Source organism: Ambystoma mexicanum, chromosome 8 (genome assembly GCF_040938575.1).
Source record: "Ambystoma mexicanum isolate Mex_15411 chromosome 8, UKY_AmexF1_1, whole genome shotgun sequence".
Classification (NCBI taxonomy): Eukaryota; Metazoa; Chordata; class Amphibia; order Caudata; family Ambystomatidae; genus Ambystoma; species Ambystoma mexicanum.
Window position 1 is genome coordinate 1193731121 of NC_090929.1, and position 576716 is coordinate 1194307836.

At 45.7% G+C, this 576716-nt stretch overlaps 1 protein-coding gene across 2 annotated transcripts; it reads right to left on the reverse strand.

The window, feature by feature from the left end:
• Nucleotides 1-299: 299 nt before the first annotated feature.
• PAPSS2 (3'-phosphoadenosine 5'-phosphosulfate synthase 2) lies at nt 300-321943 on the reverse strand. 2 transcript variants are annotated; one of them, XM_069611291.1, is made up of 13 exons: nt 321787-321943; nt 166746-166863; nt 156562-156797; nt 122242-122380; nt 119323-119441; nt 117333-117446; nt 111719-111830; nt 108892-108936; nt 102332-102537; nt 62041-62176; nt 34603-34871; nt 7970-8199; nt 300-3025 (listed from the first exon to the last, which is right to left on the reverse strand). In XM_069611291.1, exons 1-13 carry the CDS (start codon nt 321802-321804, stop codon nt 2884-2886), a joined length of 1884 nt encoding a protein of 627 aa, XP_069467392.1. In that variant the 5' UTR covers nt 321805-321943; the 3' UTR covers nt 300-2883. The 2 variants fall into 2 exon arrangements, with proteins under 2 accessions (XP_069467392.1, XP_069467393.1); XM_069611292.1 differs by lacking the exon at nt 108892-108936.
• Nucleotides 321944-576716: the final 254773 nt, after the last annotated feature.

Consider the following 576716-nt stretch of genomic DNA (forward strand, 5'->3'; position numbering starts at 1 on the left):
CACAGGCTCGATCCCGGGTCCGCGCTTAGAAACCTCTGGGTATTAAGCGCGTTATAAATAATCTATCATATCATGTTGGGATTCTAACTTATTTGGGCTCATATGAATGTCTTGAAATAAAACACCCTTCCCATGCAACTTCCAACACATCACAAAAGACTGAAAAATACACACACGAAAAGAGACGGACTGAAAACATTTCTGATTTCTTAACAGAAGACCTTGTATAGGGGAAGTAGTGGAATAAACAATGCTTAAAAGAAAACAGATTGTGAAAATAAGAGCAAAGTTCAAAAAGGTGAATATAGAAATATTTATTTGTATTACAATAGGCTATCGAAAGAGGAAAATATATTATATATCAAAAGATATATCAATTATGACATAGTCTTCTCACGTTTAATAAATACATTTCTGGAATGATACAAGTCTATAATAACGATTAAAATAAAGTATAGTTAATTAAAACAGTATTTTGAAGCAATCATTCATTTACTGGAATTTACATTGGAAAACAAGAAAACGCAGGGCTCTAAGCAGCACATTTACATTGAGCAGAAGGCATGGGCTAGACATGTGTGGACACACAGAAAGACCAACGTGTGTCCAAATTATTGCCAGTTGAATAGTTTAAGGTAATAACAGAAATGTTGTGTTTCGTGTGAGGCAATACATTGATGGAATCAGGTACACATCTTTCCAGAGACTTCAACAGTAATGTTGTGTTTCGTAAGAGGCAATACATTGATGGAATATGAATATGGTACACATCTTTCCAGAGACTTCAACAGAAATGTTGTGCTTCGTGTGAGGCAATACAGTGATGAATCAGGTACACATCTTTCCATAGACTTCAACAGAAATGTTGTGTTTCGTGTGAGGCGATACATTGATGGAATCAGGTAGACATCTTTCCCGAGACTTCATTTCTTTAAAAAAACTGTTCATTACTTTGAGCTAAAATAACTATGATTAAAAGCTACACATGGTCCCCATTTATAGAAGGGCTTTTGACCCGTTTTACGAGCGAGCAATTGATAATAAAAAGGACCACCTTTTTTTTGTTCATCGTCCTTCCAGAGGACCCAAAAACATAACAGTACGACTTGAAAACGACTTCATTGCATTTTACCACCTGTTACCCAGCCCAGCATGGATTTGCTGTTGATAATTTCTTAGGGTGAGTAGCGGGTTTCCTCTCCCTGAGACACCGTCTTTCCACTCCTGAATTTTCTTTCATAAATCATTAGTATTGAGTGTTTACGTCCAAGTTGTTAGATTAACATTAAACAAGACAACACTCCCAGAATGCATTGGTTTTCTAAATAAAAGAGCAGCTTTTGGGAAAGTGGCTTCCCAGTGGCACAAAGGGGCTCCTTCCGACTTTTGTCAGGGCATGAAAGTGTGGCATTAAACATTGTTACCATCACTTTCCCACATCACCAAATTCTGATTGTGGAGTTAAAGAGATTTCGGCAGCACTTAGCAAGAGGTATCTCCTCTATTTTCCCAGCATAAATTGTAGTAATTACTGCAGGTGTAATCATCATCTGTGATAATTCCTCTAAATCCCCTTTACAGACTCTAAAAATGGGGAGTAACACCGCCATTAACGCACTCATAATCTGGCGGGATATCCGCCAGACGGAGTGCTGGTAACCGTAAATGAGTTTGGCAGTATTTAGGTCAGAACTTCTAATGAAGCCCAATAGTATTTAGTTACCCGACGCATCCGTCAATCCATGTACATAATATGAATTAAAACTGATGTCTGTAAAGTACAGCCTAATTAAAAATAGGCTTTTATGGCTCAGTAAATGGACCACACCTCAAAAGGGTTCCTGTGTATAAAGTAGTCAATAATTTGCTATTCACATAATAAAGGCACTATCAGGATGAAGATGCTTTTACAAAACATGCAAGAAATGCAGAAATGTAACGTGCAACATTGTTTGACAACCAAAACATGGATGATGTTCGAGTCATGGAAATCCCAGATCTGCAAAAGTTTAATTTGACTCAATAAGTGCTATAGTGTATTTCCAGCTATGGGAAATGGCGAGGCTTGGTGGAGAAGGACTAGGCTAGCCGTGCAGCTTCTCGCCACTGTAGGGGGTGGAGGTGGGGGGGGGGGAGATCTTGGCGAGTAGGCCAAGCTTGATTGTCACTAGCTAGTCAGCACCTACACATTAAAACTGCTTCTGATAGTGAGCAGCTGTCAACCATTGGCTACATTTCACTCAGCACTCTGTGCCTCATCTCTGGGTGGGTGCAGTGTTTTATAGCTCGCCAAAGTGCGATTTTGGCATCCGAAAATGAGGCCTGGGTGCTATATTGTAAGGCCATTGTTGAGCCCCCAGAAGTGGCGTCCTAGGCACCCACCGAACAGTGACCTAATTGCTGGCGCTGGCCCCATTTCAGTGTGGCATGAGTTCTTCCTACTTACTGTGCCATATTTACCACGTTATTGGACTATTTTATCTTTAAAATATAAATATAATTGGGACCAGGACAGCAGTGAATGGACCGCACAGCCATTTTGGAAGAAATCCGATGCCACTGCAGGTGCGTCCTTTTAACTTACAAAACATACAACAACATTCTCTTCATTATTAAAAATGCAAATATCCTTTCCAGTCTATAAAATACACTCATTCTTTCCAGCAAAACATACACAAGAAAAAGACATGGGACTGATGAACACAGTAAACATATTTGTCATGGGCCATCCTATCCTGCAATACTGACACTGAGTTGTGTGCAACTATTAAAATGTTCCGCTCCTCCCCCACCGCCCCCCCCCCCCCCCCCACCATCCTCCCTTCTGTGCAGGTATTGCAGGGAAATGATTTAGGATGAACCCGTTGGAGTCCACTGGTCACATTAACTTGTTTTTTCCAGAGAGCAGTAATAATCGGTTAGAACTTTCCAGGCTTTTGGAGCCATGAATCCATCGGGTGGGTTTTCACCATCTCGTGCAAGTTTTCTCATACGGGTTCCTGAGATAAAGTCAAATTCATTATGCCTGTGGGGAAAAAAGGAAAATAAACCGGTTATGTTACATGATGTTAAGTTCATTTGTAGAGTGCAATGAAGCCACTGCAGAAGGGTTTTTGGTCCTGTTAACTAAACTGGTAGCTAAGTGAAAGCGGTGGACTACGCTGGGTCTTGGATCAGGAAGGATCATGGCATTATGGTGTAAGCTGTCCTACAGAGTCTTTTAGGGCTAATGTTTTAGTGCCGGAAGGACGAGGTCCGACAAGGCCTGGAAACCTCAAAATGTTGCGCTTTAGGGGTCCTCTAGGGTTGACAGCGACAGAACTTTCAGCATTGAGAGAGAGGCCTTTATCCATAGATGGCCTGGTGGGAAGTGCACACGGCCCTGCATTTGGCACACTCCCAAGGTGTGGTACTCTGGCCCCATGGGCATAGACCTGAGATGAAATGAGTGGCGGCGATGTCCTGCTGGTCCAAGCGTTGAGGGACGCAAGCCAGACAGCATATTTAGAACTCAGCAACATTGTGCAGGTGGAAAAATATGCAGGCCCCAAAATCTGAAGACCTCTGTAGAAGGGCAATTTATGGATAGGTGGGGGCATTCTTTCCAGGAGGCAAGGATGGAATATACATGGCTTAATGGTTTCCAAGATTTAGTATATGAGTAAGTTCTCATTAGATTACCGACTCAGCATTCTTCTGATGCACGTAGTTAGATACATCCATGCTTCTTTTGTTGCTACATGTATTATACGTTTGTAGTTTGTATTTTTATTTTATTTCTATAGCGCTTAATGCTTAAGAGGTTCACAAAACATAGTCAATAGTACAAAAGGATGAGAAATGAAAGAAACCAAAAGATCAAGTAGAATGAAGGCAAGCTTTAAGGCAGGATTTGAAGAGGAGAAAGGATGAAATAGAGTGCAAAGAAAAAGGAAGCGCACCCCAATGCTTCGGTGCAAGTAAAGAAAAGGAACAAAAACAGGAAGAGGCGCAAGGAGGGTGTGGAACTCTTAGAAGAAATTGAGATTGCGAACAGAGGGAGCGTGTGGGGGAATGGAAAGAAATAAGAGAAGAGAGATAAGGAGGAGCTAGGCTATGGAAGCATTTAAAGATGATACAGAGGACACTGAAAAGCAGACAATATTTGAAAGGCAACCATTGAAGAGAGTGCAGAGCAGAGGAGATGCAATCACGAGGGGACAGAACGCAAAGGACAGGAACAGAAGAGTGATAAACAGAGCAAAGAGGAGCAAGATGAACAGAGGGCAGACCACAAAGAAGAGAAGGACAGTAAAAAAAAGTCAGGAGAAGACAAGGGAAGAGATAGGAAGTTTAGAAGTGGGACAGGTGAGGAACAAACAGGCCTTCTTGATGTTGTACAATTGGTAGCGGCAGGAGTGAAATATAAGAAAGAAACAACAGCCACATTACGTGTAGAGGAAATAGAGTGGAAGGAGGAAAAGAGATAGACCGAGGTGATAGTGAACGAGGAATAGTATTCGCAGGAAAGCAGAGAACATCTGTTTTGGAATGGTTGAGGTGGAGATAATGGGAGGGCATACATGCTTGTATTGCGAGAAGAGAGGCAGATAAAGAAGAATCAATAGAATGAGTGAATGAGGAAAAGAACAGAAAGATTTGAGAATCATCAACGTATAGATAGTTGGAGAACCTAAAGGAGGAAATAAGAGACCTGAGAGAAGAAGTATGGTGGAAGAAGAGAAGAGGACCAAGGGCAGAGTCGTGGGGTACACTGAGTCAGGGCAAGAAACTGAGAAGGGCCAGAAAGATAAGAGTGAAACCAGCTAAGAACAGTACCTTGAAAACCGAGGCCGGCAAAAGATGAAAGAAGAATAGAATAGAAGAATAGAATGGTCGACTGTGTCAAAAGCAGCCGACAAGTCCAACAGAACAAGAAGAAAGGAGAGTTTAGAATAGCGTGAGGTAAGGAGTAAATTGGTAACCATCAGAAGAGCAGATTCAGTTGAGTTTGGTACTCTGTGGAAATACTTTTAACCCACCCAAGATCTGATCAACCTAACAAGTTTCAGCTCTACAAGTCAATCTAGAACTACTAAACTAGTTTGAATGTTTCACTTTTCTTCTTCTCTCCAAACACAAAATGCCTATGCATGAACACACCCTTACTTTTGATGAATACAAGGGGGTGTATGTATAAGAATGCAGACTAATGCTTCAATATGTGCGACCAATGTCAATTTTGTGTTTTTGGTAATTTCTTTACAACAATGTCAATATGATGTAATATTTATTTCACAAAACAATACTAACACACCCTTGATTCATACATTGTGATGTGGTTTTAGTTCTGTGTAAAGAATCACATTAACCATATTCTGTTCATCTATTGTATTATGAATATGCTAGATATAAATCCAGTCCTGGGGACTGGTTCTGCTGAATAAAAGCAATATGTTTTGAGCATGAAAGCAACGGCTCAGGGTATATAATTTTGGAACTCATATCCAGAATAAAAGAACCTGATGGTTTGGACACTCAGCTTACTTTTGAAGCACTATTACAAAGCAACTCACTGATACAGCACAGTAGAACACTCTAAGCGAGACTAGAGTGAAAAGCAATCCTATCTGATAGGAGCCCCCCTTTTTTTCGTTACCTACTTTGTTCTAGCTCTATTTCCTGCCACAGTACTAGGGCTATCCCTTCAGTTACAGATTATCAGTTGAGTGACGTGGCTTGAATCCAGATTGAAAAGGTGGTAGAAGGTGGTACTTTCAGGCCTGCTCCACTAAACAGTGCCTATTGCTTTCCATCCACCAGAGCTAAACCTGCTTCGAAGTTTGTGCATGTTCACAACAGGCAGTCAACAACTTATTTCTCACAAATTAGTAAATGACACTCATTCAAAAATGTTCTTAAGATGTGTGGGTGACTTGACATGTCCGCCTCCTTTCTTACTCCGCCTGGCAAATCCACCAGGTTTAAAGCCAGCTCTCACGCTGGCGATTAACTAATGGATTCCAATGGAATCTGCATGTTCTTTTCCACCTGGTAGAAGCAGGAAGATTCCATTGCAATCTATTGGAAAGGCTTGCCACAAGCATTAATTGTGTTAGGCATTTACACGTATTTGTATTTAGAAGTGTAAAAGAAAGTTGTATGGGCAATTTCGCCTGCATTTCCGAATATAAAGGAGGAAAATTGCATGGAGAACTCTTGAATTTAAGCTCAAACATTCATAGTCCTCTCCGGTGTACGAGTATTATAAGATAGCTTCCATTATAAGGACATCTTCATGGATGTTATTTAAAAAACATTATGAAATGTGGAGTTTATGTACCTTTTATTGGCCTACCTGAAAGTATTATGCTGCGATAGAAAATGCATTAGCTTTTAAAGTCTCAGAGACCTCGTTCATCAGACTGCAACAGGTAAAAAGGTCGTTTTGGCACCAGGTTGGCAAAATGCAACTTTTGTCTGTTACCATCTGAAGAAGCACATTACCACGGAGGATACTTACAAAAGTGTGCGTTTTTAGCAACTTTGAAAGCTTCATTAAGAGTAACCTGGTAACTTGACGCGTGTGTGTGTATATATATTAATGTCATAAGTAGTCAACTTATTCTCCCAAGTAGATTTCATCCAGTATGATAAGAAAGGAGTTTCTGAGTTGTATTAAGTCCTTTTGATCTTTTAGTTGTATTAAGTCTTCCGATTTTCCACCTTTTCTCTTTTCTAGTATCAGGATAACAGTAGAGACTGTGTAATTTTAATTCACTTTTGGGATTTGATGGGTTTGTTTGATCCAACATACACTGTTATTTGTAAGGTTTTTGACTGGGTGTGACATGTGAGCGTTCATATTGAGATTTTAAACCTTTTTCTACTTTTAGTCTGTATATAGATCTTGGTACTTTGCCTTGGTGAAACTATAGGCACTTGCACTTTTTGGAGGGAGATATGAATAGCACTTTAAATATTGCTGCTAGCACATTGCACTTTGAACCAAGGAACAAGTGCCACGTGTGTATATAAACCGAAGGTCAATAGGTGTCTGTTTAGTTAAATAACCGCCATTTTTCAATAGGTACTATGGCAGGCCTTGTGAAGGACCTTTTAGATTAAGTAACATATGCACTATGCACCTTACAACTATGTTGCTAATATTATGCATTTTACAGTTATGCTGTGAGTAATATGCAATATGCATTTTAGTATTGCAAAATAGTACTGTACTACCATTACTATTTAGCATTTTTCAACACAGCTGTATTTAAATCTGGCTTGTGACTGTACAGGGTTATGCTTTGGGTCTTGTGATTTGCACTACAGAATGACAATGTAATGTCGAGCATTGTGCTAGAACACATAGACCATATGCACACTATTGGCACCATTATTAAATAGGAGTCCATCACATGTTATCTAAAAGAAGGGCCTCTATACAGAATACGGGGTAGCAGCCCGGGTTTAGCAAACCCACCTTACATTACAGACCCGTTCCAAAATGGCTGACACGGTTTTCAAACAGATAAATAAGGTAGTCCTCTCTCTATGTCTGTCCACATGTCACATGGGGTATTTTAACCCTCTACAATGGTTGGATCATTAGTTGTGAACAAGCGGTCAGTGGACCGCGAAACGCGTAGACTCCATCTACTATGCGCCAGTTACCTTGGGAGGGCCACAATGTGAGTGGCTTGTGAAAACTTTTTGTCTGCCATGAGGATGTGCAATAATTTAATGGAATTTTTTGGAACTTAAATAAAGTGGAACAATTTTGTATTTTGGGTTCCTGATTTCATTGGGGTGCTCCTCCACCAACTGCGGAAACGACAGCTGAAGAAAGATATATATATATATATACATATATATATATATATACACACACACCCACCCATATGTGAGATAAATATGTGTACTTTATATGTGCACCTTTATTTGATTTGTTTTTCAAGTGCTTCACCGACAACAATCAAATTGTTACCTTTCTTTGTCATAAAAATCCATGGCTTTCTTCACTGTGTTGTAAGCAGCAACTCGGAAAGGAATGATTTCTATGGAGGTCAGACCTGGCGCCATGCCCAGAACCTTTGCCCCGTGCGTGGGCTCATAGAGGTCTTGCTTGGTATCCGGATGGGGCATGCCTGCAGGATCTCGCCCCACTATGTAGAAATGAACACCAGCAATCATCCGGGTCCTGCAGTGCCACTGAACCTGAAAAAGAAGAAACATGCCTCATGTGACCACCAATTTAGTAATGTTTCCATGGAAACCTGCCAGGCCTGTTTAACCAGAATAATCTGCATCACGTGCACTAAGGGGGAGGAGGAGTCAGTGGATTCTCTGCACGGCCAGAGATGTACATATAGCTGAGTAACAGCTTTTATCTCTCTGGCATCATCTGGAGTACTGGGTCCAGTTCTAGAGGAACCACTCAAATCACATTACAGTCAGTCCAGAGGTGGTCTATCACGGCTGCGCACATTCTGCATCAGAGTTTCTTCCAGGAGAGACAAAAGGGTTATATACACAATGGGCCTGATTTATGGAATGTTGTGCATGGTTCAAAGTGACTTTGCACTGCTGAAAAGTGACTTTGCACTGGCGACACACACCCTGGTTCATGGAACTGTGCGAAGTGTATTTTTGCAGTGCAAAGTCGTTGCAAAGTCATTTTGTACTACACACCCGGTTATTCCGATCATTGATAAACCCTGATTTTCTGCCCTGGAAAGTGTAGTGCATTAAAATAAACCTCTTTCAGTAGTAGTGGGGTTTTTGGGAGAGATATAAGGTGAAAGGTTAGATAATGGAATATGGTCTGGGAAAGAGGGATATATCAGTGGTAATGAATGGATGATGGCGGTTGAGAATATTTAGGGTCTTTGGTGATGGAGGACGTAGGGATATTGGAAGTAAGGATGTGTGAGGCAGTCTTTATTTGTAGCCAAAAGAGGCACAGCCATGGCTGGCTTTTCTAAGCGCTATGTAGGCCACACTCTACCTGCTACTGAGGTTTTCAAAATGCAAGCTATTTCTGCAGCCGTATATCGCAGTGAGCTTTGGGGCCATTCCAATATATTGGTGCTGGAAATGGAAGGAAACAATATTTTGAACCCAAACGCCTTTTAGGTCTTCCACGCAGTTCCCCAACAATACTGTCTAGATTAGAGCTTGGTATTTTAGGCATAGCCCATACAGTTAAATTGAAGCCCCTACTGTACTGGCTCAAGATATGTAATGTTGGGGACCTGAAACCCTATCTTGATGTCCTTCGTGATAAATGATTCTCCAGAATGCCTTGAAAATCCCATGGTTAAGGTATATCATGGATAAGTGGAAGATTTCCCAGAGCAGTGCCAGTGGTTCAGATTAATTCAAAACCTTCAACTCATCACTTTTTTGGTTATAGTTTGTCTCCCTATGTGAGAGAGGGTATGCCCAGACGTGGGTCCCTTGCTCGCTGCGCCATAGGGGTTGGTTCCTGAAGAGGCCCAACAAGGATGAAACATGTCCGGGGTTGCTTGTGTTTTTTTGCAGAGGGGACTGAGGTAGCAGTTCGGGCTGAGCTGCTCCCATTGGTGGCAGTACCTGACTGATCTGCATATGGCTGGACCACTTTTGCAATGGAGAAGAGGGGCTATAAAACGGTGGTGTGGAACGTTGCCACCCATCACTTTCTTGGTTATAGTTCTATAAAAAACATGTCCTAAAGTATAAGACAGTGTCTGCAGTACCTATAATGAATGGTACCTAAGGGAGTTATGTATGAATTGCGCCCAAAAGAAATTACCCTCTTGAGTACCTGAGAACCAAACAGCTGCCTGGACATTCTACCCCTGTGTTAATGTGCTTCTCATTGGACTAAGGACTCTGGGACTTGCCCTCTCTGTGTAAACTGGGAGGAAGACATTTGTCACTTTTTATTAATTTGTCCTCTATATCAATGTCTCAGACTGCCATTCCTTAAACCTCATTCATGTTGCGTAATATTAGATGCACAAAGGAGGCTCAAAACCTTGTACAAACTACCTACCTACAGCCCAGATGAAATTGAATCATCTACAGTTTTTAATTAATGCCAATGCTACTTGATCTGATCATACTATCTTCCATGTGTATAGGAACAATGGTTTACTAATTGAGCTTTCTAAAATCATGCACTTGCAGGCAGTGTGTTTTCTTTTATCATATTTATTGGAACACAGTTGTCTATCGGTGATATTTATCCTGCTGATTATGCAATTTTGATATATGGACTTTATGAAGTTTAGCTATTTTTAGTCAAATTGTCTTTCTATTTCAGAGTGTTTATATTCATGGTACACTTGCACTTTATATTGCCTTATGAGCTATTTTCTCTGTGATGACAAACTGTTTTTTTTATCGGATTGCATTTGTTCTGTTGCTTTTAATGCTTATCGCCGAAATAAAGCTGTATAATATGTAGTTTATTTCAATGTGTGTGTAAATGTTATTTAGCCAAATAAGCAATCAAACGGTAGACCGTCTGACACAACCGACACAGGACGATGGAACATTTTATGCAGAAAAGCTACAGCCAGTGTGCCACATATTTGAACTACAAAAAGACGTTGATAAGATAAGATGAACACAGTAAGGGCACAGTTCAGGAAACCAGATTTCTTGTCGTCTGGATGCCATGTGTTTAGCCAGGGGGTTTCATTGGAAAACCTGGTGCATTCTGGGGGTTGTAGTTCCAGCTCTCTTGACTTGCATGTGAGTATTGTATTCCAATTGCTGGTGATAGAAAAGCCTACGAGTGGAAACATGATGGATCATTCTGCTAACACAGCAACAGTAGTTGAGCACGGATTCATTCACCACAGGGATGATGAAATATAAAACACACGCGTCATGTGACACTCGGCCCTCATTTTTAATTAACTGTATTTGACGAAGGTGGAGTGGAACTACAGACTTCGATAAGGTCCTTGTTACGAGTTTTGCAGGATACCCTAAAATTTGCATAACTGAATTTTAGAGGCTACCCTTATTAAGACCTCCACAAAATGTGGTAAACTTGGTTGTAACTAAATTACCATACTCCCTTGCTGACTGACACAAAGCTCCTATGCGTGTAGTCCACATTCTTTGATTGTTTTTAATCAGGTTTATCTGCGGCTCTAAGTCACGTCTAAGCTTCCTGTTTCTAAATGGTGTTATGTTGGTACAGCCATTTTTTACTTGGCCTGCTGCAGCCACCGATCTACATTCCACGGGGCTAATTTTCCACTAGTACTGTAAAAAACAGTGCCGAAAATTAATGTGTATGCATTTTACGCAAGACGGCACGGATGGTAATTTACGATTGCGCCTCTCCCTTTCTCTCAAATGCGACACCATTTACACTGGCTTGACATTTTCCCGTTGGCGCAAATGCTGTGGATTCCTGTGGAATCAGTCTACTTTTTACACCAGCAAAAAGCAGGCACAGTCCATAGGAATCCATTGTAAATTATTGATTGATTGCTTATTTATATACCGCCATATACACAATGTGTTTCAAAGCGCTTCAAGGAGGGAGGGAACATGGGAAGAAATACAGTTACATTATTAAAGTCCTTGAAACAATACAGAATGTGAAAAAAAACTATCGTAATGAGCCTGGTGGCATTTCAGATAGTGCAAGTGCATGGAACAGATAAGGAAAAAGAGGGAATGGAAAATAAGGAGAGAAAACAAGCAATAACATTACTATGCCTAACGACAATTGATGTAGTGCATGAAAGTATACAAGAGGAGGGGGAAAGGGGGGAGGTGGGGAATGGAGTGAGGGAGAGGAGAGGAACAAAACAAGCTACTGTCAAAAAAGTTCTGAGAAAAATTTTAAAGAGCCGGGGGGGAGCGGGAAGAGAAGACAAGGAGGGATGGAGGAAAGACAAGACAAGCTGCTATCAAAGGTCCCAGGACAAAATGATAAGAGTAAGTGGAAAGGGGCAAGAAATGCTTTCTGAATGCGTAATTGGCAGGTGGCATCTATTTAAATGACGCTGCAGAGTGCAAAAATGAGGCGTGATGGTGATTCTGCCCTCCCCCCCACTTTACACCTCCCTTTTGTACTCCAAAGTGGAAATGATGAAAATTACCCAGAGGGGACAGGTTTGCACCTAAATGAAAATTTAACAGGACCCCTCTGCGTAATGTTCAACGCCTTGCAAAATGACTAAGACAATGGGGCTCATTTCGAATGAGCCCCATTGTCCTGTGCAAGATGGGTGCTGCTCTCAAGCTGATATGCCTTAAGCAGTACCAATGTAAACTGTAAAACAGAAAACACCCTTCTGTCAAATGAATCATAATTTGGAGGAGGGTTGAATTGAATTGACATTTTATTGGTATCACGCTTGTACACAATTAAAAGAAGCCTAATTTAGCAGACAAGTATTAATAATGACTGGTATGTCTGGGATACGGTAAGGGTTTTTGAGTTTCCTCGAAGGTGGCTGGTGTAAGATTTGCATTCATAATTCTTTTTTTTTGGTAAACATTTTATTAGTTTCATAACAAACAAACTAACAAACAGTGCACCTAAACATGGTGCATAAAACTGCTCAAACCCCAACCCCCAGCCTTATCGCCCCCTCCCCCCCTTTTCGACATCAACACAAAAGGCCAACACGGTTCACTAGTCCATTATTGTCTCTTCTTCTCCATTATCCAAAGAGCTATCAGTGTCCAATTCTTCGGGTCCCAGGCCCGACAGAGATGCAATCAAATGTTGCCACGCCATAAATGCTTCAGTTTCCTCTTCCCCACCTCTGCATGCTGCCTCCCTCCAGGCCACTGTTTCGGCCTCCGCCCACTGCAGAAGGTCCCTCCACCGGGTATCTATATTAGGTCTCGCTTGAGCTTTCCAACCCATAGTTATACTTCTTTTTGCTAAAATATAGGCCAAGTCTTTGAGTTTGCCCACATGCTTGAGTTTGCGCAGTCTCGGGAAGCCTCCCACCATGCATGCCCACAAGCAGTCTATCACTAGTTCATTCCCCTTGGATGCCAGTCAATCCGCTATTTCTTTCCAGTACTTCGCTATTTCGGGGCAGGCCCAAAACATGTGTACCATCCCAGAATTTTCTTCCCCACACTTTGGGCATCGTTGTGGAGCTGGGTTTGTGAATTTAGCGATTCTATTGGGGGTCATGTATGCTCTATGGGTAATGTATAATTGAATCTGTTGTAGTCGGGCATTCCTCGACACTTTTTTGTGATACCTTTGTGCCCTTTCCCATAGTCCATCGCTTATCATTTCCCCGCTCTCTTCTTCCCAGTCTCGCCTCATCTGAACCACCTCCTTTCCCACTTTAGACATCAATATATTGTACATTCTGGAGACTTCGTGACCCCCATCTGACACCGAGTGGAACATTTCTATAGCTTCGTATGGCTGTTGGGTCAGTACTTCTTCTGATCACGTCTTTTTTAGTATTGCCATCAACCTCGCATACGTGATGTACTGCCCTCCATGTAGGCCCGTATTCTGGCTTAGGCTGTCAAATTCTATTCTGCCATCCCCTTGCCACACATCCCCTACTGTTGTCACCCCCACCGGTTCCCAGTGTTCCCTTATATTACGTCTAAATTGATCATCTATCCCCATTAATGTCACCAAAGGGATTTGCGGGGAGCACAGCGTCCAGCTTCCCAGCATTACGGATGTCCTATGCCAGATCCTCCTCCCCAGGGTCAGTAGGGCGCCCTCTTGCTTTTTGGGGGCTCAGTGACCCACATCCATTCATTTAAAAAATATGGTGTACATTTAGTGCTCAGCAGTCTGTATTCCGAAGTTGTGTCTTCAGAGAGCCAACTAGCTACATATTGCAATTGGCCTCCTAGGTAGTACACCTCGAAGTTGGGCAGTTTAATACCCACCCGATCGTGTGAGTTTTGTAATTTCCATAGGGCTACCCGGTTTCGAGCATTCTCCCAGATGAACCCTCTACACATGTTGTGGAGTTTGTTAAATAAGTGTTTAGTTATCAGGTGCGGGACGTTTGCTAAATTGTGTAACAACCTGGGCAGTACTATCATTTTAAGCAATGCCGTTCTCCCCATCATGGTTAAGGGCAACCTCAACCAGAATGTCATACTACGTTGAATCCCTTCAACTGCCCGTTCTGTATTATTCCTATGTTTATCTCTAACATTGTGATACACATTTATCCCTAGGTATCTGGAGGTATCTACTGCCCATTCGATCTGTAGCACCGGTAACCTGTCTTGAGGTATTCCTACATATCTCCCTAATGGGAATATCACGGACTTCCGAGGGTTTACTGTTATACCCGATATTAATGCATAACAATCTAGTACCTCTGGCACATATTGCAGGTTTTCCTCAGGGTAACTTAGGTACAGCAGCATGTCATCTGCATACAGTGATATGAGGTGCTATCCGCCTTTCATCGTGATGCCCACCTCCCCATATTGGTATCTGAGGTATGCCGCCAGAGGTTCGAGTGCAAGTATAAACAGCATCAGAGACCACGGGCAGCCCTGCCTAGTTCCACGGCCTAGTGTCCACTTTTTTGATATCACCGACCCCGTCCAGACTCTAGCGATTGGTGCACTATACAATAATTTTACCCACTGCAAATACACCAGTCCTATTCTGAACTTCCTTAGGACCACTAACAACCAGGTCCATTTAACAGAGTCAAACGCCTTGACTGCATCCAATGAAACTATCGCCAGTTCCTGGGAGCTTCCTGCAGTCTGGTCAATGACGTGGTGCAATCTCCTGAGATTATCAGAAATGCTCCACTGGGGGACATACCCTGTCTGGTCATGGTGTATCAGGGCACTTATCAGATGTTTCAATCTATTGGCCATCACTGCGGTAAGGATATTGCTGTCCTGATTTAACATTGACAACAGTCTGCAGGATCCACAATCGGTGTCTCTCCTGCCCGGCTTGAGGAGCGGAACGATGACTTGTACTCTCAGAGTTTCAGGCAGCCTTCCACCTTCGAACGCCTCATTTAACATGGCCAACAATGGTGGTAGCAGGTCTGCCATGTATGTCTTATAAAATTTGCTTGGGAGGCCATCGGCTCCCAGCGCCTTATTGGTAGGTAGGTTGCAGATTACATGTTCCAGTTCCACCAATTCTAATGGCGCCTTAAGTCATTCTCTATCAGCTGCCTCTAGCCTAGGTAGGATGATGTCTTCCAGCACTTTGTTTATGTCGATGTCTTCTGCTTCTGTTTTATAGGTATATAACTTACAATAGTATCTCCGGAAACACTTGTTTATTCTCTCCTGTGTGTCCTCGAGTGCGCCATCTTCTCAGCGCATCTCCCGGATTACCGGCCTCAGGGTCTCTATTTTACACAACCAGGCTAACAATCTGCCTGGTTTATCCCCTTCCGCATGTTGTCTCTCTACATATTTCCTGTAGTTGAGGTTACATAATCTCTCCCAGAGAGATTTAGCTTTTTCGGTCATGTGTCTTATCGCTTTAGTCTTTTCTGGGGTGTCTGGGCCCTCTTGCATTTAAGCCTCAATCTCCTTCTATGTGGCTTGTAAATCCGCTATTATCCCCGCAGCAGCCCAGTCGACTTTGCTATCGCTACCCCCTTATTACTACCTTGAATGCTTCCCAGAGTGTGTCTGCTGACTACTATTTCAAAGTATTCTTGTATTGCTTGTCTTAGGTCTTCCCTGAACATGGTATCCCTCAGTGGTTCCGTACAAAGTTTCCATGTCGGAATGCTAGGCCAGGGTGGCGAGATCTGCCATGTCACCAACAGTGGTGTATGATCTGATGGTACTGCTGCTTTGTATTCTGCTGCTTTGATCTCTTCCACTATAGAGCTGGACACTAGTATATAATCCAATCTGGTGTGTAGATCATGTGGGGCAGAGTAGTGCGAATACCCCCGACAGTTGGGGTGGCGCTTCCTTCATATGTCAGTGAGCTGGAGTTCTCGTATGAAGGTTGTCAGGGCCCTCGCAGCCGGATTGGGCTTGGTTATTTTATTGTCTGACCTATCCATCTTGGGGTCTAGTGTGCAGTTGAGGTCCCCCCCTATTATTACTGCTCCTTCCATGTATAGGCTAACAGTGGCATACAGGTTTCTGAAATAAGATGCAGTATCATTGTTCGGGGCATAGATATTAATCAGGTTGACCACTTTATTTCCCACTATCCCTTTTACTAGCACCATTCTCCTATCTTCTCTCACCTCCTGTTGCAACAGTTTGAAAGGGACGTGGGGCGCAATCCATATAAGGACCCCCCTAGCATAGCCTGAGTATGTAACCCCATATAATGGTCCCCTGCCACTTCCTTTTCACCAACTCCAGCTTCTCTTTGGTTAAGTGGGTTTCATGTAACATTGCTATATCAATCTTCTGTCGGCGTATGTACATCATAACTTTGTTACGTTTAATATAGGTGTTTAGCCCGCGTACATTCCAGGTCCCAAATTTAAGGTCCCCCATCTCAGATATATCCTACTCTGCCTGCCTTCTCCCCCACCTTTTTCTAGACAGATTTAGTTGTGCTTACGGACCTTTCGTGTTAAGTTTCTGTGTCCTCATAATTAATCCCTCCCTCCCTGCCATCCCTCCCTCAAAACAAAACACCCTCCTAACTACCCTAGCTCTCTGCAAACTCTTCCCGTTACACTCTCCTACTCCCATCCCGTTTCCCTCCCTCCCCTTCCCTAGCCGTTGCCCAGCTCCATCCCTGGATCTCAGGCTCGCCTGCATTTAGTCCTTTCCCGGTAAGCCGGTAATCGGAACTCTGCAGGAAGTTACCACCTACCGGTAACCTAACTATACTATCTCTAGGGGTATGAGCGCGAGTCTATAGCGTCTCCCGTGCTTTGCATTAGTGCGCCGTGTCAGTCCACAACTATTTATTCAACCCACAGCTCGTATATTCCAGGTGGCATTGCCCTATCTTATATTTAATTCCCAATGTACGAAATATACAGCACCTTAGTTACTGCTGATGCTGTTTCACTTATCCGTTCCACCTTCCTTCTGGCTGTCCGTTTCTGACGGGCAGTTCAAGGCGTCCAGCCATTCAGTTGCATCCTCAGGAGTCTCGAAGAACAGGGCCGTATTCGCTGGGTACATTAGCATGTATTTATAGCCCGCGTCCCGCAATCTCTTCTTCACAGTTCACAGTTAATTCTCCGTCTCTGTACCAGTAGTGTGTAATCCGGGTATGCTGTCACTGCAGTGGATGCTCTCTGAATAGTACCACCTTTGTGAAAGTATTCCAGGATTTTCTCCCTGTCCCAATATTTTGGCTATTATCGGTCTTGGAGGGGCCCACGATGGTGGCTTCCGTGACAGGGCTCTGTGTGCCCTTTCCACCACGAACCCTTGGGTAAGCGCGCCTCCTATTTCCTGCAGTATCATTGTCTCAACGTATTTTGTTGGATTAGACCCTTCTTCACCCTCTGGGAGCCCTACGATGCGTATATTATTTCTTTGGGCGCGTCCTTTGGCTTCCTCGGCTCTATTTTCCAGATTGCTTACATGTTGCTTCAATATGTGAATCTCCGAGGCCTGAGCACCACAAGCAGCTGTATTTGAGGCCACTTCTTTCTCTGTTTCGCCTGTGCATTCCCTTAGTGTTTTTACATCTCGTCGTAGTAGATTCACTTCTTCCTGGACTGCGCCCACTTTGAGTTCCAATGTTGTTTTAGTTCGGCCATGGCTGCCTCCAGTTTAGTTTCTTACGATAATTTTAGGTCCGCTATTGCTTCTAGGATCTGTTGATCACTGCGCGCCAAGGTCGTGTCTGTTGGTGGGGTCTTATCCTTGCTTCTGGCCCCCTCCGATGCTTGTGGTGTTCTTGTATATTCTTCTAGTGTGGGTTGCTTCCCTTTGGTCTTGCCCTGCTTGGATGCCATCTCGATGTGGTCACGTGCCCTGGATCTAGCTAGCAATGGTCTGGTCTCAGACACTCAGATCTGTTTCCACCTTGGCAGTATTTCGTGAGGGTTCTAACATAGGTAATTTATTTGCCCCAGGGATCATGTGGTGGGGCTTTAAGGTCATTTGTGTTTACCTATTCATATGGTCCATGGTGCTTAGGCAAGTGTTACAGGACGTCTAGCTGCCACTGTATAAGTGGTCTGGGTACGCCGCCTGCGCTGGCTTCCGTTACCTCAGGTCTCCTGTTTCACATCCTCTGTGGGTCTTGTCTCTGTCTTCCAAGGCGCTAACCACATGTGTGTAGTCATTGTGGAATGAATGTTGAACAGGAATTCACCTCCTGTTGGTGCAGAGCCTGTGCATTTGGTGTTTAGAGGCCAGGTCGTAGGGTCCGTGTCCAGCTCACTTTTGTATGGGGGTATACCTCTACCCGGACCTCCAGCTCGCCGGACCCTGCTGTTTCCACATGCTCTCTCACCATCTGTAGCTCCCAGTTTGTTAGGGTGTTACTTTTCCCGTCTCTTGTGGCAGCTGGAACACAGAATTATGATCAGACACCTTGGAGGTAGGTTCTCAGAGGGTCTGTTCGCTGTGCAGTTCAGGTTTGCTGGTGCCATTCTCATATGCTCTGGGTTATGCGGGGCACGTTATGTTGTGTGAGCTGAGGTCTTTAATTTGTGGTCCCCGCTGTGGTAGGCAGGGGCTACGGTATCACAGTTTGATAGTCTTTGTGGCGTTCTTTGTGTGTTGTATGAGTGACCAAGCCTGTGCTTGGCCCACTGCTTTTTCAGTGGAGGGTCCTGTTGTTCTTGGACACCGCCATCTTGGAGCTCGCGATCTGTTGTATCATGGACTTCCAGGTGCTGTCTATGCAGATCGTATTCCGGGGCTATGCAGAGCAGCCTTCGTCCGCATTTGCTCCCGCGCAGGCACGCGCGTGCAACCGCTCTCCATGCGGCTGCAAGAAAACGTGTTACCGTGCGGGGGTGGCCAATTCGGCGGAGTCCTTGTCAGTTTCTGCCTTCTGCGATTGCTACTGCTAGTATGCATACTAGCATTCGTTCCCCCGGAGGGGAGAGTGTCATGTAGCACAGCGCAGACCCATCGATTTCAGCCTTGCCAGCTTCATGCAGGCCGGTGCAAGTTTATCCGCATTCGGCGACTCTGCGCCGTCTGAGTGTCTGAGGTATTGCAACATCCGTTCCCCTTTTCTTTTCACGGCCCCGCTGATGGTACGGCGTCCAGCCTCTTATTCCCTACTCCTGGAAGTGCGGGGTCGCATTGTTGTGCTGCCGGTGAAAGCGAAACAAATACCAGAGCGCAGTCTCCGGTCAGCTGTTGTCTGCGCGGCTGATTCCTTTGTTCTTCCTCGCCACCATCTTGGGACCGCACTGTTTGTTTTCGTGGAAAACTTTACTCGGGCATAACTTCTCAATTCCTGCGCAGACCTGGTTTCAGCTGTTCCTGACTGTGCTTGCTTCCTTCATAAGCACATACGTATAGTTATGTTCCTCCCCGGCCGCATTTAATAGTTTATTTATCTGGATCTGTGTAGGATTCGCGGGAGACACGGCAAACCCATGTCTTCCTACATGGCTACCAAACCACGCCCCCATCAAGATTTGCATTGATAATTTCTAATTAAAACGTCTTTTTTAATTTTTACTTCTAATTTCTTCCTTCTAAATAGTTTTGTTTTCGTATTTTATGCATTGCTTTGGGAATAATTTACTGTGAATCATTTATTTTTAATTTAGTTTCACTTTTTACTCCCTTCTAAGTTCTGTCCCCTTGTTTAAGTAATTCTTTTTGTATTTTTAGGGATTTCTGTTGCCATTTGTTTTAGTAGAGGGAGATAAGAGAGAGTTTTGTCAAAAGAGATTTTATTCAAATGCAGCGTGTGTTATATAGTTATCCTGCTTAACAGGAACTATTGTATAGAGTTCTTAGAATGTTATTTGTTAAGTTGAGGAATGTTGAAAGGAATAGAACTGTTAGAGAAAAAGGTAGTTATTTGTATTTTGTATTTATTTGCCACTTATTGAGCGCTTTACTCCAAAGCGCTATACATAAAAGGTTACAGAACAATTAAATGAAGATTGATTCAGTTACAAAAAAATCTCCAGGTAAAGAATTAGGACTCAAGAAGATAGTTCCTTAAAGAAGTAAGGAAAGCAGAGAAAGAAGCAGTAGAACGGATGGGGAAGGGAGAGAGTTCCAGTGATAAGTAGCAAGAAGAGAAAATGAATGGAATAGGATTGGGTAGTAAGAACTGGGATTGAGAACAAAGCAAATGAGTGGTGGCATAGAAGGGCACCAAAGATAATAAATAATTTTGAGCAAGAGCATAGCGGGAATTAAACACAATAAATAGAAAATTAAATTTGAGCCAGGAAGAATAAAACAGTCAACCAAGCGAGGGCAGAGATTGTAAAATGGAATCACAGGGGTATAACTGGAAGAGAAGACGAATAACGTTAAAAATGGACTTAAGAGGAGCCAAACGAGACAGAGGAAGACCAAAGAGAATATTAGAATAGTAAAAAAGGCGAAAGAAAATAAGCGATGAGATCATGAGTTTGGTACCGCCAAAGGTCAGAAAAAAGCGGCCTTTACGAATATTAAAGAGATGGAAGTGACAAGAATGGGAAATGAAAATATGAAGGGAAAAGCTTAAGTCTGTGTCAAGGTAAAGACCAAGATTACGTGCAGTGCTGGAAAGAGATAGGGAAGAAGGAGGGAAAAAGACACAGGAGGGAGGGGATGTGGTGAATAATGGTGGCAGGGAAGAAGAGAACTTCAGTTTTCGACGAGTTTAGAAAATGAAAGTGGTGTGACATCCAGGATTTGATAGCAAGTAAGCAGGTAGATAAGTTATTGTGGATAGCTGGAGTAAATAAAGAAAAAGAGAGAAAAAGGTGCGCGTCATCGGCATAAAAGACAAGATAATTGCAGCAAGAGAAGTATAAAGGGAGAAGAGAAAGGGGACAAGAACAAAGTCTTGGGAGACACCATGAAGAAGCATTATAGTCTGGAGGTGTAATTTGGAGGATGTACTGCAGTTGCTGTGAACCAATCTAATAAAGGAGTTTACCTTCATCTTAGAGGAATTGCACATCATTATACTGGTGACCAGTGCTCTTCTTGGCAACTGCAGTGGAGTGAAGAGGAAGAGCGTGCTTGTGAACCACTGTGCACTCGATCATGCTGCCGTCTGTCTGGCTGGTCAGCGACCGAGGATTCACCCCTGACTTATTGCTCTGGATCAATGCTTTTGTTTTTGTTTTTTCTTCATTTTTCACCACCGAAGTGCACTGCTTTGAAATAGCATCAGTCCCAGTGGGGCGAACAAGGATGGATCCATCAGCGTCCAAGTCACAAAGAGTGGTTGCATAGTCCCGCAACCGTCACAGCAACTAACGACGGAATAGGATACAGAGGTTGCCCAGCATGGAAGACACTGAATTGTGCGTCCTGCAGTGAATACTGGCATCCGCGCATGGTGATGCGGTTTCAGAAATAACTGTGTCGAGGAGAGGACACACCAGAGCTACTGAGGTAAGCAGACGTCTTGGAGACATTGTGGAGTAGTATATGCAATATTGGGTGCAAGAAGAGAGACACGACAAAAGGATAAGGGAGAAGAGTTTTATAGCGTGTAAATCGGAGAGAATGCCACATCTGGCCATTTAATATGTTGGTGATATATCTAACTGTAAGCTATGGCAAAAATACAGTTTATTAGTCATTCCTTCGACAGCCAAAGCATCTATGCCATACCATCTAAAAAAAGCATCTAAAATAAAGCATCTAATGCATTTCTTTTTCATTTCTTTTTTAATGGGAGGTCCCCTCAAACACCCTTTTTTAACCTTTAAAACCCATTTTTATTAAACTAAACCCTTTACCATCTAAAAAAAATGCATTAGATGCCTTTTGTTTTTTTAGATGGTATGGCTGTCGATGCTTTGGTTGTCGATGCAATGACCGGATACCGAAAATACCAGAGCCAGCTTTGTTTTTGGCCCAGCCTAGTGAACCAAGTATTCGATGGACACTCAAACAAGGTTTTTTGAAGTTTGTATCGGCACTGTATGGGCCTAATTTGATAGAGAGGAAAGGTGCTTTGCTCTTTCATTGTCTGCAGCATGCTGGGCAGGAAATATACAAAAGGTTGTGTGAGCCAGTGCAAACAGTTGATGGAGGGGTCCTAAATATGTTTCAAAATGGGCACCCTCTTTTACTTCTCTGAATTCAGATTCACACTCCTTTGACCACACACATTTCACTCACTTTCTGGTATGCTTACTCAAATTACACATTTTACTTGACAATCCTTTGACAAATATTGCATAATGTTCAATCGATCCAAGAAAAGATGATACTTCCATCTTGTTTGTGGGAGTGATTATCTCAGCTGTGGCTTTGATTGCACTGCTTTTTGGCTTTTTATCCCAAAGAGTCAACCCCTGACTGTCTAAACCTGCAATTTTCCAATGTCAAAGTAAGTATCGAATGTCCCAATTTCTCCAATACTTCTCTCAGATGGTCATCATGCGTTACCTCATCACAATCCCAAATCAATGTATCATCTTTTTTTTTTATGGATAAAACATTTTTTATTGTTTTACATCATAATCAAAACAACAATAACATGTAGGAACTAGCATGTCTTTCCAAAGGTCACATTATCAGATTCGTTACTGATCACCCAAAAACATTCCCCAAGACCTTTAATGCAGTTAAACAGCATCATCCCCGCAGTGTCTTGTAGGGTCTACAGTCCTCCTCCTTCCCACCTCCCCCATATTTTGTCAGCTTTGACAGGGCAGCCCCTTGCGTTGTATATTCTGTGCTCTATCATTGCACATACGTCCATGTCTGTTACCCATTGCTCCACCGTTGGGAACTCAGGGGCTCCCCATTTTTGCGCTATGTTACGCTTCATCAGCCCCGCTGCTGTGTTCAAGAGCAGCCTTTCCCATTTATTAAGAGCAATCTCATCCGGAATACCCAGGATGAGAATCTTTGGGTCCAGTGGTATGTGGCAGGCAAGGATCTTATTGAGTTCATTGCAGCATGCGTTCCAGAAGGTGTGGACCTGGGGGCATGCCCATGGAATATCAAAGGAAGTCTCTGGAATATCAAAGGAAGTCTCTTCTTCCTCTCCGCATCGGAGACAGTTCGGGTTTGGGGCTCTCTTCATCTATATAATCTCGTTCTGGGGTAGTACACTCTGTGCAAGATTTTTAATTGTACCAGCCGAAGCCTAGAAGAGATGGCAACCTCCCTTGGGTGCATTAATGCTTGGATCCAGTCTTCTGGGTCTATCTCTCCCACATCCACCTCCCATTTCGCTTTCAAGCTCGTCAGTTCAGGTGTGGCAAAGGATGTGATAGCATTATATAGGATGGAAGTGCATTTGGTGGGGATGAAAGCTGGTAACATATTGCGTTCTATTGGTGTGTAGTCCGGGATACTGGCATTTACAGGTATATGGTTTCTTAGGGCGTGGGCCAGTTGTACATAGTGGTATCGCTCAGCACCCGGGAGTTGGAATTTTTGTTGTATGGCTTCAAACAAGGTTAATTCCCCCCCATCGAGAATAACTTCAACTCTTAGAATCCCGGCCTCCTCCCATCGAGGCCATGGGTCAAGTTTCTTTATTTCCGATATATTGTTATTTCCCCACAGGGGTTGTGCCAATAGTTATTTTATTCCTCCACCCTACGAATCCGTGCGCTTGTTTCCAAACAGTAGTAATGTGGGTCGTGGTCGTTGGTGGGAGGGGTCTCGGGAGGGGTTGGTATAATAAGTGCAGTGGGTCGGTGTCATGCATAGCGGCGATTTCAGCCCTGATGTGGGGGAGTTCTCTGTCCCCGTGAAGCAGGTCATTGACCACTGCAAGTTGTGAGGCCCAATAATAGGTTTGGAGGCGGGGCACCCCCCCTATCCCGCCCTCCCAGATCGATCTTTGGAGCGTGGTTAGCGCTATCCTTGGTTGGCCTCCACCCCATATAAGTTCCCGGAGGAGGGTTTCAACCCGGTCAAAGTCGGAGTCTGGGATCCTGAATGGGGCATTCTGTAAGACATAGAGAAACCTTGGGAGTCATCATCTTAAAGAGTGCAGCTCTGCCCATGGGTTTGAGGGGGAGGAGCTTCCAGTGGTGAACATCCCTGACAAAGCGGTCAATTACCGGTTGAATATTGTGTATTGCATAGTTAGTGAGATCTGTTGTCACACATATCCCCAAATATCGAAAGCCCTGTTGTTCCATCCGGTACGGGCATTCCTGGGGGTTGACCAATGCCCCACCCTTCACTGGGGAGAGAACAGATTTCCCCCAATTAATTTTCAGCCCGCTGAATTCACCGAAACGGATAAGCATGTGTGTCACTATAGGGCAGGTCCGGGCTGGGTCCCAGAGATATATCAGGAGGTCATCTGCGTACAAGGAAACTCGGTCTTCGTGCCCCTCAGGCCATCTGAATCCTGTCCAGGCTGCATTTTGGCGGAGCCAAAGGGCGAGAAGCTCAATCGCAAGGGCAAAGAGAATGGGAGAGAGGGGGCAGTCTTGTCTCATGCCCTTTCCCAGAGGGAAGGTCCAGGAGGGCCAACCATTCATCCTGACCTCTGCTTGGATGTTCGTATAGAGTAATTTAACCCATCCCAAGAAGCCGTCGCCAAACCCCATGCATCTCATGATTTCCCAAAGGCTGTCCCACCTGACCGAGTTGAAGGCTTTTTCGAAATCAATTGCCAATAGGGTGAGAGATGTGTCGATAACTGGGGCCCGCTCTAACGCCAAGTGGAGCCAGTGCAGATTCATTCGGGTTGATTTGTGTGGCATAAGGCTCAGGGTATGGGCTACCGGTTGCAGTCGGTTGGCTAGGAGCTTGGCGAGGACCTTGGTTTCACTATTAATTAGTGAGATAGGCTTGTAGGAGGCGCACATCTCCAGGGGTTTATCAGGTTTGGGAATGACCACAATGGTAGCCTTACATAGGTCTGGTGAGAGGGTGCCTTGTTCGCGGGCGCCGAGGAGCATTTTGTAGAGGGGGTTTGCTATTTTGTTCCCTCCTAGCTTTTGCCAAGTTTCGGCCGGGAATCCATTAGGGCCTGGTGTTTTCCCTGCCTGGAGTTGCGCTAGTGCTTTGGCTATTTCAGATTCAGAGAGCTCGGAGTCTAGTTTTGCCCGCTGCTGTGCTGTTAATGATGGGAGTGCTATATCGTCTAGCAGAGTCCAATGTATCATCTTGATAATATTTGACATCTTTAACTCCTGCAAGAATATTATGCACAACCTTCTGAAATACACTTACTGCTGATATCAAACCAAAATGCATCTTCACATATTTAAACATCCCTATATGCGTTATGAATAATGTTATATGAGATGACTCTGGATGCAGCCTGATTTGATGATACGCTGACCTCAAATCAAGAAGGGAAACCAGCTTAGCCCCAGACAAATCGGTCATAAACTCATCAGTTTTTGGAAGAGGAACACTCTCTGCCACAACATTCCTGGTGACTTCCCTTAAATCTACACACATTCTAACTGCGCCATTGGTCTTTCTTACCACAACAATTGTACTAACAAATTCCGACTCATCAGTACGTTCAATTACACCTTCACTCAACATCCTCTACTTCCTTTCTTAATTTTGCTACTATGGGATTTGCTCCTCTTTTCAATTTGATTTGGTGAATGAAACCCTTAAGACACACTACCTTCTCTTCTACCAAACTTGGGACCCCTTTGTGTCTTCTTGTTCGCCTAAACTTCGTACCACTGCAACCTTCTTACTGCTCTATGTGTTTATTGATTCTGCTGCATTTTGATCTAGGTTAATTCCTATTGCAGTTTAGCAACTCCAAGACAGTGAATTACCTCCACCATTTGTCACAAACTCTCTACTAGTCGAACTCTTCTAATCAATACACCTGGAGTTCCATTTAAGACTATTGCCATTGATTAGTTGGGCCCGTTGAACTTTGTAGGAACTCAAGATAGTTACATCATAGTAGTGCTGGATGTGTTGTCTAAGTAACCAGAGGTGGGATTCTGAGAGATGTCACACCAAAGAGCATAATCACATTTTTGAAAAATGTATTTTGGAGAGAGGGGCTTCTTTCAAAAATATTCAGTGATAATGGTTCCAATTTGTTTCAAAAGAGTTTCAAAGTTGGTTGAGAGATGGGGGAATTATACATGAAAGGACTTCTCTGTATCATCCCTATAGCAATGGATGCGCTGCGAGGTTTAATAAGACAGTGATGGATGGTATAAGAATGTCATTGAGGGTTAATGAGAACTAGCAAAAGAGCATTGATGCAGAGAGTGTTTCAGTGCAGAATTACTCCTCGTGATACAACAGGTGTATCATCCTTTGAAGTCTTTAGAGGTTGCAAGCCGAATACTTTGTTGACACTGGGGTGGCTCAATTTGTCTAAAATGTTGGTGTCAGATGTGGTGGATATTAGGGATTGGATCGGTAAGAGCAGAGAGATGTCCAAAAAGAGATATAATTTCAGATTTGGGTGCAAAAGCGAAAGGTTGTATCCACTGGATAGACTAAAGATAAAGTTGCCAAGGAAAGGGAGGAAATGTGAGTCAAAATACTCTGGTGAGAAGATGGTTCATAAAGATTATCGAAGTGCTGGGAGGGTCATATGAGGTGAGATATGGAACAAAGAGAGAATAGCAAAACTGAAATAAATAATGTTTCTTGTGAACACATATGTAAGTTCTTTTACAGTTGTGATATGGCCTGACCGTATCCCTACTCTGTTGTAGTTACCTATTCCAATAGGTTTCATTGTGAGTAATTGGAGAGGGAAGGAGATATGCCATATAGTTATACTGCTAAACAGGAACCATAATATAGAGTTCTCGTTTAGAATTTCATTTTTAAGTTGAGGAATGCTGAAAGGAATATAACTGTTAGAGAAAAAGGTAGTTATCGCCTGGAGCTGTAACATAGAGGATGTACTGCAGTTGCTGTGAACCAATAAAGGGCTTTGCCTTCATCTGAGATGAATTGCACATCATTACAGCGTGTTTCTGAGCAGTACTATTATCACATTATGTTCACATGTTATGAGTTCCAAAATGTCAACACTGAGGTTGTGTGATGACCATGAAGAAAAAATTGAGAAACTACTGTTAGCTGTGGTTTGTTAAGGGCCATTATAACATTGCCAGAGCTCATCTCCAAATGAGCAGATAAGTTCTACCATATGAGTTATACAGAGGCTGCACTTGTTGTGAGAAACCTGAGGGTATCCCCTTAGACCCTCTTCTCAGATGGCCAGGGAAAGGCCATCACGGTGGGGGTGGAGATGCGAGGGAAGATGAACTAGTGGAGGGTCCTTGGGGTATGGGGAGAGGGCCTTAGGCAAAACATGGTATCCCCCTTTTCTGGTGAGAACCAACCTTACCCTCCCCAGCCTTTATAGGCTGTTGCCAATCACTTCCCCTCATTCATATCACACTAGTACTGGGATGAGGAAGAGGCGACTAGGAGCAGTACACACTAACATGTAATTTCACCAGTCTGGTACTGAGACGAAGAAGAGGCCTGAGGACTGTTGTGAGGGTCAGGTATGTCCCAAAAACTATGACCAGGCAATTGGAACTGGCAAAGTACACTGTCAAACTATTAAATGGATGCAGGTGGCAGAGGAGAGGAGCGAGAGGTTGAGACACCAGCCACGCGCAGGACGTCGGTGGGACCGTGAGCAGGAGCGAGAGAGAGGAGCAAGCTCGAGGTTGGAAGGAGAGATGAGCAGGCAAGATGGCTGCTGAGGCCATTCTGGGCCGTGAGAGGGTCTGGGAATCCTGAAAGCCGTCCTGACCGGGTAAGCAATGCTGGATCAGTGCGAGGCTGGAGCTCTCTCGCTAGCCACAGTTGGGAGTGAGTGACACTATCCAGGAGCTCTGTGAGGGACGAACAGAGAAAACCAAAGCTGGGAAGCCATAGGTAGCTGCCGAATAAAGCCGGCGAGTGGGAAAAGGCAATCACTCGCACTGGGGTGCTCCGAAACATGAAAATAAACACGCAATTGTGGTGAATGCTGAATGTGGTTTTTACCCCTGATGAATTTACAATAAACAATTATTAACAGTTAAAGGAAAGCAACATGTTGGGAGCATGGTTGAATGCAGTGTGAATGATTGGAATGATTGGAGAGAGCACTGAGAAGTTTTAAGCGGTATGGACTAAGGTGGGCTGTCTCATTTAGAGGGTATCTAATCTATGATCCAGGTTGTGAATTGATTTAACAAGAGAATTAAAACATTGATGAATTAAGATACCACGACAAATTGTGATAATACAGTGCTTAAATGTGGAAAGTATAAGGTCTGTTTTAGATTGTTGTGTACACATTTTTGAGATAAAATAGGAGTGTATACTTTGTTTTATGAATTTATGTTTTAGAGTGAAACAAATAAAAAGATATTTTTGATACATAAAAGATAGTATGTGATGATTTAATGTATAATATACACATACAATCTAATAGTCACAAATGATTGAGGGAAAACAAGTGACCATGTGAATATAATGTATTGTACCAAAGTGTAGAGGGCTGTTCACACGTGGTCTACAGAAATATTTCCTCTAGTCTTTCGGATGTTGTAAGGGGAATGCTGATCCAAGCCTTTGTGAATGCTGAAAGCAGAAACCAGACTTTACCCTGAATAACAAAACAAGAGAAAGTTGAACTAAAGCGGTTTTGAGTACCAAACCAGAAACGTTGAAGTTAAAAGAAAGTAAAAGCTACATATATGTAGGTCCATATATGTAAAAGCAGATAAGCTTGGCAACGCCCAGCGAATAAGTGCTGGGGAGAAGCAACCCTTGATACATAGAAGCAGTTGTGACAAGTATAAAGTACTGCCTAAAGTGGCATGCTGAAAAGTGAAAGCCTGAATAAGAAACCTGAAGGCAGTCTCCTAGCAGGAGAGGGTACTGGGAAACTGTATGGTTGTGTGAATATATAGAAAAGAAAAAGAACAGAGAGCCAATATGTGTCTCGGTTGCGTGACCTGTGATGGGTAGACAGTGTGGACTGACAACTGCGCTTAGACCGAGGGGACATCATCCGCGGAGAAGGAAAATGAAGGAACATTTGTGCTTTGTGTTCAACTGGAGGAACCAGTAACATTTGGTGTTTTGAATATTGGCTCTAATCAGAGGGGCTGGGAAGCACCCTCTGCCTGTTGGGAGCTAACCCTGGGACCTTATGGAACTTTGTTGTTGCCTTAGGGAAAGGAACCTCAAGGCCCTGTGTTATCTTCTAGAGGGAAGGAAACTCTGAGACCCCTTTGGAACTGTGTTATCTTCTTGGGGGAAGGCGACTTGGAAACCCTTTTGGAACTGTGTTGTCTTCTTGGGGAAGGGTACCCAGAGACTTTGTGGAACTGTCTTGAACTTGGGGAAGGGGAGCTGGAAACCAAGTCAAGAGCTGGAAGAAGCTCAGAACTTTATGTTGAACACTATTCTGTTGTTGCTGACATCCCTACACATTGTTTAGCTTCAGCTGTGAGGGCAAGTATAGGTTTAAGACACAGGCAGACTTTTAATTTGAACTTACTGGGCCTCATTACACGGTATGCAGTAAGGGTTTACCGGTACCGGTAAGGGCACCGGTACCAGTAAACCCTAACTGCCTTACTACGAGGTCCCTTTGCCGGACCCGACCTCAATGGCTGGTTTTACCAGCCGTTAAGGAATGGGCCCGCAAAGGGACCTTGGTGCTAATTACGGTACCGCAATTTTCGGTACCGTAATTACCTCCTTCCCCATTCGCATTGAGCCCTATGGGGGCAAAAATGGAAATGGGGAAGTGCCTTGGTGAATGGGGAATTACCGGCCCCGCTCACCTTGGAGTAGGCCGTTAATTCCGCCATCCACCAAGGCGGACACGGTAAAATACCGGCGGCAACAATGGCGCTAATAGCGCCATGGTTACCGCATACCGTGTAATGAGGCCCACCTACTCAGACTATTCTTAGTTTCATTAGGTAGTGGAATCCCACCTTAATATAGGGCACGTTAGGCCTTCAATCATCCAGACATTTAAGTTAATACAAGTATTTTGTTTAAACTTTGAATCTGTTGTCTGTGTCTTGCTTCATGATGCTTTCACAGTGTTTGCTTCTTTGTTAGTTTGTGACAGAGAGTTCAACTGAATTCTAACAATACCTACTTAAATATGTACGTATGCCTCACTGTTCCATTTCGATGAAGTTCCAGGAATGTATCACTCAGTCTTAAAAAGGCATATGGGTGAACGCCCAGACAAAGCACTATTAGTACTTGCAACACGAAACAACATAGTACAGAAAAAAAAGTAATTGCATCAAGGGTTCCAGAGACAGTTGTCGTCATGATTGTGATTTGCAGCAATGGGGCAGGGAGGAAGAGATGAGGGTTCAGAATGACTGCCCAGGGTAATAGGAAAAAGAGAATGGGCCTCATTACGAGGTAGGTGGTAAGGGATTAGCGGCACCGGTAAGGAGACCAGTGCCGGTAATCCCTTACCACCCTATTCCGAGGTCCCTTAGCGGGTTCCTTCCTTAACGCCTGGTTTCACCAGGCGTTATGGAAGGGACCCGTTAAGGGACTTCAGAGCTAATAACGGTACTGCAAATTGCGGTACTGTTATTAGCTCCATCCCCATTCCCATTGAGCCCTATGGGGGCTCGAATGGGAATGGGGAATGGTTCCCGGAATGGGGACTTACCGGGTTCTCCAAGGTTGGAATGACCCGGTAAGTCCCTATTTCGGGAACCCGGACCCGGACTCCTACCTCGTAATGAAGCCAAATAACTTTCATAAATTAAATCCCACAAATGCAAAATACTTTACGCCTGATTCACAGAAGCCTTTTATGATGGTGCAATCCCATTGGAAAAAGCCCTGTGAAACAAGCCCGTAGACTGGTACTCAATGGAAGGACGTTAATTGGTTCCCTAAACAATTGCATCAATGCCATTTTATTTTATTTAAAATCCTTATATGGGGTACCCACACCCATTTGTGTCTCAGAGTGCTAGGACAATCATACAAATATTTACAATGTTAAGCTAGGTCCAACCCAAAAACGAACACAGCAAGCATTGGAAAAGCCAACAGTTTTGGGATTTTGTTTAGGCATGAGATAGGCATTTGCCAGGCAATGCTATAATGGTGCCAACTCGACACAAGGTGGCAACAGCTGGAAAATTGTATCGTTACCTGGGCACATGATAACAGTGCCTGGAAACTGCCTAATACCTATAGCCACAACTGTTAACAGGGCATCAGTGCCAGGAGCAGATATAAATCAAGTGGCTGAAGACACTCTTGGTTAAGACATTTATTACACCAATGGTGCATTTGCAGCTGCAATTAAGACATTCATTCTCAGAATACTGATTAGCGATAACACTGATAGGCCAATGTTTGACGTTACTGCTTGATAGAGCTCACTCAAAGAGATCCCAGGACGATGTGTTTTGGATAGTGGGTGGGAGGCCATAGGGATTAGCATGGGCAGTCAGAGGGTGTGTAAATAACTAAACCATACCAAAAGGTTGTGTGTGCCTCCTCACATGTCATCTCCGCCTCATCTGTACTGCATTGCAAACATTTTGGCTTATCATTGGCACAACCTGACAGACAAAACTAAAAAGCACTCTTCACAAAATGTACCCCTTTCATCCGAAGTAAAGAATACCGATAGACAGAATTCCTGAAAAACCTATTCTGCCTCAATTACCTCAAGACACTTGATAGAGCTACGTGGTTCAAACGGCTTTTCAAAACAGATATGTCTTTAAACATCTTTGGAATTGAAGGAGTGGCTGGTTCAGATAGCTCCTCCCATGAGCCCATGTACCCTAGTGGAAAAAGCACACATCCTCTTCCCCTCAAATCGATTCATGTGAAGAGCAGGGAGATCTGCATTTCTTTCTCTGGGAGAGTGTCGATTGGACAGGGAAACATTTCCGAGATAGGCAAAATATGTGCACTGATGGACTTCCCAGTGAATGATAAAAAGTGAGATCTGCACTAAATAGGAAACCATCAGAGTTTGTGAAGAATTGGAGTGATGTGCCAGAACTTGTCTTTTACCCTGATTAATCGTAATGATCTATTCTAAATAGATGTGGGATTGAATATATCAGGAAACTGAGCAGTCTCTCAAAACGGAATGTCCATAATCGAAGGGGGAGTTAATGCCCTACAGAAGCAGAAACCTGCTGATAGAAAATCATTTTTAAAGTTCGTCAAATGAGTACAGTCAAATGAAAGCTAGGTGTAATTCTACACTAGAGGCTAGTTACACCATATGGAGTAACTGAAGGATGCTGTCAGCGATGGAGCTCAAATCATGGCAGGCTAAATTCCATGGATATGTTAATTTTTCAGTTAGTCACAAAGGTTCAGAATTGGTTCCAGGAATCAGGAAAGGGCAATTCTTTGTCTCGGATTCCCAAAACAACTCATTCTACAGATGCCAAACTACAAATGTTTTATCAACAATTCTCAATTTTTAGGGAAGTGCTAAGTTATTGTCATGTGCACTTTGAAGCTGGTGGGCAGGATGTGACAGGTCGTGGACAGGAGATATATGTAAAGGGCAACAGGAAAGGGAGAGATGGTGCCAAGCACGCAGCCGCGGTGTGCAGTTAAGAGAGAGTAAGAGAATAAAGAAAAGGGCACAATGAAAACGCTTATCAGTGTCCTTATTTGGAACCTACTTCAGAGAAAAGCACATGCTCAATTTCCAGTTACACCGAATAAGTCTTTGGGTAGTCCATCATTAAGGCACTAGTAAGCCAGGTTTGATGCCGAGTGGATAGTGTCAAGTGGATAGCCCTTTGTGTATGGTGCGGTCATTGACTAACAGTGTGAGGGCAAACATTTTGTTTTTGAGTCCAACGCTAGGTAGATTCTTTCTCTATTGCTCCACTTCTCTAATAGATGCAGACACTTTAGCAACATGTCTGACAGATTGTCTTTGAGAACTTTACATTTCCAGCAATTTTGGCTTGATTTAAGGTGGATTTTGAACATTTTTACTGGATACCAATAAGACCTGGTCAGGACACCATTTGCTAGTTCAGGATTCCTTTTTCTTAACATTTCACAATGAAAAAGTAGATTTTATAAAATATTGTTAATATTTTTCAAATGTAATATCCAGGGAGTTCAATAATTGTTCGTTAATCAAGGATGAGTTGAAGAGTGTGCAAGAAGAACAGCTAATGAAATTCTTTCATCGGGTTGTCGCTGGAGTATTTTCTACTAGTAGATACCTCGTAATCTCCAAACCCATTTTCACTTTTAAGTACCTCCAAGTTTGACTGTTTGCTAGGCTATAAGATTTCTATAGGCAATAAAGTGATGCACATTTATTCCCACCTGGAACTTGAGAGATTTTGCTGCTAGGACTGTTGCACCAGTTGTTTCTGAAATCTTCTTCAGGCTCAATGTTTTGGGAACAAAAAAAAGGTTTGAGATTGTTGAAGAAGTATAGGAATTCAGTAAAATCTCATCTTTTGTAGACTATTTATTTTGGCTCAAGCTCTAAGATTTCATTTTTTTCCTGGCAGCTAAATGTTTATAGTGGCATTCTCATTCTTAAATGGTACTCTTGAGCGTCCTCATTTTTTTAAAGCACCCCATTTCCCTATTGCTGACATTCATTTGAAACCATCTGACATAAAAAGAAACAAGGAGGTGTTAAAGTCTTAATAGCACCTTAAAAATGCTGCCGTAATATTGCCACCACCATGTTAGCTTCTTCTTTACAATGAAGAGTTTGACTCCTCTTTCAGCCCTTTTGCATTCTCTGGTCCATGTACAGTCCAGCACTTACATCTACATTATACCTATTTCTTCTTTAGGTTTCTCTATTTTCACTGCAGTCGCACTCTCTCTGACTCTTTCTCTCTATATAGCTGCTACATCACTGTTTCCCCCCTGCATTCTTTCACGTTTACTCTTCAGCTTCTTGATTTCCTCGGCAGTCTCTCATTTCCCTTGGCTTCTCAGTTTAAGTCTCTGCCCTAATTATCTCCCCAGTAATATATTCCCCCTTTCGTGGTCTACCTCGGCTTTAGCAGTGTGCATTTTCCCTCTTCCCCTACATTCTATCGGGTTCCCAGATGATCTCTCTTTCCTCCACAGTCACTCAGTTCATCCAGTCTCCCTCCCTCTTTCCTCTCTTGTAATCTCTCTCTTTACTACTTTCTCTTTTATGTAGCTATGTCCATCCACAAAATAAAGAAAGACGTGCATGCAAAACCATAGCCCAAAGCAGGACCCTTAGAAATCAATTCAGGGAGTTAGACCACGTGGATTAGATTTGTAAATCTCAGAGGACTCTGCTCCTTTATTTTCAGCGGCATAGATGCCTGCCATATCATTCTCTAATTGCCACTACTGTGGATTCAGGTTAAATCTGCAACTTTGTGATAATGCAAAAGGGAAAGAGTGTGGATGTCCATGCTGTCAGCACTTAGGCATCCACATCCAGATTTCTGAATTCAAGCATCCCACTTCGATCAGTAAACCATCAGTGTCCAATAGCATGCAAAATCCATAATGGAAATCAGATGCAAGTATATTTCCCAATCATGGAGTACACACTACATGAGGCAAATAAAACAACTTCCTATTCAAAAAGTCTGTTACCTCAGTTGGTCCAGCGTACAGCATGGGAGATGGGAAGATGGCAACGACAGTCGTCTTTGAATCGAGGATGCCTTCCTCAAGCACCGCTGCATGCTGCTTAATGCGCCAGTCCAAGGGCACATCGTCATCTTTGGTCCATCCACCCAGCGGGTGGAGCAGGAGAACCGGACACTTGTACCCGCGGTCCAACAGGCGGCGCCTGGTATCCTGCATCAGCAAAGCATGGCCATTGTGTACAGGATTACGCAGTTGGAATGCAAAAACAGCATCTGAGGAGAGGCAATACACAATGCTTTAGAAACACCCTGATGATCTTTTCATGAAAGAGAACATATTGAGACTGAAATAAACACTTTCATGAATAGTTATATCTTTATTGAAACTTATGTCGCTGCTCTGATTCTTTTGATACTATCTTGATGTAAAAGACATCACAGGTACAAACACCAAACTCTTTTCATTTGTGTTTGGGGGAGCTGAGGTTCCCCTATATCTGGAAAATGTCTGTAACAGAGCAGACCTCTCCATAAACTCTCAGCACTCTTTGCCTTTTCCCTCATTAATGTATTCTTCTTGCCTCTCTACATTTTTTTTCAACCACATTTATTTTACCTTTTGACACATTTTCCACCTTATCCCTTGTTCCGCAGTTTGGTAGGAAAACACCCATTTGTACAGTTCTGTACTCAATTTTGGCTCACAAAATGTACTATGAGAAATATTGATCAATACCTTTGGATTTACTTTTTTGGCAGTCCTTAACTCAATATGTTGCCCCATTCATATTTTGCCCCATCATTGCTCACAAACTAATAGTTATCTATTTTTCGTTGTAATTATTTTTGTCATTTTATCACTTGACAATACAAAGTCACAAAGAATGTGACTCATTTCTTTGTGTCTAAAATCTATGTTTCAAGGTGGGCTGGGGGTGGTAAAGCAGAGGAATTCAATACGTTCCTACGATTAATTCCACCTCACCTGGTACTGACTAGTGGTGGTTTCTTTATCATGAATGAATCCCCATCACCAATGATCACATGGCATTCTAGTCAGCAAAAAATGTCAGGCCTGAGAGGGAGCCCCTGATGTTTTCATTTTCAATGATAGTGCTGCAGTGGGAAACATACTAGTTTGCTGTTATTAAAGGGATGTTGGTAGTATGAACAGCCAACAGGTCTATCTGAAAACCTAGACAATTAGAGCCTGTTTCTGAAAACATCAAGTAAAATAAACACTGATAATGCACCCTTTTTTTACATGGTGATTTCAAGAGATATGTAGGTCACCTTATTCACAAAGGTGATCTGCACATTTCTGTGTGGATGCACACCAGTGCAAATGATAAACTGGCTAACCCCCTTTCATATATTAGTGTGGGCCAATGTATGATTGACTTCCAGCACCCACATGTGTGTTGGGGATGTATTTGACAGTGGCCAGTTCTTAATGTTCCTTTGCATTGCTGCAGGGATGGCATGGGAATATGTGCAGAGTGCCTCAGGAAGCGGATCACCTGCTAAGACCCCTAATGCCAAAAGAAATCCTGCAATGCCAACTCTGGTCTTCCATTCAGATTTAACCATAAGAAGCACATGGGCAAATAATAAAGGATCTTGATCAGCAACTTTGGGTTGCCTTGAAGTAACTGTTGAAAGACCTCAGCCCACCAAATGTTACAGAAGCCCAAAGTGCAACTGTTTGAGGGGAATTTGGTCAACTACACATCCAAAGCCGGTCCTACTATGCCTCCATAAACCGAAGTGTCCCAAATACATTGCAGGGGAGAACCCCCAATTCACTTCCACCCAGAGCAAAGGAGCCAAACCACAGGGTCACTTAAACAGTCAGTCACTACTGTCTAGCAGCCACCTCTGCTGAACAATAATGTTAAAGGATATTTATACCGTGCACTATCACAACCGGAGTGGCCGCCTGGCGCTCTGGTGAATCTGAAAAAAAGGGGATCGGTTGGGATACATTAGTAGGACAAAGTTTGGAGAAAGAGTAAGGGAGCTGTGATGTGCTGTTGGCAGCTTGAGTTCGGTTAACACCGGTCGCTGAGCTTTTTGATGTGGTATCCATTCGGTATCTGTCATGTGCTGTTGTGTAAGGCTATGTGTGGTTTGTTTGTTGTTGCATTGTAGTGAAGTGTGTGTGGTTTGCTGTAGGTTTAGAGGTGTGGTTGTGTTTAGTTAGAGTTTGAGAGCTGTGTGCAGAGGGGTGAGGTTTTATCAGGGTTGGTTATTAGCATTGTTGTCTGTAGATATGCACACTCATTTTGTGGGTCCTCTTTTGGTGTAACTCAAGGTAATATTCACAATCCTCTCTGGATGCGACACAGGCTTATATTCACAGTTCCATTTTAGTGTGGCACGGGCTAATATTCACAGTTCTATATTAGTGTGCCATAGGCTAATATTCACAGTTGTATCTTAAAGTGGCATAGGTTCATATACACAGTCCTCTCTGGATGTGACTCAAGGTAATATTCACAATCCTCTCTGAATGCGACGCAGGCTAATTTCACAGTTCTATCTTAGTGTGGCACAGGTTAATAATCACAGTCCTCTCTAGTTGTGGCTCAAGCTAATGTTCACAATCCTCTCTGGATGCGACACGGGCTAAAATTCACAGTTCTGTCTCAGTGTAGAATAGGCTAATATTCACAGTTCTATCTGAGTGTGGCACAGGCTAATATTTACAGAAGTCTTATTGTGGCACAGGCTAATAATCACAGTCCTCTCTAGATGTGACTCAAGGTAATATTCACAGTTCTATCCTGATGTGGCACAGGTCAGTATTCACAATCCTCACTAGTTGCGAAGCTGGTTAGTACTAACAGTCTGGCGTGCTATGTTCTGAGGATAGGTAGAGTGGCAGGGATTCTGGTTATACTGATTGCTCTACTCCCCACCCAGGCCACATATGAACAGGGCCACAGTGAACAGGATGTGCCTCAAACTGGGAGTCGGGAGAAATGAAAGCACATTATAAAACTCTTAACACATAAACAAAAGCACAAAAATTAGCAATGTGAAACGAGCATCTAGGGCAAAGGACAAGCAGGATCCCCCTGGGGGTGACCACCCTTATGGGACAAGGAATCCCCAGACAGGGTTTTTATTCATCCTCCCTTACCTGAGATGTCCTATTTATTTGTTGCTATATGGGAATCAAAGAGGAGAATTTCATGATAGTTTCTTTAGACATGGCTGAGATGGTTTCCGACTCCTTTATGATCACAAAGGTGTCTGACCTGCAGTGACAGGAGATTGTCCAAACTCATGACAGCCGGCATACAGAGCAGAGGAGCTCCAAGGCCCACATAATGCTGTCTTTCCCTACGCTGCTCCTAGCCTGGGAATCAGGGCCACACCTGAAAAAGGGAACCGACTACACCAATGGTGGTCAAATAATGACCACAATCAAAGACAGAGACTTGTCGAATGCCGACGGAATGAAATGAAGCTGAGGAGAAGAGGCAGTATGCCAAGGTGGAACCCTAGCAGTGGTTGTTCCAGGGAATAGGATTGAGGGCATAGAGAGAGCAAGCCCCAAGCCGGGATGAGAGAGAAAAAGACCCAATCTGGGGTCAGAGAGAAAGATCCCCAAGCTAGGGTGAGAGAGAAAGGGCCTCAAGCCAGGGTGAGAGAGTAAGAATGCCAAGCCGGGGTGACAGAGAACAAGCCCAAAGCTGGCGAGAGAGAGAAAGAGCCCCCAAGCCTGAGACAAAGAGCCCCAAGCTGGGGTCAGAGATAAAGGACCCCAAGCCATGGTGAATGACACAAAGTCCCAAGCTGGGGCGAGAGAGAAAGAGAGAGAGGGACAGAGCCCCACGGCAGGCTGAGAGAGAAAGAACCCCAAGCCAGGGAGAGAGAGAGCGAGAGAGAGACAAATTATTATGCCACGAGTGGGGTTGAGAGTCACAAAGCCTATGGTGGAGTAGTCGAGAGCAAACACAGGGAAGCGGGAGAAAGACTTCTGAATTGGGAACTGTACAATCAAGCACCTGGCTTGGGAAAAACTTGCAAAAAGAGATTTTGAGCTGTATAACCCACAAAGACAGCAGAGAGGCCTGTTTCAGGGGTCTGAGATAAAGTCAATTTCTAAATGGTTCTTGGACAGTTATGTTATTCTTTTCTGTTAGCGACAGGGACAGACATAGAGCAGTCTAGGGTAGTTACAGAGGACGATTTTAAATGTAAAGACATCCTGAAGAGCACCTTTATTATTTTCTTTTTGTAGACTAGGGCAAAGACCTCTTTAGTCTTAGGGAAAGATAGTTTCTTTTCCTTTGAGAATATAACATACAACTTTAAGAAACATTACCTCTTCTCCGCCTCCTAAGTCTGATTTACCATACATGGTGATGTTCAAACAGTCATGAACAAATTGAGACTAGCAATGCAAGATGTGTTTAATGTTGAAAATGATATGACAGTTTTCTGGGAGCAACGTGAAAGTGACATGATATTTTACTATGGCTAAAGCCATGGAAACGTGTTTTTACCAGGGGTTATATGAAACGAATGATGGGTAATGTGTATGGAGCTTGTAGAAAGCATCTAAACAGAAGGCGTGAGACGTTTAAGGGAAAGTCCAAAGAAGAGGAGGTAGGCGACTAGAAAGTACCATTGCGTGCCTATCAAGTAGAATGGACAAGCCTTAAGCGTTGCTGAGAGGAACAAAGTTTGTGAGCAGAACTACCGAACTTCCTTACAGAGAAATTCAAAGCCACCGCTTTAAAATACCTGGTGAGCCAGAGAAATTGCCATAAATCTGCTGCGTTGCCAGACCTAAAGGCCATTCAAATGGATGAGAAGACGCTAACTGTGGTCTCTTCAAGCTCTTGGGCCTCATTACACGGTAGGCGGTAAACCCTGGTACCATACCAGTACCACCATGGAGGAAAGGGGAATTACCACCCCATTCCAAGGTTGGCGGGGCGGTAATTCCCCCTTCCGCCATGTCCCTTCCCCGAGCTAATTACGGTACCGCAAATTGCGGTACCGTAATTAGAACCAAGGTCCCTTTGCAGATCCCAACTTTAACGGCTGGTCTACACCAGCCGTTAAGGTCAGGTCCCGCAAAGGGACCTCGTAGTAAGGTGGTAAGGGTTTACCGGTACCGGTGCCCTTACCGGTACCGGTAAACCCTTAACACCTCCCGTATAATGAGGCCCCTTGTCTTTTGCGCTTCGAGGGAGGAGTTGGGTTCTCTCACTTTGCCTTTGCTTACGCTGCATAATGTGGGGAGGGATTAAAGTCTCCAAACATTCGATGTTCACCAGCCACTACTGATACCGATGGTCTGCAGTGGTTTCACCGACATCATTTTAATAGTAAACAGTTTGGTTGGTTAATAATGATTGGTACAAAAGGAAGAGAGAGAGAGTGAAAGAGAGAGAGAGAGGGAGAGAAAGTGAGAGAGAGCGAGAGAGAGAGAGACTATTCAGGGACGAGACAAGGGGAGGTGGGTCTGGTGGGGGCAAGGCGATATGGGGATACCCCAATTATAATAATCAATCGTACTGTATACTATTAAAATGTAGTAGGGGAAACCATACAGAACTGATAACATAAGCCTATGTATTGTACATTGGCGGTAGTACTCTGTCTGGCAGTAACCACTGCTGTATTCAATTGGTGTGAAACATGGGGGTGTGTACTGTGACCTCCCCCAGACCCTCGATCCTGGCCCTCCCACAACCTAGCAGGTATAAGGGAGAACTGGGTCACTCACAAAACAGTATGTAGAATAAGACCTGTTTCATGAACGCCTTATTCTGGGAGGTAATTTTTTTTCCTGAGATCTGCCGCTACTGCAATGTCAAATTGGTTTGTAGCGCAGGTGGAACCCATTTGCAAGGGGCATGCTGCCCACATGAAAATGGACCCAATTCCACCGTGCCGAGGTATGAGGAAGTGTTCGCTCTGTGGGGAAGCCTGCCAGCCTATCCCTTCGCTCAGTGTCTGCCAGGGCTAAACACTGTTATAGACTTAGGTATGGAAATGTGCAGACTACGCTCATTTATATATGACTGGCCTCTAGGTCATCCCCAAAAACCTTTCAATCGTAATAAAGGGAGAAGCTTCAGGAACAAAGAGGGAGGCTGAATATAAGAAGCACTTGGAAGCAAGTTAGTGTAGTTATGCATGAGAAGTGTTTGTGAAAGTGAGTGTCCAGAAACGAAATAAAAAAATGTAAACTGGAAATTGGTATTTAAAGAACGGAAACCCGCACAGGTTCAACAAGTTGCCACACCATTCTGAGAAGTTGCGAGGATCACACATTCCAAATGCTTGGCTCATAATGAAAGAATGTTTGTGAAAAACTCAAAACAAGAACATTTTCAGTGACACCCACAAAACACCAATTTTTCGGCTTGTTATTTCCCTGTTACATCATTTACAAAATAAATATTTGTTGAGTTTTGTTTTTTAAGTAGTTTTACCTCAAATGTACTTGGGGGGGATTAAAGTGGCCATTTTCAGAAGTAGCGTATTCATTAAAATGGTGCCAATATCGAAACAAATATTTTTGCATTCATTCTTCTGATGCTCCTCTATGCAGATTAACGTGTCAGTGCAAATGTAAACATATACACTATAAAGCTCCTAATGGGAATTGTGCTGACCCTGTTGGTTCTGCTCATGATCTCTCAACAGACTCTCTTATTCCACAGATTTATATCAAATACACATCTCTGCTTTATTTTCCGTATATAACAATATTATATCAAAAATATTATATCAAACACACATGCACCAAATAACATGAAAAATGTAAAAGAAATTAGGAATTCTATATGTCAAGGGGTTAGTATCACTGTGACTCAAACAACATATACAACCAACAATAACTACCTAGTTCTGCAAATAATATCAGAGACCCCGTGTGCTCAACACATCAAATTGTCTACTCACTATGTTTAAGAATCACATTGAATGTTAGACAGATTGGTGATGGCAATGTAACGGTTGCCTCTAATTAATGAAAAAGAGACAGGCCTTCTGTGATCTTGATCTACTCATCAGTTAATGAAATGATGCATCAAAATGCTACATGTTGACAAATCTTGTATCGGCCATTATACAAGGATACAGATAACGTATTCCTTTGCCTATAGTTCATCATGGGCCTTCTTCAGGACAATTTTCATTCGAATAGGACCCCAGTCCGCCTCTCTTTTCTTATTGTTCGACTCATGCGTACTACTTGCTTCCTAGTTTTTGGCATCAATTTCTTTTGATGTGAATCAAGGGCTTATTGTAGGCTTTTCAATTTTTGAACATCACGTCCCCCTACATTGGTCAGTTTTTCTCTGTGTCACAGCATCAGTCTGGTAGTCGGTTCGTCGACTCACAGATGTCCACCGTTGGACATGTGATGTAAACAACAAGAACTAGCTGGTTACGTGTCAGGGAGTAGAGTTCTAGGTCCCCATCTTTTGAGTGCCAATTTAAACATGCCGGAGTAAACGCTGTAATGTGACAGTCCACAGAATTAATACTGTGTCTATCAATGTGCATATTTGTCGCCCTGATGACGTGATTTGGTAAATGAATGGGGAAGTCCTACTTTAAGTGTAGACAAAGCTGGTAAAAGGAGAGGATTTAAGGAGAGGATTTAAGATGAAGGCAGAGGACGATGTCCAGTGATTTAGCTCAGCAGGTAAAATACAGCTTTATCAAAATTAGGAAAAAAGGTATCAGGATCACTAAAAGCAAGAAATGAAACAATCACCAGGAAAGCATTAGAATCCACATATGTCCTTTGGTTGATTAGTTTGTTGTTTGCAAAGTGAAAATGTATAATGTGAGCTCCTAAAAAAGTCCTGGTGCCAGAAAACATGTTTCGATTCCTGGCTATTTGGCACTGATATTTGCATTGACAAATCCGTGCAAAATGTAATTTATGTTCTAGTTGTTTGGTACAAACGTCATTAGAAAACGTCCCAAGACTGGTGAACATTGCCCAGCTCCAGTGCAAAATAGTTCGACAGAGGTAAAATGTATGTATCTGTTGTCTGGATTGGCTAAATTGCAATGTAGAGCATGGGGATTAAAACACAAGGCATCAATACAATGTTTTAGCTTCCCTGGACCCTATCAAACGTGTAAGGGTGAAGTCGATGCAACAAATAGAGAAGGGGAAACATGACACACTCCTTGCATCTACAAATTGGTAGAATAAGAGATATTTGCTTACATGTTACTTGAATAGTCTAAATCCTTACCCTTTCAGATTAAATTATTTTTTGTAAAGCCTACATTTGGCGACAATGACTGCTTTACACATGTGAAGAATAATGTATTGAAAGAGACTACATATGCATGCGCTCGCTTGGGCAAAATTTACTCCAATATCTTATGTCCCGGGCACACTTCACCGGTAGCTCATTATACCAGCGGTGAAGCGAGGGTGGAATGGTGGAGGAAGTGCATAATGTGCACAATCCCAGGGATAGGGATATAGGAGTTGCCAGTCTCTTTCATACACCAACTGTGACACATATATTTGAAAAACAACTGTGCCCATGTTCATTCTGCTTACCATGATACCAAGAAACAAACAATCTTTGTAATCAGAGCCAAATGTAGAGGAGGGACCATATCTGACCCTCATGCCCCGCGCACAACTCTGGGGACGTAGACAGCGAAACGATAGATGTGCCTCGCTCTTAGGCCCATCAATGCAATCATCGATGATTCACAGGTGTGAAAAGCGATATTCTCTTTGACAACCATTCAGATCATACCCAATTGATGATTTGGGCGACATGGAACTGACATCAATCAATCAGGTCGACTGACTGGGAAATCAGAAACCAATGACGTCATCACTGACATCACGATGTAGCCACGCTTATACATATTCATGAAGCAACACAGACCTGTACTAGTGTATTTCATATAGGCACGAAGCACATGTGTATGACGCACTTACATATCGCTATATTCATACCTTTTGCCAAGGCTGAAACCGCAAGATGCAAGGAATACATATATCTACCTTGCACAGGCTTAACTGCTACTAACATGGAGAAAAAATAAGGCATAATATCGAAGTTATAGGCCTCTGAAACTAACAAGAAAGGAGAGATAGATTCTGACTGCACAGACAAGCTGACATGATCACTGCAGCTCGAGGCGAGCAGAAACAGGACACCCAGCCAAGGACAAAGGGAAAGCAGGAAAATTCCAGCTACCGAGATGGTGGGCCACGTGCAGAAATTCAGGCTAAAATCCTCATAATAACAGACAAGAAGGCTTCATTTTGTGGTCTCGACACATGTGACCCAGACGGAGCCAACTGTCCCCCGAGAACCACAGAGAAGAAGATACAAGTGCTACCCACGATTCTTTAACTGACAGCATGCTTGGGCAATCAGAGAATAGCAACATTAGGGAACTCTTCACACCTCCATGTTCTTTCTCATTATCTTGAAGAGGTACATTCAGTCTGAGAACTGTCTAGGGTTCTAGGGCTGGAAGGACACATTCTGCCCAATCCAAATTCACCTTTCATATGGGGATGTAATTTGTTGCAAGGACCAATGGTCTTTTGGGTGATAGTAGAGGTGGTCATAGGAGGTGCCACTGGATATGGCTAACCAATTACGAAACTAACCTATACATTCTTTATATATAACTTGCCCAAACTGACCAATACAAATGTCTATTAGATTCCCGGGTGTCATGAGGCAGGGCAAGACACACACGACACAGAGAGTAGCAAGCACAGTGGGGGGTTTCCGAAGAGTGGCTAGGGATATTTATAGGGCACAAACTCATGGAAGGTGCCAGATCTGCCCTTCTTGCAGATGCACCAGGAGCACTGGGAGAGCTGCCTGCATAAAGCAGCAACTCTCACTCATCAGTCCAGCAAGCCACACCACAAAGAGTGCCAAGAACAAGGAAAGACCACAACTCCAAGCAGCCCCAGCACCGGGCTCACAGAGTCCAAAGACTCCCAGGACCATGCCGAGAACATTGCGCTGCACGCACACCTTTTTTTTTTTTTTTGAAATATATTTATTGATTTTTCAAAGAAAAACTATACAACCAGCATCATCAACATAGCAATCAGTTCTATATCCACAATAACTTCCCATTCCCTCCTCCCCCATGCGAACCCGGACCGGGGTTGCGCGGTCTGCCATTGGTGTTAGGGTGAGCCCGGGCTGTCCAGGTCCTCGCCTGAGGTGCTGACCTCTTTAGGACGGAACAGGGCTGTCGTGAGGGCTATCCATTGCAAGAGGTCTTCCGAGTCACCTATTTTCTGCTGTCGCTGCGCCAGCTCCCAGGCCCCGGTTTCAGCCACAGACCACCTACGGAGGTCTTCCCACCATGTCACAAGTCTAGGGGCCCTGGGGCACTTCCAGGCCATTGCGATGCGCCTTTTTGCGAGGATGTACATCAAATCCTTGAGCCTATTGAGGGGTTTGTTTTTTTTGCCTCGCGGATATGAGCCCAATAGACATGCCTTAGGGGATTGCACGTCTAGCGTTATGTCCTCCTCCGCTATCCTGGTCTGAATTTGCGACCAGAAGGTTTGTATATCCGGGCAGGCCCAAAACATGTGGGTCAGTGAAGCCGCGGGTTCTTGGCACTTGGGGCACGGCACTACGCAGGCGCCATTGAATCTCGAGATGACAGCTGGGGTAAGGTAGGCCCTGTGGATGATGTAAAATTGGATAAGCTGGAATCGGGCATTCCTGGAAACTTTTTTATGGTAGTGTGTTATTGTTTCCCACTCCGTGTCTCCGAATAGCGTGTTTAGCTCGGCTTCCCATTTACCCTTGCATGTGAGTTCGTTATGTGTGGTGTTGTCAATTAGGATCTCATAAAGCCTAGAGGTTTCGTGTCCCCCCTCTGCAACGCCCACCAAGTTCTCAATGGTCTCGTGTCCGGCGCATTGGGATTCCGCTTCCGGCCATCGCTTCCTAAGCTTATCCATCACCGCCCCGTGCAAAAGGAACTGACCCAGTGGGACCCCAGTCAACTCGTGCAGTTCGGGAAATGTGTGAGTGCCCTGGTCGTCTATCAGATCGCCCAGGGTGGCAACACCGGAGGGTTCCCACATGTTCCGGATCGCCTTCCGGTCCTCCGGTCTAGTGGACATGATGGCGGCTATAGGGATTTGTGGGGAGCAAGGGTCGGTCAACCTGACCGATTTGCAGGCCCGACTCCAGATCTGAGTGCCTAGGCGGATGAGGTGTGCATCCAGCGTTTTAGGTATTGGTCTGATCCAGAGGAGGTCCCTAAGCAACCAAGGTGCGTCTGGGGGCTGCAATAGGCGTGTATCCGTCGTGGCATCATCGGCCATCCACTGGATCACGTGCTTAAGCTGGGCCGCTATGTAGTAGAGCTTAAAGTTAGGGGTTTTCAGGCCTCCCCTCTCGTACGGTCTTTGAGTTATGTCTAGGGCAACTCTGTGCCTCCCCTCCCGCCATAGGAGTTTCCTACATAGTTTGCTCAGGTCTTTGAAGAAACGTTGGGGGATGTTGTAGGGGACGTTAGTGAAGAAATGTAGAAGACGCGGGAGTGCAACCATTTTAAGGAGTCCCGCCCTGCCAGCCATTGAAAGGGGCAATTTACACCATAGGTCAATTGATTTAGCCAGTCCCTCCTTAGCCCTGCCCGTGTTTAGTGCATGTTCGGCTTCGGGGTCCCGGTGGATCGCGACGCCCAGATATTTGAACGTGGTGGGTTCCCATTTAAGGGCCAGAGGGGGGAGGTGTTCTTTCTTGGTTCCACTAAGTGCAGCCGGGGGGAATAGGCAAGACTTGCCGTGGTTAATCTGGATCCCGGTGCATCTGTGGAACCCATCTAGGGTTTCGAGAATGTAGGGGAGAAGAAGTTCGGGATCCCTTAGGTGGAGGAGCGTGTCGTCCGCATACATGGAGACAAGGTGGTTCACTCCATTTACCACTATCCCTCCGTCTCCATACTCCTGCCTAAGGTATGCCGCCACTGGTTCAATCGCCAGGATGTAGAGCAAAGGGGATAGGGGGCACCCTTGCCGAGTGCCCCTGGCCAGGCTCCATTTTTCCGAAAAGGTGTTGTTGGTTCGCACTCTGGCTGTGGGATTAGTGTAAATGAGTTTGACCCAATTCAAGAAAGCCGATCCGATCCCCATCTTGGCAAGGGTGGCGTAGAGCCATGTCCATCGGACCGAATCAAAGGCCTTAGAGGCGTCAAGGGACACAACTGCATATTTACCGGGCATGCCGTTTGTGCTGTGTATCACATGATGCAGCCTTCGCAGGTTCTCAGACATGGAGCGGCCCTGCACGTAGCCTGTCTGATCTTGGTGTATAAGGTACGGGACGGCTGCACGCAGCCTTCTGGCCAGTAGTGCGGTGAGGATCTTGTTGTCTACATTCAGCATGGATAAGGGGCGGTATGAGCCGCAGTCAGAGCTTTCCTTGCCGGGCTTAAGTAAGGGGATGATGGTGGCTTCAGTCATGGAGTCAGGGAGGTGGCCTATTTCATACGCCTCGTTATATACTTTGGACAGTAGGGGGGCCAGTATGTCCTCATAGGTCTTATAAAATTCGCCCGGGAGACCGTCCGGTCCCGGCGTTTTACCAGAGGACAGTGACCTAATGGTGGCTGTGACCTCATCTGGGGTGACGGGCCTCCGAGGGGATCTGCCAAGTGGTCCTCCAGGCGAGGGAGCCTGATGGCGTCCAGGGCGTCTTCGATCGTGTGGTCTGGGGGCGGGGCTGGATCGGAGTAAAGGGTTTGGTAATATTGCTTAAACACTGCGTTGATACCCACTTGCGTGTGGAGGGTCAAGCCGTCTGTATTACGGATGGAGCAAATGGGGTGTCTGGGGGTTTCTCGTTTATAAAGCCATGCAAGAAGTTTCCCGGGTTTGTCGCCCAGGGCGTGATTCCTTTCCGTGAATTTGGTATAGCTTAGCCTCCCCAGCGTCTCCCAGTGTGTTAAGCATGTTTGTTTAAGTTCAATCATTTTCTGCAGGTGGGCGGGATCAGGGGATGGGGTGGCTTCGAGGTCTTGGAGTTCGGTCTCAGCGTGCTCTAGCAGGGACGTGACGGATTTCAGGGCCCCTCCGGCCGCGGCTATCATTTCCCCTCTAGTTACCACCTTGTAGGCTTCCCATGCTGTGCCTTAGTATCTGACGCTGTCAATGTTGGTTTGCCAGTAGTGTGTGGAACCCTCCCTGATTTGTTCATTGAAGGCTTTGTCTAATAGCGCTTCGCTTCTCAATTTCCACGTCGGGATGGGGGGCCTGGGGGCTGTGGTCACCCACGAGGTCATCAGTGGGGAGTGGTCTGAAAGTACCCTGGCCAGATACTGCGTGTCCTCAAATCCGGCCACGTGCTCTTCGCTAATGAACAGGCAGTCTATCCTGGTGTGGACCTTATGTGGGGGGGAGTAAAAGGAGTAGCCTCTGATTTCGGGGTTTTGCGCTCTCCACAGGTCTTTCAGGGCATATTGCTGCGTGAGGGCGTTCAGTATCTTGGCGGGTGGGGAGGGGTCACCATGCTTACCATCCGATCTATCTATGCGAGGGTTTAAGGTACAGTTGTTGTCGCCTCCCCATATAGTTATGCATTCGTTACTCGGGGACATCCGGGCGTACAACGAACGAAAGAAAACAGTGGCATCATGATTCGGGGCATAGGTGCAAATCAGGCGAACGTCGCGCCCCTCTATGGTGCCCTGAATTAGGGCCATCCTACCTTCGTTGTCCGTTTTGGTGTGGATCAGCTTGAATGGGACAGAGGGGGCAATCCATATCAAGACTCCTCTGGAGTAGGTGGAGTAGGAGGAACCCACTAGGGTACCTCGCCAGACCTTAGCTAGCGCTGCAAGCTTAGGGCCACATAAGTGGGTCTCCTGAAGGAGAGCGATTCCGACTCTGTGGAGCTTCATGTAGGCGTGAATGCGGCGCTGTTTGATGTAGCTGTTTAGACCCCTGACGTTCCAGGACATGACTCTGATCCTCTCAGCCATAGTCTGGGTGTGGTCGTGTGGCTGTGGGAAGCCTGAGGTTGAGGTGTTCGGCGAACTTGGTCATCCTGGTAGCGATTCCGCTGCGCTTGGTCCCGGTCCGGTTTATGTCCGATTCAAACTGTGATCCCAACTTGGGGTTCAGACCCCCATGAACAACAACGTCTAACTTAACTACAAACACAACTTCAAACACAACACGTCTAGCGAGGTTGCCCTTGCTCTGACATCCCCGTTTCTGCCCCATCAGACCAGGGTCTTCCGGTGCCCTACGGGCGGGTGAGCTCACCCAAATTATCCTGGGGATAGGAGAGGGGCTACCTCCGAGGGTGTTATCAGGAGGTGCGCCACGACCAGCGCGGCTCCGGTACCATCAGTGTCGCCACTCTTACTGGCATATTGATGTGTGATCGGCTACTGCAGCCAGTAGGTGGTGAGGAGAAGTCCCTTTGTTACGGGCGGCTAGGGCCCGCGCTGCCTCCGTTCAATGTCTGGGATCTGTTCTCTGTCCATCCATTCACAGGCCTCTGCGGGAGTGTCAAATAAGTGTGCCTTATTGTTGTGCAGGACCTTGAGTCTGGCCGGGTAGAGGAGTAGGTAGCGCAGGCCCGCCTCCTTGAGTCTTGCCTTGGTGTGGTGGAACTGGGTCCTGCTCCTTTGAACCTGCAAGGTGTAGTCGGGGTATATTGCAATCTTCGCGGCGTCCCTCTGTATGGAACCGCCCATCCTGGTAAAGGCCAAAATGGATTCCCTGTCCCTGTAGTTGAGGACTTTGGCTATTATGGGTCTGGGTGGGCTCCCCGGTGGCGGCCTCCTGGCTAGGGAGCGATGGGCTCTTTCTATGGTGAAGCCCTGCGACAGTTTCCCAGCCCCAATTTCCTGTATGAGCAGGTTCTCGATGTAGTTAGTGGGGTCGCTGCCCTCGATGCCCTCGGGCAGGCCGATAATTCTGATGTTGTTCCTGCGGGCCCTTCCTTCGGCCTCCTCAGCCCTGTCTTCCAGATTCTTCACTCTTTGCGCCAAAATGTCCACATCCTTTAAGAGCTGAGTTTTGGCGTCGGTGTTGTCTCGGACTTGGATCTCGAGAGCGTCCGTTCTGCCGGTGATAGAGCGCACATCTTGCCTCAATAAGTTCAGGTCGATGGCGACCGCGTCTATTTTGTCCTCCATGGTTTTCTGGAGAGTCTTGATGGCCTCTAGCAGTTGGGAGTTGGCCGGCTCGGGCCTCTCGGCGCCCGACGCCTCCCCAGGGGCTGGAGCCTCCCTGGGTCCGGTCGCTCCAGCGGCCGCGAAGGACTCCATGGTGGTTTGGCGGTGTTTGCTTCGGGTGCCCTTAGTGGTCATGTCCTGTCCACGAGATCCGCCAGGCCTCGGCGGGCACTATACAGTCCACTGGCGCCGTGCGGGAGATGCTTCGTGAGGGGGGGTTGTGTCGTCCACCCGCCGGGCAATGTCAGTGGGCCGCTCGGCAGGGCGGTCAGGCACAATCCTGCTATAAGGCTCTTCGCTCCGGGCCCGGCAGTTAAGGCCGCCCCAGGTGCCCCCCCCCTCCGACTCCTTACCGCTCTTCTGCGGGACGCAGGAGCGTGAATCTCAGCTTAGGCCACCGCTGCCGCTTCAGTTCAAGTTCCACTAAGGCAGATCCCTGGTGGGCTCCTCTGGGGTCGATCACAGCGCTCCGCTACAGCGCTGGGCCGGGGATCATCATGGCCGCCATTTCCTGCCTCCGCATGGCGTTCTGTTTCTTTTCGATGGTGCGGGCCAACAGAGGGACGTGAGGTTCCCAAACTTCGACAGCAGGCGGAACACACTTTCACACGACCTGTGTTCGGTTTTCAGGTGACTGCAGTCAAGTTAAGCGATAGTTGGCGGCGGATCCATAATCGTATCGAGCGGAGCTGCGCCGAACACGTCTGTCCTACATGGCGGTTGGCCATGCCCCCCCTGCACGCACACCTAACGCTTGTTCGAGCTCGAGTATTCATCCGAGCGGACGCACAAAGGGACACTCTCCTGCCCAGGCAAAGACATTGTGGGACCGCGCCCTGCCTGCACCAATACGCATAGGCTACGCAACAGCTACAGATAAGCGCAGCCTAAATTCCACTCTACTATAGCGCTGCAGCACTAACTGCATGAAATCTGGGAAATATCTCAAGGGATCAGGTTCAGGGGGCTTACATCATCACAGTCTACTAACCAGCATGCAAATCTCGTTGAAGGACACCAAAGTGAAAGAACGCACCAGACAGTTATGATATGATATGTAATGTATAACATGCCTGTACACAAGTGTTGTCAGGCGCGACAAGACAAGGAGGGGGAAACAGAAGGAGGACAAACAACGATCTTACTAGGCCTTGTGTCGTTCAGATCACGCAAGTGCGAAAAAAAGGGGAGGAGAGCAGGGGCAAGAGGGGTGGGGGAGTGCACGTGACTCAATAAGTGCTGCCAGAGGGTGGCTCTTAAGTGCAAAGAGAAGGGACTGGATGGTTACAGATACAGACCCTTAACTACTGACAGAGCCCGGAGGCAATGCAAGGGCAACTGGACATGCAGGAGCCTGGGCCCGAATTCAGGGGAGGCCAGGTGACCAGTGTGCGGAGCAATCAGGGACATTAGCAGGGAAGAGGAAGAGAGAAAGTGGAAGCAAAAAGGAAGGTCTTCAGTTGCTTCCGGAACCGGAGATGGTTCTGCTGAAGTTTGAGAGAGGCAGGGAGGTTGTTCCAGGGGGAGGCCCCAGCTGAGGAAAGAGATCTGCCCCCCATTCTCTGCTTGGAAAAGCGTCTGACTTTCAGAGAATTATGTTGAGCAGAGAGCTTGAGAAGGGAGATGTTTAGGAAGAGAAAGTTGGAGGTAGTGCGGTCCCAGGCCTCAGATAGCCTTGTGGACGATGCAAAGGGTCTTGAATTTGATCCTTGCAGCCACAGGGAGGTAGTTCAGAGATTTCAGAGCTGGAGAGATACGACCCCTGGGCTTGAGGCCAACGACAAGTCTCACAGTCCTGTTCTGGATGAGTTGTAAAGGTCGAAGAGTAGTGACAGGCAAATTTAGAAAGAGGCTTTTTCATTACTCCAGACTGGAGAGGACAGGGGATCTAGAGACAGTGAGCTTCTGGGGGAAAGTGAGAAAGGGCAGAATACCTCTGAGGATGTGCAACTGAAAGTGTGACTTCTTAGAGATGTTGGAGATGTAAGGAGAGAAGGAGAGGGTGGAGTCGAAGATGACCCCAAGGTTCTTAGCCTCACAGGAAGGAGCAGGAAGAGGGCACAGGGTGGGTGGCCCGACAGAGAGAGGAAAGGAGGGAGCAGATGTCCCGATGAGGAGGATCTCGGTCTAACTGGCATTAACTCCGAGATGATTGGCAGCAACCATTCCTGAATTGCGTCCAGACAGTCTGGTATGAGAGAAGGAGCAGAGGTGGCTGAAGGGAGCCTGAAGGAGAGGTGGGTGTCATCCTCATAACACTGAAAGTTAAAACAGAATGTAGCAATGTGGTGGGCCAGAGGTGCCACGTAGTGGTTGAATAGCCAGGGAGAAAGGTTAGATCCCTGGGGAACACCACAAGTAGAGAGAGAGATAGAAGAGAGGAAAGACCCCAGTTGGACCTGGGAGGGTGAGTCAGTGAGAAAGGAGGTCAACACGACAGGGCCTGACCAGTGATACCCATGTTGTCACTGAGGCGATTGAGCAGGATGGTATGGTTGACAGTGTCAAAAGCAGAGGATAGATCGAGGAGAATGAGGACAGAAGGAAGATTACAGTCAAGAATAGAAAGCAAGTCTTCACAGGTGTTCAGGAGAGCATTTTCCGTACTTCTGGCAGCTCTGAAGCCAGGCTGTTGGTCGTGGAGACAACCAACAGATTCAATATGCAGATTAAGCTAGGAGATGGCCATCATTTCCAGGAGTTTGCCCAGGAAAGAAGTGATGGAGATCGGCCGATAGTTAGCCAGAGAGGAAGGATTGGTAGAGGGCTTCTTAAAAAGGGGGTGCACAAGGGAGTGCTTAAGGAGGGAGGGGAAGGTTCCAGTGGCAAAGGAGTGATTTCAGAAATCAGACAAGACTGGAGCCAGGGTGTCAATGTGGTCCTTGATGGTTCTGGATGAGTTGGGGAGAAACTGCATTGATGAGACTTTCATAGATCAGACTTGTCTTGAAATGAGAAGCCAGGGCTGTGCAGAGTGCCTGGAAGGGAATAGGAGAGGTAGAGCCTACAGCAGGATTATCAGCTCCTGGCAGATTTTGAAAAGTTTGGCCGAGTTGTTAGATGCCGCAGAGACGTGGGCTTGGATGTAGGCTCTCTTCTTAGATAGGACAGAGAGTCTGTACTGCTTTTGGAGCAGTCGGCAGGCCAGCTTTTCAGAGGGTGTGCTTGATGCCCTCCACTTCTCTCAGCCGCCCTACACTTGCGTTTAAGGGTGGCGAGGTCAGAATTGTACCAAGAGTTGCACTTGGAAGGGGGCTTCAAGCGGATCCTAATGACAGGGGCAAGGACGTCAAGAGTGTTAGAGATAGAGAGATGAAGGTTAGAGAGGGCTGTGTCAGACAGCTAAAGATTTAGGAGAGAAAGTAGCATCGAAAGCCTCCACTGACACATGCTTCATGGGTCGGATGACCGAGAAGGTAGGTGGCATTGCTGGGGACGACTTGACCTGTGGGCTAGAGAGAGAGAGAGGTTGGAGGAGAGGAGGAAGTGGTCACTCCAAGAGAGAGGAGTGGAGAGAGGGTTAGAGAGGTGGAGGTCTGAGGAGATCAGAACTTCCAGGGTGTGCCCTGCAGAGTGAGTTAATCAGTTAATCTGATACAATCCTTAATGATAGTTGTGTTCCCTTGGGAGCACCCAAATTATATTCTTTCGCCTGACTGTAGGTGGCTTCTGAGACAGGGACAACTGAGACAGAGACAACGCTTGCAATGCTCAAACACAGAGCAGCTAAGTGTTCATGTTTTCTTTCATGTTTTCACGCTCTTGATGCTACAATGTACAACTTTTAGATAGCTATTTACCAGAGCCATAGGGACTGTGTTGTTTCCCCCTACCTATCCATTACCTCTCCCTAATCCTTCTTTCGGTCACCCTAACACCCTCTACCCATTCAATCCGTGGACCCTAACCCTCTTTCCCTGTGGGGGTCGCGGTTTATCTGCGTAATCACTGGTTCAGGTGCCAAGACTCTCAGGGGGAGCAAGGAGTTTGTGCTGCCTCTGCGTTGGACCAGCTGCCTGACCCCACAAGGGAACCTGGATTTGTGCCATCAAACCAGAATAAACCGGGTGACAGATGCTTAGAAGATGAGAGCTCTAAATGAACCTTGTTTTTCTGGTGTGATGCCTGTTATGTTTATTTGCTAATAAACTACAGTAACTTTGCCCCATGGCTGAGTCGTCCATTCTTGTGGCTGGGAGTTTCTGAGGGGCCCAAGTGTATTCCGCTAGTAATCGAGGTGACTGCTAGAGGAACCCAGCCACGCTATACACTTTTCAAGAAGATAATGTGAAAACTAATACAATTGTGATGGGGACATGCCTTGCAATGACCACTACTCTTGATTCACCTGTATAACAACCATGAATGTTTCACACATTTTATTGACCAAATACATCTAAGCATGTATACTGAACAAAGGGAAGCTTTAAGCCAATAACCACATTAAAATCAACATAAAGATATAGTAAAAGCAATTGACCAAAATACAACAATTCCATTCATGAAAAAACATGTATATTATACAACAGAGAATTACAAAGACGACTTATACATTAGTCATACATAAAGTGCAACTGTGCATTCAAATTGTCCCCAGTATAAAGTGCAATAGTGCTGTGCTAAGTGCAATACAGCTAAATCCATTAAAGGCTAGTACGGCGTGCCATCAGGATTGATGGCACGTCTGTCTAATCAGGGTTAAAACAGAACAACAAGTGGAATACAATCTAATAACTAACATTGAAAGCTCTAGAGGTAAGAATCACAGGGATCATAATGGTAGCTCTTTAGGTATATACATCCAATTCACTGGTGAAAGAACACTTGAAAATATGCACTCCTGTGGTGGGCTCTGGGCTCATACCACTTCCGGGTTAGTGGGGAGCTTGAGCTATAAGCCTTCACAGGGTCGTCTGAGTGTGATTCGAATGTCTTGCCATTGTAGACCCACTGAGGGTTTGATTTATCGTCAAGCCCTACCTCACATATTAAACCCCCACGTCCCCCATTTTAGTCCTGCCATTGGGAGTCTAACCCACCAGGGTGTGACTGTAGTTTAGCACTTTCTGTCACTGCTCTGCTGCTCCTGGTGTGAGGGAGCTTTCTAATCTTTCCTGAGCTTTTGCTTCAGACGCAGATGCCATGCTGCTAAAGGATCTATGGCCTTTCTACTTCCCCGTCTTCCCCACCTTGAGTACATCCTCACCCTGGCCTAATTTGTGGATTAACCCCCTCACCCCACGGGAGAAAATTGATGTTAAAGGTATGGGTTTTAACGATTGTCCGTGTGCTTATTTACTGGTGCATTGGCGTTAAAGACTCTCTCAGTGCCTGATGGATGACTCCCACCTTGGAGTGTTACTCAGTCTTGATGGTGGCTATTTTGTTTTGGAGCCTGTGCAATGCTTGCCCAGCAACGGGATTGTGACAGAAAAGGTTTCCATCCTTTAACAAGTCTTTCTGTTTAATGAACAAAATTGCATTTTTGTTGTGGTTACATGATTTATGTCCTCCAATCCACTTTGGGTTTTCATCCCTTGTAGGGGGTTCAGATGGTTTCGAGTTGCTTTAATTCATAGATAAATCGCTCATCTCTCATTTCTTCCCCCACACTTCAGACTGCAGGGGTGTGGGGTTTCTTCTCTTTGAAAAAAGGCTTAAATGTTGCATGCCCTTTGCAGATCTTATTGACTGTAGGTTTTTGTAGTGGCCTCAAAATCCCAGCTGTTGTAGGCGCTAGATTAACCCCACCACCCCACATAGCTCTTGGGGGTTGGCAGCCTCATGGGATTAGAAGGGATGATTTACTAGTATTATTCAGGCTAGAGATGGGTGCTCAAAGATGCTGACAGGCAGTCCACACTCACAGGCTAAATCTATCTCGCTGGAAAAAACATTGTGTTCCTCCATTTTGAAAAGAAAAAGCCGAGGCTATGACCAGGCTATGTCAACTGAATTGACAGTTTTTGTGGGATAAGTATGTGTTTCTAAAACAGAATATGATCGCATTGACTCTCCCAAGAGCTGCCACCCCCCACAGCCCCACAGCCCCTCTAAGTAGGTCGGGTCTAACCAGGGGTCAGCCATGGCAGTCTCAAAAACTGATCTCAAGCTCGGGCTCCGCCGGGGCTCCCTGAACTGACATCCCTGGCCTGATTTCCCTGCGCTGCAACTAAAGGGAAGAGAAGAGGCGTGACAATCCTGCTGCTTCCTAGCAAATGTCCCTTGCCAGGTTTAGAATCACATCAACAGTTAAAGCCGTTTAGAATGAGAACATTTGTTTTTTAACGTGGCAGAGAAAGTATAGGGAATATACTGACTGACCTTTGCAACCTATTTTATTGAGGTCTTGTCTCTAGAATTATTTGATTTAAAAAAATGAATGCATAAAAATCAGAATTCCATCGAATTAACTGAATGGCTGGAATGTGCATTGAAATATTTTGAATTTACTTTGATTTTATCTTTGAATATATTTATTTGAGCATACTGTCTGATTCCACACTAATTACCTCTTTTTTAATACCAGGTACGAAAACTCAACCACATCTGTTAGGCCACTCTTGTTATGACATGATCCCCGCGCGCCTTAGCTACTTGGAATGCTGAGGCCACGCCAGAAGCCACTTAGGCCCCCACTAAATATTGTCTTGCGACACGTTCGGGCAACAGCGCCATTTCTCTTCTCACCGACCCAAGGCACTTATACACCTGGCTCAACACGGAGTTCCCCGATATAGTACTAAACAATGATTGGGGTTCTCCATCTTGAAACTTTGAAATAACTTTCTAACGCAACATTGGCTGCGTATCAATAGACAACAGTTTAAAAAACAGCACGTGTTCAAACTGTAAGTTCTATTTAAAGGTAAGCTACCATGACTGTGCGGCAAAATAAGCCTCAATACTAGAATTTTGGGAAAAGGGACTTACACCTTCAGTCTATTTCATTCACTCTTCAAATTTAGACAATCCAATTCTTTACACATTTTTCTTTTGTTGGTGCACAAAAGCAAGTTTGTATGAATGGAGTGCTGTACCAAAACCCCAAATAAATGTATATATAAATAATTGCGTGGGGTGGCCAGTCAATCAGTGCCCTGTAAAGTGCTGCAGAATTCCCCAGTATAAGCCTACATTCCGGGACAGCAGATCACTGAAGCCCCATGTGCTGTGTCCCTGCTCCCATCCAGCGACGTCATTTTACCAAAATGCCAGGGGTAGCAAAAGGGACATCACATGACCCTTGACATCTGATGATATCACAGGATGTGATGTCATTTGACCCCACCCCGAAGTGACATCACGGGAAGCGACAGAACACGACCCTTCTCCCCTTTAATGAGTCTAGCAATTATTGTATAGACTTACAGAAAGATTAATTATTTGTTATTCCTATTCTTTCTTTTTTAAGGTCAATGCTCAAAGTGTTACACTTGTGGAACCCCTGTTTTTTTTTTTTAAGAGACCTCAACAAAAATCCCAGCCACTCCAGAAAGAAAGAGCCACAGGGCACTGGCCACAGCCCAGGAGCTTCAATGTAAAAAACAATAACAAAAAACAATTTCTTTTTAGGGGTAGCAAGGAAGACATCTAGGGTTGCATGTGTGACCCCTGTTGACTCTCAAATGACGTCCCTGCTTCCAACTCTCTCCTCTCCCGCCCCCACTGCTTGCACTCCTCCCCACCCACTCATATTCTATGCCAACCCCCTACTACGAAGGAAACTTCACCAGGAATGTCCAATCAACACTTTTAGCACGTGGCACATCTAGCAAGGTGCTACTGTTAAGCCCCGTGTTTTGAGATAGGCTTAGGCAGGAATGGGCCTAGCCCCTCCCTGAGGCCCTCGCTTCAATCTCATCTGCATTGGGTAGGGCTAGCGGGCTATTACCACCCAAGCCCACCCAGTCGAGTGCGGCAACCAATCAAGCTCCTGGAACACTGGCCTGTATATAAATGTAATCGGACAGAAGGGTAGGTAGTTGATGGACAATCGCTCAAGAGCGTGTTTCTTGATTTGTCAAGCACACAGCAGTCGGGAGTAAAAAAACAATATTCCAAAGGTCTACTCTGGTATACGTTGCCAATTCATCAGGTCCAGTGCTAGGGAAAGACAATACTAGTCGGCCAATTAGGGACCCACAAGAAGCAATGGGGTACCAAAGTGCACCAAATTTAGCCAATTGCTTTGGAACACTCCGATAAAAACGACACATTGCGTAAGGCAGCATGAATCCTTGCCCAAACCTCAACAAACCTGCGTGCTTTAAACATTGAACAGGCACCAAAAATGTGCCACGAAGGCGTCCATAACCCAGTGACACAAGAGAGCAAAAACCACATGAACTAAAATCATGAGTGAGAACATTTAAAGAACAAAACTCAAATAGCAGCACATTATTTAATTATTTATTTATAGTGCGCCAAAAGCCTGCAGGCACACATGCGCAACAATCACACGATACCACGAACAAATAAGATGGGAAAATCACGGGTTCTAAGCCAGATGGCGATTGAGTAGTCAGTTACTTAAATAGGAACGTTTTTAATGCTCTGTTAAAGGCCCTGGTATTCACTTCCAGCCTAAGTGCTAGTGGCAGAATTTGGAAGCGCTTGCTGGAAACGATCTACCTAATCCATTCAAACGCTTGTGTCCAGGGCAGTTTACCCACGGCAAGCTGGGGAGGCACAGTGCTCTAGTGGGAGTGTAGTGGGCGATCAAGGAAGGGGGAGCTGTACCATAAAGCCAACAATGCACCAGGGTGCCAAATTTAACGTTTATACGTTCCTGCATTTTTTCAAACAGGAGCTGTATGCACCGATTAGCAAGGTGTTAAGTTAATCTAGCCTTGAGAGGATAGTGGCTCGGGTGATGATTGCAGAGTTCTTTTTAGTTAGGAAGGGGTGGATGATCTTGAGCAGCAGAGATAGTAACTACAGGTACGGTTTACCTGGTTAACATAAGCATCTGCATTCATGGAGGCCTCCAACAAAATGCCCATGGTCCTTACTTTACTTTGCACCGAGATAATGCATTTTTCCACTTTGAAGCTTTTATAGTCTGGGTTTAGTTTAGAGAGATCCTGCCCTGAGCCGATAATAAGCAACTCTGTTTTGCTACAATTGAGGCATAGCCAATTTCTAGACATCTAGGACTCAATTAGGTCGTAAGTGCTCAGGAGATTGGCGCAGTCTAGGGCGCAGTCCCAGCAGACGTCAAGAACTAGATGCGTGTTGTCAGAGTAGTTTGTGAACAATACTCCTGATTCTTCAAGGAGCGCGCAGAGGGGTCTTATGTACAGGTTGAACAGAACGTGAGACAGGCAGGCACCCTGGGGTACGCCACATTGAATGGGGGCTGTCGGAGAGGAGGTTGTTCCCCAATTAATTCTAGACACCCTATGTGAAAGAAAAGAGTGGAACCATCCAACAGCCTCTTTAGAGCAGTTTCCCACATGGCCCAGAGTGGAGGTGGTCATGGTCAAACAAATCAAATGCCGCCGATAAGTCAAGTAAGGCCAGAATCCCTGCTTTTCTCCTATACATGATTTTTAGAATATGGGACGGGAGATCGAAGAGTGCTGCCTCTGTGCTGTATGCTGATTGGAATCCCGATTGCCTGTTGTGAAGGATGCTGTTCTGTTCCACGAATGTTTGCAGTTTGAATGTAGCAAATTTGTCAAGGATTTTAAAAAGGAAATTACAATTTGTGATAGGCCTAAGGTTGCTTGGGTCTTTGGGGTCCGCTCCGGGCTTCTTAGGGAGAGGAGTGACTGTGACTGTCTTAATTGAGTCAGGGACAGAACTGTCCAGAAAGGATGAGTTCACCAGTCTGGTGAGGAATGATGCAAACAATTCCTTATTTTCCAGAATTAATTTGGACGGAGAATGTTCTCGGGACAGGAGGTGGGTTGCATAGATGATAGCATGTTCCTCATGTCGAGAATTGATATTGGGGATAATGTGAAAACGGGATGTTCACGAACTGTGGTGTCAGGAAACGATAGATCCCGTTTGAAGTAGAGTTGGCCAGGGAGTTATCTCTGGCCTTTGTTACTCTTGCATCAAAGGTGGCCTGAACTGTCAGACAGTGCTGGTTTGTGGGCAGAAAAGATGTTGAATGCACCTTAGGATTTTCCAATTATTTTAAAATCTCAAAGAGTTTTCCAGTACTGTTTGTGGCCTCACTGATCTGGTTAAAGTAGTTCTTTTTGGTTCCATTATGTTGAGTTTATATGCTTTTTCTACTACTTTCCAGTCTTTTCTATTTTCTTCGGTAGGGCGTTTTAGCCACCATGTTTCGAGTTTGGTTTTTCTCTTTTAGCGAACTGAGCTGTGGCATGAACCCTTTTTTATGTCTGGCATTTGCCCTGACCAGCTTAGATTGGAGAGGGGCTGTTTTATCGAACATCTCCACAAAGCTACTGGAAAAGATGGTCACCAGAGACTGAGCCGAGTTTGTGGCTATTGTACACGTCATGATTGAATCCAAGCAGGATTTAAAGTCTGTGGTGGGTACCTTTTTAACATTTTCAACTGGTGACTTTTTTAGTGTTGTTTTGAATTCTTGGGGGATGATCTTTCAACTGAATGTAGAAATCGATGATATAATGGTCCGACCATATGCACGGGGTAGTGCACTTATATGTTTTGTGAGATTTCTTGTAGCAACCCAATCAAGGGTGTTATTATTTGCAGTAGTGGGTTCATTATTGTGAACTTGGTAGTTAATCTTGTTCAAAACTAATTAAAGTTCTAAGGCCTGTTTGTCCGAGGGGTTTCTCCGCCACAGGATAAAGTACCCTAGGAATAGAGTGGCACAATTGGGGCCAGTAAAATGACACAGTAGTTGAGCAATTTCATCATTGAAACCCGGCATCACTGATTACGGGCGATAAATCAAGATGAAATTGATACAGCTGTTGTTTGTCGGAGTCATTTTAATGTGTAGGATCTCGCAGTCTTGGCAGGAACATGGCGAGGTGAAAAAGTTCAGTTAACTTTTAGCAATAAATGCTACCCCTCCTCTGTGTCCGTGCTCCCTATTCTTACAGTAAATGGAGTACCCTTTTGGGACAACCAAATCGATCATGGAATCGCTGGCATCAGTGATCCATGTTTCGGTGAGACACATGATGTCTAGATTTCTGTCCACTATAAGGTAATGGATGTCCCGAGCATGGCTATTCAGGACTCTGGCGTTGAGGAGGGCCATTTTTATTTTTGCTAAGGGTGCAGGTGGCGGGAGTTCTTCCCAGCTCTCTTATGGGTTTAATGATGCAGAGTTCTTTATCTACGTGCATAGTTTCTATGGATAGAGTAAAGTCCTGCTCATGGTGCAGGGGGGCAATCTGGGAAGGTTCTGGGGTATTTATTTGGCACTCAACTTGTACTTGAGCAACAGGAGTCTGAGTGTATGAACTGGCTATTGAGTCTTCCCATGCTGGGAGAAACCCTGTGGAGACATCATGCAGAGGCACGTTCTCTTCTGATGGAATTGGAGTAAGAGCTTGCGCTGTAGTTAAGATGGTATTCAGATTGGGATCATGAGGCTTCCGTAGGACTGTGAAAGATCATTCCTAGGGCATCAAATGTCATCTGTTTGAATTTATTTACGATAAAGAAATGTACCAATAAAAGCATACTCAGCTCAACCAAAGAAGGAACAACAAGCACATGGCAAAGGTATTATAATCCAAAACATGCCGGCAAACATCACAATAGAAAAGTGTTAGCATTGTTCTTTGTTTACAATTTAAAAAATAGTGAATCCAACCCGGCTAGAGCAATGACATTTTCATTCCAAAAAAGAAATGTGTGCAGTACTTAACACTTTTCTGAGAAAAATGTGTAAGTGCTCCTTTTCCTTTTCCTTTTGTGATTTTGACCTAGTGCTCATTTTCCCATCACACCCCCTTGTCAAAGAACACATTATTATGGTCGATGGTGTAAAATGTCAAATGGTACCCAAGTAAAAAAATACTTCTCTTTTCAGCTGTGGAAAGTGTTAACTGCACTATATTGAAGAAAAAAAACTAAAATAAAAACCTCAAAGACAAGACACATTAAAATAGCACTCTTATGGCGATCCATTTAAATAAATCCCCAGTGGTGATGAAGTGTATTTCAGCTACTGAGAGGCTTTTTCTTAGCCTTAAGAATCTTATCCGGGATGATCCCAGCACACTGAATAAATACAGTAGGGAACATGGAATGCTACCCCCGGAATGCTCACCTGCTGTCATCTCTTCAAACTTCTGCTTCAGCTCCAATGGCGTTAATCGGTACTTATCAAGTCCGTCATTCCATTGTATTCTCTCCAACACCTGAAGATCACCGCCAACCAGCCAATCCCCACTTTCCAAGATCATCTTTAAAGCAAATACATGCAAGTCAGCCAAAACCATCTTTAGAAACGTGCTCATTAGCTCTTTTTTATCTGTCCAGTTGAAATAAATTCCACTCAAACTGTATAACAAGCTCATGGGAATTTTGAAGGCATTATTTGTATACTATGACTGCCTTGCCTGTATGCTTTTTGCTAACATAAGCAACCAGAATTTTGAGCATTGTGATATGCGTCAAATGCTTGCTATACTTTTTAATACACAAACACTGGACTGTTGCCCAAGAACTGATTATTTTCATTTACACTTAACGTAACATGACTTATAATAAACACAAGTATTTTCAAACACCAAATTCTAGAGAGGACAATTTCTGGAAAAAGTCAACCTTTACAAATGTGTAAATCTTCTAAATAGCAACATTAAAATTACAAGAGCGAAAAAGTAATAACTGTGCTCCTAATTTATGAAACGAGTATCATGTTGTGTTGCAACTACTACGGCAAGAATGGTAGAGCAGGAGCTAAACTAGTAGATTGCTTGCCGCAAATCTAACATCTACATGAGGTGAAAACTTTGTGTCCATTCTCTTTAGCCCATTATGAGCTGAATGTCTTCTATGTGTCCTAATGCTCTTTAGGCACATTCCTAAACATGCAGGTTTAATGAGGCGATAATCCAGGGTTCTGAAGGCCTACCAGATGTTAACAGACCATTAGTACTAACTGCTTGCAGGTCTTCTTCAATGGTTAAAGGTTGTTACCAGTCGGTATGGTCCTCAGAACCCTGGAACATTCCCATAAAGGCCCAGAGTAGAGAGTGAAAGCTATTTCTTCAAACACAAAAACACTACATAAGAAGATGTCTGACATGGAAATACAGAAGGGAGCCCCGAGCGGAGTCCATTCACTGTGGCCGGCCTGAATCTGAGAGGGTAACGTGAGTATGCATAGTTGTGACAAGTGAGGACATTGGGTGTGTGGGGATTAAGTTAGAGGCTGTGGGACCAGGGGTGGGGCATTAGGGTGTTCTGAGGAGGGTGAGAGAATTGGCTGAGCAGCGTGAATGTGTGCTGGCAGCAGGTTGCTCAGATCATTAAATACTGGTGGTGCTATTCCACGATCCGAGCAACATGATTGGACCGCACACCAGGTATGGGTGCTAATGTTACATAGCTCTCTTTATATCGCATCAGTTGGCACTGGGAAGTCAAACGTAGATGCTGGTAGCTGTTGGTGTCAATCTAACCACACTTCCTGATTACAAGCATGAGCTAAATATCTCCCATATACTTCGACTGTTGTGAATCTGACATCAATCACACATGATATCCTGATCTCTCCTTGTCCCTGGACAGATCACACTTTTGTGAAGTTTTCCATTACAGTGCCATTCCCAATTAAACATAAGCACAAGAGCCCACACGTCACTTTGGCACGAAATTTCAAACCGCTTACTTTAGAAAAAATTATACCCTTACTGGTCCCAGCGCCTTTACCTGCAGAACTAGGCTCACCTGACTCTATGTCCCTCAATCTCACTGCCACTCTGGGCTATATTTCAAATACTTTAGCCCCTTTGAAGCCTAAAAAACAGATTGAGAGAAAAAAAAGTAAGCCTTGGTTCTCTCTTGAGCTCCAAAATTTGAAATCTTCCTTGCTCAAGCTATTCTACGCTTGGAAAGCCAATCCGATCCCCTCAGCACTTGCTGCCAATAAAAAGGCCTCCAACACCTAGAAACTTGCAATAGTGGAAGCTAAAAAAACAGTCACAACTCAAGAATCACCAACGCTAAATCAGATGCGAAAGAGCTTTTTAAAATCCTGAAAGAGCAAGACTACCCCCAGCCCCAGGCCTCTACACTAATAAAAGACTCTACTTGGTGTCAGCTTATCCAAAATACTATGCACCAAAAATGTACCGATATCAGAGACGACACCACTATTAAAAAAGACCTTTTCATCAAAAACTATGGCAGTAGAGCGCCTAAGTCCTTTATCAATAATCCATCTATCCCTGTCTTCAATTTCAGTCCCATTTCAGTGGAGGAATTGAAGGAGGTGATTGTAAAACTCAAGGCTACCAAATGTAAGAGTGACCCATGCGCCTCTCTTCTCATCAAGACATGCCCTTCAGCACTTCTGGAGGTGATTTGTAAATTCACTAATTCCTCTCTACTCTTGCGCATAGTACCTGATGACTTGAAGCTGGCATGGATCACTCCCATTCTGAAAAAACCAGGCCAGGATCAATGCAATCCACTAAACTATAGGCCTATAACGAACACGCCCTTCCTCCTAAAAGTTTTAGATTGCGTTGCCTATGTTCAGATAGTGCAGCACTTGAACCAGTTCCACATTCTGAACCCTTATCAATCCGGGTTCAGAAAAGGGTTTGGCACGGAGACAGCCCCATTGGAGCTGAAATCTAGGCTACTGGGCCGTATTGCCTCACCTTCCTCCTAATCTCTTTGACCAATCAGCAGCATTCAATCTGGTGGACCACACTATTCTTGTAGCCAGAATGGAGGAAGTGGCTAACTTCTCACCACCTGCTGTGCACTGGATCAGATCTTTTCTGGCAAAGAGGGTAAGCAGGGTATGTTCCGAGGAGGCAATGGCCCCTCCTATTCCAGTGCAGTACAGGGTACCTCAGGGAGCACATATCTCCCCTTGCATATATAACATCTTTATGGCCCCTTTCTTCGCTCAATTGGAACAGGAGGGGATTCTATTCTCCAACTATGCTGATGACACCCAGTGTGTTATCCCTCTTACAGGCTCCCATTGTCAAGATGAACTTGAACTCAATAGAGTTCACTATTATAGAGAACTGGATAATGCGTAACAACCTAGCACTGAATAGAGGGAAGACGGAACTTATGATCGTGGGTATGCCAGCAACCCTTGCAAAACTAGATCCTGCGTATAAGAACCTCCAACTGGGGGAGGTGACTATCGTGCTGCAACCCACATTAAAAATACTTGGCGTAACCCGGGAACAGGTGCTAAACATGAAATCTCATGTGGGGAGCGTGGTATCAACAGCTATCTACTATGTCAAACTACTGGCTCACCTCAGACCGTATATATCACAAGCCAACGCAGAATCAATTGCACGAGCAATAGTAGGGGCAAGAATTGATTACTGCAGTTGCCTTCTCACAGGAGTCAGTAAAGCTGTCATAAATAGACTCCAAATGGTACAAAATGGCGCAGTCAGAGTTGTTGTCGGGCTAACCCGCCATGCCCACATCTCCGAGGCCAGATGTTCACTACACTGGCTTCCGGTTGAAGCACGAATCACGTTTAGACTCCTAGTCATTACCTTTAAATGCAGATTGGGGATCATGTCTACCTACCTGCAGGATCATATCAGAAAGAAGCCCAGCTGCAGAAATCTCAGGTACAGTAATCAGAACTTCTTGTTCCTGCCCAGATGCAGAACTAAGAAGGTACAGACGGGAGCCTTTTTTTATCATGGCCCCCATGACATGGAACTCACTGCCACCGGCATTGCAAGGCCATACCTCTTTACCTAGCTTTAAGAAAGAACTGAAGACCCTGTTGTTCCATTGATCAGGCTATGGGGCCTGATTACGTCATCTTATCGCCGTACTGTCCTGTTCTTCTGTGTTTTATTGTTCCTTGTTCGCGCCCTCACGCCTAAGGGTTCATAGTTGCGTATTATAAATAAATTAAAGTAAAGTTGAAGTAAATTGACTCAGTAACCCAAGTTGTGGCGTATGCACACACACACCTTATATGTCGGCTCCAAGGAAAAGCTGTACTGCAGGAAAGGACCAGAGAACTATCCTTTCAATTTAACATCAAGATTTCTTTGTACATGACATAATTAGGGAGTGGAGTGGAGATAGAGGTATTTTTTAATTTGACCTGAATCAAAGCTGAAAGTGGCCCCAACGTACACAGTAAATACTACCAGGATCGGACAAAAGGCTATTGAGGCAGTCTCTCACAAGTAAACCACAAGGATGTTTAGGTCTAGGATAATAAAAAACAAAGTCACATTCAGACCTGGTGTGGCAATCTAGTTCTATTTGAGGACATAACATCTATGGAACTAAGTTCAATTCAGGTTGGCTGCCTTCCATTTCTGCGCGCAAGGTCTGTTTACATTTCCTCTTTGTGTCTTGCTCATCGATGAGTGTTTAAGTCTGAGCCACAGAAGCATGTTAATGTTCATGGCCCCTTGGTTTATTTCCTAGCGTATGTGCTTTGCATTTTCCAGGAAGGACAGCATAAGGCCTCTAAAAATTGACAAGCTAGTCCAGTATGAGACACATTTGCAAAAAACAAAGGTTCCTTATCAGATGCAGTCTCCGCAATGCGTTTAAAATGAATTAAGGGGGATCTTTTTACAGATGGACTAACAGCTGGAACTTACAAATGACGTGAATTCTCCATGCACTCTGTCTCCAACACATAGGGAGCAGCAAGCATGTTTAATATTCACACGTGAACCTTTCAAATCCCCATAGAAACATCCACCTGGCTAGTTCGCATGGTGCATGAGTAGACACGAGTGAAATGTAAAGTTTTTGACCCCACAAAATAATGTTGTAATAGAAAAAGCTAAAACTAAACAGTGACATGATCTCTGATCTGCAACCCAAATGTATACCAATACAAGGAAGCCGGGGCTTCAGCTCTATTGACTTCAAGATGGCAGCAAGTTTCAGACCTCTGGCATGTATCTATCATGGGTGTTCCTGTTCGCCGCTGTCCGTGCCCCTGATGGGTTTTGGGAAAGCAAAAGTGCGCTGGAAAGCAGTGAAAAGTAGCGTCAGTGAGAAGAGGAGCCCCAGAACAAACTGCACGACAGCGAGTCAACCATTGCAGCTGTCGGCACACATAGCGCTTCCACGCCATAAACTATGACAGGAGGTGCTGTTCAAATGCAAGATAACATAACATAGACAAGATGGTGGTTCCCGAAGACTGCTCTTTCTGAGGCCTGGTGCCTTCAAGCAGGGTAACACAGGAACCTGAAGGCAGGCAATGTGTGCGACATCTATGAATGCTACTGCATCTGGCAGGAGTCAGGCCTTGTTATGCAGATCGGCAGATTGACAGAAAGGCAGCACCAGGCATCTATACATTTGGTCAATTTCAAAACTGTGCAGCAGGTTGCATTCTGGAGCTTGAGCATTAAGTATGTGGTATTGGGTGTATGTGCAGGGCCCCTTCTATCCAGGGATCACTCTACAAAATGATGTCAACCTGAGAGAATTTGAGGGAAAGCAGCTAAAGGTTGATTGTTACTGCAACCGTAGGATCCACCAACAGCAGTGGATTCAGGAATCCGGTCCCGATGGTGGTGGACAGGAATAAAGGCAGTGGAGCTGCCATGCTGATAAGCAAAGAGCCACAAAAGAGAAACTAACAACTTCCGGTTTGCAACCATGCAATGGGTACGGGTGAGACATTAGACTGGAAAATGCATGCCATCATGCCAATTATCCCTCCCACATCTACCACATTACAACTCAGCGGCATCTTGTCAAAGTACCATCTTCACACTAATATCTCCCATAACCTCCCAAATTTACTAGAAATCCCCGGTGGCTCGCTAAAATCCCTTCTCTCGTCATCACTCCGCAACTCTCTCCCTGTTGAATAAAAATGAAAAAGGGCCACCAACCCTGCCAACCAACCTTTGGGCTATAAAGAGAAAAAGGCGGCAGAGAAGGTGGGAGGGTAGATGATTGAGGAGAGGGTGAGAGTTGCTGAGCAAGAAGGGATGAGGGGAATGGAGGAAGGAGAGGTGTACGTGAGAGGGTAGAATATCAAAGGGGCAGGAGAGTGGGACTGAAGGACTGAGAGAAAGAGGGAGAGAGAGAGAAAAGAGGGGAGGCATGGAGTAGCAGAGGAGAGCAAGGAGAGAACAGTAGTAGGATCAGGGAGAGGAGAGAACCGGAGTAAGTGGGTGGGAGAACAGACCATGGTGTTTGTAACCAGCACGATCAAGATAATAGTGTTACCCGGGTAAACTACAGAAAAAGTTAGGGTACCCTGAGAAAGTCCCAGAGGGAGAAAGATAGATAAGGCTTTGTCCTTTAGGTCTCCATTCACAGCCAGCAAGCCTTCAGATAGAAGGGGTTACGATCTCTAGTGAAAAACATCCTGGGGATTAGGTAAGCCTGGGATGCGGTAGAGCGGCCCCACGGAAGGACGAGAGAATGATGCCCATTTGTTGGACCCCTTTCCTTGAGCAAAAGACCCTTAACCCAAATTATTTGAGAACTCCAACAAAACCCTTGAACTATCTTGGGAGACTCGGTGGATTATTATCAGTCTTAGTTAGGTGTCTGCAGCCAGGCATCCTTTGTTATATATTAGAACCATTGACTACATGAGGTAGGTGCATTGCATAATACTCACTTCTCTACATACATCATATATTTAGTCCTATTTGCTATTGGAGTAGTGACTCCCACGGTTGCCAACCCCGGAACATTAAAGCTATGCAGTTTCACGCAAGGGACATTTAAATAAGGCTCTTTATTGTATCTCATGCAGAGCCGATGCAGTGCTCTTGAATCATTGTCATTCCACCTTTTTTCCTAATATTTGGAGGGCCATTTATATTCCATTAAGTTATTTCAGCAACCATTATTAATGTCCAGTTGCAGGTCCCCCTACCCTGCGTATTCTGTGCCCTGTGCCATAACTGCTTCTTCCATTCTATCCCCACTCAAGGCGCGCTAGTCCCTTGCTCTTCCCCACTGGGAACCTCCCGCTGCTTACTGCTCTGTGGCAGCAGGTTGGCCTCTGTCCATTCCTAAACCTAGAGGTGACAAATTGGTGGCCAAAATAAAACGGCTTTACCCCTTCCTCTTTACTAGGTAGAGTACATTTAACAATATTATTTTAAGTATCATTTTTACCTTTTTTCACAGACGTTTCTTACCAGCATCACTTCAGTGAATAAAGTGTTGCAGCACATACAACACTGGAGATATAGCCGTGTCCATTTGGATTTAAGTGCAAATGTCTGTGCAGTTTTGGGCATATCCGAAACAGATTGTAAATGCAAAGTGTAAAACACAGGTGAAATCGCTTTTACTCTTCACTTTTCCACTACATTTTGGAAAAACTTTAAATGCCACCTGCAAATAACGCGTTGCTGGCACAATTCACAATGGATTCCTATGGAATCTGCCTGATTGATGGTGTAGCGAGAATGGACAGCGGAAACATATATCCATTTCTGTGTCCCCACTCTGCTTCAAAGAAGCATTCAAATCCCACGGGGCGTAAAAGCAAGAACACACAGCTTACGGCTTGCGCTTATGCCTTATGTTTATGCTCCAAGAGGTTAGAGAGAGAACCCCCACATGACCGAAACGAAATCATACACAGCACGTCTGCCAACCGCCCATCTACTCCCACCAGTTTACATTGATGGATAAAACAATGACATGTTAAAAAAACGTCAAAGCAAGTTTTCCTTCTAGCATCTCTAAGCAGAAATCCAATGTTGAAAAAGTTAAACACAGATGTTGTTTTCAAAGGAAGAAAAACAAGAGTATTTCCAGATGTCAAGCCAAACTGAAGACAGGCCCACACTTGCAATGGCTCCAAGTGACAGAGAAGGCACATCTTTTGGGGGAAATCGGTCCTTTCCAGGAGACAAGAAAGCTCAGATTCGATTCAGTTTAGTAATGGCTCTCTTTGTGAGTCAACCCAAAAAATGATATGCCAATTATGCAAAGAAGACTTTGGGGCTCATTACAAGATGGGTGGGGTGAGAAAAAAGTGGTAGTAATTCTGTTACTGCCACTTCTCCAGCACTGCCAAACTACAGGTTTGCTGTTGGGGTGACCTGATTTACCTCCAGCCAAAAGCTGGAGGTAAATCAGGCACCCCACTGGCAAAAAACAGCCTGTAATACCGGCATGGAGTCCTACGGACATTGCATGGGGGTTAATTCACAGTTGCCGGCACCTGCAATCTGCTGGTAATACCAATAGATGCACCGCCCCGATACCAGCAAACATGTAATGTGGGCCTTTGTATTTAGTGTGCAGTTACTGTATGTTTCATTAAGCCAAATTAACCCCTTTCTCTCCTTTCCTCCTCCTTTTTTCATCTTTCCAGGCCTCTGCCTCCATTATCGCCACTTTCTACTGTTTTTCTGCCCTTTTCTCGCCTTTCTTCCTCCTTTTATCATATTACCAGGCCTCTACCATACCTGGCTCCCTTAGGCGACCTCTGCTTTGCCCTCTTTCCCATCCCCCTGCTCGCCTGGCTTTCCCTGATTCGGTCCCCCTCGGAGGGCACCTAAACCTTCCTTCTGGGACCAAAAAGCTTCAGTTCTTCTTGCATCCTGGCCCCTGTGCGGTCAGTGTCCCTCTTCCCATTCTCTGTGCTTTGTGCCTTCATGTGTGCTCCTTTCTGCTGTTTGTCTGCCCCTTTCCCTCCATTCTTCCTCCTTTTTTCATCTTTTCCAGGCCTCTGCCTCCATTATCGCCACTTTCTGGTGTTTTTCTGCCCTTTTTCTCTCCTCTCTTGCTCCTTTTTTCACATTACCAGGCCTCTACCATTCCATGGCTCCCTTAGGCGACCTCTGCTTTGCCCTCTTTCCCATCCCCCTGCTCGCCTGGCTTTCCCTGATTCGGTCCCCCTCGGAGGGCACCTAAACCTTCCTTCTGGGACCAAAAAGCTTCAGTTCTTCTTGCATCCTGGCCCCTGTGCGGTCAGTGTCCCTCTTCTCGCACTCTGCTCTCATTTGTGCTCCTTTCTATCGTTTGTCTGCCCTTTTCTCTCCTTTCTTTCTCCTTTTTTCATCTTTACAGGCCTCTGCCTCCATTTTCGCCTATTTACTGCTGTTTTTCTGTTCCTTTCTCTCCTTTCTTCCTCCTTTTTTAAATCTTTCCTGGCCTCTGCCTCAATTTTTGCAACTTTTTTCACCTTACATTCCTTTCTTCCTCCTTTTTTTAATCTTTGTAGGCCTCTTCCTCCATTATCGCCACTTTCTGCTGTTTTTCTGCCCTTTTCTCTCCTCTATTCCTCCTTTTTTCACATAACGAGGCCTCTACCATACCTTGCTCTCTTAGGCGATCTCTGCCCTGCCCTCTTTCCCACCCCCCTGACTTCCCCTCATTGTTCGCCTCAGAGGGTGCCTAAACCTTCTTTCCGGGACCAGGATGCTTCAGTTCTTCTTGCATCCTGGCCCCTATGAGGTGAGTGCCCATCTTCTCACTCTGTGTGCCCTGTGCCTTCATTTCTGCTCCTTTCTGGCGTTTATCCGCCTTTTCTTTTTTTCCTCCTTTTTTCATCTTTCCAGCACTCTGCCTCCATTTTTGCCCCTTCTGATGATTTTCTTCTGTTTTCTCTCCTTTACCTTTCCAGGCCTCTGCTCCATTTTCACCACTTTCTGCCATTTTCCTGCCCCTTTCTCTCCTTTTTCATCTTTCCAGGCCACTGGCTCCATTATCATCACTTTGTACTGTTTTTCATCAGTTTTCTTTCCTCTCTTCCTCCATTTTTCACATTACCGTGCCTCTACCATAATTGGCTCTCTTAGGCGACCTCTGCCCTGTCCTCTTTCCCGCCCGCCTCCCCTTACCCTAATTAGGTCCGGATCAGAGGGAGGTGCTTCTTAACAGTGTGCTATAGGGCAGCCCTCCTGCCCGCGCAGCCCTTTGGCGAAGGGCCCCAAGGCAAAAGGCAACTCCCGAAGAAGCAGCTCCAGTCCGTGTTTGCCTGTGTTCGCCTGGGAAGCTAGTAGCCAGCCGTCACCCAACAGCGACTGACAAGGTATGCGTGGTCTGGGTGGGGAGTACAGCAATCACTGTATTCCACAAAACCCTGCCACTCTTTTTACCTACATAACATAGCATACCAAAATCAGCCAGCTAGTAAATATAATTTCAATCTGAATTAATGCATAGTTATAAAGGGCATCAGTCACCAACAAGGGTATACCGGCGCTGGAGTAAGCAGCAGAAAAGGAAAAAGGAAAACAAAACAAGAAAAAGGGAACAGCAGAGACAGAAATAAAAAAAATAATAATAATTTTAAATGTAAGAGTTTTCACAGCAGGTCAAAAAGAAAGATGGTGTTCCATGGATCGAAGAGGCAATGGTAGGTTGTTCCAAAGGCGTGTCCCAATTTACGAAAGAGAGCGACCATCAAGTCTAGACCGTTTAAAACGACAAACTGCAATCAATCGAGCATCAGAATATTGTAATGCCAGTGCAGGGACGTAGTGGACAAACTTATCTTGTAAGTATTCAGCCACCCATGAAATAAAAAGCTTGATGTACCAAGCACAGAATTTTAAACTCAATGCGCTTGGCAATTGGGAGCCAATGGATTCTGCGAAGGATAGGCAAAATATGTGCCCGATGTGGAGTAGCCGTTGCAACTCAAGAAGCAGAATTCTGCAGAATCCGAAGTCTTTGCAACAAATAGGCCGGTTGGGGAGAGTAGAGGGAATTACAATAATCCAGAGTTCCGGATATAAAAGAAGATACCACCAGAGGGTGAAGATGAATCTGGAGAAAGGGAAGAATTTGGTGTAGCAACTTTAGTTTAAAATAGCCTCTCTGGCACACAGAACTAATTTGTGCCTCAGCCGATAGAGAAGCCATGAACCTCAAGCCAAGGTCTTTCACCATATCGACAGTTTTAGGGAGAGGACACAACGAAGGGGGCCAAAAAGTCAGTGTCCAAAGCGTGGCAGAAGCAGGAGGCCCAACCAAAGGAAACCTCTATATTTGTTCCCGTTCAAACACAGCCAAGTATCCCTGCTGTGTACCAACCTTTAGGTGGTTTTATTTTACTGATGTGTCCCATACTTAGGCGCTCTCCCTTCATCCAGAGTTCTCAAATCTAGGTGTTTTGCATTTACTGTTGTTCCTCCAATTTAGGAGTTTACCGTCTGTCCAGGTGAAGTTTAACCATGCGTCACACTTAGATAGAATTATGAGGTTTAACCATGCATCTGACTTAGATAGAATTATGAAGTTTAGCCATGCATCACACTTAGAGTGACATGTGAAGATTAACCATGTGTCACACAGACAGAATTGTGAAGATTAACCATGCACCACACTTGGAGTGAAATGTGAAGTTTAGCCATGCGTCACACTTAGAGTGACATGTGAAGATTACCCATGTGTCAAGCTTAGATAAAATTGTGAAGTTTAGCCATGCGCCACACTTAGATAGAATTGTGAAGTTTAGACATGCGTCACACTTAGAGTGAATGTGAAGATTAACTATGCATCAGACTTAGATAGAATTGTGAAGTTTAGCCATGTGTCACACTTAGTGAAATGGGAAGATTATGCATGCAACACGCTTAGACAGAATTATGACGTTTAGTCATGCATCAGACTTAGATATAATTGGGAGGATTAACAATGCGTCACAACCAGATAAAATTGTGAAGTTCAACCACGCATCACTTCTAGACAGAGCTGTGGAGATTAACCATGTATCACACTTAGAGAGAATTAGGAAGTTTAGCCATGCACCAGACTTCAATATAATTGTGAATAATAGCCACATGTACCATTCCACAACAAGTGCAGGGAGGTGGAGAGACTTCCTAGTGGGGGTAGACCCGGGTTCCCATGGAGGTCCCTACTGCAGGCTAACGAGACAGAAGGGAGCGTTCTAGGTTGACCCACAGACACAGGGCATAAGAGTTGAAGGGAAAGAGTGGCGACCAAACAGATAAACCACAGGGCCCAGGTAGCTTGAGGGAACAGGGAAGCACCCCCCCTCAATGGGCCCAGGAAGGTGATGGCGGCTGCACAACAGGTTAAGCCAGGGGCCAAAGCAGTGCAGACATCTATCAGTCTGAACATGGGGGGGAGGGTGGAGTAGGCATCATTACTAAATAGCCCTGCAGACAACCCATAACCCTGCACAGAATATAAGAGGGAGACTCCCCTCTAGCACACCACAATACGTGACACTGGCAGGGACGCATACCACAAGTGGTCAAAACGGAGGAGGTACAATGGAGCGCCACCACTAACGAACCCACTAAAAAACTCATCCCTCTGTGTACACCTCTCAAACTCTAAACAAAACACAGCTATACCTATATTTCACAACAAACCGCACGCACTTCACTACACCGCAACAACGAAACAAACCACACATAGTCTCGTACAAAAGCACATGACAACTATTGACCGAAAAATCACACCTACGCTCACAGAACGGTGTAAACTGAAATGAAGCTGCCAACAGCACATCAAAGCTCTCTTTCCCTTTTTCCCGCTCAGTCATACTAACTTACCCTACCCTCTTGCTTTTCAGATCCACCAGAGGACTTCTCTGGTGGTGATAATGCGTGGTATATATATCCTTTAACATGACATAACATACACCACAGGAACCTGATTAGCCAGTTGACACAGATCAAATATTTACAGAGGCAGAGAATAGCATAACCAAAGGAAAACAAATGCTCTCTTTCTAGCAAATGGGCGACTATGCAGAAATAGCCTGCCGCAAAGAGAATATTGCTCTTCCTGAGTCACAATTTACCTGAGACAAAACAGGCCTACTTGGCATGATAGAAGTTAGGCCCATGAACTTCTCAAGATGTTCTTACACTCAATCATAGACCCATCCCTCCTTTGCATAATTTCCTTAGTAATCCTTAATAGGGTTTGCGAAATCCCAAGTGATGTTTCCTCATTACTATTAGAGTAGCTCTCCACTGCAATGCTTGCAAATGAAACCACAGGACTTCATCTCAATTGAAAAAGTGGAATTGCTTTGGAATAATTGTGTACCAGGCATGGAGTGAGAATTCCGCAGAGATTACCTGCAAACCTGGACTGTTAGTTAGGGTGGCAACATAAGGCTTTGATTAAAAAGTATAGTTCATCTGATCTTGCAATATATTACTGTAAGAACAATGCTGCAAGGATTAGAATGGATGACTCCACAGACATTTGTTGGGTATGAGATTCAAAATGTTGGGTATGATATTCAAAGTACCTTAACCCACTTCCATAGACACTTGAAGGTACACACAGAGAACTTGGTCGTAGGAGTAGGGCTGTAAGTAAAACAGTTCTAAAAATGTTGGGACTACTTAGCAGAAGTAGTTTTTCCTAAGTGGAAGCCCTCACAGGAGAGTTATCAATATTCTCAGCTTTAAAAAGATAGAGGAGATAACTGTACCATTTTGTGGGAGGTCAAGGATACCCAGTTATCACCGACATTAAACACAAAACCCATGTTTTTGTTTATTTTCAATATTTGTAGCACACTAAATAACACCAGTGGATTCAAAGTGTGCAGGCAAGCTAGTCGATAGGGTGGTACAGGATGGAAAGAGGGCGAAGTTAGTTCTGGAACAGCCAGGTGATTCTGTTTTATTCTGAAAATGCGCAGAGAAGACTCTACTGTGTGCCAACAGCTTTGACTGCTTTTAAAACCTTCTTTATTTTTTGAATGCCTTTAAGACTGCCACCAGAAGATTAAAAACTACTGAGGGGACTGGGGGAGAGCAGGAGGGATAATTTGGAACAATGGGAAATCTAGGCCAAGTGCATGGAATGCTTTGTAACCGATGCAATTTAATTTGAATTGAATTCTACTGGTGTTATGCCCCCACAGAGGTCAGATGCCCACTAAAAACATCCCACCAAAGAGTCCAAAACGGCCTACCAGGTGACGTATACAATCTACAAAACAGCCATCATCAACAAAAAGGCTAATACCTATAATGATTGTATCCATAACGCTGCTTCGGACTCTAAAGAATTATTCTCTATCTTGAGAGAATTGGAAAATCCCACCCCGCCCACCAATTTTACCACTGCTAATAAAGAGTGGTGCACATGCACCACCATACAAGATGCCCTAGCCGCCAAGATTGACCTCCTCCAAAACAAAATTACAACCAAAAGGCAACTTCTAGCTGACAAATCCTCCACAGACAACCAAATCCTCAATTCTAATATGAACACCAACCCCCATTTTTTCTTCACCCCAGTCTCCAAAGAAGTAGGGCTTGATACTATATTAAAACTCCAAGAATCGAACTGCAAAGGAGATTCCGACCTAGCACAAGTAGTCAAAGCATGCGCCCATACCCTAACACCTATCATAGCCAATTTTGTCAATGCGTCCTTTAATGCCAACCGGGTCCCACCAGTATTAAAGAAGCCTGAGTTACACCCCTTCTAAAAAAACACTCTAGATCCCACTGTGCGCACTAATGACCGGCCAATAAAGACAGTAACTTTCTTGCTTGAAATACTCGACAAAATAGCCTACAATCAAGTCCAAGCTCATCTGGGACAGAACCAACTCCTTTGTAACAGACAATCTGGTTTCAGGCCCAATCACGGCACAGAAACGGCCCTTCTGGACCTGAAAATCCAGATGGATAAATGAGAGATTCAGGAAAACTTTGTATTCTCGTATTATTGGACATATCTGCAGCGTTCGACTTTGTGGATCACAATAAACTCTGCTCCACCTTAGCCAAAGACTTCAACTTCTCCACTAACGCCACCATGTGGATCAAATCTTTCCTAGCTGATCGAACCTCCAGAGTCTCCTTAGGCAAAGAAACTACAGACCCCATACCAGTACCCATAGGAGTACCCCGAAGCTCTTGCCTTTCACCCACCCTCCATAACACCTATACTAAACTCCTCTTCTCAGCACTAGATGACATGGGTATCATCTATGCAAACTTTGCAGCCGCTCTTACTCTTACTACACCTCTCTGCAGCATTTGACCTAGTCAATCACCAAATCCTCTGCCACCACCTCAAAACTGCGGACAACTTTTCTGAGAAAGCTACAGCCTCGATCACCTCCTTCCTGGAAAACAGATCCATCAGGGTCTTCTCCCCCACAGCCACTGCTGAACCTTCCCCTGTCACATGTGGAGTCCCCCAAGGATCATGTGTATCCCCAACACTTTACAATGTCTTCACAAAACCTCTATTTGACATATTGGACCACATGGGCGTCACGTACACTAATTACGTTGACGACACCCAAATACTTATTCCCCTTACAGGCGACTACAAAACGGACTCCTTAGCCATCAACGCCATTTATCAAGTCATCCAGGCTTGGATGGCGCAACATGAACTGTGTTTAAACAACGAGAAAACTGAGCTCCTCATCTTAGGCTCACCCCATACACTCTGTAAACTTGACTCCTCATTCAAATCCTTTACCATTGATGGTAACCCCATCAAAGTGGTTAAGGATACCAAGACACTAGGCATGTACATAGATTCCACCCTCCCCTTAACTAGACAAACTAATGCAGTCTCCTCAGCCACATCTTACACATGCAAGCTTATCACAGCCTGCCGCCCCTTTCTGTCTACAGCTAACTGTACTACCCTAGCCAGGACCCTTGTCCTCTCCAAAATTGACTATTGCAATGCCCTGTATCTAGGTACCAACCAATGCAATATCAGAAAACTCCAAATTATCCAAAATAATGCTATTAGAGAAGCCATTAACATCCCCAGGACCTCACACATCTCAGAATACAGACGAAACCTCAGTTGGCTCTCAGTTACCCAAATAATTTCCCTTAAAGCTCTGGCACTCACACATAAAAGCATTGCAAACCAGGCCCCAGCTACCTTTCCAACAGGTTCACTTCTCACTCAGCTGCGAGACCCCTCAGAAGCACATACGCCAATTGCCTTGTCATCCCACGCTTCAACCTCCAAAAATCTGGAGGTCGCAGTTTCCCAGTCCTTGCAGCTAAGCTGTGGAATACGCTACCTAACCCACTCAGAGCTGAGCCCTCATTCCCTTCCTTCAAGCGTTAGGCCAAAGATTGGCTGTCCACCCATGACCAGGCATGATCCTGACTGGAACATTCATCTCAGCATCTCAGGCAGTTTTTGCATTTTACTCTGCCTTGTATCCTGCTCAGCCTGTCTAACTTTCACACCATCGATTATGTATCATGTATATTTTGTATATGTATCATGTATATTTTGTATATTTTTTAATGTAAATTTTGTGACTGTAACCTGCCTGTAACCAAATAATGCGCCCGGTTGCCCTCAGGCCTTGTGCGCTATACAAATAAACAAAATACAAAATACAAATACACCCAGATCCTTATTCGACTTTCTGGGGCATAAACCCAAGACACTCTATCAACAAAATCTATGGCATAATACAACATTGGATGGCACAAACAGTCTCTGCCTCAATAATGAGAAGACAGAGATTCTCACCGTAGGCTCCCAGCCTAAAATAGCTGCTCTCCACCCAGACTACTCCTCCATTAACATCGATGGCACAATGATACCTGTACTGAAGCAAGTAAAAACGTTAGGAGTGGAGTCTATCTGAATGCTAACCTCACAATGACTAAACACATTAGCAATCTCTCATCAACTACCTCTTACTCGGCTAAACTAATTGCCCTAATCCGCCAATTCCTGACCCCCACCAATTGCATCACGTTGGCCAGGGCGCTGATCCAATCAAGGTTGGACAATTGCAATGTGTTGCTACTCTGTACTTCTATTACTAACCTCAAAAAACTACAAATAATCTAAAACAAGGCCTTACAGGCTGCCCTAGGAATAAGAAAATCCAATCATATATCTAAGGTTAGAAGAGATATGCATTGGCTCCTGATCAAAGCTAGAGTCATTTTCAAAACTCTATGCATCATCTATAAGTGGCACCATAAAAAAGCCCCATCTACCTGAATAATGCCATCACCAAAAAAGACTCTACTAGAACCCTAAGATCTAATAACCACCTTCTGCTAACTACTACTCGCTCTAGAAACACCAGAGCTGGGGACAATAGTTTCAAATATCTAGCTCCTAAACACTGGAACTCCCTCCCATACAACATCAAAAAAGAGGACACTTTCCTGGGCTTCAGAAAATTGTTAAAAACCTGGCTATTTAACCAATTCTAATAATGCCTTTTTCCTTGAAACTGTAAATAATGTTTGTATCTGTGCTCTTCATTTGTCTTACTGTATTTACTTTGTTTGATTGCTTTTAATCTCACTGCATCTATGAATATTCTAATGTCTTAACAAGCTGTCTGTAACCTCGCCGTGAAACCCAAGAATCTGGGCATGTAACAAATGCAAAACATAAATAAATAAATAAATAAATAAATAAATAAAATGAGGCAGGGATATGCGTTTTTTGTGGTAAATCCTCATTAGACATCTGGCCTTTGTACTTGTATGGTTCACCAAGTTTCAGGCATAGGCAGGGGCCATTGTGGTAGTTGAGGTCGGAAATAAATTAGGCCATTCAAGACAGTTACTCTCGGAAGGGGAGGACGACGAAGATGCATCAGAGCAGTTTCCGGTGGTAGGAAAAGGAGCAGCAGAAAGCGACTCCCAAAAGAGGGCAAACCAAGGTGTTTAACAGATTTGCTTAGTTGAGTTAAGGCTCCATGTTGGACGGCTACAGATGTTCACTCAATAAATTACAGTATACACCAATCAGGAGGGCCTGTTTGTAAACATGAAGGATTGATAAGAGTTTAGACATGAAGTGAGGCTGGAGCTCGGTTTGGCAATATGTTCTGTCCTACTGGAGCAGGATATAGTTGCCATCAGCTTATCTAAGAACCAACTCCAACGATACAGATGATGTCAGTGGACAGGGGTACAAAGGAGTAGTAATAAAGAGAGAAAATTAGGACAGCATGAGGTTTCATTATCTGTTTTTAAGAAGGAGAGCCAATTCCAGGCAGTTCCATGGAAAGCAAGCTAGTGAATCGGTACAGTCCAAATAATCTGGCTATTGGTTTGGTGAAAGGGCGCTGAGAACTCTGACGCAGCCAACATCAGTAATCATCCAGTAGAACATCCAGCAAGGAGACAGCAGGGGTTTACTACCAGCATCCCATGGCCTGTTTGCCTGGCAAACAATAGGAATACAACGACAACAAAGTTAAACACATTGCGTACATTAGAAATAAATCAAACAAGAAATAACTTGACCCGCTTAAGGCACTTTTATGCTGTGACCAGATTTACCACCAGAGGCATCACTGGAGGATGGCTTGACACCGGAATAATGACAGCTAACAAGTAATAATTCCAAACTCAATGAATTCATAAGGAATCCAATAAAATGCAAGCATCATAAATACACTCACTAAACTAAATGTTGAGAAGGTAAATACGAGGAGCAACACAGGAAGTGGTAGTGATGAATTGTTGAAGTGAAAGGTTGCTTTTAAAGATGACCATAACTATTTATTTGTATGTATTTATTCATATTTGTAGAGCGCGCAGCAGCCTGAGGGCATCGTGACGCTTGTTACAGAGAGTGATCAGAGCTTAGTTACATATACAACGCATACAGGCATAATTAAAGTACAATTTGCATAGGACAGTTTGAAAAGCATGTAGTTAGGGTGAAGGGAGGAGAGAAGTCAGTGAGCAGTTAGTTAAAGAGAGCAGTTTTTAGTTTTTTTTTGAAAGGCAAGGAGAGAAGTTTCTGCTTTGAGTGCAGTGGGGAGCGCATTTCAGAATTTGGGGCTAGATATGGGAAGCCTATCCCTCCTGCTTTGGCCCTGTTAATGCGCGGTACAATGAGTTGGTTGGTGTTGCAAGTTCTAGTAGGCCTGATCGAGTTGGATCTGGAAAGTGTGTATGACAGATAGGGCGGTGCAGTGAGGTTAATGCATTTGTGTGTGGTCGGGAGAATTTTAAATGTGATGCAGTCTTTGACTGGAAGCCAATGAACAGACTTTCTTAGTTGTGAAATGTGATCTCTTTTTGGAATGCTTAAGGCTGCTCTTAGTGATTTATTTTGGGTGATTTGGAGTCTATTTAAATTTTTTGTCGAGGTCCCAGCTAGGAGCACGTCATAATCAAGCTTTGCCCCTATTGTGGCTCTAGGTATTGAGAGACAGTTTTCTTTAGTTCGGAAGGGTTTGATGCGTTAATCAGTTTAGTACTTAGGGCGGCGGAAGAGACAATGGCGTTGACTTGCTTGTTCATAGACAGAGTAGCATCTATGTGGACCCCTAAGGTCTTGACAGAGGAAAGGACTGTGATGATGCAGTTGTCGATTTTGAAGTTGGAGTAAAGACCATCTAGCTTGGCTAGAGTTGTCTTTTGGCCAAGAATAAGAATCTCGGTCTTGTCCCCGTTGAGGCAAAGGCCATTAGTGGCCATCCATGCTTGGATAGTGGAATAGATTTGCCTTAGGGGTGCAGCGTCTTGCTGATATGAGCCGGTTAAGGGAAGGAGCACCTGGGTATCATCAGCATAGTTAGTGTATGGGATCGCAAGTGCATCCGGTTTGTCAAAAAGGGGCTTTGTGAAGAGATTGTTCAGTGTAGGAGCAGTACATGATCCCTGTTGGACGCCGCAGTTGATGATTTTGGGAGCTGCATTAGCTATGTTTGAAAAGACTTTCATGGCTCTTACTTCTAAGAAGGAGGTGATCCATGAAGCTGCTTGGTTGGAGAAATGTGCTGCCTGCGTGAGATGTGCAATGAGGGTTTTATGATCCACGAGATAGAATGCCACTGAGAGGTCTAGGAGGAGTAGGAGGGCAGGTTTACCATTGTCCAGGATTTGAGTGATTTGATTTTTTAGATCCAGCAGTGTGGTTTCAGTTCCGTGCCCTTTGCGGAATCCTGATTGTCTTTTTCCTAGGATAGTGTTGGTTTCTAGGTAGAGTTGGATCTGGCTGTGAGCAGCCTTGTCCAATATTTTAAAGAGAAATGGACAGTTGTGATAGGCCTGTAGTTATTCGACTGTGAATGGTCTAGTGTTGGCTTTTTTAAGAGAGGACGCACCCATGCCTCTTTGCGGCTGTCTAGGATAATGCCTGTTTTAAAGGAGGCGATGATGAAGGCGGTCAGGATTGGAGCAGGTGGCTCTGCACATTCCTTGATGATCTTGGGGGGGCACATATCGCCTTTACATTGTGATGGCTTCAAGTGTTTGAGGATGTCTTCTGTTTCCAAGATTTCTTTGAAAGCGAATTTAGGGAAATTGATAGTTTTGCTGATAGGCGGGGTCTGATTTAGCTGGTTTTGTTTCAGGAGGGCACTGTAATGGTCTAAAATTTTGTTTTGTAGAAGGTCTATTTTTTTGAGCATGGCGACTTGAATGCTCGTGCACCATGCTTCATCTTTAACAATCTCGTCGGTGGAGATGGGGGGATCTGTGAGTTCATTAAAGATGGTAAAGAGTTCTTTGGACTGGGAGTTGGCGTCGGCTATTTTGCGGTTATACTCTTGATTTAGCCTTGAAGATGGCGTCTTTGTAATTTTTGGCCGTTGTTTTAAAACTTTCTTTAGTGGAATCACAGGGGTTTGCCTGCCAATTATTTTGCGCTTGTCGTTTAATATTGCGTAAGGTTTGGAGGTCTTCTGTGAACCAGGAGTTAGAATGGAATGACTTTTTTTCTTTCTCGTTTTCTAGTGGGGCAATGGAGTTGACTGCGCAATTAAGGGTGTCCTTAATTATGTCCGCTAAAATGTTAGGGCCTAGCGATAATGGAGGTGCTAGGCATGGGATGTCCAGATAGGGTCGGAGGTTTTCCGCCGTTAACCTTTCTGAGCTTCTTGATAAGGTGGCCGGTGCTTGTGTAGTAGTTTTGGTAATTGGGGGAGTAGGGATGGTGAATTGTATACAGCTATGGTCTATCCAGGGGTAGACAGTGTTGGATGTGATGGTGGCATCACAATTATGGTCGGCCACCCAGTCCAGGGTTCGGCCTTTGGAATGGGTCAGGATTTTCTGGGAGAAACCCAGATCTGTGAGGTCCTTATTGAATGAGATAGCAGCTTTATCATTAGGGTAATTGAACCCTAGGTTGAGGTCTCCTATGAGTAGGGTGTTTGTGTTTTTTGTAATATTTTCATTGAGTAAGTAGGTGATGTGTCCTTGCAAGTCTGCTGGGAGTCCTGGTGGCTGATAGATAACATGAATATTAATGGTGTTTTTGGGTGAGAGTGACAATTTAGCTGAAAGTATGTCTGCATTACCCTCTGAAGCGTGGGGTATAGACCTGAGATGCAGAGTATTTTTGAAGATTAGAGCTACCCCCCTTCTATTCTTAAGGGTCTATCAAGGATAGAGTAATCTGTGGGTAGGGCTAAGGTTATGGTTGGGCCAGAAGCCTCGTGTAGCCATGTTTCAGTGATGGCTAATATATCTAGATCCTGGCTTGAGATGAGGTCGTTAATTTCTAGAGCATGGGCGGTAAGCGAGCGGACATTGAGCCCTGAGCAAGGGAGAAATAAGGTGAAGCAGGAAGGAAATGGGGGTATGGAGGGTAAAACTGGCATTGGAAGCTGGGACACAGATGACTTCCATTTTCAAGAATTTGGCATTACGCAGCATAGTGCCATCCAGTGATGGGCTGGCTGCAGTGATACAGTTGGTAATCTGTTCTGAGATGGTTGGGATGAAGGAGGGACAGGAGAAAAAGATTTGAGTATTATCAGCAAAAACGAGACTGTGAAAGCCCAAGGATAAGATAAGTCTTCCTAGGCAATAGGAGATTGTAAAGAGTATGAGTGGCATGGCTGAGAATTTTCAAGATAGGAAAAAAATAGTAGTGGGGATGGCCCAGGAGGAGGTTTGAAAATAGTCCAGATGACAAAGTGCCAGAGGGGAAATGAGTGTTGTTTGGGTCGTGTGGAAGGTGAAGAGAGATCAGATCTTCCTAATATTAAACAGACTGGCCCGTGCAGTAGAGGCTGCAGAGGTGATCAAGTGGTAAAGGTTCAGATCGCTAACGAAAGCACTGCAAAGTTTTTTTGTGCTGGGCTGGGGCTTGGAAGGTTGGGAAGAAAAATTGGTGAGGAGACAAGGGAGGGGTATTTTGGGATGAGCGATAGAGGACTTTGGCCATACAGTGATGGGCTTAGAGGCAGTCAGAGATGATTTGAGTGCAGGTGTGAAGGCAGGGATAGAGAAGAAAACGTGGGTGTCATCAGCAAACAGATGATATAAGAACCGAAATAAGGAGTTTATTTTGCCAAGCGAGGAGGAGTAGAGGACCAAGATTAAGGGGTCAAAGATGGATCCCAGTAGGAAACCCACTGTGAAAGAAGTGGGACCATAGCTATCCATGTTGCATGAGACGGAGAACGATTGATCAGAGAGATAGGAGAGAGGTGTTGTTAACTGTGTGAAAAGCAGCAGAGATATATAAGCGGATGAGAATAGAGGAGAGTTTGAAGCAGTGAGCAGAGGCAAGAAAGTTGGAGAGGGCAGTAGAGTTTGTTGATTTGCAGGTACAAAGGGACCCCGATGAAGACCACTCATGTTGGGATTTTAGAATAGTGAGGAAGAGGAGAGACAGCTCTGATATTTTACATGATCTTTTGGGTCTGCCATGGGCTTTGTCAGTATAGGTAGACCAGTGGCTACCTTGGTGAAGGCAGGAAAGTGCCTGTTTAAAAGAGTTTGAAAAGGGGTAAGGGATGGTAGCAAGTTATTGGTGTTCCTTTTTTGATGCTCTAAGTGGCATGTGATATCAATTGATTGGAGGTGCCCTTTTCAGGTGATTTTAAAGCCTGGTAGTGGTCAGGTTTTGAATTTCCTGGGTAGTATTTTCCAGTGGGGAGGATCCAGGAAATTGAGGGAGCGGAATCAGGGGGCAATATAAGGTGCGTGGTTGACAGAGAGGTTGAGAAGGGATCGAGATTATAGGGTGTGAGCCGGGGTGTTGCTGGAAATAGAAATGACTTGGTACGGGGAGTGGGAGGCAGTCCATTGATATGTTTATAGACTAGAAAAGGATACAGTGTTGCTTAGGGTGATCAGCCTGCGCTGAAGAGATGGGTGGAGTCGGGTGAGGAAAGAGGGAGGCTGCAAAGCACGTGGCTGGCAAAGTAGAGGAATCTGTTGAAGGATGCCATTGAGTAAAAAGGCAGCCCGGAAAGTTCGCTGAAGGAGTAATCAAGCCTGCTAAAACCCAGAGTGGAGATCACAGGAGAGGTATTCAGTAGAGCAAAACATTTTGTAAATGTAGGTTTTGTAGATATTTCATAGACAAGTTAAAGTAATAGGCTGGTAGTTACAAACATGATACATTACCAGGCCAGAAGACACCAACAAGTTAGAGTAATAGACTTGCAGTGACCAATAAGATGAATTGCCAATGGTATCCACCAAAATAAGTTAACAGGCCAGTAGATATGATATAATATGATTGGTTATTTATAATGTGCTTAATACCATAGGTTTCTAAGTGCGGACCCGGGGATCGAACCTGTGCTGCTCCGTGCGTCTTGCTTCCAAGGCGAGCGTGTTGCCCCTGAGCTATCCTCTCGAGTAGAATGCAGACATGTGTGAAATCTTGCCATGAGAATTCTATTGGATCCGAAGAGTAGAGAGTACCCAAAAGGCGATCGTAGTGTTAGACGCATTTATTTGAACATTGTTGTTTGTCTCAACAGGAGACAAGGTAAACTGTAAGTGTCAGAGAAAAAAGTATCCCACTTCCCATGGTTTCACTGTAAACCTTTGTAAATGTTGAGACCAGCATAGAGTGAAACAGCAGAGTCCAGGCAATTATTAATCAGAGTATATTACCATTTTTGATTCTGCAAGATGTTACCCATATGGCATAGCAATCCGCATTCAAAAAAGGTTGTTTGTTCACCAAATAAATCTGGAGATGAGGTTCAGTTTGGCCTCATATATGACACAAGATTTCTAACTTGAGAGAAAATGGGGCATCCTCATTGAAACAAAGGGAGATGAAGAGGGTGTCATCTATTTATTCTTTTTTATTCTCAAATCTGTAGATCCTTGAGAAAGGCAATATACAATGAAGGATTTTTGTTTAATGGGATCACATTATTGACCATCCACTTTTTGAGGCTTCTAGGGCATTGGACATATCATTGGACTGTTCAGTGACTAATGGCCCATCATTAGCAGTTTGCATTCTGATTGGAGGGGATGGTTTTAGCTGCAGAGGGAACTGAACTGTTTTGAATGTTGTGCTTATGAGTCAAGCCGAGTGCTTATGAGGACTTACGACAGCCTCCGTTCTTTCCTAGGGGAGAGACGGAAGTCACTGGTGCAAGGCTGAGGCTGCAGTCAGCAAGGTGCAGGACTCAGACAGTGCAGAGAGAGCAGCCCAGCGGAGCCAGCGGGGGGGCACAAGGGGTGGGGCAGGATTTCAGAGGGGGGCCCGGGCACTCTCTGGGTCCAACTAGCAATGCCACTGCCAACTGGACCTTGATTAATGGATAACTGAAGGGCTATAGCATGATTCATGCCAGTGCTGGACATTTCCACCACTTCTTTGCCAGTCAACAACATAATCAGTCTAAATAATTAAAATGTTTGCCCAAATGTAATGCCATTTTCTTCTATGCTGCATCCTTATCCATCATTTCAATGCCTTCATTGTTACCCAAGGTAATCAGAACGTCACCGCGTGGCAGGGGGGTCCTATAGTAACTTGCTGTTGAGCTCTGTGCTGAAAATGGATTGCTGGTGACACTGTACCTTGCAGAATCTTGCTCTTGAATTGCATCCTCTTTAAATACTTACCTTTTTTGTTGCAGCTTTGCCTTATCAATGTTAGAGATATGTTTGAAAAAAACAATTCCTGTCATGGCCCTCCGCCGCTGCGTGCCGTCGTCCGTATATGTGCATTGGCTAGGTTTGCCAAGCGACACGCCAGCGAAATACATCTGTCCCAGGACACCTTCCCTGTTGCAGGACGGTCTTGTGTGATGATCAAGAAGTGCCACAATGTGCTTGCTATCCCAGATGGCTGGCGCATGTCCCCAAGGCTGCCCGCATTCTTATACAACATGATGCCGCCAACAGTAGCCAACAGCATGGATGGTCGACTCCTCGTGTCGTCGTGGCCCTGCCTACCAAGCGGGGTACAGTTCAAGCCCGGAGGTAGGGGAGTATGCAAACAGCTGGTATAAAAGACGGACTCTCCTGGGCACGGTGCGCTGTGTTCTGATGTCAGGTTTATCGCCCTGCAGGTTGAGCTCCCTTGTTTCTTTTGTCTGTTGTTGCCTTTAGCCCAGACCATGTCTGCATTCCACCTATTTTCTCCCTTCCGTTTTCCATTCTGTTGTTCCTTCCTTCTTAGTGTCTCGTTCGGTTTCCAGTTCCCTTTTTTGTCCTGCTCTGCTTCCTGACCCCGACGTCACTCTGGGCCTCCAGATTCAAGCCTCTCCCAATGGGTGTTTTATGCCCTATTTCCTGAAGTTCTGGTGCTCTTTCCTGCGTGAATATTTAACCTTGCAGCGCGCCAGGAGAAAAAGGTGTCAGAAGGGACTGGCCGCCCTTATCTTCGAGACTGACATCATAAGGTGAAATTGCCACTTTGCCATGCACGTGACAGCTCCTGCCTCATTTGACACTCAGCTACTACTAGGTCTCTTGGGGAGTCCATCAGTTGCTCCTCTGTTAGTTCATACTGCATAAAAAGCAGGTGTCAGGGGCCCAGTGGTCTACCAGAGACATTACCCTAATCCCTAACCTTGACATAAATAGACACATAGAAGACGTAGATGACGATTGACATACCTCATTTTATTAGCACCTTCGTAGAAACGTAAGTGGGGTCTCATGTGCATACATTGATATATTTAACACTTGAATATCATAAAACCCTTGCACTGTCTGCCGTGCACGATGGACATCTTTGCAGTAGTCTTTAGAAAGTTCCCACTGTCTAAGAACCATGAAGGAAAAGTGGTGAGTCTGTTCTGGCATATGCAATGGCCAGTTTACCACACATTTCTATGATTTCGTAGTTTCACCTATACCTACTTTCATGGTCCAAATCCAAATGAAGACAATTTAGAGTCATTATTCAGTGAACACATTTTGACAACAGTTCTTGATAGTTTCAATTCCTTGTGAGCTCTTGGGCCATGCTCTGTGAATTTATGAAAGCCCCTTTAAATGCGGATACTTTCGCAGTAAGCTCATAGAGCCAGTAACAGCACAGCACACGTACTCTGGTCTCCAGCTAAATAGTGTTTTATTTTTGGTTACTTATTTTCTACATCTGTTCCACAGTGATACAATCATGGGGCATACCGTGGTGCCATACCACTGCCTTTTCAAGGTGGCCAATGACTGCTTTCGACCATGTGCATGTCACGAAAAAGACTACTTGCACCCATACAGTCTCTGATGATTGGCCATGCAAACTGTATTGCACAATCACTCACTAAAGCTAGTTAAACGGAAGTGCTGTTGACATGCACACACACACAATTCGCAATGGAAATCAATAGGTCATTTAAATGGATTAGAGTATCGCCTGGCACAATCAGCTGGCTCCTTATTATCTCTATACAGGAAGTCACCAACAACAGCCTTCTCCGTGGTGAATTAAGTTTATGTAAATAGGTTTTGTAGTACTGCCACATATGATAGGGGAGTATGGTGTTGGGAAAGTGCTCCAGGTAAAGAGTTGACCAAGAGCTTTTTAAAGAACACATTGATGACGCCTGCTGCCACATCCAAGGGACTCCTCTCCTTGCAATGTGACCTGGAGGATAGTGGTACAATCGTATCCTATGCCCCTCTGAGGTTGTGGATGAAAGTGTGGTCAAACACTGAGGCCAGGTTATCACAGACCACACAAAAGGACCTACTCGCAGAATTTGGGGACAAGATCTCTTGGATAAAGCATATAACAAATGTTTTGTTTATCTTAGGGCACAGCCACCTCTGTACTGGATGTATACAGGTTAGAGGTAAACTTGTGATATCTTTATTGATGTATTTTGGCCCCTCTGTTATTTAACCTTTATCTCTGGGACCATCCTGATGAATTGGGCGCCACCAAGATCTTTCCACCTCGACTCGGGTCATCTTGAATACCGTGCCTTGGGTACGCAGATGAACTGGTGCTTATTGACTATACTCCTGGTGGTCTACAATGCTCTTTGGATAATCTTTGTCAGGGCTCAAACCTCTACCCCTGGCTCTTCAACACTTGCCTTGCTCAGCTGGCACTCCTCATCTCCTCCTTCTCTGTCAACTTCCAGTGCTACACAGATGAAACACAACTCTTTTCCACAATTCCTGCTGACCCTCTTGCATCTTCCGTCATCCCTGACTGCCTTTCTGCCATCCAGTCCTGGTGCATTTCCAACGATCTCTGCCTCAATGCCAGTAAGACTGAGATCATTCCCATTGGGACCCCTGCTCCCTCTTTTTTCCCATCACTCTGGCCATCCTGTATGGGCTCTACTCCTGTTCCTTCATCTGAAGCCAGAAATCTTGGAGTTATCTTTGACTCCTCTTTCTCCTTCCTCCCTCACACTCAGGACATTGCCAAGAAGTCCCACTTTCAACTCTACCTTCTCAAAGGAATTCTCACTTTTCTCACTTTCCCCCAGAAGCTCAATGTTACCCGAGCCCTGGTTCTCTCTAGGCTTGACTATTGTAATAGCCTTCTCCTGAATCAACCTTCTTCACACTAGGACTCCTCCAGCTAATACAAAATAGGGCAGCGAGACTTAACCTTGGCCTTAAGCCCAGGAACCGCATCTCTCCTGCCATAAAAACTCTTCACTCCCTGTTGCTGTACAGATTAAATTCAAATCCCTCTGTATCATCCAGAAGGCTATTTGGGGCCTGGGACCATGCTATCTGCAACTGTCTCTTACTAAATACTCTCCCTTGAGACCTCTAAAGTCCTCTGGCACCAACTCTCTGTGTGTGAAGCGTTTTGCTAAACAGAGGGCCAGTGGCTGATCAGTTTCTTCAGCTGGCTCCCTCTAATGGAACAGCCTCCCCCTCCCTCTCAGTCTTGAGCAGGACTTCCTCAAATTCCGTAAGCTCCTCAAGATTTTCCTCTTCACCTGCTCCTTCCCTTTTCTGCTAATCTCACAGTTGCTGTGATTGGTGACCAGGGCCCTAAAGTATCCTTCGGGGTCCTGGCCTCCCACACCTCTGACACCCAATCAACCTACCTCACAACACTTGCCTCGACACCTACCGGCCTTTGTCCTGCACTGCAGGCTTGCAATGTCTATACAATGGCTCCAGGGCGCATAGCACTTACCATACTATGCACTTCATCTGCTGTTCACCCACGAGCAAGGACATTCCAGCACCTACCCCACTCCCCCTCTCCTCGCTGTACTTGCACGTTCTGAATACTAACAAGTTATAGTAGGTTCGTTTTTATTTTCCACTGTATTTATTGTTTTTCAATCCCATATTCCCTCCCTGTTGCCGTATTGGCGCTTTGAAACAGAATTGACTTACTGAATAAGCGCCTAATAAATGCACACTAAATAAATAAATACAAATTATGCTCAAACCAATGGTCTTACAATTATTCTACCTAAAACTAAGACTATGGCCCTCATTACAGGTCGGGCGGTTCGGAATTAACAGTGGCGGTAAACCCGCCGCCACTGTTAATTCCGGACCGCCTGATCCCGAGTCCTGCGGGCGGGAGGTGATGTTCCCACCAGTTCTGACCTGGCGGGCTTAACACCGCCCGCCTGCAGGCGGACGAGGAAACACCAGCACCATCACGAGATGGTGCCGGTGTTTCCACTTCCCCATTCCCATTGAGTCCTATGGGACTCAATGGGAATGGGGATTTACCGAATTCCGCCTCCGGAATTCCTGGGACACCAGGGTCGTAATGCCCTGGTATTTCCGGGAGTCACGGAGGTGGAATGGTAATACGAGTCTGGCGGTAACCGAGGTGGTAAAACCGCCTGGTTACCACCGGACTCTTAATGAGGCCCTATGTTTTTTTGTCCCAGAAAGGTCAAGACTGTTAAGAAATTAGCTCTGAAGCTTGGCGACCAACACATTGAAAAGATTACTACGTTTGAATATCTAGGTCTTACGATTGATTATCAGCTTACGTGGGAAATACATCTCTGTAAGTTGAAATCTAGAAAGTTAGTGGTGGGGATCTCTACTTTTGCCAAGGAACACACAGGCTAGTTCCTCATTTCCCTCATTAATTTGTTTAAGACCAAAGTGTGCCCTGTGTTGTTATATGGAGCTAAGATCTGGGCTGCCAATCATGCTACTAAACTAGGCATTATGGAGAAGCGTTGCTTCAAAAAAGATCAATTATTAATCAGACGGTTGTATAAATAGATGCTCTATAAATGTGACACAGAACAATCCACGAAGTCTGTGGGTCAGGAATATTTAACTCAATATTTGAACTTCTCAGGCAATCGTGGTTACTTGAAGGCATATCCGAATAAGTGGATTGTCACCAAGTGTATCAAAATCAAATTTGATCTGGTTGATACCGTCGAGGTCGTCGGGGGACGGAGTGGTTTGGAAAGAAAATTGAGATGTAGATTGTGTGAAGGAAAGGACTGGCAACCATTTAATCATTCAGTGTGAGGCCCTTTTATACCTCAGAAGGGCATCATGGCTAGCAGGTGGTAATGATCTCTGGCTCTGTGATTTATCTAAGGTATGGTTGGGCTTTTATGAAGGAAATTATGTTGTTTTCATGTATCATTTTACTAAGCTATGGGGTAGGATCTTTTTGATTGGCTGTACAAAAAGACTTTATTTGGTTGGAATGTACTACTTTCAGTAAATAAATATGTGAATAAATATCTGCATTTCATGCCTCAAAAAGAAATAAGGAATCCATGTGATATTAGACAATGTACATCAACTTCGAAGAGTAACTGTGTTTCTTCTACTGCTAATGATGGCTTTCAATTATATCAATAACACATCAGACCATGGGTGACTGAAGCAGGTTTTGCCCGATTCAATTCTTATGTCAGTTCTAGGGATCAGATACGCTCCCTGCCGATGGCCAACACTTGCAGTTGTAATTTAATTTCAATAACCACTCCAATGCATGTGCTTTCCTTCTGGCCTTTGTTTTCAGAAGAAAAAGAAACAAGCTAAAATGTTATTTTTTTTGTCGAGTTTCCTTGTGATATCTTGCATATCCACACCCATCCTGTACAGCAAGCGCCTGCTAAAGGATGTACAGTCTGTATGGTGTCCTTTTAGATGAAAGTATCTGTGTTTTTAGTGTGATTTCCAATCAATTTATTTTGCTGGATTGCTTCTAGAGGGCACTGCCTTTCTGGTCTAGTCCCTGTCCTCTGTTTTGGTGTCCTTTCCTACTGCTTTCTCCTGCTTTCCTGATAGTAATCCATAGCCATCCTGTACAGCAAGCACCTGATTAGGAGTTTACTGCCTGTTTGGTTTCCTTTTGGAGGGCTTTATCTGTGTTTTTAATGTGATTTTCAATCTGTTTTATTTTTGTGCTGGATTGCTTTTTGAGGGCACTGCCTTTGTGGTCTAGTCTTTTTTTTGTTCCTGCCCTTTTCCTCTCTCCTCCCATCTTCATAGCAATTGGCTGAGGCAGCCAAGTGTCTCTGTCCTCTGTTTTTGGAGTCTTTTCTTACTGCTTGCCCCTGCCTTCGTCACCTCGGAAGATTCAACATCTTCATGGTAAGCGTTTATGTTTGTTTTCCCCCGTGATATGGGAATCCATGTTCCCCTCCACACCTCCTCCCAGACCCTCCTCTTCCCACTCCCCTCCCATATTGGTCTTGATTGTTCCATACACTTTGCATGTGACCGGTACAGCTGGGAGAATCAGAGACCTTGTCTGCATTGCCTCCGGACCCTTTCCTCCCACTTGCTCATCACCTCAGACGATTCATCTTTGTTGCAAGCGCTTGTAATTTTTGCAATTCGTGTTTTCTCCTGTGATATGGGAATCAATTTTCCCCTCCACACATGCACCCAGCCACCTCCCAAGCCCTCCTCTTCCCACCCTGCCCACCCATATTGATTGCGATTGGTCCATGCACTCTGCATGTGACCGGAACGGCTCCACTTCAGAGGCTCTTCCAGGGCAGCCTTGCCCGGGCAGCCGGCAAAAACCTAAGGTATTTCCCTAGAGCATCTCCATCACCTGTTTGCCTGTTCACCCTGGGTGCCTCAGCCAATCCCTATGTGTTATGAGTAGTCATCACCACTCCCGGGCATGGCAGTTACAAGCTTTCACGCCTCTATGGAGACAGTATACTGGACGCCGGCTTGTACCAAGATAGCGGCCGCGTCCCGTGCGTCATGGTGTTTTGACATCACCACATCAGGGTGGCACTGCACATACAGAAGCTGCTACAAGAAGAAGGGAAACACGGTAAGCGGTGTATTGCAATCGTTTATTTTCCCTCCAGATTGCACAGCGCACATTTCCCCTTTTGCTCCAGGCATCTGGCTTCTTGCTTGTTTCCTATGTATTTGCTTTCCTCCTGTGCTCTCCTGGAACCTACCATTTCTCCCGATTGGAGCCTGCTTCTACTCCTTGTTACCATTCCCTCCAGCGCTCCATCTCCTTGGTCAATCTTCCTGCCATTACCTCTTTGATCTCTGGATTGTGTCATCCGCATCCCAGGGCCTACTCTGCCTCCGCAGACTTCTTCAATGCGTCCAGTTATGAGAGCCATCTGCGGGAGGCTTTTTCCCTGCAAGGGGTTTTTCCTCCATCACTGAGACTGCCACCCTTTTAAGTAGCCTCTACACCAATCTGTATTACAAATTGGCAGTGTGGCTACCAGGGGGGACACGCCTTACCTGTATGACTCAAAGTCCCACAAATCCTCCAAGGTAAGGCCTCCCACTGACGCTATGGCTGTCTGCCTCAACTTCCAGGTATGAGACAATGACTATTTGGTTGTGCAGTCAGTGCTGTATTTATATTTGCAATTTCATGACAGTGTCTACATTATCTACAGTTTCATCACGATTTTCACTCGTGCTGCGCTCTTTTTTTCCGTATGCTAACTTTGAGCTGCTTCTTTGAATATAGCCACTGAGAATCCTAGCTGTTTTTTTTTGTTTAACTTCCATTTCGAATTTAGCTACACTTTTAATTTTGCCCCTTGGTTAAATTCAGCAACGTTTTGATTGTACCACTCTATTGAATTTTTGCAGCGTTTTTTAATTTTGCCACTGGATTAAAGTCAGCTGCCGATGAAGTATAGCCATTGGGGGTCATTACGAGTTTGGAGGCAGCCATGGCGCTATTAGCTATTAGCGCCATGGCTTCCTCCAAACCCGGGTCCGGTCTGACTAAATGGGGACTTACCGGGTCATTCCGACCTTGGAGGACCCGGTAAATCCCCATTCAGTAAACCATTCCCCATTCCCATTTGAGCCCCCATATGGCTCAATGGGAATGGGGAAGGCACTAATAACGGGCCCGCAAATTGCGGGCCCGTTATTAGCTACAAGGTCCCTTAACGGGACCCGCAGAGAACAGCTGCTCAGACCAGCCGTTCCTGCTGGGACCCGCTAAGGCACCTCGGAATAGGGTGGTAAGGGTTTACCGGCACCGGCATCCTTACCGGTGCCCGTAAACCCTTACCACCCAACTCGGAATGACCTTCATTATGTTGAATTTAGCTGCATTTTGAACACAGCCTCTGGGCCTCATTAGGACCCAGGCGGTAAGGGGTTTACGGCGGCGTAAACAGCGCCGACCCTTACCGCCTGATTCCGAGGTCCCTTAGCGCCATGGAGGATTTAACACCTGCTTTTAGCAGGTGTTAAAATCCATGGCGCTAAGGGACCTTGTTGTTAATTACGCCACCGTAATTTACGGTGGCGTAATTAACGCCTTCCCCACTCCCATTATGCCCTATGGGGCAAAAATGGGAATGGGGAAGGGTAAATGGGGATTGGGGACTTACCGCCCCGCCAACCTCGGAATGGGGCAGTAAGTCCGCCAACCACCATGGCGTAAACGTAGTTTACGCCATGGTGGTAAAGGTACGACCCAGGCGGTAACTTACCGCCTGGGTCGTAATGAGGCCCTCTGTGTTAAAATGTAGCCGCATTTGAATATAGTCTCTATAATGGAGTCATCTGCCATTTGAGTATTTCCACTGTTTCATATTTAGCCGCCTTAAGTAGCATTTTTAGTATAGCCACTGTGTTATATTTATCTGGCTTTTGAGTATAACCACAGTGTTATATCTAGTGGCACTTTTGAGTATAGCCAATGTGCTATACTTAACGACATTCTTTAGTATAGCCACAGTGTTACAATCAGCTGCACTTTTTAGTATAACCACTGCGGTATATTTAGCTGCATTTTGAGTATAACCACTGTTTTATATTTAGCTGCATTCTTTTTGATTATAGCCACTGGGCCTCATTCCGAGTTGGGTGGTAAGGGAAAATTGATGCCGGTAAAGGAATACCGGCATCGTTTCCCGTTACGGCCCATTCTGACCCACCAGACCGTTATTTACGGCGTCGTAAAGTATGATGCCGTAAATAGCGGCTTAGTGGCGCGTGCCCGACGCGCCATGCCGTAACGGCATGGCGTAGACCGGAGCTGATCCCAAGTAAAGCGGACATGGAAACAACAGCCTCCACAAGACCGCAAAGTACCTTACCGCCATGGAGTAAATACCGGCATCGCTGAGAAGGTGTTAAGGACCCTGAGCAGTGTTTCCAAGAGGAACAGGTGCACCCAATCAGCACAGGTGGAGGCAATGGAGTCTGGCACAGCACAAAAGGAGCACACCCACACACCACACCCCCTCCCACACCAAGATGATACCAATTGTAGCAGCATTCCTGGAGCTGGAGGCCCTGCTTGCAAGGCAGCAACTACAACAACAGCAACTACAACAACCACAACCCCCACCACAGAGGATACACAGGAGGAGAAGGAGGGTGAGACAGGCCCAGCATGCCCTACCGGTGCAGCCACCATTACCACGCCGGCAGCCCCCAATCCCCCGCATCAGAGCCACCCCCTTCAACCTCACACCAGAGCAGATCCACACCCTGTACCGGCTTGACTGGGACACCATTACCAGCATAGTGGACATGATACATGATGATACAGTGAGCCGCATATAAATCCGCACTGCCATCCCCCCTCTACTGAAGGTAGTGTCTGTGCTCCACTTCCTCGCCACAGGCAGCTACCAGCATACAGTGGGGCACATGCATGGCATTTCACAGTCCATATTGTCACGGATACTCAAACAAGTGCTGGATGCCCTCCTCACCCACACAAGGGAATACATATCCCTACCCCGTACTCCCCAGGAGATATATGACACCAAAGCTGCCTTCCATGCACTGGCAGGCATGCCAAATTGCATAGGTGCCATCGACTGCACCTACGTGGAATTAGTGGTCCCGCATGCCATGGAGGTGCCGTATCGCAACCGCAAGCAACACCACTCCATCAACGTCCAGATGGTGTGTAATGCCAGTAAAGCCATCACACATTGCAATGCCCGATACCCCGGATCAACTCATGACTCCTTGGTCCTGCGGAACTCAACACTACCACGCTACATGGAGCGACATGCCGGACGACGTGCCTGGCTGCTTGGTGAGTAACCTGAATGGGCCATGGCAGTGCTTTGGGGCTGTGAGTAGGTCCCCTGCATACCCCACCTGGGTGGGAAAGGGGGGGATGCATACCCCACCTGGGTGGGAAAGGGGGGGGATGCATACCCCACCTGGGTGGGAAAGGTGGGGGGATGCATACTCATCCCAGTAATCATCTGAGGCCATGTAAGACTAGTACAATTCTCCACCATGAATGCACACACAATTACCTCCTTTCCACTTCCATGCAGGTGATGCTGGCTACCCTCTAAAGCCGTGGCTCATGACCCCGGTCCGCAACCCACAGAACAGGCACGAGGACTACAATAGATCCCATACCCGTACACGGGTGGTGATAGAGCAGACCTTCGGCCTGTTGAAGGCACGATTTCGTTGCCTCAGCCGGTCTGGTGGGGCACTCATCTACAGCCACAAGAAGGTGTCCAAGATCACATGGCATGTGTAAAGCTACACAACATGTGCATCCGTCGGAACATGCCACTACCCCCTGACGTGGAACTGCTACCACCAGATGATGATGAGGGGGAGGAGGAAGGAATGGCAGGACAGCAGCACGGTGCCAATGCACAGGAGGGACGTTCAGTGCGTCAATCATTGATTGGACAATATTTCTGATTCACAAGTCAGCTGAGGGTGTGAGGGTGAGAGGACATTGGGCACTGGGTGTGGGGATACATGTACACCATGCAATGTGCGACATCAAAAGACACAAGCAAAATGAGCAATGTCCACTCTGTTTTTTGGGAATGAACAACCAGTGTATTCAACATTTATGTAGGAACGTGTACAACAAAACCACCACCCTCACCCCCCTCCCCCTCCCCCCCAACTCCCACACACACCATCCCCCCCTCCCCCTCCCCCCCAACTCCCACACACACCCTCACCCCCCTCCCCCTCCCCCCCAACTCCCACACACACCCTCACCCACCTCCCCCTCCCCCCACAACACCCCCACAATAGTCCCATCAGTGCAACATAGGCCACTTGTGTGTGGCAGTATGGTCATTGTGTGCTTCCAGAGCAAGGGGTATCCATGTTCTGCCGGCGGAGTGTGCGCATTGACCGACGGACAGGGCTGGTCTGCGTGGAGGAGCACTGTGAGGGTGGGCACTCCCACTGGGGCTGTGGTCTGGGGGGTGCTGCCTCCAGGGCATCAGCGATCCGGCCCAGCACCTCACAGAGCCGGTTTGTGTTGGCAGTGATGACTTCGCCCAGGGCCTGCAGGTCATTGTGCCACTCCGACCTGGATTCACGGTTGTCCCGGATGAAGTCCTCAATCAGGCCCGTGAGGCGCTGGGAGTGCAATCCATCCATGGCCGGTGTGGCAGATGTGCTAGGCAGCCGTGGTGTTGAGCCTGCAACCCTTTCGGGGCTTTCTGCCGGGGAGGTGGATCCAGGACTGGCAGGTGGTGCTCCTTGGCCTGTGAGGCCTGGGGTGTCACTCTCCCCGGAGTCGCTGTGTGCAACTTGACTGTAGGATGGGGTGTCTGGGCTGTGCACGATGTCATGGGGCTCCTCCACGTCGGATACAGGAATTGATGTTCGGCTATCTGGCTTTTCGGGGAGGCACATGGCAGCATTCTCCCCTGCCACACTGGACTCCTCTGAGTGCACCGTGCGGCATGTCTCCGTCGGCAGTGCAGGCATGGGTAGGGGTGTGGGTGTGGGTTGTGCAGCCTCCATGGGGGTTGCTGGTGCAGGTGGTGTTGCCTGTGCCTTCTTCCTTCCTGCAGGTTTACGCTGTCCCCTGGCTGTGCCCCTGGAGGTACAGGGCTGTGTGGCTTCCTGGCCCTCACTTTCATGGCCGCTGCCTGTGGGGGGGAAGAGAGAGATGGCATGAGCTATGATTTGGGGGTCAGCATTTCTTCAAGCCTATGGTATGACAATGGGATTGCAGCGTTTTGTTGACATTTGGGTTGGGAGTGGGACAGTGATCTGGGCTTGGACGGTAAATGCATGCAGGTGTCTGGGTCACTCATGTTGGTGGAGTACTGTGCTGACTCACATTGACTGCCTCTTTGTGTGCTCTGGCCAATATGGGTTGGAGCCTTGCACCTGGCATCAGCCTGGGTCTTACTTGTGACGGCATGATTTGATGGGGGGAGGGTTCCCATATGCGATGTGACTGCTTGCCCAGCCCTTGGCGGTGCCTTACATTGGGAATGCATTTACTATCTTCACTCATGACACTCACCTCCATCTGCGGATGACGGGGCACCGCACTCCATCTCACCGACCCCCTCTATGGCTTCAGTGCCCATCATGTCCGCGCAGGTTTGCTCCTAGGGCATCATCTTGATTGGAGAAGCTGGGCCTCCTCCTGTCTCCAGGGCCTGTGTTCGGTTGGCCGATAGGATGGCCCGCACCCTGAGACGGAGGTCATCCCACCGTTTCCTGCAGTCCCTCGTCGTACGGGGGGTGTTCCCTACGGCGCTCACCCTCTGTGCCACCATGTCCCAGATCTCCTTCTTCCTGGCAATGGTCAGCCTACGCATGTCGCTGCTGAATACTGTCTCAGCATTTGCGTGCAGGGTGTCCACCAGGACCTGGAGCTCGTCCTGCGTGAAACGCTCCTTCCTGATGCGGGTGGCACCTTTCTTCAGTGCTTTTGGCATGATACTGGTCACTGATGGCTTTTTTGAGGGTCGGAATATACCTCCGGGTACTGTATTAAGAGGATGGCAGTGGATTGTGTTTTTAAAGATGGCCGCCGCGCTCCTTCCCGTTCCTGTGCGATGACGTAATTTCCGTATCCGTTAATTAGCGGTGACCGGAATTTACGGATACCGTAAATTACGGTCACCGCTAATAACGGACAGTGGAGCTTCGGTGGCGGTGTTGTAATGACCGTTTCGCTTCATGCCGCTAAGGGGTTTTACGGGCCCTTTAGCGCTATGCCGCTAGGGGATTTACCGGCATGGCGGAAAGCTTGTGCCCGCGAAGTCGGAATGGCCTGTAAATTGCGACGTCGTACCAGACCGACTCGGTCTTTCCGCCATGCCGGTAAAAACCCATACTTACCGCAAACCTCGGAATGAGGCCCACTGTCTTATATTTAGCTGTTTGTTTGAGTGCATCATATTTAGCTGCATCTTGAGTATTGCATCTGTGTGATAATTAGCTGCATTTTTTTAGTACGTCCACTGTATCATATTTAGCTGCATTTAAGTATAACCACTGTGCTACATCTAGCTGTATTTTAGTATAGCCACTGTTATATATTTTGCAACATTTCTCTGTGTAGCTACTGTGTTGTATTTAGTTGCATTTTTTTAGTACAGCCATTATTTCATATTTTGCTGCATTTTTGAGTACATCATATTTAGCTGCATTTTGAGTATAGCCATTATGTCATACTTCGCAGCATTTTTTAGTACATCCACTGTAGTATATTTAACCACCTTTATGTATAACCACTGTGTTCCATCTAGCTGCATTTTTAGTACAGCCACTGTGGCATATTTAGCTGCATTTCTTAGTTATATTTAGCTGCATTCATTTTGAGTATAACGTCTGTCTTATACTTTGCTGCATTTTGAGTATAGCCAGTGTTATATTTATTTGCATTCTTTTGAGTATAGCAACTTCGTTATAGGTAGCTCCTCTGAGTATAGTGACTGTGTAGAATTTAGCCACACGTTTTGAATTTGCTCCTTCTAAATTCAGCTGCATCTACGAAACCAAGAAACTGGCCAGGACAAATGGGTATGTATCACACTACATGCTTATGCAAAATAGCCAAAAGCACATCTACCCACCTGCATGCCTCTGGTATCAAATGCTACTCTAAGACACATCGCACACCACCTCTGCCATAAGTATGCAGCTATCCCCCGCGACAAGAATTCGGTCCAGATGCACACATAATGAATCTCCTGCTCTTGCATACTCTGCAGACTACCTTGCAGCACCCGTCCACATGGCAGCTCGGCATGTGTTGCTAGCAGGGACTTGGCTACCCCTACCTACCTTCATATTGGACAAAATGCACACACGCATTCTAAACTCCTCTGACAAATTTCCCATACATGGACTTCGGTCCCCCAAGGGTGTTCACCCAAAGCGCTTTGAGACCACACCAATGGGAAAAGGCACTACACAAATGGCAATTACATTACATTACACATATGACAAATTCCTTTCCAAGTCTTTGGGCACCGTTTAAAAAGTGAATCTTGGCAAAGCTAATAGTACTGTCAGTGTTGGGTGACTTAGATAAGGACTGAGCCAATAATTAGCTATCGAGAACTGGTAAAGGTAGAATTAATCTACACATAATCTATTCATTGTTTTTAAATTTTAGCTGTTTTTAGGTAATGGCAAAACTTAATTATTTTGTTAGGATATGATAATGTGGTATATTTATTCTTCATGTACTATTATGAAGTTGAAATAAAGTGATTGATTGATTGAATCTGGTGTCTAATACCTCGGCCCATTCGTGGCATATGTGGCCTCGCTCTCGGCACATTCAGGACATATGTTGCCTGGGCTTTCAATAGGGTACCCTTAAGGAGCATTAGAAGAAATAAAACATGTTCAAAAAATTGATGAAAGCTATTCGCTTTCAACAAAAACACCACCAAAGAAAGAATTGTCCTGTCTGGTGGCACTCTATTTCCAGTATGCAATACCCATTTGGAACCCATGACTGGCTTTAATTGCATAAAATCGAAAGACATTCTTTCACTGGAAATACTTGCAGAAAAACAGACCTTGACTATTACTACCTTCTGAGACATGTAAGAAATGCAAAAACGTTTTGAAGCCTAAACACCAGGATAATAAAAATAGTACTACTAGTTGCAAACGATTTTTAAGGAATGGTTAATTGACGACCCTCCTCCCGCAGGAAAAATAATTGAGTTTGTATCAAATCGAAAGCGTCTTGATTATGCAAGGCTTTGGGAGAAAGGAGCAACCCACAAAAGGAGTTTCAGGGGACCTTTGGCTCAATCTGGATGTAAATATGGGTCTGGATTTATATCATAGTAACTTTCTGCCTTCATTGAAGAATATCTGAGGGTTACCCATCCCTTGAGCTAATGGTATTGATTGGTTCAGTGAAACATGCTGTATATGAGATATAGGTGTAAGGAAATGGAGGTGGGAAAAGGATGGGAGACTACGGTAGAGTCAAAGAAAGAACCTGCTCTTGGACAAATGCACAGAGAAGTTAGGCCGACTTTTAGCACTAAACTGGCATCAGAGTTCTTGTCTTCAAATATTTATCTGTTGAATGTAACCCAATGATGCCAGATCCTCATATATGCCAAATAAAACTGAGGGCCAGTTATCTGGGTCTGAGAGCGCTGGGCCAGAGCATGACAAAGCTTCCTGGCCTTTTGCTCTGTCTACCAGCACACTAACACCCAGTCCTTCGATTAACCAGCTTAAAAACTTTATTATCCAGCATTTTATTTTTAACTAGAACCATTCTGTGCCTGGCAATGGGAAATGCTATTTAATATAATCTTCTAGTTAATAAGATGCTTCGTAATAAACCTTTCATTGTTTAAAGTTTTCACGAGAATGCCTGTCTCTCCTTGCACTCTTACATCTTGACCTACTCGAAACAAAGTATTAAAGGCAGTTGGATAATCAATGCGTGTGTTCCTAAGAAATAATTATGGTGTTCCTTTGCCTTTCCTGAAATTTTCCGGTGTAGCTTCGTACGAAATTTTCATGTGGAATTCGATTTGATAATTTGTGGCTAATTTGTAAAATTGAAAAGTTTAAATAAACTCAGAACACAACATGCTGCGTTGAAAGACAAACCATCTCTGCAGTTGCCGCCCAACACAGTTCACCTACTTTTATGTGAGGATGTTTCGTCGTGGTGGTTCCCCAAACTCGACAGCAGCGCTCCTCCTTCCGGTGTTCAAAGAACTCTGGGTTGCTGAGAATGGCCACTCTGCGTCCCTCATATTCAAGAGCAAACTCTGCAGAATGTTCCAGTCGCGTCTTATCCTCCGTGGAAAGTGGAAGCACAATGGGAATGCTCTGGCTTATGACGCCACCTGCAGGAAGAACTTGCAGTTACACATCTTTCCCGATCAAACATGGAGTGCTAGAACACTACACTGAGAGTGCGGAAGAGCACTAATTCAGGAGCCGATTTATAATCAGCGTGCTTTCATGGAGCCAGAGTCAGTGAATTCAACATTAATCTGCAAAATATGGAGAGGGTTAAGAACCTAACACCCCATCCACAAGGGAGGCCTTGCAATTTCTCCATCTTGATCTATCAAGAAATATTTCACAATAATGAAACTGGCATTAAAAAAGGAACATTTATGGATTTCTGTTTGCGACTGATGATATCTAGAGAGAGACTGTGCTAGGCATGTCAAGACACCTGCGAGATATTTCAGCAGTCACCAAATCATTTTTGATGATGCCATGCAGTTTTTGGAAATGTGATGTGATTGTGACTTGACATGAAAATACTTACTTATTTTATAGAGCATTTGGGAGGGGGCTCAGGGGACTGCATATTTTTAGGATATATTTACAGTTGGAAAATAATACATTTTTTGGAACGGAGACTGTGATTGGATTACTTGCTGTCCATGATTACTTAGCAATGAATGCCTCTTGTACAACACCTTTCTAAAAGAACACACTGCACTCCTAATATATCTTTAAAGGGATACTCTAGTAAAACATTTTATTTCAAAAATAGATAGGCCACATTAAAAAAAAAATACTAGCATCCTCCGTTTTAAAACTTCCTATGTAAAATTTTGAGCTATTCAAGCTCAAAATTCGAAAAAGCAAGCACAGGGGGGGCCGCCATTTTGTGAAATGGAGGCCCTCCTGTGCTGGCTTTTGCTTTTGCGGCACTAATGAAGGAAAAGCCAGCCAGCTGTAGTAAACAAAGTCTACCGCTGGGTGGCTTTCCCTTCATTAGTGCCGGGACTCGGAGGACGCGGACCGGAGACCAGAGCAGGAAAGCTGCAGCTGAATCTCGGTAAGTGCTATTTATTTTTTTTACAAAAAATAAGCACTATCTGCGGTTTTTTTTCTAAGTTTTCCGGGCTGGAGGAGCCCGGAAAACTTAGAAATAAAACCGCAGCTTTAAAAACGTTGTATTTATGTTTGCGGTCGCTTTTGAAGCGACCGCAAACATAAATACAACGTTATTGTGTTGGAAAACGCTGCGGTTTTTCGTTCCAAGTTTCTCAGGCTCCTCCGGCTCGGAGGAGCCTGAGAAACTTGGAACGAAAAACCGCAGCGTTTTACAACACAACTGCGTGTGTTTCTGCCTGCTGTGGCTATCACTTTGGGTCTCCGGTGCTCCCAGGAGCACCGGAGACCCAAAGTGAAAGCCACAGCAGGCAGAAACACACGCGGTTATGTTTACATGCCGCGTAGTGTTTCTACCTGCAGCTGATTTCCCATTTGGGGCTCTCGGGCTCCCCGTGGGGAGCCCGAGAGCCCCAAATGGGAAATGCTACGTTGTCTGCCTGAATCTTCTTTTCCATTTGGGGCTCTCGGGCTCCTGGGGGAGCCCGAGAGCCCCAAATGGAAAAGCAGATTCAGGCAGACACAACGCGGTTGTTTTCTGCAATGCCGCGTTGTGTCTGCCTGAATCTGCTTTTCCATTTGGGGCTCTCGGGCTCCCGAGAGCTCCAAATGGAAAAGCAGATTCAGGCAGACACAACGCGGTTGTTTTCTGCAATGCCGCGTTGTGTCTGCCTGAATCTGCTTTTCCATTTGGGGCTCTCGGGCTCCCGTGGGGAGCCCGAGAGCCCCAAATGGAAAAGCAGATTCAGGCAGACACAACACGGTTGTTTTCTGCAATGCCGCGTTGTGTCTGCCTGAATCTGCTTTTCCATTTGGGGCTCTCGGGCTCCGGGAGCCCGAGAGCCCCAAATGGAAAAGCAGATTCAGGCAGACACAACACGGTTGTGTTGGAAAACGCTGCGGTTTTAAAACCGCAGCGTTTTCCAACACAATAACGTTGTATTTATGTTTGCGGTCGCTTCAAAAGCGACCACAAACATAAATACAACGTTTTTAAAGCTGCGGTTTTATTTCTAAGTTTTCCGGGCTCCTCCAGCCCGGAAAACTTAGAAAAAAAAACGCAGCTAGTGCTTATTTTTTGTAAAAAAAATAAATAGCACCTACCGAGATTCAGCTGCAGCTTTCCTGCTCTGGTCTCCGGTCCGCGTCCTCCGAGTCCCGGCACTAATGAAGGGAAAGCCACCCAGCGGTAGACTTTGTTTACTACAGCTGGCTGGCTTTTCTTTCATTAGTGCCGCAAAAGCCAGCACAGGAGGGCCTCCATTTCACAAAATGGCGGTGCCCTTGTGCTTGCCTTGTGCTTGCTTTTGAGCTTAAATATCTCAAAATTTTACATAGGAAGTTTTAAAACGGAGGATGCTAGTATTTTTTTTTTAATGTGGCCTATCTATTTTTGAAATAAAATTTTTTACTAGAGTATCCCTTTAACTACTGCTTTAATGGACTATGGTAGGTATCCCTACATATTACCCCCACCAAAATATCGTCGTACATATGGTCGTTTGTCTCACCACAGGCGATATTTTTGGAGGGAGGTAAATTTTGTGGGAGCAGGGGTGGTGGGGGTGTCCCCCGCACATTTAAAAATAATGCAGGGGTTGCGGGGGTGTCCCCCTTAGGGTCCATGGCTCAATATCGTTGCAAAAATTTGTCAATATATTTGTATCGCGATATATTTGCGGGGATATTAACACATGGAACGCTATGGTAGAGGTCTTCAATCTGTGGTTCTCCAGATGTCCTCCAGATGTTTTGTAAGGCGGCAGAAGAGTTTGTGGTATAGGCAATTAAGTAACATCCCACTGATAACCTATAGGACAGGGGTCTGCAACCTGGGGCTCTCCAGTTGTTTTAAAGTGTTACTCCCATGATCCCTCACCATTGACTATGTTGGCTAGGGCTGATGGGAGTTGCAGTCTAAGACAGCTGGAGAGCGAAAGGGTGCAGACCTCTGCTCTAGGAAATGGAAACAATGGAAGCGGGAATGAGGCAAGGGTAAAAAGATCACTTATTTTGGGGTGTAAAATGGAAGAAAAGGTCTTGGTGGGGTCAGACTTAGAAACCACATGATCACACATTATCAGCTGGAGGAAGAAGAAGTAGCTGTGCACATCTGGGGGGTTTGTAGGGAGGAGAAGGAGTAGATTTGGAAGTCATTGCAAGCAGGTGGCTAAAGAAGCTGCATGAGCATAGGTTACTGAAAGAATTGTGGAACAAGTTCAGGAGGGAGCCAAGAATCGGACCTAGGGAAAGGCTCACTGGTAGTTCGGTGGGTAGAAGCATAAGGAAGAATCATCTGCATGGGTGGAGAAGCTGCATGTAGAGTGCATTGCCAGTGATGGCTAGGCACAGCATGATCATAAAGAATCTCCCGTGGTTGATGAAATTAAGGGTGGGGAGAGGTCAAACGGAAGGAGGAATAAGGCAAAATGATTGTGGTGAGCATCGATTATGGAGTTGGAGTTCTGGGTGATGGCTCTCTGAGTGCAGTGCATTTGGAAGGAAACTGCCAAAGCGGTTGGCAGGGAAGAGAATGGGAGGAGGGAGGTGTGGTCTTTGCTGTGCACAGTTGAAAGCCTGGCACTTGGCAGATGTCATTGGCTATCTTTACGAGAACTATAGTTGATTGAATCCGAGAATGCAAGAGATTGGCATTGGGAACTGGGGCGATTGGGGAGAAATGTGCAAGCATACCCAGGTGTTGGATGGTCTGAAGGGGGAACTGGGGCAATTGGGGAGAAATGTCCAAGCATACCCAGGTGTTGGATGGTCTGAAGGGTGATATAAACATTGAAAGTAGTTTCGAGGGAGGAAAGAGCAGGCTGTGGAAGAACCTTTGGGATGAATGAGTGGACAATTGGCTTTCTGAACAGTTTTGTATTTCATTGAGAAGTTGCTTGCAAAGTGTTTTGCATTGGGCTGACCTATACTGGTAGAGTGTTTTGTCTGTGTACACTAGACATATCAATGTAACCCCTACATTGTCATTAGGCATTTTCTTCATGATCCTTGTTCAATTTTATTATATTTTCCAACACTAAGCTCAGGAGAAATGCAAATAATGAAGCAATGTGTTCTTTCAAACTTGTTCAGAATCCATCACAACTTGTGTCTTTATCTTGCACCAATTGTTGCTCTGCATGTCATGCTCCGATAACTCCAGACATCTACTCACCATCTTCTCCGTCAGCACCAGGTCTCTGAAAGCAGCACAATAATAGGGCACTGTCTTGGATTCGGGCTATCGAGCATCACTGTTACTTTACTTTATCATATACTTCCTTTACACACAGTCTATGTTAAGACCTCATTGATCAATTATCAAAATATGTTTAATTCCTAGAGCTGCTTTCAGCTGGTATTCAGAAGAATTGTCTGCACAAGAAGGTGCATGAAATGCACATTTCCTTATTGTGGATAGCCTTCCCTGCAGTTGTAGCTCAAAGGATCGACAACCAAAGGATCGAATGGTCAAAGGGTCGACACCAAAGGACCGAAAACAAAAGGATCGAAAATATTATTATTATTTTTTTTTTTACATTTCTTTTTTTGGGGGGGGGGGGGTCCCCCACCCAACCCCCGTTTTTTGTAGTAAAAACCACTTTTTTCCCATAAACGAAAACCCTCCAAAAAATGTAATTTATAAAAAAAAATTGATCCTTTTGTTTTCGGTCCTTTGGTGTCGATCCTTTGACCATTCGACCCTTTGTAGTCGACCCTTTGATCGGACACCCTTCCCCGCCTCTACCATGAAACCAACAGCTATCTGCTAATGGAGAAGAAGGTGATGGCCCTGTGGGAGGAATTGAGTACAAACAGTACTTTTCGTCCAGCTACAAAGAATTCCCCCAACGTTTCATATCTAATGTTATTTTGGCTTGAAGTGTTACATTTGTATACTGACAGGCTTGTTAACCCACCAAATAGTATATTTCTAGTAATATTTTCACAATATCCACAATGAATATTAATGAGAAACATCTGTAGGAATTGAATTTTACGTGGAGATTCTAGGAAGGGCCATTCCTAAAACTTATAATGGTTGTGTTGAGCTATCCCTTGATAGTGCGCCGAGAAATAATGGAATGGCAAGTAGTGATGATTAATCAATTCCTGTTTATTTTTGTGATGTTAGAGCCTTTGTGGATGACACGTGTTTCGGCAGAGCTGCCTTTATCAAATCCAGGCTATATAGATAGCTCATAAGTCACTGCATAATGCATAAAGGTGCTGAAGTTCACAGGGATGAATCCCACCTGATACAAAGAAGTCCTCCGTATGTATTTTTAAATATCTAAAATAACACCATAGTAAAATGATTTTTGAGCAATGTAACTTAGAGATGCTATAGTTTGCATTTGTTCGAACTTTGAGCATACACTTCAAGTGGCAAAAACACCCACGGTTAATAATTGACACATTGGGGAATTGAGGAGAGATAGGTGCTAGTATGTTGCTTATTCTAGCAAATATTGTGAGCTACAAAATATGTCTATTAAATAAAAAATACATATTTATATGTAAGCAATAGGGGAATAGAATCAAATATATAATTTAATTTGGAAACAGATACCAAAGCATTAAAGTAAATGAAGTTGAAAACATTAACTTGACTTAATACTAATTATGAATATCATTGGACATTTATGTGTTAACATTAAAATGTAAGAACAAAAGACAGTGATAATTACATAAACTTTCATACTATGCAAAAAAGTAGGTTTAATTAAACAGCCAATCAGATGACTAATACATTCATTGCATGTTTTATATGGATTGGAAAACCAATGATCCAATCAAATATCAAAATGAGTTATAGATGACAAATTAGGATTTTCCAAGGAATTACTTGATCAGGGTTAATTAAAACTCTGGTCCGAGTGTTTAACTGATTGAGTTGTGACTAATTGCCCACATTTTAGGGCTTATCCAGGGTAAGATTGAGGGTTTAAGGAGGTAATGTCGGAACATTTCTGTGGTTTATGCCACCCTAAAACAGTTAACAGCACCATCTCGAATACCATTAATCAATCAAATCTCTCTTCAAATTGAGGATTGATTTGGATCTGCTTTTCTGAGGAGCTGATATTATGCACAAGCCTCATTTTCAAGCTTACATTGGGAGCTTGTTGTAAGCAATGTCCAATTTCTATATTGAGATATATTCGAGATCATGCTCATCGAGAATTATATATGAACTATTTAGTAAGGCTTTCTCCCGTTTTAAGTCAACTGGAAGAACATTCTTAGTAAACAGGGCACAAGGTGATGCAACAGGGAATAGAAAAGTAAGAGGAATTACTCCAAAAATATTATTAGGAAGCCAAAAGATAATGTGGACTCACCACCGGACATTTGAAGTGGTGTGTCTGTTTTTATGGATGATTTTTCTGAGAAAAAGTTATCAGCGAGTTACTTACAGAGAATTGAAAGAACGCCTGAAAGCAAACCACAGGTTGTGAGTTAATAAGCACAAATAATTAAATTACATAGCATTAATTCTCCCTTCTTCCTGGAGTATCTAAGGAAAAAACCCTCACAGCTGCAGGAACAATGCCAACCTTTAACATGTTCTAAAAAAGTAGAAATGATGGTGAATTGGCCCTGGTCAGAGGTGGTAGATCAAAGCGTTGTGCTTCATTTTCCCTAATCTCGCTTTCCTTTATAGCAGTATCCTGGATACAAAATAACTTCAAAGTTCAGTTTAATTGTTTTATAATCCATGATATGTGATTCTGTACTTTATGCAGTATATTTAAAATCTTTTCAGGGAGACCTAAGTATAGCAAGTTGCAATTATGCAGACAGGAGTAAACAGCTACCAGAAGAAGGGGATTTCTATTGGATGGGGCTAGCAGGAGCTTCTTAATCTAATGTGGTACTCAGTATTTTTCTCCAAGGTCATATCTGGCTAGTGAAAACTTAAATATTATCATATGACACCCCGAGATATCTGATCACTTTCACTGAAGCAGGTTTGATGAGTTTGGTATTTCTTACAACCACAGGGTTTTCAAATGTAGTGCCATTGACGCGTAACCCATTTTTTTTATCTTACAGTGCGAGGCAATATATGTCCGTGCCTTTCACTTTTCCCTGTCACTTGGTTGTATACCTGAGTGTCACCTGTATTCATAAGAAACCCTAATCCTCATGACCATACAAATTCCCTAAGACATCTATGGGGACAGAAATGAACCATGGGGGACCTCACAGTGGAGGAGGACCAGGCAAGATTGAAGTGAAGTTGATTACTTACTCTTCCAATGTCTTGAGCAGACAAATGAACCCCATTTTGTTATCGTTGTCAGACTGTGGTCTAATGGGGCAGCAGTGGAGTACAGTTTTCACATTATGTTCAGAATGTAGCCACTATTAAGATGTAGCACGAGGCCAGAATGTGTGTGCTAAGGTGGGTTTCAGGTGTCGAGTCTACCTTGTATACATGTGCAGACTCCATTTTACTCTGAATGGGTTTAACTTCGTCAATGAAGAAATATCCAATTATTGTACACATTTCTAGAGAGTCATATAGAGTTTCTAAATAACCAGCAGGTATTGCCTTTCCTCTCTGGCCGTCCAATAATACCCCAGAGTGATTCTTAGGGGTCTCTACCATGTTAATATAGTCAGCCTCCTTGGTTCTCTAAATGGCATTGTGTAGCGTTCATTATGCATGCAGCATTCGGTGAGATCAGCGAACATAACTCATGCAGTGCCCCCTGTGTTCACCTTAGATTTTGCATTTCAGGCGACAACCATGTATTTGACATTGTATTTCTGTTCACTATTTGGAATGGGCAAGTGTGCCTAGTGTCTTCGGAAGGCTAGCGTTACAACTCATCAATAGAGTGAGAACAGCCCTGTGAATCCCCCATCATTTTTAATGAGAGCATCAGGCTGAAATGAAAAAACACACTTCAGGACAAACAAGTGACAGGTTTTTCATTCACTGCCTGAAGGATCTCAGCTAAGGCTAGGCTAAGGCTAGGCTAGGTTAAGGATCTCCACTAGCCAAATCGAATCCTGATGTCTTCCACCTGAAAAAATCTGTTTTGTCACAGCTAATTGTAATAAATAAAAACATGAGGATGAGCATAGGTATCTACTAAAAATGAAACTGTCCCTGAATCCTTTCCATGATTAAATTATTGATTAGTATTATCATTTCTTTTAAATCCGGCTTTAACAATGCTTACACCAGCACAGCCACTTAAATGTATGGTAATAGCAGACAGTGGGCCTCATTACAGGTCGAGCGGTCCATAAATAACAGTGGCGGTAAACCCGCCGCCACTGTTAATTCCTGACCTCCCGATCCCGACTTCTGCAAGGTCTGACCTGGCGGGTTTAACCCTGCCCACCGGCAGCCGGACGTGGAAACACCAGCACCATCACGAGATGGTGCCTGTGTTTCCCCGTCCCCATTCCCATTGGGAATGGGGATTTACCGAATTCCGCCTCCGGAATTCCTGGGACACCAGGGTCGTAATGCCCTGGTATTTCCGGGAGTCACGGAGGCGGAATGGTAATACGAGTCCGGCGGTAACCAGGCGGTTTTACTGCCTCGGTTACCGCCGGACTCGTAATGAGGCCCAGTGTCTTTTGGGGGGGGGGGGGTGTCCGCACTCAAAGACACATTTGCTATTTAGTTGTGCCTCACACTGAAAGACAGATATGATGTTTCTAGTCAACCTTGTAGATGCTTCTCGATGGACATACCAGGGAAGAAAAGGAAAGATTTCATCGAACCCATGGATGAATACCTATAACAGACTATAAAGATATATCCGAACAGCTGTTTCAAAATCATGTGTGCATCTGTGTCACGTACTGTAACCTTATCCACCGGTTAGCCTTGCAACTACAGGGAGTTAACAAAACCGAAGAAGAATTTGCGTGTGTAAAAGCAATGTGAGTACCTGACAGGATATCACTTTCATGAAAACATCCATAATCCAGAAATACAAAGGTCAACAATACTGGGCGTGCAATTGCATGCTACAAAGGAGAAGAATGCTACTCAAATATCATGTTCTGCAAGAACAGGATCGTTTGACACACAACCTGTTCCCGGCGACAATGTCCAGGGACTGCGCTTGAGTGCGCGTCGGTTTTCACACGGCCTACCCGCAAGTGTTTAGGGAATGGGAACAAAAGAAACAATCCTACCTTCCATCAGGATGTCAAAATGGAGAACTTGGAGGTACTCTTTCTCCCGCATGAAGCCCTTGAGTGGTGTGGCCCAGCCCTCGCTCAGGACCTGAACCCACTGCAGATCCAGCTGGAAAAAAAGCAAACAACATCTCTAAATTGATAATGAATGTACATTGCTTAATCTATGCCGCTCAATGGCGGGACACAAGTCTTACCATACCTGTTTCCACATTAAGCGAGTGCCATTTACAATAGATACAGGAGTACATTACGCTCAACGACTGACACAGTGGGCAGTGAAAGGGCAAACACCTGCTTCTTCAGTGTTTTTACAAAGGGAAGTAATAGAAGATGGTATGGGTGGGCTGCAATATAGTGCCGTGACAAACTATCATTACATTTGACAACCAAATAACGAATGAATTTAAGAAAGCATACATTTCTTAAATATCTACATATGGTTCTGACACACACAATAGTTTTTTAAGTCCTTCCTCAGGACGAGTTACAGGTTACACAGGATTTATCACAATTTAACACACATTTCGGGGTTGAGGAACGCGTTGCTATAACTCCAACTAAATTACGGATTGATTTCAGGATGAAGACTTATACTTAATGCTGCAAAGCGCACCCCTACTTCAATAACATGTGGCAACCACAAAAAGATATCCATTGGCTTTATTTCTTGCTTATATAAATGAAAGCATTGCTCACCCATCAGAATGTTCAAATGTGTAGCTGATCAAATAGTCTTATAGAAATTAACACATATGGTTCATAGAATCAGTGATCGATTCTCCCCAGAAGAGCAGTCAAATAATTAATTGACTGCTCCTCACCTGCTAAGGATTGAAAATTTACTTTTACTTTGCATGCACAAACTAACCACAATTCGTCCTTTCAGTGCTTAAAAATGACAAACCCACCAAGTGCCTATTCTCTGTAATATGGCAATAAGGCCCGAGGCGGCGGGCCAATACCGGCCCAGGTAATGCCCCCGGGATCGTAGTTACTTAACGAAGCCCCGGGGGCATTACCATGGGCTGTATTGGCCCGCCACAGAGGGTCTTATTGCCATTAGTACCCCGGCCCGTTAGACTGGGGTATTAATGGCATTTTTTTCTGTTTCGCGCGTTTCGAAACAGAAAGAAAATAAAAATAATAATAATGCCTGCCGGGAAAGGGAAAACGCAGTCCGTTTTCCCTTTCCATGCCGGCCATCGGGAGCGGACGCGCTGGGAACAGAAGTGTTCCCAGCGCATTCGCTCCCAAGACCAGAAGAAAAAAGAAGGTAAGTGGGGTTGGGAGGGCGGAAGGGAGGGAAAGAGGAAGGAAGAAAAAATAAATAAAACGTACCGCGTTCTCCGACGGGGGACGATGGAAGCCTCCAGCTGTGTGGAGGCTTAGAGCGGGGATGTCCCAACTCTGAGTCTCCACATGGCTGGAGGTTTCCATCGTCCCCCGCCGGAGACCGCGGGATAGAAGTTAAGTGGGGTGGGGTGGGAGGAGGGAGGAAAGGGGAAAGGGGAAAAAAATAAAAATGTCATACCTGAGTCCCCGGCGGGGGACGAAGGAAGCCTCCAGCCATGGGGAGGCTCGGAGCAGGGATTGCCCCGTTTCGAGCCTTCTCATTGGCTGAGGGGCTGCCATGCCCCTCGCCGGGAACAGAGTACCGGCACGCACGGCGTACAAGGGAATACCGTGTGGTATGGCTCGCAAATGAGCCAATCACCACGCTCTTTTCCCATTGCGCCGCGCGTGCCGGGTACTAATTTGACTCATGCATCATTGTTTTTCAATTTTTTTCTATTAATCCTGTCGGAACTGTAACACTTCCAGTAGATGGCCTTACACTTTGTCAATTTGTATATGTGGCTGTAACATGCATACACTTTTGATGAAAAGGTAGGTTTTGGAAGATGCAATATTTGGTTGCCAAATGCATCGTAAGTTTGTTAGTGTAATATATTGCCATACAGCCACGCCACACGATTGATCTTAGGGGTTGGCAGCATAGGTGTTAGTTAGGGCGCGTGGTGAGATTGGGTTCAAGGTAGAGGTACTGGTGGATTTTGATTAATTCTACTGGACATATTTTGCAAGGGCTGGTTTACTCCTTCGAATATCTTAATCCTTAAAAACCTGTGTTAAAATTGTCTGTTTTGAGGGTTTATTTCTACTAATGTCACGTTCGCTAAAAGTCCTGTTTTTTTTAAAACTGTTTGGTGCATGAATCAGTCTCTTCAGTATGTATTGTACCTGTATTCCTTGCTCATCTCCCTGCTTCATTGCACGTGATTTTTTTTCATCCCTGTTTATTTTTATCTTTTTTAAACGGTATTTCTTATGTGACTTTCTCATCCACAAAGATTCCCCTTTTCGCAACCCTGCATCACAACTCCTCCTGTTACTAGGTTGAGGGATAGCCATGTAACCACATTTTTGCTTTATTCTACCCCCATATCCCTTTGCCAGAAGCCATGTCTGTTGTGACCTAAAATCCATTCCCATTCCAACCCCTTCTTTTATATATTCTTTAGTTTCTTCACTTTTTAAATTCCTGCCATATCTTCTCTTCTTTTTCTGAACACTCATCTCACTCATTTCATTCATGTGCACTCAACAGTAAATACAGTACCAGATGGTCATTATTCTTTTTAAAGAGATGCAATTTCTTTTTTGTACTATCTTTTTTTAACATTTTGGAAACTAATGTGTTAGGGCCCGATTAATGGAATTTTTTGCACGGTTGAAAAGTGACTTTGCACTGCCAACACAAACCCCGATTCATGGAAATGTGCAAAGTGTTTTTTTGCAGTGCAAAGTCCGTGCAAACTTAGTGCATAGTCATTTTTGCAGTACAAAATGACTTTGCACAGACTTTGCACAGCGAAAATACACATTCCACAGTTCCATGAATCAGGGTTTGTGTCGGCAGTGCAAAGTCAATTTTCAGCAGTACAAAGCCACTTTGACCCGTGCAAAAAATTCCATGAATTTGGCCCTTAAGTGTGTATATATTTTGTATTAATTGGAGAAAAAAAATCTTTGTAAAAAAGCTATTGTGTCCGACCTTTCACCAGCATTCTTCCCATGCGCACTTGCTTTATGAGGCCTTTCAAGAAGCATACATTAGCAAATGTGTTTTCTTGGTGAATTCCATCCAGGAAGGTGAGATCGCAATGAGTATATATTTGTTATGTTTACATAGTCCTCAGTGTGTGAGAATTTTTAATTCTTGCCTCAGTGTGCACTTGCGGAGTGGGAAGTTTCAATTCTGTGCTACATTGTTTAAGCATGGCAAGTGTTGATCAGTAAGGTTTGTAGGCGGAGCATGGCAAGTGTTGGAGGATGTGCTTCTGTAGATCAGTAAAGTTTGTAGGCTGAGCATGGCAAGTGTTGGAGGATGCGCTTCTGTAGATCAGTAAGGTTTGTAGGCGGAGCATGGTAAGTGTTGAAAGATGCCCTTCTGTAGATCAGTAAGGTTTGTAGGCGGAGCATGGCAAGTGTTGGAGGATGTGCTTCTGTAGATCAGTAAAGTTTGTAGGCGGAGCATGGCAAGTTTTGGAGGATGCGCTTCTGTAGATCAGTAAGGTTTGTAGGCGTAGCATGGCAAGTGTTGGAGGATGCGCTTCTGTAGATCAGTAAGGTTTGTAGGTGGAGCACGGCAAGTGTTGGAGGATGCGCTTCTGCAGATCAGTAAGGTTTGTAGGCGGAGCATGGCAAGTGTTGGAGGATGTGCTTCTGTAGATCAGTAAAGTTTGTAGGCGGAGCATGGCAAGTGTTGATGGATGCGCTTCTGTAGATCAATAAGGTTTGTAGGCAGAGCATGGCAGGTGTTGAAGGATGCGCTTCTGCAGATCAGTAAGGTTTGTAGACGGAGCATGGTAAGTGTTGAAAGATGCCCTTCTGTAGATCAGTAAGGGTTGTAGGCAGAGCATGGCAAGTGTTGAAGGATGTTCTTCTGCATATCGGTAAGGTTTGTAGGCGGAGCCTGGCAAGTGTTGGAGGATGTGCTTCTGCAGATCAGTAAGGTTTGTAGGCGGAGCATGGCAAGTGTTGAAGGATGCGCTTCTGTTGATCAGTATGGTTTGTAGGCGGAGCATGGCAAGTGTTGAAGGATGCGCTTCTGTTGATCAGTATGGTTTGTAGGCGGAGCCTGGCAAGTGTTGAAGGATGCGCTTCTGTAGATCAATAAGGTTTGTAGGCAGAGCATGGCAAGTGTTGAAGGATGCGCTTCTGCAGATCAGTAAGGTTTGTAGGCAGAGCATGGCAAGTGTTGATGGATGCGCTTCTGTAGATCAGTAAGGTTTGTAGGCGGAGCATGGCAAGTGTTGATGGATGCGCTTCTGTAGATCAGTAAGGTTTGTAGGCGGAGCATGGCAAGTGTTGAAGGATGCGCTTCTGTTGATCAGTATGGTTTGTAGGCGGAGCATGGCAAGTGTTGATGGATGCGCTTCTGTAGATCAGTAAGGTTTGTAGGCGGAGCATGGCAAGTGTTGAAGGATGCGCTTCTGTTGATCAGTATGGTTTGTAGGCGGAGCATGGCAAGTGTTGAAGGATGCGCTTCTGTTGATCAGTATGGTTTGTAGGCGGAGCCTGCCAAGTGTTGAAGGATGTGCTTCTGTTGATCAGCATGGTTTGTAGGCGGAGCATGGCAAGTGTTGAAGGATGCGCTTCTGTTGATCAGCATGGTTTGTAGGCGGAGCATGGCAAGTGTTGGAGGATGAGCTTCTGCACATCGGTAAGGTTTGTAGGCGGAGCATGGCATGTGTTGAAGGATGAGCTTCTGAATAGCAGTAGAAGGATGCGCTTCTGCAGATAATTAAGGTTTGTAGGCGGATTGGGTGTTGATAGGTGCTCAAGGCCTCATTACAAAAACTTTGCACCAGTGCTAGTGCAATTTTGCATGGGTTTAGCCCTATGGCAAAAACTGCCCTCGTGCAGATGTGTACTGGCGAACACATTTATGCACCAGGGCAAGGTTTGACATAGTCCAGTGCAAACCGATTCTTTCAATGGCCCTGATTCACAAAGCGTTTTTCAAAGGGTGCATCACATTGGAAAATGCTTTGTGAATCAAGGGCAATCTTTACGGAACGATATTAACACAAGGGCAAACTCGGTGCTGGTGCAAACATGTATTGAAAGAACAGGTTTGTACTGGAGCAAAGTTTCCTTAACGAGGCCCCACATTTTGCTCTTGTCACTGTCAATGTCTCCCTTTAGCAGACACCCACACCAAAAGAATAAATGGAAGGGCTTCAAACTATCCCTGGGGAGTCTTCCATGCCCCACAGGCTGACTTATTGCCCCCGATGTTCTCTCTAATGCACAGCAAACATGACATACCACGGCAATGCACTACGTACAATGACTACTTTGAAATGCTTATGGGAATACGCAGTAAAAACAGGGAAGGGCCTATTTCCTTTAGAAACATTGCTTTAAACACCTGTGTGCTCAGGAGCAGCCTCTAAGTGGCATGTAGCATGTTCAAAACCCAGGATCGTGGCACAGGATGAAAGTGTCATATCATCGGGCAGTATTTGAGACTGCAGCCTCTTTCACGCTTCTTAAAACCACACTGTCTGCTAGTATTCAGAGAATCTTGAAAGCAGCCTACCTTTGTAATTGTCAATGCGGGCAGTTTAGCAGCTTCCATTCGTACGGCATCCAGCTTGCTTTCAGGTACAAATAGCTCCTGAACCTCAGTGACAGCAGCCGGAGGGATGATAGTCTATGAGGAACAGAGAGGCATGTTAATGGTGACTGAACTTCGGTAATAGCAGCCGGTTTGACTGGTGCGGGCGGTGATGGTCTGAGGAACAGAGAGTCATGTCAATGGTGGCTGAACCTCAGTGATCGCAGATGGGGATGATGGTCTATGAGGAACAGATAGGCATGTTAATGGTCGTTGAACTTTGGTGATACCAGCGAGGGGTTGGGAGGGGTGTGATGGTCTATGAGGGACAGACAGGCATGTCAATGGTGAGTGACCTTTGGTAATACCAGCCAGGTTGGGTGGTGCGGGCGGTGATGGTCTGAGGAACAGATAGTCATGTCAATGATGGCTGAACCACCTCAGTGATCGCAGATGGGGATGGTGGCCTATGAGGAACAGACAGATATGTTAATGGTGGCTGAACTTCGCTGATAGCAGCGGGGGGGGCGGGGGTGATGGTCTGTGAGAAGCAGACAAGCATGTTAATAGTGACTGAACTTCGGTGATCACAGACAGAGGTGGGGATAATGGTCTATGAGGAACAGACAGGCATATTGCGCCCTGATGCCTCCGGGCCTGCTGGTTTGCGCGTTATAAATAAATAAATACAAATACAAATATTAATGGCAGTTGAATTTCGGCAATAACAGCCGGGGCGGGTGTGTGGTGTGTGGGCAGTGATGGTTTATGAGGGACAGATAGACATGCTGATGGTAGCTAAATTTCAGTGATAACAGCGGGGGTGGGGAGGGATGTGATGGTCTATGAGGGACAGACAGGCATGCTGATGGTAGCTGAATTTCGGTAATAGAAGCCGCGAGATAGAGGTCTATGAGGAACAGACAGGATTGTCAATTATAGTTCAACTTTGCTGGTATCAATTAGCATCCAGGGGTGCGAGGGGATGATGGTCTATGAGGTACAGGCAGGTATATTAATGGTAATTGCCAGTGCATCAGTTTAGCAATTTTTGAAAGTTGTAGGTCCTGAAAAAACCTCCAAACGTCTAAAAAATAAGACCCAGAAAGTCAAAGAGGTCACTGAACAGTGTTGAAAATATGACTTCCAGTTCTGGAGCCTAGAAGGATTTTTCATAAACATTCTGAGTGCGTTTTGTTCTCTTGAAATATGTTAAATAATCCCTCTCTCAATTCCCAATGGCAAGTTTGGAACTTTTTCAGATCCAATTTCTACGTTGCGTTGAGTTTTGCACTCATACTTGAAGAACATAAGACAGGACAACTCTATGGGCCTGATTCACAGAAGCGTTTTATAATGGTGCTAGCCCATAGGAAAACGCTCTGTGAATCAGGCCCTATCTGTCTACTTTCCCAAATATTGACTCACATTTTGTTTGCCACAGAAGTCATTTTCTCCCAAGACTTTAAGCACAAACGTTTTTTGACTTCCAAAAACATGAAACGACATTCACATGTTTATGCCTGGAGTTTTATGACTTCCTGTCCCAAAAGGTGAACCAAAGCTCTGGTAATCTCTACAAACTGTCGTGTTCTCAAAAGCAGGAACATGACTTCATCTCATCAGATTAGTGAATGAAAGCCACCAAAGTAGCAAACCTCTTTATTAGGCAAAGCAGAATTCACAGGTGCTGCATATATTCAGTGAAGCTTGGGCTCTCTCCTTCACTTCCCTCTTACCCGCTTCCTTGCACGTGCCCGTCTGAAAGGTGTGCCTAAGCCCCACCCCCTCCCGCCTTCCTGTCCTCACTTCCTCCGTCCTCCCAAACCCAATCACCAATGGCCACCTCCTCCATGACTCCTTCTGACCCCTCCTTCTTAGTTGTACACAAAATAACCCTTTAGTTCCACATCAACAATGTGGAAGGAGAGAGCAGAAAGAAGGCTCCCTCTGTAAGCTACGCAATGGGTACCTGCTCCTGAAGAAGCTCCACCACCTGCTGGATGCACTCGGAAACGGAATGGAGGTTTGTCTTCAATACCATCTCTGGGGACTCCGGCTTCTCGTACAGCGCATCGATGCCAGTGAATCCTGCAGATGGGCAAACGCCGCACAACTGGTCATGTACAGCCTACACTCGAGGTATCGGAGCTAGACACACAGCTTTGGTGGCGCGGGTTGAACACCACCATGTACCAATGGGCTACAAATGTGCTGCCAGTTTAACCCTCTGAAGTGATAAAGCTAACCTGGGCACCTAGTATGTTTTCATCGAAACATGTGTTTGAAAAAAAGTTGATGTGGCTTGTTAAATGGCACCAAAATATAGTATTGAAATGCTCAGAAATGTTACCTGATAACAATGGCAAATTTAAAAGGTATTTTTACTCTTAAAATACTTCATGGAAGTATCGTTGGCAAAAGAGAAACAGAAATGGGAGTCCTAAAACAAGTGTTTCGAATGAAGAGGTGGATTTCACTCAATGCTCGTGGTCAGTTGTCTAAAGCAACCATCTAACTTAATTAAGAGGACCCACATTGACAGTTATTTCTTCTCCTAGTGCCCCAGTGCCTTCTGAGGTAACCCGCAGGGTCTGATTTTTATTTAACTTGATTTTGTAGCATTTTAGTCTTTTACAAGTTAGTGTGAAAATCCATCATATCCACTTCTAAGCAAGTTGCAGGTTTATCTCATTCCCAGAAAACGATTTGTTGCAAACCATGTGTAGATAGGAGGCTTTGAAAAGCCAGGACGCTGGCTCCCAGCGCAGAGTGAAACCATGTGTAATTTTGATCACATTTCTATGTGCTGCTTAACCCGAGCAGGAGTGAGCAGATAGTTCAGCCTTTCCTGGGCCCCCATTGATATGGAGACATTATTTTCAGGCATTTTGTGGTAAGAAAAGAAGACACAGATTTGGTTGCATTTATGCATCACTAAAAGAAGGACAGCGACTAAGCAAGCATAACTCCACTGCTGATGCTTGCATTTCCACTCCCGAGTGAGGAGACACTTCATACCTTATGGTGCGGGGGAATCTACCACCAGTAGTACTAACCACTGATGAGAGTAATATTAGTACTCTTGGGGCCTCATTACACGGAAGGCGGTAAACCATGGTGCTATTAGCACCATGGTTGCTGCCGGTACCATACCGGTACCACCATGGAGAAAAGGGGAATTACCACCCCATTCCAAGGTTGGCGGGGCGGTAATTCCCCCTTTCTCCCTGGCCCTTCCCCATTCCCATTTTTGCCCCATAGGGCATAATGGGAATGGGGAAGGCGGTCATTACGGTACCGCAAATTGCGGTACCGTAATTAGCACCAAGGTCCCTTTGCGGGTCCCAACTTTAACAGCTGGTCTACACCAGGCGTTAAGGTCGGGTCCCGCAAAGGGACCTCGTAGTAAGGCGGTAAGGGTTAACGGTCACCGGTACCCTTACCGGTGACCGTTAACCCTTACCGCCTTCCGTGTAATGAGGACCGTGGTGTTGTCGATCAGACACTGAGGTAAGAACCCTGCCTTAGTAGTGGTGCCAATACAGCCCAGGTTGATGTTGGGGCATAATTACACTCTTAGGGCCTCATTGTAGACATGGTGCTAGTGCTAAACTAGGCAGTATGACACAAACACAGCCAGTTTCAGCACACAACACATTGCAGGTGTGGGGATGCTTATCATGGGCAGTACTCCAAAGGGCTACCACCAGCCCTAAATACCACCTGATTGCAAGGTGGAATCTCACCTCCACCCAAGAGGTGGAGGTAAATATTTGACAACGTCTGCTGATGTTTTTACAAGCACTTTGCGCCGCTACGGGAGGCGTCTTTGGGGAGACCCCTCCGTAGAGCGGGTTAAAAAGTGTTTGTGATGTCCACGTTCGTACACCCTTTCCAATGTAATGCAGACAAGAGTCAATAATTACCCTTCACTGCATTATGAAAAATTGTACAGTAGCAGTATGTTGACTGCTGTCCATTATTCATTTCCACCCACAGAATGGGGAACGGTATGGGCAAAATAAGATATTACATTTGAGATAATGAGATTATGTGAAAGTACTTTGTGTACTAAACACATTTTAAATAAAAAATAATAATAATAGTTACATTTATCCAATCACATTTTATGAAATTCCACTTAATGCATTTAATCAACTATAAATCTACTAGCGCCATGACAGTAGTAAGTCTATAATGAGGTCTTGCCCCTCAGATTTCCCCCGGCAATAACTGTCAGCCATTATCTTACAACAAAAAGGCGGTGGGGCTGCCATGAGGCCCTGAGTCAATGAACAGGAGCATTTCCCTTCTGAGGCAGACTTCAACTTGCCATTTATTTGAAGCACAAATCACAGTGAATGTAGTTACTTTCTATCAGTTGCAAAGATACACTGTCTACATGACTCAGCATCGAGTCAATGACAAAGCTGCTATTCAGAAAATTGAAGATAAAATAGGTGTATCGTGCTTGTGGGAGGTCACGCGGTACCATGATAACTCATGTGTGCTAGTCTGACCTGGAGAGGCTGAGTGAAGCCATGGACTTATACACATAGTTGTATTTGGTATTTTAAAATGGCTGCCACAAAACTCTCATGAAAACATTAAGGGCCTAATTCACAGAAAATTTAGCACGGAGCAAAGGGACTTTGCACTGCAAAAGTACTCTTTGCACTGCGCTAAATGAGTTTAATTCACAAAAAAGCACTAAGTCTGCTCCGACTTAGTGCTTTTTTGTGTGAATGCCCATTTAGCGCAGTGCAAAGAGTACTTTTGCAGTGCAAAGTCACTCTGCTCCGTGCTAAACTTTCTGTGAATCAGGCCTTTAATGTGTTCCTGCAACTTTCACCTCTCGCGCTCAAAAACATGAAATGTGTTCCTGTACCTTTGATCTCTCCCGCTCTGGCTTTTTTATAAAGTCCTTTCACGTCTCTGCTCTCACAAATGGCCAGGGGCGCATCCACAAACACTTCAAAGAACGGAAGTCCAGCCCGCTCGTGAATTCGGCGTGCATTTTCTCGATCCTGTGAAAAAGCAATCAGTGTTACAAATTCTATTAGCTCATATTTTTCACAATCTTTAAACTGATTTTCTTCCAGACATTGAAATAAGTTCAGTGGCCCCAACATTCTGTGTGTGTTGCATGGGCTGGTAAACCGCTCCCTGTGCAATACCAGGGGTTCCACTCGCAGGGGAGAGACGTGCACCCAAACGCACAATAATCCCTTTAGCACGTGTGCATTGTAACGTGTTTTTCCGCAAATAACTAACCTTTTTAAGCACTGAAATTTGATTCTATTGAGTGACAGGAAAATGTCTCTCAGTTGGTCAACATTTTCGTGGAGCAATTTATTTGAGATAAGAATGGCTTTAATTCTGGTACTCTTACTACGTAAGTGCACAAAGTGCACATTGGTGGTTGGTGGATTTTTTGCATACTTTCTATTGATTTTCGTGCAGCACCTTAATCTAAATAACACCTTTACACAGACACAATATCTTATGCCACAAAAAAAACATAGCCCTCCCCCTCCTCTTATGAATACAGTATATATAGTATATAGTAGAATATAGTACAACAGTCAGAATTTTACATTTCAAAATTTAGAGGCAAACAAAATTAAAAAATGTTTATAATTAAACAAATTGAGTGCATGATATATATTACAGGGCCTGCGGTAGCGGCCATGTAGTCATGGTTAAGTTGCTCAACCCATAGGAAGAGCACTTTTTGGCAGGCTTATAACTTCACCCCCTCTTGATAAATCCTCACAAAACGTTGCAGAAAAAGTATATGGCCCCCTCAGATTGATTCTGCGAAGTGTGGTGAGGTGTCGTGCAGGGGGCACAAAGTTATAGAGGGCTCCCAAAATGTGTGTTTTTTCCTATAGACGCAATGGAAAACGAATGTTGCTCACGCCTACAGCCCAAACCGCTGGATGGATATTTTTACCAAATGTGCGGCAGGAGCTGCGGCTTGGTCCCGAAAACATGATTTTGTAAATTTGTTGTAAATACATCCAGTATTTTCTTTAAAAAACAGGCAAAAAGTAGGTGAAAAGAAATGTGTGATATCTGGGTTCGGTCTGCGGACAGTCCTCTTATTGGTCCAGAGGGCGGCGTGATGTCCGCGGACATCTGACACGCCTACTGATTGGATTGTGAAAAGCATGAGGTGCATCAGATTCTTAGAAATGACCGCCATGTTGGATTCGCGGACAGCCGCCGTTGTCCACGAACACTGCAGTGAATACGTATTAAAAAACTCCACATTGCACTTGTCAAACTAATGAAACAATCTCTGGGGAGGTGTGGCATGATGAGGATGGGATGGGATATGGCTTTAAAAAGCCCCAAAAATGTGTGTTTTTTCAACTCTGACGTCTGTGAACAGTCCGGATGTCTGGTTTCATCCTGAGATGTTCAGGGACATCTATGCCTATTTCTGCATTACAGGGTTGGTGAAAAGCAGTTTTTGGATGGCTTATAACTTTGGCGCCACTCAATGAAACTGCATGAAATATTGGAATTTCATTTTAGAACTGACTCGGAATGGCTCTGCAAAGTGTAGTGCTGTTTTGTAAAGAGGGAACAAAATTAGAGGGGGGGTTCCAATATATTTTAAAGGTTTATAAATGTGGTACCATTTGACAAATCGGCACAAAGGTTTGCAAAAAGATTTTAGACCTAAATATGAATGTTTTTGCAAAATTTGGTGGGATTTTGTTCAGAGAGGGCAACATTAGAGGGGAGTCTCAACATTTTTAGATGGCTTATAACTTTGTTGCTGTTTGACGAATGTGGACAAAAGTTTACAGACAGATTATAGGCCAAACCTTGAATGTTTGTGCAAAGTCTGAATGGATTTTGTCAAGTGGTAGCTAAGTTATATGACTATTTTATGTACATACATTTTGACACTTTCAAAAAATAAAATGTGGGCGGATTTGCAGGAAACTGGTGCAAGGAGCATTGGCAAGGAAAGGACCTGAACGCATGGTTTTGCAAATGTGTCCGTGTTTTATTTTTTGAAAAGTATCATAATGTAGGTACAAAAAATAGTGATATACCTTTGGTGACTGAGGTATAGCCTGTGGCCAGCGAGAATGTCCAGCCATGAGCCGGACAATCCGGCTACTGGCCACGATCACGAATCACCAGCAATGGAGTAAAAGTGGGCATGGCCACCAGGGACCGGCTATGTGGTCAAGTTTTTTTAAATTGGGATAGGTTGGAATGGGAAAAATAAATCTGCTTGTGGGTACAGGTTGAAGTGCTGGATGAGATTGCAACAAATATGCATGAGGAGGGTCAGCAAGAACTTCAAAGCATGGTTTTGCAAATATGTCCTGTGTTTTATTTTTTTGAAAGTGTGTAAATGTAAGTACATAACACAGTGATATAACATTGGTGTCTGGGCAATGGACCTGGCCGTTAGGAAGGAGAAATGTGTACTGTAATTTGCTTATTAGGGCATGCGGCATGGCTGAAGCGGTAGGTTTGAACGGGACAGCATATTGTGCTTGCGGTACAGCCTGAAGTGGTGGACTAGATTACAATAAACTTGCGCGACGAGCATTAGAAAGGACCTGAAGGCATGTTTTTGGAAATATGTCTTGTGTTTTATTTTTCCAAAGGGTAAGAATGTAAGTAGAAAAACCAGTGATACACATTTGGTGTCTGGTAGTGTGGGCTTAGTCCTCAGCAAACACAAATGTGTACTCTGATTTGCTTATTGTGGAATTCAGCATGGCCGAAGCCCATGCCCCATGGATTTGGAGACTGGTCATAGCTGCAGGTCATGAGCACTGGCCATTGGTTACATTATTAGGGTACAGTGGACACTGAGCTAGGCTGCAGGGTAGGTGCAGTGAATAATAGGGTTGGTTTGGTTGGGCAGGGGTCATGGTTGAGCCTTACGCCGTAGACAATTGAAAGATGATTTGCATCCCCAGTATGCGCTGCTGGTAACTACAGACATAAGTATGTTTTGCAAAAAATATTTTTCTTAAAGGAGGTTTATACTTCTTTCATATATATGAAAGCAGGAATTATTAATAACTTATATACAGTGATGTAACACCATGAAACATTTTAATTTATAAAAACCTATTACATAGACAGAAAAAACTTTGTTAGCCAGTGACGTCCCACCTTGGCATCCCTTGGCATTTCCCTTCTGTGTTCCCATGAGCACTTGCCCATCCGTACAGCCCCTTCTATTTATGCACTTCTTTCACTGCACAATGCATATGTGCATTTATAGGAGCACTGTGTACAATTATTTTGTATAAGTAAGGGAAATGAAGATACAAAAGATTTGTAGAAGATTGTTAAGTGGGAGTTAGTGCATGGAAGCTTAATATGGTCATAGGGTTATATGAACAGTTTTTGGAAGTGATTGGTGGATGGATGTGTGACTGTTTGAAAGCAGGCATTGAGGGAGTGTTACAAATATAAAATTAAAAAGGGTAGAAGGGCTGCCCTGAGTGATGGTGTGCACGTGCCATCCAGGTCTTTTAATGATCCATGGCCTGGCAAGAGGACTGTGGAGACTGTGGATAGTTATAAAGGTCCATCAATTATGGTCCTTATTGTATGCTAGAGAAAAGTATTTGGGACAGAAACAGTCCTTTTATATTTTTCTCTAGTATACAATTGTCCAATATTCCCATTAGCATAACATAAAATGCTAATGGGAATGTTGGAGAATCTTATTGAGTCTGACTACTTTACTGAGAAATGTAAAGTAGATGGAGTCTATAAGATTATTTTTTAGTTCAATTTTTTCACTGTGAAAGGTGATTCCAAAAGGAACCGTTTGTTTTTTTTTTTTTTGATTTTCTATTTTGCAGGAGAGGTCATGAAGTAAGGTGGGGAGGGAAAAGAGGGAAGAGGCACCGACCACAAAAACGGAGGGACAGGTGGACAGGGGAGGATGCTGAGCGTGTGTTACATCTAAGCTAGGAGGCAGTAGTTTCTTATGCTCCTTGATTACTGATTCAAATGCACTTCAAAATTGCTCCCCCCTGCAGAGTGGTGTGTTGCAGTATATACAGAGTACTGTTGCTCTTGCAAGATATGGATCAACAGCCTCTTGTATCGCTTGCAAGGTAGCTGGTGGGATTTTGTGTCCCACAGAAGTAGGCTGTGTGTTTACAGTATTGGTTGAGGAAGATGAGGTGGAGGAAGACAGTCTACTACTTGCTAAGAAAAGAACAACCTTTCTGAGAGCATTGCATTGGTTGGATTTGGTGTGGCGTTGCATGGAGGGGGTCCTGTAGAAGTACTGTCCAGGTAGACCACGACTGAGTGCACTCAGTGCATTTGACTTTGGTAGCTTTAGCCTTTGGTACATTCCCAACAGTGGCAAAGAACTGCCACACACATGATTCTCACTGGGTGCTACAGGTAGGCACTTCCTCTACCTCATCTTCTTGGTCCTCTTCTTTGTCTTTGGAAGTACTGCACTTTTTTAGTTGTGTGGGTCCTTCAGGTGGTGGTGGTGGCACTTGGGGAGGAGCGATGGCAATAGCTGATGCCATTTTTAAGATAAATAGCAGTTTTGCTAATATTCTTCCAAGTATGTGCTAGATTGTTAATGGATATGAGTATGCATAGGTGTAGGAGCGGTGCAAGGGTACATTTTTAGCTTCAAAGTTCCTGGATGAGCTGAAAAGTGCAGTTCCAAACTGTTGATGAAGCACGGAGCAGTTCGCAAAGTGCGGACGCGTTCGTGAACACGCCATCATGCTGTGCACGGGGGTGTGCTCATGTGACACTGTCCAGATAGTCCGCTATGACGTCAGACTTTCGCGGACATCGACGAACACAAAAACTGTGGGAAAAGTTGCAAAAAGTGTATAGAAGTGTTCAAAATGATGCTAGAAGTTGGGGAATGGCAGAGTTTGAAGGTGAAACTTTGTAAATTGGACAATAATGTTGCTGTATTGGGGTAAGTATGATATTAGTAAATTGTAGGAAATTAGCGTGCAATGGTAAAAACCCATGAAATTCACTGAAAGAAATGTGTTGAAGGGACGTTATGGGTAAGTTGCACTAATAACTGATGATATCACATGTTAAATTAGTTTTAATAAATAGTCCCTACAAGGGGTTGAGTTTATAATGTTGGAAAAAAGGTGTTAGGGTTGATTGGGAGACCTATCATGAACTACTTAATATATTAAAGAATGTGCTCATGTAAACAAATCAGTATATTCTAGTGTTGTTGTTAAGAGAGGAACCTAATCTTACATGCATATAGGCAATGGTTGCAGCATGCACTATAGAAGTATAATATTTTTAAACTGGTAATTACCCATAGTAAAACAACAAGACTTTTGAGTAATGTTAAACATGGAATAAATAGGTAACAATTGAAAACTTACCACACACTTATGTTAATAGAAAAAATACATAACACCCAATGAATACAAATTAGAGGCACATACAGGTAAACTAAAGTAAGGAAGAAAAAAACAACAGCACAAAAAATGGCAATAACATTAGAGTTAATTATGTACACAAATTAATTGTGTGTTTGAGGCGTGCCTATTGCCCCATGTATGTGCAATATGAGCTCAGATTAAACTCTAAGGCATGTACTCTAAGAACATATACAAAGGTTAATGTGTAGATATATAACATCTTTTAAATTTGGGAAAATTCTCATTGTCAGTAAAAACAATAAACTAGCCTAATCATGTCAGTAAACAAAAACAAGTGGCCCAGATATGTGATGTCATCAGTGAAGTTATCAAATTCATTTGTGATGTCATCTTTCATGTACTGGGTGTTAGTCTTAGCAGTGCACAGTGGTGGCTCGAGTTATGGTTGCTTAGCTTACCATAATTGGTGAATTTCTGGGGGTTTTCGGTTTTACTTGTAACGATAACGTCCTTTTTTTTTTTTTTTTTAGAACATGTTTATTTTAAACCAAGGCAGGACAGTTTATAGTACATTGCATAAAGATATTACACAAATATACATTCTTCTTCGCTCACGTTAACCCCCCTCTGCCCCCCCTCTTTTGGAACCCCTTGCTCCCCCCTCGTCCTCGGACCCCAGATGACTGGCCCTCTATAGGCCCCCTCCCTTAAGTAGGCCCTTGGTCTCTCAGAGTCCATCGCGCGCTGAGGGGTTTAAATGTTAAGGCGGGGAAACGCTGATCAAATTCCAGCACTGGGGCCTATATGTTCTGGAAGCGGTGCAGGACACCCTCCCTTGCCGCGGTCACCTTTTCCGCAATCAGGATGTCCCAAAGTTTCCCCCACCAATGGGCCTCGCACGGACCGTCCGGAGACTTCCAGAAGCGGGCAAGCACGGTTTTGCCAGCCAGGAGGCAATGTGTCACTAGTTTTGCTCTATTCCCAGAGTGCGGATAGACCCCAGGGGTCGGGACCCCCAGTAGGACTGTCTCGGGCTCCAAGGGGAGGGAAGCCCCAGTGATTTGGTTGATAGTTGGCAGGCACCGCTCCCAGAATCGCTGGGTCTTGGGGCAAGTCCACCACATGTGGAAAAAGGAGCATCCCCTCCAGCAGGAAGGGTCCACCTGGGGGTTCATATGGTGTAATCTGAGGGGGGAGTAGTACCAACGAAGCAATAGCTTATATGCGCATTCCCTATTGGTCACGCAAGTGGAGGAGGAGTGGGTGCGGGTCCAAATGTCCACCCATGTCTGGTCCTCGAGCGGGTGACCCAGGTCGGCCTCCCATTGGGCCATGGCTCGTGTCCGTACGTTCAGGAAGTCACTCAGGAAGCGTCTATACAGGGATGAAATCCCTCCCCGGGGTGGCAGATCTTTCAGTGTTAGCTCCAGAGCGGTGAGAGGGTGGGCCGCCACTTGAAGAGTCTGGGGGTGAGAGCACCAGTGACGGAGTTGGCAGTATGTGAATCTGGAGTTGAAACATCGTCTTGCATTGTTCGAAGGTGCGTGGCACGTTCCCGGCGTATAGTTGCTCCAGGGTCTCTAGGCCTCCATCGATCCAGTTTTGAAATTTACGGGGGATTGACCCTGGGGAGAAGTTCGGATTGTGGAAAATAGGGGAGAGAGGACCCTGTCCTCTCGGGATGCCTTTTTGTTTCAGGGCCCAATCCCATGAGATCAGCGTATGTTTAGTGGTTAGGAGGAGTGTCTTCCAGTGATCTCTCAGGGGGGCCTGGATGTGTGGGAGGAATCGCATGGGGAGCGGCAGTTGGGCTTGCTCTAGGTCTACCCATCTAGGGCGGTCCGAGAGGATTGGTCAGGCGTGAATGTGTGCTAGCTGTGCTGCCGCCCTATAAGCCTGTAGATCGGGAACCCCGAGGCCCCCCAACCTCGAACTTCCCAGCAGGGTTTTGAGGGGGATCCTGGCTTTCCTGCCTCTCCAGATGAATCTGAGCATTTTCCTTTGTAGGTCCTGGAGCGCCTGCCTAGGGATGGCTACCGCCAGGGCGGAGCAGGCATAGAGAAACCGCGGAAGCAGGTTCATTTTTGCGGCCGTGATCCGCCCCATTAAAGAGTTTTCTTGGGTGGACCAGCGCCTCAGGTCCCCTTCCAACTCGCTGAATAATCTGGGGAAGTTCGCCAGGTATGTGTCCTTTGGGTTAGCTGGTATATGGACTCCCAAGTAGGGGATAGCTTGTTTCTCCCATCTGATCGGGCATAGCCTGGACACTGCCTCCTGTTCCTCCTGGTGAAGGCCTATGCCCAGACCCACCGACTTAGAGAAATTGACAGTGAAGCCCGTGACCTTTCCGAAGTTGGCTATTTCCTCCAGGGCGTGTTTGGCTGAAACCTTGGGATTCGAGAGAATCAGAAGAACGTCGTCGGCGTACAGCGTGATCTTATGTTGGGAGCGCCCGACCTGGGGTCCCGTAATAAACTCATTCCGTCTGATTCTTTGGGCAAACGGCTCCATCGTTAGTGCGAAAAGGAGGGGGGATAAAGGGCAGCACTGCCTCGTCCCGCAGGACATGGGGATTGGGGCTGATAGAGAGCCGTTGATTCTCAAGAGGGTTTTGGAGGATGAGTAGTTGGCCATCCCATAGATTGGAAGGTTGGGCCAAAGCCAAAGGCACTCAGGGTGAGTTTCATGAATGTCCAGTCCACTCTATCGAACGCCTTTGTGGCATCCAAGGCTATCAATGCGATACCCTGGGCGGTCCGGTGGGTGATTTCAACCAAGTTCAGGGTCCTTCTGATATTGTCTCCGGCCGCTCTGTTCCGAATGAAGCCCGTCTGGTCGGGGTGGATTAGGGTTGGAAGGATGTGTGAAAGCCGGTTGGCCAGGATCTTGGTATAGAGGCTCGTGTCTATGTTCAGCAAGGCAATTGGCCTGTACGAGGCCGGATCCTTGGGGTCCCTCCCGGGCTTGGGGAGGAGAATAGTTGTGGAATCCTGCATCGATAGGGTCACTGACCCAGACTCCTTGAAAGAGTTGAAGAGTGTTACCAAAGGGGGTATTAGCTGGGGCTTGAATATTTTGTAGAATCTGGATGTGAAGCCGTCTGGGCCCGGGGCCCGAGTTTTAAGAGCTTTAATGGCTTCATTGACCTCCTTGTCCGTTATTGGGGCTTCAAGAATGTCCCTCGTTACCATGGGCAAGTGCGGCAGGGCCGCCGCTCGAAGGTATTCATCTTGTCGGGCCTGGTCCCGCGGTGGTGCAGTCATTACTTGAGTCAGGTGGTCCGCTGCCAGCCGCTGTTTCTCTAGTTCGCCATAGTGTGTCCTGCCCAACGGATCTCGAAGCCCCACGATGGTATTAGCACGCCTTGTTTTGGCCAGTTTGGCTACTAGGAGCTTATTGGCTTTATTGCTTTTGGCGTAGTAGAATTGCCTGGTCTTCGCCATCAACTGTGCAGTATGATCAGCGTAGTGGGCCTCCAAGTTCTTTCTGGCTATGCGGACGGCTCGATGAGATTTGGGAGACCATCCCTTCTTTTTCCGGGCCTCCTCCGCTAATTGCAGGTCTTTTTCAAGGGTTTGCTGGGTCTGTCGGCGCTGGTGGTGGAAAGCCACCCCTTGGGCTATCAGGGCTCCCCTGATCACTGCTTTCATCGCATCCCAGTTATTTGCGAGTGAAGTGTCCGAGGCGGGATTGTCTTCAAGGATGTTTTTAATCGTGGTTGCGATCCTATCCCTGTCCAGCATATCGTTAAGGATGGGGTCATAGAGTGACCATCTGCGCATAGGGTTGGATCCGGGGTCCTGGGTTTGGAGCTTCATGATTATTGGGGCGTGGTCTGACAGAATGATAGGGCCGATGGAGATATCCTTAGCTGAGGAGAGGGTTTGGGGCGAAGTCAGGAGTAGATCTATCCTCGAGAAGGTTCAGTGGACATGGGAGAAAAAGGAAAAGTCCCTCTCGGCGGGGTGAAGCACCCGCCACGCATCCACCACATCCAGAGTTCTAAATAAGCGTAGGAGGCTGAGGGCTATGGCGAAATCGCCAGGGGCTGGAGGGTGAGATTTGTCCTTGGTGGGGTCCGGCACTCCGTTAAAGTCCCCCCCAGAATTGTCTGGCCTTCCGTGAAGCCCGAGAGGGCGGAGCCCAGGGAATCATAGAAGCGTGCTTGACCCGAATTGGGCGCATAGGCGGAGACAAAAGTGTATAGATCCCCCAACAGGAGGCATTTTACTGCCACAAAGCGACCCTCTGGGCACGATATTGAGTCCAAGATCTGAGGGTTAAGGCCTTTCTTGAAGAGGATCGCTGTGCCCCCCTTCTTGGATCCCGCAGAGGCAAGGAACTGCAGTGGGTATAGCCGTGATCGGAGACGCCCAAAGTCCGCCGGGAGAAGGTGAGTCTCTTGCAACATTGCCACTCCGGCGTCCTCATCCTGTAGTTTTGGGAGGATCAATTTCCACTTAGTGGGGGAGTTCAGCCCGTTGATGTTCAGCGAGAGGCATTGTAATGTCTGAGCTTCTTGGGTCGGGAACCCAGCCATGGTGAGTTTTGGTGCGAGGGGGCTAGGGGGTAGGTCGGCAGATGCCATCTTTGGTGTTGGATACGCTTGAGAAGTCCTGCTCTTGGGGTTTTAACAAGAGCCCCCAACGGGGGGCTAACTTTTTAACTGGCGGGGAGGACAACATTGTGAGTGCGGCCTTTCCCCTGGCCAACGGGGCCAGTTGTAACATTAAAATGACTTGAATTTCCAAGGACATAAAGGTGGAACGAACCTTGGAATGGGCATGAGCCGTAAGTGAAGCCCGCCGGGTCAAGCTGCGGGAACCCACGGTTGCCTCGTAGTAGGCAAATAATTGTATTAGTTGTGTAGGGTACCAAGGCCCTTAGCTTGACCGAGTGGGGTTGATTCCCGTTATCTGCCTGTGTGACTTTCACCTTCTTCTGTTGTTCCGGGCGGTCCTAGACCATGCGGGTCGCTTGGGCTGCGGGGCGGGGGAGTGCTCCTGGTTATCTGTCGCCTCAGAAGATGACGGGGCAGCCCCCGCGGGGGAGGAGGGATTCATGATTTTGTTGGCGTCTTCCAGATGGGCAATTCTCTGCAGGGTGCCGTTGAATGAGAATTGCAGGGCTGTCGGAAAGAGCCATCTGTATCGGACCTGGCGTTCTTGAAGGAAGAGGGCTAGGGGTCGAAGAGCTTTCCTCTTCTGAAGGATTAGGAGAGAGAGATCCTGGTAGATCTGGAGTTGCAAGCCCAGGAAGGTGAACTCGTCCTTTGAGCGGCTGATGGCAGATATGGCCTCTTTAGTTGAATAGAAGTGGACCCTAGTGATGACATCTGGGGGTGGGTCTGCTCCCACCCCACAGCGAGGGCGGAAGCTGTGGGTGCGGTCCAGCAATAGCAGTTGCTTGTCCAGATCCGGGAGGAGAGCCTGGAAGAAATCCCCCACGTATTCTGCCAGTTGCTTATCCGAGACCGAGGAGGGGATTCCCCGGATTCGGAGGTTATTGCGTCGGGACTGTTCTCCAAGTCCTCCTGTTTGAACTCCAAAATTTCACATCTATCCTGAAGAGCTCTAGCTGCCTGCTGGACTTCAGTGCTGTTGTGTGGTCCTGCGTGTGGTCCTCGACCTCTCCCAGTCTCTGTTCCACCTCAGCGACTCTGTTGTTGGTTTGTTCCAGGTTGGTGGATAGCTCTGTCATGCAAGCTCTGAATTCGGCTTTGATGTCCGCCATAAATGCTAGTAGGTCGCCCCTGGTGGCTGGGGGATCGCCCTCCTTTTGCTGGTGTTGCATGGCGGGTCCGGTGGTATCGGTCCTCCTCCCCTTGTCTGGAGCCGTCAGCATGGTGGCAATGTCCGCATTTTTGGTTATTTTCGCTTGTTTGGACATAGTGCCAGGAGAGAAGTGGGGTTTGGGCTTAGGTGGAAAGGATATGTTCTTGCTTATGTGCAGCTTGACCAGTCCAGGGTCTTGTCCTGAGGGTGTTGTCCCAAGGCGAGGAGCACTCGGACCGGAGCCCGTTCACCAGGGTCGCCCAGGAGGAAGCCAGCAGCGATGAGGGGAGCGAGATGGGCCGGGGCGCCCCAGGAAGAAGAAGAGTCTTCAGGGGCCCACCACGGAGCCCCCTCCGCCCGGAGTCCTGAATGCGGGCCTCAAGGAGGGCCGTATATGTGATGATGCAGGCTTGGGCCCCCGGGCGGGGCAACGCCAGGGGGGATGGCTAGGGTTCACGGAAGTGAAGCTGAAGTGAAGATGGGCCGAGTTAGGCCCGCAGGCCTGCAGCTGCTGGTGTCGGCAGTCGGGGGAGACCGCGGCAGGAGGAGACCAAAGAGCCAGCGACCGCGGTGGCCCCAGGTAAGAAGGGCCGCGGCCCCCATCCCCAGCTTGATCCCCCCGAGCGGGCACCCACCTCAGGGCCGGGGATCACGCTGTGGGCAGTCCTCTGCTATTGCGGCGGTGGCGGAGAGCAGGCTCCACAGGAGCGAAGCTGAAGATGGGATGGGCCGGGGTTCCCCCGGAGTTAGGCCCGCAGGTCTGAGGCTGCTGGTGTCGGCGGTGCCCTCCAGCACGCAATAAGGCAGTCGGGGGAAGACCGCCGGAGGAGGAGAGCAAGGAGCTGGCCCTCAACTCCGCGGGCAGTCCTCTGTTGTCGCAGAGAGGGCTCCACACCGGAGCGAGGGGTGGATGTCCCACCCACCGCGCCGGTGTCGGGCGCCTCCGTGGTAGCTGGGCGAGTGGGGGGGGAGGCCGTCATGCACCGGGCCCCCTCCGCAGGTCTCCACGTCCTCTTCGCGTCTGTGGGCCGAGAGCGCCCGCCATCTTGGATGTGCGGAGTCTCACGCCACGGGGAGATGTCAGTCCCGCGGGGTCTCTGGGGAGCGTTATGCTCCGAATTTTGGGGAGTCACAGCTCCATACACTCCGACGGCCCCCGATGTCACTGGGGTCTCGGTAGGACCTCGGGAAGCCGCATTATTGGGCTAACCCGGCGGGCTTCACACGGTAGGCTTCAAAGGAGCAGCCACATCGATGGCGCTCCAAGCCACGCCCCCGATAACGTCCTTTTAACAATGTTTTTCCATTGAATTTCATAGGTTTTTATTAGTGCAACTTAACCATAACATCCCGTTAACAAAGTTTAAATCCAGAAATGTCACTGAAGTCTTCTAATTTCTTACATATCTCTAGCAGGGAAGTTTCAGGTTCAGTATAAACGGTATCATGTCATCCACAAATAAACTAACTTTATGTTGAATTTTGCCATATATTATTATAGAAATCCCTGGGTTTTGGTCTATTCTTTCTTCTTATGGTGTCAACGGCAGCATGAACAAAAAGGGTGTGAGCGGACAACACCAACGGGGCTCTCCCTAGAATTATTTCATCTGTAAGTGAACCATTTACTTAAATTTGTGAAGTTGGTCACCTATAATCAGTCATAATCATTTGTCTGATCAAGAGGCCAAAACTGAATCTGAATAACGTGGTCCAAGCCTACCCAGTCCAGTGCATTTTTTTGCATCTAACAATAGCAGCCAGGATGGAATTGGGGTTCTGTGTGACTCTTCTGCCAAGTGAAGGGCCCTTGACATGTTAACAAAAGTAATGTGCTGCATAATAAATCCAGATTGGTTTGGATCAATTAGCTATGGCGTCATGCGGTGTCCGGACATTTCGTCGAAATTCATTTCGTCGAAAGACATTTGGTCGACGTAATTTGGTCGAAAACCAAATGGTCGAATTTTTTTTAAATTTGTATATATATATTTTTTAGGTTGTAGTTTAGGGAAAAATGTTTTTTTTTAAAAAAAAGGGGGTTGAGGGCCCCCCCCCCCAAAAAAACAAAAGTGAAAATAAAAAAAATAAAAAATTCGACCATTTGGTTTTCGACCAAATGGTTTCGACCAAATGTCCTGTCGACTAATTGTTTTCGACGAAATGTCTGGCAACCGCGTCATGCCTCTAAGACTGTAATGATACATTTAGAAATCTTAATACCCAGATTAAACAAGGCTATCAGTCTGTGTGGGGTGAAGGCTTTCCGAGTGTTCATCCATTTGGGAATTATAGCTACATTTGCCTCTCGCACTGTGTCTAGACCCTGGAAGATTTTAGCCATCTTGAAAAGTGCTGTGGTGGTTTGCTAGAGGTTTGCAGAGTCCAAGGGCAAATGTTGTGTAAAAGGGGGACACTAGGCCACAAGGGCCAGGACTTTTATTCACTTTTAATTTTTTGAATGACATCTAGAACGTATCCCACCCTTAAGGGTACTTCTAGAGTCTCCCTTTGGTCCACCAAACATTTCAGCAAAGTAGCTCCATCTAAACATGCAACTTGCCCCCTTCTGTCAGTGGCAGCAGCATTATGTAATTTCTGTTAGAAAGTCTGAAATGCCCTGTATTTATGATATTAATTCCTGCTCTGCACCCCAAATTCATCCAATATTGATTTGAACAATTATTTGTTCTCCAGAAATCTCAATCTGTCCTCTAAGAGCTCTATTGCTGTATTAAACAAATTCTGCTTAGAGTTTAACAGCATTCTTTCAGCAGCATTTGTTTTGATTTAGTTTTCCCTTTTATATAGTTGTCTGAACTGTTGCTGGTTTTGTGTAAGCGTGTGCTCTTTATCTGCCTTTCAGACCTCTTTTAAAAGGGTAATTTCCTAATTTTCTTTTAACTGAAGAGATCATTTTACCCCTAATGTTGGCTTTCCAGGCGTCCCAGTGAATTTGAAAAAATGTGGCGATGGGAGATTTTGTATCAATCTATCAGGGCTACTCAACTTACAATTGGCGACCCACCATTTCTCCAAGCTAATCTATAGGTCACCAATCTCCCCTAATCCTTTCCTTTCATGCTTCAGTCTCTTGGTGTGATTAAGGGATGTGGTCCCTTCCAGTCTATGTGGACGACTGTGGTTGTAAAGCAGTTCTTTCAGGAGGTAGCTTGATATTTGTTACCCTGGCCCTCTCTCTTCCGTTGTTAAAATTGTTGATACTTTCTTATTTAGTTTAAATTGGAGACCAAATGGGTAAGTCCATCTATAGCTTATTTGTTTTTTGTCCAACTCTTTCGTAATGGGTTTAATGTCTCTTCTTCTAATTAGATTAGCTTGCGAGAGATCACTGTACAAATAATCAAGAAAACGTTGTTTGTATGTAGCTGATGAGATTGCTTCCTTCATGTAGTAATCCAGTAATTTACTAACTATGTCTCTTGGTGGTTTCTCTTTATCCTGCTGTATGATCCTCAATCCAGGAGCCCTGCGGATCTTGATTTCTGCAATCTCAGATTGGCTCAATATTCACTGAAAGGAAGTTGTATGTATTCCATAATATTGTTCATGTCAGGATGTTTCCTCAATGCCTAATCTGAATCTTTTCCCTTATTAATCTGTTCTCCAGATCCTCATTTTTAATTAAAGGGCATTGGTGGTGTCTTGTTCTTATTTTACCTCTTCCATAAGTCTAAGTATTTTGTTCTGTTTTTATTTTATTTATTTATTTATATTTATATAGCGCGCAAGCAGCCCAAGGGCATTGAGGCCTGTAGTTTTAGTTTCCTCCATATCTCCTTTCTTTTATGCCAATGAAGCTGATAGATCTGTAATATCGATGCTGCTTACGGATCTAACTGTTTCTTTCAGGTTCTCTTTCAGTCCCTTAATAGTTTGGTTGAGGAGTTCCTTTGTCAATGATGTGTCTTCTATAACTACTACATTTCCTGGACGACTATGTTTTTCTGTTGTGGTGGGTTGGCTTGTCACCAGAAATTGAGATTTTGGCAGCCCCTAAATATGCATGGATTCCAAACGCAGTGTTGCCTTTTGCGATTTGGACATATTTTTATAGTCCGTTTTTTTTTTTAACTCATCCAATCCCCTGTAGAGCTCCCCTGTGATGTGCCAGATTTGAACATATTTTCCACAGTTAGACTAAAAGTTGTTTCACAAATCATTTAACCAGTGCGAAGGGGTTCAGTATAAACCCCAGAAATTCCGGATGCTACAACAGCTTCTGCAACTCCTATTCCCCCCTCTGTGTCAGTACCAAAGAGTAACCTGGCCCTTCAGTTCAGCATGGCAAATGCAGAATAAACTTGTTTATAGTCCCCCCCACCCTCCCCATTATGCAGCTAGCCTCATTAAGGGATTTGTTTTGCCATAAAACCTGCATGGATTAAAGAGCCCCTGATTGCCCAAATGATCATACTCTGTGAGGGGGAGTGCTCCCTGTGTCACTGGCTTTGCGTTATCGGGAGGATAGCTCAGGGGCAACGTGCTCGCTTTGGAAGCAAGATGACACAGAGCAACACAGGTTCGATCCCCGGGTCGGTGCTTAGAAAACTCTGGGTTTTAAGCGTGTTATAAATAACCTATCATATCCTATCGCCAATAGCACCTCATTGACCTGCAACACCTGCTAACTTTCCAGCAGTCGATGCTTCTACCGCTCACATTACCCTCCAGTAAGTGTTCCGGCTGGCACCAGTGCAGTCAAGTGGGGGTCTTCTAAAGGAAAGGCACGTTGCAAAACTCTCCACCATCACTCAGGGTGTTCATGTGGCTCTAACCCTCCAAGCCAGCAGAGAGGTGCATAGTCCTACCGCTACGTTGTGCACCAAAGTGAGATCATCAATCATCGATCGCAGGGCACATATATTTCTTTTTTTTGAAAATCAATTTTATTAAGTTTCATTTGTGCATTACGAAATTACATTGCATTTGCTGATGTGAGTTAACAAGAAAAAAACATTCGCAACACACCCCTTCTCCCTCCCTCTCTTTCCCTCCCTCCACCCCCCTTCAGTTCAAATGTTCATAAGTTGCTTAATTGCTTGCTTAACGGGCTCTTTGAAAAAACAGAAGTGTCAATGCACTGTGCGCTTGGCACGTCGAAGTCATGTGGACCAACTGGGTAAATGGGTAAAGTTCAAAATCGGGTCCGCGGGCCATGGCCCCGTGTCCTTGGGGGGGGGGTCCCTCGGCACCACTACTAAGCATTAGACTGCTCGGCCGTATTTGTCAAAAAAGGGGAGCCAGATTTCCTCGATACTGGATTTGGACTCGTCAAGCAGGTGTGTGAGGAACTCCATGTCGTAGATGGCCCGTACCTTGGTTACCCAGGTTTTTTCCCCTGGCATTTCAGGATGTTTCCATTTCTGTGCCAGGCAACATCTGGCTGGTATCAGCATTACCTGAAGCATATGGTCTTGAGTGCCCTCTTGGCCTTCCCCAATGTCAATTCCGAAGAGGAGGAGCCAAGGGCAGGAAGATCGCTCAACCCCATCCACCCCCTTGATCCAGGCCCGTACCTTGTCCCAATAATTTTGGACCACTGGGCATCCCCACCACATGTGAATGTAGTCTCCTCTTTCTGTCCTGCATTTCCAGCAGTGTGGGTCATATCCTGGCCTCATCCTAGCTATCCTCTGCGGGGGAAAGTGCCATCGGTGTAGTATCTTGAGGGCCTGATGGCGATACTGGAGGGAGGCCGTGGATCGATTAGCCCTTCTACACATCTCCGTCCATCTTTCGTCATCGATTTCCTCACCTAAGTCCCTACCCCATTGTGTGCGTGCTGGCGGCGGGTTTCTGGGGACAGAGAACAGAAAGAGCTTATAGAGGCGGGATATTATCCCCTTGGAGCCCCTCGTGGTTAGGAGAAGCTTTTCAAAGTCTGTGAGATCCCTCCTGAGGGTGTCGCCCCAAGATGGCTCAGTGAGGACCCCTTTGAGCTGAAGATAACTGAAAGGGGAAAGCGTGCCTATTCCCAGGGCCTCCTCAAGGTCACTCAGGGGTAGGAAAGAGCCCCCCACCCACATATGGCCAGTCCTGCTAAGGCCTGCCTCGAACCATGTCTGGTATGCTGCTGGTTCTGCTATTTTGGCCAGGAAAGGAGGGGCCCAAATGCAGCTTAAGGGGGAGGGCCATGTTGTGAGCCATCTGTAGTAGCCTCCCTCTCTCCACAGAATCGGATGGTTCAAGACGGTTCTGGGGATCTTATTCCTTGGGACCCAGAGCCATTCCTCTATTGTGACAGGTGCAAGGGGCCTATTATCCATGGCTACCCACTGTTTTTTCGTTTCCGGTGAGAAGTGATCAACCAGAATCCTCAACTGGGATGCCCTGTAGTATGTCCCCAGGTCGGGGTAACCCACCCCCCGTCCTCCTTAGCCCTAGTCAATACCTCGTACGAGATTCTGTGTTTTTTACCCAGCCAGAGGAAATTAAGAAGGACTCGTTTTGTTTCTTCAAAGAAAGCCCTAGGGACCAGCACCGGGAGCATCTGGAAGAGAAACAGGAATTTTGGGAGAAGCACCATTTTTATGAGATTGAGGCGTGCCATCCACGAGAGACCCGCTCCCGCCCACCTTTCTATGTCTCTCCTGATTGCTGACCAGAGGGGGGGGAAGTTGGCCGTGTACAGGTCTTCAAGGTCGCGCGTGATATGGACTCCTAGATACCGGAACCCCTCCTCACTCCGTTTAAAGGGGAGTCCCTCCACAAAGGCCATCTCCGGGTCCGATAGATTCCCCCCTATGAATGCCACCGATTTGTCCAGGTTGACTTTATACCCCGATACACGATCCGTGTGAGGCCCTGTAGCAACCGGGGGATTGTTTGGGTCGGTCTGGTGACATAAAGCAGGGCGTCATCTGCGAAGAGGCAAATTTTGCAATGCATGTCTCCCATCTGTATTCCCCTGATGGCCATATCGTTGCGGACCGAGAGTGCCCATGGTTCCATTACTAATGCATAAATTAACGGGGATAGGGGGCATCCCTGCCTCGTACCACGTTCAAGGGGGAATTCTCTTGATTCCGTTCCGTTTGCCAACACTCTGGCCGAGGGGGAGGAGTAAAGCGCAGATATCCATCCCAACCACCTTGGGCCCATCCCCAGAGATGTGAGAACCTCCCTCATGAAGGCCCAACTGACCCTGTCAAAGGCCTTCTCCGCGTCGAGAGCCAATAAGAGTGTGCCCTCGTTTCTGGCCTCAGTTGTGGCAAGTATGTGAAGTGTTTTCCTTAAATTATCGGAACCCTGTCTGTTAAGGATGAATCCCGCCTGGTCTGGGTGTATCAGGCGTGGGAGGGAGTTTTCCAGTCTGGAGGCCAAGATTCTAGCGACCAAATTAAGAAGCGAGATGGGTCTGTAAGATCCACAGTCCGTCTGGTCCTTGCCGGGTTTAGGTATGACGGTGATGAGGGCCTGCAGGAATGTTGGTGGGATTGTGTCCGGACTCCTAATCTGGTTAAACAGTTTAGCCAGGGGTTTCACTAAGATCAATTGGGTCTGTTTGTAAAAATCTACTGTATAGCCGTCTCGGCCAGGTGCCTTTCCGGCCTTCAATCTTTTGATGGCTCCCTCCACCTCTTCTTCTGAGATTTCCCCCTCGAGGGCCTCTAAGTCTTCGTCCGTCAGCTTGGGGAGGGGATGTTCTGCCAGGTAGGAGGAAATATTCTCCTGTGATTCGCCCATTTGCCTGGAATAAAGTTTGCTGTAGTAGTCGGCAAAACATTCCGTTATTTTCTGCCGGTCCCCATGAATTCTGCCTCCCTCATCACCAAGCTGGGCAATCCCTCTTTCCACTCTGCACCCCCGTGACCTCTGTGCCAATAGAGTGCCTACCCTGTCGCCCCGTTCATAGTATCTCTGTTTGGTGTATCGCATTTTTTTGACAACCTCCCCTATAAGAACCGTATGGAGCTCCTGTCTTTTGCCCTGCATCTCCTCCAGGAGTGCATCCCGGTCAACCCCCGGGGCGCCCAGTCTGGCCCGCAAGACCTTCAACTCCGCACGGAGTTTGCTCTCGATCAGGCCCCTCTCCCTTTTACGCCTCAAGCCCTCTGCTATGAGGAGACCCCTAAAAGTGGCTTTCCCCGCTTCCCATACAATGGACATGTCAGTCTCCCCGGTGTCGTTTGTCTCAAAGTAGGCCAGCATTTCTTGTTTCATAAAGTCGCGGAATACGGGGTCCCTAAGGAGCGTGTCATTGCACCGCCATCGGGATGATCTCGGGGCAATGGGCAGTGACCAGTTAGCCACGAGTAATTCGTGGTCCGACCACATTATGGCCTCGACCCTTGGTTGGGTTACCACCCCGTCCCCCTCCTCTGAGATCAGCAGGAGGTCGATTCTAGTATAGGTGCAGTGTGGGGGAGAGAAGAAAGTGTAGCCGCCTTGGCCCGGGTATGCTTTGCGCCAGATGTCTACCCAGTAGTGATCCCTCACGAGGGTCTGCAAGGCCAGGTTGTCCTTAGTAATCCCCTTGGGTGTCCCTCCCCTGGCGGACCACCAGTCCAGTTGGGGGTCAGCTATGAGGTTGAAGTCCCCGCCAAGTATCATGGCCCCCTCTGCCCACTCGTCCATGACACTGAAGATCCGCGTGAGGAACTCTACCTGACCCGAGTTGGGTGCGTATACGGTGGCGAGAGTGATGCGCTGTCCCTCGCAAAACCCTTTGACACCTAAAAATCGACCTCCAAATCCTCTCTTGGTTTCTACCTCTGTGAGTTGGAGTGCCCTTCCCAGGAGAATGCCCACCCCCTCCTTCTTTGAGGTCGCATGTGATGCCCAGTAGTTGCAGCCAATATCCTTCCCTTTGATTCTGGACTCTCTACCTCGTTTATAATGTGTTTCCTGTAGAAATAGGACTGTTAGATGTTGTTTGCGGAACATATTGCTCGTAAGGGACCTCTTATTTTGAGAGTTAAGGCCCTTGACATTCAACGTGCCTATCTTCCCTTCAATCATTATCGTCTTTTCGGTTGTGCCCTTTGAACCCCTCATAGTACCTGAATTTCAGAGCCCGCTGCCAAGCAAGTGTCTGTGACTTGAACTGACTTTCCCCCTTTACCCCTCTGTCTGCCCTGTTGACCATTCTTCCCCCCACCCCCTTATTCGAAGCCCCCTCCCTGTTTCCTCCCCCCTCCCACCCTTCCCTTGAAATATAAGGCGTTCGTCCACGTTCCCCAACATACGTTGGGGTTGGTCAACGAACCACCAGGGACTCTAACCCCAGCCCCGGGATTTTCATGTGTTGGGGAATCCCAATTCTCAGAATCAATATAGATCGGCCCCGTCAGAACCTCGGTACAAGTGTCCGAGATAAAATTCTGGAACAATGAGCCCCCATTCCAGCCCACAAACCATTAACTCGGGCCTCGTGTGTGGGCCAATTCAACCAAACAGTTAACTTTTTTGCAAACTTTCGCCCGCCCTGTAGTCCGGCGGGCCGGCCGTAGCGCCAACGCGGCGTCCAGTTATGACACCTCATGGTCCCAGGTCCTCCAGTGCCTGGACCCCGAGTCAATGCTCACCTTGTGATTTCCTCCATCTCCGATCGAACGGTGTTCTCATGACTTTGAGTGGTCTTCAGAGTTTGTCGACGGGTGTCTAGTTTTCCGGAACTTCCGGGCCCCCTTGACTTTGGATTTGCCGCTGTGGTTCACCGATCTGTCAGGACCCCTGGGGGGGTCTCGGGCTCTTCCATCCTGGGCGCCTGAATGGCCTGCCTGGTCGCCAACCAGGTCGTCTGTGGCCCTCCGAATATCCTCCTCCGACACCAGGTGGTGTTTCTCCCCTAGCCATTCAAATTCCAGGTAGAAGGGATGTCCCCAGCGGTATCGAACCCCTTTTCCCTGAAGCCATCTTGTGAGGCTGCCACATTTCCTCCTCATTGACAGGGTGAGGGCTGACAGATCTTGAAAGATGGACACCCTTGAGTCGCCGCATTGTATGTTGCCGAGGTTTCTCGCTTTCTCTAGAATTTTGGCCTTGTCTTTATAATAATGTAGCCGGACCAAGACCGAGCGCGGGCCTCTGCCCCCCCCCCGCCCGGTGCACCCTGTCAAAGTTGATCGTGCCCGCAGCCTCTGTTCCCAGGGCGATCCTTACAATATCGTGCACTTTGCCCTCGAGTCCTTGTGTGGATTCGCCCTCGGATTCCACCAGGCCAAAAATGCGCAGGTTGTTCCTTCTCTCCCTGTTCTCCATGTCGTCGACCTTAAGCCGGAGTTCTTCCTCTCGTCTTTCCATGTCTCGGAGTCTAATTTCCATTTGGGTTTCAAGGAGTGTTACAGAGAGTTGATTGCTTTCGACTCCCTCCATTCGGTCCTCTAGGGTGGTGACTTTGGTCGTGAGGTCAGCCAATTTGGCACCCATGTCAGTCCTCATCCCGCGTATCTCCTCCAGAATCATCTGGATATTGTTCTGGATGGCCCCCAGGTCTGGGGGTGGGGTGGCGGGGCCCCCGGTCACCATGACACTCTCGTTGGCAACAAATTGGTATTTCAGCAGGTTTTCTTTCCAGCTCATGGAAGGATCGTGTCGGTTACTTGTTAGCGGGCACCGCCTGGTCGTCGGCCGTGTCTGGGTCAGTTGGGGTGCAGGGTGGAGAGGGGGTGTGTCCCCCGTGGGTGTCGGCAGCTCGGTGCCTGTCTATCCTGTTTGGCTCCGCTAGTTAGCCCTGTGGTGGCGATCTCCAGGTATCTCAGCTGAGGGGGTTCCCAAGTTGTTGTAGGTAGTGGTATCTGAGGGCCAAACTCATGCAATGTTTCCTCTGGTGTCTCGCGCAGGCCCGGTGGTTTTCCGGTAGGTCTCTCTTGAGGGAGGGGATATGAGGGCTCCGGATAGGGGTCCTCACCTGTTGCGCCTGGCTCCCTGTGGTCCCCAGGCTTTACTGTAGCAGGGGAGGTTCCAGAGTCATGGTAGGTGAGGGTATCCGAGGGTCAAGTGTGGATAACGTTCCCTTTGGTACCCCGTTTACTCCAAGTGCCCTTCCAGTGGAGGGGGGTCGTAGGGGGGCTGAGCAGGGGTCCTTACCTTCTATGCTTGCCTCTCTTTGTTTCCCAAACCTCGCCACAGTGGGGAGAGTCCTTGTCGCGAGGCTGCAGGTGTCCCTTGGCACTTTCCTCAGGTAAGAGCGGGAGGAGGGGGGAGTGTGTTGGGGGGGCGCGCTCCCGCGTCGGCCCCCAGGCGATGTCGTTGCTCCGTGGGCAGGTGGATGGCCCTCTTCGGATCGGGCCCCGGGGCCGTGAAATGGGCAGGTGGGCCCGGGCCTCCCTATGACAGAGCGTGCCGGCAGCACCTCGGCTGTCCCGCCTCGGGTGTCCGGAGCGCCAGGCGTGGAGCCTCAGAGCGCCGTGGGCAGTGTTGGTGTGTGCCGTAATGGGAGGGGGGGCGCGCTCCCACGTCGGCCCCCCTGCAATGTCGTTGCTCCAAGGGCGGGAGGATGGCCCTCTCCGGGCCGGGCCCCGGGGCCGTGGGATGGGCCGGGGGGTCCGGGCCCCCCTATGACAGGCCGCGTCGGCGGTGTCCCGGCTGCCCCGCCTCGAGTGTCAGGAGCGCCAGGCGTGGAGCCCCAGGGCGCCGCGGGCCGCTTTGGTGTGCGATGGGAGGGGGGGCGCGCTCCCGCATCAGCCCCCCTGCAATGTCGTTGCTCCTTGGGCGGGCGGATGGCCCTCTCCGGACCGGACCCCGGGGCCGCGGGATGGACAGGGGGGGTCCGGGCCCCCCTATGACAGTGTCAGGAGCGCCAGGCGTGGAGCCCTAGGGCGCCGCGGGCTGCTTTGGTGTGCGCTGCGATGGGGAGGGGGGGCGCGATGGGGCGGGGGGGCGCGCTCCCGCATCGGCCCCCCTGCGATGTCGTTGCTCCTTGGGCGGGCGGATGGCCCTCTTCGGGTCGGGCCCCGGGGTATGACGTGCGGTAGGCCGCGTTAAGTGTCCAGGGGGGGGCGCCGCGGGCGCGCAGCCCCATGCTCCCTCGTGTGTGGCCCAGCCTGTGTGCGCTCGGCCGCCGCGCCTTCCCTCGTTGCCTCCTACGTTGCTTCGCACCAGGCCGTGGGGGAGGGGTTGCTGGTATCGCCTCGGTCCGTAGAGCTCCGCTCAGGAGCGTCGGATCGGGACCGGAGTTGGGTCCAGGTGGGGGCTACAGGTTCCCACTCCTCTTGGTGGGGGTCGCGTGGTTCATGGGACCCTCGTTCCGCTGGTGGTCCGCAGTTTACCCGGGGCTGGGTGCGAAGCTCGAAGCTCAGGCGTCCATCCTGCCTGCGCCCCCTGGTGGCCTCCAGGGCACATATATTTCAATGGCGCAGGTCAGTGAAAGGGATCACCCCACAGGTGTTAACACCCCCATAGACTGGTTTCCTAACACCAAGCATAGACTCCTGTTTTGCAGCCTCTATCAACAGGAGACTATCGTATGGGCCAACGACATAGCCTTGATAAACAAATCTTCACTTTGCCAGTGTTTAAAAATGAATGCCAGCATTGTCCTGTAAAACACTTTTTATAGTGCATGTACCCAAAGCAGATCATAAGGCCTGTCCACACAATATACCAGTGCAGTGCCATTTTATTGCTACCAGCCCATTGTGAAACAACATATTGCCATTTTACAGACATTTCTGGGCCTGGCTTTGCCCAATATATGTCAGCATTGGCCAGTTAAGCACATTTTCATGCTGGCTGCAGCAAATATTTATCAGCATTGTGCTTTAAAAATAAACTTTTATTTTGCCTTTGCCCAATTTAGACCAGCATCGTGGTATGTGTTTCCTTTGCTGTTAACGCATTGGCAGCAACACAGGTATTGATGGCACAACCTCGGCGTTGGCTATTACCCTACTACTCAGCTTGTCATGATGGTAGGGTGGAAGGAGCTCAGGGGAAGAGGAGACATAGAACATCCGCCAGGGCTGCAGCTGGAGGAAATGAGGGCAGAGAAAGAGGAGAGAGAGGGGCAGGGAACAGTGGTGAGTGGGGGAAAGGGTGGAGGAACCGACAGGTCGAGGAGGAGGATGGCCTGTCCAACCCGAACGAGCTGGAACAGTGCATGTGGCAGGGTGGGCGGTACATTAGGGTCAGGCTTCAGTATTTTAAAAAGGCGCATTAGTGAAGTTGGGAGGTGGTGGGAGAATGCTCAGGTGTGCTGGTGGCTGGTGTCCCTCCCAAGAGAAGGATCTGGGACTTTCATGCCAAAGGTTGGGGTAAGCCTTGAGCCAATGAAAATGTAGAAAGGATGAGTATGTTGTAAAGACCAGCAAATCAGGTGGTAGCGATGCTATCACATGGAGCCACCGGCAATACATTATACATTTGATTTTCACGCTATTTGTGCCCAATACATACCAGAATGGTTCTCTATAACACATGTACACCCTGCCTGTAACCAAGGCAGACCAGGAGATCCTTCAACACAATATGGAAGTGCTGCATCACTTGCATGCTGTCAGCCCGGTGACCAACAAAATATACCATCGTTGCTAAGGTTGAAAACAAATGTGCATTCTGCCTGTATCATGTTCATGTAAAATACATTTGTATGCTGCCACTAGCTCCCAATAAAAGCCAGTGCCCAACAAAATATGATCACATTTGCTTGCAAAAACCTTTTCATGCAGCCTTAGCCCAAACGAAAAATGCCAGCAGTAACTATTACACAGTATTATTATTCGCTAATTAATATTATTGGTCCCTTATTGCTGGTTCCATGTGTTAAAATCGCTCACTCAAATGCTTGCAGTCATTTAAACTTGCTTATACACACACATACAATGAAAACATGCATGCACACAATACAATGTTTCTTTTTTTCTTACACTTACTTTTCTCACAGTGGTGGTGGTCTCTTTCCCTCCAGTCTGACTCCTCTATCGGAGGCAGGCAGTGTGACGAATTGGGTTCTGCTCTGCAGGAGTACACGGATGAGTAGGGCTACAAATTCACACTTGTACAAACCAAAGTCCAGCGCAATCATAAAGGTAAAACATGGACAGTTAAGAGAGCCCTTCTCGGTAACGCAGGCAGAGGGAAGGCTATGCTCTTAAGAGCGGTGTGAATGTGATCCAGTAGCGACCCAAATATCACAGTCCAAAATAAAGGGAATGTCTTATCAAGGTTCTATAAAAACATATATAATTGAATTAAACACACCATGTGCAATAGAATGAAATAGAAACACTGTACAAAAACCGACCCCTGTGAAAGACAAAGAGGAAGCAACAGACTGGAGAAAGTAACTCTCTGAGTGTGGGTGCAGGGGTGATATACAAATACCAACCACGAAAGGATATGTCTTTCGTGAAAGAAGGTGCTGAGGTGACCTAACCAGTCTCTATGGTCCCAGTGAACAGAGGGGGTAATGTGTGGTCAACAGTACCTGGTTTCGGTTCTTGGGTGGGCTGACGATGTCGAACCAGGTGTTGGACACGGATGCAAGTGGATCAAGCTGAGTTCCGGCAATGGATGTGTGGGCCCAAGCAGCAAGCGGGTGTCGAGTAGGGGAGAACATGGTCGCTCTCTGTGGTTCGAAGGGGGAGCTTTCAACAATTCAGATCGGGCGGTCGCAGGACCGCTTCGTTTTTGGGCCAGGGCGACTCAGGATTTAGCCGCTGGAAGGGGTTGATGAGTGACACTCCAGCGGTTGGAGTCAGCGGGCAACGGTCAACAAAGTGGTGATCTTGAGGGCATTGATGTGCAGGTCAGTGAGGCAGCTGTTCGAGGACTAGCAGAGTCGAGTCATGGCTGTAACCCCTGGTCAGAGTTGGCATGTGACTCACAAGTGATTCAGAACGGGTCCCGGCGTGGCGTAAGTGAGTCGTGCCTAGCAGGTGATGGGCTAAGCTACGGCACGATGCAGCATCGAGCTGGTTCGAAGTGCAAGCAGTAGTTCAGTTTGGTGGAGGAGCGCAAAAGCCAACGCCGGTGTGACCGGTTCAGTGTGGCAGAATAGGGAGCTTTGGCTGGTCTGGCCCTCTGGCTGTGTGTGGCCCATTCAAGGGGACTTGAGGACAGGATGGTTGTAGTCACAGTCTGCTCTCCCAGATTTAGGGGATTCCAATGCAGAGTGGAAAGTCCTGGTCGACAGCAAAGGTCACTCCAAATGTGCACTGGGAGTTGATAGGCGGTGGGAGTGGAAAGGGGGCATAGCTTCCATCTGCCTTGGGTGGTTCCTTCTTTGCCTCAGGCTAAGGGCTTTGGAAAATGCAACTTTCCCAAAGAAAGTCCAGTGAGTTCTTCTCAGGTGGTTCAGAGAGAATCTTCATGTCTTGAGAAGATCTGAAAAAGGCATGGGAGACCCCTTCTTTTAAAGGCACAAGTTCCCAGGCGATTAGACTAAAGCTAGCCTGCCTTAGTGGTCCAATCCCTGCTTTTGAATGGAGTGGGTGTTGCCCTTCTGATGTCACATCCAAAGTACTTTGCTCCAGAGGAAGTGGAGGGGACAAAAAGGAGAAAGAGACATGGAGAAACAAAATGGTGGGAGTCTCATTCCATTGACAAGAGCACTCCTGCCTACTCTAATTCTGCCCCCTTCCCATCTCACTAAGAACAAAGGCCTTTAGAGATCCAGCACCCTGGTGTGTGTGTGTGCCTTTGATGTCTGGGCCCAGGTCAGTTGCCTGCTGTGTGGTTGTCCCTGGCAGAGGGTGTTACCTGTCCTGACAAAGAGATCAAAGAACAGGCTGGTCCTCCAGGTTTTTGTCCTGCCATTTGGCAGTCTACACCAGGCTGACCAGAATACACATCACCTTCCCCAGCAGAGTTGACTCACAGGAGCTGACCCATGTACGATATCAATTGCGATGTGGTGGCCCTGATCATAAGTAGTGCCATGCACTATGCCTAAACTCATACATAGCTTTATTTTAGAGTTTACCCTGCCACCAGCATTGGTTACTTAGGATCATTGTAGTTTTGATACAGTGGACATTTCCTAAGTGCCACTTCTGCGCTGCAGAGACTTGGCTGTCACTGAAGCTGTCGAATGGTCATAGCGTTACCTTAGAACCTGCTCTATGCCACGGTTAGACCAGGCTGTGCAGATCAGGCTACAGAAGCAGCAGGGAACACGCAAACTTTGCTTTTGGCATGGAGTTGACGGAAAAGGGGAGCATGGTTAGAAGATTTCCCTTTTAGAGATAGAATAATATTATTTATTAATATCAATTTAAAAAGCCAGGGCATTACACCCTTGCCAGATGGCAATTCCTCACAGGCAGTGGCAAGGGTCAGCAAGAATGGGCCAGGTGCCCTCCTTCAGCACTTTCTCTCCCTGATTTTGATACAAGCAAGGCATTTGGTCAGCATTCTGACCCTACCTCCAGCTTGACACAAGCAAGTCCTTCAATCTGCCCTATTGCATTCTTCAGCATCCATTTCACAAAGAAAGGCACTGACCTCACAGCCACTAGCGCTTGCGTCTCCTTCACGCCCTGCGCAATTCTGTGTATGAGTCGGGTTGGGGTTGTTTTGCAATGACCCCTACTCATGCACAGCTCTATGCAGAGTGACAGTGGGCAGTAGTCTTTACATTTGCAAAGAATAAAACTCTCTGATTCATGGAATTATTTGCACGTAAAACGCACATTTGTGTGCCATTCTGCCCGAAAATCCCTGTTTGAGGTATGGGGATTTTCGGGAAGAATGGCGCGCAAATGTGCGTTTTACGTGCAAATAATTCCATGAATCAGGGGCTAAATATTGTTTGATTCTTTGAAAATATGTGGATTCTGCACTGCAAAATCCTTTTGCTTTGCGGAGCGAGTAGGAGACACTCGGTTCGTAATCCAATCGGAAGGTGCTGCACAACCAGTGGTCGAAGTGAGCGGGAACGGTCGGGAGCAGAGTTCCACTACTTTTTGCAACCATTTTCACCGTTCCAGACCTGTTCTTTGTGAAGTTAAAGCACACTTCTCCACTTTACCACCCAACAGCAATTACATCTAAACTGAAATATGTTTCAACTCAATTGGCTGTCAAGCAGCATGACTGCAACCCTTGAAAGATGGGTTGCAGGTTGCTCCCCGCATGGTCCGAGTTCCACTACTTTTTTTGGTACACTTCAACCACTGTGCAGAACTGAGAAGGTACACAAAATAAGAAGCCAAAACTTGTCGGCCCATACCAGGCAAGCCTCCACTTTAACTGCCACCTCATCTGAAAAGATAGTTTTACTTACGCCCGCAGTCAGGTGACTGCCACTGCCATACACACTTGCAACAGTCTGCAATGCTGGGGTTAGTGTACGGATTCAGCAAATGTGGAACGTTAGTGGACCCTGGTCAACGTGAATAAGAGGAGTGTTCGTTACATTGAGCCAGCAACACACCTGTAAAATAAAGTGTGTGCAGCTGGAACACTACAATTAAAAACGTAATTCCTGTTTGGCACAGGTGAGTGCAATAGCAGAGACAACTGGTGCTGTCCAGACAGGGTGTTCTCTGCATTTTCTTTCACGATAGTTGGCGTACAGCACTAATAATGCTGCTTCAATCATCCATACCCAGTGCAGTTATAAGGTTGTGTATGGAATAAGGGTCACTGCAAAGCTGTGTTGAGTGAATGGAATACATAATTTGCACCAATTTGCAAAATATTTTTATTTCTTCTTACTAAGTAGACTTTGTTGCTTTTATAAATTTCTTGTAGTCATGAAAATCATGGTTTACCCTTTTCTAAGCAAATAAGGCATTTTGTAAAATTACAAGCACAGATTGAAGAATTGGCGCAAATTTTGGATTCCATTCACTCAACATAATTTCACTTATCTATTGGGCAGCCTTAATAGCAAGATTCAATTTTTGCTATCTTTTCATGCTTTTTCTCATTCAATCATTATTACAAAAACAGCTAACAAGAAGGACTCGCAAACGGTTGCTACAAGGCTGCAAATCCTCACCTCACTGCGAAGCTGACTTGGTTGCTTCGCTTGCTTTAATCAGTCAGTCTGTAAAGTTTTTTATTTATTAACTACAAAAGATCACCTGAAATTCAGAAAACTACTTAAAGCGTGGCTCTTTGCATCAGAATCCAAAGGGAACGACCAGGAAAAGCAAAGCTGGAAATAGAACTCACCACCACAAACTTAGATTGAAAAAACAAGACATGGAGAAAGCAAAAGAAAGAACTTATCCCTACAATACCCCACTCTAATCAATACCCTGGAAACAGGACCTCCAGATACAAACCGGGGGAGCATTAACCAAAACAGGCAAAGCAAGAGGCCTTAGGGCACCCGATCCCCGCTAGGTAGGGATCTTGCACAAGAAACCCAGGGAGGCACCCAAAATCCCTAACTTAATCATCTCTAGCCCGGGGGCGGGAGAGGCCGTCGCAATCTCTCATGCCCACATATCGCAAGAAAGGTACAGAGGAAAGCCACCACCCTACGGAGTTCCTGTCGATTAAACTGCAACATAATATCCAACACACCGGACGGACAGAGATGATGAGCACAAAAGTCCAAAGCAACAAGGTAAGAAAAATCCTCACTAACCCAACTCTAAAACCTCAATTTCCACATACACTTCTCTAATGCAAACACACACAAACCACATCTCTGCACAGCAGTCAGCACACACTTCAACACGCTGCAACAACAAACAATCAACATATAGCCATGCACAACAGCACACAGGAATTGTACCGACACAAAAACACACCTAAGCTCAGCGAACATTGCAAACCGAACTGAGGCTGTTAAAAGGATATCACAACTCTCACTCTACCTATTCCTGCAAAATCCTACTAATCCCCTCCCCTCCCTCCTCACTTGCCTTTCAGATCCGCCAGATTGCTAGGGGGACCAATCCGATGTTGATAGTGTGCGGTACAAGTGCCCTTTAACATTAACATGTATTATTCATTTACAATGCGCCCCCTGCAACACACACATTGCTTGGAAGCGTTACCTCCGCAGGGTGGGTGTGGGGTCTTACTGAATTTTGGCATGCTGACAGCTGTAGACAGATTTGGGGAGTTGGTTGTATGTTTTTTGAGGTACTGCTCAGACGGGCCCTTTGCAAATTTTGAGCATCTGCTCAGTGGGAACCTTAACGTGACCTTATTAGATAACTCAGGGGTCTTTACCTTTAGTCCTTCAGAAGATTTGGACTACAACACTCATCAGCCTTAGCCAGCCCAGGCAATGGGTGAAGCGGTGGTCCAAAACATATGTAGAGAAAAAAGTTCCAGACCCCTGAGGACTCTGATGATGAGGCTTTGCTAAATAAATCCTGGTGTAACTTAACTAAAGCTGCGGTTTTAACGTTGGTTTTACCATCAGTAGTAATAACATGCGGGTTACAAGACCCAGGTCCCCCAAGCACCTCCTGACATGGGATGCCCACTTCCGACTCATGCCCCCTTCCTAAAATAACACACCCTGCAGTGCTTCTCTGTATTTAAGGAGATTTGTGTTGGTCCACAACCGGACCCAATTGAGGGCTGGGCGCAGCGTGCAAATAGATTCTATTCCTTGCATGCTAGTCTCTAAACATACTGGTATACTCAGGGAGCAGATTGGCAATCCCATTACATTTTTCAAATACTTATTTTCAGCAACTGCCAGAGTATGTATATTCATCTGCCCCCAGAGCTCTGCTTCATACATTGCAGCTGGCCGTGCCTGAGCTTTTTATGCTTCAAGTGAAACACGGACGGCCACATTTCCATGTTCCTCAGTCAACCTGGGAAGTTTTCCACTGGACCTCGCCAATGTTAACCTGGGCTTCTCAAGCTGCATCGACCAGCCACAGGTTGCCATTACTCTTGCCCCAAGGTAATCATATGATGCCACTTGTTCAATCACCCCTTCGTCCATCCCCAATCTAAATTCCTTGTGTTTCCTTCTGCCATTGGTGTTAAATATCATAGTTCCTGAGCTTACAAGGTGCATACCGCTTTCTTTGGCACCTGTCTATTCTAATGTAGAAATCTGACAAGCCGCAGCAGGAAACTGTTTGTGAGTAGTTCTCCGATTCTTAGAGCCCGCAAGGACTGCCAAGTCATGCATATTTACTGGAAAGCAGCACACATCACTTAACATTCATTAGCACGTGCAGATCATTATTGACCTCGTCTGAGTCAACCAGAATGTTTAGAGTGCAGTCAATAACTACTGGTATTGACTGCATTCTGAACATTCTGCCTTCAGAACCAGACAGTAACAATGCAATTTCCAGGCAAGATTTTTTTTATCAACAAGACACTTCCTCTGTGGGAGGACCTTTTTGGCTGCAACATGCTATTTAACACACGAAAGAGAAAGCTAAAACAATATACATCTCATATGGAAACCGTTTACTTATACATTACAACTAAGGTATGGTCATGTTAAATCTGTTCCAGTTTAACCAAGCTGCAGTTAAAATGCTTAACGTATAAAGGCGACCATGTTATTTAAATGCTACAAAATAAAACCACATTCAATATACTTTCTCCGTTTGTCTATTTGTATTTACTTTACTCACTCTTAAAGTTACATGTTTTACTTCACCACTAAAATTCCAAAACATGAATTGCTACTGTCACCTAATAGCTAACAGCCTTACACCTCTGGAGGGGTGATTGTTGCTTGGGACAATGACCCTTCCCCAATTTATGGGGCTTGGCTTTGCATGTGATAACAAGCCCTCCCTCAGTCTATTAGACTACATCATTGGACCTATTCCTACAGTTGGACAAAATCAACGATTGCCAATCTTACCGCTATTAGAGGATATGATAGGTTATTTATAGCGCACTTAATACCCAAAGGTTTCTAAGTAGAGATCCGGGGATCGAACCTGTGTTGCTCCGTGTCGTCTTGCTTCCAAGGCGAGCACGCTGCCACTGAGCTATCCTCCCGAGATACATGGATAGCAATTATACTGCTCTGGGACATTTTAAAAATGAATCGCGGCGCCCACAGCATTTCTGGCGACATTAACATAGCTATCTTGAAATAGTTCTTCTGGAGTCTGGGAACTGTTTAAGGTGATTATTTTGGGGGCATTTCAGCCATGTATAGGTTATATGCAGCATATCCAGCGCCTTGAGATCATACCAGTGGTACATAAGGCGCTATACAAATGCAAAGTAACATAACATAACATATATGACTAGGATATCTCAGCATTTTATGATTTGGAGGACATTTTATGGGTGACGAGAGTGCACAATTTTAATGCCTTAACGGGCAAAAGCTGCTTTAGCAATGCACACTTTTGTTCTTTCATTTGAAAATTTTATGCAAACGAAAGAAATCAGGATAAATGTACTAGCTCCCGGAAAAGAAATGTCTTCACATACTTACAGTACATTTCCCATTCTGCTCCTTTGCCTTCATGCATAACAGGGATCTCACTCTACCCCTCTAAAACTGTGTCTCCTGATGACTAGTGTCGAGTGCACTTCCCAGATGTCCCCTGACTTGGCTTGGGTGCATAGGGTGAAGCCCACCATGTCAAGAAGCTAGACTTCAGCACTGCACCGATGTCAAAACATGCCTTCACCCTGATCACTCAGACCGATTCTGGGAGAAGTCCATCATTTTAGAATAAGGTAGAACATAGCATGGTCCTTTCCTCTGAAAGTCCTTTTACGCATATGCAATCTATATGAGACTTCATCGGAAGACATGGCCGAAACTCCACTTGTACGTAGACGAGTTGCAGTTCTTCTGCCATGGGCCAGGAGCAGCCTGTGTACTCTTGGCCAGTATTTAGTGGAATGGAGAAGCAGCCTGTGTACTCTTGGCCAGTATTTGGTGGAATGGAGAAGCAGCCTGTGTACTCTTGGCCAGTATTTGGTGGAATGTAGAAGCAGCCTGTGTACTCTTGGCCAGTATTTGGTGGAATGGAGAAGCAGGCTGTACGTCTGAGGATAGTTTAGAAGATTCTGTCCCTTCCTAGGGGCATTGTGTGGATTCACCGATATTACCTTAAAACCTACCCTTTGCCATCTTACTGGTCAAGTGAATATCATTCTACGGTCCCAAAAATGTACTGCTGCAGATCAAAGGCTGAAACTAAAAGTGGTTTGGGGTTACGGATGCTAATTTGGAATGACAATAATATCCCCAACTACTTCTTATGGTATGTTACATCATATTATGCTGTATACTCCCACAGATTGCAAACCAGATACATATCAACTTTATTTTAAGTTTGCATTTAAAAAGATCCTTTGACATTCTGAGAAAATATGACATTTTGCAAGAAAGTAAGGTGGTATGCATACATCCTCATCTTTTTTTCCTGCCTTCATTTTTGATGAGGCTGGCATGTGAAAAACAAAAACATACACAAGTACAGTCAGGGCTTTAAGTGGGGTAGTCTCCAAATATTGGCCTTGAGCCATGGCTCTGCCAGGGCTCTCGAACGGACCTCCCTTACAAACCTCCTTTAAAGATATGAGTCAATACTGCTCTTTGACAGTAGATGCCACCTTGAGTAATGTTTAGAATCATAACATCAGTTAAAAACATTTAAAATGAGGTACTTTTCAAACAGGAAAAGGAAATGATAAGGGAATACATTTGTTTGATGTTTGCCACCTATTGTATTAACATATGATTTGAATGCCTTTAACTAGTATGTACGACTAATGGATTTCTTTAAAAAGAACTGTGGAATTGCATGGTGTATTGAGCCCTTTTGAGTTGATGTTCTGTTTCATATTTGAATATATTTATTTTGGTCAACATCTTTACACACATTAACCATATTTAAATACATCTTTTAAACCAGAAATGAGTCCCTATCATTGCACATGTGTAAACGTGATTGGCTCGGTTAGGTCACTCCTTTAATTACACAGGCCACTCCTCTTTTAAAGCTTTATTAGCTACTTGGGATTTGATGCTGTACAATATCGTTTTTAGGCCCCGCCCCCAAATATTGTATCACAACGCATTAGATCCTCACTTCAATTTATTATCCCACCTAGTACAGTTCACGGGACATGGGCCATAGCAAAGTCAAGCAAAACAATATGCGTGTCTATGGTCGTAGACGCCAGCGTTTCCTTACAACGACGCGTTTTTACCTTTGCGTACGGGGAGATGAAGCTTGTGATGCAAACAAGACCGGCTTCAGCAAACAGCCTCGCCACCTCAGCGATACGTCGGATGTTTTCCTCGCGATCAGTCGATGAAAAGCCCAGGTTCTTGTTTAAGCCATGACGGATATTATCCCCATCGAGAGAGTAGCATGGGATAGCATGGGTCACCAGATATTCTTCCAGGGCGAATCCAAGCGTGGTTTTACCGGCACCAGAAAGACCTGTAGGGAAGAAAGTCCAAGAACATTTGCAAATATTTCTATTTATTCATTTTTATAAGCCTCTTGGACAGAAAAGTGACAAAACCAAGCGTGCCTGTGTGTGTTTGCACAGTGAGATATTTGTGTGTCAACATACGGGCAAAAATAGCATCTATTCCAATTCTGCAAAGATGGCTTCCTGCACCGGATTGCAACATACTATTTTAATTGACAGTGGGTGAAAAAAAGTCCACAGTGGTGTACAGTATAACAGAAACATTCTCCACCATCTTCCAAACAATAAACACCATTTTAGCCCTTCATCGGTTTTTCAATCCCAGAATCAATGCAGGCACACTTTCTTTTTTTATTTTAACCGCTTTATTGAAACACAAAACAAAGTTATCCAGCGTTTACAAACTTTAGATAACATGACAGTATCTAACCACTAACCTAAGCTTGTGTCAAAGGAAGACATAGAACACATTAACCATATGTGCAACTATCAGTGCTTAAAATGCTTATATAAAAACGGTTTTATTGCAATTCAGAACTCGAAGCAAATTAATTGCTGGTCCTAGAACGGGCAGTCCCATTTTGAAAGAAAACCAGTATAATGCCTTTTCACCTAGGGCAGTGTCATATGAACCTGAAGCGAAGAAAGGCCACTCTCAAATAAATTACCAGTCTGAGGTGGATTTTCATGGAATCTTGCATAGCCAGACTGTCTGCTTATGCCTTGTTCCTGTGTGCAAACTCCTGATGAATTGGAACATTGGTGGCTGTAAGTGCTTTATCATTATGAGTGGTTCCTATAAACTGTTATCAATGTTGGTACCTTTAATTGGACAGGGAACATACTGGAGAGATAACCTTAGGAAACCCTTGGAGAAGCTGGTCTTCCCCCGACTTTCGCAGCATACAGAAATTGTTGGTTGCCTGCATGATCATCAATCTGGATTCTGAGCATCCAGAGGCATGGAAACCGCTCTTCTGAACACCTGTGACAAACTGTTCGCACTTCTTGATTCTAAGTCTCCTGCCGTTCACATTCTACTTGATCTCTCCTCTGCATTTGACCCAGTCAACCACTCCATCCTCATAAAACAGCGCCACGATACCCTAGGTATCTCAGAGAGGGCACTGGTCTGGTTTACCTCCTTCCTCAATGGCCGTACCTCCCAGATTATCCTGGGCTCTTTCTCCTCTCCCGCCTCTATCTCCACCTGTGGCATCCCCCGGGGCTCAAACCTTGTTTTATGGATCTTTAACATCTATCTTGCTCTGCGTGCACACCTAATTTCCATTTACTCCCCTTACTTCCAGTGTTGTGCAGATGACACAAAACTCTTCCTCAAACTTCCCTCTGATCCTCTCCTTACTTTCTCCATCATTCCTGACTGCCTATCTGTCATCCAGTCCTGGTGTTCCTCCAATGATATCTGCCTCAATCTCAGCAAGACTTATCCTTCCCATTGGGACTCCTGCACCCTCTTTCTTCCCCTCACTCTGGCCACCCTCTCACTCTTCTCCTTCATCTGAAGCCAAAAACCTTGGAGTCGTCTTCGACTCCTCTCTTTTCTTCCTCCCTCATACCCAGGACCTTGCCAAGAATGCCCACTTCCAACTCCACTTCCTCAAAGGAATTCTTCCTTTCCTCACTTTTCACCAGTAGCTCAATGTCTCTAGAGCCCTGGAATTCTCTCCAGCTAATCCAGAATATGGCTGCAAGACTTATCCTTGGCCTCAAGCCCAGGGGCCGCATCTCTCCAGCCCTAAAAACTCTCCACTGGCTTCCGGTTGCTGCAAGGATCAAATTAAAATCCCTCTGCATCACCCATAAAGCTGTCTGGGGCCGGGGACCACACTATCTACAACTTGCTCTAACTAAATACACTCCCTCCAGATCTTTATCTTCCTCCCTCACCATCTCTGCATGTCAAGCGATTCAATAAACAGCCAGCTGGTGACCAATCTCTTTCCTCGGCTGGCTCCCTCCCATGGAACAGCATCCCCCTTCCTCTTTGTCTTGAGCCGGATCTTCTCAAATTCCTTTTCACCTCCTCCTTCCCCATCTCCCTCCCATGCCAGACCCCACAGTCGCTGAGATAGGTGATCAGGGCCCTTATGTGTCTACCTGGGTCCTGGCCTCCCACCCCCAATCGCCTTCAGCATCCTCCCACTCCCAGCACTTGCCTTTGGGCACCCACTGGCCTGTGCTATCACAGCCCTGCACTTATTTATTGGCAGTTGACCATTTTTACCTAGTGATCTCTGCCAGTCACTTAACAGTTGCTTGGAACTCACTCCCTAGCATTTCCCTCCGTGTTACTCCTAGATCTTACCCACCCCTTCCTCATCCCTCTCTCTCTCTGCACTTGCACATTCTGAATGCTCACAAGGCCGAGTAGGACCGCCTCTCTCTATCATTGTTATATTTGCCTTTCATTCCCATGTTCCCTCCCTGTTGCACCGTGGGCGCTTTGAAACAAAATGTACTTGTTTGTTTGTTTGTTTTATTATTTGTAATACACCGTCATACCCTCGGGTAACTGTGCGCAGCATTTACATGAGATTGCGAAACTTGGTTACAACAGAAACAGGATATGTAGCATACAGTAACAACAGGAATATATACATATATACAAGTAAGCATCAATGGGTACAATAAGCATGAGTCTGATAGACTAGGCAGCTGGCTATGAAGGAGGCCTACGTTTTCAACCATAAAATGACCTTAGCTCGGAAGTTCTGATAGTGCAAGTCTATTCTGAGGGGTGGTGGTGGGGAGTTGCACAGTTTTGCTGCTTTGACTGGGAAGCTATTACCCCCTATGGTGGAGCGTTTAAAGTTGGGGACAGAAAGGCAGTCTTTATATAATATTCTTGTTGGTCTCAGGGAGGTCTGTCTATGGAATCTGTCGATAAGATAGATGGGTGCAGCATTGTTGAGCAGTTTTGTGTGTAAGTGAGGCAGTTTTTAGGAGAATTTTGTCATTGACAGTGAGCCAATTGTACTGTTGACGATATGCTGTGATATGCTCTCTTCTAGAGATGCCCAGTGCCACTCTAAGAGCGTTGTTCTGGAGGGTTTGGAGTTTGCTGGTAATAGCTTTGGTGGACCCAAGACAGAGAGTGTTGCAGTAGTCCAGGCGGGATAGTATGAGGGCTCTGGCAAGGGTCAAACAGCTGGTGTCAGACAGGAAAGGTTTCGCTGCACGGATCAATTTACAGGTGTGGGCTGTTGAGGAGGCTAGAGATTTCACCTGTTTGAGGAAGGAGAAGGTGGAGCCCAGCTAAAAACCTAAGGTTTTGACCTCTTGTCCCACCTTAATGCAGTTGCCATTGATCATAAAGGAGCAGTAGGCAGAACCAGGTTTCTTGAGACTAGTGGTAGTACCCAGAATTATGAGTTCAGTTTTATCATCATTCAGGCATAGTCTCCATGCCTGGATGATGATGTACACTCTATTCACGAAGGCCAAATCCTTTCCATAATCTCCAGAAAGCGGAAGGAGGATCTGGGTATCATCCACGTAATTAGTGTCGGTGATACCGAGATGATCCAAATCATCGAAAAGGGGCTTGGTAAATATGTTGTACAAGGTGGGGGAGACACAGGAGCCCTGTGGCACGCCACAGGTGATGGGAATGGGGTCTGCTGCAGCTGTGGGTGAAAAGACCCTCATAGTTCTGCCGTTGACGAATGATTTAATCCATGCAATGGCCTCAACAGAAAAGTGGGCTGATGTATGTAAGTGAGTGCATAGGACAGAGTGGTCGACTAGGTCAAATGCTGCGGAGAGGTCTAGGAGGAGGAGTAGGGCAGCTGGGCTATTATCTCTAAACTTGTCGATCTGGGCTTTAAGGTCAATGAGGGCAGTCTCGGTCCCATGTTGAGGATGGAAGCCTGATTGCCTAGCTCCGAGTAGGTGGTGTTCTTCCAGATACTTCTGTATTTGCATGTATGCAACCTTATCCAGTATTTTTAGAAGAAATAGCAGTCGTTATGGGCCTGTAGTTTGTGGGCATGGCTGGGTCGAGTGTAGGCTTTTTTAGTAATGGCAATACCCAAGATTGTTTTAGGTTGGTGGGGATGGAACCAGTGGAGAAGGAGGCATTCATTAATTTAGTGATGAAAGGGTAGAGGTCAGGGGCCGCATCTTTAATGAGCTGTGCAGGGCACAGATCGCCCTGACAGTTGGATGGTTTTAGCGACAAGATGATTTTTTCTACTTCAAGTATGGTGACTTTAGAGAAGTTGAAGCGAGTAGTTTCCCTTGAGGTGGGCTTCTCAGGCTGTTTGGAGGTGGGAGTATCATTCAAGGAGGCTTTTTTGCAGGAAATTTTATTTTGTAATGTAGTAATCTTGTTGGCTAAGGCCTTTTGAATTTCTGAGCACCAGTTTTTATCTTTAGTACAGGTATCCGGTGGTGCAATAGGGGTTTCTACTTCTTTCAGGATAGAGAATAGTTCCTAAATGTCAGATTTTGCTAGTTTGGTTAGTTTGAGTTTGTTGGGTACTGAAGGGTGTTTTTTCCAAGTGGCTTCACAGTTTCTTTTTTGCTGTCTTAGATTTTTGAGGAATGGTGTGTACCATTTGTTCAGATGCGTTTTGGGCTTGCTTGGTCTGAGTTTGAAGGGAGCGATTGAATCCAGCGAAGTGGACATGATTTTATTATATTCATCAACCAAGGTTTCAGGGTCCAAGTTGTCAGGGAGTGTGTTTAGTGTGGGGAGTAAGTTCGGGATGAGTCTTTCCACAGTGATGCTCTTCTTATTTCTCGTGAGTGTAGGTGGGGCCCTGCTGATAGGTAGAGGTGGGGGTCAGTTAGTAGAGAGCGTGAACGATACCAAGTAATGGTCGGTCCAGGCTAATGGTGAGATGTCGGTGATATTAGCTAGACAATTGTAGTCAGCCACCCAGTCGAGTATTCTACCTTTGACGTGTGTGGGTTCCATACATCTTTGGGTAAATCCTAGATCGGAAAGGGTACTGAGTGTAGAATTGGCACTTTGGTCTTCTGGGTCATCGTATCCCAAGTTGGAGTCTCCAAGGGTGAGTACTTGGGTTGAGCTTTTGAGGTTAAAAGATAATATAGTATTGATATCTTCATCGAAGGTGCCTATTGGGCCTGGGGGACGATATATCAGGTGTATGTTGAGGGTTTGGGATTTGGTAAGAGGGACTTTAACAGAGAGTAATTCACAAGAGAGGAGATTTATTGTGGTTACACTTCTCATGGTGAGGCTGCATTTGTGTATGATAGCAATGCCCCCTCCTCTAGAGTTAGGTCGGTCATGTCTCAAGATAGTGTAATTATCTGGGATTGCAAGCATGAGCATTGGGCCAGCTGCCGGATATAGCCAGGTCTCTGTAACGGCGAGGAGGTCGAGGTCTTCTTTGAGGATCAAATCTGCAATTTCTGTTGCGTGAGCTACTAGCAATCTAGCATTGATTAGGGCTCCCTTGATTTGGGGGCTCGTGGTGGTTGTAGTATTTGTCATTTTAAGTGTGAAGTTGGGGTTCTGGGATGAATTAAGTTTGAGAGTAAGTGGGCTAGGCCGGGCAGTCGTGGTTCTGAGACTCTGTGAGGTGGGCATAGAGCGGGCGAGGGGCTCATAAATTTTAGCTAATCTGGCTCTAAGTATAAGTATACTTGATGTATAAGCGCCTTACAAATGCACAATAACTAAAATAAATAAATACAATCTGCAATATTATTTTGGCCAAAATAATTATTAAATGCATCCAAAAAAAGAACATTTATGGTGTGCTGCAAAAGCACTGTCTGTGCAGCAATGTGTGTATTAAAGTCGAGCCGTCAGAATCAAAGGGTGAAACTGCCAGCAAATTTCCTATCAACAAATGACTATCCATGATCAACCTGCAAAGACGTTCTGGCATTTGCCTGGACACTCTATGGCTGATCGACCTACGTGCGGATGAGGAAAAATTACTACCTTATTCAGGACCCAACAAAATGCAGGCTTTCTAAGCAATACTGCACTCTAATAACTGCGTTTTGGGATATTTAACTGCTCTGAACTGCAGGGGACATGGGCTAAAGGCACCATTACCTACAGAATAGGGAAGGGGAGCTCAGTTCCGGTATGGGTTTATGGGACAGCAGTGTGGATATGGGTTTTATGACCTTTTGATGACACACTTTTCGTAACCTGTTGTTTTTCGAAGTAATTTACTTTGAAGTAATTCAAGTAATTCCTTGAAGTAATTCCTTCGAAAAAAACTCATCGAATTATATAGGGGTTGGGGATAAGGGGTTAAATGGGTTGGTGAGGGGTAGGGGTACTAATATAGGGAAAGGGAGGGCTTAGTTATTTCATAAGGAATTACTTTGAAGTAAATTACTTTGAAGTAATTCCTGTCGGTACAACATCATGGAACTCACAAATTGACTGGTGGTAATTTTGCTGGACCTGATTTTAGTATCCACCCAGGCCACCCCACCCATTCATACTCCCCTTTATTATATGCCACCTATAACGCCATAGTTAAGACAGAACCTACGAACACTCTTTTGCTGATAACTTTTTACACAGTGGACGGATCTGTCTGGAATTTTCCAAAGTAATTGCCTTTCTGCAGGCATCCCCAAACCGGAAATTGTGGGCCAAATTCATCAAATGGCTCAGAAGCTGTTATGCATAGAAAATACAAAGGCATTTTCGCCCTAAACACAGTCATTTTCCCACAGACAGAAAGGCGATTCCTTTGAACATGCACACTGAGATAATCGTTATATGGATTTGCACCAAATAAAAAAACAAGTTCTGAATAATGCATTGCAAATATTAGTCGTTTTTTAAAATGGAGCACGGCCAAAGCAAGTGTTTTATATCACCCAAGATGCATTCCAATACTGAGGCTTTTCAGAAATGAAAGGCTGCAATTTTTTTGCTCAATGTGCGTGATTTCCAACATAATCCCACAGGAAAATGAAAAACAAAAGTGGTCAAAATTATATTTGGAGGTGGGAAAGTGAATGTTTCTCCTCAGGGTAGGGTTGACGAGGGTGACAGTGGACCAAATGGTGCCTCGGAAACTTTAGCGAGTGGGCTGTAGAGCACGTTTTGCGTCAGATCATTTTCATTTTGCCGCAGCGGTAATCAGAAAATTGTGCATTTCCGTGTGAACCATTCTCGCAGCAACAAAAGGCAGCACCAGTGTGATCATGGTTATGTGTTCATTGGAAGTATTCAGTGGAAAATATTGCAAGAATAAAACAATTGGCCACTGAGCAATGGTGTTGAAGCTTTCTGGGATCACTGAAGTGGTTATCTTGCAGTGTGGAGGACTTGCATTATAAGATAACATCAAAGGACATACTTTGCACGTTAGTTATTTATTCTACTGACCCTTCTTTCCAAGTACATAACATAATACCCAGAGTCTTGGCAGACCACTCTTTAATCTGCTCCTGCTTGGTAAAACAAGCTATGGGACAAATTCCTAGACAGATCAAAATAAAATTGCTTAAACACTGTGAAACCGATTCCTGTACATAATTTTATCCAAGGGCAGATAGCCCCTTGGGGTCTACATTTGAAGTTTTTCAGCATGTGTTTGAATCCGTTTCCTCATAAAGTGATATATAAGTTTGCCTGTCTGGGAACTACGGTACCGATAAGCTTGATAAGGATGCACTATGTCAGATGCATCCGGCTTCCCCATTCCCATTGAGCCCTGTTGGGCTCAATGGAAAGGGGGAAGAATTTTTCCCGGCATCCAGGAATGGGCAAATACCGGGTCTGGCAAGGCCGTAATGACCCGGTAATTGCCCATTTCTGGGTGCCAGAAAAAATAAAGTACCAGTGGCAGCTGTACCTGTATTACAAGCACGGCTACCACCAACCTCCTAATGAGGCCCATACTCTCTCCCCTCTGTGTGGTATAGATTTTTCAAAGATACCATTTTACTGCATAGGAATAAAGGCCTAACAATCCCCCCCTCCCTCCCTGCAGGAGATCCCACGCCTCGTGCCTGGTTGCTGTGTAATCATAACTTCCACTAGCCTTGTCTAAAGGCTAAAGACAATCGCTGTATTATACTCTGAGCCCCCAAAATGGGGCATATGGGCCTTATTCTATTGAAAAATCGCCACTTTGCCACCGGACCCTGTTATCATAAAGGAACGCGCCGATCTCTCAGTTCAGATAGACAAGCCCTCTTCACCACAAGGTAATAGTTCCACTTATGCGCATCACGTTACTGGGACCACAATATTCATTAGTGAACCTGCCCTCACTGCGAGGCCATGCATGTTTGGCTCCTGAGGAGTTGTGCTCGTCCTTACTTAATCTCCCCAGTTTTCCCTTTGGGCGTCCCACATTCCTCTTTACACAGCCAACTCTTGGTTCTGGCACTTCTGACAGTTAGCGTGGAAGTCTCTGAGTAAGTCCTCTGGGATTGGCATGGGAACCTGGTCAAGCCTCGATGCTTCACTGGCACACCTGAGGACATCTTGGGTCCATCACATAAACATGCTCCATCTAATTGTAGTTCCTCATTCTAAAAACTAGAATCTGCCTTCAATGAAAAATGCTTGTTATAACAACATGTTCTAGTTTCCCTCTTTGTAATCAGTGTTAATACTCACACACTGACAACAAATACAGGGCACCCACACTACTACATAACATACCCTCTCCCTCAGCCTTTTTTGTCATTCCAATTATCAGTCTGCCAGTTTCATGTCTCACTTTTCCCTCACTCTCATCTTTTCTGTTTTCCTTTCCTCCACCGACCAAGTTCTTAATACTGCTATCTGGTGGTAGGCACAATACGCCATTTTACAGACAAGCCCCAGTGCCGTAAAAACACTATAGTGGTGATGGGAGCAACACAACATATTCTGAATATAACATAATATAACAAACAAGAATGGCAAGGGATGGAATGCAATATTAATGATGCTCTAAATGTGTTGGAACATACTTTATACCTAAAGTAAAGCTAATAACCACATATTGTTCTGCTAAGATTACAGATCACATTCAATTAAACACTGGAGGCTCTGCTCCACATTTTGTTTGTAGTCACTTAATGTAAAATAACTCTTTTTGCAGCACAGGGGCAGTGGGAACTGAAAGCAGAGCCCTAGTCTTGGGAGTTGTCCCCTAACGCGTATTCCTCCCTTCCCAAAGTACAACTCATTTCTCCACCTGGACACACAACAGACGCCCACACTGATGTTGTAAAAGAGGGGTGCGGGCATTGGAGGCGGTGAATAGCAAAAGGAACAGGTGTACAAACAGGGGTAAATGCTATATGAAAAAAACGTGGAAGTGGAGAGGCTAAAGCAAAGATATGATAGGTTATTTATAACGCGATTAATACCCAGAGGTTTCTAAATGCGGACCCGGGAATCGAACCTGTGGTGCTCCTTGTCATCATGCTTCCAAGGCGAGAACGTTGCCCCTGAGCTATCCTCCCGAGAGAGACAGACTACACACATTCTAGACAAGGCGTGAAAGAGGAGTGAAAGCATAACAAGGTAGGGAAAAAGACAGGACACTGTGGGGCAGAGGGAGACTGACACACAAGGGAAGCATAGGATGACCGGACGAAGGGGAAGTGAAATGTGAGGACGGAGGAAGACGTAAGCCCATATGGGTGATAGAGAGGGGACTAAGGAGCCAATTGGTTCATTAACAGAGGCAAATGTGCGATAAGGAGGTGAGGAGACAAGCATGCACAGGGTTTGCAACCTTTGTCTCACCTCATGTTTTGGACTGCAACTCCCGGCTGACCTAGCCAGCTAAGCCAAAGGTGAGGGATCATGGGAGTCGTAGTCCAAAACATCTTGAGAGCCACAAGATCATTGATTGAAAACCTCAGTATGTATACGTGCATGCCTCGCTTCCATTACACCAATAACACTCATTCAAGTTTCGGGGGCGGTGCTTTGGACATGTTAATACTGACGAGAGACAGAGCGTGTGTACCTGTCAACCAGACAGTGCAGCCTCGGAATCCTCCCCTTGTGCCAACAATCTGCCCTCTCTTGCTTCTGCTCACATGGTGTGCCTGGTAAACAACGTTGGTGGACCTTTGTTCTTGATTCTATAAGGGAGGGGAAAAATGTCATATTTAGCAGTTTGAAAAATACACGGTGGAAAATAGCAAACCAGAGCACGACAAGAAACATTTACCAAACTCATGGTTTCCCAAACATTTTCTCCATTTTCCCAGAACAATAATGGCCATGATCCCCCATAGAAACATTTTCTAAAATATATGAACAAACACAAAATAGTAACTAAAATATATCAGTGAATTAACTCTGCCTTATTCCGGAGGAGAGACTATTTGATACTTAAAGAAGCTACCAGGAGTAACTGTGATTTACCCCTGTGGAGAGACTATTGTATTCACAACACAGTTACCAGGAGTCATTCTGACTTCCTCCTGACTTCCTCCTGGGAAGCGACTATTCGAATCACAAAGAAGTTACCAGAAGTAACTGACTTACTCCTGACGTGCCCTTTTCAAATTCAGATTCAATACACTTTACTTCAATGAAATAACACCTTTTCCATTGATGTAGACGCAGACTTCAAAAACAAAATTTAAAAACGAAATACTGTAATCGTATTAATAACACTACGAAGCTAAAAATACATAAGAATATTCACCCTACAAAGATCTACTTCTCAAATGTAACAATAATTCAAAAAAGCCTTATCGGTATACAAGTATACACATACCCTTTTGTGTCCTGTCCCTTTTATTATAGACAGGGCACCACTGTAAAAACTCGTAGAATATTTGGGTGACCTTTCCATCTTGAAGCAGCTGCCATGGGTAATAGCTTCATTTCCATTGCAGCTGCTGCCTGGATCGCCTCCTGCCCAGAGGTTCGATCCTTTAAAATCTCATGTAACTCAGAAATCTCTGTCCCCATCCCTCTTTTGGTCGGTGACCCCACAGGATCAGACCCGGGACCGCTGCTTTTCATCCTCTATCCCTCTGCCAAAGCAAAACTAATCTCATCATTTGGCTTTCACTATCACTGTTTTGCTGATGACACTCACGTTTTTTTCTCCTTCCCCCTCATTCACCCGAGCCATCTCAGAACGGACCATGAACTGTCTGACTGTAATTTGTCAATGGAAGGCTCTCCTCTGCCTCATGCTGAATGCTTCAAAAACAGAAGTAATTTTCTCATAGCTTCCAATGCTATCACTACCCTTTCTGAATGTCTTCCTGCTTGACCTTCTTTCTCCCTCACACAAGGCTTGCGATCTTGGTTTCCTCTTTGATAGCGACCTGCAATAATTCATCACTACCACTGTCTCTGGTGCTCCCATTACCCTCCTCAACAGTCAGAAAATGTGTCCTTTTCTTACTAACCACTCTATAAAAACTCCAACCTCCACCCTCGTACTCAGCCTAACTTGACTACTGCTGAAGCCTACTCTTTGACCTTTCTCTCTACTCGTTCCTCCCTTTAGACTAAATCTTCAACTTTGATACCCGCACTCTCTACAACCTAACAAGGTCCGCCCCCACTTCTACCTGCCGGCAACATGCCCAAATGCTCTCTTTTCAAGTTCTTTCCCTTAGTCTACAAAGCTATCAATGGTCTTGCTCCTTAGTACCTGTCTGATTGCATCTCAGTCTCAGTGTACTCATCTCTTTCCCTCCAAACCTCCCATTGCACTCAACCTCACTGTTGTATACTCTCCCTGTTCCCCCTTCTCACTTCCGCTCTTTCTCCCTACTTGCCCCGCTCCACTGCAACCCACTTCCCATAACAATGAAAGCCAGCTGAACTGTGGATCTCTTCAAAGCTCGGCTTAAACTTCATGTATTTGCTAAAGAGGGAGATATCCCTACACCCTCCCCATCCTACCTACCTGAGCCGCCACTATCTGCAATGATGCTTAATAATGTAATTGTCTATAGTTAATGGTACTCCTCTTTCATTTGAAGCACTTACCCCCTCATGGCAATGTTACCTTCATAAGTCACCTGTTTTGTTATATATATTTGTTCTGTTTGTTTTGTTTTGTCACTGGTATATGTCCCACTTTTTTACATTTTCATCTACTGGCTCACCCAGTGTTTCCATCTTTGTGCAATTGTACAGGCACCCTTTGTGGTAATGTCTCCAACATCTGTAAATGTGTTATTGTAAGTCATTTCTGATCAAAATTGACATTCTGGGTCTTCTAATAAATACAATAATATGGCCCTCTGTCTAGGTTTAACATGTCATTCTAGGTACGCCTCATGTGAAACAACAATTATACAAAAGGTTCATAGTCTTCTCACTTAATGTAAAAGAAAATGCATAACATGTGTCTCTAACCTACTTTGGGTTTAAAGTTAACACATCCTGATTGAGTCGGTTGTGGTAGACACTTGAGTAACCTATGTTTGTCAGTTCTTTTTTATCGACTTTAGCCAATTACTCTCAGGATCTGTGGCTCAGTGTACTAATGCATCCACTACAGGGGAATGTGTTTGACCTCATTGTCACAGGTTCACTCAGCCTGTCAGCCTTCTGCGGTCGATAAAATGAGTTCCATTACGTTGGGTAACAATAAAGATCTGATATCTGCCAATTTGTATTTGTATTTGTTTTATTTGTATAGCGCAAACCAGGCCCGGAGGCTACCGGGCGCATATCTTAGCAACAATGGTTACATAGTATTCCGACATATCAAGTAACATTTAAATTGACATAGTAATCAGCAGCATTGATATTTTGTACATATATACATAGGTGATCAAGTATCTACTTGATCACCTATGTATATATGGTATTCCAATAGCACCAAGATGCCCCTCTCCAGGTGAACCTGCGCTCGACAAATACACCTGTTATGTTATGTGTTTTGCGACTCAGGTGTTATTAAATCTAGAGTACATAGGTAGGATTGGATATGATAAATGTTAATCCAGAGGGGCATAGAGCATAAAAGTGGACAGAGCTTTATAAGGTCTGCGATTTAAGGTGCACCTGTTTTCAGCTGCGTGGAGTAAATATGAGCTCTGTGTGTGGGTAGGGGGAAAGATTAGGTGCAGAGAGTTACCACCAGTGATGTGTATTGACGTAGTTTCGTATATACGCCATGGCACCATCAGATGCAACTGATACCAATTTTGTTTTATGTGTATAGTAGGTTCATTTGGGAGGGCGCCTAAGCTATGTACAGAGCGGACTGCAGCTGTCTTTATTTAAAAGAGTTGTAGTGCCTGTTTTTTTTTGTCTGTGAACTACACACGTTAGATATTGGAGCTTGTGCCTCTCAAAGACCAAAACTCTAACCCAGCCAAATTAGCCCACGGTTCCTTAATGGTATACCCGAACAAACAAGATCAGACTTGTTGCCATTTAACTTACGATCACGTTGGACTGTGGGATCAAAATACTGTCTTAGTATTCCCGGGAAGGGACTGCATAGTTTCTGTTAATACTACTACGTTATCAGCATCGGCTAAAACGCTGATATTTCTGTTCCCAGCTTAATGCGTTTCTTTGTGAGTTTAGATAAATCCTCGCACTAGGAGTTTACTAAAAGGTTAGAAAGGACGGGTGAAAAGCTGGATCCACCTGACTCCCTGAGGTGAAGGAAAGTGGCTGCCATTCCCTAGTTTGCAATCGCCTAAATGTGCCTTCAAGATCATGATAAATTTCAATTATAATAGACAATAAATGTTGCCACAGTCCCAAATTCTTCAGGACTTCCCACTGTCTTACCCTATTAAGTGGGTCATATGCTGCAGTTAAATCCACAAAGCCAAGAAATATTGTCATCTTGTAACCCAACACTTTTCTAGAGCCAGATTTACATTCTACATCTGTTCCACTGTCTCTAGAACCTCTACAAAGCCATAATGTATATCAAAGTATTTTTTTTAAATGTATCTATCCCATAATCCTACTATAGATTTGTCTGCAAAACCATTTGAAAGTTAATTTATGCGAGAAGTTCTTTTGAGGAGTAAGTCTGGATAGGTCCGAGGAACATGTGTTAAATTGTTTGTGATTTGAATAGTGTCTGCCCAGGAGCAAGTTAAGTGAGCATCAATATTGGTCTCTTTGTGAATCTACACTTTCAGGTTGCAATACCTTGCATAATGAATGCACTTTTTAGATCTCCAGAAATTGCCACGTGACACTGCATGAGAGAGAGAGAATTGATCAGTGCTGAAGGACTGGGAGAAAGTCATGGGTTTTAGCTAAACACCTCTGACTGCTTTGTAATCCCTATTAGAGTCATCCGCCAGGCCGTCACAACTCTGCACTAGGGTATCTTCCACTCGGTTCCTCAAGATGGCCCAAGAAAGGAACATAAGTATTCTTGAAAGCTAGATGCCATAAATATGAGTTAGGTTAAGACAGTTCCTGGACGATCGCCTTTTCTTGTTTGCTTTGAAACAAACAACTGTAGCCCGAATCTGGTTAACGTGGTAATCACCCATAATTGTTGGTAGTTATCAAAACCCGACTGGAGTTTACTCTTCATTGTATCCATAAACCAACCCTTACTTGAGCGGTGCACTGATGCAACAATCTGGGAAGTCTGAAGCTGCCAGAATGTTGCCTTCTCTGTGCACAAATTGACCTGTTTAAGGTGCAAGTTTTATATTCAACCTTTAACAAGCACAGGATTCACTCTACAGGCAAGATTCAGCTCTCATCATAGTCTCTGCTGTGCACGTTCACTCATTTTTACCTCTCGATGTCTGTCAGCCTTTCTACTGTGACTGCACCAAGGAAAGCAAACATCTCTGATGTGTGGGCCACTTCTTTGTTAGGGTATCATTCCGCGTGTGTGAGAATGGAAAACAATTGACGAATTACTGGGAAAGAAATCAGGGATTCGGTCTTGGGAATAAGGAACTCACTTGGTTGCAGAGGTCACTTGTGAGGTTCTTGGCATTACCCGAAAGACGTGATAAAGCCTGTGTCAGTTGTAAAGTTACATGAACTAGGTGGTACGAACATAACCAAGGCATAGACAGGGAAGAAGTCCCTATTCTATTAATATATCCATCACGTTTAGAAAGAAGAATCAAAATAACAACCTTCTGGTACTATATATATATATATATTTATATGGGCCCTCATTACGAGTCTGGCAGTAGCCGTGCCGGTAAAGCCGGCAGGCTGCCGCTGGACCCGTAGGGATTTACCGGCTCCGGACTTGACGGAATTACTGGGGCATTACAGCCCCGGTTATCTGGTAAATCTGGAGCTGTAATTCTGTAAATCCCCATTCCCGTGGAGTCCCATAGGACTCCACGGGAATGGGGAAGTGGAAACACCGGCACCATGTGGCAATGGAGCTGGTGTTCCCGCGTCCATTTGCGGATGGTGGCGTTACGCCCAACAGGTCAGACCTGGTGGGTGTAACACCATAATACGGCCACAGAACTTGTAGTTATGCAGTCCGGAAAACAGTGCCGCTGCGGTTTTACCGGCACCGATATATCCAGACCGGCTAACTTGTAATGAGGGCCATGGTGTTTTTTGTTAACCGCACACATGTTGCCTAATAGCCACTAAACATCAAATATATTTGAATCAGTTTGTGGAAGGTGGGTTCCAGCCGATAGTCTAGAGTTGCATGGCTGGATGAAGCATGGTTTGTTCCTCCATGATGTGTGAGGTAAGCATTGGGGTAATATCTGGACTTTGGCGCTGTGATTGGAGCCGGGGAGGGTCATTGAGTGGGGGAAACTCATGGGAGGTGGGGTACTCAGGTTGACCTGACATTGGCTGGTCCAGAGTCGTTGATCATGGATCTGATTGTTTTTATAACGACTATCTCAAGATGGATGGATTATGTTAATCCATGGGGTGCGGGGGGTGTTCTACATCATGAATGCTTCATTGAATAGGGCGGTTTCCATTGGTGAAGTGGTTTATGTCGGTGTCGGCCTGCTAGTATGTCTTTCCATGATGAGAAATGTAACATGCTCATTCAAACATGAACCAAAAAAGAAAAAAGCTGCACAGGGGATCTCGCCCCCACGCCTTTGCAGGAACTCTGCCCCTTTACACCGAGAAAAAAAAACAATTACATTTCCACCGATACAAAGACGGACAGATACCAGCCAAGCGCCTTTACTAGATTCCATTTTCTGCTGATACATCCCTTACTGGGACCCTCCACCTCCTCTAAACGTACTGATATCATACCGTGACCTCATTACATCAGGAGACTTCAATCTCTTGGCAGAAGAGGATTTAGCTACAAAACCAAACAATTATATCCCTACCCGCACTCATTTAACTGTATATAACTGGTCATTGGACCCACTCATATATCAGGAAATAAACGGGCCCAAATGTTTTCTTCTTCCATGGTCCAGACATCCCACTACCCAAAACAGGGTCCGTCCATTATATAACCTTCTCTTTTACTACAGCTCCCCATTCTCGCGAATAACAAGGCCCCCTTAAAAGAATGAACAGCGGAACAGAAACCTCTGCAGTTCTGACCCTCATATATTTTCTTAGCACTACTTGAACTTAATTGCCGCCAACTGTCAAACCATTTCAGACACAGTAACCAACTCTTTGGATAAAACCGTAGATGTTTTACAGCCTTCGACAGAACATAATAGGAAGATTGCTAGCAAGAGGAGGGGCTCACACTAGAATTAGCCGAGGCAAAGCTAAAAACACTGCTTAGAAAGCAAAAGGCGCAGACACTACCTCACCTGCTGGCACATATTCTTGCATATAAACATTGACTCTTGCTGGAAAAAAGCTCAGTACACTGCGTTTATTGATGCTTCTGCGAATAAATAAAAGTCTTGTTTAAAATCATTAGAGACCATGAACTATCACAAGTGTGACTCTGGAGCATGGTATTTCCTCTTGCTCGGAATTGGCTTCCTTTTTTAACACTAAAAACCTATCTGGGTATCAACCCACTGAGCTACTACTGCAGAGCCTCATAGCACTTATGTTTCAAACATTACGATTGGCCATATCATGTCACCTATTTGGTACACAAGGTGGTATATGCTCAAGTCAGGCAAGCCTGACCTACCAAGGAATAAGGCTGAGAATAGCCTCACACAAGGAGCTGTAACAACTATGCTTGGTTGCACTCTCCTGAGAATTAGGCACTACGGCATCCATCCAATCAGTTCTCTAGCACCCCTGCTCTCGATGGGACACTGTTGTTGTGATATAACTCCACACCTGGCATACTGATTTGGATGGGCCTCTTTGCTGTGTTGGGATATCTTTTGGTGTTATGCTGGGCCTCTGGGCCTTCCCCAGAATAGGCCTTGATAGAGCTGAGCTGAGCAATATAAACCTCTCAGAGGTAAAAGCTATTGGAGGAAGTAGGAGCAATGTATGTGATGAGAAGTTCAACGGTACTCCAACGGTACTCCAGCGGTACTCCAGAATAGCTGCAAGTGACAATGGAGATACTAAGAAGCAGCAAATATGAAGCCCAATTTGAATATCACTACTGAATAACTAAAACATCTTCTCAGTTCTGAGCAGTTATACTGTACCTGTGACCACCGGATTGGTTGTGCGGTGCCAAAGCTTGTATGTAGAGATGGTGTATTGTGCCTTTGCCAGTGATAAACCAGACCATTGACTGTGGGAAAAAGTGTACGCGGGAAGAGGGTGAAAGTTGGACAACATAAGATGTACAAGTGGAGGGAAATAATTTGGGAGAAGGGGATATTGTCATGGAAGTAGGAGTGCATAGTTGGTCATGTAGGCGGATCAGGCGAAGCTTTGATCAGGAAAGAGGCAAGCAAGCCCTTGCTCTGAAGGTATGAGCATTATTGGTGAATTGCATGTTCCAATACCTTGCCGGGGAGGGCCCCGATAGAGTCAGTGCATGATTCTGTGGTGTGCTCAAGATGTGCACTAGTGGCCCTTGAAGTATGGAGGCTTTGCCCATATGGCGCTTGTAAAATGTCCATATGTTTAGCAGGGCAGAAGATCTGGAGGTGTCAAGCCAGCTGACAGAAGTGCCAGGACCAATGGCTGGTCATGCATAGGTGAATGCAGGGATACAAGAGGAGAGAGGGAATGGGGAATCAAGGGCAAGAGCCTTCACCTTTAAGTGCCAAATCTACTTGGCTCCTTGCAGAGGAAAGTGCATTAGAAGATATTGTGTAACGGTAATTGCCCTCTATATTGCAGCAAGACAACCCCCCCCAGTTGTCCCAGAGCACCAAAAGGTGGAGCAAGCAACATGCACAAAAGTAACTAACCACAGAGCATATGTCTGCAGTCAAGGTCTCTGAATGTCCCATGTGGATGATACAAGACTCTACTGTCAAACACAACCTGCGCCTTTGATCAATATTTGGTCACTAACTGCACATCTCCCTCCCTCTTTCCCAATACGTATTAAGAGCAGCTATTTATCAAACCTGCACTGCCTTCACAGTCACCAAACTCCTAAGGAGGAAGACAGACAGCAGAAAAATGCCCGGGAGAAGCTGACAGTAGTGTGTAGGAGTCAGGGCTCAAGTCGAGGGTACACGCAGGTGGATGGAGTCCCGCACTTTTCTTTTTACAGAGGGCACCTTGGTATGCTTATTTCTGGTGAAACCACATCCAATTGGATGTTAATGAATCCACCCACTTTTGTTTTTGGGACTTGTCCCCAGGTAGGATTCAGTTGGCAGCTTAAGCTACTAAAGGTCTAACTCATGGTTCGCCTATCATGATATTCATTACAACATAATTATCACCGTAGAAACCTCTGTGCTCACAGTGAGTTCAATCCTTGTAGATGGGAGCTACAAGAACCACCCGGCACCTTTGGGGTCAAGCAGCATTACTCTTCTAGACAAATAAATCACTGTGCCTAAACACAGTGCTTAATTTGTGTGGGTGTTTGCCAGGGATCAGCCCTGGCACCTATTTCTGAGCCCCGGCACTTATTGTCTCAGACTACGTTTGATTATGATGTGATGTTTTGGCAACTTTAGTATTTTAACTGCCACTCACATAATTAACAGCTATAGAATCAGAGCAAAATGTAAATGAGGAAGTTCTCTTATTTTTAGAATTCGCTGGATGAACCTGGATCAACAGGGTAGCCCTAGTCATGCTATTTTTCAGACATCCAGAATGCTCAGGGACACATTTGAGGATGGTTTATGTAATTAAAATCCACCATTAAAACATCCTCTGGCATCAATGTGCAGCTAGCATAGGATTTAGGTGAAGTGGCCTGCTGCCAGTCACCCTCTGTGTCCATGCCCCATAAGCAGCAACAACACTTGCGGTGATGATGTCCTATGCTGTCTGACATGCTAGGAGGTCGTGCCTTTTTCCAAAAGGTTGTGCTGACCCCAGCAATATTGTTATATGGTACTGCAGTGTGTACTGTGCACTGTACATATTGTTTATTTATGAAGCAGTTCATTTCCCTGTAATGGGGCATGCGAGCATGTATGCAGTTATGCAGTTGAGCTTGTTCCAGGTTCCAAATGGAAGCGTGTGAGGTGAGAATGCTGGGCAGCCCAGTTGGAGAAGTGGGAAGTGAGAGTGAGGAGGACAGTGAAGATGTGGACTTTTGTTAACCACAACTTGTAGCCGTGTGCTGCCTACCTTCGATCAAATATGGAAGCAGTTGCGGCTGTTTGGGTATAAAGCGCTCTCACGCCTGGAAGGAAGGCGCCGTGAAACCAGAGGCCCGACGACCTGCCGGGCTCTTGATTTCTTCAAGAGAGTTTGGCCCAGAAGCTGGATTCTCTCAGATCGCGCGGCTTCCTTATCATGCCCAGAGAAATGAGAAATGTTTTCCTCGGGCGAGACTGATCCGTGGAATGTTTATAGGACATGTAGCGCTAGGTTTGCCGCAAAGCTGGACGACAAATTTGACTGTACTTATTCCATTTCCAGAACCACTCAAAAATAGCGTTGCTATACAGGAAGACGTGTGGAAGGACAAACTGGGTCTGCCTGCTAATGATGGGCCAGGCAATCAGCCTGTCTCGGTCTACCGGAGGTCCCTGGCCCCCTTATGCTCTACAGCATCAGTGCCACTTCTCTGCAAGTTTGCGTTCCTGAATTACTCACAGAAATAGGCACATGCGCAGTGGTCACCACTGCAACGTACACATCTTCGGCTCTTAAATGACCGATAGAGAATGTGTGCTCTTACTATGCGGAATCATAGACCGTTTTTTCAGGTTTTTAGTAACTTATCATTTTGCTGGGCAGTGGTCACACAGAAAGAGAGACGCGGAGGCGGCGCACAAAGGGAGCCATTGAAACAGTGGCTGAAGAAATTGTCATATTTGAATCTTTTTTTTATAATGTTGTATGGATGATCTTCTTAAATTGCGGATGCTGTGGGGCTTTCACTGCGTAGCCTGAATGCTTTCATGCTCAACAGCCATTTGCTGCTGTGGTGTGGTCAGAGTATGGACTGAAAACTAGGTAAACAATATGTCATCCCACATTGCTACACACAATTACATCAATGATAGGCCTCATCTACTCTTTATTCCGCTAAAGTAGCCTTCATGCAATCATTATTGCATGCTGCAGACCAGCCCCTAAGGGTCGGTGTGCACAACACTGAGCCTTTGCCACCGCTGCTTGCCACAAACATCACCTCTATCATGGAAACATACTTGTGTGGATCCGGATACCAATATACATGAAGACTTAAAAAAAATCTTACACCACGTTTCACACAGGAACCGCACGTTGGTGGTTGGGACCATCCGTCATTAGTACGCTTGTGGGGGGTTGTGGCAGTCTTCCAGCCAAGGAGGAGGCTTGGAGCAGGAGCTTCACCACACCGTACAGCCCCTGCTCTGAGTCTCCTCAGAGCATGAGGTTGCCATCTTTACTCGCTAGGTCCTGGAGGTAAGTGTGCTGCCCCGTGCCCCCATGTCCAATCCCTCACTCCCACCCCCCTTTTCGCACAACAATGCTGCCCCCCCCCCACTTACCTTCTGTGTCCATGTCCGTTGACTCCGCCGGGTGTTCCCGGCACAGCTCTGACGTCAGAAAGGCTGCCATGGAATGGGAGAAAGAACTACGTATAGTCCGTTCTCCCCGATCCATGGCAGGCATCTTTTTTTAATTGTATTTGTTTAAGTTGCGGTAACGCAGCGTACAAACTATTAGTATCCCAGTACAGCGTGCCGGGATACTAATAGCAATAGCAAATAGCTTTGCTCGGGCCTGCAACCATGGGCAGGGCCTGAAGGGGTAATGCCCCCACCCACCTCGGGGGTTATTCCTTAATTCCAAATGTTATTACTAGAATAGCCTCTATGATGGTTGTGTCTCAACGGGACACAATCCGGGAGTGTAACTGAGACATCAGATTAAGGATAATTTATTTTGAGGCAGATGTGATTTGTGTTGGCTTCCAGTGGCCTAAAGCATTCAATATAAGATTCCATGGCGAATGCGTAACATGTTCCTGTGCCAGAACCCGCTCAAAGCCAGTCTGGCTGGGCATAGTCTCTCGACACTCCATCAGTGGCATTCAATGTATCCTGGCTAGGAAATCGGAAAGGTGTGCGTGATGGTTGAGTGAAACAGGTATCAATGTTATTGCTACTTTCAGAGAACGATAACTCCTTCATGAAAAAATAGAAATACTTTCTATTTAAGTTCTTTTGTCTTTTACATATGGTTTTAGAGTTGTATTAGATTCCTGAGTCCATGCCAGTAGAATGAGCCAATCAGTGCAAAGACGTGATTTCTTTGTATTGTGCGCTTTACTAATGCTCACATACACTTATTCACTCATAAAGTGAACAACTACCATACAGGTCCTGATCTCTTGGTGTTGAAAGGCTTGAGTTAGATAAGGGATATTTCACTATTTGAATTACTTTCATAAAAGCCACTTAACAGTGAGATGCCTCAAAAAGTGATCAGGCTTCTCCAAGTTTGGTCCTCCAGAACCAAATCCTCCAAATGTTCTCAGGATCGATGAAACACAGTACATTTAAATAATGTGCATCCAAATGATGGAAATGAATGATCAACAGGATCAAAAGCAAGAGAGCAATCAACAAGGCTAAGAACTGGGGGGAATTTGGAGAGGCGTGCATTGGTGAGGAAATTGGTGCCCACCACGAAATCTAGAGTGAAGTGGGTTTCAGAGGCCAATGGTCTCCAGTTAATCATTCATAATGTGGTGAAACACTGCACAATCTATAATTAGAGGCTAGTGAGGGAAGAGGAAGACAGACTGATAACTGGCAAGGTTGTTGGAGACAGCAGAGTTTTTGTTTAAGACGAATAGGGCCGTTGCTGTTTGAAGCAAGCAGGGAAGATCATTTAGGTGAAAGAGAGAGTACAGAGGGGGGAGAGGTAGGAGAAGGTTTTGGGTGTCAGGTCCTAGATTGGCTGAAGGGCAAACAGGTCCACAGGTGCACTGGAAAGGTTGGCAGTCTTCAACATGGGTGTCAGCTTGGTGGGGGTAGAGGGTGAGACTGAGAGAATGGAGGATGAAGTGGGAGGGGCGAGTGCGAGGGAGAAAGCAGAAGGGGCTAGGTGAGCAATCAGACTATCTCTTATTTTGTTGATTTTCTTAGAGAATATGAGGCACAGTCCTTGGCAGAGAAATAGCAGAAGATGAAGCAGGAGGGGTCATGGCATGGAGGATAAAGGGTATTTTTGGGATGGGAAAACTCGGATGAGATGGGGCCGGATTAGTAACTGGAATCTACTGAATACTGAAAACCCATCGTGGTTGGGACTCTAGAAGATCCCTGCATTTAATGATCATTTGTGGCATGGAACTTTGAGAGGGTTCAACCACCAGTTCTGACTTTCCTGATATGCGTCTTCCGGAGCGATTGATATTTTTCAATCAAGGGTCTCTGTCTCTGGAATGCATTGCCTGCTGAACTCCGAAAAACTTCTTCTCTCACTCTTTTTTAAAAAAGAATTGAAGACCCACTTGCTTCAGTAACTTCTGCCTTCTTATTGTTCTATGCTGTGTCTTCAGGCATTTAACCTCTGCGCCTAGATGTAGGTTTCTGCTTGACCACGTGAGTATGTGCGCAATATACATTTCAAATCAATCAATCATGTGAATCCTACCTTCACCAGCCTGCCAAACAATGTACATGGAGAGAAACCAGCGGGACAGTATAGCATAATATAGGAGTCTCTTTGTTCCAAAATGCCTTGTGAGCAATACACAAGTCCTTAAACGTTTTCCCTCTTGAAAGTGGGTCCCAATAAAGACCAGATGACAACATAGCTATACATGGGTGGTAACAGCCCACCAGCCGGAGCCTAGGCAGGGCTGTGAACCGTTACCGCCCATGTTACACCCCCAACAAGAGGGTGATTGCTATTCGCACCCCAGGGTTTGCCCACGGTGCAAATAGTTTTTAAAAAAACAAATGTTTATGAGCAATGTACTCTATGTGTATTGCGTGAGCCTAATCGTCCGTAAAAAAACCAAGATGGCTACCACCATACGAAAAGGGACATAGCCCCTTTTCGTTTTCCATTACAGTGGCCGTGGGCAGGAAGAGCGCTGGGAACGGAGCACAAAGCTCTGGTGCAGCAGGTAAGTGGGGAGGAAGGGAAGAGGATTGGGAAAGGGTGCAGGATGTCTTTGGGTAGGAGACGTGGGGAGGCAACAGAGGGAGGCTTCCCTTTGCATCCCCACAATCAATATGCACCACCCAGGTGTCTGCAAAATGTGGGCTATAAACATTGTGTTCTCGCCTGCTTTTCCAGCCACCTGATCGGCTGATCGTAACTTCCCCAGGTGTGAATGATGAAATGTGCTCCCTTCAAATCACTGATCTGAGTCAAACAATGACATTCGAGCTTCCCTGCAAATAAAGGATGACACATTCTGGCAAATCCTGGTGTAATCGAACGCATTTATCGAAGTGAGGTGACGCAATAGCTGTTCTCTTGTAACCGGAAGGAGTCAAGATATGAAAAACCTGCTACAAAAAGTTTAAAAAGAAGATCAAATATCAGAAACTGATTTCAACTTGAAAGTCAGTGCCAGTGAGAAGTCAAGACAAAAAAGAAAAAAAACCTACAGTTCTTATTACAAGTTTTGTGGTAATTCATCTGTATCTCCAAAGAATTGCAGCTAAACGTGTTTACCGATACTGCCACTCAATTGCGTGTTAACATAGTGTTAATCCACGTTTTTGGTATTTAGACTTACAGTGAGCAGTAATTCCGGCACAGTAAATCATCCAAATTTTAGAATTAAAGTGGAGGATAAATCTCCAACTGGATGCTAGAGGTAAATCCTCCACTTCAGCTCCAAACTTGGACATCGGCAGTGCGGGGAAGTTGGCAGTAACTCTGTTAACACCCAAAAAGTGGCAGTAACAGAATCACCACCAAAATTCTACTGCATCACTGAATTTATAATGAGGCCTTGCATTTTCTCTCCCTGCACTGAGGTGAGGTCAGGGTCTAAGTCAGATATCCAGAGTCCATTATTATTATTATTATTATTATTATTATTATTATTATTATTATTATTATTTATTTTTATAGTGAAAATCTTGCTCAGGAGCAACAAAGTGCTGAGCAGGTCATACAGCAATACATTGGTAGCAAGAATTTCACAAGCCATCAAGCAAACATTAGAAATAAAGATCACAGTGCAATGCACAGAAGGGGGTGTTCACAAGATAGCCAGAACCATGTTACCCCCAAGGTGTTGTTGACAGAGCCAGACCTTCAGTTCATTCCTAAAATCAAAGTGACTTGGAGCAGGCTGGAATGGCACTGGGATGGATTCCAGAGGACCGGAGCGTAGCATGAGAAGGACTGTTTCCTAGTTTTCTCCTGGTGACCAGTCTCCAGTTGGTGATGGTGTTACTGCAAGATGATTGTATGCTGCCCAATGTTTTATGTTTGGGCATCAGGTAAGCTGGTGTACCAGTAATGGTGGCCTTGCAGGTGAGGTATGTGGTTTTAAAAATATTGTAGTTGAGATACGCAGCGTGACAAATCCCTCGGTCTTGTCACTTCTCCCCCAGCAGGGGAGCCTTCCCATGGGGTCAGGGAGGTGAGGCCGCTATCCGTTAGTCCCCCTAGGGGTGGTACTCAGCAGGAGGATCCCATGAGAGGGGACCACCTCTGTGGGAGAGTTGAGACTATCGAGAGAGAATGCGGTATGACAATTACCCCTCTAACCCCAAAGCCACATTCCCAGTATGAGGAAAACCATACTGTGATGAGGAACCGTAAAGAAAGCTATGACTCTGTAGATACTGACACAAAGAAGAAGAAAAGAGGAGGGGAGAGCCCTTGGCGGAATGAAAGTGGACATACTAGCTCTCATACGAGCAGGCCAAAGATTAAAAAAAAGGAAGGACTTCTTGCGATGACCTCTCATCCTCCCTGGAAGAACCGTTAGCTGAGGGCGCTGCCATGCGGAGAACAGGGACCGAAGGTGACGCTGAATGACCAGCATACGGTTATAGGTGAAAGTTTCAAATGCATAGGATCGAATGCCAAAGGGGTCGAATCAAAAGGACCTAAAACCAAAGGGTCGATTTATTTTTTTATTTTTTTGGGGTTCCATCCCCAAACCCCCTTTTTTTGTGGTAAAACCACTTTTTGTTCAAAAACGGAAACCCCCAAAAAAAGATATTTAAAAAAAAAAAATGTGACCCTTTGGTTTTAGGTCAAATTGAGCCGACCCTTTGGCATTCGATCCTTTTGTATTAGGTACTTTAACTGGACACCCCAGCATACGTGTCCAAGCAGACAACGCTGCTGATACATCCGGACCACAGAAGTAGAACCAGTTATCTGGTGGCGAATCGGAGAGCAGGAAAAGGTACCGCTGTACCTGTGTCGGACCCAGGGCTCTGGAACTGCTGCATCACTTCCAGGGGACAGAGAAGCCTGGGGAAGCCGAGAGCCAGTGAGACAGGCCTGGGCAAGCCGAGAGCTGTCTAGAGAAGAACGGAGAAGCCGAGAGCCGGCGAGAGAAGCCCAGAGAGTCTGGGAAATGGCGAGAGAAGCCTGGGGAGATTGAGAGCCAAAGGGACAAGCCCGGGCAAGCCGAGAGCTGGCGGGAGAAGAACGGATAAGCTGAGAGCTGGTGAGAGAAGCCCAGAGAAGCTGGGAGCTGGCGAGAGAAACCCAGAGTGTCCGAGAGCCGGTGAGAGAAGCCTGGAGAAGCTGGGAGTCAGAGAAAGAAGCAGCCCACAGAGAAGGGGTAAGGAGAAAGATCCTGGGGTTGAAGAAACTATAAAGAGAACTATATCACTGAATGGGAAAGTGCTCTACGAAGCAGGGGACAGTGTAAAAACTCTGTTAAGACCCTGAGGGGTGGAGTTGAACCAGGAGGTTGGGGCAAAAGAAAGACCCCCAGGATAAAGCCAATTATTGAAAACAATCAAGCTATGTACAAGAGTCGTCATTTTCCTCGTACCAGTACTTGGAAGAATTGCAGAGAACTTTATGTGTCAAACAGGGCCTGGCAGGCTAGTTAACCGAGCCTGATTGAGAGACATTATAAACCTGAGAGAGGGGTCTTGGACCCGAATGCTGAGAGGATTGAAAATGTGTATGTTCAAAACAGTGCCTGAAAGACTAGCTTACCAGGCCTGATTGAGAGACATTATAAACCTGAGAGGGGTCTTTAACCTGAATGCTGAGAAGACTGAAAACTAGTATGTTCGAAACAATGCCTGGCACATTAGTGAACCGTGCTTGATTGAGAGACATTATAAACCTTAGAGAGGGGTCTGGGACCCGAATGCTGAAAGGATTATGGAATTGTATCTACGAAACAGTGCCTGGCAGGATAGTGAACCGGGCCTGAGTGAGAGACATTATAAGCCTGAGAAAGGGGTCTGGGACCCCCGCACGTGGAAGAGAAGACCAAGGAGGGAGAGAGATACCCTTTTACTAAAGACAAAAGAAGACCAGGAGGTTCTTTTCGCGCCTTGAAACACTTGTGTATAGGCGCGTTACAAATGCCATATCATATCATCATATCATATCATATCATATCATATCATATCATATCATATCATATCAGGGGAAGGGAGAAAGATATCCTCTGGCAAAATCATGGACACCATTGGAAATACTAAAAGAGAGACTGGGAAAAGGATTGGGGAAGGGAGACATATTTTCCCCATCTCCGTGGAACTGTAAAGAGTGGTTTAAAAAGACCTGGTGAAGTCAGAGCAACCGCTCCATCTGTGTGAAACTACCTTGAAAGGCCTTGTAACAGCTAGGTTAAGAATGAGACTGCCCAACAGTAACGAACTGCATACCCATATCAAGAGGGCTAGTGACGGCCAGGAGGAGAAGAAGATCTCCCCGATAGTATCGAGCTGCATAAACCCATCCAGAAGGGATTCTGGAAGCAGGGTGAAGCTAGTATTATAGTTTTCTTTTCAAGTGTGAGGGATGGCAATTGGTTTGGGACATAGGACAGTGGACTATCTTTCTTTTGACAGACATTCTGACACTATCCTTAGTTTGGTTTGAGGCAGGGAACTCCCACTTAGGTATAGGAACAGATAGGTTTTCCACTTTATTTCCTTTCAATAAATGTTTATGCCCACAAACATACCACCCCTGTGTCCCGCGTCTACTTCTGCACCCGTACAGCAGCCAATAATTTGCTCAAGGTGGGGGGATGTGGGCAAATTTCCTAGAGCGAGACTCACCATGGTGGACAACTTTAAGGGCAGGTAGTGCTGCAAGGAGGGCCTTACTCCTATCACTATGCAAGATCACTAGGGCCTACACCACCATTTGGAAGTCCTGCGGTGGGATGAAGGGGCTTAATCTTGCTGAGTAGATAGATTTGATACCAAGCTGTTTGAGCCTTGTTTGTGATGTGTTGTTGGCAGAATAGATTGCTATTCGAAATGAAGCTTAGGGATTTTTCTCAGTGTGTGATGTGAGGGTTACACCCATCCAAGTGCATTTTGCCTCGCCACCTTTGAGTGGGTTCCTGTTTGTAGGGGTGTCCCAGGAATACAAATGTGATCTTGATGGCATTAATATTTAAAAAGGCACTTGCTATTCACGTTTTAATAGTTGCACGGAATGAGCAAAGGCAAACAATATCCTGCGGGCGTACTGGTGTACTCTGATGTTCGGGTCATCTAAGAGTGATCACAGTAGTTCCATATAGAGGTTAAAGATGCCTGGGGAGAGAATGGGACCTAAAGGACTTCACAGGTGATTGGGCGGTGTTTGGACCTTAGAGAGCCCATCAGCAGATCCTTGTGTCAGCCAGGTAGGTAAGCTGTACACCACGGTTGCCAAAGAGAACACCTGCTGTTTATCTATTATAGCATTCATTGTATGTAGCTTTTTGTCCATGGGTGTAAATGGTGTGTTTTGCAGCAAACATTTTCAGAAAAGTTAGGTGAAAAGCGATAGGATTGACAGGCAATTATTTAAGGGGAACCCACACAGTATTGCAATAATTTAGATGCTGGGCCACCAACAATACACAGAAGAAATTTGCAGCACTATTAGAAAAGTGCCCTAACTGCTCCAAATAGATGAATGCATGTGTGTATCATATCACTGAGGCATTGGGCTTATAAAAGCTTGCCATTTCCAACACTGACAAAATGGCACTCTGGAAGTATATGCCAGCAAGAATGACGCCCTTTTAAAACATTGGCCAGACACCACACTTCAGTGTCCAGCTCACTTCTGTATTGCTGCTGAGTTGAGTTCCCTTTGTGCTTGACACAAAAGAAAGATTCATAGAAAGTGAAGACATTGAATACCTCGGCCTGGTCAGAGGGGTCTGCTGTGTGCGTGCTGACTGAAAATAACTTTCTGACTTGCCCACGTGCGCCGTGGATGATGAGGAAGAAAGCGAAATAGGCTGCATGTGTTCCGGAATCTGGAGCAGACTCATAGCAAAGGAAAGGCAGTCTAGTTCATTTTGGGGGGCAGATACTCATGTTTCCAATGGGCCTTCTTGTGCATGAACGCCGCTCTGTAGATTATTGATCTTGATGGTTCAAGGCTAGGATTCCCATGTCAAACCCAGGTCTAGGTGCTTGCATGAGGCGGCCTTCTGTAGCCATTCACAATTATATATATGAAAGGAATGAGGTTTTCATAGCGTCATGCTTGCATGAGGTGCACGTCATTTATTCTCTGGCAGTGGCATGCCCAGGCTCCCTTGACTGGGGTGGCCCCCGTGGAGCACTGACTTACGCCGGGATGGCATGAAGTACAAGCAGACACACACATAATGATTATAGTTTAGGATAATGGGGTGGCATCTGGGGTCGCCAATCAGATTCCCAGACACGTCCCCGGGTGACTGGCACCAACACATCATATGATGGCTCTGAAAATATTAGATGAACAATTCTGCTGCTAGGCCATCACAGCAGTCTTTCCTCTAATGGCAGATGGGGAGCAGGGGCAAGTGGATCTAGGTCACCTGGCATAAGCCCCGCCCACTTGGTGCCTTCCTATTTGCTGCTCTTTTTCACCACTTAGCAAGCCACGCCCACCTGGTGCCTTCCTGTTTGCCACTCTTTTTCACCACTTAGCAATCACCACTCACCTTCTTAGCCCTGCCTCTTCCTTCCTGCTACTAACTATTAGATCAAGGGCGTGTCTCGCCCAGGTGTCCTAAGCGAAGGACAGACGAAGAAAAGGGGAATTCCTGTTTAGACCTGTTCGGACCAGGAGGACCCAGGGCCCGACCCCCTGCTCAGACAGCAGGTAGGCATGCACCAGCATGTGTTACTCCCTCTAGTCCCCCTGTGATGTTCCCTTGTGCCCCCCATTCTCGCACACAGGTGTTGCCTGTTTTGCTTGATTCTTCTACCCTGCTCCCCCCTTACCCCAATCAAGTCTATTTCTGCAGCGGTCTGTCCTGATACATTCTGGTTAAACCATCACCATCTTGTGGACAATGCTGGATTTGACTTTTATGGACTTCATTGATTCACGGTGCGTCACCCTTTCTCAACTCTCATGCCGGACTTCCTTTGCATCTTGTACTCATGGTGGCCCTGATTCATGCTGTTCCCATCTTCATCTTGTATCCAGACTTGCAACATTATGTGTTACTACTGACTTCTGCAATTGTATTCACCCTCCCCTCTTGCTTCACCACTCTTTTGACTGCTAACTCTGTTCTCTCCTCCTTTCCCTTCTCCCTTTTCCTATCTCCTCCCCTTACTTTCTTCTATGCACTTACTTTATCAGAATTGTCACTGGACCTATTATGATAGCAACCTCGTCTGTCTCCTCCTCCCTCCCCTTACTGGTTTTTTCCTCCCCAAGCCCCCTCCAGCACTATCTGAAATGTTGTCAGGCCTAATATGATAGTCACTTGTTTTGTTCCTCCCCTACCTTTCTGCACCCCTCTCCCTCACCTCTTGTTTTTTTTCCGGCTCTACCAGAAATGTCATCAGACCTACTACGGTAGTCGCCTGTCTGTTTCGATTTCCTTCCCACTCTCCCCATCCCTTCCTTATCTATGTTTTAGCTCTTGCACTATCTGAAATGTCGTCAGGCCGAGTACGATAGTTAATTTCACATCCTTACTGTTCATGGCCTGTAAGAATGTCATTGTTTTTCCCTTGTTCCCTCCATTGCCTTGAAGCGCTTTGAAACACACTGTGTATAGGCACTATATAAATAAACTATCATATCATATCAATGTCTGGAGCGCATTAACATTACAACACATGTAGACAACAGGCATAGTGGCCCATGTGGTTTCACTTTGCATCTTCTTTTCGCTGGAAATCTATACTCCACTGGGTGCATGCTAGAGAGAATATTTGCAAAGGAAACCACAGGTTTTCGTATTCCCTACTACCCCACCTCAAGTCCCAGTCACTGTCACAAGAGGCACAATTTATGTTCAGAGTGTAACATGGTGTCAACATTGGACTAGCAGTTTTATGACTGCACTTGATGAGCAGAATGATGATAATAATAATAATAATAATAGTTTTTTATAACGTGATTAATACTGAAGAGGTTTCTATGCGCAGACCCGGATTCGAACCTGTGTTGCTCTGAGTCGATGAGCGCGTTGCCACTGAGCTATTCTACCTGTGCCTATGATGTGCCTATGGTGTGGTATTAGTGTAGTATAGGGAAAATGAAAGCTACTGATATCAATCGTGTCGTGGCTTTCAGGTTGATAAAGTAAGCATCATAAAAGCATTATGAAAAAGAGCATGTACAATAACCATAACACACACCATCATGAGTGGGGTTTGAAATGACACGGAAATCCGGAACCAACCTGTAGTATATGAAATTGGCCATGATCAGCTTCAACAGACAATTTACATGTGAAATTTAGCTGTACCTGAATGCATATTTTAGCGGTAAGTCACGGGACGTTTTGCATACTACTGTAAGACATGTAGGTCTTGGTTGAAAAATGTGCATACTGTCTCACTGCATCCCTCTACATGCACATCATGCTTGTTATACCCGCCTTGCATCCCGCTACGCGGTGACGCAAGGCACTCAATACAAGCCCCGCCCCCGCACCGCAGAGGCAGTTCCGGGACAAGGAAGCCAGCTGAAGGTGTCTGTGTGTTTCTTGCTCCAGCAGGAGCTGCGCAGCGAGGCCCACCTCCGCGGGCCTTCCTCTCTCTAATCCCGGCCGACGCCTCGGCCGGGACCAGATACACAACACTGGCGACGAAGGATGCGAACATAACAGCACGCGTGCCGCCGCCAATCAGCTGATCAAAGCCTCAATCATCGGCAACATTTTTGGAAACATGGTGGGGGGGGCACACAAACCCCCACCCACCCAAAAAAATAAAAAAATAAAAAATATATATTTTTTTCGCAACATCATTCCTCTTACAACTCTCCTAACCTGCCTACAACGTCGGATTGACCACGCCTCTCAACCACACGGAGCCAGAGGTCATGTACACCGTGCAGGAGGAACCTGAAAGGGGAGAAAGCACTTGATAACGCCCAGCACGTGAAAACACGAAGAGAAGGCCGAGGACTCCCACAGGGGCACGTCAGGTGAGACATCGACCCCCCCATGTGGCCAAGTGACTCTCGAACATGGCGACAGGCACATCCACCCCCAGGCCCGGCACACCATCCCGGCTGGCTGCAAACCTGCCAATGTCCACGCCACAAGCCCGCCCACAAGGTGGCTCATCTGTGTTGCCCCATCCTTTTGACCCATACACAGGACCCATCATTAGTTGGCCCAAGATGGCAATTGTGGTTACAAAAGTTTGAGATGGCGATGGAGTGTAAAGACGTTACCACTGCAAGGAAGATGAAGTCGCACCTGTTGTTAAATGTGAGGGATGAAGTATTGCGCATCTTCAATTCGCTGACAATCGATGAAAGCCTTGATGCCTACCAGCAGACGAAGGATGCCCTTACGGCCCACTTTATCCCCCAACTCAACCCAGATTACGAGACATTCATATTCTGCACGACAATCCAGCTGGAGGAGGAGACGCTAGATGCATACCACACCAGACTCCGAAGGTTGGCAATTTCGTGTGAATTCACAGACATTGAGAAGGAAATCCATTGGCAACTCATTAACGGAATCCAGTCAGAAAAACTGAGAAGGATGGTACTGAGCGAGAAGGGCATTTCTCTGACCCGAATCCTTGAACTAGGCCGCTAGAGGGAACTAGCTCACGCCAGGGCAGCACATATGGGCACGACCCTTCAGAAACTACAGCCAGCCCTCACAGCGACAAACATGGCCCAGATCACGAATCGCCAACCAACAAGGGATGAAACCGGTGGAAACTATACACACCCCAGATGGCAGCCCCGGACCCCCGGACCAACGGAATGTGGGTGGTGAGGAGGACCTCGCCACGGAAGACGCAACTGCCCGAAGCAGGGGACAACATGCGGTGCGTGCGGCAGGAGAGACCACTATGCCAAGATATGCAGGTTGTCAGGCATGCAACAACTGACACCACAAGCATCCCAGGACAGGAGTGGGGGAAAGAAAAAAAAACAGCCAACGCCTTGCGGATCAAAACCACAAACTCTTCCACAGAGGAGGAAGGAGATGACACAGCACAGCTCCAACAGGACTCCACGAAAGAGCAATGGAAGAAAGGAAGGAAGGTTTACCTGGTGCCTGCCCTCAACTACGGAAACACCACGCCAAAGAGGAAACTAAGAAGACGTAAATGCCAGGTAGCGATCCAGGGCCAAAACATACTGATGACCATAGACACCGGGGCTTCTGTAAACATGTTGCCACTGACCAGGTTCAAGACACTAGCGCCCCCACAGGATGTGAAAGCAACAGACATGCTATTATTTGCATACGGCCCCACTGCCCATTGTAGGCAGATTCCGAACCACCATCAACCACGGTGAAAAGTCACTGCAATAAAAAATCTACGTGGTAAATGTGGGCATTGAATGCCTCCTAAGTGGAGATGCAGCAGAGGACTTAGGGCTGGTAAGCTTCATCTGTGAAGTGAACGACGTGCAAGAAGTCGAGAACGTGTTGAAGAAATACCCGAACCTACTCAAGGGTATAGGATGCCTGAAAGGCAAATCGATCAAATTGCAAGTCGATGAGTCAGTCCAACCAAGAGCTGTGCGACACAGAAGGACGCCGTTCCACATCTGTAACCAAGTGGAAAAAGGACTAAGGGCACTGGAGAAAGCAGGTATCATCGAGGAAGTGGCGGGGTCTCTCCTATGGTCGTCACAAACAAGCCAAAACAACCTGGGAAGGTCAGAATATGCATAGACATGCGCCTATCCAACGAAGCAATCAAGCGGGAGCACCATATCACCCCGACCCTGGATGAGATAGTGGCAGACCTCACCGGGTTCAAGATATTCTCCAAGGTCGACCTGAACGCCAGTTATCACCAGCTGAAGCTGCACCGGGACTCCCGGTACATAACGACATTTTCAACTCACATTGGCCTACGCAGGTACAAGCGCCTGAGTTTTGGAATCTCCTCAGCCGCCGAGGTCTTCCAGCAAACAATACAGGAGGTGATCCGAGACATACCGGGAGTCTTAAATGTTAGTGACGACATTCTGATCCATGCCGGCGACAAAGAAGAACACATGAGAAGGCTGCACATGCTACTCAACAGGTTGGAAGGTGCAGGCCTGACAATACACAAAGAAAAATGTGGATTCCTGAAGGATGAAATATCCTTTTTTGGGTACCCTTTCAATGGTACAGGCATCTCAGCGGACCACAGTAAGTGGCTGACATCTAAGCTGCCACACCCCCACCACACCTACGGAGGTGCGCAGTTTCTTGGGTATGGCCACCTACTGTGGGAGGTTTATCCCGAATCTGGCCACGATCTCGGAACCTCTGTGGGAACTCACAAAGGCAAACACGAAGTGGGAGTGGGGACCTGCATGCCAAGTGGCGTTTGAACACATCAAAACGTCACTGTCAGCCGATACCATTATGGCCTATTACAACCCAGCACTCCCCACTGAACTGTACATGGACGCCAGCCCCGTGGGCCTAGGGGCCATTCTCATACAGGTGATGAACACGGGAGAGAAAATGCCGATTGCCTATGCCTCCAGAGCATTAACACCGACGGAGCAGCGATATTCCCATATTGAAATAGAGGTGATAGCCGTACTATGGGGATGCCGCCACTTCCACCTATATCTGTACGGTCGGTGATTTAAAACGTACACAGATCACAAACCGCTGCTCCCCATCTTCACTGGCACATCATCTCACCCCCTGCCCAGATTGCCAAGTGGTTATTGCACCTCCAGCAATATGACTTCGAGCTGGCGTACCAGCCAGGCAGCGGCAACCCGGCGGACTTCCTCTCAAGACATCCGAGAGCGGCAACACCAATGGAGATCCACGTGGCAGAAGAGCATATTTGCCAGGTCGTACACGCCATGATGCCTCGAGCGATCAGCCTGGAGGACATAAGAGAGGCCACGCAAAGAGACCCATGCTGCGATCGGATTAAGGACACGATCATCTCAGGGGAATGGAGGTTGTTCCTGCGAAACATTCACAACAAAACAGCAGAAGCCAAATAATTCCTCAAGGGGATTTAAGGACTTATACTACGAGGAACCCGGATCATAATCCCCCTGAGCCTACAGGACAAGATCGTAGCCTTGGCACACGAGGGCCAGCAGGGGGTGGTGCGGACCAAAGCCTGTATAAGGCACCGGGTGTGATTCCCCCAGATTGACGGAAAAGTTGAAAGGTTGGTCAGCACATGCCTCCCATGCCAAATTACAGGGCCTCCGTCCAATCCAGAGCCCATCCAGGTGGCTGTGCGAGGGTCCACCAGATGGGACACTATAAGCATAGACTTTTGCAAAATAAGGGAATGCACACACCTACTAGTGGTGATTGATGACCACTCCAGGTACCCGGAGGTCGAGATTGTCAACTCCACAGCAGAGGACATCGTCATACCCGCGATCAAGAAAATGTTTGCGATGCATGGACTACCCAGAAGAATCCGGAGCGACAATGGTCCGCCTTTCATTGGAGAAGAGTTCAAAAAATACCTTAAGGAACTCAACATGCGATATCACCACATCATGCCGAGATGGCCGTAGGCAAATGGCGACGTGCAATGCTTTATGAGGACAATAAACAAGGTACTGCGCCTGTTGCGCGTCAATGCCAGCCCATGGCAGGTGGACCTATACCGATTCCTACGTAACTACAGGGTCACACCCCACAGCACAACAGGGATACCGCCGGCTGACCTGATGTACGGCACACTCATCAACTCCTCCATACCACACCACCCGAGCCAGAACCCAGACACATTCAACCACGAACGTACTGAATCAAGGAGCACAGGAGCCAACGCCCACATGAGCAACAAAAGGCATGCCAAACAGTCCGATCACCGAGTGGGTGATCAAGTGGTCATGGTGAGGAACCCTTCCAAATCCAAGCTGGACACCCGCAATGACGCGGCCCTGTGGACAATCAGTAGACAGAAAGGCACCATGATTACTGTAAAAAGGGGGCAAAAGCAAGTGACAAGAAACGCATCATGGTTCAAGGCAGTGCCCAGGAAATTGTGGACAGATGGTGAGTGCCCCCCAGAAGAAGAAGATAATCCGCCAAGAGAGGATCCGTCGAGGGACGAGGAACAGGAAAGCCCACACGACGGAGAAAGCATGGACGAAGGAGCCGAGGAACCATGGGGTGAACCAGAACCGGGTGAGCAGGACAATGAAGGTGAGCAACCCGAGGTGACACAGGGGGCCATACCCAGGGGTGGAAGATATGGGTTAAGAACTACCACCCGGCCTCCAACCAGACTCAGAGACTATGAGTGGTAGAGAACCCCTGTGAGAGACCGGATAAGAAGGAGTTAGCCCGTTGGCTGAGAAATGCACATTTGTTTGTTTGTTCAGTTATAATAAAGGAGGAATGTTATATCCGCCTTGCGTCCCGCTACGCAAGGTGATGCAAGGTGCTCAATAAAAGCCCGGCCCCCACGCCACGGAGGCAGTTCTGGGGCAAGGAAGCTAGCTGACATTGTCCGTGTGTTTCTTGCTCCAGCAGGAGCTGCACAGCGAGGCCCACCTCCGTGGGCCTTCCTCTCTCTGATCCCCGCTGATGCCTCGGCCGGGACCAGAGACACAACAATGCTCACTGCGGTCTGCGTATCTTGCACCCTGTGCTCTCCTAACTGTCCCGTGTTAAGTCTCTGCAAATAATGTATCATGCATTATCGTTTGTGGACATGCATGTGCTGTGATATCTTTGCAAGCACCCTGAGCTCACTGCTAGGTCTCTTTCTCTCCACATCCACAAACAAGCACATGTGCACTGTGCATTCACCCTATCTTCACTGCTGTGTACCTCTGCTGCCTGTCAGTGTCCATGCTTGCTACGGGCTGCATGCACCTCTCTCTGCATAAACTATATGCTCTCTGTGCTATCAGACTGTCTCTGTATGAATTAGTACATATACCATATACCCTGTATGCCCCTTCTAATTGATATTATCTCTGCACCAAAACTGGCTGTTGGCCTCTCCGCAAAGACAGCGGGCCATTGCTCTGTTATGCTCAGTCTCCCCTGATCCAGGGGTGTTCCAGAATTACCAGAGCCATAGTCAAACTTGCCACTCGTTATAACATAGCATTCACAGGCCTAAAATATTAGCTTTTCCCTCAACTTCCTGCACCACTATCACTCATACTGCCTTCCCTCTTTCTCTCCCTACTCTGGGGCTCGTTTTTGTTAGGGGTGTAACATAAGAAACATGCAAAACATGCGTAAAGGCCTTGCGTAAGGCTTTTACGCATGTTTCTTACATCACGCCCCATTTTCATTCATTAGCATGGTGCAGAGGAGGGGCAGAACGCAACTTGCGTTTCTGCCCCCTCCTTCGGCTCCGCCACACAAATGCTCCAGCATTTACTTCGACATGGATTTTAATGCAGGTGCAAATGCTAGCGATCTATATGGGTTCCACACTGGCATAAAGCAAGTGGACACCATATGGAGACAACGTACATGCTGCCTGCCATGCCATGCCATATGCATCCCCATAGTATGCCCTGGGACATCAAGTTGTGCCAGACCTTCCAGGCCATGCAGCTGCAATAGGTGCCGGCAACGCCACCACCTTCAGTGACAACCAGGCCACCAAAGTGCGGAAGAGGCTCTGCACTGCCATCCTGGGAGAGGGAACACCAGCTCTTCCGGCATGCTCAAGAGCTATGTTAGCCCCGAGAATACCAGCAGTGAACCGCTCTGCTCCAACACAGGAAGTTCTGCAACAGTGTGGACAGACAGTTCACACCTTCTGTATGTGCACAAATCCACCAGATTACATAAAAGTCACTGAGAGCCTTCAAGTCTTAAACACCCCAGCATGTGCAATGACCGAGTGGAGACAAAGAACATTAAGTCTGTGCCACCAAGGAATCACCCAGATCAGATAGCCCACCTGAGAAGAAGATAGGCTGCAGTCTCACTAACAGCAAGTGGGAGTGCCTAAAGGAATTGTGGGCCCACCAGCACCCATGACAGTTACCATTGCTGGATGCCAGGCACAAGTGCTACTGGATAACGGCTCTCAGGTGGCAATGAGATGAGCCGTTCTACAGGAAACACCTGGAACATATCCCATTGGAACCATTGGCTTGGCTGAACCTTCTCAGGGTGGGAGACAACCCCTGCAACATTCTAGGGGGAATTATTTGAAAGTAGTGGAAAAAATGTGCCCACTTTGGGTGCAGCACACATGTCAGCCCCTTTTGACAATGCTGCCAGGGTGAAAGTGATATGGCACCAAATTTGGTTTGGGGGAGCGTTGAGAATGCCTGGTAGTAAAGGAGAGCTGATGGGATCACAGGGTGTCACTTGTGGCAGCCCTGCTTCTAGATGACTACAAGCAATTGTCTTGCCTCAGGGCCAAAAGCATGGCTGGGTTTAAAATTCAACCACTGTTGGGCCCACATCTGCAGGCACCCAGGTATCTGGTTCCTTACAATCTCTTTCAGCAACAACCCTCCCACTCTCTCTTTTCCCCCTCCCCCGAAATGCTCGGTGCTAGTCTCTGTTCAACAACTCCATGGCTTGGGGGCATCTCTGTGAACCTGACAACTTGGTCCATTTCAGAGTTGGAGGTTGACAGGCCTGGCACCCAATGCCCACAGATGTCCCCTAGGCCTGTGTCTATCTAATGCGCCTTTTGGGAAAGACATTCATGGTCAATGGTTTAAATACCCCTGTCCTGAAGACATTGTTCATGTGGGCTCCTAAGGATACGCGATCCATTGCAAGGCGTGCTGCAAGGCAAGATGCTGGAGCTCCCTGTTAGATGAGGACCTCTGCAAGGCGTGCTGCAAGGCGCAATTCTGGGGCCCCCTGTTAGACAGTTAAGGACCTCTGCAAGGCGTGCTGCAAGGCACAATGCTGGAGCTCCCTGTTAGATAAGGACCTCTGCAAGGCGTGCTGCAAGGCACAATGCTGGAGCTCCCTGTTAGATAAGGAACTCTGCAAGGCGTGCTGCAAGGGACAATGCTGGAGCTCCCTGTTAGTTAAGGACCCCTGCAAGGCGTGCTGCAAGGTGCAATTCTGGAGCCCCCTGTTAGATAAGGAACTCTGCAAGGCGTGCTGCAAGGGACAATGCTGGAGCTCCCTGTTAGTTAAGGACCCCTGCAAGGCGTGCTGCAAGGTGCAATTCTGGAGCTCCCTGTTAGATGAGGACCTCTGCAAGGCGTGCTGCAAGGCAAGATGCTGGAGCTCCCTGTTAGATGAGGACCTCTGCAAGGCGTGCTGCAAGGCGCAATTCTGGGGCCCCCTGTTAGACAGTTAAGGACCTCTGCAAGGCGTGCTGCAAGGCACAATGCTGGAGCTCCCTGTTAGATAAGGACCTCTGCAAGGCGTGCTGCAAGGCAAGATGCTGGAGCTCCCTGTTAGATGAGGACCTCTGCAAGGCGTGCTGCAAGGCACAATGCTGGAGCTCCCTGTTAGATAAGGACCTCTGCAAGGCGTGCTGCAAGGCACAATGCTGGAGCTCCCTGTTAGATAAGGACCTCTGCAAGGCGTGCTGCAAGGCAAGATGCTGGAGCTCCCTGTTAGATGAGGACCTCTGCAAGGCGTGCTGCAAGGCACAATGCTGGAGCTCCCTGTTAGATAAGGACCTCTGCAAGGCGTGCTGCAAGGCACAATGCTGGAGCTCCCTGTTAGATAAGGACCCCTGCAAGGCGTGCTGCAAGGTGCAATTCTGGAGCCCCCTGTTAGTCAGTTAAGGACCTCTGGAAGGCGTGCTGCAAGGCGCAATGCTAGAGCTCCCTGTTAGTTAAGGACCTCTGCAAGGTGTGCTGCAAGGCAAGATGCTGGAGCTCCCTGTTAGATGAGGACCTCTGCAAGGCGTGCTGCAAGGCACAATGCTGGAGCTCCCTGTTAGATAAGGACCTCTGCAAGGCGTGCTGCAAGGCACAATGCTGGAGCTCCCTGTTAGATAAGGACCTCTGCAAGGCGTGCTGCAAGGCAAGATGCTGGAGCTCCCTGTTAGATGAGGACCTCTGCAAGGCGTGCTGCAAGGCACAATGCTGGAGCTCCCTGTTAGATAAGGACCTCTGCAAGGCGTGCTGGAAGGCACAATGCTGGAGCTCCCTGTTAGATAAGGACCCCTGCAAGGCGTGCTGCAAGGTGCAATTCTGGAGCCCCCTGTTAGTCAGTTAAGGACCTCTGGAAGGCGTGCTGCAAGGCGCAATGCTGGAGCTCCCTGTTAGATAAGGACCTCTGCAAGGCGTGCTGCAAGGCACAATGCTGGAGCTCCCTGTTAGATAAGGACCTCTGCAAGGCACAATGCTGGAGCACCCTGTTAGATAAGGACCTCTGCAAGGCGTGCTGCAAGGCACAATGCTGGAGCTCCCTGTTAGTTAAGGACCCCTGCAAGGCGTGCTGCAAGGCGCGATTCTGGAGCCCCCTGTTAGTCAGTTAAGGACCTCTGCAAGGCGTGCTGCAAGGCGCAATGCTAGAGCTCCCTGTTAGTTAAGGACCTCTACAAGGTGTGCTGCAAGGCGCAATGCTAGAGCTCCCTGTTAGTTAAGGACCTCTACAAGGCGTGCTGCAAGGCGCAATTCTGGAGCCCCCTGTTAGACAGTTAAGGACCTCTGCAAGGCGTGCTGCAAGGCGCAATGCTGGAGCTCCCTGTTAGATAAGGACCTCTGCAAGGCGTGCTGCAAGGCACAATGCTGGAGCTCCCTGTTAGATAAGGACCTCTGCAAGGCGTGCTGCAAGGCACAATGCTGGAGCACCCTGTTAGTTAAGGACCTCTGAAAGGCATGCTGCAAGGCGCAATGCTGGAGCTCCCTGTTAGTTAAGGACCACTGCAAGGCGTGCTGCAAGGTGCAATTCTGGAGCTCCCTGTTAGTCAGTTAAGGACCTCTGCAAGGTAGTGCTGCAAGGTGCAATGCTGGAGCTGTTAGTTAACGACCTCTGCAAGGCGTGCTGCAAGGCGCAATGCTGGAGCTCCCTGTCATTTAAGGACCTCTGCAGGGCATGCTGCAAGGCGCAATGCTAGAGCTCCCTGTTAGTTAAGGACCTCTACAAGGTGTGCTGAAAGGCGCAATGCTAGAGCTCCCTGTTAGTTAAGGACCTCTGCAAGGCATGCTGCAAGGCGCAATGCTGGAGCTCCCTGTTAGTTAAGGACCTCTGAAAGGCATGCTGCAAGGCGCAATGCTGGAGCTCCCTGTTAGTTAAGGACCTCTGAAAGGCATGCTGCAAGGCGCAATGCTGGAGCTCCCTGTTAGTTAAGGACCACTGCAAGGCGTGCTGCAAGGTGCAATTCTGGAGCTCCCTGTTAGTCAGTTAAGGACCTCTGCAAGGTAGTGCTGCAAGGTGCAATGCTGGAGCTCCCTGTTAGTTAACGACCTCTGCAAGGCGTGCTGCAAGGCGCAATGCTGGAGCTCCCTGTCATTTAAGGACCTCTGCAGGGCATGCTGCAAGGCGCAATGCTGGAGCTCCCTGTTAGTCAATTAAGGACCTTTGCAAGGCGTGCTGCAAGGCTCAATGCTGGAGCTCCCTGTTATTCAGTTAAGGATCTCTGCAAGGCATGCTGCAAGGCGTAATGCTGGAGATCCCTGTTAGTCAGTTAAGGACCTCTGCAAGGCGTGCTGTAAGGTACAATTCTGGAGCTCCCTGTTAGTTAAGGACCTCTGCAAGGCGTGCTGCAAGGCACAATGCTGGAGCTCCCTGTTAGTCAGTTAAGGACCTCTGCAAGGCGTGCTGCAAGGCACAATGCTGGAGATCCCTGTTAGTCAGTTAAGGACCTCTGCAAGGCGTGCTGCATGGCGCAATGCTGGAGCTCCCTGTTAGTCAGTTAAGGACCTCTGCTAGGCGTGCTGCAAGGTGCAATGCTGGAGCTCCCGGTTAGTTAGTTAAGGACCTCTGCAAGGCGTGCTGCAAGGTGCAATGCTGGAGATACCTGTTAGTCGGTTAAGGACCTCTGCAAGGCGTGCTGCAAGGTGCAATTCTGGAGCTCCCTGTTAGTTAAGGACCCCTGCAAGGCGTGCTGCAAGGTGCAATTCTGGAGCCCCCTGTTAGTCAGTTAAGGACCTCTGGAAGGCGTTCTGCAAGGCGCAATGCTAGAGCTCCCTGTTAGTTAAGGACCTCTGCAAGGTGTGCTGCAAGGCAAGATGCTGGAGCTCCCTGTTAGATGAGGACCTCTGCAAGGCGTGCTGCAAGGCACAATGCTGGAGCTCCCTGTTAGATAAGGACCTCTGCAAGGCGTGCTGCAAGGCACAATGCTGGAGCTCCCTGTTAGATAAGGACCTCTGCAAGGCATGCTGCAAGGCAAGATGCTGGAGCTCCCTGTTAGATGAGGACCTCTGCAAGGCGTGCTGCAAGGCACAATGCTGGAGCTCCCTGTTAGATAAGGACCTCTGCAAGGCGTGCTGGAAGGCACAATGCTGGAGCTCCCTGTTAGATAAGGACCCCTGCAAGGCGTGCTGCAAGGTGCAATTCTGGAGCCCCCTGTTAGTCAGTTAAGGACCTCTGGAAGGCGTGCTGCAAGGCGCAATGCTAGAGCTCCCTGTTAGTTAAGGACCTCTACAAGGCGTGCTGCAAGGCGCAATTCTGGAGCCCCCTGTTAGACAGTTAAGGACCTCTGCAAGGCGTGCTGCAAGGCGCAATGCTGGAGCTCCCTGTTAGATAAGGACCTCTGCAAGGCGTGCTGCAAGGCACAATGCTGGATCTCCCTGTTAGATAAGGACCTCTGCAAGGCGTGCTGCAAGGCACAATGCTGGAGCACCCTGTTAGATAAGGACCTCTGCAAGGCGTGCTGCAAGGCACAATGCTGGAGCTCCCTGTTAGTTAAGGACCCCTGCAAGGCGTGCTGCAAGGCGCGATTCTGGAGCCCCCTGTTAGTCAGTTAAGGACCTCTGCAAGGCGTGCTGCAAGGCGCAATGCTAGAGCTCCCTGTTAGTTAAGGACCTCTACAAGGTGTGCTGCAAGGCGCAATGCTAGAGCTCCCTGTTAGTTAAGGACCTCTACAAGGCGTGCTGCAAGGCGCAATTCTGGAGCCCCCTGTTAGACAGTTAAGGACCTCTGCAAGGCGTGCTGCAAGGCGCAATGCTGGGGCTCCCTGTTAGATAAGGACCTCTGCAAGGCGTGCTGCAAGGCACAATACTGGAGCTCCCTGTTAGATAAGGACCTCTGCAAGGCGTGCTGCAAGGCACAATGCTGGAGCACCCTGTTAGATAAGGACCTCTGCAAGGCGTGCTGCAAGGCACAATGCTGGAGCTCCCTGTTAGTTAAGGACCTCTGAAAGGCATGCTGCAAGGCGCAATGCTGGAGCTCCCTGTTAGTTAAGGACCACTGCAAGGCGTGCTGCAAGGTGCAATTCTGGAGCTCCCTGTTAGTCAGTTAAGGACCTCTGCAAGGTAGTGCTGCAAGGTGCAATGCTGGAGCTGTTAGTTAACGACCTCTGCAAGGCGTGCTGCAAGGCGCAATGCTGGAGCTCCCTGTCATTTAAGGACCTCTGCAGGGCATGCTGCAAGGCGCAATGCTAGAGCTCCCTGTTAGTTAAGGACCTCTACAAGGTGTGCTTCAAGGCGCAATGCTAGAGCTCCCTGTTAGTTAAGGACCTCTGCAAGGCATGCTGCAAGGCGCAATGCTGGAGCTCCCTGTTAGTTAAGGACCTCTGAAAGGCATGCTGCAAGGCGCAATGCTGGAGCTCCCTGTTAGTTAAGGACCTCTGAAAGGCATGCTGCAAGGCGCAATGCTGGAGCTCCCTGTTAGTTAAGGACCACTGCAAGGCATGCTGCAAGGTGCAATTCTGGAGCTCCCTGTTAGTCAGTTAAGGACCTCTGCAAGGTAGTGCTGCAAGGTGCAATGCTGGAGCTCCCTGTTAGTTAACGACCTCTGCAAGGCGTGCTGCAAGGCGCAATGCTGGAGCTCCCTGTCATTTAAGGACCTCTGCAGGGCATGCTGCAAGGCGCAATGCTGGAGCTCCCTGTTAGTCAATTAAGGACCTTTGCAAGGCGTGCTGCAAGGCTCAATGCTGGAGCTCCCTGTTATTCAGTTAAGGATCTCTGCAAGGCATGCTGCAAGGCGTAATGCTGGAGATCCCTGTTAGTCAGTTAAGGACCTCTGCAAGGCGTGCTGTAAGGTACAATTCTGGAGCTCCCTGTTAGTTAAGGGCCTCTGCAAGGCGTGCTGCAAGGCACAATGCTGGAGCTCCCTGTTAGTCAGTTAAGGACCTCTGCAAGGCGTGCTGCAAGGCACAATGCTGGAGATCCCTGTTAGTCAGTTAAGGACCTCTGCAAGGCGTGCTGCATGGCGCAATGCTGGAGCTCCCTGTTAGTCAGTTAAGGACCTCTGCTAGGCGTGCTGCAAGGTGCAATGCTGGAGCTCCCGGTTAGTTAGTTAAGGACCTCTGCAAGGCGTGCTGCAAGGTGCAATGCTGGAGATACCTGTTAGTCGGTTAAGGACCTCTGCAAGGCGTGCTGCAAGGTGCAATTCTGGAGCTCCCTGTTAGTTAAGGACCTCTGCAAGGCGTGCTGCAAGGCGCAATGCTGGAGCTCCCTGTTAGTCAGTTAAGGACCTTTGCAAGGCGTGCTGCAAGGCGCAATGCTGGAGCTCCCTGTCATTTAAGGACCTCTGCAGGGCGTGCTGCAAGGCGCAATGCTGGAGTTCCCTGTTAGTCAGTTAAGGGCCTCTGCAAGGCGCGCTGCAAGGCGCAATGCTGGAGCTCCCTGTTAGTCTGTTAAGGACCTCTGCAAGGCGTGCTGCAAGGCGCAATGCTGGAGCTCCCTATCATTTAAGGACCTCTGCAGGGCATGCTGCAAGGCGCAATGCTGGAGCTCCCTGTTAGTCAGTTAAGGACCTCTGCAAGGCGTGCTGCAAGGTGTAATTCCGAAGCTACCTTTAAAGGACCTCTGAGTTAATGCTTGGTAGACGTAGTTGACAGACTGCATATTTACTGCACAGAAAATGCACCTTCAAATCTGTCAAATATGAGCAGCCATTTGTAGTTATTTACTCTGCGGAGTAGCTCAACTACTAGAAGACTGTTCTTGAGAAAAACTGAAAGTCACTGAAAGACTTTAAAAACATGGTATTAGCCCTACTGAACGGTCTGCCTAAACAAACAAAATATCAACCAGCCTCATTTCTTCCTGGAAAAGGTTTGCTAGAGCGCACCCTCGATAAAGAACACAGGCCAGCAGCAGTGCTGCCAAACTGTTATCCTCCATATTGTTACTGTTATGTTATTGCCTGTTCACTAACATCTGATGGATTGCATTGCATTGCAAGCTTTGTTCCTCGCATTATTTTGCCTCTGAAAGCTGCAGCCAAAAACAATGCCACTGTTTGGGAACTGACTGGGGGACGGAGGTTGATGCTCACGCAGTTCACGCACTCGCTAGCCCACTAACCACAAATCATGAGGCCATTTTCTTAAGTACTTCTTCCCGAGCCAACCACAAGCCTGCAAATGAGGTTCTCTTGCGCTTTAGTTAATGCTGTCAAATAGCAATTATCTAGTTTGTACTAGTGGATTATTTACACTTCTTTGTGCCTTGAAACTAGTGCCATTTGGTGCAGAGAGCACATTATTATTATTTTTAAATTATTTTTTTGGCATTTATTGAGCATGGGCCTAGCTTCGAGAAGCAACACAGCGCCTTACAGGGATATACAACAATACAGATACACAACGGAACACTTTGAAGAGGTCTACAACAGTACCGCTGCTTAACAGAACTCTTTTCAGAGGTAACAACAGAACAGAAGTACAGTGGGGGGTAGGACATGGACGGGCACAGAGGAGGGGTACAGCTGTACAGGGTGGCAGGGAGGAGAGGAATCGATGGCATCTAGCAAGTTTGGTTGTGCGGCCAGGGTCGGACTGGGCCATAAATTTGTCTCAGGCACCAATGAAAAAGTGTCTCACAGATGCAAATGGGCATTCATTCCTTTTGTGACTCTGTGGCAATAGTACCCAAGGGGGAGATTTTTTGATAAAATGTGATGCAAATTGTGCATTTTAAAGAACATTTATTCAGCAACACTGGCCAAAACTACTAGCCACATAGTGAAGTAACTCATCAAACTGGCCCACGTTGGCCAAAAAAGTGGCCCACTTTGACCAAAAGAATTGGCCCACACCAGCCTTTTGTGTTTTTGGTTTGGCCATGGCCCTATTGCCTTATAGGCCAGTCCATGCCTGGGTGCGGGGGGAAAGGTGGGGGCAGCGATGTGATGGGCTAGCTGTTAAGGAAGAGAGGCTTCTTGAAGAGGTGGGTCTTGAGTTATTTTCTGAATTGTAGGAGCGTGGGGGCGAGTCTGATGCTGACAGGGAGGAGGTTTGATAGTCTAAGGGCATAGGCAGAGAAGGCTTGTTTTCTGGTCCTTTCCTTTTTGCAGTGGCGGGATTCAAGTCTGCAACATACACACCCTATCTGGATGCAGCCCTACATTTGCTTGTTCATTCATCCATTGAGCCTGCCATACAGAGGCTAGCCTGGTTTAAGGTGCACAAAGTGAGAGGAAAGAGGGAGCAGGGAGATCTGAGCCACATTGCCACTACTCATAATTTAGAAGACAAAAAGACTGCTCAAAAAGCAGTAAGTCAAATCTATAAAACACAGCATTTTAAATTTGAGAATCCAAAATAAAAAGGTTTCAATTGAAAATAAACACCCTTAGGCTGGATGCAGGAGAAGGTTGTTGAGGCGGGCGGGAACAGTATTAGTGGGCATGTGTTAGGTGTGGGTAACAGAGGTTGGGTGAAGTTGTTACTCCCCCATTTAAGATGATAATTCAAAAAGAACTCTGAAAGAGTAGCAAGGGCCGGAATATTAGTATTCTCAGTCTTCGAAACCATTACATTTTAAAATGACAATGTTATTATAATCCGGGCAGCATTTAGAGGTTTGCGGTGCAGCATATGTGACAGTAATGGGATTACCGCAGCTTTTACTGCACCACCAAATTTCGAGTTTCAAATTGAAACTCATTAAAAACCACCAGCTTTTGTGTGGAGGACATGTCCTCCACACAAAACCATTACTGCTTGTGGTAATTACCACTTGCAGTAATATCCAATGCCCTGGGAGTCCAGCGGGGCGCGAAATGGAGAGTAACTGAGGGATCAGCATGACTCTCAATCATACAGACCCTTCCCATTACTACTTGTGGTAATTACTGCATGCAGTAATATCCTATGCTCTGGGAGTCCAGCGGGACGCGAAATGGAGAGTAACTGAGGGATCAGCATGACTCTCAATCATACAGACCCTTCCCATTACTACTTGTGGTAATTACTGCATGCAGTAATATCCTATGCTCTGGGAGTCCAGCGGAACGCGAAATGGAGAGTAACTGAGGGATCAGCATGACTCTCAATCATGCAGATCCTTCCCATTACTACTTGTGGTAATTACTGCATGCAGTAATATCCTATGCCCTGGGAGTTCAGCAGGACTTGAAATGGGGGTGAGAGGGAGGGGGGTAACTGAAGGATCAACGTGACTCTCAAACATGCAGACCCTTCCCATTACTGCTTGCTTACTGCGTTCAGATTAAATATCTCCAAACTCGAAATGAGGCGTGGCCCTTAGAATTTAAAAATAGTTGTTCTATCATTTGAGATTTGACTTTTTTCTTTAACATTTTAGCAGTAATCAACATACTAGTAGAACTTTTAGCAATGAAAGTAAGTTGTCGGTCAGCGGGCCACTAGTCCAGGTATGGAATGATCATTCAGCAGAGTCTCCACATCGCCTGAGGCTGCAGGTGCCATTTGTTTAGCAATGCTTGCCTGGTTTTCTGCATAGTTTGTCCTCAGTCCAGTTGCATTTGGAGATTAGTGCCTAACAGAGCTTGTCCTGTGACCTGAAACCAGTGCCTGAGTACAGTGTCATGTGCTGGAAATGAGGATGATTAAAGAAGCCATGCAGTGATAGTACATCGCATATTGTCATTAGTGATTAATATTTTGGCTACGAGTAAAGAACAACATGAACAGCTGAGTCATGTTCGAGATAAATGTGAATGGGCCGCATGTGTCAATCAAGTCCGCCAATTGCTGACATCCCCCCATGCGACCATCTGTGGATTCATGAAAATTACATGGCGATTAGAAGGGGTCCGCCCTATGTAACTCTCCTGGGAAATCTCTTCGCCGGTGTTTGATTAGGACTATCTTGTGTGTGCAGGCCACAAATCATTTGAGGATGTAAGAGTGAGTGAATGAACCCTGCCATTCACAATACACGGGAACCACAGGTCATTGGCTGTGCATAGTTTTTGCTTCACACCTGATCTGGTGCTGGTGATAAACACAACTGCCTTATCAGGGCATCATCACCAGGAGTGTTTGACCAGGCAGTACACTGAATGCAACAGAATACCACATCAAAAGGTTATAAATCAGGGGTTGGTGAACTTTTATCCCACCAGATGTTTAATCGACTCATGAAAAACACATAATAATCCTCCTGTAGTGAATCACATCTGTAAAGGCCACCACCTATTACTTGTCTCAATCCAGATGTAATGTATTCATCACTTCTTCAAATCCATATTAATTTACTGAATATAGTGTACCACCTCATGCAACCACACAGTTCAGTCTGCATGTAAAAACAAGATATATATATTTAGATGCTGCCACCTATTTAGAGGGGGGATTTATATCTGAAATGAGATCAGGTAATTTGCGGTTCTCTTTACAGTGGTGAAGCACTACCATATAATTATTACATGTTTCAATTGTGTCCTTTGTCTAATACACCTGCACAGATTCAGCACATGATACAGTCAAGTGGGAAGTCATCAAAGGGATCATACTGCATTTGTCCTGATGAAGGCCATCATCAGTGGGACAGAACCTTTAGCTGCACCACGCTGAGGCCGAAACGCAGTCTGTAAACATGCATTTTTCAGTTTGTTAAATATGACTATTTATCTTAGCACATGTATCAGGTGTTGCGGGGGCACAGATGGCTAGGGCCATGAGTTTGCAAAATACATACACGAGTCAATAAGTGAATACGTTTTGCTCTATCCCCAAATGACAAAACTCTTGTTTCAAGGTCCATGGTCCCCTTGACTTTAATTATGTTTATCACTTATTTGGTGATTGCCCCACTATGAGGCATGCCCAAGAAAGGAAATGTTGTAAATGGGAAGTTAGTGCTTTTTTATCGAGTTGACTAAAATAAAAATCTTGAATAATGTGTACTTACAGGAAGAATGTGTTGTGTGAATTGGATACTACAGACATGCTGACTGGACACTAGACAAAAACAATATTTTGGGAGTAAGTAAAAATGAAACCAAAGTTAGTAATTTTAAATTTCTTTGCTCATAACCCTCTTCGAGCATAATGTACGCACTGTGTACAGTGCAAACATATAGTGTTACACAATTAGGTTCATGTGCACTTTCTTTATGCATTTGCATATATTTAAACACTTTTGGACCGATACATGGAAAAGTGCGCATTTTTCCCACAAAGGCCACACGCCGAAAACGACACTGCGCGAGCCTGCGCCCAGAATAAAAAAGGTGCGCACTCTGTATTCATGGATTTAACTGCAAAATGTAACCATATACGCAAGTCACGGCCGGAACTCCACTGACACGCCCCCATGCAAAGGAGAAACAGCCGGAACAGCTACCTTTTAGTGCTCCCCCGGGCAGGAATACACATACCCTTCAAGCGGGCCTGCGTCTTGGGGACCCTGTGAGGGGTCCCCCGTAACTGTTACCGGCACCCTGACAGCATGCTTACGATGTATCGTAACTTAGGTAAAACTCCGAAAATCTGTGTGCGAACCCCTGCAAACGGTTCCTGCACCACACTACACTACGTACGCACACCCCTAAATCCGACTGCATCCCCAGCTGCGTACACACACACCCCTAAAATCGACATGCAAACCCATCTTCGTGCTGTGAATCCTATGCGCGACTGTACTTACGCAAGCGTTCTGGTGGCGGAGAGATGGAGAGATTTACGTGGCCATTTCGCAGGTGAGAGGTTGTGCGGTCGCATCTATGAATACGGTCTGTGGACATGCTATGGACTGCCTGTGGCCCGTTCCTTGTAACAACCACTTTTTCCCTTGTTCTCCCTCATTTTCCGAGTTTTCCCCCTACTCTGCCCTCTGCACAGGCCTCGCCCACTCGATCGCTCACAGAGACGTGCAGAGACTGCGCAAACTCCACGCAAGTCCTGTGCAGTCGATTCTATGATTCGACGAACAGGGATTTGACGCAGAATGCCGTGCACATCCACGATTTTTCATGCAAATGATTCCATAAATCAGCCACTTGGTTCTTTTTCAAGCCCAGGTGCAACACCTCCTTCTATACCCCCCCACCCCCGCACATACTGAGATACACATCCTCAGGTCACCCTCAGGTGTCTAATGGCAGTGTGATCACTCAGGTGGACGTCACCAGAGGATTGTTTATACAATCTACCCTATTAGATGTCAGAGTTGGCGCCCCCTGGTTACCGATGCCCATGGTGCCCGTTGAGGGTACATACTTGCACAGGGGTTTAAATAGTCCTGCCCCGAAGACCTCGTTAATTCTGGCATCTGTAGATTTGTAAAGCCCGCATGTATTGTAAAGCCTGGAGGTCTCCGAATTCTGGTGATGCTGGTTTTCAGAGTGCGGGATCTGTGTGTTAAAACCTTAAGTCACAGCTATACACAGTGCACATTTACAATCCATGTTGTAATGTCAGCTTTAGTCAAAGTATTTTCAAATGTGTAAAGAATGAGTAGTCATTTGTAGTGGTTTGCTCAATAATGCGTCTGAAGTAACTGACGATCATTCGTTTTGGACCAATGGTACTTTTAAGAGCCAGGATGTATCCATTTGAAAACATTTCACAGAGAATATACTCCCTACATAAATATGCCAAAGAATAATCCCAAACAGCCCTATTCCTCCCTAGAAAGGTTTCTTAGAATTCATAATGGTCTAAAGGAATTCAGCTCAGCAAACGTCCTGCCAGAACCCCACGCCTAAGTGTTTCTCTCTATCGCACAGTTATCTCAGCACAGGCAAACACGTTTTCTTTTTTTAATAGACTTTCAAGGATTTTCTTTCATTCTTTCAGATTAACCTTTCAGTCAATGCTTTAGCCTAAAGCAATGCTAGTGTTTAAGGCTGAGACATTCCATGCTGGCTGGCTGACCCACAACCACAAACATTAAGATGACTTTTTACAGTGCGAGTGACTGGAGCTGTGCCCATATGAATTCCTCCCTTTCTAAAGACCCCCCACCCTCTGTCCAAGATACTTTACCTTGACCTTTGGCAACCTGGATGTGTGTTGAGCTGTCCGATCCACTCCACTCCACAAGCAAGGCACAGAATAGCCGGGTCCTCCGCACTTGTCCTTGCCAGCGGCTTCCCCAACCTGCCTGCCATGTATGTCCAAGTGCTCCTCAGCATAGTGCACACATCAGACCCTGCTTCCCCTGCAGTGGGAAGTTCTCAAGGCAGTGCATCGCACACCACCAACGCCTCTCTGCTATGCCTCCATCCAATGCTCAGCAATCGTGGAGTGGGCCCGCCTGTTAGGCAGAGCTGGGATCCTCATAGACAGCAAAGCATAATCATGGACAGCTGCAAAGGGAAAATAAGCGCACATCCTCCCATGCTTTCTCCACCACAATATAGGGGCTTAACTGAAAGGTTTCCTGCGCTGGTCCTTAGTTTCTTGCATATAGTCAATATTAATGATGTGTTCATAGGTTCCTACCTTGTGCCCCCTGAAGCGCTCCTCATTACACATCATTCACCCTCATAATCTTTGCCACACAGTTTATGTACCTTATTTGGTTATCAAGCAACTATTTTGCTAAGCATTGCTCCTATTCACGCAGCGGCATGCCCCATTGTGGTCGGTTCCACATTTCCTACGTGGATTTATTCGGGAGGGAGGGTCCATCATGGACATTTCTTACAAGAATGCTGTCGGTTTCCCCGTTCTGTAAGACTTGTGCACCCCTGCCTCTAGCAATAACACACACACACACACACACACACACACACACACACACACACACACCCCTGCCTCTAGCAATAACACACACACACACACACACACACACACACACACACACACACACACACACACACACACACACACACACACACACACACACACACACACACACACACACACACACACACACACACACACACACACACACACACACACACACACACACACACACACACACACACACACACACACACACACACACACACACACACACACACACACACACACACACACACACACACACACACACACACACACACACACACACACACACACACACACACACACACACACCCCCCCCCCTTCCTCTAGCAGTATCTCTAGAAGCGTCTGTGGCTCAGTGGACCAATGCATCCAGGACAGGGGCCTGTGTTGGACATCCTGGTTACAGGTTCGAATCCTGGCAGGTCCACTCAGCCCTTCCTCTTTCTGATGTCAAGTTGCGTAACAATAAACATCTCTTATCAATAGCGCCAAGATGCCCCTCTGGGTGTGAATGTGTGCTATACAAATACACCTGTTATGTTGGTAATCCACGCGAGCCCTACAGGATTACTCAAGTTGTATTTAACATGTGATGCCAGGTTCGTACCCCTGCCAGCTAGTAACTTAAGCTTTGGAAAAATCCTTAGCAGCCTCTAGGTGCCCACTACATTTGCCCCCAGCCGCCACTGATGCTTTTGAAGTAGCCTGACCCCTTACATGCCCAAATCGTTCCCATTCTACAAATATCCTTTTCCTCTTCCCCGTTGCTTTGTTAAAAAGTGAATAATTCTAGCCCAGTAAGTCAAAGTATTGCTTGGCCTTTTATGTCCTGCAAAGAATTGCTTGGCCTTTTACGTCCCTGTACCAAGGGTCCCAATGAATGTGTAGGGTTACCCAACGTTTAGGTGAACAATAGCAGGATACTGAAAAACAATTAAGAAAAGCAAGACTCGAGCCAATGAAACGATCATGACAGTCCAAGTGCAAAATATTACAACATTTTACTGGTAAACTTTAAGGATATTTTTTATATCCCAGACAGAGAAGATCGACACGAAAAGTAATTTCCAGGCTTTATTGTCAAGAAAGTGTTAGTATTGGATCGATGATATATATCGGCTCCAAATTCCAAGACAGCTCAAATTAAACAATCCATTGAGCATACTTACAATTGAAAGCTACAGCAATTTAGCACTTGACTAATTGTATCAACTCAGGTGATATATGTGCTGCTTACTTTGGCAATAACCTTGTGTTCCTCTGTGCCGCCACAGCCAGTACTGAATGTAGTTGAGTTGTGCGATGGATTGGTGGAAAACAGAGAATGTTCATTCGGTCCTAAAGTCCAGGCAACCTTCTTCAAATGAAAACAGTTCCACAAGTTCTCGAACAGAAGTATTCTTGACCCCTTAAGTGCTCGCGGTGAATATTTTCATCCTTCATTACACCGAAGATCACTGTTAGCCCGTTCCAATCGTGAACGTACTTTTAATATGCCGACAGTGGGCACTCCATAAGCAATTACTTTCTGCTCATCAGGCGGCCAGACTCGAAGTAGCTTTTAAGTTAATGTGAATCAATGGATGTGGATGTCCACCATTTTACAACAAAAGAATTTAGGCCGTCCGTGGGTGCCATTTTGTCTCTTAGCCCATAGGCTTCTGCATTCATTCTGTCCTCGAAGTAAACTTGGGAAAAGACAATATTGTCAGAGTCTTTTCAGCAAAAATCTCTCCTCTTTTATTTCCAGAGGCACACGTGATGGCAGAGATTGCGCTTCAGAGTTACCTTGCCTGCTCTACATGGTCTACTAAGCAAAGAAACGGTAGGTGCCAGAGTAGGCTGCTGAATTGTGTACTTGCCCGGAAGAGTTCAGAGCATTATGTACATAAAAGAGTGTGCCCATTGAGTTGGGAATCTGTTGTGATTGTGCACTTCATACAGATATTGGTCTCTCGATAGGGAGGTTTCATGAATTGTGAGAGGTATGTACTTCAACAACACTGAAATCTCCTTAAGAGTTATTCCTGATCATTTCTCCCCAGTAAATAATGAGACAGAGATATAGGGACGGCCTCATTGCAAGTTTGTTGGTAGTGGTGACACATCCAGTGTTTTAGAAGAAACTAGTGGTGCTCTCCTTCTAGTGATTTCCAGCCTTATGGTCTCGCCAGGAAGGTAAGAATGTACTGAGGTCTATTACCACATATATATGCATGTGGTTGTATATATGGGGCTATGGCTTCATGAGGGTGCAGGGTGTCTTGGAGGAACCCCAGATAACACTAGATAAAGTTTGAGAATAGGTTGATCAAAATGAGTCGACCAAACCTGCCACCTTCAAAATTAAAACTATTTAATCCCGTAGAAACGGCATCACCTTTGAAGAGATGCTTAAGAGCTGAGATAAGTTTATCTCCCATAAAAGTGATTTCGCAAGATCATTTCTCTACGTGTTTTAAAGTGTCGGTCTGGCACACCCTCGCTCAACCTTCATATTTTAGTTTATGAGATCACAGGATGAAATCTGCTCCGCTTTTGAAATGTATGATGTTAGATTCAATTTGCTTGCATAACTGTAATTTCTGAACTCTACATTTAAAATCGTTTGCAATGGACATTCATTATAGCACACTGATCATTAGCGGCATCAACTTTGAATAAAGCAGTAATCTTAAATACGGCTGCGTCATATCTCTCTCTTCAATTTCAATATTCCACAGACTTTAGTGCTGAAACTCCTTTAACCAGGGGAGTTGCTAGGTCTGGAAAAGACCCGGGGCTACGCTGATGTCGGAACTGTTGGGACTGGGGGCTAGCTAGTCTTTTGACTGTAGCTCCTGAGATTCTATCCGGGGCTACAACCAAAAGATCAGGGGCTATAGCCCCCTTAGCCCCCCCCTAGCAACGCCCCTGCCTTTAACAAAACACCTACTGCATTTTCCCTGCATGAGAAGATGCCCATAAGCCTCTCAGATGGCCACCTTCTCTCTCAGGCCCTGTCCTCAAAGCCTCAAACTGTAGCAAGTCTAGGGGTGCTCTTGAGTACCTTTTTAGTTTGGACTATAAGATGCCCTTGCACCAACTATAAGCTGAAAATATTACATTAGAGTTCATATATGATATGGTAGGGCATTTATAACGCACCTATACACAAGAGTTTCAAGGCGCGACGAGGCAAGGGAGGGAGGACAGAGGGAAGACATAGACAACAATCTTACTAGGCCAGGTGACAATGAGATCGCGCAAGTGCAGGGGGGGGGCAAGGGGATCAGTGCGGGGGGAAAGGAGGGAGGAGTCAGTGCAGTACATAGGATAAAAGTAAAATAAATAAACACCATAAATAAAAAGTGCAGCCAGCTGGTGGCAAGTGCAAGGGTAAGGGCAGACATCAAGGTGTCAAGTGCTGGTAGGGGCTGTATAGATACAGAAACAGTCCCCGAGTTCAAGGGTTGCCAGGAGGGCAGTAAAGGTGTGCAACTGGCGGGGAGGGGACCTAGGCCCAAGATGAGAGGGTAGCCAGGTAACCAGTGCAGTTTCAATTTCAGCCAGGAGATCAGCAGGGGAGAGGAGGAGAGAAAGCAGAAGCAAAGAGGAAGGTCTTGAGGTGCTTCCGGAACCGGATATGGTTCTCCTCAAGTTTCAGGGCGGCAGGGAGGCTGTTCCAGAGGGAGGCCCCAGCGGAAGAAAGGGATTTACCATCAACTCGCTGCTTGGGGAAGCAACTGACCCTGAGGGAGTTGGAGGCGGATGAGCGAAGAGCTCGAGAAGAAAGATATTTAGGAAGAGAGAGAGTTGAAGGTATTGAGGCCCCAGGCCGCAGAAGGCCTTGTGGACAATGCAGATGATTCTGAACTTAATCCTCACTGCCACTGGGAGCCAGTGCAGAGATTTCAGTCCTGGAGAGATACGATTCCTGGGCTTGAGGCCAAGGACAAGTCTTGCAGTCCTGTTCTGGATGAGTTGCAGAGGGCGGAGAGTAGAAGCAGGCAGATTTAGAAAGAGGCTGTTGCAGTAGTCCAGCCTAGAGAGAACCAGAGCTCTGGAGACAGTGAGCTTCTGGGGGAAGGTGAGGAAAGGAAGAATACCTCTGAGGATGTGCAGCTGTTAGTGTGACTTCTTAGAGACATCAGAGATGTGAGGAGAGAAGGAGAGTGTGGAGTCGAAGATGACCCCAAGGTTTTTAGCCTCACAGGTGGGAGCAGGAAGAGGGCCAAGAGAGGCCGGCCAGAGAGTAACAGGAAAGGAGGGAAGAGGTGTGCCGATAAGGAGAATCTCGGTCTTACTGGCATTAAGGCACAGATCATTGGCGGCACACCAATCCCGGATAGCAGACAGACAGTCAGAGTTGAGAGAAGGAGAAGAGGTGGTGGAAGGGAGCCTGAAAATGAGTTGAGTGTCATCCGCATAGCACTAAAGGTCGGGCAGAGAGCGGCAATATGGTGAGCAAGAAGTGCCAGGTGTTGGTTCAACAGCCAGGGAATGAGGTTAGACCCCTGTGGAACACCAAAGGTAGCGATAGAGATAGAGGAGAAGAACGACGCAAGTTGGACCTGGGAGAGTTGATCGGAGAGGAAAGAAGTCAGCTAAGCCAGGGCCTGATCGGTGATACCCAGGTGATCACGGAGACAGTTGAGCAGGATGGCATGGTTGTCCATGTCGAAGGCAGAAGAGAGATCAAGTAAGATGAGGACACAGGGGGTGTTGGAGTCAGGGTTGGAGAGCAGGTCTTCACGGATGTTCAGGAGAGAAGTTTCCGTGCTTCTGGCAGCTATGAAGCCAGACTGATGGTCATGGAGACAACCAACAGATTCAGTGTGAAGATTAAGCTGGAAGATGGCCAGCTTTTCCAGGAGTTTGCCCAGGAAAAGAGTGATGGAGATTGGGTGATAGTTAGCCGGGCAAGAAGGGTCTGCAGAGGGTTTCTTAAGAAGAGAGTGCACAAGTGAGTGCTTCATGGGGGAAGGAGTGGTTGCAGAAGTCAGCCAGAGCAGGAGCCAGGGTGTCAATGTGGTCCTTGATGGTTTTGGAGGAACATGGGTGGACCTGTTTTGACAAGACTTTCATAGATCGGACTTGTCTAGCAACCTTATCTGGGGAGAACAGGGGAAAGGCAGAGAAGGAGGAAGGAGAGGTGGCAAAGAAAGGCCAGAGGAAGAGCAGGAAGTAGAGGGAGTAGGGGGAGAGGAAGAGAGAGACGACAGGATGTCCTGAGTTTTAGAGATGAAATGAGAAGCCAGTGCCGTGCATAGGGCCTGGGAGGGGACAGGAGAGGTAGAGACTGCAGAAGGATTGGCCTGCACCTTGCAGATTTTAAAGAGTTTAGCCGAGTTGTTAGATGCCGCAGAGAAGCAGGCTTGGATTTGGGCTCTCTTCTTGGTGCAGACAGAGAGCCGGTATTGCCTTTGGAGCAGGCGGCAGGCCAGTTGGTCAGAGGATGTACCGTAAGCATTCCATTTCCTCTCAGCCACCCTGCACTTACGTTTAAGGGTGACGAGGTCAGAGTCGTACCAAGAGTTGCACTTGGCTTTGGGCTTTAAGCGGATCCTCATGACAGGGGCAAGAACATCAAGAGTATCAGATATAGCAGAGTGGAGCATGTGATAAGGGAGAAACAGCACATGAGGAGGGACACACAGCTTGTATGTGCTGTCTGGTTATTTGCACACCCATTGACTGCCCTTGGCCATGCTAATCCCTGTGGCCATTTCCACCTAGTTGCTGCCCCTCCCCACCCAAAACACCTCCTCACAGCAACACTTTGAGCTCACTTTAACAAAGCCTTACCATCAAACATTGCCCCGAAGTGCCCACCAGTATGTTTTCAAAGCAGTTAATGGCTTATTTGGAGTTGTAAAACTGCTACTGGTGTAATACAAATATCTTAACCAGGTCTGACTTCAGCCACTCGAGTTATAAAGTCTATGCGTGCCCTTCACTGAAGGCCTGCTAAAAACAATCATTGACAAAGCCAACAGTTTTTACTTGTTTTGACTCAAGTTTTGACTTGTGTATACATATCAGGCATTTGCCAGACACTGCTATGAAATGCCCAGGTGCTCACACCCTTTTCCCACCTGCTATCATCAATAGCCATTTAATACCACTATGGTAGTACTTTTCTCATCACTACACAAAGGTCCAAACTGTTGGCTTTGGCAATGCTTGTTGTGAATGTAGTTTGCATGGGAGCATCTCAGATGTGCTCCAGGCACCTAAGGATCTGCCCCAGTTGGAGGCTTTGTGCATCAGGTCTGAGAGAGCAGGTGCAAAAATGATGTGCTCATGAGACTCTCCTCATTTGCGCCAGGGCACGTCTTTGCGAATCAGGCCCTCTCTGTATATCACAATGCTTGTGATTTGCTGGTACTGATTCAGACGTGTGAACAGTTTGAAACGCAGTCAGCGACTTTTTATCGTTTGTTAAGTATAGTCAGTATAAAACACCCAACAATTCCAGGGAACAACGAGACTTGCACACTTACTGAAATGTTGATTGTGTGCCAGAATACTTTCTGTTACTCTTCACGGAGTTGCCTGGTGACGTGTTGCAGAAAATAAAAATGAAAAAAAAAAAATTTCTTTCTGACCTACACAAGTCACGTTTGTGTGCAGAGTTACAGTGCGATTAGTCATCAGTGCCGGTGCAGGCCTCCTTTTCAGCCCAGGCTTCTCCTTCAACACAATTCAACCTTTTGCTCGTGTTTCTTTTGGCTGCATGACACTTATTCATGGTTTACTCCAAGAATGCGACAAGGAGGGTTTTTAAGGCGAAGGCGACCGACAGTGCCTTTCTCGGGAGGAGAAACAAGCAGCCTTTCACGCATCGCTGAGAGGCTGAGAGAGCAAACGGCGAGGCGCCATAGAACCTCCTCGGCAAACTTTCCAGCTAACTTCCCTTTCTGGGAGCCGGCAAGCCAGCAGAGACTTCGAGAGCAAACGTGGACGCGGCGGGGAAAGCACATGAACACCCCGCTTCCCATTCTTCAGACATCCAGAAATAAGAACCCTGCAGGGGTTGTAAAGTAATGACCAAGTCATCTGTTTTGCCATGTATCACCTACTCGCCATTTGTTAGTATGTGTCATCGTGTGCTCAGTCCAGGTAAAACCGCTACTTGCCTCTGTTACTCACCAATTATTGGTCTTATCTGCCAGCTATTGCCATCAGAAGCCTACACACTCACACAGTTGTCTGATTTAGCTATCACAATTTCGGGCTATCAAATCATTGCTATGGTTAGCCATTGCGTGTCCAGCTAATCACCTCCATGTGTGCGATGAAGAACGTGCCATTGTGCCATTCTGGACCTTTAGAGCAAAAACCAAATCCTGGCTTGCTAACAAGAAATGTTCAACTGCTTGACTAACCACTCTCTCCCACTTGTTCTGTATTCCATGTCTCATTACTGCGACCACTATGTAACCTGGACATTCGCACTTATCGTTATTCTCTTATATAGTATGAAAATGCATGTAATCTTTTGAACTCGCTCTAAGTCTCTGGCGCCCAGTTACCTCAGGGTTCGGCGCGCTGAATAAATAAATAAACTAAACATGGTGTCCCTTTAACCACTCTCCAAGCACCTTCAGCGGAGGACTTCCTAGGGACTCACACATACCTTTTGAACGTGGGTAATGCATCACTTTTATGAAGAAAATGACTGAAAATCTGCATCCAAAAAAAACCCACCCATCTCTAGTATTCTACTAAATGTGTGCCTTATTACAGCACAATTAAACTGAAAAACATACACCCTCCCCCTTTTAAACAGGCTACTTTATTTCTATGATATCTCCTTGCTTCAAACGCACAAAACAGGGCTACGCTTTTCCGAGGCACTTGACATTGTTTTTGAGTTCATGCAAGTGACAAGCTGCATGTCAGTTTCAAAGAATGACTACAATTAGGTATCTCTATCACACAGTTGATTTTGTTGTGTGCCTTTAGTCTTGAAAGTACAACTAACAAACCCAGAGGTCATGTTAGGCTCACATTACTTTGCCTTCTGGAACGTGTCATTTTTTATTCTGGTTGGGAAAAACTACATTCATGCACTTTTTGCTTAATATGTTTCAATAAAGTTTAGATATTTCTCAGGTTGGTTTGTTGTGTAATTTAGGATTATTAAAAGAAAACAATAATTTAACTATTGAAAAGCAAACATTAATACATAATTGCTAAGAAGATATTAGGTGAAGAACCTAAATTGCAGATTGGACTCACATGCCGGCCTCACCACTTAACTAAAGTACGTTAGCCTGGATAAATCCTTCTATCTCACTGTGCCATAGTTGTCCTAACCTCGAGTCCTTACGAATTATTCAGTTCACACAGTGTAGGCTAGCTAAAAAATACAGCACGTATGGTTTAGTAACTATAGTGTTGCTCCATATATACTGACAATAATGCCTGTTCATATATATCGCACATCATAAACATTATTCGTCTGTTGACTCCTCCATAGCAACTTCTTGTAATGTAACCACTCAAAGATCAAAGGCTGATATCACTACCCGTGGTGTTATTTTCTGTGTACGCCACGTCCGGTGATGTCAGTGCATATGCAAACTAGGAAGTCTGCACATCTTGTGTTGCACAGGGCATCACAATTTCTAGAACCAGCCATGTGGCCAGGTATTATGAAGCTTAGGTGGGGAGACAAGAAATGCCTTCACGGCTACAGTGCATCACCATTGGTTATACCCTGCCCTGGCTAACATGAACCGCACAGACTATCCCTTGCTCTGTGCCTGGGCATCCTTTATGTATGCCAGAGGAAAGATACACAGAGCCTCAGTGGTGGCACTCGCAGTTTGAAGTTGTACCCATGCGCGTCACCATTTTTTAAAAAACACTTCCTTGCATTGTTTTCAACATTCGTTTTCAACACCTCTTATTCTAGGAAGCAAGGAGTCCGCAAACATTTACAACACCCGTATCATTGATAATGTCTTACATGCAGAAGACAACCAGAGGTCTCTGTGTATTGCCCTAATTGTCTTCAAATCGCAGAATTGTTTTACACAACCACCTTCTGAACAAAATGTGCAAGTGTGCATGCATTACACTGTTTCAGCCTTATGTGGTGCAGCCATTTACTGTGGAGAATAGGCAGAATGAGGGGCTTTGGAATGCGTATGGCCCCTTCCCAGTGAGCTGTGACTTGTCAGGAAAAGGGGCCATAAGTACTCTCCAATTCAGACACACGTCTGCCCCAGCCCAATCATAAAAGATAAGACTTCAAAGAAACAGACTGGGGCGTGGGGGGAAGGTGTTGGGGGTAGGGGGGATCTCTTCTGCACACCCCAAAGACTACTGGACCTTTTTTCTTATGAGGAATCCCTGAAGATTTAGTAATTAATAGTGATAAGATTTGGCGCAACTGAAGGTGTAAGCTCATCAAATTGCCCTGTAATTTAACAACGGAGTGGAGGGTCTCTTAGTCTCCGTAGATGCTCACACCCATGCGACAAAAATCAACACTTTCCTAATCAGAAAACAGAACTTTGAATCATACACCAATTTAAAGTCGGAGGTACAACCAAAAGGGTGTCAATAAAAAAGCCCCTCAACAATAGCCTCTTGTTACTGCAAAGCCCTCATTAGTGCCAACCTGCATTATGTACAAAAAAAACCTTTGTTGCGATTTCATGGAGGCATACCTCTGTGTTTAACATATCAAGAAAGCACCCTTTTCCTCATTTTTGGGGACAAGGATGTGTCCTACACAGCAGTTTTAGCGCCGCCACCAGGCCCATAGCATATAATATTTAGCGTGCAGTACTTAGTCCAATCAATCTCACTAGCACTCACTACCATGTATAGGACAACACTGGGCAATCAATGGCTGTGCAATCAATCAGCCAAAACTAAAAAGAACTTCCATCTGGGTCCTTTACAGGTTCCCTGACCAAACTAAAGCCTCAGGGTAGAGGCCTCCGCTGCCCTCCTTTTCATCACCTATGCAACTGAGACTTTTACAACCTGAGTTCATGGGCATCAATCGAGAGTTCAGAAAGGAAATCTTATAACACAAAGATCAGTGGTTGAAGTGGGCGGGAGAGCGGTTGGGAGCAGTCTCCTCTACTTTTTTTTTATCATGCTGTACTGTTCCTATACTTTTATTTTTAAAATAAACCGTTCCGGAATGGTTCCGTGTTGAAATAGAAGTGTAGGAAGAAGTTGAAACTTGCACTTTCACTGCACTGCACTGAACGTTCACTTAAACAGCGGATACATGTGTTTGGGGGTTTGTGTTGTGCGTGGGAGGGGATGTAGCATAGCCGGGCCAGACCATTAAGGAGACATAGTTCCACTACTTCTTTTCGTACAATTCGATATCCCCTTGATGGATTGAACAGCTAAATCTCATCCGTCTAACCGCTAATGAAAACACAAGTAACAAATACTACTAATCTATTCTTAGTTTAAGCAAACATATAGTACTGCCTGAGCCGTGGAACCAGTCCTAGTGCATACAACACAGCAATTCTTTGAAGTGTAGGCGTATTGAACACAACTAGGACGTTGATTCCGATTTGTCAAAGCAAACACACACATAACAAGTGAAACTGGGCCACCAGTACAAGACTGGTTGGAAAATTGTAGTTTGAAGCAATATGACTAATATTTTAATTGTTTACCATTAATAATGAGTGTTGTTTACATGTACAAGATAGTATATATATCAGCCACGAGGCAGTTAAGATAATTGAGTTTATCACATAAAAACTCAGGAAATTCCTCAGGAGTGGGAAGTGACAACAATCTTAACTAAGAGAACCCCCTACATGTCAGCCCGACATATTTTTTGATCTCATAGATGATCCCTGTTGTGACCTCATGCATGTGCTAATGGGCTGAGCTACATGGAAGGGGATAGAGGGGCTCAGAGGGCTCAGAGTTAAGATCGTCATCACTTCCACACCCATCAAATTTCTTACGATTTCATGCAATATCTTAATGGTCTCTTAAGTTTTTTTCCCTGAGCTTCAAGTTTTTTAATGTTATATCTTATGGATGGCCCATGGCCACAGCCTTTGGCCTTCAGCCGAGGCCACTATCCACTTTACGACAATTCACAAATAACAAAGTCCCAACACATGTGACCTTTGGCCATGGCCACTATTGACATTGCACCAGCTAAAAGCCCATGTTCCACTGGCTGTGGCCTTTGGCCATGACCAGCAGCCACAGCCGCAAGTCCCTATCTCCTCCAATTATAAATGACCATGTACCACTGGACATGGCCAATCCCCCACTCCTCTTCCTCCTTCTTTCTTTCCTGGGGTATTTTTCACTGATAATTTCCTGCAGAAACATAACTGCAATCACCCTGATGCCGCCTTGTAGTACTGCCATGAGAATCGTTCCCACAGAAACAAAGCGATTTCCAACTCCCGGTATAATGTGCAAATGCTCAGCAATTAAACACTATTTCCCATCCCCACACATTATGTGCACATTTCCAGCTTTTTAGGTCCCCAGCCTTCCCTCCACTGTTTAAATCCCACCTGACATTCTCCTATAATTCGTTTATTTATTTATGTTTTAGTTTAATACACAAACCTTACACGATTTATTTAAAAAAGAGAAATACAAAATCTACAAAACAATCTTTTAGTACAAAAAACATCTATGACTTCGTTATTTTCCATTCTCATAAAAATAAAACATCCAATCATCATTCTTATTCATTTTTAATCCATAGCCTCAAATTCGGAAAACAGTGTCACAATCTAATCCCGTCCTGCCGGTTTATACCGAGAAGGCTCACATTAATTCACCCCATAGCTGCCATGATTAGGGAAATTTAGTTTCTAGTCAAACTAATTGACCAAAAGTGTGACAGTTCAAATACATTTATATCTTTTAACCCTCACTCCGGAAGCAAGATGGGCCAGAATAATATTTATATTGCGCTCGTACACAAGTGTTTCAGAGCGCGACAAGGCAAGTGAGGGGAACAGAGGAGAACAAAACAACGATCTTACTAGGCCCAGTGACATTGAGAATGCGCAAGTGCATGGGAGAGGGGGAGGGGAAAGTGCATAGAAGGGGGAGAGATGCGAAGCAAAGGAGAAACAGATAAATAAAAATAAATAAATAAATAATAAAGGCAACAAACAGTGGTAGTGCAGCCCGCAATTTGCAAGTGCTGGGTTTAAGGCAGGAGACAGTGTAGGTCTGATAAGTACAGGAAGAAAAAGGGGGGGCTGTATGGGTACAGATACAGACCCCAGTGCAAGGGATGGCCCGGAGGCAGTGCGGAAGGGTGGCAGGGTGAGCAGGTACCTGGACCGGAGGACAGAGGGTGGCCAGGTGCACAATGCCAAAAGAGAACAGATCAGCAGTGGAGCGAAGGCAGAAGAAAAGAGGAAGGTCTTGAGGTGGTTCCGGAACCGGAGATGGTTCTCCTTAAGTTTTAGAGTGGCAGGGAAGCTGTTCCAGAGGGAGGCCCCAGCCAAAGACAGAGATCTACCCTAGCTCATTTCTTTGAAAAACGACTGACCATGAGGGAGTTAGATGTAGAAGAGTGAAGAGCTCGAGAGGGGAGGTATTTGCGGAGGGATAGCTGAAGGTATTTATCACCCAGTTGTGGACCCAGTGATAACTGGTAGACCCAGTTCATATTTTAGGGCTGCCCTGGGACGCAGTCTGGCAGGCCCAGAACTCTCCTCCAGATCTTAACTTCTAACATTCACTGGGCTGTTTCCTATGATCGTACAGCAGGGCTGGAACCACCTTTGCTTTGTAGTATTGGAGTATTGGGAGTAAGGAGAAGCAGCCACACCTGTATTTAATTTGTTTCATTTAAGCAATGAAGACCCTGCACCTCTTTGCTTCCACCCGTACTGGGTTTGTTTCTTGTTAGCGTAGATCATTACTTTAGATTTTTGAGTATTGATTTCCAGTTCATCTTCCTGCATAAAGAGAGCTAATGCATCAAGACGACGCTGAAGGCTTTTTTCGGGTTTGGTCTAATATCACCAGATTGTCTGCGCATGCCAGGTATTGCAAAGGTTAAGTGCCAATGCATGGCGGAAAGGCCCTAGCTTTCATTATGGACTCACCTGTGTCCAATATACATAGGTTAAAGAGGGCTTTAGCTAAAACTCAGCCTTGGCCAGGTTTGCGTATAGTGGCCACAGTTTCTTACATCACACCTTCGCCATCACACACCTTCGGAAAGGTCTAAGAAGACCATACGTAGGGCACTTTTCTTTGAGTGACTGGCTCTAAGAAGCAGTGAGAACAGAAATCCGCTGAATTTCGTGCTCAGTCCCTAATGAACTGCAGACAGGTTTTTATCCAGATGGTTCCAGGCTATGACCCAATTATTAAGGTCACCAAGAATTAGTGATTTTGCTCCCCACATCCAGGCGGGCGATAGGCTGATAATTCTCCACAGACATCCTATCTCCCTTCTTGAATATAGCGACCAAATAAGACATCCTCCAACATTTTGGGATTTTGTTGTCAGCATATTTTTAAAATGCACAAACAGGATTTACACCTGTACGTTAGACTCTTAATACACAGTTGGATACTTCATCTGGGCCAGCCACTGTAGAGGCTTTTGCCTTCTTAGTTAAGTTTCAGATATCATCTAAATCAACATCCAATTCCCATTTTTGAATACCCCCATGTAAGGTTTTGCTCTTAATAACCCGAATTGATGTATACAAATTTTGTAGAAATGTTACCCACATTTCTTCTGGAATTGGATTCAGCTGCATACTTACCTCATAATTACTGCCATCATTCATTAGGCTCCAGAACCACTGGGTTTTGTTTTTAACTTGAGTATTTAACATGATCTCCCCATCAGTCTGCCATAGGCTTTATATGCCTTCATCCAATTTTTCTAATGCTGTTTCAATGCTTTTGCTCGTGGTTTATTCTCTGGCTCTCTCTTTATGTTCAGTGCATGCAATTTGCGGCGTAATTGTCTTTCTTCTTCCTGGACACTTGATATAGGCGTGCCTTTTTTAATTCATACCTGTGAATCCATGGATTTTAAAACCTTCAGGACATTCTGTCACGGTGTTCCTAAAAAAGGTGAAGAACGGCGAGACAGCGAATAAGGCTGCTTTATCTCCTTCATCCATATGTCCACACAATCTGTCCAACTGCCAGCTGAATCTTTGGCTGATTTGTGGTCCTCATGTAATGCCGTTCCCAGAGTTGTTAATAAGTAGTTTCTTTATAGAATCCTTTCCTTCCTCCGTATCTATCAATAGTGATGGTCACTTTGATCTTGTGGGTCGATGATGAATCCTGTGAGGGATAATTCTTTGCTTCTCTACCAAGTACAATCAAACCATTGTCCCTTGCAAATTCTATACTCCCATTCATTCACCACAGCAACCCATTTAAGCCCACTGACACTCACCACATGTTCCCAACCCTTTCCTCTGGTACGAATTGTGCTCAGCAACTTTCAGCAGTCGCAGTTCAAGTCTCCCACTATTAATACCTCTTCTGAATTCCTGTTTCTGTGCCAGTAGCTTAATTTTTCGGAGATACAATCCAGATTATTTGTTTTACTGGGTACATTTTAGGTTCCAGTAGATGCTTACAAATGAGAAGATTTGTACTCAGAAAAAAAAGCTTCTTACTTTTTCTGCAGTTCCACTACCAAGATTCCTGAGTGAGAACATTGTCAGTGTCTACAGACTGCCCCTATATTGTTCCTGATCACACTTATTGAGCCCCCATATGGTCGTCCTGTTGGCCCTTGTCGAGATTGCTCTAAGAGGGTTGTGTAGCCATCAAATAATGGGAACTCCCTCAACCAGACCTCTTGTAGATTAATAATCTGAAATGTTGCTATATTTTACTGGTCCTTCCCTTTTCTGAGCAGATAGTTGTTCCCTGTCGTGTTCCAGGACGCTACGTGTATTCCTTCATCCGATAGTTTGCGTTTAATCCCCCCAAGAGTTATATCCTCACATAGAGTCGTTGGGACCTACGACCAATCCTTTTCCTGTTCTTAAAAAAGACTGGTCTTCTAGGTCTCATGATTTCCCTGTCATCAGACCTATTATTCTCTCTTCTTTTCCCTTCCTTCCACATTTGTACTGTACTCCTCAATTCTTGCCGAACAGCCCCCCACCCCACATTCCTTGGTTTTGACATAAATAAATGATACCCCATAGACAACAGTGTCTCCTTTTCTGTCAGTGAAAGCTCATACACGAACTTAGAGCACACTATCTGCCGTCAGTCCATCCACACATTCTTCTTGCTCAAAGTCTCTTGTGCAGATATTTCTTAAACTCTAGATGTTGTGCAAAAGGTTCAGGATGTTGGACCGGTTGAACAGGATGTTATGAATCTTATGTAGTATGAATTTCAGGCCCCGGAGGCTGTACACCTGTTCCTTGTTCAAACACCCCCAGCCTTTCTCCCTGAGCAAATAGTTACTGTGACTCATTGGGATTCATTTACATGGTGATCTATCAAGAAATTCACATTCTTCTTTTCCTTCGATTTATTTGTGGATGATCATGGGTTCTAACAAAGTTGTAGCCATGCCCATCTCCTCATTCTAATAAGGCTGATGCATGCCCGCTTTCCAGAGATCCTGCTTACAATGTCACTTGAATTACAGAGTCCTCATGAGTTGAGAGGTCTTCCTGCTCTATGTTGGTCACCCCATTATGTGATTTATGGAGATAGGGGACTCCATGGGAATGGGGACTTACACGTTCTGCCACCTGATATGCTGGGCCGCCAGAACTTGTTGTCCCGGTGGCACCGGGAACTCATGCGGTGGAAACGATTTTACAAGTCCAGCGACAACACACCAGTAGCACCAGCGGGTTACAGCCGGACTCCTAATGAGGCCAATTGTTCTTTGTACTGTACACAAAAACGAGTTTGCTTCCTTGCAAAAAGTTAAGGACTCAAAATCTAAATCTGAACTTGTGGCTCTAGGAGAGAAATTAAACATCTCTCAGCTTTTTAACCGTTGATTGACGCATGCAAAAAGCATCAGGTCCATTCGAACAAACTCACTTGTGGACATTCTTTATTTTATTATATTTACATACGATTCATATAACATTTTGAATTCTTTACTTTCCAGATTCGAGCATGTTGTTGTTGATTCCTTGCAATTATGTCCCAGAAATGTACACTGCCAATCACACGTGCCCAGACTTATATCTCATACACATCCTGCATCGTTCCTCTTTATTGGCCACATATCAATCCTTATGAATAGATCTGAAATACTTCATTCTATCATGATGAATAGCCTGACAATCTGTTGTCAGAGGGCACAGTGATCTCATCACGTGACCTCGTCACGTGACCTCCTTGGCTTGGTTCTTAGGGGACGCGCAGAATTTCCAGCACTGAAAGTTGCTTACTTGCAGGGCAGAGATTTTTTTTAGATGACATTGTAGTGCATTTTCTTTGTCAAATATGTTGACGCAATTATTTGTAGGACTTTTATTTGTTCCAAACTTTTAAATCCGCCAGGGCGACCTTCTGATCATGTTCCAAACCTCAAGGTTTTCACATATTTATTGTCAGTTTATGATTCAGCAAAGGGCTCTCCGGAGGCGCACAGGCACGTCCTTACTCACTGAATCCCCCAGGGCTGGCTCTGCCACACGGAGTTAAATGGATCATTTTATTCACTAGGCTTCAGCTCTCAAGGCTACTTGCCTTTGCCTTTGCACAGTCACAGACCCCCTACCATGGGGTCTGGGAGGCTAGAAAACCAAAATGCCACATCAGCAAAAAAGAAAGGGGGGGTCGAGGGGCGATACAAGACATTGCAACAAATGGACCCATTCATAAACAAAAACTGGCACCATTCCAACCGGCCTCTTCTAACACTGCATTTTCTACTGAACCCTGAATGGTCCTCCATTGTGACCGCAGCACCACGCCTGGCCTCTGAATTAAGGCCTTGTTCCACTAAGTGATGCCTGGACTGAAGGGCTCCTCTATTTGCTCTGTCAGGTATGAGGAGTCTTGGGGGAAAAATCAATCTGTTTCATTTGACGCATAGGATTTCTTTCTGTTAAAGAACGGCAAATGTAAAATATGGGATTTCTGTGATCTTAACCTCAAAGCGTAAAATTTTAGCTTACATAGAAATAGCCAACGTGGTTTTCGCTGGTTTGCCACTAAATGGTCTGATATATAGAATCATGTTTATACGCTGCAAGCAGAAAGCAGCTGAAAATCTGTTACCGCGGATATCATGTCATTTATTCCATTAAAACAATAAGTAATTGACTATTCCATGACTGGCGTGAGGCTTTCAAAACTTGTCCTGGGTCCAATGCAAATTAAATTGATTCAGAATCTCCTTGTAAAACAGTATTGAATGGGTTTCTCGCCCGTAACTATGCAGATTTACCATCAATGGTTTTGGTCCAAACTTTTAAACTTCCTTAACTTGAAAAGTTTCTTTTTTTCTTGAAATGGTCTGACGCAATGCGTGCTGATCATCCTGCGGTAGCAACGATTTTCTCATGGATTTTCCATAAACAAGCATCGATTGCCAAAAGAATATCACAAAGTGCACACGTGAAATTGGCTCCTAGGTTAACATAGGTATTTTACGCCAATTAATTTCCTCTTGTACAAAATTGGGCTTTGATGTGCTTGCACCGGTCCAGGTGGGGCGATCTGAGAGGCAAGGGAGATATGAGGTGGAAAAGCTGTTCAAAATGTCAAAAGCTGCGCACCTTAGCCTTCCTGGATACAAGCTCAATGATTCGGCTTATCTTTTTAACACCGTACAGCTGGGGCAGCGCACCACCGCTTTCAGTCGCTGCATTGACGCCAACTGCACTCAAAATGAAAAATTAAGCTCACTAGACCTACTACTGCTGTCACATTTCTTTCATTTTCATTATCAGCAATGAACGTAGTTCTTTGATGAAACTTCATTTTCCGTTATTTCTTGTTCATAGTGAATGTACGAATTGATCCATGCTTGGATACTTTTAGAATTCCAAACCTTTTATAGCCATTCCTAAAAGTCTGTTTTCTATGTCTGTGTACTTACCTTGACATACACAGCACATCTATGTGCAGTCAAACACCCACACTTAATCTCATATAAACTGAAGGACTCCTCAGTTCTCTTACAGTGGCCGGTGGAGACACACCCTAGTGCCGACTAGTGGACATCAGGTAGAGATCCTAACTAATTTCTAGAATCTGCTTTATCATAATCTTAATTATCACTAACACATGATACATAATATAACATTTGCCTTTTAGCAACATGTTTGTATGCTAAACAAAAACTTTATTGATCAGTTGCCACACATGATCAGGTAAAAATGATCGTTCATGAGTAATTTTCACTAATTGTTCCTTGTGTTTTTACAGGTCATTGAAATAATACCAAATCATATTATGCCCTGAAGAAGGTCAAAAGGACGAAACATATATTAACTTTCCATTTTCATTATGACCCTTGGTAACATACTAATGGGATAAAATGCCTGTCCCACCTGGGATTTACTTTAGAATACTTTACAATATACTCGCAGGTTATATTTCTGTCTACTTGGGATATTGCAATCTCATGAAGATATATATAATCACTGAGAAATCACATTGCCAAAACTAAAGAAATATTGACAGAGTATTGTTTTTTAAATCCCATGAGTCTCACGGTTAACACAAAACAAATATCAAAATATACATTTATCCATGAATAGTGATAGGCCCGGTGCACCAAAACATGTATGCAGTTCTCATTGCAAATACATCTGGAATTAATGGCAGTGGGTCGGCCTCAGTTGTATCTGGATTTGGTGACCAATTGTGCTCTCAGGATGCTGATAACGCAGAGGAGCCCTTGCCAATTATAGTTACTGGGCATCATGAATAAATTAGCAAGGTGTATGCATCTCTCTAATATGTCTCTATGGGGTGGGGATGGGTAGTATGTTACACACTTTCATCTGTTTTGATTCTGATATCGGAACCTGAGGAAGCGCTGGGTACCCCCCTAGTAGGCTCATGTGCCAGTTGTAGGGAGGCAGTGATTTATTTATTGGGACAGGATAACCTATTGGTGATTTATGTCAAGAAAGCCTATGCCTAGAGATAAAGTATGTTTAAGCCATATGTGACCAGTTTTTGGGAAAGTTTTTCAGCTTGTTTTCTGTGGCCCTTGATTTATTTGTTATCTTCGTTCATTTATTTATATTTGCATTTTACAATGTATTTTTAAAAGTTCGGATATGTGCATGTATTATTGTGCATGGGGAGCATCTTTCATTTATGTTAATTTTTTTAATGTTCTGGCCACATTACCCATACCCATACCCAGGCCAATCGCGTGTGAAACTACCCGCGCACCCCTGAAATACACGTACCCTGCTCTCCCAGGCCCAATCGCGTGTGAAACTTCCCGTGCACCCCTGAAATACACGTACCCGGGCCAATCGCGTGTGAAACTTCCCGCGCTCCCCTGAAATACACATACCCAGGCCAATCGCGTGTGAAACTTCTCGCGCACCCCTGAAATACACGTAACCAGCCCAATCGCGCGTGAAACTTCCCGCACACCCCTGAAATACATGTACCCAGGTCAATCGCGTGTGAAACTACCTGCGCACCCCTGAAATACACGTACCCCGCTCCCCCAGGCCCAATCGCGTGTGAAACTTCCCCCGCACCCCTGAAATACACGTCCCCCGGCCAATCGCGTGTGGAACTTCCCGCGCACCCCTGAAATACACGTACCCAGGCCAATCGCGTGTGAAACTTCCCGCGCACCCCTGAAATACACGTACCCAGGCCAATCGCGTGTGAAACTTCCTGCGCACCCCTGAAATACACTTACCCAGCCCAATCGCGTGTGAAACTTCCCGTGCACCCCTGAAATACACGTACCCAGGCCAATCGCGTGTGAAACTATCCGCGCACCCCTAAAATACACGTACCCCACTCCCCCAGGCCCAATCGCGTGTGAAACTTCCCGCGCACCCCTGAAATACACGTACCCAGGCCAATCGCGTGTGGAACTTCCAACGCACCCCTGAAATACACGTACCCAGGCCAATCGCGTGTGAAACTACCCGCACCCCTGAAATACACGTACCCCGCTCCCCCAGGCCCAATCGCATGTGAAACTTCCCGCGCACCCCTGGAATACACGTACCCAGGCCAATCGCGTGTGAAACTTGCCACGCTCCCCTGAAATACACGTACCCCGCTCCCCCAGGCCCAATCACGTGGAAAACTTCCCGCGCACCCCCGAAATACACGTACCCAGGCCAATCGCGTGTGAAACTTCCCGCGCACCCCCGAAATACACGTACCCAGGCCAATCGCGTGTGAAACTTCCCGCGAATCCCTGAAATACACGTACCCAGGCCAATCGCGTGTGAAACTTCCCGCGCACCCCTGAAATACACGTACCCAGGCCAATCGCGTGTGAAACTTCCCACGCACTACTGAAATACACGCACCCAGCCCAATCGCGTGTGAAACTTCCCGCACACCCCTGAAATACACGTACCCCACTCCCCCAGGCCCAATCGCGTGTGAAACTTCCCGCGTACCCCTGAAATACACATACCCAGGCCAATCGCGTGTGGAACTTCCCGCGCACCCCTGAAATACACGTACCCAGGCCAATCGCGTGTGAAACTACCCACGCACCCCTGAAATACACGTACCCCACTCCCCCAGGCCCAATCGCATGTGAAACTTCCCGCGCACCCCTGAAATACACGTACCCTGGCCAATCGCATGTGAAACTACCTGCGAGCCCCTGAAATACACGTACCCCGCTCCCTCAGGCCCGATCGCGTGTGAAACTTCCCGCGCACCCCTGAAATACACGTACCCAGGCCAATCTGTGTGAAACTACCCGCGCACTCCTGAAATACACGTACCCCGCTACCCCAGGCCCAATCGCGTGTGAAACTTCCCGCGCACCCCTGAAATACACGTATCCAGGCCAATTGCATGTGAAACTTCGCACGCACCCCTGAAATACATGTACCCAGGCCAATCGCGTGTGAAACTTCCCGCGCACCCCTGAAATACACGTACGCAGCCCAATCGCATCTGAAACTTCCCACGCACCCCTGAAATACACTTACCCAGGCCAATCGCGTGTGAAACTACCCGCGCACCCCTGAAATACACGTACCCCGCTCCCCCAGGCCCAATCGCGTGTGAAACTTCCCGCGCACCGCTGAAATACACATACCAATGCCAATCGCGCGTGGAACTTCCCACTCACCCCTGAAATACACGTACCCAGGCCAATCGTGTGTGAAACTACCCGCGCACCCCTGAAATACACGTACCCTCTCCCCGAGGCCCAATCGCATGTCAAACTTCCCGCGCACCCCTGAAATACACGTACCCTGGCCAATCGCGTGGGAAACTACCCGCAAGCCCCTGAAACACACGTACACCGCTCCACCAGGCCCAATCGCGTGTGAAACTTCCCGCGCACCCCTGGAATACATGTACCCAGGCCAATCGCATGTGAAACTACCCGCGCACCCCTGAAATACACGTACCCCGCTCCCCCAGGCCAGATCGCGTGTGAAACTTCCTGCGCACCCCTGGAATACACGTACCCAGGCCAATCGAGTGTGAAACTTGCCGCGCTCCCCTGAAATACACGTACCCCGCTCCCCCAGGGCCGACCGCGTGTGAAACTTCCCGCGCACCCCTGGAATACACGTACCCAGGCCAAACGCGTGTACAAATTCACGTGAACAACAGTTATACACGTACCCCACTCGCACAGGCCCTTTCGCGTGTGGAAGTTACCGCGAAACCCGTAATACACGTTCCCCGCTTGGCGTTTGCTGTTTGGCAGTTCGGTAAACTGGTCCTGGGTTGGTGCAGCCCTTTGCGCTGGATTGTGGATTTTGATGGCTTTTCCTTGAGTGAGGGCGTTCTTGGGGGCGTAACTGGCGCTGCTGCAGGGTCGCTGCGCCACTCTGCGCCACGGCTGCTTTTGGAGGCTTAAATCCATGAATACGCTGTGCGCGGAAATCGATTTTAGCGCACGCGAACACTGTGCGCCACCCGCGTGTGCCACTTTTGTGCGAATTTCTATGAATTACCCTGAAGGCCCTGATTCATGGATTATTTGCGCCAAAACAAATGGGATTTGTGCGCCATTCTGACCGCAAATCCCTGTTTAACTAATGGGGATTTGCGGGCAGAATGGCACACAAATCACGTTTTTTTTTGCGCAAATAATCCATGAATCAGGCCCTTTGTCTTGTTCAAAATTACGATTTTAAGTGCAACCTGGGGTTTCAAACTGCAGTCACCATGTTCACAGGCCCGGCACTTCACCACTACACCATATAAACTGGTGACAACTGATGAACAACTAAATGTGAAATGTTACATGTCGTTACTGCACTTTCAGGGAAAACATTTACATTGATTCTTGGGCTTTAAAAGGTGCACATTTTTTAATCATTTTCAAACCCTATTAGAACAAAATATCCCTTCCTGGTTTTTGTTTATGCTGATTTTATGAAAGGCAAACACCCATTTGTCCTGTGCAATATGTATGGTTAGCCAAAACCAATTAAATTAAATTTGCATATTTCATCTTGATATGCTAATTTCTGATGACATCACGTCTATTTACATATGTTAATGAGCCCTCCCCCCAACTTTTTTTTTTTTTTTAGGACTTGACCCATGACTGGCAAAATAGATTGTGGATGCAATTTCATATAAATGACTTTCAGGGGCAGTGCTAACGTATGTTGTGAACACAGGTCTCATGAATATGTAGTGAAATACTCCCATGTATTGTGGGTGAAATAGCATCACAACTGGATTTTTTCATGTGTTACCCTAGAGAACCAATTGTAAATTGTATGGCTTTTTACAACATTTTCCTCAAAGGTTTTGCCATAAAATTGACCATTTCAAAACATGATGTTAAGCTTGTTTCCTGTAGAGAACCCCACCCATACCTCTCACACTACTAGGCCCCCTCACTACTCGGCCGCTTAAACTAATTTGTGGGAGATGGTAATGCGTCTCCACTAGAAATGATCACCTGCCATCACTTGCCTTAAATACTGTACAATGCCAGAGCCCCCTGAGAAACCGCCCACCCTCCCCGCACAATAAATCTGCCTCTACCTTTAGCATGTGCATAGTATATAATTGTACTGGTCAGTGCACAGTGGAGGCTGGTAGTTTTGAGCACCAGGGGAAGGACGCGCCCATCCCCTCAGCACCTTACGTTGACAGCATGGTCATCTGTGATTTGCGTATACCTGTTGGCCCAGGTGTCACCGGGAGTTTGTGGCACAGCCTGGGCTTCTTTGATAAGTTTAGGGAGGAGGGCCCTTAGCTGGTCTTGTAGGCGGGGCCCCCCACATTTTGTTTTACGCTACTGGGAGGGGACCCGGGAAAAGGCGGGAAAGACAGTGGATAGGAGAGCACAAGAGCAGGTGCAGGCTATTGGATGTGAAGGCCGAGGGTGCCACAGCGGGGAGCCTGAGCCTCGGAATGCTATGCCGCTCTAAGTTGAACCACGGTGAGGTGACCCGGTTCTGCTTGTGCATGCTATTGTGTCAGCATGCTGACGCACACCAGTAGCAAAATGTCCGCTGTCTATTTCCATAGTGCAGTTATCACAATCTGGGGTTGCAATGTGTTCATTTAGTTACATGTTTTTGTGCACTGGAATGTAAAGATATCAACATATCTATTTAAGTCAAATATAGGATGGGGGGTTGGGGGGAAGTGGTGTGTGTGTGTGTGTGTGTGTGTGTGTGGTGTGTGTGTGTGTGTGTGTAGCAGCCTAAACAGAATCATGCATGCAGGAGAATTGTACACTTTGCAAACATCTGTCGTCAGCTGTGATCCAACATGAAGACACCATTTTACAGAATTTGGGGCAAAAATGGAAAATATGACATGAGGGTTTGCGAAAACCAAAAAGACAACATAACATTGCACCCCTCAAGCAGAAAAGAAAGTGTGATGGCCAAAATGTCCCCTTGAATGCGGAGCAGAAAATGAGCCCATCAGTTGATCTACTGCCAGGGTGGAGGCAAAAGCAAAATGGAAACCAAGCATCACAGCATGTCAAAGACAAGAACATACCGGACGGGGGGTGGGAGGGAAGGGGGCAAGAGAAAATAACACACAGCGAAGCAGTGAAGCAGAGTTACTTTGTAAGTAACAAGTGCAGAAAACACAGCCCCACCCTGCTTGGATCTGGTCTGGGGGCATACCTAAAACAATCTGAAACAGGAGTCGTATGTTGTCTTATTTTGTCTTATTTTGTCTTATTTTCTGCTGTAGTAGTAATGTTTTAAACGATAACGAGCAATGCTATTGAGTTTAAGACAGGAACAAACATCTGCAGTAATGACAAAGAAAAGAACCATTCCACAAGGTTACCTACACAGCACACATCCCTCCCGTCTTCACTCTACACGTGCACTGTGCATGCCCTGTGCAAAGGGTTTGCCCCCGAGAATCAGGCAAACATTTGGCACTATGCAGCAATGGACATCGAAGCAGCCAGATTTATATTCTAGGTTAGGCTTCACAGTGTGCCCTACTGTGGATAATGGGGGCTCAAATGGGAATGGGTAATGGTAAACTGAATGGGAACTTACCGGGACCGCATTGGTCGGAATATCCCGGTAAGTCCCCATTCAGCCAGACCGGACCCGACCCGGGTTTGGAGGCAGCCATGGCGCTGATAGCGCCATGGCTGCCTCCAAACTCGTAATGACTGGCTACAAAGTCAATACTGCTATTAGCAGCCACATTTGTCAGCTCTGTCCCCCGTCTCCAGGCCCCCTATATCCCTCATGCACCATCTGCATTAATTCCTCGCCTTGCAATGGATTACATTCTGATCAATCTGATTGGCTGTCCAGCTCTTGATATTCTAATGAATTATTTTTAGATACTTTCGATCTACGCCAGTACGATGGTGGGCCAGTAGACATAAGAGTTCATGGTAGCACACTTCCGGTACCATGTTTTTTCCCCTGCAGTATGGTCATTCAAGCCAGGTGACTAGAACTGGCCTATACAGAATGAAATGTAATGGGGAACTGGCCTAAAAACAGATTTCTTCATCAAGGAGCCCTTGCCAAACTTAACCTGCACAGGTGCCTGAAATTGGAGCAAGACTAGGAACGAGAGCTGACAAACCTTCAAGGGTAAATGGCCTACGCTAAGACACCATTTTGTCAGAAAAGGCAGGCAGGAAAGTTAGTCACGCGTTGGATATTAGTTCTTTTTTCTGGAGCAAGTCCAGGGCAGGTTTTATGAAATGGCGTCTTGGCTAGATTAGTGCGGTTACTGTTCAACAAACCTAGGCCCCACCGGCGGTCACGCTCAACAGAGGTGGCAGAACCGGGGTACACTTGACTTTAAATAGTCCCTTATATTTGAGGGCAAGGACCACATTGCCACCCAAATAACCAAAGATGCTTCCATTACACCTGCTCTTGGAGCATCTGATTGCTTTACTTAGTGGTGAGCCAGAGGGAAATTGCTTTGAAGTCATAATGTTTGTGAAGGCCCCAGGAAAGAATACAATTAATGTTTAATGCCCATAGTTAACATCTTAGTGCAGTTTCTATGTTGCTGCCAGAATGATGGTAATGATTGCATAGTGAAAGTTAAAATAGAAAATATTTCATGGGGCAAGTTTATAATGCGCCCTTACAGTGCATTCATGAATATATAATGAGTATGCTATCACAGGTGTGGCAACATTTTACCAATGAGCACCTTGTGTGTGCACTGGCACCCGCTTCGTCATTCTATACTTAATGAGCGATTCACCAGTGATCACATGGCAACCCCACACAGTGTGTTTAAGCAAACTGTGGACGCCCCAATGATTCCCTTGTGCTGTGTGTGATGCTGAGATCTTTTGCTGCGAATGTTGGTGATGAAAAAAGGATTAGGACGAGATGAATTCCCTCCACAAGCACACTGGCGTATTCTAAACACTTGTACAAAAGCCAGGGTTCCACTCATGACGAATGTTCTGGATATATGCCTTTTATGAACTGAAACATGTTGAGATCAGACTGTTGAATGAAAATACAGTGACTAACAGATGCAAATAACCACAGAGTGGTATGCAAGAGAACATACTATCTAATGAGACCGCAGTGTTTAAATCAATGTAAACAACCACAGAGTGTTACGTGAAAAAAACCCTCTGGAAATGTGTTTAACTAACGAATAATCAATCCAGATGTTTGGTGTTTTATGTGATTTTAGTGAATTAACTGTATAATCAATAATGTTTTTTTTGTGATGATTAAATTGGTTTTAAACCACTGAAAGAAGTCTCTTGCAGTTATCCCAACCTTACAGACAAGCCTCTATCTTTTCTTCTTTTGTTTCGCTGAGATATGCACACCACGCAGCTGATGTCGCTGATGCGTTTGCACAATTTGACAGGCGTAGTTTAGGGGTATCATTGGAGGTCTCAAAAGTTTGTAGTAGACACAACCAAGTGGCTCCCAACCAACGACTAATATCACTCATTATGTCTAGAGTGGCCACAGGGCCAGTAGGGAAGTGCTAGCTACACAATAATGAGTGGCTCGTTGCAGAAGTGTTGTTACACTTGTGGTGCATATCAATGATGCATTCATTAACGCATTGTTACATCAGCATAAAGTGATAGCAAGACATATTGATGTGATATTTACTGACTCTGCTTGAGTCAAGGAAAGGGGTGGGATTGAAACCCCCCTTTTTAGGACATAAATTGCATGCGGTTAATGAAGGGGTGGCGCCATTACAGGTGCGACCAGAACATTGCACACATTTTTTAAATTATTAAGAAGTAAAATTAAAAGTAGGGAAATGCCTGTACTTCAAATTTGTGAGGTTCATTTAAAATATGGTAACAAAGTTTATTGATTGATACACACAAAAGTACTGCTGAGATCAATACATCATTTACATGGGATGGCATGCATATTCTCGTTGAGTACTTTCAGGCGAACTACTCCATTAAACAGCTTACAGTAAGTTCATACGTGACGTTGTCAGCCAGACAGTCCTGTCACCATTATGTGATGGTGAGAAATTCATGCTCACATTTTCCAAATATTCAAAACTGAGTGTGCTTTATGGAAGGTCCTGAATGGCTCAGCCTATCAACATTGAGCATTTCTGAGTAGTTCCAGGCGCTATTACTCTGAAGTCGCTCAGAATTCCTCTTTCCTAGTTGGCTGGGCCAAGGTGCATGTCCTCTGTGCCTGTACCTCGGACCCACTTCACTGCTGTCTCCCGCTCCTTGCAGCCTCTCTGCCCCGAGTTCTGTGCAACCGCCATGATGTTCTTAGGCCACGATGCACTCGCCTTCACTCCCTGCCCGCGCATGTCTCTCGCAATGCTCTTTTTTTCTCATTGCCTCTTTTAACACCCCTGTCCTGCTTGTTGGGGGGGCTGCTCCAGACTGCCGGGCAGCCCCCATACTCATGTCGGGGGGCACCTGACGGGACACACTGGTGCGGTGATCACGCCACGGACTCCTGGGTGGGGGGCACCCCACCCGCTCTGGACCACCGGAGCGCCACACGTGGCTGGGGGCACCCGGCACACTGCGGCCCCGGCTCTGGGGGCACCCAGGCCGCGGTTGCCACCCTGGCCAGGCTCACATAGCAGGGGAGACACACAGGGATGGTGTTGCCCGGCAGGAACACCGCCCGGATGGCGTTGCCCGGCAGCGGCACCGTCCTCGAGCTGGGCGTCGTCCATGGGCCCAGCTACTACAGTGCAGCACCAGCATGGCGCTGGCAAAAGAACGACACCGGAGCCTCAAGATGGAGTGACTGACGAGCCAGAAGCGGCCACGTGACCAATTACAGCTTCTTGGGGGCTACCATGCTCCCAGGAGGGGTCACCATGCAACACCGCCCACACCCTCTCAGTGTAAATAGCTTGAAGACCGTCCAAGGCATGCATTGACCGCCATTAAGTACCCAAAGCCCTACTTAAGTCCCTTCCCTCGCTCAGGGCATTATGTTGGGCTTCGCGGGCACTTAATTTCCGCTACTGCCCAACCATACGGATTCTATGGTTTAATTGTGAAATACAAAATGGCACGAGCTACATACTGAAACATTAATGCAATGATATGAAAAAGTAATTTTCAAAAATCCAACAGAATGCATTTATTTATCCCTTTGCAGGGTTGTCCAACTCCAGGCCTCGAGGGTGAATCCGTGCCAGGTTTTCAGGATACTCCTCACTGATATTCATGTGATAAATTTGCATACAATGATTCTAAATGTATGCAACCCTTTCCTCATGAATATTAATGAGGGATATCCTGAAAACCCGTCAGGATTCCGGCCCAGAGTTCCTTCTACTTTACGTAAATGGATTAAAGGCCTGGAACAGACGCATGCAGCTCTGAAACCTCTGCCTCCCTGAGGAAGGATCCTGGCCCATGAATCAGAAAGGCAGTGTGACCAGAAGTTAAGACATCTGCTTCATAACGTTGAGATCAGACAGGCTGCGGTTGAATCCCACTGGCGCCACTTGACACAATGAATGCATTTAAGCAAATGAAGACAGCTTTTTTTGAAAAACTCGTTTAAACCAAAACTTCTAGTTCATCTTCTTTATTCTTTAATGTGTTTTTGAGATGGGGCGGCCTTTAATATCTTTTAAGATGGGTACCCTTTTAGATTGACAGGGGCATGGGTGCTACAATCAGCATAGGGTTGGCACTGCCACTGCCCCCTTGGTGGAATTGAAATCAGAACACTTTTCCAGATCTATAGCAGGCCCCATCGTGTGTGTTTGAAGTCCTTATTTTTAGCAGGGGGGTTAGGACTGCGATGCACCTCCTGCAGACTGCGGCTGAACCACTGGTTGTTTCTGCTCTGCTTTGGAGCCAGAGGTCAGTCACGGGCAACGTGGTCCAAGCCTACAATTTTAGCATATGATATTTTTATATTTCACTCTAAGATCTGTTCTATAAGCTGTGGATGGTAGTGATTGTTTTTTTATACTTGATTTAAATTTCTTTATTTTGCACGGAATTCAATAAGGAGTTGCTGTTGTCAATATACATAGAAATATTGCAGTGTTCGTTAACCAGTAAGCAGAGGCTTGGACAGGGTAGGGCCTGGGTGGCAAAGCCCAACCAAACTCTGTAACTGCCCACTCAGCACGCAGTGATGTGTCCACATTTACAGATTTCACTTAGCAGGCTGAGCAGTAGTGGGCGCTCTCCGGCTCCCGGCTCCCTACTCCCTAGTTCCTGTCTTCTGCACAGAGCACAGCAGCCGGAAGCCTACAAAGCAGATGAGGAGGCAGCGTTGAGTCTGGAGGGTATCAGGCAAGGGAAAATGTGTTTTTGTAGGCATGCGTGTTTGCAAGGATGCTATGTATTTATGGATGTGTGTGTGTGTGTACCTATGTATCTAGGCAAGGGGGTATCTGTAAGTGCACACATATGAATGAATGCAGTGTGAATGGTCCACGTGGGTGCGCGTGTGAATGCAGTGGGAATGTTCTGGATACTCATATGAATGACAGACGGTGTATGGGTGCGTGACTGGTTGGGGAAGGTGATTGAATGTGTGTGTGTGTGTGTATCTATGTGTGTCTGTGGATGTGAGGGTCAGTGGGTGAGTCCTGTGTCCCTTTATGTGAGGATGGGGCCCGAGCAAGGGTATTGGATCATGAATATTTATTGACAGGAGCATGGCATATTTTACTGGTGTTTTTGGGCAAAGCAAATCCAACTTGAGTGTTATTATGTGAAGGAGGGATTGGGGTGGGGTACTACAGCAGGACTGGCTGCGTACTAGTATGGCATTGGGGGAGCGGGGATGTGTGCAGTCCGCAAGGCAATCTTTTGTTACTGTGGCATGGTATTTTTTACTAGTGTTAGGGGCAAACGCAACACGATGAGCGTTCTTATATGAAAGTGGGAGATTTGTGTAGCTAGCAAGGACATGTTTTCTTACTGTGGCACGGCTTAGTTTTTTACTGGCATTAAGGCAAAGCAAACATGAGTATTTTCTCATGTGGGAATACTGGCATATATAGGTGCACCAGAATGGACAGTCAGTATGAAAATAATGTTTTACCCTGGCAGTGTACCTGCATATAAGCAGGCAAAGGCATTAGGGAAATGCGTTGGAAAGTGCTCCTGTGCGCACTGTTGGTGATTTGGCATCCAAAGGACGTTTTTCCTGTCTTACCCTTCAATACTGATTGTAAACTGTGTGCCTTTTTAACTAATCACATAAAGTGTACTGCAAAATGCACCATCTCAACTTCATTTAGAAAATAAATTCAGTGGGCCAAATCCCTCCAAATTGCATTAGATTTTTTTTGCACTCCCTCGCTACACTTAGCCGCTCTTGCCCATTCAGCCAGAGGCACAACAAGCACCCTTCACTCTGCAGACTGCTCTTAGGATGGGCCCATCAACATTAACACCAGGTGCCACTTCTAACACAATCCCAGCTATATCTCTGTCAATAAGACTCAGGTCTGCAACCTTTGGCTCTCCACATTTTTTTGGACATCCATGTAAACCCTCCCGATTTAGGCGGGAGACAGACGATTTTTCAGTGTAAAATGTTAATATTATTAACATTCTCCCGCCTAAAATAATTCTAGCTCCAATTCATTCCTATGGGCAACTTTATGTCTCCCGATTTCTCTGATTAAATCGCCCTCCCAAGTGCCTCGGAATGCTGGCATGTATGGTTTTGGGCTAAAACTACCATCAGCTCTAGCAAGCATAGTCAATTGTAAGGGATCACATGAGTCAAAGTCCAAAACATCTTGAGAGCTGCACCTGCAATATATATTTGAAAACTACAAAGGTTAATGGGTAATGAAATCTAAGCACGGCACCCAGGACTCTTTTCATTTTATTGCTTATCGTGCAAACCTATCTCGAGACCAGCCTTCACAACAGGAGGGTGCCGAGTTGCTTCACAACAGGAGGGTGCCAGAACTGGGCTTGGCAGTTTATACAATAGCGCAGTACTGTCGGCAGAGGGCGCGAGGGATTTGTATTCGTCCGGCAGTTTTTGTTGGTGAAAGAACCATGTTTTTACATTTTTGTGGAACTGGAGGGTTTTGGGGGCATTTCAAGCTTCTGCTGGGATTGGGTTCTGGATGTTTGGGGTGTCGCAGGAGGAGGACTGATTGGCATCACATGTGGCAACAGTGTATGGACTGAAAGGCTGTGGTGCAAGGGTGACTGATATACTTCCAGCTTTAACACCAAATACATGTTAAGGGAAGGCTCACTGTAGACACAGAACGTTTTCCTATGGGATTGCGCCATTATAAAACAATCAGCACCCCGGTGGTCTTGTGGGGTGTTCCCTTTTCCTGTGCTTTAAATGTGGGCACATGCCCCTTGGATAAGCCTGCGTAGGTGACTGGAAAAGCACCAAACAATACACCGTACATTCTGCTGAACCGGGGCCAGATTACAGACATTTTGCCCTGGTTCAAGTGCAAAATTTGCTCGTTATTAGCACTAGGGCAAAGTTTGCCCTATTTTTAAAAACAATGGGCCACATTAGAAAAAGATAGCACCTTAACAAGTGCAGTTTGGCTTATTAAAAGCACCAGGGTTAAAATTGCCACAGTGCTAAACAGATACATTTTTTATGCATTTTTGCATCATGACAATGCTTGCCCTAGAGCTAATACCATTCCGTATTAGCACTAGGGAAAACTTTGCCCTGGTGCAATAATGTAGTGAAAATGCATCTTTTTTGCACTAGGGCAATTTTTGCCCTGGTGCTTTTAATATGCCAAACTGCACTTGCCGAGGTGCAATGGATTTTTAATGTGTCCCAGTGTTTTTAAAAATAGGGCAAACTTTGCCCTATTGCTAATATCATGCAAACTTTGCACTTGAACCGGTGCAAAGTTTCTGTAATCTGGCCCCAGGGCTGTACTGGTTTTAATTTGCGAAGCACCTAATAAACCAGAAAATGCTACATTTCCCAACATTTTCATGGAAAACGAACCTTCCAAAAAATACACTAGAGAAGCATAAACAAGGTCATAGGAAATGCGAAGTATTTCCCAGCTGGCGGATTGTGTCCTTTCATTTCTGAACAGGGATGCAAGACCCTGCAATACAAATTAATGGACAGCAAATAGCGCTGCCAAAACGCGCATGAGATAAGCAAGCGCGCTCTTGAGTTCCTGTAAAATGCACTGGCCTGGATAATCCAGCACAGGTCAAGGTTGGATATGGCCTGGCCTCTGAAGTCTGCCATGTGGACAATCAGTTCAGGACAGTTCAGTCCACACTAGTACAGACAGACCAGCATGCTCTTTAGATAACGACCCACGCCGGCTCTGCAGGCGCAACCCAGCCGACGCAGATGGACGAGGCCCCGAGTCAAGGCTAGTAGAGCCTCAAGTACATAGTGTGGCTGACCGGCCTGTTCTGTGTGGTGAAGCAAGCGTGCATATGCCCACGACTGTAGCTCTGTTTAACCTCCAAGTAAGGTCTGGGTGATGGATCTCAGCAGATCTTCTGAGTTTCCTTTAAGTGCACATGTTGCTGCTTTGCAAGACCTGTGATTTAATCAAGATCACTATTGTTCTTTTAAAAGTAAAGCGGCCTCTAAAAAGGGTGGCTCGTCTATAATGGGCAATGGGGCACCACCTGCCTGCTCCTGCACCTCCCTGCACATTTAGACTGTCTGGGGTGTTGCAGGCAGCAGGGCTGGACTGCCCCACCAGGACACTGGGACATCCCCCAGTAGGCCTCTGGCCGCATAGGGCCTCTTTGGTGTGGAAGGATACACGTGGCGTGAATCCGCCTGGGTGGTTTCTTTTGAATTGGCTGCCATAGGCGCTGCACATTTTTTTTGCCTGCATTGCAGGGCTGACGGCTTGTGCATGCGCTGGCGGGTTAGGGCACCGGGGATCCGCATGTGCCCTGCACACACATTGTGCAGTTCAGGTGCAGGGTCAGGTTGCAGGCAGCTGCCTCCCTAAGGGCGTGAGGCCTTCGGCTGGAGACTCGAAAGTAAGCAGGCGCTTTTAATGAAAGCAGTGCAGTTTGCCGCAAAATACACAGGTCCCATGGGCTACCACAGAGAGGTGCAATGTTACCCTGAATTTGTGTGTCAGCTTTATAGATATGTTAAACTCAATTCGCTTTTAATAGCACTGATCTTTTTTTCACTTAGTGGCTAAGGTGGGGGAGGGCAAGCGTCCGACAAAGCCGTGGCAGAATAGCTGAGCACGATGAAAGAACACGGGGTGATTTGCTGCACCGGGTGCCAGGGAAAGATATGGTGCTTTCGGCTGCATTGGTAAATACGCAGGTGGCAGTAAAGGGTGGTGTGCCAGTTTAGGGAGTGTTGGCGCACACTTGTGTACATGTAGATGACCAACTGCTCCACACACTGGCTCTTTTCAGGTCATTGGCATATTCCCAGCATAGCCTGTGCACCCACCACGGGACTTGGGAACATTTCTCAGCAGCCCCTCCCCCTAGAGTTCCTAGAGATAATATGTCATGTCATGCGCTTCCTTGGGTACAGTGGGACCCCGAGGAATACGAAGGATGGCCAGAGGGAGGACGAGCTAGAGGTGTCCGGTACGAAGCAGGCTTGGTGGGGTTTGGGGAGCACACCTCCCACTGATATGTTGCAGTGCCCTTCATTAACCTCATGCCACCACGTGCTCCAAACAGAAAAGAACCACACACAGTAAATTCCATTGCCATTTTCCATGAAGGCGAAATGCCTCTCGGCGTGCATTTTTTTTGTATTTTCGGTGGTACTGTTCATTTTAAACATATGCGTGAGGTCCACAGCGTGTTGCACTGCACACTGCAGCACTGCAGTCTGCCCAGAAAGCCAGTGCCAGAGACAGCAGCTTAAGCAGGGACACAGACTTTGGGCAGGCACAGGAGTGAGGGGGTACCCAACCAGGAAGACATTATTTTACAAGCAGAACAGAAATAATATAGGGATTGCGAATTGTGAAGGGTTCCAGCCAGGGAAAGGTTTGTGTTGGGATGATCTGGTGAAGAGCAGAGTCACGCCCCTTTAAGGGAGTCGAACTGGGGGTCACTAGGTAATCCTGCAGTCAGAAGTGGAAACGATGTGAGGAGAAATGGTCCCAGTGCAGCAGCAAAGGGGCGAACAATGAAGTGGCATAATGCTTTACAGTTATTTTTAACAAACACTGACATACTTCGAAGGTAATGTGTTTATGCCCTTAATTTACGGATTTTGAAGACTGGATACACGCAAAGGAAAAACACACACACACACATGCGCCCACACGCAAAACACAAACGCGATTATCAGTGTGCATGATTTTGTGTGGAGAGTTCATGTACTTTTTTCTGCAGGCACCAAAGTTATGTGTCTCAAACAATTCTCTGGTTAATCATAACTGCACATGTGCTATCACCATCTTTGTAATATTACATGTTATGGTTGCATGACGCTTTACATAGGAAAATAAGAAAACACACACTCATGCCATGATGGTTCATGGACATTTTCATGTGAAAAATGAATGTGTCCATTTTAATTTTCTAGAAGTCTAACATACAGCTATCCCTTTCCTGGAACTGAGGCACACCAAAGTCATTCAAACAGCATTGCCAATGCCAACAGTTTTGGCTTTTGTGTAGGTATGGGAAGACACTAAACAGGCACAGCCGTAGTGGTATATTATCTGCCCATTGTTGGTAGCAGGTGAAAAAGGTGGCATACCTGGGCATCTAAAGGCAGTGCCTGACAAAAGCGTAAAACGTATGCACTAACCAAAGATGTTGGTGTTTCCAATGCTTATTTTGAACAGGACTTCAGTGGCTTTGCCAATGCTTGTTTTCAACAGGACTTCAGTGAGGGACATGCAGAGTGCTTATAAATCGAGTCCCGGATGCAGGCCTAGTAAGTCATTTTGACTACACCAGTGGCATGTTTACAGCTCCAATTAAGTCATTAACTCTCAGAAGACTGCTTTGAACAAACACTGGCAGGCACTTTGAATGTAAAGTCTGATGGAATTGAATGTAAAGTTTGATGGAAGGGCTTGATGAAAGCGAGCTCAAAGAATTTCCACAAGGAGGTGTTTTGGGCGGGCAGAGGCAGGAATGGGTGGGAATGTCCATAGGGATTAGCATGGCCATGGGCAGGCAATGGATGGGCACATAACCAAACAACACCTACAGACTATCACCCTGATTCATGGAGTAATTTGCGTGTAAAATAGGGATTTGCGTGCCATTCTGCCTGCAAATCCCTGTTTGATGAATGGGGATTTGCAGGCAGAATGCCATGCAATGGGGATTTGCGGGCAGAATGGCACGCACATCACCAGAGGTGGACTGGCTGCTGAAAATGTGTAATATTGGTCCATTTTGAAAATTATTTTCAGGGCCTCTTTTGGTTCCCAGTCCACCCCTGGCAGGCAGAGTGCTTCGGCTCCTCCGTGCATGGTCAGAAATCCTGAAGCCCTCTGTGCTACCTGGTTCCTCTTCATGGGTGCGGGATCCGGAGGACCTTCATCATGGGAGGCGGCGAGGAGCCGTACCCGGACGGGGGCTGATGGTAAAAACAGATAAAGAATTTAGTATGTATGCCATGTGTGTGAATGAGTGAGTGTATGATGTACGGGTGGATGGATGCACATTTGAATGGGCCAGTGTACAATGTATGGGTGCGCTTGTGGCGCTTGTGAATAAGCACATGAATGTTGTGTGAATGTGGAAGTGACTTAGAGAATAAATGGATATAAATGGAAATGAGTGTGCACTTGGGTTTGTGATAGACTCAGGGTGCTGATTTTGGGAGGCTGTGAGAGGGATTGATATTCATGGCATGGCATTTTTCAGTGGGCCTCTATGCTAAATCAAGCATGATGAGTGTTATCATGTGGCTATTCTGGCATTTTTTGGTGCAGCCAGTCTAGCTATAATATCTTGCTGTAGCTTGGCATTTGTTACTTGGCACCTATGATAAAGGACCCATGACCAGTGTTATTACCTGCATATTTTGGAGCAGGCAGCACAGACATGCATAGTAAAGCCAGCGTGAAAATGCTTTTTATAATGACATGTATGCTTTTTATAATGACATGTATTGTGGGGAAAGGTGGCATGACAATACATCGAGAAATGCTTATGTGTACTGTTGATGGCTTGCATTTTTTGGATTGTCTCATAAGTTACCCTATTAAGCCGATTGCAGATTGTCTTGTTTTTTACCCAATTATTCACAGAATTTGTGCTGTATCATGAACCATTTTAACCTTGTATTCAAAACCACCTCCCAGCCTCCTAGCCGCAAACCCTCTGTTGATAGTGCTGGCTTCCTCCCTACACTTGGTGGGACATATTTATGCTCCTCCAATAAAAAAAAATCACTAAACTTCTCTGGTCTCTAACATAATCTATATTGCTCGAGGGTGATATCTGTCACTGGTGTCATTATCATGCATCACTAGACTGGTTTAAGCAATAATGCAGATCGCCATTTCCAGGTGGTAAAGTCTGGATCCTCTTCAGCTCCCAGGATTCTAGAATTCCATTCTGGCTAAGTGCCGAGTAGGACCATAGCCAGGCTGGAGACTAGAAAGGCCTCCAAGGACATCGGTAGGAAACAGTCATTATCCTGCTATGCTCCAGTCCTATGGAACCCCGTTCCAGTAGCAATCCTCCGGAGCACTCCCTGCCTCTTCCTATTCAGGTAAGAGCCGAAACCTCAACATTACTTCATGCCCATCAGCCAGATCCATCACTCTATGGCTCTGCTGGTCGAACCACGTCTGCCTCCACTTTGAGTTTCAAAACTGAGGGGAGCAGTGGCAACTGTTTGCAATAGGGGGGTTAACGATTGAGCATGTGACCATACCGTTTTAACAATGTATCTGAATCCTTAGAAATCGATCCGATAAGGGTTCGACCCTCACATGTTCTCTGGTGGGGATATGGTCCTCGTTAGATTGCCATCACAACCTGATTCCGCAGATCGCTTCGCTTGGTGGAGAAGCCGAGCTTGTGACACATCTCCACCCTATATTTCAGAAAAGAAATGAAACCCCACCCCTCTTCAGACAACTCTTCACTGATCCCTGAATACCCTAACAACCCTGATCCATAACATCTGAAATAGTTTCCAAGTTACACTACTACATCGCTTGGCTTGAAATGTATAAATCTGCATACATACATGCATACACATTTCTCAACACCACCACTGGCTGCTTGGCTGCTTGGCTGCAATGGGTAACTGCAAGGCACAACAGATCAAGACGCGGGCACCTGTGATGACATTGGGAAGAATGGCATGCTATTAATGTGCTAATGGCCCTTTTGTGGGTCACACCTCCCCGTTTTGTTGGACCTCTGCTTGCTGCTCATTATATGTCGTTGGGGCAGCAGACATGGTTATTATGCACATGGTGGTTTAATGGTAGAGCAAAATAATAATAAAAACAAATGTCTTCTGAACTGCTTTTCACTAATTGGATATAGCCATATATATAGATTGGTACATTTCTCGTAAAGACAGCGCTACATTCATAGTTGAGCCCTATTAACATGACAATAATGCACAAGAGAATTGCTTCAAAAGGCCATGGTTGTCATGTTTAAGTTTCTTACACCTTAAAATACATTTGTTTATTTATTTATTTGTATATTTGTAAAGGGCCCAAACCCTGAGGCACCAGGGTGCTGTTGCAACCAGTTACACGAAACAAACTTGGCTGATGAAATGCACATATTGGCATAGGTATAAAAGAGAATGCTGTTGCAAACAGTTACATGAAACCAAGAAGATTAGCTGATGCAATGTACATGTTGGCATAGGTATAAATGACATTAATTATGCAACAAGTTATAGGAGAACAAACAAAATTACCTGAAGCAGTGTACATATATGCATGGGTATAAAGGAGACTGTCAAGCCATAGGTGAAAATCAAAAACCAGTTGAGATACAGAGTGGGATGTATACATTGACATAGACTAGGCCTGTTGTAAAGAGTTTTAGGTGAGAGCTTGGCTTTAGGCAAAGAGCCAAGTTTTTAGATCCTTGCAGAAGGCCCAGTAAGAGGTTGCTACGGTCAGTTTTACATGTCTTAAAAGGATGTCTTAAAAGAATGCAGTGACTGATCTATCATCTAGGCTCACACAGATCCCTTGCTAATGGCAACGCCCATAAAATACTGCACTAGCAGACTTCCAGAAGGTATATACTGATTGTCTCACAATCTCTCCCCTACACTGAGCTACTACATAATAGGCACACAGAAATCTGTTTGCTGAAAGGCTGGTGTGCCTGTTGCCCAGTATACCACAAGTATACTTTGGCACTCACCCACACGTTGGGGGACGTACATGGACGGTAATGGCTCGCCAGCCCAAGCCTTGGCATATCCGAACAAAGCAAGGGCCTTGGCTAGGACTGTGGGCTGTTACTGCCCAGTACACCCCCCCCTCGACAAGGCTGTGATAGCTAATCGCACCCTGGGGTTTGCCCAGGGTGCAAATAGTTCATTTATTTTTGTTACCAGAGATGAGCTCTGCGCCTATTGGGCAATCCAAATCTCCCGTTAAAAAAAAACAAGACACCATAGGAAAAGGCATTTAGTCCATTTACCATTTGCATGGCAGCAGCCCTTGGTGGGAGGAGCACCGGAATGGGTGCACAAAGCTACAGTCAAGCAGGTAAGTGGGGAGAGAGGAAGGGGTGGGGAAGGGATCGGGATGTCTTTGGGGGTAGGTGAGAGGGTGGGGGTGTGGGGAGGCACCAGAGATAGTGCCTCCCAACAATCATGATGGCACCACACTGGGAAGGACCTCGGGTGGCCGGGAAAATCCGTGCAATATTCTGTGTGTGTTCGTATGCATTTCCAGGCACCTGATTGCCTGAGTGCCCTTCCCTGGGTGCAAATTTTCCATCTTGCCCTACAAACATTGTATGCAATTGTTTCAGTTTGCTCTACTATACAACCTTACACACAGCTAATCTCGTAGCCCACCCAGGCTTTCCACCCAACCAATAATTTTACGAGTTGGATTTTAATACTTCAACTGTTGCCAAATTGTGTTCTTATGTGACAAACTATCCTGAATTTTCCCTTCTTGGATATCTCAATTCAGCAAAATGCCCATAGTTAGTACCAGAGGCCCTATGCAAGTCTTCAACATCACAGAGCATGTTGACTGGTGCAAACATTTTTGCTGAAGTGAACCCAATTCCATGCCTTCAGGTCCCCCCATTTCCTTAGGCATCGGCAGCTGGATAGGGCTCTTTCCCCACTCCACTTTCTGAGTAATCATCTCAGTTGTTTTCTTTTGCTCATGTTTCTTCACTAATATCTTTCCAGAATAGATCATACTTTGTCAAACCTTTTCAACTGATTTCATTTTGTATCAATGACTTTTTCCTGACTTGCTCTTGCCACTCTTCATAGGAATTTGGGTTCAGACCTTTCCATTTATGGCAATCAGATACATTGGAACTGCAGCTAGGCAGTATAATAAAAGCGTCATTATCCAACGCCGATAGGAACCTAGTGGTGCCAGAGAATGAAATATTGTGCATACTAAATGGGTTATTCCCGTGGAAGCAAGCCCGAAAATAGAGCAAAAGGGCTGAATAGCTACATTTCACGGCCTTCTGCTATGGTCTTCAGCCTCTGTGAATAACCACATTTCACAGCCTTCTGCTATGGTCTTCAGCCTCTGTGAATAACCATATTTCTCGGCCTTCTGCTATGGTCTTCAGCCTCTGTGAGTAACCACATTTCATGGCCTTCTGCTATGGTCTTCAGCCTCTGTGAATAACCACATTTCGCGGCCTTCTGCTGTGGTCTTCAGCCTCTGTGAATAACATAACCACATTTCACAGCCTTCTGCTATGGTCTTCAGCCTCTGTGAATAACCACATTTCACGGCCTTCTGCTATGGTCTTCAGCCTCTGTGAATAACCACATTTCACGGCCTTCTGCTATGGTCTTCAGCTTCTGTGAGTAACCACATTTCACGGCCTTCTGCTATGGTCTTCAGCCTCTGTGAGTAACCACATTTCACGGCCTTCTGCTATGGTCTTCAGCCTCTGTGAATAAGCACATTTCACGGCCTTCTGCTGTGGTCTTCAGCCTCTGTGAGTAACCACATTTGACGGCCTTCTGCTATAGTCTTCAGCCTCTGTGAATAACCAAATTTCACGGCCTTCTGCTATGGTCTTCATCATCTGTGAATAATCACATTTCACGGCCTTCTGCTATGGTCTTCAGCCTCTGTGAATAACCTAACCACATTTCACGGCCTTCTGCTATGGTCTTCAGCCTCTGTGAGTAACCACATTTCACAGCCTTCTGCTATGGTCTTCAGCCTCTGTGAATAACCACATTTCACAGCCTTCTGCTATGGTCTTCAGCCTCTGTGAATAACCACATTTCAAGGCCTTCTGCTATGGTCTTCAGCCTCTGTGAATAACCACATTTCACCGCCTTCTGCTGTGGTCTTCAGCCTCTGTGAGTAACCACATTTCACGGCCTTCTGCTGTGGTCTTCAGCCTCTGTGAATAACCACATTTAACAGCCTTCTGCTATGGTCTTCAGCCTCTGTGAATAACCACATTTCACAGCCTTCTGCTATGGTCTTCAGCCTCTGTGAGTAACCACATTTCACGGCCTTCTGCTATGGTCTTCAGCCTCTGTGAATAACCACATTTCGCGGCCTTCTGCTGTGTTCTTCAGCCTCTGTGAATAACATAACCACATTTCACGGCCTTCTGCTATGGTCTTCAGCCTCTGTGAATAACCACATTTCACGGCCTACTGCTATGGTCTTCAGCCTCTGTGAATAACCACATTTCACGGCCTTCTGCTATGGTCTTCAGCCTCTGTGAGTAACCACATTTCACAGCCTTCTGCTATGGTCTTCAGCCTCTGTGAGTAACCACATTTCACGGCCTTCTGCTATGGTCTTCAGCCTCTGTGAATAAGCACATTTCATGGCCTTCTGCTGTGGTCTTCAGCCTCTGTGAGTAACCACATTTGACGTCCTTCTGCTATAGTCTTCAGCCTCTGTGAATAACCACATTTCACGGCCTTCTGCTATGGTCTTCAGCCTCTGTGAATAACCACATTTCACGGCCTTCTGCTATGGTCTTCAGCCTCTGTGAATAACATAACCACATTTCACGACCTTCTGCTATGGTCTTCAGCCTCTGTGAATAACCACATTTCACGGCCTTCTGCTATGGTCTTCAGCCTCTGTGAATAACTACATTTCACGGCCTTCTGCTATGATCTTCAGCCTCTGTGAATAACCACATTTCACAGCCTTCTGCTATGGTCTTCAGCCTCTGTGAATAACCACATTTCACTGCCTTCTGCTATGGTCTTCAGCCTCTGTGAATAACCACATTTCATTTCCTTCTGCTATGGTCTTCAGCCTCTGTGAATAACCACATTTCACGGCCTTCTGCTATGGTCTTCAGCCTCTGGCTCACTGTCAATTGGAAGCTTAGTGTATCTACTGCAAGACCTTTTTATATGGCTTTCCCACACATTTAGTGGTGCTGTAATGGCAATTGGAGGTGCCAGTCAATAGAGTATTCCATTTAATGGGGTGCCGGATAACAAACGTACATTGTATATCTATCGCGTGTCAAGGTGTGAGCTTCAGTGTTGCATTGAAAGTCCAAGCCTAACGCTATGAGGGCCTTGGATGGAGCAATCAGTTTTTTAAAAATTTCAGATGGCATCCACGGATCTTGGTCCAGTAGCTCTGTATTGCTAGGCTTGTTGAGCAATAAGCAGAAGTGAGACTGCCCAATAGCACCTGAAGCATTGTGTGTATTGTTACACCTTTGGAAGATGCTATACTGTCCCGTGTATGATATATCCCTTCCCCGAATGCCATGCATTACATGTGTTCAATGGGAAATCGAATTGGCCACAAAGTGCTGCACATTCAATTAACCACATATCAGAGAGATCATGTATTTTGACAAGAAAACAAACACATGTTTCGCGCCACTGGGGAGCATCATCAAGGATTAAAATGGTTAGTAATCTGTTTCTCCTACGATTAACATCCAACAGTATGAGAACACCTGTCTAAAATAGCAGACCATGTATTTACGGTCCTCAGTAAAGATGTATTCCCCCTTGAGGTGTATATGGGCACGCCCAATTAGGGACCTTTTCCGCGAACCTCTGTGGTTCCAGAGTTGGTATGAGGCAGGCTTTGAAATAGCAGGACACATGTTGTTGGGGGTAAATAAGTGTCCAGTGAAGAACTGGAAGGCAGGTTGGGGATCCACCAAATACTAATGGTTCCTGATTTTCAACTGATGGGGGTTTTACAGAATAAAATGTGGGCAGAAAACCTCTGTAGAGAACTAAAGTCCTTCGAGAAGACCTTATTAACAAAAGGTCAAAAGGAGTAATAGCGTGCTTATACAAAGAATTATTACAGCGGGGCCCTGGGACGACTTGAGAGTTCGTACACAATGGGGTAAAGACCTAGAAAGAGAAATTTCAGTTAGGGAATGGGCTCTGATTTGCCATAAGTCATTCCAACCCTCCATCTCACTGCAATACAATGGCAAGCGATTAAGATACTACATCAGTGGCAATACTCTCCACATCAACTAGCACAAATGCATCCCAGGGTGAGCCCTGTCTCACGGAGACGCGGGCAAAGGGAGGCAAACCTTTGGCATATGTGTTGGAAATGTAGAGCGATCCGGAAATACTGGAAGGAGGTGCTATCCTGGATCAGGGAGCTTGAAGGGTTACCCCAGAGCTATTCCTGCTTGGTCTAAGCTGGAGGATGGAGGAGGAGAGTTTGCTGGGTCATATGTCATGTAACATGTTAAGGTATCACTCCTTTACTACGAAAGAAAATGCTGAATGCGTATTTACTGCGCATTCGGCACAAAAAAAACTGAATCCCATAATTCCAAACAAGGAGGGCAGGGGTTGCGGGGGTGTCCCACGCTCCCCTTGTACAATAAAAAAGGTTTGGGGGGGTTGCAGGGTTATCCCCCACATGCATTGGGTGGATGGCGGTGAAAAATAAAGTTTTATTAAAACAAAAAAAAGGAAAAAAGGACCCTGCAACGGAAGTACCTGCATACTTTTGGGATAGGAAACTTCAGTTGCAGGGTTGACGGGCGAGTTGTGGCACCGGAGAGAAGGTAAGTAAGCAGAAAGGAGGTAAGTATAGTTAGAAGGGTTGCGGGTAGGGAGAATGCCGGAAAGTGTGATTTATGTGATCACTGCGCACCACCATTTTCCGATCCGACATGTTCGTCTTCGAAATTACAGAGCGTGCAGTGATCACATAGATCCCATGTTAATAGCAGCAAGAATCTGTGTGGCACAGTATTGAAGAGAGCGGCGGCACCCATGAAGAGAGAATGACTTGGCAAGGTCTGGGACATTTATAATATGGAAAAGCTCACTTACCTGCTTGATGAATCGAAACAAAACATTGGAATGACGTGGCTACCATTTCTAGAGAAATACAATACCCCAAGTACCTGGTGACATTATCTTGTTCCATCATACACAGTTCTACAAGTTCTACAAGAGTTCTACAAGAGGCTACTAGTGGGAGGGTGGGGGGAGGAGGAGGGTGGTGTAGGATCTATGCTACTGTAAAGTGTTGCAATGCGTTGTTAATGGAAGTTGTATGTACATGTTGCCACCCTGTTGGATTCTCTAAGTCACAACAATATCAATAAATTGCTATTGGAAAAAAAAGATTTATTTAAACATAATTTCCACAGTAATCTATTTTCCAAATGATTAATTATTATATGTGCCCTCTTCTATGTTGGCAATGATCTCTCTTAAGACTGTAAACATGTTATAACTCCAAACTTAAAATCCTCAAACGCAAAATCCCATCAAATCACAAAGCAATCTGCCTCAGTCCTGTCATACTTTTCTGCTTCAAAAGGAACCAGTCAATGACATTTTCCAAACTCTAAAAGCCAATTTGTTTAGAGCGATAATATGTCTACATGGCCGGAGTCTTAAAGGTAACTTAATACAGATATTTAAATGATGCACCTTTAGGGCTTTGCCCTGTACCCATCATACCTGACAAATAGATACTTTAAGACGCGGTCCACTATCCGTTGCAGGGAGCGGATTAGTGGCTGCATGGGCACATTTGGGTGGGCATATTCATGGGCGTGCCATTCATAATTTTCTGAAGAAAGCTTTTCATGCCTAGACCATAACACAGGCTGTCTTTCAGCCTTAACTATTTCTTAAATATTTGCTTTGGGGGCTGCTGACTTTACGATGACTTCCTTTTTACATTGGTCCACTCTTGCATACAGTCATGATTCTATCACTGAAGCATTGAGGCGTAGTGCTCTCCACTCATCACACAAGTGAGCATTCATATCAAGGAATATCCGGGAAAAATCATGCACCAAATTGCAAGGTAGAAAAGTATCATTCTTCGCAATCGTCTACACACCCCTATCAATCCTATGAATGGTATCAGGTAATAATGTCCCCATGAAAAAAGGGACATTATTACATATAAACTCCTGAATCACAGCACTTTATTTAGTGAGTTTCACATAGAAAACAAGGCATGGGCTGTTGGCATGCCCATTTTCAGCGAGGAATGCCGCTAACGTTTGCCAATGGTGCTGCGTCTACATTGGGCTTGTGGTTTTCCACAGCATTGGTGAAGCTGGGAGACCATATTGAAGAGCCCTTTGCTGTACATCTTTATACAACATTAAGGGGCCGCGGTCTCCAAGACCAGTGCCAGAGAGCCCCATCTGCACCAGGATCTCAAGATAAGAACTGACCAGTTGAACAACTCCTATCTAGAATCACTGCGTTTCTTTGTATCCTTTCTGGATTTCTTGAAAACATGGCGCTGTTGAGGACTGGATTTGGGGACCCCTGGTATAGAATGACATTTGCAGGCATCACACAAACATTCCACCAACCTGCACTGCCAGCACAATGGTCAGACTTTCAATAATCTGCAACAATTTGCAGAAATCCTCCTGCAAAACACAGTCCTATATTTTCCTGTTGCAAGATCTTCTTGAAGTCAGAACATGCTTATAATAAGAACATGCGGTTCCTAGCTGCACTAACTTATTACAGGAAATTGCCGATATCGTGATGACCCATGCACACTGTGGCCCAGCACTGTGCCTTCCCTCAGATTGTGAGGAAAGCAGGGACGTCGTTAAAGGGCTGCCAAGGAGATCAACTAGTACCCCTGGTTTACCCGTGGCATTGCCCTTGAGATCATGGATTGTGGGGGCAGTGCAGTAAAAAGAAAATAAACATGGATCTAATTAGAGCTGTTATCTATAGAACAGTGGTAGTGCCAGATGGAATTTTAGAAAAAACTTGGAGCATCGAGACTGGAACTGTGGCTGTTAAACCATTATTTTATTTCATTCCAATTAAAAGTAACAAAAAAACATTATTACAAATCTAATTCAATAAAACATCATAGTTAAATCATTCATTCATACTCCATACATACCATTCAATTCTAAAACAGCTCATTATTTGTATTATGTTTACAATGTGGTCAATTATTAGGGAAATGGAACTTGCAATTAAGTATATTGGAATTTAAAAGGTTTACATGAAATCCATGAGTTCTCAAAATAATTAACGGTTTTAGAATTGAATGGTATGTATGGAGTATGAATGAATGATTTAACTATGATGTTTTATTGAATTAGATGTGTAATAAAAAATGATTTTTACATTTAATTGGAAAGAAATAAAATAATGGTTTAACAGCCACAGCTCCAGTCTCGATCCTCCTAGTTTTTTTCTAATGTAATCCATCTGGCACTACCACTGTTCTATAGATAATTGCTCTACCTCAGAGTGCCAGTGCAGTAGAGGTTCACACCTATGGGTTTTGTCTAATTAGAGCTGTGCCTGCCTGGAGGAGTTGCAATCCTTGTCATTCCACTAGCCACTCACTAGGCTACCTGTTGGGTGCTGAATGTTTGGTGGAGGACCAAAGGGTGGGAACTCCTCTCCCCATTCTCAAAACATCGGTATGACATGGCCGAAGCAGTAAGAGTAGAAAGAGGGAGGTTTCCAACTGTGAAACGGAGATTCTGCATTCTCTAAGGGTTTGCTGTCCGGAAAAAGAAGATGCGGCTGTTTACTGTTGTGCGGGAGCAGTGTCAGGAGATGGGGCTGGGCCCAGCTCTGGAGTAGTGCCGGGACATGCAGATTGGTGTGGCATGGTCAGGGTAGGACTATGGCAGAGTGGCTGCGCATTAGTTGTGGTGAATACCATGCAGCATTAAATGACGTTGGACAGGATTACTGAGGCATTTGAGGCTAGAATTGGCATATGATGAAAGCAACTGGAAGTGTAGGGGTGCATATGTACATGTGGGGAATGTACCATACATATGAGGCATTGACTAGCATTGGAGGGCATTACTGGGGCATGTGTGGCTATAGCTGGCATGAAAGAGAAACAATTGGACATGTGGTGAAAGCAACTGGACATGTGTGGCTACAAATTACATGTGGTGACTACATCATGCATATGACACATTAACTACATACACGAAAACATTCCCCAGTCTTTATTTAAAAGAAAGCCCGAAAAAAGCAAGGGCAATTAATACAGCTATTTATGGTTTGTAACATTTGGGTAGTGCAATCATTATCAATAATACAAAATAAAAACATTGTGTAATGACAAATTCAACCTAGAAAACGTAATCTGGAAAAGTCTTCTCGTAGTCAGAGCATGTGTCCCTTACCGAAAGAACAGCCCAAAACTCAGAACACAACCCTACCAATCTCACCTGCAACAATCTCATACATCCACAGCCAAGTATAAAATGACAAACTCATGAAACTCACGGGTTCATGGAATCTCCATGTGTGCAATTGATATTCAGAGCATCTCTCACTCTGACTTCAGCAGCCTGTGCCTGTTAACAAGTTGAAGATAGAGTACAGGTCTTGCTGTTGTGTAAGTAGATCTCTTTAAACATACGAAGTCCGAAATATGAAATTGTTGACTGTCGACTCGAGTTTCGGCTATGTGCGCTCTCCGGTCTACATGCTCTGACTACGAGAAGACTTTGCCAGATTATGTTTTGTAGGTTGAATTTGTCATTTCACAATGTTTTTGTTTTTGTATTTTTGATAATGATTTCTCTACCCAAATATGAATAAATGAATATTACAAACCACAAATAGATGTATTAATTGCCCTTGCTTGTTTCGGGCTCTGTTTGAAATTACGGGAATTCAAGACGGGGGAATTTTTGTCATGTATGTGGTTGTTGATACGCCTGGATCCCCAGTTTGTTAGGATTCAGTTAGGTTTCACCATAATGTTTGTGTGATCTATGACGCATTAACTGGCATTTATGTGGCATTTTAGGCATCCCCTGGCATATTAAGGCAGCAGCTGGACGTGCGTGGCTGCACATTACAGATGGTGACTAGTCCATACACATGAGTCATTAACTAGCATCGGAGGATAGAACCACTGGGGCTTTTTGACCTGCGTTTGGCACATTATGGAAGAATCTGTAAATGTTCCAAATGGAGACTGTACTACGATTATATGAGGCCTTGGATGCCATTTCTGGGGCATTGGAAACTAGAATTGGCATGTGATGGCAGCAACTTGACATGTGCACCTACATCTTAGATGTGATGACTATACCATACATTAGCAGGCATTTCTGAGACATGTGAGACTTTACGTGACATATAATGATGCAACAACTGTCACCCTGAAATGGTACTTTGCACATTATTACTATCCAGTGCATATGATGGATATGCTGGGGAGGCCGAGGGATGATATGCTGTCCTTTCCATGGGATGGCAGCACCTAGAGATGTGAGTTGTTATGACTATGATTACCATATGATGGTGGTATCGCACATAGGATGCTACACTTGGCACGTTAAAGCAGCTGTATTTATTTGGCCTATAGTGCCTTCAGCTGGTGTGTGAAGCTCTGCCTGCTATAAGATGAGCAATAACTAGCCATATGGGGCTTTCCTGGCTTATTAAGGCAGTGCCCCCTGGTCTCCATTACTTTAGCTGAGTTTACTCCTGAATCCACTATGGAATATAAAGGCTCATTTTACACCTGTGACATCACCTCCTGTGATGTGCTCAGCCTGAAATGTCACATCACGGCACTTCCTGTCATGACGTGCAGCATGTGATGTAATATCCGCTACCCCAGGCATTTTGGTGAATTGATGACCTTGGAGGAAAAAAGTTATTTATAACGCCCTTAATAACTAGAGGTTTCTAAGCGCGGACCCGGGGAACCTGTGTTGCGCCGTGTAAGCTTGCTTTCAAGGCAAGCAAGTTGCCCCTGAGCTATCCTCCTGAGACCATAATCTATGGTGGGCGGGGCTTGAGCACTCTGTGTTTGCCAGGCGCATGAAGACATACGCATCCCCTCATTTCTGAATCCACCCACATCACTCATGCCTCTTCACCCCACCGTCCCTCGCAGCCAATTACTGAGGGGAGGTGATGGCCTGTCCTGCGCATGCGCCTGCAGATAGAGGTCACAGGGGCTACTCCGCCCTTCAGTGCACCGGAACAGGAGAAGGCTCGGATACTCGGAGAGAAGGAACAGGAAGCAACTGTATATAAAATAGCAGGGGAAATGTAAGATGCTAGACAAGAAGACACACTAGTAAAGAAGGACATATATGATGAATAAAAGGATAAACAACTTGCAAGAAAGGAGGGAGAACGCCCCATTAGATCGAAAATGCACATACATCTGACACACAGAAAGAGAGAACCTAAGAAAACATGCAAGTAGAAAAACGATGAGAGAAACATGATAGCAGGCATTTACGGCAGGAGGTGGTAGCTGAGCATAGGGCATTAATACCCCCTGCATAGAACGTGACAGTGATATTACCATACATGCCAACATTCTGTGACCAAAAATCTGTAGGAATCTAAAAGTTTCAAAAATAGTCAGTCGAGGAGGTAATGATAGGAATAGGGCGCGTCAGCAGCCCATTGTCATTGAATGAGCCCGCCGCCGCAGGTGCATTCAATGACAATGAGGCGCCTGCCACGCCTTCTGCCATCACGCCAGCTCGGGGGAGCCCTTGAAAGACTCACCAGAGTTTACGTGGTGGGGGGGCTAATGGCGCCTTTTGTGAAAGGCACTCGCGGCGGAGGGGCGCCTTTAGCCCACCGCCGTGGACGCCTTTTACATCAAAGGCCTGCATGCTGCGCCTTCTCCCGCTACGCCAGCTCGGGGAAGTCCTTGGAAGACTCCCCCGAGCTGGCGTGGTGGGGGGCTAATGGCGCCTTTGACCAAAAGGCACCCGCGGTGGAGGGGCGCTTTTAGCCCACCGCCGTGAGTGCCTTTGACATTAAAAGCCTGCATGCTGCGCCTTCTCCCGCTACGCCAGCTCGGGGGAAGTCCTTGAAAGACTCCCCAAGCTGGCGTGGTGGGGGGCTAATGGCGCCTTTTGCCAAAGGCACCCGCGGCGGAAGGGCGCTTTTAGCCCACCGCCGTGGGTGCCTTTGACATTAACAGCCTGCATGCCGCGCCTTCTCCCGCTACACCAGCTCGGGGAAGTCCTTGAAAGACTCCCCGAGTTGGCGTGGTGGGGGACTAATGGCGCCTTTTGCCAAAGGCACCCGCGGCGGAAGGGCGCTTTTAGCCCACCGCCGTGGGTGCCTTTGACATTAAAAGCCTGCATGCTGCGCCTTCTCCCGCTACGCCAGCTCGGGGAAGTCCTTGAAAGACTCCCCGAGTTGGCGTGGTGGGGGGCTAATGGCGCCTTTTGCCAAAGGCACCCGCGGCGGAAGGGCGCTTTTAGCCCACCGCCGTGGGTGCCTTTGACATTAAAAGCCTGCATGCCGGGCATTCTCCCGGTACGCCAGCTCGGGGGAGCCCTTGAAATACTCCCCGAGCTGGCGTGGGCAAAAAAAAATGTTTAAAAAAAAATTTTTTTTTTTTTTTTTACAAAAAAAAATCGGTATTTGATGTCAAAAAATCGGTAGGCGGTAGGACTGCTTAAAAAGCGGTATCCTACCACCTAAATCGGTAGTGTTGGCAAGTATGTATTACAAGTCACGTCATTGTTCTGTGAATTTGTATAGGCCCCAAGCCTTTGGCCGTGTGCTGCCATAAAGCCATGGGCTTTTCTTTTACTTAGAATATACTCATAACATACCATTGGGGGCATTGTATCCCATGTAATACCCAGGCACAGTGCCTCAGTTTGCGTTTTTTTCATAATTCGTTGATGCCCCCTTTCCCAGCAGGTTTGGGGTGGTTTGGCTGCATGGTGGGTGTCAGGCAGAGAATTGTGCAGCATGAGTACAGCGGCGCTGGCAGTCTGCACCAAATGCTTTGGTTCAGAGTTCATGACAGTGTTTATTGTAATATTACTCTTTTTAGTTTTGTCGATTCTGTGGTGCTGTACGTTCTGCCTATAAACCAAGACTATTCACATGGGAACTGGTGTTTTACCGCACCACTTACCATTCTAGTCCCAAAGGCCATGCCCACCAACAACCTGCCCTTCCCTACCCAAAACACACCCCATGGCATCTCTAGAAGCAAACTGTGTTATTAATAGCATGTCGGCGTTATTTCTAAACAGACTTCTGAAATGTTATGCGTAATTGCAGCTGGAAAACCAGTTCCCAGTGTAATACAAATGTCTTAATCAAGTGTGCCGTCAGCAACTTGATTTGTAAGCAATATGTGTTTTCTTGCATCTGTTCCTTGCATTAAATTCCTGTTACACACAAGCATTGGCATAGCCAATAATTTGGACTCGTATCTAGCCAGGCACTGCCGTAATATGCTCAGGTACTAACACCATTTGCCAGATGTTGCCGTCTTATGGCCAGGTAGTAGCATTATGGCAATTCCTATCCTATACCTAATATACAAAAGCCAAAACGATTGGTCTTGACAGTGCCTGTTTATTCCTGTCAATAGTCATATGCAGCATCAAGAGATATGAAGAGGTCTTGAGTGGGTGTCTCCTTTTAATGCACCTTACACGTATGCTAGCCTTTCAGTTTGATGTAATGCTTCTAATACCACAAGGCCTCCAGGGACCTAGGGCCTCATTATGAGTTTGGCTGTATTTCAGTGGTAAATACGCCGAAATACTGCCAACCTGAATTACGGTCACTGCTATTTGGTCCTGCGGATTTACTGCGGGATTACAAGTGGTGGTAGGCGGTGTAAGCCCCCATTTTTGGAGTCCATAGGACTCCTTGGGGATTTCGGCGGAATGAATGCTGGCAGTTTTTCCTTTGTCGGTAAACCCACTGATTTTGCTGATTTTTGGCAGTAACGCCGTTGATTTACCTCAAGTATTTTGCTGGAGGTTTATCCTCCACCTTAGCACACACCTATATTATGGTGGTGCGGTAATGCAGCGGTAACAGAATTAGCACCACGTTACTGCTATTTTTTTTTACCACACCACCATACTCATAATGAAGCCAATAGTGTGTTAGGGGCTAACAGAAGCAAGACAAGACCTAGCAAACAATGAACACGGCAGAAGCGGAGCCTTGGACATGGACTGGACCCGCAGGTGTGATCAACGCGGTGCATCGTTCAATTAGTGAAGGATGTTTTCTGTTCGACTGCAATAAGGCCTAGGAAAGACTCTTCCTAATTCGAGATGGAGATCTGAAGGGCTCGCTGAACATGACTTGATTCAGCCACAAACTTCTCCTCATTGACCCGTGGTTGATTTATGCCACTGGAAAAAAAAGGCTTTCGGTGTCAAGAATTTCACAACAATTGAGCCAAGGGCTCTTATGATGATTTTGCCGGGGAAGTTACTGTATGCAAGCATGAGATTTTGCTATCTATGCCGTCAAGGATATTCTCAAGTCCTGATCGAAAAGACTAAGAAGCTTATGTCAAAGATGTTCTCAAGTCCTGATCGAGAAGACTAAGAAGCTTATGTGAATAACTGCTGCTAGTCCATTTCCAACTTTCCCGCTGACAATGTGAAATCACCGTATTCATTTTCTTCAGAAAACATAACCAGACACCTGCACTTCGGCTAGGTTGCATTATATGCTATGTCTTTATTTGGTATCAAGTGAAAATGCTGGCAACAAGAATTTAGCCACTGAAAAAAGGCAGTGGTGCCAGGTGAAGTGTTAGGGTTAAGGAGGGTTTAGTGGGATTGTGATTGCCTGATTTAGGGCTTAGGGTACAGACAGGGGTTAGGGTTAAAGTAAAGATATAGGTTAGAATTAGGATAAGGGTTAGGAATAGGGTGGTTGTTGCGGGGGCTGTTGATGTTGGTGCTTGGTTAGGGGTCAGGGTAGCATAAGTGTCAGGGTAAGAGTTAGAATAGGGGTTATGGGAAGGCCAGGGCTAACAGTGTAATGGTTTGGGTGTTAAAGAAAGGGAAAGGGAGGTTGGAGTGGGCTGGTTATGCTGGTTAGGCATGCTTACTCTACTAAAAAACCCGATGGTTAAGGTAGTCTAACCATTAGTGTAAATGTTAGAGTTGTGGTTAGGGTAAGGCTAAAGTTAGGATTAAAGCAATGGTTTGGGCTAAGGAAAGTGCTTTGGAGTATTGGGTGATCTGGTTATGAGGTTGAGTTAGGAGGTTGAAGTTAGGTTCACCGTTCATTTTAAAATGATCTGGTGTTTTGTATCGAGTCACGTGCAAGTAAAATGCCTTAGCATGCTGAAGGATTAGTGTTAGGTAAGGGTTGACGGTAGAATATGGCTTGTGTTTAGAGTTAGGGTAAGGGTTAGGAACGAAGTTAGCGTGAGTGCAGGGGTTTTATTAGAAGGTTGGGTCATTGTTAGGCTTGCAGCCTCGTACCTTTGTGCATTTAGAAATAGCTTTTTTTGGCGACCTTATTGCTGGCAACATTTCCACTCTTTCCACCTCTGGCATTGAATGGCTACATTTTTTTAAACGACTTTTGCTTACTATTTTTTCGCAGGGCTATATTTTTCATGGGGATATTTTCACATAGAACCTTTTGTTTTGTTAATATATTCTTACAAAGCACAGTAATGCCACCTGTTTGATGTCCGGTGCTAGGACCGGACGGGAGTCATAATGTGGCAGCCCATTGAGTAAAAAGCAGCTAGCTATTCAGGTTATGGCAGAAGGTAGTATGGTTTATAGTAAGACACTGTTCAAGACTTTCTGACCAGAAAAGGCCCTACCACCCACACAAGGCACCAGGTCGGAGAGTCGAGTGAATGATGAGTTTTGGGTATTTGCTTCTATTTGTATGCATGTATGGGCTTTATAAAACGCAAACCTAGCTTTGAAGCAATGGAGTGCTGTGCATAGGGGACATGCCCATAGGATTACAGATGTGGTGTGGTGGTAGCAGATGTGGGTGAATGAGTAGGCAGAGCAAGGAAGAGGGGGAACTCAGGAGGGGACAAAGTAGGGTTGAGTGGAGCGATCAGCAAGATGCCATATGATGAAGAGAGTCATCAGGCTGTATCGAAAATGTAGGATGGAGGGGGGGGGAGTCTTCCCTTCATTGGTAACTTGTTCCAGAGACAGGGTGCATAGCAGGTAAGACCTATTTCCTGGTTTTTCTTACCTCTTGCAGTTGTTTCTTTCCAGTCTGGTAATGCAGAGGCTTCTGTTGGTGCGAGGGAGAAGTCCTCTGCCGGGTAGAGTGCTGTTTGGGTTGCGACTGCTTTGCTGCCTTGGACATCATGTGTGCTTGAGCCCCTCATTCTGGGACCGAAGATGTGGCTAATGAGGCAGGCGGAAGGCCACGCCCCTGACCGGGAGCAGGTAATAAAAATTATGTATTTCGTGGTTCCAGGCATGATCAGTGAGATTAATGTGAGCCCTGTTAATGGGAGGAAGTTCTATGTGGCTTTGTTAAAGAGACTGGCTGACTCCAGAAGTAGAGAGGTATTTCAGATAAAATCCTAGCTCTAGGCCATCCACGACCAAAACCTGGAGCCCTTGAAGGTAAAGTTTATCTTGTTCTTAGGAAGAGGTCTGAAGAGGACCCTCAAGTTAGAGACTGAAATGAAAGTAAGTGGAGCGCCGTGCAGTGTGCAGGACCTTGGTACATTGACTTTCTTCGCTCTCAGAAAACAGATTGGGACACGGGAGATGCTGCGATCTGAGACCAGCTCAGACAATTCTTTTGCCACATGGCGCAGATGTCGCATTTCTGTGTAAAGAAAAGCAATGGGGTTACACCATGAACATATCAGCCTATAGAAAGAGGAGGAAAAGCTTCATGACCTAAATAAAGGGATTTCACCCATAGAGGGCCAATCTGCACTTCACTTTTCTCCTAATTTGAGTGCACCCAACCCCAAAACCTCAGCAATCCTATGGTTATACATAATTTAAATACATGCAAATGCTGTTCCCTTTTATCTTGCACTGAACGCAATGTTGACAAAAATGGTCCTACCACAAGTTAGCATATGCAATATTAAGAGAGAGAGGAGTTTGGAACCTCACGCTTGCACTATCCAAATACACTTTTCTTTCTAGCTCTCCTATTTCTGGCCCAAACAAGTTCACAAAGAAGCGCCTTCTTTGTGGACATGCCTTGACCTACTTTGCTATTCTCTCTGCTGATCCTGGTGGCTGTCCGCGTACCACGAAGAGCCGCTCTTGTCCAGATTACTTGCAGTCTTCCTTATTCTCGGAGAATGTTGGGAGACACTTAACATGATGGGAATGCCCTGTCTCTTTGTCCATCTTGAATCTTGGTCAGTGCTAAATTGCCAATGCTTGGAAACCTTGACCCGAGATAAGAACTGAGCCCTGATGGGAAGCATTGTGATAGGCGTGTATCAGCGTCATAAACGTTCAATGCCACACACAAGGAGGCGCTCTCCTAAGGTGCGGCTATTGCAGTTCTCAGAATGCAACAAAATGGCGTTCTACAATCTGGGGCCTCCTAGAGATTAGCGGTGTCTCCATTCAGCTCTTTATCAAGTGTGGGCGGACCCGGAAGAGCTGAACGTTCCTTCTGATCAGTATCTTTACGTTCTGGCCTTTAATCATCAAGCAGGGAACACGTGCTCCGAAGGACTCCCGATAGCCACTGCAAGAGCTATATGTTGCAATGTGTTGCCTATCACACTCTTTCAACACAACAGCGCACTGAATGCCCACGACGTGCGCTTGGCCTCCAGCCATGCACAGAGATGTTATTAGGAAATGTAAGATCAAGTTGACTGACTCCTGCTCTATTGCTTATGTGTCGCTGTAAATCTATGATTCTAAGGGACAGCTCTCCTCAGTTCTTAGACTTTGTGATTGGTGCAGTCACAAAGTCCATTCTCTTATTTGTAATGAATGCGGGCATTTCCTGGCCATACTCGAAACCTGCTTCGAGGAAACCTCATTTACAAAAAATCGAACAGGTGACAAGGGTGGGATAGTTGAGCTTCTACATTAAGATGCAAATGAAATTTCAAATATTTTGTTTCAGGTTTGCACAAAATATTACGGGCCTCGTTTAAAACGTTTTTTTCAATTGGATGTTCGCATTGAAAACGCTTTGTGAATCAGGCCCTATGGGTTTGTGAGTGTGTTGGGGGGTCGGGGGCGGGGGGGTGGGGGAGGGACAGGGGAGGCATCTGGCTGCAAAAGGAGGATGCTTTCTTGTAACTCGAATGCTGCTCCAAACCCCTCTCTAAAGTCTGTATTTACCCATTTACACATTTGCAATTTGAAGCAGAGGGAGATGCATTGATTTGCCAGAATCCCATGACTACATGCCGGCCCTGGGATTAGAAACCAGGGCTTCAAGATACTATGGAAGAAATCTAGCCTCTTAACCCGATTTTTTCCCATTTCATTAGTGCACATTTAGGAATTACCTTTACCTGAAAGTCTGATAAAACATGCTGCTGTACACACTCTGGAGTTTTTTGCTGGCAGTAATTTACTGCCCTCTAGGAAATTTAGGGACGATTTTTGCAATACGTACAGTCAAAGAACCTCCTTTTTGGCGAACCAGCTCCTTATAGGATTGTATCAGTTTTGTTTTCTTATAATTGGTAGTGTCCTGATTGCGCCAGCTGATATATTGTAGTTTAGTTTAGTTTGTTCAAAGTAGGATCCAAAAGAACAATCAGTTTACACATTCAAATTTGCAAGTGTAATTTATTCCATAAAATCCTTTTGTAACTCGCTACACGTGTTTCACCTTCGTTCATTCAGAAGGCTCAATGACTGCAATATATCAGCTGGCTCAATCAGGACAATACCAATTATAAGAAAAAACTTAGAGACGATGTAAGGAGACTCCACAGACCTCACATAATTATTTGTTAAAATAAAATCTAAAGCTGTGACAAACGTCTAGGCAAACAAAACAAGTGATACTATTCTTGTTGCTTATTCTCGTCTAATATGCAAATAGGAAGATTCAAACTATCAGTATATTGCAGAACTCAGCAAGAGGCCAGTCTCTTTGGTCATTTGGTCCACTTTTTAGCCCTATCTGGTCATTAAAGCCCTGCATGGTCCCGATAAATTAATGCTCTCCCTGACAATGCATGTTTATCAAACACCACCAATATTACAGTGGGTTTCAAATATGAAAGAATATAATCCCTTCTACCATATGATGCGAGAGAAGGATTGGCCATGTTAGTTAACAACCCACACATCACGGCACAATCTAGAATCCATCTGTGGATGTTCACCCCAGCTCCTAGCCACAGAGCACAGCATTGCGAGCATGCAGCCATCAAATGAAAAGTTGGCATTTTTGCACCATATGAGATTAATGCCATTGTCTTATAGGGCAGCACCATTTTATACAAAGTTTTAGCAGCTGAAGACGACAGCTCTCAAACAAGCAAAAAAATGGTGCATTAAAGTCCCTATTTTCGTATTGGAGTGAAAAGCACATCAAAGTACAGTTAAAATGAGGCCATGTCCTGCGAGGGAAAAAAGCCCTCACAGGACAAGGCCGCGGTTGTTGTGCGACACAGGTATGCAGGAGATGCTGCCTGACGATACGTACCATGCAACGCAACTTCCATGCTCCAGAGCCTTTAAGAACTGAGGATTGGACCCTCTACAGCAAAGCCCTCGCAGGACAAGGTTTCAGCGTTGTGCAACGCAGGTATGCAGGAGATGCTGCCCAATGATATGTAGCACGCAACGCAACTTCCACGCTCCTGAGCCTTTAAGAACCGAGGCTCGGACCCTCTGCTGCGAAGCCCTCCCAGGACAAGGCTGCAGTGTTGTATGATGCAGTTGTTTGGTGGCATAGGGGTAGCAGCGTAGATTGTGGGCACGGACGATATCTCTGTCCATCTGCGCCCGTACGGTAAGAAGGTGCGGGAGGGAAAGTAGCACTCTCCGACCTTGCACATCATTCCTCTCTCCACCCGACTCCACGTGCGCTTTCTAACCCCAATTTAGGCTCTGCTTCTCACGGCACTGCGCGTCCTCCTCTCTCTACCCATATCCATGTGCGCTTTCCCCCACAATTTAGGCACTGCTTCCCCCGCCCTTGTGCGTCCTTCCGCTCCACCCGTCTCCATGTGCTCTTCCCACCCGCAACATAGGCTCCGCTTCTCCCGGCATTGCCCGTCCTTCCCCTCTCCATCTGTCTCCACATGCGCTCTCCCTCTGCAACTTAGGTTGCGCTTGCTTCTGCTCTGTGGCACCCCCTTCTTCTTCTCTGACTACCCTGCCATCTCCTCCTTCTTTTTCTGCTCACCCTCGGGCACCTCCAACACCTCCGCAGATTGTACCTCATGTCGGTACTCCTCCACGAAAGTCTTTCAAATGTGGCAATCTGCTCCACGTCGTTACTATTAACTCTCGCTCTGCAATCAAACACTCCTCTGACATCTGCCAACTCCTCGAAGAACTTGATCTGGATGTCCTCGGTCTCACTGAGACATGGTTCACGGCCAGCTCTGGCACGAGTTTCGACACTCTCCTCCCTGATGGCTACAAGAGGCTCTCCGAACCCAGAGCCAACCATCCAGGAAGTGGAGTAGCCCTGATCTCCACAGAGTGGGTTCCTGCTTCTGTCATTCGTACGCAGGCCTACTTCTCCTTTGAATGACTGGTCTGCAGGCTCTCTATCTCTCCTGGCCTCTCTCTTACTGTGGCCACCATCTGTAGGCCACCTGGCCAGGTCACCCTCTTCCTCTCTGAGTGGGCCGACCTCTCCTCCCCCTCCTTGCCTCTACCTCTCAACTTCTACTCTTCGGAGACCTCAACATCCACTTGGATGCATAGCCCCTCCACTGGGCTCTTTTGCAATCTCTGCGACTCTATTCTTCCCTCTGGCCCGACACACTCTGCCGGGCACACCCTGGATGTTGTTATCCTTTCAGACATCACCCTCTCCAACACTCTCACCACTCCTCTCTCTTGGACTGACCACTTTCTTCTCTCCTCTCACCTGTTGATCTCTGTCTCACAGGTAAAACCTACCCCAGCACTGCCACCCACCTTCTCAGTCAACCGGCCATGAAGTGTGTGTCATTGGAGTCTTTTGCAGCTACTTTATCTCCTACTCCTACTCCTGAGGCTGACTCACATTCTGACACAGCCCTCTCCAACCTGCATCTCTCAATCTCTAACACTCTTGATGTCCTTGTCCCTGTCATGAGGATCCGTCTGAAGCCCACATCCAAGTGCAACTCTTGGCATGACTCCGACCTTGCCACCCTTAAACGCAAGTGTAGGGTGGCCGAGAGGAAGTGGAGTACATCAGACTCCAAAGGCAATATAGACTCTCTGTCTTGTGCAAGAAGAGAGCTTACATCCAAGACCATGACTCTGCTGCCTTTAACAATTTGGCCAAACTTTTTCAAATTATGCAAGGAGCTCGTCAATCTTGTTGCAGTCTCCACCTCACCTGTTCCCTCACAGGCCCTTTACATGTTACTGGCTTCTCAGCTCACCATTAAAATGCTGGACATCCTGCCCACTCTTTAATCTCCCACTACCACACCTGGCCCCTCTCCAGTTGTCTCTCCTCCTCTCCCCTCCTTCCCCTTGTTCACTCGCGACAATGTTTCTAGACAAGTCCGATCTATGAAAGTCTTGTCAAAGCAGGTGCTCCCCAGCTCCTCCAGAACCATCAAGGACCACATCGACATCCTCGCTACAGCCTTGGTCGATTTCTGCAATCACTCTTTTACCACTGGAACCTTCCCTTTCCCCCAAAGCATTCCCTTGTACACCCCTTCCTTAAGGAGCCCTCTGCCAATCCTTCCTCTGCTGCAAACTAACACCCAATCTCTATCACTCCTTTCCTGGGTAAACTCCTGTAAAAGCTGACCATCTCCCAGCTTACTCTCCATTCTGAATCTGTTGGTTTTCTCCATGACCACCGGTCTGGCTTTAGAGCAGCCAGAAGCATAGAAACTGCTCTCCTGAACACCCCTGAAGACCTGCTCTCTAATCTTGATGCTAACCTTCCTTCTGTCCTCATTCTCCCTGATCTATCCTCTGCTTTTGATACAGTCAACCATGCCATCCTGGTCAATCACCTCTGTGACAACCTGGACATCACCGGTCAGGCCCTAGCCTGGCTGACTTCCTCTCTCTCTGATCGACCCGCCCAGGTCCAACTTAGGTCCTTTCTCTCTACCACCTCTCTCTCTACATGTGGTGTTCCCCAGGGGTCTAGCCTCTCACCCTAGCCCTTCAACCACTACTTGGCACCTATGGGCCACCTCCTCTCTACCTTCTGTTCTAACTTTCTGTGTTATGTGGATGACACTCAGCTCTCCTTCAGGCTCCCCTCAGCCTCCTCTGCTCTCTCGTTCATACCTGACTGTCTATCCGCAATTCAGGAATGGTGTAACTCCAATGATCTCTGCCTTAATGCCAGTTAGAAGGAGATCTTCTCACTGGGACCCCTGCTCCCGCTTTCCTTCTTTCACTCTGGCTGCCCACCCTGGACCCTCCACCTGCACCTTCCTGTGAGGTGAAGAAACTCAGGGTCATCTTCAACTCCACCCTCTCCTTCTCTCCTCACATCTGTGACATCTCTAAGAAGTCTCACTACCAGCTGTACCTTCTCAGAAGTATCCTTCCTTTTCTCACTTTCCCCCAGAGGCTCACAGTCTCCTAGCCCTGGTTCTCTCTAGGCTGGACTACAGCAACAGCCTCTGTCTAAATCTGTCTTCCTCTACTCTTTGCCATTTGCAATTAATCCAGAACAGGACTGCAAGACTTGTTGGCCGCAAGCCCAGGGATCGTATCTCTTCAGCTATAAAATCTCTTCACTGGCTCACGGTGGATGCAAGGATCAACTTCATGAACCTCTGCACCATCCACAAGGCTTTCTGGATCTGGGGACCACACTACATACAACTCTCTCTTCCTAAGCATCTTCCTTTTCGAGCCCTCCACTCATCCACCTCCAACTCTCTGACTGTCAGATGTTTCTCCAGGCAGAGGGTGGGGGTAGATATCTGTCCTCAGCTGGGGCCTCCCTCTGAAACAGTCTCCCTGCCCCTCTCAAGCTTGAGCAGGACCACTGAAGATTCTGGAGGCAACTCAAGACCTTCCTCTTCACTTCTGCTTTCTCTCTCTCTCCCCTCTGCGGATGCTCCTGTCTGCTGTGCTAACTGGTTACCAGGTCACCCACTGAACCTCAGGGGCACCATGCTCGTGCATGACGAGTAGCCCCTTGCACAGCCTCTGGGCCTCCCACCCACTTAGGGACTGTATCTGCAACCCTACAGTCCCCTCATCCCTGCATTTACTTGAGTCACCCCCTGGCAGCACTTACCGTGTTTTTCGCCACTGCACTCTACACCCCCTACCCCCACCCCAGCACTTCTCCTCTTCCCTCCTACTCGCACTTGCACGATCTGAACGACACAAGGCCTAGTAAGATTGTTTGTTTGTTTTGTCCTCCCTTCCATGTCTTGTCGCGCCTAGAAACACTTGTGTACAGGCGCATTATAAATGACCTATCATATCATACTCTAGACTAACATTCATCTGGGCTAATCTCTCCTCGCTATGAAGCAGCCACTTAACCCTACTTGCACATGCCTTTTTCTTAAAAGCTTTCCTTGTTTTCTTTTTTCATGAAACATAATTGATTACATTTTCCTGAATTTTATTTAACCCAATTTAAATGTGGAAATGTTTAGTCAGAGACATGTGTTGGGCAATGTTCACACACTTCCCAGATGCTGGAAGCTGTTGGCCACCAGCCTCTTATACTAAAATCCTTTTCTGGTTGCCTTGCAGCTAGTAATTGGTTCCATATTACTTTCTCGTAAGTATACCATTATTTTCGGAAACAGCAGATGGAAGACAGGTCACAGATTGTTAAGTGTGTATGCAGTCCAACAGTAGTGCTAAACATTGACCAATTTGTTCTCAGTTGGAAATGGTACACTAATTGAGCGTGCAGGTTCCTCTCTGCAGTGAGGATTTATTTATTTATTTTACATTTTTAAAGCGCTCACACACCCCATAGGCATCGAGGTGCTGTTACAGAAATTGTGTGTTTTTTTAGTTGCGTAATAGTTTTTTTGTGTTTTAGTTGCGTATTTATAATGCGCTTAAACACCCAGAGGTTTCTAAGCGCAGACCCGGGGATCGAACCTGTGTTGCTTTGTGCCATCTTGCTTCCAAGGCGCGCACGTTGCCGCTGAGCTTTCCTCCCGGCATGGCCCCTTGGCGCAGTGCGGCCTTGCCGTGAGCATGCCTACACTGAATAGTAAAGACATGTTGAGGCATGACTACTGTGTTTTTCCCCACTTTTTAAAAGTGTAACACATATGGGCCTAATTCACAGAAGCGTTTTATGATGGCAAACCCCCATTGGAAAACGCTCTGTGAATTAGGCCCTCATAATGTTTCATTATGCATACCTGCCCGTGCATTACATAAGCCTAAATTGACCATATACAAGAGCCGGAGGACGCGTTTCACAAATATGAAAATGTCACATATTCATTTTTAAGTTATCCCAACGACTGCAAACCCAGATAATGTTTGCAGTAGGGATCAGGACCTGGATTTCCGTGAAGGTGTTGTGAATTTACTAAAAACAACATTGACTTTTGAGGCGTTGCTGTCTAAAATCCAAGAATCGACTTATGTGAAACACAGGGCTCGATTCATGGGAAAGTTAGGATCAGTTTGGCTCCTAACTTTGGCGGGAGAAGAAAAATACTGTGGCCCCGATTCATGGAATTTTTTGCACGGTTCAAAGTGACTTTGCACTGCTGAAAAGTGACTTTGCACTGCCGACACAAACCCTGATTCTTGGAACTGTGCAAAGTGTGTTTATGCTGTGCAAAGTCACTTTGAACCGTTCAAAAAATTCCATGAATAGAGCCCTGTGTTTCAAATAAGTCGATTCTTGGATTTTAGACAGCAACGCCTCAAAAGTCAATGTTGTTTTTAGTAAATTAATTTTGTACTGCAAAAAACACACTTTGCACAGTTCCATGAATCAGGGTTTATGTCGACAGTGCAAGGTCATTTTTCAGCAGTGCAAAGTCACTTTGAACCGTGCAAAAAATTCTATGAATCAGGGCCACTGTATTTTTCTTCTCCCGGGAAAAAGTTAGGAGCCAAACTAATCCTAACTTTCCCTTGGATGGTAAAAGGGCAAAAAAATGTACACTGTAAAAATATGTTGCACATTTTAAAATCCATTTTACCACCTTCAAAATAAACATTCCTTCAAACTACCCATCCTTGTGGCCAGATACTCAGTGGAGACTAGGGAAACATGCATAAATAAATGCCCCGGGGGGCTTTGGCGTCATAACTGGACATAGGATTGGCATCGTCGCTCATCAGAGTTAAAAGCAGATCAATAACTGGGTAAAAATATGTGCATGTTCTTATACCCTGTATAGCACGTATCCCATTCATAGGGCCTCATTACGACCCAGGCGGTAAGTTACCGCCTGGGTCGCACCTTTACCACCATGGCGTAAACTACGTTTACGCCATGGTGGTTGGCGGACTTACCGCCACATTCCGAGGTTGGCGGGGCGGTAAGTCCCCAATCCCCATTTACCCTTCCCCATTCCCATTTTTGCCCCATAGGGCATAATGGGAGTGGGGAAGGCGTTAATTACGCCACCGTAAATTACGGTGGCGTAATCAACAACAAGGTCCCTTAGCGCCATGGATTTTAACACCTGCTAAAAGCAGGTGTTAAATCCTCCATGGCGCTAAGGGACCTCGGAATCAGGCGGTAAGGGTCGGCGCTGTTTACGCCGCCGTAAACCCCTTACCGCCTGGGTCCTAATGAGGCCCATAATCTGTATGTCCGGTTCACTCTGTAGCAGTAATGGCTGTTAATTAAACTGTGTCAATAAATGACTTCTCTTGACTTGACCTTAATCCTCTGCCGGAAAAAACACACTGCATGTTGATTTGCTGGATTTAGAAATGTAATTGGAGTGACTCTGCACTTGCTGTTTATGGAGCTGCCAGGTGAAGGACTTGATGTTGGGTGTTAATGAGGCACTAGAGCACAACAGAGGAGGGCTGTAGCAGGTGTTATTGGTATACACCTGAGTTATGGGCCCAAGTCGAAGACGAGGGCGCATAAAGAGAAGAGACAGCCCATCCTGCCTGGCTGTAATGCCATTATAATAAGACTAAATCATAAAAATAGGTTAGCTAACAAAATAAAACGGATGAGTGGGTGTCAAGAACATTACAGTGAGCATTGCTGAAGGAATGTTGGCTAGGTAGATAGGGCATTAAGGTGGAATGTTGGGAAAGAAACATCAAGCATGTAACAGTGGTTAAGACCCTCTGCTGACCCATTATTTACAATGGCTCGTCAACATTCCAATGTTATAATTCCGCTTTATAGACCCGGTCTGAGGGCCTTGGTGGGTGGTACGGCATGAGGGTGGGGTATACAAAACTATTACAACCCAAAATCTGTAACCTTCTATTATCACCAGTTCCTCTTGAAAGTAAAAATGATACTTATTTGCACATAGTGAGACAAAAACCCTTGCATAGGAGTATTTGCAAATAGGTTTCATACAACATATTGGGCCAGTCCATCGCTATTAAGGCGTACATTACTGTCTTGCTACGTGTCATTATTAACACCGTATTTGAGATGAATGGATTGTTTATGATTTTTGATTCTATTCCTGTTCTCTGTACTAGGTGATTGTTTTATTGTATGTAAAATTGTGAGGCACTATGCACTTTAACAATGAGCAATGTTTATGTATTTTGCATTTTCTCATATCCTCACTTAACATAAAGGTTTTTTTGTGGTTCCCATCCTGAAGGCTAAATTCTGTGTGGCTAAAAGTCAATTTTGACATCTGAGTAGTTTTTCTTTTGCAGTTAAACCCAATTTCTAAGCAATAGTGAAGCACACAACAATTATGGTTTTTGATATTTGGTTACAATATCCATGCACATATCAAAAGCTTTTTTTAAGGCTGAAATTCAGAATAAAGGCACTACGCACTTTATTTTGGAAATGTACGTACATCATCCTGAACCTATATATTATTTAGTATTGTATGTATTATGCTTAACTAAATTACACTGTATGAGGGGAAAAGGATAGACACAAAAGAAATACACTGTCTTTTTTACCATAGAGGTGGATGCATCTTGCCAGCTGAGACAGAGATGTGTTTATGCGATCAAGCTACTAGAGGGTGGTGAAACACGTAATGGGTGGCCTCCATTTCTCTGACTTTTAAAACATGAGGATTATGTTTTCATTAAAGACTTTGTTTATTATGATTTGTGATGTCATCTTTGATGTCCTGGGTGTTAGTCTTAGCAGTGCACGGTGGTGGCACGAGTTATGGTTGCTTAGCTTACCATAACTCGCGAATTTCTGAGGTTTTTCTTGTAACCATAATGTCCCTTTAACAACGTTTTTTCATTGAATATATATATATATATATCACTGAAAATTGTTTGTTAAAGGGACATTATGGTTAAGAAGCACTAATAAAGACCAAAGAAATTACGGGCGCAGTTCACAAATCCAACATGGCGTCAGTTTGAAATGTTTTGACATACCTCGCGATTTTAATTGACAATCAGTGGGCGAGTACGATGTTCATGAACGTCACGCAACTCTCTGACTGTCCCAGTCGTGTCCACAGACACAGAATCAGGAAATTAGTCCATGGTCTGGGCGCAGATATTACTAATTTTTGTTGAACTACTTTTTGGCCGTTTAAAAAAAAACTTCTGGATGGATTTACACAGAATTTACAAAAGCAGGCTTTTGGGACCAAGTCGCCGCTCCTCGTGCATGTTTTGGTGCAAATGCGCCCCACGGTTTGGGCTGTAGGCTTGAGCAACATTTTTTCTATTATATCTGTGAGTATTTCAAAAGTTTTGGGAACCCCCCTTATAACTTTGCCCCCTTTGACCAAACCGTACCAATCTTTGCATAATGTTTCGGAGGTGGCCATATACTTTTTTCGCAAAGTTTGGTTAGGATTCGTCAAACGGCACCAAAGTTATAAGCTGCCCAAAAAGTGCTCTTCTTATGGATTGAGCATCATAGCCATAACTACACGGCTGCTTCCGCAGGCTGTGTAATATATATTAGGGCAGCAGTCGCCGAGCTATAGTTAAGGTGAGCTGGAGTTACATAGAAAATGAATCCCTAATCATTTTTGACTCATGCGATGGATTTGGAGACAATTCTGCAGACAATTGTGTATGTCTGCCCACCACGCTCTCTCCACCAAACTGGAAAGATTGGGAAAAAATTCTTTAAAAATTCGAAATGTTATTAAGAAAACCAAAAAAAGCACTTTAGGCCTACACCCCATTAATTTTTCGATAGACAATCAAGGTACATTTTTGCTCCACTGCTCAGCCAAAACCACTGGATGGATTTGTATTAGGTTTGAAACAACTTGGGCACCAAGCGTTGACTCGCAATCCTTTTGTGGTTTGGGGTTATGCTGTCCAGTACTTTTTAAAATGTTTGACGGAGAAGCGGGTGGTACATTGAGAATCTGAGTGTTAATAAATGAAACAGCCGTCATCTTTTTTTTCTCCATGCAAGAGATACCCATGGTTTTACCCTGGGTTATACCCCGTGTATCTGCAAATAAAACACAGAAAAAAGCCACTTGCAGGTCAGAAAACATGCAAATGCCATCAGGCTACAGGTGAGGGATGCAAGAGGACACCAAGCGAAATTTGGGAGCTGGAGGGGGGCTAGGGACCAAGTTTGCAATATGAAGCTCAAACATTTTTCACATACCCTTGGGTATCATCTGGGGTATGACTGCAGGTACCTAATATTTCAACTGAAACTGCGCCACAGAAATGACGAGTATTGTGTGGGGAATGGGAGAAGGCAGGGGAAGTGAGGCGGCCATCAGTGGAGTGGGGGGCAGCAGGAACTTGGTGAGTGCCTGAGAGGGCATACAAGAATTGTTTTGCAGAGTTTCCCGATAGCTACGGGTATAATGAATATAAATAACCAATGGTATAACTGAGGGTATCTGTAGTTTATTACAATGTAGTTGCGACTATTTTTAAAACATTTATATATTGTTACAGCTGCAGTGACTTTGGGGGTGAAAAATCACTGGCTAGTGGCTTGGTAGCATTTTATACGGCTGAAGGCCTGGTAGTATTGTAAAATATAAAGTGAGCAGGCCGAAGGCTGTGGCCACTGGCCATGGCCAAAGGCTATGGACAGTGGCACTGAAAAATATACAGTAGCCATGGCCAAAGGCTATGGACAGTGGCACTGAAACGTATACAGTGGGCGTGGTCAAAGGGCATGCCACAGTGGGCATTTAATAAAACACAATGGTTTAGCAAAACCCTTGATAGTCAAGGAAAACGTTTACTCACCATAACTGCACTTCATCTGCATGCAACAAAATCCTTGAAATTTAGCATGTTGGGAAATTCAGGACCGGCTTAACTTGGCATATTCTCATTGCAAAGTCCAAGAGCACATATATATTGTAAGAGAAGAAATGTACAATGCCATACACAATGGCATTATGGGGGATATGACATTATGGGGGAGATCAACTCGAGTTAAGCTGGTCCTAAATTTCCAAATGCGCTGAATTTTAAGAGTTTTGTTGCGTTAAATTTACTCGCCTTAACTGCACATCCACTAAAGTGTTTTCCTATATTTTACAGGACTCTAGTTATGGTTAAGGTGCTCAACCCATAGGACAAGCACTTTATAGGCGGCTTATAACTTTGCCCCCCTGAAAGCATCCTCATGTTGCATAACAAGTAGATGGCCCCGTCAGATTGTGTTTGTAAAGTTTGGTGATGTTCTGTGCAGGGGGGGCAAAGTTACAGGGGGTCCCAAAATGTGTGGTTTTTCCCATAGATGCAATGGAAAAAAATGTTTTCCTCACGCCTAAAGCCCAAACAGTTGAGACCAATTTTCACCAGATTTGCAGCATGAGTGGCGGCTTGGTCCTGCCTGCCTGGTCCATGCTTATAAATGTGGTGCCATTTGACTAATCTGCACATTAGTTTGTAAAAATATTGTCGACCTAGACATTAATGTTTTTGCAATGTTTAGTGGGATTATGTTAAGAGTGGCCATTATAGGGGGGGTCTCAACATGGCTTATAACTTTGTTGCCGTTTTACCAATGTGGACAAAGGTTTTTCAGAAAGATTATAGATCCAACCTTGAATCTTTTGTGCAAAGTCTGAATGGAGTTTGTCAAGTGGGGCTAAGTTATATGCCTATTGTATGTACGTACATTTTGACACTTTTGAAAAAAATAAAACATGGGCGGATTTGCAGGAGCATTGGAAAGGACCTGAAAGCATGGTTTTGCAAATGTGTCTGTGTTTTATTTTTTGAAAAGTGTCATAATGTAGGTAGAAAAAATAGTGATATACCTTTGGTCACAAAGGTACAGCCTGTGGCCATGGACATGGCCTAAGGCAATGGCCCGGCCAATCTGGCTACTGGCCATGACCATGAGGGACCAGCAATGGGGTTAAAGCGGGCATTGCCACCAGGGACCGGCTATGTGGTAAGGTTTTTCGAAATTGGGCTAGGTTTGAATGGGAAAGAAATGCTTGTGGGTACAGGTTGAAGTGCTGGATGGGATTGCAGCAATATGCTCAAGGAGGGTCAGCAAAAACTTGAAAGCAAGGTTTTGCAAATATGTCCTGTATTTTATTTTTTTCAAAAGTGTAAAATCTAAGTTACACAACACAGTGATATAACATTGGTGTCTGGGCAAAGGGCCTGGCCGAAAGCAAGGAGAAATGTGTACTGTAATTTGGTTATTGGGGCATGCAGCATGGCCAAAGCGGTAGGTTTGAATGGGAAACAATATTCTGCTTGCGCTTACAGCCTTAAGTGGTGGACTAGATTACAACAAACTTGCGCAACGAACATTGGCAAGGACCTGAAAGCATGTTTTTGGAATTACAGCTTGTGCGCTGCTGATAACGACAGACTTAAAAATATGTTTCTTAAGGGGGTTTATAGTTCTTTCATATATGTGAAAAGGGGAATTATTAGTAACTTATATACAGTGATGTAACACCATGAAACATTTTGAGTTATAAAAACCCATTCAATTGACAGAAAAAACATTGTTAAAGGGATGTTACGGTTAAGATGCATCCCACCCTTGGGACTCCTCTGCTCCACTAGCCAGTGGCGTCCCACCTTGGCATCCCTTGGCATTTCCCTCCCAGGTTCTCATGAGCACGTGCCCATTCGTACTGCCCCTTCTATTTATGCATTTCTCTCACTGCACGATGCATATGTGCATTTATGGGAGCATTGTGTACACTTATTTCGTATAAGTAAGAGAAATACAGATGCAAAAGAGTTGTAAAAGATTGTTAAGTGCAGTTGGTGTGTGGAAGCTTAGTATGGTCATAGGGTTATATGTACAGTTTTTGGAAGTGATTGGTGGATGGATGTGTGACTGTTTGAAAGCAGGCATTGAGGGAGTGTTACAAATATAAAATTAAAAAGTGTAGATGGGTAGAAGGGCTGCCCTGTGCGATGGTGTGCACGTGCCATCTGGGTCTTTTAATGTTCCATGGCCTGCAAAGGGGACTGTGACAACCGTGGATAGTTATAAAGGTTCATCGATTATGGTTGTTATTTTATGCTAAAGTATTTGGGACAGAAAATTGCCTCTGTCCTTTTATATTTTTCTCTAGTATACAACTGTCCATTAGCACCCTGGGTGGGGAGCCAGCCAATCAGGTGGCTAGGAATTCGGGCTTGACTGCTGGTACAAGCCTGTATTTCAAGCCCCCTTAACGGCGGCTCTCCCCGCTGCCAACAAGCCCCCACCTTCCGTTCCATTTGTTTTCCACTCCCAACCCGCACCCCACGATACCTTATTTCAGCAGCAGCGGGTTCCTCTGCCGAATTCACTCCTTCTCTTCTCCTCCTGCAGGCCACCATGGAAAGGGAAGAAGGGCTTCTCTGCCTGGCTTCCCTTTCCATGGCAGCCATCTTGGAAAAGGAATTTCCTTCCTATAGGAAGGAAAATCCTTTTTTTAGCATCCCGGGTTACTGTTTTGGCAACCTGGGGTTCTAAGGGCCTTTATCCCCCATTGCAGGGGCTGGAATGGGGGATAACGGCCCAGAGCCCTTGTTATCTGCTCTTGCTTCGCTTGGGCCGATAGCTGGGCTGCCAGGCCCTTATCCGCCGTTCCAGCCCCTGTAACAGGGGATGAAAGCCACATTATTGCCATTAGCTTAACACAAAATGCTAATGGAAATGTTGGAAAATCTTATTGAGTCTATCGACTTTATTGAGAAATGTAAAGTAGATGGAATCTATAACATTTTTTTGTTTGATTTTTTTTTAATGTGAAAGGTAGTTCCTAAAGGAACCTTTTTTTTGTTTTTTTGTTTTGTTTGCACGAGAGGTCAGAAAGCAAGGTGGGGAGGGAAATGAGCACCAACTACTAATATGGAGGGGCAGGTGGACAGGGGAAGATGTTGTGCGTGTGTTTTACATCTAAGGTGGGGCATTGTTTCTCATGCCACTTGATTACAGCTTCAAAAGCACTTCGAAATTGCTCCCCCCTGCAGAGTGGTGTGTTGCATTATATGCAGAGGACTGTTGTCTTTGAAAGATATGGATCAACAGCCTCTTTTATTGCTTGCAAGGTAGCTGGTGGGATTTTGTGTCCCACAGAAGTAGGGTGTGTGGTTACAGTTTTGGTTGAGGAAGATGAGGTGGAGGGAGACTGCTACTTGCTAAGAAAGGAACAACCTTTCTGAGAGCATTTTGGTGATTGGATTTGGTGTAGCGGTGCATTCAGGTGGTCCTATAGGAGTACTGTCCAGGTTGTCAGTGACTGAGTACAGTGTTGCGCTCAGTGAATTTTACTTTGGTAGCTTTAGACTTTGGTAGATTCCCAACAGTGGTTAAGAACTACCACATCCATGATTCTCTCTGGGTGCTAGAGGTAGGCACTTCCTCTAACTCATCTTCCTGGTCCTCTTCATTGTCTTTGGAAGTACTGAGCTTTTTTCTGTAGGTTTCCTAGCTGGTGGTGGTGGTGGCTACTAGGGAGGATGGATGGTAATAGCTGATGCAATTTTTAAGATAAATAGCAGTTTTGCTAATATTCTTCCAAGTATGTGCTCTATGCTATATTGTTAATGGATAATGAGTAACCATAGGTGTAGGAGCTATGTAAGGGTACATTTTGAGATTGAAAGTTCCTAGATCAGCAGAAAATGCAGTTCTGAACTTTCTGCAAAGCACAGACCCGTTCACGAAGTGAGGACCCGTCCATGGACACGTCATCATGACGCGCGTGTGCTCACGTGACACTGCCTGAAAAGCTTGCAGTGACATCAGACGTTCGCGGACCTTGATGAACACAGAAAATGTTGCAAAAGGTGTAAAGAAGTGTTAAAAATGATGCTAGAAGGTGGGGAATGGCAGAGTATTAAGGTGAAACTTTGTAAATTGGACAGAAATGTTGCTATATTGGGGTAAGTATGATAATCATAAGTTGTAGGAAAATAAGGGTGCACTGGTAAAAACCTATGAAATTCACTGAAAAAACATTGTTAAATGGACGTTATGGTTAAGTTGCACTAATAAAAACCTATGAAATTCACTGAAATAACTTTGCTAAAGGGACGTTATGGTTAAGTTTCACTAATGAAAACCTATGAAATTCAATGAAGAAACTTTGTTAAAGGGACGTTATGGTTACCTGTAAAACTAAAAAACCTCCGAAATTCTCCAGTTATGGTAAGCTAAGCAACCATAGCTCACGCCACCACCGTGGGGACATTCACCCCAGACGTATCCACTCTTTACATGGCACGCTTTGAGAAATTGGAAATCTATTCTGACACAAACCCACATGAGCAGTATATGCTACTGTTGAAGTAGTACATAGTAGATATCTTCATGATATGGACGGGAGAACAATCATAGTTAGATGATTTTTCTATTTGCTCAATCATTGCGATCCACATCTGAGATTTACAATTAACTGTCAGATTCCTTGATTTGTTGATATATAAAGATGGTCAGATCCTTCACACTGACTTCTAAAAGAAGCAGACCGGTTGTGTTACATTGTGACAGTTTCTATCCCATAGATCTAAGATATCATCTGCCCTAGGGCAATTCCTTATAGTGAGGTGGAATTGTACACGAAAGACAGATTTTGACAAACAGGCCAAAGTCCAGCAAAAATGATAGAGCAGCAAATACAGATAGGGAAATCTGCTTAATGCAGAGACAAAGATCTAGAACAGAGAAACTAGTTTGTGTTACTACATTTAGTCCCATCAGTAACAGGGTCAAATGCATTGTACACATGAATTGGCATTTGCTAAAATTCCAGGCACTTTAAAAAATAAACCCCTGTTTACCTTTAGGAAAAGTAGTAACCTGAGACAAATTTAGTGCACACATTTGGACACTCAGAGGAAGAAAAATATTTACGCACCATCTGGGGACTGCCACCAGTCTCGGGACACTATAAAAGTGGACAGTGCGTAGCTTGCCAATTCACAGATACAAGACATCGCTTTGAATGCAACAAGATAAAGTGGATACCGAAATCAAACACAAATTGTAACAGCTAGGATGTGATATATATTTGAGTGTCCTCGCCACCTAATATATGTAGAAAAAACAATAAGACCCTCCAAACAATGTATTTCGGAGCACAGGTCATGCATCAGATACCAGGTTGCTAATAAACCACTAGTTGAGCATTATCAGACACATGGACATAGAGACAATGATGTCAAGTGGTTTATATTACAAAAAGTAATACCCAACCAAGAGGTGGGAATGTCGATAACCAGCTACGGAGAACAGAACAGAAAATGATGTATTGTCTGAATACAGTACAAAGAGGCTTGGACATTTGTGTGGAATGGAACGAGTAAATTCTCTAAAAAACGTCAATTCCCTGTAGTACTGTCTGTAATTTGACTGTGGTAGAATAAATAAAAGAAAGGATGAGACAATAGAGATCCGCCGTGAGATATTCTTATGGATGTATAATATTTCAGGGGCCATTTTTGTTTCATGTGGCTTTACGTTCCAATGGAAAGCAATATGGCCGCTGCAATGGTCTCCTTGGAGTGAGTAAGAGGACACCCTGGCCAGCGCTCCCTGATCAGTGCCCATGCAGATCACTTACGACATCTGAACATCATTGGGAATAGAGATTATTTATAGCAACAATTATCACATTACTACCACTAATAAGTGAACAAGGAACGTTTTTTTATTTTCTTAGCTCTATAAAGAACAGACTGTATTGCGTACTACCATCAAAAGTAAGAGGAAGATGGCCGCCACCTAGACAGTGTGATAGACACCACAGAGTAGTCCCTCATCAGTTTCCATAAAAGAGTTACAAGATAGCGTAATGGTGCCACAGTGCGAGATTATAGAAGGAGCACACTACATACGAAGTCACCTTGAACATGGAAAGAGAGCAGCAATATCAATACTGGTAAGCTTGCATGACAGTGAGTAGCACATGGTAAGGTGTGAATACATCCCTTGACTGTATCAACTGAATTACTGCATTGGTCTGCAGTAGAAGGAGCACCTAGTTCACAACATCCCCGGCTCTATTACAGTAGCATCGACATGTAGAGTCATTCTTGCACAACGCGGTGCATTTGTATTTGAGTTAGTCGTATTACAGGTGGTGCAACAAAATACTTATTTTGTACTTGTACATAGAACACTGACAACATAAGTTTAGCATCCATGAATGAGGGCGGAATGAGAAAACTCCCTGGAAAGCATTAGGTAAGAGCAAGTAAGTACAGGCATATGCACACATTTTGTGTTTATCCCAAATAGTAATACTGATTTGTACATTTTGAATATGTCATATTGATATATGGGCTACCTGGCTATAAATATAATAGAGGGTACTTGTTTTCACTACATTAGTGGTTTTGAAAGAAATTGATACAATTTGTTTTAGCAATTACTAACGATATTGGACAGACATATTATATTAGAAGGTGAGATGGAGGCAAACACACCTTTTGACTGATTGATTTATTCATCTCCATTTAGGTCCTAAAACACAGGAATGCATGTATGGGTATTTGATTTAATAAAAATGTCCTGATGAAGGCTGAAACATCATGTGAATGAACATACTGCTAGTGTCTCGCATATGCTGAAACACTGTGTGTCAACACGATTTGGTACAATGTGTAATTTAGCATTGTTAACTGGATCATACTTGAATATCCTGGACATCTATCTCAAGTGGTAGGGATGGCATAGGAGAGAAAATAGACTCCAATAAAAGTCATTGATTGTATTTATGCACAAAGCGTGTTGTGTTTTTCCTGTGTCATATGTCCCGCACTGGGATCAGTGTATAACTGTGTATATCTGTTAGTATTTATATATTTGTTTGTCCACACACATGAATGTTATTTATAGGGTTATGGCATGTTGATTTTACGAACATTGTACATTATTAACTGTTTGTATGGAAGGAGAATAAAGATTTGTATATTTTTGTAAAAAATTGACATGAAGACAGTTTTATCTGAACAAATATGATTCACGTGTCTTTCCATATAACCCTGATCTTTGGGTCTGGCTTTATATAAGTCTTCTGTCCCCACCACCCCTCCAGCACTATCTGAAATGTCGTCAAGCCTAGTATGATAGTCGCTTGTTTAGTTCCTCCCCGCCCTTTCTGCACCCCTCTCACTCACCTTTTGTTTTTCTCAGACTCTACCAGAAATGTCGTCAGGCCTAGTACGGCAGTCGCCTGTCTGTTTCCATTTCCTTCCCACTCTCCCCCTCCCTTCCTTATCTATGTCTTAGCTCTTGCACTATCTGAAATGTCGTCAGGCTTGAGTACGATAGTTAATTTCACATCCTTACTGTTCATGGCCTGTAAGAATGTGGTTGTATTTTCCCTTGTTCCCTCTCTTGCCTTGAAGCGCTTTGAAACACGTTGTGTATAGGCGCTATATAAATAATCATATCATATCATATCATTGTGTTACATGATTTCTACAATGAAAAATGACATTATTCTATGTCTGACATTGCTGAGGACCTGGATCGAATCTCCCTCTTCAGCCTTCGAAATCTACCCATTGCATTCACCTCGGAGCTGACAAGGGCCCTGTTTCAGCATCTCACAATCAGGGAGGGGCAGGACTACTGTGTTAACCAACCAAAAAGCGATGGTGTTTTGTTAAAGCAAAAACCAACACAGGATCTTGCAATAATTATACCTTGATTAGGCTAACTCCTGCAGCTGATTTGCAATCTCCCCAAATGGAACAGAGCACACTTTCTGCTTACAACATATTTCTGTGAAATCATAGACTACCTGAGACAAGGAAAACTATGATGTTGCCCTGGTCTGCCTAATTTCCTGGCCCCGACTTTGAAGGGATGATGAAGAATATACTGCTACGGCCCCAAACACTGGAATTGTATGCCTCTTCCTATCGCTCCTCTTCCGCTTTCCAACTGTTCTGCACCCGCTTGAAAGCCTTTAAGCTATCCTCTTGAGTCTTGCCTGGTATTTTATTCCCCTCTTAATCGTGTACCGTTTTACATTTTGCACAGTGCTTTGCTGCATAGGCGTGTCCAGAGAGTGGCCTGGGGTGGCACGTGCTACCCCTGGAATCTGATTTAGCCACCCGACGTGCCTCCCCACTATCCTAAACTATAATCATTAAACTTTAAACACAGGAATGTAAGACACCAATGTTACTAATTAAAGTAGATATGGGTAGTGGAGACAAATAGTAAACTAATGCTATTCAGTCGTGTGTGTGTGCGCGCTCGTACTTCATGCCACTCCTGCATAAGTCAGTGCACCACCACCGCAGTCAAAAGAGTCTACAAACGTCACTGCTTTGGTGAAAGCGCTCTATAAATTATAAATTATAAATACAAATACTAGCCGGTGCCATGGACATGCCTGCAAGCACACACAAGCATTGAACAGCAGGAACTGACATCATGCCCCGATTAAGAAGTAACCCCATTTTGTCCTCAAGAGGGCAATGGAAGCAATCACAACCCTTTCGACCACTCTAACCAGATAAAGCATACAGCAATGAGTTGAAGGCCTCACAGGCACCTGTGGTGCCCCGTTGCACCACCCCACTCAGTGCTTGTTCCACCTTCAATATACAGTGCTGGAGTGCGGAGTGGGAACCAGACATATTTAATTGAGAGTCCTGAAATAAAACAAATACAGAAGAGAGAGAGCGTGAGAGAGAGAGAGAGATAAAGAAAGTCAGAGGAAGATTAAGAGTGAGAGAGAGAGAGAGAGAGAGAGAGAGAGTGAGAGAAAGAGAGAGAAAGAGAGAGAGAGAGAGAGAGAGAGAGAGAGAGAGTGCGAGGAGAATGAGGTAATCTAGAAAGGAACACGTCCACAAAAGGCAAAACAGTTTTGCATATCTGCCATTTACCACATTACCACCAGCAAATGAAAATTGGCCTAAAGATGCAAAATCTCCATCAATGGAACAAGGATGCCCACACAAGATGCTGCACGTCATTGGTCAACATCATGACAGCAGAACCAGTAAGATTGTTGAGGATGCTGCAGACCAGATGGGTATAGGTATTTGCCAATGGCAGGGCCATGTTTCTTCCATTGCAGTTTGTTTACACTCACACATCAATAATTAAGATTATGTATTGCACATGTATGAGCGAGAGAAAAAAACAGGGCTAGTCCGATTTAGGTTCAATCACTAGGCATCAAAGCTTGAGCATTTCACGGAAGAGTTTCCGACTCTGTTCCATGTAGTTGGAATAGAACTATTATGTAGAATGAAAACTAAATAAAATTGTTGACAAAATAGTCCAGCCCAAGACAATTTCACACAAGCATTGGCAAAGCCAAAATTATTGTTTTTTTTTGTATAGGTTTTAAATAGGCATTTTCTAGGCCCTGCCATAATGTCAGTACATGGCCATAAGATAGCAACAGCTGGAAAATGGTGTGCATGGTAATACATATCTTATACCTATAGAAAAGCCAAAACAGTTGGCTTTGCCATTGCTTGTTTCTAACAGGGCTTCAGTGCAAGGAACAGATGTCAGGACACACATATTGCTATACATCAAGTTGCTGAAAGCATTCATGGCTGACATTGTTATTTCCCCAGGAGCTCATGTACAGCAGCAAATAAGTTATGAACTCTCAGAAGACTGCTTCGAAACAACACTGGCAAGCCCATGCAGCACAAAGTTTGATCATACTGCATGACTGAGGTAGCTCAGAGAACTCCCAGGAGGGTGTGCTGTGAGCAGAGAGGGGCAATTAGTGGCTGGATATGGCCATAGGGATTAGCATAGCCATGGACGGTCAATGTCTGGTTAAATAATGAAACAATGCTCAAATACTGTGTGTCCCTCCTCACATCCTATTTCCTCATTATGTGTCTGCAATGTTGTAGTTTTGGCTGGTATGTGGTGCTGCAGCGTCACCAAAGAGTGAACTCTAACAAAAGAAGACTGTTTTCCAGAAAGTTGAATGTGGGAAAGGAGCACACCAAACTGTTTAAAGCCCGAACAACTGAAAAGTTCCAAGGCCCCCCACACCATGGTGTTCCCCGTCATTGTCAGAAGAGGAAAGCGAAGGAGTCAGGACAAATGCACAAGTCCAGTCAGCCTGGTAATCAGGACAAAATGGTATACCACCACCACCACCACAAATCATGATGGCTTCAAACTGATGGCAACATTTGTTTTGATAAACTCCAACGCCAGCCAACACTAGTTGAAGTAACATTCGCACTTTAAGAACACAACCAGGTTCCCACGACACACAGGCCCAAGGAGATACCAAAGTAGCATTTATTGGAATATCAGTGGGTCTACAGGATATACTGATGCTGAGCTACGACTCCTAAGGATGTTCCGCCACCCAAGAGGAAGGCACGAGGCAGCTGAGGCCTGCAATGCAGTTGTTGAAGGACAACAGTTTAGCAATCCACAAGATGAAGTGTGAATCCTTCAAGGATGAGATGGAGATATTTGGCTATTTCATCAACAAGGCGGACGTGTTGGCAGACCCCATAAAAACGTACATCACTCCTTCAAAACCCCCCACCAAGAACAGAGATGAGGATCATCCTGGACATGGCAATTTACTGTGGCCAAGTCTGCTTACGCTTATGGACAAAAGGATGGCGTCCTGTCATATGCTATGTTATGTTACTGGGATTCATACCACGCGTCACTGTCATTTGCATGCTCTCCAGCTGTTCTGGCAGATGTGAAAGAAAGGGTGATGGGTTATGTTTATGGCGTGAGAGGGAAAAGGCAAGAAAGCTTTTCTGTTGTGTTGATATGTGCGGACCAGAAACCCCCTGATCTCTGTGTATGGGTTGGTTTCTAGGTTTTCTGTGTCGAGAGTATTTGTCCAGATGGGAGGGGACCTTGTGTACCTGCTGTGCCAGGGTGCATTGGCCAGGGCTGTGGTATGTAAGTTGGCTGTAGAGGTGTAGCGTGCTGTTGTTTGATGTCTGTTGTGCTCGATAAATGAACTGAAACTCAAACCTGAAGGAGGAAATTGTTTGGTCTATAGCAGCTGACAGTGTACTATAGAAACTTGGAACAAATGAAAGCCACACACCGGCTACCAAAATTCATGAGGACATAAAACAGTGCTACGTTGGAGGGTTAATCAGTCCACACATACCTAGATCCACCAGGAAATCTGTCACAATCTGCTGACACCAAACTAACAGTGAGGTATCATGAGAGCAATACACGAAACAACCTGTATTGCATGAGAAGCATGACAAGGATTTTAAATTCAATTAAAAATATCGCTTCTGAAGGAACTATCGAAAGACACCCCACTCTTTCATGGGCTGTGCCCTCAATGTCCCCCTGCAGAGACGTATAATAAGTGAGATTTCAACGAATATTGGAGCTCCAGGGATCAAAAAAAGGACGGAAAATGGCAGGCGAGCAGGAAAACAATCCGCAAAATCAACAAATGTTAAAAAAGGGCAGCCATGATCTTGCATGGAACAGTCACCCTAGGGGAAACTTGAGCAGATTAAACGAATGAAGTGGTCCTGAAGAAGGGCACTAGGATAACGGAAGAGGGCCCTGAACCAGTAGCCAATAGGGACTACATGTTCCTCAATGTACTTAAATAGCAACCAGGAGAATAGCCCAGATCAGCGACCAAATGAACCTGAATCGGGTAGGTCTTGACCAAAGCGAAAGCAGCTGCAATAATCTGCAGGATCACAAAGATGAGACTCCGTGAAACAAAATCAGAATATCAGCAAAATTGAGGACTCTGATCTGTGATGATAGAACCTAGGAGATAGGCTGGGACTAAACAGTTAAACCATAGCTTGTGAGTTTTTATTGAATATTTGACACGTCACACCTGACTGGAAGCATTTCCAGTATACATGCACCCATGCAACACATGCTTGCGCCGGAACAAGCGCATTCCAAAGCATGCACAATAATACCCCACTCTCCAGCAGGAGGATAGAGCGTGGAACAGAAGCAGTTACAACTATGACTCTCCATCTCTATCTGCTGATGAAACGATACTGTCTCAAAACTGAAGAACCAAGACATCTCGCGAGAACGTTGAGTGAGTGCGAGCCGAAGGGCAAAGAGCTGCCATAATAATCCATGGTGAAGCAGTAGCGACCAAGCGACACTACGAATACCCTGCTGATGTCTAATGGACAATAGCCATTGGAAAGCTATGGGAGACTGTGCTGAGGTACCCGAGAAGGACACAGGTCACTTCGGGCTCGGTGCCAGCGTATGAGTTTATGCCAAGGCGGGTGCCAAGGAAGAACCCCAAGTTAGTTATAGCAAACGCAGCATGAATGAACAGGTTCCAAAAAGAGTATAGGGTAGGCCAGGTGTGGAACTGTCAAGTGTTTAGGCCAACGTTAGCAAGACATCCGTCTTAGCTTGAAGTTGTCCTAACAATGTGAAAGCCACTGCTTTTATCCAGGACCTAACTTGGTAGAATTGTTGTGTTCAGCGCTTAGTTTATAAATAAATAAGCGGCACGGGCCAAATATTTTGTAGCATATGTATGCTACATCGGGGCGACAGCTTACCGTTTACTGCTGCTCCCCACCGGCTCATTGGGGGTGATGTCTGCACCACCAATGGAGATGTGTGACTTACGAAGCAACAGAACTTAACATAGTCTCGGGAGGATAGCTCAGGGGCAACGTGCTCGCCTTGATAGCAAGACGACATGGAGCAACAGAGGTTCGATCCCCGCGTCCGCACTTAGAAACCTCTGGGTATTAAGCGCATTATAAATAACATATAATATCATAGTACTAGTTTCTTTCATTGAGAGACCAAATATTTAACTGCTTCTTTAAACATGTCCTCTGACTCTCATAGAGCAAAAGTACTTTCTACATATAGTAAAGTGATGGACAAATGCAGACAAAATGATCAATGTACTAATTAACTTGCACAAAGAAACACCTGGGCAAGATTGTTTTCTATAGGTCGATGTTCAAGCATTCCTCTTTGGCAGTGACGTCTGCACTCACCTTGCCTCTCTGGTGCTGCTGTTGGCTGGTGACTGTCCTGAGGTTGTATCCTCCATTTATGGTGCCCCTCTGTCCCACCAGTAGCCCTCGCGGCAATGAGGAACCGATTGCAGTCATGTGCCAGTCTGCATTTAAGACCCAGTGTGTTCGTGGGCTTGCATGCCCCTGCACATTGGTGCATGCTATTCTGGCTGCGTGCCAGAAGAAAAAGTGGAAATTCCCAGCTTCACAAGGTCGTGCATGTGCCCGCTGAGGGCCCCCACCTTAAGAGAAGCAGAGCCACCTGTCACTGGCACATATACATGTGTGTACCCTCAGGCCCGCTGTAGCTGTGCACTGCACCTGCTCCTCTAGCTGTATACACCGAAGCAACTCGCCCTGCTGTGGCATTGCAGAAGTGTAGCTGCGCCAGTGTTACGCAGCCTGCATAGAGCAGTGCCACCTTTCAGCTTATGTTATTCATGAAACTGGAGAACTAGCACAGCAGGTGTGGCTCACCCTATTGTTGCTTTTTATGAACTAAGACTGATTGACAGGCCAAAAATAAAGTTGCCAAAACACCACATCATAATTGAACTGATACAATAAGTGTCAGTGGTCAGGAATAAGTCACAGTACAAAGCCCTGGCAATAGTCTGACATTACTAGCAACAGACATGTGTAGGAAAGTTGTCCCTAAGCTAATATGATCACATCTAATAGTTAAATTCCCCTAACATCCCCAGTGATGACAAAGTGGCGTGTTTGCATAAAAATAATAATAATAATAATAATAATAATAATAATAATATTAATAATAAATGGAAGTGTTTGTGCTTCCAATTTAGGGCCCGATTCACGGAACGTTTTTCTATGGGATTGCACCATTATACAATACTTCTGTGAATTAGGCCCTTAGTTTTGACATTACAAAATGAGAGAAGCCAGCGGCAGAGCCCAATCACTGTGAGGGGACATTTTCTCATTTGCATGAGGACAACCCCTTACAAACAAGAGAATCCGAGTGTTGATTACTGAAATATGTGCAGGAGTGAACAAGTGCCTGAGAGAGGCGGACGAATGCTCAACACACTGGGTGTGGCGCTCATTTAGGGGGGCTTAGGAGGCCGGGGCGGCCCCAAGCATGCTCCACGAACTCCCCCACCTGGATACAGTCGGAGATTGCGCCATTAAAAGGGTGCAGGCAGAGCCCCATCCAATAGCTCGCTGGGGCTGGTATGCACACATTCTGAGAGGCTGGCAACTTGCACACAAATAAGATTTGCACACAGGGAGCCCACACTGAGCTGTTGTTGGTAGCCCTAAGAGAATTCTTGAGAATGGGTGCCATCACTGACTGCACCCATCATTCTCTGGACCCACTTCAAAAGGCGAGCAGGCCTGGGCCCATTGAAATGTGGAAACGGGTAAACCCGCTGGCCCAGGGTGGCAGAGGTATTGCTAGGGCGAGCCTGGAGGGTCTATAGCCCTGGGTCTTTTGGATGTAGTTCTGGATAGAAGCTCAGGGGCTACAACCAAAAGGCTGGCTAGCCCCGAATCCCGACAGTCCCGACATTAGCGTAGCCCCGGATCTTTTACAAACCTAGCAACACCCCTGCACGGCAGTGCACCGAGCTCCCACAGATGCACCAGTTTGTAGCTTCAAAGAAGTTAATTATTTGCTCATATGGCAGAACTTTAGCACTAGCCGTGGCCACAGCAATGCTACCAAAAGAGACAAAGTAAGGGACAGGGGGTCATTGAAACTGGCAATGTGAGTTTTGTGTGACACGGTGCAAGCCAGCCTTTTGTGCACAGTGCCAATGACTGCATTCGATCTTGTGGAAAGGCCTAGTCTGCGCCGTTTACTATATTAGGGCTTCTTCAAGTGGGTTCTTTGGCACAATATGAAATCCAAAACATTCATGAACAAATGTCATTTTATTGTTCTTCCAAGAATCGATATTCCACACACTGCGTGACACTGCATTAAACGTGTCTCTTCAAAGGTATCGAGTCACCTCGGCTAACCCTTATCACAATGAATGATTAACTCTGCACCGTCTTGTTCTTGGCACCAAAAGCCACACTTTCTTATCAGTAACTACCTGTTACGGACCCATTGCACTGCAAGAACACCCTATGGTCTGCAGGGTGCCCCACCTACCTGTGTTTATTTATAACAGCTGGAAAGCTGAGAAGCACTGAGGCAGCTCAGCTAGTCTCACACCTTGGGTTGGTCACTAGTTTTTTTTTGTTTGGGATATCAGGTGGTGCTTTCGCCACCTATCAGCCAAAACTATTGCATTAGAGTACAGATAGGGAGAAATGGCCTATGAAGAGGAACCTAAAGCTTGTAGATGTTGTTTGATTATTCCCCCACCCATTGACTGCCCATGGCCATGCTAATCCCTATGGCCATTTCCACCCAGTTTCTGCCCCTCTCCGCCCAAAACACCTACTCATGGTAACTCTTTCAGCTCACTTTAAACAAGCCTTGCCATCAAACTTTACACTCAAACTGCCAGCCAGTGTTTTTTTCAAAGCAGTCTTCTGAGAGTTAATGACCTAATTGGAGCTATTGATTTGATGCGGGTGTAATAAAAATGTATTTACCAGGTCTGCCTTCAGCCACTTGATTTATAAGCACTATGTGTGTCCTTCTCTGAAGTCCTGCTTAAAACAAGCATTGGCAAAGCCAACAGTTTTGGCTTGTGTATAAGTATTAGCCATTTGACAGGAACTGCTACTAGATGCCCAGGTACTCCCATGTGTACACAAAAACCCAAACGGGTGGCATTGCCAGTGCGTGTTTCTATTGTAAAATACATTGTCTCGTTTTGTACTCTAGTATCGAGTAATGCAACCTGTGGCTCGGCAAATGTTTTGGACCAAAACATCCATGATTGCCCAACCATAGCCTATCCTGGCTAAGCCTGATGGGAGCTGTATCCCATCTTGAGAGCCAAACGTTGCAGGCGATCTGTTCTAGTGTATTAGAGACCTTAAAAGTGTTGCGAATGCAATCCAGCTTTGTAGGTGCGCACACAACATTACTATCAAAACAAAACACTTTGCAGTGCACGGATGCAAATTTACGTGTTCATACTCTGTCAATTACAGAAGTACCATTTTGTACCTATTTCTTATTTCCTATGTATTGAATGTCGCACATATAAAACATATTTCAATGATAACATTTGAATGATATCATGGATCTGAATGACCATACTTGTATTTGTGTTGTCATTGAAACTTATCTGAACAAATGTAGCAGTCCATTAGACCTCCACCTTCACGCACTGCCCCGCTCCCCACGTGCAGCATCGGTAGCTCATTCAATGCTGTGTATGTTTTTAAAGAGGATTAGAAATTGACTTGAAAGCACTTCTGAGGTCATGCTTCCTGGACTCTCTCAAACTATTGTGTCCAAAAACAGGACTACTAAATAAACTCAAGGAATATATATATCTATATAAATTTCACAAGAACGTTAAATTAAGATTATGTAGAACTGTAGTGATGGGTAAAAAGTAATCAAACAAAAAAGGTCATGACATTATATTTTTTAAGAGATAACTCGTACTATTGCAGTAATAAAACCTATACAGACATTCGTTTGAGAAACAATCCATGGAGGCGATTTTGATTCTTCATTTCATAGTGAGATCAAATGTGAGGTCCTAATTCAACCTCTAACCATTTCTGCTCTAAGGTCATTCTTCGGGAGAAGACCCCAACCCTTTCTGCTGATCGAATACAGAATAATTTAGAAATATTTTTTCTCATAAGGTTTGAAAACGTATTTATATCATTAGGGTAGGACCAGGATAGTTGGCTTTTACTCTCAGAATGTCCGAAAATGCCTTCAGGTGTCACTAAAAAAAATGGTCTCCCCTGATGTCCTTATTCGTAATGGATGCATATTTTTGGACATGAATCGGAAAATATGTTTTAGAGGAGATCAATATAAAAGCACTATATTACGTGCTTAGTCATAGCAATTATCTCTGTGCTCACATTGGCGAACGCAGAGTTACTAAAGGCGAAGCCCACATACAATTGTGGAACGGCCACTGCAATAAATGAGTGGTAGTTACGAACCATACTTGTTATCCCAATCAAATGGACACATTTTTTTTTTTTAAAGGAATCATTCTTAAGCGATTGTCTACTACAGCCATTTTACCAAGTTGGTGTAAATTGTGGCTGTTAGGTATTAAAGTGGAACACAAACTATTGGTATGAACCGAGGTAGAATTATGTTAGAAAAAAAGTAGCAGTGTGACTAACGGTGGTGTGGGGAAATGATGGGTCAACAAATGTGTTGGGGTGGTTTCTGGTGTGTCCCATAGATGGGAAGTGGGTTTGAGCGGAAAAACAAAAGGATCCAGCTGCATTTTTTTTCATTGCGCTCTCTTCTCTCTAATTGTAACTGGTATGAAGGCTTAGGGAGGCGTTCCCCTCCAAATGTTGAACAGTCTAGAAGGCCATTTAGAATAGTCCTTTGCTATCACTTCTGATATTACCTTGTGCACTGTTGTACAATGAACTATCACTCTGTCAAATCACAGACCACTTCCACGTGTACAGCAAATGTGTGGTACATTTGCAATATGTTTCCCAAAAAACAAAACTCAAGGGGGGAGTCCTGACTTTTTCATGTAGGAGAGCTGTGTTATCATATTCCTTTCTACAGGCTCTGGGAGATGTTGGGAGGTGCTCATAATGAAGGGAAAGGGCCCGTGTGCAGTAGCGTTTAAGCGAATAATAAATATACACCCAATTGGGTGAGCAACATCTGGAAAGAGAGCATTCATTAACACCAACAGAATTCAGGGACTCAAGAAATAAACTATCTGTTTGGTAATCAAGGTTCTGGCAACTTTTTAAAGAAGAACAGCACGTTTTTTTCTATCGTAATGTTTATGTGCTGCTGGGCGTGCAAAGCATACTTGCCGAAATGTGCTTCTTTAAGCTGAGCAAGCGCTTCGTGAGGCCTTCTCGAAAGCCGCACAGAGGCTAGAAAGCTGCACTGGATTGAGTTATGGATCACCAGCTCATAAAGAGCTGTGATACACTTCAAGTCTATTAATTCATACAAAGAGTTATGCTTCAACTGCAAAACAAGAACTTCCTGGGACAGGGAAAATGGTGCTAAAGGAAATATCAAGAGTGACCATGTGGTGGTGAAAGTGATGGGACATTGCTGTCGTGGAAAAAATATCTGCCCTCCACGCAGGAAATAGGAACAAGTTCTTCTCCATCTGGGCTCCCTTTCTGGATTACGTGCAACAATTCCCTGGCGTGGTACGACAAGCGCCTTCCCTTTGCTGGATGGCTAAATATGACTGACAAGGTTTTCCCCCCGCCGGGGCGCTCCCACGCCCGACTGTTCGTATATGTGCCTCAGGACCAAACAAGCAACGATCAGCCTATCTGCTCCGATCCAACCTCCGCAACAGTTACCAGACCGCTGGCCTTCCACAGCAACTGCTTCTCCAGGATCTCCCATGAACTGAAGCTGAAAAAGACTTGAATGATGTATACAGCTACACTTAAACCTGATCAAAATCTCAATAAAAAGTCTTGTTGAAAAAAAAAAGAGTGAAAAAAAAGAAATAGAACTCAGTACATGCCAGTGCCCGCACTGTTCGACCTTTGGGTATGGAGTTTTGTAGATGGCACATGTGTATGAATAAACACCTGCTTTGGAGATGTGGTATAGTTCCATCTTTGTGTACGTTTCCTGAATTGTGATTTGCTGAAATCTGTCTGTACCTTAGTTGCAATGTATTGCTTCTGCTGTCAAACTAGTGGAACATGTCCCGACGCCCAAGCTTGACAGTGTTTGTTTTGCCCTACTTTTATTGTTTGAAGCAGGTTCCTGTTTTTTTGTTAGGAACATGCATAATTGCCATTATTTGGAATTGGCTGACCTTTATTTCCCTCCCTTAGTCATTGCATGGAGTTCATTGGGGCATTTGCACGTGATCTGTGGTAGCGCAAACACATTGGCTTTGCCAGTGTTTGTTCTTTCTTGGATGTGGTGCTTGGAGTGCTGCCTTTATAATAGGAAGAACATAACCAGATCTCAAATAAGACCGCTTATACTGAATTAGCCACATTGACATGAAAGAACATGAGGTTCTTGGATACGACATTTTATTTATTTATTTATTTATTTATTTATCGTACTTAAGCTATTGAGGACCTTGCCCCGGGATCATATGGGTGCTGTACAGAGAACGCGTTATTGCAGCATTAGCATCCCAAGCCAAAGCTGCATGGAACAGAGTGGCATTTGAGGTCCGCTCAACATCATAATGCAGAACCCAAAGTGTGATGCGGCAACACAAAAACCAGCAAAGTGCAAAACATGTGTCAACGCACAGCGTTTCAACGATAAAGCATGAACCTTCTAGAACAAACTGGACTCAATCTTTATATTAGGAAATGTACAATATTCCTAAATGACAAAGGGGACACATTGCACGCTCTCGTCACTGTGTGTATTCTACAGCTGTAGATAGCGGGACTTTACACGTCTTTAGTAGCACTCTCGACAGCCAACAACTACTCCAGCTCATGCAGGACTCGCATCTGCAATATGTCTCCAGGATGTAATTGGGAGGGCTTTAGTGTCATGGCAAGGAAACACACTCTAAAATTGAGTCCTACGTATGCACAGTTTAGAAACAGGGAGGTAAAGCGATGAATGGACTGAGAATCTCGTGATTATGGGAAGGTTCCAAAACGAGTACTTCAAGTTATTGGGTTCCAGTTTAGCCCTTTCGCAAATAGCACACACACCTGCTCCAATTCGCCTCTGGTAGCATTCAATGCACAAACTGGTTGCACAGGTTCATTCAATACATTGCACAATGCCGAGTTTAGATTCGCAAACATTTGAGAGTGGTGCCATCCTCAACACCTTGCCTAAAATATGTCAAGAGTGTTTCAGTCCTTCAGGCTCGGACTGGCCTATAGGGCAATAGGCCCATGACTGAACCAAAAACGCAAAATGCTGTTGTGGGCCGTTTTTTTGGTTTAAGTGGGCCACCTTCTTGGCCAATGTGGGCCAGTTTGATGAGTTACTTCACTGTGTGGGTAATAGTTTTGACCAGTGTTGCTGAATAAATAATCGTTAAAAAGCACAAGTTGCATCACATGTTATCAAAATACTCCCCCTTGGGTACTATTCAAACAGAGTCACAATAGGAATGAATAGCCATTTGCAACTGTGGGCCACTTTTTCATTGGTGCCGGACACAATATTAGGGCCCAGTCCGACCTGAGGTGTTCTGCTGACCCTCCCACCAAGACTTTGTTTCCAGACTTGGCACCGCAGACAACCCCGAGAGAAGGCGTCAGTCAGAGTACTGAGCTCCAGTGGTACAGTTGGGCAAACCTGTCTGCCAAAGGTTCAAACCCTTATCAAAGTCAACTCTCTTGGTCACGGTTCTCTCGCATACACGTTACGAGGAACTGCTTTTAGGTGATAGGTTATCTCTGGAGCCTTTGAGTTCAGGGTTTGTTGGTACTATTCTGTTGAACACGGTCCCAATCCCTCAAAAATGTTCTAGGGCCAATACGCGCGCACCTGATGCTGGTAGTAACGAGGGGATCAGTTAGTGTTCGCAAAGTGGGGCAGTTGCTACTTCTATGTTGTCTCTCTACACTCTGTGATTGTTTTTGCAATTGTGCTTATTATTTTGGGATCACCATTCTCCAGCCCTGTGTTTTTATTTTGTCCATCAGTTTGTTTGTTTATTGATTTGTAATGCGCGTCGAACCCTAGGGTATCTGGGCTCAGAATTTGCAAGAGAAAAAGTATACCATAGGCTTATGTTACAGACAATAAAGGTGACAAGTTACAACATATGACAACAAGTGCATATACAGGTCATAGTACATTACAATAAGTAGTGAGAGATAGGGCAGCACAGTACATACATAGTGATATAAGGCTGTGATAAGGTAAGTATAGAGGCAGGGGGCAGATGCCCGGTACGGACGAGAGTTTGTGCAACTCAGGTAGGTGCTGTGTCGGTCGTGGATAGTTGCATTCTGGAAGTTGTAGTCGTAGTCTTGTGACACTTTAATTGGATGATGTGGATTCCTGTAAAATCAAAGGCCAGGACTGGAGTAGCGGGTCCTAGATGACATGGAGTCCTCAGGTAACCTTATTGGCAACCCCTGTGATTGCACCACTCTAAATATAAGCATGCCTTTACCCCTTGCTAGTTGCAGTAGCTGTTGTTTGTAACTGATATCGTTCTCTGCTTATTAACGAGTCCTACGTTTTGCGCAATGACGTCCCATTGCTGCAGTCAAAGGTTGTGTGCTGTTGTTTTGTGCGAGGTGTGGGGTGTTAAAAGGCCTGGTGGAAGTTCCAGTTAAATAGTTACAAGTGGTTTCTCCTAGATCCGGTCGAGGAACATGGGTTTTGGACACTAGACTGCACATGACCACTTATTTGAACAAGTCCTGTCGACTTGCTTGGGAACTTTAGCAAGGCTGCTAATTGGGCAGCAGAACTTATAAATAATCCTGAAAAAGAGAGAGAGAGACAAAAAAGAAGGACGAGAAAGAAAGAAAAACTTGCTATTTATCAATTCCATACTCTTTCGTATCCATATTATCACACTGCCAACACGGCTCAGTATCTCTGGCATCTATATCATTGGGCAATAGTTTGTACTCCAAAACACTTGCTCAATCCAAGACAAAACTGTCGTCCATAATGGAATAACTCAAGTATGTTGGCGTATTTTTCCAACCAGTAACACATTTGCAAAGGTTTCCTCCGGGTGATTTATAATGCTTGTACTTTGTGATCTATTTGGTGTTTCCCTTCCAACTCTATGGTTTATGCTGTGGCTGGCTCTACCAGTGTGTGAGACCAGGGAACCCTGGCCCTGGGTGACTGGTGGAGAGAGCCTCCTGCACCTGTTACAGGAGGCCCTCTGAGCACAGTACCCCACAGAGAGCAACCATAATATTGATTCCATTGTCCCCACTGATGTATGTTTATTGGAGTATGTAATATAGAGATTGATATCGCCTGCATCAATGCTAGGAAGCTCATCCAATAAGCTGTCCATCCCTCTCCTTTGAGGTATCATTTTTAGATTTGCGCTAAATTAGAGAAAATAAAACCATGATGGGGGGGGGGGTTCCTTCATGTTTGGTCAAACACAAATGTGTGCATGGTACGGGAGGTAAACGTGCGCCTTCCCTAGTGAAGTGCTTCATGTCATACTTTGAAATTATGCCCATCAAGAGCAGGTGTCATCCCCCTTGCGCAACCAGGGAACATTATACGCCAAATATATTGAAGTTATTTTGATTGTTTCCAATGAAAGTGAAATGAAACAGGCAGAATGCATGGGCTCGCATTAATACCAATGCATTGGAAGTATCTTTGACACGTGCCCACGGCAACCATTTTGTCCGTCATTGAGCAAGTATTCTTGAGTACAAACGACTTTCTAATGAGAAAGAGGACAGGGGTGCTGAGCCACGTCTGCAGCGTGCTCATATGGATATGGAGCATTATGGAGTTGATTAATGGACTCCTTCTTTCTTCTTTTCTTTCCCAGCCCTTCTTTTTTTGTCCATCTTTGTCTCTTCTTGAGTATATTTATAAGTTGTGTTACATAAACATCAGCCTTGATGAAGCGCCCAGGCACGAAACACGTAACGGCTGGACTGGTATAATAAGTGTCTATATATATTTTTTACAACCCATGGTAAGGTAGACATATAAGAAAACATGAATAAATAGTCTGCTGGTTATGTTAATCAAGAAATCAAGTATTGTATGAATGAAATTGCAAGGATTGCTGCAGTAAACAGACTTACTAGACATATTTTGGATCCGTCCTGGAGTAGGAGTTGGGAAAACACCCCTTAGAAGCAGCCTTACCAGACAGATATATTTCACATGCAGACCCCCAAACAGTAAATCCATAAGAGTACTGGGTCCAGTTGGCATTTTCTTGCCACAATCCACTCGGTGGACTTTGCCCACATATACCTATGCTGTATATATCACCACTAGATTGAGCAGTGCAGATTCTATGACTCGAATTCAAATATCAATTAAAGCCAATATACACTATTAGACATCAATAACCAGATCCAAGATCTCACTGGAATCAAATGGAATATTTTCTCCAACCATTCCGTAGATTTCTAAAAACCCAAATGCAGAGGTGTTGCTAGGGGTGTCTGTGAGAATGCTATAGCCCCAGATATTTTGGTTGTTTCCCCGGATAGAAGCTCAGGGGCTACAATCGAAAGGCTAGCTAGCCCTGAGTTCCGGCAGTCCTGACATTAACATAGCCTCAGATCTTTTGCAGACCTGACAACAACCCTGTCCAAATGACAGCAACTGGAGTCAGTAGAATCCATTTGTAACTGTTCAGTTGTCTACCCATACGATTCTCAGGGACCTATGCCACTTATCATATGAAGGCAAACCACAAATGGGAATCAGTTTTGCCATTGGAAGAAACTTTGGTTGAGGAGGTGAGTGCTAAAGTGAAGGCATGAGAGCAAACTATGGTATTTGGTCATGCAATGGCTTAGCCGACTTAGGGCCCGACTCATGGAATAATTTGCACAGAAAATCTGGACTTTGTGTGCCAAACCGCGTGCAGAATCCCATTTGTCGATTCATGGAATCAACTGCGCAGGAATTTTTCGTACTTTGCGTTGACTTCATGCAGGCTCAGCACGTCACTGCGAGAGGCTGAGTGCCTTGCACGAGACACCACGGAGAGAGAGTGTGTGTGGCTTGCACAGAGGGTCGGGTAGGTGGTTTAATGCGGAAAATGAGGAAGAAAAAGGGAAAATGTGTGTTTTATGAGGGACGGCACGCAGGCAGTTCATCGCATGCCCACTATTGCGCAGAATGATACGTATTCATGAATCCGACCACGCAACCTCTCGGCGGGGAAATGGCCATACAACGCCCTCATACTATCCACCACCCGAAGGCAGGCATAAAGGCACTTGCGCATAGTATTCACCACACAGAGGTAAGATCGGGTGTCGGATTTAGGGGTGCGTGTATGCAGCCGGGGTTCCAATCTAATTTAGGGGTGTTCGTACGCAGTGTAGCAGGGTGCAGAGGTGGTTTACGGGGGTTTCAGAGTTTTACCCGAGTTACAATAAATTGGACACATGATGTCGGGGTGCCGGTAACAGTTTCAAGGGAACCCACACAGGGTCCCCGAGATGCAGGCCTGCTTGCTGGGGACCCCACACACTGTTTAAAGGGTGTATGTATTCACGCCTGGTGGAGAACGCAAAGGTAGCTGTGTCTAGCTGTTTTTGCTTTGCGTGGGAGAGTGTCACTGGCATTCCGGCCGCAACTTGCGTATACGGTTATTTTGCACAGACAATTCCATGAATACGCAGAGTGCACATTTTTAATTCTGAGTGCAGGCTCAAGCAGTGTCGTTCTCGGCGCGCAGCCTTTGCAGGATAAATGGCCACTTTTCCATGATTCGGGCCCTCAGTCTCTAGCTTTTTCTTCCACGCAATATGCTAGAGCAGGGGCTTGGCCTCTCCTCTGTGCTGGCGCCCATGCTAGTAAGAGAGTGCAGTGACTTGAGCACTTGCCAGGGTCAGACTGGGACAAAAGGTAGGCTCTATCACAAAAAAGGTGGCCCAGACCCACAAATCGCAGTTTGCTACTTTCCTGGGGTGAGATATTAGGAACAATTGCAACAAATGTTGCCTTTAAAAAACCTGAGCCCATGCAACAGGAGAAAGCTCCCAGCTTGCACCATGCACTCATTGATAAAACTGTCCTATATTGCCCCACAAAACCTCCCTACGCTCGCCTGTCAGACAGCCTCTGTGGGCATTTCCCTAAGGCCCTATAAGCCAAGCCGAGCCTGTCACTTAATGCAACAATTTGTGACTGCTCTAAAGGTCAAGGGTGGAATCCCAGGGGCGGGGGTGGGGGGTGCGATGATGACTTTCTTCCTTCGAGGGATGAAACGAGCATTACTAAGTTTGGGTATAGACACTTCTGTTATTTTGTAACACTCCAAAAACAATATTACTGAGGTGCCCATCTGAAACCAGGTCATTACTAATATTCAGATACTTATTCCCAGACAACAGGAAGAGGGCCATATATATGAGATTCCGCCTAAACTTGTTTAGAACTAAAGATCGAACAAAGAACTGGGCTGGAAAGGATAAGTCCAATATTGTTTGCAGATTTTGTAAAGTTTGCAATGAAACGCTTAAACACCTCATCTTATTCTGCCCCTTCTTTAGACCTCTAAGAGCTAAACATCTTGGACAATTGATAAATGAATACCCACTGAGGGACGTCGAAGAATGGTGGCAGCTGATGTTTATGGGCTCAAATACAAAACTGACAAGGGTGTTAACCCTTTTTTTGCATGAGATTGAAAGGAGTCTTGAGATATCTGATATCGATGTATAAGGATACTAGGGCAGTGTCCAACATGGCTTAGTTTTCACACGAAGCATACCAACCACTCTCCGACAAGGCGCCTTTGGTACAATAGACTAGAATCCTGGCAAATGAATGGAATTCAATCTCATGCTTATGCTTATGCTTTGATTTGTAACGAGTATGGAGTAATTTTTATGTGTTTTTTTAAAGGTTTGTATAAACCAATAAAAAAAAAATATTCAGATACAGAGGCTAAATTCAAAATTACGATCTAGTTACTCCCGAAGATTCGAAATGGAATCATGTTGCAGACATATAAAGCTTTGAAGACGTGACCAAGATGGTATGACACAGGCTCTGGGCTAATAGGAAGAGAGGTGTGCAGGAGTGGTGTGCTAAGTGCAAAAGGGAACACTGGATCCCTGAGGGGTACTGGGCAGACCCTGGCAGATACTCTCCCTTCACTTTGGGGATTTACAGAAAGTGACCCCCTGTTGAGCCTATCATATCGCTCAAACCAGACCTCAACCTCTGCTGAAGGCACCACCAATAGAGCATTGCCAGTGCTTATTTTGTAAGCAAAAAAACATTATATTAAAAAAAGACAGTCACAAGGGGGCAGGGCCCAAATATTTCCTTCCACACGGAGGGGCTGTTCCCCCGTCTACTGTTGACACAACCCACTGTGGCTCCATACAGTGTCACATGGCTGCTCCATATGGTGCCAACATATTTGGGGTTAAAGCACCAACTCCGACTGGTTCATTGAGGGTGAAATCAACATAACATAATAGGTGTGTCTTGAAATTAAATAAATGTTTAATGTTTTCTTTAAAACACATCATCATTAACATTTTGCTGCAATCCTATCAGTGTCAAGTGGAGCATGTTTCCATCTAACCAAAGGAAAAAAGAGCAAAAAAGCTTTCCTCCTTTGGTAAATTAATGGACACATGTAGGCAAAATCATTACTGAACTGATGAGTTGCCTGTCAAACACTGCAGCAAGATCGTCTTGCATAGGTTGGTACTCATGACTGGCTATTCCGTTCGATATGGATCTTGTCACAGACTTTGCCCCTGTGTTGGGGCTGTTGGCTGGTGATTGTCCTGTTGTTAGCAACCCACTCTGCTGGTTATTACACTAGAGAATTTGCAGCAATGTCATGCAGGCTGAGTGGAGCAGTGTGTGGACATGGCCAGCATCAGTGCCCAGGATTGTCACCTTGCAGCTCATTTGTTTTCATGGAAATTGATAAATTGTCTTGCCCTGACAACCTGGGTCATCAAAATGAACCAGCCCAGGATGCAGAGACCCTGGCCAGTGCACACAGTGTTTGATACCTATGTTACTGTGACTGACGGAAAGTTAAAATAGAAACATTGCCAACACACCACAACATAATCAGGTTACATGTGATATTAACGCAAGAATAAATAAAGAATGCATTTTTAACTAACCTAAAACAACGAAAAAATATTGCATTTTGTATTTTTATTATTTGGAGTGTCGGGCTCAAGCCCCCGTTTTCCTATGCTTAAAATCCCACCCCAATACCTCCCCACCCATTTTAACCACTTACCCCACCACCAAATAGGTTATTTTGTATTCAATATTTTTTCCTTGTTTTAGTTTTCATTAAAATTGCATTCGTTCTTTTTTATTTGTTTAAATCCCTGCATACCCATAATCAAGCTGGGCTTAACCATAAGTGCTGGGGATCAGAAATAAGTGCCAGTGCTGAGCCCTGGCAAGCTCCCCCCCCCCCCGCAACAAATGATGCACTCAATTGCGTGCCGGAGGATGAAAGGCTCAAGGTACGCAAGGATCTGTCACCGTAAAGGGGTAGAGACCCATTACCAAAGATCACTAAAACCAGGGTAAAGGACAGAAAAACAAAGGCCACGCAAGCAAAGATCACCAGTACACACCACATGAGCAACCATTGCACGTACAGATGAACAGGCTAGATAAGCAAAGAGCACGCATACAGCATTACTCATATGATTTGATAGGTTATTTATAACAGGCTTAATACCCAGAGGTTTTAAAGCGTGGACCGGGGGATCAAACCTGTGTTGCTCCGTGTCGTCTTGCTTTCAAGGCGGACACGTTGCTGCTGAGCTATCCTCCCTAGATGAGAAACTATTGCACGTAGAGATACCGAACAGGCGACCAATATTCCCCCAGACAAGAATCCAGACCTCACGAGCAAAGATAACTATTATACGGGTAAAAGCCAACTGAGCACTGGTCACACAGACAGGAATGCTGGCCACCAGAGCAAAGATAGCCTTTGCAGGGGTAAAGACCACACATGGAGAATTGCAGTCTACCTAGCAAACATAGCCAATACTGTGTGCATGCCAGATAATCACAAATCACCCACAAAAGAAGACCGTGCACATAAGCAAACATCACCCATACAGGAGGGCCAACCACTTGAGCAAAGATTACCACTAGAGGGTTAAAGGTCACACGCGGAGGAATTCAGTCCATCTAATCAAACATAACCATCACAGGGGTGCATGCCAGATGAGCACAGTACACCCAGAAAGGAATCCAGTCTACGTAAGCATAGATGACCCATACGGGAGTGCTGCTGGCCACTTCAACAAATATAACCATAACAGGGGTACAGGCCAGATCACACTTGATCACTCTTAAATAATGAGATGAGATGGGAAACGATCCTCCTTAAAGGGGCACAGGCCACATAAGCATGGGTGGCCTGTATGGGGATCCAGGTCAGAGGAACAGCAGCCAGCCCCGGGGAGTACAAGACTGATGACTAACAATAACCCTAGGCAGAGTTACAGGTGAAACGCACACACATGTCAACATGGATCACCCATACAGCAGAAGTGGTCAGATCAGAAGGGATTGTACATATAGCAGTGCTGGCCAGATCAGAGGGGCTAGCGCATATAGCAGTGCTGGCCAGATCAGAGGGGATAGCGCATATAGCAGTGCTGGCCAGATCAGAGGGGATTGTACATATAGCAGTGCTGGCCAGATCAGAATGGATAGCGCATATAGCAGCGCTGGCCAGATCAGAGGGGATAGTGCATATAGCAGTGCTGGCCAGATCAGAGGGGCTAGCACATATAGCAGTGCTGGCCAGATCAGAGGGGATAGCGCATATAGCAGTGCTGGCCAGATCAGAGGGGATTGTACATATAGCAGTGCTGGCCAGATCAGAATGGATAGCGCATATAGCAGTGCTGGCCAGATCAGAGGGGCTAGCGCATATAGCAGTGCTGGCCAGATCAGAGGGGATAGCGCATATAGCAGTGCTGGCCAGATCAGAGGGGATTGTACATATAGCAGTGCTGGCCAGATCAGAATGGATAGCGCATATAGCAGTGCTGGCCAGATCAGAGGGGATAGCGCATATAGCAGTGCTGGCCAGATCAGAATGGATAGCGCATATAGCAGTGCTGGCCAGATCAGAGGGGATAGCACATATAGCAGTGCTGGCCAGATCAGAATGGATAGGGCATATAGCAGTGCTGGCCAGATCAGATGGGATAGCACATATAGCAGTGCTGGCCAGATCAGAATGGATAGCGCATATAGCAGTGCTGGCCAGATCAGATGGGATAGCACATATAGCAGTGCTGGCCAGATCAGAAGGGATTGTACATATAGCAGTGCTGGCCAGATCAGAATGGATAGCGCATATAGCAGTGCTGGCCAGATCAGATGGGATAGCACATATAACAGTGCTGGCCAGATCAGACTGGATTGTACATGTCGCAGTGCTGGCAAGATCAGAAGGGATAGCGCACATAGCTGTGCTGGCCAGATCAGAAGGGATTGTACATACAGCAGTGCTGGCAAGATCAGAAGGGTTTGTACATATAGCAGTGCTGGCAAGATCAGAAGGGTTTGTACATATAGCAGTGCTGGCAAGATAAGATGGGATAACGCATATAGCAGTGCTGGCCATATCAGATGGGATATCGCATCTAGCAGTGCTGGCCAGATCAGATGGGATAGCACATATTGCAGTGCTGGACAGATCAGACGAGATTGTATATATAGCAGTGCTGTCCAGATCAGATGGGATAGTGCATATAGCAGTGCTGGCCAGATCAGATGGGATTGTACATATAGCAGTGCTGGCCAGATCAGATGGGATAGCGCATTTTGCAGTGCTGGCCAGATCAGATGGGATAGCGCATATAGCAGTGCTGGCCAGATCAGATGGGATAGCGCATTTTGCAGTGCTGGCCAGATAAGAAGGGATAGCGCATATAGCAGTGCTGGCCAGATCAGATGGGATAGCGCATTTTGCAGTGCTGGCCAGATAAGAAGGGATAGCGCATATAGCAGTGCTGGCCAGATCAGATGGGATAGCGCATTTTGCAGTGCTGGGCAGATCAGACGAGATTGTACATATAGCAGTACTGGCCAGAACGATGGGATAGCGCATATAGCAGTGCTGGCCAGATCAGATGGGATAGCGCATATTGCAGTGCTGGCCAGATGAGAAGGCATTGCACACACAGCACTGCTGGTCAGATCAGAAGGAATTGCCCATGGAGCAGTGCTGGATCGGTAGGCAGTGCTCACCCCTGCAGCAGTGAATGTCAGGTCCACAGGATTCTCTTGTGATGTTTATAGACCAGAGTGCCGGAATGTCCTCTCCTTAGCTGCTGGCCTGGTCAGCAGCTACGGCCTTGGCAATGGTAGATTCAGAGAGTGTACTCATAACTGCTGAATCCATATGCATGCATTAGTAATGGCCGAAACCCAAACCCTCACCCATAATGATAGGCTCACAACTTGTTTCAAGTGTTGGCAATAAAAGGCCGTAGGATTTTATTGTACAGATATGGGTTATGGCAATAACAATATCACATATCATGATGGTATCATACTTTTGGGCACCGGGTCCTGAGGTTACCCCCTCGGACCCGTGCCGCCTTCTTGTGTCCCACGACTTGTTGTGGGCACCGTACAATGCCTTATACTTCTTTTTGTTCTTCTCCCCTTTTTGTAGGTTGGGTGGGTTCTGTGGTAAAGAAGCAAGAAGATTTGGAAGACACTGAGTGAACAGTGAACCTCCTGTTTGCTTGGGTCCCCGTTCAGGGTCCACAAACAGATTGTGTTTACTCTGAGCATGCTGCTCTCATTTATATGACCCAGGGAGGCCCTGGGTCTTTGTTGTGTATGTGGTGGGGGCTGCTGTTGTCGCAGACCCCGGCCGGATAGCCGACTGTCTGACCCCCTGGTGGGGGCAGATCTTTGAACCTGGGCCCTGCCTGATGGTTGTTTCCTTATGGCGCTTAGCACCTTGCTGTTTGGAGGAAGGGTGCGATGACTGTTCGCACCTTAACCTTCCGTGGATTTTGTGCTGCCGAGACTGCGTGTCTCCGTAGCTGGGGGGAAGGAGAGGAGCAGGTGCGGGGGGTTGGGGCTGCCCCTCTCCCAGCTGCCGATGGTAGCAGCAGTTACCCTGCCTCGCTTGTGGGATGCCCATGCAGCATTGCCCATAACTGCTGAACCCATATGCATGCATTAGTAATGGCCGAAACCCAAACCCTCACCCATAATGATAGGCTCACAAATTGTTTCAAGTGTTAGCAATAAAAGGCTGTAGAATTTTATTGTACAGATATGGGTTATGACAATAACAATATCACATATCATGATGGTATCATACTTTTGGGCACCAGGTCCTGAGGTTACCCCCTCGAACCCGGGCCGCCACACACGGGCAGGTTCCCGGCTGACCGTGTTCCCCCAAGAGTATGCCCTAGAGACAGCCCCTGTGAGCAAGAGTTGTATTGATTTCCCGAAAGAAATGCTCCATGCCCTGGCTAGACAGATGGGTGCCATCATGGAGAAAAGGTCTGGGTTGCCTAGTGTAATGGCTGGGTGTTTTATGAAACCCAGTCCTCTTGTCATACAGAATCTCTCTATCGTCCCATTCAGTTTTCTTCTGGATATGTCTATAGATTTGTAGCAGTTGGCACCTAACCATTTGTTTCTTGGTAAGATAGGCTGAGAAGTATATTTCCGTCCCCCTCCAGTTGTCCGAGATGCCGGCTATGGAGGAGCAGATTACTTCGCATAGGATGCGTCTAGCTGTGTTAACTAGATTGTTGCCCCCTAGATGGATGATCAGGAATTCTGGGGGGTCCCTGTATGCCACGAGTTCTGCTAGTATTTCGTGGACGTCAGCCCAGCGTAGGCCTCTGTATCCCCACCATGAAGTAATGGTGTTTCTGAAAGGTGGCCCTTCTTTGGTCTCTTCTGCCCATCTGCCTGTCCTGAAAACGAATGAGTGGCCAACTATCCATGCTGATCGTAGTGTGGTCCTCGATTCGCCTGTTGTTTCTGTGGTGGTGGGAGGTGGGAGGTGGGGAAAAGAAAGAAAATGTTTAGGGCGGAAGGCTATATCAATTTTGGTCTGATATATCTTTTATAACAGTCTGACTTCCATCCCCCTATGTTTTTTAGTAGTTGGGGTGCTAAACCTCCTTGCCATGCTGCAGTGGCGGCACCTATCCTGAATGAATGAGTGCTGAATTGTTTGGGATCCCACCCTGCTCTGCTGATTGCTTTTATCAGCACTCCTTGGTAGCGGCTTGGTAGCGGCTTAGGGCCGATGCATCCTTGTGGATTAAAAAACTCCCCCCTACTTTGGGTCGTTGCGCGTAATAGAGGTTGGTGATGCAAACCGGGCAGTTTGTTGCCTCATCGATGCAATAAATATTGATGGTTCTTTTTGCACCCGTTTTTGACTGTTGCATTTCTATGTTAACACTCTCCTGCCTCACCCTGATTTCCATGACACCCAGGCCGTTTGTGGCCTTGGTGCTGGAAGCGATGAGTTCTCCTACCCGGAAAGCCCCGAAATAGGCTAGGAAAAAAGCTGTTTTAAATAACATTATCTCGTATGGGTGCCAACATATGGCTTCTAAATGGCTTGCTATCTGCACCAGTTTGCTGAAATCAAGGGGTCGGCGGGTGTCCACTTGCGGACCCTCTATTCTGCCCCATCCCTTCGTTGCGTAAGAGATGAGGGCGTTCTGGGTGGGGTCTGAATCGCCCCATATTTTCGTAAAGTATGAAATTGCCACCAGGTGTCTTTTTGCCCAATCCCTTTTGAAACCTTGTTCCCGGGCCATTTTAAAAATACTTCTATATCTTTAATCATTATAAGTTCTACGTGGTTTACACCTGTGGCCTTAAATACTGTATTGTGCTGCAGTGGTGCTTGCCACCGCCCTCTCTGCCATCTCTGTTAGGAAGCCTGTGAGGTTGTTGGCACCCGTTGTTGTTGTGCCTGATTTCTGTTGGGCATCCTGGCCTGGGCTCTCTGGCGCTGGCGTTGATGCCAATGTGTTGCTGGCACCCCTTTTAGAGGTGCCTGCTTTGTGTTGGTCATCCCGGCCTGCACTCTCTGGTGCTGGCGTTGATGCCAATGTGTTGTTTCCACCCGTTTTAGAGGTGCCTGCTTTGTATTGGTCATCCCGGCCTGCACTCTCTGGTGCTGGCGTTGATGCCAATGTGTTGTTAGCACCTGTTTTTGAGGTGCCTGCTTTGTATTGGTCATCCCGGCCTGCACTCTCTGGTGCTGGCGTTGATGCCAATGTGTTGTTGGCACCCGTTTTAGAAGTGCCTGGTTTTCGTTGGGCATCCCGGCCTGTGCTCTTTGGCGTTGATGCCGTTATTCTTGTCTTCCCATTATTGCCCAGCATTCTGCTGGTATTGGCATCATCTGTTCTTGGGCGTGCGGCGCTAGCTCTCGGTATCTTGTCCATTGGAAACGAGATAAGGCATCAGCAATGTTATTATCTGCCCCTGAAATGTGCTTGGCTTTGAGTACAACGTTCATTTGTAGTGTGACTGTTGTAATGGCGCGTAATACTTTTAGTACTAGAGGGCATTTCGTAGACCTTCTGTTTATGGAGCCCACTACCGCCATGTTATCGCACCAGATCAAAAGTTCCGTATTCGCTAGTCGCCTGCCCCAGATGTGTACTGTTAGCCAGATGGGGAATATTTCTAGCAGGGTGATGTTTCCTGTCCACCCTGCTGCTTGCCATGAGTTGGGCCAGTGTCCTGCCACCCATTCAGAGTCTAGTATGGCTCCAAACCCCTTGCTCCCAGCTGCGTCGGTGTATAGGACCCTGTTTGGCTGGGTATTTAAAGGCGTTCGCCAAAGTAAAGACCCGTTGAAATCTCTGAGGAATTTTCCCCATGTTTCCAGGTCCTGTTTCACCTCTCTGCCTAGCCGGATATGCAAGTGTGGTTTGGTGAGTGATTTGATTTTGAACTCCAGGCTTCTGGAAAATATCCTCCCTTGAGGTATTATTTTGGATGCGAAATTGAGGCTGCCTGCTAAGGATTGTATTTCCTTTACAGTCCCCTTTTCTCTCATTTTCAGGTTTTCTATTTTAGCCAGGAGTTCTGATATTTTTGTTTTGGGGATTCTGCAGAGCCCCTTTGCTGAGTCTATTTCGATGCCCAGAAAAACTATGTTTGTGTCTGGTTTGGTGTTTTTTTTCCTTCGCTAGGGGAATTCCCCACTGCGCGGCCATGTGCTCCAGTTTTGCTAAAGCCTGGCCGCATTCCTCGGAATTTGGTGGCCCTATGACCATGAAATCGTCTAGGTAATGACCTATTTTTGTCCCTGGTCTCTGCTTTAGGAAAGCCCATTGAAAAAAGGAGCTGAATTGCTCAAATAGTGCACAGGATACTGCGCACCCCATGGGGAGGCATCTATCTACGTAGAAATTGTTGTTAAAAGTGAAACCTAGCCACTGCTGAGACTCTGGGTGGACAGGCAAGAGTCTAAAAGCAGATTTGATGTCCAGTTTAGCCATCAAGGTGTTACTGCCGCACTCTTGTATGAGCCTTAACGCTTGTTGGAAATGCGTGTAAGATACAGCGGATTCTGTGTGTGGGATGCCATTGTTTAAAGACTGGCCTTTTGGGTAGGATAGGTGGTGAATTTGTCTCATTTTTCCGGGTTCTTTTTTGGGGACCAGTCCTAGTGGAGATATTAAATAGTCCTGTAGGGGCATGGTGTCCCAGGGACCTGCTACCCTGCCCAGTTGCAGTTCTCTCTTGATTTTGGTTTCTACTATCTGGGGGTTGTCCCTGGCTGACTTTAGGTTCATCGGGATGTGTTGTGACCCAGTGCCCTTAAATGGGATGAAAAACCCTTTGGTGAAACCCTGCGATATTATCCTGCTGGTTTCCTTGTCGGGGTAGCTGTTTAGGGCGTCCCTGAAATTGCCCGGGTTGATGGGCGTTAGTCCTGGTTCTAAAACTGGGATATCATTCTTTCTTGGCTGGTAGTCTGGTGCAGTTGCTTGCTGCATGGTCGCCGTTACAGTTTGTGCAGGCGTGTTTGTACCAGCATTCTTTGCCCCATGTACACTGTTTTTTCTCAAAATTTCTGCATGGGATGTTGGATTTGACAGCCTGCTGTTTGTTCTGTCTGTGGGCATTATTTTTCGCCGCCCAAGACTGGTTCCTCCGAAAGGGCTGCTCCCCTTTTTTGGATTTATCATTGTCATGGGATTTGCTTACTTGTGAATTTTTGCTACTTTTGGAAGAAGAATGTATGGTATCTTCTTCCTGGGGGGGTTCGGCATTGAGGCTCTATAAATCGTTCTGGACTTCATCCCACTCAATGGCCGGCCTTTCTGACATGCTCCTCCTAAATCTGATGTCGTATGCAAGCCATGTCTTCCCCCTCTGTGTTACTTTTACTTCCCTTATTTTATCAACGTATGCCCAGATCTTCCTACCATCCATGGGGAATGTTTCTTCATATATTGTTGCTAAGATGGCAAAAGCCTGTAACCAGTTGTCCCAGTTTTGTTCGACCTGGGCGTTTCTGGCAATAGCTTTTTCTTCTATTTTCTTGGGGTCTCTGAAAGCGTCTTTTCCTTTGCGCTGTGCGTCTATTAAGGAAAAGATTTCTATAAATTCTTTGGCCCATATGGCTTCTTTGATTGTGGTATCAATGTTCCATGCCAGGCATCTTTTGTATCTATTTAATATCTCTGTTTGGAAAGATTTCATTTTTTGTTCTAATTGTGCATTACAGATTGTTACAATGTCAGTTGTATTGCTGCCGGGTGCCCCTGTCGCGCCCGTGTTGTCTGTGCCCGGCGTTGTCCATGCTTTTAGGGCACCTGTTGGGTCAGTTGCTGGAGTTGTGGAAGCTGTTGTATTTATAGCTGTGGGCGCTATTGGCAACTGCTCTACTTGTTGTGGCGGGATTGCTATCGGTAGTGTTATGGGTGGGTTGACAACCGTTATAGTAGGTTCTATTGTGATGGAGGGGTTCGAGGCCCCAGGTTCCCTTGTGGGCGGCGTCTGTTTCCCCCTTATTTCTACCATTAGTTGCTGTAATTCCGCTATATTCTCGCATAATTTTGACAATTTTTTGGTACCTTTTCTGGCGTCTTCGGATATTTTTCTCCTTTTTAATGGTGCAGAAACCTCCTCCTGGCTGGGTGGGCTGGTAATTCCTTCCCTGGGTAGGCCGTACATGTTTTCTCTAACCCATGCCCATCCTTAGTGCTCTGCCGCTTCAGTGGCTGCTAGCAATTGTGGTGATTTGGGCTTCTGCGCCGGTGTTGGGGGTGCCCGTGTTTTCCGTTTGGGCCCCATGTTTTTCTATGCCTGCTATAGGAAAAAAGAAAAAGGGTTTTTATCACGGAGTTAAACGGATGTTATCGGCAAGTTCTTTGCGCCTGTTCTATTTGTTGCCCTTGCTGGGTAACTGTTGACTGGTGTCTTCTTGCCCGGGTTTCAGAAAATTGGGCAGCCCCCAGGCTTGATTTACTGGATTTAAATAATTGGTTTTGCTGTGAGGTCGCCCTGCAACATTACAGAAACTATTTTAAATCTGCAGTCTTTGGGCCCGCCGAGCTTGGAACTGTGTTCGTCAGCTCTGCGTGGCTGTCAAACAAAGACGAGCTCCCAAGCTGGTTTGTGACACTGCCCAGTTTAAAATTGGCTTGTGTTATCCTGCCCCGTCTGCCTTATAACGCGGGGGTTCCGGTCCACTGTAATAAAATGTATCTCTTTTGGACATAAATGTCTATTTTTCCTCCCTTGTAGCCGGAGTGCGGTGGCTCACCTGTAAAGTGTTGAATCGGAAGCCGTCCGCGCCGTGCTGTTCGAGTGCCACTTCTCCTTCGTTCGCACTGGTTTTTGGGGATGATTCCGCAGCATGCATCTTTGTTTGTTGTGTATTGGACACGCTCGCTGCTCGAAAATGTTGAAGTTGACAGCGTCCGCGCTGGCCATTCGGTTGCCGCTTCTTCCTTCGTTAAAGCTGCATTGCAATTGCTTTGAACAGTACAATGTTCAGGAAGGAAAAAGACACTGCGATGTACAGCGAACTTCAAGAATTGCTAAAGAAGCAAGAAGATTTGGAAGACACTGAGTAAACAGTGAACCTCCTGTTTGCTTGGGTCCCCGTTCAGGGTCCACAAACAGATTGTGTTTACTCTGAGCATGCTGCTCTCATTTATAGGACCCAGGGAGGCCCTGGGTCTTTGTTGTGTATTTGGTGGGGGCTGCTGTTGTCGCAGCCCCCGGCCGGATAGCCGACTGTCTGACCCCCTGGTGGGGGCAGATCTTGGAACCTGTGCCCTGCCTGATGGTTGTTTCCTTATGGCACTTAGCACCTTGCTGTTTGGAGGAAGGGTGCGATGACTGTTCGCACCTTACCCTTCTGTGGCTTTTGTGCTGCCGAGACTGTGTGTCTCCGTAGCTGGGGGGAAGGAGAGGAGCAGGCGCGGGGGGTTGGGGCTGCCCCTCTCCCAGCTGCCGATGGTAACAGCAGTTACCCTGCCTCGCTTGTGGGATGCCCATGCAGCATTGCCCATTCTGATCGGTGCACTGAGACACACTGCCTTTGTTGCGCTTGCGATCAGAGGTGCCAATTTTCTGCCGCTGGTGGTTACAGGCCGGTGGGCAGCTATTGGTGTGCCGAGGAACACGTGCGCTCTCCCGCCGGCGGAGCCATGATTGAACTCTGGCCGTTCAAGAGGCACTGGCATACGCAGTCCCCCCTTCTATCCCCTGAGCGGTGGAACACTCTCATGGACTGAACCAAAACACTATTTCTGGGAAGCACATCGACGCACTCTACCTGGAACACCCTAAAAAGTAATTCATAGAAATCAAAAACACGTCACAAAGAAGATAGGGGCAGATTCATACCAAAAGGCTGCAGTTAAAAAAAAAAAAAAACAAGTGAGATTCACGATTTAAAGTAACTATGTTATGTTATGTTATGTTACATAAACTTGTACAGCGCACGAACACCCAAGGCAATTTGGCGCTAAAGATACCAACAGAATGAAAGAGGCCGCAAATAGAAAGAACTAGAACAGATAGGTTTTTAACAGACGCCTAAGCTAGAGATGGTTTTCCATACCCCTAAGAGTCGGTGGTAGGGAGTTCCACATCCTAGCTGTGGCAAAGTAGAAAGAGTGGCCACCAAATCTGGCCAGGCAAAACCGGGATGAGTTCTGGGAGCGCGGGGCACGAGCGGGCCAATAAGGAGGAAACTTGTCCCGGAGCTCCTCCACGCCCACGCCATAGAACACCTGGTGCACAACACTGCGCGACTTGAATGAGATGCGCCTGGATACGGTCAGCCAGTGCTGTGAACAGAGCACAGTGGAGATATGGGCCCCATAAGGAGTGGCAGTAGCCACCGAGCGGCCTGGTTCTGAAGAAGACGAAGGCCCCCAGTAAAGTAGAGCGGTTGAGCTAGAAAAAGGGAGTTAAAGTAGTCGATGCGGCTCAAAACAAGAGCCGCAACGACCGGCGCCCGAAGATGTGGCGGAAGAAAAGGCAGGACATTTTGCAGGATTCGTAACTGAAGGTGGACGGTCTGACAGACTCCACTAACCTGAGCCTAGTTAGATAGAGAAGAGGAGAACTTGATCCCGAGATTTTTCACCACAGAAACAGGTGTGGGTAACGGGCCCAAATCCAGAGGCCAGAATGAGGAAGTCCAGAAGTGAGACAGAGAAGAGGGCCCAGCAGAAGAACCAACCACCAACTATGATTTTAATGTACTGCCTTAATGGGCAACTCTAGGTACTTTCTTCACTTCATGAAATTTCCCCAATATATGTCTTGGATCGGCCCATCTATTGGCTCTTTGGGGAACGGCCCCTGTTTGTACCCATTCCATTGATTGCGACCCATTACATTGATTCCACTGTACGTGTAGCATCGCTTCTTGCGCTGCAAACAGCCCCTTGTGGCTGCTGATTATGTTATTACTTTCACATAATTGGTCGGATGGTTCCTTATCCCTTTATTGCCCTGTTTCTGAAGAGATGTTAATTGCCACACATTTCTTGCTGAGATGGCAAGACATTTGGTCTTGCACGTGACTCGTGCATTTCCATGCGTATGATTCTCCTGAACATTTGCCCCAGACTCCATTCATGTCACTCCTGTGCAACAGAGAGCATGCCCCACATGTGACCTCATGAGCATGCCTCATAAACAGTGACCCAGCACCCTACCGAGTCCGCATTATGAAGTCTGTTGTTGGTGCCTGTGTAACCAAAGCATGCAGTTGTTGATATGCACATCAGTCTGAAATGTTATCTGTAATGCATGACGTGTCCCACATCACTCTAGAAACCCAGTCCGTGCAGGTCTACACTCTTAGACAGTCCTCGTGCTATGAGGCAACACCAATGAGAACTTCACAAACCACTAGTAATAGTATTAGTAACAGGCGCACACTTAGTGTGCGTGCTGTCAAAGTGGTTCTGCTTCTACCGATTGCCCACGTTGTCTCCCAATGTGTGGCATGGGAGAAATGCTTGCACGGACCCTCTTCTCATCATACTGATGCTTACAGGGAATCAGGTAGAGAGTAGATCGGTGTAACATGAACAGAAAGAACAGTGACCAGATCACCATATCTGTAGCACTGCTCATCACAATTAAGTTTTGCAAACTATTGCTGGCAGTAGGTCAAATAAGGATACAAAGCAAGGTTAAGGGACTGTTACTCTGATCTTTGCATACAGATCAACCAGAAGCCTGAGGTCTAGGAATGACATACGCCTTGAACTCAAACGTTATTCGAAAATTAAATATAGTGGATCCACATTTTCAAGCATCTCAATGAAACTCTGGAACTCCACCCACCCACCAAGAGAATACACACAACACATTAGGCTCAGCAACATGGAGCTCTGCAGATGTTTTGCACTACAAATCCCATGATCCCCCACCATTAACTATGCTAGCTAGGACTGATAGGAGTTGTAGTCCAAAACATTAGGCGAGCAAAGGTTGCAGACCCTTGCAATTGATCAATAACTGACCTTCAAGAAAGCAGACAGAAACATGGCTGTTCAATAGGCCAAGCTAACTCACAAGCAATGGGCCATTGTCAATAAGAGACCAAACATAGCTGACCACGGCCCATTGGGTTTCAGTAACCAAACAAGCGACCTGCGTGACTGCGACTTAACCAGATGACGTGAGGATTGCACTCTCTTTCCCACTAGCCATACTAAAACCCTCCATACCCCTGCAAACATACCACATGAAAACCAACTATGCCACACACATACAACGCCTATAACACCCCCATACTGACACCAAACAGCAGCACTCCACGCCTCCTCCAATAGCTCACACAATTTCAACATGGCTAATACATCCTTACAATATAGTTCAACTCTGTTATGTACTTTGGTAATCAGTTCTTTGCAATAACCTTGTCAGTTGCGATGGCTAGCGTGCATGAGAATGTCTGCTTTCATTTATCTCAGTTCCTGAACTAATATGGGCTATGCCTAGGACCATCACTAACAAAACTGAGCATCATATCACTCGCCGGACGCAAGGCTTCATTTGGTGGCAATCGCAGATAGTCCTCCAATGACATCTTGTAATTGAAAAACACTTTTGGATGTAGAACTGCAGCCTTGACCTCTCAGGTTGCCATTGTGTTGGCTGGTGTGTATGTTGAGCATGTCACCCATCACTGTGGTACAAAAAGCAATGGGCATAGCACCCAAACAGGGTACCTCTGATTCGATAATAGAGCATTTAGAAGATGGGCACTACGTATGTTGCAGACTGATCTAGCCCATTTCCTCGCATGCCCATTTGTTTTCTTTTTTTAACGCATTTCCTCGCAAATATAGATGGGGGTTGGGTTTAGGTATTTAATTATGGAGTGGGATGTGCAGAGGTTGCATTTCTGTTGCGAGGAAATGTGTAAAAAAAACATTGCGGACAAATAAGCCTTCAGCAAATTTTCTCGAGCAAACATCATAGAACCATTACAAACTACCTGGATGGTAGCAGCTAAAGAGACCATGGCAGAGCGCTGCCTAGGCAGGGAAGGTGGTAAGTTGGTGGCCGGGAGCATAGCTCAGGTGCCTCGAGTTTATAATGGAAGCACGACAACAGCAGAGCAACACAAGTTCGAATCCCGGTCCTGTTCTCAGAGAGTAGACTCCGGTGTTAGGCGCGTTATAAAAGATGAAAGCATGAATTATCAATGCTGGCTGGCTATCAGACAGGCACACATAAGGATTTGCCGTTCACACCCTTCTACTTGATCCTTGGATGAGAGGTGTTATGATATGATAGGTTATTTATAACACGCTTAATACCCCACGGTTTCTAAGCGCGGACCTGGGGATCGAACCTGTGTTGCTCTGTGTCACCTTGCTTCCAAGGCAAGCAGCACGTTGCACCTTTGCTATCCTCCCGAAACTCCTCATATATTTTTATTGTGGGTTAGGCATAACAAGCAAATCAATATTAAGAAACAGCACACGTGTAATGTTTATTGCCTGTAAGGCGCAGCAATAAACCCACGGGACCACTGCTATAAAACATAAAATCAATATACCAAGAACGAGAGAAGATATTTAAAAACTCAACGATGCGTTACTTTGAGACATTTTAGAGACTGCGCCCTCCACTAAAATGGCTGCTACAGTCAATACCCTAGTAACATTTTAAATAACTGGCACTGCTTTCCCTCAGCTCAATTGGGCTCATACACTGGCCTGGTGTACGACTAACCCCCACATCACTCCCGCCCACCCCGGTTTCTGTGCTAAGTGAATCTTGACTGATTTGTGTGAAGCAACTAGTCTAGAATTATGTGTTTAAAGGTTGTACCATGAAATGTGCTGGCAAGGGATAGAACAAAGTGGTAGAAGTGACCAAAAACTCTACAAGAGGCGGCAGCATTGTCCCCTGAAGGTTATCTCTGCCACTGTGACTGATCACATACAAGACCCCAACACACATCCTCGCACGTAGGCAGCTCACACTCCCTCTGTTCATCTTCGAGCATATTTGGGAAGTGACAACTTTATTGTTGGGTTTAGGAAGGTGAATGGACCAGTGGGTCGCCACTGCCTAAATGGCTGCAAAACTGTGTCCCCTGCGCTGATTTCTATGACTCACTAAAAGAAAACAGTGAACGGACTGAACCTGTAATTCTATAGGAGCAGCCCACCTTCAAAGATTATGAGGTCTAAAAAACAGAAAGGTCAACATATCAAACACATAGCCTATTCCTATGGCACCCTGCAATATCCATATAGAAGCATGCAAATCATGACCTAGGATGCTATAATAGTGATATCACTACTCCCCTTGAAGAGGAAAATAACATTGCTGTAATAAATTATTACAGTTGGGTGATGCCTTCCTAAGGCCTGCTGCTTCAGCCAGCACAGAACAGAAATCAAGCTACCGGTGGATGACTTAATTCAGGACTGGCTCAAGGTGCGCTCAGGGTGCGCGGCCGCCCAAGGGCGCCCCCAGCGCAGCAAATAAAGTTAAGTAAACTTAACTTAAGTCTACATGACACTGCGCTGGAGGTTACTTAAGTATCGGTCTGCCCCTGCACCTATTAAAGAATGACGTTGCGCCCTTTACAAGAACAGCAGGGGGGCTCCGTTCAGCCGAACAACAGAACAGAGCCCCCAGCAGTTCTGTATTTGTTGCCGCGATTAGGTGATTAGTGATGGACCAATACACATCTGGTAGCCCCTTGACTCAGACCGTCCCTGAGATGCAGTGCTGTCAGAATGTTGGGGAGGGTGCAGCGGGGTGCACAAATCTCACACAGGGCACTGGCAGACCTGGGGCCGGCACAGACTTAATTAAAGCGATGACTAGCTTTTCAGATTCCTTTCTACTAATATATCTTTACGTTTACAGCCATTATTGGATAATTAACTGTTTATGATAGTATGTTTATTGTGTCCACTGGTGGAGTTTAACCCGGAAGAGCAAGACTCCATCTGTATGTTATCACTTACTTTAAACTGCAAAACAAAGTTTACATGCACTGTTTTAAACTGCTTAAACTTTGTTATTTCTGCACAATCTACATATTAGTGCTTTTTTGTCCCCCGAACAGATTGTACTTCGATTATATGTATCTAATACCCATAGGTTTCTAAGCAAGGACACGGGTATTAAACCTGTGTTGCTCCGCATCTTGCTTACAAGACGAGTGCGTTGCCCCAGATCTATCCTATGGCAAGTTACCTTGGATTACCTTATGAAGGAGTTTGGTCTTTAGCCCTTTGTTCTCGTTCCTCTCTTTGGTCACACAACTCTTCTGTGACTTGCAGCAGGCTTACAATGTATAGAAGGGGGTACTTCATCCCAAATTGTATGCATATCACACGTCATTCAGTGCATGTCCTGTGACATGCCTAATATCTAGTAGTACAACAGCCTCCACGACAGTACACACTGAAGAGGCCTTTCAGAGGCACTGTGCACTCAGCAGGATATATATATAAGCAATTGCAAGAAGCACACCAACAATCTAATGGAGAAAAAACCTCTATCGCCTGGATGAAAGGTACAAGCAAACAAATTCCATCTGGTCAGACTTATTAGGTATGTTGCCAGACACCTCTAAATGTAGCTCTGGCATTTTCTGACCATATTTTCGGAGAGAACAACTGAACCAGCCCATTCCAGGAAATTGAACCGTCAGCATGCGTCATTACGAGGACCGCAGTCCGGTAAGAATGCCAGTAGTACAGGCACCAGCAATTTTAGCGGATGGAAGAAACCTGATTTTGCTTATGGGGACTCTAATCTACCAGCAGGCCTGACCTGCCGGTTGATCAGGCCCCTACCGGCAAAGAAATGCCGGAATCACCAGCACTACCGGTGCCGATCATTCTGGTATTCCCATCCCATGGAATCCTATTTGACTCCATAGAATGGGAATTTACCGCCGTCTCTGCTGCCTGGAATATCCCGGTAATACCGGGATGTCAGGCGGTGGAGACAGTAGGGGAAGTTTTCCGGTATCTTTGCTGAAATTACCACAGGGATACCAGGGAACTTGTAATGAGCCCCAATTGTCCTGAGGATGTAGGTATCCTGCACCCTTGTAAATTCTGAAGCAACCCTTGTGCGTGCATGTAATAATCGTTATTTATTAACAAAAGCAAAAACTGTTCTCCACTCAAGTGCATTTCAAACAAAAATGTAATTTGAACCGGCATTTCAATGTGAGACAGGACCCCGACATATTGAGACCTGTGCAGCACGCCCCCATTACAAGTGGTCTTAGTGGAGCACACCCCGGGTCCATTTATGGAACACGCGTTTGCTCATTTGCATGCAGCCAGAGTATGTTTTTGGCCTACTCTCACATATCATAGCAAACAGGAGTATGCACTGCAATGTTCATCGCAGTGTGCAGTGTCTCAACCTTGCACTGACCGTTAAGATGAGTGCCAGTGTCCAGTCAGGAGGCATGACTTGAACTAACAGCTGAGAACGTGAAACTCATCACTAGTATAACTTGGTTTAGCCCTAGTGCTGCTGGCACAGGGTACCACCTACAAACCCAGAATAGCGTGGCAGCAAGCAGGCACCTGGAAAATACCTGTAAGCAGAACACCGGAGGGACTGAATGAAAATAGGCTGGGGAGCGGGTAAGAACTGGCAAACACCTTGGAAAGAGCGGCAAAAAATAACAGAACACCTGGGGAGGAAGAAGCGGAAAACAGAACCACAAACTAAGGTGCACACAGTGTCAGAAAACACCAGGAACAGAGCTGAAACCTGGACATAAGCCAAAGACACTTGGGGTAAAGCTGCAAACACATCTGTAAACAGAACACTCAGAAGGCAGCATTAAACAGAAACGCACAGAGCTGTAAAACTGAAAACACCTGGAACTCAGCTGAAAACTTACCAGGAAATCAAGCTGAGCACTAAAGAGTAGCGGACCAAAAAATATCTGAAACAAAGCTGCAACCAGTACAGAAGCAAGAAAACATCTGGAACACAGCTGCAACCAGTACAGAAGCCAGAAAACATCTGGAACACAGCTGCAACTCGTACAGATGCCAGAAATCGTCTGGAACAGAGCTGCAACCGGTACAGAAGCCAGAAAACATCTGGAACACAGCTGCAGCCCGTACAGAAGCCAGAAAACACCTGAAACAAAGCTGCAACCAGGGCAGAAACCAGAAAACATCTGGAACACGCTGCAATCAGTACAGAAGGCATAACACATCTGAAACAAAGCTGCAACCACTACAGAAGCTATAAAACATCTGGCACAAAGCTGCAACCAGTACAGAAGCCAGAAAACGTCTGGAACACATCTGCAATCAGTACAGAAACCAGAACACAGCTGGTACACAGCTGCACACCACAAACTGAGCGGAAACGGAACCAAACCAGGGGACACAGCTATACAAAGAAGCACACACTGCTGTAACCAAAAAAAAGTGTTAAGCAAACCTGCAACCAGAACACAAACCAGAAAACACCTGGACCAGATCTGCACACAGAAGAGGACCACAATCTGATCCGTAAATGGAACGCAACATGCAAAACCCCGAAACAAAGCTGAAAGCAGGCCAGGTAAAAAAAAAAAAAAACAGGACACCGCTTGAACTGGACAGGCCTCCCCTTCTGGGTCTATTCAATGTGTATTAGACTTCCCAGGGGCATGGTTCGGGGATGGAGAGCGGGCCCTGATTCTGTTCTATCCCTGCTCTATGGACTCTGGAGTAGAAGCTGACCCGGCATACCTGAACCAGAAAATAGCCAAATGGGTCAGAACCAGAAACGAGCAGAACTGGGGCATCAACGTGTTGCCTGACTTCGGGCTAACAGTGGGCGGGCAACATGCATCGGACTTCAACATTTTAGCAGATAGCCCTGCTGGTGTGATGCAAGCTCTTCCTCGAGTACATGGTACGTGCGAAGGCTCTCATTGGGTGCAACCAACTTGCCACAATAGAAAGGTCGAAACCAAAAGAGAGGCATTGGGGGCTAAACTGAGATCGCCCTCAACAGACTGGGATGAGGTGAGTGCGCGGCGGGCACGCACCTCCTGCATCCCTCGGGCATGCCTCTGCCACCAGCACTCATTCATCGCATCACTCGCAATAAGCGGCGGAAAGTTGGCCAGTCGAAGGCTTTCTGTTAGCTTTTTAGTTAGGGGCGACGCCGTTCATTCAAACACTCCTGGCCTCAGGAGGGCCTCGGGCCGCAGCACTGTATAAAGCTCGCCTACCGTCTTGTTCTCGGACATGGTGGACGGAGGATGCGGTGCTGCGCGCGGAGAGGGCTGGGGGTGCGACAGTGCTGCTCTCTGTCGCTAGGACCGGGGAGGAGGGCGGTATAAAAGGGCTCTGGACTAGACACGTCGCAGATACTTGGACCGGCCCCCTGCCCAGCTCCCCGCCCCTCTCCCCCGGCCCGTCCCGCCGGCACTCCAGCAGAGAGTTCGCCGGAGTTGCGCTGGTCACAGCGGGCAGGAAAGGGGCAGGGCGGCGTGGAGACTGGGCGGCGCCTCTAATGCTCCGCCTGGCCGCGGTCTGCGCCCCTGAGTTTTCCACCTCTTGCGCCCACACCCCTTCATGCGCCCGTCCTCCCGCGGTCCCTGTCAGCCGTGCGTTCCTCCCCTGCTGTTCTACCTGCGGCCCGGCGTCTACCTGCCCGATCTCCCCACCACCGGCTGATCTGCATGAGGCACCCGTGATCAGAGTGCCCCCCCCTACCAAATGATCCAGTGCCGCTCCCACCACAGCCTGACCTACTGCACGCAATCCCCCCGCCTCCCCAGCAGAGTACATGACTCGCAGCCTTTGCTCCACTGGTCCCTACCCCTCTGTTTGCACACTTCCATGACCTGCCGCTGGCACACTTGGCAACACCCACATGAGCGTCGCTCATTTACTATACAAGTTACAGACAAGTCGCAGAGATGATTGAGAGGATGGACCCGGAATGACATGGCGACCTTTGTGCCAGCACTCCGTCCCACCCCAACCCCCGCAGGAAGTTCTCACATTGGCCCACTTTTTAATAAGTCGTGTTCCCGGCTGCTCAATGACTCTGCCTCATTTCTGAGGATTTGAAGGGATGCTGCATGATATTGGACGTTGTTGATGTAGGGTGACCAGACGTCCCAGTTTTGCGGGGACAGTGCCGGAATTTAGTGCCCTGTGCCCCTTTCTCAAGATTATGTTTCCATTGGAAACTGCAGTGATCCCGTTTGTTTGCAGTAGGTCTTCATAGCTTGGAGGCAGGAATGCTCAATATCACACAGAAGGCATGCTGCATTTTACAACTTAAGATGGTGTTAGTTTGTGATAAATGAATTATAATATGTGTTTATTTGAACAGTAACACTTAAACCACCTTCTCCATTTGCCTGGGCTCCCGCATGATTTCCCTGCCGAGAATCGCACTGCACGCTTCTTTCCCGCGGGCTGCTCGGCCCAGACTGCCGAGAGTCTGGGAAGCCAAACGCGTTTGCACCGCTCGGACCCCCTCGCCGAACCTTCTGCTGGCCCCTACTCGACCCCATTGCTAACAGCAGTAGTACTAATAGTAGCTGGTACTCGGCACTAGGCGTGGCTATAAGGGTGGTGGTATTCACCTCAGTACTGGTAGTTTATATTGCTATTGACATTCATGCTCATAATAGTACTGCAGATAGTAGTACAAGTATTACTAGCATTATTGCTTATCATACTTCTAGTAGCAGCAGTAATATTAGTTACATAATGCTTCTGCTGAAATCAATTTAAAAATGATAGCACAATATTAGTAGTAATAATAAGAATATGTATCGTGCTATTTCCCAGGAAACCGGTTTCTGAAGGCTTGCCAGTGATATTTCTTATTGCCATTATTGGCACCCACATTAAGTGACCTGTGAGGGTTTAAAAGAGTGGACCGGGGTAGCCAGCCCGCGATGCACAGCATTGTCCCATTCCAGGCATCTGATGGTTGCGGCCTTACGCTATCCTCCCAGCTAGGCCTGTCCTACTAGAGGTACTCGCAGTCGCAAGCAGGAGATCGGGCAGCACTAGTGCTGATGGTAGTTGCAATCCTAGAAGAAGTGCTATTCTAGTAGCAGGATAATACTGGAGTAATGTTAATAGTAGTAGCAGTAACCACAGTAGCAGTAGTAGTAATATGCATGTTAGTGATAGTCCCAACACTAGTAGCAATACCGTGGCTGCAATCATAGGTGAATGCTAATAGTGGGATAATTCTGGCAGTATCACTAGTAGTATTAGTACTTTTAACAGTAATAGGTCCACTACTACTGGTTTCAGTGGCACAACAAATACCTTTTAGATTTGTGTAGTATTGCTGGCAGTAGTAATAGTTATAGCAGTGGAAGTGGTACTACGACTAGTAGCATTAAAGCTAGTGGCCGTTTTGGCAATATTAGCAGTGTAATAAAATAAATAGTAGTACTACCCCTAATTGAAACATAAAGCTAGTTTTAGATGTAGTGGCAACAGTAGTAGTAGTTCTAATGCTAGTAGAACTAGAGGCAGTGGGTGTAATAGTGCTATAATCCAAGCAGCAGTAGTAGCTACTATAATAGAATTAATGCTAGGAGTACTAATACAACTATTAGCAAAATGCCAGTATCATCAGTACTGGCAATAGTAGAAAATGCTAATGGTGCTAACAGTTAGCAGAAGTAAGGATACAAGGTCTGTAATTTTAGCAGCAATACAATGCTGATAGGAGTACTATAACTTTAGCAGTAGTTGTAGTAGTATCATGCTAGTAATATTGGTATTAGCATTAGTACTATCACTAATGGTAAAGGAAGCTATTCTAGCTTTCTGTTAACAACCTCTTTGTTGATTAACCAACGCACCTAACATGAAAACTATTTATGTACCTGGAGTGTTTGTAACGGGCTGGACATATTGACTCTGATTCATTGAATTATTTGCGTGTAAAACGGGGATTTGGGTGCCATTCTGCCTGCAAATCCCTGTTTGATGAATGGGGATTTGCAGGCAGAATGGCACGCACATCCCTGTTTTACACGCAAATAATTTCATGAATCAGGGCTTAAACCTTCCAGATCCCCCTGAGCTGGTGTGGATCCTCAGATCTCCGGGCATGTAGTATGTGTTTCAAAGACACATCTCAGATCTTGGCAAGGGTGGACCTTGGTTACTTGATCGAAGAGGGTAGATTCCCGAGAACTATGAAATAAAACCGGTCAGGTGGGACCCATTAGTGAATTGCCATGTGAGCAAGTGTAGCGACAGTTTAGTCGAGCAGCCTTTCTGTCTACGCTCATGTTCACGTAAAAGTCCCAGTCCATCAGAGGAATCGAGATGAAAACGAGAGCAGTGGCATATTTGGGCTTTCTGATGCCCCAGGCCCAAATAAGATCATGCCCGCCCACCCCCACAACTTTGCTCCACCTCTGCCAGACTGTGCACCTTCACCAGATCCCCCCTTCAACAAACTCTGTCTGTGTTATCCAAACTATGCACCTTTACCCCCCTCTTGTCTTCCATTTTGGCTCCATAACATTACAAGGACGTTTTTAATTTTGAAGTGATTACAAAGTTACTACTTCCTCTCTTTTAATTCAAGCCTGTCATCTTCTATGTTATGTTGAAAGAGTGTTTTCAGATCTCTGCTGCCCAAGATTTGGAGAAGGCAGTGTGTTCTAAAGTTAAATGCACTAGAGTAAATTGTTACGGCTAATTCTCTACTATCAGTTAGGTCAGAAAACAATCTTTTAGAGGAAGTGATAAGGATATACGCTGCCTGCCAACTGGACACAAGTGAGAGAACCTTGGAATGAGGAATTTTGGTTTCAATGCTAATACCTGGTTTCTCTCACAAATTGCCTGCTGTCACTCTTTGAGAAGCACCTAGACTGGTCTGTAATATTAATGCAACATAACTACATTTCTACATCCGGTATTGTGAAATGCTAAAGTTTGCATATGTTAATGTTAATGTTAAAGATATTTGTACTGTGCACCGTCATCACTGTTTGGCCCCCAGGAGCTCTGGAAGATCTGAAAAGGAGAGTGAGAAGTGGGGAGGAGGGAGGAGGAGTTTAGTAGGGTGTAGTGCAAACAGGAAAGTGAGAGTTGTGATGTCCTCTTGGCCGCTTCAGTTCGGTTTGCACCGTTCGCTGAGCTTAAGTGTGGTCTTCGGTTCGATGCCAAATTCCCATGTGCTGTTGTGTCGGGTTAAGTGTTGTTAGCCTGTTGTTGCAATGTGGTCAAGTGCGTGCGGATTGCTGTGCAGAGAGTTGGTTGTGTGAATTTCTGTATGGTGAGTATGCGGAAAGTTGAGGTTGTAAGGTATGGTTACTTTATTCTTTAAAACATATTGTCGATTTTGAGCATATGGCCCTTTGGGTATTGTGCATGCAATGGATGGGGACGCAGAATAACTCTGACACCAAATAATCAAACCAACTCAGGAAGATGGCAAAGGTGCTGTTTTATTAACAATTATCTAAAACAGGGAGTTACAACGGACATCAATGGACGTTCGCTCGAACCCTCATCGCGTTTCTCATAAATAAAAACATCCTTATATGCAAAAAATACATCCAAAATGACATCATACCATGTGGCAAATCAAAAAAACCTACAAGGGATTGGGATAGGTTCAAAGGGAACATCCAAGTATACTTTCTATACAGGCTGGGATTGTGATTGAATATCTACTGTCAGGTGGACAACTTATGCCTACCTCTAAAACATGTCATCTTCAACGCTATTAAGTACACAGTATATCATTGGCTCTCAAACTATAAGACCCTTCGTTATATGGCCCTCTATAATTGGTTGGGACACTCGTGCCAGGACTGGAACATTCAGTTCACTTAGCAGCATGTAAACTCAGACCCAGGTGCCAGGAGGGTGACTTCACTTTAGCTCCCTACCCAATTAGCCCGTCTCTCATCACCCATGCCTCTGCCATGAAGATATTGATACTGATATTTTATTTGTACTGCGCTCATACGCAAGTGGTTCAGAGTGCGACGAGGCAAGGGAGGGGAACAAGGGAGAACAAAACAACGATCTTACTAGGCCCAGTGACATTGAGAATGCGCAAGTGCATGGGAGAGGGACATTTTGGAAAGTGCATGGGAGGGGTGTCAAAGTGGAAAGTGCTGAGCAGAGCAAAAATAATAATAATAATAATAATAAATAAATACACAACATAAATAAATAAATAAAAGCAACAAAAAGTGATAGTGCATCTAGCAAGTGTCAAGTGCTAGGATTAGGGCAACAGACAGGGTGTGTCTGATAAGTGCAGAGGAAAAGAAGGTGGGGCTGTAGGTTTTCAGATACAGATCACAGTGCAAGAGATTGCCAGGAGATAGTGCATGTGGGTGGCAGGCTGAGCAGGTACCTGGGGCCGAAAGTCGGAGGGTGACCTGGTGCACGATGCAGAGACAGAACAGATCAGCAGGGGTGAGGAGGAGAGAAGGCAGAGGCAAAGAAGAAGGCCTTGAGGTGCTTCCAGAACCGGAGATGGTTCTCCTCGAGTTTCAGAGTGGCAGGGAAGCTGTTCCAGACGGAGGCCCCAGCCGAAGAAAGAGATCTACCCCAGCTCGTTTCTTAGAGAAATGACTGCCCCTGAGGGAGTTAGAGGTGGAGGAGCGAAGAGCTCCAGAGGGAAGGTATTTACGGAGGGACAGCTGAAGGTATTTTGGACTCAGCCCCAGAAAGCCTTGTGGGCAATGCAAAGGGTCTTGAAATTAATCCTTGCAGCCACTGGGAGCCAATGGAGATATTTCAGGGCTGGAGAGATACGGTCCTAGGGCTTGAGGCCAAGGACCAGTCTCGCAGCTCTGTTCTGGATAAGTTGCAAAGGGCGGAGAGTGGAAGCAGGTAGATTTAGAAAGAGGCTGTTGTAATAATCCAAAAGGCAAGAACAGGAGGTCACACGGATAAATACACAATTTATTCAAATTGTAATTGACTCGGGTAGGTGTAAGGAGGAGAGAAGTCGCGTCAGGTATTTAATTATATAATCATATTTTATTATTCTCAAAATTCACACAAAAATCATTCACACAATAACATCATAAAATGTATATAAACATAGCAAATTCTAAAAGTAAACCTATAAAACACTGCTGAACATAATTCATACCATCTTCATACCTGAAGTAGTGCACAATAGTCAATATAAAGGTGCTAACATAAAGTGCTTAGTGCCAACTACAAGTATCTTGACCTTAATTGCAAGATATCATCTTGAGCCTAGTTTTGATGACAAAACTAATCTAGTTCAACCTGAAGAGCTGATAATCGTCTTCCTCAGGGCACAAAAAGCTAACATCCAATGTTAGACAAACCACATGAGAAAAAAATGAACAGCATCCCAAAGTGTCCTGAAGACAGTTCGGAGCATTGTATGTTCTGTGCCACTTAGAGAACTTGATGGAAAACTGCTTCCGAACCAGAAACACTGATTTTGTGTCGACAGTAGAAATGTACTGCTAATGCTTTGACACTACATGAAACATCATCCATTGTGCTACTAACCACACCATGTACAGAATTGTATGCTTTATGCTTAGTGCATGACTAATAATTTGGTATTTGTTTTTGGTATGATTCTTTAATGTGAATACATTTTGTTTTTTTACCAGTATTATTCTCACTTTGTTTGTGTGATCAAATGGCTAGTTTACAGAGGGTTTTTGCCCCATTTTTTCTGCCGTTTGTTCCCAACATCCAAGCAAAACAGCTATTTCTGTTATATCAGGGCAATCCATTCTCTTCATGTCTTCAATGACTACCTCTTCCTGTTCTGCTGCAGGATACACAAGCATCTTGCTCTCCCATGCAGGTTCCTTTTCCATCTGTGTAGTCTTGATATAATCATCCTGGAATGGAAATAACCATTTCGATCTGCATCGTAAAGTGGCCCAACTTCCCTGAAATTGTCCTCTGGTCATACATGCTGCACGATGAATAAGGCACCTGGCATTGTGCTCTGGAACTTCTATGGAGACAAAAGTTTGCACGGTATTCATGGCATAGGGGATAAGAGCGCAGACGTAGCAACTCTCATTAGAGTTTTTTCCCCCTACTTCCCTCATGTGCTGGTATCACATGTTATTACCCAAGTATGCTGCATTATCTAGATAGGTATTTATCCCCTCATTATCTTCCTCTGCATCTCTCCTGTGCCTTTTAGAAGCCATGTACCATTCATGAAGTATATCAAAGGAAGTTCCCATAGTAGAAAGAACCATAGGGACCTCTACCTCAGTGGAAGTACTAACATGATAGAGACTGTGAATGATGAGGCACAGAAAAACAACAAGAGTAATCATACAGGCATATATTATGCACACAAACATAGGCATCCACTTTTCGCGCCATCCTGGTACGTTGCACTTGTTCATTCTCTAGAACCGTGATGGCATCTATATTTCTCATCTTTAATACTATCATCACATTTCTTTACACTTGCAACTTTAAAACCTGCTCAATTATTGCGATGAGAAGCTTTCTCATCACTGGACAATTTTTAGTATCCTGTAAAAAAGTGTGAATATCAATGTTTCTTCTGACAGGAGCAGGATAAGCTTGAAGTATAACACAAAGACAGCAAGCACAAGTCGATGAACATCGCCGTCGGTAAGTACCATATGTTTAACTGATTTGAACAGGTATTCAACACAAAATGAATCTGGATACTGATCTCGTTTCCAGTTTCAGATCAAGAACTGACATTTAGGCATATCCTTGATGCTTCAATGTGTATTTCTAAAGTTCAATTTCAAGCCACTTGAATTCTCAGCAAGTCTTTGCACGCCTGCTAAAATATCTATAAGTAGTGTCCACTGAATCTCAGTTCAAGATAAATCTGTCTCATCCACTGGTAGTTGCTTTATCGCCCTTCTTCTTTGTCATCGAACGAGTCTGCACCCTCTGAAATTCTTCTTGTTGCCTTGCTTCTGTACCAGCAATGGTGGAAGGGCAGGGCTGTCCTTTGTAGGCTTTTACATCCCCTCAGTGAAGCCAAACTCCTCTTCCTTGGACCTTTACAGCTGAAGGGTTTATATTCGCAAAGCAAAAGGTACCATTAAAACGTGGATCATGCCACTTTATAGTAAATTTTTTAATGAGAACTAGGTCTCCAACATATAACTTAGTTGCTGATAGTAGTTGATTTGGGTTGGTTGTTGAATTGTCCTCTTCTGTTTTCTGAGACCAACACCCTTCGCGCTTGACTTGATCTGAAATGAGAGAGATGCTAGAGGTCATACATATCAAATAGTCGTATAATTCATCACCTAAAACTTTAGCTACACTCTGGGCTTCACTTCTACTCCTAGATAGAGGTGAAAGGGGCATTCTCATACGCCACCCTGTCACTAGTTCATGAGGGGTGAGGTGATGCTCTGATCCTGGCTGATTCTGAAGGTCATATAAAGTTAGGGGTAGGCAATATAGCCATCCCTTCTTCAAAGTCAATTTAATCTTGGCAATCCTTTCTTTAAGGAGGCCATTAAGTCTCTCACAAATTCCGTTCGCTTGCAGTGATAAGCAGAAGAAAACCTATGTTTAGAAGCCCTATCTGTTCAAATAGCTCATTACAAAATGTGGCCCATTGTCGGATCTCAGCACTTCACACACACCCCATCTCAGGAAGACTTCACACACTAAAAACCTTTCTGTGCAAGTAGCATCAGAGTGTGTACAGGGACCTGCCTCGATCCATCTAGAGAAGGGACACCCCACCACTAATAGATACCTATATCCATTGCATACTTGCAGCATATCGACGTAGTCGATATGTAAATGCTGAAACGGACCATTCAGTCGAGGTATTACCACTCTAATTGCTCTCAATGTATGCCCAGCAGTAACCCTTTGACACACAATGCAGTTTACCATAAAGAGTGCAACGTGCTCCAAAAAATTTAGAATAAACTAGACTTCCTCAATTGCAGCAGCAAGACTCTCCCTCATTACATGCGCGGGGTAATATAGCTGTTCAAGCACAACTTTTAATAATGCTACTGGAATCACCGGCTTTCCAGTGCTGTCTTGTCTCCATAATGCTTATGTGGGAGATAAAGAATACCCCTATCACTTCCATAATTCCTGCTCTTCCTATGGGGCACTTCTTTGAATCTCCATTAGTTGAGTTATCAATCTTTTATTAAACCCTTCTTACACTAACATGGTTGTAAATACTTTTTCTTTAATACTCTCAGTACCAAAACTCGAAATATCTTGGGAATATGCAACCCTTTTGGCTTCTTCATGTGCGGCTTCATTCCCGCAAGAGATAAAATCTGTTTGCTTAGTATGTGCTGCACATTTAACGACCACTATGGCCACTGGGAGTTGTAGTGCCTTATTAAGCCTGTGCAATAAGTATGTGCGCTGCACTGGAGTGCTGTCCGCATGGAGGTAGCCCCTCCTTTTCCAATGTGCTAATCCTGCATGTATGGTTGACGTCATGTATGTGGAGTAACTGCACATGTTACTTCCTGCCCTTCGTGTTTCTCAAGCGCGACAATAAGCGACGGTAGCCTTGCACTTGCTACAACTTCTGATTCCCCATTCAATTTATGTCTCACTACAGCTGCGCCTGAATGCCTTTCCCCACTAGTCTGATAAATTTTTGAAGAACCATCAATAAAGAGAATTTCCCCTCCCGCCAAAGCATTTTCCCTCACCCGGGGTATATCATCATAAAATTCAACATAATTAGCACAGTCATGCACATGATTGCCTTCTCCTACTGGCTCAGCTATGAAAGTGGCACGGTTCATTAGTTTACATTTTACAATCTTAATCATTGGATTATAAATCATTACCTCATAAACTGAAGCTCTTTGGGATGTCAATGAACCTTTGGGTTTCTCTAAAATGACAAACAGAGCATGCGCCACAAAGAGAGTCATGTAGCAACCAATAGCAATATTTGTAGACTTCTCAATTGTGAATGTGGCAGCTGCCAAAGATTGTTCGCAAGGAAAGTGTCCTCTCATAACTGGGTCTAAAATACCACTGTAAGATGCTAAAGTCTTGTACACCAATGTAGTTCTTTTCGTAAGCACTGCTGTCATGACTGTCCCATTTGGATGAGAAAACAAATAAAATTCCTCAGAATAATTAGGAATTCCTAAAGCAGGGGCTGTACAAATTGCTTTTTTCAACTCCTCAAACCCTTCCTCCATTTATTCAGTTCATTCTTTTTTTACTTTATCCACTTGTGCTTTCTTTAAAGCTTGCAAAAGGGGTCTTGTGTATGAACTATAATCAAACACCCAAGCTCTAACAAAGTTGCATAACCCCAAAAACTGGTGCATCTGTTTCACTGTCTTTGGCTTTGAGGTTTTCATAATCGCCTCAACTCTTTCAGGTGTCACCTTGTTTCCTTCATGTGAAATCAACTGCCTTATGTATAACCCCTCTTCTTGGCAGTATTGTAACTTCTCCTTGTCTACCTAATATCCTTTGTCTGCTAGAATAGTCATCAACTCAATAGAATCCTGTCTGCACTCATCTTCCGTGTTGCTACAAATTAAAATGTCATCAACATATTGTATCACCACACTCTTAAGATCAATATTGCCTAAATCCATCTGTAGGACTGTTAAAGATCGATGGGGACTCACAGTACCCCTGCGGCAAACAAGTATGTTTTAGTCGAGTTTGGCCGAACATAAAGGAAGTCAAGTCTTGTGAGTCTTTGTGCAACGGGATCTAGAAAAACAGATTTTTCAAATCGAGCACTGTGAAATATCAAGCTTGCACTGGGATAGTGCATAGTATTGTCACCGGATTAGGAACTAAAGGAAACTCTGCATCTACAATCTGATTAATTTGTCTCATATCTTGTATACATGATACACGACCCTCCTTTAGATTTTTTATCGGATACACTGCAGTATTACACAATCATTCCGATGGCACCATAATCCCTTGTTTCACCAATGCTGAAATGGTCTGAAATATACCTTCATACCTCGAGACATGGGGCACTGTTTTGCTTGAGGTGAAATCGCTCCTGGATTCAGCTTTATTTTAACTTCCCCTATTCGATTTATTAAACCTACGTTTAAGGGCCTGTGGTCCAAAGGATGCTTGACACCTTTTCCAAGTCTTCCTGAAAAAATGCTGGACGCTGCCGCATTATCACCATTCGCTGTGGGACTTCCTTCTTTTCTATCCTTATCCAGTATGTGATGTTCATAAAGAACACCATTTCATCATCTGTTTGGTCTTCCCTGAACATGTCGTCATCAGTTATGTCAGTCAATATGTACCCTTCCTCGAGAGCTATTACTGTTCTCCATGGTCTACCCTCATCATCTACTCGTTCGAGCATTGCCATTTCCCTTCGTACTATGGCTGTTTTATAATTCTGTATGGATAGTCTGTCCCCCCTCTTCGTCCATAGGTATTCGTGGTCTAAACAAAAACTCATCAGATATCTTTACAATTTTTCCCATCAAGCCAGGTAGCCATGTCAGTAAAATGCTCACTCCATATGGAAAAATCTCTGGATCAACTGTAACGCCTCACAGAGCCACTTGCCCTGTGAATGCCAGTATAAATTCACCCACATTTATATAATGTATTCCTGGAGTGGAGCACACTATTCCGTGATCAGTGAATGAAATCGTCATGTTAAGTTTTATCATTTAATCTCTTCCCAAAATGTTAACCAGTATCTGTTGTGAAAATAACAAAGGAACAGACATGTCGCACTCTTCTATAGAGACTGGTAATTCATTAGTAAAAGGAACTCAACTCGTAGTGCTAGGGAACCTCTGAGCATTCATGGCAATTCCTGACATTGGATATTTTCCCTCTCATATACATGAACGAGTAGCTCCAGTGTCTACTAGAAAAGAAAAGGATTTGCCTCTTGGGGGTTCTGGTGTCACAGATAGTACTGAACACAGCAAGTCACCCTATGAGCTGTCCTATTGTGGGTACAGGCTCCTCCCGTCCCTGTGAAAGGATTTCCTCCTACAACAGTGACTCCTCCTTTTCTGTGTGTCAGCACTTGTCCTGTGTTTGCATACTGCTGTGTCTGCATAGGGGCTTGTTGAGACTGCCCTTGTGGTGGATTCATTTGCACTGACTCTTGTTGCTGTACTTGCTCTACTCGCAGCACTTGTGTCTGATAAAATCTGTGATCTAGGGCAAACCCTTCCCTAGTTTGTGTGCTAAATGGTGGAGGATAAGCTGTCCCCCCTCTTGAAAAGTGGCCATTTTGTACATTCACTCAGCTTCCACATACGCGTGCAATATGCCCTGTCATCCCACAAATCCAACATACTCGGGGTACCCGTCTGACAGGTCCCCCTTGGTTATATTCTCCCGGGTACTCTGATTCACATTCTGTGTATTTTGAATCCCATCTTGATTATTTAGGAATCCACCATGTCTTCCTCTATAGGCCATACCTCTTCCTCGTGGCATGAACCCGTATCCACCTTGATCCATCGGGTGCTGATTACTCACCTGCGATGAACTCATTGCTTCCTGCATTCCCAATCATTCTCCACTTGTCAATACTGCCCTTTCTATGGCAAATTTAGACAATTAACTTGGCTTCGTCGATTTTACTAGTCTTATCTTTCTTCTTATTTTTGCCTTTTAATAATCGACAGTGGTGTACTATCGTAATCTGTATCGCAGCCCATGGCTTCACTTGCATCCCCACTTGTTTCTTCATCTGTCCCTGTCCTGGCTATGGCAACCCCTGGCATAAAATGTGATAAAATAATGCCACTGTCTTTTCGCACGGCTCATGAGGTTCAAGTTGCCATTTCTCCTGAATATCCAGAATGTAAGCAATATGGTCTTAATCTTCCTTCATCTTACGTACCATAATTGCACCCATACCTGATGTATCGGGATACTGTACCCTGAGAGCCGTCCACCGGTCTTCTCTACAATTATTAAACAGCGCTCCGTCATGCGCTGTGTTTTGTGCTGTCACACTTGAATATCCTGCTCTCCTCCATATGTCATCAGTTCTCTCCCCAGAAATAACTGCCAGGAGACCTTTTATGTCCTCTATGGCCAACGTATTTCCTCCGGTAATTTTTTCTAATTCATATATCCATTTCCCAGCACCTGAAGTCAAATTCAGGAGCTTACACCTAAATTATCCTTGTCCATCTGCAGCCATGGAATATACTATGTCTTGCTCCCCCTTTTTCCAATGAGGGAAACTGCATGAACCCCAACCCAGAGTCTGCTCCCATCATTAGTCTATCCATGGCAGGGACGATCGTCCCTGTCTGTCTCTTTGACCGTAGTGATCTTAACCTGCTCACATATGGTGACGATTCTCCTTTCTCACTATACCATCATCCTCGGGACGCTCTGGATATGCTATGGGATCTGACGTCTTATCCTTAGGTTGTTCCAGATCCGACCATCTTACTTCTTTATCCATTTGCAGCCTTCCTTCAGGGGTGCATGCGCTCCCTCCTCCTAACCTAAAACTGAATTCTCTTTCCTCTTCTGACATGTCTTATCCCCAACTAGTGTGACTATTACCATCCTCACCTTTGTCTAATTTCAGTATGTTTAAGGACAATGCTCTACGCCTGTGACTGAACAGAATTTCTTCTTCACTTCATGATTGAAATACTAGGGATTGATCCCTTTTCCGTTGACTTCCATACTTGCTACCTTCCTTTAATTCTTGATAGGCTTTATCAATCTTGTCCCCAATTCTTTCCGCATCAAATCTTTCTTCGTCTAACGGAATTCTAAATGCCCCTGATGTTGCTTCCTTTATCAGAGGGAACTCTTCTATTCTATCCCATCGTATTTCTGGGCTTGGCCCTACTGGTTCCTTACAAATTAGTCTGGTACCAAGACCCAGCTGTCTTGTTTTCATTCTATTTCTTCATCTAGTTCTCTTTGCTTTCATGCATCCCTTCTGATTCTTTTTTCCTCTTGCCTTTGTTCTTCTCTCTTTTTTCCTTCCCTTCTTTCCTCTTCTGCCCTTCGTCTCTGTAATATTTTGTCCCTTAGTCTTTGCGCTTCCTCCACTTCTCTCTTCCTTTCTCTTCTATCCCTATCTTCTATCACTCTCTGTCTATTGTCACACTTTCTTTGTTCTTCTGCCTGTTCTTCTTTTCTCTCTTGCACCTCCTGATATATCTGTTCTCTTCGCTCCCTACTCTTCCTTTTCTGTTCGTCTCTTTTCAGTCTCTTCTCTCCTTCTTTGTCCTTTCTTTCTTGTTCGTCCTTATCTTCTCTTTGCCTAACTTCCTCAATGATTTTATCATGTATCTTAGGTAATATCTGTCCACCCATCCATTCGTTCTGCACAAGCGCTATCTCATCAGCTTTATCCTTCGCTCCTTTACATCTCTTAATCTCCTTGTCTATTTCTGTCAACAAATTTGACCACTCACTCCTTTCTTCTTTGTCTTGTATGACCTTATAGATCTCTTCTTTTCTCTTATTCTCCTCCGGACTATCATCGCTACTATTGGCGGGCGGTTCGTATATCAGATTACTATACCCCGTTGCTGCTCTCAACTCTTTTAAAGGATATAACCCTATTTCCTCCATACTAGCAACTTTTACTTCGATTGAGGTAAGGGGAGCTGAGGGCTCAACACCTTCCTCCTTACACTGATAAAGCATCCACTCCTCAGGTGGTGGATCTTTCCTTTCTTCCTGGTACATTTTCCAGAGCTCTAGAACTGCTAATGTTTTCTCTATTTTCTTCCCCGTGTACGCAGCGTGGAAGTATGTAGTCATGTGTTGTAATACTGGTTGTGACAATGATCCCCTTTGTGGCCACGGCATGAACATTTTATCTGCCATGCTTTTCACCAATTCCACCCTATAATGTTTAAGTTTGGGAATGTTCTTTATTAATATTGTACACAAGAGGAGTGTCTCCCATGATGACAAGTCTCAATTGACTTGCAAGCAGGAGAGGATAAGCGGGCACCACTTTTTGTTTTTTAATTTTTTTTTGTGTTTCAATCCTTCAATTCTTTGATTTGTTAATATTTCTGAGTGGGGTGCAACCCACATTATCGTGCCACCGTGCTAGGCGTGTATAAACTAATAGTGACAGAAGAGACCAAGGCTAGATAGCCTTTGGTGTGGGCTGCACACCCTAACTACCACTCGAGTATTGATATATTTGCTGATTGTTTGCTTGAACTCAGTAGCAGTTATTGTCAGACTTCGCCCGTGGAGCTTGTGGAGGACCTGGAGGTTATGGCCCCCGGTCTAGTCCTCACCCAAGATGGCGGCCGCAACTATAAGACGAGACCATGCCCCCTCTTCGGCACGTTGTATCTGTCTATGTTTTTCGTACGCCGTCAACGCTGTGTTCTGCTGCCGGTGTGTCTGGATCCCGCTCCGAACCACCTTTGCCGTTTACTTGCTTCCCCTTACCTAGTTTCTATTCCTAGACGCTCTCCGCGTACTCCTCTTCCTTCATTTCTTAGTTTCATTTCTTTTTCATCCTCCTTCTATTATCGTCCGGGAGCCTTGCTCGAACGCTCCTGTTTAGTTTCCGGTTCCGCTTGCTAAGCGTCTCCGGTAACTACTGTTTTCTTCCTCTTGGTCTCATCTCACGGTAGGTGTTTCCGTTGTTTCCTTTTGGATTTGGGGTGTTTCCTTTCTCCTCTAACCATCCATTGCTTACCTTTCTTCCCTGACACTATTTCCGTTTTTTTTTTTACCCTATCTTCAGTTTCTGTCTTTCTCTCCCTTGTCTCAGGATGTACCCCGTTCCTGTCATTACACCCACGCTTAGTTTTGCTCTTTGGGCCATTCCCTGTATCCTGTTTATCTTTTGGACTTCTGCTTGCATTTATCCTGTTTCCCGGAATTGCCTCAAGACTAAAGGACAAGGCTTGTGAAGTCAGCCACTTATTCATCATTACAATTCACCCAGGGTTTTTTGGTGCCCGAGAGGCTTTTTCCCTGGTACTTTGGGGGTCTAGCTCCTCAGGGTTCACCTCTGATAGGTTACACTTCCTGTCAAGGTGGTCTCTGGGGGAGCTAGGCCCTATTTACACGACAAGAAGAGGAAGTCAAAGAAGGGACAGTCCTCAGAAGACCGGCAGTTGTGCAGGAAGACCCCCGCCAGTTCCAAGGACAACTCATCTGAAAGTATTGGTGAGGAGGAGGTTGGGGAGGTCGGTCCTTTGTCTGACAGTTATTTACTGATATCTGGTGAATCTCACTCAAATAATTTATTTCTTACAAATTCCACACATAAGTAAAACATGATTTATTTTCAGATGCAAGCCATATGCCTATGCATTTCAAACTATTATAAGTCCTTCTTCAGGGCATGATAGCTTAATCAGATCAATTCCGAAAAAAGATAATGATAAGAAGCAGTTTAACCAACATGGTACACCAGCAGTTGGTATTAGAGTGATGAATGCATGCAGGCCACATGACAGGACAAACACAATACATTGACAAACGGTAGAGCATAAAAGACAACAAAAGAAAAAACAAAAGCTTTCTGTAAGTGATCAGTTAATTCCAATATCTTGCAACAAATCAACAATTTTATATTCATGCTTCCTTTTGTGATTTGTAACGCATAGATCCGCTTGTTGCTTGCCTTAAGCACTATTAAAAATAATTTGCCTCCAGCGTGTTTCCAGGGTTGCATAACATGCAGTTGTGAAAAATTATGGTAATATTCCATGAGGGCCCCACGAGATGGTGTTCTGCATGCCCATCTCTTGCGTTACCCAAATGGTGATCCTAATGTATAGCCTACTCCCTCAGTGATTCTGGTGGTATATGACACATGCATCGTACCTGTTATAGCAAACTGATCTTACTATTAATGGTCCGTGTACCTCCGCATGGATAATGAAATCGTTTATCCTAGATTCAGATGGGATACATCACTCATATAAGAATAAATAATTTGTGTGGTTAACGTATCTCAATGTATCTTTACTTAATCTACAGTATTGCGCTAATGACAAGCTTATCTTAAGGCTACGGTTCTCTAGGAATTGAATAAGAAAACTGCTGGGGCTGCCGTCCATCTGCGTGTGGGATTCAGGAAGCTATACCTGCAGTCCCTCGTGTTAGCTACTGTGTATGTCTAGCTATGGTTCGAGGCTAGACATAGAAGATGTCCAGTGGCATAAAGTGTGTGCTAATGTGGTGGCCATGTTGTAGATAATAATAATACTGTACGTTCCTACTGCTCAGTAGCTTTGTGCACTTTTCCATATGTAATAGGCAACTATTAAATAGAGTAAATGCTTGCTAACGAAGCTAACTCTGTCTATGTAAGTATTAGCATGCTGCTAAAGGCATTACTGATAATCAAATGGTGCAGTCCATACCCTACTGCTGTACTGCTTCGTGCGCTTTTACATGAATAATGGGCAATCCTTAACTACAAAATTGTTTGCTAGAGATGCTGACTCTGTCTGTGTGGGAATTAGCATATTGCTAAACCCTGACATAACGTGTAGTAATGTCAATAAAATGTGAAAAAAGCAAACATTTTAAAATTTTAAAAATAAAACATAGGAAATGATGTGTAAACTAGGCATAAGTGGACCCATAGATGTGGCATCTATAAGTGCTATTACTTACTTACACGCTCCAAGACTGTCTAATGCTGGTGTGCTCCATGCGGTAGTGTTCATTGTGGTAGTGTTCACTATTGTAAAATAAATTCTTACTAACATACCGAGGCCTCATAATATGTGCAGCTCACTATGATAGAGTCTGCTAAATCAAGTATAATGCTAAAGTGCTATAGGTGCTTATAAGTTCTTATCTGCTTGAATAGGTATTCCTACAGATATAATATAAGACATAATTATCTATTTCATGCGTAGATGGTACACATGTGTCAAAATACTATGACATGTATAATGCGCTACAATCCAATCAGCACTATCTAATGTGCCTATTTACAGTTTGCATTAAAGAAAGCAGTTCAGATCCCATTCTTCATTGATACTGTTAGGACGTAGGGCATCTAGACAGTCTATCCAGAGCACCTCTCACTGTGCTCTTAGTCTTTTATAGTCTTTCCTGTGACATTTCATAATAATAGTTTCTAGAACCTGGAACTTCAATTGGTAGATGCTGTGTCCTTTTTCGTTAGTGTCTTTCCACTGCTGAGGTAGCATTCTTATTCTTTATGCACGATTTGTGTTAATTTATCCTTAAACAAATCTTTCTTCCTGTATCGCCCACATAGTATCTGCCACAGGGGCAACGGATGCAGTATACTACATTTTCTATTAGGGAGGTTGCATAAGACTTCAGAGGAATTTTCTTACGTGTGTGTGGATGGAACACTGTTGGACCTTTGATAATGTTGTTACAATTTCCACAATTTAGACACAGCAAAGTGCCCTCGTTCTTTATTGTAGGTCGTTGTGTGGTACTCATATTGGTATTTACGAGAAGTTCCCTTAAATTGTTGCTCCTCTGATAGGCAAAAGTGGGTGGATTGCTGAACAGGTCTTTACTTCTCTCATCACTGGTGAGAATGTCCCAGTGTTTGGTGATGCATGTTATGATTTCATTACTTTGGGTGAAGAATTGTGAGACAAACACCACTGCTGGCGTGGTCCTTCCCGTTTTGTTAATCAGTAAATCCTCACATGCTTTGGTTCCTGTTTTAGCCATTGCTGATGCCAGGTCATTTTCGGGATACTTCCTTTCTTTCAATTTGGTGCAGAGGTTGGCCAGTTATATGTCACATTCTGATTGGTCACTTAAAATCCACTTTATTCTCATCATCTGACCGCAAGGTAAGTTCTTAAAGGTCTGTTGTGGATGAAAACCTAATCTGTGTAACAGGTTGTTCCTGTCTGCAGGCTTGGTAAACATCGTTGTTGAAATCTTTCGGTCTTGTACTTTAATTTCTACGTCCAGGTAGTGTATACCGGGATTCTCAATTCCTGCAGTAAATTGTATCCGGGAGTCGATTGTGTTTATGTAGGTCAGAAATTCATGGAGTGGTTCCAACTCTCCCTCCCAAACTCCAAATATGTCATCCATGTAACATATCCATCTAACGATATTCTTAGACCATGCCAGATGGTTGAGTATGTGTTGGACTTCAAATCTGTGCATAAAACTACTAGCATAGGTGGGTGCCGTGTTTGCCCCCAGGGTGTTCCTGATGTTTAAAGATAGAGGCCCTCATTACGACCCTGGCGTTAAGGGATTACCAGTATGGGACCCGGTAATCCCTTAACGCCTGATTACGAGGTCTCTGCGGGTCCCGACCTTAACGGCTGGTCTGTACCAGCCGTTAAGGTAGGGACCCGCAAAGGGACCTTGAAGGTGATTACGGTACTGCATTTTGCGGTACCGTAATTACCGCCTTGGCAAAAATGGGAATGGGGAAGGGCCAATGGTAATTCCCCATGTCACGATGGTGGATCCAGTAAATTACCGGCATTAACCATGGCGCTAAAAGCGCCATTGGTTAACACCAGGGTTGTAATGAGGGCCAGAATGTGTCATTGTGCTTACAGTAGGTATTGTTGGCAATGAACTGTAGAAGTATCACCATAAATTCTTCTGATACTCCAATCGCTTCTTCTTGTAACAGGAGCTATTCAACAGCTTCCTGACCTTGGTCATGGGGAATACTCGTATACATGCTGCATACATCATTTGTGAAGAGGATGTTATTCTCATTAAACTCAATTTTGTTAAGTATCGGTAGGAAGTGAGTGCTGTCTTTGATGTACGTCAATGTTTTCTGTCCCAGAGGTTGGGGAAAGAAATCAATGTAAGTCCATATGGGTTGTAGCATCCCTCCTGTGACTGCTACTATTGGTGGTCCTGGTGGGCCTTTTACATTCTTTGCAGTAATCTTAAGTGTTCAAAATCACCAGTGTTCCCCCTTTGTCTGCAGGACCTATGGTAATGCTGGAGTCTGAATATAACCCCCAAATCTGTGATAATTATCCTCTAGTAAGATTGTTGAGTTTACTTCTACAGAAATGTTTTTTGACGTCTGCTAGAACCATCTTTTCAAAAATCTCTATTGATGGTACATTGATAGGAGCTATCAAAGTACTTCTGGTTTCAAATTCTATGAACTCAGGGTTGTCAATGGAGCTAAATTCTTTAGAGTCTAATTCTGCAAAGAATACTTTTAGTTTAAGTTTACTAATTAATTTGTGTACCTCGACTTTGATGTTAAAGATATTAGTTCTATAAGCCGGTACAAACGTGAGGCCTTTCCGTAATGTCCTGTTTTCCTTGATTTGTTATGGTTCTGTTAGATAGGTTCACAACTAGGTTTGTTGGAATTGGAATCGTGTCAGCATCCCCTGACCTTTTCCACTTCCCTCTCCTCATTCTTGGCTTTTGGGACCTGCGCCTAAAAAAGTTGCGCCTGACGTGCTTGCGTCGTCTGCGTCTTTGGCTTGTTCTTCTGTGTTGTTTGGTCATTGCGAAGGATGCGTTTTTGGTTTAGTTCTTCCTCCTGTCAAAGTGTCTGAGTCTGAGCTGCTGTTATCTGTTGATGGGTTGTTACCTGAGGGTTGTTGGAATTGGTATTTATCAGCCCAAGAATAGACCTCGTTATTCAAGTAATCGTAAGGGTCCCTTTTGAATTTCCTGATTTTCCTTCCTTACAGGTCACTTTTGTATGCCTTCAGATGATTATTGATATCGGCAAGAATCTCACTAAAACTTTCTGCGTCTGTTAATGCCATGATTTCCATTGATAACTCATTAATTTCTTTTTCCAAAGTGTCAATGTTAACTGCTAATTCTTTAATGTCGGTAATATTAAATCTAGCAAAAATGTATTTAGGATTTGCTCCCATTTCTTAATAAACTCCTTACTCTCCTTACATAGGGTGGGTCTCAGTGGAATTCGTAATCCGTGAGGAATTCTTTGAGCTCGAAAATATCGACCCAACATAACAGCATGTAACAGCATGTAACTTTCTGTTGATGGCCTTTTTTATCACATATTCCAGTTGTTTAATCTTTTTTGTGGTGGATCAGCTTGTTGTACTGAATGGTCTCAATTGACTGTCAATACTAACCAGACTTATGAAATAACCTTTATACTTTTGCTTAAATGACCACTTTTTCAACGCCTTTAAAAACAACAAATATGCACCCTCAACCGCCGCTCAAGCCTCTAATTTCTGATTTAGCTATCTCTACCTTTTGATTGGTACCAATCACTATTGCTCCTCAACTTTTTCAATTACTTCACAACTTTTATCGCTCTTTGATATTTTTACTCAACAAACACCATACAGACTAGTCGATATTACACATTTACAAACACTGTGATCACCCTTTTCTCTCTCACCGTCACCTTATGTAAACCTGTTTACGTGTTATATGTTTCTGTTCTACCCCCCTTCGGATTTGGAACATCTCCTTCTGAAAATCCCTTGAGCCAGGACTCTAGGCGCTAACCTTTCTTCACACAATTATTTCCTGTTGCTTAAAAATGATCACAATCCCATTCCATTCATTTGCCATTCCCCTTAGTGTACTCACCATTCATTTGTTAATCGACTGTAGGTCTTCGGTATCGATTCCCCCTCCAATCCGACCACTTTGCATTTCGTCCGCAGTGGGCCTATGGAAACCGAGCAGGGATTTTGTCAAAGGGGATCTGCCCATTGTCTCGGTTCTTCTTGCAAGTTTATTTCTATCAGCTGCTCTCCACAGGAAACCTTGCAATCTTTTGGCTAATTGCAGAGGATGTGATTATACGAAAATCTGGAGACAAACTAGTTTGGATCTGTTGCAGCCATCCGCACCGCTACCACGTGAGCATATGGCCCTTTGGGTATCATGCATGTAATGGATGGGGATGCAGAATAACTATAACACCAAATATTTGAACCAACTCAGAAAGATGTCAAAGGTGCTGTTTTATTAACAATTATGTAAAACAGGGAGTTACAATGGGCATCAACAGACATTCGCTCAAGCTCTCAGCGCATTTCTCATAAAAACATCATTATATGCAAAAAATACTTCAGACGTGATGTCATACTATGTGGCAAATAAGAAAAACCAACGAGGCATTGTGATAGGTTCCAGGGCAACATCTAAGTATACTTTCTATTAAGGCTGGGATTGTGATTGGATATCTACTGTCAGGTGGACAATTTATGCCTAACTCTTAAACATGTAATATTCAACACTATTAAGTACACAGTGGGCCTCATTACAACCCTGGTGTTGGACCATGGTGCTATTAGCACCATGATCCATGCCGGATTCCGCCATGGTGGATGGCGGATTTACAGCCCCATTCCAAGGTTGGCGGGGCGGTAAATACCCATTCACCATGGTCCCTTCCTCATTCCCATTTTTGGCCCATAGGGCTCAATGGGAATGAGGAAGGCGCTAATTACGGCACCGTAAATTATGGTGCCATAATTAGCACCAAGCTCCCTTAGCGGGTTGGACTTTAACGCCTGCAAAAAGCAGGCGTTAAAGTGTGAATCGGGCGTTAAGGGTTTAAGGGCGCCGTAGCCTTTTACGGCGCCGTTAACCCCTTAACGCCAGGGTTGTAATGAGGCATCATTGGCTCTCAAAATATAAGGCCCTTCATTATACAGTCCTCTATAAATGGTTAGCACATGGTGGTTCACTTAGCAGCATGTAGCTCATACCCACGTGCCAGGAGGTGGACTTGACTTTATCTCCCCACCCAATTAGCCCAATGTCTCTCCTCACCCATGCCTTCTGCCATGATGATTGTCTTTGCACTTGGCCTTGCAAAGTATTCTTGTCTCTGGGAATATATGGGAGTGCGAGCACCCAGCATCGTTGTCCTAGGACTCCATGCTCAACTCTATTTCCATCCTTGGCTCATGTGAAAGGAGACCACGATTTGGTCCATTTTGCAGTATTTAAATGTCTTAAATGAATAAAACTTGGCACGCTTGGTGTTCTTTATTTGCACCTTAACAAGGGATGATTCAGCTTCACATGTTTGCTGCCTTCAAGAACAGCTAATCAACCTTGGCTGCCTCAGCTTTGACACCAGGCCAGACAGCCTCACCATTCATTTCCACGATTTCAGCTTATTCTTACTGCAACACAGTTCTCTGCCTTTCCTCTCCATGGGTCCTGGATTACTAAATTCATGACACAGATGTCCAGTTTCTATGCGATGGCGATTCGCCTGCAGTCTATTCACTACATATAGCCAGCGTTACAGCATCTGTGTAGTCATTGAACCGCTTGCATTTTCTGTAGTGCTTTGCACACGGGCAATCTTCTTTTTGCATATGAAAGTTTACTCAATTCTTAACTTTGTCATCAGTTTCTGTAAGATCTGTAAGATCCATGCATTCTTTTCAGCCAGTGATGTCACTGGCTTCTCTTTCACTCTTTTTCATATTATTTGAGGGAGTTCTTCCCTCAGATTGTCTTCTCTTCGGGGATACATTTGATAGGGCTTTTTCAGATGGGTACCATCTTTCAAATACTCGCTGCGGAATTGGCACAACTGCTGGTGTTAAGCATGGCATGATCTCAGGCTTCCAACATGTAGGAGGTAGGGGGGTGGGATTTCCTGCAGAGGCATGCAATTGCTCCTCTACAATGTTTTACCACTGTCATTGTCTTTCTGTGCCCAACCTCAGTGGTTGTCCTGTGTGCTTGGTAGTGTAGTTTATCTGCCTAGTTGGCAGGCATGTTGCATAGTGGGAGCCTTCCTTTGTGTGGCTCTGGTGGTTTGTGTATCTAGCTGGTTTCTGCTAGTTCCCCTGCCCAGCGGCTGGTAATGCTTTGGTCAGAAGACTGGTCCCTCACTGCCCAACCAGTTGGGTGTACTCACCTATCTAAGTTCCCATTAGGATTGGCAGCGTGTGTACATTGGCGGTCAGTGCGGACCCACCCCCCATTTCGATAATAGAGGACCCAGTCAGGGGTTATGGTTTGCTCCATGGGGATTCACGTTTTCCGCAGGGTCCCTGATTCGTAGATGTTTCCTCCTGAATCTGGAGCAAAGAGCCATGTTTTGAGTAGTTTTCTGAACTCCAGGTAATCCCTTGTGTTGCGTATGTTTTTTGGTAGGTTATTCCAGGTTACGGCTGTCAGTGGTACAGGCACATCTTATAAAAAATATTGAATACAAATAACTCAACCCCTTCTCATGGTTACACCTCCAGTTTTATTAGGGGGCAAAATGGAAATAATGATTGTTTGTTTCAATCTGTCATTTGGTAAGTCTGGAAAAAGAATGTATAGACCAAAATATTGTAGCTGAAAGGCTGAGTATGTCACCAGGACTTTTCAGCACACAAGTCTCCAGTTTCTCTGTAAATTCCACTGGGGATGATTCAGAACTGGGAACAGAGGAACAGCTAAGGATCGATCACTCCTCCCTCCCCTTTGACAGAGAGCAATCTACTGGAAAAGGAAGTACTGATAGTAGTTTGAGTGCATTGGCAGCCCTAATCATTGTGTTACCATTGTGTTACAGTCTTTTATTGGCAGTGCTTGCAGAATTAAAGGCCCTGTTGGTGGTCTTGTCGATCACTTCAGGAGGTCTGTCTCAGGTGCAGGCATAGAAGGTAAATGAGTCAGGATTATGTTTAATAAAACGGTTATCCGTGATACTCCATCTCAGAATTCTGTAATTGTCTCTGATAATTTTTTACTAGTTGAATCTGGTGCTAAAGAGGCCTCTGGCAAGAGTACTCTGGAGAAAAAAGACAAAAACAGAAAAGGTGCTAAAAAAAAAAAACAACAAAGGCTCCAGGAAATTTGTCCGTAAATTATTTCTGCAATGAGAAACGAAAAGAAGAAAGGGGAAGAAAGACAAAGTGAATCAGCGGTTCTCAGTACCAATAAGGGAAAAAAACTCTCGGAGTACGTCCAAAGACCGGGGTTCCTGGCCTACTGACCCTGGGCTAATATCTGGTACACAAATGAAGTCAAAACCCAGTTCTAAAGCCAGTAAAATAAAATCCACATAAAAAACAGTTAGCAGTAACCAGTATGGTGAACAGGGTAACACTGGTCAGAAACGCAGAGGCTCAAGGTGTCAAAAATCCCATTCCAATAAGTCATTCCACTTAAAGATGCCAGTTTATTGAGGGATCATGAGTTAGCTGGAAACTCTGGTTCTGCTTATATTTATTTATTTATTTGCATTTGTAAAGCGCGCTTGCAGCCCATAAGGCATTGAGGCTCTGTTCCAGAAAAAGAAGAACTTATGATTTACAGACAGGTGACCAGAGGTCTCATGGTTGCAGAGAAACAAGGACAGATAAAGGAAATTACTTATGCAGATTCATAGTAAGGCGAGAGGCAGTGTAAATAAAGAGCCTGGTTTTGATAGCTTTGCGAAAAGCTTGGTGTGACCCGATCAATCTTAAGTGGGGTGGAAGTGCGTTCTAGTGCATGGCTGCCTGGGTGGGTGGGGAAGCTGGAGCCACCAGCACGCACTTTTCGCGTTGTGGGTGTGACGATCGTGTTAGCACAACATGATCTTAAGGGTCTTGTGGCAGTGTGCTTGGTAATTCCGTGTGTCAGGTAGGGAGGGGTGTCTTCATGAAGGCTTTTGTGAGTGAGGGCGAGTGTTTTGAAGACAATTCTCTCTTTGACAGGGAGCCAGTGTGCCTGTCTTCTGATTTCGGAGATATGGTCTCTTCCTTTGGTGCCTGTGGCTGCCCTCAGCGCATTGTTTTGGACTAGCTGCAATTTGGCAATGTTTTTGTTGGAGGTCCCAACAAGAAGGGCATTGCAGTAGCCAAGACTTGACCCGATAAATGCCCTGGCAATGGTGAGGCAGTTATGGTGTGACAGGAAGGGCCTGGCGGCGTTGAGGACTTTAGAGTAATAGGCTGAGGAGGATGCAATAGCATTGACCTGTCTGTCCATGGACAAATCAGAGTCCAGGTAGACTCCGAGTGTCTTAACGTGGTTCGAAACCTTGATGGGAATGTTGTCGATGGTGAAGGAGGCGTACTGATCTCCGAGGTTACCCAGTGTGAAAGGCGACCCTATGAGGAGGAGTTCAGTTTTTTCAGTGTTGAAGCAGAGCCAGTTCTCTGCCATCCAGGATTGGATGGTAGAGTAAATGGTGGTGAGTGTTTTGGTATCTGCTAGGTAATCACCTGTGAGTGGGATAAGTACCTGTGTGTCATCCGCATAGTTAGTATATGAGATGACAAGGGAGTCAAGGATGATGAACAGGGGCCTCGTAAAGAGGTTGTAAAGCGGGGTGTGATACAAAAACCCTGTGGCACACCACAGGTGATGAGGCTGGGAGTGGCGGAGGCTGAGTCAGAGAAGACTTTCATGGCCCTTTCTTGGAGAAAGGAGGTGATCCATTGACAGGCTTTGGTGGAGAAGTTAGCTCGGGTGGCTAGATGGTGGCATAGAGTGTTGTGGTCAACCAAGGCAGCGGATAGATCCAGGAGCAATAGGAGAGCAGGTTTGCCTGCGTCTCTAAGATTGTCCATTTGGTTCTTTAAATCTAGGAGGGCTGTTTCGGTGCCGTGTCATGGGCGGAAGCCAGATTGCTGCAGGCCGAGGAGACGGTTTTCTTCCAAGAACTTTTGGAATTGCAGGTATGCTGCTTTGTCCAAGATTTTGAGCAGAAATGGTACAGTGGTGATGGGTCTGTAGTTCCCAGGGACTGATGGGTCGAGCTAGGGTTTTTTGAGGAGTGGGCGTACCCATGCTTCCTTGAGTCCAGACGGAACATGGCCTGACTGGAAGGAGTTGATAAATGCTGTTAGGAAGGGGCTAGGGTAGTTGCCAAGTCTTTGATGGGGCTAGCTGGGCAGGCATCACCCTTGCAGTTAGATGGTTTGATGGAGTTGAGCAGGGCGATGACCTCTAGCTCAGTGATATCTTTGAAGTCAAATAGTGGGGAGGAGGTGGTCTTGATATGATATGATAAAATAGGTTATTTATAACGCGCTTAATACCCAGAGGTTTGCCTGTGTTGCTCCGTGTCGTCTTGTTTCCAAGTCGAGCACGCTGCCGCTGAGCTATCCTCCTGGGACTTGGTGGGTGGTTCAGCGCGCAAGTTCGCTATGAGGTTAGAGAGGGCTTTTTGGTGGCCGCAAATTTTGCTTTGGAGAGTGTTAAGCTACTCTAGCATGGCAGATTGAATACTGTTGCACCACTTGTCATCTTTGATGACTGATGGGGGGGAGCAGATGGTTTTTCTAGTTCCCTAAAGATAATGAATAGCTCCTTAGAACCCGACTTGGCGTCATAAATCCTGGCATTGAACGAGGCAGCTTTGGCTGAGCTAATGTTTGATAACCCTCTTAGAGAGGGTTGTACTGTTCTATAAATGGGCCCTTTCTAAACCGGCCTTTAATGTTTGAATCTGTTTTTCATGAAGAACAAGATCTCCCATTAAATTGTTCAAGGATCCCTGAGGTTGCTTTCCTCAGTACCAGAACTGAGTTCCATCTCATCGGATAAGATGTTTATGGAAAAATATGCTTTCTCTTTGTTTCCAAGTTAGTCGAAAATGTTGTCTTTCATCATCAGGAAGACATTCTGTTAAACGGTTTTGAGAGCTACTATATGGGTAATATAGATACGAACTGGGAGATTGAATGAAGAAGAAATCTGACAGTTACTGACCATTATGAAAATGACCAATGCAGGCATTTCTACAATAATCAGTCATCCCATGGCTGGGAATGGCTTGCAACTACCATGCCGGGAATCCCAGTTTCTAGGCCAGGTTTCTAAAACAGGGATATTGTTCTGGAATTCTCGAGGATTCAATTCCTTTCTACAGAACATTCAAGTTCTATGTCATTTTGATTATGTTCTGTTACAAGAAACCTGGCTTCGTAAAAGCCCAGTGCTTGATGGCGTTATGGTTAATATGAAGTTTGCAAAGAAAGGAGTAACAGCACGTCCAAGGGGAGGGTTCCTAACTGACATACGAATCACGAAAGGTCGCTCTTTCAAAAAATGGGTGTGTAGATGAAATTCTGTTTCAGCAACTGAGATAATTGATAAGGACAAAAACACTATGCACCATGTATTAGTTCTGAATATTTATTATAACCCTGTTTCTATTGAATAAGATACTGTAATTGATGAAATTGAAAATATCATGGTAAAATGGCAGTGTTTGTATTCCAAAAGTGTGATAATTGTGGGGGTGATCTAAACTGTGAATGTAACAGTACTACAGTTAAGGCTCCATGGCTTTAACTGATGTTTGTAAATTCGAAATAGTAACTACCAAACAGAGTGATCGTGCAATGCTTCACTTATACCTTGATTTGGGCCTTGAAAAAAGGGTTGATCCGGGGGGACCTATACACCTTATTGTAACAGGCAAGAATAACAGGCTTGGGAGAATTGCAAATACTAAAAGAGCAAATGTAAAATTGGCGGATCTCTCTGTCTGACAAGCAAAAAGAGGTTGCTTCCCACTTGAGTGAGTTTGTTTTAGTTTGAGAATAATTAGGACCAGCAATGACCCAACTGAACAGACTTGCTGGGATGGTACTACCTGGCCCTCAGAACTCGTTTGATAAACAAATAAAGGAGAGGAAGAACATTTTGTAGAGGAAAATCAGGGCACTTTTACGTAATAATCAAACTGAATCTAGGTTAGAAGTCTCAGACAAGATAAAATGGTTGAGACAGGTTTATGGAAACTGGCTTTAATTGTATAGACAGGAAATATATATGTATATATCTTTCTTGTTACTCTGATTTGGCTTTTTCTATTGTTCATCTTTTGCTGAATTCTCTCTTTTAACATATTTTATGAATCTATATTGTATTGCTGTATCTGAATTTGTAAGGCTTTGTTTAAAATATCATGTTTCCTTGGCTAATTCACAATAACAAAAAATTATATATATATATATATATATATATATATATATATATATATATTAAGAAAAATCAAGCACTCTTCAAAAATGTCACAAAAAAGACACACAACAAATCTGGAACATTTTAAATGGTACAGAAGAGAAACAGGATTCATTACAAAGCTCCTGTGTGTCGGAGAGGAAATGGGTTGAATATTTAGGTAACACATTAAAGGAGGAATAGGATATGCGGCCCAAGGTAAAGAGAACCCAAAAAGGATGATAGATTGGATATAGAGATGATTATTGGACAGCTTAATAATTCTAGAGCAAATGGCCCGGATGGGGTCTCAAATCTGATCTATAAAGAAAATCTGGTCTTGTGGACGGACATATTATTCCGGCTGTTTTCTCAGATTGCTGCAGGAGCGGACTGCCTTTGTTCCTGGAAAACTGCCCTGATAGTTCGCACCTATAAGCGAGGAGATAGGGCCAGACCTGAAAATGACTGTCCTATTGCCCTGATAGATTCCACTACAAAGATTTTTGCAAAGCTAGTGCTTAGGGATTTAACAGCATGGGTTAACTCAAATAGAATACTAAGTCCACTGCAAACAGACTTTCGAAAAGGGGCGGCACTATTACAAGTGTATTAATGTTATGTACATGTGCCACAGACATTGGCAGGCAGTTTGGGAATTCCCCGTACATAGCAGTCATCGATCTTCAGACACCGTTCCACAATATTTATATTAATACATTGTAGGGGAAATTAACAAATTGGAAGATTAACTCCCACAAATTATTCAGTTGTTATATTAAGGAAATTCAGTGAAGCTGAGACTGAACAATCAGGGGGACCAATCGAGTACTATCCCAATTTCCAAAGTTGTTTGTCAGGGGCGTGTTTTAGCCCCCACAATATTCAACCTCTACCTTGCAGATGTTTGGGCAGAGAGTTTGGAGTAGGAAAGCTATCCTCCGAAATGGAATGATCTGGGGCTAAATATTCTGACGCACGCAGATGACCTTATATTGGCAGATCACACTTAGGTTGACACTATAAGATATCTAGGCTTTCCGATCTCCTTGAGACGTTTCTCTGTAAATCAAAGAGAGAAAATGACTGACTGAAAAGGTCTTACTGTGTATTTCCCTCATGGTTCTAAGGTCTAAATCGTGTGTGTTTTCTGTAGCACCCTTAATTGAGCTATACAAGCTAAACAACACAGCTATGTTGACATATGGGAGCGAACTCATTGCATTTAAAAAATGTAGATTCTTAGACTCCTTAGAAGGCAAAGTATGCGGGACTGTTTTCAGGGGTCAAGTCCTAAAAATGAAAGTGGGGGGACTCATCAACAAATGCAATGAAATGTGACGTCACCAGAAATTAGCATATCAAGGTGAAATATGCACATTTCATTAAATTGACTTTACATAACCACCCAAAATGCATAGGACGAATGGCATGTGCCTTTTTATAAAATCTACACAAACTTTTTTTTTTATTATTTGTTTATGGTTAGCAAAGCAAACCTTTACAAAAATGAGGCAAATTCACTTAACTTATACATTATGTAAAAAGAAAATCAAAATTACATTTAAAAGAATAACATTAACATTAACATTAACAGGTCGATTCATGGAATTAATGTGCGGCGAAAAAACGGCGCAGGCGTGCGAAAACGTGCGATTCGCAGTGAAATAGCGAAAATCGCAGTGCAAGTGCGATTATCGCACAGAAAACATCGCACATCAATTCATGGAAGTCCGTGCACGCGCAAAATGTGTGATGTGCGCTGAAAAAGTGCGCGGCACACGCTGGCGCACGCTGGCGCACAGGTCATCGAACGCCGTGCGATAAGGCCACAGCGAATTCGCACATAGTGCGGTGCACATAACAAAAGTAGGCGTAACACGGGGCGTCACACGCAGAATGGGGAACAACTCGTGAAAATGTGGGCGTCACGGGGGAAGTACAGGAGGCAAGTGTGCAGAACGCCCACACGCTCGCCTACAACACGTATTCATGGAATCGAATAGGGAAAAACAGCGCACGGCCAAAGACGCGCACAGGCCCATACATGTCCGCCACACGAAAGCAGGCGGTAGCGTCCCTGCGCAGGAAAAAAATGTGCGCCAAAGTGCAACGCGCGCGAGAAGGCCCACACGCGATTGGGGCTGGGGGAGCGTGTGCGTGTATCTCAGAGGTGCGCGAGAAGTCTCACACGCGATCGGGCCTGGGGGAGCGTGTGCGTGTATTTCAGAGGTGCGCGAGAAGTTTCACATGCGATCGGGCCTGGGAGAGCGTGTGCGTGTATTCCAGAGGTGCGCAAGAAGATTCACACGCGATCGGGCCTGGGGGAGCGTGTGCGTGTATTTCAGAGGTGCGCGAGAAGTTTCACACGCGATCGGGCCTGGGGGAGCGTGTGCGTGTATTCCAGAGGTGCGCGAGAAGTTTCTCACACGCGATTGGCCTGGGCGCGTGTATTTCAGGGGTGCGCGAGAAGTTCCACACGCGATTGGGCCTGGGGGAGCGTGTGCGTGTATTACAGAGGTGCGCGAGAAGTTCCACACGCGATTGGCCTGGGCGCGTGTATTTCAAGGGCTCGTGGGTGGTTTTACAAGCAATCAGGCCTGGGGGAGCGGGGTACGTGTATTTCTGGGGCGTCACACGCAGAATGGGGAACAACTCGTGAAAATGTGGGCGTCACGGGGGAAGTACAGGAGGCAAGTGTGCAGAACGCCCACACGCTCGCCTACAACACGTATTCATGGAATCGAATAGGGAAAAACAGCGCACGGCCAAAGACGCGCACAGGCCCATACATGTCCGCCACACGAAAGCAGGCGGTAGCGTCCCTGCGCAGGAAAAAAATGTGCGCCAAAGTGCTACGCGCGCGAGAAGGCCCACACGCGATTGGGGCTGGGGGAGCGTGTGCGTGTATCTCAGAGGTGCGCGAGAAGTCTCACACGCGATCGGGCCTGGGGGAGCGTGTGCGTGTATTTCAGAGGTGCGCGAGAAGTTTCACATGCGATCGGGCCTGGGAGAGCGTGTGCGTGTATTCCAGAGGTGCGCAAGAAGATTCACACGCGATCGGGCCTGGGGGAGCGTGTGCGTGTATTTCAGAGGTGCGCGAGAAGTTTCACACGCGATCGGGCCTGGGGGAGCGTGTGCGTGTATTCCAGAGGTGCGCGAGAAGTTTCTCACACGCGATTGGCCTGGGCGCGTGTATTTCAGGGGTGCGCGAGAAGTTCCACACGCGATTGGGCCTGGGGGAGCGTGTGCGTGTATTACAGAGGTGCGCGAGAAGTTCCACACGCGATTGGCCTGGGCGCGTGTATTTCAAGGGCTCGTGGGTGGTTTCACATGCGATCGGGCCTGGGAGAGCGTGTGCGTGTATTCCAGAGGTGCGCAAGAAGATTCACACGCGATTGGCCTGGGCGCGTGTATTTCAGGGGTGCGCGAGAAGTTCCACACGCGATTGGGCCTGGGGGAGCGTGTGCGTGTATTACAGAGGTGCGCGAGAAGTTCCACACGCGATTGGCCTGGGCGCGTGTATTTCAAGGGCTCGCGGGTGGTTTTACAAGCAATCAGGCCTGGGGGAGCGGGGTACGTGTATTTCTGGGGCTTGCGGGTGGTTTCACACGCGATCGGGCTTGGGGGAGCAGGGTACCACTCACCCGTCTGCCTTGCGTGTAGAAGAACGCGTAGCCAACACCCACCCCCTGTGAAGTGATAGCGTGTGAACCCCAACGCCTGCAAAACACACGCACCGCACCCCATGAAAAGCAACACCCGTGCGCGATACGTCACAGACGCGCATACGCGCTAAGGGCCTTTGGTCCAATGGAATCGCGTATGCGTGCTGACGCGCTTACGCGCTAAGGGCCTTTCCTCGAATTACACGCTGACGTGCAGAATTTTCACGTGCCAAATCACTCCGTATCAAGCTGGCCACGCGTAAGCACACGGAAGACCATGCTCCTGCCCAGAAGGCCGAACTACTGCCCCCCAGAGCCCCAAGCACGCTCCCACCTGCCATCTGCTGCTGCCTGACTGCCTGCTGCCCACGTGCCCTGCCATTTGCTGCCTGCACATCAGCCAGTGGTGCTGTTGCTGTGACCACCCCTGCTGGAACCGAAGACTCCCGACTGGGATTCCATCGCTCCAAGCCCAGCCCCAGGACCCAGTTGCCCACCCACTCCTGCCTCTGGGGTTGTCATGTCGGGCACTGCACCATCTGGCACCACTGACAACCCCCGGCCAGAGAGGCAGAGGGGCACCAGCTTCAGTGCCACCGAAGTTGGTGTCCTGGTGGAGCAAGTCCTGGGGCAGTATGATGCCCTCTTCGGAAGTTCCCGCACCGACAAGGAAGGACGGACTCGGATCTGGACTGACATCGTGACTGCCATCAACGCGGAGGGGGTGGCAGTCCGCGACTTCCAACATTTCAAGAAGCGCTGGGAGGACTTCAGGTCCAGGACCCTGAACAAGGCCCGGCGCCTCTTGAAGGCAGCGGATGCCAAGGGGCGCCGGGGCCACTTGTCAGAAGATCAGATGAGGGTCCTGGAACGCATATCCCCAGCACTCCACGTCCAGGTCCTTGAGAGGCAGACCGACCTGGAGTGGAGCGGTAAGTGTACATGCATCCTGATTGTGAGCTGTGCGTGTGGTGATGTTTCAGTAGTGTGCAGGTTGCACATCTGTATGTATGGGGTCGAGTATGGGTGGGGGTGCACAGGGCCGTGGGGCTAACACATGCGAGGGCTGTAATGTGTGAGACATGGATGGTGCTTGTGTGTGTAGGCTTGCATGCCAAATGCAGTTGTGTGGGCACACATGTTTGGATGAATGTGTATGTAAGTAGACATGTCCGTGATGTCACGCATGTATGTTGTTTTCAGCTGCATGTATAGGCACAGTGTACATGTGCATTTGTGTGTATTTGACAAGGGTGCAACAGTGATGCAAAATGGATGCATGTGACAGCGGGATGTGGAAGCCTGATTGGCAGATGTGACATGGATGCCCATCTGAACACTGCGACACTTGGCAGAGGTGTACACATGCGTTCGACACTTGGCAGAGGTGTACACATGCATGCAAGTGTGGTGGTGTGTGTACATGTGTGGTGCACTGTAACGCTCACCTGATTCCAGCAGAGGCGCCGGTCTTGACTGGGTGAATGCCGTATCTTCAAAGGTGATGTGTAACACCCGGTTGGCTCTTTGGGCTGGACCTCTGTGCACTGTATGTCTGACTCGAAGAGTAAGATGTCTGCAGATAGAAAATATGGGATTAATGAACTGGGGTTATTGGGTGCCTCTCTCCTCTTCCCTTTCTCTTCTCCTGTAGAACCCCAAAGGTTAACACCCTCACCTTAGGTAAGTGAACGCCGAGCTCTCCATCTGCCTCGGGGCAGAGTGCCGTAACCAGTTTCTTCACTGGATAAGGGTGCAGGCCTCTTGACCTCAGAGGACTGCTGTCCGTCGTTAACTGCACGAACGGTAAGTTCTGGGCACTTCAAATGTCTTAAAAGTCTTTTGTAATGATATCTCTTGTTTTGCAGGGTTCCGGCGATGGCGAATGGCGGGCTGATGAGAGTTGAGGATCGAACCCGCGTGAGGAATAGAAGCGCCTGGAAGCACGTAAGTAAGCGCTTGTAGCCTGCTTCACGATGCACACTAATTGTCCCTTTTATCTTGCAGGTACAAGTTCGGAGCTTTAGAGAAGCTGAAGGGTGCTGGAATACCCACTGGATTCGGCGTGGGAAGGAGTAATGGCACGTGAGTAATAAAGTTGCCCAATGTCTTTAAACGCACCTTCTTTTGTCTTTCAGATGCGGGATGCAGCGCCGAAGGCCTCCGGAGCGTGCGAAGAGCTGGTAAGCTTTTGTCTTTCAGATGCCGGAATGCAGCGCGAGGCGTTGGTGACAGCCGATGGACCAGGTAAGAGATGCGCTGCCACTGAAGACCGTAGTGCTAACCTGTTCTTTCTTTGTCTTTACAGGTGCTGCTGAAGACTGGATTCCAGGATGGTAAGCCTTTGTTCCCTTAGGCCCAGGATCAGAAGCAGAAGACACGATGAGCGTTCTGCTGCAGAGAATGCAGAATAACGCAAAGCAAGATTCATCCATCGGGTGTGGTTTAAATAGCCTCCTGTAGTGCTTTGGTGTCTCCTTCCACAGCCACGCCTAAGAAAAGAGTTCCTGCTTTCCAGAAGAGTTCCAGTGTTCTGAACCTAGGGAGTGGCTCCTGCCCCACCCAACAGGAAAAGTAGTCCCAAACAGAAGAGGATCAGGGGTTCAACTGGCAGGTAAGTAAGCAGCATGGTCTGCTGCAGGTAAGTCCACCCAAGCATTATGAGCCCGGCGCTTCCAGCGCTGGGACTGGGCATCTTTATGAGCCTGGTGCCACTGGCGCCAGGACAGGGTCCAAAAGGTCCCAATTGGGACTGGCTGGCACTCGGAACCGGGGTTATGGGTCTGCTTCCAAGGGAATCGGGCAAGTCCTGATCTTTTGGAAGCAGAGATCATGACATGCACTTCCTGTGTTGCATGTGATGTCTGGCTCAGCTTTGCCTGCTCATGCTGTTGTATGGGTATGGATGGTGCTGGCAGTTGCGATATGGCTGTGGTATGGCTCATGTGTGCGAGTTGAAATGACATGTGTGTTGGGGATTGTGATGGCATGTCTGAGGTTTGCCAATGCCACTCATGTACAACTGTCATGTGTGTAAGTGTCCATTGTACAGTGCCCTGATGCCTGTGTTTTATTTCTCCCTGTCTGCAGCGTCAACTGATGAAGAGGGCGGAGAAGGTGCTGTGGAGCACAGCAGCGGGGATCCCACCGCCAGCCGGAGACGCAAGGCCCGGCTCCCCTCCCATGTTGCCATCTCGTCGGGGAGTGAGAAGTCCGGTGCCACGTCCCAGACCGCAGCTGCCGGGGGGAGGTCCAAGAGGCGGAGGTTGGAGTTGGACTCCACGGCAGCAGAAGGGGCAGCTGGGACCCCACAGGGCCCAACGGGGGAAGATCCAGGTTGGTGGGGGGTTTGGTGGAGGAGGAGGCCGTGCAAGCAACAGAGACGGGGTCTGGAGGTGGGGAACCCACTGGTGCTAGTGGTGCAGTGCAGGACCAGGGACAGGAGGCAGCACAGGCCGCTGCGGAGGTGCCTGTGTGCAATCCTGTCCCTGATCCTGTCCCTGCATCATCTTGCACCAGCAGGGATGCCTACGTCCAGACCCGTTTTCAGGCAGGGGATGAGCAAACGACAACTGGCCTTCCTCTGCCTGCGGACGTGGCTATCCGGGTCTGGGTTGAGCCTGTCCTGACTGGTGTGGCATTGCGTCAACGGGCCATGCGAGGTGACCTGCAGTCTTTTCATGAGGAGACTGTACGTCATCTCGAATGGCTCGTTGACCACGTCAGCCTGCTGGGACAGGTCACCCAGGCCGGATTCCTCCGTTTGATGGGGCTTGCTATGACCCCCTCCTCAACTGAACCCCCTACGCGCCACTCATGTACAACTGTCATGTGTGTAAGTGTCCATTGTACAGTGCCCTGATGCCTGTGTTTTATTTCTCCCTGTCTGCAGCGTCAACTGATGAAGAGGGCGGAAAAGGTGCTGTGGAGCACAGCAGCGGGGATCCCACCGCCAGCCGGAGACGCAAGGCCCGGCTCCCCTCCCATGTTGCCATCACGTCGGGGAGTGAGGAGTCCGGTGCCACGTCCCAGACCGCAGCTGCCGGGGGGAGGTCCAAGAGGCGGAGGTTGGAGTTGGACTCCACGGCAGCAGAAGGGGCAGCTGGGACCCCACAGGGCCCAACGGGGGAAGATCCAGGTTGGTGGGGGGTTTGGTGGAGGAGGAGGCCGTGCAAGCAACAGAGACGGGGTCTGGAGGTGGGGATCCCACTGGTGCTAGTGGTGCAGTGCAGGACCAGGGACAGGAGGCAGCACAGGCCGCTGCGGAGGTGCCTGTGTGCAATCCTGTCCCTGATCCTGTCCCTGCATCATCTTGCACCAGCAGGGATGCCTACGTCCAGACCCGTTTTCAGGCAGGGGATGAGCAAACGACAACTGGCCTTCCTCTGCCTGCGGACGTGGCTATCCGTGTCTGGGTTGAGCCTGTCCTGACTGGTGTGGCGTTGCGTCAACGGGCCATGCGAGGTGACCTGCAGTCTTTTCATGAGGAGACTGTACGTCATCTCGAATGGCTCGTTGACCACGTCAGCCTGCTGGGACAGGTCACCCAGGCCGGATTCCTCCGTTTGATGGGGCTTGCTATGACCCCCTCCTCAACTGAACCCCCTACACGCCAGTCGTCCTCCGTGCCATCTTCCCACCCATCAGTCACCTGGGTGCCCTGTGGAGCTGCCTCTGACGGTGCGGCCAGGCTGGTGGAGGAGGCATCCCTGCCACAGTCGGGAGTCGGACGTCCAGCAGGGGTGGCCACATCAATGACTGCACCCCAGCCGGTGGAGGATGTGCAGGCAGCAGGAGGCAGTGCACGGGCAGAGGCACAGCAGCAGCAGCAACGTGGTGGGAGCCATGAAGGCTCGGGGCCTTCAACATCGGAGGGGCAGGCATCGGCCGGAGGGCAGGAGGACCCAGGACAGAGAGTGTCTTCCGTGTGGCAGCGGTTGGGCCACGCCATAGATGCGGAGCGGCAGAGGGCGGAAGAAGCACGGCTCACAATGGTCAGGGCGGAGAACTCCATGCGGAGGGCCCTGAGGCGGGCTGAGTGCCTCGAGGCAATCCGCAGGGGGTTGGAGGTGGACACGTCGACGGCCCTGCGGACCCTCGGGGCCATGGAGGAGGACCGCCTCCGGGACATTGAGCAGGAGTTCGATGATGCCCTGGGCCGGGACATCCAAAAGTGAGCCGTCAGACTAGCCCACTGCCCTTGTACATAGTTATGTGGGTAGTGTTAGGTTTCCTTTGTTTTTTTATTTATTTTGGACCTTTTGGACATTGGCCACATTTTTGTATATAGTTTATTTTATTAGTTAGTGTTGTTAGATAGGTTTCATTTCTTTTGTTGGGATAATGGACCCTGGCTTGTTCGTCTGTACATAGTTCACTGTTGGATTTAATTTTTCTTTCACAATTTACCCATGGAGCAATGGCTTTCAATTATTATTTCCCATTGGATTTGCTTTTGTGGACAGTGACTTTGGACACCATTACTTTGGATTATGATTTTTGGTTTTGCTTTTTTTCACGGACATGCTTCTTTTCTTTTTTGTACATTCCCATTTCTGTTTCTTTATTTTTGAATCTATTTATGTTTCCTTTAATACATATTTTTTTATCGAACTTCAATGTGTAGTATCATCTCATTGGTTTCATGCATATCATGATATGGGTTTTGAGATTCACCGACATCCATTGGGTGTATGTGAGGGACATGTGTATGTTTCGAAACTTGCAATTGGTGTTCTGTCATGTAATTGCCATTTCTGAGTGGGTGGATGCAATACTCGGGTGGGTGTTTTGCATTTGGAGGCTGACCATAGGGACCAGGGATCTAGATTGTGATGACATGTTGGCTGGCGAACATGAGTTGGGGCCTGCTGGCAGGTGCCCCACAGTGCTGGGGGGTGGGGGTGGTGGGAGACATGGGTGGGGGCCTGGTGGAGGGTGCCCCTGCACTGCTGGGGGGTGGGGGTGGTGGGAGACATGGGTGGGTGCCTGGTGGAGGGTGCCCCTACACTGCTGGGGGGTGGGGGTGGTGGGAGACATGGGTGGGGGCCTGGTGGAGGGAGCCCCTGCACTGCTGGGGGGTGGGGGTGGTGGGAGACATGGGTGGGGGGCTGGTGGAGGGTGCCCCTGCACTGCTGGGGCGTGGGGGTGGTGGGAGACATGGGTGGGGGCCTGGTGGAGGGTGCCCCTGCACTGCTGGGGGTGGGGGTGCAAGGGGACATGAGTGGGACATGAGTGGGGGCCTGCTGGCAGGTGCCCCGCAATTCTGGGGGTTGAGGTGCAAGGGGACATGAGTTGGTGATCATTGGTGCAAGGAGACATGTGCCTTTGCTGGGGGGCATGCCCATGTTGGGTGGGCTGCCTGCGGGACATGACCAGGGATGCAGGGTAGTCCCCTGTGGTGTGGGCTGCCTGCAGGGGCCGTGGAGGGTGTACAGGGAACACCTGGGAGGACCCACACTGCCAAATCACATGTAGGACTCCCCGGCACCCCTGAAATACACGTACCCTGCTGAAATCGCGTGTAAAACTTTCTGCGCATCCCTGGAATACACGCACACGCTCCCCCAGGCCAGATCGCATGTGGAACTTCGCGCGCACCCCTGAAATACCCGCACGCAGCCCAATCGCGTGTGAAACCTCCGGCGCACCCCTGAAATACACGCGCCCAGGCCAATCGCGTGTGGAACTTCTCGCGCACCCCTGGAATACACGAGCCCAGGCCAATCGCGTGTGAAACTTCTCGCTCACCTCTGATATACACGCACACGCTCCCCCAGGCCAGATCGCGTGTGGAACTTCTCGCGCACCTCTGAAATACATGCACACGCTCCCCCAGGCCAATCGCGTGTGGAACTTCTTGCGCACCTCAGAAATACACGCGCCCAGGCATATCGCGTGTGGAACTTCTCACGCACCCCTGAGATACACGCACCCAGGCCAATCGCGTGTGGGACTTCTCACGCACCCCTGAGATACATGCGCCCAGGCAAATCGCGTGTGGAACCTCTCGCGCACCCCTGAGTTACACGCGCCCAGGTCAATCGCGTGTGGAACTTCTCGCGCACCTCTGAAATACACGCGCCCAGGCCAATCGCGTGTGGAACTTCTCGCGCACCTCTGGAATACACGTACCCAGGGCAATCGCGTGTGGAACTTCTCGCGCACCTCTGAAATACACGCGCCCAGGCCAATCGCGTGTGGAACTTCTCGCGCACCCCCGAAATACACGCGCCCAGGCCAATCGCGTGTGGAACTTCTCGCGCACCCCTGAAATACACGCACCCAGGCCATTCACGTGTGGAACTTCTCGCGCACCGCTGAAATACACGCGCCCAGGCCAATCGCGTGTAGAACTTCTCGCGCACCCCTGAAATACACGCACCCAGGCCATTCGCGTGTAGAACTTCTCGCGCACCCCTGAAATACACGTGCCCAGGCCAATCGCGTGTGGAACTTCTTGCGCACCCCTGAAATACACGCACCCAGGCCATTCGCGTGTGGAACTTCTTGCGCACCGCTGAAAGACACGCGCCCAGGCCAATCGCGTGTGGAACTTCTCGCGCACCCCAGAAATACACGCACCCAGGCTATTCGCGTGTAGAACTTCTCGTGCACCCCTGAAATACACGTGCCCAGGCCAATCGCCTGTGGAACTTCTCGCGCACCCCTGAAATACACGCACCCAGGCCATTCGTGTGTGGAACTTCTTGCGCACCGCTGAAAGACACGCGCCCAGGGGAATCGCGTGTGGAACTTCTCGCGCACCCCTGAAATACACGCACCCAGGCCATTTGCGTATGGAACTTCTCGCGCACCCCTGAAATACAAGCGCCCAGGCCAATCGTGTGTGGAACTTCTCGCGCACCCCAGAAATACACGCACCCAGGCCATTCGCGTGTAGAACTTCTCGCGCACCCCTGAAATACACGCGCCCAGGCCATTCGCGTGTGGGACTTCTCGCACACCTTTGAAATACACGCACCCAGGCCATTCGCGTGTAATACTTCTCGTGCACCCCTGTAATACACGCACACGCTCCCCCAGCCCAGATCGCGTGTGAAACTTCTCGCGCATGCGTGTTCCCGACAACCGTAATACGCGTTCCCCGCTTTGCGTTTGCTGTTTGCCAGTCCGGTAAACTGGTACAGGGTTGGCGCAGCCCTTTGCGATGGTTTTGCGATCTTGATGGCTTTTCCTTGCGCGAGGGCGTTCTTGGGGGCGTAACTGGCGCTGCTGCAGGGTCGCTGCGCCACTCTGCGCCACGTCTGCTTTTGGAGGTGAGAATCCATGAATACGCTGTGCGCGGAAATTGATTTTATCGAACGCGGCTGGCGCAGACATTCGCACGGGCATGCTGTGCGCCATCCGCGTGCAACACTTTTGTGAGGAATTACATGAATCGGCCTGTAAAATTCTGACATCCTAGTAGAAATATTTCCAATGTCATATACAGTGCTTACAGACCCCTTATTTGAGCCCTCATACGGACTCACTCTATTTAGTATTATCCAAACAGATCAAATACTTGATTCCACTGCCCAGATATATTTAATTTACTAAATGTATCTCCGGCATATATAATTTAAGTTCAAATTATAGTTTCTATATCACACACAAAGGTACCTGTGAAGAGTTGCTTCTATCAGAGCCTACTGCAACACCATTGCATATTTGGGACAAAAAGTAGACCACAGCAATTTTCAAAGATACAGATTTACCGTGCAACATATTCCACCACAAACCATCAGAATTTCCCCAATCTAGATTGGGAATAAACTGTTTAAACACAGTAATACGTTGTGGGAGTAAAGCCTTACAGTGCAAGAGCAGATGTTTAAGAGTTTATTTCACTGCTTCCTCTCTATAGAGGCGACAGACCGACAATCTGTTCAGTGTCTCAGATGATCCTTTGCGTGATCTTATTTCCATGATTTCACCCGTCGGGCAAACATTGAATCGGAATCTCATGTAGGCATTTTGCAACCATTTGTTAGGAAATCTATACAAATAAATTTCCAAGTCTCCCACCGTCTTTTGATGCTTGAATAAATGTGCAAAAAGTGTTGTGGACACTACTTTTTCCATTGTTGCGCCCCAATCCGCATACTGTAGTGACCTTTTTGAACATACTGGGGTTTCTATCAGATTTTTACCAGTTAAACCCAAATGTTTGAGCGTTTTAAGACACAAAGCTGCAGTTTTAGTTTTATGTCATTCTGGCCATTTCCCCTCTTACGTTCCTCACCCAATATCCTATAGAGATTGTTCCCAGAATCTACAACCAACCTTCTATATAAAGACATTTGGCTTCAAAGAATATGATAGCCCAGTGACAACAGCCATAGATCATATCTTATAGCTTCAATTGGAACTGATTTTGGCAAGCAAAACCAAACATAGTTCCATATTTTGGCATCCATCATCCTCAGTTCCATGATAATACCTTCCAGAAGTAGCTCCAGCCCATATATAAGTTCTGGGATGACTTTTAAATTATAAAAACGTATCAATGGAGACAACAAGTACCTTCCATACTTTTGGTCTACTTTCCACATTTGCCTGGTTTGATGTGATATCTTTTGTAACAGGTGTTCTTGATATTGACTTTCTTATATTTTTCAAATATCGGGTATCCCAAGTATTTCATTGCATTCTTTACCTCCAGTTTATCCTTGTTTATAAACCAAGCATATCCCTTGCTTAATTTACATCTGGCTAATTTCATAATTACTGTCTTACTTGTATTTATTCTTAAGTAATTCAATGCAACATAGGAGGAAAAGGCATTCATCATATAATGCAGTCCCATTGGGGTTAAATCAAAAAGGAGAAAGTCGTCGGCGTAAGCACACCAAGAGACACCAAGAGACCCTCTTCCCGCCTATTTGTGGTGATATAAAAGATGCCGCATCCGCGCAATTTCCTCCTTCAGACACATAAAGGTTGCATAGAGTGGGGGCAAATATACACACCTGTCTCAGACCATTAACAATCTTCCATATTTAGGCGTACCTGAATGTTCAAATTATTATTATAGATGCATTAAGATTGATAAGATATTGCCCGACATTCCCAATACTTTTAATTTCTGCCAAAGAACATCCCTGTCCACCAAATGAAAGGCCATGGAGAGATCAATCACTGCCAAATATATCAGAGTTGACCCCACCCTCCATGCCCTTTGCTGCAAAACTGTCAGCAAGAGGCCCTCTGCATCTGTTCCCAGCTGTTTCCTGAAGCCAAACTGTTGCAGTGAAAGTATGTTGTTTTCATCACACCATAAAGAACCCATCCGGGAGCCTCCTCCTAGGTGACTTTAACTTAGGCTATAAAGACCCTAAAGACCCTCAGGCCACTCTTATCGACCACACCCTTTCTGAGTTAGGATTTATCCCACTCACAACAAGGGGAGAACCCTCTACTGGATTGCAGACTATAATTGTCTAGCCTCCACCACCAACAGGAGGAGCTCGCACATTTTATTTGTGTCTCTATTTAATCAACTGTAAATGTAATATCCTATGGCAACCTCAAAGTAGATTTCCAACTTTTGTGAGCCGTATTAGAGACATATATATTACCAAAATCCTACCCATACTTGTTCTGAGATAGAATTTGATTGGGGGATACTTTGACTAGATTCTAATTTATTTATTAACAACCAAAAGTGTCTGCTTGAGCCATTTTTCATGCCAGTCAACATATTTTCATTATCTTCTTGAGTAAGATGTATCTTATAATTTTTCCTCCAATGTTTGCGTTTCTGCTTTATCTTTTTTATCTCTACCATGATGAATGCTCTTTTTTGGCCTAAAACTTTTAATTGTCTCACCGCCCTAGTGAATTTGTTTTTCTTTGTTCTCTCTAGGTTATCGTAACCAAGTTTATGTTTTTCTTCCCGGGGGCATCCTGTTGGTATCTTATTAGCTATAGTCCCTATTCATTTGTCAGAAAATATGCCAAAAGTCTTATGCATGTATAGTACTCGCTTATCTTCTATTGTGGTTTCAGCATCTTCTTTCACAAAAAAGTTTGTTTATCTTCAATATATTCCCAGGATGCTATTTGAGTCTTGTTTTGGCCAAATTAACATTCAGACAAATTGGCCGGGAATAGTTTAAATCACTCTTCAGCCCCAAGTTCCATACTAGTTCCAGCATGCTATGATCACTCAATCTGGATGGTAGGATTTTAAATGAAAATACTGGCTCGTACAAAACTTGAGACATATATATGTTCCGGGAGGATAGCTCAGCGGCAACGTGCGCGTCTTGGAAGCAAGACGACACGAAGCAACACAGGTTCGTTCCCCGGGTCTGCGCTTAGAAACCTTTGGGTGTTTAAGCAGTTATAAATACGCAACTAAGACAAAATAAAAAACGATTCCTGTAACAGCGCCTCGATGCCAGAGGGCTGTGTGAGCGCTTTAAAAATGCAAATAAATCAATTACAGAGGATCTCCAATTATCCAACCATGTTGGAACCTTATGTAGGGACCCATCCACACTGCTAGCCGAGATAGACCCCATCCTTGAAAGAAATTATACCACAGTCTCCTTTGATCTCCCTTCCTACCTCCCACATTGGATCCTGGCAAGGGTTGGTCTTCCTCCCCAGGAAAAAGATTTGTTCCCAAGAATGTATTATTTATTTGTGGAGGAGAGGACACACTATCTGAGTCCACGTGGACATTGAGGTTGCCAGCAACATTTCCCCCAATATAAAATTGTTTAGAGATTCTAGGCATAGGGCCAAATCTTTCTTGGGGGACCAATAAATATTCAACAGCAATACATGTACAATACATTTCTCAGTGGTAATATCAATCTTAAGTGCCAATATACCTTCTATAGAATCAATGCATTTAGCCACTTTGATGTTACTTTCCAGGTTTACAGCCGATAAAAGACCATCTGCAGGGCGCCCTAAATGGTCCTGTTTTGCTAATTCAAAGTAACAATCATAGCCATCCAATGCATAAAAGCTAGTCATCCAGGTGTCCTGGAAACACAAAAACGAATATTCTGCTAATACAGTACAGAGATCAACAGAATTTTCCAAATGTGCATGTCCCCTAGTGTTCCAGGAAAGGATTGATATTTCACAGCTATTAAAATGTTGCCTTTAGATCTTTCAACTGATGGATAGAGTCTCTGAGTGACAATGCCAGCCAACACCAGCTCATTTCGTCCTCCCCTGTTCCTAGTGAGCTAATAGGAAGCAAAGGGGTTCTGCCCAACCCAACTACCTCCCGTCTATCTGGGGCTGTGTTATTAATTTCCTCACGTTGATAACCTGGGGAAAAGGATAATATGTCATAACCCAATTTAACCAGTTTTGTGTTAAATATGAGGCGAACGTGATCAAACCGCTCTGGATGTATAAAGTCAACCTGCTTTATGTCAGCTGAAGACAAAGTTCTCAAAGCAGGAATCTCATTTAGTAATGCTAGAATTTGCCACCTTTTTAAGAGTCCGGCCCCCCATGATCAAATAGCTAGTACAGCAAGACACTTGGACAATCTAAGTGCAAGGCTGTCTCGAATGGATCCCCTTCAAATCAATATTCTGTATCGTTTTAAAGGCTTGCAGCCTCCCTTCAGCGCCACGATTTATGGATTTTACCTGATTTTGACCCATTGACTGATTCCAGATATGTTGTTGACCATTCCTCATTATCATTTCTTCAGAGGAATCTTTTTGATTATTACCTACTAGTCTTTCATAGGACTCCCCGTCCCCGTTCTCATCCAATTCCGAGAGCCATGAATCTACCTGACTACCCACACCAGAATTCTGTAAATCAGATGAACCAGTGACTAGAGGAATCCCCTGCTGACGCCACCAAATTCAAATCAGAGGATCCCCTCTATGTCCAGTACATGTCCCTGGATCATTAGTCAACATGCCTCCTTCTGGGAGCAGATCACAAAGAGGACTGAAATGCTGTCCTTTTACTTTTAGGGAAGTTTCAATAAGATCAACAAATTTCATAGGAGTTACTACAGTGATACCGTTCACTTTACTGGCAATCGTACCTTTCAAGTAGGTACCACTGTTATATTCTCAGGACCTTTAACCATTCGTAACTCAAGGACCTTTTCCAGGAAGACACCAGGCACCACAGAAAGGTCAACAGCCTTGCCTACTAGGCCATTACCTGTTTTTAGGAAAGAATTTAACTATGTCCCCCTTAATTTGGCACACAAAGGTCCCTCCTTTTATTATTCCCTTGAAGTGGGAGAATGGAACAAAAGGCTCCCACCAATCCCCTCATGCCCCTGGCCTAGTGGATCGCGGCCCAGACACCTGCCACGAGAGGAGTTTGCCTATCTACCAGACGACCAAATACCCTGGTATAGGAGCATACGGATGTGCCCACCAGCCTGCCCACCGGCCTGCCCTGCCCATGCCGACACCTGCGGCATGGATGAACTCGACTGAACCATTCAACAGTACCTGTGGCATGGATGAACTCGACTGAACCATTCAACAGTAAATAAACACATCGTTAGAGATGCCATGACGACCTAGCCAACGGTCAGCACACCCGTGCAAACATGCACACTGGACACTCCTACACCAATCCACACGAAGAACACATTCAGTGCTATAATGTAGGTGACGGACACACCCTCTGACGCGCATCTTTATTATTTTTCACATAGGTCTTTCAAAATGCAGAAATGCAAGACGCACAACGAACTCATCTAAAATGCTTGCTGACGCTTCTCCTACCCGATGCATTGCAGTGAGAAATATAACGAAGACATGATACTGGGGATAAAGCAATATGATACCATATCCTAAAGCGCCGTGCATCAAACGTCCCCACCTATGCACCAGGCCCAAGTAGGCCGCAAGCAAGAGCCTCCATGAACATTGAACGAGCAAGAGTACAATTGCTGACCCTGCAGAATGCGCCCGGCAAGAGCAGACAGTCAAGGGCACACTGTTGCAAACTCGCATGCCACAAGCCGAAGCCAAGGCCACACCTGCAAACTAAGCCAGGCACACAGTGGAAGATGCAATATTAAATGTGCATAATTCTGCCTCAACCACGGTCTCTCCTCACGTGACCAAGCCGAACTTGACAGGGTGCCAGGCCCAGGAGGAGGGAGGCGCCTGGATCCCACGTTTTGAGACACAGGCAGCAACAATTAAGCGACTCAATGGACACCTGCGGCAGTGGGAGTAGTCTGCCCTCCAGCATATGAACAAATCCTCGCATTGCCTACACATACCCATAGTTATACATTGTTGCAAATGACAGGTGCACCGCGAGCTGGGAACAGCGATGGTCCCTGACTGGGGGGCTCGCGACTGGACCAATCAGAACATGGGGCTCTTATCACTGACGCCATTAACATTAGCCAATCCTCAGGGGTCTTCATGTAACAATTTTCATGTGTCTAATTGAAGGGACAACCCAAGTATACCACCTGACTGACCCTCAACCACTAACAACGTTCTCTATACGTATGCTATACTAACCCTACCACTCGAGGAACCAATCCAGAGTGGCGATAGGTTTTTTGCTAACTTTCCCAGGTGACGCAAGTAGCGCGTCATATTAAGGTAAAAAAGGCCTGCAAGCCCCACGGAGAGAAGAGTGTGTCAGGACGGACGCGTACTATCCTTGACTCATCCCGGCCGTTTGTTTAATAAACAGCAGAATCCCCTTGCTTATTGCGTGTGCCTCATACTCATTTTTGGGATACGCGGGAGGAGTTGGGGCCTCCCTGCCCGGAGGTCCGCGGACGGCCCAGCCGGCCCCGGGAGAATTTCCCCCCGACAAGTTAGAGGCACTGCTGAGATCTGTTTAAGGTCTGCTTTTATTTTATTTTTCCGAGTGCTCCCGTTGCGAGGAGGCCCGGCGGCACGGCCCCCTCTGCCGCTGCCCCCTTTTGAGGACTACAGGACCATCGCGGAACTGCGAGACGACCGGACAGCGCAATCCGGATATTGGCCTTCGGGAGCCGGTTGAGAAGTATCCCGCCCGCGGTTGGTGAGTGTCCAGACGTGGTCCAGACGAGGGGAGGTGGCGAGCCGCTTGGAGGGGTGCACGCAGTCGAGCGGCCCCGCATCAAGAGAACTTGGTGAGTATGCCACGCCCAACAAGCAATGTGAAATTGTTGGGGGAGGGGGAGGAATAGAATACAGGAGGCGGGAGGTGTTACACTGGTGCGCGGCGAGGGTTTGATAAATTAGTGTTGACGGTGAAGTGAATGGTAGCTGGACAAGTGCGAGAGCAGTCCGCTAAATTACAGAAGAGGAGGGGGCGGAGCACGAAAACATCACGTGCGACCGCCCATAGACACTGATTGGCCTAGGTCGCGACCACGTGTAAGGGTGTGTGTGTGTGCGGTTTCCTATGATTTGGTGATTATTGATCAATGAGTAGATGAGGATCCCTATTGATCGAGCAGGAAACTCGATAGATAGATGACGTTTCCCTGTAGGCGGTAGCTAGCTGGTTGCCTAATACGGAAGATAATTGGCTGGTTAAGCCCTCCTGTCGAGGGGCGTATCACACGCGAGGCAACGCAGTGTGCGCAGTCCGATTATATTGTTGATTACCTTGTTCCAGGCGTGACAGGAAGACAGCTGTGGGGTTAATGGGGGTAGATTACAAGCATATTTTGAACTTTTAAAAACATGAAAAGAACTTACCAGTAGTTTTGGAAGAGATCGGTGACGTCACCAGTAGGGCTTTCATAGGATATCTCGAACGTGAGGAATTTTTCGGAGAGTGGTGGGGAACAGAATAATGGTAAGGGAATGGAGACGGAGATAAACGGTAACGAGTAGATCGGGGTAAGGTGAGAAGGGGGACGTGGCTGTGCACGGAGAACGCCGGCCACGACAAGTGAAGAAAGAGGAGGAGGGGTAAAAGAAAGTGGGAAGGCTGTACAAGAACGTCACACGGGGCACGCAGCCGCAGGGGGCTACGTGCGCCTCGGCCGCAGGGGGCCGTAAAGATTTTCGGTAAAGGAAGAAAAGAAAGAAAAGAATATACAAATACAAATGCTATATTTTACTATTTTGTTTTAGCGGACAATCGCAAGCCCCCAAAATTACAGGGCCAGGTAAGGATCTGAAATCGTATAGCGTACACTATTAGCAAGATAACCACTACTATATAGAGGGAGAATAACAATTGAAGTGCTACTATGTCACACGGGACAGGATCGGGAGGGTGGGGAAACACCCTCACTACCCCGCTGTAGCATATATGTAAAACACTGTCACCCCATAGGGAGAAACTGATCAAATACAGCATAGAATGGACACAGGGGATGGACAACAAAATGACGACACCATGGCCGCCTAATGGCAGTTTCGATCCATATACCCAACATTCACTATTAACCCATCTGCATAACACATACAAGGGGAAGAGGTTGACACACCACGTGGAGGTGTTTAACTTATGGAGGATGTTCCAAGGGTCCCGACCGGGACCAAACGGAATGTTCATTTTGGGGGAAACAACGGAAGAAAAGGAGATTAAGGAGGAAGGGGAGAATGGGGAAAAGGAGAGTGAAGGCACACAGAACACGGGGAACGGACAAGAGGGAGGAGAAAAGAGTAACAACTCAAATGAAAATGAAATAAAAAAGGAGCAGAGCGAGAATTTAGCAAAGGTAGTGAAAACGGAGGGAGGGGGGTTGTATCCTTTAAGAGAACTAGGAGAAATAGCAAGAGAACAATTAAGGGCGGCTGAGGGGTATTCGAACCCGGCATACAGCCCGCCACCATATACAGCTACAGGTGGCCACACGGGAGGGGAGCGGACTAGTACGACGGGATCAGCTCATAGGAAGATGCCCGCAGGGGAAGGGAGGACTGGAGAAGAGCGGATAGCGGAAATAGGACATGATGAGTGGGTAGCTGCGCAGGTACTATTAAAATTACGAGGCTCATTAACAGGAGAAGAGAAGGAGGTAGTAAGGAAAATGGACGAGGATAATACCAGGGAGAGTGAAATTAAAGGGGAAGAGGGGAAAAGGAAGGAGGGAGATCTGTTACGACAAAAGGAAGAGATTTTGGAGGAACGATTAGCAGAATTAAGGGACGAGCAGAATGCACTGATCAAGCAGCTCGAGAGAGAGGAAAGAGAGAGAGCCCGGGAAAGGAAAGAAAGTAAGAATGAGTTGGACAAAATGAGGGAACGAACTGAGGAGCAAAGGAGAGAAGCCGAAAGGGTAAAGGCAGTAGAAGAAAGGGTATCCAGAGCAGCACTGCGTGACAGGAAAAGGGAGGAAGAAGAGAAAGAAAAAGAAATGGCAATTTGGAAGAGGAGATTACTATCAGAAACGACAAGGAAATACGAAGAAGGGAGGATGATAGAGAGTATATTAGAACGGGAAAGGGCGAGATGGGAAAGGAAGAAAGAAGATGAAAGGATATTGGGAAAGATGAGTAGTGAAGTAATGGAGGAATTAAAAAAGAAAAGAGAGGAAATTGGTAGAGTAATAGCTGAGAAAAATGAAGGGGAAAGAGAAGATAGGAGAGGGGAAAGTGAAGTAAGGAGGTATGTACACAGAGACACAGAAGTAGCAACAACATCAGCACAAAGGGGAGCAATTGGTAAAAAAGAAACGGGAGGAACGGATCTAATAGACTTAAAAATAGTAACAATTAGGGGGGAAAAGACAGATTGGGGTTGCCATTCACGAATGACTTTTGTAGTGAGGAAGAAGAAGGAATGGAGAAGGAAGGAAGAAATAGTGAAAGGGAAAGCCTAGATAAATTATACATTACCCGGACAAATAGAGACTCACCATGGGCCTGCAGGAGAAAGGAAGAACTGGAAGGAAGTGAGGGGGAAGAGCAAGGAATGGCGGGAAGGCAGACAAGTGCAGCAACACCCTCATCATCCCGTCCAACATGCTCCACCACCCCACACTCATTACGTACAACATGCCCACCTAAACTCGCACCCTTCTCCCACGAACTGACACCCTATGCAAGCAGGCTTAAAGACCTCCCTGGACGCAGGCAGGGAGAACGAATACACACGCCCACATTAAATAAAGGGAATGATGAAAGAAGGGGAAGAGATGGAGGAGAAACAGTTACAAGCAGGGGAATATGGACGCAATTCACGATGTAGAAGAAACGGAAGAAGAGGAGGGGTGTGCAGACTCGATTTTGTGGAACCCAGGGGATCAAACAGGACACAACTTAATGCCACTTCTGGAAAGGGGAGGGGTTAGACCACAATACGTCCCTTGGAAGCATGCAGACAAGGAAAATATAAAGTGCAGGCTCCCATCATTAAGTGGAGGTGCGGGAAAATGGATATATGAAATGGAAAAACACACCGCAGGACAGAAACTGGCAGTGGGGGATGTAAAGGGCCTTCTAATATCAATATTGGGGGATGCAGCAGATGACATCTGGAAGTGAGCAGGCTTCCCCGGGGTCACAATAACAAACACATCACACGATGGGGCACCCTTTGCAAGCTGCAGACATGCATTATGGCAAGTGCTGAGGGTACAGTACCCAGACACATCTGACATAGGAGCAATTAACTCACGCAAGATGCGTGACAACGAAGATCCTGTTGATTATATCCAGGAAATTCAAGAGAAGTGGCGTATGGAGACTAGAGAACAATGGGACAAAACACCAGCAATATTCTATCATATACTAATACAAGGGCTCCCAGAAGCAGTTCAGAAACAACTGAAGAAGGTAGTAGGGATGGAAGCAAAAGCATGGCCAGAAATACAACTGACGATAGTACACCATTGTAGGACATGGCAAGAAAAGATGAAACAAAAGGAAGAAGATAGTTAAGCAGAAGAGGCTAAATTGGTACAGAAAAAACGTACTAAATACACGATGGAAGGTGCACTAATAACTTCACCTGCAACAATGACTCAAAACCCCACACAGGTAGTGGCTGCACAAAATCCCTCCCAAATACAATCATCACAGATTGCAGCACAACAGCTGCCACCACCCCAACCATACACGACTAACATGGGAGGAGGATACTCAACGCCAGGAGCTGGATATTATAATTATAACAGGGAAAGGGGAGGAATGATGAGGGGGAGGGGATATGGCTATAACACACAACAGCAAGGGGGGGATTAAGAAATTTCTACCCCACCGGGCAACCAGTATACCAGGACAATTCAGGGAGCTTTCCATGGCAGAACAGGGAACCACCGGTATGTTGGATTTGTGGATTACTAGGGCACATGTCACGCACATGTAGAATGAGACAAGGCACACCATCATGGGGAGAACAGGGACAACAAGGACCTACACAGGAACAGCAGGGCATCCAGCAACAGCAGGCATTGCAACCGGGAAATGGGCAGAAACAATTGGTAACACAACAGCCACAGACATATTCACTGCCACAACAACAGGTAGCGATAACACAACAACCCCAAGTGCAGGCAGTACAGCAACCTGCCCAAATTCAAGACCATAACATAACCTCCACCAATACACAACTACAGCAAACACAACTGGGAAGGGTGACGGTCCTGGGACACAACCCTTACACAGGAAGTGGTCAATCATTATACCCACAATAGGACAGCCCAGAGATGGCCTTGGTGTGTCCCATCCTGTCGGTAACACCTAATAGTGCGGAGGAACCACGCATAGAGGTAACGATAGGTGACAAAAAATTGTCATTCCTTGTTGATACCGGGGCAACCCGGTCTTGCATAAGGGAAGGCAAATTTAAAATGTCAGGTGAAGCCATGAACACCCAAGGATTCTCTGGGGCTAGGGGGTTGGTTCCCTTTACTGATAACATTCCCTTATCAATAGGGGATTATGACATGTCCGTCCCGCTTTTATACTCTAGGGCCTCACCAGTAAACATACTGGGGAGAGACATAATGAGAAGGTTGAATATGACGATCTCGTTTACGGAGGATGGCATAATTTGCTCCACTCCAGGAATAAACATGCTCACTGCACGACAAATTATGCAAGCATATTGTGGACAGACAGTGATTAGGGCTGAGCCAGTAGATGGCGAACTATTCCAGTATGGAACAGACATGGCATTTGCATGGATGCCAGGAATAGAAGGAAAGATCTAGAGGAGGCCAACAGCCTATTTGTTCAGACCAGAAACACCAGCCAATGAACCAGAAGGAAAGGTGATTTCAGTGAGCATGGAGAGCATTATGGCAACTGCTGATTACATCGCAGTACATGCCCAAGAGAGAGAAGGAAGAGCATGGAGGGCAGTGATAGCCCTAGCAGAGGGATGCAGGCTCACCCAGGTGTCAGATGAGGAGCTTTTTTCAGAAGAAAAGGAAGAAGGTGAAATGATATTTATGATGAGTGTATTCATATGGCTAAGAGTAACATACAAACAAGTGGCACAGAAAATTGCAATGGCACTTGAAGCACCCACATCCACCCCAGTTCCCTTCTTTGAGGAGGATATGGCAAAAGTCCCAACATCATTATGGACTACTAGTCCCTATGACGTGGGGTGCATAAAGAGCATAGGGGGAGTAAGAATAAAATTGAAAAAAGGTGCAATACTCCCTAGAGTGAAGCAATACCCACTATCAAAAGAGGCAGATGAGGGCATAAATGAAACAATAACGGCCCTTATAAATAATGGCATATTGGTACCATCTGAATCACCATGTAACACAGCTGTATACCCAGTGCGCAAAGCTAAAGGAGGGTCTTGGCGTTTCATCCAGGACCTCAGGCCCTTGAACAACATAGTGGAAGCAGAATACCCCATAGCAGCAAACCCGGCCACAATATTGTGTGGCATTCCAGCAGAGGCATCACGATTTACAGTGATCGACCTCAAAAATGCCTTTTTCTCAATACCTCTGCATCCAGACTCACAAGATCTAACAAGCTTCACGTACAGGAACACAAAATGGAAACACACCAGATTGCCACAAGGGTACTGTGAGTCACCCTCAATTTTCAACAGAGTAATACAGATGGACTTGGGAAACATTGAAGTGGAGAGCACAGTGTTGCAGTATGTTGAAGATATAATAGTTTGCAGCAACAGCGAGAAACAATGCAGAGAGGACTCATTGAAGATGCTGACAATATTGGCTGAAAAGGGTTACAAGGTAGACAAAGAGAAGTTACAGTACTGTCAGGAACAGGTACCATACATTGGCCAGCTCATATCCCAATATGGAAGAAAGATTGCACCACAAAGAGCACAGGCCATATCAAAAACGCTGTTGCCTCAAACAGTGAGGGAACTGCAGCAGTTCCTGGGACTATGCAACTATTGTAGAGCATGGGTATTCGATTACAGCTCATACATAGGACCCCTACTTGAGGCATTAAAAGAAGCTAACAAAGGGGAGAAACAATTGGGGTGGACAATGGAAATGAAAGAGGCCTTTGATGAACTGAAATATGCAATATCAACTGCTCCGGTACTGGCCACCCCAGATTATGAACGACAATTCTTTATATTTTCACATTGCGACTCAGCAGTAATGAAGCATGGGTTACAAACCAGTAGCATTTTACAGTGGTCACTTGGATCCTGTGATGTTAGGACATTTCCCTTGCGAATAAGGTCTCGCTGCAGCTGCCTTTGTGGTAGAGAAAGCATCATCAATCACAATGGGGTGCCCAACCACACTATTTGTGGAACATGCACTATTTGCAATATTGAACAAGCCTAAGTCCACACTAACCACACAGAGGGCGTCAGGTTATGAGATCATCTTATCTAAACCAGAATTATCAATTGTTAGATGCAGCACAGTTAACGCTGCAAGGTTTATAGCGGAAGTAATTGAGGAAGGAGACTATGCACATGATTGTACACAGACTACCGAAATGTACTCATGTACTAGAAAAGTTGAAGAGAACGCACTAGATGGAGGAGAGCTCTTGTTCATTGATGGGTCATCAACAATAGACCAAAGTGATGGGATAAGGAGAACTGTTGCAGCAGTGGTAAAAATGACAGAGGAACCGGTGTGTGTGGCGGTGAAATGCGTACAATTACCACAACATTACTCTGCTCAAGCAGCAGAATTGGTTGCACTGATCTTGGCGTTAAAAGAAAGCTTTGACAAAAGAGTGACTATATATTCTGACAGCGCATATGTCACGTCTACTGTCCACTCAGGATTGTCCAAATGGAGGAGAAGAGGGTTTAGGAGAGCTGACGGCACCCCAGTGCAACATGCTCTCTTATTAGCTGAACTAATTGAAGTAATAAATGACCCACAAGAATTAGCTTTGGTTAAATGTACCGCACACACTAATGGAGAAGATCATATATCAAAAGGAAATGCAGCAGCAGACGCACATGCGAAGTATGCTGCATACTCAGGATTGTCCAAATGGAGGAGAAGAGGGTTTAGGAGAGCTGATGGCACCCCAGTGCAACATGCTCTCTTATTAGCTGAACTAATTAAAGTAATAAATGACCCACAAGAATTAGCTTTGGTTAAATGTACCACACACACTAATGGAGAAGATCATATATCAAAAGGAAATGCAGCAGCAGATGCACATGCGAAGTATGCTGCATATTTTGGTGAGATATGGAACCCCCCAGAGTCGGAGAGAGGGAGAGGGAGGGGGATAGCTAAAGAGATGTTGATAAGAGAAGGGTACACTCATCTCCCAGCCACACAGATAATGGAGTTACAAGCGGCTGCACCAATGGCAGAAAAAGAAATATGGGTAAAAAGAGGATGTACAATGTCACCAACTGACGCACTATGGCGCCAGGGTAACACTGGAAAGATGGTAATGCCATTGGCACTATTGAACACGGCCCTGAGCCAACTCCACCACCCAGCCCACACAGGCAAGGAAGTTATTGCAGCACGAATTAGGGAAGATTGGTTCTGTCCCGAGTTAAATTCCCATGTGACAAATTTTATCAGCAATTGTCTCACATGTCAACAGTTTACGGCCGGTCACACGCTGAAAGTGTTAAAAGGTACTATACCCCGGCCAGAGGGACCTTTCCTGCACATCCATATTGACTATGTTGATATGATCAACGTATGTCAAGGAAATAGATATATGATTGTAGGGGTATGCCCATTCTCCAGGTGGATTGAGGCAGGACCCTGCTCACATCCAGATGCATTTAGAGCAGCCAAATTTCTAGTGAGGGAGGTTTTCCCCAGGTGGGGAGTGTGCGAGGTACTGCGGTCGGATAATGGCCCGCATTTCGCTAATGAAATGTTCCAGCACATCACATCCTTACTGAACATCAAGCATACATTTGCATGTGCATATCACCCACAGGCCAACGGTATATGCGAACGCCTGAATGGCCTACTGAAGGAGGCAATTGCAAAGATAGAGCAAACAACAAAGAAGAGTTGGTTGTATTGCCTTCCGCTAGCTCTGTTTGAGCTGAGGAATAGACCAGGCTCCGACCACCACCTCACTCCTCATGAGGTGGTGACCGGACGACAAATGCGCCTTCCTCTAACGCCAACATCAAGGGCATTCACAGATTTTGAAAACACTGCAACTGTTCTTGGTGATGAAATGTACCAATATGTGTCTTCTTTGGTTACTAGTGTAGTGTTTGTGTCTCAACAGCTCGAGCGCACGCGGGGCGGGTCTAAGAGTTACCAGCAAGAAGACGAGGACCAAGGACCGGAAAAAGAAAAACTGTGCAGAATTGCTAAAGGTGACCACGTGCTACTCCGCAATTTCAATAGAAAGTGGAACAGCCCATGCTTCACTGGTCCCCACCTTGTAGAGGAGGGATCTACGAGAGCAGTAAAGTTGCAGGACAAACGTGCTTGGAATCACCTACACGACGTAAAGATCTACAAACTCCAGACCCGCCCTAGCGTCACCGACAGGGCCATTGGAAGAACAACGACAGCGTCACCCACGGAGGAAGAGACTTCCACCACAGCTGACGACCTAAGTGTCTCCATACCCTGCCACCCCCCAGATTCCCCAGAGACAACTACTGAAACTGATAATTCCTATACCGCCCACCCCATGGTCACACGATCAAAGAGTAAAGAGACTTCCGCCAGTTGAGCCCCAAACCCTCTGCCCATCGATCCCCTGCCCACTACAGTAACCACCCAATTGAAGGACTTGTCTTTCACATATACACATGTAAACACTCGAATGTTCTCTTTTTTTTTTCTCGCACATGCAGGTACCGTGTATTATTGTATTGCTAAGAAAACAGATAACTAACAAAGTTCATTGCCCAGGAGTAGATGCTACCCTCAGACGATAACTACCCTGAAGAGCTATCACACCAATTTGTCTATCACATAAAAAGGCCAAAGTATCTGAAAAGAAGGAGGGTACGTGTCTACTACACAGCATTTATCTTAGCCATAGAACAATCAATGCCCTATCTTCACCAACACACAGATCGCTTAGATTGGCGTGGGAACAGCTCTTCGCCTGGGCACTGAACGACTACTTGATAGGGAGAGCTTGAAAACAACAACTAACACTAATAACAAGCCTATTGAGAATTTTCAGGCGGGCAACTTTAACATCGCAAGAATAAGCTGCCGGACCGCAGCAAGGTAAGAGCAAAATGCCGGTGAGACTAGCTTTTGTAATAAAAATGATAGGGATTTTGATGATCACCGGATTTTTGGCTGCCTCTGTATGGCAGAAAAGTTATGCTATCAATATTTTGGCTGTACCCAAACCTAATATGCCCCCACCCACGGCTGCAACAGGTGTCACGTCAGGTGGTACTAGCAAGATCCCACATAAGGGAAATAGAGTTAAACGCAGCACATACTCAGATAATAAAGGTATTGATAACTACATAACAGATTCAGCACACGTCTCGAACAACATGTGGTACCAACACATGACCAAATAGGTAAGCAGACAACAGAAGACAGCTGCTACGTCTGCTCATTGATCCCATATGCCATGGGCGCTTCTCGAACATTCGTTGCCACGGAAATAGATGAAAAGACAGCACGATGTATAATATACTTGGCACTGTTCCAAACGAAAGGGAGATTTCAAGGGACGGTGGTGAACCTGGTATGGAAAACGCGAGACACATATCCATACGAAAACAACTTCCTCAAGACTTATTTGAGTTACCACAAGACCAGTTTGCATGCTGAAGCATTCAGATACATGACAAGTGGCCCTGAAAAGGGAGAAACAAAGAAAGTAACGCAACAATACCTACCATGTGACTGGTACGCCACTGAAGTTCCTGGTTAACAAGGATGTTGGGAGAGACCACTTCTAACAATAACCGGGAAGGTGTACATGGACATAAATGGGACATAGGAGTGATTGGCAGCAACATGGTAACAAGAGAAAATATTACAACTATTAATGAACACAATAACAGATGTTGGACGATTTGGGTCAAGTACGTACCCATGCTAACGTGGATAGAGAAGGATGAAGACCCAATAACCATACTGCCGCTGTCTGCGCCTAAGGTATGCTACCACCATAGAGGAGAAGTGAACGTGGGATACAACACCAACTGTGGAAGCGTGATGGAGTTACCTGAGGGGGGAGCAGGAACAGCAGTACTAATGGACCATTACTGGGCCTGCGGAGACAAGGCATACCACACACTGCCCCCTCTGTGGAATGGTATATGCACAATGGTACACGTTAATGTACCATTACTAGTGGTGCCCCAGAAACATGTGAACATGGCGAACTTCCCTAAAATGGATGAAGGAAACAAGAGGAAGAAGAGATCTGTAAAACCTCAGAAGGGGCCAGAGAACAAAGACAACAACAACAACAATGTCCTGACTAGAAAGAAAAGACAAGGAGAGCCTCTGACAGGAAATTACCTATGGGGACGGTCGTAAACAGCACTCCCTTCAATCCCACCAGAACACAGACTATTCAGCAGAGCAGCAATGTTCTTCTCGTCAATAATACATCCGGGACTGCAAGCTTAAGCAAACGCAAAATGGCTCCAGATAACTAGATGGGAGCTAATGATGACAATTCTACAGTAAATGGATTCAACGCAATAAAAGAGGAAATGCGAGCAGTGAGGATGGTAGCACTACAGAACAGATATGTATTGGATCTCCTTACAGCAATGGAAGGAGGAGTTTGCGCAAAGATAGGACAATCATGCTGCACATTCATTCCTGCTAACGACGCTGACAATGGTACACTGACAGAAGCAGTATCACAACTGGCCCAGATGCACTCCCAAATGATGAATGAAAGTAAAGGAGTGAAGAAGGATGACAGCTGGTTTTCACTGTTATGGTCATGGATGGCATCTTGGCTGTCGGACGGACTCAAGATTATAGTTGGATGCATAATACTGGCTGGAGCTGTACTAATCATAATAAGATTCTGGACGGCCTGGAAGGCACGCACCACAGACAAAATGATCAAAATGGTTGGTATGCACCCCTTGATGCTGGCAGATGATGGCCAGCACACAGGCACAATAATAAAAGAGAGAGAAAAACTGCGCAAACAGATCATCGCCAACCACCTGGACCGACCATCTATGAAGCTCGAAAACCCAAGAAACCCAAGGAGCTACATAGGGAAATGGGTATACTGCACACCTGGAGGAACCTGTGTATATATGTACTGGTCATTTGAAGACCATGTCAACCACTATGGGCATTTGGGAGGAGTAACTAAAATATGGAGAGTAAGAGGAGATAAGGAAAAAGATATGTTTGTGGTCGACAAGTCGACCAGAGGGGGGACTGAAGTGGGAGAATGGAACAAAAGGCTCCCACCAATCCCCTCACGCCCCTGGCCTAGAGGATCGCAGCCCAGACACCCGCCACGAGAAGAGTTTGCCTATCTACCAGACGACCAAATACCCTGGTATAGGAACATACGGATGTGCCCACCAGCCTGCCCACCAGCCTGCCCTGCCCATGCCGACACCTGCGGCATGGATGAACTCGACTGAACCATTCAACAGTACCTGCGGCATGGATGAACTCGACTGAACCATTCAACAGTAAATAAACACATCGTTAGAGATGCCATGACGACCTAGCCAACGGTCAGCACACCCGTGCAAACATGCACACTGGACACTCCTACACCAATCCACATGAAGAACACATTCAGTGCTATAACGTAGGTGACGGACACACCCACTGACGTGCATCTTTATTATTTTTCACATAGGTCTTTCAAAATGCAGAAACGCAAGACGCACAACAAACTCATCTAAAATGCTTGCTGACGCTTCTCCTACCCCATGCATTGCAATGAGAAATATAACGAAGACATGATACTGGGGATAAAGCAATATGATACCATAACCTAAAGCGCCGTGCATCAAACGTCCCCACCTATGCACCAGGCCCAAGTAGGCCGCAAGCAAGAGCCTCCATGAACATTGAACGAGCAAGAGTACAATTGCTGACCCTGCAGAATGCGCCGGCAAGAGCAGACAGTCAAGGGCACAATGTTGCAAACTCGCATGCCACAAGCCGAAGCCAAGGCCACACCTGCAAACTAAGCCAGGCACACAGTGGAAGATGCAATATTAAATGTGCATAATTCTGCCTCAACCACGGTCTCTCCTCACGTGACCAAGCCGAACTTGACAGGGTGCCAGGCCCAGGGGGAGGGAGGCGCCTGGATCCCACGTTTTGAGACACATGCAGCAACAATTAAGCGACTCAATGGACACCTGCGGCAGTGGGAGTAGTCTGCCCTCCAGCATATGAACAAATCCTCGCATTGCCTGCACATACCCATAGTTATACATTGTTGCAAATGACAGATGCACCACAAGCTGGGAACAGCGATGGTCCCTGACTGGGTGGCTCGCGAGTGGACCAATCAGAACATGGGGCTCTTATCACTGACGCCATTAACATTAGCCAATCTTCAGGGGTCTTCATGTAACAATTTTCATGTATCTAATTGAAGGGACAACCCAAGTATACCACCTGACTGACCCTCAACCACTAACAACGTTCTCTATACGTATGCTATACTAACCCTACCACTCGAGGAACCAATCCAGAGTGGCGATAGGTTTTTTGCTAACTTTCCCAGGTGACGCAAGTAGCGCGTCATATTAAGGTAAAAAGGGCCTGCTAGCCCCATGGAGTGAAGAGTGTGTCAGGACAGACGCGTACGATCCTTGACTCATCCCTGCCGTTTGTTTAATAAATAGCAGAATCACCTTGCTTCTTGCGTGTGCCTCATACTCATTTTTGGGATACGCGGGAGGAGTTGGGGCCTCCCTGTCCGGAGGTCCGCGGACAGCCTAGCCAGCCCCGGGAGAATTTCCCCCCGACACCCTTTTCGGTTTTATTCTTACTTTTGTTCTTTAATGTTTCTGAAAGAGTGTCAGTGGCCAATGTGCCCCCTTCTCGACTACAAAGAACAACTTCCTCCCCTGATATGTCTAAGTACGATGCTTTTTTTGAGCTTGCCAAATCCTCTTTAATCAGCTTGTGCCAGGTATTCCTGGCAGACCTATTTTGCCCTCTGCCAAGTACACGCTTATTATTTCTCTTTTTTGGCAGAGGTTGCTTTGGTTTTGCTGGAGAGGGACATTTCAAACTAGTTTTGTTACCTTTCGGTGTCAGAAAGATATTAGCAGCCTTGCCGGAAATGGGGTGGAGATTTTTAAGGATTTTCCAATAGCATCTGATGGAGACAACCCCACCCGATTGAAAATCCCCCTAACCGGGCTTTTAAGCCCCTGACTTTGTTTACGGGGATTGATGTCCATACCATTCTCAACCTCCCTATACATAGTCAACTTTTCCAATAGTACTGTATTTTTTTTTTAACTCCACCAGGATCTTTTCCTGAAGTGTTTCTTCCACATCAAGAGTACCCCCGCCCCCAATCCCCCTCCTCAGTTTGCTCGGATGAGATCTCCCATGCTCCCTCCTGACTCAGAGGGTATTGTGACAGAGCAAGGAGGGAGTTATCAAACTCATCCAAGTCATGGGGAACTGGGAGAGGTGGCTGTACCAATCCTGCACCACCACCGATTATCCTGGGTGAAACACACATATTAACCCCTCCCAAGTCCCATGAGCTGGTTTCAGGCACATCCGATTCAATCAAGAATATAGAATACTCACTTTCCGCGGCTGCCAAGATTGCTGTATCCGTTGGAGTAAGAGGGGAAGGGGGGAAGGTGGCAAAGGCATAGCCTGGGCCATTCTCATGGTTCCTCTCACTGATGTCAATACGAGTGGAGCAGATAAAATATCTTCATAAAGTCGTGACCCAGATTGGGTTTCCCGCCTCGTTTTAGGCCAAGTGCGGCTATACGTATATTTTGTAGATATTACTCCAGAACATATCCTTCCTAGGTTTAGGTGAACTACCAAAATACCTTTTAGACAGGGGGCAGAAAGGACAGATCCTTACAAGAATACCCAGAAGCCTGCTCACCTACGAAGCCGGCGAACATGCAAACATGCAAACAGGCAAACAGGCAAACAGGCTTTTGCAGGCACTTGACAAAGCACTTCTCAGGGGTGCGCACGCAGGGGCGTGTGCCCAGGTCTTTTATGCAGCAGCTGACCCAAATGGGGGGCGGAGTGTACAACAACCTACCAGACAGAGAGAAAAAACATACATTAAAGTAATTTTCTGTCTCAATTCAAACCAAAGACCACAAAAGCCACACCAAATCAAAGTCTTCTGCAAGACTAAACCAAATTCAGACCGCAGAAGACTTAAGTTCAATGTATAAAACAAATATTCACAGAGTCCAAAGTCTGTAGCAAACACAACAAAATCGCGGGAAAAGATCCTCAGAACGCTGCAGTTTGCAAAAGGCAGCTCACAGGGTGTGGAAAGAAAATGCATTGCTTCTTGCAGGCACTTGACAAGGCACTTCTCAGGGGCCTGCGTGCAGGGGCGTGTGCCAAGGCCTTTTATGCTGCAGCTGACCCAAATGGGGGGCAGAGTCTGCAACAACCAAAATTGCGGGAAAAGATCCTCAGAACACTGCGGTTTGCAAAAGGCGGCTCACAGGGTGTGTAAAGAAAACGCAGTGCTTCTTGCAGGCTTCTTGCAGGCACTTGACAAGGCACTTCTCAGGGGCGCACGCGAAGGGGCGAGTTCCCAGGCCTTTTATGCTGCAGCTGATCCAAATGGGGGGCACAGTCTACAAAAACCAAAATCGCAGGAAAATATCCTCAGAACGCCACGGTTTGCAAAAGGCGGCTCACAGGGTGTGGAAAGAAAACGCATTGCTTTTTGCAGCCTTCTTGCAGGCACTTGACAAGGCACTTCTCAGGAGCGCGTTCCCAGGCCTTTTATGCTGTAGCTGATCCAGATGGGGGGCAGAGTCTACAAGAACCAAAATCGCAGGAAAAGATCCTCAGAACACCACGGTTTGCAAAAGGCGGCTCACAGGGTGTGGAAAGAAAACGCAGTGCTTCTTGCAGGCTTCTTGCAGGCACTTGACAAGGCAATTCTCAGGGGCGCGCTACACAAACACAAAACCAAGAGAGGATATTTCTTCTAATAGTGTTTTTGAAAACGTTAAAAGGTGTGCATGTTTTAAACTCCAAGAACCATTACAAATGTTTTTTCTGGAACTTGCAGTTCCGAAATGGGACATTTCACCTTTAGTTGTTTGTTATTTTTCATTAGGTTATAAAGTGAAGTGTCCGGCCTACACACCTGACGAGTGTGGTCAGATCCCCATGGTCGGCTTTAATGCATAAATTCAAAGAGACCAATCAATGTTTTTCATTTTAGCTTGGGGGACTGAGTCCAACCTCTGAAAAAAGTGGGTGACTCCGTCCCCCCGCGTGTACCCTCGACTTGAGCACTGACTGTTTTGGGTCTTCCGAGATCAGTGCCAATTCGTGTAATTCGTTTGGAGCTGGGGATTACATAATGGTGGGCTCAGTACATGAAGCGTAGCCTGTCTTTGTTGTCTACCTTAAAAACTGCAGAAAAGCCTAGCTTGAGCTTCTATGTATAAGAACGTATAATAACCATGCAGAATTCGGTTTGTTTTCAGAAGAAATTCTACTGATGCTGTATGATTTATGAGATGACATTGTTAAAAGAATATGATTCTGACTATGGCCCGCATTACAACACCGGCGGTAACCAATGGCGCTATTAGCACCATGGTTGCTGCCGGTATTGTAACAAGTCCGCCATGGTGCAATGGGGAATTACCACCCCATTCCAAGGTTGGCGGGGCGGTAATTCCCCATGCACCATTGGCCCTTCCCCATTCCCATTTTTGCCCCATAGGGCTCAATGGGAATGGGGAAGGCAGTAATTACGGTACCGCAAATTGCGGTACCGTAATTACCTTCAAGGTCCCTTTGCGGGTCCCTACTTTAACGGCTGGTCCAGACCAGTCGTTAAGGTCGGGAACCACAAAGGGACCTCGTAATCAGGCGTTAAGGGGTTAACAGCGCTGCAGCCTTTTACAGCGCCGTTAACCCCTTAGCGCCAGGGTCGTAATGAGGCCCTATGTTAAGAAAAATAAGATCTGCCAATGGGATAAGACCACAGATCTGATGGATCTGGAAAGATTAAAATTGTATAGGGGCAAGCAATTAGTCTATATCCCAAAGTTCACTCCAACAAGTTACATGTTGAAATTTCCATCCCAAAAGTACATGGATTTATACTTCAAATTCCGGATTAATGCACTTCTAACAATGGCGGTAACTGGTCCCAAACTGCAGTTTGCAGGGCCTGTGGCGACCCGGACATGGAATCATTGGTTCACTTGGTGCTGAAATCTGTTTGATTTTTGGGGATGATAGGATCAAATTGCTTGGCCCTTATCTGCACTCTACTGAGCAAGTTGAAACATCTTAACTGGTTAAGATCATAAACATCATAACTGGTTCACCTCCTATTTATCCAATCGCACCTTTTCAGTTTCCTGGGGCGGCAACACCTCCCCCACCTACTCACTAAACTATGGTGTCCCACATGGATCCGTGCTCGGCCCTTTTCTCTTCTCACTCTACACCTCTCTACTAGCTCCCATCATTTCTTCCTTTGGCATCTCTCACCACTTCTAGGCCAACGACATCCAGCTTTTCCATCCTTTTCTTCCTTTAACCCTGACATCCATCCCAAGCTTTCCTCCTGCCTCTCTGCTATCAAATCCAACTACTCCCTATGCGAGCCTTGTGGCCACAGGTGGTTGTTGTTTCGCAGGATCAGACGCCGCCGAGGACCCCAGAGCTGTGGAATGAATTCAGGTATTAGCACAAACAAGCACAGTACTGCCAACAATGTAACTGTTATTGAAAAAGAGCTTACCCAAGGGTGATTGACAGATGACAGGAACTCTGAGGCTGTGGTGCAGGGAAGCGTCAGCAATCCTTAAAGCCAGGTGCCAGAAACTCAGCTACGGCTACACACCTGATGATTCTTGGATGTATTCATAAAACTGTGGTACTCGTGCTTAAGGCACCGTAGCAGTTCAAGGAACCTTGAAGACCATAGAACACTTGACAAAGCAGAGAAGGGTAATCCAAACAATCTGTTAAACGTTAGCCAAAAATCCAAAAGTCTGTAAATCCGAGTAGAAACCAAAACCACAAATCCAAGGAGCAAGAATAACCAGTCCGTAATCCGTAGGCTTGAGGTCTGTATCCAAATGAATCCAAAACGTGAATCGAAAATGCCAAACAGTGTCGTGAAACAGCTGTGAAGCGGCGAGTGGTTCAAAGCGTGCCGCTTTTATCTCTGCCGACTCCTGATCACGTGAGCGGAGCTCAAGGCACGTGACCGGGAAGTCGGGCCGGAACCAGGAAGTGGTTGTTGCCGACTGCTCCTGCTCCAGCCCGCTCGCAATCTCCATGGCAGTTGCCACTGGAAACGAGGGTACAAATAATATTGCCCTCTGACAGAGCCTTGGAGCTGGTGACGCTTCCCTCGCACCATAGGTAGCGTGACCATGTGAAGGGCTGACTGTGACTTGGGGAGTCTAGCTGTGTTATGTGTCAGGGAGTCCCCGGGTGTATGAGTGTTCTGTAAAGTGGTGTGCTTGACCTTCCTTCTGCGCATGACACCTTCCACGCTACTAAACTCCTAATATCCTCCTTAATCTTCTGTAGAGTTTTCCATTGCTCTGCTCTCCTCTTCGGTCTCCCTCCCTCACACCTAATCCCCCCTTAAATCCATCTACCACTCTGCCATCTGCTCTCTCTGCCTTCTCTCTCCACATGATTCCATCTCCTCCTCGCTCTCCTCATTAGGCTGGCTCTCCTTTCATTCCCAACTCAAATTCAACTTCCTCTGTCTTGTCTTTAAATCTCTCTATGGCCTCGCTCCATCCTACCTTTCCTCCCTCCTCTCCTTCTACTCTCCTTCTTGCCCACTTCGCTTTGCTGATCTTTTCCTACTCACTGTACCACCAGCACCCTGCGTTCCTTCCTGCTTCCGTTCTTTCCAACTTCTCGCTCCTTTTCACTGGAACCGTCTCCCTCTGCCTATCCGCTCCACCACCTCTTACTCCTTCTGCACTTTCTTAAAATCTTACCTTCTTCAATCTCCAACCTGACACCTTTCTACCGTTCTCTTTCACAACTGTCTTGTACTGTTCAAGTTCACTTCTATTTCTCATGGTAAATTGTACTGTATATTGTTATTGGTTATTTGATTCATGACTCGTTATATATTGCTTGTAATGTATTAACTGTTGCTTATGTAAAGCACTTTGGATTAAAGCACTATATAAAATTTAATAAATACAAATACAAAATACAAATGTTTACTACTGAATAGGCTTATGAATACTTATCATCAAGCACTGATATTGGCTTTAGGTAAATTGTTAGATATCTTTTTGAAGATAAAATCATCTTTTAAACAGGGGGAGGAAGAATGGCGAGCCATCTGGGATTAAGCAGGTGTCGTGAGAATTTTGGTACAGTAATATGTAAATCCTTTGTGCATTGTATACAGTCTGATTGGATTATTTATGAATTTTAGTACATTGTTTCGTGATATAAATCTTTACGTTTTTTGTATTGAAATGAATTAGTAAGTAAATAATGTGTAAAAAGTTTAAATGTAAACTAAAAACACAATTCTTTTCAATAAGGACATTAAAAAAAATAAGTGGAAATGAGGGAAGTTACCTGTTGCAGCAGATATACCTCCTATCCCTTGGGCTGGAACACCATTAAAATATGACAAAATCACGTGTGAAATGTGTAAACTCTGCTGGGGCATAAACACCTCAGTAGAGTAAAGACAGTTGGAGAAGGTTCTGGGAACCTTTGGCTGTGTATTCTCACGGTGGAGTAATGGATAAGGGTGACCCTGAAAATACATGTGTGGAAAGCAACAACATTCCTCGTAGCTGCATAGTGCAGGTGCCTTTCGATAACAAATGAAGAGGTAAATACTGTTTACATTATTGTTGTTTTTGCAATTGTTCAAAATACCCAACCCACCAAGTGTTAAATTGAGCAATGGATCATGCATTCCAGCACAATATTACCTTTGTGGGTGTGGTTTAGGCTATGGGTCTTGCCAACTTGCATTTAAGGTAATTTAAAATGTTTCTGAACTCAGTAGTGTTGGTTGGACTGTACAATACATAGGAACATTTTGAGATGTGTGGGTATGATTTCCTGCTGTTGTTTGAAGTACTGTTTCACAGTAAAAGTCCTACCTTGTATTTAAACAATAATCAATGTAAAGATTACTTATAAGCATCAGCTATCATTGTGTGACATACTTTGCAGTTGGTTCTCCTGTCAGTACTGAGCGTGCAGCAGTATGTCATCAAAGACACATGATAAACTCAGCAGAGATGCCATTTGCCTGCTTAGCACTCCGCAGCTTCTGTAAAGATGGCCGAATTAATATCTTTATAGCTATGAAACAGTGTAAACCATTGGCACACAGCTTTTGTTCTCACCGTTCTATGGCTTTGGGTATCCTTTCACAGGTTTCCTGATGCACTTGCACATTCAGATTTACTCTTCACCATTCTAACTTCTCTATTTCATGCTAGCACTTTTTGAGCAGCCATAGATCTCTGAAATGTGGGGCCGGGTAGGGAAATTAATGCTTGATTCTGAACATAATTTTAGTGCCACCTGTGGCCACACTGTGCTGGATGCATCATTTATAACCTTTACTTTTCTGAAGGGAAATAACTCATTGCAACAGTTTAAAAAATGCATGTCATGTATTTGAATATAAAAGTGATTGCTTAACACAGTGTATGTGTGTATTGATTAGAAGGAATTCCAAAGATAAGCGGCACCAATAAAGTCAATGAGGTTTTGGCTGTTTTAGCTGTTTTGCATATTAAAGAGTGTTTTGGGACCAAAGACCTTTATAACTCATGAGAGTATATGAATATATAGAAATATATGAATATGTCTGTGTGAGTTGTATGACTGAATCACTAAATACCTAAAGCATGCTGGGTACAAATAAATCTTTTTTTACAAAACTCACGTAGCAATAAAGCTTTTGCAAATATCAAGCATATATTGAAATTTGGACATCAAAAACTTTAGCTGTCAGAATGGAATGACTGCTAACAGCTCAAAATTACTCATGGTGTGAGCCAGCCAAACTAGGAGAAACACAATTGGCTTTATATTTAAAAAATGACAACCAGTAAATTGAAAATAAACTGCAATAAAATGGCATTCCTTTGACAAACTGCCGCCCTAGGGCTGGGCCTAGTCAGCCTTGTTGTAAATACATCCATAGAAGGTGTTCTGTGATGCACATTTTAATTGGATGTTTTTTTCTTAAGAACATGATTTTCCAATCTTTCTTGAACCAAATGTAAGTGCAGTCTGTGAGGCAAGGCCACCAAGTGACATTGGCTCCCTGTCAGTCAGAGAATTGAGTTTAAGTCACTTTGTATTGTTCATTGAGCACTCCATGGACTGGGGGCAGAATACCTCCAGTCTAAGTTTGCTTGTTACTACCCCTCTCGCCCTCTGCGTTGTTCCTCTGCTGATCTGTTGGTAGTTCCCTTCTATCGTTGTGAACGCATTGGATGTCGGCTTTCTCGATTGCTGCGGCTCAAATGTGGAATAACCTGCCACCTACGATTAAGGCTATACATAACCACCTAGCCTTCAGAAAATCCTTAAAGACCCTGCTATTCTAATCCTGCAGTGGCTTACATTTGGTGGTCCTCCTCTGTCTTCCTCACCGCCAAGAGGCCTCTGGTGTCCGCGCGCTCTAAAAGTTCTAATAACATAACATAACATAACATAACATAACATAACAAAGATTCCCTGGGATAATGTTTTTTTCCTGACCCCTAAAATCTTTCCCCAAATATTCTAGGAGGGGTATTATATAATATTACCTCCAATCCTACAATATTTGGAGAAAGTGATTGTATGGAGGGTGCATTTTTTAGGAACAGATACCCTATGGTCAACAACCGCCTTTGAGACTCTTAGAATTGGGGATGCCAAGTATAGCAATTCTGACAAAATTGAGGTTTGCTTCGTATTCCCTGAAGATGTACTTGGGACACTCTGAAAACCCCAATATGACTGAGGTTTTGTGGTGGGGGAAATAGTTTTAGAAAGTTGTGATTTTAAAAAACTGCACGGTTTAAGGCATATGCCGTTGAATCACTTAACAGCTAATCTGAAGCACAAGGCATTAAGGCATGATGGGGAGATGAGCAGACAAAAGAGTGTACGCCCTCTCCTCTTTGAAAATGTATGTCAGTCACTGTATAAACAAGGTAAAAGGAGGGGAATTATGCAATATGAGTGCAGAAGATTGGAACTAATGATACGTTTGAATATGCGCCCGTTACATGACCGAAGGAAATGGGATGAGAGTTACATTGACAAGAAATTGTTATTGTAAAATGGGAGTCTCGGAGGATGTGTGCCACTTTTTACTGCTTTGCAAAAACTACTCTGACCCTCGTAGTAAATGTCTAAAGCTCTATTTTAGGTTATAAAATAAAAGGTTTAACTTGGATTCATAGCCTTTTATAAGGAATTGTAGAAGGAAACACGTTTTATTCAAAGTTTATACCAATTTGTTAGAGACGCACTTTTTTACGACGGTTTAATTCTTTGCATAGTATTTAGATATTATGAATTGTGATGATGGGGTGGGGGTTTGTATTTTTCTATTAATGTTTTAATGGGTTTACAGTGCAATGTTTTGTGTCTTTTGTATTAATTAAATGGAGACCTTGAAGAGGCCAGGTCTCCAATGAGCACCTTAAATGGAAGGTATTGAAATTGGAAGGTTCACCAAAGTATAGGCAGAGAAGCAGGAGCTGGATACACAACCCATAATAGATATAGGTACAGCATAAACCAGTAGTGACATCATCATGACAAGGATGGTCAGTTCACTCAACACACAATAGCAAAAAATACCTCCAGAGAACCCTCCAACCCTCAGGAAAACGTACCATCACAGAACTGCCACCAAAGCGACCCTTCAGCATGGAGTCCTTGCTGGCATCATTAAAAGCTTTGAAGAGCAGTGTTTACTCAACAGGAATCTATTTATTTATTTATTTATTTATCTATTCATTCATTCATTCATTCATTCATTCATTTATTTATTTATTTTATTATTTATGTATTTATTGTTCACTTGTTAAGGCGCTTGTACAGGAAGCAAATACTGTTTCAAAGTGCCCACAGGGCAACAGGGAGGAGACAGGGCATGACAGACAATGCAATTACAAAAATGTTCAATAATTAAGCACAACACAATAAGAAGAGACAATGGGGATGGGAAGACGAACCTACTATGCCTTGTGAGTGTTCAGAACATGCAGGTGCAGGGGAGAGGGGTATGGGATAGGTGCTGTGGTGCTCATGGAGAGGAGAAGGTGAAGTGCTATGAAGAAAGCTAAGTGCAACTTCCAGTGGTGGAGGGGGAGCCGAGGCAAGTGTAGAGGATAGACAGCAGCTGGGATGATAGAATGTGGGATGTCAGGGCCCAAGGATGAATAAGGGCCCTGCACACCAGTCAAGCTACTGTGTAATATGCAGGGGAGAGAGAGAGGGAAGGAAGAGGTAAAGAGGAAGGTCTTAAGGCTTTTCCAGAACTTAAGGAGGTCCTGCTCAAGACGAAGAGGGAGGGGGCGCTGTGCCAAAGAAGGGAGCCTGCTGAGGAAAGCGATGGACCACCTGCTCTCTGTTTAGCAAACCGCTTCACATGCAAGGAGTTGGTACTAGATGAACGCAGGTGTCTAGAGGGGGAGTATTTGGTCAGAAAGAGTTAGAGTGGTCCCCGGCCCCAGACAGCCTTGTTGATGATGCAGATGGATTTGAATTTAATCTGTGCTCCCATCGGGAGCCAGTGAAGACTTTGTAGGGCAGGAGGGATGCGGCCCCTGGCCACAAGATAGAAACTTTCACCTCTTCAGAGGTTGATTTAGCCCATCTCCCCACATATATATGCCCCCTTTGCTCCAGGGGAGTGACGCCAAGGTGTCCAGCGGGGAAAGGGCAGAGCTATGGAACAGTACATAGAATAGTTATATGCCAGGCTTGTTTGGATATCTCCTGCCATCAATGGGGACCTCAGGTTAGACTGCTCATAAAAAGGTGACCTGGACAGGAAGTCCATGGCTCGGCATCTTCTGTCTTGGCTTCTATGTTGGGGGCTTCATTGCATTGGTTAAGGGTAGGTAGCTCAAGAAGAGAAGGAGGTTTGCAACTCCTCGATTGGTGTCCCACTTATGGATAATTTTCCCTCCAGTTGTAAACCCCCCAACTTTATGTTTTTGTCTGACCATACTAGCCTGACTTTTACCAGTGGAGCCCAGCCTTCTACTGTACTCCGCTGGGCTTTTGCTCATTTTGTTATGGGGAAACCGACATGCCCTTCAGCTTGCCAGTACTGGGAGACTTTGTTTCCCTTAGTCTTTCACTTTGTTGCTATTTCTTAGCAACATTTTATCAGTGCACAATGTACCTTACTGTACAGTGCACTGGGGTCTCTTTTTCATTTTTAAGGCCCTAGACAACCTCAAGGGATTTTTGGTGAATGTACAAGTGTGTCCAGGACAGAGCTGTTGGTAGCAGTTACTTTGAAAACATTTTTGACTCTTTTCTATGTTCCAAACCGCGTTTATCGTGTCTGGCCCAGGACTGTGGCCAGTGCCTAAAATGGCCATGCCACGAGGTCCTTTGTTCTGTCCTTTGGCCATTTTGTACCTTTGCCTTCCCCAGGTCAAGCAGACCTGGGATATTCCTTATTCGGTCATACAGACCACTGCGCAAACCTAAGCTTTCGCAGGCTTCTGCATGCCTTGTGTGTGTGTGCCCAGGATGTGGGCTGGAGTTGTCTAGTTCCAATACACATCCTGGATACCAGGATGTCTTTTGTGCTGGGATGACTGGGACCACTGTGGTCCGTGATTGGCCCACGTCTGGGATGGTTGAATGCGAGCAGATCTCCAATTGGTTTCTCTTAGTTTTGGCGTGATGGTGATTCTGGATAAGACAAAGCACTCTAAACATATTCCAGGTCGATCTTCTGAGTTCACACTGAACTTAGTAAAGGAGCCAAGTATCCTGAACTGAAGAAGCAGATCCATGGAACCGCTGGTGACCCGCTGGAAGGTTTGGAACCCTGACCCCGCTGTTGTGCCGTCGGAGCCCCTGTTTCTCATCAATCATAGAAGGCCTACAAGGGTGCTTTAACCCGTTGGAGTGGTGGGACTAACTACACTCGGCACTGCCTGCTTAACCTTGCAAACGAGCCCCTTCGGAAGTGTTCCTGGACTGCCCAGTGAACTGACAAGCTCATAAGGGACCTTTTCCCTGGAACCTCCACCGCCTCGTGCTTCGACTTGAGCATTTATTTGGGAACTGTAAGCTCTTGGTAGAGGGCACTCCCCCACTGAGTTTCGTACACCTAGCATTCCTATGTCTAGAATTAGGAGAGTCTGCCTGAACCCGAGCCTACGCATTCTTGTGTTGCCCCACTGTGGTGACGAACTTTGTGAATGCCTTGCTTCTTTGCCCCCCTGTGCCCTAGGACGAGCTGCAATAGAACTGGCCCGATCCCTTCACCAGAAGCGGAGAAATTGCTACTGTCCCGCCACGGACTGAGGCCCCGGAACGCAGCTCCTGAAAGCCAGAGAGTCGCGCAACTGCAGGATTTTTTAATCTACGAGCAAACTGGATTAGACTGGTGAAGTTTGGTCTGGACTGCATCGAGGGTCAGTAAGTACTTGCAACTCTTACCGTTGGCCCCTGGCGCATCCATAGACTTTTACGCACAAGTGTCCCTCAAGGGCCACTCTCCTTTGTTAAGGTAGCCTGTGCTACCAGCCTATTCCCAATTCCTGGAAATCACTCTGCTCTCTTGTGGAGACCCTCCTTGAATAGTGGAACTTTATTCTTTATCACCTCGCCCACCTTCCTGATTCACTACAGCCCCTTGAAGAGACCCGTTTTGTACTTAACTGCACAATCGAGTGCCCCAGCACTTTTGAGCACAAGGCTCCACACTTTGTACAAACTGGACTGTCCCTTGGTTAGTGTTTGAGTTGTTGAAGGACTGCCTAAAGTATATATGGGCAGTATGACCCCTTTCTGTTGCAGGTTGTGAATCTCTACTTGTTGAAACCTGTAGTTACTGTATATATGTTTCCTAGTATAGTTTTGAGTTAGTATTTTTAATATTTCTGAGTTTTCACCTTACGTTGGAGTTAAAAGGCCTTTAATAAATGTAGATGTATTTTTGATATATACACCTGACTGAGAGTAATTTGTGGTGTTGTTTGCTGTGTGTGCTCATTGTGGACTTTTGATTACCCTCACCCCTCCTGAGACCTAGTCTTCACCTCCGCCAATGCTACCTTGATTGGTCTGGCTTTTCCAGAAGGTTACCCTGTTCCAAGAAACTAGGCTGGTCTTCTGAAATTTCTTCAGAAATCCATTTTAACACCAACACAGAGAAAGAAAAAAACATTTGAAACTAATAGGTCAGGACCCACTGACCTAGGACAGAAAGATGTAAGCCTTACCAAGACATCTCTTTCAGCCACACATATACAGTAAGGCTTTAAGCTATTGTACTCTTCCAGACTGAAAAGACCTACATAGCCAAAGCCATTCATCCCTGGCATTTGCCAGTACACTGCATTCACACCAGTCTCCCCAGCATAGCTGTTGGATGACTCTTTACTCCTTCCATTGGGATCACAAAAGGGTTCTCAATACCCAGAAGAGTCCAGTGCCCTTGGAACAGTCATGTTGCGCGGGTGCACCTTGCCTATGAATACAATTCTGGCTCTTGCTCTGTGTCGGTGCGTGGGTTCTGCGGAGTGCCAAGTCACCCAAACCGCAGTTCAGTGCACTGCCCTGATCTGGTCTTGGAAAGATCAGAGTACTGAACTGGTCTGGACCTGTGAGACACTAGGGTTCCAGGTATCCAATGCGGTTGGAGGTCTACTAAATTGGTTTTCCGCTATCCTGGCCTGTGAAATCTCAGCCCAGCAGCCCCAGGTTCTCGGTTTTCAATCAGTATGGTGGCAATCACTTCTGGGGATGTGTGAGCAAGTTTTCAGCCCTAAATGCAGGCGGGCAAGATGAAAAGTGAAAGGGGTCATGATACAGCTGGTGCCACCCAACAGGGAACTTCGCCAAGTGTACTGTACAGCAGTGGCGTATCCAGACTGGGGGGACCCGCGAAAGCAGTGACTTATGCAGGGGTGGCATGAAGTACGAGTATATTCACACACACACACACACACTGATCATAGTTCAGGATAATGGGGTGGCACCTGGAGTGGCCAATCAGATTCGAGGGGTAGCACATGCCACCCCAGGCTGCTCCCTGGAAGCGCCCCTGCTGCACTTTTGTCTTTCCTCTCTTTCTCTCTTCTCTCTCTGCCACCATTTCCCCCTGGTTTCTCCTCGGTAATACCTTCCCTTCAGTCTCCCCTCCACAAGGTCGCAGAGCACCACCTGAAAAAAACAGTACAAGACCTTTAAATATCCTTTTGCATGCATTGTAAACCAGTCATTAATTTGTTTGCTGGTTTAAGTCCCATTAAGTTGGAGTCGTGGGGTGGAGTCTTCTCTTGCATAGCATACAACAACACACACACACTGTACATTGTCAGGAGGGGGATTTCCTCCTAAGTGCTGAGTTTCCCAGACTCCCAATGGCCAGGGTCGTACCGGGGCATACAGTTGTCTCAAGCACCAATACAAAAGTGGCCCACAGTTGCAAATAGCATTTCATTCCTTCTGTGACAGACTGTATGAATAGTACCCAAGGGGGATTTTTGTAAATAAAATGCAAATCAAATTGTGCAATTTAAAGAATAGTTATTCAGCAACAACATTAAAAACTACTAGCCGCATAGTGAAGTAACTCATCAAACTAGCCCACATTGGCCAAAAAAAGTGGCCCACACAAGCATTTCACGTTTTTGTTTCAGGCATTGCCCTATTGCCCTATAGGCCAGTCCGAGTCTGCCAATGGCCTTTTCCTAACAGCAGTACTCCCTGAGTCTGACATGGTGGAGTGGCAGGCTTCACTGTTATCGTCTATCGCCAGCATCATCTTTGCCATCACTGGTTGTGTAAGCAGATGTACTGTGGCACTACACCGACCAATGGACAACTGCAAAGCCAATGGCTACTGCTGTGGTGGGTTTGCATAGATCCAAGCTCCCTGTGAGTCAAAAGTGAGCGTGCCCGCTGAGTAACTAATTGGGAGCAACAGCCATTTTACCCGTTTGCTGCTCACACCATGACATTACTTTGTGCACGGTGGGTTTGTGGGAGAACTGTGAGCTGTAGAGTTGTAGAGGTCCAAGCCTCCGGACCCCGGCAATGGACGCAACAAGTAGCAAGTAAGAACTTTAATGCGAAAAGGCAAAAGCATGATGGCACAACGAAAAACACGATTGGCGCAAAAGACAAACATGCAAGGCCTGCGAGGGGCCTCGGGCTTGCAAAAAAATAAAAAATAAATAATAGATAGGAGCAGATTGCTCTGCTGGGGCCTGTGAGAGCCGGCGCCAACTGAGAAGGTGAGAGGAAGTTAACAAAGGGCAGCTTGCATAAGCACCAGCTTTAGATCATTGCTATGCACTGCAGCCGTTAAGTGCTCGCGGGAGACTACAGTTCTCTTGGGCACAGCCGGGCTTCATAGGTTCCACGCAGCACCCCAGCACTCCCCAGACTGGGGCAGACAGATGTAAGGTGAGCGATACTGCGGGGAAGCAGCGTGGGCTGGCGGCGCAAGAGCAGAATTCCAACTCAGGCAGCGGAATTAGAAGGATACCGACGATCTAGCATGGACCCCTAAACATGCAGGTACTCCTGATCTGATAGCCGAAGACATGGGCAGATGCGGTCTGGCTGATGCCTGGCCATACTGAAGGGGAGCACTCTGGCGCTAGAGCATGAGAATGGAAGTGACGACGGGGGACCTCAAGGTGGTACCCAGATAACCTGGCCATGGCCTCCCTTCCCCCATGGTAGGGGGAGGCAGGTGAAAGCCCGCAAAATCAGGCCACCATCCCGCGAAAAAAGAAAAGGAGCGTGATGCCTTTTGTATGCTGCGGGGTCGGCCGATGGCCGTCACACGTTCATGCAGACACACGCACCCATGCATGCCAAGAACACACGCCGGAGACGTGTGATGGCTCCGGTCTCCGGCGCGAACTGCCGGGCACCACCTTTATTAAACTAACACGCATGCGCAAGCTCCCTAGAGGCTCGCGCATGCGTACCTCGTGTACGCAGTACACACCATCCCTCCTTTTTCCCGGAAACAAAACAATTAACAACTTACTGCAGAAACAACAACAGTTAACAATTCACTGCAAAATACAAACTGGCTCATTCTTCGTATATGCACCGACACATCTCCCCGCCTATGGTGCAGGGTCCATAATAAAGTCTCGTAACCTCTGGGGAAGTCGTCGTCCGGCCCTGCTCGGGTATCGTGGTGCAGCGCCATCAGGAGCTTCCGAAGTCTCGTGATCTGCCGTGGGGGTAGCGTCCTCCATTCCTGTCTCTGCCCCTTGTTCCGGGACCTCTTCTGCTGTTGTCTCATCTCCAGCGGCCCTGATGCGCTTGAAAAACGACACATTTCTGGTGACCGTTCCTCTGGCATTTGCTGCAGTGACCATAGTACCTTTCACATGTGTTACACCCAGTGGTTGGGTCTCGTAAGTTGTCGACAGCTTTCCCTCTGCTCTTCTGTTCCGCACCAACACGGTATCTCCAACTGCAATCTGTTTTTCCGGCAGTCTTCTCCGCGCTGTTTCATTCTCGTTTCTCCATGACCTTTCTAGTAGTACTTGGTCATTGTCGATCACTCCTGGTTGTCCCCCCTCTGATTCAGGTATGAGTACTCTTGGGATCCTCTTGAAGAGTGCCTCCGCAGGGGCTATTCCAGTCGATCGATGAGGTGTTGAGCGGTACTCCCGGAGAAAGTCGAACAAGTTCCGTCGAAGATCTTCACCTCCATTTACGGATATGCGAAACACCTTGTTTAGTGTGCGCATGAATCGCTCTACTTCTCCATTGGCTCTTGGCCATAGTGGGGTGACTTTTCAGTGTTTTATCCCTCTCTCTTCGCAATATCGAGCAAACGATTGTCCTTGAAAGGGTGACCCATTGTCAGAACATAACTCGATGGGGAAACCGTGGGTAGCAAATATCTTGTCCATGGCCAGGTTGGTGTGGTCGGTGGCTTGACACTCGACCAGCTCCACCTCTGGATATCGGGACCATTGGTCAGTTACCACTAGGAAATGTAGACCTCTTCCGGTAGAGCCAAAATCAGCATGTACTGTCCCCCAGGGTAACTCACTCCTTGCCAGGGTCTGAATCGGTGGTCCCTTCTCCGCCGGGCTCGTGGCTTGGCACGGGATGCATGCCCTCATAAACTCTTCCACTCTCTTCTCCAATTCGGGGAACCAGACTTTGAGTCTGAGACGTGCCTTCATTCTGGTCATCCCCTGGTGTCCGTTGTGTGCCAGCTGAAGGACCTTCGGCACAAGTGACCTGGGGATCACAATTCGGTGCCCTCTCAGAAGGAGACCATCGGCAGACACTGACAGTTCATGTTGTGCACCCCAGAGCAATTGCAAGTCTCTTTGCGTTCCTGCATTTCTCCTGGCATTGTTCAGAAGGAGCTCCCGCCATGCTCCCGAAGCTACTGCACCCTTGACTCTCAGAAATGCCTCATCCGAGTTCGATTCGTTGGCAATTTCTTGCCTTGTCAAAGCAATGGGAAGCGCAGACTCGACGACCATGTGAACGATGTCCACACAATTTGCAACCTCCATAGTGTCTCTGGGTCGTCCAGCACCGGGGTGACGAGACAAATAGTCTGCAGGGTTGTGCGTACCCGGGCGGTATACCAGCTTCACCCCGTATTCCATGAGGGATAAAATCCACCTCTCTATCCGAGGTGGCGGTTTGGAAGATGCGCCTGCCAGAATGGGAATCAGGGGCTTGTGGTCCGTCACCACTACAACAGGCTTCCCTAGGATGTATAATCTGAAATGTTTGCAGCCCCATAGTATTGCGAGGGCTTCGCGTTCAATTTGAGAATATCTTCTCTCCAGGGCTGGACTGCCCCACCGGGACACCGGGACATCCCCCGGTGGGCCTCTGGCCGTAGGGCCTCTTTGGAGCGGAAGGACACACATTGCGTGAGCGCCACATCTGCCTGGGTGGTTTGCTCTGAATTGGCTGCCTGCAATGCCGGCTGCCAACACAAACCGATGCAGGCGCTTCATATTTTTTTTTCCTTCTCAGCAGGGCTGGGCATGGATAGTGTTCGCCTGGCACGGGGCGTCACGGCTGGAACTCGGTATGAAACGAGCGGCTGAGGACTTTGGGAGCAGACTGCAGCCCCCCTCTGCTTTGTGTGCTGGCTGGGGGAGGTGTGAAGGCCCCCAGGGAGTCCAGCGCTCTAAGGAAGAAACCCGGCGCCGCAGCGACTCGCTACATGCTTTTCAAGTGTGTGTCTGCCGCGGCGCCGGGCGTGCACAGCCCGAAGCTCTGCAAGAGAAGGGCTTCCGGCAATGAAACTGACTCGGTTGAAATACACATACAACCACGAAACAGCCTCGGCACGAACTGATATTGACGCGTCAGGGATTACAATTTATTATGAAGCAGGGCTAATGTTTCCGAGGCCCCATAGCGATACCAGCATAGTGCACGGCAGAGGGGTACAGAACTGCATGAGCCAGTTTTGCTCGCACAGTTGAGCAGTGTTCTGACTCATTACTGAGAGTCACTACGAACGTCCTTTTATGAAGAACATAAGGTGGGAACTTGGGAAGCAAAGCGTAAATCCCTCGATTTTGTAAGGCGGCATAGGTAGCACAGTGGCTGCAGCCGCCCGGTTTTGACATCTGTACAGAGCCTGCGGACGCAGGTTCAAATCTCGACATGGACAAGCTCTGGTTTTCGTTGCCTTCTGAGGTTCACGGGACATACGAGCGCGTGTGCTGGCGGGAGGAGGTGTGAAGGCCCCGGGAGTCCAGCGCTCGGAGGAAGAAACCTGGCACTGCAGCGATTTGCTACATTCAAGTAAGTTTCTGCCGCGGCACCGGGCATGCACAGCCCAAAGGGAGAAAGGTTACAGCACACTCCGTAAGAGAACCTAAGTACCGCATAAGTCCCTCTGTTGTTAAGGCTACATAGACAGCCCGCTTTGACATCTGTGTTTATAAGTATAAGTAAATGGGTCACAGCATACTGCGTCAAGGAAACGGGGAAAGAAGGCACCACATCACAGCCTCCCGTGTCATTGAAAGCCACAGTGATATCACGATGCGGGCAGGTTGGACAAATAAAGTTAACAAGCCATTAAATGGCAGGGCTAATAGGATAGCACAGCAAGTAGAGTACTTGCGTTTGACATCTGTGCGGAGCCTGCCAGTCCAGGTTTGAATCCCAGCAGGGCCAACCTGAGCTTTTTCATCCTTAAAACACACTGCATTTGGGAATATGTTTAGCCTATTTTTGGCAACACAAAGACATATGCAGAGTTTATGTATTTGCTAGGTCAACAAACGCAGGGTTCTTTCTTTTAAAACACAACGTTGTGCTAACAAACCGCGTTTGCAAACATGTTTTGTCCTAATGACGTCTCGTGCATAGTTGGAATGTAATGTCGAATGCAAATGACAAATAATTGCAGATCTAAGAGTCCCACATCACTGGGGAGAGTAGGCATATGCATGGCAAGGGCAAATAATAGTTAATATGGTACAAACCGCAGAACTTGCACGAACGCCTGCTGCTAGCTAATGTTGCAGGTGTTTAAATCCAACCGCTTATACCGCAAATTCTATAAACAACCTTACCAGGCAAACTGTTAATTATATGATTTATTGTGCATGATACGATACAATTTTGAATGAACTAAAGACAAATGCTTGAAGTCCCACAAGTATCACACCAGTAAGGATATTAGTAACTCACATGTCAGGGGCAGACAAGGGTTTTTGAGTAAGGTATGAAGCTCAGAACTGCTACGAACACCTATGCCAGCTAATAAGTATAAAAATACAAACTGTCATTGACCACAAATATTTTCTGGGCCTTCCTAGGCCAACTTTACTTTATACGGGGCAGAGAGCCAGGCAGTTACCCAAAACGGGTGACAAATAAAATCTCAGCATGGAGTTGCACAGTACAGGGCTGGACTGGCCTATAGGGAACTCTGGAGATTTCCCGTTGGCCTCTGCACCCTGGGCCTCTTTTGTGTGGTATTTTCGAATTCTCCCATAGGAAAAGGGTTGGGCTTGCTGAAAATGTGTAATATGGGGCCACTTTGAAAATTATTTCCAGGGCCTCTTTTGATTCCCAGTCCACCCCTGCTTCTCTCCGTGTCTGTAAGTGCCTTGCTGGCGTATGCAACTGGTCGCATGGATCCCTGTTAATCCGCCTGCACGAGAACCGCCCCGAGTCCCACTGGACTGGCATCCACTATGATTTCAGACTCCCTGGACGGGTTGAAATATGCTATGGTATCTTGTTCAGACAGAGCATCCTTGATGGCCGTGAATGCTCTCTGTTCCTTTCCAGCCCACGTCCATGCTACCTCATTCCTAGTGAGTGCTCTCAGGGGTTCAGAAAGGGACGCCAAATCCCGAATAAACCATCCACAGTAGTTTACCATCCCTAAAAAACTGCAGACCTCTGCCGGGGACGTGGGAGGGGACGCCTCTCGAATGTCTCTCACCTTCTCAGGATCTGGGGATATGCCTCCCGCATGGAAGACAAATCCAAAAAACTCTAGGCTGTCCTTTAAGAATTCGCACTTTTCTTTGTGCAGCGTCAGGCCGAGGCTGTGGAGTCTGTGAAAAGTGTTTTCCAGCCTCTTGATATGTTCTGCTTCGGATTTGGCAAAGACTAAGATATCGTCTGACATGTTTATTACTCCATTTAGTCCGGACAGAGCCCCCCTGATCGCATTTTGGAAGGTTTCTGCCGCCGAGGATATTCCAAAACTGAGTCTTTTATAACGATACAGTCCTTCGTGCGTTGTAAAAGTCGTAATATATCTAGACTCCGGGTGTAGATCCAACTGGTGGTACCCCGCTCTCAGGTGCAGTTTCGAAAATAATTTCGCACCCTGAAGTTCTCCAACAATGTCGTCCAGAGTGGGAGTGAGATGACGTTCTCTTTTTATGGCCATATTAGGAAGTCTCATGTCTACACAAATGCGTACAGCCCCTGGCTGTTTGGGCTTTGGGGCCACTACAATTGGGGAGACCCACAGGGTGGGCCCTTCCACCTTTTCAATGATATCTCGTTCCACTAAGTCTTGCAGCTCCTTTTCCACCTGAGCCCTCAGATGAAACGGTATGCGGCGATGTTTCAGCGCCATTGGTCTGACTGACTCATCAATGTGGAGCCTTATTGGCTCAGCCTTCAGTTTCCCTATTCCCTTGAAAAGTCCCTCAAAGCATGCCAGCAGGCTGTCCAGATCCGTATGATATACAGCAAACGTGAAATGAACCAGGTCTAGTGCTTCAGATGCTGCGCAGCTTAAACGAGAGTGCAGACTTACACTCGTTACAAAAAACCTCGCTTTGATGCTGTTCTGGCCATGGGTCACTGGGGCCACGAATACCCCTTGGGTGGGTAGGGGAGTGTCCTCACCAAAAGCGTATATCTGAGCCTTGGAGGGCGACAGGGTAGGTGGGCCTGTCAGTGCGTTGTAATGTCTGTCCGCCAGTACGCAAACTGAAGCTCCCGTGTCGATGAGGACTGGAGTGGGAATCTCTCCAATGTCTACAGTACATATGGGTCTTCGTCGAGTTCCAGGGCCATTTGCGATGCTGGAAATGAAGAAAATGTCTTCCTCCTCTTCTTCCTCTTCTTCGGCAATGTGTAGGTCGTGCACGTTCTGTTCAAGGGACGATATGCCTCTCACCGTGCGAGTGCCACCTCTACCAGCCCTCTCAGGTCCTCTGCTTGCTGCCACGGGCATGGCAGCCCTACACATCCTGGCATAATGCCCAGGTATCCCACACCTGCCGCATGTTCGTGATTTGGCTGAACATTCACCTCTGTGTGGGAGGTCATATCCACAATAGGAGCATGACTGAGGGGTACCTGATGTCGTCGGTCCTTCTCCCCTCTTCGGTGTCCATCTGGCCTTCCCAGGTGCGAAACGTCCGACTGCAAGTGCCTCCTCCTCGTTCCTGGGATGCGTGGCTGCGTCCATCTTCGAACCTCTGGCCTCCGCCAGCTCATACGCTCTTCCCATGTCCAGGATCTGCCGGAGGGTCAGCCCTGGTTCCCTCAGGACTTGCCTCCTAAGTTTTTCTGAGCAGCATCCTTGCAGCAATTGGTTGCGGACCATTTCTTCTTCGTTGACCCACCTGCAGGAGCTCGCTAGGTGTCTCAAACGGGCACAAAACTGGTCCAATGACTCTTCGCTCCGTTGTTTTTCTGCCCCCATGACAAACCTGTCGAAGTCAACATTCGCTAAGGGTAGGAAGTGATCCCGAAGTGCTTGTTTGACAGCGTCATACGTTGCCACTGGAATGTCGAGGGAGTCGTGTATTTTCTGGACTTCAGTGCCTGCGAAGTACATCATGATGGCGATCTTTGCCTCGTCTTCTGTCTCACCAGAGGCTCTGAACATCATTTCCAGTCTTTTGACCCATATGAGCCATTTTGGGCCAAGTTTCGATGGAGGCCCCGTGGTGTCAAATTCAGGCATGGGAGACAGAGTGGTGCGCACTCTGCGTGGTATTGGGGCAACGGCACCCTCATCCTCTGATTCTTCACCCATCACGATAGGTACTTACAGTATTGTCTTTGCGGGTTGACTGGTGATCCGACTCCCAACTGTGACAGAGTCTTCCTGTTGGTTCTTCTGTCACTTCTTGTGTCACAGCCCTGCACCAGCTGGGCTGTGGAGTGTCCAAAAATTGTTGCAACCGCTTGCAACGGGCAGATGGTGCACGAGCACCCGAAGCGGGCCGCAACCACTGCGTATGTCGTAGTGAACGAGCACTCAAAATGGCCGCCGGCTGTTGGAGCGGGTCCGCGACTGCGGAGTCGTGTTCCGTTTCGCCGACGTCGTCAGAAAAACGGGAAGAACAGCTCCGATCCCATCCTCGTCGCCAATTTTGTATGCTGCGGGGTCGGCCGATGGCCATCACACGTTCATGCAGACACACGCACCCATGCATGCCAAGAACACATGCCGGAGACGTGTGATGGCTCCGGTCTCCGGCACGAACTGCCGGGCACCGCCTTTATTAAACTAACGCGCATGCGCGAGCTCCCTAGAGGCTCGCGCATGCGTACCTCGTGTACGCAGTACACAACAATGCCCAGGGAAAGGGCTGCAAGCCCACGAATGCAGACTAAAGGGTAAGTGGGGAAGCCACAGGAAGCGCAAGGAGGTATAAGGCACTGCACCCAGCAAGCAGCACCATCTTTTGCTGCAAACGAGGCCGGAGGAAAGGAGACCCTGAACTGTTTTTGGCGATTCTGAGGTGCGTCAGTGGTTTGCTTGCTGGATTCAACAAGACTTGTTTTATTTCATGAAAAGTAGCTGTACCTAAAGGGTTTAACCACTGATAAGAGTTTTGTAACTGGCCTCTCAATAGAGGAGCAAGATAACACTTTTTTAATTAATCTCCCCAATGGAACTGATATACCAACCTCTGAAAGTTTAGAAACATTTTTTCCCAGGTCTTCCCCTTCCTTGTAAGGTTGTAATACCCCATGGGGTAACACCGGTCTCTGTTGAGTGGCAATAATTTGACCCAGCCCAGTTTGGAACTGATCTTCGGCTTGGATCTGGAGAGTGGCTAACTGAGTTACTTGATCTTCTATAGTGGCCCTCTCAAAGCTTTCCCTTATCTCAAGGGTTTCTCTAGTACCTTCCTCAACAAAGTCAATATCCTGTTCAAATGCAGAGGAATCAGGATCTTGAATAACATTTTCTGTCGATGGCGTGGTAAAGTGAAATACTTCCTCCTCTGCCCTTTTAGGATGTCTACTTCTCTGGGGTCAGGTATATCTTCCTGTGGAATAGGATTCCTAGATTTTCTTTCTCCATGGGGATCCAATGGTGGGGGTGGGAGTGGGGGTAGGCCTAAGACTGGGTTGCATACCCATGGAGGTTCTTTGGGGGGGGTCTATTTCGGAATTGATTATCACATTAAGTTTACTGTTGGGCTTTATTTCATAGTCAGATCATTTTAGAGTGTCTAACAAAGGGCAACCCCGGAAAAGGAGCTGTTGGTATCTAATAGGAAAGTGACATTTATTCAGTATCCTTTGTTTAATTTTAAGGATGGTCTCATCTGTGGTGGTTTCAAATATGAAATCATCTAACTGTTAGATAATGCATTTCATTTGAGGTAACAATATCATAACTATCATGGAATTCTGATGGGTTCTGCAGTTTTTGTGAGCTGGGTCACAATCCCACTCTGACACCATATATGAGGAGTCAGGAATAACACTCGGACACAAGTTAGACATGGCTTTGGCTAAAGACTTTTATTAAAGGATAGTTCCGGGACTTTTTTTTTATTGTCCCTACGGTTCGGCCATGTATTTTTAAGCATAACTCGGTAGATCGTAGAAAACTTTCCTATGGACCTTACCCGACTTTTCGTCCATTAACGCACTCGAAATCAGCCGCCATTTTCTGATAATCCTATCATTTCCCCCCATCGCCCTGGCTCACCTGCTTTTGCAGCACTAAATCAAATCCCCCGCCCCTGAGCCTGACATCAGCAGACGCGTACCGCCCATTTCCCAACACCAAAGCACGTTTCGTGTCAACAATCGCTGCGCCTCAGCTAATGAAGTGTCGCCATGGAAATGGCAGGACGTCTCTTTCCTCAATAAGTATAAACACACTGTTTCACAACACACAGCAGCAGATTTTCGATTCCATTCCTCTGTCTGTGTTACTTTGAGTATTCTGTGACTCGTTTCTGTGCTCTGGTCAGCTACCTTTGCCGCTTCTAGGCCTTGTGAACACCTGTACCATCTCTGTAAATTATTTTACTTTCTTTACCACACAATGGCTACAATAATGCCGTATATGTACGAGCCCGAGTACACCGAGGAGGAACTACTGGAAAGGCAAGCACGCGAAAACGATGGGGATTCGGACGGCAGTTGGGAGGACCAGTCAACGGATGAAGAGCCTGGACCATGTCGCATGGACGGCGTCTCCACCTGGTGCACGTGCAATCGGTGTGAGCTAATGCCAACTGAGGAGGAGAACTGCTGCTGCCGTGAAAATTCCGGGTGCTTGGCCTACATTTCGGAAGGCGAGCCAAGTCCGCAATGCATCACCGAGCTGCCAGAGTTCAGGGAAGCCTGCCTCTCACGGACCGTGTTGAGGATGATGATGGTGCTTATGCACGAACTTCGCGGCACTGTTCGTCCGCGTAATCCGAGTAACGAGTAAGTATACTCTGGTTTTGATGTCAGTGATGCCACTACTATGTCATGGTCGTCTCCCACATATAAAATGACATCTACATATCATTCGAATGCATGTAAATTGGTTCCATATTGTGCATTTTCTAGATAGAATTGTTTTCAAAGCAGAATGACATTTTTAACCTGAATCGACAGTGATAAGAAAGTTTTTTTCATTTTAATACAGTTTGCATCTTTCGTTTTCACAGGTGGTACAGGCTGGTGGCCTATCGTTGCTTCACTTGGTGGCTTCACGGGAGGCTCGGACACCTCGTTCGGAGAGTAATACCTGCCTGTGCGGTACTTGCCATTAGACAACATTTCCCCAGCGACAGTGGACAATACCGCGGATTTTCCCTGGATGTGCTGCAACCGGAACTTTACAATGTGTAATGTTTATTATTTATGTTCAATTGAAATTAAGATCTAAAATAAAACCCAACATATATTTTAACAATGGTTGTTTTGATTTTTTAAATGAATCTAGTGTGTCTCCATTGAATAGTCTTCCTGTGCCTTGTCTTGTCACACCACATGTCTCCGGCCAGCATCCTCCCTCACGCTGGCCGCCCACCTTCAATCCACATAACCGTTGAACCCATATGCAGCAGACATACATATGTTATTTTGCGGGTTGGCATCAAGCCTCCCGGCCTTGCCTCCTCCCCCAAAAATACTTACCACACCACTTTGTTCAAGCGTTGGCAATAAAAGGAAGGCCGTTGGATTTTATTGATACAAAACATGGTTATAGGTAAATAATCAATATGGTTGATCATAATAAATCATCCTTTTGGGCACCGGGTACAGAGATGACCCCCTCTGGCCCGTGCCGCCTTGCCACCACAGGCCAGCCTGCTGCTGACTAACTGCCTAGGCATCCAGGGTCTCCAGGGTGAACTGCACCCATATATTCTCCTGGTGAGGGTGAGGTATTTATAAACTCACCCCCCTGCCTTCCATGTACTAGATCCTGCAGCCTGCCTCTTACATGCAGTTAGATGGCCTCTCCTTGGTGAGGCCCTGCGGCAAACGAGTCTTGTCTGCACGACCACCGCCCCAATCCACCCCCCCGCCCTATCAAAGGCAGTTCGCACCGGGGTACTGTGGAGCTGTCAGGGAGCGATAAAGGCCAAAAGGTGCCAAAGACCATGTACACTTCAAAGTGGTCTATAGAGCATGGGTTGTTGTTCCCATGTCTACCTCCAGACCCCGTGTCTCCTGCCAAGCATCCCCCCTCACGCTGGACACCCCCCTGCAAACCGCATAATGCCACGACATATTCACGTCATTCATTCACAAACACACCCCTGTTTCGAATTCTTTATAACCCACTTCATATTTCTAATGAGAACTTCTTTGCGCTTTGCTAGTCAACCCGTGAAGGTGCTGGTTATCTGCTCTTCGTCTCTGTGAACTTCAGTGACCACTTCGAGCAAACTCGTCAGTTTGCAACCTGTGAACTGCTCCCTGTTCTAAGACAAGAAACTACTCTGATCCCTGCATCTAACTGTTTGTTCGTCAAGGTAAGGCCATGTACCATAATCATTTTGCGTCCAATTTTTTAATTTATATCTATTTGCTAGTAGTCATCAAATTGCATCCATGTTTTCTTTTCGTTCAAGACAGTACATGCAAGGAACTAGTCACATGTTCTGAGTTTAGTCAAATTATTTTTCTATTTTTTTAAAGTTATTCAAATACTTATCCGCATGTGAATAACGTGTATAGTTCCAAGAACCAAAACGAACCTTGCATTGAACCTTTTATGTGTCATTTAATTTTTTAACACATTGGTTTTCATAGAGAATTGTTGATCTTTACTTTTCAGAACTTTCCACAATGCCTGCTGTCGGGGGGAAATTCTGCCGGGGTCGGCCGGGCCGTCCGCAGACCTCCGGGCAGGGAGGCCCCAACTCCTCCCGTATATCCCAGATGAGATAGAGTATGAGACACACACAAGGAGCAAGGCGACTCTGCTGTTTATTATGCAAACGGCAGGGATGGGTCGAGGAGCGTACGCGTTCGTCCTGACACACACATAATCGTGGGGCTCGCAGGCCCTTTTTACTGCATTATGACGCGCTACTTGCGTCACTTCAGAAAGTTAACAAAAAACCTATCGCCACTCTTAATTGGTTACTTGAGTGGTAGGGTTAGTATAGTACACATATAGAGAATGATATTAGTGGACAAGGTGTAGTCAGGTGGTATATCTGGGTTGTCCCTATAATTGGATACATAAGAATTGTTACATGAAGGCTCCTGAGGATTGGCTAATGTTACTGACGTCTGAGATAAGAGCCCCATGTTCTGATTGGTGCATCCGTGAGCTCCCCAGCCTGGGACCACCGTTGTTCCCAGCTCTCGGTGTACCTGTGTTTGCAACAATGTTTCAATATGGGTACGTGCAGACAATGTGAGGATTTATTCATAGGTGGAAGGCTGACCGCTCCCACTGTAGCAGGTGTCCATTGAGCCTTTCAAGTGTCTCGGCCTGTGTCTCGTAGTGAGGGACCCAGACGCCTTTTCTCTCCTGGGTTTTGGCATCTCGTCAGATTCGGCTTGGTCACGTGAGGCGGGACCGTGTTTGAGGCAGAATTCTGCACAATTAATATTGCTTTTCCACTGTGTGTCTGGTTTAATTTGTAGATATGACTTTAACGTTGGTACGCGGAGTGCGAGGTTGCAACATCGTGCCTTTGATGATTTGTTCTTGGATGTGGGCTTGCAACATTGCGACCTTGGCTGGTTGCTCCATCGGGTTCTTTCTGCAGGATCAGCAACCTGACTCTTGCTTGTTAATGCCCACGGGAGCTCTTGTTTGAGGCCTACTCGGGCCTGGTGCTTAAGTAGTCTGTTTGGTGCATAGGTGCTTTAGATTATAGTAGCATACATTTCCATGACCAGTATCGTGTTTCCATTATACCTCTCATGGCGGTAACGGGTTTCAAGGGAAGCGTGAGCAAGCGTTATAGATGAGTTCATGATGCATCTTGCGTTTCTGCATTCTGAAAGCCTATGTAAAAATAATAAAGATGCACGTCCGTGAATATGCCTGTCGCCTACGTCAGAGCACTGAGTATGTTCTTCGTGTAGATTGGTGTGGAAATGTTAAGTGTGTATACTTGTACAGATGTGCTTCCCGTTGTCTAGGTCGTCATGGCATCTCTAACGACGTGTGGTTTTTAATCTAGCTGATCCGAGCCGCAGGTGTCGGCATGGCCAGTGCGGGCTGTTGGGCAAGCAGGTGGACACATCCGTATGTTCCTGTACCAGGGTACCTGGTCGTCTGGTAAATGGACAAACTCTTCTCGCGGCGGGTGTCTGGGCCGTGACCCTCTAGGCCAAGCGCGAGAGGTGAAGGACGGGAGCCTGGTCTTCCATTCTCCCACTTCAGTCCCCCCTCTGGTCGACTTGTCGACCACAAACATATCCTTCTCGTTATCTCCTCTTACTCTCCATATCTTAGTTATCCCTCCGAGATGTCCATAATGGTTCACATGATCTTCAAATGACCAATACATGTATTCACATGTTCCTCCAGGAGTACAGTATACCCATCTTCCTATGTAGCTCCTGGGGTTCCTTGGGTTCTCGATCTTCACTGATGGTGGGTCTAGATGATTGGTGATGATTTGGGTGCGCAACTTCTCCCTTTCTTGTATTATCACACCTGTATGCTGGCCGTCATCTGCTGGCATTAAGGGGTGCATTCCCACCATTTCCAGCAACTCGTCAGTCGTACGTGCCTTCCGGGCCTTCCAAAATCTAATTATGATCAGGGTGGCTCCAGCCAAAATAGCACATCCCACTATTATTTTCAGTCCATCTGACAGCCAAGATGGCATCCATGACCATAATAGTGAAAACCAGCTCTTATCCTTGTTTACACCGTTACTTTCGTCCATCATTTTGGAGTGCATCTGGGCCAATTGTGAAACTGCTTCTGTCAGTGTACCATTGTCAGCATCGTTGGCAGGTATGAACGTGCAGCAAGATTGTCCTATTTTTGCACAAACTCCTCCTTCCATTGCTGTGAGAAGGTCCAATACATATCTGTTCTGGAGTGCTACCATCCTGACAGCTCGCAGCTCCTCTTTAATTGCGTTGAACCCATTTACTGTTGAATTGATGGTCATCATTAGTTCCCACCTGGTTATTTGGAGCCATTTTGCGTTTGCGTATGCCTGCAGTCCCGGATGTATTATTGAGGAGAAGAACATTGCTGCTCTGCTGAATAGTCTGTGCTCTGGCGGTATTGATGTTAGTTCCGTTTCCGACCTTCCCCACAGGTAATTTCCTGTCAATGGCTCTCCTTGTCTTTTTCTCCTATTTAGGACAGTATCATTGCTGTTGGTCCTGTTTCCTTGCTCCTTCTGAAGTGGTGCAGATCTCTTTCTTCTCTTATCCCCTTCATCCATTTTAGGAAATTTCGCCACATCGACATGCTTCTTAGGTACCACTAGTGATGGTACATTGACGTGTACCATTGTGCACACACCATTCCACAGGGGAGGCAGTGTATGATATGCCTTTTCTCCGCAGGCCCAATAATGGTCCATTATTACTGCTGTTCCCGCTCCCCCCTCAGGCAACTCCATCACGCTTGCACAATTGGTGTTATATCCTACGTCCACCTCTCCTTTATGCTGGTAGCATACTTTAGGCGCAGTCAATGGTAGTATAGTTATCGGGTCTTCATCTTCTTCTACCCACGTGAGCATTGGTACATACTTGATCCACGTCGTCCAACATCGATGATTGTGTGTCTCGATAGTTGAGATAGTTTCTTTTGTTACCATGTTGCTGCCAATCACTCCTATCTCCCAGTTGTTGCCCAGGTACACTTTTCCTGTTATCGTCAGTAGCGGCCTCTCCCAGCATCCTTGTTTACCCGGAACTTCAGTTGCGTACCAATCACATGGTAGATACTGCAGTGTTACCTTCTTTGTTTCTCCTTTTGCAGGGCCACTTGTTATGTACCTGAATGCTTCAGCATGTAAACTGGTCTTGTGATAACTCAGATAGGTCTTGAGGAAGTTGTTTTCATATGGGTATGAGTCTCGTGTCTTCCATGTCATGTGCACTACTGTTCCTTGAAACCTTCCTATCGTTTGGAACAGGGCCAAATATATTATGCACTGTGCTGTTTTTTCATCTATTTCTGTGGCAACAAATGTTCGTGAAGCGCTCATGGCGTATGGTATTAATGAGCAAACGTAACAGCTATCCTCAGTTGTCTGCTTACCAATGCGGGTCATGTGCTGGTACCATATGTTGTTTGTGACGTGTGCTGAATCTTGTACATAATTATCAATACCTTTATTGTCTGAGTATGTGCTGCGTTTAACTCTATTTTGCTTGGGTGCAATGTTACTATTACCACCTGACGTAACACCTGTTGCAGCAGGGGACGGGGGTATATTAAGTTTGGGTGCAGCAATAAAATCAATAGCATAGCTGTACTGCCAGACAGAGGCAGCCAAGAATCCGGTGATCATAAAAATCCCTATTATTTTTATTACATATGCTAATTTCACCGGCATTTTGCTCTTACCTTGCTGCGGTCCTGGCAGCTTATTCTTGCGACGTTACAGTTGCCCGCCTAAAAATTCTCAAAAGTGCTCGTTATTAAATGTTAGTTTTGTTTCCTTTAAGCTCTCCCTATCAAGTGGTCATTCAGTGCCCAGGTGAAGAGCTGTTCCCACGCTACTCTAAGTGATGGGTCTCTTAGGACCGGCAAGTATGGGCGGAGGTGGGGCATGTAATATTCTATGGCCAGGAGGAAGGCTGTGTAGTATACACGTACCCTTCTCCTTTTTAAGTATGTTGGCCTCTTTATTTCGTATACAAATTGGTGTGACAATTCTTCTGGGTAGTTATCGTCTGGCAGCACCATCTACACCTGCACACTGAACTTGTTAATTAGCTTTTCTTAACAATACAATATTACGCAGTTCCTGTATGTGCGAGAGAAAAAGAGAACATTCACGTGTTTACATGTGTATTGGTGCAAGCAATGTCCTTCAATTTTAGTTACAACTGTACTTAGCAGTCAATGGGGGGGTTTGCGCTCAGATGGCGGAAGTATTTTTACTCTTTGAGCGAGTGATCATGGGGTGGGCAGTATGGGGGTCACCCCCTTCTTCGTCAGTTATTGTTTCAGTGGGAACAATTGGGTCGTTGTCTGTGGTGGAACTTTCTTCCGCTGTCGGCGATGTTGTTGCTGTTCTTCCAACGGACCTGTCGTTGGCGCTGGGGCGGGTCTGCAGTTTGTAAATCTTTACGTCATGTAGGTGGTTCCAGGCACGCTTATCCTTTAGTTTTACTGCTCTTGTTGATACGTCCTCCACCAGATGGGGGCCAGTGAACCTCTTCTGGTTCCACTTTCTATTGAAATTGCGAAGTAGTACGTGGTCACCTTTGGCAAGTTTGCACGAGTTCTCCTTTCCCAATTCCGTACTTTCGTCTTTTTCTTGATTGCTGGTAGACCCGCCCCGTGTGCGCTCGAGCTGTTGAGACACAAACATGACACTAGTAATCAAAGAAGACACATATTGATACATTTCATCACCTAACACATTCGCTGAACTTTCGTGGTCGGTGAATGCCCTTGATGTTGGTGTTAGGGGAAGGCGCATTTGACGTCCAGTTACCACTTCGTGAGGGGTGAGGTGGTGGTCGGACCCTGGCCTGTTTCTAAGCTCAAATAATGCTAACGGAAGGCAATACAACCAACTTTTCTTTGTTGTTTGTTGTATTTTAGCAATTGCCTCCTTCAATAAGCCATTCAGGCGTTCACATACACCATTAGCCTGTGGGTGGTATGCACATGCAAATTTGTGTTTAATGTTCAGCAGGGATGTGATATGCTGGAACATTTCGTTTGCGAAATGGGGGCCATTGTCTGATCTTAGCACCTCGCACACTCCCCATCTGGGGAAGACCTCCCTTACTATGAATTTGGCTGCTCTAAACGCATCAGGGTGTGAACAGGGCCCTGCTTCAATCCATCTAGAAAATGGGCATACTACTACAATCATATACCTATTGCCTTGACAGATGTTGATCATATCAACATAGTCAATGTGAAGGTGCCGAAAAGGTCCTTCTGGCCGGGGTATGGTACCTCTTATCACTTTTAGAGTATGACCGGCCGTAAACTGTTGACATGTTAGGCAATTGCTGATAAAATTTGACACATGGGAGGTTAACTCGGGACAAAACCAATCTTCTCGAATTCGTGCTGCAATTATTTCCTTGCCTGTATGGGCAGGGTGGTGTAATTGGCTCAAGGCGGTATTTAACAGTGTCAACGGTATTACAACTTTCCCAGTGCCACCCTGGCGCCATAGTGCGTCGGTTGGTGACATTGTGCATCCTCTTTTCACCCATACTTCTTTTTCGGCCATTGGTGCAGCCGCTTGTAGTTCCATAATCTGTGTGGCTGGGAGATGGGTGTACCCTTCTCTTATTAACATCTCCCTAGCTATTCCCCTCCCTCTCCCTCTCTGTGAGTCTGTGGGGTTCCATATCTCACCAAAATATGCAGCATATTTCGCATGTGCGTCTGCTGCTGCATTTCCTTTTAAGACGTAGTCTTCTCCATTGGTGTGTGCGGTGCATTTTACTAGGGCTAATTCTTGGGGGTCGTTTATTACTTCAATTAGTTCAGCCAACAAGAGGGCATGTTGTACTGGAGTGCCATCAGCTCTCCTAAACCCTCTTCTTCTCCATTTTGATAGCCCTGAGTGGACAGTGGATGTAACATATGCACTGTCAGAATATATAGTTACTCTTTTATTAAAACTTTCCTTTAATGCCAATATTAGTGCAACGAGTTCCGCGGCTTGAGGAGAGTAATGCTGTGGTAATTGTACACATTTCATAGCCACACACACCGGCGCCTCCATCATTTTTACTACTGCTGCCCCAGTCCTTCGTATCCCATCTCCTTGATCAATAGTTGATGACCCATCAATAAACAAAAGCTCACCTCCCTCTAGTGCGTTTTCTTCAACTTTCCTAGCACATGAGTACATTTCAGTTACTTGGGTGCAGTCGTGGGCGTAATCTCCCTCTTCAATTACTTCTGCTAGGAACCTTGCAGGGTTAACCGTGCTACATCTAACAATTGCTAGTTCAGCTTTAGACAAAATAATCTCATAACCTGATGCCCTCTGTGTCGTTAGTGTGGACTTAGGTTTATTCAATATCGCAAATAATGCATGTTCCACAAACAGTGTAGTTGGACACCCCATAGTTATTGCTGATGCTTTTTCTACTGCAAAAGCAGCTGCAGCAAGACCTTGTTCACAAGAGAAGTGTCCTAACATTATAGGGTCTAAGTGACCGCTGTAAAATGCTACTGGTTTATAGCCCATGCTAGTTTTTTGGGCCAATACTGCTTTCATCACTGCTGAGTCGCAATGTGAAAATATAAAGAAGCGCCGCTCGTAGTCTGGGGATGCAAGTACTGGAGCAGTTGATATCGCGTCTTTTAATTCGTCAAATGCCTCCCTCATTTCCATAGTCCATCCCAACTTTTTCTCCCCCTTATTTGCTTCCTTCAAACCCTCAAGCAGGGGTCCTATGTATGAGCTGTAATCAAATACCCATGCTCTACAGTAGTTGCACAGCCCCAGAAATTGCTGCAGTTCTCTCACAGTCTGTGGCACGGGAGTGCTTGAGATGGCCTGTGCTCTTTGTGGTGCAATCCTTCTTCCATGTTGGGATATCAGTTGACCAATGTAAAGTACCTGTTCCTGACAGTATTGTATCTTTTCCATGTCTACCTTGTACCCCTTTTCTGCCAGTATCGTCAACATTTTTAAGGAGTCCTCTCTACATTTACTTTCGTTTGTACTGCAAATTATTATGTCATCCACATACTGTAACACTGTGCTTTCCACCTCAACGTTACCCAAATCCATCTGTATTACTCTATTGAAAATTGAGGGTGATTCACAATACCCCTGTGGTAATCTGGTATGTTTCCACTTTGTATTTCGGTAAGTGAAGCTTGTCAAATCTTGTGAGTCTGGGTGTAATGGTATTGAGAAGAAAGCATTTTTAAGGTCAATCACTGTAAATCGTGATGCTTCTGCTGGAATGCCACACAATATTGTGGCCGGGTTTGCTGTTACTGGATACTCTGCTTCTACTATGTTGTTCAAGGGTCTGAGGTCCTGTATGAAGCGCCAAGACCCCCCTTTAGCTTTGCGCACCGGGTGCACAGCTGTGTTACATGGTGATTCTGAGGGGACCAATATGCCATTGTTTATAAGGGCCGTTATGGTTTCATATATGCCCTCATCTGCCTCTTTTGACAATGGGTACTGTTTCACTCTTGGCAGTATGGCACCTTTTTTCAATTTTATCCTTACACCCCCTATGCTTTTTATGCATCCCACGTCATAAGGGCTAATAGTCCATAATGATTTGGGCACCTTTGACATATCCTCCTTAAAAAATGGGACTGGGGTGCCTGCGGGTGCCTCAAGTGCCATTGCAATTTTCTGTGCTACTTGTTTGTGAGCCACTCTTAGCCATATTTCTACACTCATCATGAACACCATTTCATTTTCTTCCTTTTCTTCTGAGAACAGCTCTTCATCTGACACCTGGGTCAGCCTACATCCTTCTGCTAGTGCTATCACCGCCCTCCATGCTCTCCCTTCTTTATCTTGGGCGTGCACAGCAACATAATCAGCTGTTGCAATAATGCTCTCAATGTCCACTACAAACACCTTCCCTTCTAGTTCATTACCTGGTGTTTCTGGTCGGAATAGATAGGCTGCTGGTCTCCTCCATATTTTCCCTTCTATCCCTGGCATCCATGCAAATGCCATGTCTGTGCCATATTGGAATATTTCGCCATCTACTGGCTCCGCCCTAATCGCTGTCTGTCCACAGTATGCTTGCAAAATCTGTCGTGCTGCGAGCATGTTAATCCCTGGAGTAGAGCAAATTATGCCATCCTCTGTAAAGGAGATCGTCATGTTCAACCTGTTCATTATGTCCCTCCCCAGTATATTTACTGGTGAGGCACTATAATACAAAAGTGGAACTGACAGATCATAATCTCCAATAGATAAGGGAATGTTATCAGTAAATGGAACCAACCCTTTAGCCCCAGAAAATCCTTGGGTGTTCATGGCTTCGCCTGACATCTTAAATTTACCTTCCCTTATGCAAGACCGAGTTGCCCCGGTGTCAACAAGAAATGATAATTTTTTGTCACCTATCGTTACCTCTATGCGTGGTTCCTCCGCACTATTAGGTGTTACTGACAGGATGGGACACACCAAGGCCGTCTGTGGGCTGGCCTATTGGGGGTACAATGATTGGCCATTCCCTGTGTAAGGGTTGTGTCCCAACACCGTCACCCCACCCAATTGTGTTCGTTCAGTTTGGGGTGGTGGTTGTATTAACGCCACTTGTTGTTGTGGCAGTGAATAGGTTTGTGGCTGTCGTGTTTGTTGTTGTTGGTCACTCCCTTGTTGTGACATCTGCTGTTGTTGTATGCCCTGCTGTTCTTGTGATGTCCTAGGTTGTGCTTGTTCATTCCATGCTGGTGTTCCTGGCCTGACCCTACATGTACGTGACATGTGTCCTAATAGTCCGCAGCTCCAACACACGGGTGGTTCCCTGTTTTGCCATGGGAAGCTCCCTGTGTTGTCCTGGTATACGGGTTGCCCTGTGGGGTAGTAATTTCTAAGTCCCCCAGCCTGTTGCTGGGTATTATATCCATATCCTCTCCCCCTCATAAACCCTCCTCTCCCTCTGTTATAACTATAATACCCAGTTCCTTGCATTGGGTACCCTCCTCCCATGTTTGGTGCGTGTAATTGCAGAGGCGGCACTTGCTGTATTACACCTTGTGGAGGCGTTATTTGAGCTGGATCTTGTGCAGCCACTACTTGCGTTGGGCTTTGGGCCATTGGTGTGGGCGTAGTTATTAGTGCCCCTTCCATTGTATATTTAGTAAGTTTTTTCTGTACTAATTTGGCCTCTTCTGTTTTCCTGTCCTCCTCCTTTTGTTTCATTTTTCCTTGCCATGTCCTGCAGTGATGTACTATAGTCAGTTGTATTTCTGGCCATGGTTTTGCTTCCATTCCCACTACTTTCTTTAGTTGTTTCTGAACTCCTTCTGGGAGCCCTTGTACTAGTATATGATAAAATATGGCTGGTGTTTTGTCCCATTGTTCTCTAGTTTCCATGCGCCACTTCTCTTGAATATCCTGGATATAATCAACAGGATCCTCATTTTCACCCATCTTACGGGAAGTAATGGCTCCTATGTCTGATGTGTCTGGGTACTGCACTCTCAGTGCCTGCCATAGCGCATGTCTGCAGTTTGCAAATGGTGCCCCATCATGCGATGTGTTTGTTATTGTTACCCCATGGAATCCCGCTCTTTTCCAAATGTCATCCGCTCTATCCCCTAATATTGATATTAACAGGCCCTTCACATCTCCTACTGCCAGTTTCTGTCCTGCGGTGTGTTTTTCCATTTCATATATCCACTTACCCGCACCTCCACTTAGTGATGGGAGCCTACATTTTATATTTTCCTTATCCGTATGTTTCCAAGGTACATACTGTGGTCTAACCCCTCCTCTCTCCAGCAGTGGCATTAAATTCTGTCTTGTGTCACCCTTTACGCTCCATGATATTGAGTCTTCACACCCCTCCTCTTCCCCCATTTCTTTTACTACTTCAAATTCTTCCTTACTACCTCTTCCCCTACCTCCCTCTTCTTCCTTCCCCCTTCTTTCATCATTTCCTGTGTTCAATATGGGTATGTTTATTTGTCTGTCTTGCCTGCGACTAGGGAGGTCCCTAAGCCGACATGCATAGGGTGTAAATTCGTTCATGAAGGGTGCGAGCTTTATTCTTTGCAGAGAGCGTGCGGTGGTTGAACATGTAGGTAGTGACGTGGGAGGGCGGCGTGATGGGGATGTGGGTGGCGTGGTTTCATTGGTTTGTGTTTCCCCTATTCTTTTCACTTCCTCCTTACTTCTCTCCAGCTCCTCCCATCTTCTACTTATCCAGGGCGAATCTATGTTTGTTCTAGTGAGGTACAGTTTATCTAAGCTTTCCCTTTCACTCTTTCTTCCACCCTTCTCCACTCCTCCTTCCTCCTCACTGCAAAAATCATTCATAAATGGCACCCCCCACTCTGCCTTTTTTCCTTTTATTGTTACCGTTTTCAAATCTATTAGGTCTCTTTCTCCCCTTTCGTTGTTAACAACTGTCCCCCCTAGTGCTGATGTCGTTGCTACCTCTCTACTTTTATATACATCTCCCCATCTTTCACTCTCCCAACCCCTCTCTTCTCTTCCTCCTTCACTCCTCTCCTCCATTTCCCTACTATTTTCCTCCCTTTTCCTTTTCAACTCCTCCATTACTTCGTTGCTCATCTGTTCCAATATCCTTTCATCCTCTTTCTTCCTTTCCCATTTCACCCTTTCTCTTTCTACTATACTCTCTATTACCTTCCCCTCTTCATATTTCTTAGCTGTCTCCGATATTATCCTCCTCCTCCATAATTCCATTTCCTTTTCCTTTTCTTCTTCTTCCTTCTTCTTCTCTCTCAGCACTACTCTTGATACCCTATCTGCTGCTCCTTTTACCCTTTCAGCTTCTCTCTTTTGTTCCTCACTTCGTTCCCTTAATTTTTCCAATTCGTCCTTACCTTCTTTCCTTTTCCTCACTCTCTCTCTTTCCTCCCGCTCAAGTTGTTTGATCAGTTCATTCTGCTCATCCCTTAGTTCTGCTAATCTTTCCTCCAAAATCTCTTCCTTCTGCCGTAGTAGCTCCTCTCCCCTCATTTCACTCTCTCTGGCACTATCCTCGTTTGTTCTCTTCACCGCCTCCCTTTCTTCTCCAGTTAGTGAGCCTCGTAATTTCAACAATATCTGTGCAGCTACCCACTCATCGTTTCCTATCTCTACAGTCTGCTCTTCTCTAATCCTCCCTTCCCCCATTGGTATCTTCCCATGAGCCACATATGGTGGAGGGCTGTATGCCGGATTTGAGTATCCTTCAGCCGCCCTTAACTGTCCTTCTATTTCTCCTAATTCTCTTAAAGGGTACAACCCTCCTCCCTCTGTTTTCACTCCCGGTGTTATGGGTATCTCATTGCTCAGTTCCTTTTTTATGTCGTCTGATTTATCAACCTTTTCTCCTCCCTGTCTTTCTTTCCCCGTATTCTTTGTACTTTCGCACTCCTTTTCCCCACCCGTTCCTTCTTTCTTAATCTCCTTTTCTTCCGGTGTTTCCCCCATAGTGAACATTCCATTTGGTCCTGGTCGAGACCCCTGGAACATCCTCCATAAGTTAAACACCTCCACATGGTTTGCCAACTTCTTCCCCTTGTATGTATTGTGCAGATGGTTCAGTAGTGAATGTTGGGCATATGGGTCGAAACTACCATTAGGCGGCCATGGTGTTAACATTTTGTTGTCTGTCCCCTGGGTCCACTCTATGCTGTACTTAATTAACTTCTCCCTATGTGGTGGCAGTGTGGTGCATATGTGCTGTAGTGGGGTAGTGAGGGTGTTCCCCCACCCTCCCGACCCTCTCCCGTATGACATAGTTGCACTCCCCTTTTTACCCTCCCCCTTACTAGCAGTTTATAATGTACAACCTTGTATTTCTTACCTCGCCCCGCAAGTGTGGGGACTTACGACAATCCTTTGACAAATTATGCAATAATAATAAATATGATGTTATATTATATTCCTTCCCCTACAGCCCCCTGCGGCCGAAGCGCACGCAGCCCCCTGCGGCTGCGTACCCCTTACGACGATCTTATACAGTCGTCCTGTTTCTCCATTCTCCTCCCCCTTTTACACTCGCCGTGGCCGGCGTTCTCCGTGCGCAGCCACGCCCCTTTCCCCTTCTTCTTTCGATCCACTGGTTTATAGTTTATCTCCGTATCAGCTACTTTATCATGCTTCTCTTCCCCACCATTCTCAAACCCAAAATCCCTTGTGCTCGCGATATCCTATTAAATCCCTACTGGTGACGTCACCGATTTCTTCGAGCTACTGGTATATTCTTGTTATGTTCTTTAAGTTCAAAATACACTTGCAATCTACCCCGCTAACCCTACAGCTGTCTTCCTGTCTCTCCTGGAACAAGGTAATCTCATCAATAATATAACCGGACTGCGCACGCTGCGTCGCCTCGCGTGTGATACGCCCCTCAACAGGAGGGCTTAACCAGCCAATTATCTTCCGTTTTGGGCAACTATGTAGCTAGCTACCGGCCACAGGGAAACGTCATCTACCTATCGAGTTTCTTGCTCGAACAATAGGGAACCTCATCTACTCATTGATCAATAAATGTCAAGTCGTAGGAAACCACACACACCCACCCTCACACTTAGTCGCACTTTAAGCCATCAGTTTCTTACGAGCGGCTGCACGTGATGTTTTCGTGCCCCGCCCCCTCTTTCGCGTAACGTTAGCCGACTGTTCTCGCACTCGTCTCACTACCATTCATTCCATTAGCAACGCTCAGTTAAACCTTCACCGCACATCTGGACAATACCTCCCTCCTCCTTTATTTACTTCCTCCCCCTCCCTCACAATTTCGCATTGCTTGTTGCGCGTGTCATGCTCACCAAGTTCTCTCGATGCAGGGCCGCTCGACTGCGTGCACCCTCCAAGCGGCTCGCCACCTCCCCTCGTCTGGACCACGTCTGGACACTCGCCGACCGCGGGCGGGATACTTCTCAACCGGCTCCCGAGGGCCAATATCCGGATTGCGCTGTCCGGTCTTCTCGCGGCTCCGCGATGGTCCTGTAGTCCTCAGAAGGGGGCAACGGCAGAGGGGGCCGCGCCGCCGGGCCTCCTCGCAACAGGAGTGCCTGGAAAAACTAAAAATAAAAGTTGATCTTAAACAGATCTCAGCAGTGCCTCCAACTTGTCGGGGGGAAATTCTGCCGGGGTCGGCTGGGCCGTCCGCAGACCTCCGGGCAGGGAGGCCCCAACTCCTCCCGTATATCCCAGATGAGATAGAGTATGAGACACACACAAGGAGCAAGGCGACTCTGCTGTTTATTATGCAAACGGCAGGGATGGGTCGAGGAGCGTACGCGTTCGTCCTGACACACACATAATCGTGGGGCTCGCAGGCCCTTTTTACTGCATTATGACGCGCTACTTGCGTCACTTCAGAAAGTTAACAAAAAACCTATCGCCACTCTTAATTGGTTACTTGAGTGGTAGGGTTAGTATAGTACACATATAGAGAATGATATTAGTGGACAAGGTGTAGTCAGGTGGTATATCTGGGTTGTCCCTATAATTGGATACATAAGAATTGTTACATGAAGGCTCCTGAGGATTGGCTAATGTTACTGACGTCTGAGATAAGAGCCCCATGTTCTGATTGGTGCATCCGTGAGCTCCCCAGCCTGGGACCACCATTGTTCCCAGCTCTCGGTGTACCTGTGTTTGCAACAATGTTTCAATATGGGTACGTGCAGACAATGTGAGGATTTATTCATAGGTGGAAGGCTGACCGCTCCCACTGTAGCAGGTGTCCATTGAGCCTTTCAAGTGTCTCGGCCTGTGTCTCGTAGTGAGGGACCCAGACGCCTTTTCTCTCCTGGGTTTTGGCATCTCGTCAGATTCGGCTTGGTCACGTGAGGCGGGACCGTGTTTGAGGCAGAATTCTGCACAATTAATATTGCTTTTCCACTGTGTGTCTGGTTTAATTTGTAGATATGACTTTAACGTTGGTACGCGGAGTGCGAGGTTGCAACATCGTGCCTTTGATGATTTGTTCTTGGATGTGGGCTTGCAACATTGCGACCTTGGCTGGTTGCTCCATCGGGTTCTTTCTGCAGGATCAGCAACCTGACTCTTGCTTGTTAATGCCCACGGGAGCTCTTGTTTGAGGCCTACTCGGGCCTGGTGCTTAAGTAGTCTGTTTGGTGCATAGGTGCTTTAGATTATAGTAGCATACATTTCCATGACCAGTATCGTGTTTCCATTATACCTCTCATGGCGGTAACGGGTTTCAAGGGAAGCGTGAGCAAGCGTTATAGATGAGTTCATGATGCATCTTGCGTTTCTGCATTCTGAAAGCCTATGTAAAAATAATAAAGATGCACGTCCGTGAATATGCCTGTCGCCTACGTCAGAGCACTGAGTATGTTCTTCGTGTAGATTGGTGTGGAAATGTTAAGTGTGTATACTTGTACAGATGTGCTTCCCGTTGTCTAGGTCGTCATGGCATCTCTAACGACGTGTGGTTTTTAATCTAGCTGATCCGAGCCGCAGGTGTCGGCATGGCCAGTGCGGGCTGTTGGGCAAGCAGGTGGACACATCCGTATGTTCCTGTACCAGGGTACCTGGTCGTCTGGTAAATGGACAAACTCTTCTCGCGGCGGGTGTCTGGGCCGTGACCCTCTAGGCCAAGCGCGAGAGGTGAAGGACGGGAGCCTGGTCTTCCATTCTCCCACTTCACTGCCTGTTCCATTGGCGGTTGCCCTTCGAAGACCCATAAAAAATCTGAAGGTACTATAATGCATGTTTTCCCTAAGACAATAGATCAGATAAGAGAATGGGTCCGATATTGCGGATATCCACCGTCTGAGCTTGAAAGTAGAGTCCTAGAAGTCTTTACGGACAAGAGGGGTGATCGATACTGCATCTGCAGCAGACACTTTAGCTCAGACATGTACTCCACATCATTGCTAATAAAGAAGAACACACCGCGAGCGAAGCGAAAATTGCTCTCAACCGCTATTCCCACTCTATTCGTCCACATCCCTCCACTGGTGAGTCAAGTTTACGGATTTAGCTCTCGGCCTTGCGGTAGTGTGTAGCATTAGCTAACAATAATTTCCCCATTTATGTATCCACTCAATATGAAGGCAGAAGATTCTCCATCCGTGTCGTTATTGCAGTCATCAGCCACTTCAAGCGCCTATCGGGTAATCTTACTTAGCTATTCTGCCACTGACTTGTTTTAGGCATGTAAATCAATAGTTTTAATTTATCGTGTAATTATTTTACCTAATGGTACACCCTAGTACTCGTCCTCTAGTCTCTGTTTTCAGTTATAATTATTGTTATCCAAAATAATGCAAGTACTGTCTTTCAGGGAGATGCTGAGGAGTCCAACGCATTGACGACAACCGTTGATGTCACTCAGATGCTCGAGGTACGTTTCCGGACAGTTCCATCGATGGAGATCATCAGATCTTGCATTCTTGTAGCGTGATTGTTACACACAATGTTTCTTTCGTTTTTAGCCATTGATATGTCCTTCTGTCGTCGCCCTCCTATGTGTCTTCTTTTTTCAATATTGTGTTCATTACTAATGAAAGTACTATGTTTCAGGGAGTCGATGGAGCATTAGTCCAAGAAGAAGGGGGAGCATGCAGTTACGGGTCGGCGCAACAGCTTGCAGAAGTGTGCACCGCAGTTACATCGTCCCTTGATGTTCTTATGCATTTCGAGGTATGGATACTGACAGTTTGATCAAGGGAAATCATATGACGTGATTACATCCGCTATACTTCCTTCTTTATTAACGCAAGTACTATGTTTCAGGGAGATGACGGAGCTTCTTCTACAAGAACATCACCCCTAGTAGTTGATGCAGATCTCTGGGTGGTGACACTTCCAACGATCGAGCAAATCGAATCATATTTAGATATCCATTATTTATTTTAGACAACTGATCATTTGTGCAGGTCTATTTAGATGAGCCGTTGACGCCTGCACAAAGTTTATGTTCTTTTTAACAAAATAGAAAACCATACTAATGCAATTACTGTGTTTCAGGGAGTTACTGAAGCATCATCTTCAATAATATCATCAATGGAAGTCTATGAGGAGCCCGAGGTATGGATCTTGACAGTTCCATCTAACTAGATCAACAATGCGTGAATAATTGTCGTTTGAATGTTCTACACAAAGCGTTCATTCGTGTTTTGCTATTGAGATGTACATGGGTATTGGTCCCCAAGTACATTTTGTGTTTTCAATATTATTATACATACTAATGAAAGTTCTATGTTTCAGTGAGTCGATGGAGCGTCAGTGCGTGATGGATGTGCTTATCATGAAAATATAGTCGTTGCAGCGCAAGAGGAAGTGGAGACATGCACACACGAGTCGGAGCAATAGCGTCCTGATGTTGAAGTTCGAGGCAAGAAAGTTTCAAAGAAAAGAAAGCAAAAGAAGGTTAGTGTCCTGGTCACTATATTCTGTTGTTTTTCACTGTTAATAGTTCAATACTGTAAGTTGTGTTTAAACTGAACATCCCTTTTCCAATCTGTCCTCTAGTTGCGAGTGGGTGTACGAACTAGATCTACACAGACAGTGAAGCGAACGAGAGATGTTGCTTGTCAAACCTTTTGGCAGGGACTTGAGACTGGAGATGCATCGTGCCAATGGGAAGAATATGAAGTGATTGACAACGGAGCTATACCACCACCAGCCATTGATAGTGAATGTCCTCCTGGTAGTTCGTATGCAGTCGGAGATCAATTCACAGAATCCACACCAGCAAAAACTAAGACCGCGAGAAAGTTGAAGAAATTGTTTTATTCACCCATCGCTGGAGAAGGAACAGATGTTGCAATGGAAGAGAATGAAGTGGACGACAATGAAACACCATCAATATCACTGAACATAGCGGAAGACGATATCAGAGATTCTACCTTTCATGTGAGTGACATGTCCTCAACGTTACAGGCCGAACCAGCTGGGATGCAGAGTGACAGTATAAGGAAAGAGGGCAAATTCATTGTATTCAATAGTTGTTTGATTGATGTTATTATTAGGATGAAATGTGGGCATTCGGTTGGTGGGGAAGTATGTGGGGAGCCATTGATTAATGTGACTCGTGCAATTCGAGGCACTAACCTTAAAATACATGCCACCTGTACAAAATATCATCCTTTCTCATGGTCTGCACAACCCATGCTGGGGCAACTGCCAGCTGGCAATCTACTTTGTGCAGCGGCCGCACTTTTTAGTGGTTCAAGTTTTAAAAAAGTTAGAGTATTTCTTTCAGTTTGTGGGAATCCATTTCATTGCGAAAACTCAGTTCTACAAACACCAAATCGATTATCTATTTCCAGCCATTAGCGAAGCTTAGAGAATGGAAAAAATGTCTATTGATAGTACATTCGCGGGCAAACGGTTCAGGCTAGCCGGTGATGGACAGTGCGACAGCCCAGGATTTTCAGCCAAGTACTGCACCTACCACTTTCAGGACATGGAAAGTAAGAAAATTGTGAGTTTGGTGGTCGTGCAGGTGTCACAAAGTACATCCTCAGTGGCCATGGAGAAAGTTGGCTTTGTAGCATCATTGCAAGAACTAAAATCGCGGGGAATGGTGATCGACCTGATAGCCACGGACAGACACGTTTCAATTGCCAAGACAATGAGAGAAGAGTACAAAAATATAAATCACCAATTTGACGTGTGGCATCTTGCAAAAACAATCAATAAAAAATGTCGGCTGCAGGTAAAAAAAAGATATGCAAGGTATTTCACAGTGGTCCAAGTCAATCAGCAACCATCTTTGGTGGAGCTCAAAAACATGTGGAGGGTCATTGGAAATTCTACTGGAAAAATGGCGGTCAGTAATGCTAGACTGTAGCAACGTTCACCGCTGGACCACAAACCAACATTTCCACAATTGTGAACATGGCCATTTGTCCACAGAGGAGGCACGGAAGAAGAAGTGGTTGATTCCTTCATCACCCACTCACAAAGCCATTGAAAAGATTGTATTTGATAAAACTATAACAAGAGATTTGAGGGGACTCACGGAATTCTGCCACACAGGAGATTTGGAGGTGTTCCACAATATGTGCCTAAAGTACAGGCCAAAACGATTGCATTTTGGCATGGAGGGCATGATAAATCGGACTCTTCTAGCGGTCTTGTCACATAACCATAATGTTGGCCGTCAACAAAGTAGGACGACCGGAACTTTAGGGACGCTTCGCTACAATAAGGCCTTCACTAAAAGAAGTAAACAATGGGTGATCAAACCCGTGTTTCAGGATATGCAATATGAGTTTATTGAGAGACTTATTGTTGATGTCCTAGATAGGCGCATACATGGAGTTGTGAACAAACCTGTGCAGGGGACAACTGCATTGCCACCCAACATTGCCTCTGTTCCATGTCCACCTAAAGCAGAGCTCATTGAGAAATACACATCACGGTTTAAATGATTGTAATTTGATTGTCTGTTCTCTCGAGTCTCCTCATGTTGCAGGCCCATTGAATATGTGTAGCTATGTAATGTGTAAATAAAAGTGATTGCTCAGTGTACATGCAATGTGTCTCTCCACCCTTGCCCCTCCCTTCACCGTGCAGTAGTGCGAACCACCCCACCCGGGTGTCACCTGTGACTTTGCTCTCGAGTCTCCTCATGTCGCAGGCCCATTGAATATGTGTAGCTATGTATTGTGTAAATAAAAGTGATTGCTCAGTGTACATGCAATGTGTCTATCCAACCTTGTTCATTTGCGCATTAAATTAAACCAAACAGTAATATAAATCATTTTTCAAAAAATATAGAATGTCTCCGTATTTATGGTTCTCTGGGGCTGCAAATGCACGCAGACAAAATGCAAAGATGGAGTGTAAATTTCAAGTCCTGTGAGATGGCCTTACACTGAATGTAGCTAACTAGGAATGTGTGCTCGTTCAAAGTGAAGGTCAGCTGCTTTGATTTTTTGCTCGGGTGCCGGAATGGCCCACGACTCAGTATAAGGTTCTATTGTTATTTGACCTTGACAGGCCGGGACCATCCCGAAAGACTTCTTTTTGGGGGTGTGGTGCAATAACGTAAGAAACGATAATGAATAAAATTTCAGAAACGAAAGCCATTTAATGTTCGTTCATTGGAAGAAATAACGTCGTCATAGAAGGAGTGGTATTTCGGGGCTGCCCTACGCACAGACACAATGGAAAATGCAAATATAATGTAAGTAACTCTTTAGATGAGTTTATACCGCAATTTAATTACTGTAGAGTAGCTTTAAAGACGGGTTAAGTTGTACTTGTTCGTTCTATGTGGCATATTGTTTTGTACCGAGCACTATCTTGAGGAGAACCATCTCCTTTTACGGAAGCACCTCAAAACCTTCCTCTTTGCTTCTGCTTTCTCTCTCCCTCTCCCCTGCTACAACTGGTCCACTGTCTGCGACCTCGGTCCTGGGCCCTTCCACTCTCCACCTGCACTGCCTCCCTGTCAACCCCTGCACTGGGGGACTGTCTCAGTATCCTACAGCCCCCCCTTGACGTATAATACCCAGTTGCACTGTCCTAGCTATGAAATAATTTCCCGACCTAATATATAAAATGAATAATTTTAATAAAGATCTGATGGTGAGACTAATTTCATTTTTTATGTTTTTCAAACAGGTACATCATTCATTATTGTATGTGTCACGAGTACCAGACACTGGCGGATGGCTTTTTTAACCGCCAGTTGCTTCTCCGCGTGAACAACGTTAGCACCCTGACCATTTTATGGGACGATCGCCAAGTACAAGTATGCCCTTACGCGGTACTAACGGCTAGATGCAACATACAGACCGTTGTGGTGGCCTAGTGCCTCGTTGTTGGAACAGCCATGCGATTATCAGTGCGACCGAAGAGCTTATTTTATCGTAAACCAACACCCTGTGTACTGCACACGAACATCGCTTGCCTCAAGACAAACTATTTTGGATCGAGAGCAAATAAAAATGCAAATCGCAGAATATTCTCTAAACATTTGATGTCCAATAAATGTACTTTGCCAAATGGACAATCTTGCCGTTTGCTTTTAAACCACAGTTTCATATTCCGAATTGTGGCGCTGTATTGTGAGATGATCTAAGACCCTGTGTACAGCAAAGGAACATCGCGTGCCTCAAAACAAACTTTTTGGAACGTGAGCAAATAAAAATGCAAATCGCTGAATATTCTCTAAACATTTGATGTCAAATAAATGTACTTTCCCAAATTTACAATCTTGCGGTTTGATTTAAAAGTACAGTTTCATATTCCCAATTGTGGCGCGCTGTGTTGTGAGCTGATCTGTGTTGGTTTCCGGGTTATGTGTGTAGTCGCGTAGAAGACGCCTGGGCGCGTTTGCCTACGCAGCACAGTCACGTCACGGATAGAGGCGGGGAATATGAATGTTTTGATAAAGTCTGTTTCAGGGGCGGGGGATTTGATTTAGTGCCGCAAAAGCAGGTGAGCCAGGGCGATGGGGGGAAATGATAGGATTATCAGAAAATGGCGGCTGATTTCGAGTGCGTTAATGGACGAAAAGTCGGGTAAGGTCCATAGGAAAGTTTTCTACGATCTACCGACAATAAAAAAAAAGTCCCGGAACTATCCTTTAATAAATAAAAGGGGTTGGGAAAATGCTTCGCTGTCAGTGCACTAGAGATTTTTCCCTACCTAAACTCAAAACTAAGAATGTTTCAGTGTCATAATGTCCAAAACAAAATTGTCCTGTGTCCACAGTACTATTCTGACCATCACATTCTAAAGAAATAAATCTTAAGGTTAAAAGGGTAATGTCTTTGGACTTCAGTGTTTCAAAAGTGTTCAAATGGTAAAAGGAATAAATAACTCCAACAACAGGTCTTTCAAGGATGGTGGTCCTTAATACACAGGGTGTCTCCTTTCCCCTGGACTTCTACACAGTTTCTTGAACATAACAGTTCTTGTCTTTCTCCTTCATCAGTACCAAAGTCATGTACAATTATCTTTGGCCTTTGGGTTGTCAGGATACCTGGTATACTCTCCTACCAGGGTTTATTTCTGTTGCCTTATATTCACACACTTGTGATTGCCTGGTGTACTCTCCTGCCAGGGCTTCTTGTATTCACACACATGTAATGCCTGGTGTGCTCTCCTGTCAGGGCTTTTTGTCTTCACATATGTGTAATGCCTGATGTACTCTCCTGCCAGGGCTTCTTGTATTCATATACAACTGTTAACTGTTAGCAGCCGAGCTCCGGATACATAGTATGAATATCCACACCTTGCTCAACTATCGTGCCGGCTGAGCTGTGGTTGAGAGAGGACTCGAGCTCGGTCCGTCGGAACACCGGAGAGGCGTTACGAACGGAACAACAAAAGAAAGAAAGAGGAAAAGAAATAGGTAAGTAAAAGGACAGAAAAGTAAGCACAGTCGAATACGCTCACAGCGAAGTTACACTAACGCTGAAGCGCCGGCTGAGAGAGAAAGACGGGAAAAATACTTACACGGAAGACGCCGAATAGAGTGCGTCGTGTAAGAAAGGACAGAGGACAAAGACCCTAATCACCTTACCTGAAAACCTGAAATCACCTCCAGTGTAGGGAAAGAATAGGAGGTAAGTAAGCATAGGAGGGTAAGTAACGGACTTGAAAGCAAAGGTAAGTTGAATAGCTAGATGCTGAGAGCGACTTGCTGGGCACGTAACGGGAACGATACAACACGCAGAGCGTTGCTATGGCCGCTAGTTATAGAGTACGTCGGCCATCTTGGAATAGACTAGACCAACAGAATGGAACAGGCCGCCATCTTAGTAGTACTTCCAACGACTAGCGATTCTCCAGGGCTGGTGCATGACACCTTAGTATAAATAACTGTAAAACACGCTTTAAGTGGACCACAAAGTCCTTAAGTGCATTTAATGCGATTTTGTGTGATCAATTAACTTCATGTCAAGCCCAATCTTATGTAGATACCTTGTCAATATTCAAAAATTCTACCATTCTCATTAGGAATAAACACAACCATGTATTTAATCAAGCTATCCAACAAGCAAAAAAAGTCTTTTGTAAGGAATTGCGAACCACTAGATGCTTACCTCTGATTGAGATGATCAAAGCTTGTAAAATCATCAAATCTCGCTTTAGAACTTGGGTCAGATCGCACAAAGGAAAATTGTTCCAACAGGATGGTGAAGCATTTCTGGTTTCTAACTTAACTAAAAACTCAGCTGAAATTCGGCAATTATTAAATTTGAATACAACTACTAATCAATTTGTTTCGCAAGCAAACAGAGTTTCAGAGATCGAATAGATTGCTCACTTTACAACTTTATATATGGATAAGTCTTATGACGTTTTCCATCATGAAACACAATCTAATTCCTGGAACTTGGAATGCTCTGAAGCGATTATTGAAGAACTCATAGCAAAATCTTCTTCCTCTAGAGCAGCTGTACCGGACGGAATTAATAATCAAATGTTGAAACAACGTCCTAAACACTGGGCCACCATCCTCAATAATATTTTTCAACGCATCATTCGTACAAAGAAAATCCCAGACTCATGGCGTACATTGATCATAGTACCAATCTTTAAAAAAGGTGATCGTAGCATTCCATCCAATTATCGACCAATAGCTCTCCTAGATTCTCCTGGCAAAATATTGAACCGCCTAGTACTTAGAGACTTCAACAACTGGTCACAGTCATTTAATGTTCGGGATCGAAATCAAACAGGATTTGTTTCTGGTCTTGAGACTTCAGTTAACCTAATGGTAATAAATGCTTTGAAAGAACAAGCAAAAAATACTAACACGTCCCTGTTCTTTGCGTTTATTGACTTAAACGCAGCATTCAACTCTGTTTCAAAGGTGAAGCTGATTGAGAAATTAGTTAAAGCTCAGTGTCCACAGGATCTGATTGACATCATTTATTTGTTGCACTCTTCAACTTCTATTCAGGTCCGTCTGACATTCGAGGGCCGCTGTCCGCCGTGATACGAACTGCAAGAGGCCTGAAGCAGGGCTGTATTTTGGCCTCGGCCTTATTTAATTTTTTTATTCATGACGCCAGAAACATCTTTAATCACATTGCGTCTGATTCACCCAAATTAAACACAATTCCAATACAGGCATTATGGTATGCCGATGATCTTGTTCTCATATCTAAAACTCCAACAGGGTTACAAAAACTATTATCTGTTATAACTATGTATTTTGATGAAAATGAATTATCAATGAATGTCAAAAAGTCACAAATTGTAGCATTTACTCCTAGACCAACACACTGAAATCAATTTGTATGGAGAGTGAAAGATATTATCTTAGATATTGTGCCTTACTATAGATATCTGGGACTACCCTTTGAAGGTAACAATTCTGCCCCAGTACATTCAAATGTGCTACAAGTTAAGCATGTGCCATATCGCAAACAAAAATAATATTATACAAGTATGGTACATTTACCATCAATCCTGCACTTGTGTTTTGGCAACAGAAAGTTTCCCCTGTGTTGTTATATGGACTAGAATTGAGAGTAATAACGTCCCCCAATTTCTTGAATAAATTGGAGGCCATATTTTGGAGACAGATTCTTAAAGTACCACAATCTACTCCCGGAGTTTGTTTGCGATATGAGTTGGGCCTGGTTTCCCTAAGTACGAAATATCATTGGCAATTATGTATCCTCTTCCATAAATGTCTTGTCAACACTAATGAACAATCAATTCTAGCAATTCTAGCGTCTCATTTATTTACGTCAAATCATGTTTTCATCCAGAAATGGACAAGATATGTTTATCAAGTATTATTAATGGCAGACGTGGATTTGCAAATGCTTATATTTAATCCAGTAAGAGCGAAAAAGAAAATCTTCCTCCAAGATTGGATTCTAACTCGCTCTTTATGCTTGCAGTATAAGCACTTTAAGTGCTATGCTGACAAGAGAATGGGGGTTGTAGAACCATATTTGATCAGAACACCGTCCCCACAAATTTGCATGGCCATGGTAAAAATGCGTTTCAATCTTTGCGTTTCAATCTTTGGGTCAGCAAATTTTTGTAGATTTTGTTGTGATTTGGCACAAAAAGAAACATTAGAACATCTAATTATAGAGTGCACAGCGCTGATTCCATTGAGAAACACGTTGTTTGTGAAACATATGTCCTCAGTTGCAAATGTTCAGCCTGAATTCAGAGGGGCTTTTCTTCTCAATTCTACCAAGACAAGTCTAAATATAGCCCTGGCGAATTTTTTCACTACTTTGTTTCATGATAATGAAATTGGCTAATAGGCAAATGTTAAGTTTTTTAGATTTTATGTCATTTATGACTCTTTTACAATAGTTATGTAAATTGTTAAGAATATAAGGCTGTAAAAAAAACTATTGTAGCTGTTTCCCTTCTGTAACCTAGCACTTATGCAATTGATTGATATTATGATAAGCTTACAATTGTCTAAAAAGATCTCTTCTTTTTTCCTTTTCTTCTTTCTTCTATATTTATTATTTGTTATTGTAATTACTATAATATATTTAAATGTTTTCCTTTTTTTATATATTAATGGAAAAAAGTAGATTTCTGCTAAATTTCCCCAATTTTTTTTTTTTTTTACTTTTTAAGGAACCAGAGCCAAAAGAGGTTTGGGGAATTTTGGGGGGGAGAAACGCATGTCCAGTTGGGAAGGAGGGGTCTTGCCCTGTAATGTGAGGACTTGACCCCCCTACTGCCCAGGCCTCCCCTTCCCAAACTCCGGGGATTGGGCTGGTTTTCTGGTGTTTTATTGAAAAGATGAATTATGAAGACTTATGTTTGTATTACATTGTAAAGGTTTGTTTATTGTATTCAGATCACAAACCAAATACAATAAAAAAAAAATGTAAAAGAAAGATTCAATAGTCCACTTTGGTCCAAAGAAATAACATGTGAAGTGCTCCGAATTCATTCACTGGGGTTCTACTTGTGGTCTAGCTACTGCATTTAGTTTTTTGAACGACCCAAAGAAAAGTGTCTTGCTTATGGAAAAACTAAAGTGTCTTGCTTATGGAAAAACTGCCTTTGGGTGGAACAAATGTCATTATAGCTTTAGCCACAGCTGGTGGCCATATGTGTGAGTGAAAGATTGAATAAGTGCTGCCAAGGAGGTTTGGGAGAAGGGCTTTGGGCTGCCTCAAACTGTTCAGAGGAGTGCTCAAGAGAGCTGCTCAGATACGCTAAACCTGGAAGGTGAGCCGAATTATTTGCATGGCTGGCTGCCGGGGTCCAGCGTTGCCCCATTTATGGGTTCCTAGACCTAGCAGCAAGGGAACACATGTTTAACACTTGACATGTTGATCTGCATGGACCACCACTTAACAGAAAGCTTGAATTACCAAGGCGAAGGCACCATTGTGTCCAAGATGGGTCAGTCTATGCACGAGGGACTGCCTGACACACCCCGTGGTATTGCATTACCAGCCCCTACAAGAGTTTGATATAATACATTTTGGGATCAGGACCATTTTCCGTCCAGTAGAGACTGGTAGCTGATGTTTAGAGGGTTTTAAGACCTCTAGTTCTATGGGGAGAACCTGTGTAGGCCTTGCTCCCTGTATAAAAATCCTTAACATGTTGCTCGTAGTCTGATGATCTGATGATATCGTTTGAGGCATCGGCTTGAAGCTGGATGATGTGGACAATGGTCTAGACTGGGTGAGGCAAGAGGGGCAGGTCCCAATCTCAATGCACCAGGGTCCAACCTGCAGTTTGGTCTGTAGCTCAGCAGGGTTCAGAGCCGGTACTGACAGCTGATCAGAGTGCATATTTTATTGTTTGATGCAAAATTAACAACTTTGATTTTTTGGGGGGAAACTGCAATTCTTATGCACATTACATGCAAAGACAAGCTGCATGTCTGTGTCAAAATGATTACAAGTGTGCAGCATTATCACAAAACCTTTTCTGAGGTGTCTTGAAAGTAGTATAATTCATTGGATATGATCTTGTCCCATGCCAGCTATGGAATAATCATCCAGGCCTGCCTTTTGGGCTCTGTCTCAATTCCCTCACCCCCACCGCCTGACCACAGGTGTGTGCGAAAAGATAACCATGGGACTAGATGCTGCTCGCTCCCCATGATGCCGGGTCCAGGGTTGATGTGGGTATAATATGTTGGTCACCGCTCTAACACTTAGGTGAAGGGGCAGGGGCTTGCCACATCAGTCACAACAAGGCATTTGGTCGTTTAAAAAAAAATCCAAAGTAAAGAAGGAAGCATAGCTGGTAATACAAGTTACTGGGGGCACTTGAACTCTGACCCCGTAGTGGAGAAACATGTTCCCTTTTTCTCAAGCAAAGTATATTTCCCAAATAGCAACAGTACCATTTTCTGGGTTACAAACCAACAGGTTTTTCCCAGACAGAGCTAGCGCTGGTCCCCACCACTCAGCATGGAGCTCCGAAGCTTCCACCTATGTGCATGTATCTGAGAGAAAATGGCAAACCAGATTTTTATAGACTAGATTCAGAGAACACGTTCCTCATAAGAACACACCTGAAGTAAAAGGCTTGTTAATATCCGGGCAATTCCACACTAATTAAAAGTGAAAAACTTCACCAGGCGCCTGGCTCAAGAGCAGAGGGGCATGGGCATAAACCAGCATAGGAAGTGGCGCCCCCAGGCATTTTTCATTGGGGTGGCCTGATGAGGTTTCTGGGGTGGCACATGCATTGACTCTAAGAGGCAGGCGGGGGCACATGGAGGGGCCAGCATTTTTATAAGGGTGGCCATGGATGCCCTTGGCCACTCCTTGGAGGCACCACTAAGCATAGGGGTGAGAGTTTGGAGAAACAGGTGTGAGAAAGGAGAAGCTGGTCAGGTGGATGAGGCTTGGAGTGAAAGGAGAAGCAGAGGAGCAGATGGAGAGAATGTGATCTGAGATGCTTTTACCTCCTATTGGTAAAAGGATGAGCAAAGAAGCAAGCAGAGGAGGTGGTGAATGGAGGAGCAGAGGAGCAAGTTGAGCAAATAGGATCTTAGGAGGGAGGGGTGGAAGGGGGAGCAGAGGAGCAGGAGAAATAGGTGGCTAAAGGAGGAGTATAGAAGCAGGAAGAGCATGATGTAATGGAAGCGGGATCCGATGAGTAGGTGGAGGGAATGTGATTTGAGGATGACATTTGTGAAATGAGTTGATTAGCAGAAGTGGTGAGCAGGAAATTCACAGTGGACTGCACAGGACCCTGAGAAAAGGTAATATACCAGAGATTAGGTGACATGCCCTAATACCCCCGGCCTTCATACTTGCATATGCCGGCTGAGTTAATACCTTTCCAGCTATGGTGGTCTAAGGCCTGGTAAGATCTATGAACCACTGTCCATCATTGGTTACCTACTCAAACGATCTTGAAACCAAGGCCCACTAACTAACCCACTAGGGAATCCCCCAGATACTGCCAATAGGAGACCCAGAAATACTCCAGAGAACAATTAATTACTTTATCAGAGCCAAGAACCCCAAGGACTGTGAGTGATGACAGATTGATAGCAAGACAGACTTAAAGACCTTTTGGGAATTGGAGAGAGATATTTCCTATTTCGTTTTCTCTTTAAGAGACGAGACTTTGTTTTGTGTTACATCATTGAATCTATTTGAACAAGAATCATACACAATTGACACGTGTGGAAAAACTGGTTTATTTCCTAAATTTTTCCCTGTCCCAATGAATCAAAATTGTAACAAAACGTCAGCAAAATCCAGTGACTCCCAATACTATTTGCCTTAGAACTCTAGGGAAGGGGAGGGAACTTTGGGAGTTGGAGGGAAAGGGGACTCTGGGCAAAGAGACCCTACCAGTACCTTCTAAGAACCTAGCATCATATTTAAGATATGTTTAAGCCCCCTCTCCTTTAACTTGTGAACCATTATAACATTATGATAAAGTATTGCATAAAACCACTGGGTGTTACAAATTGGATTGTCTCATGATGACAGCTTGCATTATGTTGTATTCTGGTACTTGTAGTCCTGTATTTATAAACTGTACAGGAATGTAAAATGCTAACAATGCCAGGACTTGGAGAACCTGATTGAAGAGCTCTGTTTCGTCATACTTGCTATAAAACAAGACTTCTGGTTGTGGCTTGTCTGTTTTAGAATGTGTACACTAGCAGTTGTTTTGCATGTAGACTATTGTGGTGCAGTAGAAGAGAAAGCATTTACCAATTTATGTCTGTATGTATGTATTTCTTTTTTTTTATTTTTACTTTATTTAACCCAAGGGTTTTTAAAAGAGTTGATTGTGTTTCATTTTCTATCCGGTTAGTTAACCGTTTGTCCATTTTCTTCATCTATCGTCAATAGAATCAGTTCTAAAATGTTCGCTGTGGCCGTAAACCCAGGTTGTTGGTCCGCCCCCAATTAGTCTAGGCCACCAGACCTCTTCATCAAAGATGTGAGCTGTAGCTAAAACAGGCCTCAGGTACAGTTTTCTGATGGATTCAACTCCGTGGCACGTTAAAAGGAGGTGCCTCAGTGTTTCTACTGTAGAAGAGTCTTTACAAAATCTGCATTTGTTTGAATTTGCCATACCTTGGATCTTCAAAATTTCATTGGTATGTAACAAGTTAAGGCGAGCCCTTAAAAAGGTGCACCTCAACTTTCGATTAGGATATTTTTCAACGAATGGTTGTAAAACGTGATGTTTTTGGTTCATGGGCGGCAAATGCGAAACCAACTTGTATGATGCCGCTTGATCGCAGGTGGTAGCCCAGTCAAGTTCATTTAATTTTTTGTGAATTTTCATAGGGTTCTCAAATAATTCTTTTTTGGAACACTGGATCAATTTCAGTTTGTTTTCTTGTTCTTTGTACCAGTGATGTAGTCCCATACATCAGCCTCTTCAGCCTCGTTATTTATCATTTCAAGTAGCTTTGGGCGATCTTCCAGCAGAAGCTTCCTAAACAGCTTCATAGAGTTTCTTTCCACTATTGATAATAGTGAAAGCTGGCTCATTTCTCGTCTTAATAAAACCATTGGCGTTGAACTAGGTAGATTCAGGGCTTCCCTCCAATAGTGGCTCTCTAATTTAAGCCAGATGTTTTTGGTATCCCTGGCATTGCTTCAGAACCATAGACAAGTGCTGGAACGACCTTGGCTTTGTAGTAGTTCACAATGGGCGTTAGAGAGAAATGACCGAACATCCGGTCTATCGCTTTTGCCTGTGAAGTTAGGCTCTTTGTTTTGGTCAGCAGGTGATTCTGCATAGCATTTTCGTTTAGAGAATTATCAACCGTTATGCCTATGTATTTAAATTCGGCGACATTCTCAATGCATTCGCCCTCTAGGTTCCAGGCAAAGGTGTCGCCTTTTTCTCTTCCCTTTCCAAAAAATAAAATGTTGGTTTTCGACTTGTTGATTTCCAGATGGTTATCTGAGATGAATTCAGCGAAGTTGGTCAGCTGACGCTGTAGCCCAATAGCTGTTTGATCAACAAGGATAACATCATCCGCGTACAGAATTCTTGATATTTTTGTGTTACCCAAATGTGGTGTAAAACCTCTGACGTTATGCTCTGTGTCCTTGTAGTCACCTATAAAGCTCAGAAAAAGCGCTGGGGCCAGCGGGCAACCTTGTTTGACCCCCCGATTTTTCATAATCTCTTCCGTTAGAGAACCTTCCTGGTCGAGCCGAACTTGTATTCTTGTTGCCGTATGGAGTGCAATGAGTGGCTGTAATATGGCCGCTAGACAGTTCCACTTTCTCAGCTTCTCCCAAAGTCTTGTTCTATCGACTTGGTCAAACGCCTGACTTAGGTCGATGAAGGCCATATAGGTTTGGGGCCCCCCCGCTAAAGACTTGCTCTTTAGGATGCTCAATGTTAAGATGTTTGTGTTGGTCCCCACATTCTTTTTGAAACTAGATTGAAAAGGATCGTTGCAAGGTGCCTCTTTTGCCCAGCAGAGATCCATAGACTTTGCCAATCACGTTTAGGAGAGCGATGGGACGAAAGTTTATTGGGCCGTCTTTCTTTCCTCTCTTGTAGATAGACACTACAACCGCAGTGGTCCAAGATTAGGGTAATACCTTCGCTGTTGTTGATCTACGAAATACTTCGCGAATAAACCCGGCCCATGCCTCAGGATGCTCTTTCAAGTGCATATTTGTCAGGCCATCGGGGCCTGGGGCCCTGGAATTTTTCAATTTTTTTCAAAATTTCCACGATGTCTTCATGGTCGTGGAGCTCCACGCTGAGCGACACCCTTTGGTCCTGTATAACAGCAGTTGGTACGGATGGATCGAAAAAAAGCTTTTTGAAATGGGTTGTCCAGGTATCTTCACCAATACCATTAATTAGTGCGTCTGTAGTGGTTTGTTCTGTTGAGTTAATAAACAAACAAGCCTCAATATTTCTTCCGAATCTCTTTGGAACAAGGAGTGTCGGTACTCTTTAAGCCACAAATTGTATTTTCTCTTTTCAAGAATCAGTGCTTGTTTGTTTACCTGAGAGCTATCCCTTGTGAAAGCCCTATGCAATTTCCTGAGTAGGCGTCTTCTAACAACCAATACCAGATCGTAATTATGCACATGTTTTTCAATGCATGAATCGTTGTTCGATGTTGGTTTTTTGAAGATGTTGAGGAGAGCGCCATAGTCGGGTGGAATACCAACGTCACCTGCTGATCCTAACTGAGCATATTTGCTAGTTAGAGTGTTAACGTTGTTTGCACTCAAAGACAATCGATTTCCTTTCACATTAACTTCCACGTCATATTTGAACGTTGCTTTTTCAATCTAAATGACAGGCCATGTTGTACACAATAAGTTGTGATTGCTTGCCGTGTTTTTAATGATGGTGAAGGATGTAATGATCGCCAGCAGGGTGATTGAAACATAGATATAGGGCCTCATTACACAGTAGGCAGTAAACCATGGCGCTACTAGCGCCATGGTTCATGCCGGTAATTTACCGGTACTGCCCTGGAGGAAAGGGGAATTACCGCCCTATTCCAAGGTTGGGAAGGCGGTAATTCCTCCTTCCTCCATTGCCCTTCCCCATTCCCAGTTTTGTCCCATAGGGCATAATGGGAATGGGGAAGGGGCTAATTACGGTACCGCAAATTGCGGTACCGTAATTACCACCCCGGTCCCTTTGCAGGTTCGTTTTTTAACGCCTGCTAAATGCAGGCGTTAATGTACCAACCCACAAAGGGACCTCATAGTAAGGCGGTAAGGGTTTACCGGTACCGGTAAAATACCGGTACCGGTAAACCCTTACCGCCTACCGTGTAATGAGGCCCATAGTCTATTGTAGCTGATGAAGTACGACCTTCCCCTGATGGAATGCGATTTACGCTGGCGAAAATGGTATCGAGATTAACAAGTTCTTTCGCATTCGTCAGCGAGGTCCATTTTTTACCACGCGATTCAGCTTCAGTTTTGGACGGTCTGCAGGACTTCATTCCACAAACTGCATTTAGATCACCACAGATGTATAAGTATGGTTCAGAGAGGTCAATATAGGCTCTGTCAATATCATTCTCCACCATGTACAGGAAATCTTGATCTGAGATGGAGTCCGGATTCCAGTAGACATTGATGATTATGGCTGAGGTTTCCACTATTTTATCCAAGACTTCGTTCCAGCAGTTCCATTTCACCTGGACAGTTAACATGAAGAAGGATGCTGTCAGAATTATACTCAGTGTCATCCCCTTCCCAATTCGTATCGCGGTTAACAGGCCCGAAGATGGTCTACCTTTTAGTCCTTTTTTAGCCAGGGCAAAAGCAATTTCAAACCCGTCCAGGACAGGCTTAGTTGTGAGCCATGTCTCCTGCAGACATAATATGTCAAATGCGGCCAAGTTTACGTTGCCCGGACTTGTAAGGTGTGCAAAACCTTGTGTGTTCCACGAGCCTAACTTAACCATTGTGTTGATTGTGGGCAGTGTCATGACCACCATTAGTTTGTGGACAGGCATGGATTGTTATTTTCTTTGAGGAGCCAGCGCTTTGGGAAGCCACGCCCAAAGATTTTGTAGGGGATTACATTTTTCCCTATCGGTGTGCTGTTTGTTGTTTTTTGTCACGTTTTGCGTACATGTTCTTTTGATTAATGTAAGCGGGCCACAAGGTGTTCTTTCACTTTTCTTGTCCACCTCCTCCTGACATTCTTTGTGATTGTTCACAATCGAGGGAGCTCTTTCTGGTTTTCTAGCTGGAGCAAGATCTCTTCTCGCCATGTGCGGACTGCTTGTCGTCTCCATTGATTTAGTTGTTAGTTTCTCTTTCTGGCGTTGCTCAGAGGAATTTTTCTATTTTTCTACCTCTGAAGAGCTAATGTACTTGGTATTTTGTTTCGATTTCCCTAAACTTGAGTATTTTCTGGTGGTCGTTAGTGATTCCTTGTGTTGCTGGTGTCTCTCAACATCGGTTTCTCTTAGATCATATCCAAGTTTTAACAAATGTCTCAAGGAATCACGCAGCTTCTGTTTGACAGATCGAGAAGTAATATATAGATAAGTGGAGGCCTGGCGACCTTCATGAAATGGCTCTACTATTTGCAGGTCGCTTGATTCTACTGATTTGAGTTTGGGAATGCTATGTAGCAAGTCGATCACCGTTCTTCTGTTAACTCGACTGTTGTGTATTTGTTCAAGTTTAAAGGCAGGGTTTGCCAGCTTCTTTGAGTGGGTTCTTGATTTAGGTAAGGCTTCATCTCGTGTATCCTTTTCATACCCATTTGATCTACTGTTCTTTCTACCATCATCTCTCCTGGTAGTTCCCGCCTGCCGTTCATGTTCTTTTTTCCTTAAATCTTGTGGGCTGCTTGGTTTCCTCCCCCCACTGTGATTCAAGGATTTAGATGATTTCGAAGAATAATGCCTTTGCTGGCCTTCACTGGGTTTGTTGGTTACCTTCACCCGCGTCGGGTCTGAACCCCATTTTTCAATTCGGGCCACCTTCCTACAACGATCCTCCAATGACAAGAAGTGATGTTGATCTTCAGAATCCATTGCCCTTGACTCTGGTTGGCATTCCACATTTTGCTCGTTCTGAATGTCTCTTGGAGAGATGTCATCTTCATTAATTACGCAAGTTCCCTCACAATGCTGGCTCAAATTTTCTAAAGCTTCCTCCATCAGGAGGTCCTCGGTAGTTTTAAAGATGTTTGAGGAATTGGATGTCTGCAATAAATCAATGCAGATAGATGATACACCTTCCTCTGTACGTTTTGAGGTTTTGCTGCTTTGGACTAGGTTGCCGTTTGACTTTTATTTCGCTCTGTCTTCATGCCTGGTCTAAAGACCAGACCCTTTTCTGGCACTGGTAGGCAGAAGACTAGTTGTTTCTCGTTTCTCTGTGTTGGAGGATTAGTGGGTTTGCACTCTGCAAATATAGGAAATTCTTTATTTGCTGCTGTCACGCTGGCCTTCCTATGGGGTTTTTCCAGGCCAATCAGAAGTATTAGATCTTTATCTTCACATACACAATTGTGGGGCTTCTTCCCCCCCAGCAGGCGACATCCTGTGACCATCGCTTCATTATCACTCGAAGACTTACAGCTTGCCTCGGATGCTTGAATGACATGCTGTGAGGATGAGCTTAACTTGTTGTTACTCGTGGTCGTTTTACATGTCTTAGAGACTTGGTTGACGGATTGAGGGGAGGGGCTTGACTTGTTTGAAAGCTTCTCCAATCCGTCTGGCGTTCTCAAAGGCAGTTGGCAAGGTATGGATTTAATGATCGACATTTGACATCCTACCTCATTGGTGGTCACTAGAGTTGCGGAAAAAAGTTCTTCCGTGTACATCGGTCGGTGTGAGATGGCGTGTTCTCTTGCTTTTTCTTTTTCTAGTGCTGCAATGTAGCCCTCCAAATAAAGCAATTTGGAGTGCATCATTACTGAAATGGTGCTGTGATCTTTTAAAGTATTGTTTATAGCCTCATACAATTTTTTAAAAGGTGCCAAAGCAACGGTTACTGCTGACATGATTGTCAGAATGTCAAGTTTTTTCTTTGGTGATTCAGCCGAAGAGGATTCCGCCAGTTCACTACATCTTCTATCCATAAGAGGTGCAGATGCCATAGGTAGACGTAGGTCCTTTTTTGGTGGTTTTAGACAGGCTGAAGTAATGGGCGGAACTGCATCTTTTCCTTTTTCTTTCAGATCCTTGAAGATCTCGGCTTCCACTTGTTGTATGTATGTATAGTATTTATAACATGCAAACCTAGGTACCAAGCAATTGATTGCTGTGCAAAAAGAGGGGAGAATGCAGAGCAAGAACACTTGGGAAGGCCGGGGAAGATGACGACTATTATTATGGTTCATCTCATGGGGCCAGTCACACATTGATGTAGATCTCCAGATCTCTTTGTTTACCCTGTGTGCATATGTTCAAACACATAAAAATTAAATAATCCAATTAAATTAATGTATCTCCACTAGTTTATGGGGATCCCTTCCCTGGGCCCATGTGTGTATTGCGCAGGCCCATACATACTGTAGCGAGAATCTGGATGCACCGATGGATACGAAGTATGTAGATTCCACTTTGCACTCCAGATCTTCAACATTGCAGTCAGAACGTCACTAGTAGCATGCCTTCCATGGTCTGATACTATGCACTGTGGTAACTCAAAGCAAGTCCGACGGTAACCGTGCCGGTAAAACAGGCAGGTTGCCGCTGGACATATAGATTTTACTGGCACCTGGCTTGCCGGTAACATCGTAGGATTCCAAACGCGCCAGTCCGGGAAGTCAGCCGCCGGTAACATGTTATGCCCCATTCCTATAGAGTCCCTGGGAGTGGGGACCATGGAAGCACCAGCACCGTTAGTAACGGTGCTGGTGCTTCCGTGAAAGTCTGCCTACCGTGGCCGTTGTGCCTGCCAGGGCCTGACCTGTTCGGCATAGTGACTCCGGCAGGCATAGTTGTACTTTGCCGGTCCGGAAACAACGGGGCTGGTAAACTTACTTAATGAGGCCCAATCTGTGGTTAATTAATGATTATGCTCCAGTTCAGCTTAGCAGTTTGGAGCTGGGAAGCATTGTACCTATTTTGTCATGAGGCATATGATAGGGACCGGCCCAACTCGCCATGGCTATTTGCCCGCATTTTTCACACTGACATTTTGCTGCATATCTTCCTGGCATTGTTATGAGGGGGGTGATTTAAGGAATTTCGTTTTTAATATGTAAGGATATGGGAAGGAGTAGGGGAGGGCAGAAGGAAGGGTATGGAGGGCCTGTTCCCCATAAAAAGGGCACATAAATGCAGGAAACCCACTGCAGTGAGCTGCCCCCACCGTGAGCTGTACCAGATCCACATGAAAGTGATCATGTTTATATTTCCTCTGGATGGCCCTAAGAAACCAGTCTGGTAATCTGTCACACAACAGCCAATCTATAACTCAGCAGTGGTGCTCTGAGCCATGTCGGGCTAGGCTAACATTGTGAATATAACAAACATGCTATAGTGGAAAGGGGAATGCCTTTATATATGTGGGTCCAGGCTGCACATTTGCTGAGCATTTCACATGTTTTTGTACACACGAAAGTGCAGAGGTTATAGCATCGTGGGCATGGCGTATCACAAAACAACAGAATGAAGTAGGTACTGCACACTGAATGCATCCAGATTTGGGGTTTCTGATTTTTTAAAAACCACTATAAATTAGACTTTACATTCTTTTCCCTTGGAACAGCCCCAATCTTGGACTACTGATCGGACTGTTTATCTCTCCATTTCATTATGTATCCCTGGGCCTCATTCCGAGTATGGCGGTAAGGGATAGCGGCCACCGCTAACGAGAGCGGTGGTGGTAATCCCTTACCGCCATACTCCGAGTTCCCTTTGCGCCATGGAGGTTTTAACACCTGCTTTCAGCAGGTGTTAAAAACCATGGCGCTAAGGGACCTTGATGTTAATTACGCCACCGTAATTTACGGTGGCGTAATTAACGCCTTCCCCACTCCCATTATGCCCTATGGGGCAAGAATGGGAATGGGGAAGGGTAAATGGGGATTGGGGAATTACCGCCCCGCCAACCTTGGAATGGGGCGGTAATTCCGCCATCCACCAAGGCGCTGCCGGTCCGGGTACGGCGTCAACCAAGGCGTTAATAGCGCCATTGGTTAGCGCCGTACTCGGAATGAGGCCCCCTGTCTTCCTTTTTGGTGCGAGCCTTAATCTTTTTTTCCAAATCACAGGAATTCCATATACAAGACCGATGTCATCAACAGCTTTTATTCATTTGCCATGTTTCATTATAGTTTTGTTTAAACATAACATTCCCTCCTTTTCTTTTTAGCTGGGTAAACATTCACCAAAACTATTCTAGAGTAAATAGACTCTGCAATAACTTTTACAACTTGAAGGATTGCCTCGGGTCAATCTTAAAACACGTTGAGTGAACTGAATTAACCCATACATTTAATATCCCTGCCACTACTTTGTCTTTCTCGTCAATTAAATGACATGAACATCCATTCACATGTACAGTGGACAATTATTGACATGTACGTTCTGAATTCTCTAAATCATCTTCTGGCCATACCAAACTTCTATAGGGAATATTGCACAAAATCCATGATGTCACCTTGGTGTTTGGTAATATTCCTAATTTGTTTTTTTTTGCTTTGCAAATATTGTAATGATTGATGTGCAGTCTCAACAATTATGTTTTCCCCTTGAAGGTCTCAATACTGAACTGCTGATATAGCACTGTAGGCAGCAAAGCTTTTTACATTGTCCACATTTCCTTTCCACAGGCCATGATGTTTTGCTAGGATATGCAATGGCTTTGTATTGGCCGTTTATGTTTTTGTGATGATGCAGTCGCTACACAAGACTTTCAGAACCCTGTCTCCAAATCAGTCTTGTTAAATGTGATAGGGTATACCAACAAGGTGATAGAACTAAATTGTGCTTGAATGTGTCCTGTGCTTGGCATTAGGGTGAATCTCATTCCCATTTGGCACCTTTAATTGTTGCATGCGTTGCTTTGTTAATTCTGCATAATCTTCAATTACTCTGTGGCTGTAACTAGCTAATAAACATCTGACCTCTTTAATGGTCTTAAAATATTTTTTTAAACACAATCTCAATCGTTTCCTTCTGGGGAATGAGGCCATCAGCAGTGACTACATGTCAGATGGTGGAGGTGGGGATTAGAGACCAAGGAGACCATGGTGGTGCTTGAAAAGAACTGATGTGCTCCTGGTACCTCTTTTCTCAAACTTCATTGCACCCCCCATGCCCTGCCCCTTGTGTTTTGTTTCTGTTACTTTGGTCATGGAGATACATATTTAAGCCCCAGTATCGACAGAATTCCTTTGTATCTTGGGCTAATATAAGTACCTGTTTAGCTAGGATCAATGTTGTGAGTAACCAAAGGACGTTGGTCTGTGAGTAGGGGCACATTTATTTCTGCTTGAGGATGAACATATGATTTCGACTTTCAGATTCTAAAATTAAAAGGAAACCCTTTTAATTTAAGTGAGCTTGGTGGTAGCTTTCTCATATTTAGGCAATTTGGGGGTGTTTGCTTTTTAATGAATCTTTCTGACTTACCTAGTACAGATAAACTATTTATGGGATTGGAATACGTTTCTCTGTCCCAGCTCTTGTGATTCCAGTAGACTAAATTCCAGTAGACTATAAAACAAAATGCAGAATTCATTTCAATGCAATTTAAATCAACATGTGGTATCCCATGTAAGAAGGCTGGCTTCAGCACGTAGAGGTATTTTTCAGACGACCTTCACTCCCCTTCCTCTCCCTCTCCCCACTTTTCTGTTATTGCACTTGCACGCTCCGAATTGTCTCTTGACCTAGCAGGAACGTTATTGTTTGTCTTCGTCCCTGTTCCCCTCCTCTCCCCCTCCCCTAAATTCTTGGTTAATGCACTTGCACAAATCGAATGTTTGAAGACCTAGTCGGAACGTTATTGTTTTGTTTTCTTCCCTATACCTTCCCCTCCTTTGTCTTGATGTGCCTTGAAACACCATTTTGCTGTACAGGCGCATTATAAATACCCAATAAATAAAAATACAATAAATAACAGCTGGGCAGAGCACTGAAGGCCACATCAGCCACCTTTGCCCGAAAGGGGGATTTTGTAAGGTGAAAACACAGTGCAATACTTTCCTTCCAGGGTCTCCAATGCTGAAGTTGAGGGATTTGACATTGTTCCGAGGGTAGCAATTAGTCATACCCATGAAAACTATTCTGAATGCATGTCATGATCATTTAAACCTCAAGTGGACAGGGTTCTTTCAACCGTTTCTAAGACATGCACGATTCTTTTTCGTAATGCTACAGCAATGCCCTCAGCGTCATGAGTTAAAGTTGAAATATTCTAGGGAGGAATCTCTGCTGTCTGCATTATAAGTGTCTACATGAAAATCATCCAAATCAATTGGGTTTCCATGCCTCTTGTGACAACGTTTTCTGCAAGTTAGTTCTGTCTGATGCATCCATTCACATAACAGTGAGCTAAATGAAGTATACTTCCGTATCTCTGGTGTCTTTCTTTTAAAAGTAGGCTATGATGAGTTATTAAGATGAGGATGTGCCAGCATTAGTTGAATACGTTCTTTCCTCTCGGTTTTGGGAGCTAAAATGACATTTATCTTTAATATTATGGTCTATTCATCCTCTCTGATTATGAGAGTGTTTTCTTTGCTGAACATAAAATAGATGGCTGACGCATGAGTGTCAAGACGCCTCTCGCCAATTGTTATGCCATGTTTTAAGCTGAAACCTTGATAGATAACCTGTTTGAAACAATGTACATACACATATGTTACATTAACCCTTATTCCTTAAATCCATTTTTATAAACAGTCAATAATTTTTCCTTAAAACAATTATTGCTTTCTTAAGTTTCTCAGGAATGTATGAAATATTCCAAAGAAGTATTTAAAACCACATTGCATTCAAAAGTAGAGTCTCACTTTTTACAGTATTCGTAGCTGCTTTATCAAATTAGTTGTTAAAAAGATCTAATCAAATTTACTTCTTACATGTCCAGCACATGTTTTATGCTAAGCACAATTTCTCACCGCCGTAGTCAAGATTCAAGCACATTACTTCTGGAGCTAGGATAATAGATTTCGATGCGATGTGCTCACCTTCTTTTAGGATAACATTTGTCATTTGGACGTTGATGGTTTTCTGGATTTCAGAAAAGGCTGGATTTCTCCTCATTTTAGCTTTCATGATGCCTGGGGAAATTCCCTCATTCAGTGTGGCCCAGTCTGATAACTGAGCCCCATGATGGGTGGAGAAGACTCCTGCGTAGTCCAATTATATGTGTGATGGACACATATGACCAACTGCTCATGCAGGTGCGAATTATGGTAATAGGTTTTGTTTTTCTGCAAAAAGCAATATTATATCCCAACAGCATGTGTACTTCAGTCTCGACCATATATGCCTGCTGTTTTGCATGTTTGTTGATGATACATGAAATTAATGGCTTATGAGTGACTGTTCAGATTCACTGTCTGTGGTGCAAGCACTGTACCGTATGAATAACCATGCTTCAATTTAGCTACATGTTTCTTGCTGCTTGCCCACAATTTTGAGAGTTTAATTATTGAATATGTTTTCATTGAACATGCCCAACCACTATGGTTGAACAGGTGAGTCACAACAGTGCTTCTGGGCTAGTCAGAGTTTGCAGTTACAGACACTGGCTTCTCACTCTAATTGCCTTCTGTTGAGCGACCTGAGAAGAATGTTGCCAGAGTGGGGGTTTGTGGGGCTTATGCCCCCAAAAAGAGATATCTGCTCATGGGATGATGTTTATTTTGTTATGGTGAAAGGAATGTTAATGGTTTTCCTTGTTGGAGAGTCTCTTGCAAAAGTCAGGTTCACCCGCTCTTCTCTGTTCCTTATTCAATTTGGTTGTTTGATTCTAGTAGGCCCACTGGTACTCTTCTGGCTTCTCCCCTTGTGGTTCTGGCAATGCGGAAACATTGAACACAACTGCATCTTTATTTGAGGCTTAAATACACTCTCCTGAGCTCTCATTGGTGCCCACCTTCTCTCTCGGCTACTATTTGGGCTTGTCCTGTCCCGTCTGGTCCCCATTGCTTAGGGCCGGTCCCTCCCTGTTTCCTAATGGGTCCTAATTCACCTGGGTCAGAGCTGTGTTGCTCTTGGGTGTCCATTGCTCCTCCCCTGCTCAGAGCCAACCCTCTACAGCCTCCCAAAGGTTTGCTTGCTGGGCCCCGCCCACTCTCCGCGACATCGCTCAGAATGGTGCCAGCCTTCAGTTGCAAGGCCTGGTACATCAAGGCAATGAGGTGAGGTCTTTCCTGCGCATCAGCTTCTCCAGGGGTGTGTCCTTATGTTTTCCACCGGCATACACCAGCAGCGCTAATGTGCACCTGCCCTGGCTTTTCCTCTTGCCTTGGTCTCTTTGATATAAAGCACGAGTCAGGCATACAAAGTGCGTTATAACGTATTTATTTAAGATTTCTGGTAATAACCCCCAGAACAGCCTCCATGCTGTGTTACAGCTCTCCAACTGAATTCAACAGACCCTTGATAGATAAACATTCCCTCCCCTGAATTCCAGGTTCTGTCACCCACTGCAAGTCACTTCACAGCACATCTTCCCTCCTTCCAACAACATTTCTCTGTCTCACATTCGCAATCCTATTCTTATTCCAAACTTCCTACTCTCACTCTCACTGCACCCTTCAACACCTTTTCCACCAAAACAGGCTCAGAATATAAAGAATACCCTTTCTTTTTAACCATTCCTTTCTTTATTCTCACCCAATCTCCACACTCAACATCCAACTCTCTCTTCCCTCTTTTCTCATTCTCTCGTGACCCACCTTGCCTTCCTTTCCTTCATCCTTTTCCTCAAAACATCCACCACACAGTTCGACTCTGTCGACCTTCCCAACCAGGGTGGCACCCCTTTTGTATTGGCCTTGTGATCTCTCATCAGTTCAAAAGGACTCACCTCTGTTTCTGCATGCAGAGACATTCACAAACAAACCATCCAATATCTCCTGTATCACTACTCTCATATCTTTATGACACACACCAGCCATCCTAAGGGCCTCCATGATGCACCGGTTAACTCTTTCACCATCCCATTAACTTCTGGATGGTGCTGACTTTTTATGACTTATCCCACATTCTCAAAAATACTCATGAAAACATCTCCAACAAACTGAGGACCATTGTCTGTAAGAATGCAACTTGGTAATCATTCTCTCGCAAAAACCTCCTGAAAAATTCAACTATTCTTTCACAAAGTATTTCCCTCACAATTTTATATTCAACCCATTTCAAAATCAAATCAAGACGACAATATACTTTCCTCGACCGCTCCCCATCCCACTGGTACCAATATGTCCAAAGCTAAATCATCCCACACCTTACATGGTACACTGTTTCCACCAAGGGTTGGGATTTTGCCACGTCTCCCTACCCTGACTTCCTACATTCCAAACAATCGTCCAATCTCCTCTCCACCTCAACATCAAAATGGGGCCACCAGTATCCACTGCTCAGAACAGCCTTTGTACAGGTGATTCCCACATGACCCACATGTGCTAGATCAATAATTCTCCCACGAATATCCAACAACACGCTCCCAGCGGTACAGTAGATCACCTACAACAGATAGCCTTCCGCACTGAACATAACTTCTGACATTTTTCATTGCTTCATCACTGTCCAAGGCCTCCAACCACACACCTTTTTAAATGACCCCATCATAATTAACATATATCATCTCAGAAACACCCTCAAGCTCACCTTCCTCCTCTGGCTGTCCTCCTAGACGCGACAGATGATCTGCCAGGACATTATCACGTCCTGGTATCACTTCCATGTCAAACATATGACACTGTAATCTCGTGGCCTAACTCGCAACCCTTCTTGACAACTTACTAAGACCTTTAGATTAAAATATGGCTTTCAGAAGCTTAAGATCAGTTTGAACAATAAATGCCATACCCCACACAAAATGTGGGAATTTTTCAACCGCCCAATGGCAGTCCAACGCTTCCTTCTCAAGTACCAAATAATTATTTTCCATCCCCTTTAAACACGAGAAGCATGGGTAATTATTTTGTCCCTTCCATCCTCTTTGATCTGGGACAAAACAGCACCGACCCCACCATCACTGGCATCCACCGTGACATCACTCTTCCTCCCTGTGTCGAAACATTTCAATGCCTTTGCCAAATCAATTTCCTCCTTGATGCAACAAAACTCTCTCTCACACACTATTCCAGATGAACTCTTCCCTTTTCTTTAGGAGTTTCCTCATATCAATCACCTGATCCACAAAACTCAATCATACCCAAATAAGACCTTAGTTCCCTTTTGTTTCTGGCCTCGCAACTTTCCTGATGTCATTAACCATTTGCTCCTTGGGCTTTAGCCCAGCACTAGAAATCTCATAACCAAGATATTCGACCTTCTCCTTCTTGAACATACATTTCTCCCTCCTCAGGGACACTCCCATCTTCTCAAGAATACACAATACCCGTTCGAGAATCTCATCATGTTCACTTTCATTATCACCACACATAAGGACATTGTCTTGGAAGAAAAACATTTCCTTCATTCCACCAAACAATCAATCCATTGCTTTCTGAAACACAGAAGACACAGACACTAACCCGAAGGGCATTCTTCTAAACTGAAAAACCCCTTCATGGGTTATAAACGCCATCAGTTTTCTGCTCTCTTCTTCCAGCTCAATCTGATGATAAGCAGAAGCCATGTCTAGTTTTGAAATTACAATCCCTTCCCAATCAATGTCAACATCTCATTCATGTTTGGCAGTGGCGGTCTATCCAGTATGACGCACTTGTTCAATTCACGCAAATCGACACAAAGTCTCAACTCTCTCGTCAGCTTCTTCACCACCACAAGTGGATAAATCCATTGTACTCCTCCTTCTCTCAACATGATACCCTGCCTCTGCAATTTCACAAGTTCATTTTTCACAACATCCCTCAATATTAATGGTATTGATCGTAACTTTGCAGAAATGGGCTTACCTCCTTTTTTGAGTATTATCTTATGCCTCATCCCTTTAATTTTCCTTACACCACTCTTGCACTGAATAAGCCCAGCCCTTTAAAATTAGTAGCAATTACCCTGGAGATGGATGGGGATGCAGAAGTTACTGAACATCAATAATCAAAATGACTCAGTCAGTTGGTAAAAAGGATAACTTTTATTTTCAATTGTCTAAAACAGGGAGCATAACGAACATCAACGAATTCGCTCAATCCTCTTACTCAACAAAATGTAAAAAATGTTTTCTTGTATATTCAAAACTTGTCATCATTGACATTGACCTGCGTAACTACCAACGTCATCCTACATGGCAAGTTACAGAACCGATTACTAACTATGATAGGCTCTGGGTTAACATATACATATACAATCTATACTAGTATGGGATAGTAAGTGAAAGTGATAGGTTTCTTTAACATCAGGTGGGACAATAAAGCCCTTCCCTCAAAATGGCCACTATGAATGTCACTAAATACACAATGTGCCATTGACTACACAAACTGTAGGACCTTTAATTACGCTGTCCCTTACAATTGGTTGGCACTCTAACCTTCGTCAGTACTTTTCTACACTACGTATAGCAGTACGCAGATTGGACTTTGAGGTGCTAAGGAACTCATCTTAACCCCAGCTTCGCACCATTTAGCATATCAATCAATAATCACCTCAGTGGTCAGCATAGTCAATTAGGCTTTATAGCACACACTTGAGTTTGTTCTGTACTGTGGAGAATAAGGGGAGTGAAGGCACGCTCTGCCCTCATGCATAGGTGTGAACATCTTACCTGTCCAACTTCATCCTTCCAAGTGACTGTAGACCATGATTTCGAGCTTTTACTGTCTTTAAATACTATTTTTTAATAGACCTCTAACGTCTTTCTTGTGTTGTTCATGCTTTCTGAACAGGAGCTGTTCTTTCATGCGATTTTGTATCCACTGCTAGTTAACTTCATCCTGATAAGACCTTGGCTTCTTGACTTGACTTCATGGTTCATTCAGCCTCGTCTTTCCGAGATTCACTTTTAATTTATATTTTTTCTTACTGCGCCACACTGAAGATGAGGCCTTCCATTTTTAGTCCAACTCTGCTATAACACATAGTGGAAACATCCATCGTTTATCCTTAAATGTATATATGTATATAATGGTGCATGCCACAATCTATTCACTATAAAATCAGCATTAAAATACTTTGTTTGCTTGCGTTTCTTTTGCATCTGTACATGTGTAAACTAACTGGATTTCTTCATTTGTTTTATGGCATAAGCTTCTTCAACTTGATCCCAAGATGTCACTTATCCTTGATACTTTCTTGATGCCTAGAGTATCTGCATTATCTAGTCTCTGCATCTGTTCTAGTTACGTCAACTCTGCTCTGTGTGACGTTACCATTCGTCTTGTCCATTCATTTGCTCTGCTTCTTGCTGGATTTCATTGAAACGGCCATCATATTTTCTTGTATGCAGGTACGGTTTTCTTAATGGGAACCTTGCTTCCAGGATTCTCTTAGATATCAGTATTTTCACTTGTACCGCATGTGTCTCACATCCTGGCTCCCAACATATCGGCAATACAGGTGAGGTGGTTGAGGTGGGGGTACTTGGCTCCTCCTCTACACTCTCAAACACCTTATGAAACCTTTCCCATACAGGCACAGATCCATCTCCAAACTGCAAAGCTCAAGCCGGATCCGTAATTTCTTTTGCTCGCGTCATCCTAATAAGGTCACACCCTTCTTTGTTATGTTTACATGTTCTTTTGCACCCATTCCTTTGAAAACAAACTGGGCATCAAAGACCCCTAGAAACTCCATCTTGCAAATGTTATATGGACCGGGATTTATATCCGGTTTATGCAATTCTTTGATATCGCCTCCCACCACTCGCTCAAATACATCTTTGGCCATTAGCGATATCTTCGCAACAGAGTCAGCCATCATAGAAACCTCTCTCCCATTCATGAACACATCAGCATATGGATGTTCACACTAATCATCTTCTGGACTTTGTATCACATTCACTGTGATGCTTTCTGTTGTAAGTTATTCCTCATCTTCTGAAGAACCAGCTTCTTCTTCAGCAATATATAGTACTTTCTTTTGGGCAACTTACAAAATGCCCTCTACTATTGCACTTCGCACATACAGTCTTGCGACCAGGACAGTTAGGGACAGCATCAAAATGCGACAAACTCGCACGATGGAAGCACACTCGATCATCTCCTTTCTGCTGCTTGCCCTTTCCCCCTCTGTTGTCAGGATTATTTTTATTGATGGACTTCTCCTTAGGCTTCTTTTTCTCTGTTCTCAGACACTTTTAAAACATCAAATTTGGCATCCTTGTTCTCTCCTTCTGATAATTTGGCAACACATTCCAGGGAATGTTCAACTTGCCTTACAATTTCCAGGACCTCATCTAGGGTCGGTTCATGCTTCAGCCAGAGTTCCTCTTATTTTGTTACAATTAATATGGATCATGAATTGATCTCTAATGTGTTTGTTAAACTTTTCCCCAAATTTGCAAGATAATGGCAAATGACGTAAGGCAGTAACCTATTCCTCCACACTTTCTCCATGTTCTTGAAGTCATATGGCAACATTGTAGTGTTCCAGGTTAGTGCTTGTTTTAGGGTTGAAGTGTTTGTCCAATTTCAAGAGGGTAACTTCAAACTCATTAGCTGCATCCTCATCTCCTGTTTCACCCGAGGGCGGCAAGGTGTTGTATATTCGTTGACCTTCATACCCTAGGAAATGCATTAATAGAGAGACTCTCCTGTCCGTAGATACAGAGTTTCCACAAGCCTTCAACTAGTGGGGGAATCCCTTCCTCCATTGGCTACATTTTATTTTGATTGGGCCAGAAGATGCCATGAATGTTGCAGGCCCTGGTACTCCTGGCATAGCCATCTCGCTATTCTTCAGATAGTCACTCTATATAGGATGCTACACACAATGGTTTCACTATATCAGGTGGTGTTTATGCACACCATGCACAACTAATAATCTGTATGATTTTATTCTTTTAAATAGCACGCTTTTCCATCACTACATGAATTCTTAGCAAGGAAACTGTATTTGCTTTGCGGCTGCTTGGATAGTCTTATTCGACTATGTGTTTCCTGTTTCGTTAGCAGAGGCGCGTTACCATGGTTATTGTCCCAACAAATTTATTTTAATTTTATTGTATTCATTTATAGAGCGTGTAGCAGCCCGTGGGCATCGAGGCACTATTACAGATATCATGCACATGGTTATACATACTTACATGAGCACATATACAGCAGCATGTATTTATCATTGTGGCTGACAATCTTGAGGATTGCCTGTGTGTCGTGATCAGGATCCAATGTCGATTCCATGGCGTCAGGTGATGCCAGGGGTCACCAGTCAGGGAGAGACTTTTCTCTAGAGAGCGCGGCCTGCAGGCTGTCAAAAACACCTATCAGGCCAGGGGTTCAGGCAAAAAGGCCGGGCAGCAGCAGAGCTAGAGGGAGAAAAGATACATATCAACAGATCAGAACTCTGTCAAATGCACAGTAGCCCCCTGCCCCCGAGCACACTTCCCAACTCCTACCTGTAGTTGTTATGGTGCAAGCCTGGAACCTACTTGCACTGCACCGGCCAAGTGGACTGCTGTGGGATGAGCCCAATCAAACATTGGGAGCAGGAGTTGCAGATCAGCAAATGAAGACTTGAATAGAAGAAGGATGCAGCAGAGTGAGAACTTGACCGGGGCGGAACGAGGGCGCAACTAATTCACCCCTCACCAGAGGCAGTTGTTAGTTCTGTGAAGTCCCCACAATCCGTAAGCAATGTCCAGTATCCGTATACAATGTCCACAAATCAGTAAACAACTTCCAAAAGCCAGAATCCAGAAGACGTTGAGATGAGTGCCATAAGATCCAGGAAGGATTTCCAGTTGTTTGGTGTAGAGCTGGAATGATATGTTGAGGAAAGCCTTGAAACAGTATGTAAGCAACAGAGTACCAGAAATAGATGCAATGTCTAAGCAACAACCCGTGAGAAGCCTTGTAGATGGGTTGTAGAGGGCATGTATCAGAGCGGAGCGGAACAGAGGGGATGACAGAGAAAACGTAGCTACTTGAAGGTGGGTGGCAGCGAAAAGAGGGAAAAAAACAGGACCTTACGCCAGACATGGAGGTTTCAGAAGACAAGCTGTAGTCAAGGGAACGGAGTGCCAAGAGTCGAAGAAACAGGTCATCAATCCTGGGGAGGGGACCAAACTCCAGGGACCAGACCACGGGCGTGAGGAGAACAATCCAGGGACGGAAGGCAAATGGTCAAAGTTCCAAGACTTTGTGAGAATTGAGTAACAACAGGAAAAAAACAGGAACACAAGGAGCAGAGTAGCCTTGCCGGGCGAACGCGACGGTTAAGGAGTGTCGCCTGGTAACCACACCGAAGCTATATGCAGCCGCTTCCGGGTTCCGTTATCTGCGTGATGACGTGGCGGTACTGACAAGGATTGGGCACGGGTGGAACTAGGAAACGTAGTCCTCTGCCGCTGGAGCGGTCTTTGAGTCAGGCGCCAGGGCAGTAGCCAACGGCCCTTCAAAATGGATTATATTAGTGTATCATTTCACGTGGCTGGCGGGTTCCTGACAGTACCCCCTCGTAAAGGACCCTTACCGGAGCGCAGATGCACCAGGCAAAATGCCCGCAACAGCCGGGGGCGACGCCAGTCGGACTGATACTGGTAACATAAGAATTGTTCCATGGTGGCATTGGCACGCTCTGTCTGGCCATCCGTTTGTGAATGGTGGGCGGAAGAAAAACAAGCATTTATGCCCAAACATTGTGTTAAGGCCAGCCAGAAGCATGAGGTAAATTGTGACCCTCAGTCAGTGATGAGTACAGTGGGCAAACCAAAGAATCGGACTATGTTTTCGAAGAATAAGTTGGCCGAATTGACTGCAGTGGGAATCCTGTGAGACAGGATGAAGCGTTCCATCTTGGTGAATGTATTGGCCACGACCCAGATAGTGGTCATCCCCTACAGAGGTTGCATTTCCACCACGAAATCCATTGAGACCATCGACCAGGGTTTCTGTGGGATAGGCATTTTCCTGTAACAGGCCCAAAGATTTGCTGGTCCGGTACTTTCACTGGGTGCAGACAGCACACTTTCTGATGTAATCCACGACGTGGCCTCTCATGTGTTGCCACCAACACCACTGACTTAGCAAGTCGTAAGTCTTCTGCTGAACCGGATGACCTGCTAGCCGAGAGTCGTGAGACCATTCCAGAGCAAGTAGGTGGGTTTGAGCATCCGTATATACAGTAGTCCATGGACATAGCATAGGCCCTTGGATATTTGCAATTTCACTTGCATTAGCTCGGTGGGATGTTCATTCACCCAAAGACGAATCCCATCGGTAATGGGGAAGAGACAGTACACACACACAGAACGGAAACCCTGGGCAGGAGTGGAACTACAGAAGGGTCCGTCTTGGGTTCCTCTCCCAGCCTCGACAACGTATCAGCCTTTCCATGCAATGGCCCCAGATGGTAGGTCACCACAAAGTCAAACATGCCAAAAAACAGATGGCAGCATACTTGACGTGTGTTGGTACATTTGGCATGCGTTAGGGCTTGTAAATTCTGATGGTCCGAGTACACTGTGATAGGATGCCTGTCTCCACTCTTTGAATGCAGATTTTATGGCCAAGAGTTCCCGTTCCGTTATGGTGTAGTTCTTGTCTCTGCCGTCAAGGTCCTGGAGTAGTAGGCCACAGGATGTAGGCAGTGGGTGGTAGTGCACTGTTGGGACAAAATAGCGCCTACGGCTATGGCCGAAGCATCCAGCTGTACAACATAATTTTGAATGGGTTCTGCTGTTGCAACACTGGAGACGGAGTGAAGGCTTTCTTGAGAGAATGGAACGCCATCTGTGCCTACGTTCCCCAAACAAATGGGACCTAAGTTCTAGGGAGACAGGTAAGAGGGCTTACGATGGTAGAGAAGGAGGCTATGAAGCGCCTGTAAACATTTGCAAAGCTGAGAAAGGATTGCAGGGCTTTTACTGAAATGGGTAGAGGTCAATCCAATACTGCTTGGACCTTGGAATCACTCATGTGAACACCCCGGTAAGACAATACAAAACCAAGGACCTCTACAGAGGTAGCGTGAAAGGTGCATTTTTCCAGTTTAGCATAAATGGCGCGTTTCCGGAGCCGTTCAAGAACCACCCGAACATGTTGAACGTGTTCCTCCATGGAGTCGGAAAAGATGAGGATGTCTTCTAGATATACTACGACAAAGCAATCCAAGATAACACGGAACACATCGTTGATGAAATGTTGAAACATGGCAGGGGCATTGCACAACCCGAAGGGCATCACAAGGTATTCGTAAAGCCCATACTTGGTCTTGAACACAGACTTCCACTAGTCTCCCTGCCTCATTCGTTCCAGGTTGTACGCCCCCGAAGGTCCAACTTGGTGAAGACATTGGATGACTATAGGCGGTCAAGCAACTCCGGCATTAGCAGTAACGGATACTGATTCTTTATAGTAATCAAATTTAGTGCCCTGAAGTCCACATAGGGCAGCAAATTCAGCACCTTTCTTGGGCACGCAAAAGATAGGTGAGGCTGCGGGAGAAAGTGAAGGCTGTATGTGGCCCAAATGGAGGGACTTGTAGATATATTCCTTAAGTATCACCTCCTTCTGGCGAGTGAGGGAGTAGAGATGACCATGAGTAACCATGGCACCTGGAACCAGATCAACGGGGCAGTCGTAATCTCTAAGAGGCGGTAGCTGTTCCGACAGGACCTTGTCGAAAACGTCTGGCAAGTACCGGTATTCAACAGGCAAAGCAATGTTGGAACCCTGCTGGGTGGTGCCGACCGAAGACACACTAGATAACAGAGCCACGCAGGGAGAAAGGACAGTCTCACCATTTACCACCAGGCACTTGTCCCTACAATAAGCTGATGAAAAGGACATGATTTGGCTCACCCAATTAATCATTGGATTATGTTGTTGAAGCCATGGCAATCCCAAAATAACCCCAAAATCCGGGGCCTGATGAGGTCAAAGGTGAATGTTTCTGAATGTCCCTCGTGGGTGCTCACAAGAATAGGTCTGGTTTGTTCAGTCACCAATCCAGATATCAGACCGGAGCCATTGACCGCACGTATGGTGTCTGGGTGTTGTGTTTTGTGAATCAGTAGTCCCGACTCCCTGGCCAGAGTGGTATTGATGTAATTCCCGGTGGCTCCGGAATCAATCATCACAGGAAATGTGAACACCCCGAACTCTGGTACTACAAAAGACATGGGCAAATAAATGTGAGCTGCGGAAGGTACGTCCTCAGGGCTGTTGGCAAACTGACTCGTCCCAGAGGCCCTGCCTACGGACGAGTCTTGGCGTTTCCCGGACATTTTGGAGGCCTTTTCGGGCAGACACATAGGAATTTACGATAAGGATATGGCCTTAGTAAATAAAATGTACCTCATCATCCAGGCATGGATGGCCGCCCACGGTCTATGCCTGAATGATAACAAACTGAGGAACGACATTTAGCCTCAATAAACGTGGTCATATATATACCTCCTTTAACATTGATAGTAACCTCATCAAAGTGGCTAAAGAGGTAAAAACGCTAAGTTTCTACCTAGACTCTACCTTTACTTTTGCTAAACATGTCAATACTATGGCCTCAGCTTCTGCATACACATGTAAGCTGATCAGAGCTGGCAAACCATTTCTATCCAAGGATAGCTGTACTATACTGGCCCGAGCCCTAATCTTGTCCAAATTGGCCTATTGCAAATCACTTTACCTGGGCGCCAGTAAGCACACTTTTAATAGGATACAAATCCTCCAGAATAATGCACTAAGAACTGCACAATTACCAGAAGAGAGCACATTTCAGAGGCCAGAAGACACAACAAATGGCTTTCCACCAGTGATAAAATCCTACGCAAAACTGCATCACTAACGCACAAATGTCTGAACAATGCTGCACCCCGTAGCTTGTGGAGAGAATTAACAGAAAAACCTCCATCCGCCCCACCAGAATTGCGAATGCAGACTGTCTGATCGTACCAAGGTTTAAATTAACAAAAGCGGGGGGAAGCAGTTTCCCAGTCAAAGCAGCTCAATTATGGAATTCCTTCCTCCACTCCTTGAGGGCGGATCAAACCTTTTTGAACTTTAGACACAACATCATTAAATGGCTCAGAGAGAAAGATCATTAACTCATCCACTCACTGACCCGCCTCTGCTCTACATTACAATATAACCTATTGTACATAGAGGTTGTTTAGCCTGTTATATGCTGTATTGTAATATTGTAAATTATGTAATTATACCCTGGTATTTAATTTTATATGTATGTAATTATCCTATAGACAGTCTTTATTATATCATTATTGCGTCTTATGTGTAATCCTCTGTAATTATCCTCGATACCTTTATCGTATCTTATGTGAAATCTCTGTAATATTCCTCTGTAAACTGTGCAACTATAAACTGAAAGTATTCTTGTTTCCTTTTGTTCTCCCACGCCCTGACACCTTCGCGTCTGGCGCGCATTACAAATAAACAAACAAACAAAACAAACAAACAAAATACGTCGGCTTTCTTTATTTCGGGTCAGGACGTCTCAGCCGCCAAATGGTTAAAGCACGTCAAAAGGCTCTGCTTCCCTTAGGTCAAAGCAAAGAGTTCCAGGTCCGAAGCCTGAGCCTTATACCTGGCATCGAAGACTAGGTTCATTGCTGAGACCAGGGTATCAAAGTTGTAAAGAGCAGACTTGTTGGTTTCTAGGAGTGGGTTAGCCCATGCAGTAGCGGTACCGCCTAAGTGTGATAGTGGAGTTTGGGAACGCCGAGGGGTGACAAGGAAAGTGCAATTTGCACTTGTTAAGAAAAGTCCAGAACGTTTTGGGGACCCCCGAGAAGCGTTCCGGTGGGGCCAATGGGAAAGGACCAGGCAGGACTATTGGGGCGAAACCAGGGTTGGGGGACAGTGTCTGGCGGTCGGGCTGCTGCCACCCCATCCCCGAATTCCTCATCAGTAGGGAGAGGGTGCACCAAGCTCTGCCACACATCCATGTGTTGGTGGAGGGATGCATAGGCTGCGGCCATATCAGTGCGGAGTGCAGCAAAGGCCTCTAAGACAGCAACCATGGTATCAGCCCCTGCCTCCATTGTACTGTGATGTGGCTCCTTAATCTGTCATGATCAAGATCCAATGCCAATTCCCTGGCATCAGGTGATGCCAGGGGTCTCCAGTCAGGGAGAGACTTTTCTCCAGAGAGCGTGGCCTGCAGGGTGTCAAAAACACCTGTCAAGCCAGGGGCTCAGGCGAAAAGGCCGGGCAGCAGCAGAGCTAGAGGGAGAAAAGATACAAATCAATAGATCAGAACTCTGTCAAATGCACAGTATCCCCCCACCCCGAGCACACTTCCCAACTCCTACCTGTAGTTGTTATGGTGCAAGCCTGGAACCTAATTGCACTCCGCCGGCCAAGTGGAATGCTGTGGGATGAGCCCAATCAAACACTGGGGGCAGGAGTTCCAGATCTGCCTATGAAGACTTGAATTGAAGAAGAATCCAGCAGAGTGAGAACCTGACCCCGAGCGGAACAAGGGCGCAACTAATTCACCCCTCACCGGAGGCAGTTAGTTCTGTGAAGTCCCAAACATCCATAAGCAATGTCCAGAATCTGTATTCAATGTCCACAAATCCGTAAACAATGTCCAAAAGCCAGAATCCAGAAGACGTTGAAATGAGTGTCAGAAGGTCCAGGAAGGATTTCCAGTTATTTGGTGTAGAGATGAGTGATATGTTGAGGAAAGCCTTCAAGCAGTACGTAAGCAACAGAGTACCAGAAATAGATGCAATGTCTAAGCAACAGCCCAGGAGAAGCCTTGTAGAATGGTTGTAGAGCGCGTGTATCAGGGCATTAGGGAAAAATTCAACAACTGTCATCAGCTCTGAAACATGGAAGTGCCTTTGGGTGTGAATTTACCCTTGTTCACCCTCATAAGGCTCAAGAATATATCTCCTTCCTGATATCAAAATGTTCCTCCTCATGATGCCTATTATTCCCCTTTTGCTTCTTCCTTAATTGTTGTTGGATTACATAGGGGCCATCCCCCATCAACATGGAATGGACCCAGGATTAATTATGTAAGGCAATTGAATGTCTAACTCACATTAGATGGAATAAAGAGACCCCTGAGAACCTATTGGGAGAGAACCTGACACTCTAGACCATTACCTCTACTGCCTTGCCCAAATTCATAGTGTCTCCATACCTGTTCAATATTCTCCACTACCACTATAGTAACCCTTTTACCAGCCTGTTGGACCATTACCAACATAAACTTCATATTCAATCATAACATGTGGCATGGACCCAGAATATCAATGCCTCGGCAGGATGTGAAATGGGACATAACTCTTGTTTAACGAGTTTGATACTCATATCCGAGTTCCGACATGGCCAACATTCTCTGACCAGTCTATGGCAGGTCAGGTCATCAAAATCACTCCCTGACCTGTCTCTTGGTGCCGGTAATACCTGGGTGTCCCCTGTGAGCATCTTGAGCTAGTCTTTCTCAAAGAGAAACAGGGGATATGAGCTGATATCCCGGGAGTAGCAGAGCATCTTTCACAAAAAGCTCTTCACTGACCTCCCATTAGGAGGTCATCTGTTTATCCACTAGTTTCTTTTCAAGCCATACATTGGTGATCCATTGTAGGACCTTACATAAGGTAAGATCCTTGAGCAGTTCACTTTCCCATTTCTGCTTGAAAATTGAAACCCCATTCAACAAAGATTGTGCACTGGCCATTGCCCCCACTCCCTCCATGGTAAAATCACTCTCTATATAGAGAGGCATGCACAAAAGGAAGTCACCCACTCATTGTTAAACACCCTGCACATGCTAAAATTGAAAGTCATGCTCCTGCATCCTCAATCCTAAGCAAGCTAAGTGCAGCCACTCCCTTGATAGGCATGACTTTGATTAGAGTTTGTGGTCTTTATAGACCACAAAGGGTTTGCTCCATATATAGCATTAAAAGTAGTTCCTCCCCCAAATGCAAGCAAGTAACTCTCTCTCAATAAACAAGTACCTGGCCTCCATCTCTGTGACCGACCTGGACGCATGACACACAATTGTCTCTTTGACCACCACAACTTTGGAAAGCATGGCCCCCAACCCTTTTACCTGACACACATTAATATAGCTAGTTTACCCACTATAAACCCACCCAGCTACGGTGTGCTACAGATTCCTTCTTTTATAAACTTCACAGCCTCCTCACATTCCTTGTATAAAGTCCAGCATATCCGTAATGATGGGTAGAGGAAATGTGTCCATTACAATGTTCTTGCTCAAGTCTCTTAAATCAACACAGACTCTGATCTCACCATTGTTTTTCAAAGCCACCACGATTGGGCTTATCAACTCTGCCAATTCTATAGGTTTGATGATCCCTTCCTCACAAGGTGTTGTAATACCTTCTCAACATTGTCACTCAGTGCTAATGGGATGTTTCTTAGCTTCTGAGATATGGGTATGTTTCCAGGATTCAGCCATTGTTGTTTTGAATACTTCAGGATACGTGTCTTGTACAGGATGGAAGGTGGTTCTGATGCTCAGCACTGGTTCTTAATTTTCTGAATCCAACCTGACATTCAAGAAGGCTTATTGTCTCCATCCCAGCACCCAATGCCTTTTTTTCCACATAGACTCTTTCAGTGGCGATTCTATTCCTGAATTCCATAAGGGCATGAAAGTATCCAAGCTTAGCTATATTTTGGTCTTCAAAACCTCCTGGGTTGTGAATGTCGGGTTGGCTAAAACTTGCCTCGAGTCCTGATTCCTTCAGACTTTCTCATTTGTTTTGTCATTATGGAGTAAGGAGAGCAAATGTCTACCCTTATCGAGACAGCAACACTGTCACTGTACAGCATGCAGCTGCAGCATTTCATGCTGTTATAATCCTTTGTTCTGCTTTTAATCATCATCACTCATTCTTCTCTAAGCTCACCTCCTCCTGTACACATGCCATAGGCTTCTGCTGGCAAGTTGCTGCAATTTGTCCTTTAATGTTGGCATTTGAGCATTTTTCATTGAGTGTTGGCTAGACAAAAGAACTGGATTAAACCTGCTCTGCCACAATAGAAACATACATTCTTGTCTTGTTCAGTGTTACTACCATCTCTTCTCCTTTCACTTCCCAAGGACAAAGAAAAGTTGCCTTTCTGATCATTATAGTATTTGTCCTTGCCCTCCCATTCGTTTTTTCCTGTCTTTTTATTCACCAAATTAATTTGTTTATTGCTGCATGTGCCTTTTCCTACAGTGAATTCGTGTTTCTTCTCCTTGATCGCCCTTGAACACAGATCTGTATGCTCCATCTGTATGGCACTTGCCAGGGTTTCTTCCCGTGATGGGTCTCCACATATTCATAGATGTTATTGGATTGTGGCATTGTTCGTATGAATAATTATTTGATCTCTGATAAGCTTCTCATTGATCCTACCAGCCCTGAATTTGGAAGAAATGGTGAGATTGGGAAGGGCTGATACTCATAGCTGGTTGGCAGCTGTTGGCAGTGATCGGAAAAAACTTTTTGTTTGTTTTTGGAGTGCTTTATTAGTCTTCTATTGACCCTTCTTTTAGCCTCTAATCAGTAGCTCACTTTGAACTTCTTATTATGTCTGTGATGTTTTTCTTAATTGGTGTAGATGGTGATCATGACTATGCATTGGACTCAGACCCACTAGAATTCACTGAACTTCACCAATGTATAGCGTGAAGCACATGCATGTCCATTGATCAATATAGACTGTTCCTTAGCAGTGTGTCTAGGGTTTGATTTGGTGCTAACATAGTTTAAGATTCTTGCCCAGCAATGCAAGGCTCGCGCCCCAAAATATGCACATGAGGTCTGCACATCTGCCAGGTGATATTCATATTCTAAATGAATAGTCCTTTCACGGCGCTGGCAGCTGGATGGTTGTCAGCTACGTCGAAGAGCCCTCTTAGGTATAGTCCTGCTGTGGGTTTAGCTCCTGCGGATACCGCCAGGCCACAGGGCTGGATGAATGCTTCACCTCTTCAGCAAAATGTTATAGGTCAGTAGTCTGAAAACTGTATGGTTTGGAGGGCACTTTTCCTTTGAAAACTCAAGTTTTATTAACGTTTTGTTACAAGATGTTAAGGCATTTAAGAAAAATAAACATAATTTACTAAAACAGATAATCGTCTTGTCCTTACTGCGTGTTCACTGCCCCTCCATACACCCCCGGCATGCAACCCTTACAACCATGCAAAAACCTTCACAGGCAACTGGTTGCTCCTACTGTCAATACCCCTCAGGGTAAATATAACATATTTTCTGAAAAATTGTGACCATATTTCACCAACTTTGAACCTTAATTCATTGAGAATAGGTGTCAAGTATTCCATCTTTTAGATCGTCCTGACCTTCCTTAGCCATTCCCTTTCCGTGGGGGCTTTGTTCCACTTCCAATACTGATTCACACAACTTCTGGCTACCACCAAGAGAGTACGGGTCATGTGGTTTCCCTGATTCTCTCCCTCACCCTCCTCCCATACCCCAATCAGGAGCCCCCAAGGGGATAGGCTGCACATAATCCCTATTGACCCCACTGATCAACGAGAGGACTTCTCCCCAATAGGTCTGCATGTGGGCGCATCCCCACCACATGTGGTAATAATCTGCTGCAGGGATTCGGCACTTCCAGCATCTTGAGTCCGCAACGGGGTACATTTTAGCCAAAAGGGCGGTGGGGGCGGGTTCCAGCGATGCAGGATCTTAATTGCCTGCATTCTGAACTGGAGCAAAGTTGGGATTGGGAAGCCCTTCTACACATGGTGGCTCATAATTCATCCGGTATCTCTTTTTGTAGATCCTCAGCCCATCTCTCCCTGGCTTTCGGGTCCCGCGGGAGTTCAGACTTCAGCAACACTTTATAGATGCTTGCTATTTAACCCTTTGTGTCCCCCTGGAGAAGCTGAGACTCAAAGGTTTAAGGTCCCTTCATAAATTGTGTCCCCAACATGAAGCCTTGAGAGCTCCATTCAACTGCAAATAACAAAAGGGGGAGAGCTGACCAATATGGAGGAGTTCCACCAAGATTTCCATGGACAAAAGTTCCCCCATCCCACATCTGCCCTGCCCTACTGACCCCTGCCTCGTACCATTCCTGAAATTGCCATAAGATTCCTTAACGGAGGTGCCCAGATACAGCTAATGGCAGAGGGCCAGGTTGTGATCCATCTCATGTGGCTCCCCTCCTTCCAGATTGACCAAAACACTTCCAACAGAGGGTGTCGGAGGACTCTATGTGGTATCTCCCTCTGTGGGACCCACAACCACTTGCTCAGGGTAATCGGGGAAAGGATTGAGTTGTCCATTGCCACCCATTGCTTCTCTGAGTGCGACTCCAGATGATCTACCACCACATGCAACTGGGTTGTCCTACAATATGTCCTGCAGTCTGGGAGACCCACTCCCCCTCCTCCCTTGAGAGAGTGAGGGTCCTATATGCTTTTCTAGGCCTCTTTCCCACCCACAGGAATTTCAGAAGACTGCGTTTGACCATTTCTAGAAAGGGCGCAGGGACCACCAATGGGAGCATCTGGAACAGGAATAAGAATTTGGGAAGGATTACCATTTTGATACAATTGAATCTCGCCATCCATGACAGGTTAAGTCTGGTCCATCGGCCGAAATCCCCCTTTATTTTCTCACATAATGGGGGGGAAGTTCCTGTCAAATAAGCCACCAACGTCTCATGGAATTGCCATTCCTAAATAACGGACCCATTCTCCTGCACTTGAAAACCAAGTCCCTTCATGTATTCCCCAATCAGGGTTGTCTCGTGTCCCACCGGGTATGCCACAGATTTGATAAGGTTCACCTTGAAGCCTGACAGTTGCCCATATACTTCAAGTCTTTCCAGTAGTGTCAGTGGGAGGCCTGGGGACTGGTTATATATAGGAGGGCATTGTCCACAAATAGACTTAATTTATACTCTTCCTCCCCAACTTGCACCCCTCGGATTTGGCTGTCAGCGCTGACATCTATTGCCCACGGCTCCATGACCAACGCATACAAGAGCAGCGACAGGGGGCACCCCTGTCTGGTTCTCCTTCCTAACTCGAAAGGTTGTGACTCTTCCCCATTCACCACCACTCTTGCCCTGGCACTGGAGTACAAGGCCTCTATCCAACTCTCCCACTTCTCTCCCATTCCCACCGTTGCCAGCACCCCTTTTAAGAACGACCAGCTCACGTGGTCAAAATCCTTCTCGGCGTTTAAGGATAGTATCAAGGCTCCCCTTTCTTTAACCATGGGTGAGTGTAGCACATGAAGTGTTTTTATGTAGGTTGTCCGCCCCCTGACGATTTCTAATAAAACCTGTCTGGTCCGGTTGGACCCATTTTTCTTTTTTTCTTTTTGAAGGCAGGAAGAGCATTCCAGAGAAGGGGTGCTTGAACATCAAAACTAGTGCGGCCAAAGCACACAAATTTAAATCTCGGTTGGAGAAGTGTGGGTGCTACAGATGACCGAAGATTTCTGGTGGGTATCTTACTCTTGGTGCGATCAGATAAGTATGCAGGACATGAGTGGGACATGCATTTGTAGGCTAATCTATGCAGAACCCTCTCAAGCCTGGCGGCCAGTACCCTTGGGAAAAGCTTAGTGTCCACTTTAAGGAGCGAGATGGGCCTGTATGCCTGACAATACGTGGGGTTCTTCCCTCCCTGGTTTGGGTAGCACCACTATTCTGTCCTACAGGAAGGAGGGGGCACTTCACCTATTTCGCTGGAGGCATTGAAAACCCTTGCCATTGGCACTGCCACCAACTCCTGAAATTGTTTGAAGAAATCAGTGGTGTACCCATTCTCCCCCGGAGCTTTACCAGCATTCAATCTCCCTATCGTGGCCACTACCTCTTTCACCGCGACTTCAGCCTCCAGAGCCGCAATTTCCTTGGGGTGATCTTTGCGGTCACCAGGCTTTCCAGGTAATCGCTTGGTCCCCTGGCTCCGGTGCCTTCCTGTATAGCCCCTCGTAGTATTCAGCAAAACACCTGGAGATCCCGTCCTCTGGGCCACCTATACCACCTTCTTTATCTCAGATCTTCACCACCCGTCTATCCCCTCTACTCCCCCTGACCCTGTTAGCCAGTAGTGACCCCACCCGGTCTCCCCTTTCATAGTATTGTTGCTTTGTATATCTCAATTTCTTTAAAACTTCCCCCATAAGTGTGGCATGTAGGGCCTGTCTCTTGTCTCGAATGTCATGTAGCAGGTCTGTCCTGTACCCCTTTGCCCCATTCACCTGAGCTCTGAGCCCACCAATTTCTTCCGTAACGTACTCTCAATGAGCCCCCTCTCACGTTTTCTCCGGGCCCCTTTGCTATTAACAGTCCCAGTATTGTGGCCTTAGCAGCATCCCACACAATGTTGGGGTGGACCTCCCCTGTCATTGACCTTGAAGAAGAATCGAATTTCGTTTCCCAAATATTCCCTGAAAACCAGGTCCCGAAGTAGGGCGTCATTACAGCGCCACCCAAGGCTGACCCTTCTTTTGGCTTCAAATTGCTGGGACGCCGTGACCATTTCGTGATCAGACCCTATGACGTTTTTACTTTTGGGGATGTAATGTCCTTTGCTTGTTCCCATGGGAGCTGTAGTAGCACTATTCTGGTGTAAGTAGAGTGGGGGGAGAGAAGAAAGTATATCCTCCCGCCTGGGGGTGGGACGCCCTCCACACATCTGCCTAAAAGTGGTCCTGAAGGAGGGCAGCAAATTCCCTGTTCTCCTTTCCCACCTGCTTAGTTGTTCCCCCTCTCGCTGACCACCAGTCCAACCCGGGTCTGCCACCAGGTTGAAGTCCCACCTACTAGTATGTGTCCCTCCCCCCATTCATCCAATGCTGCAAAGACTCTTCTGAGAAAGTGGATCTGGCCCACAATGGGTGCATACACCGTGGCCAAGGTGGCCAAGGTATACAGGACTCCATCTACATGACCCTTGAGCAACAGGAATCTGCCTCCAAAGCCCCTTGATTTGAAGCACCTTCATGCAAAAAGGACCTTGCTAGGACAATTGCTACCCCTTCCTTTTTATGGTCCCTGTTGGAGGCACAGAACATTGGTCCCACCACCCCTTTCCTTATGGGACGCCCCATCCAGGGCATAAACTCCAACTTGGTAGAGACACCTGGATTTCCCCAGGTCACCATGGTATGTGGAGATTAGAGGTCGGCCTGGCCATCCTTTCTTGACTGAGCAGGCCCCTATCAGGCTGGATACTGACTCGATCGCCACCAGTCCTCCATCAAGTTGTTACAGCGACAGCTCATTTCATAGGTGGTGATTGCCTGGCCCTTGGCTTCCTAGAATGGTAGATCACCCACCTCTTTTACTTCCTCTGGGTTGGGCAAATGCACCCATGAAGTGTTCCCTCTGCTGGCGCTGGTTCTCCCTCTCCGACTGCGCCTCCTCACTCTGCAGTTCTTTTAGGAGATTGCCTGCATCCTTGCATTGATGCAAAACATAGTTTTCACCCTTGAGTTCAAACATGAGGGCAAAAGGAAAGCGCCAATGGTACCTCACTCACTTATCTTGAAGCCATTTTGTCAGGGGCCTACATTTGTGGCGTTGTTGCAGGGTATAGGCCGATGGGTCTTGGAAAATACTAATCTGCACTCCTTCCCATTCAATCTTGCCCTGCTCCCTTGCTTGCTGTAGGATTTCCTCTTTATCGGTATAGTAGTGCCACTTTGCTACCACCGAGCGTTGTCCCTCACTGAGCCCTGCATCCATATGGACCCTATCAAATGTAATGTCCCTCTCTGGTGAGGCCCCCAACAGCTTACGCAACAGACGCAGCAGGGACTTTTCCAGTTGCTGGGGTGTTTCTGTCTCTCGGCCTGGGAGGCCCCAAATGCAGAGATTGTTCCTCCTCTCTCTGTTTTCAATGTCGTCCACTTTAGACCACACCTCTCTGTCCCTGCGCTCGAGCACCTTCAGCCACATTCTTTCCTCCACGTCACCTATGTCTGCGGCATGGTGTGAGTATTCTAAAGCTTACACTTGGTCCCACACCTTCATGACTCTCTCAGTGAGTGCCCCCAACAAGCCATGGATCTCTGCCCTGAATGCATGCAATTCTGATAGCACAGCATGTATGTCCTGTTGTATGTCCCCAGGACTACAGCTCCAGCTCCTGCTTCCCCCGCCATACTGCTTTTCTCTGCTGCGCACCACCTGGGCTCCTCTGCTGCACTCCTCCCCCTTCAACACAGTGCACAGGCCTTTCTGATCTTGCAGGGTGCTGGGGTCCTCTGTATGGTTATCCTCCTACGTCCCCTTTTTAGCGGGTCTGTCCTTGGCCCCAGCCAGTTTTGGCAGGGCCTATGCTATAACTCGGCCCCCGTTGACTCATGGGGTACTACATCGCCTCTGAGTGTATCCAGCACTGTAACAATGTTTTTCCATTGAATTTCATAGGTTTTTATTAGTGCAACTTACGTCCCTTTAACAAAGTGTTTTCATTTAATTTCAGAGGTTGTTATTAGTGCAACTTAACCATAACGTCCCGTTAACAAAGTTTTTTCATTGAATTGTATAGGTTTTTATTGGCTCAATGTAACCATGGGTTTTTACCAGTGCATGCTATTTTCCTACAACCTACTAATATCATACTTACCCCATTAGAGCAACATTTGTGTCCAATTTACAACATTTCACCTTAAAACGCTGCCACTTCCCACCTTCTATCATCATTTTTAACACTCCTATACCTTTTCCAATGTTTTTGCTTCCGTCGACATCTGCGAACGTCTGACGTCACTGTGGACCTTCCGGACAGTGCCACGTGACCATACATAGACTCAATACATTTTTCCAACATTTCCATTAGCATTTTTTGTTATGCTAATGGGAATAATGTAGCATTCGTCCCACGTTCTAGGGATTGCAACTTGGGATAATGACCTGGCAGCCCAAGTTATCGGCACATGCGAAGTGTATCTGTGTGCGCCCTGATGCCTGCGGGCTTCGGCGCATTATAAATAAATAAATAACGAGGACTCTAGTCCATTATCCTCCATTGCAGCCCCTGTAATGGCAGATAAAGGCCATTAGCATCCCTGGTTCCCAAAGCGAGAACCCGGGGTGCTAAAAAATAGATTTTTCTTCCTACAGCGGGGGAGGAAAATCCTTTTCCAAGATGGACACCATGGAAAGAGAAGGTGGGACTCAGTCAGAGCCCCTCTTTCCTTTCCATGGCAGCCTGCAGAAGGCAAAGTCAGAACCCTATGACCATATTACCACAAGCACATTTGTTTTCCCTTTCAAATCTATCCTACTTTTGATTAACTTTATCACATAGACGGTCCCAGGTGGACATGGCCACTTTAACTCAATTTTTTTTTCATCCCTTGCGGTCAAGGCCAGTAGCCAGATTGTCCGGGTCGTGACCTTATACCATGACTCGGACAATCTGGCTACTTCCCATGGCCACAGGCTATACCTCAGTCACCAAAGATAAATCAGTATTTTTTGTACCTACATTATGACACGTGTCAAAATATAAAACACAGGCGTGTTTGCAAAACCATGCTATCAGGTCCTTGCCAATGCTCTTACATGAATTTGCTTGAAATCCGCCCATGTTGTTTTTTTTCCGAAACTGTGAAAATGTATGTACATACATTAGTCATATAACTTAACCCCCACTTTACAACATCCATTCAGACTTTACACAATCATTCAAGGTTGGGTCTATACACTTTCTGAAAACTTTTGTCCACATTCATCAAACAGCAACAAAGTTATAAGCCATCTAAAAATGTTGAGACCGCCTCTAATTTAGCCTCCTCTTGAGAAAATCCCACCAAACTTTACAAAAACATTTATATCTAGATTTAAAACCGTTTTGCAAACTTTTGTGCAGATTCGTCAAATGGCAACACATTTATAAGCCTTTACAATATATTGGGACCCCCCCTCTAATTTTGCCCCCTCTTGATAGAATCCCACCTAACTTTGCACAAACATATTTATCTAGATTTAGAATTGTGTTGCAATCTTTTGTGCAGACTCGTCAAATGGCACTACATTTATAAGCCTTTACATTATTTCAGGACACCCTGTCTAATTTTGCCCCCACTTTACAGAATCCCACCAAAGTTTGCAAAGCTATTCAGTTCCAGGTCTAGAATAGAATTCCAAAATGTCATGCAGTTTCATTGAGTGGTGCCGCCAAAGTTATAAGCCATCCAAAAACTGCCCCCGAAACTCTGAAGTGTCCCCGAACTGCAGGACTGTTTGCAACATCTGAACTGTTTGCAGACTTTAGCGGCAAAAAACACTTGTTTTTTTGCTTCTTGCAGCCATATCCTATCCCATCCTCATCACCCCTCAACTCCCCACAGATTATTTGATAAGTTTGACAAGTGCAATATTGTGTTTTTTAATATATTTTTAATGCGATGTCCGCGGACATCGGCCGCTGTCTAAGAATCCAGGATGACGGGCGTTTCCAAAAATCTGATGCACTTCACGCTTTTCACCATCCAATCAGTGGGCGTTTCCGATGTCAGCGGACACCACGTTGCCCTCTGAGCCAATCAGATTCCTGTCTGCGGACCAAACAGGAAAATGGGTCAGTGGACAGGACATAGGTATCACTAATTTTTTTAATGTACAGTTTGGTCGATTTAAAAATAACTACTGGACGGATTTACACTAAATTAACAAAAGCACGCTTTCGGGACCAAGCCGCCGCAAATTTGGATGAAAATCCGTCCAGCGGTTTGGGCAGTAGGCGTGAGCAAAGTTTTTTTCCCATTATGTCTATGGAAAAAAAACAATTTTGGGACCCCCCCCTACAACTTTTTCCCCCTTAACAAAGCCTTACCATACTTGGCAAGAGTTGGCCAACTACTTTTTTGCAAAGTTTGGTGAGGATTCGTCCAGGGAGAGCGAAGTTATAAGCCGCCCAAAAAGTGCTCTTCCTATGAGTTGAGCAACTTAACCATAACTACACAGCCGCTACCGCAGGCCGTGTAACACATGAGTGAACATATTTTAAACAAGATATCTTTTGTCTACTTATTTTACTTTTATGGCAACAAATTCAACGAGTTACAAAATATGATTCGGATTAACTGTTTAGACATCTGACTCCTCCCCAAGTTCTCTAAAACCATCTGTTAGTGATCTGAAACCATTCCTTAATATGCATTTTATTTTGTCTGAGCAAACAAAGCCAGTCCAACTGGCCTGTCTAAGTTTTCCTGTCAAGGAAATCAAGAGATATGGTCCGAATTCCAACTGAATTTGAAATTACACTGTCAAGTGGTGGAAGAATTAGTATCTCAGGCATCACAGTCTAGATCGTTCTGCTGCCCAGGATAATAAAACCATATTTTAAAATGATCCAAACATACACCGCGTTTCCTGCAAATGATGAATGTTAGTTTTCCAAGTGTCCCTTTTACTCAGGCTGTAACATGATGACCTTCTGTTACATGAAAAGATCTGAAGTATTTTCTGGAGTTCTCTCCTTTTTCAGCTCAGGCAACAGGTTTGAGAGTAAATTGCTTGCTTTGATCCTGGACACCGGAGAATGTAACTGCATGTCTGAATGTGTATGAGTTGGAATGAGTCAACACTGAAAGATAGCTTGAAGGCATCATATTGTAACGATGTAGCTTGTGACAGATGGCTCAGAGTCTTCTTTACTTAACTTCAGTTGCAGGTAGAAGTTACAGTTCACATGCAGGTATCTGAGAAATATAAGGAAACACTATTGGGAGAAACCCACTGGCTCTCCCTTGGCCACCTCTCTCCCAACTGTCGTTCCCAGAACACTCAGCTAAGAACATTCACCCTTCCAACTCGCCACATCCAGGCATTCCAAGCACACAGGACAGGGATGAAGGGGAAGGCAAGTCATAACATATCTCCCTCCTTTACAGAATGGAATTGGACATGATGGAAAGGACGGATCTGTGTGAAAATTTGGGGTCAGACTTTTAGGAATCAAACTTTTGGTATTTGGTCCTTTTGTACAATACCGAAAAGGACATACTCACTCAAAACCGCAAATAAAACATATTCCCTCACACCATTTTGATGAATCCTGCGGAGACATCACTAAAGCCCAGCCTAAAGTCACCTCCCATGTGGCCTGGGGAAGTCAGCCACTACCTTATCCTAATCCTGGGGATGATAACATGAGGAAGGATCACATGGGAGGAGACGGCTGTCAGGGGTAAGTGGTGACTCCGCTAGGAGAGATGCAGTATTCCTCTTCTTTTGAGGATGAAATACCCCTAATATCTAAATGCATAATGGCATGCTGTCAATGTAACAACCATTCTCCTAGAATTACCCAAAGCACAGACTATGAAAAATGTGCTAAACAACATAACGTTTATATATTGGGAGTTCAGGAATTGAATATCACAACATCTAATAGTTATGATTCCACCTTAGGTAAAGATTCCATAGCCAAGGGTAAATCACATATTCCTTTTACAACCTCCCATTAAATTGACCACTCTAGTTCACAAATCAGTTAAAGTTACCTAAAAATAAAAAGACCAAAAACATTATTGTCTTCAGAACCCATAATGCTTGTGGTACTGGGACAAAATAGAGGTACTCAAAGCTGATGAAGATTGAAAGTGCCATGCAACATAATGAGCAGTCGATTTGTTGTAACAAGAAGCACCTGAGTGGGACATTTAAATTCAGGTCTGAGTTTCAGGTGAAGGGAGGAGATGCTGATGAAGTGGTAGAAGTTGCAGCAGACTTAGATGCGTAAGAAGCAGAAGAAGGAGCAGCTGAGGCCAACGCGAGAGAAGCAGCGCGACCATGCAGAGAAGGCACCGCTTAAAGCAGCATTGGGGAAAGCTTTGTCATGTGGAAGAGGAACTCCAAACAAGGCATGAACCGTTGCAAGCGAGAAGCAGGACGGAGATGCCATGGAGCTTTCAAAGCTTCCCTGGAGGACTGTGGTTACCGTGGCAGTCATACCAGAGCAGGCAGCAGTGCAGGCAGACCCGAGGCAAACCTCTGCAGTAGCCGCGAATGAAGACCAGTGAGTTGTCCTGAACCACAAGGCAACCCCAGGGCGCTCCGAGTCAGACCTTTCAATGGGACTAATGATTTTAAATAGCGAACAATTTAAATAATACAAAGGCAGCCATTGTACAAATCTCCTAATAAGGAATACAGATTGAGGGATACTTGTAACCTGCATTGTCAGATGCCAAGATGCAATAGAAGAGTGAAGGAAAGGCAGCCAGGGCGCAATACTCCTGATAAGGGATGCCAGTTGGGGGATATTTGTAACCCACATTGCCAGCAGCCAAGAGGCTGCAAAAGAATAGTGTAAAAGGCAGCAGGCACACAACTCTCCCTATATGAGACCTCTAAGGGCAGAAACCTTTAACGTACATTGCCAGCAGCCAAAATGTTAGGTTCCAGATTCCAACGCAGAGGCAGCACAAACTCCTTCCTCCACTTGAGAGTCTTGACGCCTGTACTAGTGGTAACATAGGTAAGCTGCGACCCCCACGGGCAAAGAGGGTTAGGGTCCATGGATTGGATAGGAAGGGAGAGTTATGGTAACCGCAAAATGGGTTAGGGAGCGGTTGTGGATAGGGAGGGTGTGTTAGGGAAAAGCATGTTTCTTGGCTCTTATTGTTGTTTTGGTTTACAGGTTATCTGTAACATACACACATTTGCATACATACTCACATAGTCACACTATATGCTCACAGGGTTGCTTCACTCTGGTTTGTATGCTTTCACTCAGTTGCTCCACTGGGTTCAATAGCCCCCAGCATAAGTAGAACACATCATATCACTCAGTTGCCTCATTGAGTTATAGACCCCATAAGAAATGAGCACATACCTAGCTTGCTCAAGGATTGGTAACTGCCTAAACACATTACACACTATGAATGTTGTGCAATTTTGCATTTGCAGCCTTAACAAAACAGGAAAACACTTAGCTTTGGTACGCTGTGTCCTCCATGTGCGGAGCAAGGTTCTGCATTGTGCCTGGCTCTTAGCTGGAGCAGCATCTACAGTATGCAGTCTGTCAAGAAGACATCAAGCAGGTAGTGCCCCAAGACAATACAGCAATCCTAGGGATCGTATCAATTTACTGCTTCTGTGCATTTGTTTTTTCTCTTTTGTCGTCCTCGACGTGATTGCTCATGCTGGGTAGGGTACCAATCCCTCGGGTTAGTGGTTACCGAATCACATGCAGTTTGTTTGTGCTATGGAGCTAATAGCATGAGTGGGTGCAGCAGCACTTATCTGCTGTAGGCACAGGGCCTGTACGTGTCGCTACAGGCATGGCTCGGCCCTGCAATGACATTGCCTGGATAGGAGAGAGCTTCTGGTGCGTCTGCTCAAGTTTGAGCTCAAGCATGAACAAGTGTGTGCAGAGCTCAGGCGTGGTCCTAGGACTCTTTAGACTCTGTGAGCCTGGCACTGGGATTACTGGGGATTGGAGGCTTTCTCGGTCTTTCTCCTTCTTGGTCTTTTGGCTGTCCCTACTTGGCTTTTTGGTTGCTGGGTTAGTGCCAAGTGGGTGCTCCCTCTTACAGGTAGCATTCCCAATGTTGTGTCTGGTACCATGGTGCCTGAGTAGCTTACATCTGCAAGAAGGGCAGATATGACACCTGCCATGAGCCTGTGCCCGATAATTTTGTAAGCCCCCAGACCTCTCCCATGTGCCCCTTACTGTGCTTGCCACCTTCTTTGTTGTTTTGCTCTGCCTCCTCAAACCAAAGTTTACATAAGACGAATCCAAATATAACAAGGGAGAAACTTCCCTTTTATGGAATACCAATTTGGGAAGATCTGTAACCCACCTTGTCAAGTGTCACAAGACTATGAAGAATAAGCAGTTCAAGCCTCCTCACATAGGATACTGGTGTGGAGAATCTTGGAGCAAGCAGTAATACTGAACACAATTGTAGTAGTAGGGTTTTTTTTATCCTGGCAGGTGAGTATACCAGGATAGGGACCAATAGTAGTTAGTCCTGGCAGGCAAGTGTAGCAGGAAAGAAGAAGATGATTTGAAGCATTGTTGTTGTGGTAACAAGACTTGTTGGAAGGAACTTGTTGATTTCATTTCCTTTGGTGAACTGTTGAATTACTGAAAGTAATTGCTGTGCTATCTTGACAAAAGTGTTTTCTTTAAAGAAGTATGTTGTGCTAATGATTACTTGGCCTTTTGAAAAGAAGAAGTGCTTTGTTTTATGAACTTGTGTTGTGAGGAAGAGACCTTTACTTTGTCAAGCAGAAGGCTGTGTCAAATAATAGTTGTTTTAATTTGCAACCAAGCATTTGTGAAGGAGTCATTTTCTTTGCCAAGTGGAGGAATACAGTGAATTGAAAAGACTGGTTGTGCTATATTGAACCAACCTTTGTTATTGCACAGAACTTTATTGAATCCAAACTTTACTCAAGGTATTCCTGAATTGATCCTGGGAAAGGTAGTCCAACACCGGTCACAAGGAGTACTTTCCAAAACCTTTGAGTTTGAATTGTTGTGTTATTTTGTGAAACTGACAATTGCCAAACATTCCTTGAATAATGTTGTTGTGTGTATTAGTGTGAGGGTCAGATACTTTTTGGACACTAGATCATTTTTCTTTCATTTTAGTTTGCCAGGTAGGGCCACCCTTGTTAGTTTGGGGAAAGATAGGTGTTTATCTTACCCCTTTTTATTTAATAAAAATGGCAACTTTTGAGAAAACTATACCTTTGTGTCCATCTCACCTTTCTGACCCCTCACACCATCCATTCCAACCCAACAACAACAAGGAGAAGGACTCCCTCCTCACCAAACCGCTCACCGTCCTCGCATGTAAACACAACAGCAGGACAACCCTACAGAAACGCTGCCACCCCCATGCACTACTAAGGAGAAGAGTGGCCAAGTAAACTTTAAAAAGGATGCTAAGCAACAATACTCACTAAAAGGCATCCCAGCCTCCAAAACAACCACATCACTTCAACTCAGGCAACATCGACCCAATAAGGACCGGGCGTACTCCGATTGAGCACGGGACAAAACACAATCAACCGACCTCCAAAAGTGTGTCAGTGTCCAACCCACACTGGCACAGATGCACAAACACACATCTTGTTCGGGAAATCTAAAACCCCAACTAGGTATGGATCTAAAACCCAATTTTTCTTGGGGATGTAGCACACCCCAAGGCACAGGTAACTAAACCCCTAATATTGCTCTGATGTCCAACACCACTAAAGATATGGCAAGGGTGGACTACACCCCAAAATGTGACAGGTGTCCAACACCCCAAATCAAACATGAGTATCCAACACTCTACTTGACGTGAGTGTCCATCACCCCCCGAAATGGCATGTAGGTAGTGCATGGCTCACACCAAAAAAAACCTCTGAAGCCCAACTAACACCAGCCAGCACTCCATCTACCACAAGACACACACACACCGCCGCCTCAACTAGACCTGTGTTTTGCTAGGCCACGACCCCAGATACTCACAGATAAACTAGACAACGTGCATCTCCACCAATTTAACTCACAGAAAGTAGGCACGCTAGCTAGGTAAATGAAGACATTTCTTTTCCTAGCCTTAACAAGTCCATGCCCTGATCCTAACGTCTGCTGAAGATGGTTGTCCCAGTGTAAAAAATTTAAATACCGAGTAAAAACAAATAAAGTTTTGCTCTATTCCTTTGACTAACCAGAGGCCATAACATCCACAAAATGCCCTCAACACTATCTTCCAAAACACTCAAACTCTTACAAGCGCACACTTAAAGAGCTCTAAATTATTACCACTTGAATAACCTGGTACAGATAAAATACACAGGCCTCGCATCTCAACTATAATTTAGCCAAAGACAGAAACACAGCATTTCTGATGATGGAACAAATCTATCAATTAGACTTCTCTGGCTGAATTGATAGCACTGTAAAAAATGGCAACATCTCTGGATCCAGCTCATGCAATGTTTTAAGACACTCTCTGGCACATCCAAAATGGCCCCACACAGAATGCAGAGTCCCCAATGTGGAACTAAAAGCTCTTCTTCAACCAACAGTTGGTGGCATTCTACATAGACACGGCACTCCACACAGTACCTCTCAGGGCTTCCTTCCTTATCCCATCACTTCGGAATCGGGCACCCTTTGTTATTAGCAGCCCGCTGCTGCTTGTCTTTGGTTTTTGCTGCCACCCGCTGTGGGTCATGCATTGTTAACCCTTAGTCACACTGGTTCCTAACAAGTTCTCAGTTTCTTCAGCCTGCCTCTGTTTGGCCGTTATTCCTGGCCCTGTTCAGCTAACATATTCTTCCTGGAACAAGTGACAGAGTGTAAGAAGAACAGACCACCGACGTGTTCAATGCTGTAACGGCACACTGAGCCGTTGGAGAACGGACTTGTGACATCATCATGCCGACCCAGCTATTTCCCAGGAGTGGAGTTCTGCACCATTGACGCCCAGCGAGTACCAGAGCCCGGGAACCAGTCCAGTGTCACTGATGATCTCCGGACCTAAACACCCCCCTAAAATCGCCTACGCAGATGCTGCACACAGCCTCCTCAGCATCAGCTCAACAGCGAAAAGAAGGTAAGTTTCTCAACAACACAAGCTGTCTGCTGCAGCCCTGGTTAGAGTCTGGCTGCCCCTCAGATCCCCCACAGGTCGCAGGCACACCGGCTGAAACTTCACTCACTCGTGTCAAGGCACCACAGGTCTGCCTTCTTGGCCGCCCTGATATTCTGCTCCACAGCCACTCAGCAACTGTATTCTGGCTCAGCTGCTTCTCGCAGCAATGGTCTGTCTATCCTTCACAGCAATGGTCTGTGTGCACCTTGCAGACCCGGCTGGCACTCAGCCTCACACTTTGCTCCTTGCAGCACAGGGTGACCCCAGCCTACTCTAGCTAGACTGCCCCCAGCAGCAGTCAGAATCCACTTAAAGGTTAACACATTATCCCAAGAGAGAGGTCTTGTTATGGGTTGGGGTGGTGGATGTCCGTTGTCTGGAGTCCCTGTCTTCTGCTGCCCCCCCCACCTCCTCATAACCTACCTATTTTCAGGCTACCTTCAGCCACCTCTTCTCCCTCTCTCATCTCCGACTGTCTGTCTGCCATCCAGGAGTGGTGTGCCGCCAATGATCTCTGCCTTAATGCCAGTAAGACCGAGATTCTCCTCATCAGCACACACACTCCTTCCTTTCCTGTCACTCTCTGGCCAGCCTCTCTTGGCCCTCTTCCTGCTCCCACCTGTGAGTCTAAAAAACGCAGGGTCATCTTTGACTCCACATTCTCCTTCTCACCTCACATCTCTGACGTCTCTAAGAAGTCAAACTACCGGCTTCACCTCCTCAGAGGTATTCTTCCTTTCCTCTCCTTCCCCCAGAAGCTCACTGTCTCCAGAGCTCTGGTTCTCTCTAGGCTGGACTATTGCAACAGCCTCTTTCTACATCTGCCTGCTTCTACTCTCCGCCACTGCAACTCATCCAGAACAGGACTGCGAGACTTGAACTTGGTCTCAAACCCAGGGATCGTATCTCTCCAGCACTGAAATCTCTGCATTGGTTCCCAGTGGCTGCGAGGGTAGGTTCAAAACCGTTTGCATTGTCCACAAGGCCTTCTGGGGTCAGAGGCCTCAATACCTTCAACTCTTTCTTCCTAAATATCTTCCTTCTCGAACTCTTCGCTGATCCGCCTCCAACTCCCTCAGGGTCAGTCGCTTCTCCAAGAAACGAGTTGGTGGTAGATCTCTTTCTTCGGCTGGGGCCTCCCTCTGGAACAGTCTCCCTCCCTCCCTGAAACTCAAGGAGAATCATCTCTGGTTCTGGAAGCACCTCAAAACCTTTCTCTTTGCTTCTGCTTTTTCACCTCCTCTCCCCTGCTGACTTCCTGGCTGAAACTGAAATTGTACTGGTTACCTGGCCACCCAGTCGCACACCTGCACTGCCTTCCTGGCAACCCCTGCACTCGGGGACTGTTTTCTGTATCTCCACACTCCCACTAACAGCACTTGATACCTGATGTCTGCACTTACCCCTGCACTTGCCACCAGCTAGCTGTACTTTTACTTTGTTATTTATTCTATTATCCCATGTACTGCACTGTCCCCTCTCCCTTCCCCCTTCCCATGCACTTGCGCAATCTGAATGACACCTGGCCTAGTAGGATCGTTGTCTGTCTTCCCTCTGTGCCCCCTCCCTTGCCTCATCGTGCATTGAAACACTTGTGTATAGGCGCGTTATAAATGCCATATCATATCATATCATATCCAGCCGCCTATCTTGACCTGTTTTTTGGCATAATTTCCGCTCCGATAGGTGATGTACTTCTTAAAATGATCAAGGAAGGCCTGCTTGGGCCATATAGCATCTATTTAAAACATAAGATATGCTTCTCACAGGGATGTTCACACACTGCGCTGTATTTTGGCGCAGCGCTTTCATTGTCGGCCATTTCCATTTCGCGCCTTGGGCGCAGGTCCCTTTTTAAGCACACCCTGTTGCCCGTGGCCAGCATGGCGCAGGGACCTGCTTGCCAAGGTGTTTATGTTTTGCTTAAATATATTGTCAACCGAAGCTTCAGGAAAATACAGTGCCTTAGCCGCCCAGTACATGGAGCTATACTGTGAGTGCACGCTCAACGCACAAAAAGGTTGCTGTGTCCCGCAAACGTGACATGGAAAATGTAGGGCCACTACTTCTAAAGTATTTGATCCACTAACGGATATCTGTCTTTCGCTGTTCAGGTAAGAATGTTAGACATTGGTGGGTGGATATGCGTTAATCTATTTGGGAGATTACAGTAATTGCGCATTGATGTATTATCCAACTCGGGGGCAGCTGCTTGGTCTCTGATCAGAATGAGCATGTTTTATGCTGCTCCATATAAGTTATTCTATCATTGGTCACTTGATATTCACCCCTGCATATCCTATTGCTACACGTTGGCTCCCTTTGCTTCAGGATAGCATGTCTGCTGTAGCATTGCTTCCGGTGGGTGGGTTGGGAGTTCACAGGAAGGTGGGAGGGGGTGCCTAAAACAGAAAATAAATAAAGAACTGATGATCCCACTATTCTTTCATTTTTTTGTTAAGATTTTGATTTGTATAGTGTGTACCGTGGTTCCACATCAGACATATTCATCTAGCCCGCCTTTTCGGCAAATGCATTTTGAACGATTTGTTTTGCACTTTTGTCGGCTGCAAAATGCAGATGGTAAGTGGAGTTAGGGTATATATGGGGGTGGGTTTTGAGGTTTGTAAGGGGGTATTTGGGAGGTCTCCCTAAAATGTGGCACAAATGCATTTGGCGAAAAAATGCGCCAATGCTTCATGGAACCTATCTAGCTGTAGATTGCTTTATCTTTAAGAAACATATTGGAAAGAGAGCAACTGTGGGAAGGTGAACTTCCGGATGCAGAGGTCCATTTTGCAAGTCTCTAGTAAGATATTGATTCTGTCTGTGTGACTGGAAGTCCATGTTGGCGCCAGGGGAAAAGCCTTGAACCATGCCCTTATTTTAGTTTTTTAAATACAATACCAAAAAAGCATCCAGTGTCCATGCATTAGCTGACTGAAGTATACGCACAATGCCCACATGCCTGCAAAACCTCGAACACTTTCCTCGTCATGATGGCCTCCGTGAGTGGGAATGACAAAGGGTAAACAGGTTGGTCCAGATTCCAGCAGAGAATTTCAATTACAGGTGCATCTTAACCAACAGAGGCCCTCTTTACTCGCTTATCCGGTTTGTTTGAACTCACGAAAGAAAATTGGAGAAATTCTTTGAGTGCATTGCTTGTGTTTTCCGTCCAACCTTTCAGACACAAAAACACCAACCCACAAGGGGCGGAGGGGGCCGGGGTTTGGTCAAAGAATCATAAAGTGTATGACAATACCACCAGCTAAGTATTTCTTTGCAGGCCCTCTTTACAAGTATTGCTGTATTGGTAAAAACAACACCTAGTTTTGAAACACTGCCTAATTGTTGAATCGGATTGTAGGGGCTATTTATCCATAGGCTATTTACTTCATTAGCTATGGAGAAAAAACTCTAGGCATACATTAACCGTATTTTCCCCGGCCAGTATTTTCTATTTATCCCATATGGGAAATAAGCTATGCACTCCGTTACCACCATACACATAATGCAACCAACAGCTTTGCAAATGACTGTGGCTAGGCATCATTTGGGGGCATTTTCCAAGAAATGCAAATTGCATGCATGAGACCACTAACGTTTGCACTTATGTGCTGTTGGGTCCTGTGACAAATTTAGCAACATCATACTGATTCCCTGGAAGGAAGCTTCTTTTACATAGCCTGGGAAAGGCAGAAGCTACCTGACTCTAACCTTGGGGGTGGCTATCTGCAGGGAGACCACGTAGGGGAGGACAAACTCCAGGGAGACAGAAAAATACTGAATTTGAATAATCCTTTCGGTGTAATTTTTAATGACACCTATGTGCCTTTGCACCATTCCTGTATGGCTTATTGTGATATAGATAGAGAATTCCTGGGTTTTCATGGCCAAGAACATTATTTACCTACCACCCTTGTATAGTACTAAGACAAGGAAGTGGAATGGAGTAATGAGGATGAACAGAAGCGATAATAATAAATAACGCTGCATTCTAGTCTTTGGAAAATGCGAACCAATGGCGATATATTTAAAACTGACACAGCTGAACAGAAAGAGAGTGAGAGATGGAGAATGCTGCTGAATCCAACTTGTTTTGACGCTGGTCGGGACACCAGAGGCGAGCAGACCGCAGGACGCAGCACGGAGGCTGAAGCAAACAGTGTGCAGAGAAACCGAGCCGAGAGAAGTTTTCTGCATTATAGCCATGGGCAGCTGGAGCCGCCAAAATCAGAGGAAGGCAAAGCGAGAACCAAGTTGGTAACGGGACGCACTCCCAGTCAGCGGGCCAAGAGCAAAGAAAATGGTGAGATGCGAGGAATATCGAAGCTGCCAGTGAACACCAGTAAGTGTCAAACTCACCAGGTAAATACCCTCTTTTCCCAACCTCCTCCTCACCTGAACCTTCTGGGGAATTGTCCTTGGTTTCTGTGGTGGTTCTTCTCTTAGTTTTCTTATCGTCAACCGGCAACTGTCTTTGGGATGTCTTCTTCTTTTTATCGTGTAAGTAAGGCCTGGCTCCCTCAGAGGCCACCTTGGCAGGGAAGTGACGCCTGCCCAAGGGGAACCCCGAGGAGCCAAACCTCCAATGGCAGGGAAAAAGCCGAAATGGCACAAAAAACCCTGGTAAGATGTATTTCTTCCTGGAGATGGATAGTCAATGAGCGTAGATATATTTGAGTCCTTTTTGAGCAACTTCCGGTGTTGATGCGGAAGCTTGAGCCTTGATAGTCTGGAGAGGGAAATATAAAGAAACAGTTCCCACTTACCGAGAGCTCTAGCAAAACCGAGAGAGTGAATGCTCCCCAGTCGTGATCGCGGGTGTCAAGACAAAACAGCTCCGCGACCGCGAACCAAACGAGAGAGCCGCGGCGCTGTGAAATGAAAGGGGAACAGTGCCGCGGTCCGAGAAGGAAAAATAGAAAAATACCACACCGAGTTAGTGCGAGGAGAAAAACAGAACGAGCAAACAAAACAGAGAGACAGAAAGTAACGAAAGAGGGCTGAAAACGGAACCCAGGAGAAAAGGGTTAGAATACAATCAATGAAGGGCTGACTGAAAACGAGGGATGAAAAGCCAAAAGGCTAAGCCGAAAAACTCTGAGAGGAACTGAGGAAGGACGATCCGTAGCTCGCAGTGTTGAAGGTTCTGAAGGAAAAACAGATACAACACGCCGGAAAGGGGGGCGTGGTTGTATCTTATAGTCCAGCGACGCCATGTTGGGTGAGGACTAGAACGAAGTATACGTTAGAAACGCCATGAGCTCCACAGTTTCCATGGACGGATCCTGACAGTATACCCCTTTCTCTTCGGGGGCCCTCCGGGTTTTCCGGGGTGGAGGCGATGGAAACGTTGAATGAGCATAGGGGCATGGAGATGGCCTCTAGGTTCCCACGTTCTCTCTTCCGGAGGGTAACCCTTCCAGTGTACCAGATATTGAAGTCTTCCCTTATGATATCGTGAGTCCACCAGGTACGCTACTTCATACTCCTTTTGAGCAGGTGGGTGTAAAGGGCTCTTGTTTGGCAGCCTTCGTGCATACGGGTCCGTCTGATATTCTTTGAGCAGAGATGTATGGAAGACTGGATGCACCCTTTGGAGTCTGTCCGGTAGTTTAAGTCTGTAAGCAACCGGGTTTATCTGTGAAAGAATTGGGAAAGGTCCTATATATCGTGGAGCAAATTTGCCAGCATGGACCCATCTTGGCAAAAACTTTGTGGACAACCAGACTAGCTGGTTGGGCTTCCAGGCCGGATTACTACTTCTCCTCCTGTCAGCCCACTTCTTGTGCATCTGTTTGCTGGATTCCAGTGCCCTCTTTGCAGTCTTCTGAACCTCTAGGAGTTCCACCAAAAGGCTATCTATAGCAGGTGTTTTGGTGGAAGGCATATCTAACCATGGTAAGGGGTTTGGATGGTACCCGTAAGTACAGAGAAATGGGCTCATTTGGATGGATGTATGAAGAGCATTATTATAGGCGAATTCCGCCTGAGGTAGAAAGGATACCCATTCTCCTTGTTTATCAGAGCAAAAACATCGAAGGTACTGTTCCAGGGTGGAGTTTAGCCTCTCGGTTTGACCATTGCTCTGCGGATGGTAACCCGATGACAATGCTCTGTCGATGCCTAGTTGTTGGCATAAGGTGGTCCAGAATCTAGAGGTGTATTGGGATCCTCTGTCTGAGACTATAGTCCTAGGTAGACCATGTAGTCTGACTATGTCCCTCAGGAATACTGCCGCCATCTCTGGAGCCGAAGGTAGATGAGGTAAGGCTGAAAAATGTGCCAGTTTACTAAAGGAATCGATAGTTACCATAATGGTATTCATTCCCTTTGAGAGTGGTAGCTCCACGATAAAGTCAGTGGAGATATGTTCCCAGGCCCTTCCTGGGACTTTCGGCTGTTGTAGCAAGCCAATCGGTCTCCCTGTAGGATTTTTGCTACTGGCACATACTGGACACGAAGAGACGTATCTATCTACATCCTTGCGGAGAGCGGGCCACCAAAATTGTCGACTTATGAGATCTCGTGTCTTACGTATGCCAGGATGACCCGACAACTGAGTGTCATGGCACCACTTAAGTATCTGACTCTGTAGGGTCTTAGAAGGAATATACAGCGCCTTCCCTAGGTAGTACAAACCGTTCTGGTCTTGAATGACTGATCGGGGTAGTGCCTTTTCCTCTTTGTACTGTTCCATAAGTTCATGCAGGAAAGGGATCACGGTGGATATTCCCAGTGCCTTAGAGAGTAGTAATTCATGACTCTGGGCCTTGGTGGGTTCTTCACCTTGGCTCCGGGATAGTGCATCCGCAACGTGATTTTCAGTACCAGGTATGTAGGTCAGACAAAAATCGAACTGTAAAAAGAAATATGCCCAGCGGGCATGGCGGGAATTAGTGCATTCCATTTGTTGGAGCACCTTTAAATTCCTGTGATCCGTTCGAATAAGGAACTTATGGTTAGCCCCTTGTAGTAGATGGCGCCATTCCTGACATGCCAGTTTCATGGCCAATAGTTCCTTTTCAAGAACTGAGTAGTTCTGCTCACTGCTAGACAACGTCTTAGAATAGTAGGCAACTGGATGTTCCAGACCGTCCTCAGTCTCTTGTAATAGTACTGCTCCTACTGCTCCAGCTGAGGCATCGGTCTCAAGGACAAAAGGTCGGTTCTGATCAGGCTGGACTAGAATGGGTGCAGTAGAGAAATGTTCCTTTAGACACTTGAACGCCTCCCTCTGGTCATGATCAAATGAAAACTTGACGCCCTTCTTGAGCAACTTAGTGATGGGTTGTACTAGCTGGGAAAAATTTGGAATGAATTGTCTATAAAAGTTCGCCAACCCTAGGAATCTCTGTATCTCCTTGACGTTTTGGGGTTCTTTCCAGTCTTGGATGGCTCGTATCTTGCTTGAGTCCATTTGTACACCTGCCGCAGAAAGAATAAAGCCTAGATAAGATACTGTCCTGGCTTCAAAAGTACACTTCTCGGGCTTGACTAGTAGTTGGTTGGCCTGTAATCGGGATAATACTTCCTTGACCTGTTTCCTGTGTTCTGGAAGGCTGCGTGAGTACACCAAAATATCATCCAAATAAACCACTACTGACACAAACAGTAAGTCTGCAAATATCCTGTCTATGAACCGCTGGAATATGGCGGGAGCGTTCACAAGCCCAAACGGCATAACCTTATATTCAAAGAGGCCAAAAGGTGTCCGAAATGCAGTCTTCCACTCATCGCCCTTGCGGATCCTCAAAAGATGATAAGCTCCTCTGAGGTCCAACTTGGTATAGAACTGTGCTCCCTGAACTGCTTCCAGAACGTCCCTTATCAAGGGCATGGGGTAGCGGTCTCTGACTGTTACCTGATTTAGCCCCCGGTAATCTATGCAGGGTCTAAGTTCTGCTGAGTCCTTTTTTGGTATAAAGAACAATGAAGCTCCGCAAGATGACCTGGATTCTTGGATCAGTCCATTCTGGAGGTGAGCGTCTAGGTAATCTCTTAAAGCCTTCTTTTCTGGCAAAGACAAAGGGTACATCCGACCAAACGGAACTTGAGAAGACGGAACGATGTTGATGGCGCAATCTTCCGACCTGTGGGGAGGAAGATCTCTTGGCAATACATCCTTGAAGACTTTAGCGTATTCCTGGTACTGGAGTGGGATAGAAGATACCGTCTTCTTTATCGGATTATTTAACACTTCTACTCCGATCTGGAGGTTAGGTACCTCCATGCAATGTACTTGACAGTAATCCGAGTCAAAACACACCTTGTTCGTGTACCAGTCAATTGAAGGGTTGTGTCTCCTAAGCCAGGGAATTCCGATGACCAATGGAAAGTGCGCCGCCTTAATCATATCGAATACCATGTCTTCAGTATGTTGTTCCATCTTCATCCGTAAGGGAACGGACTCCTTTACTATGGGCCCTGAGGACAAAGGAGTACCGTCCACTCCTTCCACTGGAATGGGTCTATTCTTGAGGTGCTCGGGCACCTTGTTCTTCCTGGCCCAGTCTATGTCGATAAAATTCCCTGCGGCCCCGCAGTCCAGCATGGCCAACACTTCGATAGGTTCAGGACTTGTTATCCAGAGTTGGACCTTGAATACCATGAGTCTATTGTCTTCGCCTCCTGTTACTGGTCTTGTAACAAAGCAAGGGTTGTAGCTGGTTCCCCCGACACCTCCCTTGCATAGGTTCGGGGGTTGGAGTTTTCCTTTCGCCGAGGTGGTACTTCTGGACAGTTGCGGAGTAGATGCTTAGAAGAACCACAGTACATACATAGTCCTGCTTCACGACGTCTTCTTCGTTCTTCAGAAGTTAGAGGACCCCTGGTTGTTCCGATTTGCATGGGTTCATCCCCTCCGTGGTTTTCTCGGGAAGGTTGGGAAAGAGGAGTGGGAGTTAACAGACGAGGTCTTCTCCTTTCTTTTCGTCGTTCGTGAAGACGGAATTCAATCTGCAAGGCTATGGTAGTGAGTTCCTGAAAGGATGACGGGCGAGCTATCCGAGCCAGCTCGTCCTTGATATCCTCATGAAGACCTCTTCGGAATATAGTCTGTTTGGCAGAATCCGGCCAGTCTGCCTTTGTAGCAAGTCGGACAAATCGGGATAAGTAAGTTTGGACATCTGTAGTGCCCTGTACCACATCCAAAATGGCCTCAAAAGAAGTGTACAGGACCTCCGGCCTATCGAATCTCTCCTTAAACAATTGTGTGAAACGATCGAAATCTTGTAATGCAATGTCATTATTTGTGACCAAAGGAGTAGCCCAAGCCAGGGCGTTACCAATCAGGTTAGCAATGATGAATCCCACTCTGGACCGGGCTGTCTGGTAGGTGTAGGGACGGAATGCAAAATACACCTGGCAAGCATCCAAGAACTCCTTGAGACCTCCGGGATGCCCATCATATTTCCCAAACGACAACGCCATAGGGGGTAGATCTCCCCGGTCTTCTCTTAGCAGGACAACCTGCTGTCTTAAGGCTACATTCTCTGCCTTCAGTGCCTGTACTTCAACCGTAAGGTTCTGCATTGCCACCACCAACTCCTGATACTGTTCCAAGGATGCCATGGGTTTTCTTGGGTGTTGTATTCTGTCAAACTCACCAGGTAAATACCCTCTTTTCCCAACCTCCTCCTCACCTGAACCTTCTGGGGAATTGTCCTTGGTTTCTGTGGTGGTTCTTCTCTTAGTTTTCTTATCGTCAACCGGCAACTGTCTTTGGGATGTCTTCTTCTTTTTATCGTGTAAGTAAGGCCTGGCTCCCTCAGAGGCCACCTTGGCAGGGAAGTGACGCCTGCCCAAGGGGAACCCCGAGGAGCCAAACCTCCAATGGCAGGGAAAAAGCCGAAATGGCACAAAAAACCCTGGTAAGATGTATTTCTTCCTGGAGATGGATAGTCAATGAGCGTAGATATATTTGAGTCCTTTTTGAGCAACTTCCGGTGTTGATGCGGAAGCTTGAGCCTTGATAGTCTGGAGAGGGAAATATAAAGAAACAGTTCCCACTTACCGAGAGCTCTAGCAAAACCGAGAGAGTGAATGCTCCCCAGTCGTGATCGCGGGTGTCAAGACAAAACAGCTCCGCGACCGCGAACCAAACGAGAGAGCCGCGGCGCTGTGAAATGAAAGGGGAACAGTGCCGCGGTCCGAGAAGGAAAAATAGAAAAATACCACACCGAGTTAGTGCGAGGAGAAAAACAGAACGAGCAAACAAAACAGAGAGACAGAAAGTAACGAAAGAGGGCTGAAAACGGAACCCAGGAGAAAAGGGTTAGAATACAATCAATGAAGGGCTGACTGAAAACGAGGGATGAAAAGCCAAAAGGCTAAGCCGAAAAACTCTGAGAGGAACTGAGGAAGGACGATCCGTAGCTCGCAGTGTTGAAGGTTCTGAAGGAAAAACAGATACAACACGCCGGAAAGGGGGGCGTGGTTGTATCTTATAGTCCAGCGACGCCATGTTGGGTGAGGACTAGAACGAAGTATACGTTAGAAACGCCATGAGCTCCACAGTTTCCATGGACGGATCCTGACAGTAAGCCCAGTGAGAACGAATGGGACACCGGGGTGCTTCAGGGTGAATGCAGCACAACGTTGACAGCACAATACAGCCTGATTAAAGGAACTGGAAAAGTTAATTCGAATACGAGCATTGTTAAGAAAGGGGCTGTGACCCATTACTTGAAAAACATTATTTCCTGGATGTGCGAGAGAGTGAATGGAGAATGGAAAAGCCCTGGCAGGATAGTGAACATCTCAAACAGTGAGCCTGGGACACCCATGAGAGGATATAAAAAGCCTTGGCAGGAAAGTGAACCAGGCAGTGTGCAAGTCTGGGACACACACCCAAGTGTGATACCCTTACAGGAGAGTAAACCAGGGGTAAGAAAAGAAGTGAGAAAACTCAGGGGTAAAAACCTGTCCTGAATTTGTGGAATAGTGATAAACAACATAAAAAGGGAAGAATCATACCCCTTTTAAGGATAAGTGACAAAGTTGTGAAAACCCTCGCAAGAGAGTACACCAGGGGTAGAAAAAGGATTGAGAAAGCCCAGGGGTCAAAACCCCTCCTTGAAATTGGGCAACAGTGGCCATCAATACAAAAAGGGAAGAGCCATACCTCTTTGAAAGATAAGTGAGACCCAGAGAACAAGAGTAGTAATAGAGCTGCAAGTATCCTGGCAGGAGAGTACACCCGGGGTAGGGCAAGAACTCAGAAAGCTAAGTGGTCAAACCCACTCCTTGAAATTGCGGAACAGTGGCAAACAATGGAAAAGAGAAGAACCATACCCTTTTAAGGATAACTGGGATGGAAAGAGTGAGAGATTGAAACATTAAAATGAACTGTGTGTTTAAGGGAGACTCAAGGGAGCAGTCACCCCCCTTGAATCTGTGAAGTAAAACATTGTATGAAAGGAGAAACACAGGGGAAGAGTCGCCCCCCTGTGAAGCAGTGGAACATTACTAACTGTTTCCAAAAGATAGTGGAAGACCAGAAGAAACAAAGAGGAAGTGAAGACCCCTTTACCTGGTGGAACTCTATTCCTTTTCTTTTCTGCAATTTAGAACTTTATGTTTTGGAACTTTGAAAGAAAGCTATCAGTGCACATTATATTGTGTTTAGCATGTAAGCGTCAGTTTAGGGTTGGGGGTTTTGGACACAGGCGGAGGAAGCTTTTTGGTTTAGTTTTGTTGAGGCAGGGAAACCCACCGTAGTGTTAGGGCAAGGTAGAATTTTCTCCCAACCCTTTCTTTATTTAATCTTAATAAAAGTCTATGGCCAAAAACATAATGCCACTCTGTCCGACGCTTAATCTTGTTTCCTGACAGTCCCTGGCATGCAATTTTAAAGATTTACAAGGGAAAGTAGAAACCTGAAGATAAAACCAGACAAAATTGCCTTTACTCTTTAGTTGTACTCCTGAAGTGGGAGAATGGAAAAACAGGCTCCCGTCCTTCCCCTCTCGCGCTTGGCCTAAAGGATCACGGCCCAGGCACCTGCCACGAGAAGAGTTTGCCCATCTACCAGACGACCAAATACCCTGGTACAGGAACATACGGATGTGTCCATCTGCCTGCCCAGCAGCTCGCCCTGCCCATGCCGACACCTGCGGCACGGATCAACTAGACTAAAACCTACACGTCGTTAGAGATACCATGACGACCTAGCCAACGGTCAGCACACCTGTGCAAATATACACACTGGACACACCCGCACCAATCTACACGAAGAATGTACTCAGTGCCATGACGTAGGCGACAGACATACTCACGGACGTGCATCTTTATTATTTTCCACATAGGCTCTCAAAATGCAGAAACGCAAGACGCATCATGAACTCATCTAAAGAGCTTGCTTACGCTTCTCCTAAACCCAGGTGCCATAATAAGAAATATAACGAAGACACGATACTGGTCATAAGGCAATATGATACTATAACCTAAAGCGCCTGTGCACCAAACGGTTCTATCTATACACCAGGCCTAAGTAGGCTGCAAGCAAGAGCCTCCATGGACGTTAAAAGAACAAGAGTCAGGTTGTTGATCCTGCAGAATGAGCCCGGCGAAAGCAAACAGCCAAGGTCGCAATGTTGCAAACCCACATTCCGAGAGCAGACCATCAAGGGCACGATGTTGCAACTTCGCACGCCGCACACCAACGTTAAAATCACACCTGCAAATTAAACCAGGCACACAGTGGAAAAACAATATTAATTGTGCAGAATTCTGCCTCAAACACGGTCCCACCTCAAGTGACCAAGCCGAACCTGACAGGATGCCAAGCCCAGGAGGAAGAAGGCGTCTGGATCCCTCGTTACAAGACACAGGCAGATACAATTAAAAGGCTCAATGGACATCTGCGACAGTGGGAGTAGTCGGCCTTCCAGCTCATGAATAAGTCCTCACATTGTCTGCACGTACTCATAGTGAAACATTGTTGCAAATGACAGGTACACCGAGAGCTGGGAACAGCGATGGTCCCAGGCTGGGAAGCTCGCGGGCGCACCAATCAGAACATGAGGCTCTTATCACTGACGCCATTAACATTAACCAATCATCAGGGGTCTTCATGTAACAACTCTCATGTATCTAATTGTAGGGACAACCCAGATATATCACCTGACTAACCCTTGTCCACTAATATTGTTCTCTATACGTATGCTATACTAACCCTACCACTCGAGCAACCAATTAAGAGTGGCGATAGGTTTTTTGCTAACTTTCCAAGGTGACGCAAGTAGCGCGTCATACTAAGGTAAAAAGGGCCTGCGAGCCCCACGATTGTGTGTGTGTCAGGACGGACGCGGACGCTCCTCGACCCATCCCTGCCGTTTTTGTCTAATAAACAGCAGAGTCACCTTGCTTCTTGCGTGTGTCTCATACTCTATCTCTTTTGGGATATACGGGAGGAGTTGGGGCCTCCCTGCCCGGAGGTCTGCGGACGGCCCGGCCGGCCCGGCAGAATTTCCCCCCCGACAAGTTGGAGGCACTGCTGAGATCTGTTTAAGATCCACCTTTTTATTTTTACTTTTTCCAGGCACTCCCGTTGCGAGGAGGCCCGGCGGCGCGGCCCCCTCTGCCGTTGCCCCCTTCTGAGGACTACAGGACCATCGCGGAGCTGCGAGAAGACCGGACAGCGCAATCCGGATATTGGCCCTCGGGAGCCGGTTGAGAAGTATCCCGCCCGCGGTTGGCGAGTGTCCAGACGTGGTCCAGACGAGGGGAGGTGACGAGCCGCTTGGAGGGGTGCACGCAGTCGAGCGGCCCCGCATCAAGAGAACTTGGTGAGCATGCCACGCACAACAAGCAATGTGAGATTGTGACGGAGGGGGGAGGAATTACATACGGGAGGGGGAGGTGTTGCACAGGTGCGCGGCGAAGGTTTGACAATTTAGTGTTGGCAATGGAATGAATGATAGCCGAACAAGTGCGAGAGCAGTCGGCTATGTTACGCGAGAGAGGGGGGCAGAGCACAAAAACATCACGTGCGGCCGCTCGTAGAAACTGATTGGCCTAGGTCGCGAATACGTGCAAGGGTGGGTGTGTGTGGTTTCCTACGATTTGGCATTTATTGATCAATGAGTAGATGAGGATCCCTATTGTTCGAGCAAGAAACTCGATAGGTAGATGACGTTTCCCTGTAGGCGGTAGCTAGTTAGTTGCCCAATACGGAAGATAATTGGCTGGTTAAGCCCTCCTGTCGAGGGGCGTATCACACGCGAGGCGACGCAGCGTGCGCAGTCCGATTATATTATTGATTTGATTACCTTGTTCCAGGAGTGACAGGAAGACAGCTGTAAGGTTAACGGGGGTAGATTGCAAGTGTATTTTGAACTTAAAGAATATCTGAAGAACTTACCAGTAGCTCGAAGAGATCGGTGACGTCACCAGTAGGGCTTTCATAGGATATCGCGAGCACAAGGCATCTTCGTTTTGAGAGTGGTGGGGAAGAGAAGTGTGGTAAGGGAGTGGAAACGGAGATAAACGGTAAATGAGTTGATCGGGGAAAGGCGAAACGGGGAACGTGGCTGCGCACGGAGAACGCCGGCCACGGCAAGTGTAGAAGGGGGAGGAGCACGTGAAAATAGGACGACTGTATAAGAACGTCATAAGGGGTACGCAGCCGCAGGGGGCTACGTGCGCCTCGGCCGCAGGGGGCCGTAAGGGTGTTGTATAAAGAAAGAAAGACAGAAGAAAATATACAAATGTAAAATACTATATTTTTTATAATTTTCCTTAGCGGACTATCGTAAGTCCCCAAACTTACGGGGCCAGGTAACGATATAAGGCTGTATATTGTAAACTGCTAGTGAGATAAACTGCTACCAGATAGGGGAAGGGTAACAAGTGGAGCACTACTATGTCATACGGGACAGGATCGGGAGGGTGGGGGAACACCCTCACTACCCCACTACAACACATATGCACAACACTGCCACCCCATAGGGAGAAACTGATTAAGTACAGCATAGAATGGACCCAGGGGACGGATAACAAAATGCTAACACCGTGGCCGCCTAATGGTAGCTTCGATCCATATGCCCAACATTCACTATTAAACCATCTGCACAATACATATAAAGGGAAGAAGTTGGCAAACCACGTGGAGGTGTTTAACTTATGGAGGATGTTCCAAGGGTCCCGACCAGGACCAAATGGAATGTTCACTATGGGGGAAATACCGGAAGAAAAAGAGATTAAGGAGGAAGGAGAGGATGGGAAAAAGGGGAGTGAGGACCCAAGGAACACGGGGAACAGAGGAGAGGGAGGAGAAAAGAATAATAAATCAGATGAAATAAAAAAGGAACAGAGCAACGATATACCCCTAGCAAAGGGAGTGAAAACGGAGGGAGGGGGGTTGTACCCTTTAAGAGAATTAGGAGAAATAGAAAGAGGACAGTTAAGGGCGGCTGAGGGATACTCGAACCCGGCATACAGCCCTCCACCATATGTGGCTCATAGAAAGATGCCAGCAGGGGAGGGGAGGACTGGAGAAGACCAGACTGTGGAAATAGGAAATGATGAGTGGGTAGCTGCACAGATATTATTAAAATTACGAGGTTCATTAACAGGAGAAGAGAAGGAGGTAGTAAAGAAAACAGACGAGGATAATGCCAGGGAGAGTGAAATGAGGGGGGAAGAGCTGTTACGACAAAAGGAAGAGATTTTGGAGGAACGACTAGCAAAATTAAGGGATGAGCAGAATGAATTGATCAAGCAGCTCGAGAGAGAGGAGAGAGAGAGCGAGGAAAAGGAAAGAAGGTAAGAACGAATTGGAAAAAATAAGGGAACGAAATGAGGAGCAAAGGAGAGAAGCTGAAAGGGTAAAAGCAGCAGCAGAAAGGGTATCAAGAGTAGTGCTGCGAGAAAAGAAAAGGGAAGAAGAAGAAAAAGAAAAGGAAATGGCAATGTGGAAGAGGAGGTTACTATCAGAAACAGCTAAGAAATACGAAGAAGGGAGGGTGATAGAGAGTATAGTAGAAAGAGAAAGGGTGAAATGGGAAAGGAAGAAAGAGGATGAAAGAATATTGGAACAGATGAGCAGTGAAGTGATGGAGGAATTAAAAAGGAAAAGGGAGGAAAATAGTAGGGAGATGGAGGAGAGAAATGAAGGAGAAAGAGAAGATAGGAGAAGGGAGAGTGAAGCATGGGGGGATGTATATAGAAACACAGAAGTAGCAACAACATCAGCACAAAGGGGAGCGGGTGATAAAGGAGAAAAAGGAGAACTGGACCTAATAGACTTACAAACAGTAACGATTAAGGGGAAAAAGACCGAGTGGGAGGTGCCGTTTATGACTGACTTTTGTAGTGAGGAAGAAGGAGGAGTGGAGAAGGAAGGAAGAAACAGTGAAAGGGAAAGCTTAGATAAACTATACATCACCCGGACCAACACAGACTCACCATGAATCAGTAGGAGAAAGGATGAGCTGGAGAGAAGTGAGGAGGGAGAGCAAGGAATAGCGGAAAGACAGACACATGAGGCTGCACCATCCCCATCCCCATCACGCCCTCCCCCATCGCACCCTACATGCTCAACCACCTCACGCTCGTTACGCAAAATAAAACTCGCGCCCTTCACAGACGAACTGACACCCTATGCATGTCGGCTTAGAGACCTCCCTAGCCGCAGGCAGGAAAGACGAATACACATGCCCACATTAAATACAGGAAATGATGGAAGAAGGGGAAAAGATGGAGAAGAAAGAGTTACGAGCAGGGGAAATACGGACGAAATTGAAGATGTAGAAGAAAGGGAAGAGGAGGAAGGGTGTGAGGACTCGATATTATGGAACACAAAGGGTGAAACGAGACATAACTTAATGCCACTTTTGGAGAGAGGAGAGGTTAGACCACAGTATGTCCCTTGGAAGCATACCGATAAAGAAAATATAAAATGCAGGCTCCCATCATTAAGTGGAGGTGCGGGTAAGTGGATATATGAAATGGAAAAACACACCGCAGGACAGAAACTGGCAGTAGGAGATGTAAAGGGCCTTTTAATATCAATATTAGCGGATAGAGCGGATGACATTTGGAAGAGAGCGGGATTCCATGGGGTAACAATAACAAACACATCGCATGATGGGGCACCATTCGCAAACTGCAGACATGCACTATGGCAGGCACTGAGGGTACAGTACCCAGACACATCAGACATAGGAGCAATTACCTTCCGCAAGATGCGTGAGAACGAAGATCCTGTTGATTATATCCAGGAAATCCAAGAGAAGTGGCGCATGGAAACTAGAGAACAATGGGATAAAACACCAGCAATATTTTACCATATACTAGTACAAGGGCTCCCAGAAGGAGTTCAGAAACAACAAAAGAAAGTAGTGGGAATGGAAGCAAAACCATGGCCAGAAATACAACTGACTATAGTACATCATTGCAGGACATGGCAAGGAAAAATGAAACAAAAGGAAGAGGACAGGAAAACGGAAGAGGCTAAACTAGTACAGAAAAAGCTTACTAAATACACAATGGAAGGGGCACTAATAACTACGCCTACAACAATGACCCAAAGCCCCACACAAGTAGTGGCTGCACAAGATTCCTCTCAAATACCACCTTCACAGACTATAACACAACAGGCGCCGCCAATCCAACCATACACGAATAACATGGGAGGAGGAAATCCAATGGCAGGAGCTGGGTATTATAATTATAACAGGGGGAGAGGAGGAATTATGAGAGGGAGAGGATACGGATATAACACCCAACAGCAGGTGGGAGGACTTAACAAACACAACTGGGTAGGGTGACGGTTTTGGGACACAACCCTTACACAGGAAATGGCCAGTCGTTGTACCCTCAATAGGACAGCCCACAGACGGCCTTGGTGTGTCCTATCCTGTCAGTAACACCTAATAGTGCGGAGGAACCACGCATAGAGGTAACGATAGGTGACAAAAAATTATCATTCCTTGTTGACACCGGGGCGACCCGGTCTTGCATAAGGGAAGGTAAATTTAAGATGTCAGGCGAAGCCATGAACACCCAAGGATTCTCTGGGGCTAGAGGGTTGGTTCCCTTTACTGATAACATTCCCTTATCTATTGGAGATTATGATCTGTCAGTTCCACTTCTATATTATAGTGCCTCACCAGTAAATATACTGGGGAGAGACATAATGAATAGGTTGAATATGACGATCTCCTTTACTGAGGACGGCATAATTTGCTCTACTCCAGGGATTAACATGCTCACAGCACGACAGATTATGCAAGCATACTGCGGACAGACAGCGATTAGGGCGGAGCCAGTAGATGGCGAACTATTCCAGTATGGAACAGATATGGCAATTGCATGGATGCCAGGGATAGAAGGGAAAATATGGAGGAGGCCAGCAGCCTATCTGTTCAGACCAGAAACACCTGTTAATGAACCAGAAGGAAAGGTGGTTCTAATGGACATTGAGAGCATTATTGCAACAGCTGATTACATTGCTGTACATGCCCAAGACAGAGAAGGAAGAGCATGGAGGGCCGTGATAGCATTAGCAGAAGGATGTAGGCTCACCCAGGTGTCAGATGAGGAGCTGTTCTCAGATGAAAAGGAGGAAGGTGAAATGGTGTTTATGATGAGTGTGGAAATATGGCTAAGAGTGGCTTACAAACAAGTAGCACAGAAAATTGCAATGGCACTTGAGGCACCCACATGCACCCCAGTCCCCTTCTTTAAGGAGGATATGTCAAAGGTACCCAAATCATTGTGGACTACTAGCCCTTATGACGTGGGGTGCATAAAAAGTATAGGGGGAGTAAGGATAAAATTGAAAAAAGGTGCAATACTCCCCAGAGTAAAACAGTACCCACTATCAAAAGAGGCAGATGAGGGCATATATGAAACCATAACGGCCCTTATAAATAATGGCATATTGGTCCCCTCAGAATCACCATGTAACACGGCTGTGTACCCAGTGCGCAAGGCTAAAGGGGGGTCTTGGCGCTTCATACAGGATCTCAGGCCCTTGAACAACATAGTAGAAGCAGAATATCCCGTAGCAGCAAACCCGGCCACAATATTGTGTGGCATTCCAGCAGAAGCATCACGATTTACTGTGATCGACCTTAAAAATGCTTTTTTCTCAATACCATTACACCCAGACTCACAAGATCTGACGAGCTTCACTTACAGAAACACAAAGTGGAAGCACACCAGATTGCCACAAGGGTATTGCGAATCACCCTCAATTTTCAATAGAGTAATACAGATGGATTTGGGTAACATTGAAGTGGAAAGCACAGTGTTGCAGTATGTGGATGACATAATAATTTGCAGTACAAACGAAAGAACATGCAGAGAGGACTCCTTAAAGATGTTGACAATATTGGCTGAAAAAGGATACAAGGTAGACATGGAAAAGATACAGTACTGTCAAGAACAGGTACTTTACATTGGTCAACTTATATCCCAACATGGAAGAAAGATTGCACCACAAAGAGCACAGGCCATTTCAAACACTCCAATGCCACAAACTGTGAGGGAACTGCAGCAGTTCCTGGGGCTGTGCAACTACTGTAGAGCATGGGTATTTGATTACAGTTCATACATAGGACCCCTGCTTGAGGCGTTAAGGGAAGCTAATAAAGGGGAGAAAAAGCTGGGGTGGACGATGGAAATGAAAGAGGCTTTTGATGAATTGAAAGATGCGATATCAACTGCTCCGGTACTGGCATCCCCAGACTATGAGCGACAATTTTTTATATTTTCACATTGCGACTCAGCAGTAATGAAAGCAGTGTTGGCTCAAAAAACAAGCATGGGCTACAAACCAGTAGCATTTTACAGTGGCCACTTAGATCCTGTGATGTTAGGTCACTTCCCTTGCGAACAAGGTCTCGCCGCAGCTGCTTTTGCGGTGGAAAAAGCATCAGCAATCACCATGGGGTGCCCAACTACACTGTTTGTGGAACATGCACTATTTGCGATATTGAATAAACCTAAATCCACCCTAACCACGCAAAGAGCATCAGGTTATGAGATCATTTTATCCAGAGCTGAACTATCAATTGTTAGATGTAGCACGGTCAACCCTGCAAGGTTCCTAGCAGAAGTAATTGAGGAGGGAGATTATGCTCATGACTGTACGCAAATAACTGAAATGTACTCATGTACTAGAAAGGTTGAAGAAAACGCACTAGAGGGAGGTGAGCTCTTGTTTATTGATGGGTCATCAACTATCGATCAAAGGGATGGGATAAGGAGGCTGGGGCAGCAGTGGTAAAAATGATGGAGGTACCGGTGTGTGTGGCAATGAAATGTGTACAATTACCACAGCATTACTCCGCTCAAGCAGCGGAATTAGTTGCACTGATCTTGGCGTTGAAGGAAAGCTTTGACAAACGGGTGACCATATACTCCGACAGCGCATATGTTACATCCACTGTCCACTCAGGGCTGTCGAAATGGAGAAGAAGAGGGTTTAGGAGAGCTGATGGCACTCCAGTGCAACATGCTCTCTTATTGGCTGAACTAATTGAAGTAATAAATGACCCCCAAGAATTAGCTTTAGTAAAATGCACCGCACACACCAATGGTGAAGACCACGTCTCGAAGGGGAATGCAGCAGCAGATGCACATGCGAAGTATGCTGCATACTTTGGTGAGATATGGAACCCCCCAGAGTCACAGAGAGGGAGAGGGAGGGGAATGGCTAAGGAGATGTTGATAAGAGAAGGGTACACCCATCTCCCAGCCAAACAGATTATGGAGCTACAAGCGGCTGCACCAATGGCCGAAAAAGAAATATGGGTAAAAAGAGGATGCACAATGTCACCAACCGACGCACTATGGCGCCAGGGTGGCACTGGAAAGGTTGTAATACCATTGGCACTTTTGAACACCGCTCTGAGCCAACTACATCATCCAGCCCACACAGGCAAGAAAGTAATTGCAGCACGAATTAGGGAAGACTGGTTCTGCCCCGAGTTAAATTCTCATGTGTCAAATTTTATCAGTAATTGTCTCACATGTCAACAGTTTACGGCCGGCCATACTCTAAAGGTGATAAGAGGTACTATACCCCGGCCAGAGGGACCTTTCCGGCATCTCCATATTGACTATGTTGATATGATCAACATATGTCAAGGAAATAGGTATATGATTGTAGTAGTATGCCCATTCTCCAGGTGGATTGAGGCAGGGCCCTGTTCACACCCAGAAGCATTTAGAGCAGCTAAATTCCTAGTGAGGGAGGTCTTCCCCAGGTGGGGAGTGTGCGAGGTGTTAAGGTCAGACAATGGCCCACATTTCGCAAACGAAATGTTCCAGCACATCACATCCTTGCTGAACATCAAGCATAAATTTGCATGTGCATACCACCCACAGGCCAACGGTGTATGTGAACGCCTGAATGGCCTATTAAAGGAGGCAATTGCAAAAATACAGCAAACAACAAAGAAGAGTTGGTTATATTGCCTTCCATTAGCCCTATTTGAGCTAAGGAATAGACCAGGGTCCGACCACCACCTCAACCCTCACGAGGTGGTTACCGGACGTCAAATGCGCCTTCCCCTAACGCCAACATCAAGAGCATTTACCGACCACGAAAGTACAGCGAGTGTTCTTGGTGATGAAATGTACCCATATGTGTCTTCTTTGATTACTAGTGTAGTGTTTGTGTCTCAACAGCTCGAGCGCACACGGGGCGGGTCTAACAGCAATCAACAAGAAGACGCGGATAAAGAATTGGAAAAGGAAAGACTGTGTAAAATTGCTAAAGGTGACCACGTACTACTTCGCAATTTCAACAGGAAATGGAATAGTCCACGATTTACTGGCCCCCATCTGGTAGAGGAGGTATCAACGAGAGCAGTAAAGCTACAGGACAAGCGTGCCTGGAACCACCTACACGATGTAAAGATCTACAAACTCCAGACCCGCCCCAGCGCCACCGACAGGTCCATTGGGAGAACAGCAACAACATCACCAACGGAGGAAGAAAGTTCTACCACAGCCAACGACCCAAGTGTTCCCATACCCTGTCACTCCCCAGACTCCCCAGAGACAATAACTGAATAAGAAAGGGGTGATCCCCATACTGCCCACCCCATGGTCACACGCTCAAAGAGTAAAGATACTTCCGCCAGTTGAGCCCCAAACCCCCTGCCCATTGACCCCTACCCCCACTGCAGTAATACCTGAACTGAAGGACATTATCTTGCACACATACACATGTAAACACGTGAATGCTCTCTTTTCTTTTCTCTCGCACATGCAGGAACTGCGTATTATTGTACTGCTAAGAAAATAGATAACTAACAAATTCACTGCCCAGGAGTAGATGGTACCCTCAGACGATAACTACCCAGAAGAATTGTCACACCAATTTGTATATGAAATAAAAAAGGCCAACGTACCTGAAAAGGAGAAGGGTACGTGTCTATTACACAGCATTCCTCTTGGCCATAGAATACTCAATGCCCCACCTCCACCCATACTTGCCTGTCCTAAGAGATAGATTGCTTAGATTAGCGTGGGAACAGCTCTTCGCCTGGGCACTGAATGACTATTTGATAGGGAGAGCTTAAAAATAATAACTAACATTTAATAACCAGCATATTGAGAATTTTCAGGCGGGCAACTCTAACGTCGCAAGAATACGCTGCCGGACTGCAGCAAGGTAAGAGCAAAATGCCGGTGAAATTAGCATGTGTAATAAAAATAATAGGGATTTTGATGATCACCGGGTTCTTGGCTGCCTCTGTATGGCAGTACAGCTATGCTATCAATATTATTGCTGTACCCAAACCTAATCCACCCCCATCCCCAGCTGCAACAGGTGTTACGTCAGGTGATACTAGTAAAATTGCGCATAAGCAAAATAGAGTTCAACGCAGCACATACTCAGATAATAAAGGTATTGATAATTATATACAAGATTCAGCACACGTCTCAAACAACATATGGTACCAACACATGACCCGCATCGGTAAGCAGACAACAGAGGACAGCTGCTACGTTTGCTCATTAATACCATACGCCATGAGCGCTTCTCGAACATTTGTTGCCACAGAAATAGATGAAAAGACAGCACGATGCATAATATACTTGGCACTGTTCCAAATGAAAGGAAGATTTCAAGGGACAGTGGTGCATATGGTGTGGAAAACACGAGACTCATACCCATACGAAAACAACTTCCTCAAGACTTATTTGAGTTACCACAAGAGCAGTTTACATGCTGAAGCATTCAGATACATAACAAGTGGTCCTGCAAAAGGGGAAACAAAGAAAGTAACACTGCAGTATTTACCATGTGATTGGTACGCCACTGAAGTTCCTGGTAAACCAGGATGTTGGGAGAGACCATTGGTGACGATAACAGGGAAGGTGTACCTGGACAACAAATGGGAGATAGGAGTGATTGTCAGCAACATGGTAACAAAAGAAACTATTTCAACTATCGATGCACACAACCACAGATGTTGGACGACTTGGATCAAGTACGTACCCATGCTCACGTGGATAGAGACGGATGAAGACCCAATAACAATACTGCCGCTGACTGCGCCTAAGGTATGCTACCAACATAAAGGAGAGGTGGACGTAGGATACAACACCAACTGTGCAAGCGTGATGGAGTTACCTGAGGGGGGAGCAGGAACAGCAGTGATAATGGACCATTACTGGGCCTGTGGAGAGAAGGCATACCACACACTGCCCCCTCTGTGGAATAGTGTATGCACGATGGTGCACGTCAATGTACCATCACTAGTGGTACCCCAGAAGCATGTGAATGTGGCGAACTTTCCCAAAATGGATGAAGGGGACAAGAGAAAGAAGAGATCTGCACCACCTCAGGAGGAGCCAGGGAACAGAACCAACGGCAATGATACTGTCCTAAATAGAAGGAAAAGACAAGGAGAACCTCTGACAGGAAATTACCTATGGGGCAGGTCGGAAACGGCACTCACTTCAATTCCGCCAGAACACAGACTATTCAGCAGAGCAGCAATGTTCTTCTCCTCAATAATCCATCCGGGACTGCAGGCTTACGCAAACGCAAAATGGCTCCAGATAACTAGATGGGAACTAATGATGACCATCAATTCTACAGTAAATGGATTCAACGCAATAAAAGAGGAGCTGCGAGCTATAAGGATGGTAGCACTTCAGAACAGATATGTATTGGATCTCCTCACAGCCATGGAAGGAGGAGTTTGTGCAAAGATAGGACAATCATGCTGCACGTTCATTCCTGCCAACGATGCTGACAACGGTACACTGACAGAAGCAGTTTCACAATTGGCCCAGATGAACTCCAAAATGATGGATGAAAGTAAAGGTGTGAACAAGGATGAGAGCTGGTTTTCGCTATTATGGTCATGGATGCCATCTTGGCTGTCAGACGGACTGAAAATTATAGTTGGTTGTACTATTTTGGCTGGAGCTACACTGATCATAATAAGATTTTGGAAGGCCCGGAAGGCACGCACCACTGACGAATTGCTTGAAATGGTCGGTATGCACCCCTTGATGCCAGCAGATGACGGCCAACACACAGGCATAATCATACAAGAGAGAGAGAAATTGCGCAACCAGATCATCACCAACCACCTGGACCCACCATCGGTGAAGATCGAGAACCCAAGAAACCCCAGGAGTTACATAGGGAAATGGGTATACTGTACTCCTGGAGGAACCTGTGAATATATGTATGGGTCATTTGAAGATCATGTTAACCACTATGGACATTTAGGTGGAATAACTAAGATATGGAGAGTAAGAGGAGATAACGAAAAGGATATGTTTGTGAGGGGGGACTGAAGTGGGAGAATGGAAAAACAGGCTCCCGTCCTTCCCCTCTCGCGCTTGGCCTAAAGGATCACGGCCCAGGCACCCGCCACGAGAAGAGTTTGCCCATCTACCAGACGACCAAATACCCTGGTACAGGAACATACGGATGTGTCCATCTGCCTGTCCAGCAGCTCGCCCTGCCCATGCCGACACCTGCGGCACGGATCAACTAGACTAAAACCTACACGTCGTTAGAGATACCATGACGACCTAGCCAACGGTCAGCACACCTGTGCAAATATACACACTGGACACTCCCGCACCAATCTACACGAAGAATATACTCAGTGCCATGACGTAGGCGACAGACATACTCACGGACGTGCATCTTTATCATTTTCCACATAGGCTCTCAAAATGCAGAAACGCAAGACGCATCATGAACTCATCTAAAGAGCTTGCTTACGCTTCTCCTAAACCCAGGTCCCATAATAAGAAATATATCGAAGACACGATACTGGTCATAAGGCAATATGATACTATAACCTAAAGTGCCTGTGCACCAAACGGTTCTATCTATACACCAGGCCTAAGTAGGCCGCAAGCAAGAGCCTCCATGGACGTTAAAAGAACAAGAGTCAGGTTGCTGATCCTGCAGAAAGAGCCCGGCGAAAGCAAACAGCCAAGGTTGCAATGTTGCAAACCCACATTCCGAGAGCAGACCATCAAGGGCACGATGTTGCAACTTCGCACGCCGCACACGAACGTTAAAATCACACCTGCAAATTAAACCAGGCACACAGTGGAAAAACAATATTAATTGTGCAGAATTCTGCCTCAAACACGGTCCCACCTCACGTGACCAAGCCGAACCTGACAGGATGCCAAGCCCAGGAGGAAGAAGGCATCTGGATCCCTCGTTACAAGACACAGGCAGATACAATTAAAAGGCTCAATGGACATCTGCGACAGTGGGAGTAGTCGGCCTTCCAGCTCATGAATAAGTCCTCACATTGTCTGCACGTACTCATAGTTAAACATTGTTGCAAATGACAGGTACACCGAGAGCTGGGAACAGCGATGGTCCCAGGCTGGGAAGCTCGCGGGCGCACCAATCAGAACATGAGGCTCTTATCACTGACGCCATTAACATTAACCAATCATCAGGGGTCTTCATGTAACAACTCTCATGTATCTAATTGTAGGGACAACCCAGATATATCACCTGACTAACCCTTGTCCACTAATATTGTTCTCTATACGTATGCTATACTAACCCTACCACTCGAGCAACCAATTAAGAGTGGCGATAGGTTTTTTGCTAACTTTCCAAGGTGACGCAAGTAGCGCGTCATACTAAGGTAAAAAGGGCCTGCGAGCCCCACGATTGTGTGTATGTCAGGACGGACGCGTACGCTCCTCGACCCATCCCTGCCATTTTTGTCTAATAAACAGCAGAGTCACCTTGCTTCTTGCGTGTGTCTCATACTCTATCTCTTTTGGGATATACGGGAGGAGTTGGGGCCTCCCTGCCCGGAGGTCTGCGGACGGCCCGGCCGACCCCGGCAGAATTTCCCCCCCGACACTCCCAATCTTGTAAAAATGGGTGGTGCATGAAATGGACATGTCAAAGCAAGGTGTGATGTTTTTACGCCCCCATTTCACACTCCAGCCCTTTTTGGAGTTCATACAGGGCGGAGAATGGGCATGGGGCAGAGTGTGCAGAGACAGAGACTAAAACTGAAGACAGAGACTAAAACTGAAGCGCAAAAACAACATCTCACGCTTTTACTGTTCAGGTTTCCACTTGTTAATGTTTAAAATTGCATGCAGTGGACCCAACAGCACGTAAGTGCAAACATAGGTGGTCCCCTGTATGCAATTTGCATTTCTTGGAAAATAACCCGTCCGCCGCCTGTAAACCATGCTTTGCATATGGTGTCCACTTATAGATTCCTCTGGTACGTGGATACTCTTTAGCAGGTGCTAAATTGAGGCGGATTCCATAGGAATACTTTTGTTTCATGCTTGCATAAAAATCTCATGCACCTGTAAAATGAAGTGTATCATAAGACAAAGGAGGAAAGCACGGCAGACAAGGGTGTTGCTAGGTCTGGAAAATATCAGGGGCTAAGCCAATGTCGGGACTGGTGGGATTCGGGGCTAGCTATAGCTTCTATCCTGGACTACAACCAAAAGACCCGGGCCTATATCCCCCCCTACCAACGCCTCTGACGGCAGGGATAAAAACTCCACTCCATGCCCCTTCTGCCTTCTGTGAAACCTGAATACTGACTGTAGCATTAAATGGAGGTGAACTAGCATTACGTTTTGATTTTTGATGCCTCCATTTCAAGCACCGCCCATTTTAAAATGACCCCCATAGTTTTGTTTCTGTGCCAAATTCGGAGCTCCTGGTTACCTTTGCGGATGGTAATGTGCATCAAATCTGTCTACCAATGCAGAGCGCCCCTTTTCTGATGAGGTCTAAAGATTGTTAAACTCCTGTTACACATTTGTAGTGGTAAAGGTTGTGAACAACACTTTAGTGGTCAATAGAATTTTGCAGCTCTATTTTCAGTAAATACTGAGAGCCTGATTCTGAGCTTGTGCTAAAAGTAGTGTGGAAAGCCGACATTATCCCCTTCAGGTACCAGCACCACCATTTTGAAGTGTGTTGAAGTATTGGAGGGAGATGTCATGCTTTCCTGCAGCAAAAGCTGCTAACTTCTCTCTTTGTGTAAGAAACATGTGCATCAGTGACAGTACAAGCATTTTTCTAAACACTGCCACTTGTCTAAGTTGCGCTTGGTTCCTTAAGCTTTCAGCAATTTAGAAAAGTGGTGCTGCAATCTGGGAAATGCTATTTTTAAACAGGGAACAGGGTGCAGTAGAGGATAACGATACCTCAGAGGTGCTGTAGTTTATCTTCTTTATTTTACGTGCAAAACCAGTGCCTGCCCTGCAATCCTCATGGTTGCTAAGGCTGTTGTCAAGCAGTCAATCAGGCACGTGCAAAATCCGTGGCTTTGATGCCAGACTTCCACATTATCACTTTAACCGAATATGGTGCTTTTAAGGAAAGTGTTCTTCCTTCATGAAATAACACTTTCCTATGTTTGCATGCACCTCGGAATCAGCGTCTGAACTTGTTATCTTAGAAAAGTCAGTATTTCCTGTAAATTGAGGTGCAAATGAGGTGCGAAGGAACTATGCACAACAAAACAGGTGATGGCTGAAAGGTTTAGAATGAATCTTAACCTCTGGCATTGTTTTGGACAACTCTTCAAGCCAGAGAAGGCAGTATGCACCTGCTTGAATTTCTCTTATCTGTTAGCAACCTTGCTGACAGCTCTCAGCTCCCTCTCCATAGAGAGGCAGACATGGGCACAGAGACGGCGCACTCCTCCCACTGATGGAGGGCATTTTTTTGTACAATCGAGCTTCTTCTAGGGGATATGGATGCACTTCAAGATCAGGGAAATGAACCGTCTCACATGCACCGTCTCTGCGGTGGGAGGGTTGCAATGCTACTTCAGTACTGATGCTGTCTGCACTGTGCATGTGAAGCCTGTATACTTCTGTGCTGTAAAAAGGGTGCAAAAGTAGAACCCACACGCACATTCCAAAATCTGAATGAGGCCGTTGCCTAGTCAGTTACTATGCCGTAAATCTCTGCAACCATTAGCGTACAGAAAGTGGCGAACAACATGAATGGCCGGCACTTTCCGTGAAAAGCCGAATCTGGTGCACATTAGAAAAGAGTCCTTTCTCCATGGACCAACACTTTTCTAATTGTACATGGAGCTCAGAATCGAGTGTGGGGTTTTCAGATGATAGCCCCTCACTCAGATTAATTTTGCTAAACTCATTGATTTGAAAAACAAAGGAAGTTGCTGGTTCCTACAGTTCAGTAAATAAGACCCTAAGCGCACGCATAAATGCAGAACACCATCCGCCACAGCTCCTCCTCTTCCTTCCACAGGCATTCCTCTGCGCACGATCCTTACCTAGCCCACACACCCAGTGATCTCTCTGCCTGGCGTGTGAGCATGCTGCCTGGAGAGGGATAGGGAGGGCTGCGCAAACACTAGATGACCAGCAGTTAGATTTCCATGTACGTTGGGCTGACAAATATAGTGGTCCTATGTCCCACTCTTTGGCACAGCTTCAACTTTTTTTACATAGGGTTCTTTAATCATGCAATTTATATGATGAACTAATGATATTTCACAACCATTTAATGCTTATGTGTCCACATGACTGTGTTTCTCTGTTTGTTTGACTTATCTTTTGAACACGCATGTTATGTTTATTTTTACTTTTCTTTTTCCCTTTTTTGTGTACATTCTGGTTCTCAGTATTCAAAACTGATTCCATGTATTAATGTATGTATAATGATTTACTACTGATAACAGTTGCATGTATGCAAAATATATTCGGATTAAATACGAATATTGTTGTTTTTGAAAAAATTGCAACACTAAGGACTGATTATTTACTCACTATTATTTCCTGTCAGCCACTTAATGGTCCAGACAATTGATATGTCTATGAAAATGTTGTTATGTCACCCAATTTAAACACTGGTCCATAGTCTGTCCTGTTCTTTTTTGAAGGTTGCGGATGGGTAAAATTGTCCACCTCAACTTCTACTATTTTTTGGCTTGATTTTGAAAGATTTTTGATGCAATTCGCAGCTATATGTTGGGAACTTTCTTTTGGTACAAACACTAGATGATACATTTGTCCACGTTACAGGTTTGCCGGTACGGACACAAGGATGCCGGTAAGCTCGCTGGCATCCATGCTTCCTGACCGGCAAACTACAAGTTTGTCTGCTGCGGCCACTGCGTCCGACAGGTCTGACTCTTCACAGAAGCGCCGTCACCGTTAGCAACAGTGCTGGCGCTTCCGAGTCCCCACTCCCATAGAGTACTATGGGACTCTATGGGAATGGGGACTAAAATTTTGCCGGCGCCTGACTTCCTGGGGTGCCAGACTTGTAATGTCCCCGTGGCACCGGTAAAATATTATGAGTCTGGTGGCAACCCGCCACAGCACCGGCAGGGTTACCGCCGGACTTGTAATGAGGCCCATTGTCTCCAATCCTTATGTTAGCACAGTTCAAATGGCCTCATTATGAGTTTGGCAGTAAATCCACTGAGATACCACCAAAAGAAATTACCACCAGATGACAAGTGGTGATATGACGATGTTAGTCCCCATTTATGATGGCAATTTCGGCGGAATTACCGCTGGCAGTAATTCCACCGAAATGACAGTTTGCTGGCAGTAAGGTGGCGGTATTACCTCCAGCATTTTGCTGCAGGTTTTTCCTCCATGTTACCTCCAACCCCATAATTTGGCGGTGTGGTAATGCAGCGGTAATGCATTGGTAACTCTGTTACCACCATTTCTGGCCACACCGCTGAACTCATAATAAGGCCGTAGTCTTCATACCATAATGGCGTCTTTTTAATGATAATGATTTCTTGTGTATGTTCATTCCTCATAGCCTCACTGATTTCTTTATCTTTTTCTTTGTGTCTTAAAGGATGGCATTTTGTTCAGATCTGATATTGCCCATTGATCGTGGTGGACTGCTCTACATTGTCTTTACTTTGATTTGGGTTATCTTCCTCTGTCTGTGTGCCCGCGCTAAGCCTGGGTGAACTTTGTCAACAGCGATCCGTGGGCACCCACAAACCTCCTGGTGAGATTCGGGTAGGCTTGCAGATTGGCGTGGATTTTTCTTTCAGCCCCCATTTGCTCGAATGTCTTCTAAGAGCCATACATCTTCAGGAAAATTGAAAAGTTCAGTCAGGTTTGGGCTGATCCTTGGGGAAAAACATACACAAACTACCATGAAAGGTTTCAGGAATTAAGAGAAAGTTTAGCGGAAAGGGAGGTGTTGGATGAAGCTGTGAAGGCAGTGAGCAAGAGGAAATGGAGTCCTGTGCATCTGTGAATGTGCTGTGCTGGGTGAAACTGCATGCAGGTATGGTACCAGCCCCCTCCACCCGTAGTACGTGTGCAGTAACGGAGTAATGGACGGAAGTGCCCTCTCAAGCGGTGGCCGCCGGTGCATAGGAGGTGTCCCCAGAGAGCAGGACGCGGCATGGTTACACTGCAGCAAGTGTGGGGAAGCTGCTGTGCGGAGTCAGAGAGACCGCAAAGGTATGGAGGGGCAGCCGGTAATTAAAGGACTTTCCCGGCAGTGCAGCTGACTGCGCCCGTACAACAGGGGGGGAGGAGCCGGGTGAGGGTAATCTCGGCGGGATCCCTCCCATCCCATAGCAGGCCTTGGGGGACTACAAACAGGCAGGAGCGGCACTGCAGAGACTGACCCGTGACCTAGGCACTACAGTGAAGCTGTCCCGGGGGAAGCTTTGAGTGAAAGGAGACCTCCAGAGGTGGCTTGCCGAGTATGCTTCCCCTGGTGGACACAAGGGCGACTGACACAGTATGTGCAAGTGCTGGAGCTGGCGGTCGTTGATGTTGATATCCTGAGGTAAACTACAGGGGGCACGGAGACAGAGCTACCAACGTGCGGACTGGATGCTATACCATTACTGGATCAGCAACACATGGAAGAAACTCACGCAGGCCACAGTGAGAGCCCTGTGGCCTGAAGGAAGGACCCACTAGGCATCAGGAGAGGGCAGGCTGGGGCAGTAGACTTTTCATGCAATGCCACCTAACCCCACAGCGCTTAACGAAAATGTACACAGGCGTTAGCCCTTATTGCTGGCTAGGCTGCGCACAGATTTGCAACTACTGGCACGAATGGTGGGATTTCCACTGTGTCCAGGCCTACTCGAAGGAAATCCTGGGATGGATTCATGAAGTGGAGGAAATAGAAAGAGAGTGCACCCCTCTTCTGGTGCTGTTTGGAGTTGAACTGGTAGAAGAACAGCATCTGGTCCTCCCCCACCTCCCTAGGAAATTGCTCCTTGCATTGCGAGCTTATTTGACCATAAAATGGAAGGGGAGCGCGCTGCCATCTAAAACCGAATGTTTGCGCAAAGCCAAGGAAATCTATGAGATGGAAAGCCTTACGGCGGCATTACTGGAATCACACTCACACATTGACATGCCATGGCTTCCCTACTTAGAGTACTGGGAGCAACACAAAACGGCTGCCCAAGGTCCTAGATAGAAAGGTGCACGGAAGGGTGGCCACGGTGGAACTTTGACCCCGAGCCCTGGGGGCTCCCCTTGAGATCGAGATACCTAACCAGGCCATGGTGCCAGAATCAGGAAATGTACTGATGAAGCCAATGGCGGGGCAGACTGCGCAAAAAGGCTTGACAGCAAAGGAATTCATCGAATTACATTTCGGCTGTTGTAGCTTGTGACTATTGACCCACACCAAGCACTCATCTCGGTTGTTTAGGGAGGGGGCAGGGGGGAGGCAAGAGAGGAGGGTGGAGTGGAGATAAATTAGTATTTTGGAAAAAAGTTCACCAATTTGTACTGTTCAGATCTTGATAAGCAATGTGACCTTTGTGCAAATGTTGATCTAATAAAAATATATTCTCACAAAGAAAATACAGTGGTGTCCATAGAACTTACGAATAACGCACTTCCTGTGATAAAGACATTTCTGGTGTGTTGGGCGGACTGCGGAGGGGTCGGCTGCTCCTCTGATGGGTGTGGGAGGGGTCTGGGGGGGGCTGTGCAGAGAGTTATGTTGTTTTCTGGTTAATGCAAAGTGAAAACCCCAATAAATACAATTTAAAAAGACCTGCACAGCAGGAAGTGAGGGTCTCAGAGGTGGGTGGCAGGACAGAGGAGGGGAGATGTTTGCCTCGCCTTTCAACTGGGTTTTATGAACTGCCACTGCAACCCTTCCCTCTTACAAGGGGAACAGTTTAGCAAAGACAAAATGGTGGAGCAGTATTTTGTTTTTAATGACCTGTCTTCTACTTGCTTCCTTTCCTGTGGTGTTCAATACATTAAACATGCTATATTTCAAACAAACTAATCTTCCACTGGCACATGTATTGAAAGCTGAAATATTGTTTATCTAAATTCCTACTGGTCAATACTTTACAGGAAATTTCAAATGTCCCTGTATGTGCAACTAGTTATATATATAATGGGTGAACATGGAAATCCTGTTTCTGCAAAAACAATGGCGTAGCCAGAATTTCACCACAGGGTGGGCCTGCACCATACATACCTGGGCACACATCAGAGAATACCAGTAAATAGGGGAGATGAAATACTTGTTTCACATCAATATGTTTATATTTTGCATGCTCCCGTGAACCAGGCCAAAGTTTGGGCTTTTGGAGGCCATCCTTATAGCACTGTAAACGACAGATGTTACTATTAGCCAACTAAATGGTGCTCATCTTTACCGGCTGTGTAAGGGCGAAAAGCAGAAAGGACCCTGCCGCTATTCAAACATATTCATATGGCAGGGTTCCCCAACCTTTGTAGGGCAAGGAGCAACATTTGAGTACCCAGTGAAATGGTGAGCAGCATCTCGAGCGGACATTTCCTGTTTCAGGTGGTATCAACATTATAATAAAGATTAAACTTAATGTTACAAATAAAACATGTTAATGGGCAGAAATTAACTGTAATCTAGTCCACATGCACATCTAGTCCAGGCACATTTGCAATGCCTGCTAACCTAGTTTGAGATTAAGTTGGTTTTACATGGCTAGTTGTGTGGGTGTTCATTCCTATTTTCCATGTCTTAAGTTATTCCATTGTTTAGGTGCACATGGCCAGGAGGTTGTTGGGTGGGTGTAGGTGGGCGGTTAGGTGTTAGGAATGGTGTTAGGAATGGGGGAAAATGATGTCTTTTTGTACTTGCTTGATAAATATGTCTTGATTTCTGATGCACAAAACTCAATAAAGAGATTCTTTTTTTTCTAAAAAGTTGTTATTACATGGAATGCTTACGACTCTAAATGACACATTGGAGCATTTTTAAACACAAAAGACTGTGAGCTCTGGTAAAAACGTGGCCTATTTAAATAGTTTTACTCAGGCTTTAGGATTACTTCCCAACCAATATTTGGGAAAGGCAGTGGCAAATGGTTCCAAAAGATTAGCAGAGTAAAATTGTTCACAGGATGGAGAATTTTAAGACCACTGAACAGAATAGTTTGGGGATTCTACTTTTGCGATACTGAGGACAGAATTGGCGTTTCAATTAAAAAATATTAGTAAGAAGTTAATTTGATTTGAATGAAAGTTTATGCACATTATGAAATCATGGAGAATTCAGCATTCATTTGATGTATTTGCTCATTATTCAAATACCAGATAGCCAGAGTGCCAGGTGACACACATGTTTTGCACTAGGACACTTCAATGAGTGTGTAACATTTCTTTCAAATATTATGCATGATGGCATCAAACGCATACTTTGCCTGCACAAAATAGGCATTTGCAATGATTTTACGATGGACAGTTGTCCACGCATGCCACCTATTTGTTAATTAACCACTTGTGAACTGTTCAAAGGAACAGAAGATGACAATTAATCATCGGGATACAAAATATGGGCACGTGGCTCACTTTTATCTCCCATTAAAAAATATAGAACATTTTGAACAAATAATGTGATTGGCAGATACAAACACAAACCTTGCATGTACAAAAAAGCCAATTTTAACGTATTTAATTTTAGGCAGTTGGGCATCCATGCTACTCATTTGTCATATATGTCCTTGCTAAACTACTGCTAACAGCCGTATAACGCCATAGCAGGGTGCAGACAAGGAGGCCCACTAGGGGACAGTGGAAACTGCACAGATGATGTACCTGCTCAAGCCAGTGTTGCTGCTCCTGATGTGCTGTGGTTGAAGGTAGTGCAGCGATTGTTCAGTGCTATTGATGTATGCTAGCCCTGTAAATGCAGGTTCAACGGTGGCCATTGTACTGCTGAATACAGCAGCAGTTGGATTGGTCATCCTGGGGATCAACATGGAGCACTCATTCATGTCCTGCGGGTTCCTCTATATTGCCATCTCACTAGGTCAGTGTGAATTGCATTCCCACATGACCAAGCATGTGGGTGCAGCAAGAGATGGTCATTTCAACAGGAGTGGTTTGGTATTCATGAGGCCCTGTACCATGCTCCCTATACACTGCAGACCCATGTCAGCATTCTCTCTGATGGTGCAATACCATGCTGTTTATGTTTTAGCCTACCAGATCATTCCACCCCCCACCCTACAGCTCACTGTAAAGATGCCGCCACAACACCTAATAGGGTAGGTTGGCTGGCTGGATGTCCCATGCTTTCAAGACTCTTCGATGCCATACAGTGGCTCAGAGCTACCGACGAACAACATTGTAGGGTGCTGTGGTCAACATGTTGCTTGCAAGATACACATTGGGTATAACTGTCCTACAGGATTCATTAAAATCTCTAGAGATCTGCAAATATGCGAACCTCGCTCCACAGGATGAACTCTCTTCATTATCCTCCGCTCGCCTGGTTTCCCCGTCAATCTCACTCTGTGCTCTCCCACTTATTTGTGCAATATTCTGTTGAGTGGTAGCTATATTTGTGCTGTATAACCCCATGCATAGATGAATGTGCCTCTTCTGCTGCATACCAATAATATGCATGGAAAAAAATGACTAGGAACATTATACAGCAACGAGTAGTGCAGACAATCCACTTCCCACTGTTCTCACCCAAATACTCCATTCACATTCTTGATTGGTCAAAATGTCCTTAAACAGAGATCTCAAATCATGGTCAGCAAGACCTGGTGATGCTAGCACATGTCATGTTTCATTCATGTAGACTGTGCACATAAAGAACTACCAAAATGCAATAACGATATATGATATGATGTGGCATTTATAACACGCCTGCACACAAGTGTTTCTAGTTGCGACAAGACAAGGAAGGGGAAATAAAGGGAGGACAAAAATGATCTTACTAGGCCTCGTGTCATTCAGATTGCACAAGTGCGGGGAAGAGGGGAGGGGAGAAGTGCCAGGGAGAGGGGACGTGCAGTTAACTCACAAGTGCAGCCAACGGGTGGCTCACAAGTGCAGAGACTAGGGACTGTAATGTTGCAGATTCAGACCCTTAAGTGCTGGGGAGCCTGGAGGCAGTGCAAGGGCAACTGGACATGCAGGAGCCTGAGCCCAAGTTCAGAGGGTGATCAGGTGACCAGTGTGGGTAGCAGTCAGGTGCATCAGCAGGGGAGAGGAAGACAAAAATCAGAGGGGAGCCAGTGAAGAGATTCCAGAGCTGGAGAGATATGATCCCTGGGCTTGAGGCCAAGGACAAGTCTTGCAGTCCTGTTCTGGATATGTTGAGAAGGTCGAAGAGTAGAGGCAGGAAGATTTAGAAAGATGCTATTGCAATAATCCATCCTAGAGAGGACCAGAGCTCTGGAGACATTGAGCTTCTGGGGGAAAGTGAGAAAAGGAAGAATACCTCTAAGGAGTTGCAGCTGGTAGTTTGACTTCTTAGAGATGTCAAAGATGTGAGGAGAGAAGGAGCGGGCGGAGTCGAAGATGACACCAATGTTCTTAGCTTCACAGGAAGGTGCAGGAAGAGGGCCCAGAGTGGGCAGCCAGAGAGAGAGAGGAAAGGAGGAAGTGGGTGTCCCAATGAGACGGCACAGCATTCCTAAATTGTGGCCAGACAGTCTGGTATGAGGAAAGAAGCAGAGGTGCCTGAGGGGAGCCTGAAAGAGAGCTGATTGTCATCATTATTACATTGAAAATTGGAGAAGAAGGTAGCGATGCGGTAGGCAAGAGGTGCCAGGTAGTGGTTGAAGAGCCGGGGAGAGAGGTTAGACCCCTGAGGAACACCACAAGTAGAAAGAGAGAGATAGAAGAGGGGAAAGACCCCAGTTGGACCTGAGAAGGTCGGTCGGTGTGAAAGGAGGTCAACCAGGCCAGGGCCTGATCAGTAATACCAAGGTTGTTGCAGAGACAATTGAGCGGGATGGCAAGGTTGAACGTGTCAAAAGCAGAGGATAGATCGAGGAGAATGAGGACAGAAGGGAGATTATAGTCAAGATTGGAGAGCAAGTCTTCACGGGTGTGCCTAAAAGCCGAGTTTGGTTTGATTATTTCATTCCTGGCTTGGGACAACCTGAAATCAAGTGTGAAAAAAGTAACAGCCTTCCATGTTTGCTTCATGCGTGCAACTTGTTGTCTGCATAAAATGCAGTTCCACAAAAAGTGTTATTTTTTTTGCACATCAAGCAATCACATTTCCAGTCCACTACTGTTTAACCCACATCTTGATTCTTGAACAACAACTCATCATCACAGCTCCATTTCTGTCATGCAGTGCTGTCCTGGCCTCCAAAAAGAGACCCATGTCGAGGGAAGAGTTCAAGGCAAAGTCAACTTCTGTCATTATTGTGCAACGGTTGGTGGATGCATAACTTTAAAAACACTGCAATGACCAGAATGAGCATGAGGGAGCAAGTCATCTGTGACCTCTGCATCACTTTGTAAATTGGGCCTTGGAGCAACCCAGCCTCATCATATGAATAGGTCTAAAAGCACTCAAATGCATTGTGATGATGCAGACTCAATGAAGCAGTCACGTCTGACTTTGGACCAGTTGGCATCTATGCATTCTTACAAGTCCACAAGGAGATGTGGTTGGCTAGAGGTCTTAGAAACACAAATGCCCTTGTTCTGCCAGTCCATCAGAAAAGGGGACTACTAATCCCAAGAAAGTCACATGGAGCAATAATATTCATGCACCTCATGTTGATGATACACAGAAGAAATGTGTGACTCACAAAGGTGGTGGCACAATGACTTACAACCCATTGAACACAAAAAGCATGTGAAATATGGAACTAATTCTTCCCACATGAATCCATGCATAGGTCTACAACCAATGTGCTGCCAGTCGTGTTGCACAAGAAAAAGGGGGTAGAGCACCAACTCTTTATTGGGAGTCAACCCTCTGTCTTTATAACATTGGAAATCAGCTTTTAGCAGCTTTAAACGCTCCTCGATGGGGGTGCGTACAGAAGAAAAATCATCACTTGCACTAAGGACACCCAGTGGGCCTGCAAACACATCCCTTATTGTATTCTGAAATACTTCAGCTGCCGAGCAGATGCTAAAGCTTAACCGCTTCCAATGAAAGAGGCCAACATGTGAGGAAAAAGTGCTGATGTACACGGACTCGGCGTGTAGGGGATCTTAATGACACCCCATGTTTAGATCTACCTTGGAGAAAATGGTAGCTACTTGTAGGTCAGTGACAATATCTTCAATAATTGGCATAGTGTGATGTTCCTTTTTTACAGAATTATTTGACAAGCATGGATCTATACATGCACAACTGCATTATTTGGCAAGCATGGATCTACACATGTGCACACCACATCTGGTTGCTTCGGTTTAGCCTCTGTGATGAATCCTTCAATGTTTTCACTTTTCACCCCCGAGGGGGAGCCCCTTCCCATGAGGTCAGGGTGGTGAGGCTGCTACCCGATAGTCCCCCTGGGGGTGGTGCACAGCGGGAGTATCTTGTGGGGAAAGACTCCCCCTCTGGGGACAAGGACAGTCATTTAAGGGACACACGGTATGACGCCCCTCAGCCAACATCCTCACATCCCTTACACCCCACCTTCAAGTCAAACAACTGGATGTACATCTGCTTGATTAAGAGCTATTCACCTACTCAGACAAGGAAGAGTAGGGCTGACTGGACGAACACCACCAATAGAGACACTAAGACGAGGAGGAGGCACAGAGGCATACTGAACCCTCCAGGGAATTGGAAAGAGCAGTCTAGATTCCATCATCCATTACGGTTAAAAAGTAACAAAGGACTCACATGGGAGTCAGACCCTTCCCGGAGGTACCGCAAGCCAGGAGGAAATCCTGCTTCGGAAGGAGACAAAGCTGCTTGCCGGGACACGAGAGGGAGAATCCAGGTGTCCCTACCCAGTCTGCTGTGCATGGGCAGACTAGAAAGCAAGAAGGATGGGGGTCCAGGCGAGAGAAGCCGCTGAAACGACATGGTTGCTGCAAGACATGCAGCTCGCTCGAAGAAGAAACGCTGCTGAGCCACTACGAGCTCCGGGAAAGCAGGAGAAGAACGAGGAAAGCTGTCAGAGATGTCAGAAGAGCCAGAGAGTGGCAGTGAAGATCCAGCAGCGACCCAGAAGGTACAGGGGCTGTCTGGGTCTTAGAGGGGAACACGATAAACCCTGTAACAAGGGTCTGGGATCCAGAAATAATAACGCAGATAACCTGGAATCATTGTAATACCTGGCTGAATAGTGAACCAGGTAAAAAGGGAACATGATACAGTGAAGAAAGCTAGGTCTCGGACTTGCAACCTGAAGAGGAGAAAGTCCTTATGGCTTATCTTCTCTGTGGCAGTACCTGGCAGGGTATTGAACCAGGTCTGCCCAGAACGAGCCACTAAAGACACTTGGGTCTGGTACCCACAACAACTGCCTTGTTATGCCTGAGAAAGGCCAGGGGAAGGGAGACAGTCCCCCTGATATTGTGAACTATAAATGAGAGTCTGAGAAAGGCCTGGTAAAGGGAGACATTACCCCTGGTATTATGAACAGTAAAATAGAGCCTGCGAAAGGCCAGGTGAAGGTATTGTGAACAATAAAATAGAGCCTGCAAAAGGCTAGTGGGAGGTATTGTGAACTGTAAAAGAAATCCTGAGAAAGGCCAGGGGAAGGGAGACATTCCCCCTGGTGTTGTGGACTGTGAAAGTAAAAGCCAAGAGAGTGTGAGAACAAAGCCAAAGAAGGCCAGGGGAAGGGAGTCGTTTTCCTGGCATTAGAAAATCATAAAACCAAGTGACGAGAGAGTCCAGAGGAAGGGAGCCATTCCCCCTCGCTTTGTGTGTGGAAAAAAAGTGAAAGCCAGACTCCATGAACCCAATAGTGAAGAAGCAACTATGGGCAATAAGGAATGTTGATGTTTGAACTGGAACTTTACCCTTTTGAGTAAGAATTGAGAACTGTACTGCTTTTTTGGAATTATAACCTGGAACTTTGTTTCGTGCCTTGGAAAGGGTTTAGGACCTTTTAAAGATCCCACCTAACAACTGGAACTGTGATCCACTGTCGAGAAGAAGGGAGACATTCTTCTGGACCAAGAAGATCCACTACCTCTTTAGTTATAAGTGTGAGGGACAGAAGTCGGTTTTTGACACAGGACGGTGAACTATTGATTTACTCGAACATATTGACAAATCCATCAGTACTTTTAGTTGCGGTAGGGAACCCCCTCTTAGAGTTAGGGAAAGTTATGTTTTCTCTTTATTTTCATTCTTAACAAAGGTTGCAGCCAACAATTATGCCAGCTGTGTGCCCATCTCCTCTTTCTGCACCCTTACACCACTAAAACAAATAGAGGAACAAACAGCGGGGGGCCGAGGACCCTTTCAATAATTCCTTCTTGTAGAAGTTTCCACAGGTCAACCACCAACTTTATTCATAAATTAAAGGGAATGTGTAAGAGTCACACCACCACTGGCTGTGCTGCTGGATCAATATTTCACTTTGCACCCTTTTGGGCACCCTATCCCACCAAAAGAGATTATGCATGGAGCCCCACCAATATGGTATCAATGTCCTCTTCTTATATGCTTGATGCCAGGCCTAGTTATTCTTCCACCCTTTTATGGCTAGTGTGGGTCTCTTCAGCTTGTGTCGTCATGTACACTGTAGCCTTTATCTAACAACTCATTGTGATATACTGTTGTAAAAAACGCTCCTTCGAGTGAAAGAAGTATTGAGCCTACGTATGTGTAGATTTTCACTTCGAGGCATCAATTTTGGACGTGATTTGAGGGCTGCAAATTGAGTTTCTGTCACGATCTTGAAGGACGCCCGGGAGTCAATGAACACTGCCACACTGCTCAATTGTATCAGGACCTTGCATCTGGGCAGTCTTCTCTTGCCACTAAATGTATTATAAATTGTTAATAAAAAATACTTAGTCAGCCTCTTCCTCCTCACTGTGTGGTGGAGACTGGGCAGCAGCCATTGAGGTAACTGCTGTAATCTTCGTCGGGTTAGTGCATTGTGTGGCTGCCGGCCACAGCTTGCCTGCTGGGAATGGTGCCTTGCATGTCTTTGCAAAAAGCTGTGATATTTCACATCAACCACATATTTTTCCCTTGGTTGGGCGTCCAGGTGAATTGGGAACTGGGCCACCACAGTATTTACATGTCTTCCATTGCCCACTTTAATGTAGCTGGGACATGGCTTGAGGATATCTGTTGGCTCTCACACGCCCCTGATAATTGGGGTTGGTCTTTAATGGCTTTTACGCCTCCCATTTGGAGAGATTTAGGGCATTCTCATGTGTTCTACCCGCACATGAACTAGCTCCTGCAACCACCCTAGTTCAAGTATGTTTGGCAGTGAGATATTTGGTCTTGCAGTAGTTGGTTACATAAGGGAGCTGTGAAACAGTTGGAGTGCTCAGATTTTAGCATCTTAATCAAAGTGCAGGTTAGAGTCAGGCGCCTCAGACAGGTGTGGTGCTGGTCTAGAGATTTTTGCACCTTTTGGCATACCCGGCACAACTTGAACCGTTCATAATCCACGTTAACAGTGGTCGACAATAGTCTATAGGAAGTTGTTTTGTTGTGTCATACGATGTGTCAGAGGGTTATAGCCTCTTCTACATCTTATGAAGTGCATCACCAGTGCCATATAGTAACATGGACCTCTTTGCTGCATCAGATGTTTCTTTATATTGGACAAATACATGTTCAGCCTGTCACTCCACAGTGCCCACCAAGGACAAGTGATGATGGTGTCCTCACCGCTCCAAACTCCAGAACAAAGGCACTGATAAAGATGGACCCTGTCCATCTGGGTACCGCCTGTCGTAACGAGATTGATGTTCCTCCCTGAATGAAGGAAGAGGCAGCGTTGTCCTCATCCCCGTACATAGTGACATCTGAGTGGGTGAGTAGCAGTTGGATATTGGTGTTTTCTCTGTTGTTGAACTGGTTCATTTTTTTAAAGATTCTCTTTCTATGGACATTTTCGATCAGAAAAATAACACATTGAGCATTTTCATGGAATTGACATAAAATAATATAAATAAAAGTGGAAGGAAACACAAGAATCAAAATTTCAATCTCAAGTGCTAGCAATGATTCAGCCGAAAGAGATACAAGTCAGATTCTAGTATATAGACAACCCAAGAAATTGTCCCAAATTGGCATTACTCTCTCTTTAACAGGCCTTTCTTTCAAAATAATGTCTTCAAAAAGCTGCAACCTGTTGCATAAGATCTGACCAATCATGAAAGAGTGCAGGCTTTGTCTCTTTACAATGCCTCATAATATTCCTTCTAGCATTGGCTAAAGCTGAATATCTCCTCCTCTCTTCTCGGTGTGTCGAGTTAAGTAGGAGGTTTGAAAGCCCCAACAATGATAAGCCAGCAGTGTCCTCATATAGGATGCCTAGGACACAAGAGATTATATCAAAAATGTTCCTCCAGGATCTGGCTATCCATTGGCAATCATATAACAGGTGGATGAAATTACCTTCAATGGGGCAAACTCTCCAACAACGATCATTCACAGAGGTAATAGTCTTAGAAATACAGAAAAGGATACCAATATGCTCTATGCAGTATTTTATATGAGATGAGTCTAGTATTAGTATCTCTCAGTCGCATTGACTATCTTTTCAGAACTTCCCCCCAATTTTCTTGGCTAATCGTCACCTTCTGGACTTTCTCCCAAGTGTATTTGTAAAATTCTGCGGAGAACACATCTGGGCCTGGTGCCCAATTGCTATGCAAAGAACAGAAAGACTTGGAGACTTCCTCTTAGGAAATTTGGACAACCATGAGCTCCTCAAGGTCCGGGGGTGCTTGGGAAGTGTTGTATTCTTCCAAAACAGACATGCAGGACTGTTGATTGAACGTTTGTTCTGAGGAGTAGAACAATAAACAGTCCGTTCAAAACGTTTTACAGAATTCTTTAGGATCAGTCACTGTTGCACCTGTCTTGTGAATGGGATGTGATTGGATCTTTGCTTCTTCATGATGAGGGGAATCAATAGTCTTCCAGCGTTATTTCACTGTTCATAGAATGAACAGCCACCTTTCCTATGTAGGACTAGAGCTCTTTCAGTGCAGATCATATTGAGACAATGTTTGACTTTATTCAGAGAATTTAGAGTTGCCAAAGCGGATGCTCTCCTGTAAGGAGCCTTCAAGATATTTTATCTGAGTTTTCAGGGCCACCATGCAAGCCTTATCTTGTCTCTTAGTTCTTGAGCCTTATTCGATGATCCCACCCCTCCACATAGCTTTCAATGAATCCCAAAGTATTTGTGATGTGATATCCCCCTTGTTGTTTATATCCATACAGCTGTATATTCTTTTGGAGAAGGCCTATATCTGTTTTTGACTCATTCAGTGTGGGTTTGAATTTCCATCAAATGGGTACAGCCAATAGTTCCTTCCCTGAAATTGTGATCAACAGTGGGGAGTGGTTGGAAATCACCAGTGCTACAATCTGAGCATCCAGAAGATTAGGTGTGTGTTTATTTGATATCTTTATTCCATAGATTCTGGATAAGGTATGGTGCCGGGCCGAGTGAAAGTGTAGTCTCTGGAATTTGGCTTTAAAATATCCTGGCATCAGTTAATGAAGATGACAGCATAATTCTCTGGATGGCTCTAATCATTGGGGAGGAGAGGGATTTTGGCATCTCAGATCTATCAAGGGTGAGATCCAGGACCTCATTCCAATTGCCACTTATGATCCTTCGGCAATTGTAGTTGTGATTGTATTGATCGAAAAAGGATGGATCACTTTCTATTGGTCCATAAATTATATGATATGATAGGTTATTTATAATGCGCTTAATACCCAGAGGTTTCTAAGCATGGACCCGGGGATCGAACCAGTGGTGCTCCGTGTCGTCTTGCTTCCAAGGCGAGCACGTTGCCCCTGAGCTATCCTCCTGAGAAAATGAATGTCAGTAGGAGATCATGGCCTCGGGCAATTACCCAATGTTCTTTTTGTGCCATGGGTCCAGGTGTTGATCTGAAAAGGAAGATTGTGGTGTATCAGTATCATGACCCCATTTTTCTTGCCTGTTGCAGAATTATAGCAAACCTCTCCTCTACACTTCTCTTCCATCCTCTGGGAGTCCTGAGCATCCAGGTGCGTCTTTTGAAGTATAATAATATCATTAGAGGACTTCAGTAAATAGGAAAATATTGTAGTTCTTTTAATAGGATGATTTATCCCATTAATGTTCCATGAAAGGATTGTTACAGTTTAGGTCATTGTTTTTGAAGGGGTCATTAGAGGACAATATTAATCTCTACGTTTCATAATGCAGGCACCAATCGCCAATATTTAGATGAAAGTTCTCTTGAGCGTATCATTGATCATTCTATTTTGCAATTCTTAAACATATCTGGTATCCGTCTCAAAAACCCAGAATTGTTTAAATATCAGGAAGTCGAGCATACAGACTCTCCCATGTCCGGTCATCTTGCAGATATTTACAAGCTTCTTCTGGGGGTCTCGCTGCTACTTGTCTGTTCCCTATTTAGAACTTGGGAGAAACAGGGGCAAATCCCCATGCATAGCGAATCTTATGTTTGATCAGCTCTCGCTTCATGTCATTGAATTTCCTTCTATTTTCTTTTATTGCAGGAGCCAGGTCTTGGAAGAAAATTTTGTGGCTTCCCATCTCAGTTCTGGTTCGTATCTGGCCAGGACTGTTACTTTGTCCTCGACCATGAATCTCAAAAATCAAATTATTTTGGGCCTTGTATCCCTATTAGGATCTCGTCATGGTCATAGAGCCCAGTGTGCCCTGTAAATCTCAGTTGGATCTTGAATTTCTATATGCAACGCAAAGCCCAGGAGTTGCTAAATGAATGACTTGATAGCCAGCCCTTCAGCTCCTTGCGGTATGCCTAGGATTTGTATAGTGTTACGTATATCTCTACATTTCTGAATATCCAGTCGATATGTGTTTTTCTGAGCTTAAGGTCACCATCCTTCAGCGCATACATTTCATGTTCGAACATAGAAATAGGGCCTCCAGCCTCATCTAATTAAGTTTGAATCATACCCAGATCATTGTGGATTTCCAGTATCTCGCTCCTAGTTGATGACACATTTTACGCCATGAATTGGAGAAGGATGTATCAGTCCCCAGAGGTGGTTTCCTTCTCAGCCATGCTGAAGTCATAATATTTATCTGATATTTAGTCATCAGAGACTTGTTTCTTTGAGACCTTTCCCTGAGGAGCCTTGTGTTTCTCTGTAATAAATGAGCAAATGTAATACTATGCACACTGTTAAGATATGCTGTGCTCAGGCTATGTTCTTGAGCCAGTAAACAACAGGCTTCAAAAACAGGTTTCAAAGCCAGCCCATTTGAGAGGATTGCACCTCTATAACATAAGGTCCAGAGAAAGTCTCATGATCACCAGTTGCACCTAAAAAGTGTTTGAAAGAGCGATGCCGAACATGCTCTGCTTCGAGAGGTTGTGATGCACTTTCCTTTGACAGATTGCAGTTGCGGCCTTAAATTGTTATCACACCAGGCAGCTTCACTGCACGTGCCTTTTCAGGATGAGAGAGGTTCCACTCCGACTGCTGTGTGTATTATTAGAGCAACTCACCTCCAATTCACATCTACTTGATGTTTGGAAATTTCGGCACAGAGTATGTCCTGTGCAACCCATCTTGTGGAGGTAAAAAGGGAGAAATCGCATTCATTCGGTGGAGCCTCCGGTGTTGCATCCAATCTTCTGGTTCTGAACAGCACCCTCCTTTATTTTTGTTTTGATTTGCACTGGGCTCTGAGTGGGGTTTGTTGCAAGTGCACCCTTTCTCAGAGGAGTGCTGCTAACCTAACAAACCATGAGAAAGTCATCATCAACAAGCTGCCTTACTGAACTGGCCTGTAGAATATGCCTGCTCAATGAAATTATGGGGTGCATAGGAGCACCGCCACCTTCGGCCTGTGTGTGCACACTCTGCTGAGCAATCTAATGAGAGATGTGGTGTGGTCACTAGAGGTGCCTCCTCTCCTCTCTGGTGGGACCCTTGTCTACGAACATGAGACACTGCACACCCACTCGGCATTGAGTGTCTCTGGATTGGGCAGCATCAGCACACCTCCACATCACCGGTTGTTATGTCCCCTCCCTCTTAGCACACAGGGTTCATAGGCCACATGAAAGGATCATACAAGACACTGACTTAGTGCTTAATGGGATTGCCCCATCCAGCCAGACGTTGCTCTAGATTTTCTTGGCGTGCAACATGATGATGCCTTATACATTGTTACTTCTTTACTCTTCTGAAGCACACCACACCCTAGAGGCATAAGTGGACAATGAAACACTGATGAGGAACCAGCACGTGAACACAGACCATTAATATCTGAAATAGTGGCCTAGCTGAACCAATCCATGGTGCTCATCCACAACATACCAGCCAGCAGAGAGAGACCTGTGGCATTGGCCAGTCCAACATGTAATAACCACTGTGGCACCTGCTGGCCCTGCAATGCCTTTGGTGACACCTAGAACAATGCCAGAGATGGAACCAGGCATGGACTGGCCTTTAGGGCAATAGGGCAATGCTTGAAGCAAAAACACCAAATGCTCGTTTAGGCCAGTATTTTGGGTCAAAGTGGGACACTTTTTTGGCACATGTGGACCAGTGTGATATGTTACTTCACCATGCGGCTAATAGTTTGACCAGTGTTACTGAATAAATACCCTTTAAAATGCACAATTTGCATTACATTTTATCAAATACCATCCACTTGGGGACTACTCAAACAGTCTGTCACAAAAGGAGTGAATTGCCATTTGCAACTGTGGGCCACTTTTTCATTGGTGCCCAGGTTAATTTCATGCCGTAGTCCGTCCCTGGATGGAACTTCTCATTGGATGCCTGGGGGAGTCAGACAGGCAGGAACACCTTGTGCCCCCTGGAACAGCTGAGGACTTGGGGCAAAGGCACCTGCATCAAAGGGTCACATTTGAGGCCAGGACTGTGGCAATGGGGCAGCATGTCTGTCTGTAATAGAAAGACACCAACAGCCATTCAAAGACCTCACACTTGAAGAAGTGCGCACTAACAATTAGGTGGCACTGCCATTAAAAAAATAGTTCAGAAGTACCCTGCAGGCAAAGCAGCAGTGGGGCAGGGAGTGGATACAGGACATAGTCCTGAGAATGGGCATGAATCCGCCAACTGTTTCGAACATGACCATCAGCTAACTGGTGGGGATAATGAACATGCACCATGAAACACACTTAAAGTGATCAGGCAGATCAAAGAGTGGAAGCAACAGACTAAAAAATGAATAGCTCCGTTCAACGTATTGCAGAGAACATCTCCTGGATTCAGTAGTACTACCACCCTTACCATGCCTTTGACTTGGGGGTGTGCTGGGGTAAGGGTTAGGGTAGGATGTCCTTGTGTGGCAGGGGATGCATGTGTGTTGAAGTTTGGTATGGGGTGGATCTTCCCTTTGTGAAAATGCATTTATTCGGTTATCCTTAAGCTCCTCCATTTTTTGTTTCATGCACTCACTCCATCTTGCAAATCTCGCATTTAGATCTAAAAGGAATATTTTTGCCGCATAAGTGCTGAGCCACATAGAAATGTTGTTGCAAAGAAATGAGCTCATTGTTTATACAGCCTTGGATCTTGCATGGCCAGGACCAAGCATGAAAAGATATTCCCGTCTTTCACTGTTAATTACGTGGGTCTCACAAATGCACATACTAATGATAAGAATAATTTATAACACAGGAGATGTTCAGTTCTATTCTGTTTTTACCAGGAAATGGTTATCCTGAAGAAACTGTAAAACATGCCGCTGCACAGTAACCCTCGGTCAGGAAAACAAAACATAATATTGGTAGGAATGTCTCCTTCAGTGAGAACAGTCTGTTGTCTTGTAAGGTCAGATAGCTAGAATGTACAAGCATGAAATCACTGATGAATTAATGTTTTCACAGAAAACCATATACGTAGCAGGGAGCTGTAAACTATCTATGGCATCTATGACATCGCACTAGCAGCAGAACCCATGCAAACTGGTGTCCATAAAAGACATAATTCCCTTTCTGTAAATGGCTCACTTCCACACAGCTATTGTTGTGTAGAATCTGAGTACGCTTGAAGCGAATAAACTCTGTTGTTTATACTCATCTCTGTGTCTGTTGGTCTTATTCTGTTTGCAGTACAGTTACCAGATTTTGGTTTTACAATTGGCGCCCGGGACGTGTGCCCTTTTCGAGGATGATCCATCGTATTTTGAAGATGGAGTGACCAAGCATTAAGACAACTGAGTACCAGGGATCCTGCCAAATCTGAGACTAAGTTTCTCGCAGCTGCTACTAGTGATCCACATCAGCCTCTCTGCCCAGCGATCATCCCGCCCAGGATTCAAGGCCGTAGCTGTGCGACTACGTTTTGCCCTTTTGAAGACCACCAGTCACAGATTTCGTTTGATGGGGGATGATTCTCTTGATTGAAATCAGGTGAGTTTGTTTCGAGTTGGTTGTACAAAAATATTTTGTAAAATATTTTCCCAGGTGAGACACCATTTTGTGTAAAAATGCCTGGGTTCAGTAAAATGCGCACTCAGTTGGAATATGGACAGCCTGCCCCACCTGAAGGTTCTCCCTCTTATGATATGTATATTAAAATTGGGTTAAGAGAAATTGTTTTCAAAAGTCTTTGGCATCACCAGACCAGACATGTACCTGATTTACAATGGCCTGATTTTGGGTAGTTTGAACTAGCATGGATACAGCATTTGGGGTCAGTTTTATTGCAGAAAAAGGCTAGGCCAGCTTCTTTTGATGCGGTTAGGTATTAGCGCAAAGAAGCAACCCAGTGCATCAAATGTGGACAGAAGCAAGCTCACAAAAATATGACCCAAACAGAAAAGGCTTTAGTGCATGACCAAAAGCAACAGGAAGAGTGTGATAGGGCAACAGATAGAGCAATACAGTTAGACATATGCAAAATATACCCATCCAAAGAGCTGCACATAGCTGATAAATGAATGGACGCACTATTGCGTAAAAGAGGAGAAAGTCTGACAGCGCCACCTCCCTATGTACCTTCGCCGCTAGCACTGCCTCGACCAGTGCTGCATGTACCCGACACAGACTCTTGGCCTGCTGCACCTCCCTCACTGGAACTCCTTAAGCCTACGCTACCTAGCTCCCCTGCCACTTCAAAATCTGATTTCCCTCTATTGCAATATTGACGCCCGCTTAGTGATCAGAGAGCAGTGCATGAATAACGGAGAATAAAGAGGCAAGGTTAGAAGTAATAGCAGAAGAATATATACTGGAAGGGACTGAATTAGCTATCTCACATATATGTTAACCGGCTACCATACCCCTGAATGAAAATATTTGTTCTAAAACATGGGAAAAACACCTGCCTGAGAATGGTGTAAACTCACCGATACCGCAGTACCCATAGAATTGCAACATTTAAATCATTCAGCATGCACCATCAATACACTAGAAGACGCACATCAGCACTTAGAACTACATGAATGACAGGTAGCAAAGCTAGATGCTTTAGGAATATCTCAGCCTTTAATAAACAGCACGTTCATTCAGAAGAGCACTCTTCCCCAAACAACAGTGGAGATACTGCACAAATGCATCATTATTAGAGAAGCTCATGGATGGATTTCTAATCCATCTCTTTACCCTATGGAGATCCATGACACATTTAAGCATTAAAAGGAAATTGTGTTGTACAGCAGATGTTATGAAAATATATAAGCGCACCTTCACAGTTGACACTGCACTAATTTCCCTTTCCCTTGATTTAGCTTTACTGCTCAATTATAGGATTGATAAGGGCACCGCTCAGATGCCTATGAGAGAGGTGCCTCCGACACTTGTCCCACAAATAGAGGAGCCAGCCAGTGGTGACATGCCTGCTAGAACAGTTGCTGCACACCATATTGAACAATTTGTATATGTGCTCTTTTCCAGACAAGAAGTTAGCATGATTAAGCTATCCATCCTAGACATAGGAAGAACCCCACCGGTAAAGTTGGTCTTGGCTTCTTCAGTTTTTACCTTAAAAGATATAGGGGGTCATTACAACCTGCCGGTCCAGTAACAACAATGCTGGTATGCTTACCGGCACCATTATTACCGGACCGGCAGAGTACAAGTTTGTGTGACACCCGCTCGCAGCCTTTCACGGTAGCACCGGCACCGTTATGAACGGCGCCGGTGCTAACGTCATCCCCATTCCCATTAAGTCCTATGGGACTCAAATGGGAATGGGGAATACTATTTTTCCAGCGCCTGCCTTCCCGGAACGCCTGGGTCGCAATACCCTGGTAATTCCGGGAAGCCAGGCGCTGGAAAAATCCTGAGTCCAGCAGCCAGCCTGCGGTTTTACCGCCACGGCTATCGCCGGACTCGTAATGCGGTCCATAGATTTGTTATTTCCTGTCATTTTACCTTCCAATTTGTGGAAGCAAAGCAGGAACATAGATGATAACAGGGCATTAGGGAACATGGCCAGAACTCATGGCTGCCGACATACAGAGAAAAGCAGGTGAGAATCCTCCAGAGAAAATCTTAGCATTACCTAACGCCATCCTTGCTAAACTAAAGACTTTAGTACCAGAGAAAAGGATTATATGGGATAAATTAACAGCCTGCATGCAGGGAAAATATGAAGGGGCAACAGAGTACTTCGATAGATTTGAGCAGGTATTTGCTGACTACAGTGGACAAGATTTGAGCGCTGAATCATGAAAGAGATTGTTTCTTGACAAGTTTGTACGTGCTCTCTTGCCTGAAATTCAGTCTCAAATCACGGCTTCAGAGAGTGCCTGGCAAACAAAGACACCTTCCGAAATACTGCTGATGGCTTAGTATTATGAGAACAGAGTTAACAATGAGAAGGAAAGGATAGAAAAGAAAAAAGTAGATCTGAAGACTAGGGTGTTGTTACAACAGGTAGCTAGGGGACCGTGCGGATATGCCCAAAATAGGGGACAGGTTACACCACACACTGGGATAGTGAATGAGAACCGTGTGCTTACTGCAAGCAGGAAGGCCACTGGAGGGCGCAATGCCCAATACTCCAGCAGAAGGGAAACAATATGTACGCAAGACGAGGAAGAGGACATTGTAATGGAATGCAGGGACCAAATAGAAGCTAGTTTGCTCAGCCTCCACAGTTCAGCAATAATACAGCAAATACAGACACGCAACACCCGACTAAGCCCTCCAACATTTTCGATAAAGCTCCCTAAAATCTGACTGCGTAATGAGGGGCTATAGTCAGCTCCAATAACTACTGAGCGTGGCTTGAAACAAGGCTGCATGTTGGCGTGACTCGTTTTAACATATTTATTTCAAATTTGGGTGCGGTGCTTGGTAAGGTCTGCTCTTTTCCTCTTTGTTTGGGTCAGATCACCCTTATATGGTTGGTTTATGCTAACAATTTAGTTATTTTTGACCAGACACCAATTGGCCACCAAAGGCAATTAGAGGATGTGCTTCATTATGCTAAAAATAACTCATTGACATTGAACACAAAGAAAACCAAGATTATGATTCTAGGCTCTTTGAAAAAAAAGAATAGTGTGATATTGAGATGGGTTGTGAGCAATATGGAATTGCAGGGTGTTAAGTCTTTTATATATTTGGGCTTTAATTTAGCAGGACTTTCAAATTAAAAAAACGTGTAAAATTTAATGACGCATAAACTGGCAAGATTAGCAGGTCAGACTAATTCCATTAACAATAAATATGGGCCATTTTCGAGGGTCACCCTTTTGAAATGTTATAGATCCATGGTAATACCTATAATTAGAATTAAATGGTTCTTTATACAGAATTCTTGACAGACAAGACCAGTTACCAGAGTCCAAGCTAAGCTGAGGGCCCCCTTCAACCAACCGAATTTTCCTGTAGAAGCATCATCCGTTGAACAAATAACCACAATACCAGTTTTTCTGGAAATCTCACTTGATACTTTTGGCGCCATCTGCTGTTGGGTTAAAGCAAGATCAGTGTAGTAGTAGGAAGCAAGGTCGGTTTAGTAATAACCACATGGTAATAAAAATTCTGCCAATCTTAATAGTGTCTGGTGAACCAAATTAACGCTCATAAGAAGAATCACATGGTCAGGGGAACAATTATTGAGGAATTGCACTTGGGTAATGTCCTTCATGGCAATTCCTCTGAGCGGCTCGATAGATCTTAACAGAGCAAGATCGTTCGTCCGATTTAATGTAATGTTCTCTTTAATTATAGGAAGCTTTTCCAGCTGTAAACAATTCAGATTTTCAACCCGCACACATTCAGGTTTCAGGCCACGAGCTGCCTCGTTTAACAGAGAATTATTGCGAAGCAGAGTCGCTTCCCTTCGCTGTTCCAGAGTGTAGAATGATGGTTGTGGTTATTTGGCGCCATTTTGAATTCCATGTCCTTGAGGTTGTAAAATAGGCATTTATTTTATTGTGACAAAGAATCTTAACAAGTTACTGCAGGTTTCATAGTACTTTAAGTGACTGTGCCTAACATTCGGAGTCACTAACAGATCGTGTTTATCAAAAGTTACCCTATTTGTGACTCTGCTTTGAGTAACGAGGTCGGCTCAGCGTTGCTCGATGGTACTAGAAGCAGCTGCTTCTACATCAAGCCAAGTCACATTGGGCTGAAGACTGCCCGTTTTAGATGTGCCTGTTTGCTTCAAATAATCTGTCCTTTATGTCACCACTTCAGGATCTCCTTTCAACTGTCTTTCTGCATGTTTATATACTTCATGTGCTACCAGTTAGGGGCCATCCACAGAGTAAGTTGAAATATTAAGCAAATATTCGGAGGGAATCTCATAAACAGGGCTTAAATCTTCTATGCCACCTTGTGGTCCACCTCCATATGGGCAGTTCAGTGCTTGTAATTGATTAGAAGCTCGTTTACCACGTTTCCTTTTTTTTAGGTGCACATTTCTTTAGATTCTTCAGAGTTATCATTAACCTCATGTGCTAAGGTTAAACTTCCAAAGAATGTTCTAGATCCCGCACTGTTATTTTGATTACAAGATTTCTTGTTTTAGATTTTTTGTAGCTTTGGTGGGTGCAGATTTCATGGACTTTTTTCTTTAGTTTCTTTCGTTAGTTAAAAATCGAATAATTGAGTTTATCCGCTATGTCTACAGTGCTTCTGGGAGGAAGAGCAACAGGCGATGGGGAATTCACAAAGATTATCTCCTCGTCAGTACAAGACGTGGACAGACCCACTGTAGTTATAGGTGAAGCCTTCTCATGGATGTACATTTCTACTATTGGAGCACACTCAGCATTTTGTTAATCATCTTGCACAGGGTGAATCAGTAACTTGTGTTGACTTGTTGGTGTATTACCATGCTTTTGCATTTTTGATTTAGCTGTGATAAAAACTTCAAGGAAGGCTAATTTCATAGTAATATCGATAATCATGGATTTCTGCTCATCGAGAATACCATCTATATTTTCATATAAATGTACAAATGAATTTAACACAAAGTTCAGAGCAGAAACAGTTGTAGCACCAAGGGTGCTACGCATTGTGAGATTATGGGTCGTGGCGAGAATAAGTGCAGGGAAGAAATGTTTTTCACTGAATGAACAGAGTCAGAGGAATTAAAAAGTAGGTTTGGTGATTTACCCACGGAACACAGAGGGCCATTGGCAACTCTGTCCTGCTGGACCTGGGGGCTAAGATGTACATCTCTGTCCAGCCCTCCGGAAGGTAGATTTAAAAAAACTTCACCCAGAATGTCATTTATGTCAGACCGCTGTAATGCAGCGTCTGGGACGGGGCCCAAGATAATAGATGCTTCTACCTCCGACTTAGAGCGTGCAACAGTGTTTGCTAACTCACCCTATTTGGGGGGTGAGCAAGACCTCCCAACGGACAGGGTATGGATATGGGTGTGGAGGCACCCGTGACTGGCAATCGAGGACTCACTGGCGCACTCTCTCCATCCACATCAGTGTGAATCACACATTGGTGGGAGCCCTACCCGTGACCGTTTACTACGGGGGTCGTATGACATCTCAAGTTAGTGACAACCATCCTACAGATTTATAAGTATAGAACATCTGAGGCTCTTGAGTGATGGCTTGAGTCAGCAGCACACTTTCAGCATAGTAGTTGGTGTCTGCGCCGATTCGTTCACCTGTGCTCCCAGCTGCCACTCAAATGCACTCACCTCCCCAGTCTTTTCCTGTGGCTATGACCAGGTCACTCCACTTGGCCAACTTGGCCCAATTGGCTGCTTTTATAATTTGCTTGGTTGATAAAATCAACCTTTCAAATTTTACACAATGTTACAATTCATTTCAAAAACAAGTGAGTTCAATCAACAACATTAAAACAACTTAAAAACACTCTTTAACAAATACAAAATAAATATAAAATTCAGTTTAAATTAGTAAAGGAGTGTGAAAAGCAAGCAACATATCAAAGGAATACTTTGGCAACATATAATATAATAAAATGGAAAACATGTACACAAAAGGAAGAATAATACTATTCATCTCGACAAAGTTAGGGTTACACCAATCATCCTGATTTATGTAAACTGTTTAGTGTTTTCATAGAGCAAGATTCTAGACAGAATATGAGTGAGGGAGGATCATGTCTAGAAAATGAACAATCGCAACTTTGATGGCTAGCCTAGAGAAGGAGGAAACAATTAATGGCCAAATATCAGACTCAACATGCAGATTTAATTTGTCCAAAAGATTTCTAAAATGGACTTTGCGTAAAGAGTCTAGTAAAGGACATTGGACCAAACAATGCTCCAATATTTCTCTTTGGTTAGGAATTTTGCAAAACCGACAGATATTTTCATTCTTTGCTATTAGTTTCCTCCTGGCTAAGACATCTAAGGTTGGCCATAGATTTAATCGAAAGCGGAGGAACTTATTGCGAAAGGTAGATGTGGGGAATTTAAGTAAATAATCAGCCGTGGATCTGTAAGATTTATGCCCAAAAATCCTACGGTCAAAGTCTTTATACCTCAAACAAATAGCTTGATTATTGCACCAATCATGTTGATGTAGCTTAATTTTAGCCCGGGTTTGGTTGGTTAATAGTAAGTCAAGATCTATCGAGGCATCTGCCATGGCGTCTAGAGTGTAATTACACCAATTTTTCGAGAACATAGATTAACGGAACAAAAGATGGAAGGCCACTATGCCTAAAATGTTCGATTGGGATACAGATAGCAAGCATTTTCGCAAAAAAGCACAGCATTTCCAGACAACGTGTGAATGCAATGAAAGAGAGCCCAACTCAAAACGGATCAGAGGAAGAGGTGTACAGTTCCGAAGATGCAATAATTGTTTCCAGAATAGAGCTTCAAGTTTATCCCACCATGACACATTTCTTGGGAGTGTTGATTCAGCACCATAGGTCAAAATCGGGATGACCTTTTGATGGTAAAAGGATAAAACATGTTTTATGGTGAATTTACCAAATTTTCCCAAGACAATTTTAGCCTGCGAGATTAAGGAACGCAGTTTACCTTGTAAATTTGACTCATAGTAGGGGTTTGGTAAGGAAGCTGAAAATATTACACCTAGATACTTGTATTGCAACACTAAATCAAGCGCAATCTTCTTTAACTTCCATTTATAGGATTTAACCTGCACCCTAGAGTGCCATTTGGATATCAATGTTTGGGTTTTATTTATGTTTATAACGAGATGGTTCGCGTTTACATATGTTTCTAAACCATTTAATAAATTCTGCAAGCCTATCGGAGTTTGAGAGATGAGCACAAGATCGTCAGCGTACACAAGATATGCAATTTTATAGGAGCCTAGAGAAGGTGCATCGCTCTGAATGAGGCTTAAAGCCACTCCTAAATCATAAATGAATAGATTAAAAATAGTCGATGGCAAAGTGCACCCCTGTTTTAAACCTCTAAACGTGTTGAATTTTGCAGTCATTGCACCATCCATAGAAAGTCTGACCTGCATAGAGGTATTAGTGTCAAGCAACACAATTAGAGCCACTAGAGAAGGGGGACATTTGTATTTAAGCAATTTGTTGTACAGTAATAGTCGATCTATCGAGTCAAAAGCGACTCTAAAATCTACAAAGGCTAAATACAAATTCTGTTTTCTAGCTGCATAATCAGCTTGCAGCATATATAAGGTTATGATATTAGGGATGGTGCGGAGACCAGCAACAAAGTCTGCTTGAAACGGGTCGTTAAGGAGGTTTTGCGCAGACCACATGTTCAGCTCCCTAAGAATTAGACGAGAAAAGATTTTTGCTAGTGCATCTAATAACGCAATTGGCCTGTAACTCGATGGATCTTTCCTGTCACCTTTTTTATAAATAGGGACTATGATCGATTGAGTCCATGTGTGGTGGCAGGATTTGAGTTTTATTAATGATGGAAAAAATACGAAATAATATTTCAGACCAAATCACAGGGTGCGCTTTTAGCATTCTATTAGACAAGCCATCTGGACCACAAGCCCCCGACTTGCTGGCTTTGTTAATTAATAAACGGATATCATCTATGTCAAACTGTAAGTGAAAATTACATAACAGTTTAACAGAGTCTAGAGATGAACTCTTGTCTGGGACCTTATAAAGGTTAACAAAATGTGAAATCCAAGCTAGTTCCGATACTTCATTAGCTTGAGATGTGACTTGATTCCCTACGGTAGCTTGATTAAGAAGTGTCCAAATTCTTGCTATATTTTTGGTGTGAACAGCACCTAGCATAAGTTGACCATCGATTTGAGAAAGTTTTGCACGTTTGATTTTAAGCCAGTTTTTGTATTTAGTTTTGATGTTAGCTAGTGGTTTAATTGGTGTAATTACACTCTAGACGCCTTGTACCTAGTCTCAATGGGGAGATTCGTTGCCTCGTGTTTTTGCTTTCTATACAACCTTTTTCGTAAGTTTAACTCAACATCAAATACATGCAATTTAGGCGGGTCAATACCATGTTTTCGAACAGAAATAGATGAAGAAGTTTGAAATGCCTGCAACAAATCAGGATATGTTATGTTGTCAGAACCATCGCCCAAGCATATATTGACAAATTTGTTATGCATGCAGGAATAAAAATTACTCAATGAATTTTCTGACCATCAAAGTCTATTACCCGCATCATTTAAGATAAGCGACCCTTGAGAATATTTAGTTCTTGATATTTGAGGACCATTGAGATGTGTCCATTTTGGAGTTAATTGATTGTGATCACTCATAATAGAATTAATGATTTTGAATTCAACAAAGTCCAAAAAAAAATTAACATTGGTATAGGCATAATCATTGATTGACGAGGTGGAGCCTCGCTGCCAGGTAAAAACGGCGGGGATGTCGGATGAGAAGGCACCATTAAGTCTATATAAATTATGGTGTTTCACAAATTGCAGCCATTTATTTACTCTGAGCTGTTTTTGGGACTGTTAGAAACAAAGTCAAGGTTCAAATCACCTGCAATTTTTCCACATCGGGGTACATAGTGATTAAATTGAGTGCTTCACTTAGCTCTTTTAGGAAGCATTCATCCGTAATCCCCACCGGATTCCAGTATACATTTATGATGGCGTATATACTCGAACTTGTTTGAAGACGAACCATTTGAATAAATGAGTTTGGGGAGGCCCATGGAATAAGAGAAAAGTTGGGGTCTGCTCGTATGGCTATAAGAAGACCAGCTGAAGGTCTCCCACGGAGACTTGTTTTTGCAGGAATAATGAGTACCTCATGCGCATCCCAGATAGGACAGGACGTAAGCCAAGTCTCTTGAAGCATTACAAGATGGAATTTTTCAAGAGCACTGACATTATTATTTAATAAATGTGAATGCCCTCTCGAATTCCAACTAAGCAATGATAACTCTGTGACAGACACAGGTAGAGCTAGTTACTGTTGATGATACTGAGAATCTGTAAATCGGGAAGCTGTCACTGTCTGGGATGGATAGTTGTACACATTTATTAGAGTAGGTTTAGGTTTTGAATCATGGATCACCAACTCACTGTTCTGGTCCACAGCTATTACCAGAACAAAGCCCAAATCAAACAGTTGTCTTTTAGCCGACCAAATGATGTTCTGTATAGCTCTAGAATTCATCCAGATTCTAACCACATGATAAATTGATTGATTGCTAAATTCTACTAATTCTATGTCCTCAGAGCTGATGTCCTCCAATTGAGGGACATCAGAGAAGATCGACATTACTGACATTCGGTTCAGTGCATATTGAGCACTTGGAGCCGGACGGCATGACAAAATCAAGGCGTATTTAGCAAAGCGTTTTTGTTCTGCAAATTTGGGTAATATGATTTTGTCGATCGCGGGAGGAGTAGAAATAGAGCTAAACGCTTGCTTAGGACCATTATGTAGGGCAACCTGTAAGAGCTCTAAAATTTCAGGAGTTAGATCAGCCAATGGCGAGCATTTCTTTTCGATTAAAACTTCATGATTCATCTGCTGGTGGAAAACTTCTTTGCTTTCAATCTCTAAAGCAGGTTGAAACTGTCTAATTGACAGATTAGGGGTGGGAACCATTCCTACTTGACGTTGGGACACTCGGCCAAGGTCTATTTTAGGGACAACTGCCTTCCGAGCAATCTTAGATTTTGGTCCACTTAAACGCTGCCTATCCATATATGCGTCTACGGCTCGTCTGATTTCTTGCCGGTGAAATTCGGTATTCAGACAGGCCGGGGCGTCACATTCTTGTTTACCTGCACATCTCGGCGCACTGGCCGTGTCAGGCAGGGGCTCAATAACAGAATTAGAGCCTTCCGCTTCCTCAAATAATGCATCAAGAGGGGCGTAAGGCAGGATAAGTTTGCTATTAGTCTGTTTTTTGCAAAAGACCGAAATTTAGCTAATCAAAGATATTTTTTTGTCACCGCAGAGGAAGCCGTTTTGTGCACTCATTGATGTAGGTTTAAGATGTTTCAAAAAGATTTTTGTGGCAGATGAATGAACCTTCTTTGGAATTTGAAGATTCTTCTGCTTTTTGTTTGTATTCACAACAACACATGATTTATTATTCATGCAGGAATTTTTAGTGAATATTGAAAAAGGGGTTTTAGTAGACAATGCACTTCGATTGCTTGTAGTGTTGGCATTATTTATCTTAGGAGCGTCTTCGCTAGATTGAGCAGGCACTGGTTTAATAATGCCTGTAATCAGCGGTACAGCGGGCCGTAATGCCGGATTCACAAGTAATGAAGAGGCCACTATAGGGGTTTCCGTAATTGGTTGGAATGTAGGAACTGATGGTATATCAGTGGGTATAAATACAGAAGCAGTCGGAAGATGTTCGAGGTTTCTTTGCTGAAGCAGTACACTTGTGTCGCTCTACCAAGCTATTATTTTATCAAGTTGATAAGTTTGAGCCTGGAATTTATCATGCAAAGATTCATATAATTTAAATAAAGATTGCAACACAATATTCATGGAGGTAAGATTTGTGTTGACCATATTCTTATCTGCTTCCCCATTCCCTCTGTTGCACACGACTGCTGGGGAGGAAGGGGGACGACGCAGGGTCGGTGCAAGATAAGACACTTGTATGGCCGAGCATTCTATGTCGATGTCTGAGAACATAATCGGTGAGTAGGAATAGCTTTGTGGAATGCCATCAGGTAGCAAATGTGGCGAAAAGTCCGACTTGCTTAGGCTCAGATCAATTATGGCGACGTCTGACCCTGAGCAGCGCTCAGGTCTACTTTCTGCTTCTGCAGGGGCTGAGGGCGGCATGTTATTTAAACATATGCTATCAGACACTAAGATATGAGTATAGGAATTGAACTGGAGAAGGTTCACAGAATGGTTGGTGATAGCTTTTGTAATTTGAGTGCTAGGAATACTCAGGCCCGGCAGACCACTACCGGATCTGACCACCGGGCAGTGAATGGGAGCCTGGAATGGCTGATCAGTACGGCGAACTTTCGCCGTCGCGGGAGAGTGTGGTGAATTACTAGCCAACGCATTAGGAAAAAAATGGCGGATGTCCGATACAAACGGCCGCCGAAAGTCAGGTCTTCCTTCTTGACCCCCATATTCAGTTACAGGCATTGAGCAAAAAGCCGTGGCATAAGTTGATCTGAGAACAGTTGGCATACCATTTAAAGACAATTTATGACCACCTGGAATGAGCGCAGCAGGCATACCTGTTTTTAGAGAAGGAAGCTTAGATTGCATCTTGGGGAAAAGATGAAAGCTTATTTACGGGTCAAAGCTAAACGGAAGAACATAGAGTGGGGGGGCTCGCCGCTCGCTAGAGAGCTAGACAGCGAGACAGCACCACTCAGCTGAACCACTCCTCTGAACACGCGTGCTGAACGCGCACCCATGATGAAGGTAAGGAGTCAGCTGGCGTTAGAAGGAGGGGCCAGCAACACAGGGCGGTCTGTAAAACAAACAGGAAAATACAGAAATCAGAGCTTGGCGGCACGCCAAATACTATCTCCTAATGCAGCGGCCCAATGTGGCACGCCTACCCAAGTTAACAAGGAGGCGGGCGGGTCACAATCCAATGTCCACATGCAAAGGTTGATTGGAGGGGTTCACGACACAGGCAGCCAAAAGAAACGCCGGGGGAACAGCGCACCACAGCGAGACAGCACCACTCAGCTGAACCACTCCTCTGAACGCACGTGCTGAACGCGCACGCGTGATGAAGATAAGGAGTCAGCTGGCGTTAGAAGGAGGGGCCAGCAACACAGGGCGGTCTGTAAAACAAACAGGAAAATACAGCAATCAGAGCTTGCCGGCACGCCAAATACTATCTCCTAATGCAGCGGCCCAATGCGGCACGCCTACCCAAGTCAACAAAGAGGCGGGTGGGTCACAATCCAATGCCCACACGTAAAGGTTGATTGGAGGTGTTTACGACACAGGCAGCCAAAAGAAACACCGGGGGAACATCGCACCACAGCGAGACAGCACCACTCAGCTGAACCACTCCTCTGAATGCGCGCGCTGAACGCGCACGCGTGATGAAGATAAGGAGTCAGTTGGCGTTAGAAGGAGGGGCCAGCAACACAGGGCAGTCCAAGTTAACAAGGAGGTGGGTGGGTCACAATCCAATGTCCACAAGTAAAGGTTGATTGGAGGGGTTCACGACACAGGCAGCCAAAAGAAACGCTGGGGGAACAGCGCACCACAGCGAGACAGCACCACTCAGCTGAACCACTCCTCTGAACGCGCGCTGTCATGTCTCGTGGCAACTAGCTTTAGTTAGATTTGTGTAAACGTTGTTCCCTTAAAAGGAATGTAACTAATTGCTGCAGACATTCTAAGAGATTTTGGGGTGGTAAAATGTCCAATGTTTTATTTTTTTTACTCTTTAGTGGTGTAATTTTGATGCTTACAAAGGCATGTCATTTTCTGTCACAGGCAATTTAACAGCTTTTGGGGTGTGGTGAATTGTTTGATTACTTTACCTTGGCATTTTAATGTTTAGTGATGCAATTTCGATGCATGTGTATTTTCTGGTGATTTTATCGTTCTGTTTTCTTGTCTTGTGAATAACTCATTGTTTGAGCTATAACACATAATAACAATGTATTTAATTAAGGAGTTTAATGTTTGTTACACTTGTACCATATCATATCAAATGCCATATCATAAACTATTCAACAGCCATAAAAACTCAAAACCTAAATTATAACAAAAAGGGGTCTTACATTCCTGAATTTATCAACATCAGACATTGAAGTTTCTTCTTGTGAATACATACATAGAGCCTTGACATATTGCATTACGTTTTTAGAATGTCCTAATAAAGGATCAGACTGCAGCGACAATCATGCCATCATATAATTTAGCTGACAGCTATGGAATGGGAAATCCTAAAAGGAAAATTAGAAAAGCATGTCTTCGGTAAATAACATCTCTGACTGTTTCCATGATGTTCATTTCATTTAATTTAATGTTGTTGTTGGGATGGAAATGAGCCAAACCCACACCCCCCTAGGCACTTCCATGTAAGACCAAATCCATACGAAGCAATATAGCACAATAGGGGGGAGTGATCTGCGCTACTACCCAACCTATAAAGACTCTGTAGTGCCTAGAAGTAGATACGCTGGACTAGAAAACCCATAGCACCAGACTCCATTTTGTATTAAGCCTACTCAAGGTAGCTTGTAGGCCTGCACTGTCCACGCTCCCGGCCCCCAAGACCCAATTTCCACAACACAGCCTGATGGCTCTGCTTGAGCCTTGTTCCCACAGAAGTCTATTTCCCTCTTCTCCCGGCAGTGTTGCAAATCCTTAGTATCGCATTCAGGAGTGTGCCCAACACAGAGCGTGAGACAGTACCAGGTCCCAGGAGGCGTCTATTCATCGCCAGTAAACTGCCATCGCGCATCTGACCCCCACCCAGCCAGTCTGGTGGTGGCCGCACCTCACTAACTCAACCCCCATTCCCAACACTCTCTGATAAGCCACGACCCCCAGACCCTAACCTTTACACCATGCCCACAACAGATCTAAAGTCCTCATAACCGTATTTCACCTTAGCAGCATCACACTTCTCCAGTAACACAAGATGCCAGGAAGAGTAATTCAAAGATCAATCCCCAGAGGGGAGACATTAGGTGCCTAGACCATGGCATCACTAGAGCCCTCAATGTGTGGGTCTGCATGACTGTATTTTATCCTCCCCTCTTCCAAGCACCCCTTGTCTGTGCTGCCCAGGTGGCTGCCATGATGAATGAATAATCTGTCTCAGTTGTTTAGTTTAGATAGAAACTAAGTAGTTTATGTGTGCCCTGACCTTCACTGCGAGGATGAGCCGAGCTGACCCACATGGAGCCAGATCGACGGAGGAGAGGCAGCCAATTATCGCTTGGCATCACCTGTGGAGCAAGCCCATGTATAGGGTGTCTCCAATCAGGAGCACCAAAATGTTCCTTATAGAAAATGAAGATATTTCTGTTTATAACCGTTTGTTCAGTGATGTAAGGGCAGAACGCTCTCGGACATCAGAGTCCTTTGCTGGCATGTGTACTTATGAGAGCGAAAACCTTGTTATCCTTGCAACCGCTGTCTCTTGGCTTCTTTCCCTAGTGGGTTGTAATTACTCTGGCTTGTGCGTATCAAGGTCTATGCCTACATTTGGTTACCCCAAGATGTGATTCCTCAGCCTCCGTACTTGCAGCGATATCCAGGTGGCCTCTCCGGAAGGGCCACAGCCACCTACAATGTCCGGTCCCCCAAAACACGTACGCAGCACAAGTGGCCCTTGTGGGTGCCAGCTTTGCAAATATCCTGCCTGTTCATTGGAGCCGGGTGCGTCCCCAGGGAGAGGCCCAGACCTGTTGTGGGTTACCCGCGAACGGAAGGTGTCAGAAGAACGTGCACACGTGAGTATAGACTGCAAGGAATAACAACGTCTGGGAAGGGGTACGGAGCAGTATGATAGAGGAGAACACGCAATGAATGAAACAGGACGAGGATTGTGGATTGAGTGTTGAGTTTTTCTTTGTACATGGCAATTTTTTGTTATTTTTTATTAGTTTTTTAAGTTATACAGAGAATACAAAAGAGAAAGGAAAGGGGAACCTATCTGAGCAAGGGTAGAAGGTGGCAGCCACAGTGCACTGTCACGACCAGTGCAGTAGAATAAAAATACAGAGAAAAGTAGGAGCCCCATATAGTTAGAGGGCTCAGGAAAAGGTAGTGGTTTTTGTTTTAGCTTGTTATTTTAGTTTGTTATTTTCAGTGTACTTTTTTCACATGTGTGGAGGAGGCCCAGGTGGGGCATGTATGGTGTTGGAAATGAGTAGAGGAAGGGAGTGAATGGGGATGCTCTGGGGGAACAAAAGGTTTAACGTTTTAACGTATACATTTTTTGATATAATTATAATTGTGACAATATTAGTTGACAATACAGAGTCCTCCAATTTGAAGGGGAAGAATCCTTTGAGATTTCTGGGAAAGCCATCTTCTCCTTCAGGGATGGGGGAATTCCACCCAAAGAAAAATGGGTCCCAAGCGATCTAAATGAAGACTGAGTGGATGTGTTGACTGATTCAGAATCACCCGCCCTTGAACCCCAGAATGAGCTTCCAGAGAATCAAGTATTAAAGGAGGGATTCCAAACCTCACAAACCGATTCTGGTGACTGCATCCAAGAAGGGGGGGGGGGGGCAGAGTCAGAAAAAGAGGATTCCCAAACTTCCCAAATCAATTCTGGTGACTGCCTCCTAGAAGGGGGGTGGCAGCCCAGAACCAGCACAAGAGGATTCCCAAACGTCCCAAACCAATTCTGGTGACTGTCTCCAAGAAGGTAGGGGCAACCCAGAATCAGAAAAAGGGGAGCCCGAAACTCCCCAAATATCAGAATGTCAAATTTTGCTTTCAGGTTCCCAAACTCCAACACAGAATTATGCCCAAACTACATCTGTGTCGGAGTCCACAATAAAGAAATTGACCACCCAGCTTGCCCAGAATGCCCATTACCTTTGCCCATTGGAGGAGAAAGAAGGTAGATTCTACGCCTCCGTCCAAGTGCAAGGGCAATGTGCATTTCCAGCACTGGTGGACACTGGATCCCAAGCCACTCTTCTGTCAAAAAGGGCCTTTGAACAGCTAAATTCAGGAAGCGGGGAGAGATACCAGATCCCTCACACACCTCTTCTTGGACAACTCCAGAACTTTGACAGGAATGAAATTCCTGTTAAGGGGACTGCAGAGCTGGAAATTAAAATAGGGCGACACTAGATGAAGCACCCGGTCATAGTCGAGGCTCCAGAGAGAACCCCCTAATAGGGAATGACATCCTTCATAGGTTGTCTCCCCTAATAGACTCCGTGATCAAGATACTCTGGGCCCACACTCACAGGCCAATACAATTAAAACAGAGTGTCAACTATGTTGGTTTAAATGGCACATGCCACATGGTTGAACAAAAATCTGATCATATTGAGTTTCATCTCCAGAATAATACTGACGTGACAGTAATTGCTGTGGGACAACAAACTGGTGATGGGAACTCCTCTCCATTCCTGAAAATCAACCTTCCTTCCAGTTTTAAGTGGCATTCCACACTGGAAGGAAATACTTTGAAATTTTATACTGGTTCACAATCTGAAAATCCCAATTCTATAGCCAACATTGATGACAAACCAGCACAAAGCGTAGCTGGCATTCAGAAGAAGGGCGAACAGCTCATCTTCCCGATTCAGTTAAATGACGGGAAGGAGTCTGTTCTCGCCCGAGTTGACTTGAATAGCAACGAAAGCTTCATCAGCAAAGTATTATTCAGGAAACTCCCAAAAGACCAGACCCTGCCCGCTGTGGAGTCAGTTTATCAGTGGGTATGGGGACTGGAAATTTCCAGCTCAAAACATCTTCTGCTTAGCAGTTGTATGCTAAATATGTCTATAGGAGACAAAAGCAAAGAACATAATTGTTGGGTCCTGCGAGGTGTTCCTTCTGCCTTTTACATGGGCAGTCATATCCTCAACCGACTCGAAATTAATTTGGATCCCAGTTATTGCCAAGCCCGGTCCAAACTGGAAGTAAATCTCAGGGCCCTGGCAGTCCTAAAGAAAGCCTCCCCGTCATCCCCATTGCTACCGTAGGCAATTGAAGTTCAAAAGTGGAGAAGAGGTCACCATCCCAGGCCTAGCCTACATAATCCTCATCCCCAAAGGAGAACTGACAGAAGAGAAATGAGTCCATATTAATTAGCTAAAGAGTTGTCAGCCTAGGCACACTTTGCAGCAAATTGAGGAGCCAAGAGAAAATCAAATAGAGGAGACATCTGAAGCATGAGAATAAGAAAAAAAGAAGAACCAGAAGGGAACAGATAGATTTATAGGTATAATTATTTAACCGGGGAGTATTTTTCTTCATTGTCAAGAAAAGGGATTCCCCAAAATTCGAACCAAATCCATTGTTATCTGTGTCGTGGGACTGATCAATTTTCTGTATTACTGAAGTACTGTCATTATTAAATGCATGTGTGTCCCACTGCTGTCCACCCCCATGGAGGGCAGTCAGTGGGAAAATGTAGTAACCAGTTCTTTATCTTATAGATTCCTACTAGTTGCACCCTTCAAAGACCACGGAGGGCCTCCCCGGGGACCTGGAAAGGAGAAATCGATCTGGGGGGGTTGCTCAACACCATAAAGGAAGACCTCAGGGAAAGCTGTGGGTGTCATTCCACGCACCAACGAGAGACAGCGAGAGGATCATGGCCTACCGCTCCCTGATGGAAGAAGGACTCCTACCTGATGAACCTCATTTCACCCTACCTGATGAACCTCCTTTTGCCCTAGCAATAAACCCCCCTTTCCCCTACTCTCCCTCGACAAAGTCTCAGAAAAGTCAGGGGGGGGGGTATTTGTGGGCTACATTGACCCACTCAATAGAATTCTTCTCCATAACCAAGCTGCGCTTTGGCAGAAACAGCAAAATGGCTGCGCTGGCTTCTTTGAGCACCACTGCCTCACACCAAAACTGTGTTTTGCACCTACAAAAAGGTGGCTGCACCATCTTGCCGAGCACATATTGGGCAGGATGGAACAAGGGGGCGCACTGAAAAAGCCTGCAAGTGCATTGCTTACATGTACAAAATAAGGGGAATGAAGAAGGGAATATATCACATTGAAAAGGATGCTTCTCCGATGCTTTTTTCATCTGTTTTTCATCAAAATACTTTTATTAATAAGGCCTTGCCATGCCCATCCATATCCACATTGTGCTTCAGCAGAAGAAAGCATGATCCCTGAATGTCAGGCTCTGTCAGCCAAATCTGGGAAAATCAACAAAACCTTTACTTCAGTAACATGGAAAAACGCTTGACTTTTGCTACAAAATGTCAAAAATCACTGCTTTAAAAGATATTCTAGCTCTCTGCGCACATGTCAATCTCAAGAGACCCTGGCCTTGTACAGACTGTTGTGTACAAGAAGCTAACTATGGATACAAAACAATGTGGAAATGCAGATGGAAGAGACAAACCAAATTTGCAAGGAAAATGCCAGCTGGCTTTACACATGGAAAAATGGGCTTTTGCAAACCAGAAAATAAATGCCTGTTTTAAAAGTACCATGTTGAACAAAAACGTGTCTGTGCCTAGCAATGTAAAGGGGTTTGTTGCTGGGAAACATATAGGGGATGTTTTATCCAACAGGTTTGTTTTGATCCAGGACAAAATGAAATAAAATAAAATAAAAGGAATTAAACTGCATTGGCTGAATTTTGCAAGCTCCAGAAGAGGTTTTCCCTTGCTGGCTAAGCTAAGGCTTCCCCCAAAAGGGACCACCATAAACTTCCAGGACACGAAAGTGATAATTACTAGCTTGAAAAACTTTGAATGGACCAAGACAAAGAAAGTTCACATGCTCGTCAGACATTCGTCTGGTCTCCAGGATGGGACAATGGAAATCTGGGACACTAACCTGTGAAGTGGAAGTGGCCATAAAACCCCAATCCCCACCATGAGCTGAAGTGACAGTTGGTGGTAGCTGAAGAAAGAAAATGGTCCAGTGAAGGACAAAAGCCAGCCCATTTGTTTCAAAAGAATATTTTATTAAGAAACTTTGAAGACGGTTATTTTTGCAGCAGAAATTCACAAAAATGTAAAAAGTTAACAGTTTTAATGTAATTTTGTGGTCTGTAATTTAAGATGTAGCCTTCACTGCCACCTTGGGAACAGAAATGGCAGAGAATTAGGTATTCGAAGGAAATTATACCTGATGCCACTGCAAATTTCAATGCTGACATGTCTAATGATAATCCACACACCTTTATAAAGTTATAGAATTTTAGGCCGAATATTTCACACTAAAAATGAACAAAAATTATTAGAAGGGCGAAACAATGTCTTGCAGACTGCAGAGTTCGACTGGCATGTGCTGCATAACATTTGTAACCTGTTTATGTAATTTGTTAAAATGCTACCACTGTCCAAATGTGCCATAAACTTAGCTAAAGTGACTGTGGGAGGGTCTGGACATTGTAAAACTCACATCATAAATCTGACCTACTGCCCTTGAAACCCAACCAGCTGAGAGAAAGGTGTCAACCATTACCTCTGATCAATCCAGTTGTTTAGAAGCATGCTCAGCTAAGCCTGCCCCACCATATAGTTCTATGATGTCACCATGCTTTATATAAAGCTTGGCTGACAGGACTCTAGATACACTCTTTCCTGAATTTCCTGCACCTGCGTTCCTGATTTTCCACATTCATCTTGCCAGATTCCTCTGTAAAGCCAATTAATAGCTGATTCCAGATCCCACTGCAAGACCAAACTATTGCTGACCATCCCAGCAAGGCCTCAATCCAGAGAGCCCAGATCTAAAAATCCCAATAACCAAAGGGAAAGCTGTGGTGTTCTTTTGGAAAGCATCCTGAAACCAGACCGGCTTTTTGCCCAATAACTGCATGCCTGTTGCAACCCGCTCCATCCCGCTGATGCGTCGCTGTGCTGTGACCACACCTTGCCCAGCTGTCTTTTGCCAGGAGAGTCCACCGTCCGGTGACCCGAGCCCTGGAGTCCAAAACCCGGTTGACTGTGCCTAATCCCAAATTTAAGAGCGGACTGTGAGTTTCCACATCCCATCACACATAGTCTACCCCATCTTGATTTGTGTCTTTGTTCCACTCTATAGGCAACCCTATCCATATCCTGATAACTTGTCCAACTGTCAGAATTCTCTGTGCATCTTGTCATTTATCTCTGCGCATTAGCGCCACTTTCTTATTCCTTTTTGTCCTGCCTAGATCATAAATCCTTAGTCATATTTTGAGTAATGAAAGTAATTTCTGCATAAGGTTGAACACTGAAGTGACAGGGTTGATGTCGCGAATCAACCTTGGATCTTACAGTGTCCCTCTTTATCAATATAGTCTTGATAATCTAGTTTAAATCAAACCTGTACTTTTCTCTGCTGATTTTCTTTCCTCTTTCATGGTTTCATTTTACCCAAATGGAACCTTTTTCTATTTTGCATATCTCATCCAGTTCCGTAGCTAGAGACATCCTTTCACCTATGTCATATCCCTGTGATATACATCTGCCTCCCAGCCCAAAAAGCGCATTGAAAATCCAAGTATTTCTCCCGTTTTTCATAAAATGTGTTTGTGTCATTTTAAATGGGAATTAAAAACAAATGCAATTTTCTAACGTGTGAATTCGGCTGCAGCATGTTCTAGCTTTCAACTTGTTTTAGAATTGTATGCCTTTTGTTTATCCATTGCCTTGTGATTGCTAGTGTGTATGCCTTACTGCCTTTGTGAGAAATCATATGTGCCTCATACATTTAACCGCATATTAATTATTTATTTGTCAATTTCCGAGTGTCATTTTAGGCCATTGCAAAGGGTTTAAAATTCCCTCTTATTTTGTGAGGGAAGGTCAGATTTTGAATCTGTTTGCTGCCTCTTATCCCTGACTACCTGCTTCATTCCATCCACTCAGAATTTGATTATTTGTGGGTTGAGGGAACATTGCAGGAGGAAACCTTAACTTGGGTGCTATCTATCCTAATTCAAAAAGTGCTCCTATTCAATTGTGCTTTGGGTATGTTCATGTAGAAGGTTAACCAAGTGTAGTTCAGTAGTCTTTATTGTAATTATCACCCCATTGGTGATTGATGCCCCATATTAAAATGTATGTGATTTTTTGTGAATTCTGAAAATAGATAAATATTGTATTTTCACCAACCGGCCTGGTTCATGGTTTATTGTGACCTGGGGTATTTGTAAAAGGGGGTGTGAGACGGGTCGGGTATCGGCTCAATTTGAATTCATTGCAATTAAAGAAAAAGCATTGCTATTGAGCACCACATTACAGGATGAGACCAAGTGTCCTGTTCTGGTGTGTGACGCCCGATTGGTTTCCTTAACATTAGGTCTGGCAGTGAAGTTTTATGAGGCACAATTCGTGCTCAAACTATTATATGGAATTGAAACTTCACAGCCTTGGATCTGGCAGCAATTAGAGGTGTTGGAAGGCTCTCTGTGGAGGCGAGCACTGAAACTACCGAACTGTATTGCTGCTCTGCTCATTAGATACAAACAGGGCCTGTCGTCGCTGCAAGCCACAGTGAACTGGAAGCTGCTATGTTTTTTTGCTAAATTTTGTAACCCGTCAGCAAAGGCCCTGTATGGGGACATGAAAAAGCTAGTAACTCAAGCTCAGAATGAGACAATAAGACACTCTGTTACATATTGTCAAGACCTCCTAAGTGGCTTAAAAATGAATGAGGAAGATTTGTTTGTTAGGCGTGGTTGTGTAAAGCGTTCTTTATATCAGGCGGAATGGATCGTTACTAGTGAGAATCAGCATAAGTATGTCTCTCTTGTCCACTTGCCCACAGGTTTGTGAGAGCTACATTGATGCACTTTAGGTTCAGCATCTTACCGACCAGGGAAATTATGGCCTGCAGACTGCTGGTTTTAAGGACAGCCTCGTATTGCTGGCAATGTGGTACCCAATCAGAACTTTGCACATGAAACCATATGTTTTTGCACTGCCCTGGACTTCCATTCTTCAGAATGTAGCACTTGGGATAGTTTATGTATTGCACTAGTGATGTTGATAATGATAATGATAGTGAGCCTTCGGAATACAAAAATTGCATTGGCAGTCTGGGGCTTCATTAATTGTCTAAAAGTGTACACAACTTCGAACTGATAAATTAATTGATTTATATTTTAAGGAGGTTGGAAATAATGTGAATATAAAATGTATACGAAAATCGCTTTCTTTTTAAAATCAGTGAATTAATTGAACCAAACTTAATTAAAATGATATACTATAGGTTTATAATATTGGAATTATCTATTATGTCAGACCCCCAGGCCTAATATCTACCTTCGAGGAAGATATCTCTCAACTCCTCTCTGCCAACACCAAACCAGGATCACAAATCCTGTTGCTTGGTGACTTTAACTTAGGCCTCCTAGACACAACCGACGACAATGACACAGCCCTAGCCAATTTGTTCACAGAATTAGGATTCTCTCATCGTATTACAAAGCCCACGCATAATAAAGGGAGAATTTTAGACAGGATTGCAGATCTCAACTGTGATACCAACATCCTCTCTAACGTACCTAGTGCATGGTCAGACCATCACTTTGTATCCTTTACCTTACAGAATAGTACGCAACCAAACCTGTACATTGCCCCTGCACTGCCGGCTCTGACCAGAAATAATAAGAATATTACAGTAGAGAGACAACTGCCTCTACTACAACATATCCTTACTCATCCAACTACTAACACAGACCCATCAACATTAGTAGAGCTATTTAACCTTACATTTTGCCAACCTATCGATACTGTAGCACCACTGAAAATGCGCAAAGCCAAGCGACAAGCTCACCTAAACTCTTGGATCACCTCCAACCTCAAAACCTTAAGCAACAACAAAAGAAGAGTGGAAAAACTACCCTTCAGCACTCAACAAAGAAACATTCTCAAAAGCTTTAATTGCTACAAATCCACAAACATCCAAACGAAAAGTGACATCTATAACAATAGAATCATCAATGCCTAATCAGGCACTAGATAACTATTCACCATTCTTAGAGAGCTAGAATCCCCTATACCTCCACCTTAAATGTGCACCAAAGATTAGAAATGGTGCACCATTAAACAAAAAGCTCTGCTCGATAAAATAACGCTTCTTCAAGCTAAAATTGAAAACAAAAAACTTAGCATCTCCCACGAATCATATCCACCTGAGACCCAACCCGCAACTGCAAATCCAAACCCATGTAACCCATTTAAATTCACCCCTATCTCCATTAAAGAAGTAGACCGGGTTTTAGACCAAGACACGGGACGGAAACTGCGCTCATAAACTTAAAGACACAAATCCAGGCCTTAAAAAATAAAGGAAAATCTGCCCTTCTCCTACTACCGGGCTTATTTGCAGGATTTGATCTGGTGATCCATGAAATCCTATGTAATCACTTGTCATCTGCGGCTCATTTCTCCAATCAAGCTAACACATGGATTAAATCCTTCCTTAGCAATAGATCCACGAGGGTCTTTGCACCTACTGCATCAGCTTCCCCACACCAGTCTCCTGTGGAGTCCCATAGGGTTCCTGTGTATCCCCCACACTCTACATTTTCAGCAAACCCCTATTTGATATACTTAATTACCTGGGTGTTACGTATACTAACTATGCGGGCGACACTCAGGTACTCATCCCCATCACCGGTGACTACGATGTAGATAGTAAAAAGCTAAATGACATATACAGTACTATACAAATTTGGATGGCCAAGCATGGTTTATATCTAGACGATGACAGAACCAAACTACTCCTACTTGGCTCTACAGCGAAATTGAATAAGTTAGGACCTTCACTCAAAGCCTTCAATATAGACGGCAATATCATTAAAGTAGCCAATGATGTAAAAACACATGGTATTTACCTCGATTCCACATTGTCCTTCATGAGAAAAAAAAAACGACTTAGTCTCAGCGACATCATACACATGTAAACTCATTACAGCCTGTCGCCCATACCTATCTTCAACCAATTGCATCTCAGTAGCAAGAGCCTTAGTACTATCTAAGCTTGACTATTGTAATGCGCTGTACTTGGGACCATCCCAACACAATATTAACAAAATGCAAGTCATGCCAAATAATGCAGTCAGAGCAGCCTTCAACATCACTAGGAAGCATCATATCACAACAGCCAGGCAGAACTTAAAATGGCTGAACATCAAGCAAAGGATAGACTTCAAATCACTCTTAATAACACACAAATGCCTCCACAACCAGGCTCCTTTATACCTCTGCGACACTATCTCACGACACACATCAGCGAGATCCAGTAGATCTGCCCAATCACACTGTGTCATCATACCTCGATTTAACCAACAACAAGCAGAAGGAATCAGTTTCCCTGTCTTGGCTGCTAAAAAATGGAACACACTTCCCATCTCCGTAAGGGCAGAACCATCCTTCAAGGTCTTCTGTAGTAAGGTCAAAACCTGGCTACTACACCAGGATCACAACCTTCACTCGCCCTAACCCAGTTCATATATTACCAATATCACCATTGTATATATGTCTGCTAAATTGTATACTGTATGCCATTAGGTGTATTGATTTATGATCCCAGTATTAGCATTATTATCTGTGTGTATTGCCCACTGCTATGACTACTAACCTGTAATATCACTGTTTATTTATAAATGGCTGATAAATTGTAAAATTGTATAAATGGCAAGAACAGTGCTCAGTTGCCTCTGGGTTCGACGCGCTATACAAATAAAATAAATACAAATGCAGAAAACATAATAACAAGCATTAAGCCTTCCAGACTTCTGGGAGACAACCATCATCAAAGAGGCAGTGAGAGAGCTTGCACCCATCATTACCTCATTTATAAACTCATAATTTGAAACCAGCACAGTCCCATCCAATCTGAAGGATGCCTGGGTCCTACCACTATTAAAAAAACCTAATCTCGATCATGATATCCCTATGAACTACAGACCAATTACCACAGTAACGTTCCTGCTGAAAATCCTAGATAAGGCAGCCTATTTACAGATACAGGCACATCTAGAAACCCACAATCTTCTTTGCCTGCGTCAATCAGGGTTTAGACCAAGACATGGTACTGAAACTGTCTTAATAGACTTGAAAACACAGATGGACAACCAAAAGACAAAGGAAACGTAGCCCTCCTTCTCTTGCTAGACTTATCGGCCGCCTTCGATCTGGTCGATCACTAAGTCCTGTGTAATCACCTAACCTCTTCAGTGCATTTCTCAGATAAAGCAACTGCCTGGATACAATTCTTCCCTGACAACAGGACTATGAGAGTCTTCCCACCAACTGCCTCGATTGATCCAGAACAGGTCAATTGTGGAGTACCACAGAGGTCATGCGTTTCACTGACGCTGTAAAATATCTTCAACAAGCCCCTGTTGGATGACCTTGGCCATTTGAGTGTCACATACACTAACTATGCAGATGACACCCAAATTCTCACCCCTATCACTGGGGACTACGACACAGGCACAAAACTGGTGAATAAAATGTACCTTATCATCCAGGCATGGATGGCCACACACAGCCTTTGCCTCAATGATGATAAGACTGAATAACTTCTTATCAGCACCCAATCCAGACTTAATAAACTAGACAGTTTAAATCCTTTAATGTAGATGGTATCAACATACAGGTGTCTAAGGAAGTCAAAACACTTGGGTTCTACCTCGACTCATCCTTAACCTTGACCAGACAAGTGAATGTGACAGTGTCTGCCACAGCTTATACCTGCAAATTAATAAACGCCTGTAGACCTTTCCTGTCGACAGCCAGTTGCATTACGCTAGCTAGAGCGCTCATTTTATCTAAATTAGATTATTGCAACGCACTGTACCTTGGAACTAATAAGCGAAAACTAAAATAATTACAAACACTTCAAAACAATGCACTCAGATCCACCCTAAACATTACCTAGAACTCACCATATATCTTCGGGCCAGACGCAACTCCCAATGGTTGTCAGTGAACAACAGAATTACATTGAAAATCCTAGCTCTCACCCATAGATGCCTTTCTAACTCAGCACCTAAATATCTAACCTGCAAATTCACCATAAACCAATCAGACCGACCCACTAGGTCCTCACAACGACACTGTCTCAGGGTCCCCAGATTCAAGCTACAGAAATCAGGGGGCAGTAGCTTCCCTGTTCTAGCATCAAAACTGTGCAACTCCATGCCCATAGCCTTAAGAGCAGAACCCTATTTCCCCCGCTTCAGGAAAAATGCAAAAATGGGCTCCTCACCCAGGAGACGCCATAAAGGCATATTATGATACTATCTGTAAATATTCCATTTGATGTAGCTGTACATACGATGCAACTAAACAACTCCATGCGATATATCTGTATATATCATGTAACTAATGTATTCAATGCTTATCATGTTTGTATGTAACTCACCTGTAACCTTAAGCAACGCGCCCAGATACCTGAGGGTTAGGTGTGCTATAGATATATATATATATATTATCAACTGAACTGATGGATGAACTGTTTTGATTTTAATGTGATTGAAATTAAGGACTGTTTTAAGATTACACTTTTGTGGAATTGATTGCATTGTTCCATAGTGAGAATGTAATTTTATATATTATGTATTTTTATTATTTTCTGCTAGTATGTTTATAATTGTTTTGTTTTATTCCTCATTTTGTAAAGGTTGCGTTTGTTAATCAAAAAGTTAACCAAAGACAATAAAAAAATAAAACAATAGCACCTTTAACTACGGGTGGTGTCCCAACGTCCTGTTGGATGAACGCCCTTGAAAGGAATTAAGTCCGAAGTATGGCAAAGGTATGAGGTGCTAATATGCGTGTGTGCATAATGGCCATGTAAGGTTATGAGGGCCTGGCTGAGTCTCTGCCAGCCACCCATGTCTAATTGGCATGTGCATGGGCGGAGAGATGTATACTAGGGAAATAAGCTGTGATAGCAGATGTGTGTGGGAGCGTGGCTACTCCTTTGGCTAAATTCCAAAAGTGTGGAGTGTGAGAGGAAAAACGCATTGGATATTATCAAATGAAAGCCTGGAATTGGTACATTCAGCACATTTTTAAACATGAGGGTTGATAAATTATGGTGGATATATTCTGCATGCTTCCAGCTGTCATTTACTGCCTACATTCAAGACCAACATTAACCATGAGGCAGTATACTGCCAACACCTGCTTTACCTGTAGTGGAACACCTTCAAAAATTGCCTAGAGTCCATAGCAGGGTCGCCCTTATGGACACGACTAAGTGCAGCACCCTGGTCAGCTGCACAACCCTTCCAATGGCTATCACAAGAGATCATCTGGGTGCAAAAGCTACAATCTGTGCCATACAGTGGCTACCCTCACAAGATCCTCTGAGAGCAACACCCAGGTTGCCCTCCTGAATGATTCCAAGTGTAGCAAAAGGCCAACAACACAAGTCTTCTAAGTGTAACCAGTTGGCTACCCCAATGGATATTCACAGGGCAAAAACCTTAGCTACACTTATACATCATCTAAGAGCAGAAGCAATGGCCACCTTTCTAATCATGTGGTTCGACACATTGGCCACCCTCAGAAATACCTCCAGTGCGATTCATTGCCAACCCCCCAAAATCCATCTAAGTGCAATATATTGCTCACCCCCAAAATCCATTTAAGTGCAATAGATTGCCCACCCCAAAATACATCTCTAAGTTGATTGCATTGCCTACTTCCAAAATATATCATGTTAAAAGATATTGCTAGATGCTCTTGAAAAGTGAGACTGGGGTTTCAAGTTTTCAGCACCAAGACGCCCCAGGGCAAATCTGTTGCGCTATAAGGTTAGCAGGGATCGCAAATACACACAGGTTCAGGGTGTTTCAAGTTCATGCACTGTAATTGTGACTTAGCAGATTAGTTACTCAATAACCCACATCGGCAGCGATTACTTGGGTCATAGTGTTATTTGACACCATCACATCTTTACAAGCCTGTAGTGATTCTGACACACCCCTAACGGCAACTAACTACACACTGCTGTAACAGTTGCAGGCATTTCAAACTCGGCTTGTGACTGCAAAGAATGACACGCACTGCGATTGCACAACTCTGAACGTGGAAACGAGTCCGGATTCTCGTCACTCTCTGTGACAGTGACAACACTTCACATTTAGTGACGAATGCTGTATTTACCCAACTCCAAATTGCTAATGACACAAAATGAACACAAACAAGTATGTTAAATTCTCTGCAACTACTTTTCTAGTCAACGATTCCAGAAACCACACCTGAAACATGTCTGACGTGAAATCTTAAGCTGATTCTCGCACCGCAGCGTTCTAACTTTGCTCATTTGCAGCCTGATGTAGGCGCAGACGTTTACACTGCAAACTTATTACGAAAACTTGGGGCAACACAGCCAGACAGAAAAGCGTATGATGAATCCATACTTTTACTTTTGTGGCGATTTTACAGTAAGTGTCGAGTCTGAGCAGCTGTCTTGCTGGTTAGAACTTACCGATAGGAGTTCTGTCTGTAAGTTGCAGAGAGGCGACTCTCGTTCCTCTCCCAGTGGTCGGTAGGCTGGGTTTGCCTGACCTTTCCTTAACTTGGTGCTTACTGAGGCAGGGTTAGTATACGGTCGTCGCCCCCAGGCTTGGGTGTTCTGGCCTCTTGAGCACCCCAAGACTATCAGTGAAACTCTCCTTAGGTATCTAGATAACGGGATACATTTGACAGGTCACAAACGTCTTAAGCCTTTGTCCAGCTGGTTCCCTGAAAGGGAACAATGTACATCAAATAAAGCACAAAAGGTCTCGAGCGCAAATGGTTTCCTCACCATGTTGGTGGCCATCACGCTAGCAACGAGGGAATCTTCTCCAGAAAATGTAATTGCTAGTGTTCTTCCCTTCGTAGGCTATACTCACAGCGCTTTGGCAGCATTTGGTTTATCTGGATTGCGTCCTGGACATTCATGTTTTCCCTTCAATGCGTCTCAGCATTATTGGTGTCCCTTAGGTATAACACGCACTCTCGCTGAATTATCAGATTTCATTTTAACACGGCCCACAGTCTTTCCCTGGGGAGAGGTAGGCCAGGCAGATTGCAAAGTGTTTGAGTAATTGCTACAGTGCTCCCTTCACATGGTATCTGGTCCTGCCACGCCTCCCAGCTCAATGTCCTACTTGATTAACTGGTATGCACTCATTCCTTGGGACTGGCCTGTTCACCTGTGCGCTGGCCCTTGGGCTATGTGTCAGCTACCTACAATGCCAATCCGCCACACACTCAAATTTCATCGCACTCCCTCCAGACAACAGTTTGGTGGGTGTTTTCTTACAACTATACTATGCCTGGCCTTGTGTCTCCAGGAACGTCCCCAGTCTCTGCATCTTTTCGCCCACCTTCTCCTTCCTTCCTCCACCTTCTCTCTCCTCTTATGCAGATCCCCTTCTCCAGACTCCGCAGAACTATCTTTACCTCTCTGATCTTCCTTCTTATACTCCACTCTCCCCACTTAACTGTGAGGTTCTCCTCCAACCATGCCTTCCTCCTACTTGCTTGAAGTTCTCCTCCTCAAACCTCCAATGTCATTTCCCCTCTTCTTCCTTTCTATTCTGCCGTCTCCCCTCTTGTTTGAAGTTCTCCTCCTCTAACCTCGTCTGTCTTCTCTCCTCCTTCTCCCCTCCTGCTTGATGTTCTTTCTACAACCTCTTCCCCTTCCACTCTCTCTTCACCTCTTCCTTCCCCTTCCCATTTAACCTTCTGTTCACAATCACCTCCACCAGCACACATATCTCTCTCTCTTCAGCACCCCCTAGCTCTTTCTGCACCACCTCCTGCTGCACTCTCCACTTTCGTTGCACCTCCATCTCTCAATGCCTGCTTGTTCAGCTGGCCCAAATGTAGATACTCCCCAAACAAGTGGCTTTTATATGTCTCCAATCCCTCCACCTGGCCTGAACTGGGGGGCTATAGTTTGCACCTGTGTATGTGAATAAGTCTGCTTTGGGGGCTGGCTTTGTGAAAAGTGTGCCTCTGAGGTTAATCCGTGCTGGACTCGCCTTCATTATTCTGGTCAAGCATCTTGGAATTTGTACATGTGAAGGCATAGCAGAACATGGCGGTGGTGTTCAAGCCTGAGGGACTGTGCCGAGTACTCTGTCACACGTTCAGAAGCCGCAGTGCCGTTGAGAGTCCCTCTCGACTGAAGCCCCAGGTCAGTTTGCTCTATATATATATTGAGCGAGGGTTTTCCTCCTGCGAGTCCGGTGCACAATGGTTCACAGCAGTGATTTCGTCTCCACACAGGGGCTGCTTCATGGTGGTAGTGAGTTCTAACTCTTCATCGCACAGGTCCGCATGGTCCCGGGCTACAGGGCTTTAGGGTGGTAGTGGACCTCATGTGGCAGTCCGCTGTTCAAGGCCTTCTGTGTTATGGGGATCAAGGTGAAGTGGGAGAATGGAAGACCAGGCTCCCGCCCTTCCCCCCTCGCGCTTGGCCTAGAGGATCACGGCCTAGATACGCGCCACGAGAGGAGTTTGCCTATCTACTAGACGACCAAATACCCTGGTACAGGAACATACGGATGTGCCCATCTACCTGCCCAGCAGCCCGCCCTGTCCACGCCGACACCTGCGGCACGGATCAACTCGACTAAACCTACACGTCGTTAGAGATGCCATGACGACCTAGCCAACGGTCAGCACACCTGTGCAAATATACACACCGGACACTCCCACACCAATCCACACGAAGAATATACTCAGTGCTATGACGTAGGCGACAGACATACTCACGGACGTGCATCTTTATTATTTTCCACATAGGCTCTCAAAATGCAGAAACGCAAGACGCATCATGAACTTATCTAAAAAGGCTTGCTCACGCTTCTTCTAAGAGCCATGTACCATAATGAAGAATATAACGGGGACACGATACTGAGGATAAAGCAATATGATACCGTAACCTAAAGCGCTCTGCATCAAACGGTTCCACCTATGCACCAGGCCCAAGTAGGCCGCAAGCAAAAGCTTCCATGAACATTGAATGAGCAAGAACTGGGTTGCTGACCCTGCAAAATGAGCCCGGCGAAAGCACACCGCCAAGGGCACGATGTTGCAATCTCGCACGCTGCAAGCCAACGCCAAGGTCGCACCTGCAAGATAAACCAGGCACACAGTAGGAAAAACAATATTGATTATGTTGAATTTTGCCTCAAACACGGTCCCACCTCACGTGACAAAGCCAAACCTGACAAGATGCCAAGCCAAGGAGGAAGGAGACGCCTGAATCCCACGTTTCAAGACACAGGCAGATACAATTAAAAGACTCATTGGACATCTGCAGCAGTGGGAGTAGTCGACCTCCCAACATATGAATAAATCCTCACATTGTTTACACCTACCCATATTAAAACATTGTTGCAAATGACAGGTGCACCGCGAGCTGGGAACAGCGATAGTCCCAGACTGGGAGGCTCGCGAGCGGACCAATCAGAACATGGGGCTCTTATCACTGACGCCATTAACATTGACCAATCCTCAGAGGTCTTCATGTAACAATTTTCATGTATCAAATTGAAGGGACAGCCCAGGTATACCACCTGACTAACCCTCAGCCACTAACACCGTTCTCTATATGTGCGCTATACTAACCCTACCACTCGAGTAACCAATCCAGAGTGGAAATAGGTTTTTTACTAAACTTTGTAAGATGACGCAAGTAGCGCGTCATACTAAGGTAAAAAGGGCCTGCGAGCCCCACGATTGTGTGTGTGTCAGGACAGACGCGTACGCTCCTTGACCCATCCCTGCCGTTTTGTCTAATAAACAGCAGAGTCACCTTGCTTCTTGCGTGTGTCTCATACTCTATCTCTTTTGGGATATACGGGAGGAATTGGAGCCTCCCTGCCCGGAGGTCTGCGGACGGCCCGGCCGACCCCGGCAGAATTTCCCCCCGACAAGTTGGAGGCACTGCTGAGATCTGTTTAAGATCTGCTTTTTTATTTTTACTTTTTTCCACGTACTACTGTTGCGAGGAGGCCCGGCGGCGCGGCCCCCTCTGCCGTTGCCCCCTTCTGAGGACTACAGGACCATCGCGGAACTGCGAGAAGACCGGACAGCGCAATCCGGATATTGGCCTTTGGGAGCCGGTTGAGAAGTATCCCGCCCGCGGTTGGCGAGTGTCCAGACGTGGTCCAGACGAGGGGAGGTGGCGAGCCGCTTGGAGGGGTGCACGCAGTCGAGCGGCCCCGCAACAAGAGAACTTGGTGAGCATGTCACGCACAACAAGCAATGTGAAATTGTGAGGGAGAGGGGAGGAATTAAATATGGGAGGTGGGAGGTGTTGCACAGGTGCGCGGCGAAGGTTTTGACAATTTAGTGTTGACAATTAAATGAATGGTAGCCGAACGAGTGCAAGAGCAGTCGGCTACGTTACGCGAGAGAGGGGGCGGAGCACGAAAACATCACGTGCGGCCGCTAGTAGACACTGATTGGCCTAGGTCGCAACTACGTGTAAGGGTGTGTGTGTGTGTGGTTTCCTACGATTTGGCATTTATTGATCAATGAGTAGATGAGGATCCCTATTGTTCGAGCAAGAAACTCGATAGGTAGATGATGTTTCCCTGTAGGCGGTAGCTAGTCAGTTGCCCAATACGGAAGATAATTGGCTGGTTAAGCCCTCCTGTCGAGGGGCGTATCACACGCGAGGCGATGCAGCGTGCGCAGTCCCATTATATTATTGATTACCTTGTTCCAGGAGTGACAGGAAGACAGCTGTGAGGTTAACGGGGGTAGATTGCAAGTGTATTTTGAACTTAAAGAATATATGAAAAACTTACCAGTAGCTCGAAGAGATCGGTGACGTCACCAATAGGGCTTTCATAGGATATCCCGAGCACAAGGCATCTTTCCTTCTGAGAGTGGTGGGGAAGAGAACTGTGGTAAGGGAGTGGGAACGGAGATAAACGGTCATGAATTGATCAAGGAAAGGCGAAATGGGGGACGTGGCGGCGCACAGAGAACGCCGGCCACGGCAAGTGTAGAAGAAGGAGGAGGAGCAAGTGAAAATAGGACGACTGTATAAGAACGTCACAAGGGGTACGCAGCCGCAGGGGGCTATGTGCGCCTCGGCCGCAGGGGGCCGTAAGGGTGTTGTGTAAAGGAAGAAAGAAAGAAGAAAATATACAAATGTAAATACTATATTTTAATAATTTTCCTTAGCGGACTATCGCAAGTCCCCAAACTTACGGGGCCAGGTAACGATATAAGGCTGTATATTGTAAACTGCTAGTGAGATAACCGCTACCAAATAGGGGAAGGGTAACAAGTGGAGCGCTACTTTGTCATACGGGACAGGATCGGGAGGGCGGGGGAACACCCTCACTACCCCACTACAACACATATGTACCACACTGTCACCCCATAGGGAGAAACTGATTAAGTATAGCATAGAATGGACCCAGGGGACGGACAACAAAATGATAACACCGTGGCCGCCTAATGGTAGCTTCGATCCATATGCCCAACATTCACTACTAAACCATCTGCATAATACATACAAAGGGAAGAAGTTGGCAAACCACGTGGAGGTGTTTAACTTATGGAGGATGTTCCAAGGGTCCCGACCAGGACCAAATGGAATGTTCACTGTGGGGGAAATACCGGAAGAAAAAGAGATTAAGGAGGAAGGAGAGGATGGGAAAAAGGGGAGTGAAGACCCAAAGAACACGGGGAACGGACAAGAGGGAGGAGAAAAGAATAATAAATCAAATGAGATAAAAAAGGAACCGAGCACCGATATACCCCTAGCAAAGGGAGTGAAAGCAGAGGGAGGGGGGTTGTACCCTTTAAGGGAGTTAGGAGAAATAGAAAGAGGTCAGTTAAGGGCGGCTGAGGGGTACTCGAACCCGGCATACAGCCCTCCACCATATGTGGCTCATAGGAAGATGCCAGCAGGGGAGGGGTGGACTGGAGAAGAACAAACTGTGGAAATAGGAAATGATGAGTGGGTAGCTGCACAGATACTATTAAAATTACGAGGTTCGAGGGGGCGCAGAGATGGTCTGACGCATCTCGGCTCGTCTCCCCACCAGGGCGCTGATTGAGGGTCCCGAGCCCCCCCCGAAAACCCCAGAGCGAGGAGCCAACACCACCCCCACCCACACGAATGCCACGGGCGCCCCCGGCCCGAATTTGGGACCCCGTGGTGGAACCATGCTGGAGAACGAAGCCTCTGAGTTTTGAGGGACGGAAGCCCCTCCCCTCTGCGGCGCCGCGGCTCCGCGGAGATCTACTCTGCTCCCGGGCCTGAGCGAGGCCTGCGAAGAGGTCGGCGACCCGGGCTGGCGGCTCCCCCCATGCCGTGTGCAGTCCCGCGGGGGTCGGGTGTACCTGAGGGCACCCGCGGTGGATCCGGGAACGTGAAGCGGCCCCGCGAAAGTACGGCGGAGTTGTGGGCCTGGACAAGGCCTATGGGACCAGGTGAGGAGCGGAGCACAGCGGCCCCCAAGTGAGTGGGTGGAACTTGAGGAGCCCGTGTAGGGCGTACTGGAGTCTCGGGTGGGGGCTCGCACTGGCCCATGCTGGCAACCCACGGCCTTCCACGGTTTTCCACGTGTGGCGACCTCGCACCCAGGAGGTGAGGCAGTGCTGGCCCAGTCTGGGCAGCCCCCCTGGGGACCAACGGCAGCGCAGGAAGAGACAGGAGCGAGGCTGGGGAGACTAAGCGACACACATACAAGCCTCGGAGGGGTCACGGGAGTTGGGGTGTCCCCCGAGCACCGCATTTCCTAGGCGGACTGACTTACCGCGCGGGGCCCTATTGGGAGAGCTGGGCCCCGGCAGGCCACACCCCAGGTCCGACCACCGGTGCGTTGAAGGCCCTCACGGCTCAAACGGGGGCACAGTCGCGCAATCTGGGGAGGAGAGAGGCGAGGAGAGAACTCTGTGGAGGACAAAACGAAACCTACGGGAGGGAACTAGCCCGGGACTATAACCCCAGGTGCTGGGTCTTCGCTCCCAGCCCCCCGGCGGCGCCATCTCTGGGTGGGCCAGCGGGTCACGTTGATCCTGATTTTCTGGGGGAACCCCCCGCGGAGCAGGGATGCTTGGGGAGAGTCGATGAACTGGAGAGAATCCCTACAGAAGTTTCGCCGGTCGTCCCCTGATCCCCCGAGGCCACCTGGAATGGCGACCCAGATGCAACAGGTACCGGCCGATGCTAGCACGGTCACCAGAGGCATGGCAGCCCTACTGGAAGAAATTAGAGGCTTTAGGGTGGATATTGCTCTGAGACTGGACACCTTAGACAAAAAGGTGGACAATATTGATGACAGAGTCCAGGCACTAGAGAACACCACAGCCTCGAGTGACATCTTTGAAACACAATTCGATATGCGCCTGTCGGAGCTCGAGAGAAGAGAAGAGAGATGCTCTTTAAAAATGGACGATTTGGAAAATAGGGAACGCCGCTGTAACCTACGTTTCCTAGGCTTCCCGGAACACGAGGGGGAAACTCAAGCAGACGTCATCAAGGCGGTCAATGCAGTAATAGGGGTACTCTTCGATGGAGCCAATACCAGCGAACCCACCATTGACAGGGCCCACAGAGCGGGTGCACCCTCCAGAGGCCCCAGATCCGTCTTAGTTCGCTTTCATTACTTCTCGGAAAAGAGCAGGATCTTGGAACTGGCTCGTAAGAAGGGCCCTGTGGAGTGGGAGGGGGCCCGGATTTCGGTGTATCAAGACCTGTCGGCCTTCACCCTTGCAAGACGCCGCCTCTGCTCCCCGCTGACAAAGATGCTCCAATCCAAGGGGGTCCGCTACAGGTGGGGATATCCTTTCTCCCTCTCCTTTGAATTCGAGGGCTACAAGTATGCCCTGATTACTGAAGATGATATCCAGAGAGTGTCAGGTGAACTTTTGGACAATTCAAACATGGAACTGGGGGAGCAGGAACGCGAGCGAACACCGACAGGCCCTAAAGGGAACAAAGGTCCCAAGGAGAGGCGCAGGGTGCGAGGTCAGAGAAAATTTAGGAGAATGACCCCAGCTTCGCCGGGCCCTCCAAATAGTTGAAGCGAACATTTGGAGCCTGACGACTAAACCGGCATCTGCCTATGCGAATGGAGGGTGATGTAGCTGTTTGTACTTTACACTAAACATGGGGGTGGGGGGTGCTCGGAGTGTTGATTATGACGAGTTATTGAGCCTGAGGGGGGGGGACAATGGTGGCCTGGACTGGCGATCGGATGAAGCCATGGAACGACCAGGCAATTAGGGGGGAGGGGGGTGGGGGGGAAAAGGGGGAGTTATGTTGCTGGGGTTACAGTTACAATGTGCCAAGTTTTTCGGGTATTCTCGCACCCCTGGGGCTGTCTCATATCGTCAGTGGGTTGTGGAAGTATTGTGGGAGTAAAAACGCTTGCTTTTCTAAGAATGGAGCTATGAGCTTTTATCTGTACTTTAATGGATGATTCGCTCCAATTCTTGACAGTGGGGTCATTGAATGCTCGCGGGCTTAACTCGCCTACGAAGAGGTCCCTAATTGTGAGGGAATTTGCGAGGCTGCGACTTCACTTTCTTTTTGTGCAGGAGACTCACTGGGTTCGGGGAAAAGAGCCCAAGCTCAGGGCCAGACCCATAGCTCAGATGTACTCGGCCTCTGTTCAGTCTAAGAAGCGGGGAGTAGCTTTGTTGATTTCTCCTGGGGCCCATTTTGCGTTTAAAGCCTTAAAAGCAGACCCAGAAGGCCGGTATCTCATGGTGAAGGGGGAGGTGAGGGGTCGTTTGTTCACACTGGTTTGCATATATGCCCCGAATGAAGCGCAGGATACCTTCTGGGAAGGGATGAGAGGGATAATAATGTCATTTTCTGAAGGCACCCTTCTGGTTGGGGGAGATTTTAACATGGTGCTTTGCCCCGAGAGAGATAGGAAATCTGATAAGCCTTGCCCCAATGTCCGTCACCACAAGAAGCTGGCGTTGGCCTTCCAGGAAGTGAATGGGGAATTAGGTTTGGCTGACACGTGCATCCCCGTGAAGGGCCGGAACCCAGATTACACCTATTATTCAAAGACACATTCTGCCTTCTCCCGTATTGATTACATCCTGGTTGACGCCTCGCTGCAGGGAGAGGTCACTAGTTCAGGAGTGGAGATTGTCCCTTGGTCGGACCACGATATGGTAAAGATTAAGATTGGCCTTCCTCCTGTCCTGGCAGCCGGATCCCGATGGAGGTGTAATGACCTGCTTCTGCAGGACAGGGAGATTCGCCATTCCCTCCTAGCAGCCATTGAGGAATACTTCACTCTCAATGACAATGGCGAGGTTGGAACTATGGGAGTGTGGGAGGCATTTAAGGCAACTATTAGGGGCACTCTCATTGGTATTGGTTCCAGGAGAAAGAAGGAGAGGGAACCTGAGGAGAAAGTGTTAAAGGACAAAATAGCAGCCCTCCAGCCGGGGGGAAAGTTAAGGTCACAGATGTTCCCCGGACAATGGGAGGAACTACAGGGGTTGCGAACCAGGCTGGCAGACCTCCAGGTGGGTCAGACGGAAAGGAAGCTTGCTTTTTTGAAGCAGAGGTACATGGAAAGGGGGGAGAAGGCGGATAAAATTTTGGCTTGGAGACTTCGAGACCTGAGAAATAGCAGGAGGGTGAACTCAATTCATACCCCGGAAGGGGACTCGACCGCGAGAGATACCAAGATAGCTGAACAATTCAGGCTATATTATGAAAAGCTGTATCGCTCGGAATATACAGGGGATGGGAACGACGTTGACAGCTTCCTGGACTCCCTCCCTGTTCCGGGCCTTCTCCCGGACAAAGCGGATTCTCTCGAGAGTCCCATCTCCCCGGAAGAGGTAATAGATACGATATCCTCTTTGAAGAGCGGCACAGCCCCGGGAGGCGATGGTTTCACAGTCAAATTCTACAAGACGTATAGGTCCACGCTAGCCCCATTCATGGCTAAGATGTTCAATGCGGCTCTTGTCCAAGGTTCCCTCCATCCCACGATGATGTCAGCCTTGATTGTTGTCCTGCCTAAAGAGGGCAAGGATCCCTCATATTGCCAATCATATCGCCCCATATCCCTCCTTAATACCGATGTGAAAATATTAGCCAAGCTCCTAGCGAATAGACTGGCCAAACTGCTCCCCACCCTAGTGCATGGAGATCAAGTGGGCTTCATCCCGGGCCGCCAGGGGTCAGACAATATAAGGAAAACCCTCGACCTCATGCATGGGGCATCTAGACAGGGAGTGGAAGGGTACCTCCTCTCACTAGACTCAGAAAAGGCCTTCGACCGTGTCGAATGGCCGTACATGGGCAGGGTCCTCCGAAAGATGGGGCTGGGTGACAATTTCTGTGGGTGGGTCGCAGCACTCTACAATGGCCCTTCGGCGAGAGTCCTGGTCAATGGGGGCACCTCGGAGCCCTTTTCCCTCTCTAGGGGCACTCGGCAGGGATGTCCCCTGTCGCCCCTACTGTATGCCTTGGCAATGGAGCCTCTAGCCATAGCGGTTAGGAATGACCCGGAAATTACGGGCATACAGTGTGGCGAGTGCGAGTTTAAGCTTTCCCTCTTTGCAGACGACATTTTGAGCTACCTAACCAACATCCAAGACTCCTTACCCCGGCTGTTTGATCTTGTACACCTCTTCGGCTCCTTTTCTGGACTGAAGATAAACGCGTCCAAATCAAGTATCATGCCCATGGGCTCGGGGGATCAGGACATTGGAAATAACACCGATATTCTTGGGGTTAGAATTGAACGGGTATCCACTAGGTACCTCGGCACCACCATCCCCAGGGATCTATCCCAACTATACCAGAGCAATTTCCCGGAGATCCTCGCTCAAGTCAGTAATGACCTCAGGCGTTGGGCACCCCTCACGCTTTCCTGGCTTGGGCGCATGGTCACAGTGAAGATGAATATCTTGCCCCGCCTCCTCTATCTATTCGCAGCGCTTCCCATTGTGATACCCGAGTCTTTTTTCGAGGTGCTTCAATCTAGAGTTCTCATGTCCATTTGGAACGGTAAGAGGCCAAGGGTAAAGACCTCCACCCTGACCCTCCCGAAGTCCCATGGAGGTTTCGGCCTCCCCGACTTCCGGCTTTATTACAAAGCAGCCCAGCTCCGGGTGATGTTGGAGCATATGCGGGACGACATGGGCACATATTGGACATATATTGAAGACGTTCACACCCACCCGAAAAAAGTTAGAGACCTCTTATGGGCCTCTCCAAGGGTTCTCCCCTCTCAAATCAGAACACACCCCACCCTAGCGGCCCTGTGGGCACTATGGAAACCCAATAAAGCTAATAAACTATTGTCATCATGGCCCTCACCGCTGTCCTCGCTCTGGGGCCCCCCCATAGATCTGGGCTCTAGGGGTTTCCAGGACACTCAGGCCTGGTCTGATATGGGGTTGGAGAGGGTCTCCCAGCTCTTGCGGGAAGAGGGCTTTATAGAGTATGGTAGCTTGATCGAGGCTTTGGCAGATAGCCCCCCCACGTTCTTTGAATACCTGCGGTTGAAAGGGATTTTGACCCACCCTAGGTGGGCCGACCAGCTTGGACGCCCCCTCACTCCATTTGAAACCATATTGGCTAAAAGTATAACTCGGAAGGGCTTGATATCCAAATTTTACGGGGTTTTGATAACTGCTGACCTAGAGGGTAGACAGCCCTTCAAAAGCATATGGGAAAAAAGGCTGGGCATGCCACTGGATGACCACACTTGGAGGGCTGTATTTAAATGTATTTTCTCGGGTTCCCTGTACACCGCTGCCATGGAACATAGTTTCAAGATCCTTCATTCGTGGCATCGCCCCCCTGCCTTGTTGTCCAAGATGTTTCGGGATGTGTCCTCTTTTTGCCCAAGGGGCTGCCACCAACGGGGAACTTGGTTTCACATGTGGTGGGGTTGTCCGGCCATACAGGTTTATTGGTCAGAGCTGCTCAGCTGGATTAAGGATATTGAGGGGTTTAGCCCGTCTCTTCATCCCCTGGAGGTTCTGTTGGGCACTCCCATGCCAGAGACTGAAGCTAATGTGTATCCCAAGGTCATCGGTGCCATGCTGCGAGCAGGGAGATTGGCGCTGGCCCAAAAGTGGAAGAGCGCCCTGGCTCCCTCTAAAGAGGAATGGCTCTGCAAACTTAGGATGATCTTTGTATATGAAAAAATTACTGCAGTAGCAAATGATACCATGACTGATTTTGTACAAGAATGGACTGCAGTTCTTCTGCATGATGATTGTGTTTCCATGAGGCTGTAAAATGAATACTGAACTAGGTTGTGACGACATACCCTCCTACACCTCCCATGAACCCAAGATGACTCCTGATCAATGGTCCTCTTTTCGAGCCCCGCTGTCTCAAGTAATACTTATTGCAATCATGTGATAAGCAAGTGTGCTCCCCTATGGTTGGAGAGTTTGCAACACCCCAAGACTTGGCATGTTATTTGTTTGGGGGGGTGGGGTGGGAGGGGGGCAAGGGGGAAGGGAGTTAATGTAAAAAAAAAAAAGTGAAAATAATACTGACAACTTGGTTCACTTTGATGTTTTTGCCGGTTGGGCCAGCATTCTCGCTCAACCTCATTTGTGTATTGTCAATAAAAACAATTTGGAAAAAATTACGAGGTTCATTAACAGGAGAAGAGAAGGAGGTAGTAAGGAAAACAGACGAGGATAATACCAGGGAGAGTGGAATGAGAGGGGAAGAGCTGTTAAGACAAAAGGAAGAGATTTTGGAGGAACGACTAGCAGAGTTAAGGGATGAGCAGAACGAACTGATCAAACAGCTCGAGAGGGAGGAAAGAGAGAGAGCGAGGAAAAGGAAAGAAGGTAAGAACGAATTGGAAAAAATAAGGGAACGAACTGAGGAGCAAAGGAGAGAAGCTGAACGGGTAAAGGCAGCAGCAGAAAGGGTATCAAGAGCAGTGCTGCGAGAAAAGAAAAGGGAAGAAGAAGAGAAAGAAAAAGAAATGGCAATGTGGAAGAGGAGATTACTATCAGAAACGACTAAAAAATACGAAGAAGGGAGGGTGGTAGAGAGTATATTAGAAAGGGAAAGGGTGAAATGGGAAAGGAAGAAAGAGGATGAAAGAATATTGGAACAGGTGAGTAGTGAAGTAATGGAGGAATTAAAAAGGAAAAGGGAGGAAAATGGTAGGGAGATGGAGGAGAGAAATGAAGGAGAAAGAGAAGATACGAGAAGGGAGAGTGAACTGTGGGGGGATGTATATAGAGACACAGAGGTAGCAACAATATCAGCGCAAGGGGGAGCGGTTGATAAAGGAGAAAAAGGAGGACTGGACCTAATAGACTTAAAAACAGTAACAATCAAGGGGAAAAAGACTGAGTGGGGGTTACCGTTTATGACTGACTTTTGTAGTGAAGAAGAGGAAGGAGTGGGGAAGGAAGGAAGAAAGAGTGAAAGGGAAAGCCTAGATAAACTATACATCACCCGGACCAACACAGACTCACCATGGATCCATAGGAGAAAGGATGAACTGGAGAGAAGTGAGGAGGAAGAGCAAGGAATATTGGAAAGACAGACACATGAGGCCACACCGTCCCCATCACGCCCTCTGCCATCCCACCCTACATGCTCAACCACCTCACGCTCGTCACGTACAATAAAACTTGCGCCCTTTACAGACGAACTGACACCCTATGCATGTCGGCTTAGAAACCTCCCTAGACGCAGGCAGGAAGGACGAATACACATACCCATATTAAATACAGGAAGTGATGGAAGAAGGGGAAAAGATGGAGAAGAAAGAGTTACGAGCAGGGGAAATACAGACGAAATTGACGATGTAGAAGAGAGGGAAGAAGAGGAAGGGTGTGAGGACTCGAATTTATGGAACACAAAGGGTAAAACGAGACATAACTTAATGCCACTTCTGGAGAGGGGAGGGGTTAGACCACAGTACGTCCCTTGGAAGCATACAGACAAAGAAAATATAAAGTGCAGTCTCCAATCATTGAGTGGAGGTGTGGGTAAATGGATATATGAAATGGAAAAACACACCGCAGGACAGAAACTGGCAGTGGGAGATGTAAAGGGCCTTCTAATATCGATATTAGGGGATGCAGCAGATGACATTTGGAAGAGAGCGGGATTCCCTGGGGTAACAATAGCAAACACATCGCACGATGGGGCACCATTCGCAAACTGCAGACATGCACTATGGCAGGCACTGAGGGTACAGTACCCAGACACATCAGACATAGGAGCAATTACCTCACGCAAGATGCGTGAGAACGAAGATCCTGTTGATTATATCCAGGCAATCCAAGAGAAGTGGCGCATGGAAACTAGAGAACAATGGGATAAAACACCAGCAATATTTTATCATATACTAGTACAAGGGCTCCCAGAAGGAGTTCAGAAACAACTGAAGAAAGTAGTGGGAATGGAAGCAAAAGCATGGCCAGAAATACAACTGACTATAGTGCATCATTGCAGGACATGGCAAGGAAAAATGAAACAAAAGAAAGAGGACAGGAAAACGGAAGAGGCTAAACTAGTACAGAAAAAGCTTACTAAATACACAATGGAAGGGGCACTAATAACTACGCCTACAACAATGACCCAAAGCCCCACACAAGTAGTGGCTGCACAAGATCCCTCTCAAATACCACCTTCACAGACTATAACACAACAGGTGCCGCCACTCCAACCATACACGACCAACATGGGAGGAGGATATTCAATGCCAGGAGCTGGGTATTATAATTACAACAGGGGGACAGGAGGAATTATGAGAGGGAGAGGATACGGATATAATACCCAACAGCAGGTGGGAGGACTTAGAAATTCCTACCCCACAGGGCAACCAGCATACCAGGACAACACAGGGAGCTTTCCATGGCAGAGTAGGGAACCACCGGTGTGTTGGAGTTGTGGATTAGTAGGGCACATGTCACGCACGTGTAGAGTAAGACCAGGAACACCATCATGGAGTGAACAGGGACAACCAAGGCCCACACAGGAACAGCAGGGCACACAGCAACAGCAGACGTTGCAACAGGGAAATGAACAGCAACAACTAATAACACAACAACAGCCACAGACATATTCACGCCCACAACAACTGGTAGCGATAACACAACAACCCCAAGCACAACAAACACAACTGGGTAGGGTGACGGTCCTGGGACACAACCCTTACGTGGGAAATGGTCAATCGTTGTACCCTCAATAGGACAGCCCAAAGACGGCCTTGGTGTGTCCCATCCTGTCAGTAACACCTAATAGTGCGGAGGAACCATGCATAGAGGTAACGATAGGTGACAAAAAATTATCATTCCTTGTTGACACCGGGGCGACCCGGTCTTGCATAAGGGAAGCTACATTTAAGATGTCAGGCGAAGCCATGAACACCCAAGGATTCTCTGGGGCTAGAGGGTTGGTTCCTTTTACTGATAACATTCCCTCATCTATAGGAGATTATGACATGTCAGTTCCACTTTTATATTATAGTGCCTCACCAGTAAATATACTGGGGAGAGACATAATGAACGGGTTGAATATGACGATCTCCTTTACTGAGGACGGCATAATTTGCTCTACTCCAGGGATTAACATGCTCACAGCACGACAGATTATGCAAGCATACTGCGGACAGACAGCGATTAGGGCGGAGCCAGTAGATAGCGAACTCTTCCAGTACGGGACAGACATGGCATTTGCATGGATGCCAGGGATAGAGGGAAAGATCTGGAGGAGGCCAGCAGCCTATTTGTTCAGACCAGAAACACCAGTCAATGAACCAGAAGGAAAGGTGGTTCCAGTGGACATTGAGAGCATTATAGCAACAGCTGATTACATTGCTGTACATGCCCAAGACAGAGAAGGAAGAGCATGGAGGGCAGTGATAGCACTAGCAGAAGGATGTAGACTCACCCAGGTGTCAGATGAGGAGCTGTTCTCAGAAGCAAAGGAGGAAGGTGAAATGGTGTTTATGATGAGTGTGGAAATATGGCTAAGAGTGGCGTACAAACAAGTAGCACAGAAAATTGCAATGGCACTTGAGGCACCCACATGCACCCCAGTCCCCTTCTTTAAGGAGGATATGACAACGGTACCCACATCATTGTGGACTACTAGCCCCTATGACGTGGGGTACATAAAAAGTATAGGGGGAGTAAGGATAAAATTGAAAAAAGGTGCAATACTCCCCAGAGTGAAACAGTACCCACTATCAAAAGAGGCAGATGAGGGCATATATGAAACCATAACGGCCCTTATAAATAATGGCATATTGGTCCCCTCAGAATCACCATGTAACACGGCTGTATACCCAGTGCGCAAGGCTAAAGGGGGTTCTTGGTGCTTCATACAGGATCTCAGGCCCTTGAACAACATAGTAGAAGCAGAATACCCCATAGCAGCAAACCCGGCCACAATATTGTGTGGCATTCCAACAGAAGCATCACGATTTACAGTGATCGACCTTAAAAATGCATTCTTCTCAATACCATTGCACCCAGACTCACAAGATCTGACAAGCTTCACTTACAGAAACACAAAGTGGAAACACACCAGATTGCCACAAGGGTATTGCGAATCACCCTCAATTTTCAACAGAGTAATACAGATGGATTTGGGTAACATTGAAGTGGAAAGCACAGTGTTGCAGTATGTCGATGACATAATAATTTGCAGTACAAACAAAAGAACATGCAGAGAGGACTCATTAAAGATGTTGACCATATTAGCTGAGAAAGGTTACAAGGTAGACATGGAAAAGTTACAGTACTGTCAAGAACAGGTACTTTACTTTGGTCAGCTCATATCCCAACATGGAAGAAAGATTGCACCACAAAGAGCACAGGCCATTTCAAACACACCAGTGCCACAAACAGCGAGGGAACTGCAGCAGTTCCTGGGTCTGTGCAACTACTGTAGAGCATGGGTATTTGATTACAGTTCATACATAGGACCCCTGCTTGAGGTGTTAAAGGAAGCTAATAAAGGGGAAAAAAAGCTGGGGTGGACAATGGAAATGAAAGAGGCTTTTGATGAGTTGAAAGATGCGATATCAACTGCTCCGGTACTGGCATCCCCAGACTATGAGCGACAATTTTTTATATTTTCACATTGTGACTCAGCAGTAATGAAAGCAGTGTTGGCCCAAAAAACAAGCATGGGCTACAAACCAGTAGCATTTTATAGCAGCCACTTAGATCCTGTGATGCTAGGTCATTTCCCTTGTGAACAAGGTCTCGCCGCAGCTGCTTTTGCGGTAGAGAAAGCATCAGCAATCACCATGGGGTGCCCAACTACACTGTTTGTGGAACATGCACTATTTGCCATGTTGAATAAACCTAAGTCCACCCTAACCACGCAAAGGGCATCAGGTTATGAGATAATCTTATCCAGAGCTGAACTATCAATTGTTAGATGTAGCACGGTCAACCCTGCAAGGTTCCTAGCAGAAGTAATTGAGGAGGGAGACTATGCCCACGACTGTACGCAAATAACTGACATGTACTCATGTACTAGAAAGGTTGAAGAAAACGCACTAGAGGGAGGTGAGCTCTTGTTCATTGATGGGTCATCAACTATCGACCAAAGGGATGGTGTAAGGAGGACTGGGGCAGCAGTGGTAAAAATGATGGAGGTACCGGTGTGTGTGGCCATGAAATGTGTACAATTGCCACAGCATTACTCCGCTCAAGCAGCGGAATTAGTTGCACTGATCTTGGCGTTGAAGGAAAGCTTTGACAAACGAGTGACCATATATTCCGACAGCGTATATGTTACATCCACTGTCCACTCAGGGCTGTCGAAATGGAGAAGAAGAGGGTTTAGGAGAGCTGATGGCACTCCAGTGCAACATGCCCTCCTATTGGCTGAACTAATTGAAGCAATAAATGACCCCCAAGAATTAGCTTTGGTCAAATGCACCGCACACACCAATGGTGAAGACCACATCTCAAAAGGGAATGCAGCAGCAGACGCACATGCGAAGTATGCTGCATACTTTGGTGAGATATGGAACCCCCCAGAGTCACAGAGAGGGAGAGGGAGGGGAATGGCTAAGGAGATGTTGATAAGAGAAGGGTACTGTAACGCTCACCTGATTCTCGCAGAGGCGCCGGTCTTGACTGGGCGACTACCGTATCTTCAAAGGTGATGTGCAGCACCCGGTTGGCTCTTTGGGCTGGACCTCTGTGCCCTGTATGCCTGACGTGCAGAGTAAGATGTCTGCAGATAGAAAATACGGGGTTAATGAACTGGGGTTATTGGGGTGTCCCTATCTCTTTCCTCTTCTCCTCTCCTGTAGACCCCCACAGGTTAACGCTCTCACCTTAGGTAAGTGAATGCCGAGCTCTCCATCTGCCTCGGGGCAGGGTGCTGTAACCAGTTTCTTCACTGGATAGGTAGCGCAGGCCTCTTGACTTCAGAGGACTGCTGTCCGTCGTTTACTGCACGAACGGTAAGTTTCGAGTAACTCAAATGTCTTTAAAGTCTTTAATAATGATGTCTCTTGTTTTGCAGGGTTCCGGCGATGGCGGATGACGGGCTGAAGTGAGTTGAAGATGGAGCCCGTGTGATGAATAGAAGCGCCTGGAAGCACGTAAGTAAGCGCTTGTTGCCAGCTTCACGATGCGCTCTAACTGTCTTTTTATTTTGCAGGTACAAGTTCGGAGCGGCTGCAGGGTGCCGGGATACCCACTGGGTTAGATGTGGAAAGGAGTAATGGCACGTGAGTATTAAAGTTCCCCAATGTCTTTAAACGCACCTTGTTTTGTCTTTCAGATGCGGGATGCAGCGCCGACGGCCTCCGGAGTAAGTAAGAAAAGAGTTCCTGGTAAGAAAAGAGTTCCTGCCTTCCAGAAGAGTTCCAGTGTTCTGAATCTAGGGAGTGGCTCCAGCCCCACCCAACAGGAAAAGTAGTTCCAAACAGAAGAGGATCAGAGGCTCAACTGGCAGGCAAGTAAGCAGCATGGTCTGCTGCAGGTAAGTCCACCCAAGCATTATGAGCCTGGCGCTTCCAGCGCTGGGACTGGGCATATTTATGAGCCTGGTGCCACTGGCGCCAGGACTGGGTCCAAAAGGTCCCAATTGGGACTGGTTGGCACTCGGAACCTGGGTTATGGATCTGCTTCCAAGGGAGTTGGGAAAACCCTGACCTTTTGGAAGCAGAGATCATGACAGTACCCCCCCTCCAGGCCCCTCCCAAACCGGGCTTCTCCGGGGGTTTTGGCTTGTCAGGAAATGTTCGGTGAAATCTTTTGATTAGGCGAGGAGCGTGGACATATTCAGCAGGTTCCCAGGATCTCTCTTGGGGGCCGTAGCCTTTCCAGTCAATTAGGTAGAATAGTTTAGATTTGGAGATCTTGGAGTCCAGAATGCTTTTGACTTCAAACTCGAGTTCTCCATCAACTAGGATAGGTTTTGTAGATTTGGTTAGTCGGGTTTGAGGTTGCACGGGTTTTAATAGAGAGACGTGGAAGACCGGATGTATCTTCATGTGCGGGGGCAAGTCCAACTTGACCGCTACTGGGTTTACTATGGTAGTGATGGAATAGGGACCAAGGTATCTTGGGTTGAATGTGCGTGGCCCTTTTAGAGATAGATATTTGGTGGATAACCAGACTTGATCCCCTACTTGATAGTGAGGGGCTTCCTTCCGATGTTGATCTGCTCCTTTCTTGTATTGTTCTTTAGCCCTTTGAATTTGAGAAACAGCTTCCTTAAAGGCTTGGGTGATTGTAGAATGCAGGTAGTCTACTGCTGGTGTTTCAAGATCTTGGAGGGGATCCAACTCCGAGGTTCGAGGGTGACTGCCGTACAAAAGAAAAAACAGGGTTTTCCCAGTTCCCGAATGGACAGAGTTATTGTAGGCATACTCGGCTATCCAAAGGATATCTTTCCAAGTTTTTTCAGTTTGTTGCAGCATGGAGCATAAATACTGTTCCAGAGTTTGATTGGTCCTCTCGGTTTGTCCGTCGGTCTGAGGGTGGTGACTGGTCGATAGTCTCACATCAATTTGAGCCGACCGACAGCAACTTCGCCAAAAATGAGAAATAAATTGACTACCTCGATCCGAAATTAGAACCGAAGGAAAACCGTGCAGTCGGACGATGTTTTCGAGAAATTCTCGGGCCAGAGTTGCTGCTGTTGGCAAGCCTTTGAGCGGAATGAAATGCGCCATCTTGGAGAATAAGTCCACGATTACTAGAATCGTATTGTATCCGGAGCATGGAGGTAGATCGTTGATGAAGTCCATAGAAAGCGTATGCCAAGGGCGAGGTGGGATGTCAATAGGGCGTAAGAGGCCTGCTGGTCTTTCCTTTTGACTCTTGTTTTGGGCGCATACTCCACAGGACATTATAAAGTCTCTGATATCTTTTTTCCAAGACGGCCACCAGAAGTAGCGCTTGATCTTTTCTGAGGTCTTGGCTATACCGGGATGACCTTCTATTAAAGAGTCGTGATAACAAGAGATTACTTTTTTCTGTAAATCTGTGCTGGGTAGGTATAATCGTTCTTGGAAATACAATAAGTTGTCCTTTACTGCAAAGTCCTTTCCCTGCAGATGCCAATTCTGTATGTCTGCTGGAGTTACAAGTTGCCTGGCTTTATCCTTAACTTCCTCTATGGATTCTGTGGCGATTACACCCAGAATTCTTTGTTCGGGAATGATTGGTACAGGTTTAGGGTTGATCAAGTGTTCTTCCACTCCCAACCGAGAAAGGGCATCGGCTTTACCGTTCTTTGTACCAGGTCGATAGGTAATTATGAAGTCAAACTCGGCAAAGAATAATGCCCAACGGAGTTGTCTAGAGGATTGGGCTTTTGCGGTTTTCAAATATTGCAGGTTTCGGTGATCCGTAATCACAGTAACGGTATGTCGGGCCCCCAGCAGATAATGCCGCCAAGCCTTAAAGGCAGACTTGATAGCCAGAAGTTCCTTGTCAGTAATCGTGTAATTGACTTCAGGAGGCGAGAATTTGCGGGACCAAAA

Excerpts from the sequence above, each read along its gene's own strand:
- PAPSS2 (XM_069611291.1), bottom strand. Across the intron at positions 102,538-108,891 it reads ACCACTTCAAATGTCCGGTG|GTGGCGTCATAAGCCAGAGC; the intron begins GTGAGTCCACAT and ends TTCTTCCTGCAG. Across the intron at positions 8,200-34,602 it reads TGTACGCTGGACCAACTGAG|GTTCAGTGGCACTGCAGGAC; the intron begins GTAACAGACTTT and ends CTTCTTTTTCAG.